This window comes from Periplaneta americana, chromosome 1 (genome assembly GCF_040183065.1).
Source record: "Periplaneta americana isolate PAMFEO1 chromosome 1, P.americana_PAMFEO1_priV1, whole genome shotgun sequence".
NCBI lineage: Eukaryota > Metazoa > Arthropoda > Insecta > Blattodea > Blattidae > Periplaneta > Periplaneta americana.
Window position 1 is genome coordinate 105,725,422 of NC_091117.1, and position 576,716 is coordinate 106,302,137.

At 36.3% G+C, this 576,716-nt stretch overlaps 1 protein-coding gene across 2 annotated transcripts; it reads left to right on the top strand.

The window, feature by feature from the left end:
* Nucleotides 1–98,912: 98,912 nt before the first annotated feature.
* so (sine oculis) lies at nucleotides 98,913–418,140 on the top strand. Of its 2 annotated transcripts, none has more exons than XM_069825346.1 (3): nucleotides 98,913–99,705; nucleotides 391,671–391,821; nucleotides 410,651–418,140. In XM_069825346.1, exons 1-3 carry the CDS (start codon nucleotides 99,053–99,055, stop codon nucleotides 410,897–410,899), a joined length of 1,053 nt encoding a protein of 350 aa, XP_069681447.1. In that variant the 5' UTR covers nucleotides 98,913–99,052; the 3' UTR covers nucleotides 410,900–418,140. The 2 variants fall into 2 exon arrangements, with proteins under 2 accessions (XP_069681447.1, XP_069681456.1); XM_069825355.1 differs by having other exon boundaries at nucleotides 98,917–99,705; nucleotides 410,666–418,140.
* The last annotated feature ends 158,576 nt before the right edge of the window (nucleotides 418,141–576,716 follow it).

Below are 576,716 nucleotides of genomic sequence, written 5' to 3' on the forward strand. Positions count from 1 at the left end.
TATATCGACAGATTTAAATATTAAATGGCGCCTAAGGAATGCGCGCTGGTTCGAATCCTCATGGTGGAAGAAAATTTATCATAAAACCTTCGACCAGTGTATGAGACCGGTACCCACCTAGCATCATGATACAGTGAGGATCACATAAGAACAGTTTCTAAACAGCAAATATTGTCGTCTTGTCAGTGTTGCCAATTATTGCCAGATATCGCCATTTGAAGTAAAATCACGATCCTACTTACTAAATTACTTATTTTATTTATTGTACTTTACCATTATGTTAGAAGGTTATTCTAAATAATTCAATAATTTGTAACATATTTTCGTAGGCAAACTATACGAAAAAGGATCAACATGTTAGGTATTTTGTCTGGCAATATGAAATTCATTGGTTTGACTAAACAATTGATTCACGAAACCTAACCTAAAAATATATTTTGTTTGACCACATGAAATTATTAGTACTAAGTCCGAAAACCGAATATCACCATGAAATGTATGCTTAAGAATACTTGCTCCTAATAATTTTGCTACTCTAGTTATAATTGCTGTCTCCGTGAGCATAATTCCTTCTTCATTATTCTCTTTCAGTTAACCCAGAAAGAACAGAACGCCAGTAGGAGAAATTATCCCCACTCTCGCAGCATGCTTTACACTTTCTTAGTGGAGTCGCTGCCATGCTTTTTCCTCATTTTGACATTATTGTAATAAAAATCTAAACATGAAATAAATTCATTAAAATGTGAAATGATACTTCTATCAATTACCCACCTGTATTATCACACTCAAGTATGTTATATTTATGTATACTTTCCTGACTATAATTTTTAATTGTAACTACAACACGTAAAGTAACTATTATGTATTAATATTAATACTGATATTAATTTATTAGTATGTTCAAATTTCACTAGCTTCCAGTAACCGGCTCAGAAATCTAGTACAATTTTAATTTCATGGAACTCCAGTCTGTCTCAGCTGCCAACATAACAGTTACAAAATCACTATCTTTTGTAGTATTTGTCAGTACCGAAATTCGAAACGAAGTTGACAAAAGAAAATTCAACCTGCAAACTAGAAAATCACCACAATCCACTAGCATATGTAGTAATGGGGGAAAAATTGTTAGGTTTCACCCTTGGGGTATGAAGTAAGCTGACCTGGACTATACATTTGGGGAGCTACGAAAGGCAGCTATCACGGGTGGGGGGATCATCGTGCTAACTACACGATACCTCCATTCTGGTTGGATGATTGTCCCCTCTGCTTCGACATATAGACGTGAAGCCAGCAGCCGGCTGATCGGTTTGGGCCCTTAAAGGACTGTAGCGCCGCTGATTATTATTAGTACAGTATTATTATTATTATTATTATTATTATTATTATTATTATTATTATTATTATTATTAAATTGTAAGCAGGTCTGAGCAACGAATTAATTTTATTACGACACGAGCTAATATAAATACATTATAGGCCTATCTCTTTGAACTACATACGCTATTCAGAGGTGATAAAATAATATGGCACTATATAGCGGAATAAAAATGAAATGAAAAGACCGAATTACTGCAAGTATATAGCACCACATAGTCTCTTTCACCAAAAACCTCACACAATAATCAACCGGATATCAAATCTCTGTACGGTCAGTGACAAAGCCCTAGGTGAATGGACTTCGACTGTATCGTGTGTGTGTGTGTGTGTGTGTGTCTATGTGTGTGTGTGTGCCGTAGACACCAAGATCGCATCGCCTGTGGCATGGCTATCTGCAGTCCACAGCGGGGTTTACACACCCCCGCTATAAAATGTAATATCCGTTGCACATAAAACAGTAGACAATCGCTCCATGCCCGTAGCGTCGTAGCACACCTCGACTTTAAGGCTATAATTTAGTTCGGCGTTTTACTGGCAATTTCCTCTACTTTGGTGTTATAAAATGGCTTCCGAGGTTTGTAGATTGGAAACTAGCAACACTTCACATCAAACGACTCCTTTAAATCAACTTAATTTACCCCAAATAAATAGCGCGAGGCAGTTGGGAAACAAATTAAAGGAAAACTCTCTCTTTTTTCTGTCTTCTTTGTGTTTTCACTAGCTTACGTCAGCGTTATAATTTGAGAGAAGTTCAATGCCCAGAATGGAGAAGTGGAATATGTTCCTTCCACTCAACTCCAATATCTTCGCTTTACTCTATTTTGACATTATACACTGAGTTGGGCTGTTTTCGAAAGGATAGACTTTTGATTTTCCACGTTGAAGACAAGACAAAATTTAACTAGAAAAAAAAATTGCACGAAATATATGGCCTATTTCTCTTATGCTGTCCATCATTGTGCAGTAACAGTTTGCATGCTTGACCGTAAAACGAGCGGGCACGGGTTCAAATTCTGGTGGGGACAAGTTACCTGATTGCGGTTTCTTCCGGGTTTTCCCTCAACCCGTCAAGAACAAATGCTGGGTAACTTTCGACGTTGGACCCTGGACTCATTTCGCTGGCATTATCACCTTCACCTCATTCAGATGCTAGATACCCATAGCAGTTGATAAAGCGTCGTAAAATGAAACCCACTCTCTATATGCCAAGTGTAGTCTCAAAATTTCCATGATACCCACAGATTACTAAAAATTGAATTTAAATTTCAAATATTATAAATTTACTTTCAATATTGTAGGGAAATGAGGCAGTAGACCAAGTAGACAGCTTCCAATACTTGTGGTGTAGTATAAGTAGCAACATGAGCTGCTGCCAGAAGTCAAAAGAAGGATAGCAATGGCAAAGAAAGCCTGTAATAAAAAAGGAGCATCTTTTGCGGACTTCTGGAAAAAAAAAACTAGACCAGTGACGTGCTTTGTGCGGAGTGTGGCATTGTTTGAAGTAGTAACATGGACTTTACGACGAAATGAAGACAAACAACTGAATGTATTTGAAATATGGACATGGAGAAGAATGGAGCATGTGAAATGGATAGACAAAATAAGAAATGAAAATGTGCTAGAAAGAGTGGGAGGAGAAATACTAAATGATGAAAGTGATCAGGAAGAGAAAAATGAAGTGTTTGGGCCACTGGCTCAGAAGAAACTGTCTCCTGAAGTATGCACTGAAAGGAATGGTGAACGGGAGAAAGGTTCAGGGCAGAAGGAGATACCCGATATTTTTACATGGTTATTTAACGACGTTGTATCATCTACTGGGTTATTTAGCGTCGATGGAATTGGTAATAATGAGGCGGATTTGATGAGATGAGGCCGAGGATTCCCACAGATTACCTGACATTCATCTTACGGTTGCAGAATACCTCGGAAAACACAGCCACGTAATCACCCCAAGCGGGAGTCGAACCCACGCCCTAGTACAACTTCGGATCAACAAGGAAATGCACTATCGCCTGAGCTACACCGGTGGTCTAAGGTATCAGATGACAGACAACGTAAATATAGATGGATCTTACGCTGAGACAAAGAGGGAAGCGGAAAATAGAGAAGATTGGAGCATGCTGGTTTGCAGTGAAGGACCTGTTTGGCAGAACAGTATAAATGAATGAAATGAGTGAAAATATGGCCTTAAACTCAGAAAAATGCAATTTGTATGTAATTTATCACTAGTAGTAGGCCCACTTCCAAATATTATATAAAGGAAAGAATAGCATACGGTACTTGAATATGATGTTGAGCTCGTGTATTATGTGGCCACCCCTAGATGGATTCACTTTATTTCACGCCGTTTAGACGTCCCTTTATATTCCATAGATGTATCTCGCATCAGTGTCCAGCAATAATCCTCGAGCATGTTGGGTTACCGCCTCCCTCGGTAATTTTTTTCCTTCAATTTCAGTAATATCTTGGTGAAGACGTTCAACGTGTTCGTCATTAACATGCCCAAGATCTTGCGGGAAAAATCTAAGTGAGAATATAAGAAATTAATTTTAGGGACATTTTACTCCAAGATTTCTTTACGCTTCTAACAGCCTTTTAGTTATTTGTATTTTCTGATTTACTATTGCCCAAAAAATGTATTCACAGAAACACTTTTTTTAAAGTGAGCCAAGCTTCTAAAGTCAAAGTTCTGTCAAACTGCATATCTTGCATTAGCTCTCTAATTTTAGGTCCAACAAGTACACCCTCTTTTATCGTGTTTTCAGTGATCCGAGTAAATGCATTACTCACTTAGCTGAATTCTCTTCCATCTTTATCAAGTATGCAATTTATCACTAGCTCCATAAGAAGTAGGTGTAGAATTATTTTTGAGCTTTCAAATCAGTGGGTTGTACAAAACATTTCCTTTCTTCTGGTAAAAGTTTTGTCCAAGGAGGTTAACCCTTAGTAATATAGAGTTTAGATCTAGCACGACTATTCCATTCGAACAGGAAGCAACAGTACTTTACATATTCACTTCGTAAGCCCATAAGATTCCCTTACTTACTTACTTACTAACTTACTTACTTACTTACTTACTTACTTAGTTACTTACAAATAACTTCTAAGGAACCCGAGATTCATTGTCCCCCTCACATAAGCCGCCAGTAAGATTAATCCAGTCCCTAGCATCATATCCTACCTCCCTCAAATCCATTTTAATATTATCGCCCCATCTACGCCTTAATCTCCCCAGAGTTCTTCTAATTAACAATCTACATGCATTTCTAAATTCGCCCATACGTGCTACATGCCCTGTTCATCACAAACGTCTGAATTTAATGTTCCTAATTATATGAGGTGAATAATACAATGCGTACAGTTCAGCGTTGTGTAACTTTCTCCATTCCTCTGTAACTTCATCCCTCTTAGCCCAAAACATCCTTAACCTCTGTTTCTCTCTCAAAGTGAGAGTCCAAGTTCAACAGCCATACAGAACAACCGGTATATAACTGTTTTATAAATTCTAACTTTCAGATTTTTCGACAGCAGAGTGGATGATAAACGCTTTCCGACAGAATAATAACAGAGATTTCCCATATTATTCCGCGTTTAATTTCCTCTCGAGTGTTATTTATATTTGTTACTGTTGCTCCAAGGTGCTTGAAGTTTTACACCTTTTCAAAGGATAAATTTCTAATTTTTATATTCCTATTTCGTTCTATGTTCTGATCATGAGACATAATCATATACTTCTTTTCGGAGTTTACTTCCAAACTTATCTCCTTACTTGCTTCAAGTAAAATTACCGTGTTTTCCCTAATCGTTTGTGAATTTTCTTCTAACATATTCACGTCATCCGCATAAATAAGCAGTTGCCCTATCACTTTGAAATCTGCATGTATTTTCCAGTATTCATCGTTCTAAGACCAAATTTATATTGTTTTACATTTCGTTCATAATATGCACTTCATGACCAATTAGTATACGGCTATGACTTTCTATTATTCAGAAACACAGCTTTTAAAGTTAAGACTCTATTGCTTTCATCAACCCAGCAATATTGTTACATTAAAATATTAACCCATCCGCAATAAAGTAACAAGTAGTGTTCTAGTAAAAGATGCACTTATATTTTAGTACCTTTATTTAATAAATCCCATTATTTTAGCCTGGATCCTAACATTTCTGTTGTGACTCTTGAGAGTTCTATATCATTTACGAAGATAATTTAATTCCTTCTGTTTTGTAAGGGGATGCATTCTGGTCTACGTCTTCGAATTCAGACTCAGAGCTTGAATGCAACTGCGATTCTAATGTTTAACACTTCCTTCTAATGCCCATGTTTCGGGACTAACAGGAATAGATAAATCACTGCGCCTAGTTTAATTGCAATTGGAATATTGGGCTACAAAATTTTCTTTTTGTCTTTTCCTTTTATGCACCCAATTTTGGTCGTGCAAATTAACAGTCATTTAGCTTATTTGTAGGTTTCTTCCAAAGCATAGGAACTGCAAATGACATTGGCATTTTTCGTTTTTTTTTTTTAGCCATCCTCTGAAACAGGGATGGGCGTAATTTCGCCGCGTTGGCGCTGCTTACATTGTAAGCGGACGCATTATGGCAATCCCTGCTCTAAAACGAATGCAAGGTTTAATCTATACTAATGATATCTCTTTTACTATGAATATCCTAATCTGCAGTCAAAATATACCATATAAGCTTTTTCTATCAAACCTTTCCAGCACAGTAAGCCAAGGAAAAAAAGAAAAGAAATAAAAAGTAATTTTTTATGTTTTTCGTATCATGGATCATAACAAAACTTCGAACTTTTTTTTCCAAAAATTTAACTCTGCACACAATTAAAAAAAAATTATAGTCACTCTGAGCGACCACTATGCCACAGTAGGGATTTCGATATAATATATAATATAGCGTAATGTGACATTTACAGTAGTTTTACAAATTGTTAGTGTTCGAGAAAAATGTCATATGTCAAAAAATTCAAACAATTTTTTCTCCTCTAGACATGCATTATTTTGGTGCTCACATATAACTGCAAAATATCACAGGATGTGTTTTTATGATAATATTTTAAGTTTCATAGTAATTGATCTGAAATCAACAAAAATATTCACTTTTTTCCGTTTCCGTATTAACATACGACATTTTGCACGAACACCAATGAAATGTATTTATTAATGTTGCTCTTTTTATAGTTCAGGTACCCATTCATTTATTACTTTTGATGATGCAATTTTAAATTGTTTTTTTATTGTTCAGGCACAGTGTCACTTTGCACGTTGAACACAGATGGCACCTGTATGTATCCTCAAGAGATGATTGCGTAGTGGAACATCTGTGCTATAATTGTAAGGAAGGAAAGAAAACGGTTGTTCTTCTGAACCCACGTATGCGTATAACAAAAATGGTAACACACTAACGAGACATTTTCAAATAGTTCACAATTTGTTGCTGAATACTCAACTACTGCAACACGACTGGTAATAAGCGCTTCTTCACAGAATCGAACACTCAACGCAGATAAATTTGTACTGAAGTAAATGCCACGTAGACATTTTCTGTTTCTAAAACTGCCAACTGCAGAAATGACAAATTAATGCACAAACACGTCCGGTGAAGTGCAGCTGAAAGTAAAATTCGACACGTTTTATGACATATATAGGCCTATGTGGCATTATATTCATAGACTCAGACATGTTGTCTCCTGAGAATTTAGTAAGGTTTAAAATTGTAAAGGAGGATAGTGGCATTATGTCAGCGGTGACCAAAGCGGGTGTCGTGATTACATCGTGTAATCACAGACATTCAAGCGGGTACGAGGAATTGCCTGTACATTGCTGTATGTTTTATTCACGTACTGAAGGCAAGCAGCGGCGGTATCATGTCGCTCTACAAACTCTGTCTCTACAAGCAGTAAGAGGTGGTTTCGTAAAGAATGAGAAGGAGAACTTCTTTGTTGTTCTGTAGAACAAAATGTAATATATTTACTTTGCTCAGCGGTTCAATTAGGAGTATATAGAAACATTAATTGCCACGCTGAATAGTGTATTATTATTATTATTATTATTATTATTATTATTATTATTATTATTATTATTATTATTACTGACCACTAAGTATGTTTTTCTATCATTCTTCTCTATGTGCATGAATATCGATATTTTTAGATCTTCTCCCTAGAAGGATAAAATTATTAGGTTTTATTTCAATTTTAATCTTTTTAATAGATGAGGGTAACTATTTATTAGTTAATAGTATTGTAGAAAAACTGATTCAGTATTGTGTGCCAACGAACTGTTAAACGCCAGGAATTGACAAGTCTTAAATCATGGCCAGGAAGAGAAAGATGACATAAATAAATGTAAGGAAATCAGCTCCCTAATGGGGTTTAAAATATCTCGTGCTCTAAAGACTTTTAATAGAACAGAATTTCTCAAAAGAGTAATGATTAAAAGAGCTTAACTAACTTGTCCATAAAAAGTTTTTAATTTTGAAAAACCACGAATTTCTCGACCAAGTATCGAGAGAAGAATTTAGAATATTCCTGATTATATTCAAGAGGAAGGTTAAAAAAAAAAGCAAGGAAAATTGTATATTATTCACTGGCTCTTGATGATAGCAGTGACATTACTCAAACAGCAAAGCTTGAGATTTTTATCCGCGGGATTGATCAAGATGTTAGTACAGGAACCACCAATGGTTGTTGTTTTCATGCCAAGTACCTTTCCTCCGTCTCCTTACTTCATAAGCTGTCTGTCGCATGTAATCACTGCAGTTCAAGTTCTGGTCACCGCTGCATTATGTTAACATATGGATGGGCTGAGAATGGGTAGGCTACTCTAAATATTAAGTAATGAAAATTTAAAATACAATTTTTCTTTAAACCTGAAGAAGTTAGAGAATAATGGATTTCGTCACAGATTTGAACACGAACAAATACATAAGATGCACCCTTTCATTTGCGATAAAAAATTACTGTTTTTAAATTAAATCAGAGTTAAAATTCAGACGAGGTAAATTGGAATGTGTGACAAAGGGGAGACCTTTTCGTTATTCACCAATTTCTCTTATAATGGTCGTACCATGTCTACATTCACCGTCATCCAAAAAAATGAAATAAGTGGGCAAATTCTTACTGGCCTTGATAGGGAACAATTACCCATCAGTAGGAAGAACGGACTTCGTCAAACAGCTATGGCTACGTCTTCCTCCCTCTCTATTTCTGTCTTTCTACATACAGAAGCACATGCACACACATCTTAAGGCAGTGATCACAAAATAAAATTGATAATCGTTTTTCTTACATTCTCTCAATTTGTTACTATACGAAAGCATTTTCCTTGCAAACTGTTGATATGTACTGAAGGCTATGTATTGCTATGGTATTCTTTTTTTGGTCTTGTTATCATTCATTTAATAGCCAAGTTCAGAATTAATAAAATTCTTTATTGTTTTTTAAATAATAATTTATTATTGGCGACGTTGAGGAATAATAATATTATTATTGGAAGAGTGAGTTTGAATATGCTTCTTGGAAAGAACATAAGTTAAAAAAAATTGTTCAAGAAGAAAACTGAAATGATAGAAAGTTATACATTTTATAGAAGAAATCAAGAAACGTTGAGTCAATTTTATTATTAATTTCTATGATAAAATGGCTAATTAATTTTATGATCATAACAATACTACAGCAATGTATGACCTTCAGTATATAGCATATTATCTACCATCCTTAGCTTTCAAACTCTTCTCCCTTTCAGATGATCAATATGCTTGTGAAATATGAGGACCGTTCAGAAAGTAAGTTTCCCTAGGATCGTTTACAGAAATAAAATACAATTTCATGGAAAGATTTATTGGGACAGATACAGCAATTGTTGAGCTATTTTTCAACATATTCCCCACCGAAACTGAGACATTTGTCACACCGTGAGATAAACTTTTGTACTTCTATGTCGTAGAAGTCTGTCGCCTGGGATCGGAACCAGTGTGTAACAACTTTTGATTCTTATATCCAAGGCATAACAAAAGCCTAAACTAACCTAACCTGTCACAGATTCGTATATGCAAGACATACCAAAAGTCTAAAGTAACCTAACCTAACTTGTGATATTTGTATATGCAAGGCATACGAAAGGTGTATTTGTGATAATAACACATAGAGTATATAAAAAATTCGAAGATATACAAGCGTGAAGCTTGCATAATATCACCAAAGTTATGTTGGTATGACTGAGAAAAGAGTTGTAACAGAGTTGAAGGTGTATAAGCGGAGTAAGAGGGGAACTAGTCTATCTCTGCACTACTTTCACCTCCCCATATAATCGTTTTATTGTTTTTCATTAAATTATACGTATCTCAAAAACGGATGGACACAAAAACATTGACAAATTGCATACACATTTGTCCCATGCGTCCTCGTTGCCGAGTTTAAGCCAAATGAACTCTACACACGCGCTATCTGTCGACGTGTTTCCTATTGGCTGACCTTCCTGTTCTCCACACCTAAATCCATTGGACTTTCATTTATGGGGTCACTTGAAAATAGCAGTTCATTCACAATCCATTCCCAACATTGAAATACTTCGTCGGTGTATCCAAGACGGACAACAAACTCTTACCTTAGTAACCAGCGAAATTTCTATCTAGACTGTTTCAATGACATTGTATGAACTATTCACAATAATAGTTGTATTGTTATTGATTCTATTAAAAAAACTGAAAGTTAGAATTTACAAAACAGTTATATTACCCGTTTTTTTTTTTGTATGGCTGTGAAACATGGACTCTCACTTTGAGAGAGGAACAGAAGTTAAATGTGTTCGAGAATAAGGTACATAGGAAAATATTTGGGACTAAGAGGGATGAAGTTACAGGAGAGTGGAGATAGTTACACAATGCAGAACTACACACATTTATTATTCACCTGACATAATTAGGAACATTAAATTCAGGCGTTTGAAATGGGCGAATCAATAAATGCATAAAAGTTAGAGTGTTAGTTGGGAGGCCAAAGGGAAAAAGACCTTTGGAGAGGCCGAGACGTAGATGGGAGGATGATATTAAAATAGATTTGAGGGAGGTGGGATATGATGGTAGGAACTGCTCAGGATATGGACCGATAGCGGGCTTATGTGAGGGCGGCAATGAACCTCCGGATTTCTTACAAGTCATTTGTAAGTAAGTAAGTAAGTGAGTAAGTCAGTAACAATAAATTGATATAGTAAAATGTTAAACTTATTTTCCTTTCAATTAATTTGCATACTACTGTGTGTCTGTATTCAAGTATGTATGCTTGCATGTAGGCCAGATGTAGGCGAGTAAAGCAGCCAGGTGATGACTCTTCGACGGCACGTGATCGATTAGACGTAGGTAAGATCTTCAAGAAATGTTTGATAGGGGAGCCGTGGAGCATGTTCTCTCCTAGCACTTCGGGTCACCCTACCATTTTCTTCCATTCTTGCAGAATTATCGCCACATCGTCACCTCACATTAGGCCTACTACTACTCCAAGTTACATCAGTCGCCCAGTCAAGTGTGGTCTCTGAGCCGCCACTGATAGTCTCGCCATTCATCATCATTTGATATGGAGCTACACAAACAAGCCCGATCATGTGTGAAGTTCTCTGTCGTAACTCAATCTGCAAGGAGGGCAGTCTGAATGCGCCCGCTTGACCGGACAAGATGAACCGAGTGCGATCTGTTCCTAATTTGCCGCAGCACGCATGCGTCACACACGACGCGTGTTTCTGATTTCACACAAATTAGCGCAAGAGACTACCACCAGCTCTGTGTCGGCGTCGGAGTCTCACTATGTTAACATCAAAGCAGTACTGTAAGTTAACAACACACACAGATATTATGTACAGGGTGAAAGTGAAATAACCCTGCAGATTTGCAGAGTGAATTTTGTTTTTATTGAGTGTAGCAAAAAAGTCTAGTACCATATCGGTGAGTTTATATTTAAAAAAATCCCCCCGAAAAGTTTAAAGTCGTCGTTCTGAATAATTAACTATGCGTAGGATCTTGATTTCTGTAGATAGAGAGTGCAATAAAGAATTATTTTCCTTTGTCGTATTTCGATAGAAGGGATGTTTTACGTTTAAAGTAAATAAAACGTATTGGGACTTTGTTGTCTGACTAACATGACTAGACGTGACAACATTTCTTCGAAAGAAAGAGGAAACAAAACTTAATTAATGAACATCAGATCGTGAATAATAAATGCCCTGAGCCTAATAACGAGTATAGACACTTTCAAACTGCTGGAAAGAGTAATTTTGATTTTATTTTTAATACGACTTTTAAGTGTGCGCGACATATCGACACAGAATAACAAGCAATTAGGATGGATTATGCAGTGTAATATACATAAATTCCAACAGAGAAAAATAAATTGAACTAAAACAATAATGTTACTAGTCATATATAAAATAATTATGTATAACCTATATTACTTGTCACTACAACCACATGCATTAGTTTTCGGTGGTTTTAATACTGCTGATACCAAAGAAAGTAAATTACACTCCTGCGTCTATAGGCCTAGGTATAGGAGGAAGTCAATGTTTACCTGCTTAGTTATAACATGTGGAGCAACTCCCCTGCAATCGGCAAGCATCATGCTTAGGTAGAGCATGAAACAAGGAATATTATGGACGTTAAAAAACCGATCATACAAGAATGGGTATTTAAGAGTTGTCAATTCATTATAAAAAGTGAATCTGATACAACCTTAATATAGAGAACTTATCATATTGTAAATAAAAAAAATGAATGAGTGGCTGAATGAATGAATGAATAAGTACCAATAAATAAGTAAATATTACCTTAAACTCTCTAGGAATATTCTTAATATTTACACCGTTTTCAAGGCGTTGAATAATATTTACTTTGTCAGAAATACTCAGACGTAAACGTGTTTGTGACATGATGCCATACCGATATAAGGTGGCTTGAATTCAAAACAGACCACGTTGTAGGGTTTTGCTGATTTCTTCAGACTTAAACTCATTCCACTAAATCGGCGGAGTAGTGCATAGGTAAAAATGACTTTTATAAATTGGTTATTTTACGACGCTTTATCAATTGCTGTGGTTATGTAGCGTCTGAATGAAATGTAGTTGATAATTCCAGCGAAATGAGTCTGGAATCCAACGTCGAAAATTACTCAGTATTTTCTCTTAATGGGTTGAGGGAAAACCCAGGGAAAAATCTCAACCAGGTAACTTGTCCCAACCAGGATTTGAACCCGGGCCCGCTCGTTTCACGGTCAGGCAGGCTGACCGTTAATCCATAGTGGTGGACTAGCTTAAAGTGTTATGCAGATGGTGCAATATGATAAAAATTTAGAAAAAAACAAGTAGTGTAGCCTACTAGTAAAAGTTGTTGTTTTAGAATTGCTTTAAGAAATGGAATTTGTACTTTTCCAGAAATATTAGAGAGAACCCACAAATAAACAAGTTCGAGATTCCATCTCCGAATCACAAGACTACCAAGCTTTTCTAAACCCAGAACCAGAATCTTCACGCCAGAAACCAGTTGAGAGCGGTAACAGTCGCACAGGACAGGCCCAGCCGTTCTGAGTCAAGTGTTTTCTGTTGTAGATGAGGGCGTTTTCACATTCCCCTTGTAAGCCAGGCAGTGTCCCTGGGGTCCTCGAAACCCTGCATTAAGCCTCTGTTACAAGTGTTCCCCAGAGACACAGAGTTAGCACCAGGCTATATTGGAAATTGACGAGTCCAGACATCTGTTGCCTCTGGAGGTGTGAAGGGGGATGCACAACATCTAACTTTACTGTGAACAAACGGCTAACGTCATAGACACGAACATTTGTAATATTTTCTATCGTCAGTCGGGTTGTGAATTTCAGATCCAATATACTTTCTAATAATAATAATAATAATAATAATAATAATAATAATAATAATAATAATAATAATAATAATAATAATAAATGAATAAATTCGGGACTAGAAAAAACATAAATCATCTTGCCTAGGCTTTAGACCAGTGTTTCCCAACCTTTTGAAGTTCGCGGCACCCTTGGGAATAACATTAAAAGCTGGGGGCATCCTTCCTTAAATTAAAAAAGAATAGTTGTAGTTTAACATGTTCATTTATTGAAAGATGATATAATATGTAACATACATTATAACAAAATACAGTAAACTTTACTACAATCACTGAGTAAAAATACATCAATAGAGTTTTGTTCGATTAATCATTAATCATTAATATGAAACTTGTGATTAATGCTTAGAGCAGAGATACGTGATAACGGGCCTTACAGTTGACAATGAAACACGCAAATCATCCTCAAGGTTATTCAGTCTATTTCTTGCTTTACATTTTATTGTCACCATAGCAGAGAAGGCTTGCTCGCTTAGATAGGATGTTAAAAAGGGCTAAAGTGCGTTAATTGCTTTATTCATTAGGTTAGAGCATCCTCTCTAAGTCGAAGCCAAAAAGCAGCCACCGACACCTCACTCTTGACGAACTTACCTTTGAGAGTGGGGTCGGTGCAAAGATCAATAAATTCATCTCGTTCGAAGCAGTGAAATCTGTTTCCTCCGCACTATCTACGAAATCAAATGGTGAGACAACCCTGTCGAGATTCATAGTGGAAATAGATGGAAAGTACGTACCGTAATTTCCCATAACTATGGTCCAGACACCCAACTATGATTCAAAACGCATTATGTACTACTTAGTCCCCCAAGAGTTTGGTGTTTGCCATTTAAGGCGCCACTGTGATGGAATTATGTTCCCCATAGATGCTTCTATCTACCATTACACGTGGCAATAATATGGATGCTTAACAAGGTCATTGTGCATCGTTCTATTGAATGTGTGAAGACACGAAATCATTCAGTTTGTGTTTGTCTGTTTTATTAAGCTGTCCTCTGTAGAACTGGTAAATTATAGATATATGATTGTTTGTACAATTAAACCTGGCTATATAGTGTTTACTTTCACGTAATAATTAGACTGGCAGAGGTTAAGGACTCTGCGTGAAAAATGTTTAACCTCAATGCTAGAAGTTAGTCCTCAACTATGTACCACAATTTTTCGTGGGCCATAGTTGTATTTCATTTTAAAATATTTGTTTTAATGAAATGTGAACAATTTGATTATTTACTTCTGCAAATACGGTACCTCAGTATATTCTAAAACACCATTTAACATTATGGCCCAGTAAATAAGGAAACAGGCTGTTCCAGCATCAATGGTACTAGCACGAATGATGGTCCGGTAAAACGAAAACTTCAGGGTAGAAGGATCATAACCGTCCCTGTAAGTGAGAGCGATGAAATTGAATTGGACACAATTTATTATGTTTCCGGTGTACTCTCCATATTTACAGACAGTGAATCAGATGTGGAAAAGAAGAAATTAGTTAAAATAATGCTAAAGGCACATAGTTATGTGGTAGTTACATATGAGGAGGAATTGTGGCCAGGGAAAGTTTTGGAAGTGAAGAACACTGGAGCTGTTGTTTCATGTATAGTAAGAAGCGGCAATTACTGAGGTGGCGAGAAATTGAAGACATTTTATTCTCTAGAAAGGAAAACATAATAAAACCAATTGAAGACCCAATATGCGTCTCGAAAAAGAGAGATCTATTTTCAATTTCAGAATTACAAGAGAAGTGGAGATTCAAAGGATAGAAATAAGCCTAGTGAATATATTTCTCAGTATGGTAAATAAACATTATCAGTGAATTTATTAGCATAATATGTTTCTAAGAATGTGTTAGTTTATTTTGATACCGTAGTTTTGTTCTTTAATGTACACTCACCGGCAAAAAAACCAGGCAAACTACATTATATTTAAAATTTAAAAAAATTGTAGAATTTTTTTATATGGGTGTGCTGAGGTTCATTTAGTTACTCATTTATTTTGAGATACGTAACAATGTAATACTGAATATGTAATAGCCAACAATGATCTGAAAAGGAGACTCCTTCTTCTTGTAATATTGTGTCAAAACTTCTCGGACTCATTTCAAGCTATGCTGAAGAAGTCTACAGACTGGTAAGCTCTCTTGAGACAGTATTGGTGTACTTCATTGTATACAAATGTCACTAAGTCCTACCGATTCAGCAAAATGGTTACATTGATAGAAGATGGGAATAGTCAGCGTTATGTGGCTGCAGTTCTTGGGACCAGAAGAGCCTTCCAAAATATAAGACAAGTTAACGTGAGTGAGAGAACTGTAAGCAGACGCCTGGATCAATGTGGGCTGAATTCCAGATCAGCTAAAGGCCCAGAATTGCTCCAGCAACATCGTGTTGAACGATTACGTTTTGCTCACAATCATGCTAATTGGAACCTGGGGTAGTGGCGACGAGTGCGCTTCACAGATGAATCGAGATTTAGTTTACATATGGACGTGAAAGAGCGTGGAGAAGAAATGGAGAACGTTTTTCTTCATGTACAGTTACCCTTAAAAAGAATGAGACGATTCTTGGTCGTCGGAAGTTAAAGTTCTACAGCGCGGTTCACTCGATATCGACGTAACGATAAGTACCATGAAAAATAGAACAAGAATTGTTACAAGGACCACAAGGACAAGGACCAGAATAAGGATCACGAAGAAGACAGCCATTTAAGGCCACGATTTCACAACTTAGCTCGGGTAACAAAATATCATTGCTTCTCTGTACCGAATGGCAAATGCCTGCTATCGGATCTACATTCTGGACTGCTGCTGTCACTGTCTTGTCTCGGTAGTTCATATAGTAGCGTGTCGGTTCCTCCGTATAACCGACACATCTCGTGTTCGATCCCAGGTGAAACTTTTTTTTTATTGAGTTCTAATTAATTTGTTCAGAGTTCCTCTACTATCTAATTTGTTGAAAAATATGGAGTAATTTATGTCCAATTTTTGGGTCTTACAAGTGGGCTGAACCTCGTCAAAAAAAATAAATCTTACTTGGAAGTTAAAAGTATTCTTCCTCAAACAAAAATCATATAAAACTAAAAGAGACCTGGTAACTTAAAATCTTGTCCACATAACATCAGCTTCTATTACAGCTCTAAGACGATCCGGCATGAATGTCACGAGATTGTGGAATAAGTTCTGATCCCCGGCGAGATCTTCCCAGGTGTCAACAACTTGATCCCACAATTCGTCTCGATTTCGAGGGCGTCGGTGGGCATAGGTGACTATCCTTCTCTTTTTCAATTCCGCCCATAAATTTTCGATGACATTCAAATCAGGTGACTTCGGAGGCCAATTAATGATTTCGATCTCGGGTCTCCTTTGAAACCACCGTTGAATACTTGCGGCATACTGCACGGGATGGATACCCTGCTGGAACAGCAATGTTCCTTCGGAAAAACGTTCTCGGACGGAAGGAAGGAAAATATTTTCCAGAATGTGCTCGTAAGTTCCCGCATTAAACCGGCCATCGATGCGTTCTATAACGCCAGGTCCACCCCCAACACGATATGCTAAAGTGCCCCGATCTTTCACGTCGGTGCACATAGCGCTGATCATGTCGGAGACCATCCTCAGGATAGACACGGACAGGACCTTCGTAGTCACTCGAGACGATTGTTTCTTCGGAGAAAATTACATTTCTCCAACCGAAATCCACTCGATTGGTAGCGAAGGCAAGACGGTTGACAGCTTGTGCTTCCCCCAATATTTCCATTTGCGCAGCCCTCCGGCTCCTAATACCGCGGTTCCTCAACCTGCTGATCACAGTCTGTGAAGAACCGGGAAAGTTAGATGCTGCTCTTATTTCGTTAGCAGTCAGAAAGGGGTCCTGTCGAACTGTCTCGAATAAGAGAGCATCCTATTCCAATGAAGAAATCCGCGGACGCCCAGGAATAGGGCGATTTTTTACCTCCCCTGAATTTTGGTAACGATGAACCCCCTCGCGGCTGTACTTCCAGGAACACCGACCAAACGGCCAGCAGATCTAGCCCCATATCCAGCCTCAACTAGAGCTATAAATCGCTGTCTCATGTCACGTCGGTTCGCCATTAAGATGAGAAATGAGGGATGACGATAATACTTTAGTGTAGACATGACTATTTAACGTGATATAGAATTATTGAAATAAGGGGCATCTTGCACAGTAAGAGTTCATAAATCAACCCTAAATTAAATATTTAAATAACAGGATATAACAGGAAGTTCAATTGTTGCGAAACTAATGAAATTAAATCTAATTACATTAAGTAAACAAATCCCAAGTTATGACACCACATTGCTACAGCTAAATTGTAGGTTATTAACATAAGCATTGAATAGGTCCGTGCTTATGCGTTGGACGACAAAACCAAACATCGAAAGTTCGAATCTTGCCGAGGAATATAACTTCTTGCTTTTTATAATGTAAAACAGACTTCTAACTACATTTATATTTCTTACATTTATTAATATTTATAGCCAACATTGAATTTGCAAAGAAAAGACTTTAGAAATCTCATATGGAATTTGTGATCTGTAGTGACATAAACATAGATTATCTCTCGGAACTTTTCCGTAAAAGTAAATTAAATTCACTCCTTGAAACTGGAAACCTTAGTCGTAGAGTCATTTTCCCACCTGCATACAAGCTGAATTAGCACAGCCATTGATAAAAGTTTTGTACACAGAATTAGACTGACAGAACCTATTCGACAGAACCTATAATCAATGACTTGTCTGAACATGATAAACAAATCCTAAGTGTTTTCAATGTCACTGAACAATTTCAAAATATTAATTTAAAAACTAAAAAAGGGTGGTAAATACTGTAGCGTATCTAGTGATTATTTACATTTATGTCTACGAAATGGATCTTGGGAAAACGTATATGATACTGATACTACTGATATTAAGAGTAAATGTATAGTATTTTTCACTTAATTTCAGAATCACTTCAGTGGATGTTCTCCACTCAATGTTGTAAAAAAATTCAAAAGTAAAAACATGTAGATAACGCAGGGACTTAAAAATCTCATGTATTAAAAAGAAGAATCTATATGTAATGAGTTGCAATGTAATGATCCTCATGTTCTTAAATACTACAAGAAGTACAGTGTAATTTATAAAAAATTATGAAAGACGGAAATAGAATACATTTGAATAGAAAAGTACAAAATTCAGATAATGCAATTAAAGCTATTCGGAATATTATTAAAGTTAAACTTGTAGATATCCTAAGAAAGAAAATATTTATTCATTAAAACCAGTGATTATAAAATAGAGGATCCCAAATCTATTGCAAATTCTTTTAACGTCTTATAGTATATAGTAAAGAAATATTATTGACAAATTAAACATTCAAGATTTTGCAAAAGATACTGCAATTGGTAACTGAACAGATGCATTTAATAATTAGTATTAATATATGTAATTAGTCAATAACTGCAAAAGTGCTTTTTCGTTCAATCATAATATGAATAAAATTGAATTCACATCAAATTTAACACTATTGCAAACACGTAGATAAGATAGTTCAAATCAACTGAAGGGGTGAGAATGAAATAATCCAAAGCCACACTTTTAACAAAAATTGTTTTTGTGCGAGTGCATTTCTTACACATATGGGAAAGCTACTAATAAAATATTGTAATAATTACTCAACAAATGACATAGCCTAAGGACTCTAAACCTTTATAAAAGTGTGTCTGTGTGGCTTAGGAATATTTTTTAATTTCATTTTAATTGTTAGTTTTTAATATATATGCATTTACATTGTATGTGTGTATGTATAAATGCATTCATTATAGTAACGTTTATAATATTATAACTTGTAATTTTGTATTGTCTGTGATCATTAACACTTAATCTGAGGACTTTTTAAAACTCTATTTCAACGTTATTTAGCTATTTCATAGTTATTTAGACAAAAAAAATAGTTGTGTAGACGAGGAATCGAACTCGCATTCTTCTACAAAATACGCCGAAGTCTTAGCGTTTGAGCTATTGAAACGACACGAAAGCTTCCCTTTCTGTGTCAATCTAGTCATGAAGGTCCATTGTCGATTTAACTACACGATTTATGTATATATTTACCTTTTATTTACGTAATATTATCATATTTTTTGCAGTTTTTGAAGTGAATTTCGGAACGATGCTAGTAACAAACCAAATAGCCTGAATTTAAGTAATTCAATATTCGTTATCTTGTGTATCAGTGCTCTGGTCTCTGATCATGCGCAGTGTCTTACATCTGAGACTTAGGAATATTCAATCGTCTCATCCTTTTCTAGGGAAACTGTACCTTCAGTTCACATGTGAGTTTCCAAGGTGGATCATTAATGGTATGGGGTGGCATTTCGTATGAAGCTCACACAGAACTTGTTTTCATTAATGAAGGTGCTTTGACTGCTCCAAGATACATCGAAGGAGGTCTAATTTAACATGTGGTACCATATACCCCACTTATTGGTGAAAAGTTCCTGTTAGTGAATGACAATGCTCGCCCTCATCCTACAAGAATCGTGGTTGAGTTCCTTCACGACGTTGGATTGAATAGGATGGCATGGCCAGCAAGAAGTCCTTATATAAACCCTATTGAACATGTGTGGGTCTTTCACGACGTTGGATTGAATAGAATGGTATGGCCAGCAAGAAGTCCTGATATCAACCCTATTGAACATGTGTGGGGGCTGCTAGGGAAGCGAGTTAGAAGTCGACTAACTTCTCACAGTAACTTACAGCAGTACCGAAATGTTCTAAGTAAAGAATGGAATAGTATCGACCAAACTGACATCCAGAATCTGATCGAAGAGTTGAATCGGCGAATGGTAACAAATATAGTCATGGGGAGGCAATATCCACTATTAGTAACATCTGGGTGGCCACAAAATCAGTTGAACAGTTGGAAGAAAATTGAAACAATTTGTAAGTTTTTACACCTTTTAATTATATCCATTGTTTGGCGTTGAAAATAATAGCGCAAGTGATAATAAAAAAGAGATTTTTTTTCTGGGAAGCAATGTTTTCTTCATTTCATAATGATTTTTTTGATTCTCACCTCATAAAACAACTTGAGAAACTTTAGGTGGCCCGGTATTTTTGCCGGTGAGTGTAGTTGTTCATTATTGCAGGAAAATGACTTTCAGATTTCACTTGTTTATTGTGTGTTTATGCAATGTGTATTAATAAAAATAATCCATGCACTTTTCATTTATTTTTAATATTTCTGTGTCAGATTATGTTTCTACCCTTAAATTAGAAACTCAATTGATTGATTTACGAATAATTACAGATCCAGCTATAGTCCATTCATGCTTTCAAGCATGAATATATGAGTGGACCATAGTTGGGCAACTCAGAATACAACTATGTATCAATGCTTATTAGTTTTTCAACACTTGTAATTAAATAATTTCAAACACATATGTCAATATTTATTTAATATACACTTACAAGAGTCCGGAGCCAAAATTTCACTTAATCTGGATGAATAGTATTGAGTATACACAGAAAAATGTTTTCAAATGTGGACCATAGTTAGGGGAAACTACGGTATCTATTGCATCTTGCAATCTTGATAAGTTATCACAAATGCGGTCTATTTGCAAAACAAATATTTCATCAGCTTTTATTTTTTCCACAACTTGTTCTTTGATATTGAATGAAATTTCAGATATCCTGCGGCTGATTGTATTGTTGGAGAGAGGAACTTTCGAAACTTGATCAGCTGCTCCTTCGCCAAAAATTGTTGAAATTATAACTTTCCATGGATGGCCTATGATTTCCTCTCCAAGTGTATGAGATTTCTTTATTTTTAGCTATCAATTCTGCTACTTTAAACGAGGCTTCAAGAGCAATGTCAGCTATAGTCATTCTCTTCACCATTCGCACAGCTGTTTTCTTCTCTCCTTCTTGTATACGTGAAAAAATACGTCACACTTTTTTGTGACACACTAGGATCCTTTGTTGTAAAATGTCGCACCAGTTTGCTAGGTTTATCATGGCCTCATATCTAAGTGTTTCGCCACAAACTAAACACACAGGGATAGGGTTTTCCTCGTTCTTATTCCACGTAAATCCATACGCTATGTAACTGTCCTGGTACGATCTTTTCTTTCGTTTGTCTTCTTTATGTGTTGAATTTGACGGTCCGGGAGAAACTGTAGCCGTAGGAGCCTACTGTTCACTTTCACTGTCCTGGCGTTTACATTTAACAATAAACTTATCCATAGCAAAACACTGTGAATCAATGCGAAGAAAACAAGTGAAATAGGCGGCAGAATTCGTACACTTTTATACTATAGGCACCGTGCAAGCTCCTCTGGTGGTGACTGTTGTTACTAACTGCGGGACAGCAGCAATAGAGTTGTGCTTGAAGCGTATGAATATATAATAACGTCTCAGCTTAAACGATTAGAAATACGAATGATCCTAAAAAGCGGAAAGGTAATGCAAATTGCTGTGTTCTTGGATGCAGTAATGCTTATAGGAACACATCAACCGATATTATTTTTATTCATTCCCAAAACAGAAAACTGAAGTGGAACGACGCTAATTTTATTGTGGATCCAAGCAGTACGCAGACGAAAGTAAATAACGTTACACTGCTTGTAATGATAGTATTATTATATAGTAATGTAAAAAATAGAATGTATATATTATATTATGTTTATAAATAACCATTAAGTTATCAACGACAGGAATTTACAATTTAAATTTCAATGCTGTATGTGCTATTATATTTAAAAGTAAAAACGTAAGTTAGTACACAATTGCAGAGTTCTTTACATAAGTATTATGTATAATATTAGCAACAATAAATAATAATATATTTATTTTTAAATGTATTCATATCGATATTTAAATCTTCATTTCAAGTGCTGACTGTTCACCTTGGGAACCAACAATCGCAATAAGAACTTGCAGTATTAATTTTATTGGGAAACGAGATCAGAACACCCCCAAAACTAGCATACCGTTCCCAGTATTTTTCCAAATGATCAAGCTTGCAATAAAAAGACTGCCTCCTCTGACCTAGCTCCGGAAAGGTACGAAAGAGACGCAAAAAGAAGAAAAGATGAAAATTTAAGTATTATGGAAGGTTAATGTTCAACAAGTGTTATTTCGGAAAATGAAGTTAGCCATACAGGCAGAAGTAAATGAAGCCATTCTTAGTGATTTTGTTTTTTTCTTTCACAAGTATTGAATTGTGTGAATTGTTTACTCAAGTGTCTATCCCATTACATGCCGAACTGAAGTCATAAGAAATGTTATGACAAGAGTTCAGGAACAAATGATATGTTTAATGAAATCCAAGGTTTCCAAGGTTATTCCTCAATAAAAGATGAGACAGAACTACCAGACGTAATGGGAGTGACATTTGTGATTTTGAATATTGCTGCCAATTGAAACAAAATCATACAGTAGGATTATTAAAGAAAATCGTCTACTCATATTTCTAATTAAAATGAAAACTGGATTGTCGTATCCTGCTATTAGGGTGAAGTTCATCGTACAACTATATGATGTAGTTTTACAACCACGTTAATGTTCTTGACATCCACAATGGTTACCGCAATCTTGGGTTTTGGCAGAGCAGAGAAAGTATTCAGGAAACACTATATTGAAACGAAAGTAGACTACCCAAAATGCACAATGACAATTAATTGTACTTAAGTTAAAGTGGAACAGCCACCCAACATGGATCAAATGGTGGCCTTCAAATCTAAATGCTACTGTGGCAGATCGAGTGACACATTCTCTAATAGAAGGTGGTGATGAAGTCAGGTTTTCCAGGAATAAAAACAAACCTCTCCGATAAAAGGATCATTGTTGTTACGCCACCGTATCTGCATGATAGCAAATTAACAGCTGAAGAAGTCGAAACTACTTACAGCGTTGTCAGTGTTGGAATTCATGGTGAAAGATGCATTCAGCGAATTAAAATATATAACATTTTACATAAACTATTACTTGAACTGCTTCCTATGTTGTTGTTGTTGTTCAGTCAACTATCCGAAGACAAGTCTGAACCTCACAAGTGATACGAACAAGGCACCACTTATGAGGCAACTAGACCAGAATATCATGGGGTAGGGTGGCCAGTTCCTTTTTCCCCTCCAATGCATACATCGCCGACTAGTTACATATTACACTAGTCAGACTTCAGATGTATACAAACAATATTGTTCTTCCTCTGACACATATCGTCAAGTGAGATGTACTGCCTGATAATAGATGTATATGTCAATCAGAACCTCAATCAGAGGTAGTATGTTGTTGATATTGTTCATATGTGTTGTGTTATAGCGAATTTGCAGTCGCCCATTATTCAGGAAGTGTAATTAAGACTACTTTTATAATTAAATCACATTAAAATTCGTAATTTATAGCGACATTATACACATATAAATTGTGACATCAAATAAAAGTACATCGCCACCGGCGTGGCTCAGTCGGTTAAGGCGCTTGCCTGCCGGTCTGAAGTTGCGTACGGGTGCGGGTTCGATTCCCGCTAGGGCTGGTTACCTGGTTAGTTTTTTTCCGAGGTTTTCCCCAACCGTAATGTGAATACAAGGTAATCTATGGCGAATCCTCGGCCTCATCTCGCCAAATATCATCTCGCTATCACCAATCTCATCGACGCTAAATAATCTAGTAGTTGATGCAGCGTCGTTAAATAACCAACTAAAATAAAAAAAAATATAAGTATATCAATGTTTTCGTAATATGACTGTTCTCCCTCATTGAATGGTCTGAAATCTGATTTAAATATCAAACTACACTGATATTACAGGAACTTTGCAGTTACATTTTTACACCCTTCTAGCAGTACTGAACTTTCCACTGAGTCTATTAAATAACTAAATAAATTAAAAGACTGGAGATTGCTGGGTTTGCAGTGAAAGAACACTATGAATGAATGAACCCATTGTTACAAATATTACAACAGCTTTTTATCGGCAGAAAGCCGCATGTAATTATCACACATGACTAGCGAATGACTGCGATCCTGTAGTTAATTAGAAATTGAGACACTGCGCGGCGCCACCAGTACGATTTCCAGACCCATGCACGATGCCTATATACTGTTCTGTTGAAGTCTTGGGAATGTTCGTGAGGAAGCGAGTAGTCTATACAAGTATACTGAGTCGGGAATGTTCGGCAAGAATTGGCTGTAATGCCATCTGCCGAAGAAGGATACAAATATAATTGAATCATCGAAATGAATCGATCAGTGTCTGTCTGATCTGATCAGTACTTGGTGAACAAGTTAACTACGAGGGTGTTTGACTGAAAAAATAACATTTTGAATTTGATACTTTCTACACTAATGCACTAAAAGTATTTAAATTCAGTACTTTATAGTATAGTGCCATTCTATAGGCTTGATTAGTTACTATGGCGAACTACTAGAAATCAATATAAGGGATACATACATACATACTGGCTTTTAAGGAACCCGGAGGTTCATTGCCGCCCTCACATAATTCAAAATTCAAATTCAAATTCAAATTTATTTACAATTTACATTTGAAATGAATACATGTGAATAGATACCCGAAATGAGCATATGCTCGTGCTCGGGTACAGTCCAGTAGTCTACATAAATTTTACAGGGATCAAATAATAATTCTGAAGATAGAAATAATAGTAACAATAATAATAATAATAATAATAATAATAATAATAATAATAATAATAATAATAATAAAATAATTGTGACAGAAATGATACAGAGATTGTAATACAAAATAATTAATTAATAATAATAATAATAATAATAATAATGATAATAATAATAATAATACTAATAATAATGATAAAACAAAAAATTTTGCAATAATAAAATAAATACTAAGGCGGATAAAATAAAATATAAAACCACTAGCGAGAGTTAACACAACTTAAATAAGCATATAATAACCGGAAAAAAATGACGAACTAGAAAATCAACAGAAAAGTTCGTTGTATTGCAGACGACAGCAACCGCCGTATTGACATTGTGTTGTGCATTAATGGTAGTAGGGGGGGGAGCCGTAAGTCTACGTAAGTGCCATTCTCTTCGAATCTTCTCGTACAAACATGGGAAGTTAATGCTGCAAAAACAAAATGTCTACGAGTCAAACTGTTCATTATTACCAGGATAAATACAAATAATACTGAAATATATTAATCTAGTTTCAGTTATAGATCTCCCCTTTTGTGCAAGAGGTATCGTATCAAAATATTTTATGAATGGCGGGGAAAATATAAATTTCAAGAACTCTCTAGTGACAAGAGATAGTGACAAGTACAATCAAGTGTATCTGTGGCGATGCTAAGACATCATTTATTGGAGATATACACTGTTATTAATTAAGAAAATGATCTATTTATATTTATTACAATGTTTTATCTTATAGGTTACATACATCAGATAAATACAATAAAAATTAGTACCATATAATGCTAGTAACAATAAAAAAATAAAAAAATAAAAAATAAAATTGATCAAATATCATACAAACATTTTCACTTTATTTTCAAACTTAAGAGTGTGTAAATTGCTTAGGTCTGGATTATTTTTCAATACTGAATTGTATAGTCTTGGTCCATAATTCCTACTGTGTCTTAATCCAGCTGTAGTGTGGCATTTAGGTTCTGCCAAAAGAGTTGGGACATTTCTTCTGGTGTTATGTATATGTTTTTCAGTTATAAAATTCATTCGATTTTTGTGAAAATAAATTAGTACTGTATGTTTATATATTTGCTCAATTTTTAGTACTTGGAATTCAGAATAAATGAATTGTGTCGGATAATCAAGTGGTTTTTGCAGACAAATTTTGATGATACGTTTTTGTAGTAATATTAATGGAGTTAGGATAGTCTTTGTCATTCCACCCCATCCTATTATTCCGTATTGAATGACTGATTGAAACAGGGCTAGATAAACAACACGGAGAACATAGATAGGCATATATGCACGAAGGGTTACAAAGTTGTGAATTGTTTTTCGTAACCTATTACATAAATATGTTACATATTTATTCCATCTTAAATGTTGATCAATGATAACACCTAAGTATTTTACTTGCGTGGATTCTGTCAAGGTAGAGCAATTGCAATCAATCAAGTTTATGTTACTGCAATTGTGTATTTTTAAATTTGTATCCTTATCGAGTTTGATTTTTCTCAGACTAGAAGCCGTTAATGTAAAAGGAACTGCAGTTGTTTTTGAAATGTTCAATGAGAGCAAATTTTCATCTAACCATTTCTTAATTATATTTATACCTCTATTAGCATTTAGGTAGGCATCATTCCAATTCGATCCACTAAAAATTACGGCTGTATCATCGGCATATGCAAATATATTTCCAGATGTGTTTCCTATATCAATATTTAGCAAGTCATTGATGTATATTAAAAATAGTAGTGGGCCTAAAACTGTACCTTGTGACACACCTATATTTATATTACGAATTTCACTGTGTTGGTCGTTAAATTTCGTTAATTGGGATCTGTTGCTTAAGTATGACTTAAATAAATTTACAGCGATTCCTTTAATACCGTAGGCATGAAGTTTAGAAGTGAGTATATTATGGTCTACAGTATCGAAGGATTTTTGAATATCTAGAAAAACTTCTAAACATTTTTTACTCGAGTCTAATTCTTTAATAATCCTTGATGTTACGTTCATAATTGCGTCGTCTGTACTCATGTTAGTACGGAAGCCAAACTGCTTTTGACTTAATAGACTGTTTTTTTCTAAGAAATTAATTATCCTGCTTTTAATACATTATTCTAATAGTTTAGAGAGACTTGGTTAGAGTGAGGAGGGTCTGTAGTTACTGAGATTGTTTCTGTCACCAGATTTGTATATAGGTATTACCACAGCACAGTTTAGATCAGTTGGAAATACACCTTGTGATAGGCACAATTAAAGACATGGGTTAGTGGTTTCGATATAGGTTCAATAATCATTTTGAGTGTTCTAGTAGTGATACCATCAACACCCGAGCCACATTATTTTTTAAAGTTTTAGCAATAGTTATAATTTCTTTATCACTTACGGGAAACATGAACGTTGATAATGATGATGATGATGATGATGATGATGATGATGGATAAGAAAAGGCAGAAGAGAGTCTTGTGTTTTTGTTTATTTTTGATGCTATATTGTGTCCTATGTTTGTAAAATGAGCATTAAATTCGTTTGCAATATCATGATGATTCTTAATAATTAAGCCATCTTTATTTACTATTTCCATAATACTGCAGGCCGCCATTGGTCCCTATCCTGAGCAAGATTAATCCTGTCTCTACCATCATATCCCACCACCCTCAAATCCATTTTAATATTATCTTCCCATCTCCGTCTCGGCCTCCCCAAAGGTCTTTTTCCCTCCGGCCTCTAAACTAACACTCTATATGCATTTCTGGATTCGCCCATACGTGCTACATGTCCTGCCCATCTCAAACGTCTGGATTTAATGTTCCTAATTATGTCAGATGAAGAATACAGTGCGTGCAGTTCTGTGTTGTGTAACTTTCTCCATTCTCCTGTAACTTCATCCCTCTTAGTCCCAAATATTTTCCTAAGCACCTTATTCTCAAATACCCTTAACCTCTGTTCCTCTCTCAAAGTGAGAGTCCAAGTTTCACAACCATAAAGAACAACCGGTAATAGAACTGTTTTATAAATTCTAACTTCCAGATTTTTTGACAGCAGACTGGATGATAAAAGCTTCTCAACCGAATAATAGCAGGCATTTCCCATATTTATTCTGTGTTTAATTTCATATAGCCTAAGGGATACATACATTAATAAAACCTCTAAAGGTTTGGCGCTATAACCTGCAGTGAACGTAGTAATGGCACTTACTTTTTAGAACAAAGTAACATGTTTATAAGAAAAAATTTAATTATAAATGATTAGGGACAACAAAAAAGTTTCAATACTCATTACCATGTAACTTAAAAAAATTCAATCGTCACCGTCATAGAGTGGTACACAACCGTCTTCACATAGTGAACAGAGTCCAGGTTTCGTGGTACCTAAGTCAGGTCGATTATCCTTAAGTTAGAGACGATTAAATAACCGCTATTATAACATACTAAATGAAATTTTATTCTCACAGCGAGATGGCAAATTATATTTTAAATGGATAATTACCTTAATATAATATTATACATTTTAAAACATTACCACTCCACTAAACTTAAGGACGATATAAACGAATTTCTCATAACATTTCATCATTCACTATAGTATTTCAAATTCAATTATCTGTACTTACTTTATCCAGAGTACAATATTTAATTCGCTCGAGAATCAGCTCAAGTGCACACTTCTTCACTTAAGGTTTGTTAAACTTACAGTGAAGACAGAAATCCGTTTCCTTGTTGGTTCTAGTTGATTGAGAAAGGTTCCTCTGACTAGGGCTGCCAACACAGTTATTCACGTAGCTAATTATAAAATATTAGATGGCATTATAACGTGCATGGCATAAATACCTTCACTTGCCCTAAACCGTGTCCATAAAGTTCAAGTACCATTATAATTAATCAGAAACCACATGACATAGAGCGATATGGTTTTTTTTGCAACATGTTCTACATCTCTCAAAGTTTTGTTTTCATTCAGAGCACTTCCACATGTGCCCCTCTCGTTGCCTTCATGATGCCTAGATGATACTACATCTCTATTCATACGTGCTGCGGCATAGCAACATAAACTGTTTGCACAACTTCAACTATCCGTCTGCGAAGTGTGACGAGATCAGGAACAGGGGTGTCGTAGATATGATCCTTGACGTATCCCCAAAGGAAAAAAATCCAACGGGTGATATCAAGAGAGCGCGGTGACTAAATTCAAAGCTCAGAGGATGGTCATTTGGCTCCAAAACTTGGATAATTTGCAATTTATAGGCTTGAAGGTTTAGCCGCTTATGGAGGACTTTATGGATGGTTGATTTGAGTATATGCAGTTGCCGTGAAGCACGGCGAATCGACTTCTGAGAGCTGCGTTCAAATGCAACTTGCACACTGTCGACAGTTTGTTGAGTCACAACTGTTCGTTCACTCTGAGGCAACTTTTTAACACTACCAGTCTGTTGAAAGTTGGTGACCCATCTCATTATGATGGAATTTAATGGAGGATTTCTTCCATATTGCCGGCAGAATTGTTGCTGAACCATTATTGGTGATTTGCACTCAGTATACCACCACAAACACATTGGGCCTTCTCCACTGGAGTCGTCATTGTCGTTTAATTAAAATCTGCAAATATAATGAAAACAAAATTTTGAGAAATGTAGAACTTACTTACTTACTTACTTACTTACAAATGGCTTTTAAGGAACCCGAAGGTTCATTGCCGCCCTCACATAAGCCCGCCAGCGGTCCCTATCCTGTGCAAGATTAATCCAGTCTCTATCATCATACCCCACCTCCCTCAAATCCATTTTAATATTATCCTCCCATCTACGTCTCGGCCTCCCTAAAGGTCTTTTTCCCTCCGGTCTCCCAACTAACACTCTATATGCATTTCTGGATTCGCCCATACGTGCTACATGCCCTGCCCATCTCAAACGTCTCGATTTTATGTTCCTAATTATGTCAGGTGAAGAATACAATGCCTGCAGTTCTGCGTTGTGTAACTTTCTCCATTCTCCTGTAACTTCATCCCGCTTAGCCCCAAATATTTTCCTTAGCACCTTATTCTCAAACACCCTGAACCTATGTTCCTCTCTCAGAGTGAGAGTCCAAGTTTCACAACCATACAGAAGAACCGGTAATATAACTGTTTTATAAATTCTAACTTTCAGATTTTTGGACAGCAGACTGGATGATAAGAGCTTCTCAACCGAATAATAACACGCATTTCCCATATTTATTCTGCGTTTAATTTCCTCCCGAGTGTCATTTATATTTGTTACTGTTGCTCCAAGATATTTGAATTTTTCCACCTCTTCGAAGGATAAATCTCCAATTTTTATATTTCCATTTCGTACAATATTCTGGTCACGAGACATAATCATATACTTTGTTTTTTCGGGATTTACTTCCAAACCGATAGCTCTACTTGCTCCAAGTAAAATTTCCGTGTTTTCCCTAATCGTTTGTGTATTTTCTCCTAACATATTCACGTCATCCGCATAGACAAGAAGCTGATGTAACCCGTTCAATTCCAAACCCTGCCTGTTATCCTGAACTTTCCTAATGGCATATTCTAGAGCGAAGTTAAAAAGTAAAGGTGATAGTGCATCTCCCTGCTTTAGCCCGCAGTGAATTGGAAAAGCATCAGATAGAAACTGACCTATACGGACTCTGCTGTATGTTTCACTGAGACACATTTTAATTAATCGAACTAGTTTCTTGGGAATACCAAATTCAATAAGAATATCATATAATACTTCCCTCTTAACCGAGTCATAAGCCTTTTTGAAATCTATGAATAACTGATGTACTGTACCCTTATACTCCCATTTTTTCTCCATTATCTGTCGAATACAAAAAATCTTATCAATAGTCGATCTATTACGCCGAAAACCGCACTGATGATCCCCAATAATTTCATCTACGTACGGAGTTAATCTTCTCAAAAGAATATTGGACAAAATTTTGTACGACGTCAACAAAAGTGATATTCCTCGAAAGTTACCACAGTTGGTTTTGTCCCCCTTTTTAAAAATAGGTACAATTATGGACTCCTTCCATTGTTCTGGTACAATTTCCTTTTCCCAAATAGCAAGTACAAGTTTATAAATTTCGCTATATAATGCACTCCCACCCTCTTGTATTAATTCTGCTGGAATTTGATCGATACCTGGAGACTTGTACTTTTTCAGATTTTCTATCGCAATTTCGACTTCTGAAAGCGTGGGTTCGGGTATAAATGGCTCAGCAGTTTGTATTTCAATTTCGTCCCGATCATTTCTATTTGGCCTATGTACATTTAGTAGTTGCGCAAAATAGTTCTTCCATCTGTTTAGGATTGATGGAGAGTCTGCATGCAAGTCACCATTCTCATCCTTGATCACGTTTACCCTTGGCTGATATCCGTTCTTAAATTCCTTTATACCCTTATATAAATCTCGAATGTTTTTATTCTTACTATTTGTTTCTACCTCATTCAGTTTTTCCTTCAAGTAACCTCTCTTTTTAATCCTAAGTGTACGACTTGCTTCCCGTCTTTCATTGAAATAATTATCTCTCTTCTCCTCAACTGGATCTTGTAAGAATTTCAATTTTGCCTGTTTCCTTCTTTCTACTACCATGCAACAATCTTCATCAAACCACGGTTTCTTTTTCTTAGTTTCATAATAACCTATGCTCTGTTCAGCTGCAATTTTGATATTGTCTCGGATATTTTCCCACATGCTATTAACATCTAACTCTTTGTCAACTTCGTCGGAACTTGCTAATACGGCAAACCTATTTGAAATTTCGACCTGATAATGTTGCTTAGTTTCCTCGTCCTTTAATTTCAAAATATTGAATTTAGTAATATTAACTTGTTGCTCTACTCGCTTGGCTACTGTGAGAAATGTAGAACATGTTGCAAAAAACCGTATTGCTCTATGTCATATGGTTTTTGAGCAAAGATTAATTGTGATGGTAATGGAACTTTATGGACACGGTGTATAAACGTTGTACCGGTATATGTTGGGAGACAAAATTCCCTTTTGGATTACTTGTTTGACTACAAAAACACACTCAAGGCAGGATTTTCAGCCTGTTAACATCTCTTATCAGTTCCACTACGTCCACACACCCAGCTTCCCCAGTGATGTTCCCCTCCGGCCAGGACCGGTGAACTCAATCCTACATTATAGTTTCACTTCATTGATTGAATTAAGACATCAAGTTATTATCTTTGCAATAAAATTTTAGATTCATCTCAGTCATAGGCTGATCATCTTAAAAATATTAGGATTCATTCATTCAATCACAGTGTTCTGCCCAAGGGCAGGTCTTTCACTGAAAACCCAGCATTCTTCATTCTTTCCTATTTTACGCATTTCTCTTAATGTTGTCTATCATTTATATGACAGACTTCCCTGTATATATATTATGTACCATGTATTGTAAAACAAGTTTATTTCTATCCTAAGTGTATTTTTCTATTTTATCTTGGTTACTATGTCAACATGACCTGCACTAATTATACTACTAATAATAATTTAATATTAATCCATCAATCTAAACATCGTCTCTTTTTTCACTCAGTTATTATTAGTATTATTATTTACTAATTTTATTACAATCTTTATGTGAGCTTTTTTCTTAAGTATTTTGTCTACAAAGTATGTGTATCTATGTAACGGAACTGTCCCCGAACACGAGCTTTGCTCTTTCGGGGTATTTTATTTTAATGTAACGTTTTTATGTATATGTTATTATTAAATAAATAAAATAAAAATAAAAAAAATTTGATATCTACTTATGCCCAAAAATTTTCTCCCGTTCACCGTTTCTTCCAGTAGGCAGTTTCTTCTTAAATAAGCCAACGTCGTTTTCTCTTCCTGAACAGTTTCAGCATCATTTTTTCTTCAGCTACTCTTTCCAACACAGCTTTATTTCTTATTCTGTCTGTCTATTTCACAAGCTCCACTCTCCTCTATATCCACATTTCCAATTCTTCTAATCGTTTTCCTTCACTTCGTCGTAGTGTCCATATTTCTGTCTCATATAATGCCACATTGCACACAAAGCATTACATTAATTTCATCCTTTGTTCTTTTTCCAGAGGTCCGCAGAAGATGCTACTTTTTCTATTAAAAGCTTCCTTGGCCATTGCTATCCTCCTTTTGACTTCCTAGTAGCAGCTTATGTTAAGGTACGGTCACACGTCGCTACTTTTGCAGCGCTACTTTTATACTGCAGCTGCAAAAGTTGCGTGTCGTGTTCACACGTAAGCCAAAAGTAGCGCGCTGCACGCTACTTTTCGTGCTGCGCAACCCGAGTGCTGCAAAAGTTGCAACTGGAGGTTGCGAGTCTGTTCACACGCAAGGCGCTACTTTTGCAGCCGCAGTCATGCTGCAGGTTTCCATCTCCATATTGACTTCTCAATATACATTTTGTGGTTATGTTCGCATTATTAAGAAACTCATGCGAAAGGTTCCTTATCTATTATTTGCTTTTCTGTCGAATCTAGTATTCAGAAATTGACATTATTTTTACTATAAAGCTTTTAAAAACGCCTATATACTTAAATGAAAACCAACATTATATATATTCGTAATCAATGTTGGCAACCCTCCTGTTTGGAACTACACTACGGAAAATTTAAAAAATGAATTATATCGTCACCAATTATGTTCAGACTGTGTTGTGTATTTAATAACTGTTACAAATAATTTATTTTCATCACATTTATCATTAAAATATATCCAAACAATAAAAGTATCATGGACACATTTGGGTGGTAACACTGGTTGCAACCGCAGCAAAAGTTTCAACAAAACCGATATCAAAAATGCTGCAGCTGCAACCCTGAGAACCCTGTTCACACGTCGCTACTTTTAAGTTGCGCGCAGCATGGAAAAGTAGCGGGCAGCAGGTTCGGCAGCCGCTACTTTTCGGGTTGCACCGTTGTTCACACATCGCAGTACAAGAGTTGCGCAGTTTTTTGTACTGCAGCGCTGCAAAAGTAGCGACGTGTGATCGCACCTTTACTGATTATAGTACACCCCAAGTATTTGAAGCTGTTCGCTCGCTCTACTGCCTCATTTCGAATTCGCACGTTTATCTTCTTTACTTTTCTTCCGATAACCATGGTTTTCGTCTTGTTTGCATTTATCTTCAGCCCACGCTGCTCACAGTTGTCCTGTAGGTCCAGTAGTATGTTCCTTAGTATCGTCTCCTGTTCTGCTAACAACGCCATATTATCAGCAGATCTCATGTACTTTATTATCACATCATATTTCACATTCCTCTGAGATGTTTAATTTTAGATGTTGTAGTGAAAATCCGACATGTACTTTTCGATAAACACTTCTTAGAAAATAATTAGGGATCCCCGAAATTTACAATGGATCTTTGTGAATTCTGTCAGTCCATATAGTCTTAGATTTTTTTTTTGGAATGATTTCTTAAAATTTAGACTGCTTTCTAAGTGATATGGAAACCTTTTGCATTCAGGTTACAGGAAACTTGGTAATGATAATGACTTTCATAATATTTTTAGGAAATGAAAGTTTCAAGAGGATGGACAACAAGAACGCAAAAGAAAGAGAAACAGAAGAGGTGTTGTGCCTCGACAGCAACGTTGACCTCTTGACATTATGGCAAGACGGGCTGGTATCAAAGTCTGAGCACGCCATGCGAACTTTTCCGGAATCCATCAGGGAATTAAAGTGACTCTAAAATTTGTTAACAACAAAGCTGGATGAAGAATTACTGTTAAAGGATGAAGTGGCGAATTTTGGGGCGATCATAAAAATAGAGTTCGATATTGTGAGCATCAAAGGAGCGGAAACGCGCCCCATTGAGGTGGGGCGGCATATTTACAATTGATAAGAGATAATGCGATTGGGGCGGATGCAGAAGGGGAGGAGATCATGATAAGCAACAATGGAGCTAAGTAGCTCTCTTCAGTGATTGGGCCATGTCATCACATTAGCCGAAGTGACGTGTCTCAAGGGTGTTTCCAGAAACCTCGAGTGGTTACGCCTCGCCACAGACCGCGTCAAAAACATGTGACCCCTGGAACGTCCGTTTCTTTACTCGTTATATACTGTATCTTCTCCATTCCCATTTTATAAAAAAAAAAAAAAAAGGGAATTGGTGTCAAAATTTCTCGTTAATACGTCTTAAATATCTATTCTAAAGCATCCTAAATTTTATTATTTATGTTTATTTATTTATTATTTATTGATTTATTCTTCACTTATTCATTCACTTATTTATTTAGTTATGTATTTGATATTATAATTTTAGAATGTTTTAATATCCGTATAATTTAGGTCTTTAGAATGAAAAGAAGAGTGCAACCACCGAAAACATGGCACAATGATATAGATGAAGAAATGAAGAGTAAAGATATTCCTGAAAATCTATGGGAAGACAGGGAAGCTTGGAAATTGGGAATGCAGAAGATGTAATAATGCATCAATAAAAAGTGGATTATATATATATATATATATATATATATATATATATATATATATATATATATATATATATAATTTAGGCCTACTGAACTATCAGAGAGGCAATTTAAGAACTGTAATTTGCATTGTTGTGTTATATTGTATTTATTTACATTCCATTGTATTCATACATCCATCCCTTCACAGCTGGAATATGAAACACGTCAAAAAAATCTTAATAGTACTACAAAGTCTTAATTATAGTTACAGTCTATTGAATCATATACAGAAGAGTTTTACTATATAGGGGAGAGCAAGGCAGATTGGCTCAAATTTAAAGATTCATTTTTTTTCTGTAATTTGCATAGCATTTTATGAAATCCTCTAAGATGGTTGTTCTACTTGGTTCTTTGGTTAAAGAGATATTTGAATTTAGTTTTCACCAAGATTTAAATTTGAAATGTTGTATTATTTTGAAATGTGCAGATGATATGGGGTAAATTGGCTGCATGTTAAATAAGCGCAAACTGCATGTAAGATTGGACTTCTTTTTAATTTGGAACTTATTTCTTTACACAGGCAAACGATTCAATATGATGAACACACAAAATATATAATCATGGAGTTAAACTATATAGGGGAGAGGGAGGCAGGTTGGTTCAAACTTTACGTTTCATTTTTTTTTTCTGTAATTTGCATAGAATTTTATGAAATCCTCAAAGATGTTTGTTCTACTTGGTTCTTTGGCCATGTGAAGAGATATTTGAGTTTAGATTTCACCAAGATTTAAATTTGAAATGTTGTATTATTTTTAAATGTGCAGATGATATGTGGTAAATTGGCTCCATGTTAAATAAGCGCAAACTGCATATAAGATTGGATTTTTTAAAAATTTGGAATTTATTTCTTTACACAGGCAAACGATTCAATATGATGAACACACAAAATATATATAATCATGGAGTTAAACACTAAGCTAAAAGAAGAACTGAATCCTAGAAAAACAAGTTAGAAAAAATAATTTTGAACTTGTAAATAACTATATATCATATTATCTTATTAAAAATATTTGAGAAGGAGTTTATGCAAGCAAACTTTCTGTTTCCATCTGTAAAAGTTTTACGTGCCATAATTTACACTCCACTGAATCCGCCATTTTGAGTAAGATTTAACACAATACATGCAATACGTCTCTCTGTCTTCTTCGTTACTTTCCCTTCTTGAATTATTCTTTATCTTTCGACTGGTCTTAAGATTCCTTTTCTCACTACTACAGCTCCTGTTGTATTTTTGTTGAACAAATTCATTATTCTTTTTCGATTTTCGCTCCTCTAATGCTTTCTTAACTGGAGAGTCAGTAGGTATCACAGTAGACCATTTTCCCCTTATATCCTGAGAGTCTGGAATGGGATATTAAAATTCTTGGCTGCACTTCCGTTTACGAACTTTACAGCACTGACAGCTCGTAGCATCATATCAGGAGAAGTATTTGCTGTCAGTTTTTTTCATAAGTCCTCATTTTCTCATTTACTGCAATGAACATATATTTTTAATATTTACAATCAATTAAATTGAATTTATATAATAGCAAATTGTATGAATAAGTAAATTATGTATTGGATAATTCATATAATCATTTAAAGTAATACAGCGGGGGTAGATTACATAGGTTACACACCGTGCCAATCTGCTCCCTAACAACTGTGCCAACTTCCTGTGGTCTAGATATTTAATTTGGGTTAGAAATTACGAATTAGAATAATGAATGATCGAAATGAAATTAACACGAAACAGAGCCAATTAAATGTACTTTCCAACGATGTATTTAAAGTTCACCTAATATTACACATGTACCCTGTGAAAAAATAATCATGAGATGGTGAAAATTTACTTATCTTGCTGCAAAAACAATTTTATGGCTGCCTTCTTCTACCGCTTGCCACAAAGGTCTGAAGTTTCCTTGGAACGTCCTTTATAAAGCAGGGATCATATTGTCTGCGTGGTGCTGCAATCCGCCACTTAATTACCGAAATAAAGCTGGTGTGCCAACGTGCCTCTGTAGCCAACCTGCCTCCATCTACCTTATTAGTACAACATAAGAGGATAGTATCGATATTTAATATTCATGGAGACAGAAATATTCATGCAGCGTAGTTGAATATAACCTACAAAATAGAAGGCGTGAGAAATTAGGTACTACTTTAATAAGACCCTAAATAACCTTATGTTTTGAGTTTGATTTTTTTTATATTCATATGGAGGCTATTAAAAAATTTTACTGCCATATAACACACTCCTTTTTGATAGCACTACAGACTTGCCGAGCCACCGGCGTGGCTCAGTCGGTTAAGGCGCTTGCCTGTCGGTCTGAAATTGCGCTCGGGCGTGGGTTCCATCGCCGCCAGGGCTGATTACCTGGTTGGGTTTTTTCTGAGGTTTTTCGTGTCATATGATGGCACATGGATGAAGCGAGAACATACATATCTTTATGGAATTAGTATAGTAATAGATGTTTTGACTGGCTTGATAATAGAGTACTATATATTATCCAGGTATTGTGGTGTTTGTGCACAGCAAGAAAAAGAATAGCAATAGAAAGTGAGGAATTTAAATTGTGGCGAAAGAATCATAAAGAAGAAGGAAAATGTGACATAAACTTTTATGAATCTTCCAATGCAATGGAAGTAGAAGCAGCAAAACGGATTTTGCAGATATCAGTGGACTTGTGTAAAATGAGATATACATCCCTCCTTTCTGATGGTGATGCAAAAACGTACAAGAGCCTTCAAGAATTGTCAGTGTATGGAGAAGAAGTAAATAACGAAAAGGAAGAATGCCTAAACCATGTAGCCAAAAGGGTAAATAAAGGACTTAGGAATATTGTTCTGGAATGGAAAAGAAAAATGTCACATTACGAGGTAAAAGAAAGGGAGTTTGACAGAAGTGATGATTGCTCGACTTCAAAATTATAACAGAAAAGCAATTGTTGACAATGTCCCTAATGTGGATAACATGAAAAAGGCAATTTATGCAACATTATACCAGTATAAGTCAACAGACAAAAAACCCCAACACTCCAAGTGTCCTTTCGGTGAAAAATCGTGGTGTTTCTATAACAGAGCAGTCGCTAAAGGTGAATCAATTCCGAAACATGACAGTTCGACAATGAAGACTATTTTGAGATCTGAAGTGGTAGCCAAGATCATGCCAGTGTACCAACGTTTGGCTTCTGATGAACGTCTTAGACGCTGCTCTTTAGGGAAAACTCAGAATGTCAATGAGAGTCTACACAGTGTGGTATGGAGGAAGGTCCTAAAGAGAATTTTGTTTCTAAAAAGAAACTAGAAATTGCAGTTACCTCAGCTGTGAGTGAATTCAATATAGAATGCACGGCAAGTATATCACTACAAGATGCGGTCACAGGTATGAAAACATCACCAGCAGCCTACAAGACTGGACATATGAGGGACCGGCACCGCTTGCAACAGGGAGCAGCTTCTAGCAAGAAGACATTCAAATCATCCCAGAGGAAGCTGCGTTTATCTAAAAGTGTTACTGAGGAAAGGACGAAGAAGCAGGAGGGGCCCACTTACGAATCTGGAGGGTTTAAAGTATTCACAGGTATGCCAGATGCAGGAAACAGTACTTATAATTTAAAATATGCTTTTCTCACAAATATTTTTTTTTTACATTTCTCAATACCGTATGTAAAACATTCCACACGATGGAGTTTGAAAGCAATTTGCTTCAAATTCTCAACATATACTCAGAATATACAACTAAAAAGTCTTTCATATGAATTTTTTACACTCTTTATATTTCATAAGTTATTAACTGATAAGTATGAATAAATTACAAAAAAATAAATAAGATTGGTATTCATCATATTGAAAAATGTTTAACTCTGAAACAAAAACAAAATTGAACAAAATCGTATGACAAAATGTTATATAAATATAGAACAAATAAAATGCATATTTTTAAAAAGTGAAATTCTTCTACCTTCATCGTGTGGAACCATTTAGGCCTACTATATAGAATATATTATTTCAAATAATGTAAAAATATATATATATATATCTCAAAAACGGTTATACTGATAAAAATGATAATTATACCAGTAAATATACATTAGGAGAGACACATCTAGTAAAAATGTCAGCTCATTGGGGTCAAAACTGTAGAATTTAGAAATTTCACCTATGCATTCCCATTTAAGCAGCGGTCAGAGTAATTAGGTGTACGTTTCTTGTGTCCAGTGTAGGTTAGTGTTGTTTGTTCATATTGTTCCACATTGTGAACAGATGCAGAGTGCGTATGTATTGTGTTCATTAGATGCATAGAAGAAACAATTAATATTTAGGACAAATTACGGATTGGGAACACATTACAAAAATACAAAAACAGAAACAAGAAAGATCCAAACAATTACCTGGAAATATCAGGGCTTAATTCCTTTAATAGACTTTACAACAGCAGGTTAATTGAAATGAAAACTTTAAGAACAATGATTATGGATGAGCAGGAAGATTCAGGAGAGAAAAACCTTATATCAACTATCTATCTCGAATTATCTGAAAATAAGGAAGTAAATCAGCCAGAAGGGAAATTTATTTGGTATTTAATTTATAGACATAAAAAAACTTCAAATTGATGGTGACATTATCAAACCAATAAATAGTTGCTAATGTTTGGAAATCTCTTTAACAATAATCAAGAGAATCAAGTGGAAGAAAATATTATGAAACAAAATAACGGGCTCGGGCGTAAAACATGATAACTGATATTTTGGTCAAAAATGAGATATGTAGCGTATAATATGGTATTTTACATTCTGCGTCTAATGCAGTAGTTTTCCAACATCTCAACAAATGGAGGAAGCATACAGATTTTACTTTACTGGTAACTATACAAACTGTTGCATGTATAAATGTTTACCTATCTAATAACTTCAAAACACTAAAATGTCACTTACTGTCACCGAACTCCTCAAATAAATTCGTAACTGATGCAATAAATTTGTTTCCTTGCAACAGATACATAATCAGTCAAGTTTAACGTCTACAATATCACAGTGAAAAGTACACTGATGTATGGATTTGAAATATGGCAAATAATGAAGGTAGAGCTGATCAAATAAAAATTGAAGGAAGTAGAGATGAGTTTTCTTAGACGTTCATCTGAAATATCATTACTGGATGGAATTTGAAATAGCCGCATTCGTTAAGTTTGTTTTTGTGGGTGGCGAACTTCATACAAGGGAGAGAACTTTTTTTTTTGGGAGGGGGGATGGCCACGTGCAACGAATGTATAATTAAAGGCTTCCCAAAATTACAATTATTTGTTTTTACAAGAAATGAGGAAAATAGGTAGGTCTAGAAAGAGATGGAATGCTGAAATCATCACTGTGATGAAGAATCTTGAATTGCAAGACGAGAACTTGGAAACAGACAAGAATGATGTTTGAAAGCAGCAAGATGTAGTGTACTCGTATTATTGGTAGAGCAACTGGTAACGGATGGAAGGTCCCGGGTTCAATTTCGCATGGTGATGGGATTTCTTTCGTTGACGAACTTCCCCCGGGATACACTGAAATTTCTATTCTTTCATTTGAATACAAACTCGATCACAGAGTGGTTCTGACCACACCATCTCATTCTACTACCGAAATAATTCAAGCAAGGAGCGCTGCCTCCATGTCTTCCACGCGCCTTCTTGGCGTGTATCTTCATACAGCCTAGTTTGAAGTAGTAGATATATGTAGGATATAGGCTATATTTATAATATTATTTACGCTTGAAGCTAAAGTTATTACTGATAAAAAAAAAGGGAGAAGAAGGTGAAATTTGCCCTAAAATCAATATATTGCATTGAATTGTGAACTCTATATTTCATAATGACTATTACACTTTTTACTATGTCATACTACTTTTGACAAATAAAACAGTACGGAACGACGTGTTCAACCAATCATGGTTGCTTATCCTACAATTTTTATCATCTCCCTAGCATTTGTTTTTATCACTTTACTAGCATTTATTTCTTTGTTTGCCAACATTTTGCTGTGCCGTTTAAAATTATTCGTATTTATTTCATCATCCTTAATTAAAACTTTTCTATATCTCCTTTATATTATTTAGATTATGTTATAGCTTCTGCTGTATGGGATTATGGATAGTCACGTATTAGAGATTGTTTAATATTATATTGATAATTGGAGTGGAATTCAACTGTTTTAATAAAAGTAAACCTGAATCAACAAAGCTTGCTTAACTAATAATCGTCCATAGAGTTCAGCGAAGATTGTATAGTTGGTACAACTGTTAACAAGAGAACAGCTCATCATAACACACTACTGCCATTTAGAGGAATATTTGTAACGATGTAGCTACTGTATTATATTTTCAAAACAGTTCACTATTTTATTGTATTAGAGTACTTTATTTTCTTCCAATGTTTATATACTTTCTTCTAATCGTGTAATAGTCAATTAAATCCCAGTCGAGTTTTGATTTTCTCTAGATAAATCAAAACCTCTAGTGAGAGTACTATAGAAAAAAAATTGCTTCGTTGTTCTACAAAACTTTTGTATGTAACCTACAGATTTTTATAAAATTTTAACGCCATATAGGCCTACTTACTTGCATTGGATATTATTTACATTGTATTTGAGTGGCAATGGAAAGAAAATGAATGGGTTATGCAAAGAAATAAATTATATTTTTCATGAAATATCCTTACCTAACCAACTAGATGGGGGGGCACATTTAGAATTGTCCTTGGTAACTTGCCGTTATTGGTTCAGGTGTAATTTAATTCTTTGAGCAAAACCTCAAGGAATGTCGTTAATGCACAGGCTAATGGAATAGTGATCCTATACTTATGCGCGCGAGTGTGTTTTAATGAAGTAGGCCTATTGAAGTTAAAATTGATGAAAAATATCTTCGTTTTGAAATTCAAGTTAACAATTTCACGCGTAGGCCTATATAATTATGTGTTCTGTTCGAGAAGATTACGTACCCCATAGACTTACTAAATAACCGACGTGCCCCTACCAATGCTGTTTCAAACACCATTCGGAGGTAGCTACACCACTGTTTTGAAACTCCAGGAATCTTGAATGAGAAGTAGGCCTACGTACGGTATACGTATATCAGTAATGAAAGCAAATGCAGTATGGCAACTTTTGAATATACAAATATTTAACGTTTAAGGCGCTTGAGCAGAGCCTGGGACCTAAGAATTGGCGGCAGGAATGTTGACAGGAGCCAGAAGAACTTCGGTAAACATTGGTTGACCATGGTGAAGAACAGAGAGGAATGGCGCATGTACTAGTAGGCCTAATCCGGCAGACAGTAAGAACTTAGACTGAACGTTCATTGTGTGGCTTCCCATGATCGCATAAATCAAGCTGTCTTGCTTATGGGAAAAGTCCCTTGTCCTTCAAAGGATTTTGTGGACTATTATTATTATTATTATTATTATTATTATTATTATTATTATTATTATTATTATTATTATTATTAATGTCGGGTGCATTGACTATTCGTTATTCGCACTTACGAAGCCAGCATGTAGGCCAATTTAGCAACTGAGTCGTTGACCGGGTCGTGCCATAGGAAGCTGGTCTATGCTACACCCGCGAGGAAATGAGATGATAGTGGATAATTGCTGGGACACCACGGGAAACGGCAGCTCTCAGAGAAAATCCCTGTGTTACCTGGACCACGGGCTTGCTCAAGACAAGTTATAAATCGGGGATAAGCCGTGGGTCGAACCAGGATCCACAAGATTTTAAGTCCAATGCTCTAGCCACTAGACCATTATTATTATTATTATTATTATTATTATTATTATTATGTTAATTAACAAATTAAAAATAATAATTAAAGCTACGCCAAAAAAAAAAAAGCTTTCACCTGCAATGTCGAATTACTGATAAATAGCACTCGGATATTTAGCCTAGTGCTAAAATTGGGAAAATATACTTTTTGTGCTAAAAATCGGGAAAAATGTGACAAGAAAGGAAAAATATTGAATTATGTTTCAATTATTTTATGTGAATATAAATAATATGCAGTACTCACCAGTATAAATTATGCTGTCTCGCCAATTATTTGATGAAAACTTAATTTTTATGTGATTTATGTGAATATTTGAAATATGTATTCACATAAATATTTTTCAATATATATGTTTTTATGTGAAATAAAATTTAAAATATATTCTCAGGAAATCTTTTCCGAAACTTAAAACACAATTACGAGTTTCTATTACAATGCAAATAAAATATTTATTTACCTAAGAATTCTAGCCCTACTAATAAGTAATGTGCATAAAATTTTAATTAAATTCTGACAAACAGTTTGTGATAAAATCGTACACGACGGGAAACCAAAAATAATTTTTGAAAATTTTCACTTCAATGTTTAGTTATTGTCAACTGAAACAAGATAATTGCGTAGTTACTTACAGATCTGTTCTGTCATTGGGGAAAATTTTGTTTGTCTATCTGCTAGATTCTGGAGAAAATTATCTTTTTTTCTGAGTTAAAGTAAAACATACTAAACAGCTGGAAAACTCTACCAAATGTCTTAAAGAATATCACCGGAGGTTGTCTGATAGAGAACAGAAAAGATGAAAATCTGATGGAATGAGATCAGGAGAATAGAGTGGATGTGGAATAACTCCCGACCCGAGATCTTGGGTTACCGCTTTTGTAATGTAACAATATGCAAAATTACTTGATGCAGTGTTACGGTCATTTTTCTTGAATTGCGGTCTCAAGGCAATAAGTTGACTAAACAACAACGATGTATTTATTCTGGTGGAGTTAAGGCCTTCCCTTTCACACCACCAGACATATGTACACATAGCTTACAAACGGTATTAAAAACAAGTTGATTTTTGTTGTCTTCACCCAAAACCTATGATACCCATAAGTTACACACAATTCTTTGAACTTTGCCCATAGGATGTAAATGTCGTTCAGTATGGTTGTTGTTGATTGATCACAGTTCTTCAAACTAGCCAATTCCCGAGTTCTTGAAGTGGATTAAATGAATTAAAACGGTTCAAGAGTCTTAAAAACCCGAAAGGAGGCTTTGTTTTTTCAAAAATTGTCATTCTAGTGTTTAATTATTGTCAAATTAATGAAAATAATCCTAATCACGTATTTTGAATATCAAACAATTCAGCAGGGTTTGTTTTATGATTGATTTTTTCTACTTCACATTTTTTTCTACTTCACACTTCAGCCCATAATTAACACAAATTTTCTTAAAAATTAACATGATTCTCAGCGTTCCGGAAACCCGTTTCCGTACCGTACTTTCTGCTATGTCGTTCTCCCCGTAAACGGCACAAATGGTTCTAGCAACCTCTCATGTGAAACTCCTCATTTCATTCATTCATTCATTCATAGTGTTCTGCTCAAGGACTGCAAATCCAGCATTCTTTAATCTTTCCTATTTTTCGCCTTCCTCTTAGTCTCCGCATACAATCCACGTATCTTAATTTTGTCTGTCATCTGATATCTTCTTCTGCCACTAACTTTTCTCCCGTTCACCATTCCTTCCAATGCATCCCACAGTAGACCCAGCCAATTTCTTTACCTCTTTCTAATCAGTTTCAGCATTATTTTTTCTTCACCCACTTTTTCTACAACAGTTTCATTTCTTATTCTGTCTGTCCATTTATCACTCTCCATTCTTTCCCATATCCACATTCCAAATGCTTCCAGTCGCTTCTCTTCACTTCGTCGTAATGTTCATGTTTCTGACCCATTCAATGCCACACTCCACACAAAGCACTTCACTAGGCTCTTATTTATTTTTCCAGAGATGCGTAGAAAATGTTCCTTTTTCTATTAAATTCTTCCTTTGCCATTGCTTTACTACTTTTGACTTCCTGCCAGCAGCTCATGTTACTACTTACAGTACACCCCAAGTATTTGAAGCTGTCCACTTTCTCTACTGCCTCATTTCGAATTCGCACGTTTCCCTTCTTTATTTTTCTTCCGACAACAATGGTCTTCGTCTTGTTTGCATTTATTTCATCGCATACTGCTCACAGCTGTCATTTAGCTCCAATAGTATATTCCTTAGTACAGTCTCTTCTTCTACTAACAACCTACATCATCACCAAATCTTATACACTTTATTCTTCTTGTTCCTACTATCACTTCTCCCATGTTTTGAAAACAGTTCTTTACTAAATCTCCCAAGTAGATGTTGAACAGGGTAGATGATAAATAGAACCCGAATTTTATGTAATATTATGTTAATGCTACATATTTATGCACGAATAAAAGGCAAATGTTGACGAGATACACATGTAGGAATGTTATCCATAAATTTTATTTTACATTTTTTTTACTTAAACCTATTTGGTATAATATTATATTTCACACCATAGTATATAATTTTACTTATTTTAACATTATTAAAGAATATAGGCGATAATAATAATAACAATAATAATAATAATAATAATAATAATAATAATAATAATAATAATAAAATAATAATAAAATAATAATAATAATAGTAATAATAATAATTTATCGGTTTATTTTGCGCCTATATTGAATTATCCAATACCTTAGCAATAGAAAAAATAATTTAAGCGCTATTGAGCTACTCATATATTGAGCTAAATTTGTCCTGTTCGATGCCGCCAACAATGGCTCGTTTCAAATGTTTTCCTTTTTTGTTCTCAAAACGCATCAAAATTTGTATCAGTGTTATTAACCAGCTAGCGAGTAATCGGTGAGTATGTTTCAGTGAGATTTAATGATGTATTGAAAAATAACCCAGGATACACAATTTTTTCCACTGCATGCAAAATGCTTAAAGGTGAGTGAGTGTGCGCAACTTTCTGAGAACATTGTTCCTAGTATCATTCCTCATCTTAAACATACTCCAGTTACTTCGTGTGAAGTTGAGAGGTCATTTCCCATTTATGAGAACATTCTAACATACTGAGGACAATTGATGAGCACAGATAATATGGGAAAAAATAAATAATTATTAATTGCGTCTCCAAACAATAATTAAATGAGGTTGAATCACATGTGCACCTGTAATTTTTTACCCGTGTGCAAAAATACATCTAATAAAGCTTAGATTTTAAGTTACATATTTTTTATTTATTACCTATTTTGCCATTTTTACCTACATATTTAAGTACCATTTCTCATTTAAATATTACATAAAATCCGGGCTCTAGTGGTAACGTGCATCCTGGGTTAAACGTTTTTTACTGTATGTTACTCCTTGTGTATAACTTTGAAATTCTGTATATCTTTGTTATATTGAACAGTATCAGTATTATATATAAGGGAATTCGGGGGAATATGGGCACGTGGGCAATATTAAGTTTTCATGTCAAAACTCTTGCAAAGAATTATGTTTCTTCGCTAATAAAGGTTAGTATAAAGTGAGAGTATCGTAATGGTTGCTGTACGATGCGCACTATGCAGTACTGTCTCGTATTGTTGTTAAAATAGCCATATAAATCGTGAGTATTGACTTCCAAGTATACTAAAATTTCACAATACTTATCTTAGATATGTTATATGCAGTAGATTACACATGAACTTCAGAAAATAGTTTAAATCTAATAGTATACATACAAAATATACGTGGTACAGTCATTAAGTTCTGACACTGACGCCTGAAGGGTAGCCACCCACAAGAATCTGGATGTCTCAGAAGATGCCGCGTGATACGGCGTACACTTACTGTAAACAGATCGACATCCTCCCTCAATATAGTCACCGTTGGCCGCTATGCACGTCTGCCAACGTTGGTGTAGCTGCTGGAAGCACTGCTGAAAGATGTTGGCAGGAAGATGCCGTATGGCTTCTCTTGTGGCAGTCATGACCTTTTCGGCCGCATAAAAATTACGCCCACGTAGGATTGATTTCTTGAGGGAAAAGAGAAAAAAAGTCGCATGGTGCGAGATCAGGTGAGTATGGAGGGTGTGGCAAAACAGCGACCTGTTGCCTTGCAAGTTCCTCTTGGACAAGGCTGGAGCGATGTGCAGGGGCCTTGTCGTGTAGCAACAGCATATTCTTCCTATGCCAAAGCTCAGGACGCTTACGACGAATTGAATTGCGTAAAAGGGCCAAGAATCTCTTTGTAGAGGATCTTGTCTACAGTTGCACCTTGTGGGATGAATTCTATGTGAACAATTCCATTTGAATAAAAAAAACTGTTAAAGCATCACCTTGCCTTTTGACCTGTCTTGTTGCGGATTTTTCTGTCGTGGAAATAATGGCGTTTTACAGGTGGCGGATTGTCGCTTCAGTTGCGGATCGTAAAGGAAACACCATGTTTCGTCTCCAGTTATGATCGGTTATAGCAGTTTCGCCTAATTTCTGACAGAACGTGACGTTTGCCCGTTGCTCAAACTGCAACATACTCGAGTTCCGACGCGCGAATTCAAATCACCGTCACAACGAAGACCGTAGTTCTGCTTACACTATATGCACATAACTGTATGATGCTGGGACGAGAGACTAACTGACAAGGTACCATATCACGGTGCCACCTATCCGTTCTAGTGCACCACACCGCCACTATGCCCTCAGTCTCAGAACTTAATGAATGTACCACGTACATCTTTAACTGCCGTTTTATTGTGTCAGAAGTTGTTTTGTGAATAGTTTACGGTAGTGCCAACTGTTCAAAGTAAACCCTATATGTCGGGGTAATATGGGCGCTAATGTTCGGGGGATTATGGGCAAGCATTACAGTTAATGAAAACGACTCTTCAATCTTGATGAAAATGGCCTACAAATGATTACAAGAGCGAAAGATGTCATTGCACCCAAAGCACACAAAGTGGTGCATTGCATTTACTCTAAAGAAAAGGGAAAAACCATTACCCTTGTGGCCTGCTTCAATGCAGCAGGGAACTACTTTTCTCCAAGTATCATTATAAATGGAGTGAGGACAATAATGACTGAAAGAGGAGCTGCCTGCTGCCAGTAAGTTGTACTCCAACAAGCAGTCTGCATACATTAACGGAGATACGAGGTATAATCATTAAATTCCGAGACCTGTCCCATAAGTGGAAATAAAACTACCTCATTTAAATGTGGCTGCCATCACCTTCAAGGTAGTCCTTTTGGGCAGCTATATACTATCCCACCGTGTCTGCCATTTTTGGAATGCCTCCTGAAAGTCGCGTTCTTGAAGCCTGTGAAGCACCTTCTGCGATTCGCGTTGGATCTCCTCCACAGTGCTAAAACGGTGACCCTTTAGCTTGAATTTTATCTTCGGAAAAAAAAAAAAAAAAAAAAAAGTCGCAGGTGGCCAAATCTGGTGAATACGGGGGTGAGGAACGACGACCATCTCATTAAGAGTGCAAGACTGGAGTGTTGCGAGAGCTCTGTGAGCTGGAGCAGCGTCGTCATGGAGCATCCATTTGTTCTTTGTCCAGAGCTGTAGTCATTCATATTCAAAATGGACGTGAGGATCATTATGCACAATTTGTCCAATTTTTTCGACATTTTCGCCAGTGTTGCAAGTGCGTGGTCGACTTGGCATCTCATCGTCCTTCAGCGATGTTTTGCCATTTCTGAAGCACGAGTGCCACTCGAAACATCTCGCCTGACTCACTGCTTCATTCCCGTAGGCTTGCTTCAACATTCCATGCGTTACGGTTGCCAGTTTCCCAAAGAATTTGACGTTGGCTCTCTGCTTCAGTTCTGAGTCCATCGCATTTCGAAAGTGCGCGGATGCACGTGCTAACAAAACCTTGTGTAACACAGGTTTCAATGAAGAGAGTGCTTCGAAACTTCGTATCGCGTCTTTTCAAGGTCGTCTAGTGTCACTGCTGCTCACGTGTGTCAATCACGTGATCCCTTCACCCACAGGAGAAAAAATCTCGGAATTTAATGATCACACCTAGTATATTTTTTCTCAATAATCAAGAACTTCGTTGCTTATTTCAACATCAGTAAGCATGCACCTGCAATTTTGATAGTAGATGGACGTGATTCACATAGTTGTAATCCTGACACTCTTAAATTGCAGTAGAAAATGGATTATGCATGTTTTGTCTTCCTCCACACACCACAGCCTTGCTTCAATCAGCAGATAGTGGTCTGTTTGGTCCTCTGAAGAAAGCTTACAACAGAAGTGCTTCAGCTTTCTTCAGGCAACATAGGAGACATTTTACGAAGGTCGAGTTTGCTTCCATTGTCAAAGAAGCATGGAACAGATGTGTCAATGTATGTCTGCTGTAAATGCCTTCCGAGCTTCAGGCCCTTTTTCACTGCACAAGAGTGTCATTCCTGATTATGCTTTACATTGGCACTGCAGCATCAGGTGACAAACCTACAGTACAATTCATACAATTCCTTCAACTGATTCAAATGTATTAGAATCTCCAAATGTCATTCATCGCCAAAGAGTCACATTATCTGCCAAAGGCGTTACGCAATAACCATCACAAATTGCATATACAATATATAATATAGTTAATACAGTTATATTTTCAAGTATTTTAAGTGTTTTTCACTTCTTTCAGTTGAATATGATTCACATCATTAATGCCCATTTTACCCCCACACTCTGGGGAATATGGGCAAAACACATTAACTTGCATTTTCCAGTTTTACTTGTATACAATTAGGAGTAAGCAGTTAGGATTCTTATATAATATAGCTAAATAGTTAAGAAACATATCCCAGCTGTAAAATTATTTATTAGAAAAACCCGAGAGATATTGCACCCGAAATAGTACTAAGGTGCCCATATTCCCCCGACTTCCCTTATATATATATATATATATATATATATATATATATACGTAATTTGACTGAATAATTGAAGTTTAGCGCCTTTTACTTGTCAAAGCAAAGAACAATTAAAACGTTGGACGTAAGATTCCTTATGTATAATGTTGAAAACAGTGTAATAAAAAAAACTTTTATTGGTGTCATTTTTTCCACATTTTAAAAATAAATCAATAACTAGACTTACATTGCAAACATGTCGTACCTATTACAATAATGGAATTGGTCTTTGTTAAAGGCACTAACAATAAGTCAGATCTTGACTAAATGGATATTTTGATGTATTTCTTAAGTTTTTCTGGATTTAATAGGGAATGAAACAAACCAATAATTATGTTGTCTAGTTTGTCTTATGATGATGAACGATACGTAAACACAATAGGAACATAACTTCAAAATTATTATTAAGTTAGTAGAACAGTTTTCTTCTATTACCACAATACTGAAAAAAAATGACTTAGTGGTTTGGCTTTTAACAATGACCAATGCAATATCTAATAATTTCTCTACTTTCTGAATGCACCGATATACAGCCATGACCGGGTGTCATGTTTTCAGAAAATCGCTACGTTGGCGCGTGTGGAATCGTTTTGCTTCGTAATCTCATTTTCTTTTGTTTCACGCGTTTTCGCTTCATCATTGTTTATGGGCGGTCTACCTCATAAAAATGCAGCCGAGGTGTTCAGCTTGTGGGCCGCGTGTTCACAGCGACCCCACTCTCAATGATAGCAATTACGCTAGCGGTGGATGACATCTGCCTAGCAACAAGCTATCAGCTCTGCGCGGGGCGGAGCCACATACTGCGCTTGCACATTCTGAAGACAATCAACGACAGCACTGCGTAAATCGAATAATATCGAAGCGAATTAAAATACAAGGAAGACTCAAATTCTTATTTATTGAGAGACAATTTCTGAAAGGCAATAATAACTTTAAGGCAATTACTATCCATATTACGAATGTTAAAGTGAAATGAATTATTTGAAATACAGAAAAAATCATGTAAGAATTACAATTGGAATGAATTACGAATAGTTACTGTACTAATATAAATAAAAAATCCAGCAAAGGGAAAAATATTATACAAAAACACAATCATAATTTTCTCAACATATTACAAGTCCTTACGTATTAAAATTTTGAACTCAAAGCATGAGGAACATGTCCTGTAAAACCTCTTAAAAATAATTATTTAATTACAGACAATAACACTAATAATAATAATAATAATAATAATAATAATAATAATAATAATAATAATAATAATAATAATAATGGTGGTGGTGGTGGTAGTGGTGCTTATGAAAATAAGGTTACATTAAAATATAAAATATATTATTTATATAGGCCTATTTTTTACTTATGAGCAGGGAGCGAAATTTGTTGCCCGATGGAAGAGAGGCAAGTGGTTTCAGGTTAACTGTGTTCTAGAGTCCCTCTACTGCAGCGGTTCTCAAACTTTTTTGAAGTGGGGACCACTTTTTTAAGACAGAACAGTTCCGCGGACCACCTTACTCTTGTTCCCTTTGAAAGCAAATTTATCATTTTTGTAGCATATTTTAATACCAGTATACTTATATTTTAAGACAGAATTAATTAATTAAAATTAATTTAATTCATGTGAGAGTTCAATTAACTGTTCTCTTTCACTCAATTAAAGTTTGTTTATTTGTTATTTTCAATATCGCAATGAAAGGGATCACGAACCCATGAAAATTCGTCATATTTACTTGGAAAATAGTTTTCAATTGTGACCTCAGAGTTTCGAGATGCGAACATATGCCATTGCACAATTCTTTTCCAATAACGACATCATTTTTAACCAAAAAAAAAAAAAAAGACTCTAGGGTTGGAAATAGTGAAAAAAGTCCTCTATTTTAAGGAACTGACCCGCAAACCAAGTTTCCTATCGAACATCTTTAGTTTCTCATGCCCATTGAGAACAGTCAAAGAATTACCTTGTAGAGAGAGATTTAGTTTGTTTAGTTTTGAGAATATATCTGAAAGATATGCCAATGTATTTAGCCACATGTCATCAGCTGATGTGCAGGGAGAAACACCATGTTCATAGTGCTTCCAATCCCTCTTTTGTTGCTGAGAGTAGAGTGGGAAGTCGGAAGACAGGTAGGGTAATAAATTTCATAAAATGTCAGTGATGGGAGAAAAAGTGAAAGACGATTCCCATGTGTCATTTCCATAATCTGAGATTTTCAGCTAGCCTGTAGTGTAATACGCAATTCGTTTGAATTTTATTTTTTTTTCTGTCCTTTTTGAAGGCCCGCAAGGACAGACCTCGTGGACCACAGGTGGTCCGCGGACCATAGTTTGAGAAACGCTGTCTACTGTGTACAATAGAAGGCGGCGTGGGTTGTGTCCCTTGATCTACGCTCCTTAGTTGTTCGCCGTTTGCTTGCTTTACAAGTAACGTTTTTAACTGGTTATTTCACGACACTTTATCAACTGCGACGAGTAACTTACATCATATGCTAGAGACCACAGAATTTCGTATTAACTTCAAAGAAATCGTGATAAAAATATTATACTTCACGTTTTATCGCTAATTAGTTGTATGATAATCGCAATAATTTCGTATAAATTGGAAAGAGATTTTTAAGTGAAAAATAACCCTACTGTATATTACGCATTAGGCGTTAAAATAAGGATAAAAAAGGTTTCATAAATAAATTTATTGAACAGATGCACAAGGAACCCAAACACATTTCAACAAAACAGGTGTAAATTCAGGGTAATTCAACATGAGAGCTCGTAATGCCTCAATCACGCCAGCTTTAACATTGGAAGTGTTGGATAATTGTTTCAAAACTATTTCTTTCAAAGTAAGAAATGCTAGACTACAATCAGTACTTGCTATAACCTTGAAGTACCTCATCGTTTTAACTCTTTCTGTCAGTGCATTAACATTATCAACATTTATCTGTACAATATTTGCTGAGTTAAATAAGTCATTAAATTTACAAACAATAAATGTGAATTATGTAACTCGTATTTTTCAGTTTTCTGAACTACTAGTTTCCTGACATACTTAAATAATTCATATATATTAGAGTCTTTAAGTCCAAACTCAAATGGTTAATAAAATTGCCTATCAACTCCCCTACATCATTAGAGATTACTAACTTATATTCATTCTACACTTCATATCAGTATGCGGAAATCTGTGGTCTCTGCCTATCCCTCTTCACCGCTGACCATGACTATTCACGCGCAAGTAAACAAATCCGTACCTACAGAAAAGCAACAGCAAACTGTTTCCTCGGGCAATAAGTTTCGCTCCCTGCTTATGAGTATTTACTATGGAGAGCTAAGTCGGATATTTGAACTTCAAGATATGATTCTGAGTTATTTTTTTTTAGCGTGAAACGTTATACCCTGGACATTCAACAAAACTAGTAATATTTTCTATTAATTTTTATGGTGACGTAATTAATGACAGTAGGCCTTGGACGGCTGAAACTATGATATGTTTAAAACATAGTATAGTTTCGAAACGAGCCAGACATGATCAAATATATACAGGATGTTTCAAAAATACGGGGCATAATTTCAGGTATGTATTTCCCACATGTAGACAATCAAAATAGTTCATTACAACATGTGTCCGGAAATGCTTCATTTCCGAGTTATGGCCTTCACAACATTGAAATTCACTGGAACGTTTTCTATCCAAAGGTCGTTGTCATTACAGAAGATGTTCAAAATGTCCACCTCCTGCTTGAATACAGACCTCACATCGATGTCTCATTGACCTGCGAACACGATCCCAAACTCCAGGAGTATTGCGTATGTCCTCAGAACATGCCATAATTCGATTCCGAAAGGATTCCAAATCAGGCACCGGAGACGAATAAACCAATGATTTTAAATGGCCTCACAAGTAGAAATCGAGAGGGTTCAGATCAGGTGAGCGTGGAGGCCAAGCAATTGGGCCACCTCTACCTATCCATCGATCAGGAAACCTTCGATCCAAGTACCGGCGAGCCGTACGACTGAAGTATGCAGGAGCGCCATCATGCAAGAAGTGAATGTGTTGACGATTGATCAGTGGAGTGTCTTCTAAAACATGAGGTATGGTGTTTTCCAGGAAGTTTGTGTACGCCTGCCCCGTAAGTCTGTTTACAAGTACATGGCGTCCAACTAATCGATCACCAATGATACCGGCCCACATGTTGAGGGAGAACCGCACCTGGTGATGAGATGGAACAGTTGCACGTGGGTTTTCATACGCCCACACATGCTGATTGTGGAAATTTGTTATGCCATCTCGTGTGAACTGTGCTTCATCTGTAAATAATACTAAGGCAGGAAAGTTCGGATTTACACCACAATGCTGCAAGAACCACTGACAGAACCTAACTCGTGCAGGGTAATCTGCTGGTGACAGGGCCTGTATACGTTGCAAATGATAAGGATACAATTGATACTCTTTCAACAGTCTCCAGACAGTCGTATGAGGAACATTGACTTGCAACGCTACCCTTCGTGTGCTGATAGAAGGAGTCATGTTCACAGCCTCCAGAATCTCCTCCTGTACTTCTGGAGTTGTAGATCTTGATCGTCCCCTTCCCAAACCAGGAGAGTTATATTTTCCATACTCGCACAGACGGTAATGGAGACGTACAAATGTCTTCCAATCTGGACATTGTCGCTGTGGGTACCTCTCCTGGTACAAACGACGAGCCAGGGTAGCATTGCCATCCGCCTTACCGTACATGAAGTGTATCTCTGCCAGCTCTTGATTTGAATACATGTCGCACAGTCTAACGCCTACACAACACTGAATGTAACCTTCGCCTCGGAATGAACTGTAAGAGTGCCCTCTTAATGTCTGCTTTGACGGCAACGACCTGCGGAAAGAAAAACGTTCCGGTGAATTTCAATGTTGTGAAGGCCATAACTCGGAAATAAAGCATTTCCGGACACATGTTGTAATGAACTATTTTGATTGTCTACATGTGGGACATACATACCTGAAATTATGCCCCGTATTTTTAAACACCCTGTGTGTGTGTATATGTATATATATATATATATATATATATATATATATATATATATATATATATATATAGGGTAAACGCTGGTGAATCGGATCATTTTTAAAATAATTATAAATAAAAGTGGTAATAAGCTGTTAATTCTTGCGTCTCTTACTGTCCGCTGCAAGATAATTTCATCAACTTTAAGTCTGACGCAACAGTCTGTCAGAAATAGTTATTATGTTTTATTTTCCTTCAACTTAATTGGTTGTTAAAATTGATCCGAATCATCCTCCAGTGGCGGGTGAATAGGATTGGTATTGCGGGTGAATCGGATTGAAAGAAAAACCAGTGGAAACTTATTATTCATGCTGTAAGATACAAAATCAGAAGCTCAGTAATAGAAAAATCACATTTCTTAGTTTCTCTGTTTTCAAACACATTCTCCACAGATAAACGTTTTTCTACCCTTAGCTCCCACACACACCTCGTGGTACCATTCACCCTTACGTTGGCACTGGATCCATTCTCCTTTCTGCACAGACTTGGGATCAGAATATTTCAACATACAAAATTGGCAAATGTCATCACTCCCTTCATTGTCTATTTCTACAACCACATCCTCATTATCATCATCATCGTCGTCGTCGTCATCATCACTATCGTCAATCTCAATCATGTCCTCACTTTCTCTTTGTACATTTTTTCTGTCCATTCTGCATCCTTTCTTACTATTTATCTTCTCGTTTTTTAATTCTTGCTTTTTCTTCATTTGTGCTATGTTCTCTGGTGAAGTAAGAAGACAAGCAATTTGTCTGGGTCTTCCTCGTGCTGAAGTCTTCCTTGCTTTTGTTGAAGTAGGAAGCAAGTCATGGAAGCTTCTGGATGAACCACTACTTGGAGCAGAGACACTCGTACTTGGAGCAGGAGGATTTGATGGTGCTTCTGACAAAGTGGGGGTATACTCGTCTTCGCGAACGACATCAGCATCATATGGATAAATCCAACAAGAGGAGAACCTATTTTGAGCATTTCCAGTTGTAGCAGCTTTGTTCCAAGCTTTCTTAAAAATGTCCCCAAAATTGATTTGAGAGATTTTTCTATCTCCAGAAGGCCATTTCTGTATAAACTAACCACCATTTACTGATCCGTTTTGCACACACATACAAAGAAATACATATTTGCATGTTGGCACCACTGGCAGTAAAGAAATTGGAAAAAAAAGTTGTGACTATAGCATCAAGCAAACTGTTCTTTGCTGTTACAGTACGTAACTTCTTGTTATTTACCCATCCGGAATTAAAAAAAAAACAATATTGCCATTTCTATATAAAATAAGCAATTAAAACTACATGCCATTCACTGATCCGTTTCGCCCGCACATGCAGACAAATACATATTTTAAAATTGGCAGCACTGGCAGCAAATAAATGAGAACATCAGGTGAGGTTATAGAATCAAGACAGACTGTTCTTTCCTACTACATAACTTGTTGCATCAGTTTTAATAATGTGTGTTCAAAAAATTGTTTAATCCAGAGCTAAAAAATAACAAAATGGCAAATTCAGAGCATCTACGTACCTCAAACTTATAAAAAGTAGTTTATTTCTCACCAGCAGATCGTACACACGCCAACTTCTTATGGTCATCGAAATCAAGTACTTGCATTCTTTGACTTCAGAGGATAGTACCACCATGAACTCACTAGTGCACTCTAGGACCAGCAATTTGTATTAACTGATCCGATTCGTCCTCCAATCCGATTCACCCGCGTCTACCCTATATATATATATATATATATATATATATATATATATATATATATATATATATATATATATTTTACTTGACTGTTCGTCATTCACTCATATGAAGTCAGTTGTGTAAATCAATTTATTAAGGAGTCGTTGCCCAGTTGGACCATAGGAAGCTGATCTACGCTCACCCGAGATGAGATGAGATGAGATGAGATGAGATGAGATGAGATGAGATGAGATGAGATGAGATGAGATGAGATGAGATGAGATGTCACAGGGGAACCAGAGCTCCCGGAGAAAACCTCTGTGATACCTGGGCCACGGGCTTGCCCAACAGAAGTTATAAATCGGGGGTACGCCGGGGATGGCACCGAGATCCACAGAATTATAAGTCCAGCGCTCTAGCCACTAGACCATTGTGACAAAGGAAAAACAAATAAATGTGACAACATAATGAATTCATCTTAAAGTAACTGTAAAATCTTTATTGACATGTTGGTCTGACAAGTTACAAATATACAAATATTAGTGGCTTGTGCAGCAAATGCTGCAAACTAAGTTCATTAGAAGTTCAAATACAATTTTTTCAGATTTATTTTCAATGAAGAATACCAGACATTTTCAAAGTTAATGGCAGTACCAGTAGCTATTTCAGGTCATTGCGGATTGTAGGTGAAAGTTAAGAAAATGTCAGGTTTATTATGCTTTCGAACAAATTACATAGCATGTATACAGCTGCTGCATGTTTTGTGAATTACCTTAAAATATAGAGAGCAGAATCACTTTTTCCAGCTAAGAATCTTGCTGAGCTGATCAAGAGACTACAAAATCTTATAGGCCTCTTATTTATCAGTAAGTAATGCCTTTTGGTCTCTTCTTAGGAATTGTAATTTTTGCACTTTCCCCAGACAATACTGATCTACCAAATATTGTTGGATTAACTTGTGTGAGAAATGGTTACGAATAGCAATCCAAAATGATACAAACTAAAGTCTTTAAAGTGGGCTTGTTTTACTGGCATGGGGCACTGTGTTGCAATTGTGATTCATAAGGGAAGAGGAGGGGATATATTTAATCAGATCACAGTAAGGGCTTAATTTGATCCCCCTGGTCTGTCATGCACAACATAACGGTATTTTGGTGGCTCACCATCTATGGAGACAAAAACACCCGCAATGTCCTCTGCAGTAAGTTTATTGTTTCGCCGTTAATCTAACCCAATACGATCAACAAAACTTACATCTGCAGATGGCATTTTTTCTTCATTTGCCAACATTTGTCGTGCATTTTTGTAGGAAATAGCATAAAGATTGTTAGCAACAATATCTGACAACGTTTGGAGTGTATTAGGTACCTGTAAATGCTGGACATCATTTTGGACACGTAGAACGCAGCCATGTATTGTGGGTCCCTATCACCACGGCATGGCGCGTCCTCAGGTTGCGGATCGAGGAGACGGCCTCCAGATATGGAGGGTAACTGTGAATATATTGAATAAGCAGTCGGGGACAGCCCATGAGGGATGTCCTCCTGCTTGGGGGTTGGGCGAAGGGCTAACAACCTATCACCGTAAAAAACAGCTTGTTACGATACCTTCAAATAAGTCTCGGAATGGGACTGATTCTCTGGCACGACCACAGCAAAGTGGATTTGAGGAAGGTGGGATATGATGATAGAGACTGGATTAATCTTGCTTAGGATAGGGACCAATGGCGGGCTTATGTGAGGGCGGCAATGAACCCCCCGGTTCCTTAAAAGCCAGTAAGTAAATAAGTAGGCCTAAGTAAGTAAGTAAGTAAAAACGCTACCATAAGTTATGTTGAATCAATGACATATAATTTTCCATAAGCTCGTAATGAATTGTTAATGATGGAAGATCAGAGACGTAAGTTATATTTTCAGCAATAAGTTATATAGGTTTTTGTGAGGAATCTATTGCTGAGATGCGGAAAATGAGGCGAATGCTGTATCAGAGTTGTAGAATCTTACTTACTATATGCGCCCTAAATAAAATTGTTCATCGTAACTCATTAGCAGTTTCAATGTTTCATTCGTTGCTGTTTGCGGGAAATAAAATAACTCATTACGGTAGCAAGAAGTGAAATGGTCTGCTATTCTCCCTACAACAAAATGATATGCTTGACAACGATCACAAATCTAATCGATTAGACCAAAGGGATATTAAATTAATTTTGATGTACGTTAGTTTAAAAACGCAGCTAAAATAGGAAGCATGACTCAATTACTAATGCCTCTTCCATAGAACTGCACTACTACCTAGGAAAATGAGAGAATCACACACATATGATAAATATCTACACAAAATCGTCATTAAATATATGAAAAAGACTCACAACACTTGATTAATAACTATAAAAATATTTCATTATTAATAACAGTATTGTTACCTTAGTAAGTTTAATAGTTTTCAGTAATATATTTTATAGCCGTTACTCGTAAATTATAGAAATGAAGATGTAATTTAAGAATTCTTACTCCGCATCTACTTGTATAACCCCCAACGGTTTCACTTTCATATCATCAATACAACATTAATGTGTTTAATTAGTGACAAATACATCATCATCATCATCATCCTTCACGAATTAGGCCTCTGTAGATCTGTTTCGGCCCCATCTAGCAGTCTTCTTAAAGGTCTGCCTGGTCGACGATGTCCTCTAGGTTTATACTGCATCATAATTTTTGGGCTTCTTGAATTTTCTATTCTTCTTACATGATCTAGCCAATTGAATTTGTATCTGCTGATTTTTTCTTCTGCTGACTCTAGTTCTAATTGTTCTAAAATTTCTTCATTCCTTTTTCGGTCTAAAAGAGTATATCCTGCTGTCCTCCTGAAAAATTTCATTTCCGTTGCTTTGATTCTGTTCATGTCTTTTTTCTTTAATGTCCAAATCTCGCTTCCGTATAAAAGGGAGGGTAATGCTAGTGTATTATATATTTTTATTCTTGTAGATTTTTGTACTAATTTAGCTTTTAATGTATTGTTTATTATTCCTAGAATTTGTGTAAATTTGGTAATTTTCTTGTTCACATCTTTTTCATTTTGATAAGATATTTCACAACCCAGATAATTGAAATTTTGTACTTGTTCGAGGCATTGGTTATTGTGTATTATCTTACTTCTGACTGGGGCTTGTCCTAAAAATGCCATTACTTTTGATTTTTGTGCTAAAATTTCCATCCCAAAATCTTTTAATATTTTATTTAATGTATACAATCCTCTTTGTAAATTATCCTCTGAATTGGAAATTATGACTTGATCATCGGCATAGAGTAAGGTATTTAATGTCAGAGCACTGGTTATTTTGATTCCTGACGTGTAGATTTGGTTCCATTTTAAAATAATTTCATTTATATAGATATTAAATAAAGTTGGTGATAGTGGACAACCTTGTCGAACTCCATTATTAACTAATTTTCTTTCGGATATACAGTTATTTATTAAATACTCACATAATTGCATTAACTATAATATTTTATTTTTAATGGTAATAATGTCATCAAACATTCTTAAGTTTTGTAATTTTTAATATCCAATACACATCTGTACTCAGAAAATTACACACCAGAGAATCAGACCTGTAAGTCTTGAATTTTTATATACGTTATCAAAAAATTACACAAATGAAGATCGACATATTGGCATTATGATGTCAGAGGATCTGAGCCATCTGAACTGTAAATATGTCAGAAATTCTGCATGTAATAACCTTCGTGTAATATTGTTTATTGTAGTGTGTGTGTTTTGTTTTATTCTGATAAGCCATTAGTTCTCAAAACTGACGAAAGATGGATTTCGCCAAATAGGAAAATTATGTAGGAAAGTTGACATTTCACTGAAAACTACTATTTTTCCGCAAATCTTTGGATTCCAAGCTTCAAAATGAGGGATCATTTATTAAAATCCGTTCAGTCGTTTTCCCGCAAATTTCCATTACCAGTTCCAATTATAAATATACACAGTGTATAAAATATATATATATATATATATATATATATATATATATATATATATATATATATATAAGGCCTTAACTCTGCCAGGGAAAATAAAACTATTATTATTAAAAAGTATAATAATAGTTTTTAATAATAATAGTTTTATTTTCCCTGGCAGAGTTAAGGCCATCAGGCCTTCTCTTCCACTCAACCAGGATAAAATCACATACAAAAAATTACATACCGGTATAATAATAATAATAATAATAATAATAATAATAATAATAATTATTATTATTATTATTATTATTATTTATTTATTTATTTATTTAATCTGGCAGAGCTAGGGCCAGTAGGCCTTCTCTTCCGCCCAGCCAGACTCTAATTCTAATTAAATACATTTGCTTACATAGTTATTACATTAATATCTAGATCATAAAACAACATGAAAGTAAATAATGAAAATTGGATAACTAATGTTAGTGTGACAATAATAAACATTGGTAAGAAATAGTTATAATAATAATAATAATAATAATAATAATAATAATAATAATAATAATAATAATAATAATTGTAATAGTAATAATAATAGTAATAATAATAGTAATAATAGTAATAATGAAATAATTTAGATATTTATCTGTGATATATATAACCATTAAACATTGAGAAACCTGAAACAGCTGTTATTGTTAACAAGAATTGTTAGAAAAATATCTCGTTAGGCTATTCTTAAATTGGTTTGATGTCTGACAGTCCCTGACATTACTCGGTAGGGAATTCCAAAGTCGAGGAACAGCCACAGTGAAAGAAGATGAATATGAGGATGTTCGGTGGGAGGGAATGGATAATATTGAGGAGTGCTGTGATCGCGTGTCTAGGTTAGGATGGGTGGATAAATTTTGAAAACGAGACGCAAGATAGACAGGAGTGGAGAAATGCAATATGTGAAAGAGAAGGGAAAGACAGTGGATTTTCCTACGATCTTCTAGACGGAGCCAGGACAACATTTCGAAGGATGGTGTTACGTGATCAGCCCGGCGAATATTGCAGACGAAACGGACGCACATATTATGAACACGTTGTACTCTCTGCGCCGAAGTAACGCTTAGGTCAGAATATCACAGTAATCGAAGTGGGGCATCATGAGTGTTTACACTAACATTTTTTTCATGGAAAAGGGTAGAAAATTCTTCAATCGTCTAAACGAGTGGATTAATGAGAATACTTTTTTGCAGGTTTCTGCAACTTGAATGTTCCAATTTAAACTTTTATCCATATAAATACCTAGATTATTTACTGATTCACTGAACGGAATTTCGGTGCCGTGTATTTTAATCGGGGACAAATTTGGTATGGTAATAGTGCTTAACAAACGTGAATGGCCCACAATGATTGACTCTGATTTTTCTGGATTTAGTTTAAGTCGGAATTTCCGTGTCCATGTCCAGATGGAGTCCAGATCGTCATTAATTTTAGTTATTGTATCATTTATTTCGTCAGTGTGGAATTTTATGTATATTTGAAGGTCGTTTGCATACAAATATTAACTTAAAAATAATAATAAACATAATTAAGTAAAAAAGACAAATACTATGGCAGACAAATAGTATGGCAGTTTTTATAGTTTGTATACCATACTTTTTAATCTTTCATTATGAAACAGGTGTTCATAAAACAATACACGATTCAGGACCTGAAGATGCCGTAATGGCGAAAATATTTGTCCTTCACAAATTTCTGTAATATTTTAAATGTTTCACTAGACTTAAAGTCAATGCAAAGTAGGCTAAGTTATAGACTGAACAATCCAACGAAAAATATTTGTAAATGTAAAAACTTAACGAAATATTCAACATAATTTTAATTTAATATAAAATAATAACTCTTATACAAATGAGGTAATTAATAAATGCGTTGAATATAAAAACAGAAAATAGTTAAATTAACATAGTCTAATTCCAAAGTGTGATATCAATTTTCAAATGAATTCAATTCTCAATAATGATATACTCGTATTAAGGTATGTGATATGGCCAATGCAGATAATATGTCCACATTACTGTTCTATAGGTAATTGATATGGAATCCAAACGTTAGTGCCAATGTGTCGAATCACGTGTTAGGAAGTGAACATAATCATTGTTGTTAGTGGTTAATAGCAAAACTCCTTCCACAGGCCTTCTTTATTTGATTTGTGGCAACGGATTAAGACGTTGTTATAATTTTGTTTTTGGTAAGTTTGTCTTGTATTTCCTTTCAAGCAATTATTGGTAATTATAGTTTGTTTATAACATTTTATAACTTGTTCAATGCTCATTACAGACATCCAATGCTTATTTAAAATACATTCATGTTGAACTGAAAAGTAGCTGATTTTTCGACAGGTGCTGGACGCAGGTAATATGGCCTCATGGATATGCTACTGTGTGCAATTTGTGGTGTGTACGTACATGCATGAGGAATGTGTTGGACTCACGAAAGATTTATTTGTCACACATATGCCCATTGATATATTTCATTTTTTATAATTGCATTGTTTTATAGATCTAGTCACAAATTATTTGTGGAAATATTTTTTGAAGCCAAGAACCATTATTTTCAATCCAAACTTCACTAATAACTAATAAACGTTTTTATTTCCAAAATAATGGATTTTCTTTCTTCTGGCAATATTATCTTCATATGGGCATATTACCTACACAATGTAAGATTTTTAAAAATGTATAAACAAAGCACTCTGGTTTAAAGAAAAGTCTTGGATTATTTTTCTATGTTTGCATAAAGAATCAAAGTCCATTTAGGGCTAATCACAGCCATGAAAAAGTTAATTCAAATTAAGGTGGCCATATTACCTTCAGGTAGGTGTTTACCTTATTATACAATTTGAACAACTCATTGGCGTCATATTGATGTCTGAATCGTTTCGTCTATCAATTGTATTGTTTCGAGACTAGGCATGATAGAATAGGGACGCAATTGTGAAGTACATGACGAGCAGGCTCATCTCTGTCAGTGACTGACCGTCCAGTTTCTGGGAATCAAGTTCTTCAAGGAAGTTCAATATTTCTTTTTACCTCGTGTAAATACAATGATGAAGTGAAATTTTTGAAAAGGCCATGAGAAAGTGTCATTTTCCCAAAGCATAATTGTAAGTAATTTTGTATTTGAATATTTTGTAAAATTATATCATTAGTGCGATTACTGAGTGATTAACATCCCCAGTGTCCCTGTGGTGCGCATAACCCACGCAGATCGCGACTGTTAGGTGTTGATATATTGACATGCTGCGGATTTGGGTGGGGGCCAGGGAGTGGCTCATTGAAGAGTGTTAATGCAGGGGGGATATCGTCGCGCCCACGTCAAAATTCAGGCCCACACCTCCTGCCAAGAACCTCTGGACGGCATGTCGTATTCACTTGGGGTATGATAGAATTCGCACGACCTTTCGCATGCAACTGAGGACTTCACAGCTGAGAGTTCACTAAACTTAAAGTCAACGGTTGGAAAACGAAAGTTAGTCAATTCCATTATAAGGACTGTGTTCCGTTCACACAAATATTAACTCAGAAAACAAAATTTTGCAATTTACAGTAAGTATGTCAGGTATTGGAATTCTACATACAGAGTGGAAATAATAGCCTATAAGTTAATTCTGCAGATTTTAACAGCTTATTCCTTGGATAGAATGCAAAAAATCTAATACCATATTATTCCCAATGAATATTTTTCTCAGAACAAAATATTTTTCCCTAAATGTTAACACTGTTTTACTCGGTAAGTACACTCCGTACGATTCTGATTTTTACTCTCACCATTAAAGAAACTGATAAGGAATGATTTAACCCTTTGCAGTTTTTCAGTACAATGCACAGTGTGTAATTTCAAACATCTAGCCGACCAAAAATAGTCTAATATTTCTCACCCCTGTCTTTAATGTTCAATTCTTGGATAGACGTGTTTATAAAGCTTCTGAATATAATATCCAAGTGTAGACAGATACTTACATTTGATAGGAGACCCTCAAAATAGACTGAAACTTGCATTTCTCCGATAAGATCATTTACGCTGCAGACAGAGGCATGCAGTTCAGTGGCGGCTCGCAACCTCAAAAGTTGGTGAAGCTCTTTTATTAAAGGACATGATGTACGACTTATCTATTTTTTGTAGATTAAGTTGATTCGTCTATCTCTACGGAAGGAGAATTGTCAGTGATGTCGTCATGAAATGGCTGCTTTTCGATCAGATCATGTAGCAAATCCTTGTGAATGGAGATGCCCGCCATTGATGTTAATCTCCCTTGTGCCATTGAATTGCGAAGATTTGTCTTTATGCGGTTGAATGCAGAAAAACTTCGCTCTACTGAAACGCTTATTGACGGTAATGTCACAATAAGGGAAAAGAGCCTATAGGTTTCTTCAATACGTCTTTGTTTTCTCTTACAAGTTTTAGTGCTTGTATCGGGGGAAATGTTCTGGTACGCATGATCTGTATAGCGAAGCTCTAGTTCTGTTTTCAAACGACTTACTTTGAACAAGTTTGGGAAAGTCTTTTGTAGAGTGGCGAGAGCATTAGAAGGAAAAATATTTGAATATTGAACAAATTTTGAAGTATTGGCAAAAGAGTAAAACTGAAGCTGTTCAGTGTCTTGATATCTAGTGTTAACTTGCATAAAAATGACGTCAAGTATTTAAAAAAATAATTGTTTGTACTTCTGAAAAAGTTCACCTTCTGACAGCTTAACATATTTCCGCCCTGAAAATTCACCCCTTTCTTTAGTCTTTTCAAAAAAAAAAAAAAAGAAAACTGACAAAAACGTCATCTGTTTTCACAAAATCCATCCGAGTTCCATGCCGATATTTTTATTCCAACTAAAAAACAGGGCCAACAAAACAATTTTTCCAAGTGAGAACCACCGCACAGCCACTGATATTCACTGTACCACGCACTTTTAAAATATTTGTTGTAAGATCTTGTACCTTTCCTTTTCAACTTTTTTACCGATATATTAATAACAAGTGTTGGTTTCCCGCTAACAATTTTTTTATATTAGTCGGTTATTTAACGACGCTGTATCAACTACGAGGTTATTTAGCGTCGATGAGATTAGTGATAGCGAGATGGTATTTGGCGAGATGAGGTCGAGGATTCGCCACAGATTATCTGACATTCACCTTACAGTTGGGGAAAACCTCGAAAAAACCCAACCAGCTAATCAGCCCAAGCGGGTATCGAACTCGCGCCCGAGCGCAACTTCAGACCGGTAGGCAAGCGCCTTAACAGACTGAGCTACGGCGGTGGTTTCCCCGCTAACAATACATCTCTTTCATCACCTTCAGTCCATCGCGAAAATGGCGTCTGTAACACTCTACACACTATATCGTTTATAGCATACATTCCTCGTTGTTAATAAAAATATTTGAGTCATCACTTTTAAAAATAATCATAAAACTATCACTAAAAATAAATAACTGCTTAGTTAACTTAATCTTCTAATATATCGTTTTAGCAACAAGACATAACACAGTCACTCTATTCACACGTCTCACAAACTGAAATTGACAGGTACAAAGAAGTTTGAACACTGTGAAAGACAAGGAATTTTATCTCATTGTATTCGCGTGCCGTTATTTTCCTTTCAAAAGAGCCAAGCCAGGGGGTTATAAGTTGTTTGCAGCTACAAAAGAAATGTTTTGTCAGCGATTCAAGTACCCTCGTAGACGGGCTCTATAGAAATGTTTACAAAGGTTCGTTGCCATGGTTACGCGTAAACAAATCCGCAAATTGAGAAGCTCTACCTCTGAAAGAGGGATATAGCTGCATGTGTCACCCTTCCCCACTCTGCGCCAACCAGTAGTGACAATAGGACTAGTGTTCCATAATGCAGAATACCTAAGTGCAGAACACATTACAACGCAGGACGTAAAAGACAAAAATGAAATAAAATAAAATAAAATACTTGTAAATAAGTGAAGTTGCGCTTAGTAAACAGGTGAAGTGCCGCTTCACGAGCTTCACCCGAAAAACCGCCCCTGATGCAGTTTGTGTTTGGATGGTGTAAAGTGAGGAAGTTAATATAGTATTTTTCTATAATAAACAGTGTGGATATATTATAAGAAGGTATGCACTTACATAAAATGAGCTAATTTATTTGTTAAAAATTATTATTTCATTATCTAGAATAAGTGCCTGGTTAAGCATGTGCAAAGTGTCAAACTTCTACATCATTTCATGATTTTGTGTTGAATTTTATGCTTTATAACCTCGATAAAATTTTGCAGACATATCCATTATACTTTTCTCATTAGGATATGGAATTTTTATCTGCAAAGAGAGGCATACAGAGTAGTTATTAATTATTTTCAGACATCATGCGCGCAGTAACCGGAGGACTGCTTTCGAGATGTGGAACAAGAGCGAAGGAAAATTGAAATTCTCACATGTATATTTGAACAATTTGGTCTTCAAGATTGCTTGAATACATTTTAACCAATAAAGAAGTCAATTAGCTTTCTACGTTCGAAAATTCAGTGTGAAAAATTCAGAAGAAATTAGAAAAAAAAAAAATTTAAAATACAATGCGCCATAGTTGTGCCAGAATGTAAAATTTGAGCATGAAACATATAATGCTTTTCCATTTCAGTTTGAGTTTGTCAATACAAGCAGTCGAGGACGTCCACGTAAAATTTTCGGAGAACAGAGCGAAAGAGAAAAATGGAGAAAATTTTTATCAATATTTCAAGAAAGCCAGAAGAAAAACTTTCTGCTACCTAGATGAATCTTAGACCTTCTGGAAAAAAGAGATGCTGCCGATATTGTAGGAAAGCTTTCACTTGCATCATTTCAACTTGCGACAAAATATAATAAAACGCGCGAAAATTGATTTTGTAGGAAAGACCAACAACGTCGCCTAATAAGGCTCTCACTTTGATTACTGATTTACAGTTGACCTAGGATCAGTACAAGAATTAAGAGGAAATGCAGAATTTTATAACAATAATTTATATCCAACATAACATTTAGTGAGAAAAGTACGAGTAAGAGAGGTTCAAGCACGAAATGGGACTATGTACTTATTGACATACTAAAGCAAAGCAGAGGCAATAGAAACTTCCGCACATAACTATTACGGGAATAGATAGAAATCTAATAAGCCATCTACATGTAGGCCTAATATTAGGAACCCTTTCTTGTGAGTTTGCAATTGATAAACAGGCATTTGGCATGTATGCAAGGGAGATAAGGGAATTTTATTTACCCACGTACGAATGGTAACTTATTATATGCCTACAGCCCTTGGTTTATGAAGAGCAGGCCATAGGACACTGTATTATACGTATCTGTGGATTCCCAGAAGACGAGAAACAAAAATAATAGACGTTTCAGAGAAATCTTCACAAGAAAAAAGAGAAATATCGATCTTTTCCGGAGGCTACTTATGTCTTCGGACCCTTATGTCATTAGCTTAGGAAAATTAAGGAGAGAAAATCGCGGTGGATTTCAAGAGGAGTGCTGCAGTTACTCTCCGAGCCTCCATACTCGGTGCTGCTGAAAAAGAGACTGGCAGCGAGGATACAGATTCTGATGGGGATGCATCTGACTTTTGAACGAGTATCGTACGTAGGAATATTCCCTCGTCTTACTCTTTCAATTTTAGGTGTATGCCACATTATGAACTTTAATTATATTTTCACTGAAATCTAAAAAATTATTACAATAACTGCTAATTTTATTTTTTGTAGTATTAACATTATTGAAAACTTATTCATAATTAAATCTAGATACCAAATTTTATGAAAACTGAGCAATTAGTTTTCGAGAAGTGATTTTTTGCCGGCTAGACTCTCTAAATTACACACTGTGCAAAAAACGGTTTTCTTGCATTTTTTACATAATATGGTTCAGTGTTCATTACTATCCCCGATTATCTCTAAAAATATTTGCACGTATACCCCTCCAACCATATATATACAGAGTGGACCGCTCGAATGTATCTAATTTCAATTGTATGTGACTGGTGAACGGTTGAAGATAGAATCTTACGGTAACGTTTATATGAAAGGAAAACTCAACAAGTTTCGAATCCTGTCGGTAGATGGTGCGCAGACACGGTTTCTTTTCGTAGATTGTATCGATTGTCAAAATGGCGACACCGTAGATGAAAGCGCAAACTATGTTGTGGTATGCGGAGTTTAAATCAATTGTTAGAGTGCAAAGGGAGTATCGGCGAGTGTTTAACCATTATGCTCCAACTGCTAAAAGCATTAAGAAGTGGCACGATACATTTTCAGCTACAGGATCGGTGTTAAAGAAGCATGGTGGTAGTCGCAAAACATCCGACGAAATGGTTGCAAATGTTCAAGCCGCGAAAGTCATTAAGAAGAGCTTCGCGGGAACTTCAAGTACCAAAGTCAACATTGCAACGAATTGTTCACAAACGTCTCAAACTGTACGCATACAAAGTGCAGTTAATGCAACGTCTGGAGCCGGATGACAAACCCAAACGAGTGGAATTCGCCAATACGATGCTAGACCGTCTCGGCGCTGATCCTGATTTGATGTCCAAGATTTTTTTCTCGGACGAAGCCAAGTTCCATGTACCAGGTAAAATAAACCGGCATAATGTGCGGATCTGGGAACCGCAGAATCCTCACGCTATACAAGAGCAAGTTCGTGATAGTCTCAAGTTAAATGTGTGGTGCGGTTTGTCACCGCAGCAGGTCATTAGACCGTTTTTCTTCGCCGAGAAAACTGTGTATGGTACCACATATCTTGACATGCTGGAGCAGTTCTTCTTTCCACAAATTGAACACCTGCAGTCTAACATACTTTTCCAGCAAGAGGCGCTCCTCCACACTGGTTCAATGACGTTCGTACGACTTTAGACAACGTGTTTCCTGGCCGTTGAATTGGTAGGGGAGGACCGATCGCTTGGCCACCGAGATCTCCAGATTTAACACCGCTCGATTTCTTTCTCTGGGGCTACGTCAAAGATAAAGTGTACACCACCCCAATCAGAGACCTTCGTGATCTTCGGGAGCGCATCATAGAGGCTATTGAGAGCATTCCAGAAGACATGCTCCAACGTGCTTGGCAAGAAATCGTTCATCGCCTCGATATCGTCACAGTGACAGCTGGAGCTCACGTAGAGATGTGGTGATGTGCATATCGAAACTTGTTGAGTTTTCCTTTCATATAAACGTTACTGTAGGTTTCTATCTTCAACCGTTTATCAGTCACATACAATTGAAATTAGGTACATTCGAGCGGTCCACTCTGTATATATTACTCACTAGCCTATCTTGCGGGACTGTGAACTTTGAATGCAGTACTTTCACTTACTTGACTTTATATTAGTGGCATGTTTATGTATAAATACTAAACACTATACTGAAATAAAATTTACTAAACAAAGGAACAAAAACTAAACTAACATAAAAATGTAATATACGCAACACTCAATAGTGCTGCAAAACAAATTAGTTACATGCGCAAGAAAATATAATCAGTACTGAACGTGTTTAAGGTATAGCCAGTACTAGCGTTTCTGGCGCGTGTCCTTAAGTAAAAAGTCAGTCAGTGATCATTTGTTGCCAGTGCAGCTGAGAACGGTACCACTCAGCACGTCACGTCAGCAATCTGCCAATCATAGTTGTCAGTTTTATTGTCCACTGACTGCGTCAAAGGCAAGATACTCGCACTCTGCGTTTCTGGGGTGTGTTTTTGAGTACACTGTCCAGTCAGTGGCATCTGTTGCTACTTCGGCTGAGAGTGGCACTACCTCCTAAACAAATGTGACGTCAGCAATCTGCCAATCACAGTTGTCAGCTTTCACGCCCACAGATTGTGGCAAAGATAAGATACTCGCTCTCAAGGTTCCCATTACTTACTTCACGCGCCAGAAACGATGGCAATAACAACTAATCCGATATCCGTTGGAATGTGAAATAAACCCATTCAAACCACTGCGCATCATCAGGCGCACTGTCACGAAGTAATAAAATAACTGTACGTGTATGCGATCCTTTGTTGGGACGTGGTGAGCTCAATATCGTTATGAAAACATGATAGAGGTAATTTCGAGGGAAAAATTGTTCCGGGGCCGGGTATCGAACTCGGGACCTTTGGTTCAACGTACCAACGCTCTCCCAACTGAGCTACCCGGGAACTCTACCCGACACCGATCCAGTTTTTTCCCCTCTATATCCCACAGACCTCAAAGTGGGCTGACAACCGTCAAGCAACCAACATTGAGTGCACACTAACTCTGTGTGACTTATATTTTTGGTTTTCTGTTACGTACAGTAACGTGTATTATGCAAATCAAGCTTTCAGGTATAACTCCCTGTAAAGTTAATTTGAATAATTTCGATGCAAAAATTGTTCCGGGGCCGGGTATCGAACCCGGGAACTTTGGTTGGAAAAAATTGGATCGGTGTCGGGTAGAGTTCCCGGGTAGCTCAGTTGGGAGAGCGTTGGTACGTTGAACCAAAGATCCCGGGTTCGATACCCGACCCAGGAACAATTTTTCCCTCGAAATTATTCAAATTAACTTTACAGGGAGTTATACCTGAAAGCTTGATTTGCATAATACACGTCACTGTACGTAACAGAAAACCACAATATAAGTCATACAGAGTTAGTGTGCACTCAATGTTGGTTGCTTGACGGTTGTCAGCCTACTTTGAGGTCTGTGGGATATAGAGGGGGAAAAAACTGAATCGGTGTCGGGTAGAGTTCCCGGGTAGCTCAGTTGGGAGAGCGTTGGTACGTTGAACCAAAGGTCCCGGGTTCGATACCCGGCCCCGGAACAATTTTTCCCTCGAAGTTATTCAAATTAACTTTACAGGGAGTTATACCTGAAAGCTTGATTTGCATAATACACATCACTGTACGTAACAGAAAACTACAATATAAGTCACACAGAGTTAGTGTGCACTCAATGTTGGTTGGTTGACGGTTGTCAGCCCAATTTGAGGTCTGTGGATATAGAGGAAAAAAATTGGATCGGTGTCGGGTAGAGTTCCCGGGTAGCTCAGTTGGGAGAGCGTTGTTACGTTGAACCAAAAGTCCCGGGTTCGATACCCGGCCCCGGAACAATTTTTTCCTCGAAATTATTCAAATTAACTTTACAGAGAGTTATACCTGAAAGCTTGATTTGCATAATACACGTCACTGTACGTAACAGAAAACCACAATATAAGTCACACAGAGTTAATGTTGGTTGCTTGACGGTTGTCAGCCCACTTTGAGGTCTGTGGGATATAGAGGGAAAAAATTGGATCGGTGTCGGGTAGAGTTCCCAGGTAGCTCAGTTGGGAGAGCGTTGGTACGTTGAACCAAAGGTCCCGGGTTCGATACCCGCCCCCGGAACAATTTTTCCCTCGAAATTATTCAAATTAACTTTACAGAGAGTTATACCTGAAAGCTTGATTTGCATGATAGAGGTAGTTGCTAGTTATATCAATTCAGTTATATAAGCTTCAGTTTAATACAGTGCAATGCTTATTCATAAACAAAGTCTCGATGAATCTTTAAGGATGGCAGTGAATGGCCTGCATAAACAAGACAGTAACCACAACACAGACAGACGTTATACACGTATTTGGTATTAGTCACACCATCTTCGAGCCATCATAAGAAGTAGGTAGTACGTACTTAGTTTCGGTGTGAATTTCACGATAAAATCTATAGGGTATAGAGGGGTAATTCGGATAGGTTAACAAAAATTTTCAAACTCAGAAAAAGCTTGATCTTGTACAGAGAAAACAAGCAAACATACAAATAGTACATTATTTTGTCATACTGTGGAATTAATGTTACTAAAGAGAAATTACTATTGACACAGAAATTAAGCTATCCGAATTACCCGACCAATTGCAAATGAAGAAATTAAGAGGGGCTAATTGGATACTGCTGCGGGGTAATATGGATAGCAATGAAAATGCTATGTAATGTTGGTATTTTCATGCATTGAAACAAATTTATTAATTACATGATTATTTTATAAGCATTTACCACAAATGAATTGTTTTCTTACTTGTGCTCCCACGCACTTTTCATGAAACTATACCTTACATTTCTGGGAGCGAATCCAGTCACCTTTCAGAGTTGATAACTTGAAGTAGTAACTGATCATGCAAAACACACGTTTATAATCATTATTCTCTTCTAGCTTTTTTATTTTTTCTTCCACTTTCTTTGACATTGTCTTAGGGCCTATCACTGAATTGAAGACGAGTTTGTTTGCACTTTAATTGAACCTCTTTCTTTGCCTTAACAGCTGCTACATTATCTGGTGATGTGCTGTGATAGGCTGTTCGTTTAGCTCGAGAAGATTTTTGCGTTCTTTTCTTTTGAGGGCTAGGAGGAACCTCTCTAATATTTTCAGAAGCGATTCGCACAGGAGGTTGCGAAGTACTAGGCTGTTCTTCAGGCGGAACTACTTCTTCGCTTTGCATGTCTTCGGTAGTGGCAGTAATAGAAGGCCTATATGTCTCAGAAATTGCAAAATGGAAGTCCTGGATTGCTTGAGATCTGAAGAGGAAAATTCCTGTACAGGAAAACCCATTTATTGCCAGATGCAGTTGCCTTCCAAGCTTCATTAAACAATGAATATAATTGGATCTTAGTTGTATTAGATCGTAGATTTCTGTGTAGCCGTAGTGTTGCTTCACAATGATAATATTAGCTTTGAGTGAATTGAAAACACAACGATCGAGGGGCTACAAAATATGCGTTGTGTGTGAGGGAAGACAAAGGATTTCCATGTAATTGTTCTGGGAGTATTCAAGAGCAGAAAGTGCTGCATGGAATGAAAGACCATCTACAATCATAAGAACTTTTCCTGATGCACAATGTTCCTGGAAATGCTGGAGAAATGTCACAAATATTCATTCGTTAATGAAAAGCAACTTTTAGTAATTCTGCACGAGACAAAAAAATATATTATTATCTGTATAGCCCCGCGAAAATGTATCCAAATAGCCCCGTAAGTTATCTGTAACCTAGGAGAACCTACTTACTGGACAATGCAAAAGACGGCTTCACCATCCAGTCTGACGGACTGTTACATACCATGGACATCATCACAGATAAAAGCGCTATGATATTTAGTATTTGAAGACATAAAGCTTACGTTCACTGACCACAATATTACATGCTGCATATACTAGAGATGTTTGTTACTTACCGTCCGTTAGAATAATCCGTCTTTCTTGTCTCAGGACAGGAGAATTCTCACCAAACTAGCTACAAACGTTAACAACACTCTTTCATTCACTGTGAAGTTAAAAACGATAATATGGCGTCGTCGGTAAACACAGAGCATGCGAAAAACCTTAACATTATTCGTATAGCCCCGCTATCTGATTTACCCCTCTGTAACCTAATATAATTTCTTAGTTTGTACTTAAAAATTATAATAATATAACATGTAAACTTCTTTTGTAATTATTACTCTAATTGGAATCTGAAAGAGTAATTTCAATAAACAAACAATAGGTGCGATCACGCAAATTCTGCTAGACCTTTGAGCGTTCAGAATGATGATACAATTATTTACAACAATAAATTATTGTTGTAGAACCTGTGACATGTTAGTTGTTACATAGGTCTATTTGGTGCTGTATCACACAAATTTATTATAACTGAAATAAATGTATATATATATATATATATATATATATATATATATATATATATATATATATAGTATATATGAGCCGTTCAGAGCAGAAGTGGTGTAAGTCAAAAATGGGAAATGAGGATTATAGTAAACATTCTGTAAAATACAGCACAAAGTAGCAATTAATATACAATTTATTTAAACTATTAGTAGTCAGTGGATAGCACGAAGGACATAGGCCTATTAATTTCTACTTTGCACTGTATTTTGCAGAATTTTTACGTTAAACCTCATTACCCAATTTTGACTTACACCACTTCTGCTCTGAACGGCTCATATATGTAAATATATCCGAGTGTCCCAGTACTCCGTGTGTTTAAGGGAAGGCAGCAGAAGAAGCTAAAAAAAAAAAAAAAAAAAAAAAAAAACTGTTTTGTCACACAAATTAGGGTCGGTGTTGGCAGATTAGCTCATTAGACAGCGTTAGACTCGGGAGTGCTGTTAGTTCAGTTAGTTCCAGTTGGTTCCATCTTTCTTCTAGTCCTCTCAACATCAAAATCTGTCTGCATATTCTCCAGAAAACTTTGGATCTTCCCTTTCCGATAAGACAATGCAAGATGGCCATCCAGCAAATTTCACACATAATATTCGCGCGTTCCTGGATAATATCTTTCCAGACGGGTGGATTGGCTGTGGTGGACCTATTGCTTGGCAACCAAGATCTCCTACCGCGCTAGTCTGCACTACATCTTGTGGGGTCACATGGGTGTGTTACGACAGTATACTCCATTCCAGTAAATGATGATGAGAACCTAGGAAATAGGATTTTCTTCGCAGCGACTTGATATGATAGGGATATTTGAGAGAATCCGACAGGCAATAGTTCGTCGCTCTGTTCAGCATCTCCTCTAACTGTGTAAGGGAAGGCAGGAAACAGCTCTATTCAGTAGAATGACGTGCTTTATGTGACGCAATCCTCCCAACTTTAACGCTGAGTAACGGGCTAAGAGCACGACGCCCACCACGACTAAAAAAAGTTACTGTAGCCTTTTCTATCATCCCTTAAATATAATGCATGGCCTTTTGGGACAACCTGCATTTAAATAATTAGGGGCTACAATACAAACATAAGCATGTAGGTCTATAGCCCATACAATTTTCTTTCATATGGAAGCTATTACCTCTCATTGAGGTTCTGGCTGATAAGTAGGCCTACAGACACAGAAACAAAATTTGGGCCATCTGACTGAGCTTACTGAGCATGCGCAGTATTTTATAACTGGCACTTGGGAACATTCAGTAAGCACTGAGCATGAGCAGTATGTTATAACTGGAACTTGGAAAATTCACATGAACCAAATTTTGTTTCTGGATCTGTACATCTATTATTAGGCAATACATCTCACTTGACGGTATTTGTCAGAGGAAGAACAATATTGTTTGTATACATCTGAAATCTGATTAGTGCAATATGTTACTACTATAGTCGCGTCGCTCTTATTTCCGGCAGCCAGTCATATTGCAGGTCGGTTACATTTAAACGTGTGCGTCTTGTCACTCGCTACTTATGACGTTATGCATTACCTAAGGCTCGATAAATACTGAATATAATCGCCCACCATTTTGACTCTTTCCTTGGCGTTCGCAAAAACCACACGAGGAAGCTATTTGCCATACTGTTAAACATTATCATGTCGTAGCTCCTACGAGAGTCAATCAATTGCGCTGCAACTTTTAGGATTCATACGTAAATAAATAAGGAAAGTATACAAAAAATTCTAAATCAAAATATATTTTGGAAACTGAGAAAAAAATTATTAACTTCGAATGACCCGTTCAAAATAGATATTGACATCCTCACAAGTTGATAAGCGACAAACTCCTTTTTATTCTTCACGTTAGATAGGGGGTCAAAGCGAGAGAAATGTTTAGAAAGAATGGAAATTACTTTTAAAAGTCGCTTCTACTCAAAATCTTTACTAGTTTGCGAGTTACGGCGAGTTAAAGAAATGCCTTTTTTTCTGGCGGACTTTCGTATGCAGAGTGACAACATTTGTCTGTTAGGACTGCGGATTCTCGTAGAAATCATCTCTCTGATTTAAAATTTGTTTCCAAAATATTTTCATTGCTTAAGGTTTTCGAGTTCTGAAATGTAATTAAAATCTTTCTAGTACATAAATAACATCTATGCTGATTAAAAACTAGTATGAACATACTTTGGAATAGATAAAAAAGAAAAAGAATGTCACAGTAGTCTTTAATTTCTTATTGAAATCACTGTCACTATTATTATTATTATTATTATTATTATTATCATTATTATTTCTTAGAATGAAGCTTTTGTTGCGCTTTCCTGCCTTAGCATAAGAATTAATCCACTCCAAACAGAACAAGATTTGGCATTCCTATCTCCGACTTTCTTTTTCAACTTTTTCGAATACGTTTAACACTTTACTTGGGTTAGAATTAAAAAAAAGTCGGAGATAGCAATGTCAAATCTTGATCGGTTTGGAGTGGATTAACTCTTCTGCTAGGGCAGGAAAGTGCAAAAAGAGAGCTTTATTCCGTAAAATAAGCCCAATCATAATGATAATAATTTCTTTAACTCGCCGTAACTCGCAAACTAGTAAAGATTTTGAGTAGAAGCTACTTTTAAAAGTAATTTCCATTCTTTTTAAACATTTCTCTCTCTTTGACCCCCTATCTAACGTGAAAAATAAAAAAAAAAGTTTGTCGATTATCAACTTCTGAGGGTGTCAATGTATATTTTGAACTGGTCACTTCGAAGTTAGTAATCTTTCTTGTCAGTTTCTAAAATAGATTTTCATTTAGAACTTTTTCTATGCTTTCCTTAAACATTTATCTATGAATCTTAAAGTAAGGGCACAATTGATTGACTACGACATGATAATGTTTAAAGGGGCGACAAATAGATTCCTTGTCTGGTAGCTCGGCAACGAAAGAACAAAAATGGTCAAAATCATACCTACCTAGACTTTATAGAGCCTTCACTTCCTAAGGCGTAAGCAAAGAGGAGGAGTCACGCCGGAAATAACAGCGACGAGACTATAGACAGCGATGTGTGCAATGGAGGGGGAAACGAAATGGTCACTGTACCGCATTATCTCCTGGCTTAGTTGCTTGAGTGATGCCTTGGTGTCACTTGTGAGGTCCAGACCTGTCTTCGGACAGTTGACTAAGTAACAATGGCAGCTGTGTCATAAATTAAAATCCAGGACATAAAGGGGCCACTTAGACTGCCATGACTTTCCTGGAGGAAAAGGAGGTAAGGGCATGGTATGACTACATTACGCCTTGTACTGCCAATATCAATGAAAATGTCTACCTGAATAGCACGTAGGCCTATGCCTACTTCTTCATCTCTTACACAACTTTATCGTAAAATGTAGGTATAGTCCAAACACTTCTCCGGGCAACCAGGGACCTTCGGGCCCTGGCACTAGTATTTTTGTGAATAAAATTAAAGCTATAATTTTCAGCTACTTGAAATTTCATGACTTTGTTAATTTCTGTGTTTTTTATATTTAGGGAGAAGGAAAATAATGTAGTATTTTACACAAATGTTCTAGAGCACTATTACTTCCTTAATGTCGTAACCGGGCATGCAGGGTCTATTGGACCATAGTATATTTTATTGGTTTTTCTCACTTCGTAACGAGTTTTCACTCTTCCATGCCATTCAGTGATAACCCGACAACAAGGGCATGTTGGCAAATTATTTCCGAACCTCAACAACTATTACAGTTTTGAAATAACGGACAAATTATGCGTTATATATTTATTGATTTTTCTCATTTTTTAACGAGATTTCATTCTTTCAAGCCATTCAGTGATAATCTGACGACAGTTAAATCTTGGAAAATTATTTGCGAACCTCAACAACAATGACACTTTTGAAATAACGGACCAATTATGCGTTATAATAAATATGAATAAGTCAGTGTGAAGTTGTGCTAGCCATAATACGGTATAGTTTATAATAGAATGAGTGACTGAATGTCTCACCTTTACATTATATTTATAAGGGAAAAATTATTATGGAAAAGCCAAAGAAACAAAGGTACGTTGTTTAGATGTTACAATATATTTGAATACATCTTAGTCATGCTCTAATATTGAAGAGTATCCATGCAGTAGTAATTAGGTCAAATATTTTGTTTGACAGACTCAACATAAGTACTTGTGTGAAAAATCCATTCAGGATTTGCTTAGAGAACCTGACCTGGAAAAAGACGATTGTAGCTACGAATTAGAAGATGACGCCGATAACAGCGAATCTGATCATCAGAGTGAAGCATCAGAAGTTAGTGATAATCATTTAGAGCCACAATATGACCCTCAAATCTCTGATGATGAGGATCTATCTACCAATGAGGCAAGCAGTTATCACCAATGTGATCCGCAACAGGTTAGTGCCGACCGTCTAGAACTAGGATATGAGGGGGAAGCATTCGTTCAAACTGCTAATTTTTTTTGGTAAAGATGGCACCATGTGGAACTCTCAGCCTTTTCCGACAGGGCGAGCTAGGGCTCACAATATTATCAGAGGGTCCATAAATAAAGTCACTCTTCCACCTGGGAAATGTATTGAAGATCCTATCGATGCCTTCAATCTTTATATTGATTCAGTTATAAGTGATATAGTTAGATACACTAATCAAGAGGCTGAGCGGGTGTATTTAGAAAGAAATGTTCCACATCCATGGAAGTGTTGTCACGACACTGAATTGCGAGCATTTTTCGGTCTACTAATAACTGCAGGACATCTCAAAGCAAATAACACTAATTATGACATTCTGTGGAGCAGCTTGTATGGTGTTCCAGTATTTAGAGCCACCATGGGTCTCAAGAGATTCAAATCTTTGCTAGCGTTTATTCGGTTTGATGACAAAACAACAAGATCCATTCGTCGTGAGAAGGATAAGTTTGCACCGATCAGAGATGTCTGGGAAAAGGTGAAATCGAATTTTAAAAAATATTATATAAGTTACCTGGTACTGATGTAACGGTTGATGAGCAACTTATTCCATTCAGTGGTAGATGTCTTTTCAAGCAATACATGCCATCAAAACCTGACAGATATGGTATGAAAGTATGGTAGGCTTGTGACTCCAAAACCTTCTATACCCTAAATGGTCTGCCATATATCGGAAAAGAAAACGGTGTAAGGGCACACTCTGGAGTAGGTCGAAGAATTGTAGAAACACTTACAGAGTCTTATCAAAGAACAAACAGAAATGTAACTTGCGACAACTACTTTGCTGACAAAGAACTTGCTGAGAATCTTATCAGTAATGGTCTCACTTAGTAGGAACACTACGCAAAAACAAAAGATTCATCCCTCCTGAGTTTCTGCCAAATAAAAGACGGCCAGAGTGTTCATCTATCTTCGGGTTTACAAAAAATGTAACACTGGTTTAATTTGTACCAAAACCAAATAAGGCAGTTGTTCTTCTTTCTACAATGCACCACATACAAACCATTTCGGAAGAAGGAAAAAAGAAACCACAAATTATTCTTCACTATAATAGCACAAAAGGAGGTGTTGACACACTGGATCAGTTAGTGCAAGCCTATGCATGCAAGAGACGCACGAATCGCTGGCCATTTGCATTTTCATGAATCTTTTAGATGTATGTGGAGTTGCTGCATTTGTTGTGTGGATGAACCTTCATCCTTCGTGGAACCTTGGAAAACACAACAATAGGAGGTTGTTCCTTGTAGCTGTTGCTGAAAAGTCTCATCCAACCACAAATTGAAAGAAGATCTAGAGTAGGACTTCAGAAAAAAACTGTAATGACCATTGCTCCTTTTTTGCCAAGTGCAAGTAGGCCTGCTCCATCAACTACCCCCCAGACACAGGAGAGTACTAAAAGAAGATGTCATATATTCCCGTATGCAAAAAGTCGCAAACAAAAACAAAGCTGTGACAATTGTGGCCAATCAGACTGTAATGAGCACAGTGAAGTGACCCGAGTGTGTAGAAAGTGTAAGAATGATGACGAGTGATGACGTGTGTTTGTGTGTGTGTGTGTGTTCGTATACATAAAGATTTAACTAATGTATGTGTGCTAGAAATGAGAAAATCTAAAATTTGAGTAAATGTGTGTGAGTTCTGCGACGAAAGTAAAAGATATTGTAGATCATTCACTGAATATGTTTCTTGTATCGCATGAAAAAACTACTACAGTTACATAATTTGTATATATTGTCATGAAAACTTTGGTTATTATAATAATATCATTATTAAAGAAGTATAATATTGTGTGTAATAAAATGATTTCCTTCTGTCAATGCATTAAAATGGCATGTGGGTCCGACGGACCCTCCTTGTCCATCTACGTTACAACAAGAGGTTGCCCGGAGAAGAGTTAAAATGTCATAAGAAAATTTGAAGAAATCGAAGAGAAATTTTTGTATATTTGTGTAATCTTCATAACATGCAATTAACTTTAAGAGTAACTCGTAGTCCTATATTGAGGTGAGAGGATGGTTTTAATATAGTTCAAACCAGTAAATTTACAAAATACAATTTGATATGCGAAAAATTGTATGTTACATAAACTTTAATACACCTTTATGCTCTTATCAGGTACTGCAAAGTTATTCTTAAAGCTCAATGAGAAATTACGGTTAAATATATTGGAAAACAAGTAAGCTAAATTAGAAAAAAAATATATTTTTGCTTTAAAATAATAATCTTTGATGTCTGAAAAATATATTACACAAAATTTAATGTGTATTTATAGCCTTGCAAGCTGCAGTGACGTGATTTTTAAACCTCCCTTGCACAGGGTTCTTAAATGACACTAGAGTTTCATTAAGCTTACAATTTCCCTTAACTTTAAAATTATTGCTTTATAGGGTCTACTTACTTATGGCTTTTAAGAAACCCGGAGTTTCATTGCAGCCCTCACATAAGCCCGCCACCGGTCCCTATTCTGAACAAGATTAATCCAGTCTCTACCATCATATCCCACCTCCTCAAATCCATTTTAATATTATCATCCCATCTACGTTTCGGCCTCCACAAAGAACTTTTTCCCCTCTGGTCTCCTAACTAACACTCTATATGCATTTCTGGATTCACCCATACTTGCTACATGCCCTGCCCATCTCAAACGTCTGAATTTAATGTTCCTAATTATGTCAGGTGAAGAATAAAATGCATGCAGTTCTGCGTTGTGTAATTTTTTCCATTCTCCTGTAACTTCATCCCTCTTAGCCCCAAATATTTTCCTAAGAGCGTTGCTTTATTCTCATACAAAAAATAAAAATTATATATCTTTGGAACTATTAACACTACATACATGGTATTTCGAACACACATTCTTTGGGTTACTAGAAAACATATTATGTAGTAGAAATTTATTGTTTTGTTGTAAGCCTACTTGAAAAACATACCTTTATATTTCTATCAAAATGCCTGCTTAATTAATTCTTAGAATGTAATTATGTGTCTTAAAAGTATGAAAGCCAATACCAAAATTGAACCCAACATATTTTTAAGAGTGTGTTTTTAAGAGTAAAATTTGATATGAATTTCTAATTTTTTTTTCTCGTAAAAGTGGCAGAGCTATATCCATTTTTGTTAATTACTGTATTTTGGTAGTCTTTTTCAATGTTTGGGCCTCATTTTGTTTTAGAAATTGAGTAGTTTAATATCAAAGACGGACATCTGTCGTCTCCATAGTTTTGATCTCCAGGCACTTTTTTATGTCACAGTGTTCTTTGTAATATTTTAACACAATTTATTTTCTAAATGTAGTGTTAGAGTTTGCATATGGTTTCACCATAACTGACAAGAGCATGAAAAATTGTATAAGAATCCACATATATCTAAATTTCTGTCTGAGGGTTAGATGTCCGCCTTTGATATTAAGCTACTCAATTAATCTCGTGTTTAAGTTGTTGTAGCAACGATATATCCATACACAAAAAGTGAAAAATATGTATAAATTAGGAAAAAAATCAAATTATACCATCTCTCTCCTTAAACACCTGTATATGGTCATCAAAAATTATAGCGAGACAGATTCACTTTACGGCCTTACCCTACTTCGTTTCTTCGGATCGCATATGAATTCCACACCGCTTAAGGTAAGGCGTTGAAGATTAAACGCGGTCATTTGGAAGCCTATTTGGCTGCACCGGTGCCTCTGGTCTACCATGAATCGCAAAGCATTCTTCTCGAGTCTCATCACAGCTGTAGGACTAAATTGGTTCTGATACGATGCGTACAGCGGTCCAGTCCCCTGACAGTATCGCTACCCGGCAGAATAGAAATTCGACAGTCAAACGGCCCACCTGAGAGTCGTTCGCACCGCGGCGCGGCAGGTGTTCAGTTTCCCAATTAACCACACAGTCATCACTGCCAGTTCCCATGAAGCTGCCTCAGCGATCATTGCGCAGACTCGTGACAGACGAGCATCGGCTTGCGGATCGCAAGTGCCAGACTTGATTCATTGGGTTCTGAGCTTCCAGCTATTAATGATAAAGGAAATTATTTAGATAGGAGAGAATCGAGAGCATTCTTAATTAAAGCCCGGATTTATAGGCAATGTAAAATGCATATTGGATGCAAAACAATCTTTATTTCATACTAGGTCTCATTTCACTACTTTACGGCCTTACAAAATGGTCGACAAACAGAACATTACAGTAGCTTGTACTGTAATATTCACAAAAGGGACGCCACTATCACCAACATATGAATAAACCATGGCAAACGTAATTAGTAACTTCAGAACTATAGAAATGAAGGTACTCAATAGAAATAATACAGACTATTACACTTTTACTACGTCACACTAGGCCTACTTTTGACCAATAAAACAGTAGGGAGCGACGTGTTTCAACCAACCATGGATGCTTATCTTCAATTTTTATCACCTCCCTAGCATTTATTTTTTATCATCTCTCTAGCATTTGTTTCTTTGTTTGCCAACATTGTACTTTCAATAATTTTTTTGTACCTTTTAAAATGATTTATGTTTATTTCATCAACCTTAATTAAAACTTTTCTATCATTTATCTTGTTTATATTATTTAGGTTATGTTATAGATTTTGCTGTATGAGATTATGGATAGTCACGTATCATAGATTAATATATATATATATATATATATATATATATATATATATATATACAAATCGTATCTTAGGGTAGAGTCTAATATTCAGAATATCAGCTTTATATCCGCTCATATATAAGGCCTAAAATAAGACTTCTCTGTTGGCAGATAGGCTCGTTTACAATAATTTAAGTGTTATATCCATTCAGACATTACAGTAACACATATTTGCGAGTAGATAATCTACTCAGAATTTCTGCTTTATACCCGTTCTAATATAACAATAAAACGTATTTGTGAGTATTATAAGAATTTCACCTATAGGACTGCATCCACTCAAACATTACAATAAGACATGTCTGTGTAGGCCTATACATATTCAGAACTTCATTTTCATATTAGCTCAATCAATACGATAACACATCTCTGTAAGTATAGATATTCAGAATTCATTTTCACAAAGTAATTTAGTCCCCTGATTGAGGTTCTGGCTGATAGGCCTATGTACATCTATTATCAGGCAGTAAATCTCACTTGACGATACATATCAGAGGAAGAACAATTGTTTGTATGCATCTGAAGTCTGATTAGTGTAATATGTAGCTAGTCGCCGATGTATGCAATGGAGAGGGAAAGGAACTAGCCACCCTACCCCATTATTTCCTGGCCTAGTTGCCTCATAAGCGGTGCCTTCTTGGTATCACTCGTGGAGTTCAGACCTGTCTTCGGACAATTGACTAAACAACAACAAGAACAGTCATTTAAGACATTTCATATTCAGAATAGGTATTCTTATTTGAAGACTGAATATTATGTATTCCATGATCTTGTGTAGTCATCACGTAAATACTAGACTATTAATGGAGAAAAATTCTTTCCGACACTGGGAATTGAACCCAGAACCTCAGAGTGCTCTTAATTAACTGAGCTATGCCAGATCCGATCCACACACCGGCCGAACTCTCCTTTGCTTTCATCAATGACCTACTACATGTCATATTACAGGTAGGCCTACAGGAGTGCATATTTCAATGACTTTATGGCCATTTTCTACAAGAGTTTTAGATCACTGTTAATACTCATATATATTCTAATCTGAAGACCTCTTCGTCCTCTATTGAATATTGTGTAGTCATCCCGTAAATACTATTAATGAAGAAAAATTCATTCTGGCACTGGGAATCGAACCCAGGATCCTTCAGCTTGGCACACTGAGCGCTCTTAATCAACTGAGCTATGCCGGGATCCGAACCACAGCGCCGGCCGCTCATATTACGAAGTTCAGCTTTATATTCGCTCAGACATTGCAATAAGCCATTTCTGAATTCCAACTTTATAGCTTACATTCTCAATCGTTAAAATAAGACATCTCTGTGCATGTATTATATTCAGAATTTTAGCTTTATATCGCTCAAACATTACAACAAGACATCTAGATGCTTAGCTATTCCTAATTTCAGTTTTTTACTCACACAAACACTACGATAAGGCATCTGTGTAGCTAAAATATGACGAGGAGTTGCAAGTAATATGGTGTGGAATGCTGAATGTTTGCGCATGCAGATCACCGAACTCATACAATTAAACGATGTCTGACGGTGAAACTGCGGTATGTAATGATTCATACACACCTGCGATTATCGCTCCCTATCAATATTTATTTTCTTTGTTCATGAGTCATGATAAATGGTCGTAAATTCTATCGCGGTGAGCCAGACTTGCCATGATTGGATACTATGACTATCAATAATAGAAGTTAAGGGCCGTATTCATAGACATTTTTAGCGCGGGCTTTCGGTGGATTATCAGCGTTTTTCGTATTCATAAACCAGTGTTGGCGATAGGATATGATTTGAATTCTGTACTAGTAATCAGTGGATAGCCGAGGCTAGCTTAGTACGCTCGTAGCGCGTGCTGCGAAATGTCTATGAATACTACCCTTAATGTTTTTGTTATTGTTCTCATACTTTGAAGGCGGCCACAGACCTCGTTCCTTTAACACAGTTTGGCACTGATGGATAAGAATGGGACTGCAAACTTTATTAGTGTATAATATGGTTATTCACTCAAATGCATCGTCCATATTCGTCCATATCTATCACCTGTTTGACGACTTCTTTAACTCAAAACCAGTATACAGTAAAATCTCCGTATAAAGATTATTGTTTTACAACGTTAAACCCCTCTATTGCGATTAAAATATAATTCCCTGCATAAAATGTATTCATTTAATGTCAAAATTCTCCCGATGTGACGATATCCTCTGTTGCGATATATTTCTATTGAATGATACACTTTAATGGTCCCCAGTGTAGTATTTTCTCTCTTTACTACGATAAAGTCCCGTAAAATGAAATGTTTTGTCGCTAAGAGACACAATAAGGTACATGATCTTACTTGATGGGGAATCTCAGTTTAACTCACCACTGCGCATTTTCTTTGAGCATCCTTTCTTCTCCTACTACCAATCCGACAGTTTTTTCCGGAGTCTACAGAGGAAGACGTAACTGCTGAAATTAGAGGGAACCCTGATGACCAAGAAGAAGAAGAGGAAAAAAATTATCTGGAGGCCAAGTCACTTCAACTAGCCTATAACTCCAGGAGAGGCAGTAACAGCGTGTGAATCACTTCAACAGTTCCTATCTAGTGTTAGTGATGTTCCAGAAGAGTATTTAGTGTCTTTGGATTTAATAAGATCTTATATATATATATATATATATATATATATATATATATATATATATATATATCTGTGTGTGTGTGTGTGTCAATTTCCGTGAAGAGAGCTCTGAAACAAACTGGCATACCGGCTAAGTGATACCTTTCAAAAAATGTAGTACAGTACAATGAGCAGCATATTAAGAGGGTTTCAATGATAATTTTAACACTTTGTAGCATGATATACACACCAAGTATTAACTCTTATTTTTAAAACTCTCCTTACAACAATACATATATTTATAACAATATTTTTTTTGTTCCCCTAAATATCGCTATAGAGAGATTTGGCTGTATTTCTTCAGACGCGGATTTCCATCAGTGATTCCTTGTTAACAAACATAAGTTCTAACTTAAATGAGAGACTGCAACGTGTTCATAATGTATGTATAAGATTCATCTGTAATATTCGGAAATTGGACAATGTAACACCGTTTCTTGAGCTGCTCTCGTAAAAGAAAGAAGAATCATAGCTATATGCTCTTTCACTTCAGTATAAAATTTTACATAACTCTTCTCCAAATTACTCGTCTTCACGCATTCAGTTCCTCAGTACTTCACGAAATCTGCATCAATCTCTCCTTTCTTTTCCTCGTCACAGAATTTCCTTATACTCATCTTCTTACATAGTATCATTGCCTCGCCTATGGAATTCGTTACCTAGTGACGTCAGGGATTGCCGGACATTGCCACAGTTTAAAAGTAAACTAGAAAAGTATGTTTTATCTCACGAAATCTGTTTCTGAGAAGTTGCTAGATTTATGTCGAAGTTTTCATCTTTAGTATTTTGACAAGAATTTCTTTATGTTAGATTAACCACTTCTATTGTCTTTGTTGCAGGATACTAGAACAGCTTATTGTCACTTGGTTAATAATAATGACGCTGAGTGTTACTGTTATTTTATGTCTGTTGAGCCGTGCCTACTACCACGGCCGTTTACCTAGTACGTCACTTCATCCGTCAGAGCGCTCTCACACGTCACAGAATAGATAGCGCTATCAATCGCTTCATTTGTTCTTTCCAAATAATCCTATTGGCCGGGTCATTACGTCTCACGAGGATAGAGGGGGAGAGAGTTTACCTGTTTTAACGGAGATACGCGGAGCGTCACTTGGGTTCCGGTACGCGGCAGATACACTTAACAAGATTTAGGATCTCGTACGCGGGAGATATTCGGAAACAATTGGCTCAGATTCAAGCTCTCGTACGCGACAGAAACATTTAACAAGACTTAGCATTTTGGTACGCGGCAGATATAGACAACGTGACTCGGGCTTTGTACGTGCTGGAGATAGATCAGTGGAGTAGTTAAATTGCGTCGTGTGTGTTTGGGATTTTAGTGGATCGTAGTTTGAAATATCGCTTGCTAGTGATACGTCTTGAGGGCGAGTTTTAGTATTTGTATCGAGTAACATATTTGTGAGATATATGTGTTTGAGGTAAATTGTATTGGGAATTATGTAAGGAGATATGATTTGAAATGTGAGTTCATGTTCCGAGACGGTTAGAGTGATAAGGCAGCGATTACGGTCTCACATATGGTTTTAGTGTTTTCTCTGCTCCATTTTGATTGTTGCTTTCCTTCGCCGCTATTTTCTTATCATGTGCGTCGAGTTTAGTTGCTATTTAAATGATCCTTGAAATTGGAATTATCGTCCGTTACTTATTTATTACGTGCATCTGTCTCCATCCCTCTCTCTCTCCGTTGGGTATTAATTTTGTAAAGTGCAGAGATTTGTGTTAGTGCTATTTGCACAGTTTATGTGAGCAATATGTGCAATGGGTAATGTATAGTGATCTGTCATGTAATGCCTTATGCTGGGCAGAGTTTGTCTCTTATTGAGTGTACATGTATTTTTAGTTTGGTTAGTCAGACTGAGTGGTATCTATGGTCGAATGGATCATGTATTAAGTTAATGTGCTGGCTGGGTATTGTGTTCAGATTCATACTCAGATAGTTAATATATATATATATATATATATATATATATATATATATATATATATATATATATTTAAAGAGTGATTCATGAACATATGGTTAATAAGTTAGTTACTGATGGTCGAGAGACGGCCATATTAGATGGTTTAATCATTTATAAGTGTGTTGGCCTCAGCCTTGTGATACTTACATGATTTACATATCCTAGGGATATCATTTCAGATTAGTTTGTCCTATTTTCACTCATCTATTTCATGTTTATTGTCATTTCATTTTTCATTTATGTACATTGTTACTTATTATTGTTAATTATATTTGTTTTACAAATTCACACTATTCATTTCTAAAAGTCTTCCACTGCGCACACCCAATCCTTTCAATGTGCCGTCCACCTGGCGAAAGCAGCCAATATAAGAAAGATAAAGAGGAGGAGTGGATGATCGTACCACCGCCCTCACACTGTATTTGTTGTAGGCCTATATGTTTTCCTCTATTTTTTCTTTTCTTTGCATCATTTAATACGTTAGACTAATTTTTATTATTTTCAATTTCTTTGTATGTTCAGTTGTTTTTTATATCATATTTCTGTCACACATTATTACATTAGAAGAATTGCATCATGGTTTATAATTTTGCTTGTAGTTGTATTGCATTTATGGTGGTATGGAAGAAAAGGTCTGATGACCTTAACTCCACCAGAGTAAATACAATAAAATAAAAAATAAAAACTACTCCCGAGTAAGAGAATATACAGTAATACTGATTAATTTCTGTCTTCTATTCATCTCAAACTAAAAAACTTTTGCCACAGCAAAAAAAAAAAAAAAAAAAAAAAAAACCGCTACAAACTTTCGCACTAACCCAATAATTCAGTCTCCATTTGAAGACACTGCATCCAATCGTCTGCCTGTGTGTCGTCTTCAAAGTGCCAACGGCATAATTGACCCATGTTTCGGTCAGTCCGATGCACCGGGATTCGCGTGCCTTTATTTTGTCTTCTTTCTTCACTCGAATGCCCTGAAGAGCTAGTAAGATCGCATATTTGGATGTAATTAGGGTTCGTCAATGATGAACACAGTGGGTAGTTGGGAGCTGTAATTCCTCCGTGGCTGATTCTTCTACCTCCTGCATCTGCGCCGGATTCTCATTGGAAACGTGGACGCGAGATTCAGCATTATCTTCAGGCAGATCAGCTGTAGTTCTACATAAAAAATTCCCGTTTTCTTTTTAATGTGATGTTTTATTTGACGACGCTCGCAGCTGCCGAGGTTATATCAGCGTCGCCGGTGTGCCGGAATTTTGTCCCGCAGGAGTTCTTTTAAATGCCAGTAAATCTACTGACATGACCTGTCGCATTTAAGCACACTTAAATGTCATCGACCTGGCCCCGGGATCGAACCCCCAACCTCAGGTATAGAAGGCCAGCGCTATACCAACTCCGACTTCCCGTTTTCTAAATTCACTCTGTATATTACCTCCATAATAAGTAAGACTAATACAAAATAGTGGCTAGAGCGAAACCGCGTAGGAATAATTATTTTAAATGGTATCATTACAGAAACCACACAATGTTGTGAAATTTGATTAACATCCCGCGTAACGTTTTACATTTTCATTTAAAAAACTTCAAGTTTAAGACAGCCGAAGCTCGACTTCTAAGCGGTAATAGAAAAATAAGAGCTTAAATTTACGCTAGTTCTATTAGGCCCTGTATTATGTACATAGAGTCCTTTGTCTATATCTTAAAGAAATACAATACATCACTGTGGAGTAGGCCTTAATGGTCAGCATGTTTGAGCGTGAAACAAGCGAGCCGGAACAAGTTACCTGGTTCAGGTTTATCTGGGCTTTTCCCTCAACCTATTAAGAGCAAATGCTGGGTAACTTTCGGTACTGGACCCTGGATTCATTTCACTGACATTATCATCATCTCACTCAGACGCTAGATAACCAATGCAGTTGATAAGGCATCGTAAAATAAACCAATTAAAAATTATCAACTTCATGTAACTCAGACACTAGATAATCAAACCCGTTTATGAAGCGTCGTAAAATCAACCCATTAAAAATTATCAACTTCATCTCACTCAGACGCTAGATAACCAATGCAGTTGATAAAACGTCGTAAAATAAACCAATTAAAATTATCAACTTCATCTCATTCAGACGCTTGTTAACCAAAGCGGTTTATAAAGCCTCGTAAAATAAACCAATTAAAATTATCAACTTCATCCTCTCAGACGCTAGATAATTAAAGCTGTTTATAAAGCGTCGTAAAATAAACGAATTTAAAAATATGTACTTCATTTCACATAGACGCTAGATAGTAGGGCAAATAGGCACTATTCTGATAAATGTTTCTTGGAAAGTAGGACAAATAGGCCCTACTCTGACAAATGTTTCTTGGAAAGTAGGATAAATAGGCCCTACTCTGATAAATGTTTCTTGGAAAGTAGGACAAATAGGCTCTACTTTGATAAATGTTTCTTGGAAAGTAGGAGAAATAGGCCCTACTCTGATAAATGTTTCTTGGAAAGTAGGACAAATAGGCCCTCCTATGATAAATGTTTCTTGGAAAGTAGGACAAATAGGCCCTAATCTGATAAATGTTTCTTGGAAAGTAGGACAAATAGGCCCTACTATGATAAATGTTTCTTGGAAAGCAGGACAAATAGGCCCTAATCTGACAAAATGTTTCTTGGAAATTAGGACAAATATGTCCTGCTCTGACAAATGTTTCTTGGAAAATAGAACAAATAGGCCCTACTTTGATAAATGTTTCTTGGAAAGTAGGAGAAATAGGCCCTACTCTGATAAATGTTTCTTGGAAAGTAGGACAAATAGGCCCTACTATGATAAATGTTTCTTGGAAAGTAGGACAAATAGGCCCTAATCTGATAAATGTTTTTTAGAAAGTAGGACAAATGGGCTCTACTCTGATAAATGTTTCTTTCATAGTAGGATAAATAGGTCCTACTCTGATAAATGTTTCTTGAAAAGTAGGACAAATAGGCCCTGCTCTGATAAATGTTTCTTGAAAAGTAGGACAAATAGGCCCTACTCTGATAAATGTTTCTTGAAAAGTAGGACAAATACGCCCTACTCTGATAAATGTTTCTTGAAAAGTAGGACAAATAGGCCCTACTTTGATAAATGTTTCTTTGATAGTAGGATAAATAGGTCCTACTCTGATAAATGTTTCTTGGAAAGCAAGACAAATACGCCCTACTCTGATAAATGTTTCTTCAAAAGTAGGAGCAATAGGCCCTACTCTGATTAATGTTTATTGGAAAGCAAGACAAATACGCCCTACTCTGATAAATGTTTCTTGAAAAGTAGGACAAATAGGGCCTACTCTGATAAATGTTTCTTTGATAGTAGGATAAATAGGGCCTACTCTGATAAATGTTTCTTGGAAAGCAAGACAAATACGCCCTACTCTGATAAATGTTTCTTGGAAAGCAAGACAAATAGACCCTACTCTGATAAATGTTTCTTGGAAAGCAAGATAAATACGCCCTACTCTGATAAATGTTTCTTGAAAAGTAGGACAAATAGGCCCTACTCTGATAAATGTTTATTGGAAAGCAAGACAAATACGCCCTACTCTGACAAATGTTTCTTGGAAAGTAAGACAAACAGGCCCTACTTTGATCAATGTTTCTTGAAAAGTAGGACAAACACTAAAAAAAATGGAGTTTTGGAATAAATTTCTACATATGCCCGTAAATATTCAAAATATGAAATAGAAATGAATGTGAAATTTACCTGGAAATGAACCTATTGAATAGAATGTATAAAATATAGTACAGTATACTAAAATTAATAAAACATAAAATAACTTCTAATTATGACTGTGACAGATGCTGAAAATGGATTTAGAAAGGGTCGATCTTACATTAGAAGAGTGTTTAAAATTACTCTGATGATAGAGAAGAGATAGGAATACAATTGACAAAAGATGCAAGTTAGATTTTAAACAGGGCTCGAAATGGACATTTTCATGAACCGAACTGTTTGTTGTTTTCGTAGACACAGTGGTGGTGGTGACGAAAGCGAGGAACTAAGGACGCCTAATATTACCATGCTAAATATTGATATAGAGTCTAGATGGCATCTGTTTGCTATTAATATTCCGTGGCATGGCAGCCCATGAAGGGCCATGACCGACATGCCGAAGCAGAGGTGGACGATCATCCAACCAGAATGGAGGCATCGTGTGGTTAGCACGCCTACAACTTAATCAACATTGAAATATTTATATAACTTAGGCCTACACATCAATTAATATGAAAATTTAGGGCACAAGTTTTCAGAAATAATTTTCATCTCTTTATCATATAGCTTGCCTTAGCTTAGGCTATACACAGACAGAAACCAGGAAAGATAGTCACTTCATTCAGCCAAACAAATTTAGGCTATAACTTATTGAATAAAATGCATATATCTTTAAAAATAGTAGTAGGCCTATAACACTTCCACGAATATTTTATTACTAGCGAAAAAGAATTATTTGCGATCTTATATTTACAGGGCTGTTTCCGATCTCTGATAACAAATTTGAACGACGTCATGTGCGTCAGGAGTCACACGACAGCTAAACAGTGACGCGAGGCGACAGATCAGTAGTGAGTGATCTCATAGTCAGAGTGCACGGCGACTCACAGCAGAAATTCCCAAGAAAATCGAGCCTTTTTGAGAGAGGTGCATTACGACCCTTTCCAATGCCAAGTAACCTAAAGTTAAGTGAAAATAAGAGAAGCCTGCAATAAACGAGGTTTCGTTATTTCCAAGAAAGCCATCTTCTATGTAGCCTACTTAATGAGATTGGTAAAGCTCGAATGAAATTAATTTGTATCATCTGGTGGGATGCGGCGACTTGTGACAGGGGATGGATTTGCTTTGCTTTTTCCACTCTGTAATTAATCCCATCCGAGCTTTGCCAGTCTTATTAAGTACACACAAGATGCCTTTCTTGGAAATAACGAAACCATGTTTTTTGCAGGCTCTTATGATTTTCACGTAACTGTACTTGGCATTGGAAAGGGGTGTTATGTACTCCTCCCAAAAAGGCTCCATTTTTTGGGCATTGCTTCTGTGATACACCGTGCACTCTGATTACGAAATCACTCACTACTGGTCTGTCACCTCTCGACGCAATTCAGCTGTCGGTGTGATTCCTGACGTACATGACGTCATTCAAATTCGTTATCAGAGATCGGAAACAACCCTGTACGACTGGAACCTTTGTTTCGCAAAGCCGTTGAAATGAACCCTAAAATCGCAGTTTAAACAATAAGAAAATCGACTCACTGTCTAGCAGTGGGCTATGACATGTGGTCATTAGTTCGATATGCTTACGGAGTGATAAAGTGTTGCTGAGTCTCACTCCTTTTAATTTCGCCATGCTAATTGTTTGCATCTGAAGCTTGACTAGTGTAATATGTAGCTAGTCGGCGATGTATGCAATGGAGGGGGAAAGAAGCTGGCCACCATACCCCATTATCTCCTGCCCTAGTTGCTTCATAAGTGGTGCCTTGTTGGTATCACTTGTAAGCTTCACTCTTGTCTTCGCACAGTTGACTAAACAACACCAACAACAGAATCTTAATGATATCGGTATTCAAGTCAAACATATCAAAGATATGCGGTAAGAGTAACTTAGACTTATATTAGCGAGAGCTTACACGGATGCTAAAATGCAATAAAGCAGCACTGACAGTGCAAACAGTGTCGTTAGTATTTTTAACAATTTAGGTCTAGTTTACAAAGGTGTTTGAGAATAAGGTCCTTAGGAAAATATTTGAGGCTAAGAGGAATGAAGTTACAGGAGAATGGAGAAAGTTACACAACGCAGAACTGCACACATTGTATTCATCACCTGACATAATTAGGAACATTAAATCCAGATGTTTGAGATGGGCAACGCATGTAGCACGTATGGACGAATTCAGAAATGCATATAGAGTGTTAGTTGGGAGACCGGAGGGGAAAATACCTTTGGGGAGGCCGAGACGTAGATGGGAGAATAATATTAAAATGGATTTGAGGGAAGTGGGATATGATGACAGAGACTGGATTAATCTTGCACAGGATAGGGGCCGATGGCGGGCTTACTTATGTGAGGGCGGCAATGAACCTGCGGGTTCCTTAGAAGCCATTTGTAAGTAAGTAAGGTCTAGTTTATACTTAACTGAAAAAGTATTGAAATATCTTTATAGGCTTATAATTAATAACAAATTAAAATAGTCATTCTTACGTAACGGAACGGAAAGGTTGCTGAAATTCACGGACCGGAACAGCGTTCCATCGCTCCGGTCCATTTCGATCACTGCCCAAAACGAATAGGTAGTCTGTTAAGGTAAACTAGGCCTATAGCAGACCTAAAAAATCGCAAATAAGATTTTCTAAACGTTGGAGAGACCAATCGAATAGACATTTTCTGCATTGAGTCATTCCTTCAATTCATTGTTGCAAAACTCCAAATGAGTACCATTATCCTGATGCTTCTGCCTGGAAAAGAATTTCGAAATACTTTTTTCTACATAAAGTAATAGGCCTAAATATTTCTATAGGACTAAAGTCAATTAACTTCGGGCTATAACTCGCCAGTAATTGTCACTGTTACGCTTTCCACAAACTCTTGTTATGGAAATGAGTTTGTGATACACAAGTCAGGCAGTTTTGAATAGCGGACAAGGGGAGATGGCATTCAGTCATACAACCTGAATGTTACAATATTATGAGTAACTTATATAGCCTACATATGCTACATAAGTTACATACTGTATATAGGCCTACATAAGTACACAAAGGTGTAGATTCACAGCCGCACTGCACGTTTCCAAACCCACACAGGTTTAGAGACTAGGCCTACATAGCTTACAGTAGACTAGGCCTATAGCATTATTCAGTCGTACAGGTGTAGGTATGCAGGATGAGTATGTAGGCCCTACAGTGTTCCCAACTTTTTTTGAGTAAAACACTGAAGACTAAGGAATTGGCAAAATGTCACATACTGTAGAAGATTAACAAATTATTCAGTAGTAGTAGTAGTAGTAGTAGTAGTAGTAGTAATAGTAGTAGTTGTTGTTTTATTTTGCCTGGCAGAGTTAACCCCGTCTCTTCCACTCAACCAGGTTTCAATAATATACATGAAATACAAAATTATGTGATAGATTACAAAACAACACAAAAGAAGATACCTTAGAATAAAATATAGTAGAAAATTACATATATCAAAATTAGTTACATAACATAAGGGGAATGCATATACAATTTATGACATAAACTGCTCGATATAAATTCGATGATTAATGCACTTGAGATAGGCTATAGTATATTAGTAGGCCTATACCTACTAATAGGAAAATAGATGTGGATTACTTACTTACAAGTGGCTTTTAAGGAATCCGTAGGTTCATTGCCGCCCTCACGTAAGCCCGCCATCGGTCTTTATTCTGTATAAAATGAATCCAGTCTTTATCATCATATCCCACCTCCCTCAAATCCATTTTAATATTATCTTCCCATCTACGTCTGGGCCTCTCCAAAGGTCTTTTTCCCTCCGGTCTCCCAACTAACACTCTATAAGCATTTCTTGATTCGCCCATACGTGCTACATGCCCCGCCCATCTCAAACGTCTGGATTTAATGTTCCTAATTATGTCAGGTGAAGAATACAATGCGTGCAGTTCTGCGTTGTGTAACTTTCTCCATTTTCCTGTAACTTGATCCCTCTTAGTCCCAAATATTTTCCTAAGAACCTTATTCTCAAGCATCCTTAATCTCTTCGAAGGATAAATCTCCAATTTTTGTTACGAATCCATACATGTGGATTACAAGACATAAAAAATTCAAAAGTAAAATCGTACTAATTATATGGCATACAGATACAAACGATTAAATAGGCCTAATATATCAAGAAAATAAAAAAGGGGGGGAAAAAAAGGAAAGAGAGGAGAAAAAATAGCAACTTGGTCATTTAAGACTGTTTAGAGACTTCCGCAAGAGTCTAGTTCTGTTCAATAAAACCATTTCTAAGTAGAGTGTACTTAAAAGATTTTAGACTCCGATTTCCTGTGACAAGGAATTCCGGGAACGGGCTGTGTGTATTACAGTACAGTTAGACTACCAAAAAAATTACTTTATTCCACATTTTGGCAGTTAGGCTTGTTGAGACACATTTTGCCTTGCATAATAGTTTTTCATCTTTTTAAATAAATTATAAAAATTCCGTACCTGAGTAGGCCCTAATTGAAGTTGATTGCATTTTTAGTTTTGATTTGATTAGATGTATCGCGCTCCTGTTTCGAACATCTGTTCACTTATTGTTCGTGAGAGGAAAGATTCTGTATGGGCATTACTACATTTTATCTTAGAACAAAGTTCACCTGTTATTCAAAATTTGTAATAACTTAAGTTAGCCTGTATTGTTTGATTTATCGGCCTATTTGTGAGAACTGAAACGCATTTGTGACAAGACTGAAGGTAGACCTATGTCTCTTTTTCGATCTTACGATATTGCTTAGAAATTATGAACTATTTTGTAAGCATATTCTATTACGCCTAATTGAAAAGTTTGAAAATGTATAGCCTTGGCAAAAAGAGGTTGAATAGCCTATCAAAAGACACTAAAAATACTATAGGCCTATATATCTATGGGAAAAAAAGACGATAGCCATCTTAAATGTAACATGTTGAGTGGCCGATCAATGCCAGAATACGCCTACTTTCCCATTATACAGGGACATCATTTAATTTTTACTTCAATTTTTATTGTACCTGAGTTTTTGAATGTACTTCACTCCCACCCCTTCTACTAATGAAGTTCAACCGTCCTACACACAGATCCAAGACAGCTTATACAGACATAGTAGCCTTACGGTCATAGTAAACAGTACGTTCCAAAAATACGTTCGCGTTTTCCAGTGACGAAAGAGCTTTCAATATTGAATCATTTTCGCACAGGTACTGTCGTCCATTTGCCTACGTCGTATCCCGGTTTCCCCCACCAGCTTTTATTCGCCAGCTAGTGACTGGGCTGTCTTAGCTCTTTTCTGAGAACATTAATTTCTGTTAAGAATTGGACATCTACGTAATATTATACAACTGTTTAAAATAACTTAAATAAAAGGGCCTCGTTAAGTAATTAACTGTCACGTGATTTCCTCCCTTTCTACGACCCTACGACATAACCACTTGGACGGACAGTAGATAGTATGTCTGAGTAATTTTATCTTTTCGGATCGGGCAGAAGTGAAGATTGAATTTACAGTACGTAAGGTACTCTTTTATAGTGTAGGTAAAGAATTATTTCAACATGAGTTACTAGTACGAAGAACGAAACTGGTAATTGGAATTAAATATAATAGTATGTAGTGCGATAATATGCACATTAGAACTGAAGCCTGTATCGAAATGAACGGCCACCATTAAAAAAAATGTGTTTAAATATCCATATTATGATTATTTTTCAATTTAACTTCATTATCTATATTGTACGTTAATGTGCTGTAGACAGTATAATATACACTGCATAATGAATACGTTCACATGGACAGCCCAGTTCGTGAGTAAAAACACTCATTGTTAATACAGTACTGTATTTTGATTAAACAAAAACCGAATGAAAATGATCAAACTCAAAAGCGCAATATTTCCTAGTTTACGTAAATCGATGAACTACTTTTCTTCCCTCCTATACCTAGTAAAGTGATTTGTTTGTATATTACGCCAGTATCATCGAACTCCAGTCGTGGAAGGGGGTAGCAAAAGGCGTTGATCTAGAGATATAGGCAAGTTAATATTAAAAATGTTAGTAAAAATAAAATGATGTCCCTGTATAAAAATACTATCACGGTTTACTGTAATTCATGGTTTTCCATTTCATTATTACTTTACTGGTAGCCTATACCGGAAATTTAATACGTTTACATCTAATGACGATATTTAGACTAGTTCTGTGATCTATGGTAGCACTATAACCCTAGGCCAAAAATGAAATAGGTCTGCAAATGGAATACACCTACGGATGTTGGGTCATATCTCTGCCGGTGCGTGACCGTTCATTAAATTTCAAGTGTTTCATTTTGGTCGTGGACGTCAAGAATAGTCTACTAAAAAGTAAAACAAAAAAATATATATCTGGTTGCCTTCATTCCAATGATCTCATCGCTCCTTATTTAAGTTTAAGTTGAGAATTTAGACACACTTTTTACCAGAGATTAGTACAACCTCTTGCTATCTCTCTTACCCCTCTCCGTTACACATAGGCAGAGATATGATAAAAGATCAGTAAAAGTTAGAATTTTATTGTGGACCAAATTTGCCAGTAAAACATTTAGACTACACATTATCGTGGGTCATTATACCTGTTTCAATATTTACATGTGTCAAAATCATTCTGTCGAACATCTACTGTTCACAATAAAATATGTCAGGGGAAACGGGCCTTCTGCACTTGGGCACTTTGCAGCCGCGCCTACATCGAGCGCAATTCTCGTCCATTTTGAAATCTAGGCGATATAAAAGTAATTGCAATCGTCGCAGCATGCAGCCAATGAGGTGCGTGTTCCCACGTGGTTTTATGGTGTGGCAGGTTGGCGAGAGGCCCCGCCCCGCCCGGCCGGTGGCCCCGCCCCCGGTGACGGGTCGCCATACCTCGGCGGACCAATGGGAGCGCGCGGCCGCGCCGCGGATGCCGGGCCAGTCGAGCGCACGGCTCAGAAGCGATCGGACGTGAGGCATGTGACGCGTCCATGTTGTCCGGCGGCGCGACTCTGATGACGCCCGAGATGCACCACTTCCAGCAGGCCGCCCCTCAGCACTCGCCGCCGCCGGGGGCCAGCATGAGCCCGCTGCTGCCCAGCTTCGGCTTCACGCAGGAGCAGGTGGCCTGCGTGTGCGAGGTGCTGCAGCAGTCCGGCAACATCGAGCGCCTGGGCCGCTTCCTGTGGTCCCTGCCGGCCTGCGAGAAGCTGCACAAGAACGAGAGCGTCCTCAAGGCGAAGGCCATCGTGGCCTTCCACCGCGGCAACTTCAAGGAGCTGTACCGCATCCTGGAAAGCAACCAGTTCTCGGCGCACAACCACCCCAAGCTGCAGGCCCTCTGGCTCAAGGCGCACTACGTGGAGGCGGAGAAGCTGCGCGGGCGGCCCCTGGGCGCCGTGGGCAAGTACAGGGTGCGCCGGAAGTTCCCGCTGCCCAGGACCATCTGGGACGGCGAGGAGACCAGCTACTGCTTCAAGGAGAAGTCGCGCTCCGTGCTGAGGGACTGGTACACGCACAACCCTTACCCCAGCCCGCGGGAGAAGCGCGAGCTGGCCGAGGCCACGGGGCTCACCACCACGCAGGTGTCCAACTGGTTCAAGAACCGCCGCCAGCGGGACCGCGCCGCCGAGCAGAAGGACGGGTCAGTACTACCACATTAACCGGCCGTGTTGCGGAGGACGTAGTCCAGCGCTTCCGGACTCCACCTCCATAGTTCGGTAGCGCTGAGGTAGTTCCGGTGATTTCGAAAGTGAAAATCGTTGAATTTGTAAGGGATTTCTTGTGGAGATGTAGTTGATCGTATATGCAAGGCATAACAAAGGCCTAAACTAACCAAACCTAACCTGTCACAGATTCGTATTATGCAAGTTGTATAAGCGGAGTATGAAGGGAACTACCTCAGCATTAGTTTAGCCCAGAATGGGCAAGAAATCTCGTAGCACTGGCCAACAAGTTCCTCCACAACACGGTGTAAGTAATCAAAATCCGCAGTTCAGGTGGACCACGGTGTGAGCTTAATATCTCGTTCCGTTGAGACGTTCAGCCATGCATTTTTTACGTCCGTGGGCCTCTGTATTCTCATTACACTACTGATCTGTATTTATATGTGCTAAAATTATGTTCAATACTCACCAAAGTATTCCATTTATTGTTCATGGGTTTGACTCTGAATAACGCGACATTCTTAAGAATACCGCAGGTCCATTACGCAGAGCACTTCAAACTGAAGAACTATGAGCTCCATGAAGTTTATTTACCGTGACGAGTTTGCATTGTTATGTCAAGTTAGACTGCATTTTTCTCTTTTCTTTCCCGTATTTGCAATAGTAATTTAAAATATATGTAGGTGCTCTTTCATTTGTCATGGGCGACGGCGCATTCTCTAAATAGCATTCCGAAAATAGATTACTGTGTTTTCGACACATTGAGGAGAACGTTTTAAAAAAACTCTTTTGCAATTTAAAATAGTCTTGCAGTCAAGCTACGTGTGTGAACTGTTCCTCATAAACCACTCGAATTTTCAGGTCGATCTGGAACCGATTTTGACTTATTCTTGTGTTTTCCTTGGATGCTAATCATATAAATCTGCATGCAACGTAAATATCATTAAAGTAAACGGATTAATGTGGATTGCTTTTTTTTTTTTCATACAACGGAAACAGCTGGCGTTTCTTCCGCTAAACACGATGTACTTTGTGTCTAATTAACTGTCAATTTTTTTAATATTTTTTTTTTAATTTTTATATAGGCCTATTTTATTTTAAGAAACTAGCGCGCAGGTAGTTCTCGTGATTTCGGAAGTGAAAATCGTTGAATTCATAAGGGATTTTTTGTGGAGATGCAGTTAATCGTATAGGCATAACAAAAGCCTAAACTAAGCAAACCTAAGCTGCTACCACAGATTCGTAAATGCAAGGTGTAGGCCCTATAAGCAGAGTACGAAGGGAACCACCTCAGCGCTAGTTTAGCCTTATTTTATTAATGGGCATGTATTTTCCGAACACATTGGGGAATTTAATTTATCTATTCTTGTTTTGTCTACCTATGATATAATAAAGATACTTCAGACTTACAGCTGAAAATTCTGCGCAGTAGGCTATCATATTTATCAGCGCGTGGAAACGATATGTTGACGCCAGCATTGAAAATAAAACAGTAGGACTACATTGTGCAAGGTGGCACGTTGCCCCAGGCCAGGTTTAATCACCACCACCCGCTATACACGGGTTGTTAGCAACATGTTCCGCCTTTACATATCTTTTTAAAAGCCTGCAAGTTTCGGGGGAAAACTTGAAATAGACAGGCTACCAAAACCTGCTTATTTATGATCATGCAGTATTATCGAAGCTACACAATGACATCTCATTGGTGGATTATGAATACACAAAAAAACTTAAGAAAACTTTATCAAACTATAGATGGGAATTGATGAATTTGTAGAGTGTAGATAGGTTCAGCTTTCAGATAGATGTGTGATTGTTATTAAGGTTGTTTCAACAGTGCTCTTCCAGTAAGCCTAGAATGTCGTTACACATTAAACAGACTGTTTTCTTGTCATGATGTTGCCAACGTATAAGGGTGTTTATTAATACGTTACTTTGAAGGTGGAATGTAAAGAAATAGGCCTAACGGTGAATCTTCCATACCAAAGACTTGGTGCAAGGATAGTTCGTTTAACATGATTCTTAGATAATTGTAGTAATTATATTTAAATAGGCCTAATTAAAATACAATAATTTTTGCAATTCCTTTTATCATTAAATAACGAAACGAAAATCAGACGCCAGTCCCGTGTGGTGTGGAGAGATTTCGAAGTTTGGCCGAAATAACAGAATACTGTTTCAATGTAAAATGAGACTAATGTAAGCGGTTGCATAGGGTATGTAACAACGCATTTGCAATTGCTTTTATTTTAATTTTGTGAGTTGGGTCTTCTACTCTACAAGTGATGTTCATGCGGATTGCTGGAGTTTCAGTATGTAAATAAATGACTATCTAAAGCGCATTTCGTAAATGGGTAGATCTTAGTGCGATATCGAAAAATCCTTTGCCGCAAACAAATGAGCGCAGTTTCCTAGTCTGTTTCTGCGGCAGACAGAGGGGCGAACGAAGGAGGTAATCACATGTTGGCGTAATTTGCAGTTTGCCCTGCCCTGTCATCAGAACCCACTGAATTATACTTATTCATTAAATGAATTGATATAATGAAGGTGATTGATGACCGCATACACTGCCACTTCGGGGTGCGCGGTCTGTGTGTATATAGGCTACTAACTCATTTGCCCCGACTCCTGGCGTGTTTACACTAGCCCCAGAACAGGGGACGTGAGCCCGCATAACAATGCATTTTATCGTGCGGTCTTCCTTGGGAACATGTTAACCGTGCATCGCACCCAATTCTTACTTCTGTCATTCACTTAAAGGAAATCTGAGTTAGGCCGAATTACCTTCTACACAAATATATCGTGCTGCTCCAAGTCCGTAGAAAGAACCAGGTTGCCATACTAAATTACAATGTAGCAGCAAGCAAGAAAACTTACTATTATGTAAATGTAATTATATCTGAACAGAGCATTTTAGACGAATAGAGAAGGAGAAAGAAGGCGCGCAAATTCATCTGTGTATGTTGAGCGCATTCTGACCTCTTATTACAGTAGTACGCTGGCAGAGTTTTACTGTATTCTTAACGAAGTACGCAGAAGGAGGATAAGCCTTGCCGTAATGCTGCAAAATATCGTTTTCGTAAAATAGACTTTTCCACCACCTTTGGATTAGAAAGTTTTTCCGTTCTGCCGTCTGTTTGTAAAGCTGTTTCATGTTATTCATTTTTAGTAGACCTATCTAAGAAGCGATTAAACCGAGAATGGCAAGTGAAATTTTATTCTATTTAGGCCTAAATAATTAATAGATTTTTATTTTAGAAAACATGAAATGATAATATAGGCCTAAACGAAAATTTTATCTGACTAAATTTTCAATTGAAATCAGGCTATGATTATGTTTAGGCAACTGTCCGAAGACAGGTTTGAACCTCATAAGTGACACCAATAAGGCATCACTCATGAGGCAACTAAGCCAAGAGACGAGGTAAGGGGACCAGTTCCTTTCCCCTTGCATTGCATTCATCGCTGATTAGTAACATATTACACTTATCAGACTTCAGATGTAGGCCTATACAAACAATTGTTCTTGCTCTGACACATATCGTCAAGTGAGATGTAGGGTTCTGTCTGATAATAATATATTAGATGTACAAACTAACCTTTACGATAGTTCTATTTCCTTGCCGTAGGCTTTCTCAGAGTAGTTTGCTGCCACTTGTCATTCCGATTTCATCTCTGTTGCATTGTCTTTTTATCAAGATTTCTTCTCGGTTCTCTCTGTAGGACTGTAAACTGTGAGACAGCATTTCAGTCAACACTCTATAAATTATCTCTTACACTAGTAGATTGGTAGAATTTCTTTTCTTATTTCCGTAGTCATTTATTTATTTGTTATTGAACATATCACGCTAAGCCCAATTACAATGTTCAAGACTGACAGTTGATATAATTTATAAAACATAAACAAGGAAAAGGGAACAAACAAATGAAGAAGGCCTAATGGACGGATTTGATTATCCACCAAATAAATTTAATTTCGTTTGTAAAATAATTTCATATTATCACCGAAAATGTGATTAAGCGGTGTTTATTATCACCATATTTTGAAAATATGCCTGTGCATGCATAGCCTACATAGGGCCTACATAGGTGTAGGCTACATGCATGGACTCACATACTTAAACACACTCTTCTACATTCATACATAGGCCTACATAGTCTACATACGATCATACATACATACATACAATACATACATACTGTTTGTTATGTGATGAAGAGCGAGAAGTGAGGCGGCAAAGGGAAGAACGTTAGTAATAATTTTATTATATGTGAATGCTTATATTGTGTGACGCAGTAGCGATACTATTCATTTCATCAGTTTCTGGTCATTGCTCTTGTGCTTAGAAAGTGAGGAGCTAAGCTATGAATAATCAATTGTAATTATTACAATTCGTACTGCAGTATATTAAGCAATTATTAATATTTACTTCATCGAAATAATTTGTATCCTTTAATTTTCATACACATATTATTATTAATGTTTTCAGCATGAGTAATAACCTGTTACTGTGATGCTTATCTGTGTGACGTTTATAATAATCAGCAGCCACAATGAAGGTCACATTCCTTCCTCTCGTCTTTTCCTGGGTTACCATTAAATAGATCTACATACATACATATATAGGCCCTAAATACATACATACAGAGCCTGTCGTGGATTCGAATTTTCTGCCCGATGTCAATGTCACGTTGTTTTCTTAGGTGGGAACTCTGGGTCGTGCCGACCCCACTTTACGAGAGTTCTATTATTCTATTGTAAATCGAAAACCTCAAAACGTGCGATTCGTGTAGGCAAACTATTTTCAACAGGAGCCTGTAGGCCACATGTGGCCCGCGAAAGATAAGTTCCAGTCAGCAGAGCAAACATTGGTGAACAGAAAAAAAGCCCAATTCGGTGAAGTGACTATGCGAAATAATATTGTTTCGAGAATTATGGAGTAGATGGAAATCTTTAGAAATGTGTCCAAAAAATACATTTTATGGCCACAATTCACTTTGCAAACATTCTAATACCCTCACATAGAAATAGTATTTCTAAAGAAATAGGTAAAAGCAATGTTACTAAGATAAACCGAGATAGCTTTTAATTTGAAATGTACTATATGGCATTCATGGCTCAAAAGAACTTAAAAGTCGCTTCATGAAATCACTGTTTTAGGGGAAAAAAAAAGATGTGGATAATTTAACAAATTATAAGAGACTTCCGTTGTAAGGTTTGTCAATATTTGCGTCAACCACGATTGTGAATCAAGATTCTCTCACATAAGTTCGGTAGTAGCTATACCAAATTGTTACAGAAGCAGATTGTCAAACAGTCACTTTCTAGATGTTTTATTATTCACTGTCTGTCACACCCAATTTGCATAAAATCTCCTGTGAGCATCGCTGTCATTTCCTCCATTAAGATGGCCTTCAGTCAGTTAAATATAAAACAGTTGTAAAAATGTTTGTTAACAAAGTTATTACAAATAATGCAATTTTTCTCAAGCATTCGAGTAGGCCTACGAAATATTATTCACTCCTCTGGTCCGCGTCTGAACTCTAAAATTTCAATGTGGCCCTTAAAGAGACGTAATTGAAAACCGCTGGTGAAGGCCGTAAGATAGGCCTACATGGAAAAGCGTGTGTGTAGGGGAGTATGCAGATAAAAGCTAATTCGGAGAAGTGCAACACTGCAACAGCCAGCACACTCGTTCTTCGACTCAAGCCCGAGTCACAGTCAATATGAAACGCAGACTATTTAACAGAAAGAACTGAATAGTTTTTTCTTGACGTTTCCACGTATTTTGTGTGGTTTACACAGCAACGCCTCTTGTCTTCCGAAAGAGGTTTATTTTGTTCACTACTTAGCTAACAGACGGCTGATGACATACGCTATGAAGTGATGATTAAGAGTTATAGGGTGGAAAGGAAGAAAATTGTAGCTATTTTGTGATTGACACTATTCCGGCATTTGTTTAAAGAAAGTTATAAAACCATGAAAAACCTGGTAGAAACAGTAGGATTATTGTCAACGATTTAATCAGCTTGAAATTAAATCTAATAATTGCAAATAGGCTATTATTAAATTAATAAAATTGATTTTAAAATTAAAATTTTACTTTCCTTCAATATAACCCTTTACTGTTATCGTAAAATATTGCTATTGTTAACGCCATGATATATGTAGCCTATAATAAAATTAATCGATGTCAGAATAGATTGTCCAAACGGTCGAACTCCAGACTTTCTGAATACAATACAAGACTGCCATATGACCACGATACCACCGTCCTCGGTTACCGAATATTTTAACATGAGGCCAATGTACCTAATCTTATTAATATGTAGAGGATCTACACTGCTGTTTGATTTGCTTTTATTGGGTTTCAACGACGGCGAGTGAACTTTATGGTTAGGTCTATCTAACATCGATAGAATTGGTGGTGGTAGGCCTACTTACTTGGCAATATGAGGCCGGGCATTCGTCCTCATGAGATTACCTGAAATTCGCCGTAAAATTAGAGAAACCAACCCATTAAGAGCAAATGCCGGGTAACTTTCGGCGTTGGACCCTGGATTCATTTCGCTGGCATAATCATCAGATCATTCAGACGCTAGATAAGCTTAACCATAGCAGTTGATAAAGCGTCAGCCATTCAATTATAGACTGTATACACTAGATCTGTATATATTTATTTAAACACACTTCATACAGCATGGTGTAGCGAAAAGTCGCGAGTTCGTTTCTTGTTATAATCAATTTTTTTCTGTTCATATAATAATTCTTCCGGTTGCACCATTGTCATTTGATTCACTCATACTCTAACAAAAAAACAGTACCAGAGGTATTCCCTCAGGGACAAAGGCCACCAACACGTAAAAGAGACATCCCTACTGCTCCTCAGTGCCGATTATCTCCTGAGGCGGGACATCAAGAATCATTTGGGATCTGTAATGGGATAGTTTTGCCTACTATTAATATCGCTGATTGCTTCTGGGCTGCTTGCAGTTTTCTCAAGGTAGATAAGCTCTTGAAATTTGATAATAAGTGCAGTGCTGTACTTTCAGTGACTATAAATGTGTCCATTTATAAAAACATTCCAAAAAAGTATTTTGATGTCTACATCTTTTAGGTAAAACACTTTCTTGTTTTACGTGTTAATTGGGAGGCCGGAGGGAAAAAGACCTTTTGGGGAGGCCGAGACGTAGGTGGGAAGATAATATTAAAATGGATTTGAGGGAGGTGGGATATGATGGTAGAGATTGGATTAATCTTGCTCAGGATAGGGACCAATGGCGGGCTTATGTGAGGGCGGCAATGAACCTCCGGGTTCCTTAAAAGCCAGTAAGTAAGTAAGTAAGTATCTGAAAAGTTGCCAATAATTTTCTGTGTGAGTAACGTAATTCTTCTGTCATTTGATTTACAAAATTATTCTCCCTTCATAATCGAAACAGTTTGAAGTTATTCTGTTTTCTAAAAGGAAGTAAACGAGGAACAGCTTTCCGTTAACGCTTCATTATGAAAACAGAACTGGAGTAGGGTTACATAAAAACAGCACGTCTGGTTACTATGACAGATGCCCCGAGAGACGAAAACTGCATGTGTGAAATGATAAATTAAAATTTCACCCAGCTTGTTGGTCATTTTTCTGTTCCGAGTATGAAACCTTCCTTCGCGCAATTGTACAGTGTGTAGTGTTTTGTTGACGTACATCGTGTTGATAACCCGGTACACTGATCTCAATGTACTGCAGATATCGAGCCTAGTGCTCAGAAATAGCCTTGAGCGCTGTCCCGGTCTGTAATGCTGAGTTTCAATTATTTCTTTAAAAAATCCTTACTGTGAAATATGGATCTTCTGTAAAACTTCGCTTTCCCTATCCTTTCCCCTTCCGTCGACGCTGATTATTGCCATGTATGCCCCTGAAACCCCTGAACTTATCTTACTGATGGCATGATCTTTAAAACAAGAATGGGACGACTCGCCTCGTGACATGAATGTTTTTGTCGTCAGCCGGCGAGGAAAGTATTCTATTACTGAACACAGTCGTTGTACATATGAAGTTGCACAATTTAATTCGAATTACGTTTATTAAACGTGTTTTTGAATATTGTTTTTTATCAGCTGCCTCCAAGGATTGCTCCAATAGGCCAGTTGCCCTCACCTTCCTGGGAACAATCACTGGACATTGACAAGAAGAGGGACTTCCTGGTCGTCATGGTGCTATCCAACGTTTAAAACACAGAGCAAACGATATAGGCCTACATTCATTTCTAACGAGAGAGAGGAAATATTCTTCTCTCTTTCCGGGAATCGAACCATTATAGTGTTCACTAATGGATATATAACGACTTCTTATTTTTCATAATTATATGGGATAACTATTCACAAATTTGGGATGCACGATTCACAAATTTGTTTATACAATTTTCAATATAACACTCTTACTGTCTTAATATTCTAAAAAAATTGCAGAAGAAAACGTTTCCCCACCTCTCATTTAAAATGTGCTTAAATGAATTAACCACGATTGACGTTCATACAATTCCAAATACATCCATTTTACCCTTTTCATGACAAATTGTAGAACTATGTGAAATTTTACCAAATGCGAGTATATATATATATATATATATATATATATATATATATATATATATATCTTGATTACACACTTCTAACACATTGTGTCACTTAAGAATTTATTAATAATAACACTTTCTAGTGTTAAATGATAACTAAGTGGTAAATTATCTTGTGACTAGTTTAGATTTCGTGTCAGTCATCTTCAGAACTAGTGAAGGTCCTAGTTTCTAGACATAGAAACAAACATGGAAATGCTATATATATTCAACTTAAAAAAGCAAAAATCAAATACATTAGAACAGTACGAAACATACCTACACACACACAAAAACACACCCACAAAACATCCTCAGTTCACAACTAAATTGCACAACACAAACCCTATTTGACACCACATTACCAAAGACAAACGTAGCCCCCAGAAACACAATTTAACAAACCGGAAGAAGCAAGGACGTCACTAGTTCTGAGGATGACTGACATGAAGTTGAAAATAGTCCTAAAGTACTTTACCACTTAGTTTTTATTTTAACACTAGGAAGTTGTTATTATAACTAAATTCTTAAGCGAGTGTATAATTAATTAGGCAGGGATGTTTTCGAACAGATGGTAGCGGGACATCATGATAAAATTTAGCATAATGATGGAGTTAAGCCCGCGCTTTTAGAGTTGTGAGGCTCACCATGGACTGTAAATTTGCAGTTAACATTCATTATACTTATTTCTGACAACACATTCTGTACAACTCATTTAATAAGTTGGACGACCTTTATAAAGAGCATGGTTACCACAAGGATTGCATGTTACTAGGTAATCGTGAATAGGAGAGAGCATCATAAATATTTAGGCCTGTGCTTACTTCAACGATCAGAAAACCTCTTTACCTGTTTGAGTTTTGCAGGTTTAATTCACATGTGTGTCTAGTGGGGTGGAGGCAGAATGTTCATATCTGGCAAATACAAACTTTGAGTCAAAATTTGAATGTATATGGAGTACATTAGAAGCTCTTGGATTGGAGGCAGAATGTTCATATCTGACAGAAACAAATTGTGGATCCAAATTTTTCAATGCATCGGAAGCTCTAGGATTCGAGGCAGAATGTTCATATCTGACAGGAACAAACTTTGAGTCCTAATTTGAATATATACGGAGTAACCTACATTAGAAGATCTTGCGGTGAAGGCAGAATGTTCATATCTGACAGAAACAAACTTTGAGTCCTAATTTGAATATATACGGAGTAGCCTACATTAGAAGATCTTACGGTGAAGGCAGAATGTTCATATCTAACAGAAACAAAAGTTTGGGTCAAACTCTGAATGCATACGGAGTACATAGAAGCTCTTGGATTGGAGGCAGAATGTTTATATCTGACAGAAACAAACTTTGAGTTCTAATTTGAATATATACATTAGAAGATCTTGGGGTGAAAGAATGTTCATATCTGACAGAAGCAAACTTTGGATCCAAATTTGAATCTAGGTTATATAGAGTGCATAATAAGCTTATGAAATGGAGGCATATTTTTCATATCTGGTAGAAACAAATTTGGGGTCTAATTTTGTAAGTTATGTATACGCAATACATCAAAAGCTCTCGGCTCTGTGACTAGAGAGAGAAGAGCACAGTTCAAAGCAAAAGTGATTGAATTTTTCTTGGTTCCGAAGGCCAAAGTAATGTACAGATTATTTTTAATTAAATATGCTGGTGACCACATTAGCTTAGTCTCTTTCCATTGCCGAGACCATAGTGTGAACCTCTGTCTCCCTGTTCCCTCTCCTCCTTATTGACATGTGTAAGGAGAATTTATGGGCCAAATTAATGTGACATGTAAATAAAAGGCACTGTTTAAAGTATTCATACAAAGATGAATCTATGAATATGTACGTTTACCTCAGGTTTTATAACAAATATTAATCTTATTTCCTTTTCTCTGAAGCTACAGATTTAAGGAATGGAACGCCCTCCTCTTCCTTATTCTCCACATCCTCTTCCTCATCATTATAATCATCAACATCATCAGCCTCATCTAATCTTTACGAATTAGACTATTTATTCCATTTTCTCTTCACTAATGAAGAACATGAACTAACGCTGGACGTTGGCAAATGACGGAATTCTGGTACGTGGGCGGCATAACGCAAAAACCCCTTTTTAAGACGATACAGAAGAAACAAAAACAATAGAAATATATTCAGAAGAGGTAGTAAGGTAACGGTTGAGTTTACAACTGGGAATCAAATCCTAGTACGTTGAATTTGTAACTTGAGCCGGGGCAAATGAGGTTAAGAGCTCACTGATAACAAAGACGAGCTAGACGCTACGATCAGAGACAAGGTGGATGAGAATAAGGTCTTATTGGCAATAGGTTTGTTCCAGCACGGTGCAGACTCGATTCTGAATGGACTGCTCATGCGCAGTAGCTCAATGTGCGTTCCAACAAGACTTGAACTAGTTCAGAACCGATCCTGAACTCCCAGCTTTCTGTTCCATCGTGCTTTGGAAATTGGTTCTCGATTAAGAACAGGAACTCGGAATTTCATACTGCGCACGCATGCGCAGATAGTTTAATCTCAGGTTAAGGTTAAAACCGCTCTTGAAGCGATTCCAGACTGGGTAGGTTTAAAAAAAAGTGAATCATTAGTGATTTGGAAGTTGATATAAGATTTTGTGACGAATTAAGTCGGAAGAATATAATTTTGAGAAGTAACACAGAAGGCCGTGAAAGAACAGTTCAAGAAACGTTCTAACAATGTAAAATCCCGAATTAGTTCTCAGGACTTAGGTATTCAACTGGCGCATGTGTCGAAAGATGTTCGGTATTAGTTCGTAACGCATTCTGAATTGCTTGTTGGATCAAACCTAATGTATTAAGTACTAGCACAAGTCTGCTGCTACAACCAGAAACAAAGTAGATGAGGAAAAGACCTTATTGAAATGAATTAATTACACGCACAAGTCAGACGCTACAACCAGAGACAAGGTGGATGAGAATAAGGCTTTATTGAAATGTATTAATTGCTAGCACAAGTCAGACGCTACATCCAGAGACAGGATGGACCTTACTGAAATGTAGCACATGTCACACACTACAACCAGAGACAAGGTGGATGAGGATAAGATCTTACTGAAATGTATTAAATACTAGTACAAGTCAGACGCTACAACCAGAGCCAGCGTGAATGAGGACAAGTCCTTATTGACAATGTATTCATTACAAGTACAAGTCAGACGTTGACATCGCATCGGAGCCAGGGAGGATGAAAATAAGAGCTTATTGATGGCGTATTTACGTATTATTATTGTATTATACGGATGAATAAGACTTTACCACCAGAGCCATGAGAATAAGTGCTTAGGCTATTGATAGTATATGTACTACAAGTATGAATAAGACCACAAATGAGCATTAACTTAATACTTTTTAAGTGGTAGATCAGAATGCATTCAATTAATTATTTTGTTAATTGGAGTGACTGAGCCAACGTCGCGCGCCGTTGAGATAATAGCTGTCAATCACGTTACATATAGGATAAGTAATACTTACTATTTACATTTATAATTGATTCTCCAGCTCCAACTCGTTGCCTAGCGACGCACGTTGTTGTAATGAGCGACGGGTTCTTTCGTGTTTCAAGATGCCGGAGTAAGTCTAAGCCGTGAGATAGCAATATTCCCCTATGAGGTTGAGATGTTCCACACATCTTCAAATGAAGCACTCTCCACCCTGCTTTGATTAATTCATTACGAATCACAAAACGAGCTATCAATTATTCAAGAAGCGAATAGAGAGAAGGAATTAACATCAGAGTTCAAGTTGGAATGAGGTGTCGGATTCTGTTAAAATTCTTAACGACTGGTTGGCATGTCACTAGCATGGACGCTGGAAATGAAACTGGACGTCTACTACATCTATGTTTTTACTTATTTTTTGTTTTGTGAATGTGTGTTAGGAATGCTAATTGCATGATAAAGTTTGTGTGTTTGAACTTGAGTTATTTGTTCTGCATGAAGAATGGAACGGGAGGAGTGTGCTAACCGATCCAGTCTTAGCGCATTCATTCCCTTAATGACTTCTCACGAAACGGACTGGTATTCGGTCCCCGACAAGTCCTGTGGAATTTGTATTGACCAAGGAAGCAGAGTTAAGCTTTTTCTTTAATACTTTTGTTTCCTATTCCGTTCTGATTTCAGTTCCACTATTGCTTCAGTAGTGCTATCTATAGCAATACCACTATCGCATCTACAATTTAAAAGAGAAGTTAAGTAGGGAGTTGAACCTTTGCTCGCAGGTTGAGACAGGAAGCTTTGTGGCTCTTGGCTGTTGTAACTTGTGCAATGAAGCTAATAGAACTCTGCAGCCGGAAGGCCTGTGAATTAAATTCTAAATCTTTAATGTGATGTAAATGCTACGTGAATAGAGCCATTAATTCGACGTCAACTTTTGACATGAATGCTTTGCAGCGATATAAACATGTTTTAGTAACAAATATGAGTAAACCTGTCATAACTGCCTGCAGTAATTTCCCATTTGCTTCAGATGAAGTGACGAATGTCGGCATGTAGCCCAATAAGTTAATTTACAAAAATTTTTATTCCAGAATTGTCTCTGCAACTTCATAGACTTCGTTGAAGACTTTTTTTTTTACCAAAATCATGGGATAATTTCTTCACAATCGCCTACCGTTTTATTTTTTTGCTATCCTCAGCCTAGAGAAAGAATTATTTGGATTATTTCCATGATCCTAATCAGGAAATTTAACAAACATTGAAGCACAGAAAAAAGTTAAGGATGTCTTCTGCATAACTACTTTTAGCTATTATGTTATGTTGTTAATTGCCCATTCAGTATCCAGTAATTGAAGTTTTGAGACGAATATGATCCCACTTCACTTAGAATAGTATCCCCAACGATTTTCTTATACATAGATAATTTACTTCCTCAATTTAAATTTAATGAGAATGAAACGTTGGCCATCTGTTTATGAAAGAAGGATAATTCTTAAATTTAGTGACAGACAGTGCACTGTGGCGTACACAACATCGACTCGAGATCTGTTAATATAGCCAGTTCGGTAAGGTGTTCAGACAAACGAGAAAGTGAAGAATAAAGCCGACTTTTTTCGATTGCAATAGTTATTTAATGTGGTGTAATTACTGAACTTTTATCAATTTATGAACACAAAGGAGAAATGTGAGCTGCCGATGAACATTGTATTCAACATACTTTTCCCGATTTCACACTTCTGTTCGTCAGTCTGGAAAGTGAACTTAGCACACAGTTCATTAATGTAGACCAATCAGAAATAGCGTTTCTAAGTAGGCTAATGGTGCGCCGGAACACTGGAAATTATTATATTGAAACCTTAATTCTGTCAACATTTAGTGTATTACAAGGTAAAAGTTGTGACAGATACCATATTTAAAAAAAAAAAAATTGATCCTTCTCGTCTATACACGAGCGTAAATCTGGTTGAGGGAAAATTTCACTTTCTTAAAGCCCAGGTTTTGCAACGTTGCGTTGTGATAGAAGGCATCATGACTGGATTGTCGTTACGGAGTTGCGCGCTGGTTCGAGTCCTCAATGGAAAGGAATTTTTTCATGAAATTTCGGCTAGTGTATGGGATCGGTGTCCACCTAGCATCGTGATCAGTTTGGAGAGTTACGATACGTAACGAAATCCGGTTACGAGAACCAGCTGTAACGGGTGGGGGATCACCGTGTTAACCATGCGAAACCTCCGTTTTGTCGGATGATCGTTCACCTCTGCTGGGGAATATGTTCGTAAGGCCAGCAGTCAGCTGGTCGGTCTTGTCCCTTCATGGGCTGTTGTGACATAGTATTATTATTATTATTATTATTATTATTATTATTATTATTATTATTATTATTATTATTATTTACAGGTTTGCAGTGACCTATACAGAATCGGAAAGAACCTGCGACCTTTAGCAATTCACGTTTCCTAACAAGTCTAACTGATATAAACAAGACTTAAATTTCCATCCATTGCCTTACGTTGAGAAGAACATACACCTCCTCGATGAGAGTTCCCTGTGGCAAAGGAGAAGTTTAACTACAAGTTATCAGTACTAACTCTGATATGGCCGTGCCTATGTCGTAAGCGCTGGCGCGTTGGTCTTCCATCCAGACAGTTCCTGCTCGATTCCCTGCCAGATCGTGATGAAATTTGTGGTGGGCAAAGTAGACATTGCAGAATGTTTTTCTTAGGGCAATCCCGTTTCCAGCTACCATTTTTACAAACACTTTCCATCTTCTATTCATTTCATAAATCATGTACAATAGTAAACATTGGCTGGGTTGATGTCTTGAGGGTAGTACGGGTTTCCGATGCTGATATAAGAAGAACTTAGGACTCCGGTCCCTGGGGCTTGTCAGGTCTCGTCTGAAGATGGGACTTGGTTATGTCAGGGCTAAGGAAAGCTGGCCCACTTGTTTGCATCGGATTCATAACCTCTGTTACTTTTGTCAGTTCGCTGGTTGTTATATCCATGTTCTGTGATTTAGGCTTACCTTAGTCTGTTTTCTAGAATAAATTATTTTCCAGGAATTGTTCATAAGCTGAGTTTCAACAAGTCGGATCATGCCGCAGTCCAATCAACAGACGATCTTGTTCAATTTATTATAGAAATGTTGTGGTAGACGGAAAGACAATTCTAGTTATATGGGTAAGGGACCAAAATACAAGGAAGGATAAACGGAAAACACGAATAATAAAAAAAAACGCGTAGATAGTTTCTTTGTAATTTCACACTTTCGTTTTAGAACAGTGTTTTTCACCCTTTTCACCATTTGACACACTAAAGTTGTAATATAAAATCCCGCGGCACACTCATATAATTTTAACCAGTGGTTTCTAACGAGAAGTGATTTTTTAATAAAAACGTGTAAAATTATATTTTTTAAGGTTGATCCATAGTGACAATAAAATAGTATATTTTTAAGGTTGAACCATAGTGACACTTGTGGCGGGAGTTTTGCTCTGGGTTCTCCCGTTTCCCCATATTAGGCACCAACATCATTCCGTCAACATTTCTCCATTTCGTTATCATTCTATAGCATTCCACTAACGCCAACTGAACTGGATTGCCTGCTCGAAACCTGGGTACGCAGCGAACCTCAGTGTAGTCAGCCGATGTGGGTTGGGAATGTGCCTAGTTTGAGGGTCAGGCAATGGATCTAATAAGGTCGTAATGATTTAAAGTCAAATTCAGTTCAATTAAAGGTTGTTGCGATGTTCTAACTTTACTGATCTCGCAAATCTGGTTGCGCGTCAGCCATTCTGTTGTCCGGCGATGGCACACTTACATTGTTTACTGAATGTTTTTTTTTTAGTTTATTTAACGACGCTGTATTAACTACTGGGTTATTTAGCGTCGATGGAATTGGTGACAGCAGAGTGGTATTTGGCGAGATGAGACCGGGAGTTCACTATAGATTACCTTGCAGTTGGGGAAAACCTCGGAATAAAACCCAATCAGGTGATCAGCCCAAGCGGAAATCGAAACCACGGCCGAGCGCAGCTCCCGATCAGAAGGCAAGCGCCCCCGCCGACTGATCTACGCTGGTGGCTCTACGGAATGTTGACTGCCACGTTCGCTGGAAGTTGACTCTTGTGAACTCACTCTTTTCAATTGTATTTTCCCTATTTTTACTAATACAATCTTTACTATTTTTGTTTTCTCGCGGCATATCAGCTGACCATTCGCGGCACATTCGCGGAACACCGGTTGAAAATGGCTGGTTTAGAAGGTTTACAGAATGTGGAAAGAATACATTGCATTCGCCATTTCGCTCCCTAATAGGCTATTATGAAATAATAATCAATTTTCTTCCCTATAAACTTATCATTTAAATAACTGACTCCCTCGTAACAGTCCTGATTTCTCGAGGGGTCAGAGCGTCTGTGTGCTCTCAATTTGTTTCGCCCAGCGTACTATGATAATATGTCAGTAGGCCTACATTACATATTGAGTCTGACGTAAAATCCGCGTATCCAGGCACGGACAGTCGAGAGTCTGTTAGGTTTGCGTAACTTTCATTGCTACAACATTTAAATACACACAGCAAACTCCCGAGCATTCGTGCGCAGTTTAATCGGATTGGGGGTTAGTCGTGCGTTCTTCTTTTCTTTTTCGGGATGGGAAGGAGCTTGCAGTGTTCTTATAACACGTGCAGTTACTTCAAGGCAGGCCTTCTGTTACTGTGTAGGCTACTTACGGCTTACGCTCTCTAATCCATTTTTATCGGCAGGTCGAAAAGATTTTTTTTCTTCCAATGACGAGTATTTAACTTATTTTCGTCATTCATCCCAACATCCCCCCTCTGCAGAGCGTTTGGAGTGTAGAAAATGCATTGTGTATATAGGTATCTTCTTAGTTGACATCTCCACTTATTATAATATAACTAAAATAAGTTATTTACGTGTTTCCTAGTGTATTTAAAATAATATAAGTAAATCTAAAAACTGTAACTAAGCACCGGTTCAAATATAAATGCTTTATATTGCTATTACTTTATTTGTTTTTCCAATAACCGAATAAATGGAATAGATCTACATTTAGTTCTATTATTTTAATTACGTTATAAAAATATGTAAATAACTAATTGCAGTTGTACTTCGAAGAGGGAGTGATGTCCGCTAAGAAGCTGCCTAATGTACTGGGTATTCAGTTCAAAGTGTGTCATGGCTCGCTGTATGCCGTCATGTGGTTAGCCGATGAGCCTAGAGAATTCAATCTTCCTACACTTCTGCAGAGGCGTATTACCTATGAGCCAGAGAAGTTGCCTAGCAAGTACGGCGTTCATTCTGAAGAGTACGTACCGATACGTACGGTAACGCCGGTAGTGGCAGGAATGTGAACTGTTTGGAAACACGTACTGTCGGGATATGGAGAGAGGGTTAAGACGATTACTTACGTATTTGTTGATACTAACTTCGACGGTCAACATGGGCACGGAGCATTTGATTTGTGTTGTGGAATGTTGCCGTACGCAACCGATGATAACAAATACCCTGCATAGGCTTGCCCGCGGAAAACACAGTTCGAAAGAGGTTATGGTAGCACACAGACCGTACAGACCGCCATCTGTTGCTACGACGTTCAAGTTATACCGTACACGTTCTCAAGTTCAGATTGAACGCCTTGACTAATAGGCAACTTCTCTGACAAAAAAGCTGAAACTCGCTTCAAATCGGTGACTCAACAACAGTGACGTCATGACACACTTTGAAATGAACACCCAGTATTTTCTAAGTTCCGAATGCTTTGTAGGAGGAACACGACACAATTGTAGATACTTGGCCGCAGAGTTTGCCCTTAATGTACCAGTGTGATGGTTATGATGATTAATGAAGCATTTGTTGATTGCCGATAGGAAAAACGAGAGTACGAAAAACCTACCACCGATCACCGTCATTCCAGTTGGACACAACGGGATTCGAAGCCGGGTTACCGGTGTGTAAAACCGACAGTAACGGTGCCAAGTGTCTAATTTTTCCAATGGAGAATTGAGATTGCTCTGGTTGGCCAGTTTCTTTTATGGTTTTACGTATCTTGAAGAAAATAATTCTAACAAAATAAAAATTAGAGGCGATCGAAAAAAATAGAGAAGAGAGAATCAATTACAAACCTGGCGGCAGAATTTCGAATAGGGAATAAAGTTATTATTAGTTGTCTGAAGTATAATTTCCGAAACCCACGCAGTTCTTCATATAAAATTGTCATTCCATTCTAAATCATTCGCTTGTAATTTACAAGTTTGTCTCGTACTTCCTTCTATGTAGGTATTTCAGCAACACCACGGACTGCCTTCGGTGGATTAACTTCATTGTGATACACTTTAATTACTTTCGATGTAATAGAGCAAAATGTATATACACAAAGATCTTAAATTTACTTCCAACAGGTATTGCTTGTCAACTTCACAATCCGGTTTTTTTAGAGATAAAGCATTTAAATTATCCTATCTTGTTTAAAATGTCATTATTATGCAATTTTAAATTACAATAATTAACACTAAACTGGACATCATTATCATCACCCCTCTAATAGTTAATATCAACATAATCATGATGGATTTCGGATTAGGTCCACTAGTTTCTGTTCCGCTACTGCTCTTGAAGGATCCGTTGATCATTTCATCTATTTCTTGGTCGCTCCAGATTTCTTTAGCCCATTGGGAATTCTTTCCGCATTTACTTCCTTTTAAGAAATAATAAACTACAGAGTGGCGTACGAGCTTCGGTGATACTGGATGGAGATAGACCATGGTTTCCGCCATGGAGATAGACCTAGCCAGAAGTACAACTTTCGAGTGCTCATTCACGACCTTGGGCGGTTGCATTCTGCAACAAGACCCGTCAGGATTCCCAATTGAAGAGATCTGTTGGTATAACCCAGCAACAAACATTTCAAAGTGCGCAGAAATCAAATGCTCCTACCGGTCATACTGGACTGGGAATTAAGTAATTTGTCTTGATTGTCTTGAAGAGTACGGATCTGCGCCTGTGAAATACTGTTTACATAAATAGCATTGTTCTATTCCTATCACGTCAGCGTAACTTTAGGCTAATCTTAAAATGTCCTAGTTCTCTGTTACGTTATCAGTTAGTGGGCGTGGAAATATGACATCATGCGCTGACACAGGCGAGAAAGTGCTGTGTTTAGTATGGAGCCACACTTATACATGAAGATGGGCAATTAAATCTAGCGTAATCAATATCTCTGGGTTACAAATCTCCGTGTTTTGCAGAGAGTTGGGACATTTTTATTCAGCAAGAAATATGATAGGATTTTATTTATACAGTAATATTATTTATTAGCGGAATCCCATTTCAATTAAGGACACATATTGGCACAATCCAGGGGCATTTTATCCACCTCAGAACTATAGCAGAAACCATTCTTTCATTGTTTTCATTGTATCATTATCCCTCCTCCCCCGAATTTTCTTCCTTTCAAGTCCTATTTGAGGTTTGGAAAAACAGAATAATCTGATGCTGCCAAATATTATTGGTAAATATGATGGGTGACATAACAGTTCAAAACACAGTTTTGCAATATCACTTAAGTCACAAACTGTCTTTTGGACGACTCTTTGCTTAGCGTCTCTCGCCTCTTGAGCTTCAGTTCTTCCCATAGTTGTCTTAAAAGGATAGACTAGTCTTCGACATTGATAGTCTTACCATGTTCCAGGAAATCAATCATGATAATTTCTTGTACATCCAAAAGGCTGTAATCATAACCTACACAGCTGATTTCTGGGCTCTAGAATTCTTCAGATAGAAGGGTGCTTCCACTGTTTTGACTGGTATTGTCTTTAGAGTCGAAGTAGTGAACTCTTTTTCGTCAAAAGTAACATGTCTGTCCCAAGAAGACTATTTTTTATTTATCTGAAAACACTGAACAATCTCAAAGCAACACTTCACTCTTCCTTTGCTTGTGATGTAGTGCTTTAGGAATATACTTAGGCCGTGTCTTAAAACTCAAGTTCATACGACACACTAGTAACTAGCAACTAGCTGACTAGTAAACTACACACTAGACAGCTTTGAATATGTAACTTTTGCTTGAATCACGGCCTTCATATACTATTTCTCTTAAAACTATGGCATCACTGTCAGCACTGAATTAAGAAGGTAGTGTTCTAATGCAGTTTCATTACGAGTTATGTGGAAAAGATAAGGGGCTAAAATATGACAATATTTAAAACAATGTAAAGAAGGTACCGGAGTACCAATGTCAATGTTGAAAGTTAATGTATTGTTCTACATTTTACATCCACAGCATCTTCAGATTTCACATATCCAATTGCTGATGAGGTATCCATGTTTGTTTCGTGTACAAGTCATCAATCAAACAAGCATGTTCGTTTACTAGCTGCTACAGATTTGATTGCTATGCACTATGTAGCTTTGGATCATGACTTCTGACGTTACATCCAGCTATTTAGTCAACTATCTAGTTCATTTCAGCTGTAAATGTAGCTTTGAGACACGGCCTTTTAGAGTGATATAGCTACAGACTTGACATTTTCCGCCAATAATACGAAATACGAAAAGATAACATAAAAAGGAAAATACTATTGGTCATGAAATCCAATGCCATTTGTAGTGAGCCAAAAACCTATTAACCAGCCTTCGTATAATATCATACCTAGTGGTATGAGACATTGTTTATTTTTCTTAAAAAGACAAGTTGTATTGAGGAGCCAATGGAAAATATATTTAATGAAGAAAATTCTCAATTGGCTTTACGTGAAAGTGAAATCTATAAACCGGTCATTCCATCTGTGTTACCTTCATCTAGTGCTATTAGTGGCAGTCGATTGTACTCGAGGTTGTGTATTTTGTAAACTGTGTGAAATGAATTTAAAAATGATCTAGGAGCTTTTGAAAAATAATAGGTAGCGTATTCATATCAGTGCCGTTTAAAAAACTTTAGGAAAGCTACTAGAAGACGCATTCCTCTAACTTAATCGGTGAGTAATTACACTTGTATTAAATTTAGACAGTTTATTTTGAAAGGATACTGAACACCGACATTAAGGAACAATTTTACACAAAAGGATAGTTTAAATTCACTATGTTTTGCGTACCAATATTAACAATTTTAAGTTAATGCCTATATTAACATTAAGTAGTAAGGTATTTAAAACAACTTATAAACGAATGAAAGCTCTATTTCTTTAACAGATCTATTTTTCTAAGTTCCCTTTTACATAGACTGCGTCTATTGTTGTCTGAATTATTCTTTCTTTTGCTGTTGGTTCCATCTTCACCCCGGGTTCCTATAATTCTTCCCCCCCCCCCCCGGGAAAAGATTTGAATTCACTGGCAGAAGGGCTTCTGTCTTTCCTTCCATATGCAGGATAGAAGTGAAATAAACTTGTTGTATGTAACAAAAAGCTGTAATATATTGGTGGAAGGTTAATAATTTTTTCAGAAAAAAAGTTTTTACCCAAATGTTTAACATCCTCTTATTCGGTAACTGTTGCGAGTAGGATCGTGACTTGAAACTTCCAATTTAATTTCCTAATTAACCGTGCGCATTTAACCACAAAATGTAATATAGGTTTTCCATTCATTTAACTGTACACTGTAGTCCCTGTCAATCTGAAAGGCTATTTCACTTCCACCCTGTATGTAAAAAATTGTCAAAGATTATAACTTTTATGTGCTGCAAAATATAATATGTAACATGTATTCTACAATACAACAGTGTTTTACTTATAAAATACCTGTTTAATTTGGGACTAAAACATAACTCTCGTGCGATACGTGAGAATGACCGAACTGAGGCGATTGGAGAAATAAGTTTATAAAATCGTAAAAAATGCTATAGGCCTTTTGTTATCTCGTGGAACCTACTTGCGCATAAGGGGAAGAAGAAAGTGAACTGAGAAGTTCCCCTTCCTTGCTGTGCTTGCACCTATAGCTAGCTAACTTACTTATACCCACCGTAAGTTTCTTACTATGAGTTTACGGTACACGCATCCACTTGGTTTTTTTATTTTAGTAGGTTGACGTTTTATCAACATCTTAGGTTATTTAGCGTCTGAATGAGATGAAGGTGATAATGCCGATGAAATGAGTCCGGGGTACAGCACCGAAAGTTACCCAGCATTTGCTCATATTGGGTTGAGGGAAAACTCCGGAAGAAACCTCAACTATGTAACTTGTCCCGAGCGGAAATCGAGCCCAGGCCACCTGGTTTCATTTGGTTTCACGAGATAACGAATGGTATATACGAAACCCGAGATCATACATACCCAGATTGCTCGGCCTTATAGGCTTTGACGATTACAATTTTTTTTAGTTTACTATACTGCCATCTAGTTGTTACGTAAGGAATCACGTCATAACTCCCATTTGAATTGCTTTAGCGACTGTACTGCCAACTCGTGTTCGTTTACGGTGGGCGAGTGGCGATCCTGGCGGTTGTTATCTTCAAAGTGCTGCCAATTTTAACATAGGGATGAGCTACCTGTTATATATGTGATCTGGGATGAAACTTACAGGAGTTCTATAGTTTGGTGACTCCTGGTTTCCGACCACCAAAGACCTTCGTGTCTTTACCGTTAAGAATGCAAGAATTTTGTATCACTGCGTTAGAAATGGAACTACTCGTAGAAGGAACCACGAATTAGTTTGACGCGTCTGAGCTCAAACACTCGGCATGCTGGGCAGGTCAGCGAGCTATGGTCTCAAGCTTGGGTGGGCCCCGAAGTCATTCTGGACGCTCTAAGCTCCAGGCTAGTCAATGTGTCTCGCTACACACACGGACATGTTGTTGGTGATTTATTGCAGCTCGGATATTGTGACGCAGTAAAAGCACACATGAATCATCTGACACGACGACTCCATTTGACAGTACGCGTATAAGCCTACATTCCAGGATCTCCTTGTGATCCTAAAGTTACGTCTGTTAAATAATAATAATAATAATAATAATAATAATAATAATAATAATAATAATAATAATAATAATAATGTCACACAATTACACTATACAATTATACACAACGACTGAGAAGCGCCAATTGTACGTAGAATCTAAGGCCATGGTTGACGCAGCTTAGCACCTACTGTATAGACGTGTTGAAAAAGCCTGAATTTATTAAACATTATTTTACAACACCGCGGTCAGAACTTAATATACAATTTTACACTAGTGCTATACTATAGTGATATGCCATTCCCAATGGAGATTTATCCTTCGAAGGGGTGGAAAAATTCAAATATCTTGGAGCAACAGTAACTAATATAAATGACACTCGGGAGGAAATTAAACGCAGAATAAATATGGGAAATGCGTGTTATTATTCGGTTGAGAAGCTTTTATCATCTAGTCTGCTGTCAAAAAATCTTAAAGTTAGAATTTATAAAACAGTTATATTACCGGTTGTTCTGTATAGTTATGAAACTTGGACTCTCACTCTGAGAGAGGAACATAGGTTAAGGGTGTTTGAGAATAAGGTGCTTAGGAAAATATTTGGGGCTAAGAGGGATGAAGTTACAGGAGAATGGAGAAAGTTACACAACGCAGAACTGCACGCATTGTATTCTTCACCTGACATAATTAGGAATATTAAATCCAGACGTTTGCGATGGGCAGGGCATGTAGCACGTATGGGCGAATCCAGAAATGCATATAGAGTGTTAGTTGGGAGACCGGAAGGAAAAAGACCTTTGGGGAGGCCGAGACGTAGATGGGAGGATAATATTAAAATGGATTTGAGGGAGGTGGGATATGATGATAGAGACTGGATTAATCTTGCGCAGGATAGGGACCTATGGCGGGCTTATGTGAGGGTGGCAATGAACCTTCGTGTTCCTTAAAAGCCATTTGTATGTAAGTAAGTAAGTGCTATAGTAGTACCACAGAAATTTTTTGGTCTCAATGTTATCAGAGAATTGAACTGTATTTTATGGTAAAAAAATAATTCGACACCGAAAAATTATTTACAATACCATTATTAAAATTATTGCAATACATGGCTGTGAAGTATGGCAGATATCGGAATCAAATAAGAGAAAAATTACTTGCATTGGAAATGGGCTATTGGCGTCCTTCTGCAGGAACTAGTAAACAGACTGTCTAACTGTGTCTAACACTATAAGGCAAAATAAATATGAAAGTGGAGAACTCAATAAATTTTAGATATCATAACAAAACAGCTTCGGCCATATGCATAGGATGAAAACCCAAAGATACCTCAACAAGCGATGACCTGGATCTGTCCGGAAAGAGGAAGAAGAGGACGTTGAAGGAATAGCTGGCGGAATGGAATTCAGAAAGCTTTGCGTGCCCCAGGTTTACAACAGGGAATCTGTCTGTTTGAAATGAATGGAAAAGGGAATCGGGAGACGCTGAAAGACGTTATAAACCGATACAATACTACTACTACTACTACTACTACTACTACTACTACTACTACTACTACTACTACTACTAATCTTCTTCTTCCTATCACGTATTAAGCCTGGTGGTCTGTTTCGGTCTCACTCTATCGTTTCAGCGGATGGCCTAAAGATCTTCTTCCTAAAGAGCGATAATTTAGTGCTTGGCGTGGTGTCCTTGTTCTAGGCATCCTGAGTAGGCTATATGAGATTTCCATTCCTGTTTATAATTTTGAATTTTTCTAAAATTGGGTCAATATTTATTTCTTTCAAAATATCCAAATTTGTCTTCCTGTGTAATCTAGTATAGCCAGCTGTCCTTCTTAAAAAAACTCCATTTCATTGGCAATGACTCGGTGTTCATCACATTTACAAATGGTCCAAGCATCACTTCCATACATGAGAACAGGTCTCGCCAATGTTTTATAAGCTTTAATTCTTGTATGTTTTTGGCCAAGAGAAGGTTTGAAAAATTATTAATGGTATTCATTGCATAGTTAAAGTAATTCAATTTTGTAGAAATACCTTTTCCTTTTTCATAGTTCAAATGATAACCCAAATATTTCAAACATGAGACCTGTTCTACAGGTTTATTATAAAGGCAAATTTTGATGCGGAGATGATTTTTTTTTTCCGATGAATATCATTACTTTAGTTTTATTAACTGAAATTTCCACCCCGTATTCCTCAGAAATGAGTTGTAATTGGAAAACAGAACGTTGGAGACCATCTTCAGAATCTTCTAATAATATGACATCATCTGCAAACAGTAATATAATTATCTAACTATAAATTTCTATTGATGTTCAGATTACCATGTTTTGTTTTCCAGTTTCTAATCATATGCAGTGACAGTGTTTTCTTTACCCGCGCTGTTTTCATTTTCCCGTCGCTAACTTATCTCCAGCCGAGCGGCCACCCGGTCTGCCGGCACTGAAACATTTAATAGGTATTGAAATGTCCCCCACCAACTGCTACACACTGTTGACACATTCTCATGAAATTGTTAATTGCTTTAACAAGTTTTGCTTCACTGATTGACTCAATTTCAGCTCCTATATAGTCTTTAAGCTCATTTATTGTATGCGGGTTTTTCGCATAAACCTTATTTTTAAGTGTCCCCCATAGATAGAAATCGCATGCTGTTAAGTCTGGACTTCGTGGGGCCCACAAATGTTTACTGATAATTCTTCCGAAAATTCGACGCAATTCTCTCATGGATTCTTGGACAGTATGGGCAGTGGCGGAGTCTTGTTGGAAATATACTGAGGAACGTTCTCCATAAGTCCATCTAAAAATGGGTCAAGGATCTCATTCACATAACGCTCGCTGGTAATTGTGCCCTGAGTGATAATAGGCCCAATATTTTTGTGTCCGTTCATTGCACACCATACGCCTATTTTTTTTATCGTACAAAAGTGTTTCGAGTACAAGATTGGGTTTCTCCTGACTGTAATACCGATTATTCTGTGAGGATACGCGACCATTTAAATTAAAATAAGCCTTATGAGAAAAATAAATTACTGTCGAATCAATTTTCTCAGAATTTACTTTCTCTAAAATCCAATTACAAAATGCAACCTCTTATTGGGATCTTGTTCATTTAACATTTGAAATACCGGAATTCTGTATGGCTTTAATTAAGTAATTTTGTTGCTTGACGAGCGGACTCGTAACTTCTGTTTCCAGCGCCAAACGCTTAAGATATTTTTCGGGGTGTACTCTAGTCTCTGTCCTATGTCGTCTATTTGGAAATTTGTTACGGAGGTTCTGTCGTGTTCTCTCACAAGATTTTCTGTATTTGATGTAGGTAGTAAGCATATACACACGTTCACGACGTAATGAAAATCGCATTGCAACAACGCCGAACACACACACACACACACGACTAATTCAACCTTCACGCACTAGTGCAGATAATAAACTAATTCGCAAGTCGCAACTGTCACGGTATGACACGGCGTTCGTTAGTGGAAGCAGGCGGGAAACATACTAACTACGCGGGAAACGCGGCAAATGAAAGCCTCGCGGCGTAACAAAACAGTTTTACTGTATATAGCAATTAGTAATGGGGATAGGCTACAACCTTGTCGAACACCTTGATTAATTGATTTCCACTCAATTTGATTGTTTTCAGTTCATACTGAAATATAATTTTCACAATATAAATTGTAGGTTGCATTTATTCATTGTTGTGGAACAAGATCTTCTTTCAGAATTTCGAATAACTTTCTTTTATTAATTTTATCAAAAGCCTTTTTAAAATCGATAAAAGCGAAATGTGTATCTGTATTAAACTTTCTTTGTTTTTCTATCATCATCTTTGGAATAAAGTACCCATCAGCACGTGATCTACCTTTCCGGAATCCATTTTGTTCTTCCATTAATTTGGTTTCATAAAATGTATAGTATCTACAATTTTTGTTTTAAAAGTTTTGTGTAAATTTTATATCCTAAATTTAGAAGACTAATATCTCTGTCATTTTCACAGTCATTCCTTTCTCCTTTTTCAAAAATTGGTATTACTAGAACCTTATTCCAAATATCCGGAGGGCTTTCTCCATCTAAAATTCTGTTATATAAAGTTAATAGTCGTGGTTTGAATTCACTGCTGGCGTGCTTGTAAAGTTCCATATTAATATTGTTCGTTATACAGAATGAACCGTAGGTAATGTCATTAATTTCAGGGAGTTATTCTTTGAGACATTAAGAAAAAGTTTAACACAATTTTATTTTCCTCGTTTTTACTTCCTTTCCGAGACAATTTATGTTGTTTTATATGAAACATTTCATACAGTGTTATTGATAAAATTATTGATTGAATTCCCAATGTGCTCAGTCAATTTAAGAGAGCAGTGTATTATGATAATAAATGATTTAAATAATTTTAGTTTTGTCCTTTAAATTTGATCTAAACAAATGTAACTTTTCGTTCTACAAAGGAATTTTACAAAGTTACATTTGTTGGGATCAAGTTTCTGCACATTTAAATGACAAAACTAAAATTCTTTCAGTCATTTATTATATTATGCTGCTCTCTTAAATTGTCTGAGCATATTGGGAATTCAATCAATGGCTTTCCCAAAACACGCTTTGAAATGTTTCATATAAAATAATTTTTATCTCGGAAAGGAAGCAAAAAGGAACAAAATTGTATTTAACTTTTTTGTCTGAAATATCTCAAAGAATAACCCCCTGGAAATCAATGATATTACTTACGGTTTATCCTGTATACGTCCCTCTTTGCAATTTTGTTGTTCTCCTCTTTCATAAAAATAAATTATTATCTGTAGGCCTATATCTTATTCCGTGATACAGCTTTTCACTGCGTATTCGACTTCCAAATACACAAGTACAGTTTCTTCTATTCTCTGTGTTAAATAAAAATACCCTGAATAAAAATAAATGTTCAGTATTGTATAAACTATTAATTACAAGTTGCACATGGGAGGGAGCTGTGATTTCAAGTCATGATTCCGAGCATGGAAAGTCTTTAATACGACAGGCGCAACTGCTATAAGATAAATTAGGCCTTAATTGAAAACCCGCATGTATTTTATGTAACGACAGGTCTCCTTTCTTCGGCAGTCATTTGTTATGCCACCGTTATAATTATAATTATGAAAAGTAATAATAATGATTATAAATGATTGCCTGCACTGTTTGTGGAAGTCAAGCAACTGTGGAAACTGAAGTCAGATCAGATTTTGCTCGTTACCAAGACTAGTGCGTAATGTTGCAGTATGCGACTCCATAATATTTAAGGCTATTTAACGTTTTAATGAGGCATATTACTTTAGACAAATGGTTTCAGGATTTTCAATATTTCACCCCTCTTAACAATTCAGGAACCTCCAGAATCTCAAATCCACAAAGAAAAATCCAAAATAAGATTAAAAGATTAATGCACTGCTGAAATGTGAAGCAATTAAGCTACTGTTACGGAAAATACCAACTTTACCACCCCGTTTAAATAACGGCTAACTGCAGTATTTCATTCTTGATAGTAAATCAGCCATAGTCGTAGACCTGTTTCAAGGCCTCAGTTCTTGATTGTAACATATTATTATTATTATTATTATTATTATTATTATTATTATTATTATTATTATTATTATTATTATTATTATTACACAGCTCAAATACGAAAGAGTTAAAAATTCATAAGAATAATAAGGGTGTTCAATTACGTATTAGTAAATCCATGCTTGCTATTCATGTTCGCTATGGTAATATTACAAAGATTGTCTTGTTTTCATCGCGGTCATATTACAAAGTTAGTCTACTCTGCTAATTTAATTGCTGACTTCGTGTAAAATATTATTAATTGTTATAGGTATATATCGTAGCTAATGTGGAATAGAAAATTGTGTTAATGCAAGCTTCTTATGTTCTCGTAGTTGAATCGTGTATTGCAGAAACCTCACAAGTCACATTTTATCTCAAGTTCAGTTGTTCATATGATTGTAATATACCTACATAGGCCTTTAAAGTTGAACAGAAATCCCACAGTACAGTACTCAGTGTACATTTATCAGCTATGAATTGAAGAAAATCACAGAAACAACACAAATCCAGGGCATGTTGATTGTTTTAAAAACAAAACGAAAGATATATAGTCTTATCAGTTTGATTTTCTTTGTTTTCTGATAGTATTGAAGGAATCTGAAGAATTAAAGATGCTAATTACCTAATTTTGCATTTTTGCATGTTTGTGTACGAATTTTTTTTTTTTTTTTTTGTATTTCTTGACTTAAAAATACATTTAAAATTCTTTATAAGATAAGAAAAATTGCCCTTCTTCGTCTTCTTCACCTAAAAATTGTTTTCATCATTCATAGTGTTCTGGCCAAGGACAGGTCTTTCACTGCAAACCCAGCATTCTTCAGTATTTCCTATTTTCTGCCTTCCTCTTACTCCCCGAAGAAATAAAATAGGTAGTACCGTAATCGTTACTAGTCGTGAATAACAGAAACCCCACATGTCCAGGCAATTCAATTTTTTTTTCCAGAAAATAATAAATAAATTAAAGTTAATGTATGTCATAAACTAGAACTTATTATTATGCTTTATAAAAATATTCACTTTAAAATACCAAACTATTTTTTGTGTCTCTTGGGAAATTTATTGTAATGGACAATTTGTGGTTTCTACAATTCACAATTAAATTCTTTTCAATGGTGTGTGCGTATAAACACCTTCAAACGAATTGTTAAGAAACCTGTTGATTTAAAAGTATTTCGACAAAATCATTTTATTATGCAAACATAATGTATGTGTCGAAATACAGTGAATTTGCTTATTTGTTATAAGGCCGCTGAAGCTCATTATGAACGCTTGATTTTTACTCTAAACCGATTGTTACGAGACACCCGCGTAGCTCCCGGCACTGCGGCCGACTGCAACGGACTACTCGACAGCGAAAGGCATTGTATGTACAGGGTGTTTAAAAATACGGGGCATAATTTCAGGTATGTATTTCCCACATGTAGACAATAAAAATAGTTCATTACAACATGTGTCCGGAAATGCTTCATTTCCGAGTTATGGCCTTCACAACATTGCAATTCACCTGAACGTTTTTCTTTCCGCAGGTCTTTGTCATTACAGAAGATGTTCAAAATGTCCACCTCCTGCTTGAATACAGACCTCACATCGATGTCTCATTGACCTGCGAACACGATCCCAAACTCCAGGAGTATTGCGTATGTCCTCAGAACATGCCACATTTCGATTCCGAAGGGATTCCAAATCAGGCACCGGAGACGAATAAACCAATGATTTTAAATGGCCCCACAAGAAGAAATCGAGAGGGTTCAGATCAGGTGAGCTGTAGGCCAAGCAATTGGGCCACATCTACCTATCCATCGATCAGGAAACCTTCGATCCAAGTACCGGCGAGCCGTACGACTGAAGTGTGCAGGAGCGCCATCATGCAAGAAGTGAATGTGTTGACGATTGTTCAGTGGAGTGTCTTCTAAAATATGAGGTATGGTGTTTTCCAGGAAGTTTGTGTACGCCTGCCCCGTAAGTCTGTTTACAAGTACATGGGGTCCAACTAATCGATCACCAATGATACCGGCCCACATGTTGAGGGAGAACCGCACCTGGTGATGAGATGGAAGAGTTGCACGTGGGTTTTCATAAGCCCACACATGCTGATTGTGGAAATTTGTTATGCCATCTCGTGTGAACTGTCCTTCATCTGTAAATAATACTAAGGCAGGAAAGTTCGGATTTACACCACACTGCTGCAAGAACCACTGACAGAACCTAACTCGTGCAGGGTAATCTGCTGGTGACAGGGCCTGTATACGTTGCAAATGATAAGGATACAATTGATACTCTTTCAACAGTCTCCAGACAGTCGTATGAGGAACACTGACTTGCAACGCTACCCTTCGTGTGCTGATAGAAGGAGTCATGTTCACATCCTCCAGAATCTCCTCCTGAACTTCTGGAGTTGTAAATCTTGGTCGTCCCCTTCCCAAACCAGGAGAGTTAAATTTTCCATACTCGCACAGACGGTAATGGAGACGTACAAATGTCTTCCGATCTGGACATTGTCGCTGTGGGTACCTCTCCTGGTTCAAACGACGAGCCAGGGTAGCATTGCCGTCCGCGTTACCGTACATGAAGTGTATCTCTGCCAGCTCTTGATTTGAATACATGTCGCACAGTCTAACGCCTACACAACACTGAATGTAACCTTCGCCTCGGAATGAACTGTAAGAGTGCCCTCTTAATGTCTCCTTTGATGGCAACGACCTGCGGAAAGAAAAACGTTCCAGTGAATTTCAATGTTGTGAAGGCCATAACTCGGAAATAAAGAATTTCCGGACACATGTTGTAATGAACTATTTTGATTGTCTACATGTGGGAAATACATACCTGAAATTATGCCCCGTATTTTTGAAACACTCTGTGTGTATATATATATATATATATATATATATATATATATATATATATATAATTTGTATTGGCCACCGGTGTAGCTCAGACGATAGGGTCCGGAGCTGCTACTTTTTTTTTTACTTCGGTACCGTATAGGTACTTAAAACTTATCATAATTATGTGATCATTGGCCAAAAATAAGAGTTCTCACTCCTTTAATATGTTCCCAGTGAATCGAAATATTATCATTGTTGAAACTGCAAACACAAGCAAAAAAAAACATAATTATGTCACGAGTTAAGTCATTAATGACTGCAGTTCGTTTAAAAAACTACCTGAGGACGTAATAGGTAGGCCTACGTGTCGTACTGGTTTTATGTACATTTGAACAACAACAAAGCTATGTAGTTTAATACATAGTTTGTTGCCGCATATGAAATACAGTAGAACTTCGAAAATCCTAACGCACTACCGAATGTACACCCTTTGACACGGAAATTGCTCGCCTTTCAGAGACGAAGTCCCACCTTGGAATAGCTCGGGAATCATCGTGTGTGCTGGGCTTGCACTCGTGCGCTTTACATAGATTCGAAGCCCGGTCTTTGTAACGAGAAGAAACGACTCTATCGCTAAGCCATAAAGGCTTCGTAGAGAATATGTCATTTCGTGACATACAATACACTTACGTCACTGCTACGATTTGACTTCATCCTCGATACTTAATTTTTCCGCGTTTATCCCCCGCGTTAACTGGAACGGTACTACAGGAGAGCAATCATTTTCCGTGTCAAAGGGTGTACGTACAGATACGGAAATAAAATTTGGAGCTCCCTTATTGTAATAAATTTCGCTTACAACACACTGCGCATGTGTAGTAAACAAGAGCCCCTGTATATATGTTGTTTGTGGATAGTCGTGTGAAATTGTTGCCTACATATAGGTGGACTCCCATCAAGATTCCCCAAATTTTAATTCCGTATCTGTACAATACTGAAAAGAAGATCCAATGAAGCTCCTTTGTCTAGCCGCAGTGATGTGTCCGAGTAAATCGAATGAAAGGGGATATTAAGCAGAATAAGAAAGACAGTGATGTCTCCACCTTTTACATTTATAGCAGTGTACAATGTGTTTTTCTTAGTTGAGGTAGAGCAATTCCATGTACTTTATAATCCAAACGAATTGACGATCCGAACTACCTCCTGTATACCAATTATTTAGATCAGTCATGTCAGCTTCAGCTCGCCATGAGTACCTCGCCCGCGGTGTAAACAGTTCAACTCGCGGATATCTGTAAATTATTCTTCCCCTCTTTCGCCGCAAAAAGGATGGCAGGGGTGATTAAGTACACCGGTAGTACTAACATATGATTGCTTAGTTTACAGTACCTGTATTGAAAACGCGATGGCAAATGGTAGGTGAGACCCTGTAGAGCAGCGGTCATCAGCACAGTACACCCTCGGGCTAGCGTCTCTCCCTACCTGTGGATAAGACATTGCACTAGCCTGCACCCGTGGCTGCTGGCGGGTATGCTCTTTTCTTCTTCCTGCTGCATGACGGGGCATATTACGGCGCACTGCTTACCCATCACCCATTTCTGCAAGTGCTGACGACCAGTGCTGTAGAGTTTTATATATTTATGTATTAACTTATGTTTGATTATTTTATTTTAAAATGTACCATTTATTTTGTTGGGGTGATGGGAAGAATTAATTAACTCTTTTTATATGTATACGTTTATGGAAAGCTGATCCATTTTTGTTCACTATACAATTAAATTACGTTAGGGATATCAGTGTAATTGTGAAAACTATTAATTTGGCACTCAAATCGCACTACTAGTTCTAGACTCAGTAGTAACTGTTATTAGTCTTAGCATGAACAAAGGTTGTTCAAGCTGTTATCACGATGGAGAGGCACAATGTATAATGTGTAAAAACCACATTATCTGGAAGAACTTTGATGTACAGCGTCATTACGATCTTCTACATATAATTTCCATGACTACAAGAACGTCGCGAAAAATGATAGGATGAAAATGATTGATGATTATAAAAAAATTGAAACTGTAAGTAATCCAAAATTTTACTAACATATTGAAAATCTAACTAGAAGTTACAGTGTTTTTAACAATTTTAAAAGTTTTACAGCGGTTATTATTTATTTGTTTAAATTTCATCTCGTTCGTAAGTTTGTAGCAGAGGTAATGTCAATATTTGGGAGCACTTACAGGTGCGAACAGTTTTTTTTAGCAAACGAATCAAAACAAAACTAAGTGAATACCAAGTTCGAAGGGTTTTCACATACAAGATCTCGGATTATATCTTTACCGGTCAGTGGCCATTAAATTTCAGGTGGCTTACCTTACTGGGCGTCAGCGTATTGAAAAGCATTAGTCTACAACTTTTCTCCTACCGCCTCACCTCCCCATCGTAAATATGACGTTGCACAGAGGCAGAGATAAAATACGAGATCTGTCCATTATAAGGATAGTTTCCAGCGAGACTGACGTTGGAAGAATTATTTCTAGAGAACATCACAGTGACGTTGGAAGAATTATTTCTAGAGAACATCACAGTGACGTTGGAAGAATCATTTCTAGAGAACATCACAGTGACGTTGGAAGAATTATTTCTAGAGAACATCACAGTGACGTTGGAAGAATCATTTCTAGAGAACATCACAGTGACGTTGGAAGAATTATTTCTAGAGAACATCACAAAAATAAGATTGAAACTTTCACGAATAAGAACAAACCCTTAGGTTTGTATATGTATGTGTAAAAGCGAAATAAATTTGAATTATTTTAATTTCATTTTGAAAAATTCGTAAATATAAATAATTTTGAAAAGGTGTCAGGATATAGCCTACTGCGCATTTATTCATGAATGGATAGTGTTATTAATGTAGCCTATTCCATAATACCCGAAGTAAAGGAATAAAAATGTATGTAAAGAGGAAACCTGGAGTAATGCTGAAAATAATTGATCTTTATTGAATTTTGCATGCTGTTTATTATAATTATCAAGCTGTTGTTCCTAACAGTGTTGTCAAGTCAACAGTTTTCCAGCTACATTTGTCGTTTTTGGAACCCTTCTTAGCGGCAAAATAATCAGATCGATGGCAAACTACCTACGCATCTGGCGGTTTTCATTTATACACCTGCAGAAAACACGCTGTACAAAATCGTATTGAATATCAGTTCTTCAACTCATAACTGATAACAATGAGGCTGCTTTCTGGTAGCTCGAGTATGACATCACCTGAACTCAATGAACACGTCATTGGGATCTGTTTCTTACAAACTAATCTTGCTATTTTATTGGTTCAATGCAGGAAGTTGTTGAAAGTGATGAATCATACTGTATGCTATTCAGTGATTCTGATTATTTTTTTGGTTATATAAACATCACACAAAGCACCTATGCCACAGTATCGTTATGTATGGAAGATGTTGCTTAAAAGGCTATAGTCCTACTAAATTACCCACAGCATATAATAACAAGACTCATATGCACATTGTGTATGCGTATGCACTATACATATAATATTTCAAATCGGGGTTGCAGAAATTCTGCTGGTATTGGAGAAGCTGTGGCTTTTCTTAGCGGTCCCAAGCTGCTCGCAGACTGGTCGGCTGCTGCTCTCTTCTGTTCGTATAATTTTTTAGTCTCAGAATGCTGACTTTTTTTTTGTATAGAGGTAGGAAGTTAACATCTGTAAGTTGAATCTGTATGAAGTAAATCTATAATCAATATGCAATTATTTATCACTAGATCCTGGGTTTATATGCATTTATAAAGCTTGAAATATGCATTCAGTTATGCTCCATAAAATCTTCAAATATGCCCAATAATATGCAACATAAATTTCGAAAAATAAGAAGGTCGTAAATGTTTTCACTTTTTAAAAGGAGTAAAATGACGGCAGTTTTTTAAACCTCAATGCGTGCACAACTTTTTGAAAGTTGTGAAAAGTACTGTACATTGAAATAAAAAACAAACAATTAACTTGAGTTTCACTATAGCCTATTATTTAAATACGATATCAAATTTCTATCTTTTACCCACATTAAAACTGAGAGAGAATTTCAGGAAACAGTGAATGTCTTCTTCATGTCTCATGGTGAAGCTGCTACGCCCTTCAGAAAACAGATTTTTGTACATTGAGAATACCCTCTCCACATCACAAGAAGTCGAAGATGCATTAGGCTTAACTTCCGTATTTCGTATTATGTCAGCTCTTCTAATTCAGCTGCTTTACCACGTAACAGACTTTCTATTTTACGAAGAGAATGCTATCCAGAAGTTTTTGCAAGCACTGATCGAAGTTTTTATTTTATTTTTATTATTTTTCGACTCCGTGTGTTTCAGGAGTCAAAACATTTTGAACTAAGGAAAAGGACTCGTGCTTACCTTTGTTATTATTTTTTTTTTTTTCCAGAGAGACTGACTCACATGGTACTAATACAAACGCGCAAAGCATAATGCCGCGTTTCCACAGGACGGTAATCTTTTCTTATTCATCGAAGAATTGCTGAATATGTCACTTTTTTCTATCACAAAAGATAATATACATTAGAATATGTCGTCGTTATTCCTGCAATAACTCCTATGTGCAAAATATAAAATTTTTCAGTGTGAAGAAAAACACATTTATTCATTCTATGGCAGTGGTACATAGGAAATTGTGAATTCTTACATTTTCGAAAGAAAGAAATATAATTACTTATAGGAGATTTTTTATTTGCTGTATTACTATTTAAGTTATTTCATAGAGAAAAAATCTGAAAATCGATAAATATGTCACATAGGAGTTATTGCATGAACAACGACGATGTGTAGAATATGCAATTCTTATACTGAAATAGGAAAATATACGTGCAATTCAAATAAATTAAAAAATATGCAATCATATGCACTAATAAATATATGTTAAGCGATTACTACTGTGATGATAATGGAAGAAAATCGTGTTTCCATATGTTACATTGGTTTACATGCGATAAAAAACGATGTTTCTATATGTCGAATTGGTTTGCATGCAATAAAAGCCATGTTTTCATATATTACATTGGTTTACATGCAATAAAAACTATGTTTTCATATGTTGAATTGATTTACATGTATAAATCCGGGCTCTCTTTATCACCAACGACTTCTAAAAAATGCTTAGGACAGCTCAACTGCGAAAGAACAAATAATTCAGAATGATGATATTCATTTTCATAAAATCTTTGACAAAAAATCTTTTAATTTCAAATCTAGAATATCGTATAACACACCAATAACATTTGAATACCTTTAGAAGACAAACATTTATAAGACGTTATGAGTTTTATTTATAAAAATGATATATTATTTATAAATAAATTATTTATAAATAAAAATTGTAGACGAACGAGTTTGAAGAAACAGTAAACGTTCGAATTATTCGTTAAGTATCGCAATGCGGTAGCCTAAGAATATTGTCTCAGGATGTGATGGTTTTCGTTTTACTCATATAATCACTGCGAGTTTAAATATACGCCCACAGGATGAATCGTAAGTAATGTAATTAATTTCAGGGGGTTATTCTTTGAGATATTTAAAACAAAAAAGTTTGATATAAAATTTTGCTCGTTTTTGCTTCCTTTTCGAGATAAAAATTATTTTGTATGAAACATTTCATAATATATCTTGGAAAAGCTATTGATTTAATTCCCAATATGTTCAGGCAGTTTAAGATATTATGATAATAAATGATTGAAAGAATTTTAGTTTTGTCCTTTAAATGTGCAGATATTTGATCCGAATAAATGTAACTTTGTAAAATTCCTTTGCAGAACGAATAGTTCAGATCATAAAGGACAAAACTAAAATTATTTCAATCATTTATTATCGTAATACACTGCTTTCTTAAATTGACTGAGCATATTGGGAATTCAATCAATAATTTTACCAAAACACGCTATGATTTGTTTCATATAAAACAATTTTTACCTCGGAAGGGAACCAAAAAACTAGCAAAATTGTATTAACACTTTGTTATTTGAAGTATCTCAAAGAATAACTCCCAGAAATTAAGACAGTACTTACGGTTCATTCTGTGTAGGCCTATAAACAGATGGAATGACAGCACAAGACCAATATTTAGTCTTACTGCATTCAATCAAGAAGAGCGTATTGTATTTACTTCGTAAATTAAATAGGCTTTGAACGTTTTAATTCCGCTGTATTCAAAGCTACATAATCCACGAAAAGAAAATGAAATTGATTTTCCGTTGGGAAGTTGTTCGTACGAGTATAAACATGATTTTCTGTTCTGGAAATACATTCGCGACCCGCAGTTTGGGAACCTGTGGAGCAGCAGGGAGGTCGATTGTGAGTTTGGAGGACGCAATTAGCGATGAATCCGTGGGCATAGCGCGCCACACGGCACTGCCGACTGCCGAGAGGAACTGCGACCGTGCCACGGCCCTTCTCAACCGAGGTTCCGCACCTCCGGTGTGTCCCGTCTGCTATTTTGGTCTCCCCACTGACTTTTACTTCAGCTGGTGTCCGCAATGCATCGCGTTATAAATGTTGTTTAAGCTTACAAGCTGTCTCGAACCGCTATGGCTATAGCGGCTATTACCATTACAAAATTTCATCGAATGATTTCCTTCATCTGTGTCATCAGTAGAGTCCTGCGTTTGATTACTTTGAGTACAAGTTAGGTGTACATGGATCATACTAGCTTTGCTCTGCGAGTGAGAACTGCTCAAGACTGTAATGAGGCCGTTCCCCTCCCCTCTCGGTTTCCTGTGTTTACATCTGTTTATTCGTGTGTCTGTCTCTATAGGCACTGAACAATGAAAATAGTACTCACGTACAAAATACAGTATACTATCGCGTGAATTTAATAAGAAACTAAATATTTACTTAAAACCACCTTGTGGGCAACAGTAGATTATTCTCAAAATAAGTAAAACTCATTTAGATTCTAGATAATTTCAGTTTCATAACATATTTTTCATCCAAGAAACAAAAACCAATGCTTATTAGTTATTATTTTCTCCTATTTACAGAGTTTTTAATATTTAAATGCATTTGTTAAAGAAATCAATATATTTTATCAAAATGAAAATGAGTTTAGAAATAAATACGCGTATTATGACAAGTTATTGAAAGAACTGAAATTTGAATATTCACAATTGAAAATGAGTTAATATTGAAGTCTATAAAATATATTTCGGCCCTGATGTTTCAACTTTCGTTCATTTAGAAATGTTTGTAGGTTTTTTTTTGTCTCCATGCATTACCGTCTCTAATGGCAGAATTATGAATACACGTGAATATTGTAATTGGACAGCCTATGTGTGTATACATCTATAAGTACTATAAGTAAATAAATAAATGGTGGATATTATAATAATACAATAAGTCACAGTAAAAAGAAAATTATTTACACTGACTTTTTTTTTTTTTTTTAGTTTCGGCATGTTGACTGAGAAAATGTTACATTACGTGTCTTTACCGGTCCTGGGATGTCCCCCCCTTTATTTTTAGCTTGTTGACTGAGAAAATGTTACATTACATATCTTTACCGGTCCTGGGCTTAAGGAGTCATGTAGGCCTACCCCATTGAGGGTCAAAAATGATTTTTTTTATTATTTTTATACATTTTATTCTTTTTATTTCATTAAATGGACATTCCGCTTTAGTTCAGTGATTTTTTAAAATATCACCAATATTTCTCGACCTATGTCCTATAACGTGAGGGCATGTCATTCTTTATGTCCTAAAACGTGAGGACGTATCATACAGCACTTCACATCTTCGGTAAGTTTCTCGCTCATTTCCATAACTTACATTTTTTAAACCGTTTCTCTTATAACTCGTACAATTTTTTAGATAATTTAATGACATTTTACAAGCATGCGTATATTATAGAAGAGAACAAAATTAGTCTCTATCACTTATATTTTTACTAGTTATTTTATACTTTTATGCAAAAAAAGGCAAAATTTTTAGTTCGAGAAAAAAGTCAGAAAAAGAATTTCTCTTTCACGTATCGAAATGATAGAGATCAGTTTTGTTAAGGCATTCACTGTGAATAAAATGAAGTAAAAACATTTTTAAATATTGAAAGTTATATGAGATATTTGGGAAACGGTTTGTCCTAACGCAGACTGCACCCGTCAATTTAATGAACCGTAAACCGTTAAAGGTAAATTTATTTTTAATTCTGAAATTTGTTTATTCATGTTGAAGAAATGTATAAACACTACACCAAATTTCAGAATGAAAGTTCAAATTAGGAAGTAGGCCCTAATAATTTTTTTAATATTATTAAATTAGACAGGCCAATGGTGTACATGATCCCTTAAAAAATTTCTTCCCGTATACAAAGCGTGTTACTTTGAAGTGTTGATCCGCCAGTTATAAGTTACGTGTGTGCCGTAACTACTATTATTTCATAGGCCTAATTAATATTTGCTGCGTTTATGTCGTATAAAGTGCAGAAAACAACATTGGAAATATTACAGCCTATTTTTTGCGACAAATCAACAGACTGTCTCAAATTATTTAAGTACCGTACCTAGATCGGGCATCTGAAAATAAAACACGAATGTTATTGGAAATAATGCGAAAATGGATTTATTGGTGAGGATAGAAACTAGCGAGTGTCACAAGATTTTAGGATAAAGTACCTGCGAGGTACCTGCTGTCATTTTGGAAATATTTCCGTATAAATCCAATGTTAATGACACCAATGTGAAATGTTACATTTTAATAATTGTATATACATATGAGTAAATATTTCATTGTTTCTCTTCTTAACGATTTTTTTTTTCAATTTCTCCCTTTGACAAAATATTCAGAATGCCTGAAGCAACTTCGTGTAACTGATATCTAAGCAACTGGCCCAGATTTAGTTTCGATATTCGTGAACTGCTTCTTAAGATTAACTGTAACAATTTCCTCTTGAGCTGTTTCTCTGTTCGGAGCATGTCAGTGTGATGAGATCAGTATTATCTCCGCGATCTTCGGCGATCGCACGTTCCATACATCTTTCTGGCAATCCCAAAATTTTAAGTTACTTTCAGGTCCGCTTTACTTTTAAACCAATTTTAACAATCTGGTACCAGTAGATGTAATTTTTGTTTTCGTATCCATCTTGTAAATTTTGATCATGTAGGCCAAGATAAGTGGACTGGTCATACCAAGCAGTAACAACAAACTCTGTTTATTATTGGCCAACTTTCATTCTGGCAATATTATTTCGGCAAATTTAGGCGAAAGTAGGTCTACCTATGTATTCGGGTTGCTGGGTGTTCGGGAAATTGGACTCTGGATAATGAATTCGGGAAAATCTCCATGCGAGAAGATGACTACTCAAGGTATTGGATTCGGGAATATGGTCGGGAACGTTGTGGAAAGTATGATGAAGCTGCTGTAGGTAAATGTATTTTATTGTATACATTTAGGTTACATTGTATAAATTGATTGTGTAATTGGTACATTCACGGAAACAGTAAAAAAAAGAAGACAAGGGAATTGATTACTGTATATAGACCATACCAGTGTTTTTACATACCTACAGTAGTGGATCATGGGTAATTTCTAATACGCAACATAGCAGAATTCAAGATACGCAAATCAATAACTAGGGGAGAGTCGGGTAGTATCGGACAGCGGGTAATATCGGACAGTGAGTTTCTTTCATCTACCACACGATGATAGTACCTGATTGATATGGTTACGTTTCTGTGATGTCGCACAGAGAAACGTAACCATGTCATTCAGGTACTACTATATGGTGGTATGAAATGCACTGTCCGATATTATCCGATGTCCGATACTACCCGACTCTCCCCTATATTTTAGTCTAAGTTTAAATGAATGTACAGCACAAGGAGAGGTAAAGAAATGAAAACATAAACGATTTAAACTCCAATTTTGTAAATTATTAAATTCAATAACTTCGAAATAATTGCTTTCAGTATATCCAGAGACTTAAAAACGAACATCATGTCAATCAACACTGAACAGTAAAAACAAACACCAAAACGAACATCATTTCAATTAACACTGAACAATAAAAACGACAACCATCTCAATCAACACTGAACAATAAAAACAAACACCATCTCAATCAACACTGACCATCATCTCAATTAACACTGAACAATAAAAACAAACCATCCCAATCAACACTGAACAATAAAAACAAACACGTCAGTCAACACTGTACAATACGCCGGAAGATAAAAAAGAGAGATAGATGCATGAGAAGAGAAAACAACTGCAAAGACTGAAGAAACCTCTAACTCATGAATATGAGAAGAAATATGTCAGCAATAATCCCTAGCATAGGTGGATAGGTATGACATTGAAGAAGAAAAAAAACCAAATACAGAAATTATTTAGATTTTATGTCGTTGGTGAGAACGTGAATCATTTAAATTCTATAGACTATGTGCGAGCCCTATGATCGCAGATTGCATGCAAATAATCATAGCATTGACTATCATTCATCATTTGCACAGAGTACGTTGACGTTACTTGGTGTAAATATTCCGCTATATGACTAATGGTGATCGAATAATCGATGATCGATACAGATGTCGACCTACTTTCAACGAAAATTATGTTCGCACTTTTGTACTTGTCAAGGCTCAAATGTCGGGCCTGCTTTACAAACTTGTCTGCATCAATTTTGGATATGCTGGTAGTGGATTACACGGGTTTCGTGTGAGGGAGCGTCAAGTGTTTGCGCCAGCCAAATGAGCAAAGCTCGTGTTCAGTATTACTATTATTAAAACTCATTATTTAGTGTTACTATTATTGTAACTAATTATTTAGTATTAGTAGTATTATAACTATGGCTAAAACATAAAATTTACAGATGGTCATGGGTATATAATGATAACATAAGCTTATTACCTACAGGAAGCAATATTTCAAAAGTATAATGTAAAATGAATAATATAATAGATTTAATTGTTTTTTTAATTTGTCATTGATAAATTTCGTTAGTTCAGGTTTTTTAATAAAAGAATTGAATAACTCAGGACAAAACTTGAGCTGTGTTTTAAACCAGCAGCTGTAAAACGATAAGTTCAATGAATGAATTTTTGTACGGTATCTTCTCTTATTCGTAGGTTAAAATATTTAGAGAATGAGAAAGACGGTTAAACGAAGAGAACGTAAAAAGTTGGGCATGAGAAGAGCTGCTGTCACGTACATACACATGCGAAATATTGAAAGTGGATTTAATACTAAAAACTAAAATTTGATATACATATAGTCTACACCATTTATGATTTTCTGCCCAAGGTCAGGTCTTTCACTGCAAACCCAGCATTCTCCAATCTTTCCTATTTTCTGCCTTCCTCTTATATCTTAATGTCGTCTATCATCTGATATCTTCTTCTGGCCCGAACTCTTCTCCCGTTTACTATTCCAATGCATTTTTCTTCTCAGCCAGTGACCCAGCATCATTCTTTCTTCACCCACTCCAGCATAGCTTCATTTCTTATTCTGTCTGGCCATTTCACATGCTCCATTATTCTCAATATCCACATTTTGAATGCTTCCAGCCATTTCTCTTCACTCCGTCGTAATGTACTTGTTTCTGCTCCGTACAATGCTACACTCCACACAAAGCACTTTAATCTTCCTTAGTTATTTTTCCAGAGGTCCGTAGAAGATGCTTCTTTTCTTATTAAAAGCTTACTTTGCCATTGCTATCCTCCTTTTGACTTCCTGGCAGCAGCTCATGTTACTGCTTTTAGGGCTAGTACACCCCAAATAGTTGAAGTTGTCCACTTGTTCTACTGCCGATTTAGTATTCGCACGTTTACCTTCTTTATTTTTCTTCCGACAACCATTTCGTCTTCTAGATGAATAATGTAGTTTAATAAAGTTAGTAAAGACTAAGTTAAAAACAAAAAAATAATAATAATTTCCTAATTGTAAATTTCGCAAAACATTTCTTTCAAAATTCACCTTTCCTTGAAAATGATCTATTTCTGAATGTCTGTGTAATTTAAGACCCATTTCTGAATGGTTGTGTAATTTAAGATTGACAACAAAATACAGTTACTGACTAAACCAATTTTTATCTGGAAATATATGTTACAATTAACTTTCTTTTTTAATAAAATATTTATAAATTATAACCTAATAAATAATTTATCTAAATCATATAATAGTATTAACATATGGAATGATAGTAACCATTTGGCTTTAATCTGTAGAGAGAAGTATATAGTTAATATTAACTACTGTATATTGGTAGACTGTATGAACTTTATTACAGTTTTAGCCTGGTAATTGAATTATACACTTTGTAAAGTAATATTATTATCATTAGTGTTAATATAATATTTACAACTTGGTGCAATAGGTATTTTAGACAAATATTTCGATATATACTTAATTCATTATTTATTAAGAAAGCATACGACAGGTAATGGATACGGATTGCTTAGTTACTCATGTGAATTCTTTCCATATTATAATTTGGGTTTTTTGATGGTAGAGTCTAGTATTGTTATTAATATTATTAATCGTATTATAAAATAAAAGGCTTCATGGTTACTGAGAACTTACAGGCTTCTACATTGTTTTGTTTCAACTTCCTCGCTAATCCAATATTTATTCATTTTGTTATCATAGACCAGTGGTTCCCAAACTTTCTGAAGGCATGACCTACTTTTGGGCGAGACTTTTGTTTGCGACCCCCCACTACTGGGTTCTTAACCCCACTCGAAAAATAGCATTGCAAGCAGTCAGTGGATACCACCCAAAGTACGATTTTAAATAACATTTTTTGACTATTTTCCGGAAGAAATTGAAACAATTACGACAGTCAGAAAGATACTGAATCCGCTTTTATACAGTTGCGTTGAAGTGGCTTAAATAAAAAGAAAAGAGAAAAACCCACTGAAACATGTACCTACTGGTGGAATGTTGAAACTTCACCATTTTTTCGCATAGCGTATACCAGTTTTGCATCAAAAGAATATCTCAAGCTTGCAAAAGAAACTTGACAATATTTGCAAACTTGTATTTATTGGAAAATATGTTTCTCGTGTACGATTGCCATCAAAACAAAAGCAAGAATCTCCTTGAGCTTCAAAATGATATCACTATGTGTACTGAATATTTAATCAAGATTTGAGAAACTACTTTTCGAAAAATGGGCACATTTATCACATTAATTATTTTTTACTTTATTACTGGCACTTTTTTTTACTTTTATGTTCAGTGTTGTTTATTTTTGTGTTTCTAAATACAACATTATTGTATGTTAACAAGGCAATTTATTTATTTTGTAAATCATCTTGCCCAAAGGGTCGCGACCCCCACTTTCGGAACCACTGTCATAGACTGATCGTTATACAGGATCCTGTAGAATGATCTCCCCGATTAGAAACATAAATAACAATAGCAACATAGATCCTATTCAAAATTTTATTTTACAATCTTACAGAAGAATGTTTATCATTTAAACATCACTTTGTTTTAAAGACAATATCGTCCAAATGTTTGTCCTCACGAGCTATACACTCCTCAAACAGTGACTGTGCGTCCTTTTTCCTAAAAAGGTATGGCTCTATTATTCCAAATTGTGCAGCAGCACACCAAACAGTAACACGGTCCCTGTGGAGAGATCGCTGATGCATTTCTCGAAGGCTTTCTGGGACGTATATGGAATGTTTTGTTTGTTGATGCAGCCCGACAAATGAAAATAGCTTAGTCAATACTGAGCACAACAGCATCGCCTGGAACATTTTCCAATATGGTCTCGCAAGCATCTTGACGGTTGAACCAGTCACGTTGCCGAAGTTCCTGAACTACCATAACTTTGTAGGGATGGAACTTGAGGTCTAGGTGTAAGATTCGTCTGACACTCCGATCAGATATTCCCAATACCAGAACATGTTTAATGGGTAAACGTCGTGGAGATGTAGTAACAGCATGCCTCACTCCTGCGATATTCCCGGGAGCTCGAACATTGCTACATCTACCGGATACTTCTGTTTGAAAGTTGAACCTTTTGTCTGACATTTCCCACTCATATCAGTAGGGTTTTCTTATCAGGAATTCTCTCGTGTCGATCTACTCTAAAATGAGTACGAAATTTCCACAGCGTTGCAACCACAGTCACCATTTTTTGAAAATCTCAACAACAAAATGCACAATGTTCACCTGTTCATGCTATGATGGTAACTGAAATGGCATGCCTTGTGCTGCTCAAAGATAAATTCCACTCAAGCGCAACTATCAATAAACCTGTATGGCGGTCAATTCAAATTGAGAAGATCATTCTGTCGTTTCCTCTACTTTTAAATTGCACTGCCGTATGTTGGAAATTCTCTTTTATTTATTTAGACCTACTACTTATAACTACTAGTAGTACTAACACTTATTGTTTCCATATAACGTAGCCTACATTTCGTGTAATATTTATTGGCTTAAAAATAACCTGAATTTTAGATTAGCTATTTTTACAGAATGCACACTCCATACATAATAATCCGGGTACACACAAGAACCATTTGCACCAGATATCATCTATTAATGTGACAAGTTCACCACTGTTAGCACTTTGCCTCTGGCCACCAAGTAGTGCGAGGTTTTTAGCTTTCGCGCCGTGTAAAGGATGCAGAAACATCTGATATGTCCAAGCGGAATATAGGTCCTCCAGGATTGTAGAGCTCCAAGTTTCCGTGCCACCTTGAAAGTGTTCATTCATGTGTAGTCAACAAGCAAGCCGACTTCTGTTTTCAGGCGTGGTATTGTGGATATCCAAAAGTACAGAAATACTATTAGGTATGTAGTGCCAGCCTAATTGCGAAAGTCCTAGTCATGCAATCTTTGTATTAACATTTAGAAGTAGAGTTATTCGCCGTAGATATTGATGTGCTAGATGTGTTTTCGTAAACACTTCAGCAGAGATTGCCTGGTGTAAGGTTGCTTTCACTCTGACACAGATGTGCATTTTGTGTGTGTGGTTGCTTGAAGATGACGGGGTTGAGCTCGTTGATACTATAGTCCCAGAACCAAAACAGCCAGAGTGCTAATATATCCTGAAGTCACAGTGAAGTTCAGTTCTCCTGGAGATTATCTTTGTACTTTAATGGATGTGCTGCGGATGTGTGGATGTCCATTCACACTCCAACACTTCCTTCACTCACACGCCGATCACAATCTTCCCCCATGTTTAAGTACAGGGCATGAAACTGGCACCACTCATGCTAATGCCTTCTGTAATGAAACCTTCTTGTGTGAAGCCTTACATTTTACACGCATGTGGACTGTTAGTGTATGTACTATTGAATCAGGAACGTTTGATTGCGATTTTTTATGGTACAAATTAACTCTTCTGATCTTTACGCATTAGACAGGCAGAGATGATTGCCCATAGCATTGTATATAGCTACACAGCATGTTCATTTACCTGAGGGGTGTATAAGAAATAGAGCGCGAACGATTTTCGATTCTTTAGCGTGCTGTTTGGCTGCAGTACATATGCTGTACAAATGAAAGCGACAAAAAGACAAGGGTGAACAAAATTAACAGTATGAAGTCGAGATGAAATAACTCTTTATATTTTTGTTTACGCATTTCAAATAAATGAAATACATTTTATTTCACAGCAGAATATGTTATTATGATATATTCGATTTTGAATAACTAACAAAATGTTCCTTGTACATTACAATATGGAATGAATAACTTAAAAAAAAAAAAAACACTGGGTTCACGTATACAACTTCCGAGACTGCTGGAGTTTTACATCATTTTCGTCGTAATAGCAATCCTGTTCACTGTAAGTTAAAGCAAGGAGATGCACTGTCACCTTTATTTTTTAACTTTGCTCTAGAGTATGCCATTAGGAAAGTTCAGGATAACAGAGAGGGTTTGGAATTGAACGGGTTATATCAGTTGCTTGTCTATGCGGATGACTTGAATATGTTAGGAGAAAATCCACAACGATTAGGGAAAATAGGGGAATTTCACTTCAAGCAAGTAAAGAAATAGGTTTGGAAGTAACTCTCGAAAAGACAAAGTATATGATTATGTATCGTGACGAGAATATTGTACGAAATGGAAATATACAAATTGGAAATTTATCCTTTGAAGAGGTGGAAAAATTCAAATACCTGGGAGCAACAGTAACAAATATAAATGATACTCGGGAGGAAATTAAACACAGAATAAATATGGGAAATGCCTGTTATTATTCCGTTGAGAAGCTTTATCATCCAGTTTGCTATCAAAAAATCTGAAAGTTACAATTTATAAAACAGTTATATTACCGGTTATGGTTGTGAAACGTGGGCTCTCGCTTTGAGAGAGGAACATAGGTTAAGGGTGTTTGAGAATAAGGTGCTTAGGAAAATATTTAGGGCTAAGAGGGATGAAGTTACAGGAGAATGGGGAAAGTTACATAACACAGAACTGCACGCATTGTATTCTTCACCTGACATAATTAGGAACATTAAATCCAGACGTTTGCGATGGGCAGGGCATGTAGCACGTATGGGCGAATCCAGAAATGCATATAGAGTGTTAGTTGGGAGGCCGGAGGGATAAAGACCTTTAGGGAGGCCGAGACGTAGATGAGAAGATAATATTAAAATGGATCTGAGGGAGGTGGGATACGATGAAGAGACTGGATTAATCTTGCTCAGGATAGGGACCAATGGCGGGCTTATGTGAGGGCGGCAATGAACCTCCGGGTTCCTTAAAAGCCAGTAAGTAAGTAAGTAGCAATACTGTTATGCGAAAATAAGAGAACATTTCGCCAGAATCTCTTCTTCGATTTCCGCATCACACCAGTCTTATTACGTCTCGTAAAATGTTATTTAAAGAAGCAAATCTAAGCATTAGGGCGCTTTTAATGACCAAATAGCTTGGCTTTTAATCTTGGCTTTGTTAGGTTCGTGAAAACGTACCGGTATGTAGGCCTCTGTGCTGATGAAAATCGTAATATACTAATTTTCGCTGCAAATTTACGAATCTTCGGACACAGTTCATAGTTTAAGGAATTGCAAAAACTAAAGAAATCCTTGTACATTTCAGCAGTGCATTATGTGAAAGATAAATTAATTTTAGCTGCAACTGTAGATGCATATTCGGAATGGGGCGACAGAAGAGTTCTAGTTTGTGTTGAATAATTTCCACTTAACGTCTCTTAAAGCTTCAGTTCTTAATAATGCAATGTTTCCGACATAGCAAGGACAGTATGCCTCCTATACATTACTGCTCTACTTAATCTACCGCTACCATTATTTCGGTAGAGGAAGAAAGGTAACCTGCGCGCAGAGCGCTTTAGCCCTTACGGGCTTGAATATGCGTCGTTGATTTACCTCTATCAATAGTTTTTACTTCGACGAGATGCGATCAGATATACTGTTGTTGCATACATTGGCTTGATCACAATTTCCAAGAGTACTAAGCATTATTTACATACTTTGCACTATGTTACCTCTCACTCATTGTTTACATTTGTAGATCAGTGGTTGATAGCACGTAATGCGGTGACTTGTAAGCTTACTTACAGCTTGAAGATGGTTTTGTGTCCATCAGTATTTGAAGGAATTTTGGAGAGGAAATAAAAGCTGTGATTGATACACAGGAGCATTTTCGGAGCACAAAGGAGAGCATTAAAGGAGATACGTTGCACAACCTGTTGATTTTTTTTTCATAGATAGGCCTGAGAACGTTTAAACATACAGAAATTTGTTTTATTTATTATATTTATTGATAAAATAGAAAATCACGTGAATAATAATAGAATCAGTTATTTTTAAAATGGCCTTATTCCAAAATTAAAACATCAAACAGATCTCCATAAACATGACCATGTTCCAGCAACTGCGCCCCTTCGAAAGTTCTGTGAATGTTTTGAAGGCTGTATACATCTTAATAATTGCATGGAACAATACCCTTTCTTAACGTAAAGGTGCACTTAAGTGAGGCGAATACGATAATGTTTCTAACTGATTTTAGCAAAAAATGGAATAAGGCGCTTTTAAAAATGACTTATTCAATAATAATAATCATCATCATAATGTTTTTTCTACCACCAGCACTATTACCATTACAACCATGAACGCCATCGTCATCACAACCATAATCACTCCAATTATCATAATTATCACCACTCGATATTATCACCACGATAATCACCAGCGCTATACCTATCACCCACCATTATGACTTCCAGCACTACTATACTACCAAAACTTCTGTGGCTTTGATCTAGAAAATCGAGCGGTAGTGCAGTACTTATCACCTACCAGCTGGGGCGTGCAACTGGAGTGCGATTCTCATGATTGCGTCAGTTACTATGTTGCCACGTCTGATGAAATCATCATTAATGATGATGAAAACTATGTTAAGTCGACCACCAGTCGAGAGTAGGTGACAGCACTGGAGATACCGGAGAGAAATTCAACAAGCTCATAATGACGAGTTGGGACTTAGGCCCGTTACACAGTCATCCGTATGCTATGCGCTACGGACTACGGATCCGTAGCAAAATACCTTACATATATGGGAGCTTACACAGTTCTGCGTACTGGGGCCTGTTTCTCAAAAATACTAGTTTAGTAGTTCACCAGTTACTAGTTACCAGAGTATATTTCACCAGATCTAGTAGACTCTGTTTCTCAAACTATTTCACCCGTCTAGTAACTTGTGAACATTTTTCACTAGTCACATGATCTCTTTCATTAGTCAGATGATTGAGTTCATTTGTTTATAGCCATTGGTAGGTATTGTTATTTGAGGTTAGGAGGCTAAGTTGTTTGTATTTTGGTTCTTACTTCTCTCTTCTCTTGAAATTCCATCAATTGAAAGCAAATTAACTATACTCAATATGATTAATGACTCGAAGGATATATCATTCGGTGCGTTTTCAAGCATAATAACAAAAATGATAAAGTAAACGACTGGACAAAAAAATTTGTAATATGTGAGGCTATGGAACTGATACTTCAGAACAAAGATTATGCATACGTTAGGGATACTTATTGGCTCAACATTAAGAAAGCAACTTTGACGAGTACCAATTCAAGTTCACAGTATCATAATATGAACACATTATGTAGCTAGTGGGTCTACTGGCGACATGGATGCCACTTATGACTTGAAAAATTAGCTATTTTTTTTCTTCAGTTTTACGTTTGATCTATTCATAAATTAGTGTCGTTTTGTATTTAATTTGTAGGCTAAAGTTGACAATGTCAGAAGAACTGGCAGTGGAGGAGGAAAGTTAGTAAAAATTACTGCAGTTGATGAATTGGTATTAGATTATTAGGAAAAAAATTCTGCATGTGTTGCTGGTCTAGGGCAGAAAAACCAGATGGCATTGGAAAATAATCAACATCCCGATTTGTAGAGAAATTTGTATTTGAAGCTTTGCTGATAATGCATGACCTATTTGTTTGTCTTGTCATGGCAGGTCCCACTATATTTAACAACTCTCCAAGCTTTTCAGCACTTTATTTAAGCCGTTCACTATATTTAAACAATGCTCCCCTAAAGGAATAATAATTGTTCTTTCTCGATATAGTTTTAGCTCTTCTCACAACAACTTCTTCACTACTTCAATCGGAATCACTAAACCACATATATTAAAAAAATAACTACAATATTTTGTTTTGATTATCTGAGAAAGATTGCCACTGGTGACTGATAATATAGAAATCACCAGTCTTTAGAGTCTTATAGGAATATTCCTGTTGAATACTAGTATAATCAACTAGATTAGCATTTTGAGAAACAGAATCACTTATGAACTGGTGAAATCGACCAATATTACTAGTCTGTGAACTGGTAACTACTACATTACCCTTGTAGTTTCTAGAAACACAGACTTGTAAAATAAACTAATATTACTACTGTACAGACTGGTATTACTAGTCCGTAAGTTTTGAGAAACAGGCCCCTGTACGCATCCGTAGGATCCATACGGACGTCCCGCTACGCGCTACGGACTACGGAGAAGAGTTGAATACCTTGGACAAGTGTGGGCTTACACAGTCATGCGTACTACGCACAGCGTAGCGGCATAATAAGTAGTAAAATTCATGTTTGAAAGCATTATGATTTTGAATACGCAGCTGTTATCAGTCAATTAGATAGAAAACAATGTTTCTGGGATCCTTTTTGTGAATAATACAAAAATAGAGGCATCAGGTAGAAGTTGTGGCGTGATATGTGTGACATTACATTGAAATATTTTGCAGAAATGGACAATAACACACAATGAAATGCAGGTGAGTGATGAAGATGAGAGAAGACATGGCACAAGTTCCAGAAAAAAAGTTACGTTGAGGATAATTTAGTTATGCTAAACAAAAACAAAGAGAAGAAAGAGGATGAGGCTCGTTCTTTCCTAATTTCAATATTACCAGCTGTTAGGACATTTTTCAGAAGTAGAAGCTATATTATTGTATGGAAGTGCTAAACATAGTCTTGCGAATACAAAACATGAACCATCCCCCTTTTATTCCGTCCCTCTCATTCACATCACTTAGTCTTTCATTTGCCATTTTTCGGTGAGCTAACATTCAGAAAAATCGTACATCAAAATACACAAATATCAATTCACATTGTCACACTGGAAACATTTCCCAAACAGAACAATAGTCTTCCTTGATGTCAATTCTCCAATCTCCATCAACCTCCAACGATACTCTTTCACTCACAGGAATTTACCAAAGCGTTATGGGCAACATACTACTGTATATTATATATATATATATATATATATATATATATATCTTACTTCTCTCTTCTCTTGAAATTCCATCAATTGAAAGCAAATTAACTATACTCAATATGATTAATGACTCGAAGGATATATCATTCGGTGCGTTTTCAAGCATAATAACAAATATATATATATATATATATATATATATATAAAACCTCTTATCTATAAAATAAGTTAAGGAATATTTAATTAAGAGTACCTAGTCAATATAAATATTTCCTCAGTGTATTTAAAACAGATTTAATCTAAATCAATGATTCTCAACCGGGAAGGGGGCTGCAGCCCTGAGAGTGACCGGCCAACTGGTAGTGGGGTCCAATGAAAATAATAATAATAATAATAATAATAATAATAATAATAATAATAATAATAATAATATTAATATAACAATTTTAAAAGTTGTTCTTTGAACATTTTATTATCTGACAATTTTACATTAAATTAAAACAAGGTAATTAAGTTTTTTCTTTTTGAATTGATACCAAATTTCATATTACTACTTTGTATGTTCCACATTTTACTCCACACCTCAGGCCAGGGAGCCGCACTAAAGTAATGTGAGGAAAAAGGAGCCTCAAAATCAAAAAGGTTGAGTAACACTACAGTAGTCCACAACTGTGAAGTAATGGTCAGCACAACTGGCTATGAAACGAGCGGGCCGGGTTCAAATCCTGGTTGGGACAAGTTATCTGGTTGGGGTTTTTCCGGGGTTTTTCCGGGGTTTTCCCTCAACTAATAAGAGATAACTTTTAGCGTTGGACCTCGGACTCATTTCGCCATTATTAATTCACATATCATCATCCATACACGGTGCAGCGTGCTGTACTTGTACAAGAGCGCGGCAATTCGGCTACCCAATCATTCATAAGAATCTACACCTTAGGCTCAGAGGCCGGCACTAAAATAAGGTAAAATAAAGTGAGGAAATGAGAATGGTTGAGAAACTCTGATCTATACAGATTATAACAAAAATAATTGATGGTTTTGTAATTTGTTAATGAACAAGAAATAATAAAATGTCGATTATAAATAATTTATTCACCTGAGTAATTTTTATCACCTTATGTTAACAGCAAACCTCTCGGTAGGACATAATTATGTAGATCCAGTTCAAGCTGCATTTATTGTAATTTTTCCAATTGTTCAGCAAACGATTGAATATACATGCGAAATTAGTTAAAGGAACTTTCTTTCGGACTCACGCAAGTCACTATGTAGATTGATAAAAGCTTCCTTCAGGATTTTTAGAATTAGTAGCGGGTGAACACAAAACACAATATTGTCTATTATGCACTCATTTTGATACAAATAATGTGCAGCCAAAAGCTTTCCTTGAAGCACGCTCATTTTCAAACAAACAAGCCGACTGATAAAATTAATTTGCTACGGATTTGCTACGCGTGACTGTGAAAGCAAACTGCCTACGGATCCGTAGTGCGTACTGCGTAGCATACGGATGACTGTGTAACGGGCCTTACATATATGGGAGCTTACACAGTTCTGCGTACTGTACGCATCCGTAGGATCCATACGGACGTCCCGCTACGCGCTACGGACTACGGAAAAAAGATGAATACCTTGGACAAGTGTGGGCTTACACAGTCATACGTACTACGCATAGCGCAGCGGCATAATAAGCAGTAAAATTCATGTTTGAAAGCATTATGATTTTGGATACGCAGCTGTTATCAGTCAATTAGATAGAAGACAATGTTTCTGGGATCCTTTTTGTGAATAATACAAAAATAGAGGTATCAGAAGTTGTGGCGTGATATGTGTGACATTATATTGAAACATTTTGAAAAAATGGACAATAACACACAATGAAATGCAGATGAATGATGAAGATGAGAGAAGACATGGCAGAAGTTCCAGAAAAAAAAAATCTTCCGTTGAGGATAATTTAGTTAGCTGTTATGACATTTTTCAGAAGTAGAAACTACATTATTGTATGGAAACACAGTCTTTCGAATACAAAACATGAACCATCCCCTTTTATTCCGTCCTTCCCATTCACATCACTTACTTAGTCTGTCCATTTGCCATTTTTCGGTGGGCTAATATTCAGAAAAATCGTACACCAGAATACAAAAATATCAGTTCACATTGTCACACTGGAAACATTTCCTTGATGTCAATTCTCCGATCTCCAACCTCCAAAGATACTCTTTCACTCACAGGAATTTACCTATTATGGGCAACACACTACTGTATATAATATATATAAAACCTATTATCTATAAAATAAGTTAAGGAATATTTAATTAAGAGTACCTAGTCGATATAAATATTTCCTCAGTGTATTTAAAATAGATTTAATCTAAATCAGTGATTCTCAACCGGGAAGGGGGCTGCAGCCCTGAGGGTGACCGACCAAATGGTAGTGGGGTGCAATGAAAAAAATAATGGTGGTAATAATAATAACAATAATAATAATAATAATAATAATAATAATAATAATAATAATAATAATAATAATAATAATAATAATAATATAAGAATTTTAAAAGTTGTTCTTTGAAAATTTTATTATCTGACAATTTTACATTAAATTAAAACAAGCTAATTATTTTTTTTCTTTTTGAATTGATACCAAATTTCATATGACTACTTTGTATGTTCTACATTTTGCTCCACACCTCAGGCCAGGGAGCCGCACTAAAGTAATGTGAGGAAAAAAGGAGCCTCAAAATCAAAAAGGTTGAGTAACATTACAGTAGTCCACCGCTGTGGAGTAATGGTCAGCACGTCTGGCTATGAAACGAGCGGGCCCAGGTTCAAATTCTGGTTGGGACAAGTTATCTGGTTGGGGTTTTTCCGGGGTTTTTCCGGGGTTTTCCCCCAACTAATTGAAGTAGAATTGCTAGGTAACTTTCAGCGTTGGACCTCGGACTCATTTCGCCATTATTAATTCAGATATCATCATCATCATCATCCATACACGGTGCAGCGTACTGTACTTGCACAAGAGCGCGGCAGTTCGGCTACCCAATCATTCACAAGAATAGGGTGGTAAGCACAATAAGCTTCAGGCTGCAGTGTAAGCCTTCGAGTCCCTCCCCCGTACAAGAGAAAGGAAAACCATTACAGTACATTCTACACAATCTACACCTTATACTTAGAGGCCCGCACTAAAATCAAGTGAGGAAATGAGAAAGGATGAGAAACTCTGATCTATATAGATTATAACAAATATAATTGATGGTTTTGTAATTTGTTATAATGAACAAGAAATAATAAAATATCGATTATAAATAATTTATTCACCTGAGTAATTTTTATCACCTTATGTTAACAGCAAACCGCTCGGTAGGACATAATTATGTAGATCCAGTTCAAGCTGCATTTATTGTAATTTTTCCAATTGTTCATCAAACGATTGAATAAACATGCAAAATTAGTTAAAGGAACTTTCTTTTGGTCTCGCGCAAGTCACTCTGTAGATTTATAAAAGCTTCCTTCAGGATTTTTAGAATTAGTAGCGGGTGAACACAATATTGTCTATTATGCACTCTTTTAAATACAAATAATGTGCAGCTAAAAGCTTTCCTTGAAGCACGCTCATTTTGAAAGAAACAATCCGACTGATATAATTAATCTGCTACGGATTTGCTACGCGTGACTATGAAAGCAAACTGCCTACGGATCCGTAGTGCGTACTGCATAGCATACGGATGACTATGTAACGGGCCTTAGCGGCTGGGTGAAAGGTCGATCTACAGTAGTAGTTCGCATATTTTCCGCATCGTTAGAAGTTTTGGCGCATCAATATCACTATTACTAACTTAGGTTAGATTTGGCAAATTTGATCATTCTCAGGTTAGATTGTTAGTTATTTTTAGTTATCGCAGTTTTTCTTGTTATACTGCTTTTATTGACTTTCTTTCTTTAAAAAATAAATAAGTCTGTTGCGCGACCACCTGGCTGCTGGCCTCACGTCCACATGCCTCAGCAGAGTTGAACGATCATCCAGTCAGAATGGAGGTATCGTGTGGCCAGCACGATGTTCCCCCAGCCGTCATAGCTGGTTTTCGTAACCAGACTTCGCTATCATGGCTTCCTACGAGTATATGAATCATGATGCTGAGTGAGCACCGGTCCCATACACTGACCAAAATTTCATGAGAAAATTCTTTCCTCTTGATGACTCGAAACAGCGCCCATTCGTGACGCGAGCCCAAGAGTGATGCCTTACACCACAACGCTAAGGCGCTATATCTTCGTTTCGTTAGTGACGCTAGATAAGAGAAATTCGATTTAAACAGTTTCTTAAAACTGAAATTATTAATTCATCTTATGCGAATTACTGAGAAAAAGTAATTCAGTGTTAGAAATGTTTATGTGAATTTCACGTAAATATACATATATTCAGAATCCTTCGCAACTCATCTTTCCATATGTGTACTGCTATATCTTCTAAATTACTTGTTAGTTTTTGTCCATAGGCCTATGGAGGGTTAAAAATAATGTAGCCTATCTTAGTTTTATAAACAACACAAAATACGTATTAACTTAAAAAGCCACCGGCGTAGCTCAGTCGGCTAAGTCGCTTGCCTGCCGGTCCGGAGTTGTGCTCGGGCGTGGGTTCGCTTCCCGCTGAGACTGATTACCGTGTTGGGTGTTTTCCTTGGTTTTTCTCAACCGTAAGGCGAATGCCAGATAATCTATGGCGAATTCTTGGTCTCATTTCGCCAAATACAATCTCGCTATCACAATCCCTTCGAGCTAAATAACCTAGTAATTGATACTGCTTCGTTAAATAACCAAGCAAACAAAAAAAAAAAAAGGTAAAGCAAAGGAAAAAGAAAGGGCCAAATCGATCGCTGTAACAGGGCAAGAAATGGTTGAGGTAACACAGAAATTAAATATTTGCCAATGACTGTTCTTTTGATTGACGTCCGCATGAATGTGTGGACTTGGATAAAACTAGCTGAGAATTGGATGACTTAGCAAAAGAAGTTTGGGACACAAAACAGAAGCAGCACTCAACAAATTTTACTATGGAAAAATTGAATGTGTGTAAATCTGTAGCCGATATTTTACAGTCTTCTGATGTCAATTAATCTTTTTTGAATGTTGCACGTAAATGAGGCATTATCACGCACGGCGTTAACAGAATGACTGATTATAAGGTAGACTATAATATTCAGTAATATCCTTTAATTTCGTAAGGTCATTGGATCTTCCGCTGCAGCTTTGTAGGTCCCTTAATGATTCATTGCACCTGGCAAGAAAAGTTACACATTCTAATAAGATGTGGAAGATGTAATTATATTCCTTTCATACTGAAAAGGGCTGTGAGCTTAACGTGGTACTACTTATATTATGTTGCTAAGTAACTGTCCAGTTCTGAAAGGTATTAGGTACTAAAGAAATTGAATCGGTTATTTGAGAAACCACATACGTCCATAGCAATAAATTTGAGAAAACTGGAAAAAAAAAAAAAAAAATTGTCTGCAATTTGTAAATATTGAATGTACAGTACGTTTTTAATCTTCTTAAGGCGAATATGAAGTGCAGTATTTCTAGAGATATCAAAGAAATGTTTAATTATATTTGAGAGCGCCACAATGCCATGAAGTTCGTGGATAAGTGTTGTTTCTCAAATACCCGAAATATTTTAAGTAAAATTATTATAGTTTCTAATTACTTCATAAGTTAATAAGAACAAAATAAATGTCAGTACAAATTTAGTACGTAATGTATTTTGTCCTTCATATTAAAAAATGAAAAGAAAAATTCTAAAAAGTTTTAAAGTGAAAACATAGATATCTTATTGAAGTCCCACACTATAGCTCCTCTTCTGCGCCATCTTTGTTACGACTAGGCCAGAAAAATATATCTTTATAATCTTTTTACTTCATCTTCTTCAGTGAAATACTGTCACGACATCATCACTTGAAATAAGGCTGACACATCTACTTCCTCTCATAGATGTGCAAATATATGTATTAATGTCAAACACAATAAATCCATTTTGGTTAAAAATGGACTTACGTGCTTTCTCAAACAACCGATTCAATTGCCTTGTAGGTCTCAGTAATGTGTGCTTACTGCCTTACTTTTAGTTTTAATACAAATGATGGCATGTTTACGGACACTTGTCAGTCTATCATTAAAAGTTTAATAAGTACAGTAGTACAGCATAGGCCTACTTATTAATAAAACCGTAAAATGTCTAACGCTTTTTATGATCCTCCTGCTTCAAATTGTGTCATTGGCACGCTCCCAACGATGAGCAGACTCCTCGTAGCAAATTTGGCTTAGAAATTGGTTGGAATTCAGATCCGCAGCGAACAGGAACACCGATGAAGAGGTTCGAAATCTTAAGTCGCTTGTTTGTGCGTAATGGATCGTCCATTATGGCCGTACAAATGAATTGGAACCATCAGTGCGGCATTTCTTTGAGCTTCTGCCAATTCCCTTAAGTCGGAGCTCTGGTCTTGAGGCACACATCACAGCCCAACTAGGCTACCAGGTCCAGCTTACGACTTACGGCTTCTCACCGAAGAGCCTCAATCTTCGGCAAATCTCGGAAGAGTTACTAACAAAGCGATTTTGGGTAGGTTTCCTCACGATATTCCGTTTTTAAACAATATTCGAGGTTTAATTGCAGCTGCTACTGTTTACTAGCATCTTTGTTAATTTAATTTATAGCGGCGAAGTGCTGGAAGGGAGCATATCAGGGTACGTCGTTTATCGAGTGGATCAAGATACAAAATTGAGGGCATATAGGTCTAGACTTCGGATTTTTAGGCATTTAAAATTAACTTTAAGGCACCTAAAATAGGCCCTGAATTTATCAAAATAGGCACTAAAACATAGATTTAGGCACCTAAAAATACAATTTCAAGTATCTAAAAATACTATTTCATGCAGCTAAAATGTAATTTCTATCCACATAAACTATAGTAACTATAAAAATGCAATTAGGTAATTTGTGAGTATTAAAGGATTACGGCATACAGTGACAAAAATGTTGCGGTTCGAAACTTTATTTTTGTTAAGTCTTAAATTATTTATGAATACTGTTAGGTCTACATAATTTTTAATGAATTCATCGACCTCATTGCTCTAAGGCTACAAATACGTAAATGTTCATATTACAATTAAATTAATTAATTTATCAATGAATTTACAATTAACACATTATTCGTAATTGGCATTGCAATACATAACGTTTTTTCTAATTTTCTATTGTGAAACTTTGTATTTTCTTAGAACCATTTTATAAGCAAAAATGTTTTCCTAATGATACCAAAGCAATGGGTGCATATTTAAATTTAGCAATATTTGCCATGCTGATTTCTTTTTAGGGAGAACAGTACATTCTCCGATTCTCCCGATTCATCACATTCCTTCTGCCTGCTCAAGTGCTCAACAAAACCAGACACCTTTCAGGAATTTCTTCATTCTTACAACCAAACTATTACAGGATATTTGAACCAAACCCACCTCATGACATTCAAAACTTTCTCTTTCACTGCTACACGACAATTTAAAAATATATACGTAACAAATAGAAATAGGCAATTTTAGGCTATAAAACCTTAAAATAGGTCTCAATGGGCAAAATAGGCATTTTAGGCACCATAAAACTGCTTTCAAACGTTCATACTTTATATAAAATGTGAAGATATTTAACTAGTTTTAGTTTATCCCTACAGAAAAAATAGCCATTTAACCTAAAAAATCCGAGGTCTAATTATAACTATGAAAGTAAATTAAGAGAAATACAGACGACTATGTGATGTACAACATCTTGAGCAATTAGTTAACGAAACTGCGACAAAAATAGAATGATCAAGACATGCATTTGAAGTTAGAGAAGACAGATGCTCAGGCAGTAGGCCTACAGGGAGCGACTGTTTCGATTTATTTAATAGACAGAGAACACTCTATAAGTTTATCTGTATTGAAACCAGTAGCGAAGCGAAGTGTAAATACTTAACCCGTCAGCAATTGGTACAACCAACGTTTTTTGGTCCTCCATTTCTTAATTTTTTTTGTAACTTATATTTCGTTATTGCTTCTGGTTTTATCTTTGTAATATTCTTTCCATTTCACCACTTACAGATAGAAGATTTTTCAAATCACATATAGTTCTTTACCTTATAATACCTTCACTTGTCGTACTGTCTCAATTATCATTTATATAAAACAAGACAATTTCATTTTCACGCAGTTACAAGTAGGCCTACTTTATTTTTACAGCAGGGGTTGCATTTTATTTTCACCCCGTGTCAATACTTCTGCTGCAGCTGCTGCTATTACTATAATATGAAGACTAGAGCATTTCTCTGTTTCCTGCCAGTCTACTGACTTATTTAATTTGTATGCATTTTCAGTCGTAGTATCGAGTTACATTCATTCAGCTGTTGTATTGATGATTGTTTGAAGGAATCTACCTTTTCATGAGCGACAGTTTTCGTACTCGGAGTCTGTTGCCTTCAATTTCCCATGAATGTTTTTCTTTCGTGGCGTCACAAGATTAAAACCGTGTTATTCATACATAGTTTAGCGATGTAATTACTTCCTGCAAATAATCTTCAGGAATTACGAGCACAACTTGATCGCTTGAATGACGATTATGGTAATAGTGGTGGCGCTCTGTAACATCAGAATGCTTTTAACATGTTGGCATTAAAATACACGACCATAGTAACAAGCAGAGCCGCGAGTTCAATTTGGGAATTAACAGAGCGCTTGCGTGTGTTTGGCTAGGCTACCGAACTGGCGACGGCACTCACATGATCAGCACAATTGTCATGTGAACAGACATGAAATCAAAATCATCAATGATTTTATTATGGCGGCCGGATTGTGTGATAGACGGAAGTTCGTCTTTACATATATCTACCCTAATGTTTTATTTTCTTATATTTGTGTTTACTAACTCAGTGTTCTTCGAATACTGTGGAATTTGAGCTTGAGCGGAAGTAACATATCTTGTAATGCTTGCTAAAAGTTTCGTATAACATGTATTCTTTTTGTATTTCCTTTGTCTTAAGAAGTGGAGCAAAAGACTGAAGAAACTTCCTCACAAACAACCATTGTGGCGATATCGGACCATAATAATAACGCGAGACCAACACAGGCTATGTTTAATTGTTTGTGACCTGTTTGTTGCTTATCTGTCATTCAAGCCGCAGTTTTAGTGTTGGTGTAATCAGTCAACAAAATGGCAATTGTTCTTGCACTCGTAATTCCTGTGTTTGCTTTGAAATCGCCATCGCATATGAATTCGATTTGGAGTAAGTTGAAGCTAACATCGTATGTCTTGCTACACTTTTTGCGGAATATACTTAAGGCTTTTATGTATTTTTTTTCCTCTACCTTTTTAATTCACGGAGACTTCATTTGATACCTTTCGTATCGTAGTTCTCATTTCACAGAGACATCACTGTGTGTGTTTTAACTGTCCGAAGACAGGTCTCACCCTCACAAGTAATACCAACAAGGCACCAGTAATGAGGCAACTAGGCCAGGACATAATGCCGTTGGGTGGCCAGGTCCTTTCCTCCTCACATTGCCGATTTGCTACATGTTCCACTAATCAGACTTGAATTCCATACAAACATATTTTTAAATTTTATTCTTAATGTAATATACTTTCTTAATTCACGAGACATCACTTGCTAGCTTTCATGTAGTAATTCTTAATTCACGGAGACATCACTTGCTTGATTTTATGCAGTAGTTCTTAATTGCTAGCTTTTATGCAGTAGTTCCTAATTCACGCAGACATCACTTGCTACCTTTACGCAGTAGTTCTTAATTCACAGAGACATCACTTGCTACCTTCTGTATCCAAAAGTGGAGCACCACTTGTGATTATTTATGTAATAGAGAAATATTTTAATTGAATTTCAAAACTCACGATTAACTCAAACAGGTTTGAAGTCAGTGTGAAGGTTTCTATAAGAAATAATCTCCTTTTTCTATTGAGACCGGCAGCATAGTGCATCGGACATTCGTCTCGGGGCATTCGCTCACAAGAATGCGTGTAATCACCGTCACATCGGACGGTCCGGGACAAAACCGTTCTGTCCGAGGCAGAATATCCGATACGTATGCTGCCGGCCTAACAGACGAAAGTTTGAGAGAGTCCTCCGCAAGGTGAAAACACTCGTTCAATTCGCCGTAACTCGGAAACCAGTAAAGATTTTTAAAAGTAATTTCTCTCGCTTTATACCCGCATCTAAAGTGAAAAATGAAATAATTTGAAGGTGTAAATGTCTATTTTGAACAGATCACTTCGAAATTAATATGTTAGTTATTATACTAAATATTTTGATTTCGAATTTTTTTCTGTACTTTCCTTAGATATTGACCTATCAATCATAAAAATTACTGCGCTATTGACTACTGACTAAGTTACCACTGCCACCGGGACTGATTTACCATTGCCACCGGATCTAAGTTACCATTGCCACCGGGACTGATTTACCATTGCCACCAGGTCTAAGTTACCACTGCCACCGGGACTGATTTACCTTTGCCACCGGGTCTAAGTTACCACTGCCACCGAGTCTAAGTTACCACTGCCACCGGTTGTTTGCCCTCTTGCAGTGTAAATAAATTCATACATATCATAGGCGTTACGACATGATAATGATTAACGGAGCGGGAAATATCGTCCTCGTCTGCTAACTGCAACCGGCAACGAAAGAGCCAAACTGGCGGATGATTGTACTTAGTCTTTAAAGAGCCACTTTAAATTGAGGTTTGCCTTTTCTATATAGATTATGTGAATAATATTAACAATCTAGAATACATTAGAACCTCTATTATCCGTGGTAATGAAGGAGATCGACTGAACGGTTAATAGAAAAAATCGGATAATCCGTACCATAGAAGATTTTCATAAATTAAGTGTTGCATAATGCAGTTTCGTAATTTTCTCCGTGGTCATGTGTTTTAAAACATTAGGTAGTGGATCAGTATAATAGTTCTGTTGGAAAGAGTGGGTGAAGAAAGAATAATGCTGAAACTGTTCAGGAAGAGAAAAAGGAATTGGCTGGGTCACTGACTGAGAAGAAACTACCTACTAAAAGATTCACTGGAAGGAATGGTGAACGGGAGAAGATTTCGAGGCAGAAGAAGATATAAAGAGTCCACTGCAAGAATGATGGATGTCACTTTCTTGTCGAAAATGAACCAAGATGGTCAATGTATAGCTTAAGATATATAGAATGTACATAGAGAGTTACATGGCATTAACACTGATAGTCATTGTCCAGTAATGATCGGAAAATCACAGTTAAGCTTTGAGCGCTAAGCATTTCAAACTTTCAATTGCTTCTCCTGAAAAATGTATTCCAAATGACATCCATCATTCTTGCAGTGGACTCTTCATATATGGATCACATGCGGAGACTAAGAGGAAGGCAGAAAATAGGAAAGACTGGAGAATGCTGGGTTTGCAGTGACAACACTATGAATGACGAGTTTCTAAGGGTCAAGGAAACTTCCTATGATGGATTTCTATGGAAAGATAGGAAAAGTATAGGTCTTATGTTATAGATTTAAGTAATTTATACACTGTCCTTGTTTTTTATTAAATATCGCACAATTGTAACTCCAATCTCGTATTCCGATGTGAGATGAACCACAGTTCCTCTTTTCCAAAACCACTCAGTTATATGCACTTCTCTTCGATACTTAGCACAACATGTATTCTTTTGACACTTCTGGAAGATGTTTTGCACAGAAATTAAACAGGTCACTCGAACAGTAGATCATAATGTGTAAGGGAAAATGCTTATAATATCACTCTCTATAAAAGAGATATGTACTAATGTATTGCGCAGTACTCAATATTTTTTTCTGCAACAAAAAAAGGAGAGAATGACAGACGGACAATCGGAGTTCTACTGTATATGCATGTTGTGTAAGTGAAGATATTCTGAAGGGATAACTGTTTCTTATTTTCTTATGTTCTCCAGTAATATTATTGCTAATAATAATAATAATAATAATAATAATAATAATAATAAATAATAATGCCAAGATAAAGAAAATATGGAGCTCTGCCTCCATGCTCCCTAAGCGCTTTCATATGTATATAGGCTACCACACCGTTACCTTTCTATCAAATAATATCAATAAAATAGCAAACACATGTTTCGTAGATTTGACATCATTAATAGGTCTAATTAGAATTTACCTAAAGAATATATTTGAGTTTTTTCGACCAAATACAAGACTCACATATGACTGAACTGTGAATCGGAATTGGCAATGAAGATAGGCTAACACACTAAATGGAAATTGTGATGAACACATGCCCTAAACAAATACAATAATTCGAACACGCGATCTAACTCCTACGTAGAGACGAAGTTGCGTGCAATAACACTCGTAGTAGTAATAGTAATAGTAATTGATGCTGATCACATGAGCAAGCAATCCTTCGACAAGTGGATGGCTAGTGTCAGTTCAAATAGACAGAACCTGCTAGATTTGTCAATCCTCGAAATAATGATGATGGTGATGATGATGATGATCTTGGCGTTGTCTCTTTAAAAATAAAAAATAGAAATTAGTCACGGACTCCAGGTAGGAATTTGTTTGCGATTTTTGTAATGCAGAATCAATTGCGTACAGGCAGGTGCTCACCTGATGTGTGTAATATTTTGTAGTTCACAAGATGCGGTAGAAGAACTCGGGCTTCAAATCAAGACGAAACGAGTCGAAAGCGTTCTAAAACTAAATATGTCTCATGGCATGGCAAAATACAATAATCGATTCGTTTCAGTGTTGTTAAGAAACTAACGATGGGTAACATGTCTAGTAAATATAGCTATTTCTACATCCTCTTGTTTCTCGAGTTACCCTGAGAGACCAGTTCCTCGAATACTAATCGCGGCTTCCTTCAGTTCGTGAATCAGCACTTCTGGAGTCCAATGCTTTCAGCAGCACTTATTCCGACCATCCAATCATGAAAGATCTTGTGGGCGCGTTCTCCAGTGATGCAATATTTTTTAGCCTGTTAACAGTCGAGTCTGTGAAATTCCTCCCTCTAAACGAGATAGAAAGCTATGGTGGATTATATAGAAGAGAGGTAGTTGGAATTTGCATTTCCAAAGATGGAAGATGTCCGGGCAACACCTCTTATGAAATTTCTCTTGAAGTTCATAAAAGTGATAGAACTTCCATCTTCCTTCTTTCAAATAAGTGCATGAAAATTAAAAGGCAAATTTATAGGCCTAATCTTTTTTGCTATATATCTGAGGAATCTCCTTTAGGGGGGTGATGGGTGAACTTTCTATTTTCTACGTTTCTCAAGCTACGTCCTTGATTTTTTGTACACACAATCACTGTGTCATAGATGATGTGATGAAGTTTAATTTCTGTGAGGAAATTAGTTTCTGAGTTATTAACAAAAATATTCTGAAAAATTTGCATATTTCAAAATGAAATGTGTCGCTCAATTTTTCTAATAAAATGTTTGGATTTTTTTTTTGCAAAGAAAAACATTAGTATAACTTTTTCTACATCTTTATTACAAAAGGGAGGGGGATTTTTATAACCACTGCATACCTATAAATGTAAATTTTTCCATTGCCACTATAAATATTTAGGTTTTTATTTCAAAAAGTATTAATTTAATCATAAAACCCATGCGCTATTTTGTTAACCACAGTGTACAGAACATGCGGTAAAATTTCATGTTCCTAGCATCAAAATTGTATACAGAACATGCGGTAAAATTTCATGTTCCTAGCATCAAAATTGTAAGAGACTTTACACTTCGAACCTGATGAAATGTGATAAATAAAGTCTGAGAAAACAGCTTGTACAATTTGCATAGAATTGAAGTTCAAGGTGTAGCCATTTATACAGGGTGCAACAAAAATCGACGGCAAAACTTCAGGAATGGATTCCCTATAAAGAGAGAAGGAAAAAGTTTTGTTATAGCATGGATCCGGAAATGCATAATTACTAGTGTTGTGGGATTTAATCGATTAATCGATCAATTTCTGTTGTAAGATTAATGGATCAAAAATATTTAATGGAATACTCGAGTCGATTAAAATTAATCGGTTGTAGTTGATGTTAATTATTATTTTGTTAATATAAACTCATACTAAAAATTCCGACAATATTTCTCTCTCGGAAATTGCTTACTTAAACGCACCATAGTACTGTTATTTTCTAACTGTAAACCAGGTAAAATAGGGAAAATCTTTGCACAAACACTTCAGAATGAGATGGAGATATGAGGACAGTGACCTAGTCTACCTCTATTGAAAGTTAAAACACAATGCGAAACTCTTATTAAGTTTTATGGTTGTGCAAGAAAATTTACACCTTGTTGTCAGCTCATCTTCCTAGCATATGAAATACATACTTTTCTGCGATTCGTCCCCTTCGTTCCTTATAAAATAGCCATGTCTACATTGTGTGCAAGTGAGAGCGTAACTGCCTTCTTTTCTTTCTAAAATCTGGTAATTCGATTAGGCCTACAATAGGGGCCAGTTTTCTGTTTCGACCGCTGTACTTTTGCAGTTGCAGTTTCTGTACTGAGTTTTACCTTCATATGAAGGTTGTGTGTTTAGTTTGATAAAGAAAAAAAAATAAGTTTTTTTTTTTTTGTGGTTTGTGAGAAGTGTAAACTTCATTATGTTATATGAGAATTTCAGAGGCAAACTTGGTAAAACCCTTGGATTTAAATTGAACGATCGTGGAGAAGTGCTTGACAGAAAAAAAAGTTTTTTTCGTGTTTAGTGTTGCAGGAAACATTGTTATTAAACGTAGAGCGGCACTTAATTCGGAGCATGTGGATGCACTCACATGTTTAAAATCATGGAAGAAGCAGTATTAACTAGGTGAGTCTTCATATTTTTTGTTATTTATGTTTGTCTCAAAAAATTCCCGGAGAAATTGATACAATAAATTATAAGCCTCATAATAAATATGTTGGTAAGTAATTAAAATAGTTGTTTTGTAATATAACGATACAATATATATATATATATATATATATATATATATATATATATATATATATATATGTATATATACAACATTTAATACTTATGCTTATCACGGAACACAAGTTACTCGTAAATTTAATAATAATTGTGTATTACAGTAGCCTATATTAAAACATTTTTTCAACTCGATCAGAGCTCGATTAATCTATCATGCCTTGATCGCTGGTCTAAAATGCGACACTGGTTACAATTTTACATGAGTAATCACGTTGAGAATTAAATTGATGTTTACTTCAGTACCTCTTTAGCGCATTTCAGTCTTTCTGTGAGCAGGCACCTTAATGCACATTATTCTGGGCGTTTGGTTGGTAGAGGTAGCCCAATTGCTTGGCCATCACGCTCTATTGATTTAAGCCCTCTAGATTTTTATCTTTGCGGACACTTAGTCTTTGGTGTATTCGACTGATGTGTGTCATTAACTAACTCTCCGTGCACGCACTACACCAGGCATGTTTGATCGTGTTCGGCACTCAGTGCGGAGAAGATCGGAGGCCTGTAATCAGACAGGAGGATGCCACTTTGAACATTTCATCTGATACATGAACAGAGCGCTCCAACTGCTAAGTCTGAAAACTCTTCTCTCGATATGGGGAATACAGTCCTGAAGTTCTGCAGTAGAGTTTTGATACATACTGGGTAATTTTTATGCTTTCGAGTCCCGCAGAGCATTGATACTTGCTCAGCATATGAATAAGAGATTGATGATTCATTTTTTACAAAAAGAAAAAAACGAAAATGCTATAGTATTTTTGACTGAAAATGACCAAAATTTCAAATTTAATAATTATACTTGAATATTTAGAGTGGCTATTAGTTTTCAAAAGTCACTTCTCTGATGAGGTATGTTCTTCGATTCAGGAAGACCGTCTCGAGTTGGAAACATTTACAAACTCTGTGTTTATGGTACCGGCCTCACTTTTTCTGTGAATTCAGTGATTTATACCATGTACCGTACTTCGCGATGTAATAATGCGCTATTTCTCGAGCAGTTGAGCTCAACTCTAGATCGTTCGCTGTGAGGTAATCAATTAAAATGCACTTGATTGGCCATGTCTCAACAAGCATTTACTGTTGACACAAGTCGGACTTATCGCAAATGAAGAGTTGGATTTTTTTCTCTTTTCGTTGCATGCATTTCAATTGCCTTAATTAATAAGTTGGTACTATTGTTTGTATATCAGCATTCTTGTCAGTGCATGCGGTGACTCGAATCTGCAGACTCAGGCATGCTTGTGAGTCCTGCACGGTTTATATCTCGGGTCTCCTCGCATGCCAGCATCCAGGTTGAAATCATAACGAATTAAGAAAGTAAAATTTTATGAACAGAAACAAAGTTGGGATAGATTTTCTCCGTTTTACGTTATTCATCCCCCCCCCCACTCCTGTTTTTAAAATAGCAGGAGAAGAATTTCTTGTTCCAGATTCGTTCCCCTTTCTATCCGGTTATGGTTAGGCATCTGTTTGTACCTTTTCTTCATAGTTCGTTGTCAACTATACCGAGTGAATTACCGTGTTCCGAGGTTCGGAGTTAATAAAATCCTTAGCGAATAAACTGTCGTCCATGTCACAAGTACCAGTATATAAAACGTGAGTAACAAGTACACCATATCGTGCCGCTGGAACATGAAAAACATGACAGCATAAGCTAAAATCCTTCTTTGGAACCGTGATCGGCGACTGGAGTATGTAGGCCTAAGATATTGCCTAATTATCTGTGCTGCTTCAGAGTTTAACTTCCAATACGAAATAAGTTATATTGAAATTACGTCGTGAGGGAGTGTTAGGAATGTAAATGCATTAATGAAGGGTACACGTGAATATGACGTTTATGGTGCAGAAATACTCTTATATCGTAATGGAAGTTCGACAGTTTGCCTCATCGGAGCCGGACTGTTGCTAGTAGCTAGTGTTACGATGGGAATGATGGGAAAATATTGGTTATGGATGTTGCTAATCTGACAGTTTTTTTCAATTTTATAACATACTACTAGTATACTACTACTACTACTACTACTACTACTACTACTACTACTACTACTACTACTACTACTACTACTACTACTGTTGTTATTGAAGCATAAATCATCTTTTTGTATGGTCGATATAGAAGTTTATTCGGAGACAAAGTAGCCATTATTAGTCACTTCTGTTCAGCTGATCTGTATTTAGATATTGACGATCCTGTTTAGATATTGAAGACGCACGCCTTTGATATGAAGATATGAAGATATAGGTTAACAAGGGATGGGCTTACATATGTATACAATATATATATATATAACCAAAAACCATGTGGTATGCATATTGTGGTTAAGTATTTAATTTAAAATGATACATCATTGTACACTGTATCTTTGTGTAGTAATATAAAATAATAATAATAATAATAATAATAATAATAATAATAATAATAATAACAACCAATAATAATATTGTTGGTGGTTTAATGGATATCTGTAATATCAATCGGGCTGTGTCACGTGAGATGTAGTTCAGATTTTGACACCAATGACAATAATAATTTACTTATATCATTTCAGTAATCACTCGATCGTATACATTGAGTTGTAGACCTTCTAATATATTTGTATATGGTTGTTATCTCCCAGGTGTTCGGTAGTTGCAATGATTCATCTCATTTTTCTTATCTTGACTCAGGTCTGGTCCAGTATTTTCTAATAATATTAATAGTAGATAGAAAATAACAACGCAAGTCCTACTTGAATGGCTATTTTGCTATGAACTGTTTCCCCTTAATCTACATAATTTCGCACAAACAACGCCTGTACTTATTAATGTGTATTGTGTCCAGATTGAACTCTCATTTGGGTTACGGCAATAAATTGTTGGAAAGCAGTAGATGGTTAGATGGTCTAAGATATATGAACATAACGAATGATGTTGCGCTAAAAGCGATGTAAATGAAAACATTAAGTAGTAGTTCTAAGTGACACCCGTAAGGCACACTCACGAGGCAACTAAGCCAGAAGATAATGGGTTAGGATGACCAGTTCCCTTCCTCCTCAATTTGCATACATTGCTGACTTACACTAATCAGACTTCAGATGTAGGCCTACGTACACAATAATTGTTCTTCCTCTGACACATCGTAAAGTGTGCTGACTGGTAATAGATGTACAAATATGAAATAGTGTGATATACGACATGAGACGTTGCATTCTAGCGGAAGCCTTCCAAATTACTATGCACTGATACACCGTTCGCGAGAATGTGTTAGTTTGCAGTTAGAAGCTGAACTGTTGAAACGTTTATCATTATTGCGTTTTCGAGGGAAATGAAAATTTTAGCGGTAAGTTCTTTTCTTGGACATACATTGTTATTCCTCAATGTTAGAAATATTAATGATATATATTCTTAAAGAGAAATAATCTGCGTTTACAGCAATGTAAGTTTCATTGATTTCGTTTTTAGATTATCTTATGTTTCGAGGTTATGACTTACAACATCAGTGTATCACAAATATGAAATATTGGTATTATTAGTAAGCTTATTCCATTTTATAATCTTGGTTTTCTGTTTCGTTATTAGTGTTGGCTCCTGTAGGATGAGGGAAAACCTCACTTTCTAACAAACTTAGAATGTAGTGGAATGAAAAGGCAATGCAAGAAGTTATAAATCAAGTTCGAGAAAAGACGTGAGAGACGATTCATCTGGATTCAGTATTACGGTTAGGAAAACATCTAATGAAGATGCTGAATGCTTGTTCTGTGCTTTTCTTAGTAGAGGTCATTTTGACTTTGCAATTTTGTTAATCTTATAACTTTTTAATAGTAGTCCATATTTGTACCTCCATTTTTATGAAGGAAATTATTATTGTTTAACATTTTAGAACATCTTACGAACTTCCAAGTTCGGTATACCATTCACCAGTATTCAAAACTTGTAGGTTCAAAAAAAAAAAAAAAAAACACACACACACAAATAAACAAACGAAAGACGTGGTACTGCATATTTATAACACTTCCTCTACATATCAGCCAAAACCTCAATCAGAGGCATCTGATCGTGAGACAAGATTTCTTATCTTAGCACGGTGAATTAGATGTTATTACGATAAAACTTAATTTATACGTCTGCATGGAGGTCTGAAAAAAACGCACATGTGAGAAAAATGTAAGTTATTAGTGAAATGACATTAGGAACAGCTGAAAGATCATTTGAAGGCTATACGGAAAAAACTATTTAAGTCACCTTAGTAACATTTCTACAAGATAAATTTATATCATAGTTAAGCCATCTTTGAATCTAATTTTTAATTCATGTCTTCTCCAGCTTGGGAGGTTGTCATATGAAAAAAATAATGAAAATAAGATAAAAATCGAATAAAAGACGATAAGAAATCAGACATTTTATAATATAGCAATCAATATAAAAATTAACGTGGTAAAAGGGCGAAGAAAGTCGTTGTAGAAAGCTAACTCAGGACGTAGAATAAAGATGATGTAGGATGTACAGTACATTGATAGCTTCAGTGACTCAGTAACTACTTCTTTAATGATGGTAGTTGCTATTTCAAAGCGTTTGCAGAAAGAAAAGAGACGAGTGGTGATGGTTCCTCTTGCTGCTGTAAACAAACCAATAATTATATATCAAATTTATAACACATACTCTTTAGATTACGAGATTAATTGAGGCGTTTAAGTGCAAAATCAGATACATCACTAAAACATAATTTTTCAGTATGAAGGAAAACGTTTGCAAGCAACCAAGGATTTCTAACCAATACTATTCTTTCATCATACAAATCCATGTGATGTATCTGGCTTTGGAGCATAACAGTGCTATAGCAGTTGTAGAATCATATGAAGATATGAAATATAATTAACTCATTTTCGAAAAAAAAAGTGGTGTATCTGATTTTGCAACCATACGTCTCAATTGTAGAAAATCTTAGCTGCTTAGAGTCGAATGATGTATTACATTTCAAACTTCAATCCAGAAAATTTTACGAAATTGATATAGCATACTTTGTCTTTGCCGTGTCATCTTCACTTAATAATATGTAATTATTTTACAGAAGGTCAGGTATTTTGGATTGCTTGGTCATAGGAGAATAAAGTAGGCTATGCGCTCAAGTTGTGTTAACTGTTCTATATTTTGTTCACTTACACCATTATGTCTTACGAAATGTTTCACTATTTTCTAAAGCAGTAACAGTGTCATTAAAGGACACAAGCATGGACAGCATCGAATTTCCACGAATTTCAAAATGGACCGCATCTTTAAATGGTGCTTCATATCTTCTGGGGCTTAAAATACGATTTCATAAGTGTAAAAAAAAAAACAAAAAAAGGGTATATTCGGAAAAAATAACAGGGATTGTAGGCCTATAGGAATTTTGCCGGGACTTCAGAAGAAAACGAATGTGTGAAAAGCGTGTAAGTGCGAAACGTATAGAAGTTTACTGTGTTGTTATTGTTGTTGTTATTATTATTATTATTATTATTATTATTATTGTTGTTGTTGTTGTTGTTGTTATTACTACGAGTTTTGTGAAGACGTTGTGGGATCGAAGTGCTCAAGGTTGTGGAATGCTAATTGTGCTCCGAACGTTGCGGATCCTCTTCAACCCGGGCGTTCTTGGCACTCGATCTAAGACTTGGCAGATAACTTTCATTTCAACACTTCATGCGCGTCTACAGTGACCACTCTGTAATTCGGTAATAATCAGTTTTTTACTACTTCCGTGTTCATTTAACAGCCAAAATTTTTCATATCATATTCTGGTTTTTTGAGGTCTTAGAGTTTCCTGTATAGTTTCTTCTTCTTTTAATTTAGTAGAATTTATTTATAGTCGCCTGACTGCATGGTCTTATAATTAAATAGAATGAAACTATTATGCAGTACATAAAAAAATATGAACAATTCTGTTACAGATTACAACAGCTTATCATACAAGTTTATGACTTTAAAAAATGTAATTATTTTTACATTAGGGCTAGAATCTCTTACAGTATTGGCACACTTTTATAACTAAATTAAAGCATTTGACATTTATTAAAACATTCAAATCATTCGTATCACATCTTTCCACAGCACGAAAATACTTTCATTCTAGTACAATATTCTTATCGGAAATTTAATACGCACGCCTTGTATGACACAGAAAAGACTTGCTGCAAATTAAGTACAATATTGAAAACAACTTTATCCACTTTTGTAATGACATTTCCCAGCGAAATACTCGTAGAGTTTCATAGGAGAGCCCCTTTTTTCACTTAAAATGCTTATGAAAGAGCCAAGAACTTCATTACCGTGTTAAACGTTACAATAGATAGTGTAAAGATGCCTGTTTCCATGATACCCCTAATCCCGTGATACTTTTTAAAAATTTAATGTCAGTCAAAGCTTTGCCGTTCGACCATAGCGCCAGACATTTTTCTCGAAAGAGTTCATCTTTCGCCTACTTTTGAGACTCGGTGAACTTCATAGCAAGATACTCAATCCCGTAACATTCAGTGAAAAAAAAAAACGTATCACGGAATTAGTAGTATCACGGAATTAGGCAACTTCACCCTACATATTATTTTCAAGAAATAAAATAAAATAAGTAAGAAGTAAAAGAACTAAAATGGACAGTTGGAATTATAAACATTTCAAATGCGTGTTTATGTTTTTTTGAGATATTAACCCCCAATGAGATGTTTTGTCAAGTCAATGGGAACAATGGAGAAGAGGAAGTAGAAGGAACGCGCGACTCATGCTAAGAAATTATGTGAGTTTTAAGCCTCTTGAATAATTGACCCACTCCATCAACCACCGTTCTACTGAAGGAACTAGGAAGAATGTTGTAGAGAAGAAGGCCGATATATGGTCACACAGAATGGCGAGATTTAGCAGCAGCAGAGCCGAATGATGTTAAAATGTTAGCCCATAAGTACCCTGTGGGCAATCCTTATTGTCCCAGGAAATTAAATCCGGGGTTGAGTAAATAAAGAAGGCCAATGTTGAACCCTATCTCTATTAGAAGCCAGTGACGGCAAGAAAAATAGATCTATCGCTGTGGAGTAACGGTTAGCTTGCCTAACCGTGAAACGACCGGGCCCGGGTTCGAATCCTGGTTGAGGGTTTTTCCCGGGGTTTTCCCTCAACCCATTAAGAGCAAATGCTGGGTAACTTTCGTCGCTGGAGCCTGGACTCTTCGCCGGCATTATCACCTTCATCATAATCATAATAGTTGATAAACCCTTGTAAAATAATCCACTAAAAAAAAAAAGGAAAGAAAAATGTATATTCTTCGAAATGTGAAAATTTAAAATTTGAAGTTAACAATGTAGGAATAGAATACGTTCAAACACCTGAATCCAGAACTTCCTGATTATTTTTTTCCCTCATTAAATTATGCAGGTCTCAGCTGCAAAGTTCACTGAATGTCATTGGATGAATTTTGAATAAACTAAAGAAAGACACGAAAATTATGTGGAGACAGCCGGCGACAATAATTGAATCAGAAGATACAAAAAGATAAGAAATTTTACGGAAGGTAATAAAACTTTATAATTCCTGCAAATCATGTTCTGTACAGATATAAAAATTAAGTTACATGTGCCAGTCTACATATTTTGATTTTACGAAGTCTGAAATCTGTATGTTCTTGGACTAGAGAATAAAAAAATAGATGTTTATGGTTCAAATGTCACCTCTGTGCAAATTACGATACCTATCTAGTCACGAATTATATCTGAGTACCATTTATCTATTGAATAAATTGTATACATTACAATACAATACAGCAAAGTTATGTTTTTGATTTACATGATTTTCTTACTATAGTTTAGTGTTTTCTTCTTCTTCTTCTTTTTCTTCTTCTTCACTGTCGCTTATGTCAGAATGTTGTTCTCTCTCTTTTGATGTTAGAGGTCTTTGTAAAAGCTCACCATAGAGTTCATATCCATCAGAATTATATTTTAACACCTTCTTTGCATCACACATTTTTTCTCATGATTTGAAATATTTCCATTGCATGCATATTCATTTGGAAGACTGATCAATCAATCAATCAATCAATCAATCAATCAATCAATCAATCAATCAATCAATCAATCAATCAATCAATCAATCAATCGTTTATTAATGTCACGAGCAACAGTTTGTTGCAATAGGCATAAAATGTTCTAAATTACAAGAGATATAAAATAATATTTGACATAAAATGTAAAAACAGATGAATACAAACAATATTAATGAAATAACAATACTGGTAATAATAATAATAATAATAATAATAATAATAATAATAATAATAATAATAATAATACTCGAAATAATAATAACAATACTAATAATCGTAATAATACAGAGGAATGCAGCTTACCTACAAATTTAAAATACATTTACAGAGAATGGGTTGTTGATTAACCAGTTATACAAAACAGATTTAAATTGTATATAGGCCTAACTTTCATCGTGTGCCTTTTGTGGAAACTTATTGAACAATGTTATAGCAATAGAATTGAACAATTTTTTGGACTTACTTAATCTAACTCTAGGTTCTGAAAGACAGTGATCTCCAATTTTGATATTTTCATTTCGTACAAAATTTTGGTCACAAGACATAATCAATTACTTTGTCCTTTCGGAATTTACTTCCAAACATATCGCTTTACGTACTTCAAGCAAAATTTCCGTGTTTTCCTTAATCGCTTGTGGATTTTATCCTAACATATTCACGTCATCCGCATAGACAAGCAGCTATGTAACCCGTGCAATTCCAAACCCTGTCTGTTATCCTGAACTTCCCTAATGGCATATTCTAGAGCTGAGTTAAAAAGTAAAGATGATAGTGTATCTCCTTGCATTAGCCCTCAGTGAATTGGAAACGCATCTGACAGAAACCGACTTATACAGACTCTGCTGTACGTGTTACTGAGACACATTTTAATTAATCAAACTAGTTTCATGGTAATACCAAATTCAATAAGAATATAATATAAAACGTCTCTCTTAACCGAATCATATGCCTTTTTTTAAATCTATGAATAACTGATGTACTGTATCCTTATACTCCCATTTTTTCTCCAATATCTGTCGAATACAAAAAATCTGATCAATAGTCGATCTATTACGCCTAAAACCTCACTGATGATCCCCAATAATTCCATATACATACGGAGTTAATCTTTTCAAAAGAATATTGGACAAAATTTTGTACGACGTCAACAAAAGTGATATTCCTCGAAAGTTACTACAGTTAGTCTTGTCCCCCTTCTTAAAAATTATGGACTCCTTCCATTGTTCTGGTATAATTTTCTTTTCCCAAATAGTAAGTACAAGCTTATAAATTTCGCTAGATAATGCGCTTCCACCATCTTATATTAATTATGCTGGAATTTGATCGATACCTGGAGACTTGTACTGTTTCAGATTTCATATCGCAATTTCGAATTCAGAAAGTGTGGGTTCGGGTATATGTGGCCCAGCAGTTTGTATTTGAATTTCGTCCCGATTGTTTCTATTTGATCTGTGTACATTTAGTAGTTGTCCAAAATAGTTTTTGCATCTGTTCAGGATTGAATGAGAGTCTTCAAGCAAGTTACCAATTTTCATCCTTGATCACGTTTACCCTTGTCTGATATCCGTTATTGAATTTCTTTATATCTTTATATAACTTTCTAATGTTTTTATTCTTATTATTTGATTCAGTTTTTCCTTCAAGTAATCTCTTTTTTTTATTCCTAAGTGTAACTTACGACTTACTTCCCGTGTTTAATTGAAATAATTATCAGTATTCGCCTGAACTGGATCCTGTAAGAATTTCAGTTTTGCCTGTTTCTTTCTTTGTACTCCTTTGGAACAGTCTTCATCAAACTATGGTTTCTTTTTCTTAGTTTCACAATAACCTATGCTTTGCTCAGCTGCAATTTTGATACTATCTCTGATATTTTCTCACATGCTATTAACACCTAACTCTTTCTCAACTTTGTCGAAACTTCCTAAAGTGGCAAATCTATTTGAAATTTCGACCTGGTAATGTTGATTAGTTTCCTCGTCCTTTAAATTCAAAATATTGAGTCTACATATATTAACTTGTTGCTCTACTCGTTTGGCTACTGATAGTCTTTCTCTTAATTCTCCAATTACCAAATTATTGTCAGAATTACAGTCTGCCCCCCTGAAAGTTCGAATATCTACTATACTAATATGTCTCCGTTTATCTATCAAGATGTGATCTATTTGGTTGTGTGTCAATCCATCAGGAGAAGTCCAAGTATATTTATGTATTTCATTATGGGGGAATGTTGTACTTTTGACAATCAAATTTTCTGATGTGGCAAAGTTGACTAACCTAACTCCATTGTCATTATTAGTTGCGTGTAGGCTTTTTTTTCTAGTAGTTCGTTTAAAAATATCCTCCCATATCATAATATACTATTGAAAAAGGCGTGATAAGAATTTATGAGGTAGACGTTTGGTATTAAAGTTTTTAAATGTCTTAATAAGTAAATTACTCTTGGTACCCTAATACTTAACAAATTCATATGTTCATCCTATGCTAGTTCAGAATCCAATACAAGTCTTAAGAATTTTATATGTGACTGAGCGTCGGCGTTCGATGCAGTTTTCAATGAAAGTGTTATATTTTGATTTTTATTTATTATTTAAATTGATGATTTGAGCATTGTACTTAAGGAGTGTGAAAGCATGCTTTTCGGGTCCATTAATGAAATACCTTGCTGTCACCTCTCTCTTCACATTCTTGTCAAAAGAGATATGTTTAAATTCACTAATTTGAAAAGATATTTTTTCACTTTTTAATATGTCTTCCAGAGGACTCATCTGAAAGGCTATAGTATGTTTTCCACAATGACTAAAAGTTACGGGTTATTTCAGAGTTGAAGTTGTTACAGCAAACCTGCCAGATTTTGATGATTTTAGCAATAGTACTCCATAATGTTCAATCGTTATTTATGGTCAGTTCGTCAAACAAGTAGTTTTATTTGGCCAAAGTCCCTGTCACAGAAACGAATGCCCACGAATGGAGAAATACGTAGCTACTATGTGATGGTTTGTAACATATACAACAAACAACATAACATACAAACCAGACTGCTGTAGTCAGGCAACATACATTACGAGCCGCTCAGAGCAAAAGTGGTGTAAGTCAAAATTGGGTATTGAGGTTTAAAGTAAAAATTCTGTAAAATACAGCGCAAAGTAGCTCTACATTGCGCTGTATTTTACAGAATGTTTACTTTAATCCTCATTACCCATTTTTGACTTACACCACTTTTTCTCTGAACGGCTCTTTTCATAGTGCGCAGAAACCAAATGCTCCTGCCGGTCTGACTGGAGTAGTCGTAACAACGACGTCATGCGCGACTCGACAATGGAAGTGCTATGTTTTGAATGTTGCCTGGCTATAACACCAGCTGATTACAGAGTACCAACATGATTCATACTTTGCATAAAGGTGACAGGTGCTGCACATGTCCTGTTTCTGCATCTTGCCAAGGATTCCTGCCTGACTGTTTCGTTCACATGCTGTGCCACTACACGTCACTTTTTTTGCTTAGTATTGTGTGTCTATCTCTGTAGAACTTATATCCAGTAAAAAGCGAAAATGGCAAAAAATGTCACATGTCGCCTTTTTGTATCTTCCGATTCAATGGAACTCTGGTCTCCCAAGTGACTGTTGCTATGAGGAGGAGGGTTGAGTGCTGTCTGAAGCCCCTCAGTCCCCATCCTCACGTGTTCTGCAGAGTAGTTATCTCGAAGCGCAGATTGTGAAGTGAAATTAATGGAGCAGGTAATCGTGAAGAAATATTTATCGCAAATGAACGAAGAAAAAGTTGAGCCGTATTTCTAGACTTTCACGTTTAACAAGCGGTCACGAACATAAATTTTGTCTGGATTGCCCGGCAGTCGGCAGGTCCTTTGACATTTTGCTGCCAATGCCACCCACTGATTACGTCACTGATTTTCCATCCAATCAGAATTTCGAAAATTCGACTAAATGAAACCTAAAGACAGCCTCAGTAACTGGAGCGGAGGGAGAGGGGATTATATAAATCAGATGAATTAGTGCGTCAGCGAGAGAGTGAATTATCATTATGAACATTGAATGAAGAAATTCACACGTTCTTTTGTATGCAATTATTTTGTAATAATAAGAGTTTGGATTGCGTAAATTTTTAGCCTATAGGCATCTGAAAAAAAGTCTTCATTAGTACCTTTGCTACCACGTGTAGAGTGTTTAAAAAGTGTCAGATATCTATTTATCACTTTTAAATCTGTATACGGTAACTCGCCATATTAATAGAATCACCTACAATTTTTCATATACCTACTTTATTTTAGTTCTACATTTAGGCCACCTGCGTAACTCAGTCGCCTGAGGTGCTTGTCTGCCGATCCGGAGTTGCGCTCGGGCGTGGGTTCGATATCCGCTTGGGATGATTACCTAGTTGGGTTTTTTCGAGGTTTTCCCCAACCGTAGGGTGAATGTCAGCTAATCTATGGCGAATCCTCGGCCTCTTCTCGTCATATGCCATCTCGCTATTATTAAATCCATCGACGCTAAATAGAATCCAATAGTAAATGCAGCGTCGTTAAATAATCAACTAAAAATTCTACATTTACTGCATTTTAATATAAAAATACATTTTGGATCTTGCGTACACTACTTTTAACACTTGAATATAATGAATTGATTAACTAGTGGACTTACTCGTTTTAATTATGTTAATTAACACGAATAAGTCCACTAGTTAATCAATTAATAAAAATACAACTTTACTATATTATCTCCACTATATTTTCAGCAAATTTTGAACATTATTTACATTTTATTACAAAGTGACATCTATGCATGATGAGACACCTTGTTACATTGTTAAGGGTGAAAATCTTTGTCAGGAAAACGTCCCTCTTTTGCCTTGGCCCGGAATTCTCCGGATTTGAACCCAACCGAGAATTTGTGGTCGCTGGTGAAAAGGATATGCCTGAACAGGTTATTACAATCGAAGTGATTGAGAGTATGGCACGCATATTTGAGGATGTTACTAAAGCAAAAAGGGTACCCATAAAATTTAAGGACTTCACATGGGCTTAAATAAACAGCATTCTGACATTTTGTAATACGAAAATGTAAATATTGTTCAAAATGTGTTCTGATATTGTAGTGGCAGTAATATACAGTAGTTGTATTTTCAAATTTAAAATTGCAGTAAGTGTATAATATTAAAATATAGTATTTGGAAAGTTGTATTAGGATAATGTAGCTAGATATTGTATGGTTATTATTCGAAGGTGTGAAGGATGAAACGAACAGATTTTACGTGCAACATGTCAGGTGGCTCGTGGTATACCAAGGGATCTGCCTCACTCAATTCTATATAGGCATATAATATGTCTCGTGATTTTTTACGCGCTCCAGCTCCTATTCAGTAGACTGTATTCTCATATGCAGCTGTTAAATTGCTTCCAGCTTTCATAATTCTCTAATGTTCCTTCATCTGGAATGACAAATGGCCAACAGGCTTGGAGTTTCCCCTTAATCCCAATTTCCCTTTCAAGGCAAGATGTTCGCGTATATTTTGAATGTTTCTGCCCAAATTTCCCCTTCCTTCATTCATTACGGTGTATTTGGACTAGTGCGGTTCAAAATATAGGATAAATAAATATAAATAAATGAAGATATGAACTTGATATCATTTGAACTGACACACACCTAATTATTTCGTATCAATTTCTGTGGACAGACGAGGCCAATGGTAGAGTTAATACTTAAAATTGTCGAATATGGGCAGCAGACAATTCACGTGCACTGTTTGTCCGTGATAGTGAATTATTACGCTCACAAATGCTTAGGTGAATTCTTACCTCTACCAAAATACTGCTAAAGTATACTGCTTGTCCATATATATAAGCGATATAAATAGAACATAACTTTAGCAGTAATTCTGGTAGAAGTAAGAATTCACCTAAGCATTTTCAGCGTAATAATTCACTATCACGGGCAGACAGTGCACGTGAATTGTCTGTTGCCCATATTCGTCAATTGTTATGTATTGACTCTACCATTGGCCTTGTCTGTCCACAGAAATTGATACGAAATAATTAGGTGTGTGTTAGGTAAAATATATGGGTAGGCCTATATATATATATATATATATATATATATATATATATATATATATATATATTATTACAGTCAGAGAAATAACTATGGCTGTTTGGAAAATTCTAGTTTTGGGTAATATAATTAAATTATATCTAGAAATAACATATTGGTATTAGTAAAAATCCATTGTAACGATTTGAGAAGGCGAAATCCGTCAAAACCCGAAGAAATTATAATATTTAGTTACATCTAGAAATAACATTACAAAAAAGACTAGGAAATTTGTATTTGCACATGAACGTTATTATTGCTATCGTCATTGTTGTTGAAACCCAAAATAGTTTTATTACACAAATAATTGTGTTATTGGATGCTTAAATATTACTCTTTTTGTTGTTGAATTACGAATATTTATGTTACAAAACTCAATATTATTGGTGTTTGTCTCATAAGTCACATGTTGCGACAAAACATCCATTACGACATTTGGAGTTGCAGAGAATTTTCCTTTTCACACACAAGCACCACTTCGAAACACAATTTTTTTGCAAGCATAACGGACGAACCCTTGTCCTGTTCCGGTTCCTTGCTGCAGTCCGCAGCGAAATTTCTGCACCTGGCACCTGTTCTCGTGTCAAGAAAATTTGAGTACATATATGTCAAATTCGGATCTGAAAGAAAGAAAGTGATATGTACCGGGTGTTGATGAAATTAACTATACTATCAGTTTTTAAAGTTCAGTGAACCTAAATTCCATCTTTTGTTCCAATTTTGTACAAGTCATCGTCGTCTTTTCTATCAAGCAAGACTCCTATGGGGTTTCGCAATCGTTACGTTGGGGTTTTACTAATAATAATAATCAGTTATTTCTAGATCTAACTTAATTACTATAATAGTCAAAACTAGAATTTCCTAAAGAGCCATAGTTATTTCTAGATGTAACTGAATTACGTAAGTGAAAACTAAAATTTCCTTAAGAGCTTTGTCAGAACTAGAATTTCCTAGAAGCTTCGGGTTTTGACGGATTTCGCGTTCTGACTGTAACATATTATAGACGTAGCAATAATTCTTGTCCTAAATAAAAATCTCAAAACTCTAATCAACGTTATTTAATATGGGAAACGTATAGTTCCGCTGCGAATTGTTATATATGTTTTATTCTGATGTCTTTATAGATTTCTATTCATAGCCTACGATCCTAAAATTTCAGTTAGTGAAGTTTTCATTTTAATACGTCTATTCTAGAGTTAAACATGAACTGAATAAAGAACGGAGGATAATGAGTAGATGTCGATCCACACTAGGAAACGTATGGTAGACCGTGTGAGCAGATAAACATATTAAATAACAAAATTATAATAGACTTAATATGTAATAACAAGAATAAGAGAGATGGAAGAACAAACAGCAGCTGATCTCAGAAGGAATTTAAGGGATTATCGAGTTCCTTTCGAGAATGAGTTTACTACGTTGTCCAATATTTTTGCTTACGAATTTCAAAAGAGTTATTATTATTATTATTATTATTATTATTATTATTATTATTATTATTATTATTATTATTAATTATACTTCGGGTTACTTTACGGCTATCGCGTTTGCGTTTGTGATGCCCTTCTTTTTCGTCGCTTCATTTCACGAAAGTGTTCGCCGCTTTCGTCCTCTCATCCTTCTTTTTTCCGGTACCCTGTTCAAACTGAGAATCCGCTTCTTTGGTTTTATTCGACATAGTTTTCCTAACATATTATAGCATGTTTAGTTAAAACGTCTATGTATTCACTTCTTAAACACAACTAATTGATTCTAACAAAAAATAGAATAAAAAATTTTATCTACATTCCCGTAGCGTATCAATTATTTTATTTTGTATTGGTACAGTAATATTTTTGTCGGCTCCCTTAGTCATGGTTGCTCACTACAATCCTAATAAAACTTCTGGAATTTAAGATTACCTACACTTTCCTATTCAATTAATTCGTAATTTTACTGTTATATACTTACCATCTACCAGACATTAGGGAAAAAACTCTGTCTTCGTGAGCATATTCTTCATTGCGATTGTGTTTTAAAATATCTTTGTTATTTAGCTAGCATTCAGTTTTTCAACGTGTCCGAGTTGACACAATAATTTTATTGTACAGTATATTTTGTAATTTATTCACACCTGTGGAGTAACGGTAGCGCGTCTAGCCGTGAAACCAAGTGCCCGGGTTCGATTCCCGGTCGGGCCAGTTAACTCGTTGAGATTTTTTCCTGGGTTTTTCCCTCAACTCAATATGAGCAAATGCTGGGTAACTTTCGGTGCTGAACCCCGGACTCATTTCACCGGCATTATCATCTTCATCTCATTCAGACGCTAAATAACCTAAGATGTTGATAAAGCGTCGTAAAATAACCTACTAAAATAAAATACTTTGTAATTTGATTGCTTTTCTATGAAAACGTGGAAGGACTTTGAAGTTAATACTCAGGTAATTCACTTATGCACATAAAAGATTGTCATGGAGTCAACTGGATCCTTCATGCTTCTTGGTTTTCAGTCCAGTTCCATAAAATAACGCAACTGCGGTTATAATGTAGTTTCCATTGAATGTTGTTACACCAATAAGTCTAACTTGGGTTCCAACTCAGTGTTATAGTGGCGTCGGCACGAGAACGACTTTGATACTTCGCATTGTTTCAATCAAGCACCAGCCGCTTCACTTGCGACTATCGCAAATTCTATAATGCCTACTCCTATATTTAATATTTCAACATCTTTCTTGCTGCTAGTGATACTGATATTACTATAACATCTACTACTACTTATAATAATAATAATAATAATAATAATAATAATAATAATAATAATAATAATAATAATAATAATGTGTTCCATGACATTCTATTTTTAAGGCCTCCTGCACTAACATTCCTACTGCTATGTAGCAGTCTGTGGAGTACACATAAATATGCCTACATAGGCCTATAGAGAGACATTGTGACGTGAGGCGAGGAAAAGACGGGTGACTCGTGGCCCACTGCTAGCGTGGTTTCCGGCTAGGGGTAACCATTTCTTCGGCACTTCTACAATGCATAACAGTACTAACAATAAATGTTCAATAATTTGGACTTACCATACTCACAATCGTTGCTGAAAATGGCCCCCCATTTGCCGTCACACAACTGACATCTGATAAACGAATAAATAACACTCTGAAGTTCCTTTATTGATACCCTCGATTTCTTCTCGTATATAGTCTTTTAGTTCTACTTTAGACTGAGGATTTTTTCTACTGTATAAGCCTTACCTATTCGTGTTGCCCATGAATAAAAATCACAGGGTGTTAGATCAGGGCTTCGTGGAGCCCACAAATGGTTACTTATTGGTCTCGTACCAAAAATACGACGTAATTCCCTCATTGACACGGACACGCAATGAGAATTTGTTGGTATCATTACCTAAATACACAATAATCACTAAACTTTATACACTTTGTACACTTGAAGAATCAAGACTTTTGTAACACGATTTGTGACTACAGCGAATGCCATATGGCGACTGAGGATCTATACTAAGCCGCACCTCCAACAGCCCGCGCATCGCAGACCGCGCAGGGAGCGGGCCACCAGTAACCCGCCGTTTTCTCGCCTCTGTCTCTATAGTAAGCTTCCTCATGAAAACCGCCTAGATTCATCTTTGTTTGGGTTTAGATCTTGCCTTACCTTATATTCGTAAGTACCATTGAGAATACATTAAAATGACCGGCAATCATATTTAAGAGGAGTTTGTCCGATTCTCAAAACCGCTACTACCTTTGGAAACTAAAATACATGGTCCACTGTTCTCTTACACGAGTTTGCATGCCTGATTAAGAGTAGCATCTCTACCAAGTATTTTCTCTGAGCTACACGTCATTTTTTTTTACTACGGACCAATTACGCTATGTTACCGTTGGAACTTAAATCTGTCGTGTAGTCTTGGAGTCTTACACTTACAACACTGTTCTACTATTTCATTATACACGTTACTGTTAATATATGCATTTACACTAATTACTCTACTGTACTCCAACCACGAGAAAGTCTCCAGGGAATGAGAGGGAGCGGGGTGATGCTGTGAATGAATGTTGATGTCATAAGATGTCATAAGGTCACACACGTGGGTACTCGTATCTCTATTGGCTAGCTCTCACAGCACAAATAATAACACTGATATACACATTTTTATACTACCCTAGCTACAAAATTAGATCACGGTTAATCTCCTTAGTCTTTTAATCCCACAATACAGGAAGTAACATATGCAGGAGAGCGCATGATTTTTAAACTGACGTTATAACGATAATATTATCTATCCACTTCACTCCAATAGATGACGCAATAGTAAGCACATTCCTTTCACGGTTTATCTTCTGGATGGAGAACAGTATGCTATATACAGCCATTAAAATATTAAAGACATTAAGACAACACACAGGATTCCTTTGCGTACTTTATGTAAACTCGGAGACGACTAAGCAGAGGGTTAAATAAATAAATACTAAGCAAGTATTTCTGTCTGTAGAAATGAGACAACGCTGCGGCGTAGCCATGGCAACGTAAACAAAACCTAGTAACGGGATAGGCAGTTCGAGTTCTAGAATCCTCTCCCCTAACCCTCAAAGGAGCTGTTAGAATCGTTCTCTTACCGACGCAGGTATAGTGTATCTGAGACACATTCTTGTTGTTTAGCCAACTGCCCGAAGACAGATTTGAACCTCATAAGTTAACACCAATAAGACAACACCCATGAGGCAAATAGGCCAGGAGATAATGAAGTAGGATGGCCAGTTCTCTTCCCGCTCCAATGCACACATCACCGATTAGCTACATATTCCACTAATCAGACTTCCGATGCATACAAACAATAATTGTTCTTCCTCTGACACATATCGTCAAGTGAGATGTACAGACCGATTATTTAGTCCTGACAGCTCAGCGATGCGAAAGAGGGGAAGTAATAAGAGTAGTGGGGAGAGCTCCGGAGTATAGATAAGGGCGAGCGGTCGGTAAAGGAATGCAGTGTAGCTTAACTGTACTAGAAACATACCGTTCTACCGCACACATTTCATCCGATCGCTCCGAAGACAAGCGAGTGACTAACCCAAACACCCCTTGGCGTAACTAAATGGACTCGCCTGACCCAGGCGCATATCTCCAGCGACTTTCAGGACTAAATAATCGTACTGTACTGCCTGATAATATATATAGTCTACATATCAGCCATAACCTAAACCAGAGGTATGAGACACATTAAGAAGTGTAAAAAGTACAGCGTTTTATTTCGACAGAAGTGAACTTACCCAGGGCTCGAAATGGACCCGAGCGGCCGTTCCTGGTTCGTGAATTTCGGGAACCTTCCCGTTCCGTCTCGTATGAAATGGCCATTGTCCTTTCCGGATTCTTTTAATTTGATATTAGTTGTAGGCCTATATGATATTTCTATACGCTTTTCAATTAAGGTGAATTAAATTGTTAAAAAATACTGACAGCGACACTGTCGATGCTGCTTTATTGCATATAGCATTCTTATAAGCTCTCACTAATTTATAATACTCTTGCTGCATGTCTTTGTTTCTGCATTGCGTATCGTTGGGATTCTGAAAAATAGCGCGGCGTTAATGAAACTATAAGGACTATTAGCAACACTTCATCACTCCATATCGAGCTAATGATCAAATGCCACAGGCCACTGCTAGGCAGCGAGTCGAATTTCTTAGTGTTTAAATTTCGACCTGAGTATCCTTTCAAATACTGCGGAACAAAGGTTCCAATCATAACTTAAGGGCCGGAAATAATTTTCTTTGGCCAGTAATAATATACGCGTCGAAGAAAATTATTAAAGATGTATTTTATTTAATATACAGAGGGAACTGTAAGTAATTTCATTAATTTCAGGCGGTTATTCTTTGAGATATTTCAAACATAAAAAGTTTACTTTAATTTTGTTCCATTTTGCTTCCTTTTCGAGATAAAAATTGTTTCATATGAAACATTTCATAGCGTGTTTTGGGAAAGCCATTGATTTAATTCCCAATAAGTTATGCTCGGTCAATTTAAGAGAGCAATGTATAATGATAATAAATGATTGAAAGAATTTTAGTTTTGCCCTTTAAATGTGCAGAAATTTTATCCTAACAAATGTAACTCTTCGTTCTACAAAGAAATTTTTCTCAATCTTTCATTTGTTCGGATCAAATTCCTGCATATTTCAAGGACAAAACTAAGCTTCTTTCAAACATTTACTATCATAATACACTGCTCTCTTAAATTGATTGAGCATAATGGGAATTAAATCAATGGCTTTCGCAAAACAGGCTATGAAATGTTTCATATAAAACATTTCTTTTCTCGAGCAAAATTGTATTCAACTTTTTTGTTTGAAATATCTCAAAGAATGACCGCTTAAAATTAATGACATTGCTTATGGTTCATCCTGTGTATATTTTTTTCGTCTAAATGAATTGACTATACCGTTCGTGATTTTTGTCTGTGTAAATATGATAAAAGGGATGAATATTTCCGTAGACCGTGTCCGCCGAAATTTTTTATACTAACATTGATGTGTACATAAATATTTCATGGTAACACTCAGCGTCATCTCACTGGGCATTAATAATGATAACACTCGGCATCATCTCACTGGGCATTAATAATGGTAACACTCGGCGTCATCTCACTGGGCATTAATATTTCATAGTAACACTCGGCGTCATCTCACTGGGCGTTAATAATGGTAACACTCGGCGTCATTAATAAATATTTCATGGTAACACACGGCGTCATCTCACTGGGCATTAATAATGGTAACACTCGGCGTCATTAGTAAATATTTCATGGTAACACTGGGCGTCATCTCACTGGGCATTAATATTTCATAGTAACACTCGGCGTCCTCTCACTGGGCGTTAATAATGGTAACACTCGGCGTCATTAATAAATATTTCATGGTAACACTTGGGGTCATTAATAAATATTTCATGGTAACACTCTGCGTCATCTCACTGGGCATTAATAATGGTAACACTCGGCGTCATTAATAAATATTTCATGGTAACACTCGGCGTCATTAAAAATATTTCATGATAACACACGGCGTCATCTCACTGGGCATTAATAATGGTAACACTCGGCGTCATCTCACTGGGAATTGATCCATCGTTGTGATCAATAGCACTGTGTCCACGAAACTAACAGAGCGTTCCAGTTCGTGAAAACGCCCTGAACTTATTTCACCGTACTTTTATGACATGACAGCAATATTTCGTTGATCATTCCATTGCTGAAGATTCCGATGTCAGTGCGGTCCACAGCCGTGGAGTAACGATTAGCATGTTAGATCGTGGACGAACGAGCCCGGATCCAATTCCTGGTTGAGATTTTTCGAGAGTTTCCCTCAACTCATTAAGCGCAAATGCTGGATAACTTTCGGCGCTGGATCCTGAACTCTTCTCGCTAACATTATTATCTTTATCTCACTCAGATGCTAGATAACCATATCAGTTGACAAAGCGTCGTAAAATAACCAACTAAAAAAAATGCCAACGCTTCGAAGTCAGAAGTGTCCCAACTCCCGCGACACACCGCTGCTGGGCCGCTGAACAAAGGAGCCGTGTACCGGACGGAAGTATCGGCGGGCGCCGTCCAATTACAATCGCTTTGATTTCCGTGGCAACTAAATGAATATCGTGTGGCGCAGTTGACAATACTGATTGTGTACTGATAAGCAAAATGCTGGTTGGAATTTGAAATTAAGGACAGCGTTACATTATGCCCATACGTAGCTCAATGAAACTCTTTAGGTCAGATGAACAGACAATAGACCAATAGGCGTATCAGAGGCATTGCAGTGGTTCCTGCCATAAGTCTGTTTTAAACCGTGGAAGCTATATAAATTTGCTGTAAAGGCGGTATGTACAAATTATAACTTCACGTTTTGAAGTTGTGTTTACATTCAGTACTTCCCACTGCTATGCTAGTATGTATACAAGACAAACAGATAGCCATTCTTCTTAGCAGTGGCGTGTCGCTGCATCTCTGAAATGTTGGCATGGAATGAAATTTCGGGAGGGGAACTACGACCCAGCATTGCGACCTTTCAAGATTTATTGCACTAACCCAGACCTGCAGAACTGTAGCTCCTCAGAGCGAGTGCCTTCGTATCCCTTCTACCCCACCCACCTTTTCTACCAGTGTGGTCATGGCGTTCTACTGTAGTTGCGCTCGGCTAGATCAACATTCATCCTCGCGGCAGCAGGTACACAATAGGCTACTGCAGTTTGAAGAGAACAGAAATATGGAAAATCTAAACCCGTGAAGAAATACTACTTCCAAAGGAAATGGAAATAGATTATTTTGTTGTTCAAGATGAAAGAATTGCTTGATTACTATTACCCATCCAATTTATTTCTACTCGTCATTTCAATATTAAACTACATTTCAACAAAGCCAATATTAAGAATTATGGAATAGACAAACTTTTGGGTAATTTCATTATTACGCCCTATATATTGATTATGTATTTATATACTGTTATAAATTAAGGACGTCACTCGTGTTCATTTTATATTGTAACTTATTTATATTAACTTTCAAGGTTCGTTACTTAAATGCTACAAATTTGTGTTTCCGTAGGTGATGATAGGAGGAAAGTTTTGGAAAATCTAATGCAGGCTAGGTGCAAAGAAATCTCAAAGAAACTACCGACAGAAAATCTAGCATAATCGTAAACCTTGAAAAGACATAACGCATCATAAATACAATGATTTTATTACAATCCTTTTTGAAAATTACAGTGCCGCCACTGATAAATCTTTCACACGCAAAGAATGTAAACAACTCTACGCAGAAGTCGATTATCCCCAATAGAAGTGGAGTGAGGCTGACGTAGTATTTCCCCTACTTCTGGGTTCTGCAGGCCTGCACTAACCCTTAAGCTAGGAGCATTCCCAAACCCATACCGGCTGAGGTTCACTGCGTACGCAGGTTTTGAGCATGCAACCACATTCGTCTAAAATTCAGCTGGAAAGCTTAATAATTATTATAATAAAAATACAGATCGTAATATCTTGGGATTACATTGACTAAAATTCAAATTTTGACTCACGCATTAACATACCAGAGATGGACGAAGTAGATCTACATAAAGTTACTGTTGTATTTTGATAGCGTGGTCTGTCATAATATTCTGCGCAGTAAACCAGACAAGTCCATTTGAATGCCGTAATGGAACCAATGAAGACTTTGTAGTTTATTTTAATGTGAGTGGAAGAGTGAAAGGAGAAGACTACATTGTGTAAGTACGAGTGTTGGGATAGCAGTGAGTGAAAAACTGTGATCGGCCGTGGAATACAGGTACGTGACCAACGTTTTTCAACATTGCTATAACTAACGTCAGCATGCATGCAGTTCTCCTCCTTCACCCTCCTGCTCCACAGAATATGCTGAGAAACTGACTCACTCCACATCATCCCCACTCAAATGTTAGCGCATAACACCGGCCAAGCTATCTAAACACAACAGTAGTTACGTGCAGCAGTTGTCAGATAATTTTGATCTCCATTTCTCTTTATTCTACTAATTTAACGTAGTTTACTATGAAAAGCGCGTGGTAAAGACAGAAGGTCGCGGGTTCGATTCCTTATGGAGTCATTGATTTTTCCATTGATCTAATTCTTCCAGACGCACTATGGCTCTGGGGTCTACTCAGCCTCTAACAGAAATGAGTACCAGAGGCATTTCCTTGGGGGTAAAGGGGTAAAGACGGCGGGACGTAGGACTGACATCCCTACTGCCAATAATGCCTATTGTTTGTGAAGGTGGGATCCTTAACCTCTCAGCACCCTCTGGGCCGACGTAGCCTGTAATGGATGGAGTTGGTTTTATCTTCCTTTTTTATCAAACTATTACACCACCCATAATTATGGATTCTTTATGTTACATATTGATAACTTAATGTTTTATGCAATGTCTATTGATGTCTTTTGTTCGTACAATTATATAGAAACGTTTATTTAGTACTGTAGGATAACAGATAAACCACAAGGTGGACGCTTGTTATGAAATTCGAACCATTAATTCGGATTTGGAAGGCAGTTTGTGATTGCAGAACTGCTGTATGTTGCTTCTTTTCTCTCGAAAGAAGTAACAACGTATGAGAAGGAATGTGTAACATGATTGCAGCGACTTTTTACAGCCTGCGCTGTGAACATGTGGCCACCTCGCAGAAAGGGGGGGGGGGGTCGGTCACCAAGACTTGGGGCCCGGAGATTGCCTGCTAACCATGTTACAACAGTTTTCTTTCCCCGGGTTTCAATTAGCTCCGTGCTATGCCCACCGCGTCTCCTTCTACGTGACCTCTCATTAACTTTAAGAGCTTAAAGTTTGAATGAGACGTCATAAATTGACCAATCAGTGCAGCCAACTGTGTCACCGGACAAATTTCGCGGTTTCGACTGATGAGTCGTGACCAATTCCTCCACGTAGCAGGTCCTGCGGTCACACATTCTATTCCTGTAAGAAACACTGCTTCGTATCCCTCTCTTTCTTTATTGTCTTGTCTTCTTTTTTTTTTTATTTAACTTTTCTCGTTATTCCAAGGATAGGTAAACGTGGTGCTGACGCAAATTCAGATTTCAAGATTTACCGTGAAATGCAGTCTCCAACAAGACCTAATTACAGTATATCCTAAATTTTGGCTTGCTGTTACTTTTTCGTCTGTTTACAGATTTCCCCTTACACTGATTTTCAATGCAGAACTACGTTCTTCCACGAGTGTGGGTGAGGAATGTCTCAAAAAGTACAACATTTGAAACGCATACTGCACGGCAACTATAATAGCTACGTTAATGATTTATTTATAGTTGGATAGAGAATAGATATGGTTTCTTAACAATGTTTATGTAAACCTGTTGGACCAGATGTTGAGGCGTGGTGAAAGTGGCCGTCTTTAGAGACTTCGTCGCTGCTCCATGGTTTGAGTAGAGTCGATTGCGTCAGTGTGACTTGAGATACGGAAGAGAGCAGTACCTCGTTCTGTAGCTGAAAGACAACGCTATCAGCAGATAAAAATGTCATTTATCTGGGAGTTAAATTACTGGAGTTACAAGACCTAGTTTGTGAGAGTAGTAACGAAAATTGCAAATATGCTATGTCCAAGAAATACGAAACAGAATAACGTAGTGACAGGCGAAATGCACGAAGAGGGGTCGCTAGAAGTACGAGAATTCAAAGGCCACATATATCGGAAGTTGGGTGAAAACGAGAGTATACAGCCCAGTTGAAGACAGCATGTGAGAATGAAAATTCGTTGTTCCCGTCCTCACCACCGCAACCGTCGACTAGCGGAGCAAACTTGCCACATCTCATATTCTATTATCGCGGTCCAAGAATATTATTCATTCCATCTATACTTGTAGAAACTAACTAAGAATATTTTTAATCTGCGGCGCAATAACCCATTAAGAAGCAGGGCCGACCACCCGATTGCTGGCCTCACGTTCACGTGCTTCCGCAGAGGTGGACGATCATCCATGTGGTTAGCACAATGATCTCCCCAGCCGTTACAGCTGGTTGTAACAGAATTTCGCTACCTATCATAGCTTTCTAAATGCATCTCGATGCTGAGTGGGCACCGGCCCCCATACAATGGCCGAATGTTCACGAGGAAATGTATTTCTCCGCAAAGAATCGAACTAGCGCGCATTTCGTAACACGAGTCCTAGACATGATGCCTTAGACAACGACGCCACGGCTCAGGACGTAACTAAGAATAACGAAACAAAATAAATGTATAATAATCTCAATGCTCATAGCTTCAATACAACCTCTGACTCTGGAAGCTTGCAGCATAACACAACTATGCTAACTTTTCGCATTCATTGCTCAGATTACACTGGTCAACAAAATTAAGCACATTTTTTGTTAAAAGATAAAGAATGAGCGATTCTTATAGCATTTTTCATGCTGATTTCGAATCTGTTTTCAAAATTTTCTATCACCCAGGGCTTTTGTGTAATTATATGACATGAATTCAGACTTTTATAGTATTGATATCTGGTAACATTTTACCTAAAATCACATTTATTTACCTAAAATGTAACATCTCTTTTGAGTGCCCAGCATTAGTCTGACAGAATATTTGGGCTCCATTTTTCCTGGTAGCGCCATTCCATTTCAGAAAAATCCCGATGAAAACGCTGTCGCTCACTACCCGAAGGTTTTGAGGAAAGAAAAAATAGACGAGAATCCGAGAAGTTATTTTGAGAGACATATTACACCCCATCAAGTTGTAGTTTTGAATCAGCTCGCTGACAAGTTGTCTTTAATCATCTGATTTGTGGTTCCTAGAAAGTACCAGTCTGTTGAATGGTCCTTAGGTCCCTGGCATATCATTGGAACTGGAAAAGGCATATGACGGAATCCTTTTAGCCAACCAGTTAATAGAATCACATGGATCGCAGCAGATTTCAGGGGCCCCGTTAATGTCCTCATCTATTTTGCAATCAAAAAAACACTCGTAAGCTCTTTTAACTAGTGTAGTAAAATTCAAAGTCAACTAATCGCAAACGTAACAGAAATTATTTATATGATTTATACAGTAGGCCTATTTCGGGGTATGTTTCACTTTATAAGATACTTTTACTACACTTAAAATTAGGACAAAGAAAACATAGGTTATAAAATTTGTTTCATGAATGTAAGTTCCAACTCAACTGGGAATTAATACTAATTCTCACAGTCTAATTAGGAATAAAATTTATTTTTTATGAATTTTAACTTCACTGGCAACATTGATCTAAAGTTATAGGTCAATATTGTTAAAGCAGTAAAGTGAAATATTTTAAATATTTACTTTCCATTAGCATGTTAAAGACTGTACATAGCAATAAAAGTAAATCAATTTTTCTAACATTACAAAAAATGGTGGGTGGTAGAAAAATTCTGATATCATTTTTGGAATAAGCAGATGAAATTACTGTACATAAGAAACAGCAGAAATTGTACATTTAACAAGAATCAGTGGTATTGTTGTGTGAACATTTATTGCATATTATTATTATTTCATATTTCACTAAAAAAGATGCATTGAATTTTCGATTAAACAAGTCCTCAGGAATAAAATATAGGCCTGCAGTAAAACGATGATTTTCTCCAAGACAGCTATTACGATAATAAAATTCTTACAGTTTTCTCTGCATACAATTTAATAGTGTGCACATTCTCAAAAAAGTGTAATTTAGAACTCAGCGGTGGACAGAAGATTCAATAATGAGATGATATATTTAATTTTTACTCTCAAATTGTAGTGCAAAGTAACATTCATTAAATGACAGGAGACTCATAGGATCCCTGTAATTTATTGCTTGAAACATTTACGGTCTCGGTGGATGTTACTGTGATATTTAGATATTTAAGGATTGTGAATATGACTGAGAATGCAATAAATTAAATGCGATTTATGTGTTGTATTATTAATGAGTGTTAATAACCGTACCATGACAATATGTACGCAACTAACTACGTCAACTCGCCTGGATTGGCTCACTAAGCGAGTACCGATGAGCCACCCCTTAACAGGAGTCTTTGCCCGACATAGGACATCACGGCTTTATCACTATTAATTCAGTATTTATGATTATTTTACTTTATTTCTTTACTGAATTTATAACGTTTAGTCGGAAGACAGGTTAGAACTTCATAAGTAACATCAATAAGGCATAACTCATGATACAACTAGGCCAGGAGATAATAGTGTGGCGTGACCAGTTTCTTTCCCCCTCCATTGCATACATGCTGACTGATAACATATTACACTAGTCTGACTTAAGATTTATACAAACAATTATTTAGGTAAATGCAGAGTGGCGCAGATAAAAGTAGCCCGTGTAAGTATCTATAGAGAATAAATACAGAAGCGAAGTGCTGAAAAGGACTTCCCCTTTATAGAAGGTGTTGAAAGTGATACACTTGCACAGATCTTGCAGTGCGACACTTTTTAACCAATTCTGTATTGTTCTCTTTGCCGGTTGTCCTCTATCCAGAAACTTCTCCTGAAAATATCGCGGGTGTCCTTAATCGAACCTGTTCTCACATATACTTCCACGATTTCCACTTTTTCTTGTATCGAGTAAAGGTTGGGAAAAATAACGTAACAGTTACTTTGGAACAGTTTCTTGCTTGGAACTGTTTCAAAACATAATAGCAGCTTAGAATACTACGTTCCAAAATACGCTAGTACGAAATATTTGCTGTTACAAAATACTCGTTTCACTTTAGAACTACATTATGACAACGCCTGTTCCACAGAACGGAACATGTTTGGCACTATTGAAAGCAGTGGCGCCAACTTTTAGAAACATTTGAGGTATAAGTTAAATAAATGTCATAAGTATAATGATAACACGATAAATTATTGGGTGGGCTCGGATTTCACGAGCCCATATAACTTGGCGCCACTGTTTGAAAGCAGAATTGGGAATCCTTTCGCCGCACTGAAAGAAATATTGGAATCTAAAGTGAAAGATAAATAGTAAAGATATGAAGAGCCTCTTTAAAAAATGTACACATTATCTGCAACTAATGTTACTGAGTATAGGATTCTATCAAACAATTATTAGCATAATGCCTGTATTAGAGTATAGTAATTACATTGTGAATTTTATCAAGGGAGATGAAAATATATAGGTTATGTTTTATTTACAAATATTTTACAATTTTAGTTTCAGTACCAATTCTTGAAATTAAACTGAATTCTGTTGAAACATGACTATTGTCGAAGTTTTGGAAACATTTTAGTATTCGGATTCCTCACTGACAATTATTATATCTTAAAATACTAAAAAGAGTAGATTTGTCTGCGTTTGTCGAATGCACATCATCATGCTTACGAAAAGGCACTTTTCAGTGCCAATAATTTATTTTGTGTGCACAAGGTTGAAATTTTGAAGTAAGAGGGAAAGGATGGAATCCGCGTTCTGAAATTTATTCCATTGACAATAGAAAACATTTCTTTTCCACGAATTCACATCTCAGCTCACTATGACACCATACTGCATCACATGGCATACAGGGAAGTATGTGATCGATCATTTAGCGTCCTAAATACCACTGTTATATTACATACTAGTCGTACGTGCATGTTCCAAAATACCACTGTTACATTACATACTAGTAGTACGTACCTGTTCAAAAATACTACTGTTCCATCAGATACTAGTCAACCGTGCGGTTCCAACATACCACTGTGCACCTTATAGTTACACACAAGTTACATATGGTACTGTTATTTCGGAACTGTTATTTGGAACCTAGTATTTTTAAGAAACTGGAACAGTTGGAACCTTTACGAGAAAATAACAATTTTTCCCACCTCTATTATCGAGTAACTGAGTAAGTCATTTTGCAGAATGCTAACAGACCGTGTAATTCGACTGATGACTGATGATATACTGAGAGGAAGAATCCCAACAATCGATTATTACGTAAAATTCTCCATTGTTGTAGCTGTTTACTAATTTCGTTATGATATGATAGAATATAATAATGGAATTTCAAGCAGTCAAAATATCGCATTCGCATTCAAACGGGAGGCGGGTCGCATTAGTTAACTACCAGAATTATTTTGTTAGACTGGGTACCACTGCGGTCATTGGTGACCTCAAGTAAATCAATTTAAGATAATTTGTTTGAAGAACTAAATTTATATAATATAATAATAATAATACATACTTACTTACTTACAAATGGCTTTTAAGGAACCCGAAGGTTCATTGCCGCCCTCACATAAGCCCGCCATCGGTCCCTATCCTGTGCAAGATTAAGCCAGTCTCTATCATCATACCCCACCTCCCTCAAATCCATTTTAATATTATCCTCCCATCTACGTCTCGGCCTCCCTAAAGGTCTTTTTCCCTCCGGTCTCCCAACTAACACTCTATATGCATTTCTGGATTCGCCCATACGTGCTACATGCCCTGCCCATCTCAAACGTCTGGATTTCAAGTTCCTAATTATGTCAGGTGAAGAATACAATGCGTGCAGTTCTGTGTTGTGTAACTTTCTCCATTCTCCTGTAACTTCATCCCGCTTAGCCCCAAATATTTTCCTAAGCACCTTATTCTCAAACACCCTTAACCTATGTTCCTCTCTCAGAGTGAGAGTCCAAGTTTCACAGCCATATAGAAGAACCGGTAATATAACTGTTTTATAAATTCTAACTTTCAGATTTTTGGACAGCAGACTGGATGATAAGAGCTTCTCAACCGAATAATAACACGCATTTCCCATATTTATTCTGCGTTTAATTTCCTCCCGAGTGTCATTTACATTTGTTACTGTTGCTCCAAGATATTTGAATTTTTCCACCTCTTCGAAGGATAAATCTCCAATATTTATATTTCCATTTCGTACAATATTCCCGTCACGAGACATAATCATATACTTTGTCTTTTCGGGATTTACTTCCAAACCGATCGCTTTACTTGCTTCAAGTAAAATTTCCGTGTTTTCCCTAACCGTTTGTGTATTTTCTCCTAACATATTCACGTCATCTGCATAGACAAGAAGCTGATGTAGCCCGTTCAATTCCAAACCCTGCCTGTTATCCTGAACTTTCCTAATGGCATATTCTAAAGCGAAGTTAAAAAGTAAAGGTGATAGTGCATCTCCCTGCTTTAGCCCGCAGTGAATTGGAAAAGGATCAGATAGAAACTGACCTATACGGACTCTGCTGTATGTTTCACTGAGACACATTTTAATTAATCGAACTAGTTTCTTGGGAATACCAAATTCAATAAGAATATCATATAATACTTCCCTCTTAACCGAGTCATATGCCTTTTTGAAATCTATGAATAACTGATGTACTGTACCCTTATACTCCCATTTTTTCTCCATTATCTGCCGAATACAAAAAATCTGATCAATAGTCGATCTATTACGCCGAAAACCGCACTGATGATCCCCAATAATTTCATCTACGTACGGAGTTAATCTCCTCAAAAGAATATTGGACAAAATTTTGTACGACGTCAACAAAAGTGATATTCCTCGAAAGTTACCACAGTTGGTTTTGTCCCCCTTTTTAAAAATAGATACAATTATGGACTCCTTCCATTGTTCTGGTACAATTTCCTTTTCCCAAATAGCAAGTACAAGTTTATAAATTTCGCTATATAATGCACTTCCACCCTCTTGTATTAATTCTGCTGGAATTTGATCGATACCTGGAGACTTGTACTTTTTCAGATTTTCTATCGCAATTTCGACTTCTGAAATCGTGGGTTCGGGTATAAATGGCTCAGCAGTTTGTATTTCAATATCATCCCGATCATTTCTATTTGGCCTATGTACATTTAGTAGTTGCGCAAAATAGTTTTTCCATCTGTTTAGGATTGATGAAGAGTCTGCAAGCAAGTCACCATTCTCATCCTTGATCACGTTTACCCTTGACTGATATCCGTTCTTAAATTCCTTTATACCCTTATATAAATCTCGAATGTTTTTATTCTTACTATTTGTTTGTACCTCATTCAGTTTTTCCTTCAAGTAACCTCTCTTTTTATTCCTAAGTGTACGACTTGCTTCCCGTCTTTCATTGAAATAATTATCTCTATTCTCCTCAACTGGATCCTGTAAGAATTTCAATTTTGCCTGTTTCCTTCTTTCTACTACCATGCAACAATCTTCATCAAACCACGGTTTCTTTTTCTTAGTTTCATAATAACCTATGCTCTGCTCAGCTGCAATTTTGATACTATCTCTGATATTTTCCCACACGCTATTAACATCTAATTCTTTCTCAATAATAATAATAATAATAATAATAATAATAATAATAATAATAATAATAATACCAAAGACGTGAAAAAGTACTTATGCCTAGGCCTACTGGAAATTTGATATTGGATGGAGAATTCCTGTCACAATCTTCGTCGTTTTCGTTTTCAGAAATAATACCATCTATAGTATTTTCACATCGCCATCAGAAGCCTCATTAGCAATGATTTGGATTTCTTTAGGTGACCGAGAATTCCTGTCACAATCTTCGTCGTTTTCGTTTTCAGAACTAATACTATCTATAGTATTTTCACATCGCCATCAGAAGCCTCATTAGCAATGATTTGGATTTCTTTAGGTGACCGAGAATTCCTGTCACAATCTTCGTCGTTTTCGTTTTCAGAACTAATACCATCTATAGTATTTTCACATCGCCATCAGAAGCCTCATTAGTAATGATTTGGATTTCTTTAGGTGACCGAGAATTCCTGTCACAATCTTCGTCGTTTTCGTTTTCAGAACTAATACATCTACAATATTTTCACATCGCCATCAGAAGCCTCATCAGTATTGATTTGAATTTCTTAAGGTGACCGAGAATTCCTGTTACAATCTTCGACGTTTTCGTTTTCATTTCCAGAAATATCTATTTTTTTATTACGGCCATTGTAATGGTACGTCATGAAACGAGTTTTTTTTACCCACAATTTAACCTAAGGCTAACGTCCTAAGTCTGCCTGTACTCATTCATAACTGTTTAGTAATGTTGGAAGTTAAACAATTACATTTACAATCTGAAATAACTGGTCATTTCATTAGATGTGAGAAAACCGAAATATCCAATCTGGCGGGGACAAAGGGACATGACCCTAAAAACCAGAAACTATCCCGGCCAAATCGGGACCAGTCTATCGTGCAATATGCACTATGTTGAGAAATAGGCAAATCCGCCGACGATATATTTATGACGAAAGTCGTGTGCTGTCCATCGAGCATGAAAGGAAATGACACAATCAGCAAATGAGATGTGTGAGTCATAGATGAGTGTGCTGTCGGAAATGCCTCTTCAATCAATATTATCGGGTTGATATGCTTTTTACATTGCGAAGAAAACATACATATTCTGTTTTCTTATTTCGATGATCATTACTAAATGAACGACAGTCCACTAAAAATATATTTACGTAAGATATCATCCCACAAAAGTTACAAAATAATAAAGAGCGATTTATGTCCGTGTTTTGCGTTTAAACTGCATGTGACATTTCTGCCTTGCATTGCCTCAATATTTCATACTTAAGTGTGCTGTTGTTGTTTGTTATTTGTTGCTTATTTATTGCAGATTTTAGATCTACCAAGGAGGGACATCCTTTTTTCAATCATATACATTACCTACGACTTGTCTTAAAGAACGAGTGATCTGATATGAATATGGACAGAGTTGACATTTTCATAGCTGTACAAGAAAATTCTTTTATGTGCAGTTGAAGAAACTAATATGAATCTCAAAATTGCAATTTTAATAAAATAAAATTGTAGAGAAAGATTTTCCAAATTATTAACTTAATGACTTAATTGTAATTCTGTCTGATAGATTTCTACAGCTGTTTATTATTAATATTATAAAGCACAAACTCCAAAAGATGTCGTCACATGTGGGATTTTTAAATTTCAATGTTTATTAATTGATTACAATGACATAAAATTTATTGAGAGTACCTAAATTCTTATTTATTTTGTGACTTCGCACACTACTGCTCCAAACCCATCATCTAACATAGTAGGCTATACATTTTCAGAGTTATATACATATTTATCACTGGACTTTGGCGTTAATGTTTGAAAATACCATATTCACCACTGAAATCGCTGTCAAAAAACCTTACATTTGCCAAAATATTAGTTTTTTTCCAATGTGCAAACTTATAATGTTAAAAAAATTAATTTAAATTTAATGTAATTATTTAGGCGTAGAAGCAAATAATAACTAGATAACAATGCAATTAACTTATACAAATGTTGTTAATTTTCTATGAAGGGACTTTTTGCGCCCCGCCTCGAATCGAAGCGGGAATCGGGATTTTTATATGAAAATCGGGCACCCTAACTCATTATCTCCTGGCTTAGTTGCATCATGAGTGATGCCTTATTGGTGTCACTTATGAGGTTCCAACCTGTCTTCGGACAGTTGACTAAACAACAACAGAAAGCAAATATCCCTTGTCAGGATTCAGCTCTTAAGTGTTTCAGTCTGCCTCTGCCATACACACCAGCACACACATTATAGATTCCCGTGACTTAGTCGTAATAAAGTCTACTTTACACTTAAATCAGAACATCACACATTGACTACGTACAGCATGGCTCATAGTCATGAGGCAACCACAGTATCCAGGCAGGTTCACAACTGTTATCAGAATGTACACTAAAAAAATCCTACACAGCCGCGTTTTTGGTATGAAACTGAGAGAGATCTTTGAATAGTACAACAACGTAAAGTTAATGTGCTTTAATTAAAAACGATAATAATATGTTGAGATAAATAAACTCTTAATTACAAATCTTATTAACAGACTGCAAAAGCCGTACAATCTTTGGACAACAAATAAAAGTCACGGCTGGAAATTAATTACATTTTAATTTTAATGTAATGAAAACAGATTTTATAATGCAATCCTTGACCGTAATTATTATTATTATTATTATTATTATTATTATTATTATTATTATTATTATTACAGTTATATTACCGATCGTTCTGTATGGTTGTAAAACTTGGACTCTCATTTTGAGAGAAGAACAGAGGTTAAGGGTGTTCGAGAATAAAGTGCTTAGAAAAATATTTGGGGCTAAGAGGGATGAAATTACAGGAGAATGGAGAAAGTTACATAACACAGAACTGCATGCATTGTATTCTTCACCTAACATAATGAGGAACATTAAATCCAGGCGTTTGAGATATAGCACATATGGGTGAATCCAGAAGTGCATATAAAATGTTAGTTGGAAGACCTGAAGGAAAAAGACTTTTGGGGAGGCCGAGACGTGGATGGGAGGATAATATTAAAATGGATTTGAGGAAGATGGGATATGATGGTAGAGACTTGATTAATCTTGCTCAGGATAGGGACCGATGGCGGGCTTATGTTAGGGTGGCAGTGAACCTCCGGATTCTTCAAAAGCCATTTGTAAGTACGTAAATAATAATAATAATAATAATAATAATAATAATAATAATTATTATTATTATTATTATTATTATTATTATTATTATTATTATTATTATTATTATTATGTTAGGAATACACAAAATATACCTTGCCTCTTGCCGAAATTATCATCAAGAGGACATACGCGTACAGTAAATGTATACCATCTTTTCAAAATTAATTCATTCTTCTTGTTCACCGAATCAGTTATAAAGAATATTTGTTAATTTTGATCTGTATTTATTGTATACTAGGACTCGCGTTACGGGATGCGCGCTGGTTCCAGTCCTCATGGGGGAAGAACTTTTTTCATGAAATTTCGGCCAATGTATGGGACCGGTGTCCACCCAGCATCGTGATGACTTGGGGAGCTACGATAGCGAAATCCGGTTGCGAATGCCAGCTATAACGGCTGGGGGGATCATCGTGCTAACCATACGATATCTCCGTTCTGGTTGGATGAACATCCACCTCTGCTTCGGCATGTGGGCGTGAGGCCAGCAGCCGGCTGGTCGGTCTAGGCCCTTCACGGGCTGTAGCGCTACGGATTATTATTATTATTATTATTATTATTATTATTATTATTATTATACTTCAGAAACGGAATAAAATGGAATTACACAAGGATACGGACATCCCAAATTAGGATTAGTAGGAGTCGAGGAAATTGTGAATGCTTTGGGATATAAAAATGGGATAAGACTGGCCTAATAATATTAAAAGATGGCGACAATAATTGAGGAGGATAGGGTCCACACGGAATTTAGCGCCGTACATGATGATGATGATGATGATGATGATGATGATGATGATGATGATGATGATGATGATAAGGTTGCCAGGTTTTATGTTTTTTCCACATAAGCTTTACGTTTTATTCCTCATTTTTGGCTTACGTTTTTCTTTGCCCATAAGACCATTCCTTCCTTTTCTTCTTTATTCCACACACATCAGAGTATCTTATTTCGAAGTCCTCGAATACTGCAATTGAAGACATTATTACAAAAACAACCCTTGTCAAAATTGCTATTTTTCAAGAGAACAATCAAAATAAATAGAACAACACATGTCGGCTATTTCCGTACAACTGGTGTTTATTCTTATGGCTATTGCACCTGACATGTGTCATTTTTGAAGTCTATAAACATTTGAAATAGTAGCAAATGTGTGCTTAACTCTATTTCATTAAAAGTGACTAGGGCTGTTTTTGTAATAATGTCTTCATTTTTTTATTTGGTTATTTAACGACGATGTATCAACTATGAGGTTAGCGTCGATGGAATTGGTGATAGCGAGATGATATTTGGCGAGATGATGAGGACGAGGATTCGCCATAGATTACCTGGCATTTGCCGAATATTGCAATTACATTGACATTACATAGATGAGAATGATCCTTTTTAATAGTTCTGTTAACTTACATAGATGACAAATGTTCTTTTTAAATAGTTCTGTTAACTTACATAAATGACACTGTTCCTTTTTAATAGTTCTCTTAACTTACATAAATGACACTATTCCTTTTTAATAGTTATGTTCATTTTTAATAGTTCTGTTAATTTACATTGATGATACTGTTCCTTTTTAATAGTTCTGTAACTTACATAAATGACACTGTTCCTTTTTAATAGTTATGTTCATTTTTAATAGTTCTGTTAATTTACATAGATGATACTGTTCCTTTTCAATAGTTCTGTAACTTACATAAATGACACTGTTCCTTTTTAATAATCTCTTAACTTACATAAATGACACTGTTTCTTTTTAATAGTTATATTCATTTTTAATAGTTATGTTAACTTACATAGATGACACTGTTCCGCTTTAATAGTTCTGTTAACTTATGTAGATGTCACTATTCATTTTTAATAGTTTTGTTAATTTAAATAGATGACATTGTTCCTCTTTAATAATTCTGTTAATTTACATAGACGACTCTGTTCCTCTTTAATAATTCTGTTAACTTAAATAGATGACACTTCATATTTAATAGTTCTGTCAATTTAAATAGATAACATTGTTCCTCATTAATAATTCTGTTAATTTACATAGATGACACTGTTCCTACTTAATAGTTTGTTAACTTACATAGATGACACTGTTCATTTTTAATAGTTATGTTAATTTACATAGATGATACTGTTCCCCTTTAATAGTTTTGTTAACTTACACAGATGACACTGTTCCTTTTTACTAGTTGTGCTAACTTTTTTGTGAGTTTTATGCCTATATGCTGCATTATCTTGAAAAAATAGTATAATGTCACAGAAAATAATAAATATCGAAAGTTACATAGCTTTTTATGGAGTCAAGAATTAGATTATTCTATCTTTGAAAATGAAGTACTGAATCTCCATGAAAGAATTTGTGAACTTTGATGAACTGTGTGAGAAATTTAGTGAAATTGGGTGGTTTTATTAGAACGTAATTATAATCAAAAAAGTGATGTTAGGAAGTGGCTTTGTTTTTCTAAACTTTATAAAGAAAGTGTTCAATCATAAATAAAATCATAATTAAGGTTCGTACTAGCATTCCAGTTTCTAATGCCTATATAGAAAAAGTTTTACACTAATGAAGAACAAATAAGCAATAATTGTTATAAACAAGAGTCATCCTGAGTTGATAAAAACAGAACTACAAAGAGACCAATTAAACCTCACGAGAAATACCGGAAAGAGTAAATTAAATGCAGATTATGTAAACAACAGTTTTCTATTCAGTGTAATAAAATTAAAATATCGTGGCAAATCTTCCGTTTCTTTCTGACAAAAACCTGGCAACCCCAGATGATGACGAATCTTTAACGTTCATATATTATGCCAAGAACGCAGTTGAGGAAGGGCAGTAAGGCATTTCTTCGTAATGTCGTTAAGAGTTGTAAAAAAAAACAGCCGTGTGGAGTCGAGGTGTTTTCTTCACGGTCTGGAATCAACAAAGGGGAGTTCGCAGTTCGCTGAAATCGCTCTCGGCGCGTTTATCACTCCTTATCTGCAGTATATGGAAGCAGCACAGCACACCGTGATAGTGAGTACATGTTCTCCATAACGCTGGCTGATAGCAACGCTAATTGCATCACTCACGTCACAGCCTTCTTGCTACGAAAATTGCTGAAGGCAGAGAGAGAGATACCGTGTAGGCCAGCTTTGCCAACCATGCGATAAATTACCGCTTATGCGATATTTTTAATCCTGATGCGATAATACTTATAGGATAATGCGATAATTTTCGCTAATCCCATCATAGGATAATGCGATAATTTTCTTTAATCCCAACATTCCTCAGAATTCATTCCACGTTGCTTTCCATAGGAATAAATCAACACATTAATGAAATACATTCTTGAGTTTATTCTATTCTTTTGGTACGCTCTGAGTAAACGGTTTAAGTCTGTCCCGCTTTCCATCACGATTCTCAGGGGAGAGTCCTTAAATGCGACAGGTTCATGTCAGTAGATTTACTGGCATGTAAAAGAACTCCTGCGGGACAAAATTCCGACACACCGGTGACGCTGATATAAATCTCGGCAGTTGCGAGCGTCGTTAAATAAAACATACTTTAAATTTTTCTCAGGGGAGAGCCAGGATTTTTCCCCAGTCACTAGTAATCTTGCATCATAGTTTGCCAATCAGTAATCAGTTAATCACAACAGTCTGTTATAAAATAGTGGCGGTTACACTACAGTGAGTGATCTTCACCGCAACTAAGGAAGCGAATTAACATATGCCATTTTTGCTCAAAAGAAATCAGCACCATAGCCTTTGGAAGTGTACATGCCGTGAATTATTATGTAGGAAAAATATCTTTTTTTTTTATTATTTTGGTCCATGGTAAAGAACTACTTTTTATTCCACTTGTATGTCATTTTAATGCAGGGGAAAGTTTCCTATTTTAGGAAAACACTCGTCTTTTATTTACATATTTATATAGTATTATTTTTGGTCCACGGAAATTTATCATCTTTAACGCAAAAAAGGCTTACGGGTCTCCTCGAATTATATCACATTAACCTATCGTAAGAATAAACAACGTTTTACGGTATTACATTATTAGTACTATATGTTTGCGATAATTTCGCTGAAAATTTATAATTTTTAGACTAAAATTCCATAATTTTGTGTTTAAAGGTTGGCAATGCTGGTATAGGCTATACTACATTGGGTGTTTGGAGAAGGGGAAGGATTTGCTGATATAGGAGGCACCTAAATTATGCTTATAATAGATAAGCCGATGCGAACAAGTTTTGTGAAATAAGTTTTTTGATACGTCCAATAGTTTTGAGACTACGAAATGTAACTTTATGTTCCATTTAGTACAACATAGTTATTTAAAGGAACCATCCCCTAACACGAGCTTCCGCAAACGATTGTGCACTACATCAGTAATATTTATTTTTTATTCTATGCAAGTGCGAATCTAGCTGCTTGGCGCATCCAGGCAGAGCAAAATATTTCCGTCCCTTATTTCGCCCTATATGCGTCATTTGGATCAACTGAAATAATTGATTCCGCGTCATTATTACTGTTTCTAATATCGGAAATGCCTGACTCAGATAAACCACTCACACTCCACTATTATCGGTACCTACTGTTCGCCACATTATTACGCTCTGATGTATCTGGACTCGAACTGGAACAAGCTGGTTGTGTTTGTTTTTTTTTTAATAGCACATCTGTTTTTGTACTTTTTCTCACAATTTCCTATTTTTTTAATGCCTAGTCTCTCGCGAGTTTCCGGTATTGTTTAAACAACAATACCGGAAACTGTCCGAAGACAGGTCTGGACCCCACAAGTGACACCATCAAGGCATTACTCATAAGGCAACTAGACCAGGAGATATTAGGGTAGGATAACCAGTTCCTTTCCCCCTCCATTGCATACATCGTTGACTAGTTACATACTCGTATTACACTAATCAGATTTCAGATGCAGTTCTTCCTCTGACACATATTGTCAAGTGAGATGTACTGCCTGATAATAGATGTAGGGCTACTTATCAGCCAGAACCTCAATCAGAGGTGTTTCCGGTATTGAGAACCACTTAGCTTTTTCCGATTGCCACTCATTATATTGAATATTAAAATATAAATCACGTAGGTACAAAACAACTACACTGCTTACCGTTTCAAATTAAACTGGATTGCCAAGCGTCCGCCTGATACAATGGCTGGCGTTATTTTCTTTGAATTTAAGTCTAAATGGACATTATTGAGTGTTGATACTGGCTACTCTTATGACAGAGTTAGCGGCGTCTCTCATCACAAAGTTTATGATTGCGAGCAACGAGATCTGCCTTCCTAACGTATCGTAATATAATATCAATAAGTTCTTTGAAGTTATCACGTGAGATTCTCACGGTGAGAGGGCATATAATTGAAAAAAGTGCTATGATCGCATTATGACACTAGGCTATTATTGAAAAACTGTACTTTTTTCGTTGGCAGAGCGTTGATTAAATTTGAACTGATTTTTGCCAATGTTATTCATATACTTTTCAGCGTGCGTTTAAGTTGATCTACTCTTTTAAAGAGTTAAGAATAAAATTTAAAAAATATAAAACATTAACAGTAATAGCTTAAAAATCACCCCCTCAAATCTGCCGCCAGAGACAGGTGCTTAGTCTGCCTAGGCCTAAATTTGCCCCTGATTTTATGTAGCAATGAGTACTAAATACTACATTTGTTTGTCAAAATTCCGTAACAATATTTCATTCAATCCCTACATCCTTTTGATGACTGTAGGCTATATTGAGATGTGACTTTCTGAGTAGTCTAAATAAAATCTGCTGCTTGTTCTGCTTCTGTGGGATTGTAATTAATACATATTTTTCCTCTTACGAGATGTTTACCGGACACTGTAATTGATTTGTTTTTTTAACTGATCTCTATAGATCATGTTCGAAACCTCCTCTGTAGCATAAAGCCTCGTTCACACTTTTCAAGTAACTTGAATTCAAGTCACTTGAAAAGACGAACTTGAAAAGTGTGAACTATGTTTCAAGTTGACTTGGAATCAATTAACGGCTTGAATTCAAGTTTCAAGTGAAGTTGGATCCCTTTCTACTTTTTACTTGACTTGAAAGGATACTTGAAAAGTATGAACGTCACTTGATAACTTGAATTCAAGGAGAAAAGAGCGGGAATTTAAATTAACAGCTGTTTTAAGAGCGTTAAATTAACAGCTGATTGTTTTTCAGTTCTACTGGGAACGTAAAAATAATAGGAAACAGCAGTAAGTGAAATAATGACCAAATATTTGAGTTTTTGAAGTTGTATAAAATTCTCGAAGGCCTGCGGATTATAGAAACTCCAAAGTTTCGTAATAGAAATGCAAAGGAAGCTGCGAAGAAAGGAAGAGTTCATTGAAGAATTGAACAGCAGAGTTTTTAACGTGGACACAGATGAGATAGCCTATGAAAAATAATAAAAACCATTCAACTATACATAGAAAAGAAGAGAGGAAGATAAGAGGGATTAAGAAGAGAAGAGCGTTGCTTGAAGGGATGCCATTTATCGCCAAAACTGGCGTGGTTCAATGTGGTTGATAGTTTTTGTGGGGGAACTGTAACAGCTTCAAGATAATCATTTTCAATTATCATTCACTCGCTTATATTTTATTACATTTGCGATAAGAATTATTAAATCTGCTTGAAGATTTCACTTATTCTATTTGTAATAGTCAGTGGTCGTGTATTTCTCTTACTAATCTAATTCCTAACCCGTACTGAACAATGCGTTTTCCATTTCTTCAATATATTTATCATTTCCCTGGCACGGAGACTTGCTACTACAGAAATTCCTAATTGCACAACATCCATGGACGCCATTTTATCCTACTTGAAAACAAAATAACTTGAATATGTCTGAACGGCGACTTGAATTCAGGTACTTGAAATCACGTGACTTGAATTCAAGTTACTTGAAAAATGTGAACGAGGCTTAACTCTCGTGTTGCCCAGGACATCTCATTATTCTTTAGCTTTACTGTTTACTATTTGTCAATGGAAAGAAACCGAGCGAGCAGTTGCATGAATAACGCAGCGGAAAGAGGAAATATTGAGGAACATTGACTAAGATGTCGTATTCACCACCACAAAAGCAGTCCGGTTGGCCATCCAGAAAGAAGAAAACGCGTCGTACTAATAGCAGGCGTTAAAACGTTGTGTAACATGTCGTACCACTGGTTACTTTCTAGGAACTCTTTAACATGTCGTACCACTGGTTACTTTCTAGGAACTCTTTATCTTTGAATGAATGCACTTTAATTAAACTTCCGAGAAGTGGCCACTCACTGCACGCAGTCTACGTATGAGTTATTGGATCTGTACACCTGCTGGCCGTATGAACCAAGTCAGCCATGTCAAAGTTTCGCACACAAAACGTTAGAATTTGAGCTCATGTGTGAATGACTTGGCGACGGTTTTCTTATGAACCACCGGTTAAGAACAAATTTATCTTTCAACCGAAAATGAAAAGTTCACAAAAGCCACTTTTGCGCTTTTTATCAGGGCACACCTCGGCTGACAAATAAGCTAGTTTCTTACTTATCAATTCCGATTAAAAAGTCAGCAGTAAAGCTATTGAGCTATTTACTTTACTAGCATTTTATTATCGTTTTCGTAACGTTGAACTGCGAGTGCAGGCAAGACACGCAGCCAACATTCATTCATATTTCTTCTGCTTCCCACATTGCTCTGGCATTCCTTGCTATAAATTACTCAGACGCTCGCTCTTCCTGAGGAACTTATTATTTAACGTAGTCCACAGTCGCGAAAAATAAACAGTGCCATGTAAATTACATCTTTTTTCTTATGACGATGAGTAATAGATCAACAGTTTTTACTCTATGTGAGATTCTCTCAAACGTATTAGCTTCGAGATTACTTTCCTCAAGATCATTTTGGTCAGAAAATTCACAAGCATCCTACTGCAGTTCATAGAAGTCGGGCTCTTATGGACATTTTTCACAAGGTTTATATATATATATATATATATATATATATATATATATATATATATATATCTGTGTGTGTACACCAAGTCATTTTAGGCAGTGAAATTTGAGGCTCAACTTTTCGCATAAAAATTCGTATACAGGTTGTTTCAAAAAAGGACTTTACAACTTTGGAAGCTTATAGAAATTTATCCACATATCTTACAGAATCGGTTCAGGTGTCATTTCAAAGGACAATACATCAAATTTGACACATGTAATGCCGTAGTACGAAATTCACCATAGGCGGTATTGTGTATTAAGATATGCTCGAAATTTCATCATTCCACAAATTGACGAAAGTGACCAAGATGAACGCACTCACTACCAGCTAGATGAGGCACACCTCACTACAGAGTAGAAGTTCGTGAGCTACTTGATTGGGTCTACATCTGTGCATCTGTGGAGTAACGGCTAGCTCGTCTGGCCGCGAAACCAGGTGGCCCGGGTTCGATTCCCGGTTGGGGCAAGTTACCTGGTTGAGGTTTTTTCCCCTCAAGCCAATATGAGCAAATGCTGGGTAACTTTCGGTGTTGGACCCCGGACTCATTTCACCGGCATTATCACCTTCTTCTCATTCAGACGCTAAATAACCTAGATGTTGATAAAGCGTCGTAAAATAACCTACTAAAAAAACTTGATTGGCGTTTTCCAGGTCGTTGGATTGGTCGTGCAGGACCAACTATATGACCACCTCGCTCACCAGATCTGACCTTCCCCCTGAATTTTTTTCCTGTGGGAGGTTCGTCAAAAATCGAGTGTTTGTTCCTCCTTTTTATCTGCCCATCTCGCTGAGCTGAGAAATAGAAGTGACTTCTGATCTGCTGGCTCGTGTGTTGGATGTCTGCCATATCACAAACTGTAGTTACATCATAACTGCTTAGTAGAAACTTGATGTATTGTCCTTTAAAATGACAGATTAAATATTTCTGTAAAATATATGAATAAATTTCTATAGGCTTATAAATTTGTAAAGTCCTTTTAAAGTCCGTGTATAATCAATAGATTGCAAGTGTAGAAGTTTAGGCAAATGCATATTTTTATTGATAACGTATTATAATATTATCTTAATTTATCATATCTCACAGATTCAAATTTATTTAGCATATTTCGAGGTACTTACTATAAATTTATATTAGACCCTCTAAGTACGTGGAAAGATTTTGAACAGTGCCATTCCATGGGCTACACAACACTCATTGACAAACTGAGGAATAAATATGCATGTAAGGTATATGCACGTTATGTAGAGAAGATTAAATTAAACTTGCAGAAAATCTCATGTACAGCGCGAATTTGTTTTTTTTTTTTTTAATCTCATCCAGACCTCCAGAATATTTACTACGTTTCCATGTATTGAAATCGAATTTAATACGTTAACCGTATTGAAACTTCCATGAAGACGGAGATTCAAAGATCTGAGTCTCAAGGTCGATACATCTGAAAAGCGGGATAGGATCGTATTCAATACGATTGAGTTGCATGAAAACGAGTATCGTATTCAAAACGATTTCAATACGCTAAGCACATGAACAATCGTCATTTGTTTGATGTGTCATCTGTTTTACAAAGAGCGAGGGCAATTTTGTATGATGAAAAGTCGTGTTATAATACATAATATTTTGTTTTTTCCTAAAAGACATTATTACCATTTTTTATTGACAAACAGAATATTAAGTTTTCACGCGCCTCATTAAGAAAAAACAACACTGTTTAAAGCTAACGCCTATAGGGTGACCAATATGCTAACATGTCGATGACATGTTTGCCAACATATCAACTTTAGAAACTTTAGCTTCCGTATTCAAATTGTTTTCAATACGTATTGATGTTTTCAATACGTATTGAAAAACGGGAAGATCGTATTCAGTATGATAAACATGTTCAAACTGATTTGAATACTCCATAGAAACGTAGTAATTGTAATGGATTAAATTTAATTGATTCATGCTTCTTTGAAAATCGAAAAGTAGGCCTATTGTGGAAGGTGCTTCTCCTTAAAATGTAATTAACTTCATATGTATGATGATCACTTCTCTGACAATCCAGGGCAATGAAAATAATCGGCAAGCGTGGTCTGAAACATTCGGAAACATTTTGGACACATTGAAAACTAACTTTGGTGTAATGATGGCAGAAGGTGAGGATGATGGTATGCCTTTTCTTTTCATACTGTACAGAAACAAACATCTTTATGATAAGGGGAAAAATCCATTCACTCATTCGAGTTGCACTGAAATCTTTCAGCCCCTCTGGGCGTCAAACACATTTTTTTCTATCTTGGATGTGTCTTTCCTCGCTTTTGTGAATTTCTACCCATAATGCGGTGGATTCCTTCCTGCAGTAGATTCTAAGTACGCATGTCCAATTAGAAGAGATGCTACAAGCGGCAAGTGTGACCGTCAGCTGTTCCCTGGCCACAGACAAACGTTTCCCCCTTGTTGTGACATCTGTAGTAGTACGTTGCAAAAGACCATTGAGCAGCAAACCACAACGGATGAAAACCTGCGTTTACTTGCATACACTTTTTATTTTAGTTTTTCTTGTCATCGTCGTAACGATCTAGTATCATAGTCTATAGCTCATTATTAGCTCTGTGACCAGCGCATCGGCTCTCGATGTCGGAAAACTGTGTTTAAACTACTTGTCCAATTGCAGTATAATAGTTATTTATGATACCAGTTCGTAAAGGTTCTCTTTTTGGCACGAGTTTAAAGTTTGTGAAACGTTTGCCTCGTTTCACACACACACACACACGAGGGCCGAAAAGATAACTTTACGAATGTGTTTCATACAATGGTTTTTCTACGATAGTACACATTTACATTAAAAATAAATATTTAAAGTTGGAAGGTTATAAGATCACGATTTCATCGCCATCTACACTCAGAACCATAAATAAATAAGTATCCATGGAATTACAGCCTGTTTTGCAAATCGAGCTTTCAGGTATAGCTCCCTGTGAAGTTTATTTGAACAATTTCGAGGGAAAAATTGTTTCGGGGCCAGTATCGAACCCGGATCCTTTGGTTAAACATACCAACGCTCTACCAATTGAGCTACCCAGAAACTCTACCAGACACCGACCCAATTTTTCCTCTATATCCACAGACCTCAAAGTGGACTGACAACGTCAAGCAACCAACATTGAGTGCACACAAACTCTGTGTTACTTAAATGTGGTTTTATTCTTAACAAACAGTGACGTGTATTATGTAAATCGAGCTTTCAGGTATAACTCCCTATGAAGTTGATTTGAATAATTTCGAGGGAAAAATTGTTCCAGGACTGGGTATTCAACCCGGAACCTTTGGTTAAACGTACCAACGCTCTATCAACTGAGCTACCCAGGAACTCTACCAGACACCAACCCAAGTTATTTAAATATTATACAGCCTGTTTTATTCATAATCACGATTTCATGGTGGTCTAAACTGGTCATACTGTATAATCAACAAAGAGGTTAGAAAAAGTTGAACGTTAAATCTTGTTACAATGAGTATTACAGGTGTAACTTCAGAATAATAGGACTAAAATGTAATGTTAAATTTGTTATACTCGACCAAGGCCAGTGGAGTCCTGCAGCTCAGAGCTGTGGCGTTACTGCTTCTGCGTTTGTAATACCGCATCGCGATAGTTTACATTACTCCCGCGGCTCCACTCGCCTCGGTCGAGTAATACTTATTTGTGTTACGTGTAATATTTACATCATGAAAGATTGAGGTAATGCATTAATTTCTTATTGAATGAAGTTTTACATTTAATATTGCATTTTATTGGCAGTGCGTAAAATGATTAGCAGTGCGTAAAATGATTAGCAGTGCGTAAAGTGATTACTTACTTTTCTTTTACACACTAGCGTTTTAAAGGCTCATTTTACAGCGGGTAAAATGTAACTTTGCTTACTATCGTAGAAAAAAAGATGTGAGAGACAGACCGGATACTCTCGTTTGCTCCGCCGGAATTTAATTCTTTATTCCCAGGGTTCATAAAATGATTTAAAAAAATTATCAGTGAACCAACGGTTCCAGTATAAACACATCTCCGTTCTTAAATTGAATTAAGGAAATCAAGCATAGTCATCCTACTATCCCTACGTAGGATGATGTAACACAAGCTGTTATTGTTAACAAGATTCAAGCTTCTTTATTTCTACAACTAGAGTATGCGTGAAATTTCCAAATAATTTGCCCAACCTAGAGCCCAATTACATATTTGAAAAAGTCATGGTTTCTCACTTATTTTTTACACTGATTGCTGGATAATCAGAGGTGGACCAGTTGCTTGGTCTCACTTAAAGCTGGCGCACAATGTGCAATTCTCCCAGTCTAGGTGAACAAAAATCAAAATAATAATAAAAATGTTGAAACATGAAATTGCTGTCCTGTTTGTCAAATTTTTCATGTGCGTAAGGATGTATATTTGTTGTAATGTGTAGGGAGTTGGTAGGGAAATTTTAGTATTTAGTGTTTATTTAACCTGATAGAGATAAGCATCAGGCCTTCTCTTCCCCTCTAGAAATATCATTGAGGTGAGAGAAAATGTACACTAAGAACCACGAGACTTGTTCATCATGGGACGTACAGCTCTTCTCCCTGAAAATTTAGACGCAGAAGATCTTAAGACCTGAAACTTCAAAGCTCGTGACTGTGATGATGCTCAGTGAATGAGGAAGTGGGCTATTACATTAAAATCACTGCGACTCACAGAGTTAAAATGGCACACAAAATCGTCTGTGGAGCTACTTCGAGACACTGGAGAGGAAAATACCAATGCTATGGAATGGTAGAGAAGGCGATTCCAGAATTACAGGGTTGCAGAAGTCATGAATGTCACGCTTTTAAGACAGACTAGCATTGTGTGAGATGACTGATGAGAAATAATCGTGTATGCGGAGCGACAGCAGTAAAAACTACACTATTACTACAGCTACTACTACTAACATTACTGCCACTACAGCTACTATTGTCCACAGTTTTGGAGTAACGGTTAGTGGTCTAAACGTGAAACGAGCGAGCCCAGGTTCAAATCCTAGTTGCGAGAAATTACGTGGTTGAGATTTTTCCGAGGTTTTTCCTCAACCCATTAAGAGCAAATTCTGGATAGTTTTCGGCGCTGGATCCTGGGCTCGTTTCGCTGGAATTAATACTTTTAATTGCACACGAGATGAAGACCATGGTTATCAGGAGAAAAATAAAGAAGTTAAACATACAAATTCGAAATGAGACAGTACAACAAGTGGACAGTTTCAAAGTATTATAAGCAGTAACATGAGCTGATGTCAGGAAGTTAAAAGAAGGGTAGCAATGGCCAAGGAAGCTTTTAATAGAAAAAGGAGCATCTCCTGCGGAACTCTGAAAAAAGAACAAAGGAAAAGACTAGTGAAGTGCTTTGTGTGGAATGTGGCGAAAACATGAACATTACTACGAAGTGAAGAGAAATGACTGGAAGCTTTTGAAATGTGAATATGGAGAAGAATGGAGCGTGTGAAATGGACAGACAGGATAAGAAACGAAGCTGTGTTGGAAAGAGTGGGTGAAAAAAGAATAATGATAAAACTGACCAGGAAGAGAAAAAGGAATTGGCTGGATCACTAGCTAAGAAAAAACTGCCTACAGAAGGATGCACTGGAAGGAATGGTGAACGGGAGAAGAGTTCGAGGCAGAAGAAGATATCAGATGATAGACGACATTGAGATATATGGATCATACGCAGAGACTAAAAGGAAGGCGAAAAATAGGAAAGATTGGGGAATGCTGGGTTTGCAGTGAAAGTCCTTCCCTTGGGAAGAAAATTATGAATGAATGAATACCTTCATTTCAGTTAGCTCTAGAGAGCCATAACAATTGACAAAACGTCTAAAATAAACCAATTAAAAGGAACTGGTACTACTAATTTACTACTACTGCTACTTGCTGCTGGTACTATCACGACTACTGCGAATACGTACAGTAAGTGTGATTGCTGCGCAAGTCTGCTCTTGGTTGTGTTACACTGTAGTATACGAGTACAAGCGCTAAGAACATCATAATAATATTCGTATATTGGCTGTCTGCGAAGAAGTTCTAAGTATAGAAGAGACCGCATGGCACGACAAAGGCGTTGTTTCTAATTTTTAGCAAGCTATTTTACGACGCTGTATCAACATCTCAGGTTATTTTCGCGTCTGAATGAAATGGTGATAATGCCAGTGAAATGAGTCCAGGGTCCAGCACCGATAGTTATATACCCAGCATTTGCTCATACTGTGTTGAAAAAAGAACCTCAACCAGGTACTTGCTTCGACCGGGCCTCAACCAGGTACTTGCCTCGACCGGGCCTCAACCAGGTATTTGCCTCAACCGGGATTCGAACCCGGGCCACCTGGTTTCGCGGCCAGACGCGCTAATCGTTACTTCACAGGTGTGGACATTTCTGATTCAATTTTAGTAATTTTGATATTACATTATGTTGCTGTAGGTACTTAAATTGCACGTAATTTGAACATTTCTCGGTAATACCAACTGTACGACTTGTACCTCCGAATGCGGGTACAGTACATGGAACCAATTATCAAGTCCATTCAGCAAATTGGAGATCACACTTGGAATCGATATCTCTAGGTAGAATACCTAAACAGATCGTGTCCTAGGTCATAGGAGTTTGGGACATCCTATAAGCTTTGGCAGGAGACCATAACGGATCCACTAGGGCAGACCTTGGCGCTAATAACTCAATTGAGTCACTGCAGACTACCCCTTAACTCTCCACTCCACCTTCCCCGCCAAACACAGTAATGTTTGATGCGGTAGGAGAGGCAGGAAGGACAGTGAGGATTGTATTAGGCGGGTATCATAGCTTTTACGAAATTTTCGGCTCTCTCTGGTCGCCTAAAAACAGTGCCTACTTTGCTTTTGTTTATAAGGCGGTGTAAGCGAAAAGGACATGGGCCCAGTCCCATGTCTTTTTCTCTGTCCCTCTCACTTCTCCTTTTATGCTAAGAGCTGCACTAGGGTCTAATACTTGATCTGCGAATGATAGAAAATAGAATTTGAATACAGAGATTTGAACCAAGGTAGCCTATTTCTGTCTATTAATCCATGATTTTAATCATTAACCATTGCTGTGGACGATAACAGACTATTTTATTTTATTCAAGGAGATATATTTGAGAACTAACCAATGCCGCCACTCAGAAGTACCGGTACGTTGGTGTCTACTTTTCTCCGGGTACTCTATCAGGCGAGACATAGGCTATGTTAGTGGCTGTTCCTTAAAAGCAACTAATTAACTAGACGTGGATTATAATGCTTTTCACGGGACTTATTTCATAAGTCTCATCTTTTTCGTGGCTACGATATTTTGTCTCGGCGCATGCGCATGTAATACTTAAATTATTATCAACACTAACAGCGACTTAGTCTTAACATTACAACTAGGCAATTTTGCTTAAGCGCGAATGGCTCGTGTTGTTCTGGATTGCTAAAAAGCTGCACTGTCCAAAGTTTGAAGTTTGACATTGGATAGCAGCGGACGGTTAGTGAGAGAGACATCCATGTTCAGTTAGGACTATACCTACTCAGCGCATTTCGAACTGGCTTCACGTACAAACGTATAAACCACGCACGAGTCACTGAACTGAAAACTGTGAACTGAAGCATGGTAATCCCGGCTGTCCCAGCTGACTTTAGTGGAGAAGAATGGTCCAGGAATGGGGTAAACACGCGTGGAAAATGCAGTCCATTGCTTGACCTTGATCCGCCAGTTCGAAATGCGCTGAGTATAGGTATTGTGCTATACTACCTCCGTAGTTGCTCCTCAGTGATTTAAACATCACTCAAACCGTGCAAGGCACTGGATGAACTTGATGACACGCGAAATCGGAGAGTTGCTGCTGATAATGACCATGCTGGATCGATAACTTTCGAGCACAGGTTTTGCGAGAGTAAAACATCGGCGTAAAACATGTATAGTGCTTTTTCCCTTTCAAACTTCCCCCGCAACAGTTACGGTTATTAGTTAATTCATGAATGCAAGTTCTTCTTTAAGGCAATTCCTACAAATAGTCACGCGATAAATAGAGGGATACTCGTACATGGCTGTCTTTGAAGGTGCAGATATAGTAAGTAGCCTTTTCTTGTCAACAAACAACCCATCGGTTAGTACGTGATATTACATAGAATTGTAGTGGTATTTATTAGGAGGATGGGAACTTTAGATTCTGACCCCAAGAGTCTGTTCTCAGATCATTCTGGCAATTTATCTACCTCTTCATTACCCTGACAACTATCATGTCCTTTAAAACCTATGTACTCGTAGATGAGACGACTTACCGATAGGCCTACTCTTAAGTTCTCTTCGAAAATTTGTGTAACAGCGTTGTACGATTCTTGTGCTGCTCTAGAAATTTTATGTTATTATTATTATTATTATTATTATTATTATTATTATTATTATTATTATTATTATTATTATTATTATAAGCGTAGCGGTGCGCACATTCAACGAAAATCCTTGTGTAGTTGCTGAAATGCTGTCTGTAGCTAATATAGGACGTGTGTCAGGAAGAAAGCGGAGAACTGTACCGGAAGCTGTTGCACCACTTGGAATGCGTGCCAACACTCGTGCCACTCGAGGGGAAGGCGCCGGCCGAACTTCTCAAGTTCACAAAGACATGTCGCAATATCGTACAAGCGACATTATCGATAATTGTTTAACTCATATCCCACGTCCGTACACAATTTTGCTGAATCATTAAATTATGATGATGATGATCATCATCATCATCATCATCATCGTGTAGTGGAAAGTCCATCAAGTATAAAGACTTCGCAGTAGAGATGAGCTTAAACGATATTTTCAAGTACCATATCTGAGACAACTGACTGTGACATATAAATATCTGACTTTTATCCGTGTCACATTGATAAATATACAGATGAAATATTCAAGAACAGTAAAGAAGACAATACTTTTATTTACAACCTTCACAAAAAATATATCTATCTACATACAACATATGGGTGATTTATAATGGAAAATCCTACAAACAAATAATGTACATGTGCCATCAACAATAAATAATAAAAAAAAAAAAATACCAGTTGATTTATTGGTTGCCAAAATTAAGCTCTTGTACTCGTACCATGAGTTTATATTGTAGAGTCCACACCTGTGGAGTAACGGTTAGCGCGTCTGGCCGCGAAACCAGGTGGCCCGGGTTCGAATCCTGGTCGGGGTAAGTTACCCAGTTGAGGTTCTTTTCGGGGTTTTCCCTCAACCCAATTTGAGCAAATGCTGGGTAACTTCCGGTGCTGGACCTCGGACTCATTTCACCGGCATTATCACCTTCATCTCATTCAGACGCTAAATAACCTGAGATGTTGATACAGCGTCGTAAAATAACCTACTCAAATAAATTAAATATATTGTAGTATATTGTAGATATTGAATCAAGTCAACTCAGCTTCACAGGGAGCAGCTACACCTGAAAGCCAGTTTTGTATAATAGGCCTACACGTCACTGTTCTTAACAGGAAACCACAAATTTAAGTGACACAGAGCTGGGTGTACATACACTCAATGCTGGGTCTCTGAGTCATGTCAAATGACTTGAGGTATGTACAAACGGAATAATTCAGCGTGGATCTGGTAGAGTTTCTGAGTAGCTCAGTCGGTAGAGCATTGGCACGTTCAGCCAAAGGTTCCGGGTTCGATACCCAGCCCCGGAACAATTTTCCCCTTGAAATTATTCAAATTATTGGATATTGAATCAGTTATTAATTTTCAAATGGAGTTAGGGGTGGGAAAATTGAGGTTATAATATTCCTTTCAGTCGTTAGAGTTAAGGTGATCACAGGTCATAGATATATCAGCTATTCAAAGAGTACTGAATATTTAATACTTTTAGTATTACGTAGAGCAGAGGTCGATAGTGATATTTTGTCACATATTTCGCGTCTTCAATCACAGATATGTAAATGACAGCCTCGTATCTGACAAAATATGAGACTGTGATTTATCTAATTGGCAGACGAAGAAATTCATGTGGAACCAATAACGTGGAAATATTATCAATCATACCCAAGCGACGATCTATGCACAAAAGCTTAAAAGAGATCAGGGTCAGTTATAAAAAAAAAAGTTCGCGCCAGGGTTTTGGCAGATGGATTTTCTTAATGTGAACTGGAGAGCGAGTTCCTCACCGCTGCAAGATCTTCTCTGTCGCAGTGGAATGTGTAGGACATAAGAGTAAACATGCACGCCCGAGTATTTATGCACTCTGGACAGTCACCTGCAAAAACTAAACAAATATTACAGTAGTCTATATGTGTCTTTGGTATTCCCAAGAAACTAGTTCGATTAATTAAAATGTGTCTCAATGAAACTTACAGCAGAGTCCGTATAGGCCAGTTTCTATCTGATGCTTTCCCAATTCACTGCGGGCTAAAACAAGGAGATGCACTATCACCTTTACTTTTTAACTTCGCTCTAGAATATGCCATTAGGAAAGTTCAGGATAACACAGAGGGTTTGGAATTGAACGGGTTACATCAGCTTTTTGTCTATGCGGTTGACGTGAATATGTTAGGAAAAACTCCACAAACGATTAGGGAAAACACGGAAATTTTACTTGAAGCAAATAAAGCGATAGGTTTGGTAGTAAATTCCGAAAAGACAAAGTATATGATTATGTCTCGTGAGCAGAATATTGTACGAAATGGAAATATAATCTGTTATATATATGGAAATATGTTAATCCTGAGTCAATAGATAAGACTGAGTTTTATGAAATACGAACATTAAGGGATGGAAAATGGGAGGCAGTAATGATCAAAATAATTATACCGATTTATTTTTTTAACCAGCAGACGTGCAACCTTTAAATTTAAAACAAAGATTCATTCATAAAATTGGGTTAGACTATTCATCTCATCTGTCAGAATTGTTTCTAAAATGTATAAGGAAAGTAAAAAAATTCAATTTCATGTAGGCTACTCCCTTGAAATAACCTCAGGGGTTTTTTTTTTTTTTTTTTTTTTTTTCCGAGCAGAGAGGACAGAGAAAGAAGTCGACGATTTTAAAAATTTAAAATGAAGGTTACTCTCTACAATATTGGTTAAACATTCTTAGATTTTTTAAATACCATATCCTAAGGTACTGATGAAAATGCAGAAGGGAGTGAAAATTCCCATATCATCCGATCTCGATGAAAGTCGATATCTGGGGATCTTTGCGATCACAGAATACGAATAAGGTATTATTTAGTCCGACTTTGTCCCTAAAGTGGTGGAGTGTGACAAAAATGGGTGAAAAATTAAATTAGATATCTTAGGGGTTTTCGAGACGAAAATTACGAATAATATAATTTGTGCGAATTCAATATGGCAGTTTCAGTACTATGAATTATATTTAAAAAAATTAAACATCAGATATCGCACAGGTAACACATGTACAGTATTTAAGGGGGTATGTAACACCTTTTGATAGTAGGCTTATACATTTAATAAAATTCAAAGTGTCATTTCGACATATTCTGAATGAATGTTGTGCTGGAATTTAGTATAGTCATCAGCCAATACCTCTAGATTAATAAACAACTTTTTAGAATCCATAAAATACAGTATTTATTGTGAATGGTAATTATATTTTTCAATTGTGCAGGGAAAATTGGTTTCTCCGATATTTTGTACGATTTGGAATATTTTAAAATGCTTTCTTCTCTGTTCTATTCACAATGTGCGTGTGAAGAAATTATTGCTCTTGTAATATCCATTACAATCCTATTTATTATACTCTTATATGCAGCATGCAATTTTACCCAATTAACCAAATTATATTTTGATTATTAAGAAGAATCGTAATTTTATTAACTTGAATTGTCGCACCACCAGTAGAAGATCCCTAGATTATTACTGGACAAATCTTGTATATTGATCTGGTAAGGGTAGGATTAAGTTATATATATATATATATATATATATATATATATATATATATATATATATATATATGCGCAATGCAATGCTTTTTCCTTTTAATTAAGAATTAATTTAATTTATTTTAAAATCATTGCGAACGGAAGTCATTTACATTTATTAAAGGTATTCTTTGAGTAGGACTGTACCGTGGTGTGTTTCATAATAAGGATAATTGATACGAGCTGCTGTTATGAAAATATGAACGACTCAGAATGTTATCGCATCTCATTCTCGCAGCTTACACAAACAATATTGGCTCGCCTACTGGAAATGTCATCGAGGTCATCTGCCAAAATCGGTGCCTCCGACTATACTTCTCATCTTGTCAACTTGTATAGATTAATAGTTCATAAAAATTTGACCAATGTAGAATAACAAGTAGTAGTAATTTATCAAAAGAATTGACCTTGTCTTGAGAATTCTTATCTGTTGCAACCGTCACATCACGAGGAAATCAAATAATAATAATAATAATAATAATAATAATAATAATAATAATAATAATAATAATAATAATAATAATAATAGTAATAATAATACAATTCCGCACTGTTATTGGAAGGCTCTAATGTCGATTAGCACTCCTTAATTTCAAGTTCTATCCCAGAGAGGCCATGTGCAGTTAAACATCATGTCGCTACATTATGAGGATCATCGACATGAAACATGTGCAGCCTATTTACATTTATGTATTTATCAATAAACGTCCTGTTGAAAGAAGTCTTGATGTTATCGCCTTGACCTCGAAAATCGTAATACATAGTTTGCAATGCAAGTAAAAATGCGTACTCATAAGAATGCTCTTTCATTGGCAGTCTTCCTCTGTCAAGTTCTGCTACCTCTTTCCCTCTTTCTGGTAACATTAAACTACTTTCGTATTTATTCCAATTAAAAGAAAAACACCATCTCACAATGATGCGTGAAGTGGAAAACGTTTTGCTTAACTGTTCTGTTGGCAAGCGTGCTTCGATCACTTGCTAAATAAGGAGCCAAGCACCACGCGTCGATAGGGTCAACACACGATGACGTAAACAAGCCCGAACAAAAATAAAGCGAACACATTTCAGATATGGAGTTAATAAAAACAATTAGCAAGGGCGAGCATTTCACACACAAACACACGCTCGATCAGCGATTGGAGTAGAAGTCGAGGGTGAATTTTAATAGGCGTGGGTGTTTAGTCCATATTCGTTTTTCTTGTGACGGTTAGGCATTTTGTAGTTGAGGGAGGCAAAGAGGCCCATTAAATGTACCACAGAAATTCGCAGTATCGTTTGTCTTCGCTTTTCAATACATTTAACATTCAGTTCACAACGTAATTGGAGCCCGTGAGATTTTTGTGTTGGGTGGTGTTGTCTAGGTTCCTCGTCATCTATTTTCATTGTAATTTTCATTGTCATGCTATCAATTCCTCGACTCTGATCAACTACTGTAATTTAATTTAAGGGGATTGTTAAATAAACGTCTGTTATTAATTAAATCTATCTTTTTCTTTTATTTCTGCCTCTTACACAGTCTATTCGGTGAAGCAAATCCCAAATGAAGAGATGGATTCCAAACTGACCTAAGTCAAAATGACAAGTTATGAGAAAAACGACAAAAACTGATAAACACAAATTTTGCACCCTTCATGCCTGCATATTTTATTTCATTAGGCAGTTGAATTTGTTTTGACACTTCTCTAAAGTATTTAGAGTCACTGTACTTGTTATATAGATTTAATGAACTTAGTGTTTTTCAAACGGATCTAAGCCAAGATTTAAGAGAGTCTGGAAAATAAACATGCACATGGTATATGGACTTCCGAAAGATAAATTAGAACTTGAATGAAACAGCTTAACATTTTCTGGAAGGAGAAAATTTTATGCCCAGAATCATTTCTTTCACATTTCCACATAAGCCATAGTTTCCTAACACTGAACCGGTGGGGGGGGGGGGTGGAAGATAGCATTTTGCATTATTTTTACCTGCCATAATATCTCTTCCGACATTTAAGTTTCGAAAAGAATGCAATAATCGAATTTGAGAAGTGCACATCTTTTGTAGTTTGCCTCTACCCCTTTTCTGCAATCTTGGTTCATAAAATACCTACACAAAGCATTCATTTTCTTCCTCAAACTTGGGTATCAATAAGAATACTTAAACACAAACAGTAACAACTATGGTCCGTTGCAGGAGTCTGTAGAGTAGAAAGACGAAATAAGACTTCTGCGCAAGTGGTATGTGGGAGGGCTAGGACCAATGACTCCTCTGGTGGGAGGCATTGCTTGAACGAAGCGAGGAATCGCTTGCCAGAGGGGATAATTTCTATCTGAACTCTACTCTACCTTCCACCACGAGCATCTTACCCCTAAGCGGATTCAAGCTGATGCTACCCGCAATACACTCCGGCACAGATAGCTCCGCCCCATACGCGCGAAGTTACTCTACAGATTCCCAGGACGGACCATAGGCCATTAAACTTTCGAACAGAATACTTGACTGCTTTTGGTTTCTCGTTTCTTGGCCTTTTGTTTTGGTGTCTCGTTTCTTGGCCTTTTGTTTTGGTTTCAGCAGGATACATAATCTTAATCAAGTAGTTACTCTGTTTAGACACTGTTTTTAAATGTAGATTTATTTTAGAAATATATTACGTCATCATTTGTCAAATTACTGGCATTATAATTCTGTGTTTCTCTATGAGAACAGGTTACGATAGATCGCATCTGAAACTCACCGTCTCTCGCATACCTACGCTATTTGTACACCAGTCAAAGTCATTTCTTACTCTCTTACTTTTCCTTCGAGACTGTAAAACAGCATCACTGTATTCTTCAATATTACTTTCTATAATATTTTATGGATGTCATGTGCATCCTAGCCAACAGTGCAAGTGACATTAGTTTTATGTACAGTCTATATTGCTTGTAGCGCATGCATGCCGATTAGGTCAGTTTGGAAGCAATAAACATAATACTACATAGGATAGTTTGAAAGAAATTTAATATTTCTCACTGCATGTAAGGAATGATTTATATTATAGAATATGTTTATGTCCCATTGGTAGAAGATGAAACAATAGGGAAACTCGGACAAATTTAAGAGATAGGCCTAATGCTGAAAAAGTTGATATAATATATCTTATTAGAACACAACCACTATTCCAAATTAAAACATCCTACGTTTACAAAAGGAATCACATTTTTGTAATAATTAAATACCTTCAACAGGGGTAATATGGTTAGGTTGTCTTGCATATAAGAACAGGATTATAAGTTATTGTATGTTAAACATTGAGAAAAAACCAACATCACAACAACTTTACATCATGTAAGTACGTGTAACAGTATTATCAGTCTGAAATACGATAATAAGCATTTTAAATACAGACACATATTTGGAAAAAGCAATGAAGTTCACATTTTGAACATGTTTGTATACTGATAATTACAGATGGTATTATTATTTTCATTTACTGACAGTTTTCAAAAAAATATTCCGAATCTAATGCATCAACACAATCTTCATGATACTACTCATTGAATTTCTTATTATTTTTTATTAGTGTTGGTTTTATAATAACTATCATTTTAAGTTTGTTAAAATTTTATTTTTTTGCAGCTTGGAATATATTATTCTGGCATTTATTCTTGTTCTTTAGGTTATTCACGTGAATATTTATTACTGTTTTTTTTTGTTGCAAAGATGGGCATCACTAAACTTCCACACAGGACGCGTGCAATCAGAGCCACTTAATAGTTTAACTGTTTTTTTTTTTGCTGTGCCTTCTCCTCATCATTCGTAAGGTGGAGATGTCAGAAGATGTAAGTTGTCCTGCACTGCCACGTTTTAGGACTATGCCTCTTGTAGAGCTGGGACGAGTAATAATTTTCAAAGAGAAGATCTGTTTCCAAGTTTTTCTTGGCAAAAGTGTTTCACCAGGAATTATCTTCGATTTGAAAAGAGTTACTCGTTTGTTTGAGCTTTTGGGGTGCGAATTCCTGATCGCCATCATTATTCGGAAATAAATAAATACCTTCGTAAAGTTCAACGTGTAACATTGTGCACAATAGCTGCTTGGTTTTTAGAATAACTTCCTGGTCCACACGGTTGCAACAGCTCTTTCAATGGATTTTGCCAACCAATTCTGACGAAGAACAGAGCTTTTTATTTCTGTATCATTTATGTAAATATTAATCTGATGTGTTAATTAATATCTCTGATACCCGAACTATGTCAAAGTAGATTAAAATCTGATAAAGAAGTTTGCTCATATTAGCCATGTTGAAAAAACCGTTGGCCATACTTACCTTATTTTCCATGCTCTTATTACATTTTCAGCTAACTTTTTTCTACCTAGACAGCAGCACACAACAAACTTTATATAACCTCAAACTTAATACATGACAACATTGAGTAGGAACAGTATTTTTTAAATATTCAACAATAATTTCGTTCAACCTCTGTCTAATGTTATTTTTCTACACTTAAGTAACATTGAAATTAACTATGGCTCACAATTTCACAAAACAATCAAACATAATTACTTTTCAAACATAAAATCGCTGCTTTACAGACATGCCAGCACGATCCAACTGATTTACAAAAGACAAGAGCGCTATGGAGTAGTGTTATCAACGATTACAAAGACAAGAAGAATTTCCTCGGATACCACAGGAGCTAAAAGTCTTTCAGTTGCTCTTTATCTGACTGCTCATATTTGCCTGAGTTCCTCTAATTCTGAAGCTACCTTCAGTTAAAAAGCCAAAAATAAAAACTTAGGACACTTTGAGATCCATCTCTTTAAAAAGAATTCAATTTTTTTTTTTCAAATTCAAATTCAAATTTATTTACAATTTACATTTGAAATGAATACATGTGAATAGACACCCGAAATGAGCATATGCTCGTGCTCGGGTACAGTCCAGTAGTCTACATAAATTTTACAGGGATCAAATAATAATTCTGAAGATAAAAATAATAGTAACAATAATAATAATAATAATAATAATAATAATAATAATAATAAAAATGAAAATAAAATAATCGTGACAGAAATGATACAAAGATTGTAATACAAAAAAATAATAATAATAATAATAATAATAATATTAATAATAATAATAATAATAATAATAATAATAATAATAGTGATAAAACAAAAATATTTACAATAATAAAATACATACTAAGACTTATAAAATAAAATATAAAACCACTAGCGAGAGTTAACACAACTTAAATAAGCATATAATAACCGGAAAAAAATGACGAACTCGAAAATCAACAGAAAAGTTCGTTGTATCGCAGACGACCGCAACCGCCGTATTGACATTGTGTTGTGCATTAATGGTAGTAGGGGGGACCCGAAAGTCTACGTAAGTGCCATTCTCTTCGAATCTTCTCGTACAATCATGGGAAGTTAATGCTGCAAAAACAAAATGTCTACGAGTCAAACTGTTCATTATTACCAGGATAAATACAAATAATACTGAAATATATTAATCTAGTTTCAGTTATAGATCTCCCCTTTTGTGCGAGAGGTATCGTATCAAAATATTTTATGAATGGCGGGGAAAATATAAATTTCAAGAACTCTCTAGTGACAAGAGATAGTGACAAGTACAATCAAGTGTATCTGTGGCGATGCTAAGAAATCATTTATTGGTGATATACACTGTTATTAATTAAGAAAATGATCTATTTATATTTATTACAATGTTTTATCGTATAGGTTACATGCATCAGATAAATACAATAAAAATTAGTAACATATAATGCTAGTAACAATAAAAAAATAAATAAATAAAAAATAAAATTGATCGAATATCTTACAAACATTTTCACTTTATTTTCAAACTTAAGAATGTGTAAATTGCTTAGGTCTGGATTATTTTTCAATACTGAATTGTATAGTCTTGGTCCATAATTCCTACTGTGTCTTAATCCAGCTGTAGTGTGGCATTTAGGTTCTGCCAAAAGAGTTGGGACATTTCTTCTGGTGTTATGTATATGTGTTTCAGTTATAAAATTCATTCGATTTTTGTGAAAATAAATTAGTACTGTATGTTTATATATTTGCTCAATTTTTAGTACTTAGAATTCAGAATAAATAAAATGTGTCGGATAATCAAGTGGTTTATGCAGACAAATTTTGATGATACGTTTTTGTAGTAATATTAATGGAGTTAGGATAGTCTTTGTCATTCCACCCCATCCTATTATTCCGTATTGAATGACTGATTGAAACAGGGCTAGATAAACAACACGGAGAACATAGATAGGCATATATGCACGAAGGGTTACAAAGTTGTGAATTGTTTTCCGTAACCTATTACATAAATATGTTACATGTTTATTCCATCTTAAATGTTGATCAATGATAACATTTAAGTATTTTACTTGCGTGGATTCTGTCAAGGTAGAGCAATTGCAATCAATCAAGTTTATGTTACTGCAATTGTGTATTTTTAAATTTTTATCCTTATCGAGTTTGATTTTGCTCAGACTAGAAGCCGTTAATGTAAAAGGAACTGCAGTTGTTTTTGAAATGTTCAATGAGAGCAAATTTTCATCTAACCATTTCTTAATTATATTTATACCTCTATTAGCATTTAGGTAGGCATCATTCCAATTCGACCCACTAAAAATTACGGCTGTATCATCGGCATATGCGAATATATTTCCAGATGTGTTTCCTATATCAATATTTAGCAAGACATTGATGTATACTAAAAATAGTAGAGGGCCTAAAACCGTACCTTGTGGCACACCTATATTTATATTACGAATTTGACTGTGTTGGTCGTTAAATTTCGTTAATTGGGATCTGTTGCTTAAGTATGACTTAAATAAATTTACAGCGATTCCTTTAATACCGTAGGCATGAAGTTTAGAAGTGAGTATATTATGGTCTACAGTATCGAAGGATTTTTGAATATCTAGAAAAACTCCTAAACATTTTTTACTCGAGTCTAATTCTTTAATAATCCTTGATGTTACGTTCATAATAGCGTCGTCTGTGCTCATGTTAGTACGGAAGCCAAACTGCTTTTGACTTAATAGACTGTTTTTTTTTCTAAGAAATTAATTAGCCTGCTTTTAATACATTTTTCTAATAGTTCAGAGAGACTTGGTAAGAGTGAGATGGGTCTGTAGTTACTGAGATTGTTTCTGTCACCAGATTTATATATAGGTATTACCACAGCACATTTTAGATCAGTTGGAAATACACCTTGTGATAGGCACGAATTAAAGACATGGGTTAGTGGTTTCGATATAGGTTCAATAATCATTTTGAGTGTTCTAGTAGTGATACCATCAACACCCGGAGCCACATTATTTTTTAAAGTTTTAGCAATAGTTATAATTTCTTTATCACTTACGGGAAACATGAACATTGATGATAGTGATGATGATGATGATGATGATGATGATGATGATGATGATGATGATGGATAAGAAAAGGAAGAAGAGAGGCTTGTGTTTTTGTTTATTTTTGATGCTATATTGTGTCCTATGTTTGTAAAATGAGCATTAAATTCGTTTGCAATATCATAATAATTCTTAATAATTAAGCCATCTTTATTTACTATTTCCATAATACCGCAGCTTTTATTTCTGTGTTGTTCGGGTAAAGGGGGATAAGTCATTTTTTGTGCAGATGGAATTTTGTTCCCCAGATGAACATACAAGTTAAATTATACAAGTGAGTGTGCAAAAATCAAAAGAATACTAGCAGTTGATGTGTTTGATTTGAGTAGAAAATGATTTGCAATAAGAGTCCGAAGTTTAATTTCCATTTATCTCCAAACTAATTTTTATGACTTATCTCCCTTTACCCAAACACCACAGATTTGTTGAAACGTTAGTAGCTTCGTCAATAGTCTGCCAAAATCTTTTGGGGTCATTCCTATTGTTGACAAATTTCTCTGAGTAGTAACTAACTTTCATATTTCTTATAACGCAAGTTAAGATATTTCTGTACCTTTTATATTTTTTTTGATAAATCTTCATTCAAAGGTTCACGTTTTACTTTTTTGGCTAGTCTGTCTCTTGTGCGTATTGATTTAACAATACCCGAAGTGATCCAGGGTTTTATTTTTTTATATTTACTGGGTACATTATTACAAGTATGAAAGGTATATTTAGTTATTAGATCGCGGAGTATTTTGTAAAAATTTTGAAAACTAACTTCAGCGTTTTGGCAATCAAAAACCGTTTCCCAGGGCTCTGAGCTAATATTTGCGACTAAGTCTTTGTAATTAACATGTTGCTTGCAATTATTATGTGAATTTATGATGGGATCCTTAATAATATCTTTAGTAGTGATAGTGACTAGTCCAAATATCATATAATGGTCTGTAATTGCACTATTATATACTCCAGATTTGAAATCTAAGTTAATAGATGTTTTGAAGAATATATGATCAAGGCATGCATTATAGAATGGGTTGTTGTTTTCTCACTGAAAGGCTGGAGCAAAGATACCTGAGTCATTAATTGAAACTAAAGAGAGTGGAAATTTTTCTTGCACTCTTCTAAGTGACATCCGAATAATGGTTAAATAAATTTAAGAATTATCAAATTTCTGCAGATTAACCACGCACCAAAATTCATCAGAATGGCAAGCCAGAATCTTATCTCTCCCGCTGTACAGAGACATGTGGCCTCCATGTTGACGTCGATCAAAAGCAAAATGTGAATGAGACGATCGTCGCGTGTTGATGCATCTCATTATGTAAGCACTGTGACGTCATAAGAGCGCGCCAAGTGAATGAATTCTGCTACTCTGCGGTCTACAAACATCGTAGTCGGGTGGGTCTTTTCCCATGCTGTTTAGGAAATCAGTTTAGGGCGATTGATAGCATATTGAGAAGGCACGGATTCGAACTCGAGCGAAGACTTATCGTCTTCTACCTTTGTGATATCTTTCGGAACTTTTCTTCAGCCTGATAAAAAAAAGTATCCCAGGTTCTCCCTGTGGGAGTTTAAAATGAGTTTAAGTGATGTTGCAAGCTAATCATTAAAAGCGAGAAATATAAATCTTTGTCTCTAAGGCGTGTAGGAAAACCTATTCTGTTATTGGCTATCATTAGGCGAGTTTTCACATTATGTTAAGAAAACTATTTTGTAAAGAAAACGAAAAGGAGATAAAGGGTGAAGTTTCACGAGTTATGGTCCTCTGTGAAAGAAAGTTTTGCCAACTAGAAGAACAGACTATTATTCGAGCACTAATGTATTTATTGTATCAGTGCAAATAGAAGTTATGTTACTTCTTCACTTTCCCTCGCGAAAATACAATTTTCTTCTACTAAGTAAAACCTGAAAAACGACCTAAAGGTTAGGATAGAGATACTACACCATATCGTACCATACCATAATATACCTTCTATAACGTACCATATCATATCTTAACGTACCTACCATACCATATCTTCATACATCATACCTATCATACCAAATGACATCATCCCATACCATAACCATATCTATCATACCTCACTACATCATATCACACTATACCATTGCATACTATATATCATACCGCATTTTACTATACCATACCAGACCACATCATAACATACCATTCCACACAATTCCATACCATAACATATCTACCATACAACACCACATCATACCTACCGTACCACACATCATTTCGTACCATACCATACAATATATATCATACCATAACATGCCACTTCATACCTGCCATAGTCTACCACACATCATTGCATAACATACAGTGTCTGCTATAGCATACCACACCACATCACATTACATTATACCACACCATATCATATCATACCATAATATACTACAACATACCTACTACACTACGTACCATACCATAATATACCACATCATAACATACTATACCATATCACATCTACCATACCATATCATACCGTACCACACCACATCGTACCACGCCATACTTATCATACAATTCCTTAGGAGAAATAGATATATTTTATGAGTCTCAAGCAGTTCAAACGCATCTGTGATAAATTTTTGAAAATGATATAACTTATATTACATTGTTTTGCCATATATTAAGATTATTATTTCATTCACATTAAGTTTTGTATTAAGACTTAAATGTTTCAACTTCTTTTCTGTACGTCTTGATTCATTTATGTTACTTATATTCACATCATTAGATTTTGTTTGTCGCCCTAACTTTATAAATATATATTAGTAATGTATTAAATAATTAATATTGTAGTTATGTGTGAACATTGTAGGCTAATTGGGTTATTCTGTTTATATTCACATCTTGAAATAAATACCACAGAATGTTATGTTTTATTTAACGACGCTCGCAACTGCAGAGGTTATATCAGCGTCGCCGGATGTGCCGGAATTTTGTCCCGCAGGAGTTCTTTTACATGCCAGTAAATCTACTGACATGAGCCTGTCGCATTTAAGCACACTTAAATGCCATCGACCTGGCCCGGGAACGAACTCGCAACCTTGGGCATAGAAGGCCAGCGCTATACCAACTCGCCAACCAGGTAATAGCACAAATGATACCTAGCATACCACACCATATCATTCCATACCATATTACCTTTCACACCATGCCATGCTATACCATACCATTCCATACCATATACCATAACATATCTACCATACCATATCATATAGCATAGCATACCAAACCACACTACACCATACCATAATATAGACATACCCACAATGGCACGTCACAACGTATCATACCATACCAACCATACCCTAATATATGTTCTATACAACATCACATACCATACCATACCATACCACATCATATACCATACCAAACCACATCACACCATACCATAACCTATCATGCCACGCCACATCATACTGTACCATAGCATACCTACCATATCATGCCATACCAAACTACACCATACTATAACATACCTACCATACCACATCATATCGTACTTACCATACTATATCACACCATACCACACCATACCATATCGTATTACTATACCATACCACAACACACCCAAGCACACATTAGACCTACCAATAACTGCTGTTTTCAATAGTGATTTTGTTAGATGTGCTAGAGGAAAAGAAATTCTTAATCTGTCAATGATCACGAATTAACCCAGTTCATCTAACGAGAGTTTTCTACCACAGTCGTTGTTTCTACAACTTCGGTTTAAGAAAGAACAGCAAATTGCATTACCAAGAGGAACATTCCGGTCCTTTAGGGCTTACAGGTTTTTTCATAGTCTCTGTCTCGGTCAGAATTAAGTACATACGTGAGGAATCGATTAGCACCATTGTGTGAAGTATCATGGCTTTCAAAGAAAGAATCGGGCCATATTTCTTTACTTTAAATATACTATAATTTGAAGTGGATGCCACAATTGGGAATCAGGATATCTGTATCTCCGTTCGGTTAAGTCCACCAAGGAGGTGGTAGAGGAATATTGAAATGGTTGTTAATGCGAATTGATTTGATGATGTAGCCTTGGAGTTGGTCCAGGATTTGTAGGCGGGTTTGCAGCAATATAAATAACACTACGCCACAGGGCACCGTGAGCTTTGTCTCCTCTCCACAGTTCTAAAATAAGGGAGGAATGGCTTGCTTTCTGTGCGAAGGCGGATGTCGGGATCAATATTTTGGCCTCTTACACAGTTTCGACTTCGAAACCATATCTGAGCAATTTCAAATGTTTTATAGAACCGTTTTCATTCTATTCTATACAATTCATACTTCTTCTTCAAGCTCAAGCATTACACTTAGTATTCCCATGCGGTCTAACAGACTCATCATTTTTCGGAAGTCATTTCATGCGGCTTCCATGTCTTCTTTTTTGATACAAAATCAAAATTTGTTTCAGTCTTTCGGACATTCTTTCGATGTGATTTTAACGTGAAACGTTTATGTGTTTGACATTTCAGAAATCTGGTCACATTTTCTGTTAATACGGTGACGTCATTAATTACATTAGGTTTTGGATGACTGAAATTGTGATATGTTTAAAGCAAAGTAGTTTCGAATCCAGTCAGATGTGATAAAAAGGAAAGGGTAAACAAAAAACAAATAATGTGACATAATGAATTCATTATTATTCGTACCTACACAAATAGGGATGCTTAATAAAAATAGAGAGTATATAAAAATGGACACAGTTATTTTAATATAGTTTCATTCTGATGTACTTAACTGTGGTATTAATTTCTAAATGAATCCAATTCTCCGTAATAAATGACATCATTATTCATTTAAATTTCCAACAACTGATTGCCGTCATATTAATGTGTGCGAATCGTTTCGATTATCAATAAGTGCGTTGTTGTCTCGGAACTAGGCCTCATGGAATATAAGGAAACAATATCATGAAGTAGTTAACGAGAAGGTAAATTTAAATGTGGGAAGTATGAAGACAAATGAAAAGATATATCAAAGATTATTTCAAACCCCAAACGTCTTTACAATCCCAACCATGCTCACAATAATATAATAACCATGAACAGAATAAACGTTTCACGTAAATGTAAGGATTCGATAAATTCTCTATCGCCTTTTTCATTTATGAGCATATTAGCTGAAGAAAGCGTTTATTGGAGTCACTTGAAGTTGGTTTCTATTTTCTCTGTTTCTTTTTTTCCTAAAATTATGCAAACTGCTTACTCGAGCATGATTTTATTTCAAAATCTGTGTTATACCCAAAATGCTTTCTCTGGCTCTCAAAGCTACAGTTTTATGTTTTAGGGAGATATTTCCATGGTACAGTGGCGTACGCAAAACTTTGTCAAGGGGAGGGGGTCATTATTAAAATTGTTTACAAGTTACATTATTGGTATTTAAAATTGTGTGTACAGTATTATTATTATTATTATTATTATTATTATTATTATTATTATTATTATTATCGGCTGAGTTTTAAGAAGGGGGATGTGAAACTAGTTCCTGGAAGAACGTTCGCGACAACATATTCACACTGTGACTGCGAAGAAACATTTGCCAATGTGAAATTTTCACTAATCTCGCGAGAATCAATACGCAACTTTTTGCTAAAAAATTGTAACATTGAGTTTTTGCGGTCGCTTAGACATATCAAAGAACCTGCAACGATAATGTGAAAATCATATTAAAACATGAACTGTCTAATGTATAAAACGTTAAACGAACGTGTCACAAATAAGTGAGAACTCAAACTAACGAACGGGTGAAACCCCTCTTAAAATGAGTTTAAAATCGACAATGCACAATAGGGGAGACTCGGCTACTTCCGCAATATTAACAAGTAAATCTATCATATTTTTATGAAAATGTTTATTGAAAAATATTATCAAGGTATGTAGACATGGGAGGAAACTTTCACTACCAAATGAGATAAAGAGACCTATTAAAATGCAAATATATTTAGTTGTACATATATTACAGTTGAAAAAGAAGAACTCGGGTAATTCCGCAACAGTGCGGATACATCCGCAATAGGACTTGGCTAATTCCGCAGTAGTGAATAATTATGAAATACATTATGAAAGTAACATAAAAGGAACAATTTATATGTAACAATTCTCACTTTCTTCACAGCTGTGTAGGTTACATGAGAGGAGAAATCTGCACTCACTTTCTCTCTTATATCGAATTATGCACTCTTCATCCCCCTATTATTTATTCGCTCGATTTCATACTCTCTCTCGCTATCATAATATTAATACTCGATCACAACGCGATAACACGCTAGAAATTCCACTTCACGCATCGTCTCTGTATTCCTCATCCTTCACTGTTGCTACCTCTCGTCACTGGAACTCTCTGCCGCCTGAAGTCAAGGGCTGCCGAACATTGAATTCTTTCAAATCAAAGTTAGAAAATTATCTTATGACGAGTTGCCAAACTAACTTACTATTATGACAAGTGTTGTATTGCATGTTTCCACGTTTTCACATTTTTTTTTTTATGTTCTAATGATATTCAACTTATTTTATATTTTTGTTTTCATATTTTCCGATAATGTTATATCTCTAATGTGATAAGTTGAGCTATATATAATCTTAATTTTCCTTATTGTGTGTACTTAGAAATATTGTATTCACTGTATACTTTGTACTGCACTATTTTATTACTGATAATACTATTATTATTATTATTATTATTATTATTATTATCATCATCATAATTATTACTATTCTTATTTTATTATTATTATTATTATTATTATTATTATTATTATTATTATTATTATTATTATGAATAATTGTCTTTTTTTTGTATGCCTCATTTATTTTGACCTGCTGTTCACATATTATTATGCTTTTTTCTTTCTTTCTGTATGTTATATATTATGTCCGATTTCTTCTTATTTGTTGTTTATTTTTTATTATTATTATTATCTTATTCAATTTTGTGTGTAAAATTGTAGTGTAATTTGTAAATTTGTAGTGTTTTTGTAACGCAGTCTTTACTCCTGGTTGAGTGTTAGAGAAGGCCGTATGGCCTTAACTCTGCCAGGTTAAATAAATCATTATTATTATTATTATTATTATTAAAACACGAAAAATAGCCAACTTTCGATGTTTCACTGTATTGCCGACAGAGGTGTCGACCAATCTATATATATATATATATATATATATATATATATATATATATATATATAATTTGAACTGGTAATGGAAATTACGGGGAAACGGCTGAACGGATTTTAATAAATGGCCCCTAATTTTGAAGCTTGGAATCCAAAGTTTTTCGGAAAAATAGTAGTTTTCAGTGAAATGTCAATTTTCCTACATCATTTTCCTTTTTTCCAAAATCTATCTTACGTCAGTTTTGAGAACTAATTAATTGCATTCACGGCCGACTTGATGTTCGCTTCCTTAAGCATCAAGTCGGCCGTGTTGCATTTCAGAATAAAACAAAACACACAATACAATAAACAATAGGCTATTACACGAAGGCCATGAGCTACAGGATTGCTGACATAGAGTTCAGACGGCTCAGATTCTTTCCCATCATAATGCCAATATGTCGATCTTCATTTGTGCAATTTTTTGGTAACGTATAAAAAATAATTTACAGGTCTGATTCTCTGGTCTGTAGTTTTCCGAGTACAGCTCTGTATTGGATATTAAGAACTACAAAACTTAAGAATGTTTGATGACATTATTACCATTAAAAATGAAATATTATTATAGTTAATGCAACACATAATGATATACTGATATATGAAAGTGAAGCCTTTTGGGGCTTTATGTAAGTAAACGCAGAGAAAGAATATTTTATATTAGATCTTCTTTTCTATAATTCACTGAGTAACGGCTATAGGCCTGTATAAACTTATGTTACTGAAAAGTATAAAACTTACGTAAGGTAACAATATTGTTATTAAAAATGAAATACTTTTACAATTATTAATCAAGTGGTGTGGGTCCTTTTTATATATGTAATGGCAGTGTGATATAGATATTTATATGTCTGATTCCCTAACTTTCCTTGGTTGTAATTGAGTCATGCTTTCTATTTTAGCTTCGTCTTTAAACTACATCAAAATTAATTTCATATTTCTTTGGTTTAATTGATTAGATTTGTGATCGCTGCCAAGCATATTTTGTTGTAAGGAAAATAGCATGCCATTTCACTTCTTGCTACCGTGATGAGTAAGTTTATTTCCCGCAACCAGCAACAAATGAAACACTGAAACTGCTAACGATTTACGATGGACAATTTTATTTAGGGCGCATATAAGATTCTACAATTCTGACATATTATTCTCCTCATTTTCCACATCTCAGCAATAAATTCCTCACAACAGCCTATATTACAGAAAATATACGAAATAACATATTCATTGTTACACAAATTAATCCAGCAGTATTTGATAGATCAGTATTGTCTGGAAGAAGCGCAAAAAATTACAATTCATAAGAAAAGACCAAAAGGTATTACTTATTGATAAAATAAGAGGCCTACAAGATTTTGTAGTCTCTTGATCACCTCAGCAAGATCTCTTAGTGGGAAAAAGTGATTCTTCCGTCTACATTTCAGGGTAGTTCACGAAACATGCAGCAGCTATACCAAGATGCTAAGTCTTTTGTTCAAAGCATGATAAACCTTACATTTTCTTAACTTTCATTTACAATCCGCAATGACCCGAAATAGCTACTGCATTACTCCCACATGAAAAACCCACTGATCATCCTGACATTGTTACTAGCGATTTCGCATTGAAACTCAAGAACTGAAGACGGATAGGTTCAAGGAAAAGTATTTGGCAAAAAAAAAAAAAACATTCAGAGGGAGTATGTTTCACTATTATGGAAGCAAATAACTATCAAAATGTCTGGTATTCTTCATTGAAAATAAATCTGAACAATTTTTATTTGAACTTTTTATGGACTTATTCTGCAGCAATTGCTGCACAAGCCACTAGTATACTTGATTTTTTTCTATAGCACTGCAGAGGACATGCCTCCTGTTGAAAGCCTCTCAAAACTTACGTTCGCGCTATTGTAAAGCCGCAGTAAAATCATATATGCACTACTGCGGAATTAGCCGAGTTTCCTCTACTTAACAACATCTACAATGCAGAACTGTCAAAACAGCCTTTTCAATATGGTACACAACAAGTTAAATTTCATATTGTGTCAGCATCATTTTATTACAAGGTCGGTACTAAGCGGTAGGTCTCTCTATAAAAAAGACAGCATTGTTATAATCCGAGCGTGCCGCAGCACCAAGCACAGGGAAGGAGAAGTAGGAGGTCTATGCCTTATGTGGATGTAGATTTTGTTACTCTGATAGTGAAAAATTAGAGAAGGAAAAACTATTATGAATAAAAAAATACTCAAATCTATATATGTAATTTTTTTAAGTCCAAAAGAGGGGGAGGGTTCAAACCCGGTAACCTCTTCCTTTGTGTACGCCCCAGCCCATGGTATGACACCTTTCAATTAAACCTTGTCTTCAGACTTAGCTAATGAACTTAAATTTCAGGACAGGGATACCATTGTTTGTGATAATGTTCCCTCTGTATGGGTAATTCTGTATTTGTATGTGTTACGGAATTCCTGTAAATTATTAATAAAAAGGATAAAAGAAAGTCCTTGTCGACAAGAATCGATTGCAGAAGAGTAAAATTCCTTTTCTCTTACAGTTAATAATGAACAAACTGACTCGGTATATATTCGTGTGTACGTCTATAAGCTTCACTGAACTGAGAATTTGATTTGGTGTCCATGTGAGTTAATCTACTGAAACGTACCAACTGGCTGTAAGCAGAAGACGTCTAAACACCTCTGACCAAGAAGAAACAAAAGAGAATCTCGGCAAATTTTGGAACAGAATTTTGTTTACAATCTTCCTGAAATAGACAATGCAAATCTTGCGAACATGAGGATGTGCGCCATCTTGAAGCGGCGATGTTTGCTTGCTTCTCGACATGGAACCAGTTTTATTGATAAGCGCTCTTCTTGTTTGTGCTCGGGGAGGCAAGCGTTTGAACAAATAACCAAGAGACACTGTAAGCAAGCACCGTTGATCTGTCAATTTGACGCCTGGACAATATTTAGGACAAACACATCTCTGGGATGTCTGAAAGCAGAACTCAAATAACGCCTCTAGTTAATCGGAGGACTGATTGACAGCACATGTACATAATATGTAGGACAGGTAGGCTACATACATTGACACTTTGTTCAAATTTATGGATATTTTGTGTCTGAACTCTTATCTTTTTGGAAGTCAAATCCCAGGACATAATAAAATTATACACACATCAAACAGTTTTAAAACATTTAAATGTTATTCTAAAAATTAATGCAAGTAAAAAAAAAAAATTCCAAAATGTATGTGTTTATAATAGAGTTAATGAAAATACATAGTCTACACTGCTTCGTCGGTTTGATAGAATGCATTTGAATCTGAAGAAAGCAGCAAAACAGTAGAATGTGGTCTGTTGTTCTGACGAGAATCCAAGCTCCCGCATACCGATAAGACATCATGTCACAAACACGTTCTTGTCTGAGCATTTCTGACAAAGTAAATATTATTCAACGCCTTAAAAACGGGACAAATAATATGGATATTGCTGGAGAGTTTAAGTTTAATGTTTATTTATTTATTTATTATTAATTTATTTTTATTACTGTATTTAGACACATATATTCTAGGAATAAAATTAATTTGTATTAACGTTGTGTCAAATTCACGTTTTTTAATGAATTAACGAATCTTAAATACCCATTCCCGTATGAATTATTTTTTACTGTCCATAATATTCCTTGACTTTCATGCTCTAGCTAAACATGATGCTTCCCGATTGCAGGGAACTTGTTCCGCGTGTTAAATGTAAGCAGGAAAACATTGGCTTTCTCCTATATCGGAGCAGTGTTTTTTTTTTTTTTTTTTTTTTTTTTGTGGGAATATGTGGTTTTGTGTGAAATGAAATTCGGTTTTTACGCTTGGAAGTTCATATTTGGTTCTTTTAAATCTGTTGATTGTCTTTTATCACGTGCAAAAAAAAACTAATTGCGTAGGAATCCACTCTCTAGTCATTAAAGTATTAATAGTGTAGTGGAAAGAGTTTGAAATAGAGCAATCCCCAGACCCAGCGATAAGACACCGTGCCCTTTCCTCCAGAACTATTACGAAAGTATAGTCACACAAGGACAGTTATAACACTGTGTGTTATTGAGCAATACAACAAGATAATCCTATTAATAGTCGCTGGCAATATACACGGAACTGTCGATTTATTCGCGAGGCAGATTTTCAGAAGACGCCGCCGGCCGGCAGGCAGGTGAAAGGGCCTGGCAGTCCCACGGGTATCCGGTGTTACAACCCTCGGCGGCTCTCTGTTCCCAAGTCCGGTTTCCTAGTCTTCATTCTGTAAGTTTCTTTCTGACATAGGTAGTTCTTTTTATAGGGTAAACATTGGTAATTTCGTGGCAGTGGTTATTTCGTGATACTTTTTCTTTGCTCTTTTGTGAACTAACCAATGGTGTTACGAGATCCAAATTTCCGCTAAGGGATTGCATATGTTGTCCAGTTTTCAGAAACATACACTAAGCTTTGTGTGACTATTGTTGCTTCAGTGAGCGTTTATGTTTGGAGATAGGAAGTTAGCGTCGACTTCTCAGGCGTACAAATTTTGTGGATGTTTGTAATTACATTACAGGCTTATTACTAAAGGTAAGCATATGATATTTGGTACAACGATTTATTGTATCTTCATGAAATTTTAGGAAATGTTTTTGGAATTTTAGATACAGCTGTAGTCGCCATATAGGCTTAGCTTTACTGATAGAAATCTTAGCTGTTTGAAGCGAAATTTGTTGAGAATTAAGTGTTACAATTTTTAAAATAGCATAAAATGTATTACAATAGGAATTTTAGAAATCTGAAGACAAGATGTGATAACAAAAAAGAAAACGGAGACGTAATGGGTTCAGTGTAGCTTCTGTTTGAATTGTTATCATGCTAAGTGTCAATGATAAGTGCTAGATGACTTACTTGCAAGAATTGTGACAGAAGATGGAACATGGCCCCACCATTTTGGACCGGAGACAGAGGCAGACAATGGAGTGCATCATGCAAATTCACCAAAGAAATAGGAATTCAAAAGTACACCTTCGGCAGGAAACGTTATGGCTACTGTGTTTTTCGATTCAGAAGGACTGTTGCTTGTGGACATCATGCCACACGGAACCACCATTAATACTGACGGGTATGTTGCAACTCTCAAGAAACTTCAAGTTCGACTGATTCGTGTTCGACGACATCGGGAGAAGCAGGATGTTCTGCTATTGCACGACAACGCACAGCCATATGTCAGACACAAGACCACAGACCAGATCAGAAAATTCGGATAGACAACATTGAAACATCCGCCTTGCAGTCCTGACCTGGCACCGTGCGATTACCATCTCTTTGGTAAACTGAAGGATCCCTTCGCGGAACGAGATTAGAAGATGACTCCCTTGTGCACGCTGCTAAAGAGTGGCTCAGACGTGTTGGTCCAGACTTTTACCGTGCTGGTCTACAGGCCCTCGTTCCTATGTTACATAAGGCAGTTGAAAGGGACAGGGATTATGTGGAAAAGTGACATTTTGTTCCTTAAGGATGCATCTACATTCTGTGAAAATAGCAAAGCTGTAGGATAAAAATATAATTTTTAAACAAACGTTATGCATTACTTTTGGAGTTACCCTAGTAATATAGGCTATAGTAAAGTCCGTAATAAAAGTGTTCACCCATTCAGGGCAAAGAAGATGCCTTTTCAATTTCAATTTTTACTTTGATTTCATTCTTATTATGTGTTGATATGTATTTCTATGTTTTCTTGCTATGAATATTAGACGGAATTACTATGTTTGAAGTCTTGTAACAAACAATAAATGAGAATTTCATTTGACTTTAATGAATTTTTCCACAATTCGTCTACCTCTCACGAAATTATCAATGCAATATCACGAATTTACCAAGGTTATCACGAAATAACCAACCTCTCAGCTTAAGTTGTAAAAGTGGTTTTTGGCACCTGTTTAAGAACGTGTCCAATCTTTTATGTCTCCAGATTTGTACAGCAAATTATCGTCTTTTAGATGAAAAATCGGAATAAGGATATATTTACACATTTGCATTTTAAATTAGTTTTCATGAAATTATCACGAAATTACCAATGTTTACCCTATCTTCTACCCACGTCTGCGCATTGATCTTCCATGGTTTCTTTCTGTATGCTACCCGTTCATCACTTGTTTTGGAAGCCAAACATCATCTAACATACTTTGACATGCCCATGTTCTGTATTGTACTTTCATTACCTCCCTTACCTTTCTGTTTTAAACTCGACTAGGTGAGACATACTAGAGATCTTCGCCAGAAGTCCAATTCTAGAGTTAATTATTTATTTTGTTAGACTGCATGCCTCACACCCATACTTGTATGTAATTACACTTTTGAAGATAGAATTATAAATGTTTCTTGGTTTTATACCTTACGGATTTTTGCTATAAAAATGCATCCGCATTTCTATAATTTTTCTCGCTTTAGTAATTCTTCCACAAATTTCCTGTTCATTTCTGCCAACCATATCCAAATTCATGCCCAAAGAGATGTAATTATTACAGAAGTTAATTATGCCTGTACAGCTTATCTAGTTTTAAATCGGTTGATGATCCACAAAGACATAAACATTTTGATTTCTCCATATTCATCTCAAGGCCATATTTGTTATACTCTTCTTTAAGGACACTAGGACTGAATTTTTTTTTATCAAAATGGCAACAATTATTGTCAATTTTTTTTATTTTTTACATATAATGTGATTTTACACATGTCTACGTTTTTGTTATATATTTAGCCTCCCTTCGCCATTTTTAAAGTTCTGGCGGCCATTTTTAAAAAGCCGCGTGCATGGGTTTCAAACGTGCAACGCCATACTTTTCCTCAATTGTAAGGAATATCTTTATTTTTCGACTCTAATATTCAAATTTGCCTCCACTGACATCTTTTTGATGCTTTTAGGAATTAATACCATCGTAATCAACCCAAAATAAAAATGAAAGTATGGCAAAAATGTCCAAAAAAAATTTATTTTCAAAATAAGGCTGGATATGGCAACCTGCAATGCTGTTTGAGAGTACAATATGAGCTGCAGTGCCATGCAACACCGCAAGAACACTGTCGGACAGGTCTTATAAGAATTGCACAAGGAGGCGAAACATGAGGAGGCTGTATGGGAGTAAGAGATCAAATACTGATTCCAAGAGGGTGGCCAGGATGTCAAAAACGAGAAAGGAGGAAGCCAAGAAGAAGAGGAAGGAAAAACCTATGTTGCTGGGCAGTTCTGAAACACTCTAGATGAAAAAAGTCAACATTTCTTAATAAACTGCATTTTCTCAAAACATTTTTCATGATACAAATGGTTCCTCGCAGTTTTCATTCGCTCGAATTTGCATGAATAGTCTTTAGGCCTATATATCAACACACAAAACTGTACACGGAATTGGCTCTTGAATAAATAGTTTTCGTGTAATTAATTTTTAACTTAAAAAACACGAAAATTTAACGAAAAAAATTGTCCCAAATGAAATTTTTTATGTCTTTCACCAATGCTCAGATTTAAAAATCAATGCGTAGTTTTATTAATTATTGAATGTAAATCTTTCATAAAAAAATTTGAAAACATCATTTCAATTACAGTCCCGCGAGGGTCATTTTGAACTTGCGCATGATTTAGTTTTATAAAAAAAAAAGTTAATATTGAAGGAAGTAATGTATGAAAATTGTTTAAATTTGATACAAATGTTTATATATGTACACTTAGCGGCAAAAAGAATGGGCCGACTCTTGATCGATAGAAATGCTAAGTTCTATCGCGCGGTTCACTCGTGTAAACGTAACCCAGTGCAAGGCATTGCTGTGGTGTCTCTTCATTGAAAGTCGTCCTCTATAATGTAATAAACCTTACGAGCAGTGTGTGGCCCAGTGGTAAAAAGTCTGACATCCGTGCCAGGGGCTGTGAGTTCGCCTCGCGGTGTGGTAAAATTATTATTTTTTTATTTTAACTTTTACTTAATTTATTAGTTTAAATGTGAAATGGCATTTGTTAACAAACTTCGTTATGCCTTCCTTGTAAAAATATAATTGCCCATCACCTGTGGGCTATTAATAGGTGAGACCTGGTCTGTATAAACAAAAATACTTGTTTCACATCCTAAAAAAACGGACGCATATCAAACGCAAATAAATAATTAAATTAACAAAAACAAACAATTTGTTAATATATTAACAAAACAAGGCTGTGGTGGGGACTAGTATCTCGTCTACAAACCACCTGCGTCAACATCCGCCCTCATTCTGCGCGGCATGGAGTCCACAAGATTATGGAACAGGTCTAAATTCTTGGCTATCTTCTCCCACGCATCTAGAACTCTGTCCCACAATTCCTCAGGTGTCCGAACGGGTGGTTGTTGTGCCCAATTAGAGCGTAGGATCCTTTTGACTGCAGCCCACAAATTTTGAAACGGATTCATATCTGGTGAATTTGGAGGCCAGTCGACTGGGTCGACATCACGCTTCCTCGTAAACCATCTTTGAATCCGGTTGGCGGTGTGTATCGGATGATTATCCTGCTGGAAGAAAAGTGTTCCTTCTGAATATCTTTTTCGGGCGGAAGGGATAATTACATATGCCAAAATGTGTTCGTAGACTTCTGCCGTAAACAGACCGTGGATGCGTTCCAGAAGTCCTGCGCCATCGTATGACATCCACCCCCAACACGCGACCCTCACGCGAAGCGTATCGGTGGTCATTCATACAATAAACTAGGGAAGCACTATCATTGCTATTGGAGACAGTTACCTCGTCGGAGAAAATGACATTTCTCCAATCAAAGTCCTGTCGGAGAGTAGCATACACAGAATGTTACTAGAGACAATTACCTGGTCGGAGAAAATGACATTTCTCCAATCGAAGTCTTGTCGGAGAGTAGCATACGCAGAATAACCTATGCGAAATAGGGTAATGAGTTATTGTTTCTGTGCCATTTTCAAGCGTAATGACAAGACAGAACGTTATATTAACAGATAGCAATAATACTTGAAAGAGAGAGGGAGGTTATTATTTCTTAGGGTTTGGGCATATTCTAAGAGATATCGCCACATAATTATAGCTTTGCGAGACGCATATGATGGCAAATTTGTAATAAAAAAATGAAGATTTGGGGGAGATTCGAACCTTGAGCTACTACTACTAACTTGTTCAATATACCAATGCCGTAACAACTTAGGCTACTGTAACTGTTTATATCGATTCGGCATAATACATGGTTTTCCTGTTCATATTCGCTCCGATTGATTTTATATTTATCAATTTTATTATTACTTCACTCTTCAAGGGCCCTGATGTATCTAGAATCAACCCGCCATTCGATTTTATTACATATTTTAGCCTCTTAAACAAAATACAGCAAATTTAAATGGTTTAATTATGTTTTACCTAGTGAACCACGGCGTTGACGAGACGAGCATGCGCAATGTATGTCTCTGGAACTTAGAAATTGTCGGCCGGCCCATTCTTTTTGCCGCTAAGTGTACATAGAACCACAAAATTGGAAAATTATTGCATCAAAACTATAGAAAATATCAAATTCAGTCCCAGTGCCCCTGAAGCTTCCAAGCTACGTATTCAAGATTTGTGTCCTGTGCAATGACTACCTGATCACCTGCAAAATAAAGTGTCTATGACGAAGTTTGAACTATAATGGTATGTCCATATAGTAGTATTTATTTTTTTTCACAAGTAAGTGAGTTACGTTGTTGCTAAACAAACTATAGGACCTACATATAGCAAATTGTTGTATATACTCGTGTATATTACGTAGTAGGTACAGTATATGTTTCGCCAATCACTTAAGCATAACAGCTTCAGACTTCTCTCATAATCGATGTACCTGATTCGTACTACTATATTTTATGTTTACTTCAAAATGTAATAATAAATCAAATATATTCTTTCGTGGATTATTCTGGTTCGCCAGTTTTATCCTTCGGGAAGAACGGTTTTCTCTCTTTGGATATGGAATGTTCTAATATTACTAATGCTATTATGAATGTAGGCTAATATAATTTGTCAACTCTGAGGAGTTTTCAAACCATAAATTAATGGCTTATGTAGGTCTCCTGTAACCTATTGTCGTTTCGAAAACTGCTCAAGAACGAAATTAGCCTATAGTCATAGTTGAATTTTGAATTAGTCTAACAGGTTTGTACATAAATAAACCCAATATTACATTGAAATTGTGTATATATCAGTGATTGTAAAGCTTTCTGACATATTATAAAAAATGTCCTGCTTAATCTGGAAATTGAAATACCATTCACTTTCAAACTTCCTACTGAATGACTGACTTTAACTGGTTATTAGCTTCCTCTCTAATCAGTTATGTATTCATGGCCATATTTGACAATGACGCACTTCATATAAAAACAAAATTTGCGTCATGTATCCAAGAAATCGATCATTATTCCAGATAAACTTGGCAACCTTGTGGTGTCGATAAAGACAATCTGCCGAGTAGTATGTGCGACTTGGAATTGCGAAGAGAGGTTGCAATATCATAACCTCTGACACTCTGCCTCTCTTTGTTACTCCAATCAGATTATAACAATAAGGATCGTGGCACAGGTTCGATTCCGAGTGGAAAAAAGGAAGTTTTCTTATATGGAACTATCTTGAGCTCATTCATTCTGTCAAATTACTGTAAGAAATTTTGATTGATTGATTGATTGATTGATTGATTGATGGAACGATTGATCGATTGATTGATTGGTTGATTGATCGATTGATGGTGTTCCAGAAACGTCTCAGTAGATTGTTGATATTAGAATATTAATGCCTTCTGATAGATCTTTTCTGCTGTGAGGTCTCTTCAAAGGCGAATGATATGAGGGAATTGGAACTATCAGAGTTTAACTGTGTCGTGATTTCGTGACCTTGGCTTTAAAGCCCATTCACAATGAAAATTAAACGTAAACGTAATAACATAAAACTTAAACGCGTACAATTTCTGGGATGTAGGGATTCACAATTAAAGACGCAAACATAAGTATTAGCCAATCAGAAAAGAAAACAAGTGAAAGAATGACAGCTGATTCAAAATGGCTACTTATATCGTTCTCGTTACAGTTTCATTATTAACTGACAAAAATCCACTTTAACAAAAGATGGAATCCGAGATAGCTCTGTGGTAGCGTGTCTGTCTCCAGACTAGCCGGCCCAGATTCGATCCCCGGGGGGGGGGGATGTTCATGTAAAATTTCTACCCCGGACTAGGAGAGGTGGTGGTGCACAAATTCTGATCACTAGCTTATGTCTGGGCTAAATCCCAAATCTCTCCGCAATGCATAAGAAGAGAAGGCATATGTCACTGTTGATAGTGATTCGTCCGTCAGACGGGGACGTTAAGCTTGGCGGCCCTCTTGGTGCTATTCGACGGGAGAAGGCTACGTGCCGACACCGGGTTCCCCTTCTTCTTTCATCATCATCAATATCATCATCACTCATTCCCTACACTACACTTACACGAACACTTACACTTACACTCACTCTAGTACACGATATAATCACAGTCTAATATATACAGTCACGAAGCTCAATACGTAGGAAATATGCCTCCAAAGATAGTTGCTAATCACTAGGATCGCTACTATCGCCTCATCACAGACAATGCGAAATAGTAGCGGCACAGTCTATTGTTCCTAGTACCCTCAACAACTCAAGCTTCGTGACTGTATATACTAGACTGTGACATAACTTTCTATAGACATGCATCATGTACAGCGTGGCCCGCGGAAGTGGTGTGAAAGTAGAAAAATAGGTCAAAGTCTTGCCATCTATCTCAATATGTGGAACCCGAATCACGTAAAGTTAAGTGGGTAGGCTAGTTACATACATACATACATACATACATACATACATACATACATACATACATACAAAGCACGGAACTTCCTTATAAAATAAAAACTACAATTTCAAAGTATTTTCTGATTCCACGACATTCGTGATAGACGCAACAGTAAAAATAAATAACAAATACGTTGCAAAACATTACAAAACAAATAGGTTATGTGCGTACTTTAATATAATTCATTGATTAACATTAATATAAAACACATTTTTTTCTTATCTTCGCAGTTCAAGTCACGTGATATTGGTTCCCATAGCCTACATAATCTTTTAACGCTGTCATACAAACAGGGATGTGTCTGGTAAATCGCAACTAATCAACGCCATTGTGCAACCTCGAACAGCAGTAGTGCGCTCTGATTGGCTGATTTCGCACGTTTTGCATATTGGCTGATTTCTTACGTTTTGCATACCCGTATGCTTCTATGTTAACGTTTAAAGCAAGCTTCTATGTTAACGTTTAATTGAACGTTTATGTTTATGTTTACGTGTTCCATTGTGAACGGTTCCTTTATACAGTGCGTTCGTAGCTCGGCCGGACCGTTATAACATAACCTAAATAATATAAACAAGTGTTAGAAAAGTTTTAATTGAGATTGATGAAATAAACAAGAAAACTTTTAATTAAGGATGATGAAATAAAAAATGAACATGAATAAAAACATGAATAATTTTAAAAGGAACAATTATTGAAAGTACAATTTTCAAATTTGAATGTTTTAGTGATCCGGCCGAGCTACCGACGCACTGTATTACATATCATCTAGTTGTTATCTTTATGTTTAATTTTCCTTGTGAATGGGCCTTTATTTCCGTTTCGATGGAAGTCGTGTTAAACATTTCATCACCCTTAAAGTGCTAATCGTCTCTACCAGGCTTGAACTCGAGAACCCCTGCTCTGCTGGAACCACATGATCATCCAGGATGACTTTAAAACAAAAGGAGGTTATAGTGAAGCAGAGGCAACAGATGAGTAGGGTGGCGAGAAAGGGGAAGGTGAAGGAATGGAAAAAATAATAAAGGTTACGGTACAATTAATGTTTGTAGTGTGGTAGTCCTATATGCATAAAGAGCAAGTGTTATACTTGCAGAAGTAATTCATTCCAGTTTTAGCATGCGTATCGGTTAGAGCACAACATAAGGATGAGTGGAAGCCAGGGTCGTTAATTCGAATTCTTTGATGATCTCACGTCACGGGCGGGAGGCCCGGTCTCTCCGTCTTGTGTCAGGCGTCAGGCTAAAACAAATGCCTAAATATAATCTGACAAATGAAGAAGGTGCAGAAGAATCCTGTAAGAACGGACTTGAATTGAAATTCAACTCGCGGCCAGCAGTCGCAGTGCAGAATGTCAAGAACACGCACACGACTATGCATGACATCGATAAAAACGCGAAAAGTGGCATCTTGTTATTCTGTAACAAGTTGAGGGATTATAGAACTAGGTCCCAAGTTTTTGCAGCCTGCTGCACACATATCGCCATGGCGTGCTAATCCGGTGCGTTCACGCATAGCGTTTTGTGTGACGTACTGATTCTAATTAAATTTGTTGTTTAACAAGTGAATATCAATCATACTCGTATTTTTATAATATTGGATTACTCGCTCACTGCTCCTGATTGTCATGAAGATGTATGTAATTCACATCAAACATTTCAGCCAAGCGGCACAATTTTAAAATAACACGTAAACACCACCCGGCATCTTACACGACCGTTGCTATAGCTACTATTGCGAGCTAGACATTGGATTAAGATTGACAAACAGTGAGGCTACAATACAGCCATTATTGTATAACAAACATATACTAAGAAATTAAAATTACTTACCCTGATTTGAAACGGAAATAATAATAATAATAATAATAATAATAATAATAATAATAATAATAATAATAATTAGTCCTGTCGATCGATCAAAATATTTAATCGATTAACTATTTGAATTTAATCGATTAATCGAGATTTGATCGAGTTGAAAAATGTTTCAATATACTGTAATACACAATTATTGTTAAATTTAACTTGTGTTTGGTGATAAGCATAAGTATTAAATGTTGTACCTATATCTGTATATATTGTATCGTTGTATTACACAAAACAATTATTTTAATTACTTACTAACATATTAATTATGAGGCTTATAATTTCTTGTGTCAATTTGTACGGGAATGTTTGAAACAAACATAAATAACAAAAAGTATTAAGACTCATCTAGTTAATACTGCTCCATCCATGATTTTAAACATGTGAGTCATGCACATGCTCCGAATTAAGTTCCGCTCTACGTTTAGTAACAATGTTTCCTGCATCACTAAACACGAATAAACTTTTCATTCAAGCACTTCTCCACGATCCTTCATTTTAAATCCAAACGTTTCACCGAGTTTACCTCTCAAATTCTCATATGACATAATGGAGTTTACACTTCTCACAAACCACAAAAAACTTATTTTTTTCTTTATCAAACTAAACATACAATCGTCATATACAAACTCAGTACAGAAACTGCAAGCACCTACAATAGTACAGCGGTCGAAACAGAAGTCTGGCCCCTATTGTAATCCGAATTACCAGATTTTAGAAAAAGAAGATAGTTACGCTGTCACTCGCACACAGTGTAGACATGGCTATTTTTATAAGGAATGAGGGGGACGAACCCCAGAAAAGTATGTATTTAATATGCTAGGAAGATGAGCTGACAACAAAGTGGAAGTATTCTTGGAAAACCATAAAACTTAATAAGGGTTTCGCATTGTGTTTCAACTTTCAATAGAGGTAGACTAGGTCACTGTCCTCATATTTCCATCTCTTTCTGAAGTGTTTGTGCAAAGATTTTCCCTACACTACCTGGTTTACAGTTAAAAAATAACAGTACTTTGTGCTTTTAAGTAAGCAATTTCCGAGGGAGAAATATTGTCGGAATTTTTAGTATGAGTTTATATTAACAAAATAATAAATAATATCAACTACAACCGATTAATTTTAATCGACTCGATTATTCGATTAAATATTTTTGATCGATTCTTACAACAGAAATTGATCGATTAATCGATTAGGTTTATCGATTAAATCCCACAACACTAATAATAATGTGTAGTAAAATGTTTATTACTTCTTAGCTTAATGTTTTCACAGAATATTTTTGAAGAATTAATTTTGTGTCTAAAATAAAGAATAAACATGTGTTACGTGTTATTTGTAACATCCGTTGCAGAAAAGCATATATTTTAGTTAGAATAAACAATTATGGAACTCATCAATGATAATGTTATCCTTTAGGTACCAGTAAAGAATTTTTAACATATAATAGTATTAAAAAGGATTTTCAAGCTATATTAAAATGAAATGTAGGCATGAGTAACATTTTTGACACATTCGTTACAACGCAAAAAAAAAAAATTCCGATAAAATAAAAATATTCCGAACAATAATGATGCAAAATCATACGAGTCTAAGAAAGGCTGCAAGGTAAGAAAGTGAGAATAAAACATCCAAAAAATCTATTTATATTTTAAAAAATCAACTTCCAAATCTGTGTACTTGTCACATCCGTTACAACAGAATGGCTGAATACATGATTTTCAGAAAAAACTCGTAGCATTCAGGGTGGCCACCGAACAGAATTGTTTGGAACTTACTTCAAGAAGAAAGAAGGACTAGATCAGGACAAAAAATACTAGAACGTAGGGTAAACATTGGTCACTTCGTGATAATTTCATGAAAATTAATTTAAAATGCAAATGAGTAAATATAACCTTATTCCGATTTTTTCATCTAAAAGACGATAATTTGCTGTACAAATCTGGAGACATAAAAGATTGGACATGTTCTTAAACAGGTGCCAAAAACCACTTTTACAACTTAAGCTAAAAGGTTGGTTATTTCGTGATAAACTTGGTAATTTCGTGATATTACATTGATAATTTCGTGAGAGGTAGAAAAATTGTGGAAAAATTCATTAAAGTCAAATGAAATTTGTCATTTATTGTTACAAGACTTCAAACATAGTAATTCCGTCTAATTTTCATAGCAAGAAAACATAGAAATACATATCAACACATAATAAGAATGAAATCAAAGTAAAAATTGAAATTGAAAAGGCATCTTCTTTGCCCTGAATGGGTGAACACTTTTATTACGGACTTTACTATAGCCTATATTACTAGGGTAACTCCAAAAGTAATGCATAACATTTGTTTAAAAATTATATTTTTATCCTACAGCTTTGCTATTTTCACAGAATACAGATACATCCTTTAGGAACAAAATGTCACTTTTCCACATAATCCCCGTCCCTTTCAACTGCCTTACGTAACCTAGGAACGAGGGCCTGTAGACCGGCACGGTAAAAGTCTGGACCAACATGTCTGAGCCACTCTTTAGCAGCGTGCACAAGGAAGTCATCTTCTAACCTCGTTCCGCGAATGGATCCTTCAATTTATCAAAGAGATGGTAATCGCACGCTGCCAGTTCAGGACTGTAAGTCGAATGATTCAGTGTTGTCTATCCGAATTTTCTCATCTGGTCTGTGGTCTTGTGACTGACATATGGCTGTGCGTTGTCGTGCAATAGCAGAACAATCTGCTTCTCCCGATGTCGAACACGACTCAGTCGAGCTTGAAGTTTCTTGAGAGTTGCCACATACGCGTCAGAATTAATTGTGGTTCCGTGTGGCATGATGTCCACAAGTAAGAGTCCTTCTGAATTAAAAAACACAGTAGCCATAACTTTTCCTGCCGAAGGTGCACTTTTGAATTCCTATTTCTTTGGTGAATTTGCATGATGCCACTCCATTGTCTGCCTCTGTCTCCGGTCCAAAATGGTGGAGCCATGTTTCATCTTCTGTCACAATTCTTGCAAGTAAGTCATCTAGCACTTATCATTGACACTTAGCATGATAACAAATCAAACAGAAGCTACACTGAACCCATTGCGTCCCCCTTTCCTTTTTTGTTATCAAATCTTATCTTCAGATTTCTAAAATTCGTATTTTAATACAATTTTTAAAATAGTATAAAATGCAACGCTTAATACTCAACAAAATTTCGCCTCAAACAGCTAAGATTTCTATCAGTAAAGCTAAGCCTATATGGCGACTACAGCTGTATCTAAAATTCCAAAAACATTTCCTAAAATTTAATTAAGGTATAATAAATCTTTGTACCAAATATCATATGCTTACCTTTAGTAATAAGCCTGTAATGTAATTACAAACATCCACAAAATGTGTACGCCTGAGAAGTCGACGCTGAATTGCTCTCTCCAAACATAAAAGCTCACTGAAGCAGCTACAATAATCACACAAAGCGTAGCTGTATGTTTCTGGAAACTGGACAACATATGCAATCCATTGGCGGAAATTTGAATCTCGTAACACCATTGGTTAGTTCACGAAAGAGCAAAGAAAAAGTATCACGAAATAACCACTGCCACGAAATTACCAATGTTTACCCTATATCTTTTTCCTGTTTTAATTCTAATTTTATGATATAAATATATCTAACTAAACATAGTAATTACTTCTTTAAAAATGGAATAAAGATTCCAAATGAATAGAATTAGTAAACCTATAGACATGAAAATTTCAATGAAAACATAACACGCCAAAAGTCACCTTAGCGTAGCAGTCCATCTAAGGAGATAAAATGCTTTCGAAGGTTTCTTTATCCATTGTTTTATAACAAACACATAACAGAAATTACTATTGTGATTCAATTTAACCTATTTGAAAGGTGCCCTAATTAATAATAATTGTATTAGTTTTGCTTTAATTTGTTTTAAGTCATGCCATATGAGAGAGAGGGAGGAGACAATGAGGAGGTAGAGTGGGATAGAACGAGAATGGTGGTTGGTAGGAAGAGGAAATGAGGGGGAGAGAGAGTAAGGGTATAGATTTTAAAATGATCTAATTTAAATTTGTGCAACTGAAATTAACACTAGTTACGAAAGCAAAATCAAAATTGTACTAGATTGTTTAATGAAAGTACACTACTGGAACACTAGAATTTTATAAAGACCAGTAGATAGATATAGTCTAGTACGAAAGTACTAAGGCCCGATTGTATAAACCATTTAATCTTAGATCAGAGGTTAAATTGATCCTTGTTTCAGCTGAACTTGGAATTTTGTGTTGTATAAAGTCTAATCTGAGATTAATTTGTCTCAAACTAAAGTCAACTTTGACTGAAGAAATTTCTCCGATTAAGTAAGATGATCCAAGTTCAGTTATTTCGTTTCTGTTTGAAATATACGAGTGACAGATTGTGCAAATAAAATATCCATTATTATTAATTTTAATAGATATGTTAAGTACATTTATATATATTTCTTTCAATTTCTTGCCTTAATACACAAACATTTTTATATTTTATAAGGCGCTATCGTGTTCAGCAGTATCAAATAACATAACCTATAATTATATTATGTTTATAACAATCATTAATTATTAATGGATATGACAGGTACATTCATAAATGTTCAATTAACTGTATTACTAAAGGAAAATTGTCGTTTTATAAAGCTTTATTATGTGTAGCAGTATCAAACACCATAACATGATAACAACTTGGAGAACAGTCAACCTTCTTCTTATTGCCCGCCATTATTTACATAGCACAAAAAACCAGTGTATCCAACAGAATGTAATACGGAAAGTCGCTAGATTTCTCATTATCAACAAAGAAAGATTAAATTTTGTCACTATGGGATGCTAAAAAGGTTCCTAAATCCCTATTTAAGCAATATAAAAGTTAAAAGAAATTGTTGTTGAAAAAGAGTTAAAGTCACTAGATTGGCAACACTGAACAAACCTGTGTAACATGGTCCGCGCATCACGTATTTCACCTGTTTATGCGATGTTGCCAAATCTTTTTCACGTGAACTTAGATTGCATTTGATCGCAGAAAAGTTTTATACAATAGAAGAAGTGTCTAAACTCGGTTCACTTTTCGATCTTCGATCAAAGTTGATCTTTAGTCAGGGAGTTTTATACAATTGGGCCTAAGAGTGATATTCATCATCGCTGTGGAGTAACGACTGGAATGCTAACCGTCCTGGTTGAGACAAGTTACCTGCTTGAGATTTTTTCCGGGGTTTTCCCTCAACTCATTAAGGGCAAATGCTGGGTAACTTTCGTCGCTGGACCCCGGACTCATTTCGCTGGCATTATCACCTTCATCTCATTCAGACGCTAGATAACATTAGAAGTTGATAAACCGTCGTAAAATAACCAATTAAAGTAGGAGTGATTTCCATGGTCGCAATCATTTGTACGCTATTCAAGAAAACTATTCGACAATATTTAAACAAATAGCAAGAAACAACGCTAAAAAGATTTCGGAGTATAGGATTCTTTGTTGCGAGCTTTTAAACATAGATCTCCTACAATGCTGCTATAAGTAGTCTAATAAAATAGATTGTTTTCCATTCAATTTTTCCGTTTCTAACGATAGAAACAAAACAACTGTAAAAATCTTAATCACAGAAACGTATATCACTTCATGTCAAAGTTGCCTGTATTTACAATAGCTCTCTAGTTCCACTACACACTGAAGCGAATTTCTACTCTCGCGCGCGACCTTCAACCAGATTATGTACTCTCGTTTTCATTCGGCTTCCGGCATGTGTGGTCTTTTCTGAATTCTTGTACTCTCGACCACTCCTCTTCCTTCGTTCCGTCGGTCGTCATGGTATATTTCTCTGAATTTCTTACAAATTTTCACTATTACTCTCACAAACTGGGTCTCGTAACTCATAATTTATCTGGAAGTTAAATGATATTTTATCCACTGGTAGCAATGTCTCAAGCTACGGAACTAGGTACTGTTCGCTTCCATATCTCAAATCACACTGATGCAATTGGCCCTGACTCATACAGCGGCGCCGCGCGAGATGACTAAAGACGGCCATTTTCGCCACGCCCCTTCTCGCCCCTCACGCATATAGTTCAACCAACGAGTTAGAAAGAGAAGACTATAGAGTGGTCATGTTGTCCTGTACAGCGCTCTTTGCGGTGCCACCGCGAAACACGGCAGATCTGAGCTAAGCGCCCACCTTTGTAAAAATTCGTCTGCTTACAATGTTGTATAACGGAGGTAAGAAGCACAAAAAAACGAAGAAAAAACATGCCTGTTGTGTGTGCTGCATATAACTGCAATGTCAAAAGGAAAAAGACAACTGATATATCATATTTCATGTAAATTTTATGAAGTTAAGTCCATAGTTTTGTTAATTAGCAGCATTTTTTTCATGCATAAATGTGTAACAACGCCCGGCATAAACAAAATAAATGGTTCACTGGTAATGTACTTAAACTAAATACGGATAAAATCAATACATTTCCGTTTCAGACCCTGTGAAAAACAAATAGCAATACAATATTAAAACTGTATTTCGACACCGGCATCCTTTATTTCTGCTCCTTCTGTCCTTACTGCTTATACAAGAAGACGATGAGCTGTAGCTTATAAGAAGTAGGCCTATTTCGAAGACAAACGATTAATCAAATAAATGGTTCACTAGTAATAAAGTTAAACTAAATACGGATAAAACCGCTACAATTCCGTTTCAAACCTAGTAATAGCAATCAAATATTAAAATTGTATTTCGACACTCGCATCCAAAATAACGCAAAACTCTGGGGTAGGTCGTATTGTTGTTAGTATTTTGACTGGAAGGACATGAAAGAACATAATTGAGCACCCACGTGCAATAATGGGGTAAGTATGAATATATATTTTCGTAACTACTTACCCCATTATAGTACGTGGGTGCTCAATTATACACTAATAATTATCTGTGGTGCCACAGGCCTTGAAAGGCTCAGACAGACCAGCCGGCTGTTGGCTTCACGTTCACATTTCGATAATAATTATACTTTACTGTAACAAAAAAACTGAAAGCGAGTTTTTTCATGTTTCACCCACGTTACAAGCTTGGAGGTAAAGGTTGTTTACTACAGATAGGGCCTACTTTCATTCTATATCTTATGGTATAGTAAATAGTTTTGCAACGTGTAGAGACTGGGAAAACAATTTAATAAAATCATCCGAATCATACTCGTTCATTTTATAGGCAATCTTGCAGGTCGCATTTAAAAGAACCTAGGAATATTAACATTTTGTTCAGTATATTTGCTAGGACTTCTTGTCATAATGCATGACAATTTTGCTTTAGTTATTCTTTTAAGCATTCCTTCTAGGAATAGCTCAAGTGTTTTAAATTTAGCGTACATAAGTTTAGATTAAGTTCCTAGCACGTATTTGACGAAATACTAGGTTTTTCCACTTCAGTTTAACTGATTTATGCAAATGAAATTAAGATAGCTGACGATTCTAATGTCAGCTATCACCACGCCCACTTTGTTTTGGGCGCATAAGTTCATTACCGACGGCCGTTCAATTTTCTTCAAACATGGCAGCGCAATGACCACTCTATATCTTTCTCTTTCTAACTCGTTGAGTTCAACCGGTATACATATTTTTAAAAAGCGACATCTGCCCTATTCCAACTGTAACGTAGCTCTTACAGTTTCCACGCCCTAAGCGTTTCAAATTTTGTAGCTTTTGGGGATATCCAAAAGTCCGTACGTGTCCACTCAACCTTTCTGGGAAAAATATGTGGTTCTACCCTGCATACATGGTTGAACGTCGCACATGTACTGCGAAATTATTCAGCATGTAATTACAATGTACACAAGACAGTACTGGTATTTCTATATGGCGTTTACAGCCTTCCAAAGTCCAGATCTGAACATTTTTATAATACTGGACGGACACATGATAAAACGAGAGATCAAGTGTTTATATAAGACAACACAGTACATCCAAGCCCTAGTCGATTTTCGGTCTCATGATATATTTGTTTGTTTATTTATTTATATTAAGCATATCTGGTCATGGCGGATTAAATGCATTCCAATAAATTCTTAAAATCGCCATTCCAAATAACAAATACAGATGGCTACAAACACAATTTACATACTACTGGATCATCCATATATCGCGGCACCGCAGCTGAGGTGGGGCCCGCTCGGCAGATAAGATATCGCTTCCTGCTGGCCGGGCAATATAAGAGCCCGACGTTTCGCAAGCTAGAGTGTCTGTCTAATAAATTCTAATGAACTTTAAAAGTTATGTATTCACCCATGTCACTAAAGGAGATGCTGGAACTGCTTGTCTTCGTTTTCAACACATTTCTGGCATCTTCTTATGAAATTGCCCATTACTTTTCTGTATTATCTTTGAGAAAATTGAATTGATCTCTTAGCGAATGTTGTTCTTAAGTTCGTCTAAGTTCCCTCTCAGTTAATTCAGCAAAAATTAGTTGCAGTATGTTGTTTACATATCTATCACTGTTAATTGTGTTCTAAAAAAGGGCCTATTATTCTCTCACAAACTGCGCACCATATCCCTAATTTTTCGTCATGAAGAGGTTCCTCATGAAGCAGGTTAGGTTTTTCGGTATTCCAATGTCGGCAGTTTTGAGAATTTACATACCCACGTGAATGAAACCACGCTTCGTCTGAAAAGACAATGAGATTAAGATAAATTTCTCCGTCATACATTTTATTCAAAATCCATTCACAAAATCTAATCCTGCATTCAGGATTACCCGGTTTAAGTTCTAGCACCACTGTATATTTATAGGGTTTTTAACTTAAGTAACTTTGTAGCCTGTACGGAACCGTAAGAAATTCCCGTTTGCTGAGAAAGACGGCTAAGAGATTTCTTAGGGGAATTTTCCAAGCGTTGTCCAGTCTCATCAAGGGTTTCTTCTGTGAGCACTGTACGTCGCCCTCTTCGCTTCTTATCAAGAACATTTCCCGTTTCACGAAATTTATTAACTAATCTATGAATCGTCCCACGATTTGGGACTCGATCACCTGGGAAATTCTCTTGAAATAATCTCCTGACAGCACGAGTGGATTTTGAACGGAAATACGAATCGTAAAAAAACATCCGATGTGGAATAGAATAATTAGGCCTAGTATTTGTCATTACTCTCACTTCACTTCACGTGTTGCTCTCATTGCAACACAGAACAAACTGCGTTGCAAGGCCTTGAATAAACCAGTTATCCCCACAGACCGCTCCTCTCCCGCCCTCACGAACGCGTTGCTATTGTCGGTTGAGGCGCTTCACGCAGCTCCGGTTCCGAGACAGATGGATGACCCAGTATTATGATCCTACTTCCATTCTTAATATATATTATAATGAATATAAAATTCAATATATGACAATAATAAAATTACCGCTACCCCTAACTTTCATGTAACTTCTTTTTTCCTTCTAGCATTTTATTCACTCTCGATTCGAAATTACTCTTTTATTAGTAGGCCTACTCTTTTCAAACATGCGCTTATTTCCTGAACAACTTACATTCTACTAGCTACGCTTCTCATTACGCTACTCTTAGTCTACTCGCATATAGCTTTATGTGGAATGAAGGATTCTCTCTATTTATATTCATACTTCATATTCATGATTCTCGTTGTTGTAACATAAAGCAGCATTTAAGAAGCACCTTAACATACACAGCAATCAGCCTTACGCCATTAAAATTAATACATTTTCTTGCATACTTACAGTGACTAACGGTTGCAGTCTGTTGCTCTTACAGTGGTGGTAAACATTTGCTCATTTTTTAGAAGATAATGGTTTTAGGATCCATGTTGTAGGACTTTTATATTTCTTGCTTTGATGCATACTACCTCGTCTCTAAATATTGGAACTTTTTAGAACATCCTGTATATATACCATATATACAGAGCTATTTATTATCATACGTCACAGGAAAGAGCGGCCGGCCGGCCGGCCAGCCGCGTCCTGCGTGATTTCCTCCGCGCGCTAACCGTTTGTCCTCGCAATCGAGCTCCAGTAGCCATATGGCATTCAGTGTGCTTAGAAGTCGTGTAATGGAATTCTCGATTCTTCAAGTGTACAAAGTTTAGTGATTATTGTGTATTTAGGTAATGCCTAGCAACAAATTCTCACTGTGTGAACGTGTGTATATGTACAATACGTACATAAAAGGCAGAAGGTCGTGTGCGAAAACAAGACGAACATTTCGATTTAAGTTTCCAAACAGACCTGTGCCTTCTGCCAAAACAATTAGACGACTCACTAAAAGATTTGAAGAAGCTGGCTCAGTGAAGAATCAAGCAGAAATGTAGTGTTCTTATGCGGAACGATTGTCAGTTTATTTCCAACAATATTTCGCCACTGCTCATACAGCTGCCGTGTCAATGAGGGAATTGAGGCGTATTTTCGGTACGAGACTAATCAGTAATAATTTGTGGCCTCCACGACTTTTATTTATGGGGAACACTAAAAGGTAGGGTTTACAGGGAAAATTCTCATTCTATAGATGAACTAAAAGACTACATACGAGAAGAAATCCAAGCTATCAGTGATGTGGAACTTCAGAGTGTTGTTCATTCGTTTATCAGAAGATGTCAGTTGTGTGTGGTGGCAAACGGGGGCCATTTTCAGTAACTACTCTGAACATAATAAGTCCAAATTATTGAATATTTATTGTTAGTGCTGTTATATATTGGAGAAGAGCTGGAGAAATGGTTATGCGCTCGGCGGAAACGACGCAAGTCGTGGCCAGCCGGCCGCTCTTTTCTGGGACGTATGATAATAATAGCTCTGTAAATAGGCCTCAATTAGAATTAGAGTTTGACTGGGCGGAAGAGAAGGCCTCCTGGCCTTAACTCTGCCAGATTAAATAAATAAATAATAATAATAATAATAATAATAATAATAATAATAATTATTATTATTATTATTATTATTATTATTATTATTATTATTATTACTATTATTATTATTATTATTATTATTATTATTATTATTATTTTACATACGAGTATGTCTGTATATAGGCCTACATACATAGAATACATGTAAACACAAATTTACAAAATGAAAATTCAAAAATAAAAATTGAGATCGAGCGTGAATCACGAACATCTTCAAGGCGTTTTGTTTCTCAGCGGCACTGAACAGACACCACACATAAATAATTTTTTTTCAAAAAGCTAGTTCCACACTTCTCATTAGGCATGCATGCACTTTCATCTTCAAATTTAACTACAGTAGTATCAAAAGTAAAATTAAATACATGTTAATGATTTTTCTTGCCAAACATTTATTGAAAATTATTTGATGTATATATTTATTCGTATTTAGAGGAATTGTCTTTAGTGTAACATGTTGTCCGCGCCCGATAATTCTTGTACTTAGTAGCCCTACAAATAAAATGAAGTCTGTGTGCTCCTGGTCTAACTGGTGAGATAGGAATCCTCTACTATGTGTCTGAGTATCGTTGTGTTAGCTGGAAATTCCTTCAAGGGACAACGATAATGACACTAGTGGGATATGGGGAAGCCGAGAAAGCACTCCCAACAATTTGCAAACGTCACAAATTCCAGCTATAACTCTAAGAGATTTGCATTCGGTACTTCATCGTAGAAAAAACTATCGTTCATCTGCTTAACTTTAACTGCCTCATATCCTGCATTCCAGTATTTTCTGATGATTGTCTCTGTTTTTATTACTTCTATGGAGATGATATTGTCGCTGTACACAGAGACGTTGTTCCATATTTCACCCGCTTCTTCTCAAGGCTGATGGTTGCTCCACTTTGTCATATCTTGTCCGGGAGCATCATTTGAGAGCAGCTCTTAAAAGTTTCCGAACTTCAGCGACGATCTGAACCACTCTATGCAATAAAACTATGAAGCAACGCCCTTAGAATTGCGTCACCACACCGTATCTTCACTCTAGAATCTTCTTAGTGAATTTGTGACTTCGATCGCCGACTGTATTGATGGCGGTCCGATTACCGATTAGGAAGTGCCATTATAAAGTCTGTAAGACTCCCACTTTACAAGGTAAAAAGTCCGCCATTTTGAAACGACTGGAGATACAAATTTAGAGTAAAGACTGCCGATAGTTGTGCATGTCATATGTATCCATTTGACGATATCATTTCATTTTAATCTAAAACATCAAATTGTACTAGATATAGAAATTTTGTATGCTAATAAGATGAATAATTATTAACCGACTTCAACCTAATAATTTTTCACTGTCATTGTATGAATCATACAGTAACAGTATTCTGTTATACATAAATAGATTCCGAGATTGCCGCAGTAATAGACTACATGTTTAGGCCTACCTACTCTGAGACGGAAATCTACCTTTGGCATGGCTATTTATCTACTAATATTAGATGGAATTTGTTTATATTCAATGTCTACCGACGAACTTATCCGGAAATAAAGCACATGAAATGTAATAGTTTTAGTACAAATTAATTACTGTTTATTTGAAATCAGAAACACACAATGGCGAAATCCAAATAAAATCCAACAATTTGTTTTAGAGATCTAGACTTATGAGAAGCACACATACTGACAGATTTTAAGCATTTTGTGTAATTCAAAAGGTTAATTGAACACAAGATTTATTAATATTAAATATCGACCTTAGAAGAGTCCATCCTTCGTATCTGAATACATTCTAATCTCCTGATGATTTTTTAATTTGGTTCAATTTAAAATTAAAGGATCGACCTAGGAAGGTCCATCATTCGTATCGGAACACATTCTAATAAAGTGTTATGAATATACTAAACTATACTTAAATTTGGTTCAGTTTTAAAGAATCGACCTAAAAAGATCCAATACTAAAATGTATTTAAATTTGGTTCAGTTTTATTAAATAATCGACCTAGAAAAATCCAATCACCGTATCTGAACGCATTCTAATAGTGTTGATCTCTTGATGACTTCTGAATTTGGTTATATATATATATATATATATATATATATATATATATATATATATATTATACATAATTTAAAAAATCGTCTGTCCAGGTATCCTGGGTTGCCAAAAACACAGAATAATATTATGCATACAAGAATAATAACTGATTACAGTAAGTAGATCAGCCATATTAACGTGAACATAGAACATGAATTTTATAAATAATATAAATTATACATATATTTATTACAGGTATATATACTAATGAAAAAGAGGGGGGGGACTATAATATTCGGTATAAATGTTCTTTCAAGATTGCCACAGACCTTTTAATAGTTGAAGTGTTTATTTTAGAAATAATGTCATGGATTCCAAGTTTTGTTTTTAAAATTAAAGTATCGACCTAGAAAGGTCTATCATTCATATCCGAACACATCCTAATACAGTTTATACCTTTTGAAATAATATTTCTGAATTGGTTTCAATTTCAGATTTTTAAATCGATCTAAAAAGTTTCATTCTTTATATTATATTACAGTATTGCTTCTCCTGAAATACCTGTATTATTTATCAATTGGGTTCATTATAAAATTAAAGAATCGACCTAGAAAAGTCAATCCTTATCTAAACACATTCTAATACAGTGTTAGTCTCCTGAAATATGATTTCTGAATTCCGTTTAAAATTAAAGAATTTACCTAGAAAGGTCGACCTTCGTATCTGATACTCATTCATAAGATGCCGATCATGGTTTTCCTAGAAATTTTAACGTCACCCTACAAGCAATGATAATTAGCTTAGTCGTCATACTACAAATCATCCTGCCCTTGGTTTTCCTTGGGCGGTAAGACAGCTGAAATGAACCAGTGACCTAATCCCTTCGCTCAAAAATTTTCCTTGGTATTAGCAATTTTTTTCTAAATTTTCATCCATCTTCTCCGACAGGGACTTCTTCGGGAATTGGGTTCGCTAGGTTAGATTTGCAATCAATATTATTGTCTGCCTAGAGCAGCGATGTCAGTCAGAGACTAAACGGAGCGGAGCGCTCCACTAGACTGGTTGCGTGCTCCGGTGTTTCCACAGAGATAAGCAAGTTCACGCCCCGATCTAGCTCCACCACCGGTTTTAGAGCTTACAACTCTGACACTACTGGCCTAGAGGCTAACATTGGTATTGCTCATAATATAAGCATAAATTCTATTAAAAATTATCAGTATTGCAGCAATTCCGGTAATAATAATAATTAGGCCTACAATATTGCATTAAAATGCCGACTGCTCTTCTCATGCAGCTATAATGTAGACGTTTCTTTGTCTGTCAAAAGCATAAGGGCCTAATAAACTGAAGTTGATCAGGGCAAACGACTTCGCAGCTGGGTATCTGATAAAATGAGTGCACTGGTGTTTCAAAATTGACATGGAGGGGTAAATACCGTGCCTGTTATTAAAAATTCATTCATTATAGCTCCACCTCTATTTGATTGCATAATTACAAATCAAAATAGTTATTCTGAAGTAAGGCGGGCAGAACTCCAAAGAAACTTCATAATTCAATCATTACCCGTGTGGCTAAGTGGCCTATTTAATTTGTTTTGTTGGTTAAAAGCGACAGCGTATTATGGCAGACACGTCCATAAAGCTCACTTAAGCTAAGAGTAACGTAAGTGCTAGGGTTAGGGGAAACCCGGGTAAAGCGGATAAGCTAAGAATAAACAATGCCACAGGCTATATTTTGGTGCTCCCGAAATAAAAACTTCATGACTTAGGTTGTGACACTTGTTGTCCACATATCTAAAAAACAGCAATTCGTTTCTTATACCTACGGAGAGTGATATGATTTGAGAAAGAAAATATAGTTAATTATTCGCTTTGCCCGGGTACATTGGCAAAGCGAATAATTAACCCGGGCAAAGTGATTATCCCTATAACATTTTCTACTTTCTATTTAATTTCTATTCACTGATAATAAAATTAAATCAACACATAAACACGATGTTAATGAGGCATATGAAACTATAAGAAATGTTATTACAGCCCTTTACAGCACGTTAGATTAGTACTAAATACAAATTTGAACAAGTCGACGTTTCACTAGCACTGAAGACTTGGATTTCTTCTACTTTTCCTCCTGCCCATAAGTTACTTCTCTTTCAACGTTTTTAATCTGTATAGATGTAAGAGCTTCAGAGCGCTGACATTTTCTTCATTTAACTCGTATCTTTCGAGCATCCACTTTTGGCATTGGTCTAAATCAAAAGAACTGACTTGGGTTCTCCTTCTGACGATGTTGAGGGTTTTGGTGTAATCGGAACTGAAAATCTGAGTGTAATTGATGTATTGAATATTTCTTCAATCTCTGAAGATGCCGACGTCACAGATGTGGTTGATTCTGAGTGAGCATTGACTGTTCCTTCAGCCGCTGAAGAAGCTGGCACCGCAGAATTTGTTAAATCTGAGCTGTCGTTTCGCTGATTTCTGTCTCAAGTGGGCGATCTCTAAGTTCATCTGGAGCAAAATCTTCATCAACAAACACATTATGGTTGTATGGCCACATAGCAGAACCACTGATTGGAAGATTTTATTTCTTCAATTGCTTTCTTCATGACTTCTTCCGACCATTTGGCTTGCTCCGTCTTCCTCTTGAAAAATTAAACCATCTGAAATCACATTACGACCTTTTTAAGTAAAAATTAAGATCAGTGTTGCTGATTTATAATTTAATTAGTGTCACTTAATGCCTCCACTATGTAAAATGATCTAACAGACTTTATTGCAATAGACAAATACATACAAAAATACAGCTGACACTTATATAGTCAAATAAAGGTGGCAGGGCAAAGCGGGTAAGTTATCCACTTTGCCCTATTCACTTTGCCCGCAGACGCTACTTCGCTTTTCATTTAAGTTTATAGAAACATAAACGTGAATAATCTTCTTCGTAAGTACGGAAATTAGAACTAATTCTATCGCCTATATATTACTATCACATAACAAAGAGTTTCTACAGTACTGTACGTTGTACATACGTTTCTCTTACCTTGAAATATTTTAAGAAAACAGTCAATTTTCTTCAAACACACGCTGACTTCTTCTCTTACTAGCTAGAATGACGACAAGTCAGTTCCAGCAGCAAAATCTGGTAGGGATTCTTCCCCAACATAGCAGAAAGCGCTATCTGTTGGCATTTCTAAGAAATAGGCATTATTCTCTTTGCCCGGGTTATTCGTTTTGCCCGGGTCTCCCCTACCATACGTCCTCATTTTCCCGGAAATATCCTCATTTTAAAGGATTAAGTTACCGTCCGGGAGGAATTTTCAAAATCAACGCGAATGTTCGGAAACTGAATCTGTGGGTTTAATTTTTAAACTAGTGTAATATGTAGCTAGTCGGCGATGTACGCAGTGGAGGAGGAAAGAAACTGGCCACCCTACCCTATTATCCCCTGGCCTAGTTGCCTTATAAGATATCACTTGAGTAGTTCAGACCTGTCTTCGTACAGTTGACTAAACAACAACAAATAACAAATACTTGGTTTTTAAAAAACGGAAGCTAAGATTCTCGACATACCTAGCATCTTTGTTCTACTCATGATTCAGGAGCTCAGAATGTCACTCGACACTTTTTGAAGATTTTGAATCACAGAGCCCATTTCACTTCCGTTTTCTTATTCTTACCACTTTACTGGTCGGTTCGCACTCGACTCACACAAAGTTCTGTTTTTCCTGTTATCTCAATTGCCTTCTAGGCCTATGTAATTGGTTCATATGAGCGAATTCTCTGTCATGTTTACCGGGCATTTTGCCATTTCTTTAATTCAAATGTTCAGATGCAGTGATCTAAAAAAAAAAAAAAAAGGAATCGCCTTGTTGTGAAGCCGTGGAAGGATTATTAGGCTATACTCCTTTTCATGCGACTTAGTTCATGCAGAACAACACAAACCATTCACTGTTCACTGTTAAGCAATGTTGGCTAGTTATAATGTTAAGACTCAGTCGCTGTCAGTTATGGTAAGTTAAACCTTAGATATACCCAGACAAAATATTGTAGCCACTAAAATATGGAGCATGGAGCATATGAACTACAATAAGTCGTGTGAAAAGCATTATAGTGAAGTACATTATAGTTATTGTCCCGCGCCGTGGCGTCGCGGTCTAAGGCGTTACGGATTGCGCGCTGGTTCGAGTCCTCATGGGGGAAGAAATTTTCTCATGAAATTTCGGCCAGTGTATGAACCCGGTGCACTTGGGGAGCTACGATAGGTAGCGAAAATTCGGTTTCACAAACCAGCTATAACGGCTGCTGGGATTATCGTGCTAACCACAAGATACCCCCATTCTGGTTGGATGATCGTCCACTTCTGCTTCGGCATGTGAACGTGAGGCCAGCAGCCCGTTGGTCAGTCTTGGGCCTTCATGGGCTGTAACGCCATGGATTTTACATTATAGTTATTAGCATTTCATTCGTATTTGCTAAAAATTCCTGACATTAAATTAAAGACAATCAGATCAACAGAGAAATATTCATGGGCTGCTTACATAAAGTTACTGTCTATTGGAGCATGAGTGACTGAAATTTTGATGAACAGTGAAATTCGATCTTGTAGTTTTTGTGTGTTTGGATACTGTACATACTCAGACTATAATAATTTAGGAATTACCTAAACATCAAAATACGCAGCATGTTAAACATTTTACTTCATTTTAATTGTTTGAAATTCAGCGACTTTGACTCATTGTGTGAATTTATATCTGTTATATTTATGTTGTTTATATCACTTACGGGTTTGAAGGGTCGGATTGGTATTGTGTCCTCATTTTTGCATTAAAAGATATGGTAACCCTAGTAACAGTAACAAAATTAATATTACAGAGTTGGCTGTCCCATTATGCATGTCATTCAGGTTCTACTAACATGAAAAGAGCACTCTGCACAACCTGGTCTACTGCAACCCTCTAGAAGACCCTCCCCTTTCTTTTACACATGAACGTGTCCCCAGATGGTGCATCTGTATTGGTGGAAGTCCGCCCCGTCTTGTTAAGCGATAAAATATATAGGGAAGGGTGGAGAGATTCTCTTATTGTGGCGCGCATCCCAGCCGCTTCGATTAATGGCGTGGCTTCCGCCTGCCTATTGAATGCAGCGTTACTGCTCGTAATTGATTTCCTTGCAGGCAGCGAGCGCACGCATGCCGGGTAGCCTCGGCGCTCATATTCATCACAAAGGTGCAAATATACCCAAACTGTTATGATGCTCTGGAAAAAAATATTTAGGGATTTTGACGAAAAGACATCTTTTCAGGAATCCTACTATTGACACGTTTTTTTGACGGAAATACTTATTTTCAGTGATCGTTACATCCAGCCATTTTCAACCCGTGTGCCATGGCACGCGAATGATCCGATGGTGTGCCGCGAGAAAATTAAAATAGTAAAGGTTGTCGTAGCAAAAATTGGAAAAGGAAAAGTGAAGAGAGTAGTAAAAAACGTGGCACAAGTCAACATTCGGTAAAGATCGGTAGGGTGCGATCGGGAGAGAAGAGAATGACTAACGCACATCGTACACTAAATAGCTTGGAAAAACATGTAATAATATTGTATGTTTTCATATTTCCTAAATAGCAAATAAATTAAGAATACATGCATAACACCATAATTATCACATAACATTTAATTGTAATAATTTTCTATCATTAAATGTTACATTTCTATCATAAACTTCAAATAAAAAACGAAAAAGTGTGTTAGTTCAACTTAATGAATAATAATTAATATATATTTTGTTCCTCTTCTCAGGCTTCTTTGTTCCATGCGCCCTTTCACCATTCGTTATATTATCTTTCCCCCTTATGTTGACTAAAAATAATTAATATAAAATTGAAAATATTTTATTTTATATAATAATGCATATATACATTATCTCATTAATTTGTATTTTATAGCCCTCATTCACTCCTAAAACCCTCAAAATTTCCTCCTGGTTGGGATCCACAGCTTTAGGTTAGATGAGTGGGCCGCGTGATTTTAAATCAATGTAATAACAACATACTTAGGGGAGACTGGGGCAAAGTGGTCACCTTAAGAGAAAATAAGCTGCAGAACGTAAATTAGCTTTGTTTTCTTCTCACAATCTTTGCTACTAAAAAGACGTTTCCTTCCCCTTTTTAATGCAACCATTACGAATTGTTTACTAATTCAATTTTTTATGCAATCAAGAATTTTTTGTTTGTCTGCACATTGACCACTTTACCCCAGGCCCTGGGTAATGTGGTCCCCCAAGAATAAAGATACTTCTAAATGAATGATTACAGTTATATTATGAATTTTTTCGACAAAAAATGTATATTAAGTGTTTTTATTGAATAGTGCACCATTAATTCACATTGCAAAAAGACAAAAACAAAATATAGTAGTGAAAGTAGAACATAGCACAATGGAAAAGGAACGCTGTCAACATTCATACACAAAACCTGTGTTAGTTTAAAAAAAATAACATAGCATTGAAAGTAGAATTAGGATAATAAAGAAGTTATTGTAAACATTTCTAAACACAAGCTAGTCTTTGTGCGAGATAATATATATTTTTTATTTTTTAAGTTTATTTACACAGAAATCACATTTGAAATCGTCGCTGCCACCATCTTCAAACACAGCACATTCCTCGTGAGCCCATTCTAAGCAAGATGAACAACGTATCCATCCTTCACCTCCGGTTGACCTGAGATAGCCTATGAGTCCTTACAGAAAATGCACTCCGCATCATCATTATCACTTCCTTCCTCGCTGCTTGTTTCTTCACGAAGAGCGACCTTCGTCGTTTTCTGTTGCTGTTTCTTAGTTTTATCTTTGGCTCCTTTGTCCTCTCTCTCTTGAGCCAATTGATTTTTATACGGACTACTAGTCAGGATTTCACCTGAACCTGTTTTTCTCTTTTGGGAACGGGCAATAGTGGATTTGGGTGGAGAACTGATATCTTCCAGATTTACTGTGAAGAATGAACTAGGCTGGGAAGAAATTGCTGCAGGAAGAATGATAATGGAACCATCATTAGGCGTATCTGAGGATGTGGATGGAACTGGGTCAACAGGCAAGGTTTCTGTATCGTTAGAAGATTCTACATGATTGAGATGCCTGTCAGTAGGCAACGATGGAGCGAAATCCGTATCATCAAAAACATCTTGATCAAGAGGATATAATCCACATTTTTTGAAGCCATTTATTGCATTTGTAGGTGTTGCTGCTCGTAGATAAGCCTCTCCAAAAGTTTACTGACCTAAAACTGTGTCTTGGTTCGACTTCGTTACTCTTCTCTTAAGAGTCATTCTTGGAATTCCGAATAATTTGCTGGCTTTTTTTGCAACCCATTTCACCCTTCCTAACACACCTGATAGCCTCGCGCATTTTTGTTGGACTCCAGCTCTATTGGGAAGTTTTGCGGGGTCGATTTCTAGACATTTTATCTGTATTCTGCAACAACAAAGAAATAGTCACGAATTTAACAATTTCTGGGGCAAAATGGTCCCCTAGAAAAAATGTGGACCACGTTACCCCGACCGCTCTATTTTAAACAAAGTCATGGCTACGGACGGATACCATCTTGTATAGTTTCGATAAACATTGAAATATGTAGTATAGAACTGGGTCTTACTTGAGTAATAACTTTATATAGTAACTCTCCTAATGACAGAACGTACAGTGGTATGAAACAGGAAGCTTACCTTACATCAGATCTTCAAAAAATGGAATTTTCTCTGTATCTTATCATTTAACACGTCCAAACACTTCAGCAGACACGTACGTAATGGCTGGGTAGAGAAGAAAGTACTACGGAACTCTAAACGGTGATGACAGCACCAACTGGAGAGATAAGTAGAGGGTACCACTTTACCCCGGGGGACCACTATAGACAGGTCTCCCCTATAGAGTAGGAGTGGGGAAATGTATTTTTTGTACTCCAGCATTAACAGTCTTTATCATTAGCCAGAATTGTTCATCCTATGCCACATTATTGTACCAATGCCGTAAAATATTACCATGCCAACTAAAACGTAATGACTTATGACGATATACCTTTTGCTATAAAAGTTAATATTATGAAACAATTTTCCGTGCAATAATATTTAATATATCTTCATAGAAAGTAGCAACCCTATAACCCCTGTGCTTGTTTCCTAAACATTGACTTATGCAATGAAGGATGAAAGAGTAATGGAACGGAGAAAAATTCTCTCCGGCGCCGGGATTTAAACCCGGGTTTTCAGCTCTATGTGCTGACGCTTTATCCACTAAGCCACACCGGATTCCACCCCGGCGTCGGACAGAATCGTCTCAGTTTTAAGTTCCAACTATTGGGTTCCCTCTAGTGGCCGCCCTCTGCACTACGTCATAGATATCTATGAACCTAAGACCGAAGTCCACACATGTGCTGAGGTGCACTCGTAATGAGTGACTAGTTGGTCAGGATCCGACGGAATAAGCGCCATCTTAAATCACGAAGTGATTTACGCGTATCATATATGTTATTTTAATGTACCGAAGTACATATGATATTTCCATGCAGATATTCTGCGTCATCATACGATGAAAGAGTAATGGAACGGAGAAAAATTCTGTCCGACGTCGAGGTGGAATCCGGTGTGGCTTAGTGGATAAAGCGTCAGCACGTAGAGCTGAAAACCCGGGTTTAAATCCCGGCGCCGGATAGAATTTTTCTCCGTTCCATTACTCTTTCATCGTATGATGACGCAGAATATCTGCATGGAAATATCATATGTACTTCGGTACATTAAAATAATATATATGATACGCGTAAATCACTTCGTGATTTAAGACGGCGCTTATTCCGTCGGATCCCGGCCAACTAGTCACTCATTACGAGTGCACCTCAGCACATGTGTGGACTTCGGTCTTAGGTTCATAGATATCTATGACGTAGTGCAGAGGGCGGCCACTAGAGGGAACCCAAGAGTTGGAACTTAAAACTGAGACGATTCTGTCCGACGCCGGGGTGGAATCCGGTGTGGCTTAGTGGATAAAGCGTCAGCACGTAGAGCTGAAAACCCGGGTTCAAATCCCGGCGCCGGAGAGAATTTTTCTCCGTTCCATTACTCTTTCATCGTATGATGACGCAGAATATCTGCATGGAAATATCATATGTACTTCGGTACATTAAAATAATATATTATGCAATGAAGTATGACAAACATGTTTCGTAATATACATACTATTACATGTCAATTGGATGAACATTAAAATTATAATGCATTGTCTTTCTAAATATTGCAGTAATTCCACTGCTTTGCACTAACAGTTTGCACGTCTGACCGTGAAACGAGCGGGCCGGGTTCAAATCGTAGTTGAGACAAGTTATCTGGATAGGTTTTTTTTCTGGTGTTTTCCCCTCAACCAATTGAAACAGGCTTGATGGCTAACTTTCGACGTTGGATCTCGGCCTCATTTCGCTATCATTAGTTCACATATAAGGTCTATTTCATCATCATCTGTACCATAGCCCGGCTTAAGTTCACGGTTTGGCCGTTCGACTACAAATATCATTCATAAGCACAATAAGCCCCAGGCTGCAGTGTTAACCTTCGGGTCCCTCCTTCGTAACAAGAGAAAAAAATATTGCAATTAATATGAGTTATTTCTTCCAAATTCTTGAAGTATAGACTAATAGGCCTAAAAAAGACTAGGTTAAATCACTGCGCAAGTAAGCCCCACCCCCTTCGGTTTTGCTACTTATTCAAAAGATATTCGTAAGCATAGTGTAAAAATCACAGGAATATTAAAAATATCGTGTCCATTTTATACAAACTTCATTTAGCTGCACTTCCACGTAGACTAATAGCTGATATTTGTGGAGAACTTCAGAGCATAGAACAACCACGACGTTAGTACACCTCGTCCGTACCATTTTCCGACTTCTTTGATATCACAATGTACAACTCTTTCCTGTAGTTGAACCTGAGAGTATTTATTTTTCTCCTCGCGTCAGCCACGGGTAGTTTCTGGTTTTATTTGGTTCCCACCTTTTCTAGAGCAAAGATTTTTCATCAAATTATTCTTTACTTCGGGAAGACTTTCATATGCTTCAATTAAGTTCCGAAGAATATAATTCCTTGAATAATTTTATTCTGGAATGGATTCGCTTGCATTTGCTTCGCACTCAAGAGTGCCCACTACCATCGGGAACACAACTTTCTATTTTTAGTAATGTTGGAATAATGACGCGTGGGCGCTTACACAAAGTAATGGCAGTATTATTGAACGTTTGTGGTCCCTAATAACGACAAATTCTTTTCACGAAAAGATTCGTTTCTTTACTGAGTATTATCGGAAAGGAATGTCGAAGAACACTCAACACGACCACATCTACAGCCAAACGCGTGACCACTTGACACCATGCTGTTTACACAGATTCTACAATCCACTCTTAGACGCGAACCACGAAGAACTCTAAACCTTGGAATCTCTGAGTTTCTTCTACACAGTTCTAGCGAATTTTAACCTCTTTTGTGGATAAATATGCAATCATAGAATTATCCAAGTTTTAGGTTCGTATAATTTATTTACCGCCATACGAAAACACAGAGAACAATCATTTTTGTATCAATGTATGACAATGCTGTAGTTACATGCTCAGTTACTAACGTGCAGTACAACCAACGAATGACGAGTGCGAACATTCGCTATTCATTCTCTGTTCGGAACAAATACGAATCACCAGTGAATGAACAGAGAACACTCGCGTTCACTGATTGACTGCAGTAATACCGGAAGAAAAATTACCGGTAATTATTGCAAATGCTCCCTTTCTTGTTTTAGGCAGTTTCACAAAACTGAAGTTAAGAAACAAAAGGCGATAGTGATAGACGCCATTATTCGAAAATCGCTGTCGGTATAGAGGCAGTGGCCTGCTTAACGATTAACGCCGAATTGAATCGGGACTTTTCAGAGCTTCTGTGGAATAGGCCTATCAGCAACAGAATTCGAAATCTATCCATTTTAGGTGTTTATTTCACTTGCGCTTATAATTCTTTATTCTGTCATTCACGTTATAGATATTTAATTCGCTCCGTATGCCATCGTTCATTATGCGACCCAATCTCTTAGGTCTACATCCTTCGACTTGGTTAAGACATTTTATTTACACTCTCTTGCTTTTTCGCCATTATCCACAGTTCACTGTTGTAAGTCAGCATTGCTGCGGTCATTACTTTATAGATCTTCATTCTTGTTTCTATGAGTAACATTTCTCTCATCTTAAACTTATGCAGATTATAATCTATAATCTAAAGCCATTGTCGTTCCTGAGGTCGCTGACGTGACTAACTTTCCCTATACAATATTTACAACTCCATATTTTTGTTCGCACAGGCTCTGTACCTCGAAAAGCCATTACATTTGTCGTCGTAACTCTTCATATTGTATTCTTTCAATCTGACCTTAATTTTAAGATTGACTTTTGTAAGACATCTTGGATAATAAACAAGTCATCAGCAAACAGAAGTATGTTTAAGTATTTGTCTTGAGATGGTACTTTGCGAGATGAGGCCCAGGATTCGCCATAGATTACCTGACATTCGCCTTATGGTTGGGAAAAGCCTCGGACAAAAAACCAACCAAATAATCAGTCCAAGCGGGAATCGAACTCACGCACGAGCGCAACTTTTAATCAGGAGGCAAACGCGCTATTGCCTGAACTACGTCGATGGCTGTTAAAAATGTTAACACGAGACAAGAGTGAATGATATTTTTTACAAGTATCTTTTTAATATGTTGTAATTATTAACGGTTATTTTTCTCCGTCGGTAAAGCCTTTAATAATAATAATAATAATAATAATAATAATAATAATAATAATAATAATGATAATAATAATAATAATAATAATAATAATAATAATAATAATAATAATAATAATAAACATTATAATAATGATCGTTTTGATGTTAGCACTTGTTTTCCTCGTCGGTTGAGAGCATCTTCCTTGCCATGAGAATATTTCTTAATCTAATTAACTTTAACAATCACCATAATAGTTAAATTATTTCCTAATCTCGCTTACCGTTAATTTTTTTGAAATTTAAATTTAAAACAGGTTTTAAATTGCAAAGGTGGTTGTTGTTAACTTAGAATTGGTGAAATTGCAGCTGAGAAAACGGAGTTTGCAGCAAATTTCACGGGTTTTGCTTCAATATTTAGGCCTATTTGCAACCAGCTATGGCTTAGGCTATTCTTATTAAGTACTGTTTCAAGAAACTTTATTTCTTTCTTATTGGGATGATGAACAAAGCAGTTGTTTTGTCTTTTTTTAAAGCGAGCCTTATATTCAGAAAATAATGGTTTGGCACTCCATAATTACCGCCTGTATGTCTATGTTTATTTGTCTATTCGTGTACTTGCAGAGCTATTTGCCCTAAAGAATTTAACACATTTATTCAATCAGAATTATCGGTACATTTTATGGGAATGATTCACATGACATAATGCAACAATTTATTTAATTCTTATCTTACAAAATATAATGGTCATAAATGGAATGCTATACTACGCATGGCTTCAAACACGATTCTTTCTGAAAACAATAATATTATACACTTAAAAGACTGAGCAAGAATTGGCATACGTGTACATGTTATAGGCCTACTGCTGCCACTTACAACAATGGCTAACAGTTTTCGTCCAATGTTGTCTCTGAATTTACCTATGACGCACAGAATTGGCAGATTCAATACAGTGTTAAGCTTCTTAAAATATTTCAGTCTTGGGTCTTTCTCCGCAGCTTTCTACCAAATAATTCAGTAGAACTGGAATGAAAAGATTAATTTATTCCCAAGCTACAGACTGTAACGAGATTTAAATTATTTTTTTACAAATTTTATTGTTCAATTTTAATAAGTAGAGACCGTCAAAATATGAAGAAACTTTTGCAAAATATTAAATTTGTTTTGGCAGAATATGAAATAAATATTTAATTCTAAAATATCTTCGACCCTAAATCAATTTGAACACGTTTAAATTTTCATTTACTTTATAAAATAAGCTTTTAGACATTAAGGGATGCATATAGAGTGTTAGTTGGAGGCCGGAGAGAAAAAGACCTTTGGGGAGGCCGAGACGTAGATGGGAAGATAATATTAATGGATTTGAGGGACGTGGGATATGATGGTAGAGACTGGATTAATCTTGCTCAGGATAGGGACCAATGGCGGGCTTATGTGAGGGCGGCAATGAACCTCCGGGTTCCTTAAAAGCCAGTAAGTAAGTAAGACATTAAGGTACTCATTTACCCTTAATTTTTAATCTTCCTTTAAAAAAATATTTTTATGTCATCTGAAAGCTTAAACTTTATAGTTTTAAAAATATATCAGTTTTGTATCTAAGATGTTTGGTTAATTAATTAGCTGAGTTTTTATTGACCGGAAGCACCCTTTCTGTAAACCAGAAGTGAAGTTCTACAAGCGTCAATCTGTGACATTCTGTCAATTTTATATATTTTTCGTGTAATAACAATTCGAATTTGGCGGTAGAGTTTGTATTATTTTTCATACAGTCAGGAAGCTGTGTGTTTGGTTTTGTAATTTTTCATACCCTCAGGATGTAGCCCAGATGATTTTTCTCCATGCTCGGTTTTACATCATTTTACAACACTAATGTTAACATAAGTGCACTTAGAATTGAGATATTTTCATTATTCTTGCACCAAATGAAGCTGATTAATGTAGCTATATGCCAAACTACAAACAGTGTCCTTGTGCTTAAGAAGGTTAATTTAAAACTTCAAGATCTTAAGTTTTTATTTGAAGGATCAAATATAATATCTAATGTTTATGTATGCCTATATTTTTTTATGAAGAAAATTTTCACATTTATTTGGGAAAAAAGAGAGTAATTTTTCTTGAAAATTCACCATAAACCTGTTTTTTTTTTTGTTGAAAATATCGTGATTATGAAGTAATTTCGTGGGTTTCTATCAATTTCACTAAACTTCGCAGATATGTCACTTAATTTTGGACTTTCATTGAGGGATTTGCATTTTCCATGCATTTCTAAGTGTTTAATACGTTTCGCGTATATCGTTAGTACCAAAAGTCACACTCCTAATTATAAACTATGACAATTTTTTGGCGTTAATTTCATTCTACTCATCGTGAGTCGTGAATATTTGTGTCCCCACACTACTGGCTACTAGGAATAGTTTAGAATACAATATATAATTTCATATTTTGTCTGTCTCTCTCTACTAAAGAACTTCTGATCACTATAAATATAAGGTTACTGGAAATGGCAATATCTATGTATATTGACAGGTAATTTTATTATTAGTCTATAATTATTTATGTTTTAGTTATTTTTGTGTTTGGATTTTAGAATCAATCTTCTTTAAATGATAATTTAATTTTACTTTAAAAATGATAGGAAGACATTTGAAGCTCAATTCCACGACCTAGAGAGAACCACAACTCACCGGGACGCGGATTTTGATGACATATCATCTTGTTTTTTTCTTTACATTCTTTGCAACGCCCGTAAAAATACAAATCCTGGATACGAGCTGCTGGTTACGGAAATGTAGAGTTTTTACGTCATTTTTGGTTATTTTTCGCAGTTTTAATCTTTTAAGTCATTTTTTAAATTAATTTTGAGGGCATTTTCTGTGTCATTATTTTTAAATGTTAAGGTAATTCTTTAGTCATTTAAGCTAAATACTACAATGACGAACTAAAATTTCCCAATATAGGAAAACTCGCAAAATTAATACTGTCACTGCTCCATTCAAATGCGGAATTTGAAAGGACTTTCACGATAGTAAGTGATGTCAAAAGGAAGAAGAGAAATAGAATAGGAGATAAAGCTCTCGGCTGAGTTGTTGTACGCTCTGCCATCAAAACAAAGGAATTGAACTGCAACTATTCTCTAAGTCATCAACGTCCATTTTAGTCTCCGCCATTGAGATACACTATACTAGATATGAAGGAGGTTTGGTGAGTGATAGGCTACCTTATTCTTCTGTTTTATTGTAGAATTATAAACTAACAATTAATTACTAATTATAGGTCATACTGTAGAATGTGGGAAAATTTGTATTCGTGTGGAAAATTTGTATTCGTTTGGAAAATTTTTATACTTTTATATGGGAATACCATACTAGACAGTCTGGAGAGCTGTTACTTTAATTAGGTCAATTTTTCAGCATTTTAGGTAATTTTCTAACAAGTTTTGGATCATTTTACAGGTCATTTTGAGAGATTTTAAGTCATCAAAATCCGCACTCTGCTCATCACCATTCCAATCATGCAATGTAATGAAATAATTATATTGTTGCTGTACTTGTAGTTACGGTAAAATCCATCTGCCTCTTTCTGGCTCTCTGTCAAGGTAATTTAATTGTCAACGCGGATCATGTGGAGTTGCCAACTTCGCGTTGCCTTGCACTCCTGTACATAGCTTGCAATTAATTTCATTTGTTTACGTGCTCAAGTACGCGGTGGGTTATCCTGGCAGCATTCAAGCCTCCCGTCTTCCCTTTCTCTGGATCATGTTAGACCATTCTGTAGGCCATGGCTTTGTTGCTATTTCAGACTCATTCGTCAAGCGACAGAGACTTAAATTCCATAAGGGACTCCATGAAAATGGAACGTATTTCCTTTTGTTGCACTGCACAGAGTGACTTTTACGGACGATCTGTGTAATACCCTTTCCTGTAGCAGCTGTTCAGTGAAGTCAGTGCTGCCAATCCGCATTATTTTTCTCATTTTGTGGGAAATTGTTAAAATAAATTTGGAAAATGGGAGAAAATACAAACAAATGGGATTTCTTTTTAATAAATGTAACAGGATTAAAAGTAGAAAATGTATAGCCATTGGAAAAGAACACATAAGTTTATTATGGTTTTTAAATGTAACTGTTTAAGTTGTGGACAAGATGAAAACTTATGGCGCGAGAAGAAATTGCTGTTTTTGTCAGTTTGTTTTGTTGTGCAGAAATGAGTGACTCCGACGATTCTGATTCTAATTAATCTAAAAAAAAAAGAGAGAAAACAAAAGACTGTGGCTAAGAGGAAAAATTTCAAGACAAGTGACTGGCACATTTCCCCTGGACACAAAGAGATGCTGACTGCACCAAAACATGGTATCGCAATACATAATTATGTTTTGTTACTACTTGTTACTGTTAATGAAGTAGATATCTAGAATTGTATAATAATAATAATAATAATAATAATAATAATAATAATAATAATAATAATAATGAAAGTGAAATGAAATGGGAAAAAATATGGGAATTAAACATTTTATGGGAAAATGTAGATGCCTTTGTAGGAATTGTCATTGAAAAAGGTTGGCAACACTGAGTGAAGTTGATTAATTGAATAGTGTACCGTAGAAGCGGGGCGTGACAGGATTTTGCCGTCACAGCTCCGAAATGTGACAGCCCCAAAAAAAATCGCTGTGACAGATAATAGTGATTTTGTTAGTGTGATGTTTGTGTTCGGATGATTCTTGGCGATTGGGAATGTTGTAACGCCCTGGCTTTCACAGACTCATTCATTAAAGATGATGGCAGGCAATACATGACATATTTCTACGGTAATGTCATCATCAGTCGTAATGTAGAAGTTGCTTGTTGCTGCAAGTCCCAGCTTGCCTGGGTTCGTCAAGTCTAATTCGTGGTCATTTTACAAAATCAAGGAATGTAAACTGTTCTTTGCGAGGGGGTATGTATATATGTATAACGGAATGAATACGAACATTACAATCAAAAGCCGTAGTACAACCCTTAATGAATATTCGTTTTGATACCCAAACTATTACTTGTAACTAGTGACCAGTGATGTGTTCAGTCATCCTTTTCACATATTCCATAACATTCGATTATTTGAGATTTTGTAGAAATCAGTAATTAGTGTTAAATTGTTAAATTCTTTTAAATTAATCGTCTTTAGCAATATGGACTATACAGGGTGGAAGTGGAATAGCACTGCAGATTTTCAGAGCGAATAGCTCATGTTGTATATAACAAAAAAGGGTAATACCATATTGCTGGAAAGTTCATAGTTTTCTCAGAATTTTTTTTCCCCTCCCCAAATGTTTAACATCCTCTTATTCGGTAAATATTACGAATAGGATTTTGATTTTTGTCCATATCGGTAGAAAATAGCGTAGTCCGTTTTCGTGTAAATGTAACTTAAAAACTACTAATTTCGAGCCACACTGAACGGTATGACCAGCTTGCAACATTGTAGCCAGAGAGAGAGGTTTGTGTAGCGAGACAGACCTGAGTTCGTTGACTTCTTACATCCTTATTACGAAAAGAAAGAGGACTGTCTTAGCAGCGATGTTACCAGACTGCTGAAACTGCTAACTCAGTTTTCTAATTAACAGTGCATTAATCACAAAACGCAATATAATTTTCCATTCATTTACGTGTACCCTTTCGTCCTTTCAATCTGCAGGATTATTTGACTTCCAAGCTATATAAATTAGCGATGTACAGCGTGAGTATAAATGACTTCCCTTATTACGAAAATTATTTGTGGACAAACGATTGAACGTAGAACATTTTTAAATATACGAGCGTATGGATAAACTCTCCAAGTTTTTAAACGTATCTTATAGGTGCTCGATATAGGCTCCTCTTGTGCACTGCAGATATGAAGCCGGTAGTTGAATTCGTCCCACACACGACTAAGTGTGTCCATATCTATTGCAGTGATGGCGTTGATGATGCGGGAGCGTAGCTGTGGCAGATTTTCCGGTAATGGAGGTACAAAAACAGAGTCTTTAACATACCCCCACAGGTAGAAGTCACACGGTGATAAGTCAGGGGAACGTGGAGGCCAGGACAAGAACTGCATGTCGTCTCTCCACTTCACTTCCACAACGAAGTCCGGGCATTCCTGAACGACCGAATGCCAAACAGATGGATTGGTCGCGCGGGAAGAGACGACATGCAGTTCTTGTCCTGACCTCCACGTTCCCCTGACTTAACACCGTGTGATTTCTACCTGTGGGGGTATGTTAAAGATTCTGTTTTTGTACCTCTATTATCGGAAAATCTGCCAGAGCTACGCGCTCGCATCATCAACGCCATCGCTGCAATCGATATGGATACACTTAGTCATGTGTGGGACGAAGTGGACTACCGGCTTGATGTCTGAAGGGTTACTGTACTAGGGGAGCCCAAATCGAGCACCTTTAAGGTATGTTTAAAAACTTGGAGAGTTTCGCCATATACTAGTACAATTAAAAATTTTCTATCTTCAATCGTTTGTCTACAAATAATTTTCGTAATCAGGGAAGTCATTTATACTCATCCTGTATTTAATCAAAACATTTCAATGTTCACCATCACGAGCAGGGATATGTTTATGTTTATCGCTCTTCTGCCATGTTATCAACATTAGTGATTACCGCTGTGAGTATACTAAAAACAAAACGCACCTGTGTTACTGCGATGTGTCACAAGAATGTTTACGAAGGTGAGTCATTCGTGGAAGAATATATCGAGTGCATATAGCTGCAGTATCAGAGTTGCCCTCATTAATCTCTAGAGTGGAACGATAGTTAATTAAATCCCAAGTATGTTGTTCTTCCAAGTTAATCTTCTGACTTCCAGCTCAGATCACACACACACACAGATATATATATATATATGATCAGGGCTTGCAGTTTTCTGGACTCTGAAGCTGTCATAAACGTACATCACTCGCCATCGTTATGAATTACGTATCTGTCGGAGAAGGCGATTTCATGGAGCTGTGATTTTGGAACTATAGTCACAGCCGGAACCAGTGACAAACTATCACTGCGACAAAACCACAAAGCCTTCAAATCACACCCCATCACTACTGTATCAGAACGACCTATGTGTCACAACTCCTTTAGTTCATCACCGAATTGATTAACTGCCGTCCCCGCTAGATATGAGGTTGTATGCGTGCCCTTGGACCCGCGGTTCGCTTCTTCAAACCCAGCTGAAGTCGATGGATTTTAATGGTTGATAATCATTAGCATGTCCGGGAGCGAATCAAAGCTATGTGTCCGGTGTGACAGACTTTCGGCAGGTAAAAGAACTCTCAGTCCCTGACAGAAGGCTCCAGGAAAAATTTGCCGGCAGTTGTTCGCAGCTGAATGAACCCTGCAGCTGAAAGCGCCGTTACTCGCAAGTTACTCATTCATATGCAACATCAGGAAACGATCATCACATTGCTGCCCCCTACAATCTGTTTTTGATGTAGTTGTGCGTTTGTTAGCGACTCATCGCTTTATTGATTACACAGCTATTCTGGTGTACGTCTGCTCTTATTCGAGACGTTACCTAGCGCGCGCTATCTTCGCAATTCAATCATCACACTGACTAGATGAATTCTTATAGTGAGACGTCAAAGCTGGACAGTCTGGTTCAAATCTCAACGACTACAAAAATAAACATCGTGATGGGCGTAAGGTTAGGTTGAGTGCGCGTTCTGTCTGCGTATTAAAGGCGTGATCATCTCTTTCTTTATTATAATCTGTGTATGATCAAGGACCAAACAGATTGATTGCTGTAATGTGAATGTGTAAGCACGCAAATGTGCGTGCGTCAGCTATGAGAATAAGTCCCAAAATGAAGCTAAACTATGAAGTAATATGAATAATATTATTCTCCAAACTAAGAAGATGTAAGAAGAAGATAGGGAAAATCTCGTATCTTCAGAGCCATGTTCGTTCTTTTTTTTTTTTTTTTTTTTTTTTACTAGCGATAAACGTGGGAAGTGTTTTTTAGTTGCAGTAGGTATGTACACGTTTAGTGTTAAAATAATGTAGTTCACCTGTGACAATAGACTTATTTTTCACACGAATTTTCGCGTATTTTAAGTTTTCTTGTGAAAGTTTCAACATGCGCGATAAACACGAAAAATAGTGGTGTTTTAATTTTTCTTTATTTTATTCTATCATAACGATCAGAAAAAATAAACTTGTGCCTTCTGAATATAGTTCAGCAGAGAAACAAACATTTTTAGGATCAAAATCAATAAAGTAAGAGATAAGATATTTATTAAGCACTTTTTGTTTAGATCAACAACAACGCTGAATGATGTGTTTTTCTTTTGTACGTACAGTACTTTGAGAATAACCTTTCCATATCAGAAGAAGTCAAAGGTACAGGGATAAACTGCATATTTCTTCTTGTGTCAACTCCTCTTCCAATTCTGCTGTTTCACCACGCAACAATGTTGCTGTCTTACAAACAGAATGGTAACTAAAATTTTTTGCAAGCATTGACTGAAGTTTTGCAGAAACTTCCCCCCCCCCCCCCCGTGTATTTGATTGAGAGATCAAAGCATCAGTTACATTTTGAACTAAGTACAAGGACTCTTGCAGTGGAGAACATTGGATTTACATTTTCCTTTTGTTTCAGATATAGACTCACGTGATACTAAAATAAATGAGCTAAGCGTACTGTCTCGTTTCCACAGGGCGTGAATAATTCATTCCTTATTTATTAAGCTTCGGAGAATTTGCTGAATATGCCATTTTTATTACAAAAGAACATGCACATCGGAATATGCCCAAATATGCCATTTTTATACCGAAAAATGAAAATATGCACGAAATGTAAACAAATCTTGTAATATACAATCATATGCACTAACAATCATCATATGCATATGTGTTAAGTGATTATTATTGTCATGATATAATCGAAGAAAACTATGTTTCCATATGTGAAATTAGTTTGCATGCGATACACATTTTGCACGTAAATCCGAGCTGTAAACGTCTAGCAATTTCTGAAAATTGTAACCATAATGCACAAATCAGTATTCGTAGTTTAAAACTTGAATTAACCTACTTGAAATTTTATTGAGAATGAGATATCTGGGTATATTTCCAGCTAATTCAGATGTAAAATGCCCTCTACTGTATTTCAGTTTCTTAGTCTCTCTCTCTCTTGAAATTCGAATCAAATCCTTCCACGACTTGTAGCACACGACACATGATTCAAGCTCTTCTATATAGCCACATTTTTATACATACATCGGTGCGTTGGCATACACGTCACCGTGTCTTGTAGACAGATGACGTCGTCGAGCCTCCTCGTGTAACATCGCCGTCTGCTCTCTATCGGATTGGATTGCGTTTATTTTGGGACGCTACTCAGTTGTTTCTGGGGGTTTACTCCGCCGCAGCAGTGTTTTGTCTGTGACGTCATTTTAACACGGCATCTGCCTTGCATTTTGTCACCTCGTACTCCCGAAATGCTCTATCTACTCCGGCGTGGAGCTTTGTGACAAGGTATTTCGTTAATTTGGGGGAACGTCGTAGGCGTAAAAGTATTAACACATCAGTTCTCAAAGAAGCGGCGCCTGCACAGTGCAATTCTGCTTGCAGACAGTTTGAGGTCCTAATATGACGGCTATTAAGCAGGGGAGACTGCTTCTCGCGCGCGCTGATACCCGTTCCCAATTCATGGCCGGTCGGCATCTGAGAAATTTCCCAGCTTCCTGCGATTTCTGTAAACAAACAAACGCCAGTGCAGAGTGACGGATTCCTCGGGTTGGACACGTGCAGGTTCCATTGAAAATCATATAATTTGGTTTGAAGACACAGGCACAATGCCCTATCCTTGTTCTTCCCTCATGGCCAAGATAGCGTCCCACTTCTCTCCGAGGGGATCGTGTTTCGACTCCCGACACATTCAGTATTTCTGTGGCTTATCTTTTCCCCAAGTCATACTCAATGGTGAAGCTGAGGTGTAAATACTCGGTAGGCTGAAAAAAATCTGCTTACCTTGTATATTTTTATAGAGCTTTTCTATCAAAATTGTTTGTGACACAAGATTATGATGACCATTTATTTTCACCCCCAAACAGAATACAGGTAAAACAATATAACTTATTTGTTTCAGTGCACCCTGTTAACCAAGGATATTTCTTATACCATGAAAATGGAAAATTTCTGTTTTGTCTTCCTCCATCCGCTATTTTAATTTGTAAATGTGGTGTCGATCTGCCGTCTTTGTAAGCTCATTTTGTTTCATACGTTCAGCTTGGATGCCCTTTTAATTCTAGAAATAACGGCCTCAGGTTTACGAGTCAAGGTCGTAGCCATGCCTTTAGAGGCTTTTGCCACAAGCCTGGCGGCTCGCACTGTTCTCTCCATACTGGAATGACCGCCAACAATGAACTTAATATGTGGAAGGCTCGGAGTGGAACCTAGTGTTACGGTACATCATTATTACGAACTTATAGGCCTACCGTTACTATAAATAATAACTCAATTTGGGGGAGGGGTAGGCTGTCTCAAAAGCCTCTTAAGAGCTTCGCCACTGGTCATTCTTATTCCAGCATTCTTCGATAATCACAGTTAAACAGCTCAACAGCCCTGCAGACTTTTTTGTACTCGATTACAATACATTACTGCATGTTCTTCGTCACGTCGAGAATCTGGGATGACGCGCAGGAGAAAAGAGATCCATCTTAGTTCCTTCTGATAATATGAACACATTCAGAATACTGGAATGTGTAGTTCAGGCAGTGTTGCCAGATTGGGTTTCTTTCCTCAAAATGGGGAATTTTAAACAAGTGGGGAAAAAGTTTGGGGGACATTTTTGTAGAGATTTTTTTAGAAAAAAATGCGGAAGTTTTGTCGATTCAATTGTTGAGTGAAAACTTTGTATATTATTTTCTTTAATCTATTATCAATTTTATTTTTTCCTGTTTCTTTTTTGTTATTCTGATACTAAGAGGAGAGACTGGAGAATGCTGGGTTCGTGATGAAAGACCTACCCTTAGGCAGAACACTATGAATAAATGAAATACGAATGTTATAAAAATTATTTAAAAAAATAAAGAAAGAAAAGGGAAAACCACCATGAACAGAAATGTCGAAATTTTAACGGTTAAAATATTTAAATCCGTACCTTTAAAATAGACGATAATAAAATGTTTCGTAAGTGTAGGGTTTTCTGCGGTTAGTAACAAACAATGTTATTATGTAAACATATAGTCTACAACTACTGTAGACGATTATGTACGAAGTTATGACAGGCTAAATTAATAAAAACCGGACATAGTGTTGCTGAGTTGAAATATTTTACTGAGATTTAATGCTACTAAATGTTATTTTAGATGCCTACAAGAGTTGTTGAAATTGTCCTCCCCTACATCCAACACAAAACTAATCTTTTTACATCATGCAGTTCTGGTTAGAGAGACGTTTGGGAACTTGCGAATGACAATATCCGTTCTGCTATTGTCCCTCACAGCCGAAAATTTGTGCCGTAAAGTCGGGAGTACCCGGTTTCCTTTAGATGACTCCACAACTAGAAGAGACAGAGATCGAGTTCTGGAGAACGCAACTCTCAAAACATTTTTCGAAGAGCCAAAGATGCATGACATGAAAGAACTGAGTTTTATGTTGAACATAATGAAGGACAGTTAAAATATTCCCTAGAGATTAAAAAAAAAAGTTATATAATAATAATAATAATAATAATAATAATAATAATAATAATTTTATTTACTTATTCTGCTGGTGTTAAGGCCACCAGAAATATATATAGACCTACATACAGCGAAAGAAAACAAAAAATAACCTTCTGCTACCAAGAGGGATAATGGTATTACTCCACTGACGATTTTTCAATATTGTTTTTATTTTTCTCTGTATTTCTTTTTGAAATCCCATGTATTTGTCCGTTGTATGTCTACTAATAATTTGAATTAAACGATAATATAAATAATTATTCTAATTTAAGATGTAATTTACATTTATGTGAAGTGATCTTTTTACCCCCTTCGGTAGTCTATCATGACAATTCCAGGATGTAAAATTCCATCTGTAGCTTAATTTTCTTCATTTCCACGTTTGCCTGCCTCCAAATTATTTTACTTTGTGTTATTTATAATAATTCTTATACTGTTATTTTTATCTTTTGTTCACGATATTTTATTTTTTATTTCTGTGTGTTACGGTTTTCCTATTACTTTGTGTTATTTATAATAATTCTTATACTGTTATTTTTATCTTTTGTTCACGATATTTTATTTTTTATTTCTGTGTGTTACGGTTTTCCTATTACTTTGTGTTAATTATAATAATTCTTATACTGTTATTTTTATCTTTTGTTCACGATATTTTATTTTTTGTTTCTGTGTGTTACGGTTTTCCTATAAGTGATATGGTTAGAAATAATTATTAGTGGAGCCTTTTTCGAGATGCTCATTGTAGTACTATAGGTGGTGTTCGAATACAATATATTTGAATTTCAACAAAGAATTACAATTAAATTTATTAGTTTTTACTTGGTTATTTAACGACACTGTATCAACTGCTAGGTTATTTAGCGTCAATGAGATTAGTAATAGCGAAATGGTATCTGGCGAGATGAGGCCGAGGATTCGCCATAGATTACCTGACATTCGTATTACGATTGTAGAAAACCTCGGAAAAAAACCGAATCAGATAATCAACCCAAACGCGAATCGAACTCATCCGAGCGCAACTCCGGGTCGGCAGGCAAGCGCCGACTGAGCTACGCCGGTGGCGATTTATTAGTTTCATATTTTATTTATTTATTTTCAGATATGAAATTTTATCTTGTTTCATAGTATTATAAACAAATGTTTCTGAGGTGCTCGCGGTTGTATATTATATGGTGTAATATTTTATTGTCAATAATTAACTGAATTGGTTTCAAATTTATGTTATAGTACTGTGACTTTCATTGCTTGTAAATGTGTTTTCCACCATGTCAAAACTATGTAGCTTGAGTAGTAGTTTGTCTTGAAATGGAAGCTAGGTGAATTTAAATTTACTGTATATATACTGTATTACCTCATAGTGTCACCAATAACCTATCTAAAGTTCATTAATTTTTGTATACGTTTTGAACAAAATGGAACAGAACTTTTGAACCACACTGTGTTTTAAAAGTAGAATGATTATTTTATATTTTTTTACATATTTGTAAGTCTATAATCAATAATACATAAATTGTTTATATTCCTAATGCTACAATGCTACAACGAAGATTGATATAATTATGATTGCTGTATATTATCCTCATGGTAGTAGTAAGTTGTGAAAAACCTTGGTAGCAGGAGGGTTAAACATGAATTTTAGTCCTAAAATTAACTTAATAATAGTGATCATTAGAAACTGAAATTTTTAGAACACTATCAAAACAGGAAAAAATGAGTGTCATGTGAGTTCTTTCTCTATAATTTCTGTAATATCCAACGTCGTATCGTTTCATTCTTTTTAATATAATTTGGATGCATATATGAAGTATTCATCTCATATAAGGATTCGTTCATTCTCCTGAATATGTAGGCTACATAATGTGGCATCAAAGCATTCTGAAGCAATGGGCATGTCTAAATGGAGTGGTGGTAGGAACGTGCAGTGTTTGAGTTTATTATTGCTTAGCTTAACATTAGGCCTATTCGTATTAGGAATCTTCATTAAAGACGGAACAGTCAGTAGGACAAATTACAAGCAGAGAGGACGATAAATTCGTGTTAAGTGAAATTTTGGCCGGAAATCCGGGATAGTAAAGATAATTGAGAACAGTGAACTGTTGTAGAAGGGAGGAAATAAAATGAATTAAAAAAATAATTCTCCCACATAGAAGAAAAGGAAGGTATGGCCGTTTTCGTTTCTATCAGATCCACCCACATTTTAGTCTAATACTAGGCTTAATCTACTGTAGTCCACTATTTCACTGTACTTTATTATTCATTATTTTAAGCTTACAATTTTAATAGAATTTCTATGGATAAGATAGTGTGTGTGTGTGTATATATATATATATATATATATATATATATATATATATATATATATATATATATATATATTGTATAAAGTCTGTACTAATCTTGAATTTTGCCAGTTTTCACGTTATTTTTATGTATTTCTACGATCCGACGTTTAGAACAATTTGTGGAGGGCTTTTGAATGACATATGTTTTTCTTTTTATTAATATAACCTTAAAAAGAAATTCATTCGTGAATCCATTCTATTTTGTTAATATTAGCTTCTGGACAACATTTTAGGAGGAAAGTATCTTTTTTATTGAAAGTTTTATACTTGTTACGATAGCAAAGTTCAACATTTACAAACCCCCACTTCTCAGCGGAAGAAATTTTAATGCCGATCCACAGCGAATGGATGTTGCCCAATATAATTAGTTTTCATGGAATTTACTACATCTGCTTTGAAGGAAAATTATTTCATATACGTTATAGGTCTTTACTGTAGTTTTCTTCCCAAAGGAAGGTCTGTCACTGTAAACTCAAAATTCTCCAATCTTCCCTATTTTTTGCCTTCCTCTTAGACTCAGCATTCGATTTATATATCTTAATGTTGTCAACCACCTGATATCTTTTTTTGCTCAAACTCTTATCCCGTTCACCATTCCTTCCAGTGCATTCTTTAGTAAGCAGTTTCTTCTCAACCAGTGACCAAACCAATTTCTTTTTCTCTTCCTGATCAGCTTCGGCATCATTATTTCTTCATCCACTCTTTCCAACACAGTTTCATTTGCAAATCTAGTCTTTCAGGTGAAGCTCCCTGTAAAGCAGATTTGAATAATTTCAAGGGAAAAATTGTTCCGGGGCCGGGTATCGATCCCGGGACCTCTGGTTGAACGTACCAGCGCTCTCCCAATTGAGCTACCCGGGAACTCCACCCGACACGGTCTCAATTTTTCCCTTTATATCCACACAACTCGCGTGGGCTGACGAAACGCCAGAGACCCACATCGAGTGCACACAAACTCTGTGTGACTTGTGCTAATATGGATCGAACTTGCAGACCGTTCTTTGTAAGGGATTTTTTAAATAGAATTTTTGTAGTTTTTTTTGGGGGGGGGAGGATTTTTAGTACGTACCGGTATTTTTATTTTAAATACTGTATACGCAGAATACTAAGAAGAAGCTTTTCAGGCACAAACACAGTTTTTAGGCATTTATAGGAGTTTATGGTTCATTTTGGCGTACTAGGTTCTATAGAATTTTGATAGGAGATCCTGTAAACGTAGAGATATCTGAATAACATACGTCTAGAATGTAGCAAACAGAATAGATACGGAACTAGAAATGCGTTCCTTACGTATAGCACACCCTAATTAGGCTATTTGAAACTATCCACTTGTTCCAACGTCTCATTTCGAATTCGCACGTTTACCTTCTTTACTTTACATCCGATAACCATGATCTTCCTTTTTTGTTTGCATTTATCTTCATCCCAGACTGCTCACATCTGTCGTCTAGATCTAGTAGCATATCCCTTAAACATGTACAACATTATGTGAAATACTTCTGCGATGATGATGATGAATGATTAAGATTGATAAAACATTATTTACAGAAAAGAAGTAGACTGGGGTCTGATGCAGGTATAAGAATTCTGAATAATGCAACTCTTGATTCTAGACATCGAACTCTTGCTTATCATTATATCAAAATGACTCATGAACTTTGCTTTATATCTACGTGTATCAGTTGGGTAAAGCATTCCTCACATCGCGTCGTCAGAGTAGCGAAACCCAAGAAGTTCTGATTTACCATAATTGGCGATGAGCTGATGGTCAATACTGTGAAGTAAAGTTTGTGTTGCAAATTTTCACGCAGGAGTGTTGTCTGAATTCGGCCGCTGCGAGCAGGCTGGCTGTGATGAAAATGCCTCCAACAAAAGAGGCTTTCAGCGGAGTGACAGTCGTTAAGCTGTGTTTGGACGTCGAAGGCATCGGAGATCGAAGGAATAAACTGTTCCAGACGGATCGGGTTGCAAGCACAATAAGCTGTGCTGATTTTACTGCGCCCACTTTTTGTTTATGTTTGCAGAGCAACCTCTGAATACGATGACGTCATGTTTGAACACGTGTTACATGCGATTATGCGTAAAATCGTTGAATTCATTGCTACAGAATATTCTTTTTCATTAAACGTAGTTTGCTTTTATTTTAGAGGGGGGCTGTCACTATGAGTCGTTTGTGAGGCACTGTGAGGAAGGCAAGTCCGGTCAGGTCGCGAGTTGAAATCCCGCGTGGAATGTATTCGGCAGGGAAGAGACGACATGTTGATGTCAAAGAACGGAGTCCTGCCGTATCTACAGCCTGATCAATTTGGGAAGACATAAAATAGCTGTAAAATTATATAAGGAGTGATACAAAAGTTATTTCAGTTTCAGCAGGCGTTCTCAACCTAGTGCTCGCGAGCACCATGGTGCTCTTTTAATGACATTTGGTGCTCTCATCATAAGAGTAAAAATGTGCTCGCGAGCACGAACACTCCTGAAGTCCTTTTACAATTCAAACTTTACTGTACAGCCGGAACAAATAGTGTTCCTTTCCATCCATTATACTATTTTAGCGACCTAACAGGCCTTCCGTGATGTAGTATAACCCATTTCAATTCAATGTGAACTTCATCAGAAAAATCAAGATTATTAAAGAGAATAATATGACTGCTTGTGAGGAACTTCAGTTGATAGATCTCCAGTCATGCTTAGAGCGAAATATTGGTTTTAAAAGGAGAAATTCATAGCCTTCGGGAGGGGGGCAGAAAATACAAAAAGACTCCAAATAATGCTGAGTGTTTCTACCAAATTTCTGGCTATATTAGACAACCACTCTATGCGAAAAAACTTTCTGAGTTATGAAACACCTCAAGAACAAAGCACGATCACGATTAACTGATTCACATCTGTAGGACTGTTTCTCTTCGGACATCACTAAAATTGTGAGTAATATTCAAATTCAAGGATATTATTACCGTGTTGAGTGTTTTAACATTTCATTTGTTTATTTAATTACTTATTTATTTATTTGCTTATTTTATTTATGTATTCAAATTGTCGTTGTTCCTACAATAACTCCGATGTGATATATTTATCGATTTTCAGATTTTTGCTCTATTAAATAACTTAAATAGTGATACAGCAAATAATAAAATCTCTTGTGTGTAAATTATATTTGTTTGTTTCGAAAATGTAAGAATTCACGTCTCCTATGTACGGCTGCCATAGGATGAATAAATGTGTTTTTTTCTTCCTACTGAAAAATTTTATATTTTGCATATATAAGTTATTGCAGGAACAACAACGATATACTCCTATTCAACCTATTCGATTTCATTGTGCACTCTCACTTAGTATCACGTGTGGGCGGTGCTCACCATCTTCAAGAGGTTGACCCTTGAGTTTCAATAATGATGTCAAAACACGAGAGTTTTTTTATCATTATTTCCACAAACAAAATTAATAATAATAATAATAATAATAATAATAATAATAATAATAATAATCATCATCATCATCATCATCGAAGATAGCAGTTAACATATGAGTGACCCTGGTTTAAAAATAATTTTGAAGACTAGAAAAAATGAAGCAAATATGGGAGATCATGAAACTACATTGGAGTTTCCCTTATTTCCTTTCCACACAAAGCTAGTCGAGAGATGCGTGAAGCTTGTGATGAAGCTCCTAGTTCCATTATAGGTTAATAAACCAGAAATAGATTTATGGGGGCACGAATTGATTCAAGAGCAGTTTTATCCAAGTATGAAATAAAATCAGAATACAGCGTAGAAAAAATTCTAAATGATTGAAATAATTTTACGTATTTAGTACAAATAAAATATTTTTCTCCTGTATGGAGGAGGGACCCGAAGTGTTACACCGTAACCTGAGGCTTATTATGTTTTCCACTCGACTATTCTGTGAATGGTGGTGTAACGCGCAGATCACATATAACAGGTTGATCACTCTTATGGGCTTTGAAGGCAACAACTTCTATCAATTTCATTATGCTGCCATCTAGCGACAGTAGAAAAAGTCACATAACTCCCAATTGAATTGCATGGAGCAACTGTACTTCCATCTAGCGGTCGTTACTAATCGATAGTGGCGATCCTGGTGGTTGTTCTCTTCTACATGTTACTCATTGATTCTAGTTCAGTTAACACTTTGTTTGTTACAGGGGCGTATTTTGCGGGCTACCGGGGCTACCGGCGGTAGCCCAAGGAAATTACAAAAGAAAAAGTTTATAGTATAACATAATGTAATAATTTTGTATTATTAGTTTTACCATAGTAATTAAAATTAAAGTAATTGTTAGATATATTTTGTGTAATAATAGGGTCAGCGGTAGCCCAAACCCTTTAACCAGTATACGCCACTGGTTTGTTAAAACCATAAAATTGTTTAGTCACACGTTAAAAAGTGTTAAAATTTTTAAAAAAGGTTATATACCTTGGACAGACGGCCCGTTTCTACGCGATGTTGCGTCTTCATCAAGTGTCTCCTGAACTACTGATGAAAACACTGATGAACACTGATGAAGACGCAACATCGCGTCGAAACGGGCCGTCTGTCCAAGGTATATAACCTTTTTTAAAAATTCTAACACTTTTTAACGTGTGTACATGTTACCTTTGTTAACATTGGGATGGCCAATCTATTATATATGTGATCAGGGCCGAACAGACGCGCTCTCGTTCAAGTACAGCACGCCGCACCATGAACTCAACCCAGGCTATGGTTTGGGTGATGAATTAGAGAACTAAAAAAACTTCAAAATATTTATTTTGTTACGTAGTAAAAAGTGGAAAATGGGTATAAAAATGGAAAATATGTACAAAAATTGTAAAAATATTTTATTTCGAAACTACAAAAATTTAAGTATGTATTATAAAAAAAAAAAAAACATTGACGAATCATGTTTAGACAGTGGTGGGTTCAAATATCTCGCTGTTGCAGTGGACAATGAACACTTTATGAAAGTTTTTCATCACAAACCGATGTCGGTTGTCTCGGAACAATGCACGATACAGGGAGAAGGACCGTTCAGCATCACAAGAAGTTAGTCTTTCATATTTTATCAAATGAATATCACTGGCACATAAACTCTCAGTTTGACCAACGTCTTCTTGCCCTTACAAAACTTTGGCAACTTTACACATAGTATGAATTCCATCATTATTTTCAAACACACTTTTAAATTTCTGTTTAATGAGTTCTACTTTGCGACCTTTGAGTGAATGACTTTTTTTCTCAATGCCATGCACATCATTAATTGTCTCAGTCAACAAGTTGGTTGATGTTTCTAATTTCTTTATACATAGAGTGACACAAAATACTCAACTTTACAAATAAGTTATATAAGATAATTCATTTTTTAAAGAACTGTCGTTAAGTAAGTTCCGAAGAATTTCAATTGATGAAGTGTCATCGTTATGTAGTTCATCTATCACTACAGTGGTGGCCAAAAGTTTAGAGCACCCCTTTAAAAATTGATACTTTTTAAAATATAATGTTTATATGGAAAGTATTTCCTGAATATTTATTAGTATTGAAAATATACTGGTTCCAACTGAACATGTATAAAGTTTTAATTTTTTATTTTCAAAAATGATTATTTTAAAAATATTTTTGTGTTTTTTAATTTTTTACATTTTTTCAGATAAATGAATTTCTTAATAATGTAAATTAATTTCAAAAGCAACGGAAATATGGTTACGAAACAGTTTAAGGATGGATCTGTTGTAATATCGAGAAAAAATAGAGGTTTCTTATGTTTTCTTCAAGCCACAGAGTGACAACTGTGTTTTATTGCCTGCAATAAACTGTTATTGTTAGGAGTGGTCCCTTTTATTAGGGTTGGATGACTGCAGTTAGGGTGGAAGATGTTTTGTTTATATGCTTCTTCACCCTGCTTGTGTGTATTATAAATATAGATAGATGAAAGGAACTTGTAAAAATATTTGAGAACTTCAGGTGATTAGATGTGTTCGTCAGAATAAGTTGTTATCCGAGTGCTTAAAAGACATTACACAATGGGAAAGAAAGCAGTATCTGAAGCAGTGAAATGGCAAATCATAGGGATGCATAAATCCGGTAGAAATCAAACTTGCATAGCAAAATCACTCGGTGTGAGCAGACATTGCGTCCAGAATACTTTGGCCACTTTCGGAAAGACACAATCGGTAACCGAGAAACTACGTACTGGTCGTCCTCGAGTGACGTCTTCACGTGTGGACAAAACGATTGTGAAACTGGCTAAGAAAAACCGTAGATTAAGTGCAATAGACATTAGTGGTGAATTAAAATCGAACTTGAATATAGAAGTGAGCAGGCGAACTGTCTCCAGACGCCTCACATCTGCTGGGATGCTGTCTCGTATTGCTACGAGGAAACCCCTCCTCACTCCGCAGAATCGCCAAGCCCGCTACGACTGGTGTAAAGATCATCTGGATTGGACTATGGAGAAGTGGAGCACCGTAATTTTCAGTGATGAATCGTCATTTCAACTCTTCCCCAGCAGCCCTACAAGAATCCGGAGACAGGCTGACGAAAAGTACAGTCCAGGTTGTGTTGCACCTCGAGTTCAGAAGGGAGGAGGTTCAGTGATGGTGTGGGGTTGTTTTTGTGCAAAGGGAATGGGAGAACTGGCATTTGTGGAAGGTACTGTCAACTCAGACACTTATATTCAATTGATGCAAAACTATTTGCTCCCTTCCAAGAGAAAACTACTTGGAAGGAGACAGATTTGGTTATATCAGCAAGATAATGCCCCCTGTCACACTTCTCGGAAAACCAAGGCATGGTTCTCCGAGAATGGTATATCCCTACTGTCTTGGCCTGCTAGGAGTCCAGATTTGAACCCCATTGAGAATATCTGGGAGGTTCTAGGGAAGGAAGTACACAAAAAGAACGTTAAAAATCTTCTAGAACTGAAATTGCAGTTAGCAGCATGTTGGACAACCCTGAAAAAGGGTTATATACAGAATCTAATAAACTCAATGCCAAAGAGGATACATGCCTGTTACAATGCAAGAGGTGGTCCTACAAAGTTCTAAGTGGATTTCGGAGAGAAACATTGTGTTATTAATAAAAATATGACTTTTAACCCTTTATTTTTTAATAGGAAAATTGTGTTAATTTGTGTGTTGTTTGAAAGAATTGCGACAATTAATTCAGATTTCTTTTTTAAATTGTCTCTTTGCATTTAAGGAACATTTGCAATTAATATTTATTATTAGAAGCGCAAATTACAATTTACAGAAATTTTTATAGCACTGGATTTGTGTTTTTTACAAAAAAATAAAAATGTGCAATTTTGCCCATTCCATGACTTATAACTTTTGATTTCTACATATCGATCTTAAAAAAGACTATTCTTTTCAGCTCTACTAAAATCATATAATTATTTAAAGTTGTGACATGATATATTGACTAAAATTATGTTTTTCAAGGGGGTGCTCTAAACTTTTGGCCACTACTGTAATTTTAAATTTTCAAAATTGTCTGCATAATACACTAAGTACTGCTTCTAACCAACCCCCCAAAAGGAGTTACTGTGGGTCTAAGTGGAAATGTAAGATCTGGATTTTTGGCTTCGAACAAATCAATTCCTGTTGGGGCTTTCGCGAACACTTTTTTGCCGATTGAAATTAATTTGTTCACTTCAGAATATAAGGTACGTATCTGCTCACATACACTGTGTAAACCACATAGGCTACTATACAAATCACATTTATCATGTTTGGGAAGCTTACAGAAAGATCTTCTGCTGCCTTCTTCATATACGGAGTAGCATCCGTAAGTAAGAGTGAAACATCATCAAATTTGACCCCATTCGGCCATAACAACTGCAGGGATACATTGAATAAGCGAGTCATCGTTACATGATTCGATGCTGATATTTCTCTACAGGTTAATAGAAAACACCGCTTGGAAACTATTCCATTATTTTCTATCACACCTACCGCAACGTTACATTTCTTCAAACATTGTTTATGTGACAGAGCGACAAACCATATTCTCCCCCTCCCCTTATTTCAGTATAAGTAGTAGCTTCGGCATGTGGACGTGAGGCCAACAGTCGGCTGATCGGTCTTGGCCCATGGGCTTTAGCGTCACGGATTTACTTTTTTTTTACCTGGTGAACTACGGCTTTGACGAGACGAGTGTGCGCAATGTTATGTCTCTGGAACTTACAAATTGCCGGCGGCCCATTCTTTTTGCCGTTAAGTGTACCTTCTACCTCACAAAAGTGACTGAAACAAATCTGAAATATGATACAGTATTTATTACTAGACTATATCAAGTGAACAATAGCTTTGTTAATCTACTGTAATAGTGCATCTCGTATGTGGCATAACATATTAAAACCCATAGGTAATTCTTTTCAAGAATACTTTTCATACTTGCTTTCATGACTGTTGGAACTTCTGCGGACTGTTAAATACAGTTGAACAATATTATTCTTCCACATATCTAATAGTTTCAGTCATTTCCACACTTTTTGACAGAACCAGAATCATTGTTATAGGCAACTTTATGTTTGAAGGAATATTGCAAAATATATTATAGCAACTCAATATTGTTTGTAGGGACATTGCTAAATACCAACATTATATTATATAATCGAAAATAATAATTATGTATATTTGACTCATGTTCTGAAGAAGAAGAAGAAGAAGAAGAAGAAGAAGAAGAAGAAGAAGAAGAAGAAGAAGAAGAAGGGTTCTGTTCATTGCTGTATTATCCATGTAAAGAGAGGTATTCCACGTGTTTTTTCGTAGCACAGTGTTCCTGAACTACTATTCGTTTCATACATTAAATTTACACATTACATAATTTCCAGTAAAGTGTTTCTCCATTTGTTATTGTGATTCCCAGCAAATTCTTGAAGTATTGCAATCAACTTCTTGTGATTGAAGGAAAACCGCTCATTAAGCTGCACAACTCCACTGCGAATGTTAGTACGTAATTAAACTGTTTTTCTACTGTGCATATTATTGTAGTGAATGAAGTTGTCTACCCATAGTTGCGGATATACTGTGAGTTGATTATATGAACAATGCAGTAGATCTATATGCCTTCTGCACTCAACCTAAAAATTTTTTGATAACATGTGAACAAAGAATTTATTCCTGTTGCCATTATGATTGAAACAAAACTCCATTATTGCCATTTCATCATGCCACCTCTTTAGATAAGAAGGGTGGTTCAATAAAGGGCAGCCGTTACAATTACAAGCAGCACAGGGTTTCTGTACAGCCCTGCGTGATTGGCGGCACAGTGCACACAATGGCTTAATTTTATGCATCTGGTCAACATAACGCAGGGCGCAGCTGCAAGCGGTACAGTTCGGCTTCATCGTTAGTCGTAAAAATAATTTAGTCCTGACAGAAATCACAATGGCCGGGACCACCGACCACACTCGTAATACGATCCAAAATTAGAACGTGACAACCGAAAATCGGACTAATACTGATATAAGAATTTCATTACCCACTTTATACAGTATACACTGTTATGGGGAGTACGGAAACATGCACCATTGCGGTCTGGCAGAATGCCACATTAATTGAAATACGTACGAATATGATGCCGACCGACTTCGCTGCCAATGATCCCCTCGTCTTCTGGGAAAGAAGCTGCTTTTTCTCCGTCACACCGACTTGGAACTTTCGAAACGAATTAAAGATTGGACATAAATAAGTCTGTAACTGTCAAAGAGACAAATTGTAGAAAACAGAGCTTTCTTGTGCAATTAGCAAGTAATATGTTTTGCACATCTATGGAAGAAATTAGGACCTACATAAAATTACAATGGGACTTGTAATTTGTCTTAATGGATCACATAGATCATATACTTTTTTTTTTTTTGGAAAAACTAATTTTCAACGATGTTGTCACTTAAGCCTTTTTATGTCCAGTCTTCAATAAGTTGTAGTATTTGGTAATATGCATTCCATGCAATACCTATTGATGTAAACCACAACATGTAGTATTACAAACTGTAATGGAACATGTTGTTTAATAAACTCACAGAGAGAGAGAGAGAGAGAGAGAGAGAGAGGGACAGAGAGAGAGAGAGTGTGTGTGTATATGTGTGTGTGTTTTCAGAAGCAGTTTCAACATTTTAAATGTCGGGCGCTCAAGTTGCTGTTTCGTGGTTTAAGCATAAGTGTTCACCAGTAGCCTATATTCTGTTTAATGTTAATTTAATCTCTTTTATAGTGCAAATTTTTGCTTTTTATATGATTGAGATACTAAAGTTTCCTACATTTAACTGTATTAAGAGGAACTTCTATTTCTTCATTCATTCTCAGAAGAATTTTACTGTTTTACTTACTTTCAGTCCAAGAAACTCTCACTATCCTTCTATACAGCCACATTTCAAAAGCTTCTAATTTCTTGGCTGTTCCTGCAGTAGGCCTAAGTGTCCATGTTTCCACACCATAGAAAAGTACAGAGAACACATAGCATCGTTAACAGGTTTATTTTAATGTCGACATTCAAGTCATGATTTCTAAATGAATTTGTTAAAAGGGCGGAAATCACATTTTTTTCAAAATGAATTTTTTTTACTGAAATGTGTTCTCTTTTCATTGTCGCATCAATTTATGTTAAAAGAACTTTAAAAAAAGCCAGTAAAATGGTTAAAATACAACATACCATTTTATAATTTGTGCTAAAAGTGCGGATGTCCTTGACAGTTTCTCGTCTCTCCTGTAAAATTTGTATTTTTGGACTTCCGCCCTTTTAAACAAATAGCGATTCAAATAATTTTACCATTATATAATGTACTACTCTGGCTTTTTCAGTACGGCTTCTTATTTCGATGGTCATTAATATTAGTACCCAGATGTGTGTATTTGTCCACACGATTACTGTCACAATTACTAAAGCTGTTCTCATTAGTGTGCAAAAAGATAAAAATAAGAGATTTAACATAATGTTCCAAATAATATTTTTTTAAATGTTTACAAGCTGTTTTATGAAACGAACATTTAATGCAATGTTTAAAAAATATATATTTCATATCAAATTTATAATATATAATTAATTAACATTTTTTATAATTCAAATTTGCTCTAATCCCCCAACATATTAATTACGCGTATGGTAGGACTAGTCATGAAAACTGCATACGACAAAATTCTTGCTTCTCCAAACAAATTACGTTGTTGCGCCACTGGATGTAAACTTGTTATTAGATTGTAATCTGCAATTCTGGTCTGGATCTTTACTGCTTGCATTTACGTGTTTAAACAAGCAGTCTATTTCCTACTGCTCATGTTCCGTTTAAGGTAAGTACAGCACGTGTTTCGCCCACGCACCTGCACATTCAGATCAGGCTTCCCTCGCGAATGTAAATACATCGCCGCTGTAAATTGTTTTCTGCCAAATGGACACCTGCTTATTATAATACGTGTTCGTAATGCTCTGTGTAGGCCTACTCCTAGTCATCAGTGATCTGATAAGCATCTGAACAAATCACCGTTTCTGTTTAACATCTCGTTGGAGGGTACAAATTTTCAACGCTGGTCTACAGTTACAAGAACTTGTAGTGACAAACGTCTTCCTCAGTGGGTGCGGATAATTTTTAAGAATTATTTCACCGACAGATAGTTGCTTTCCTGCCAGAAAGGAAAATTTAACTTGGCCTAATGTACGGGATTGGTCATAATTGTCTAGGAGTCTATTAACCCCTTTTTATTATTAATTTTTACACATAATCCATATCAATAATTTGTGCCCAACATTTGCCTTCCCGAAAAGCACGCAATTTTTCAGGATAGATTTATGTTCCATTCCATATCGTTTAGAACCGCTGTGGGGTGTGCCATCAGTGTGTTCTGACAATATAGGATCACGTAAGAGTAGTTCCTAAAAGATTAATTTGGCCGTATCTTCACTGTTGCCAACTAATACAAGATATCACCAAAGAGGATAAAGTCGCAATGCCATGTACTGAAATAATAATAATAATAATAATAATAATAATAATAATAATAATAATAATAATAATACCCACCAGCGTGGCTCAGTCGGTTAAGTCTCTTGCCTGCCGGTCTGAAGTTGCGCTCGGGCGCGGGTTTGATCCCCTCTTGGGCTGATTACCTGGTTGGGTTTTTTCCCCAACCTAAGGTGAATGTCACGTAATCTATGGCGAATCCTCATCTCATCAAATACCATCTCGCTATCACCAATCTCATAGACGCTAAATAAACCTCGTAGTTGATACAGCGTCGTTAAATAACCAACTTAAAAAAATAATAATATAGTATTAACAATAACAATGTTTTATTTATTTATTTATTTATTTATTTATTTATTTATTTATCTATTTACCACATCTCATCCTAGGTTGAGAGGTGTTTTCTAAATGATTGAATAATTTGTGAAACAGTATCAATATTTTCCTCTTGGACCTCTCGCACATTATGTTGGCAATAGTAGATTAGTATGATCTAATGTTAAAATGTATTTTGTCTGACAACATGAAATTCATTGACTGAATGGTTTACGATTCAGGACACCTGACCTAAAAATCTATTCTGTTTGATCACGTGAAATGACTAGTACGAATTCCTACCACTTTGAAATGTATGTGTCCTACATAAATTCCGGTACATACTCCTAAGTCGCTACCATGCTATTTTCTCTCTTCGACATTTTAATATAAATCTGAACACTAACAAATACATTTCTGCCCATTAGCCATGTGTATGTTTCATACCAAGTGGTCCTAAGTCTATAAGTTATATCATATGTAATTACATTTATCTGAATGTGTGGAATTGGAATCACAACGCAATACAACTGAATTATGTATTAATATTAATATTGATACCAGTATTACTAATTAATTATTACTTTCAAATTTCACAAGCCTAGTTACTTCCATTTCATCAAATTCTTTCTACTGCAAACTAAAATTATTGCTGCCAACGTAAGTGTTACAAAATAACTGCCAGTTGTATTTGTCAGTACTCGAAATTGGAAACAAAGTTGGTAAAAGAAAATTCAACCTATAAATCTAGAAAAACACTGTAATCCATTAGCATATGTAGTAATAGGGGAAAAATGGTTAGGTTTCACCCTTACAGTATTAAGTAAGCTGATCCGGACTATACCTGTGACGTCCTCGTTCCTGCATCATCAGTCTCTGTAGTGCATCCTTCAATATTGTCCCGAAACTGGAATGTGGAGATACTTACTCTGTAACATACGTATATATTTTCAAATATCATTTATCATATCATATCATATCATATCATATCATATCATATCATATCATATCATATCATATCATATCATATCATATCATATCATATCATATCATATCATATCATATCATATCATATCATATATCATATCATATCATATCATATCATATCATATCATATCATATCATATATCATATCATATCATATCATATCATATCATATCATATCATATATCATATCATATATCATATCATATATCATATCATATATCATATCATATCATATCATATCATATCATATCATATCATATCATATCATATCATATCATATCATATCATATCATATCATATCATATCATATCATATCATATCATATGTCATGCACGGCTCAGAAGCTATTCAGTGCAAGTCACTATCCAATTGTGAGATATTGGGCTTGAGGGATTCTTTATGACACATTTCTTCAGGAGCATATTCAGTTAAGTCAGTAGTATGATTTTTAACCGGAGGAGAGCAGCACAATTTTAGTACTTCTGAAATAATCACACAAAATTTCTGTGGTCGTTCAAAGAAAGTGAAGAAAATTTTGTATTCTAATGTTGAAACTCATGTATTTGATTGAGATGTTTCTGCAGTCATTGTAACCTATAACTTCAGCCAACTTTCAAGTAAACTAACACACAGTCAAATTAGTTTGAGAGTTTTTTGACACTTATTTTATTTATTTAGTTCACCCAACTCTTAAAATGACAGAGCAAACTAAAATATTACTTATATCAATATTAAATACAAAGAAAATATGGAAGGAATTAACAAAACGAAACTAAAAACAACAAAAGATACAATAAACTAACAAATAGAAAAACTGAAATAGCATATGAAATATCACAACATTAAGTTTAATTGTTTTTAATTCAGATAATTCTGTAAATGACCATTCAAACGTCGATAGCACTACGAGTACTTTCGCAGAGACCCAACAGAGATGTGATCACAGTCATGATACCGATGACTATTGTGATTAGAAGACCTGGAATTAGACTTGCCAGAAAGATCTTTGAAAAAAGTTCAGTGGACAAAAACAATAATCCAGTGAACTTTTTTATATTTTTGCCTCTAATAGTTACATTTATTACTTGACACTTATGTTTGTACTAATATTAAGTTACTTCAGTTGTTGCCACATATGAATTTATTAGTTAATTTTTAAATCTTAATTGTATAATCTTCATTTTCTCTTTTCCGCCATTTTATGATTTACACAATTATTAATTGCTTCTCAGCCGTCCATATAAAGAGGGCGGAAAAAAATCATGTTCTTTTTTAAGTAAAATCAAAATCGGCGATATTTTTATTCAAATGAGATTTTTAATATAATATGTTTTTACTTAAATACTTTAAATTTATTTTTAATTGGATTTATTGAAGTAAGCAAGGTATTGTTAATAATAAATCACACCAATACCCAAACACGAGTTAGAGTTTCTCCAGTTTTAAGTTAAAAAAAAAACATACTTAAAACAAATGAAACCAGAAGTTCCACAACTGAATTCTCTACCTAAAATACACAAGCCTAACATACCAATACCAATCGTCTTCTCATCTGTACCTACACATATTACGCATTGAATTTAAGGAAGGGGACACTACGACCTTATCACATCTATTGCACTGATATCAAGTTATGTGCATTCTCAACTTTTCTCTCAGTTTCAGTTTCGAAACTCTTTCCAGTACGTTTTCTTACAAATGTCTACTTTTCTTAAACGAATCCTGGACTGCAGAAACCCCATACGTTACAAGTTTTTTCAAATTCAGTTTTTCATATGGTTGTAATATTCGTACAAGGCCTTTCAAGTGGTGCAGAAATCCCACATGTTCAGTGCTCAGTGTTCATTTCACAGCGCAATAAGTTACAGTGAATTGCAGAAACACTACAAATCCGGGACATGTGGAATTGTCTTAGAAATTAAAACACAAATTCAGTTCGCTTTTCTTTGTTTTGTGTAGGTTTAAAGAAATTTTAAGAACTAAAATATGGTATTCACACAATTTTGCATGTGCACCTTTTCAATTTCTTGACTTAAATATGTATCTAAATTTGTTTATAAAATAACTTTTCTTCTCCGTCTTCTTCGCCAAATATTTGTTTTGAAGAAGTAAAATAAAACTTACTAGTTATGAATCCCAGAAACCCCACCATGTCCAAGCAATTCAGATTTTTTAGAGAAAATACTAAAAAAAAAAATTAAGTCATGTATGTCAAACACTAGAACTTATTATTATGCTTTAATAAAAAAAATGATCACTTCAAAATACCAAAAGATTTTGAAGATAATCAGTTTTTGGTGGTTCCTGAAAAATTTACTCAAATGAACATGTGGGATTTCTGCAACTATTCACGATTCTAATATACATTTTGGTACTGCATTTTCATAGTCTTCAGATTATTTTTTGTCTTTGTTGGTTTGTCAGTTTTGTTGCCTATACACCATACGTTTTATTAAATGTATCACCAGAAAAACCGAAGAAATCTACGCGTACACAGTTCAGCCTAAATTCCGATCCAAGGCACAAGACACCTAATAAATGTATGGCTTTTAAGTACTTATTTTACCTGTAGGCCTATAGTCCGCTATAAGCATTCTGAGAATTTATTACTTTACGTATTTGAATTGGGTTATCGTATTTTGCTTTTACAGATAATGAAATTAAGACTGTTTTAAATTTAATCATTTCTCAAGTTTGTTTTTTGAGTACAGTACTTCCTTCATAGCCCAAATAGATTTACGTTCATCAGATTGGATTGTTTAAAATGTAGACTTACAATTTTTCTTCTGACAACGGCTTGATATTTATGTTAACATTTGCATTATTAATAAAATTAATATCGGATATCATACGCAAAAAACTTGACACCTGTAACAGAAGTGTTGTTGCCGCTCTGGCCAATTCTGTGTCGTGGTAGAGAGGATCCGAATAAGATACTGGTATGTTTCTCACCAACATATTGGATATTTATTTATTTAATAGATTTATTTCCACTGGCAGAGTTAAGGCCATAAGGCCTTCTCTTCCACTCAACCAGTATTTTTTTATTTTAGTAGGCTATTTTACGACGCCTTATCAACATCTTAGGTTATTTAGCGTCTGAATGAGATGAAGGTGATAATGCCGGTGAAATGAGTCCGGGGTCCAGCACCGCAAGTTACCCAGCATTTGCTCATATTGGGTTGAGGGAAAAACCCGGAAAAAACCTCAACCAGGTAACTTGCCCCGATCGGAAATCGAACCCAGGCCACCTGGTTTCGCGGCCAGACGTGCTAGGTGTGGACCCAACCAGTATAAGAACAGCAAATATAAATTGGCAAATACAAGAACATTATACAATTTATAATAATAATAATAATAATAATAATAATAATAATAATAGCAAAATGAAGACAAAGTTTAGTTACATATAATTCTAATAATCAAACAATTACAGCAATGCAAATGGAAGTAGTTGTTAAAATAATACTGAAAATTTGTATTAAAAATAAAAAATATATACTAGAAAAAATATATTTTAGGAAAGCTCACAGTCTGAGCAATCTATTTGACAACCGGGTTTTGAAATTAGTAAATGTCTGACAGCTCCTTAAGGTATGAGGTAGGGAATTCCAATGACGAAAAATGGAAACGGTGAATGATGGGTATCGGCAAGTGTTATGACGAGGTATACTCAATGTGCCAGTAATCTGAGATCGAGTATTTACGTTATGATTGGAGTATAAATACACAAGACGATACGACAGATAACTTGGGGTTGAGGTGCGCAAACTCTGAAGCAGAAGAGAGAGACAGTGTAAAGTTCTGCGATCGTTGAATCGGAGCCAAGATACAAGATTAAAAAAATGGTGAAATATGATCGTATCGTCGGACATTGCACACATATTTTATAGTCGACACATAATTGAACACATTGTAATTTGTTCGAGAGTTCGGTGCTTAAGTCGGTGAACAACACGTCACAATAGTCAAAGTGCGGCATTACTAGTGTTTGAACTAATGTTTATTTCAGTGGCGCGGGAAAGAAATGCTTCAACCGGCTTAACGATTGAATAGACAAGTGTCCTTTACTTGGTAATTCCAACTTAATTTGTTCTCAAAATATATTCCTATATTTTTCACGATAGGTGAGTAATAAATTTCAATATTATTAAGCGTAATGGCCGGAATTTGACTACCGTTCAAAATGTTCAGCAGTCTTTCGGCTCCGATATTATTACTATGTTTGGAAAATGCTTGGCAGGGTGGTGGAGGGTCTGAGTAAAACCTGAGCATATTGTACCGGGCAGTCCTTTGTCCCAATTAGACGATCGAACTGTCTCGGCTCCCTCTATTTATAAAGAGCACTTGGCTCTGCGAGGAGTTCTGGTTGCCAGATCACTTTCAGAGCCAGCATCACATGACAATATAATAATACACACGTGTTGCAGGACTTCAATAGCCCGCATTCCTATAGTAAAACAGACTTCAAGTTCGAAGCCTGTGTTCTACGAGGTAATTTAGAACTCTCATGAATTGATTAGCCGCGGGGGAGGGGGGAAATTATCTTCAAACGAGAAAACTAAGACGACTCGATCAGAAGAAACTCTTCTCTATAAACGAGTACGTTGTTTTATTACTGTACGATTCATTTCGGAATATGTTTAAGGTAAAACGTTGAGAATTACTATAGAATTAATATTTCGTTGCAGCAAAAGATATTTGAATTATACATCTTGATTACACACTCCTAACTCTTTGTATCACTTCAGAATATAGTGAATTATAATAAAGATTTTCTAGTGTTAATATCAAAAACTAAGAGTTTTATTACCTAGTTCACCAGTTTCGACATTCGTTTCAGACATCCTCAGAACTAGTGAAGCCCTTGCTTCTTCTGATTTCTTCTTCATTCCCCAGCAAAATAATTGAAGAAACCGGAAGAAGCAAGGACCTCACTTGTTCTGATGATGGCTAGTCGAAACTACTCAACTAGGTAATATACCACTTAGTTTATCTTATTAATACTAGAAAATCGTTATTATAATTAACTATATTCTTAAGTGTGAGATCCATCATTACATGTAAAAAAAGTGCTAGACGAAAATGTATCATATCACATATATGTAATATAATATAATACAGTATAATAGTATATAATATAACATAATATAATATTAGTAGGGCAGACTCGGCTAATTTCGTGATACTAAGGTATTGGTGCAAAAATAAGCTTCAAATTGAAAAAAAGAGTGTTTTAATGTAGGCTAGGCACATTATTAGATTTCAGGAAGTTACATGTCAGCATTTTTCCCTCAAATTTATGCAATAGTTAGAAACAAGAAATACATATAAATAAAAAGAACTATAATTCTATAAAGGTTGGTATAATTTCGTGATAGTACAAGGGCATTTTTGATAGTCCTTAAATTCAAAATATTTAGACATATCCAATCAAATTTTAAATTCCTCAGTCAGATTCATACCTCAACCCAAACAATGAAAGTTCTTCCGTTATTCTGAAAGGCCTTGACATGTTTCATGAAGCCACTAATCACAACTGACGCACTGAATCCATCTTTCACCATGCTTGTCGTCCTCGAAATTTCCTGAGAAAGATCCGCACAAATCATTAGGCTTATCATTCGGCTTTTCTTTAAGTACAGATCTTCTTTGTTTGGCTCCTGAAGATGATGCTGTTTCGTTGTCTGCCTCTTTTAACTCACTTGAAAGGTTGGAAATGTCATTCACCTTGACTGCTGCTTTGGTCCCTTATGGTCCTCGTCGAACTTGCCAAGAAAAAGACGAGGTTTCTCTGCGGCAGTTTTCCTTTGTTTAATACACAATCAATTGCCACTTTCATATAATTTATATTGTATTTATTTCCACATTTGAACCTACGATTATCTGACATCTGCAACATGCACAATATATCAGAGATGCTATGAATACACACATAAATATTGTACTTTTTAAGCATTTTATATTTATTACACCAGAGAGTGCTATTATAGCGTAGAAAAAATTTAAAGAGAAAAAATGGCCTTGTGGAATGAGAAAAACGCGAAGAACATAACCTCCCATGATAAGACTCTGTTACATAATCAGTGCATTGATAAGCATATCATTTTATTTTTGACCAAGAAGTATACAGTGTCAGTAGGCCTACCTATCATTGTGATATATAATTATGATTTTATGACTATTTATAAATTAACAGTGCTTCAGTTTAAAAAATACAGTATATGAAAACAATTTGGACCACAAAAAACAGCAAAGAACTCTTCATTTAACAAAGGAAATCGGATGGTATATTCACTCACAAATTTAAAGCTAGATTTCACAACTTTTAAAGTAATTTCCAAAAAATCTGCTAACGTCATTGCAAGAGCGCAGTGAACAATCTATGTTATACATAGTACTGTACATCTTCTGCCATTTACACTATAGACCTACCATCAAAATTACATTTGTCACTGCTATAATTTCGTAATAAATTTAATAAGAAATATCACAAAATTAGCGAGTTTGCCCTATAGTAGGCCTATAGTATGGTATCATATCATATCATATCATATCATATCATATCATATCATATCATATCATATCGTATCGTATCGTGTCGTGTCGTGTCGTGTCGTGTCGTGTCGTGTCGTGTCGTGTCATGTCATGTCATGTCATGTCATATCATATCATATCATATCATATCATATCATATCATATCATGAAGTGATAAGCTATTTGAAATTTGAATTGTTACATTTTCTTAGTATTTCGTCGCCTTACTTCTAAAACCCCATAAGTAAGTCTAATTTTTCCCGAATGTTGAAATCTGTGTATATTTTCAAAATGCGTCTGCTGATAACACCTCGTAAGTCTGCAAATGTTTCTATATTTTATAAATAACAAATGCATAACAGTTGTTAGCCGGGGTATAAAAAGAATAAGAAGATATTTTGCTCTCTTGTAGAATTTCCTTAAATGCTTACTGTTTCAAATTTCCACGTTGGAACCATGAATTCAAATTTTAGAAATTTCAAGTAAACGTTAGGTGAACAAAAACGTGTTGGCACGGGTTTTCTCTGTTTTCTATCACCGTTCTCAATTCTCACTGTTCCATACAAATGACCGAGTTTGCATCCTCCACAAGACTTCTGGAACTGCTCGGTTCATGCAAAAGGACCAGCTTCTATAAAAAAAAGAAAACATATTAAAAAGAAACAAAAGAAAAAAATCCTTCTAGTTTCGTGACCGCTATGTTTGTTGTCTTTGGCATTTTGTGGAGTCCAAACTTGTTACGGAATGTTTCTCAGTTATCAATTTATGTATGTCGTATTAGGTGAGGGTGTTATGTTTCTTAACATCATAAGGTTCTCACCAGATATGCGTATGGTTGGTGTTAAAAATGACCTCAAAATTGGCTTACGGGAAGATATTTGTATGCGGGACTGAAATAGTGAAGAAGGTTTCTAATGAAGTTGAAGAAAAATTTACTTTCAATTTTTTTTTCTTTTTCTTTCGAATACATAACATTTGATTTCTATGCAAAAAGTGACACACTTGAAGTTCTTCTTTAATAAATTACTGTGAGTGCCGTGATAGAGTCTCGAAGAAAATCTTTACAGTTACTTTCATTGAAGTAGACACATACAGGCTGGCGTACATTTGCTGTAAAGCTGCTGGTATTTGCTCCATAATCATTTAAGATTGTGAATTATCCCCAAAGAATATTGGACGGAATTCTCTAGCGGCGAAGAAGTAGTGCCTCTTTTACTTGCCTCTGTCACTCTAATATGTTGCAAAGATAACAACAGTTCTGTATTATTATTTATTTATTTATTATTTAACTAGCTAGCTAGCTAGCGAGTACAAATTAAAATTATAAAGCAAAAATTATTATTTCAAACTACAGAAACTTCCTGTTACGTAGAATAAGGATGGCAAGAAAACGAATTTTCCGAAGAAGACGTGTGTGTTTTTTATGTAATGGTGTACTTGATTTTGTAGTGAAGCTCGATCAATTCTGATAAAAGTCCAACAAGCTACAGGATGCGGAAGCGTCCATCAAAACAGCTTCTAAATTCTTTATCGGGTTTTTGAAAAGAGACGGTTTGACATTTTAGTAGTGACAAAATTCTAAATAATTTTCCAGCATCGTTTTGCAAAATTATCATAGAACATTATATTGCCACTTTCATGAATATGAATTGATGAAAACTGTGTGCATGAAACAAGTAAAGGTAAAAATACACCCTTCAAACCCCATAAATCCGTTTGGAGGATATGAAGGTAGAGTTACTCAACACTAGAAGGAGGTGGTGTGGTCGGCATCACGCTCCGACCGCCTTTTACCCCCGGGAAAGACTCGGTACTCAATTTGATAGAAGGCTGAGTTAACCTCGGGGCCGTTATGGAAGTTTGACAACGAGAAACATCACCACCTGGGATTGAACTCAGGACCTTCCATTCCGTATCCAGTTGCTCTAACAACTGAGCCATTTAATGCTTTTTCAAAATTTTATGAAGGAATATAATTGGTTTTCATTTGTGATATTGCACATCGTCGTTGTTCCTGCAATAATTCCTATGCGACATATTTATCGATTTTAAGATTTTTGTTCTGTTAAATAACTTAAATAGTGATACAGCAAATAATAAAATCTCCTATAAGTAATTATATTTCTTTGTTTCGAAAATGTAAGAATTCACAGTCGCCTATGTACGGCTGCCATAGGATGAATAAATGTGTCTTTTTTTTTTTCGTACTAAAAAATTTTATATTTTGCACATAGGAGTTATTACAGAAACAACGACGATATATAAATGGTTCTAAACTTTCTAATCCATTCAAAAGTGTAAATCTCTGTGTTGTTCAAAGACATTGGTATTCCTTACAGTAATTTAACGAATCTCTTTGGTGGCAGATGGCAGAACAGCGTTCTTTGCCAGACGATTCCGTACAAGTGGTTGTATTTAGGGAACACATGGCGTGTGTATGTGGAGTTGTAAGTAGGCCTAGTGCTCGATGAGTGTGTCTTCCCACACCAAGGATTATACAGTATGTATTGGAAACATATTTTATTATTCGGACTGTTTCCACTATGAGCTGCAAGCGTCTTGTCTTTGTAACGCTATAATTTGCGTAATAAAATTGTTGGCGACGAGATGGTACAGGGAGAACAGAAGTAAATTTTGAATTGAATTTCGGAAGGGAGGCACTACGACCCAGCACTGCGACCTTTCAATATCTATTGCACTAATCCTCAACCTAGGCGTATTCCCAACCTACACAGGCTGACTACACTAAGGTTCCCTTTGTACCTTGGTTTCGAGCAGACAACCCCACTCGTCCCCAGGCAGCCTTCTCCGTGTGTCGCCAGCCGGCGTTCAGAGAATGCTATGGAATGATGACGGAATGGATGAAATGTTGATGGAATGATGTAAATGGCTAATATTATGGGGGATGATATAGATGGCTAATATTATGGGACAACGTATAACCCGAGAGAAACCCCAACTGCAATCTTGTCCGCCACAAGTGTCACTATGGATTTTTCAATTAAAATCCCAGGCTTGTTCGTGAGTCGAACCCGGACCGAAACTTATAGAACGAACTGAATTTTTATTATACATTGTCGTACAATCACACTGTCCTCTATATCCTGTAGATCCCGCTGGGATTCGAGCACCGACCTCCAAAGTATCCAGTTAAGTTTCATTGGGTCCACACCTGTGGGGTAACGGCTAGCGTGTCTGGCCGCGAAACCAGGTGGCCCGGGTTCGATTCCCGGTCGGGGAAAGTTATCTGGTTGAGGTTTTTTCCGGGGTTTTCCCTCAACCCAATATGAGCAAATGCTGGATAGCTTTAGGTGCTGGACCCCGGACTCATTTCACCAGCATTATCACCTTCATCTCATTCAGACGCTAAATAACCTAAGATGTTGATAAAGCCTCGTAAAATAACGAACTAAAATTAAAAAAAAGGTTCCTTAGCATTGACGACAAGTTGAATTGAGACTGATTGTTCTCAAGCACTGTATACTCGTATATAGGAGGATTTTGTGCATCTATGATATGAGTTGCGTGCCAGTTGAGCTTCGGTTAAGCCGACCCCATTACTCATCTCACTACGCGTTCTTCTGGGGTCACCCAGTCCAAATATCATACATCCAGGGTCTCCACCAGTGAAAAATAAAAGGTATCAAAATTGACAGAAAAAAGTAGGCATACTAGATCTGGGAGAAAAATATTAGATTAATTCTTCTCCCAATTTTACCAGTAATTTTTCCCCTTGTTTTGCCTATTATGTAATATTAAAATTTACCGAGTTTCTCTTTCCACTTATCCATAACTGCTTTACAAAGACTAGCGCGTTATATAAAATGTAAAACCCTGAAAACAGGAACTTTCCACAATTTAATCAGAATTTAGACTTCCAATGGAGTCTTTTAACCATCGACTCTGTATTATTGAGATATCGACACAGCTTCAAAACTACAAATAAAATATAAAAAGGGGCAAATACTAAAGAGTAGGCCTAACGCACTGCATTTATAACTGAATCTTGAATTTATATGAAGGGTTCACAGCCATAGTGGACCAAGCGCCATTTATTAAAAACGGAGAAAGCAAGGGTTAAAGTTAAGTGAATACCATAGTTTAAAGAAGATTGACATATCATTTAGTTTTAATGTGTATACTTTTTATTACTTGCTATATGTTGCCATTGAATTATGGTAATAATTTCATTTTAACCTTTGTTTTCTACGGTTTTAGTAACTGGCGCTTGGCCCACTATGGTTCTGAACCCTTCATATTTTCACCACTTATTTTAATAGTTCATTCTTTGTCATTCAGTTCAGTATCTACAGTTTTAAAATTGTTTATTTTACGGCTTTTTACCAACTGATGTGGTTATCTAGTGTCCGAGTGAAATGAAGATGATAAGGCCAGCGAACTGAACTGCTCTGCTCAGCCTTCTTTTGTTTTGGCGTACAAGCGGATCGCGCTGCTCCAGGTTCAAAGGGGTCGTCCAGCTCAGACTGACCTGGAGGTAGGATCGGATTCTGCGAGCTATAAGTGGTGAACCAGCGATTCAATTTGCCTTGTTTGGCTCACCGAGCGACAATTGCAAACAAAAGAAACAAACAACTTCAAATTAGTGTAACTCTGAAAATAGGGCTCATGTTCATATTACATTTTTTGCTCAAAATGTCTTCGGAATAAGCTCCGTACGTGACAGTAACTCCGCCTGAATCACCTTGTATATATAAACGACAAACTTGCTTAATACTCAATACTCCGTACATCTATATACAGTACAGGGTCGGATTTAGGTATGTTGCCGCCCCTAGGCAGTGCTAAAATTTGCCGCCCGCCAACTCTCACAAACAGTTTATTAGCAGCTATTATACATGTCATGTTTAGTTTAAATTAGTTTTAAATGAAATGTTACAATTCAAAAAACAATAAATTACTGGAATCAAAATATATGCATCTTACTTGTGAATTATAAAGATTTGCTTCGCAATTCCTTCACAGACAAAGCATTGATGATGTCATCGAAGTCGATCTGACGAAGCACATCAGACTCGATGCAAAGAAATTATTCAAACTTATTCATTGTTAAAACAAAATTGATTTATGAAAGGCAAGCTGTGGTTATTATTAAGCATTGATTTTGTTGGTGATTTAATTATTACGAGTATTTCTTACTTCATTAGGAAGTATAAAGTGAATTGAAAAATGAACTCCAACTCTGCGAAATGAACCTTTTATATCGAATTAGATAGTGCACATGCTGGAAAATGATTACTGTAAATAGTATTGTTGACGATATTGGAAATGTGACTGAGATTTCTGGTTATTATTTACAGCGATAAATAATAAACACATATTCAATTTGATTTTCAACAATGTATTGTTATTTATACAAACAGTTAAATTTAAACAGTATAATAACGTGATATCGGCATTACAGTATACTGCAATTATGCAGCTGCACACTTTCCTTTTACTCTCGCCACGACCACGACAATGCGATAACAAAACAATATGCAGCTTCCACAAAGTGTTCAAGAACAAACTTCAGAAAAAAAAAAGAAGGAAAAGAAAAAAAGAGAGAAATGCCGCCCCTCTGGAAATTGGCGCCCTAGGCAACTGCCTAGGTTGCCTAGGTCTAAATTCGGCACTGATACAGTATGGGCCTACTGTTGAATATTCAAAATATCAAATATGCAAAATAAACCTGGCTGTGTTTGAACTGTAAGGCATAGTCAGCAAAGACAATTGGACATTGGACAAAGCTCTTGGATATAGGCCTAATGTGCATTCAGTCTTATTTTGACGTAATAACTTTATTTTGTTTTGTTGCTAGTATGACTTTCCATTCCTTGGCGCGCTGCGTTGTGCAAATGTTTTATAACCGCGTTGTCGCGCCCAGCGCTCTGCTCTGTTCTACTCAGCCTTGTTTTGTTTTGGCGTGCCAACGGATCGCGTTGCGCCAGGTTCAAAGGGGTCGTCCAGCTCAGACTGACCTGGGGATAGGATCGGATTCTGCGTGCGATAAGTGGTGAACCGGCGATTTAATTTGCCTTGTTTGGCTCACCGAGCCTGGACAATTGCGACACCGACAGTACAACATAAATTTTTATGACGTGGACGGCAGGTTATACTGTACAAACGATTATTAGCGCTTTTATTGCGGGAGTACATGCGTCCTGCAGGACATAAAGGAGTACGGCTCGGATGGAATGCGAGTCGTTTCGCACGGCCATGGATAGCTTATTTAACGAAACTCCAAGGATATGGCGAGCAGTTGTGGACGGAGACTTCTTGCAACAAACTATTGCACAGCTTTTTATCATTTCAATTTCGTAAGAAACCGCTAGATGGCACTTATAATCTCTCTGTTATAATTTAAAACACGCTCTGACATTTTTATAATTACAATATAGGCTAATAAGAGATTGTATCGAAATTATTTTTTCAGAAATCAATGTAGGCAAACAACTCTTTAGTATTTTAACAAAGGGATTACGACAAGGATGTCCTGCGTTTGATTACTTTGAATTCAAGTTAGGTGTACATCGGTAATATAGTATGGAGGACAGAAGCAATTGGAGGATGAAGATAAGCTGAATGACCGCAGGAAGATATGACAACATTGTACAACCTGCAGAATAATAATATTTAATAGCTTAAAAACAGATGTAGCGTTTGAGATTACTTTGCCACACACATATAGAGAAATGTGTAAGGAAAATCTAAGCTTCGTCTTGTTTGCATTTCTAATGTTTGCAGTTTTTCTTGGGGAAAGAAGCTGCGGTAGCTTCCCGATTCTTTCCGCACACAACTCCCCCTTTCGCAGCTTAAAAAGATTCTAGGAAGTCCCAACGTGAAGGTGAGGAGAATTGGTTTAACTGATTATGCCCTCCTGACTTCACCGAAATTCACAGCAAGGGTTAAATATCACTTCTATTGAGAGTTTTTGATCCGACCAGAAACCAGAAAATTCCAATTAGCCTTTGCCTTTCAATGTGATGCAGTGTAATTCCCTCGCTAGAGGCCCCAAACTTTTGTCTATAAAAGTGTCGTTTACTTAAAGGTTGTCTTGAAATTTTATATGTAGAAGTTTGTCTTCAAATTTTATATGCACATACTTTCCACAATATAAAATAGGATCCAACCCCTCGCAGTAGGTTTGGAATCTTCCAGTGACCTTGATTGATTTTTGTTTCTCTACACTGCATCTCGGTAATGTTGACTCGAATGTCTAGGGATTAACAACGTACACAATCGAAGAGCGCGTATTCCTCGTCCGTAAATACCGGCAAATACCATGTGAGGTCTAAAATCTCAGAATTTTGATTAATTACATTTTGAAACACTAAACAAAACCGCATACGTTTTTCATCGTCCGTCGTTTGCAATTTTTGAACACTTGACACACGGTAAGCGCGTAGTTTTTTATTTTTATTTTTTCCAGCTTTTTGACACGTGGAATATGGAAAATTAGTTTCTTGGGAAAGTCTTCGCAATGACTTTGATGGTGATGCCAATAATCGCTCCTTTACGCCCTGTATTGTCTCTTCCGGCCTTCTGAATGCTGTGTGACAAGACTTGCCGTTGTCTCTAACTTTATTACTAATTTCTGAATACAACACTTTGAAGGTACACGTCTCACACCAAATTTAATATGAAATGCCCTTTGACATGCTTTAAATGAACCCGTTTGCCAGTATTTACGGACCAGGAACACGCGCTCTTCTTGTGTACTTTGTTAATCCCTAGATATTCGAGCCAACACTACCGAGATGCATGTAGCGAAATAAAAATCAATCAAAGTCACTGGAAGAATCCAAACCTATTGCGAGGGGTTAGATCCTTTTTTGCATTATTGAAGGTATGTGTGTACAATGTTTCAAGACAAACTTGAAGTAAATGACAGTTTTATAGGCAAACATTTGGGGCCTCTAGCGAGGGAATCACACTGTGTAACTGGTTTCATTAATACTTTCTGAGTTCTATTTGATGAGATTGAGAAAAGTTATGGATCGTGCCAGTAAGTATTTTGAGTTAAAGGGAAATTACCTTGGAAAATTAATAGGTATAAATAAAATTATCAATTTGTCTATGGTGGGCTTAAAACTTATCAAACCTTCTCATATTAGTCAGCTAACACTGTGCTCTAAAGACTGTATAATTATGGTTTCGTTTCAGTCACAAGCTGTATTTGTTTCACAAATTTCACTTTCAAGTATGAAAAGCGGTGTACGACTTATGGAACTGCCTGTGGAGCAAACAATCCATCATTATTAGTTAGTGGGTCGCAGTGCGCCTGCGCTGTTGTCACGAATTATGCAGTTAATTATTTATTATCTTCCGTATGGGGTGGATGTTTCCTCTGCGAAGAGGGCGCGGAGGGGTGTTCCTGCGGCAGAATCAACCGGCATTAAAAAGGTAGGCGTTGATGTAATTGCGGCGGTAGCTGCCGTCGTGCCGTAATTCATGCTGATTAATTGAACGGAGTCGCTGGGAAGATGGCTACCCAGGCGAATTTATTGCAGATTACATGTACAGAAGAATTAATAACCTTCACATTGATTCGAGAGTGTCTGCGGGATATACTTTATGTTGGAACACGCACATGGAGTGTTTGCTTCAGACGAGACGTAGGCCTAATTAATATGCTATTCAAGAATGGACTGCGACCTTTACCGGGCCTCTTTCTTCACATTGTATTGTTACTTCTTATAGTTAATAAATATAGTTATTACCGATTGAAGTTTATTGTAAAGAGGTAAATCTTAGAAAGTGATATAGTGAAGTTTATGAAAGATGAACTTAGTGATAGTATTTACAATTTTCTATAAATTTTTCTTAGTGCTGATTGTGGTTAAGAAATGAATGATCAAACTAAAGTGAACTAGATACTCATGTCAAGATTTAATAAGATTATAATGACGTGTATTAGGTAGAAAAAATATCCCAATGAGTATAACCGGGTGAAGTGTTACGAGTTAGATGTAATGTAGAAAGACGGAATTATATATAAATTTAGTTGATCAAGATTAGAATGCTGAAAGGAACGTAAGTGGAACGAATAGATGGTGGACATTTAAGATCAATAAGAAGAAATTGACTGTTTGGAGTTAAATAATTTCAAGGGAAAAATTGTTGCGGGGCCGGGTATCGATCCCGGGACCTCTGGTTGAACGTACCAGCGCTCTACCAGCTGAGCTACCCGGGAACTCCACCCGACACCGTCTCAACTTTTCCCTTTATATCCACACAACTCGCGTGGGCTGACGAAACGCCATATATTATACGTCACTGTGTACGTTAACAGAAAACCACAATTCCAAGTCACACAGGATTGTGTGCACTCGATGTGTGTCTCTGGCGTTTCGTCAGCCCACGCGAGTTGTGTGGATATAAAGGGAAAAGTTGAGATGGTGTCGGGTGGAGTTCCCGGGTAGCTCAGTTGGTAGAGCGCTGGTACGTTCAACCGGAGGTCCCGAGATCGATACCCGGCCACGCAACAATTTTTCCCTTGAAATTATTCAAATCTGCTTTACAGGGAGCTTCACCTGAAAGACTAGATTTGCATGTTTGGAGTTAAGTTAATAGCGAGAGTAGATGAGTTATTAGTTTAACAGGCTGTCGGGATTGCATGCTAATTGTAGGTAAATGCAATAGAAAGCTATGGTGAAACCCGTATACATAAGTAGTGGTACACCATAACTAATATAAATGTTGATGACAAATAAATATCTATCTATCTACTTCATATAGTTCCACAATTCTTTGATATCTGTTAATTTTATTGCAACTATATTTATCCTAGAAAAGAAGCTATTCAGTAACGTTTGTATGAAACAACGAATCAGAGTCAGAATAGGAGATGAAATATCAAAGGTAAGTGGAATAGGGAGAGGAGTACGACAAGGATGACCTTTATCACCTATCCTGTTCAACATCTACTTAGAGGACTTAGTGAAGAACTGTTTTCAGAACATGGGAGGAGTGTTAGTAGGAAGAAGACGAATAAAGTGCTTAAGATTTGCTGATGATATGGCGTTGTTAGCAGAACAGGAAATGATACTAACAAGGGAAGTACTCCAGCTCGAACGGCTAAAACCGAGTGTAAATGCGTTTAAAATACAGAGCTGTGCTTGTTCTACCACCCATCAAGGTTATTTATCTGTAAAACTCCGCAGTCGTGTGCAATCAATGATTGAAGAATAACGAATCTAATGACTAGAGAAGCACAAATCGCTGAAGAAACAACACCGTGTAACAGACAGTTATGACAAGCAGATCCACAAAATACGTAAATGAGGTATTATGTGGCAAGAAGCTACACAGCATTTGCTTTAAATAATATACGAGTATAGGTTATTTCAAAAGTCAGTTCAAACATTAAACCGCTATAAATATTATAATATGAGATAGGGAAAAAAACAAAAACATAACAGTGTTGGGCAAATAGCGGGGTTTACAAAACATTGGGAAGAGTTCCGCCGTTCTCTTATTCAACGTACAGCATTCTGTCTGCTACACCATGCACAGCATTTTGCAGATAATGTCTTGGAATATTGGCAATTTCTTGTGAGATGGCATTTTTCAGTTGCAGTAGGGTTGTTGGATGTGTCAGGAAAACTCGTTCTTTAAGGTATTGAAATCTGGAGATCGCGGAGGTCACATTGTTGGAAAGTGCCTAGTGATGACACGATCGCCAAACATCTGCGTAATTAATTGTTTTTCAGGGATAAAGATGTAGGGTGGAGCGCCATCTTGCATGAAGATTATGTTTTCCATATCGTGATTCCTCAGTCTAGGGATGACGAAGTTCTGTAACATGATGTAGTAGCGCTCCCCATTTACTGTAACATTCTGTCTTATTCCATTATTGTCCACACCTTTAGAGTAACGGTTAGCGCGTCTGGACGGGAAACCAGGTGGCCCGGGTTCGATTCCCGGTCAGGTCAAGTTACCTGGTTGAGGTTTTTTCCGGGGTTTTCCTTCAACTCAATATTAGCAAATGCTGGGTAACTTTCGGTGCTGGACCCCGGACTCATTTCACCGGCATTATCACCTTCATCTCATTCAGACGCTAAATAACATAAGATATTGATAAAGCGTCGTAAAATAACCTACTAAAATAATTAATGGTATAGTTAACACACGCAATTAACGTTCGTTTTCCGACCAAAGTCATCAGTAGGCACTTTTCAACCATGCGGCCTCCGCGATCTCCAGATTTCAGTCCGGCCGACTTTTGGTTGTGAGTTTACCTTAAAGAACGAGTTTTCCTGACACATCCAACAACCCTACTGCAACTGAAAAATGCCATCTCACAAGAAATTGCCAATATTCCAAGACATTATCTGCAAAATGCTGTGCATGGTGTAGCAGACAGAATGCTGTACGTTGAATAAGAGAACGGCGGAACTCTTCCCAATGTTTTGTAAACCCCTCTGTTTACCCAACACTGTTATGTTTTTGTTTTTTCCCTATCTCATATTATAATATTTATAGCGGTTTAATGTTTGAACTGACTTTTGAAATAACCTATACTCGTATATTATTTAAAGCAAATGCCGTGTAGCTTCTTGCCACGTAATACCTCATTTATGTATTTTGAGGATCTCCTTGTCATAACTGTCTGTTACACGGTGTTGTTTCTTCAGCGATTTGTGCTTCTCTAGTCATTAGATTCGTTATTCTTCAATCATTGATTGTACACGACTGCGGAGTTTTACAGATAAATAACCTTGATGGGTGGTAGAACAAGCACAGCTCTGTATTTTAAACGCATTTACATTCGGTTTTAGCCGTTCGAGCTGGGGTACTTCCCTTGTAAGATATATCCTAGTGGAGCTAAATGATAGCTGAATGAAGATAAATTCAAACAAGACGAAAGCCATGGTTATCGGAAATAACTAAAGAAGGTAAACATGCGAATGTTTGTCCTTATCGGATATCTTCCTATAAATGTCATGCCTTGGCTTTTGTGTTGAGATTAGGGGAGACCAGTGTAAAGCGGCCTACCTGGGTAAAACGGCCATGTGTAAGCATACCTTTAGCAGCATTGCCATATTGCCGATTATGTAGTGCACTACGTCAGAACTGCTTCTGAAAGTGGTCTGTAAAGTCGTGGATGGCTGTCTTCACAATTTATGATTATTTCGACATGATAACTGTTTTTGGAGGTTCTGATCTAAGGTATCTACTTATTATTTGATATAATTTCATACATAATATACATAACGTGAAATGTTTATCTACTGCCTGATATAATAGAGGTTATAAAGTTCAACATGCATGTGTTCGAAACTACTTCAAGATGGCGGTGTTATGCTATAAGCTTGTTTGTTTAGATGCATGTGTTCGGCCATGCACGGTGGCCGTTTTACACAGTGCTTGGCCGTTTTAAACCGTGCTTGATGGTTTTACTCTGATATCTCTAACGTAATACATTGAAACACTAGAACTTCTACAAGTAATTCGGTTTCTTTTCCAGTATCAACTAGGCTATAAGTAGACGTATTAGGAACACTGATAGAAATTCTTGGAGCAGGGAAAATATGAGGGAAGCCATTAAAGCTGTTCAGGAAAATAAAATGAGAACTACAAAGGCACGCAAAATGTATGATTTGTCTAGAACCAATCTGAGACGGCGAGTCGAAGAAAGGAATATAGATACCATGTGCTAAAAAACTAAAAGAGAAAGCTGAAGCAGCCAGGTTCAAGAAAATAGTTAGAAAAAGAAACATGTATCATAAAATAATTTTGGAAAAGAAGAATACTAAGAACATTGAAATTACAAGTAGCGAAGAGAATTTAGACGATGAGGAAGATGCTGAATGCATATTTTGTCAAGAAAATATCCACTCCATTTCAGCTAGTGGTGAAGGATGGGCTCGCTGTATGTCGTGCATGAAATGGGCTCATGAAGAGTTTCCTGGACTTGATCCTGTAGCAGACGATGATTTCACCTGCGTTTTGTATCGCTAGACTATTAAATTTAAATGTCCTAATTCATGTTATAATTGATACCATATTAATGCTTTCTTTTCAATTATATGATCTTAGTTAATTAGATTAACATGTTCCACTTTCACGATAATAAATAATATCGTGTAACTATATGTATTTTTCAACTGAATATGTTTTCTATCATATTTTTTCTAGCATAATATACACTGGCCGTTTTACACAGATGCCAATGTAAAACGGCCATTATATTACACTTCTGAAAAATTTTAATTTCGACAATATATATATTTTTTCAAAATTTAAAAAATGCCATATCACTGTCCTTGGATGATATACAACTCGCACCTTTAAATTTAGACTCTTGAGCACACCGAAAGTTGTGTAAAGTAACACTTAAAATTAAGTTGGCCGTTTTACACAAGGTTTCCCCTATTTTTTTAATTGTAAGTTACACATAACTGGTTTAGTTTATCTTCATACTCTTCTTCTACACTTGGTTATGGCTACGACGTTCATCATCTCAGAGGCAAGCTTCGCATCACTTTAATGAATCGTGGAACATTAGGCTTAGTTATTTTGTGGAATGTTGTAAACAACCTGCGAATGTCACTAATGGGTGATCATGTAACTGCTGAGGTGCCTCCGAACTCCAATAACGATTGTCTTATGAATTTACATATGTCTCTCTCTATAAATGTAGCCACAGTTCGTCAGTAAAGAATATTAGTTCCGGATTCACAGCACCGTCATGTACAGGCTACAAGAACCAATTACTAATTTGAATTCTAGCGTTGCTATCGGAATTATTGAATCCTTTAACAACTAAAATCTTATATATTTGCAATTTCAGTCATTTTATTGCTGGATATATATGCGAATACACGTAAAACTGCACACTTAGGGCAGTATTCAAGAACGTCACTTTAACTTTACTTCGTCTTGACTTCAAGTCAGAAGTTAGGCCATAAGCAGTGGTCGTCAGAACTCGCTGAAATGGGTAACGGGTAAGAAGTGTATCGCTATATGCACCGTCGTGTAGAAGAGAGAGGGAGAAAGCATACCCGCCAGCAGCCACGGATGCACGCTAGTCGCTAGTCCGAGGGTGCACTGTGCTGATGACCGCTGATAGGTATAAAGTAAAGTTTCTTATCCGTAATCCGTATTTAGAGACAATACTTATTCTACTCTTGACAAGGTCAAATGCAGGTTAAAAAAACAAGTGAACTTGGTATTCGACGTCATCATAAGGATGTAGCGTTTTTCAGCCCACAGCTGCTCCATGCGGAAAGTGCGGATACCTATCATTCATTCATTGCTGGCTACGTTTTGTTTCAAACATGTTATTTCCAAAAACACCTATTAAAATGGAAGGAGCAGCAGGTGAAAATGTAGTTCTACGTCAAAGAACTTCCTTAACAATATACAGAAATAAAAAATCGAACGTCATTTGGATTTCGGAAAAGAAGAAGAAATGGTACGAAATTTCGAGCACAAAAATATAAGTAATACTGATAATATTAATTACATGAAAGTTGAATTATAATCCTAACCTTATGTTGAATAAAGTATATTAATATGAGGTTATAAGTGTTTTGTATTCTAAGATTAAAAAATCATAGTCTGTTGTAGATAATTTTTTCAAACTCTTACATTACCGGTATAAAAATATTTACAACTTAACCAAAGGTATCCCCGTAACATGCCATGAAGGCACTTGGGGGGCATGGAGGTAGAGCCCCATGCTTTCCGTGACCTCGGCACTAGAATGAGGTGGTGTGGTCGGCACCACGCTCTGACCGCCTTTTACCCCCGGGAAAGACCCGGTACTCAATTTTATAGAAGGCTGAGTGAACCTTGGGGCCGTTCTGAAAGTTTGGCAACGAGAAAAAATCCTGTCACCACCTGGGATCGAACCCTGGACCTTCCAGTCCGTAGCCAGCTGCTCTACCAACTGAGCTACCCGGCCGCCTTACAACTTAACCAACCCTGAAAAAATCAAATCTTCCATTTGTATTGATTTTCAAATGATGATGTTGGTAATAATAATAATAATAATAATAATAATAATAATAATAATCATCACCATCATCATCATCATCATGATCAGACATTTAAAATACACTTTATGATTATACAACTTAGGAATAAACTGATAAAACTGCATATAAGATTAAGGTGATTGCATAGGCGTAATTGAGAATAAAGAAGCAAATAATAATAATAATAATAATAATAATAATAATAATAATAATAATAATAATAATAATAATAATAACAATAATAATAATAATAAAATAATTTATTGCTAGAACAAAGATAAGTTACATATTTTTTTTTACATATAAAAATCACTCTATCACTCCCAGAAAGAGTACATAGACCTACTCGTGCTCAGGGGGCATTCAACAAAATTTTCAGATAGTTTATTAATTGACGTAAAAAAGTAAAAAGAGAAAAAGAAAAACACTGGTATTGAAACTATTTTATATTTTCTCTTTAAACAATAATTTTAATTGATTTTTTTTAAATAAGGAGCATTAGCAAATTGGATGTTTGGTAATTTAACTGTTAACTTATTATAGAGCCTTGGGCCGAAGTTGCTACTGTGTTTATAAGCTATAGTTGTGATACATTTAGGTTCTGTCAGAGATATGTTGTCTGATCTTTTAGTTTTATATTTATGTGAATATAAATTAAACATTTCGGTTTTTATGAACAAAATCCAGTAAGACATTGTTTATATATTTGATGGATATCAAATACTTTAAATTCAGAATACTACAGTTCTGAGGGATAATCAAGAGGCTTATTAAGACTTTTTTAAAATTATTCTTCTCTGTAGCTGTGTTATTGACACGAGGGAGGTACTAAAAGCACAACCCCATCCTATAATACCAGACTGTAATGCAGTTTGTACTATTGCGAGGTAAATCAATCGTAAAGTAAGGATAGTCAAATAATTTCGTAGGATAATAATATAGTGAATAATTTGTCTTTATGTATTGCAAAGAAAAACAACATGTTTATCCCAACGTAAATCTTGGTCGATTATTATTCTGAGATACTTAACTTGAGAATCATTTAGAATAGGACAAATAATGACACATAAGTAAGGAAGAGACAAGTGAAGTGCTTTGTATAGAGTGTGGCATTGTATGGGTCAGAAACATGGGCATTACGACGAAGTGAAGAGAAGTGAATAGAAGCTTTTGAAATGTGATATGGAGAAGAATGGAACGTGTGATTGGACAGAGAGAATAAGAAATGAAGCTGTGTTGGAAAGAGTGGGTGAAGAAAGAATTATGATGAAACTGATCAGGAAGAGGAAAAGGAATTGGTTGAGTCACTGGCTGAGAAGAAACTGCCTGCTGAAGGATGCACTGGAAAGAAAGGTGAACGGGAGAAGAAAATATCAGCTGATAGACGACATTAAGGTATATGGATCATATGAGGAAACAAAGAGGAAGACAGAAAATAGAAAAGATTGGAGAAAGCTGAGTTTGCAGTGAAAGACCTGCCCTTGGGCAGAACACTAAATGAATGAAATGAATGCATAATCCAAGAATTCCTGGAAATTACCATCTTCTAAATCCATTTCAGCAATTTTAACTTTCTCGTAGTAAACATATGTATCATTAGTTGTTCAAATTACAGCACTGAGGTATAAGATTGAACTTCACGTATCTTAAATCTTACTAGCTTTTGATTAAGTTGCATCTCAAGTGTAAGTTGTGACAATACAAATTCTACGTTTTCTGCTATTAAAGCCGGATATAAGTGACAGCGAAGTTGGAGTGATGTTCCTGAATATGGCCCTATGTTTCTAAACTATTAAAATGTTTTCTTTGGCTACTTTATAATGAAGATTCAGTTTTGTTTAACTTTTGGTTTGTTAAAAAACTCTTCTCTTGTTTGCTTTCATGTCCATCACCGAACCAGTAGTGTAAAACTTCTTATAAAATCTCTTTATCGTTGATTTACTTGGAACATTACATCCGACAGTTTTATGGAAAATTTAAATCTACACTCACGATATGACCCATACTTAGCAAAGTATTCACTAATAACCCGCGCTGTCCTACACTGTACTTCAGGTTTTAAAATGTACCTCTGGACTGCGATAAGAACAGCTTATCGCCCTAGTACCAGGTATAGTGCGGTAAGTGCAGCGTCATCCGACTGCCTCAGTACCGGGAATCCTGGATGGACTTCCTTACTGTGGGTCACGTTGATAGTTTCTGCAAACTGATGCATGTAACAACAAATTATTTCTACTTTCGGCTTTATTGCTTCCCAGAACATTCTCCATTAAATCTTATTACTTTATCCATTCGGTGGAACCAGTCATCAAAGCACTTTTCTAGATTACTTCAGACACCAGCTCGTTGAAGGACCAAAAAGCTGATTCAGCGTTGTTAAAGGGCAATCCGCTAATTTTTTTCTTGATAATAAGGGGAACAAGAAGAAGTCGAATGGTGCCAGATCAGGACTGTAGAGTAGTTAATTAATTATTTTCATATCTGAATTGACCAAAAATTCCACTATTCCGATGCAATGTTATGGTAGAAAATGATATGGCTTCGAGGTCGTTTTGTACACAGTTTTTCCAATGATAATTAATGGAGAAATGGCGGAATGCTGGTAGGAGAAACGAGAGTATCACACGAAAGTCTACTAACAACTACTGTAGCGTCTACCACAAACTCCACATGTACTTTCCGGATTCGAACACGGGTTAGTAAAGGCGGCGCTCTAACCGTTCGGCTGAAGGTACACTTAAAATTGTGACATTAAGTAGATACTGTATTTATCAGAATGTAACGAAGTATGACTAATCTATTGGTTGCGCAGTTTTTACTTTAAAAACAAAACAAAAACAAAAAACAAAGTAATGAGTCACCAGCAATACGTATAAATTCGTTACATAACGTAATCAGCATAGACACAAGTATGTATTAAAGAATGAGCCGAAAGTCGATTGCTGTGACCATGTCAATCACCAGCGCTTTTGTCTTAATTTATTGTATTCATTGATACGATCGAAATTCGAGTTGAATACTTGGGGGACAGCGGCGTAGATCAATCGGCAGAGGCGCTTGCCTTCTGATCTGGAGCTGCGCTTGGTGTCGGTTCGATTCCCAAGCCGATTATCTGGTTGGATTTTTCCCCGAGGTTTTCCCCAACCGTAAGGCAGTGTCAAGTAATCTATGGCGAATCCTCGGCCTCATCTCGCCAAATACAGTGCGGTCGCGTCACGCTTGTTCCGAGGAACGCGGGCGGTAGCAAGCTTGTAGTGCGCGAGGTAAAACGCAGCAACTTAAATTCGTTAGATTTATATTGCACTCATATAACTTTAATTAATTAATAACATGCAAACAATCATCATTTTATTTCACTACAGTAGTTGCTGAAAGTAGTGTCCGTTAGGTTTCAGACATTCCCAACATCTTTTGATAAAATTTTAACTCACGCGCAAAAGTTCTTCTTTCGTTATCCTTCTAATTTCTGTTCTTATATTGTCTTTTAGTTCATTGATGGTGTGTGGGTTATTTCTATAGACTCTATTTCTTTAGGGTTCTCCACAACGTGCTGTAACGTGCGGGCCATAACCCTATAGAAATAATTCTGTCATCAAAAACCTCCCTTACAGTCTCCAAAGAAGCACCTGCAGCACGTTCACAGATCTTACCGCGTGCGATTATTATTTGTGGGGAAGCCTAAAAAGTAGATATAGAAATAACCCACACATCCTCAATGAACTGAAAGACAATATAAGAACAAAAATTAGAAGGATAACGGAACAAGAACTTCTGCGTGTGAACTCAAATTTCATCGAAATATGTCGGTAATTTCTGAATGCTAATAGACACCACTTTCAGGAACTACTGTTGTACCATCTCGCTATCAACAATCCCATCGACGCTAAATAACCTAGTAGTTGTTACAGCGTTGTTAAATAACTAAAAAATACTTTGGGGCGGCAATATGCTTGTAGATCGATAATTCGAAGAAATCAATTGGCTGGGATCAGTACTGTTCTCCAACCAGGAGATCAACCGTGAAAGGAATGTGCTTACTATTGCATCATCTATTGGAGCGAAGTAGATAGATAATATTACCATTATAACATCAGTTTAAAACATGCGCTGTCCTGCATATGTTATTTTCTGTATGGAGGGATTAAAAGACCATGAAATTAACCGTGATCTAATTTTGTAACTAGGGTAGTATAAATATGTGTGTATCAATGTTATTGTTTGTGCTTTGAGAGGTAGCCAATGGAGATGCGTCTACCCACGTGTGTGACCTTATGACATCTTATGACATCAACATTCATTCGCAGTATTACCCCTCTGCGTCTCATTCCCCTGAGACTTTCTCGTGGTTGGAGTACAGTACAACTCCTGAAGTGAAAACAAATGTCTTATTTACATTTTACTAGTCATCACAAAGGAAGCTGCGGCAAACAGTTTGTATTGTGAAGTTGTTACATTCCGATATCAGTGATGTTTGATAACTAGATGTTAAAATAGTTCCTGAGCCTGTTTAGCGAACAGGTCAGGCATGAAGCCTATCATGAATTTTATTTCAAAGGGCGACAACTAATTGATTTCAAAAGACATGCTATTAATGATAGAATGAACTCATAAACTGATGATCTGCAGGGGCATATACCTTAAACAAGTGAAAAATCGTTTTAGCCCGGTATTATAATGTGAATATCCGCAAATATTGTGAAACTTAAGCAGCCCAATAGCACTATTGCAGTTCAGTGCTGTAGACGTTAATTCTAGGCTCAAGACATAATGTGCATCCCTAACTACAATTTTGACCCTTATGCATGAAGTCTGGATATTTTTGGAAAATTAATATATTAGTCATGTATAACATGCATGTCTGAACTTCGTTATTGTCCAGCGTAAGCTCTCGACAGTCGTATAACACGTTTAAATTACGTCACTGTCATAAAACTGACCGCAAAGTGCAAGTTGTTATGCAAATGGATTATACTCTGCTCAGGAAATTAAGTCATTATATTGGGATCGACGCATTTAAATTTTCTCTTACAAAAAGAATTGAAGGACATAAGCAGACTTCCGGTGCCGACGGTGTAATATCAGGTACAGAATTTTATTTAGACGTAACAGGAAGAAATTTGCAATAAATTATAAGCGAGGAATAGGGTCCCACGCACGATCTGGGAACGTCACTGTTCAGCCGATTCTAATAATAATAATAATAATAATAATAATAATAATAATAATAATAATAATAATAATAATAATAATAATAATAATAATTGGAAGACATTGACAATAATTGACCATATATTGTTATAATAGATACAATTTTGAACAACAACAACCTTCTCGTCTCATACAAATATTTCAACAAACAAAAAACAGAGGTGCACACATTCGCATACACTGACGTACGCCGTCGCAAAAACATTTTCAACGGTAACTTCGAAACGACGCGTCAAAAGACATAAGTTGTTTAACAAAGAGGGTTCCTTATTATTAGATCTATCACCCCTCAGAGTTTGTCGCAGAGGTTTTCAATCACTCTGTATAGAGTATAAAACATCGTGACACTGCATAAAATTAATTTCAAAATGTTTAGAGAAATACACACTTTCATCATTATTGATATTTAATAATAATAATCGAAAAGGCGTTTTTCTTGATACTGTATTTCGTTTGTGTTTCTATTTGTCAATTTCTTCATTTGCGTATTACGATTTATTATAGACTATTAAACGAGCGTTAATTCGAATTCGGTATCTACGAGTCAACTGAGCTGGGAATGGCTCACATGAATTATAATAGTTCTCACTAAAATTATGTTATTTCTTATTAATAAAACACAAAAATCGACAAAGGATTAATTGAATCGTTGTAATTTCATGAAGCGTGCATACTATTCATGATTGTTATTGTGAGTATGGCTGGGATTGTAAGGATGTTTGGGATTTTAAATAATAATATCATCATCATCATCATCATCATCAGCATCATGGATTAAGCCTTATTTTTTTTTAGACCGAAAACAAGATGGGCTCAACAGTGTTAAAAAAATGAGACCGGAACGAGCCTTATTTTAAATAATATATTGATTTTTATTTCCAAATTGTTTTTTATACTTGCCGCATTTAAATTTAACAAGGCTGATTCTTCACATCAATTACCGGTAGGTACTTCATAATTGGTTCTTAATTCCATGAGGCATAGCTTGGAGGCAACAATTCAATTGTCGAAACAATTCTCACATCAATATGACGCCAGTGCGTTGTTCAGAATAATAGGCCTAAGTAATAAGTCATTCATACAGAGAATTTGATTTCATTTTTCTTTGTAGATGTTCCACGACACTCATAGGGATTTCCTCAAATCCCCTGTCACCTCTTCTTCAGACATAATTATATGATATATTCATTCATTTACTGTTCTGCCCATGGGCAGGTATTTCAGTGTAAACCCAGCTTTCTCCAGTCTTTTCTATTTTATGCCTTCTTCTTTGTTTCTTCATGTGATCCATATATCTTAATGCTGTCTATCATCTGATATTTTCTTCTACCCCGAATGCTTCTCCCGTTCACCTTTCCTTCCAGTGCATCCTTCAGTAGGCAATTTCTTCTCAGCCAGTGAACGTAACAATTCCTCTTCCTGATCAGTTTCAGCATCATTCTTTCTTCACCCACTCTTTCCAACACAGCTTTATTTTTTATTCTGTCTGTCCACTTCATATGTTCCATTCTTCTCCATATCCACATTTCAAATGCTTCTATTCGCTTCTCTTCACTTCGTCGTAATGTCCATGTTTCTGCCCCTTACAATGCCACTCTCCACACAAAGCACTTCACTAGTCTATATTAAATTTATTTTATTGGTAGGAGGGTGATTTTTGGTATTAACGATATGCGCGACATGTCTTAAAAACTTCATTTTGTGGATAGGAAATGGAAATCCCTTGATGAAAGTCCAACATTAAGTGAAACATATCCGCGAATTTTCGCGAAATTCATATAAATCTACTAAATTACATCACAATCACGATATTTTCAACGAATAACAGGTTATATGGATAATTCGCACGAAAAAATGACTCTTTCATCCAAATAAAATTGAACATTTTCTTCATTATGAAATATACATGAACATTTTTATACAGTATTTGATCGTTCAACATTACATGCGTGTGACTTCTGGCAACGATATACGCATAGATTCAGGACTACTTCGAGTGAGTAGCGCAAGCAGACAAGGGTTATTTTTCTTTTCCGTAACAACTGCCTCCCTGTTATGAAGAAAGCAATGTCGTCAACCTTTCACAGTCGATTGAAACTGAGTTATGAATTTAATTGATGATGCAAGCAATTTTCTGTTTGTTTCAAAGGGATTATTTCAATAATGTTTTTAGAAAATGTTATTTTATTATTTTTTTATTTTAATTGGGGTACGAAATATGCACGGAATTGCTTCTTTTTTTTTATGAAATATTCACCGAAATTGAACCGTTTTAATCACCGAAATCAGGGTAAAATAATCACCATAAAATCACGTTCCTATGTATTGGATTTTAATTTATTGAACAATGTCTGCAATTAGTTTAAGTCTGAGCAAAGAACAACACATCGTCTACGTAAAGTGACAAATTTATAATAATAATAATAATTATGTTCTGTATCATATTATAGTAGCTACATCGTATATGTTACTGCCTCGACAATTTTTTATATGTATTTATTTATAGTTGCTTTGACTCCTAGGCCATATTGCGACTATCTGTGGTTTGCTGTTGGGAATGCCTTTTACTACAGTATATTGTAACTGTTGTTTCGTGGTAATTTGGGTTCAATTTGGCATTCAACTTTATTTAACTGAAAATTAGTTATGATCAGTTGAGGAAAAACACGTAAGAACCTCGACCAGATTTGTCGGCACCAGGGATCGAACCCAGTGCGTTACCACTCAGCCACCTTCCTCGATTTCATAATTTTGTCCATTATTAAATTAGCTTAATAACAATCTTGTAGATTCTGCTTGTCTAATTCCAAAAATATTGACACTTTTTTCCATAACCCCGTTCTGAATTTCTGTTTTATTTATACTGAATGATAAAAGAGAAGTTGAACTCACTTGATGAACTTGGTCTGAATTCGCGATCTCTATTTTAAAGTGTCCCAACAAATACTGTTTATTAAAATTCTCGTGGAAATAATAGTCATACTGACTGCCTCCCCGGCCTCCAAACTGTCTTGTTCCACGCCAGTAATTTAGCGAAGAGAAAGCAACTAACTGTCCTTGTGGTGGCTGAGTGTCAAACTTCCAGTCTGTCAGATATGAGGTCCGGTTTCGAGTCTCTATGAGACCTAGGATTATGTCTAAATGTCTTTGAAAATTATGATCGACTGACGATTTTAAATGCATACCTTTGTGCATGCACCTCCATATTTCTATGATTAATTTTTTCCTGCAAATTTATGAAGAAAAAGTTCTTATTGGTGTTAATATTCGCACTTTTTAAATCTCAGATTTACATAAAAAAAGAAAACAAAAATAGTGATTGCTTTGGTACTTGATACTTAGGTCTACTGATTTTTGGCAACTTTACTCTTCCGTGTCTGTAAGTGTGATACTGATCATGTTGTGTGACGTTAGGAGGAAAGTTTCAGGATGAGTTACAGTACTGCGACAACACGGAATAATGTAATTTGTCAAGTTGTATCTTTTATTACAACTTTATGAACTAAAAATGTGTATTTATAATACATGTTTCGTCCACCGTTGTGGAGTAACGGTTAGCATTCCTGACCGTGAAACGAGCGGGCCCGGGTTCAGATCTTGGTTGGGTCATGTTACCTAGTTGAGGTTTTTCCAGGTTTTTCCCTCAACCCATTAAGAGCAAATGCAGGGTAACATTTCGCGATGGACCCTGAACTCATTTCGCTGGCATTATCTTCATCTGATTCGGACGTCAGATAACCACAGCAGTTGATAAAGTGGCGTGAAATAACCAAAAACTATGTTTAAATAAAAACTAGTATTTTGCGTACCGATATTTGAATGTATATTTGAGTAGGCCTACATGATTTGTTGTACATGTCTGTACTCCGGTCATTGTACAGGGACATCATTTTATTTTTACTGACATTTTTAATATTAACCTGGTTATACCTTTCTATTAATGATTGAAACAGGAAACACCGTTTGCTACCTTTTCCACGACGGAGTTCGATGATACTGGCGTAAAATACAAATCCTTTTAATAGGTATAGGAGGTAAGAAAAGTGGTTCATCCATTTATGTAAACTAGGAAATATCGCAATTTTGAGTTTGATAATTTTCATTAGGTTTTTGTTTAATCTAAATACAGTACTGTATTAACACTTAGTGTTTTACACACGAATTGAGCTATCCATTCGGAAGTATTAATTATGCAGTGTATATTGTACTGTTACAGCACATTAGCGTACTCATTCATTCATTCATTCATTCATTTTAGTCCATAGATCTTACATGAGCAATGAAGCTTTAAGATGTGGAACATGTCAACATTTTACAATATTACAATTACAATTTTTACAAATTTTTATAGTTTTACAATTTAGTAATTTTCTACAATTTTTACAATGTTGTACAATTTTTTTACATTTTGGCGAGATGTAGTGAGATGAGAATGAAGTTAAATTGAAAAATAATTATAATATGGATATTTAAACACATTTTAGAAAATGGTGGCCGTTCATTTCGATACAGGCTTCAGTTCTTTTGTGCATATTATCGCACTATAGACTATTGTACCTAATTCCAATTACTAGTTTCGTCCTTCGTACGAGTAACTCATGTTGAAATAATTCTGTACCTACTCTATAAAAGAGTACCTTACGTACTGTAAATTCAGTCTTCACTTCTGCCCGATCCGAAAAGATAAAATCACTCACAAATGCTATCTACTGTCCGTTCAAGTGGTTTTGTCGCAGGGTTGTAGAAAGGGGGGGCGGAAATCACGTGACAGTTAATTACTTAAGGAGGCCCTTTTATTTAAGTTATTTTAAACACTTGAATAATATTACGTAGACGTCCAATTCCTAACAGAAATTAATGTTTTCAGAAAAGAGCTAAGATAGCCCAGCTACTAGACTTTACAAAGGGGCGAACAGAAGCAGGTAGGGGAAACCGGGATGCAACATAGGGAAACGGACGACAGTACCCGTACGAAAATATGATTCAATATTGAAAGCTGTTTCGTCACTGGAAAACGCGAACATATTTCTGAAACGTACTATACTCAGTAACTCAGTACTGCTTACGCGCCCTCGGCTCTGTGTCGTGAACGGTTGGAAGTTTACTAGTAGAAGGGGTGGGAGTGAAGTACATTCCAAAACTCAGGTACAATAAAAATTGAAGTAAAAATAAAATGATGTCTCTGTACATGCAAGCCGTATCTACAATTATTTTAAATATAATGGCAACTTAATTAAGAAATGTACGAAAGAAACGTGGAAGCTTTGTGAAAGGAACATGATTTGCAGTCACTAAATATTGGTATGTACATAGTTTAATGCGTGTCCTAAGCAGTTGTGCCTAATAAGCGGCTAATATTACATTAATCTGTGCAAAATAAGTTATGGCAATATTTCAAGTATATGCCCACTGAAAATTTAGACAGAAGAAGCTTTTGGTGTGAATCATAAGCTCTGTAATAAATTGACAAGACATTCTTGTTTTTTATTGGTTACTTTACGACGCTTTACCAACTGCTATGGTTATCCAGCGTCTGACTGAGATGAAGATAATGACAGCGAAATGAGTCCAGGGTTCAGCGCCGAAAGTTACTCAGCATTAATGGGTTGAGGGAAAATCCCGGAAAAAACCTCAAATAGGTAACTTGTCACAATCAGGATTTCAACTCGGGACCACTCGTTTCACGGCAAGCATGCTAACCGTTACTCAACAGTAGTGAACCTCAGGCATTCAGGAAATTCTCGTATTCAGTGAAGAAATTCCGTCTAGTTATTTCGGGAACAGATAAATAGCATGCCAGAAACGTATTTTCGGGAATTTGAAATGCTGAAAATGTGTTTTTCACCAACACGCTACATTTTCTGGTATATTTCCTGTACTTTGTAAAACTATTAAACTCTCGTATAGGTCTTTAAATGTCTATTTGGTATAATTCTATCGCCTCTGTGCTGCCACTGTTAAGGAATTGTCAAGTAATAAATTCACGCCATGTGTGAACGCGGTTTATAACATTGTGAAGATGACTGTCCAACCCAGTTCTCAAGCGGCCATTTCATCTCGGGGTAGGTAAACAAGGGGCCTCGACAGTTTACCCATCGTGGGGGGGGGGTCGCACTCTGTGGGGGCGAGGCTCTTAAAGTCGAACAACATGTGCTGTCCAGCCGCTCTGCTGCTTTTCGTCAGCGGGGGGACCCGAGATCGACACAAGTCCAGTAGTTCATGCAGCAAATGGACACCCTTTCTCGTTCCGATTTCAGACATTGCGTTAATATTGCATAGGTATATTGCTAAACGTTACTTCCTTCAAGCTGATATGTTGTGGAAAATTGTTAACCAAACGGCTAAAGGTCTCTTTTCCACACTGCAGACCAAGGATCATTTCCCGGATATTGAAGTTTATTGTTAACTAAGGCTGTGGTGGGGACAGTTTATTTTGTTTCTGCAGATCAATTGGTTTCCCGAGATTTCATTAGAGTAACACAGTAAGTAATCTTATTGGCTTGCCATCCTGTCGTCAGGACAACTCATCTCATCCTGCCCTTGGATTTTCCATGGTTTTCCTCTAGCGGTAAGACAAATATGGGAATTAGAACATTTGACTTAATGCTTACATTGTACTTTTGAAGTACAGTAAGGCCTAAATATATGCAGTTAAATGTAGTATTATGCTTTCTTGGCCAAAATTTGCATTTAAAAGTGATAATGTTGAAGAGTATTAGACCTTGCTTCATTGGTTCACTTCGGTCTAACACATCCATTTACAAGGCATGCTAAGCGATGGACGATGGAATTTTATCCGCTTTCTTTCGTACTATGCCTCACGTAATTTTCCGCATTTTAAAAATTTGAATATACGTATCGAAAAGTGTAAAGAATTCTGCATATGATGACTAATTCCTCCGAAACATATGGGATTCGGGGTATAGCCCACTGCCTGTATCAGTTCATTTATACGTCTTCATCTTATGCAAGGAAAAAAAAAAGTTGGGGCCAACTGCGTGTATATCGACATTTTGTGATTTTAACTTCAAATATATAGATCGGTTAATTATTAGTAACAGTTCTAATCTATTCCATGTAGATACACAATTCTCGGATTCGTAAATACTTATATACTGTAAATGGAATCTGCATAAAATGTTAAGAGAAATCGGACAGCATGCTCAGAAACAACTTCTCTATATCATAAATGCTGAAAATAAGTATTTCTGCGCAAATCTGGAAATATATATTTTGCAACATCACAATATACTTATAAAAATATTATATGCATACCCACGAAACCTGGAACCTGTAGGTTCATTGCCGCCCTCATATAAGCCCTCCATCGGTCCCTATCCTGAACAAGATTAATCCAGTCTCTATCATCATATCCCACCTCCCTCAAATCTATTTTTATATTATCCTCCATGTACACCTTGGCCTCCCCAAATGTCTTTTCTCCTCAGGTCTTCCAACTAACGCTCTATATGCATTTCTAGATTCACCCATACGTGCTACATTCCCTGCCCATCTCAAACGTCTGGATTTAATGTTCCTAATTATGTTAGGTGAAGAATACAATCCGTGCAGTTCTGCGTTGTGTAACTTTTTCTTTTCTCCTGTAACTTCATCCCTCTTAGCCCCAAATATTTTCCTGATCACCTTATTCTCCTCGAACACCCTTAACCTATGTTCCTCTCTCAAAGTGAGAGTCCAAGTTTTACAACCATACAGAACAACCGGTAATATAACTTTTATAAATTCTAATTTTAAGATTTTTTCACAGCAGACTGGATGACAAACGCTTCTCAACCGAATAATAACACGCATTTCCCATATTTATTCTACGTATAATTTCCTTTCGAGTGTTACTTCACTTACATATTTGTTACTGTTGTTCCAAGGTATTTTAATTTTTCATCTTTCCAATTTTTATATTTTCATTTCGTACTATGTTTTGGTCACGAGAAATAATAATAATAATAATAATAATAATAATAATAATAATAATAATAATAATAATAATGATATTAATAATAATAATACTCCCTGTTTTCCTGAACTTTCCTAACGGTATATTCTAGCTAGAGCAAAGTTAAAAAGTAAAGGTGATAGTGCATCTTCTGGCTTTAGTCCGCACTGCATTGGAAAAGCTTCAGATAGAAACAACTGGCCTATGCCCACACTACCTACAGGAATGATGGACATATTAAAGTGACACCAAATTATATAAATGAGCTTTCGCAGACATTCAATGAATTTGTTTCTTCTCGGCAGAGTTGTCTGAGTAACGAATGTCCTTCGGGTGTCGATCCCGTAGTAAGTGCCGATATTCGCAGCTCTGCAATGTCAACTCGTTAATAACGCCCCGCGCTTGTGAAATCGAGTTCAGTAATAATAATAACAACAATAACAATGTGCGAGGCTATTATTTCACAGAGAGATCGGGTTCCGACAGGTTCATGTGGTATTGCTGTTCCTTGTTTTATGTTTTTTGTTTTTCATTTTTTCGATCATTTATTTGGGACTTTCTATAGTAACCCGACACCGCATCACAAGGAGACAGGCGCTCGTTGAGCTGCGGTCGCGCAGGGCGACAATCCTCAGTATCTTGTCAAATGAGGCAAACCACTCAGTCGCTCTGAGACGTGGTATTTCCGTCAAACTAGTTAGTAAAAAGGTAAAGGTAAAGGTATCCCCGTAACATGCCATGAAGGCACTTGGGGGGCATGGAGGTAGAGCCCCATGCTTTCCATGACCTCGGCACTAGAATGAGGTGGTGTATTTCATAAAAAATATTCGGGGTATCAAACTCTCAGCCTTTTTTACTTTAATTTTAATTGTAAACTTCTCTTCCTTATCAGTATAACAGTAGGCTACATTTTTATTAGAATAACAGTAAATAAATTTGTCACTTGTGAAACGTATTACATTTATTTTTCTGCGATAGTAGCCTACGTAAAGTTGCATTTTATCCGCTGTTATCAGTGCGTGAAGTGAGCTTTCAAAACACTAGTGCGTGGAAAAGTAAGCAATCGCTTTACGCACGACAAAAGAAATGCAATATTCAATGTACAAATTCATTCAATAGGTAATTAATGCAATACCACTTTCTCTCATAACGTAAATATTACATGTAACACAAATAAGAAACAAATTTAACATTCATATTTACATTTTAGCCTTTATTATACTTAAGTTACATAATATGTAGTACCTCTTGCAACAAGACATAGCACTCAACTTTTTCCTAACCGCTTTGTTGATTATATGGCCAGTTTAGACGGCCATGAAATCGTGATCATGAATAAAACAGGCTCTAATTTCATGGATACTTATTTATTGATGGTTCTGTAGCAGAGTTGCACAGACTTTACACTCGTGCCAAAAAGAGAATCTTTAAAAACTTGTATCATAAATAACTATTTTAGATAAAGTAGTACCTATTCATTGTGAAATCGTTGTGCATCAGCAATAGTGAGTCATATTCCCTGAGGACTGGTTTTGTTTCGACTTATCCAGTTACTGGAAATACGTCACACTAGTCACTTGGGATGTTGGATTCCTTTTTCTCCTCTTCTTATTTCACAACGAAAATATATAACTGAGAAATACTCACTTAAACTATTAAAATCAGCCTTTTCAGTATTATCAGTTTAAAATAACAGTTACATTTCACAAAACAATTCATTTAAGTTTCACTATCTTAAAAGTTATAATTATCACTCAAAATGTCAGATACTGAAGCAAAATGTTAAAGCTTCAGACACGTTAGTGATAACTTCGGCTTTCTAGGGAGTTAAGTGAATACTTACGTGCTGCATGTAACAACTATTGTAAAAGGTTTCATATAAGAACAACGCTTTTAACGGCAAATGTAATTAGGCATCTAAATTTAATATGGGCGACAAATGGTTAACAAAATTTGCCACAGACAGGGTTCTTGTACATACCTAAGACACTAGCCTCAAAGTTTTACTTCCTTCTGTCCCAAAGGAAATCATATAAACGATTTTAATCGCATTACTTCAGCGGTTAAATTTCGTTTATATTTCTAATTTACAAAGTTGAAAATTATACATTAACTTACATTTTCAATCTATACTAATAATAAATCTGTAACCGAAATTTTTCTGGTAATTTTCGATTTTAGAAAAATAATTGGTCCTAACATATATAATTAACCGCCCTGAAACCGAAAATCGCTTTTTTTTTATTTTTGTTTGTATGTCTGTCTGGATGTTTGTTACCTTTTCACGTGACAATGGCTGAACCGATTTATATGAAAATTGGAATATATACTCGTATTAAGTTCGTTGTAACTTAGAATTTAGGCTATAGGCCTATGGCATTCAAAATATTTAATTTAAAAGGGGGATTATAAGGGGGCTTGAATTAAATAAATCGAAATATCTCCCTTATTATTATTTTTCATGAAAAATATTACATAACAAAAGTTTCTTTAAAAATAACTTCCGATAAATTTTATTCCATGCAAAATTTTGATAGGACTGATATTTAATGAGATAAATGAGTTTCAAAATTACAATAACAATGCCATTTAAGGCGGTGTAATGAAATAAAAAACAAATGACTTGGTCTATAAGGGGCCTTGGACAACAACAATCGAAAGCTATGAAACATAGCCTACAAGAATGTTTCTGTGTTTGTATGAAGTAATATCGGAAGCTAAATTAACCGTTTTGTATAATTAATTATTAATTCACCATTGGAAAGTGTAGTGTCTCTAGATGGACATAATGCTATAATGTTATTATAGTAACTTCTGAGTGAATCGAGGACAGGTAAGATTAAAATAGCTTCTTATGCACAGAAAACGTGATAGGCATTCGTTTCCTGTATTTCCTAAAATAATTTTTATGACCAAATGAATGGTCTCTAAATCAAAATAATCGGATTTTTATTTTTTAATACAATTTAAATTAAGTAACATAATAAACAATTATCCTTCCATCAAACACGAATGTTCCCTGGATCAAATGTCCTATTTTAATTATGTAATTACTTTATATTTATTTCTAATACGTGCAGCGGAGCTAGTGTAGAAATAAAGAGATATTTTATAGCTAAAAGTACCAGGCGTTGCCAGGGTTTTCCTTTTTGCTTCTGACTTGCCATGATTAGCACAATTGAGGGGCTGCGTGCTAGAATGGCATTTTAGAGGATGTGCCCTTTTTGAGTAAAACGTTTTATTTTGCTCTGTGATCTGTTATGTATATGATCTCCAAGTTGTAATTCAATACTGTGATCACAGAGGTCAGGAGTACCCAAAATGTAAGGGCGTGCATAGACAACATTATTACGGTTTGAATTTTCAACATCAATTTTCTCAAAACTTGTATTTGAGAGGAGTGCCTTTCTTGCACCCAACCCCTCAATTTAAAACAGCTGAAGATCAGGCACCGAAAAGAAAAGATGTCATCATGTGCCTTACTGTTTTTGTTTTTATTTAGCTTTGTCTTGTAGTTTACCTAAAAAAACATTCACTCGGTCCCTTTACATCCGTTTAGCATAGACGCAATTTTCTAAATTAATCTAAAGCTGTGCTGACACAAATTTAATGTAATTTCCTGTTTATGTGTACTTTCGCTTGACGTTTAAAGACAGTTGACGATAAATAGGGAATTCTCTTGTTCCCAGTCTGAACCTCTTGGGGTATCATGGTGAGTTAAAATTTACTTCTTTATTGGTCGTATCAAAGAATCAATATGCAAATAAAAAATATAATAACAGGATTGGAAATTTTTTTACCCCTTGTTCTCTATACGCCCGCTTATGTCATACCGGTTTCTTAAATATGTCTTGAAAAATGACGTTTTACAAACTCGTACATAAGCCTACTGTATATTAATTATGTCATTTTTATGTACAAAATACAGTATAATCTCACAATAAATCATTTTTGGACTTCAATAATAATGTTTTGAGAGAAGCGTCTTTTAAAAATTAACGGATTATTATTTCGAGTAGGTTTAACATACCTACTGCATGATAATACGGATATAATTTAGCAATAACACATATTCGGATATGAACAATATTTTGAAAGACATATATTTTAGAATTAATACACTGTTATTTTCAGTGAGCTTACGTATGTACATTTACATAATTGTATCGTAACTTTGAGACAACATAAATAAAATACTATGAATATATTATTATATAGATTGTAAAACCCCATTTATGTCGAGTGGTGAATATTACTTATGTCCCAGCCACTATAAAAACTTGATAGAACACCTCCAAAATGCCTTGGATTTATAGTATTGATTAGTAGAAATGAATGTGATCACTGGGAGAGCATTAAGACCACCCAACCCGCCCTGAATACGTACCGTACGAAAATCGTCGTGGATGAATGATGAATACGGCCATATTTTGTTAATGTAAAAGTGGGTTTCAGTATCGCCAACATAGTAATAATACTACACACTTAATCAAATCAAACCTAACCTAACCTCTCTCATAATACTACACACCTAATCAAAGCTAACCTGTCACATAACACACACCTAATCTGACCTGACCTAACCTAACCTGTCACATAATATTACACACCTGTAGTAACATTCCTCACAGTTAGTATAATTTCGTGTGCATGTATTGCCGGCCCTGCTGCTGGTTTCGGTAGTCATCTAGTGGAAATGGATCGTAATTCCAGAAAGAAAATATGGCGACTTCCATAACAATAATTTAGTTCGGTCAGTTTATGTCTTGTGATATATAAAATGTGTTAATGTAGTAATAATTCTATATATAGTACAATAATAAGTACAGTAAGAATTGAAATGTGTTGTGGTTGTGATAAAAGTATTGAAAATTGGTTTATAGTGCCACATTGGCAGTGATAAAAGTGTGCAATATTCGTTCAATGGCAGGCGTATACTCTATATTGGCCACATTTTTTAAGTATGAAGTATGAAGTCATCCAACATCGTAAGATGAAGATTACATTAACATTTTTAATGTAGAAATAAAGAAATATTTTATAAGTATATTAAAATAGCCCTTAAAGATTAATAAATCTTAAACAAATCCATTCCCTCCGTCGAATTAGAACCCACGAATCTCTGAATTCAGCTGCTGTATGTATTTAGCTATATATATATATATATATATATATATATATATATATATATATATATATATATGTTCTCGAGATGGTTATTGATAACGCAATATTAATTTTTTTTCGTACCTGTGCCTTTATTTATTTTTTGGTACCTGTGCCTGGTTTTCATTTTCCGTTTCTTTCCCATATCTCAAAGTAAAAACGGACAAACGCGTGTAGTTTGCATTATGAAAGAATATTTACTCCACATTTTAACTGAAATTTTGTGCAATGCGTTTACACTAATCGTGGAATTACAATCTCTTCTCATGCGACTTAATTCATGGAGGTCGCGGCTTTTTAGCCGCCCAGAATAACACAAGTCATTCGCGCTTAAGCAACGTCGCCTAGTTGTAATGTTATGATGGCTGACGGTCATTTCGGCACATTATGAATCATTTCGGCACATTTTCAATTTGGTTTAAATTTAATGTCAATTGGGCACACAAATGAATTTGGTAACACAGCAATTGGAAATGTGGGACAAAATGAAATTTCGACGTTCCCTGCACACGGATTGTCTAGTCTAAATGGATCAGCAGATGAAAATGTCAATTCAGTACCGGTATTTTGAATTGAATTAATTACGTTTCTAATTAACTTCATAGGTTTGCAATATAAATCTTCGCAACGTTTTTATTTTTAACTTAGCACGAATTTTTTTTTCTCGATTAATGTAACTATGTGCCGAAATGACTGCCAGTGGTTAAGACTAAGTTGCTGGTAGTGTTGGTAATTTAAATATTACATGCGCCCAGACGGAATATTGTAGCCACGAAGAAGATTACACGTATGACCTAAGTCTCTTAAAAAGATTATAGTGTTGTCATACCTGTTAAGTACAATGAAGCAAGTTGTTGCAGTGATTTTCTTTTTATATGATATTCTACAGTTTCATCTTAAAATTATGAAATTTTGTATTCTTCTCGATAGCGATAATGATAATCTCTTACCTGTCTATTTCTGTTGATCTTTAGTGAAATAAGAGATGTGACTTTTCTTTTTATAGCATTACTTCTACATGGATCATTCAATAAAATTAGTGGCAACAATGTTTGTATGTGGCGCTATCAGCGGTAAATGATGCAAGCTGATAACAATGAGAAAGAAGAACATCTGATGTGTATTAGTACCGTGGCTAGGTGGGCATATGCATTTCGCAGCGTGCAGCTTCAAAAACGTGGAGCTGGCAGACTCCAATCGGCAAGTGACAATGTGCTTTGAACTCTGTAAGAGCACTGCTGAAAGAACACCGTTGTTGGACTTGTATTGAACTAGCAAGGGTAGTTTGAATTGCTCCTGATACGATCATACTTCAGAAGAAGTTAAAGATGAGGAAAATCTGCGCTCCGTGGGTTCCACACAATCTTAAAGAGGAAGACATGTGACAGAGAATGGAAACAGCGAGATTTCACTTAGAATGCTATGAACGTGAAGGCAAGCGTTTCCTTGGACGTATCATAACTTTAGATGAAACCTGGGTTCGATGCTACCAACCAAAATTGAAGAGACAATCAAATGAGTGGCGGCACAATGATTCCCCACGGCCAAAAAAAGTATTGGCAAGAACAGGATCCACTTAAAGTCATGTTCATTGTTGCTTATGATTTTGACGGTGTTCTTGTCACTCATTCAGTTCCTGCGGGAAATCATGTGTATGGTGCATATTACAGTTACTTTCTGGAACACCATTTGCGACCAGCTGTACGCCGTAAACGCTCCTGTGGTTAATTGACTTCGCAGATGGACCTGGGATATTCTGGAGCATCCTCCATACTCCCCAGATATAAGCCCATGTGATTTTGACCTTTTCGCGAAAATTAAATTACCTTTAGAGGAGTTCGCTTTAGAACTAGACAGGGAATTATAGCAGCAGCAGAGCAGTCTGTTCGAAGATTAGTACAACAAGACGCTGCAGATGGCATCCGTCGTCTCCGTGAGGTGTGGAGTCGGGTTCTATGTTGGAGGAAATTACTTCTGAGCACTGGAACAATGTGTTCCAAAAATATTTTCTTTTTTGTTAATTCAATGTTGCCACTAATTATTGAATGACCCATAATATACAGTATTAAGATGAAACCCTCAATGAAAAGTGTAACTATATGAATCATTTGGTGATTTCTAAGTTAGGGCCTACATACAAAATACATTTCAGTAGATACACTTTCAGATACAAATCAGGAATTAAACTTACGAAGGAACTTTTAATGAGTTCATGTCGAAATGTTCACTAAAAATATCCACAATTATCAGACCTTCACAATAGATATAAAAATGAAATAACTCATATTCCCTTACTAACTGTAAGTTTTGAAATTGAAGATTGAATAAAATATGATCGAAAAATTGAGTAGCCCAGACCTTGAGTAGATAGTGTTTACTCAGCTGGCTCAGTACTTTTAGTGGACATTCTTATCACCACGTTTGTTGCTGAAATGCTAGCGCGCTGGTCTTCTATTCAGGCGGCCAGGTTCGATCCCCAGCCAGGCCGTGATGGAATTTGTGGTGGACAAAGCAGACTTTGCAGAGGGCTTTCTCTGGGTGCTCCCGTTTCCCTCTATAATTTCATCAACACTCCTCACTCCCCATCATTTCATATCTCATCTGCAATAGTAAAAAAAAAAAAAAAAAAATACTAGGGTGAAGCATTGGAGATAGTATGAGTTTCCGATACTGTTATAGGAAGGATTTGAGGCTTCTTAGACTACAGACGAAGTTACCGAGCCATTTCTCGCCAAAATCAAAATGTTTGTGCAGGACTTTGTACCCATATGAGTATAAGTGGACTTGTCCTACCCCCTCCCATAATTCATGCCGTACTCAAGTTCTTGGGTGCATTTTGTAAGGATAATTTTTGCATCTCCTGTGCATCATATGCAGTGTTGCCGCGACCTACTCACGAAAATCAGGAAAAAATCATGGAAAAAACAGGAGATAACAGTAGATCAATTAACGATTAATTTCATCATTGTATTATATTGATTACAAAACAATGTATACTATAAAAAGGTGATACTGTTGTATTATTACACAATACATCTCCACCACTGAAATGAACAATTTTGCTAATGTAACTACAGCCATCTCTAGTCAATTTATGTAACCATCAACACGTGCAACAATACACAAAAGTGCTCCATAAATTGATCAACAAATTATGTTCTGCTACAAAAACAGATTGGTCTCACTTCTGCTTCTCTCGCCTGAGTGTTTATTATTTTCTCTCGCCATAGTATTTATTTTTGTAAAATCACTCGTAAACCCGATTGTTTTTTGTCCTAAAGTGTCTGATCTTTTCAAATGCTTTGTATTTCCGCATGCATTTCCAAACTTGTTTTTCCTCTTACGTGTGGAAGAGGACTGATGCACCAAAATTTAAGTGATTCTACATGTTATATATATATATATATATATATATATATATATATATATATATATATACCTCAAATCTTCTACAATTTTCCTTCGATGGAGCACCTTTAAGCAGGAAAAAAATAGTCTTTGCCCAATGTTTACAGCACTCTATTGCAGTAACGGCCTGGGAGAGATGATTGATTGCTATACAAGTAGATACGTAAAAATAATCTTAATATTACTGTACGGTATTGATTCTTTTTTTTACAAATTAAACCGTTTAGTCATGAATTAAATGGAATAATTGCGAAAATCGTTTAAATAAATCTTTCAGCTCAGCGGACTGCCGCTTGTCACTGAGTACAGCTGAGGAGTAGGGGAACGTAAGGAGTGCAGGCCGTGCAGAGAGAGAGAGAGAGAGAGAGAGAGAGAGAGAGAGTTTGTGTAGTTGCGAGCGTATTGAAAATCCGAGCATAGTACCATGGTGACTCTAGCATGCCCAAAAGGCATCAGAAATTCGGACATTTGACAAAGAAATTAGTAGAGCAGTAGAGTCCATGGAAAAACAGGAACTCTCCTGCTAAATCAGAAGGATGGCAACACATGATCAGTGAGCATATATGAAGGAATGACGGAATCATATCAAGAAAACGGAGTAAGTTATTTTGAGAAAATGTGGAACAAAACCTTCTGCCTTTGCCCATACAGAGTCCATTCCATATATTAGGTTGATGCATAAGTTCGAAGCGTTTTTGTTCGTCACTACAACACTACGTTGTTAGGAGGATATTTATCATTTATCATTTGTTAAGTTAGACTTTTTTTGCCTGTAAATACGCCTTGAATTTTGCGGATTTGAAGAAAGTTTGTGCTATTTGTGGGCTAAAGAAGATTGAGTATCAAGTGGAAAAAAAGAAGACTTCCTATATATTCTTCTGTTTGAGTTTAACAAAGAAGCAAAGGCAGCGGAGGTGTATAGAAACATTTGTGCAGTTACGGGGAGAATGCCATCGGAGAAAGCACTTCAAGAAAAGAGTTCTGTGGTTTCAACACACAACACCCCAGATAAAAGTTAGTGTCCATCCATAGGAGATGTTATGCGTATGATAGGATAAAGAAGGCGTCGTGTACTACGAATTGCTTCCCAGGAATTTAACCATAACTGTCAACAACACAGACGACTTGCGGCCGCAATTGAAGATAAACTACTGGGAAGACTGCATCAAGTGCTGCAACATGATAATGGACTCCGTTAACATGACGGAAGAAGATTTTCAAGAGCTTGGTTGGGAAGTGTTTCCACAGTCCCCATATTCTCCCGATCTTGCGCCCTCACAGTTTCATCTTTTCCATTCTCTATCGAACGATCTTTAAAGAAACTCCTTTGATAACGAAGAAGCTGTATAGGCCTAAACTTGGCTTGAGAATTTATTTCACTCTAAACCAGCAGGTTTCTTCAGACGCGGGATCGAAAAAGTACCCCAGCGTTGACAGAGCGTCATAGATAATGTAGGAGAATAAATTACTGACTCTGTTCATCTCAAATAAAAAGCTTTGTCACAGCGAGAAACACGCTACGAACTTTTGCAGCAACCCAATATGTTAGAATATCGTCGACTCCCTGCACTCCACAGGGATCGTTTGATTGGTTGCACCTACATTATAATTCTGAATTCATTCTTTACCCAGGAGATCTTTTCATTTCAAAACAAAGTAGGATTCCGTTATGAGTCCAAGGTGAGGAAGCAAAATGACTCGAAATGAAATCGACTTTGACAGTTCTGAAATGCGTTCGTCGCTGTGACACGGCAAGGACGCGCAATCACTTGGCAGACGTCGATGAGCATTTTGTGTGTGCATAATCTATGAGCGAATTTCCCCACACAGCACTGCTGAAGTCTTTCTTTTGTAAAGAATACAATTTGTGTGATGCAACTTTGAAGACACAGTTCTGGCATTACGTGGAGTAATTCCATCTCAGTGAAGGGATGCCTGTATTTTGTCAGTGTGATATTTTATCTCAGCTTTCATGAAAACATAAAAATTGTCTGAAAGATCTAGAAGCTCACAAAGTGAAACTGCTTAAATAATAATAATAATAATAATAATAATAATAATAATAATATATCATTATCATCATCATCATCATCATCATCATCATCATCAATAACATACCCCCTTCTCTGATTCATTCTTATAATGCGATCACACTCTTGATTTTTATATATATGTATTGGTTGTATTAACGCTATTGACGTCTTCCTATTCGCTACTCCAAGTCGCCCGGTCCATCTATTACTTCTTTCTTGAATTGTTTCATTGATTTCTTCTTCCCCACAACTTTCTTGGTTTTCCTTTCTTTTTTCTTCCATTCAGATACCATTCGGTAATCTGTGATCTGTATTCTTTCCACCTGCCCATTGTTGTTTGAATATAGTCAGTGATTCATATCTTTTCCTTTTACCTTTTTCGGACAACAGAATTCCAAAATATTTTCTTTCTTGATATTCTGATTGAAGCAAAAAATTCATTTCTATTACCATTAACGTGGAACTCATCCTTCACTTCAGTTAGAAGTGTATGTGATTTTTTCATCTAAAAGACGATAATTTGCTGTACAAATCTGGAGACATAAAAGATTGGATACGTTCTTGAATATGTGCTAAAAACCACGTTTGCAACTTAAGCTGAAAGGTGGGTTATTTCGTGATAATCTTGGTAATTTCGTGATATTGCATTGATAATTTCGTGAGAGGTAGAAGAATTGTGGAAAAAATTCATTAAAGTCAAATGAAATTCTCATTTATTGTTTGTTACAAGACTTCAAACATAGTAATTCCGTCTAATATTCATAGCAAGAAAACATAGAAATACATATCAATACATAATAAGAATAAAATCAAAGTAAAAATTGAAATTGAAAAGGCATCTTCTTTGCCCTGAATGGGTGAACACTTTTATTACGGACTTTACTATAGCCTATATTACTAGGGTAACTCCAAAAGTAATGCATAACGTTTGTTTAAAAATTATATTTTTATCCTACAGCTTTCTTATTTTCACAGAATGTAGATGCATCCTTAAGGAACAAAATGTCACTTTTCCACATAATCCCCGTCCCTTTCAACTGCCTTACGTAACCTAGGAACGAAGGCCTATAGACCAGCTCGGTAAAAATCTGGACCAACACGTCTGAGCCACTCTTTAGCAGCGTGCACAAGGGAGTCATCTTCTAACCTCGTTCCGCGAATGGATCCTTCAGTTTACCAAAGAGATGGTAATCGCACTGTGCCAGTTCAGGACTGTACTGAAGGCCGATGTTTCAGTGTTGTCTATCCGAATTTTCTGATCTGGTCTGTGGTCTTGTGACTGACATGTGGTTGTGCGTTGTCGTGCAATAGCAGAACATCCTGCTTCTCCCGATGTCGTCTAACACGACTCAGTTCACCTAGAAGTTTCTTGAGATTTGCAACATACCCGTCAGAATTAATGGTGGTTCCGTGTGGCATGATGTCCACAATCAAGAGTCCTTCTGAATCGAAAAGCACAGTAGCCATAACGTTTCCTGCCGAAGGTGTACTTTTGAATTTCTATTTCTTTGGTGAATTTGCATGATGCCACTCCATTGTCTGCCTCTGTCTCCGGTCCAAAATGGTGGAGCCATGTTTCATCTTCTGTCACAATTCTTGCAAGTAAGTCATCTAGCACTTATCATTGACACTTAACATGATAACAATTCAAACAGAAGCTACACTGAACCCATTGCGTCTCCGTTTTCTTTTTTGTTATCACATCTTGTCTTCAGATTTCTAAAATTCCTATTGTAATACAATTTTTAAAATAGTCTAAAATGTAACACTTAATGCTCAACAAAATTTCGCCTCAAACAGCTAAGATTTCTATCAGTAAAGCTAAGCCTATATGGCGACTACAGATGTATCTAAAATTCCAAAAACATTTTCTAAAATTTCGTGAAGATACAATAAATCTTTGTACCAAATATCATATGCTTACCTTTAGTAATAAGCCTGTAATGTAATTACAAACATCCACAAAATGTGTACGCCTGAGAAATCGACGCAAACTTGCTCTCTCCAAACATAAAAGCTCACTGAAGCAACTACAATAGCTGTATGTTTCTGGAAACTGGACAACATATGCAATCCCTTGGCGGAAATTTAGATCTCGTAACACCATTGGTTAGTTCACAAAAGAGCAAAGAAAAAGTATCACGAAATAACCACTGCCACGAAATTACCAATGTTTACCCTATAACTTCCCTTTCTGTTTCCCAGTCTCATAGCTTTCATTTTTTCGTAATTCATTATAATCATATTATCATCATCATCGTCATCATCATCATCATCATCATCATCATCATCATCATCAAATTCATAGCAGAGGTTAGGCAACAGTGCCTGTTCTGCCTTCACAATGTCCAACTCCATCTTTTCCTTGGAAGCCCGACATCCCTCCCACCTATAAGTTGATACATAGAAACTAGGGGCTGGAATTCTTTCATCGTTCATTCGATTTCAATGTATGCTTCAGTTGCCTTTACATATATATATATATATATATATATATATATATATATATAAACTGTATACGTTAAGCTCTTCTCGTATATTTTCATTCCTTATCTGATCGTTTTTCGTTCAACGTATAACCCTTCAATTTACGGAGAAATCTCATTTCTGCAGATTGTATTTTGGTTTTATCTCTTTCTTTTATTATCCAGAATTCACTTCCAAACATAATAACTGGAACAACCATTACTTTGTAAAACTTTATTTTTGTTTCTATCCTTGTCTCATTTTGAATTGTTCTATTGATTGAAATTTATTTATATTATTTTCATTGTCTCTATGTACATCAAAACATATTACTTTATAAATAATCGAAGTGAGAGACTTGTTCTGGAGATTCATTTTTTATTATAATTTTCGAGCGTACAGGATATTTTTCCTTGAAGATATTTTAGACTATGATGTTTCCCGAGTTGATATAACTTATGGGCCGATCTTTGTAAATCGTCCTTAATTTTTGTGTTATTGCTATATAATCAGCATATAGTAGTATAATGATATATTTGTTTTTGTTCAGTTTTATACCAGAATTTACATCGTTTCCATTTTTTTATATTGTCATCTACACAAACTACATCTTTCCTAACTTCCTGATTTGTTATTATTTTCTCTGATTTTAGTGGATCTGTATTTACTATTATTTTCGTAATTTTATAAAGGCATTTAACAGTTTCTATGAGTTGGGAAGGGCACCCACTTTTGTACATCATTTCCCATAGCTTATTTCTGTCACACAATTAAAAGCTTTTTCAAAGTCAACGCCTAAATGTGTAATTTCTTCATAGCATTTTATAACTAGATCATTTTCCATGATCAAGTCTTGCTTAGGATTATACTACTATATACTATAAATAAAAAAAAATTGTTAGATGTTTTTTTTTCTGTAAATTTAATGTTAACCCTCACTTGTTATAGTTTTTACTTCTCCATTAATGTTCTTGTCACGTATATTACTTCAGATCCTCATATTCTTGGGCCAAATTATCTGATAATCTGCAAAATTAACCGTGTAATTAATGGTATAATTGGTTAAACGTAGTCACATTCCTGGATATTTCTTGCTCTATTTTCAAATATTATGTAAATACTTTTTTAACTTGAGAAAATTCATTTCTACAACTGAGGCACTGAGATCAGAAACAGGACTAGTCTGGCAGGGTCATTTTGAGGAAAACAGAAAAGCTTCACAAATTGCATTGTAGGCCTACTTGCTATAACACCTTGGTTTTGGTATTGTTACCTTGCATTTGGTCACATCTACTTGTACCACAAAAAGTTAATTTCTTTAGGTTAAGAGTGTTCGAGAATAAGGTGCATAGGAAAATATTTGGGGCTAAGAGGGATGAAGTTACAGGAGAATTGAAAAAGTTGTACAACGCAGAATTGCACGCATTGTATTCTTCACCTAACATAATTAGGAACATTAAATCCAGACGTTTGAGATGGGCAGAACATGTAGCACGTATAGATGAATCTAGAAATGCATATAATGTGTTAGTTGGAAGACCTGAGGGAAAAAGACTTTTGGGGAGTCCCAGGCGTAGAGGGGAGGATAGTATTAAAGTTAAGGCTGCCAATGTTTCAAAATAAAAAGGAAGGTTTTTATCGACATTTTTAGTGACTCATGCTTTCTTAATTTCTGTTTTAAAAAATACATATTCCAGGATTACACATACAACCATTGTACACATACTTACGTTTTTGTGTCTTAGTATCTAATTTTTAACGACACTTTCATATTTTGAAACTGATTTAGCTTCATTTAGCAATTTACTATCATTTTTAATACTCTTTTCAGGGCATGACAACATTTATAACAATTTAAAGCTCTGAATTCATCAGTTCTGGTGAGCATCTGTTCCTCACATCAGTCCATTTGTTCTTCATAATTGAAAACACTCGTTCCACAAACACATTCGACCCAGGTATGCTCAGAATGAAACATATGAGTCCGGAAATATTTGACACTTTCTGATGAGGCACCAGTGTGAAGAATTTGACCCACTTAGACACATCACCATCTTCAGCAATGCAGTCAGTAATCAACTATCGGTACTACGTACATCGATAGCAGTATCAATTGTAGCAATGATTAATCTCTGGTACTATCGATTGTAGGCAATGGAGTGATCTCTGCAATAGTACATACGTGAAAATATTTCAAAATCTAAATCCCAGCGATAAAATAACAAAAATATTATAAATTGTTGTACAGTATTTTACTATTACACAGCGCCAAATTCGAAATAAAGGAAGAAAATGATGTATGGGGAAATAAAAAACTAAGGCCACATTAGCATCCAGAAAACGTAAGAATGGGGGAAAAACGTACAACCTGGCAACCCTAATTAAAATAGATTTGAGAGAGGTGAGATATGATGGTAGGGACTGGATTAATCTTGCTCAGGATAAGTTTGTTAAAATTTTATTTTTTTTTTAGATTTTGATTTATTAATATTTAATTGTTTTATTGAATTTTTTAATTAAATTATTATTTATTTGTAATTATGATGGACCGATGGCAGGTGGCACTGAACCTACGGGTTCCTTAAAAACCGGTAAGTAAGTAAGAATTAATTTCTTTAGAAAACGGAACATGCGGAAAAATAGGTTTGAAAACTGCTGACATGTCTCCTTTTTCGTCTAAACTCTAAAGAAACAGATTTTAATAAAACATAGTAAATAATAGTAGCCTAATTTATAGCATAAGAGAGTAAAATTACATTTTATGTGCTAGTATAAAATTTAGCTCCCGAGGCGAAGCCGAGGGTGTTAATTTAAACAAGCTCATAAAATCTGTTTACTCTCATGTACTATACAATATTTTATCCATTTCTGGTATCTAAATTTATTATTGGTATCTAAATTCAATTTAAAATGTAGATATTTTCTTTGTAATATGTTGTTTCTGAAAAAGTTATAATTGAATGAATGTTTGGATTTTATTGTTGTTAATGTTTTGGTTGTCGTGGAAAAAGTTTTTAATTCAGTGCTGTGAATAAAGCCATTGTTTAAGTTGCTAAGGACGATGAAATAAAGACCAGTTTAGATGCAATAGAGAATTTCACGTTAAGAAAAAAGCATTGAGCATATGGGGCTAGTCCATCAAATGACTATAATAGCTATGAGTGTCCAAGCCGACAGGTGACCTGGATGGCATTCGTGAACTCCATGCTGACAGGTGGACCATCCTGCCTCAGCTCTGACAGAGTTAGATCCCTTCCTATCAGCATTGGAAACCCGTACCACACTTTTGCAGATGGTAGATGAAATAATGGAAAGATGGAGAATGTTGGTGGATTGATTGAGGGAAATGGGAGTACTCTGATAAAATCTTCCGAAACTCCTACTTTACCCACCACAGATTACTTAACGACCTAACTGGGGATCAAACCCTTGCCGCCCGGATAGAAGACAGCGCTCAAGTTGTGCCACAGGCTCACATGGAATTAAAAAAAAATTGATCTGCAGGTGAAGTGTGATAACCAGGGAAAGGATTTATATGTAAATACATATTTACTTATAAAGCTAATATAATTTATATTTTGCATTATCTTTATGTTTCACAATGTGTAGGGTTGAAAAATCCTACTTTTATTTTCCATATTTTTCCATATTTTAGAGTTTAGTACATATTTTCGTTAATTTCCATATATTTTCCATATTTCATATAAAACAGTCCATATTATATTAGGTTTAACAATAAAACAAAACAAAATTCCATTAACTTTTAAAAATACATTTCAACAATAGAGATTTAAACACATGTTCAGTAATCCCTTTAACATCAGAGTTATTTGAAAATTAGCAGTCCTATCAACAATGGGAAAGTAAGTTACAAAACTGTATTAATTTAATTTAAAATTTTTAACAGACTTCAGTTGTGCAGCTCAACAGTTAAATGCCAGTCAGAGTACACATAGGTTCAGTTTTGTAAATCATACTATAAAGACGGTAAATATGCCAAAAGTACGTCATTCAGTCAATTTAAAATCAAAACTAACAAGTTACATTTCAGAATTTAAAGAAGATGGTTTATCAACTGACAATAAAATATTATTTTGTAATTTGTGTCAGTGTGCAGTATCATCTACACAAAAGTTCCTGGTGCAACAACACATTACAACTAGTAACCATCAGGCCAACAAACAACTAAATTCCAAGCAGAGACAATTGTTTTTAACACAACCAACAACATCGAATGTAAGACCTGAGTTTAACATCGACCTGTGCCGTTCTCTCATCTCTGCTGATATTCCTCTCTACAAACTAAAGAATAAGGTCTTCAGGGAATTCCTTGAAAAATATACTCAACATACAATCCCGGATGAGTCAACACTTAGGAAGACGTATGCTCCATCCATCTACGATGAGACAATACAGAAGATAAGAGATGAAATTAAAGATAGTTCAATTTGGGTTTCCATTGATGAGACTCCCGACAAAGAAGGTAGACTTGTTGGTAATGTAGTTATCGGTTTGTTAAGTGAACAATATTCTGAACGAATTCTTTTACATTGTGATGTTCTAGAAAAGTGCAATAACAAAACTATAGTTAAACTGTTCAACGAAGCTATGGGTATCCTGTGGCCAAAGGGTATTATGTACGATAATGTGTTATTCTTTATTAGCGATGCTGCCCCTTATATGGTCAAAGCTGGACAAGCATTATCTGTTGTATATCCTAAATTGACTCATTTTACTTGTGTGGCGCATGCATTTCATCGTGTGGCAGAAGTGGTCAGAGACAATTTCCCTAAAGTAGATTTGTTGATTTCATCAGTGAAAAAAGTATTTCTCAAAGCTCCCAGTAGAGTTAACGTGTTGAAAGAAATGTACCCTGAAATTCCATTGCCACCAAAGCCAATTTTAACTAGATGGGGTACATGGCTAGAAGCAGTTGAATATTATGCCGAACATATAGACTCTATTAACAATGTTCTCCTTGCATTGGACTCTGAAGATGCAGTCTCAATTGATACTGCGAAAACAGTTACCTGTGACATAAGTGTGAAGAATGACTTAGCTCACATTCAGCATACATTTTCATGCATCATAAAAACGCTCAAAAGTCTCCAAAATAGGCACCTTTCACTATCTGAAAGTTTTGAAATTATAAATAGTACTGTGGAACAACTGAATCGTGGTAGAGGTAAAGTTGCAGATGCAGTAAGAGCTAAGGTGGACACTGTACTTTCAAAAAACCCTGGATATGAAGAACTACAAAAGGTTGTTGCTGTGATGAGTGGTGAATCAACAGTGAAGATTAACTTGGACTTATCCCCAGCAGACATTGTGAAATTGAATTATGTACCAGTTACTTCTTGTGACGTCGAACGCTCTTTTAGTCAGTATAAATCTATCCTCAGAGACAATAGAAGAAGATTCACTTTTCAGCACTTGAAAGAAATGTTTGTAACCTATTGTTATGGTAACAGACAATAAAAATTGTGTTTTGTTGAAACTACATTGGAAGATAAGGTACGTCCATTATATTTTTTGTTTAGTTTGATTAAAATGTACCAATATTTAACGTACATAGTCATTTTTTTATAATTTTAAGTCCATATTTAATTCCATATTTTGGTAAAAATCCATATTTAATTCCATATTTTGGTAAAAATAACTACATATATATTTACATATTTCATATATTTTTAGTCCATATAAATCCGTTCCCTGGTGATAACAATGCCGGCATTGTGAGTGGGATCGCCTGGCATTTCCGTGTAAGTGATGTCCTATCTACACGCAGTATTTACTCTTTTTTCCTTTTCACAAAAGGATCCATCGTCAATCAATCAATCAGTCAGTCAATCAATGTTGCGCTCGTAGATGGAAGCTAGCAGCATCACAGCGCCCAGTTTGTGGGTCGACGAGGGAGGACTGTGTGTGTTTGGCGAGAAACCTGATATCCGCCTCCCATTACCCATCAGTCTACTTTTGGCTCGATGCCTCCACGCTGGTCACGGAGTTTCGTTCGAGAAGACCCTCCACCGTTCATAGCAGCTGCGCCAAGCATTGTTCTTCACCCATTTCCAAAGAGATAGGTGGAAGTGGCTGTGGATGATTTTAAGTTTTGAGTACAGCAATGAAACTGAATCCTAAATTTGGATTTTGAACTTTTATAAATTAAGAATTCTGACATGACTACATATTCAGAGAAGCTCTGTTGCATTTCCGACGGACAAAACGAGACATTTCTCGCTTCAAAAGACAGAGTGTGAGCCTTGTCATGTGCTCAATTGTTTTACGGTGACGACTTTTCATCGTGCTGGTCACGTGACACACTAGTTCCGCTATTTGTTAGAACTTAATAATTTGTTCACAATCCTCACAATTCGGAATGTGCCACCGAACACTATTATTATTATTATTATTATTATTATTATTATTATTATTATTATCATCATCATCATCATCATCATCATCATCATCATCATCATAATAATCATCATCATCATCAATACAACAGCTTCGCGAATTACACGAAACATGAAAAGTTCATCATTTTTCTGTTATTTAATGACATTGTATCAACTACTAAGTTATTTAGCATTGATGTAATTGGTGACTGCGAGATGGTACGAGTATCTGGCGAGATGAGGCTGAGGATTCGACATGTAGTTGCCTGACTAGAAATCGAACCCATACTCAAATCGCAACTCCAAATCAGCAGGCACACGCGCATGGCAATATACAGAGTGTTAAAAAAGTATGTAAGAGTTTAGGAGGTGCTAGTATGCATCAAAACAAGAAAATAACGTCTAATAAACGTGGGTCCTACAACATATACTTTCTAAGATCTAAACACTTGTTCATAGGAGGTGCTCAGTGTAACGTCCATTCATGGCAATGCATTCCTCTGCCCTTTGACATAAGGAATCACGCACTCTTTGAAATTTGTTTTAATGCATTAATAAGAGAGTCCTGATAACGATCTCCAGTTAATCTCTGTGGTAGTACGTATGACCCTATTAATCTTTTACCAAGAACGCCTGGCCATAAGTTGATTGAGAATCGGTGCTGATGCCTTGTTTCTTCAACTGCATGGGGATTTTCATCAGCCCACATATGCTGATTACGAAACTTCACAACATCATCTCTGCTGAACCCCGCTTATATCCGCAATCAGACTTTTGTTTTCAGTATTCCTTGCGACGTGTCATTATTCCACGCCAGGGATGTCAACTACGGTATGATTATTGGGTAGTCTACTGTATTGTAGGGCAGAGAAATTCATTGCCATAAATGGACATCACATTGAGCACCTCCTATGAACAAGTGTTCAGATCTCAGAAAGTATGTGTTGTAGCAACCATATTTATTAGATATTGTTTTCTTGTTTTGATGCATACTGTCACCTCCTAAAATATTGGATACTTTATTTTTAACATTCTGTATACTGTCAAGTAAATAAACATAAATGGAGAAACACTTCGTCTTCTTTCTTTTAAATTATATTAATGACATTACATGACAATTTGATCTGCGCTGTAGCGCCGTGTTGTAAGACATGCCTGGACTAATGAGCGCTAGTTCTGAGTCTTCATGGAGAATGAAATTTAGGACAGTGTATGGGACCAGTACCCAACAACCATCTTGTTGAATTTGGGGAGCGAAATCCAATTTCGAAAACCAGCTGTATAACGGATGGTGATATCATCGTGTTGACCATACGATACCTCCATTTTGGTTGGTAGATCGTACACGTCTGCTGAGAAATGTGGGCATGAGGACAGAAATCGGATGGTCTGCATTGGTTGTCGTGCCACGGATGACTATTTGATTTGAAAATCTAGAATTTGATTAGAAATACACTAAAAGATATCCTGCAATTTGTAATCCGGCTTCGGGTGGCCGTCCTCAACGATCCTTTTAATTACGGTATAGAGATTATGGAGATCATATGTCTGACGCTACAATGTTACATTTTGTTCGGATCAAATTTCTGCACATTTGAAGGGCAAAACTGAAATTCTTTCAGTAATTTATTATCATAATACACTGCTCTCTTAAATTGACTGAGCACATTGAGAATTAAATTAATGGCTTTCCCAAAACACGCTATGAAAATTTCATAGTATGTTAATATCAGTGTTTTATATAAACAATTTTTACCTCGAAAAGAAAGCAAAAATGAGTAAAATTGTATTAAACTTTTTTTGTTTGAAATATTTCAAAGAATATCCCATTTCCCCGAAATTAATAACATTACTTACATAGATTCAGACAGATGAACAAATGCGAAGCGAGCTAATTGATAACTGTAGACCAGTTTAAAAGCAGCATGTGCCTGTAAAGTTCGCACGCCTTGTGTAAATTGCTTAATTACTTACCGAAAACAAGAAAGAACGTGGGATTCCTGTTCAAGCATTGGGGACCATTGCTTGAATGTATATTTCGTGAACTGAACCATTCTGTGAAATTCAATAGAGTGACAGAATACGAAATCAACTATCGCGAGCAAATATCTCTACATGCAGGATTTCAATCCAGTTCTCCGCCTGAAAAGTTGATGACCATTAGCCTAACGATTCGGCAGTGAGATAAAGTAACATAGAAATTAATTTTAGATTGGCGTTCTATAGACGGAAGTGGCGTTGCCGAATAGTTCTATCTACTTGGTGCTTTGGATACTGAGGTGGGATGTTCCATATCGCTACTGTGAACATAAATTCATAAATCGTGTTGATGAACACCACTTGATAAACATCATAATAGAGAACATCGGACTGCCGTGGTTAAGATTGTGAGACTGTTGATTTAGCTTTGAATGATGCAGTCCATTCGCATGTTTCCTTTATTAAATTCGTGGATGCGCGAGAAAAAGAGGGAAAAGTCAATATTCTTCAAATTGAGGTAACTGAAAATTAAAGTTCTTTGGATTATGCAAGGTCAGTGTGGGTTTATGACTATATTTATTACATGATTAGTGCTCTAGGATACAAATTTGAATATATTTTGAATAATAATAATAATAATAATAATAATAATAATAATAATAATAATAATAATAATAATAATAATAATAATAATAATATCTAAATACTGAAACGATGTATGAACATTTTTGACTTATCTCCTTTGGACAAATTGGTATAGCCTACTTGACTTACCCCTATTTTTGTAAGGGGCAAAACATACGTTCATTACATTATTTGCACGAAATTATGGTAGATTACCGTATCATCACAATTACAATTTTTAATTACGTTTTATCATTACTTACTGGTACCATTCAATAGTACAAGGAAAATAAGCACGACATGAATGTATTGAAATGACACGTAGAGCAAAATATTATTTTGAAAAATATACTTATATCAATGTTAACAGTAAATCAGAAACTGTCCCCGAAAATGGGCACAAAGTCATTTAAATATGGGCTCCTGCATACATGGCTTGTATGTTTTAAAATGCAGGTAGTAGGCCATTGACGATACAAAAAGGAGGAGAGTTCGGTCGGCGCTGTGAATCAGGTTCTGGTATAGCTCAGATGAAAAGAGAGCTCAGCGCGCAGAGTTGAGAGGTCCTGGGTTCGGTTCCCGGTATCGGAACAGATTTTTCTCCAATAATAGGTATGGATAACAATGTTTTCATGCATTTGGAATAAATAGTACTATAGGCCTATTATATATACATTAGTGTGTGTGTACACACACATACACACAGACTAATTTTTGTGAAAATTGCAACAAAGAAGGATACATGTGACTAAAATGAAATTGATACCACAGATACATGATAATACACAAATGATTACAATTACAGAACTGTACCTGATGTGTGACCGTGAGATTTCAGTACGGTATAAAGCCTCCATGCGCTGCAATCAGAGCCTCTAAGTGTCGTAGAATGGAATCAAAGGGGGCCTGGATATGTTCCTGGGGAATCTCCCTCCACGCAGTTTGTATGCGAGTCCACGAAGCGTCAAGAGTGGGTGCTGGAGGACCATGACGAACAAGTTAACGACCAACCATTTCCCAGATGTGTTCGATTGGCGAACGTGCAGGCCAGGGAAGCAGTGATACCCTTCGTTCTTCGAAGAAGGCGTGCACAATCCTCGCCACATGTGACCGGGCATTGTCCTGCTGAAACATGGTATGTGAAGTTGCCTGAAGGAGGGACAGTACCTCGGGCTCTAAACCTCCCTAATGTAGCGGTTGCTGTTCATATTGCCCTGAATACGTAGGAGGCGTGATCACATATTGTATCCAATGGCGCCCCAAACCATCACACTAGGCGTTTGTCCGCTATGCAGGCTCTCAGATTGCGTTCATCACGGTAGCGTCTAACACGTATGCGGCAATCATTGTAGGACAAGTTGAAATGGGACTCGTCCGAAAACACTACATTTTGCCATTCAGCATGCCAGTGACGGTGTTCACGTGCCCATTGCTGTCTGAGGCGTTGGTGGTTTCTGGACAATGGAAGCCGACGCAATGGCATGCGAGCCACTAGTCCAGCCTTCAAAAGATGCCGACGAACCGTTGACGCAGACAGGTCCACACCCGTTGCAGTACTCCAACGTCGACTCAACACTGTGGATAAAGTGTACGGTCCGTCATGGCCATGCGGACAAGATGGCGGTCATCCCGTGCTGTGGTCACATTACGTGGTTGAGTACCCACTGGTTCCACACACGTAGCCACCGGCGTGGCTCAGTCGGTTAAGGCGCCTGCCTGCCGGTCTGAAGTTGCGTTCGGGCGCGGGTTCGATCCCCGCTTGGGCTGATTACCTGGTTGGGTTTTTTCCGAGGTTTTCCCCAACCGTAATGTGAATGCAAGGTAATCTATGGCGAATCCTCGGCCTCATCTCGCCAAATATCATCTCGCTATCACCAATCTCATCGACGCTAAATAACCTAGTAGTTGATACAGCGTCGTTAAATAACCAACTAAAAAAAATCCACACACGTATCACTCACTGTCTTATCAGCATGCCCTGTAGGAGCCGAAATGTCAAGCATGACAAACCTGCGTCCCAGAGACCAACCATTCTGCCCCGTTCGGACTCACGTGTTGATATTGCGCCCTTCCACGTCGACGAGGCATATCTGCACTAGGTTTCACGTTTCCACTTCGTGTGGAAGCTCTGCACTGACTGAGCAAGGCATGACACTGACTTTGCTGATGACACAAGAGACGTCACTGTTGGGCCTATGTGTACGCAATCTCTCTGGAAATGTAATCAATTATTCGTGATAGACTGTTCTACATATCTCCCGAGTTTGGAGTCGTTCGGACCATTCTTTCTTTGTGTTGCACTTTTCACAAACAGTAGTATATAAAGTACACACAATGTCACAACCGGGATAAAGCGGTCACGACCATCACATATACGTATTAATAAAAAAAGTATTCAATACGCGGAGCTAGAGCATCTTATCTATATACCTATGAGCCTTTATGCCAACGGTCATTAGCACAGTGCACTCTCGGGTTTGCTAGCACTCTAGTGCATCCGTGGCTCCTGGCGGGTATGCACTATTCCAGTCGCGGGCCAGAAATTACGTCAGCAATAATAGTTCAATGAAGCACACAGCATTCACATATGCATTCAAATATGCATACGAGTATTTATATAATTAATAAATACTCACCATGTTCGTTTATAATGTCAGTAACTTAAAAATATAGGTCTGTTCTTCTGAAATTATTGAGGGGTCCAGTGAAAGAAGTGTACAAGCCACAAATCCTGTTATGTAGAATATCTCATTATATCACTGGGAGTTTTACCTTTCATCTGAGCCCAAGACTAAATAATATGAATGATTAGATAGATTAGATTTGGTTTGTTCAGAATTTTGGTATGCCTCGCATTTTTGATAGATATAATTCGTTTCCCCGCGTAGTGCAAAATGATGATGCTACCACTGCGTTATATCATTTTGTCTGGCAGGGTTGTACGTACTATACATACGAACGTTTTATCAACTTTCTTGTGAACATTTTACATTTTCCATCACTTTTCACGCTTTTCGCCGTTCCTAGAATCATTTGTATGGTCCTAAAGTTGTCATGAAAGAATAACAAGGTAGATTGCAATATAAAATTTCGAAGTTTAACTATTCCATAACCAAAAATAATACGATGATCTCTCATAGGAGTGTGCGAATAAAGGAATGTTTGAACCTCTGTGACTAGTTTTGTTGCGTAAAATGTGCCATCTTATTTGTTACGTTGGGAGCGTAGGGTGAACAAGACATTACAGCCTGTAAACAAGCTGGAACCACAGTTCCGTTTGCAAATTCGGTCAGCGCCAAGCGATTAGGATGCTGCACGCAGTCCAGCACAACGCCCTTTTCGTCAGTGCATCACGTACTGCCTTTATTTCTAGCTTCCGTCTGTTACTAAGCACGAAGACAGCACTGCTGTACAAAGTGTTTCCGCTCGTTACGTAAGAGCACTCAAATCTTGTCATTTGTCGTATACGTGTAGAACAGACAAACGTTGCAAACAAATCCAGTCCTAGGTTTATCGTAGCCCGGTTACAGAAATTTTATTTCATCGTTGTGAGAATTAAGAGTGGGGTACACATTTTGATAGTGTAATTTTACTAAAGGCTACTTAGTTACAAATGGCTTTTAAGGAACCCGGAGGTTCATTGCCTTCCTCACTTAAGCCCGTCATCGGTCCCTATTCTGAGCAAGATTAATCCAGTTCTTACCATCATATCCTATCTCTCTCAAATCTATTTTATTATTATTCTATCTAGAACTTGGCCTTCCCAGAGGTCTTTTCCCCTCAGGTCTTACAACTAACTCTCTGTATGCATTCCCAGCTACATGTTCTGCAGTATAATTTACTGTATATCAAATATTTTCCTCAGAATCTACAGAATATTTCAACATATTTTCCTCAATATACAGAATATTTCAACATATTTCTTCAGAATCTATATTATATTTCAACAAACGTATTTTCTTCAGAATCTGTAGTATATTTCAAAATATTTTCCTCAGAACCTACAGAATATTTCAACAAATTTTTCTCAGAATATACAGAATATTTCAACATATTTTCCTCAGAATCTACACAATATTTCAACTTATTTTCCTAAGAATCTACAGAATATTTCAAAATATTTTGCTCAGAATTTACAACATATTTAAACATATTTTCCTCAGAATCTACAGTATATTTCAACATATTCTTCTCGGAATCTAGAGTATAGGCCTAGTTGAACATATTTTCCTGAGAATCTTCAGTATATTTCCACATATTTTCCTCAGAAACTACTGTATATTTCAACATATATTCCTAAGAGTCTAGAGCATATTTCAACATATTGTCCTCAGAATCTGTAATAAATTTCAACATATTTTCCTCAGAATATGCAGGTTCTTTTAAAAGGAAAATTGACATGCTTAATATAAAATATCTGTACATCATTAAGCCATTTTAATATTCTTGAAAATACGTTAATTATATATTTTTTTAATTATGAAAATGTTTGTGAAGACTTTTGTTCAGCCGGACAGATTTTATCTCATAACTCAGAGAGTACTTAAGATATTTTAATGAAACTTTGCTTGCATGTATAGTTCTCTCATGTGGACAACATACTCTAAAATATTTAATTTATTATGTATTAGTTTACTTAAAATAATATATTGATTCGATACTGAATGTAAAAAAATGATCAATGTTATTTTTCAAAGATAAACTTCGCACTCTATATTAAATATTTTAGAGCATGTTGTTCACATAGGAGAACTATACACGCATGCAAAGTTTCATTATAATATCTTGAGTACTTTTTGAGCTGTCTGTAAACGCTGTCCAGCTGAACAAAATAGGCAACTCCACAAATTTTCATAATTAAAAAATATGTATAACTAGTTTTGTGTGGAAATTTTATCCGAACAAATGTAACATTGTAAAAATTGTTTACAGGACGAAAAGTTGCATTTGTTCTCATCAAATTTCTGCACATTTAAAGGACAAAACTAAAATTCTCACAGTCATTCATTATCATATCACACTGCTCTCTCATATTGACTGAGCATGTTAAGAATTCAAGTAATGGGTTCCCAAAACACGCTATGATATGTTTCATATAAAAGTTTTTATCTAAAAAGGGAAGCAAAAACGAGCAAAATTATATTACTTTTTTATTTGAAATATCTCAAAGAATGACATTACTTAGGGTTATGAATGCCTATTTTTATTTCCAAAGAACTTATAGATTCTGAGGGAAAAATGTTGAAATATAGTAAAATTACCAACGAAAGGTGTACCTCCTCTCTTAGGTCAACTTTTTTACAGTGATTCAGGAGGAATAGTAAATATTTTAGAGGTGGATTTAGGATTATTCTGACTAAAAAAGTTCATATGAAGATATGTCCAATTTTCAATGGGTGTGCAAATACAACTGTTTAAATGTTACGCATAAAGAGCGTTGCAATTGGTAGAAAAAATATAAATTACTAAATGATTACATTTACACTGGTCAAAAAAAGTTAAGCATATTTCCAGTTTACCCTATAATACCTGATATTTATGTTTCTTTTGGTTTTATGTGGCACGTATTATGCTTACTAATTCAAATTCTTTCATTTGTTTTATTCTGCATCACTAGGTAACGTCCAAATCACGGCTAGTAAACAAAGCCTGTAATTCGAGCAAAGTTCAATCAGTGTCGTTTTGCTTCATAGTGCTTCATAGTGCAGGAAACAAAGTCTGTAATTCGAACGAAGTTCAATCAGTGTCGTTTTGCTTCATAGTGCTTCATAGTGCAGTACAATGGCTCGGAACACCCTTACAATGGCAGACTGCATCAAAATCATCACTTTGATGGAACAAAACATGAGACAATTTGATGTTGCTAACATCCTTCATGTGAATCAGAGTATTGTCTCCAGACTGTGGAGAAAGTTCCAGGAAACCTAGTCAATAGCAGATCGACCTCGCGAGGGCCGTCCACGCAAAACAACACCAGGTCATGACCGGTATGTAAGGTTATCTGCACGTAGGAACCCTATAGCCTCAGCTACAACTCTGCGCCATGACCTGCGCGAAGCCACTGGTGTTGTTGTAAGTAGCCAAACTGTGCGCAATAGACCTCATGACATAGGGTTGTATGCTCGAAGACCACTCAAGACTCCAGCACTCCGTCCACATCACAGGGGTGCTCGTGCATGATGGGCTAGAGCACATGAGAATTGGACTCGAGATCAATGGACCAGAAATTTATTCTCAGACGAAGTGAGAATGGGCCTACACCCTGACAACAACTCTATTCGCGTATGGAGACGAACAGGGGAACGAAATCATCCCTCAATGACCGTGGAACGTCACCAACAGTTTGGTGGTTCAATCTTGTTTTGGGCAGGTGTCATGTTTGGCCACCGCACACCACTGGTTTCAATAGAGGAAAACATGACTGCTGCCGTGTATGAGAACAACATCCTCCAACCCATAGTAAGTGGTTTTGCAGAGACTTCAGGAGAAGGGTTCACTCTACAGGACGATAATGCTCGGCCTCATCGTGCTCATAGTGTGCAGCGGTATCTGGTAGAGCATGGGATCCGAAGAATGGATTGGCCAGCATGCTCACTGGATATGAACTGCATAGAGCATGCATGGAGCTTTCTCAGGAGAGCCATTTCCAATCGTCCACATCACCCATTAACGATTCAAGAACTCAGGAATGCTGCCTTGGAAGAATGGGTCAATTTGCCTCAGGAGAGCTTATATGCGTTGGTACTGAGTATGCCCCGTCACATACAAGAGTGCCTCAGGGTTCGTGGAGGACCAACACGTTATTAAACAGGGCACTGAAAGCACCATTTCCTTTTCTTTGATGATGTACGAATTTCAACTTCCCTTATCTTTTCCGTTGTTTCCAAACAATGCAACTTTTTTCATTTCATATTGAGTCCATTGTTAACAAATAGTGTATTTCTACTTTTAAGTTTATTCTGTGGAACCAAGAAACCCAATTATAATTTATCTATTTTATTTTAATTAATAAAAACCGTTATATGCCTAATTATGCTTAACTTTTTGACCAGTTTATTATTTGCATTATAGTTATATTAAGGTTGTCTTTTATGAACGCAGCACTATTCATTATGGAAGCAACAATTAGTCCCTTGTGTTTACTGTTTTTCTACACTTCGTCTTTCATCCATTTCAGTAGACAGAAATCGACAAGAGTAAAGTCTGGGGACCTTGATGGCCAGTGCACGTGACCACCGCGGCCGATCCATCTTTCGGGGAATATGAGATTTAGATGTCACCTGACGGCTAGAAGAACATGCGCATCTTTGTACCAGTGGAACTAAAAATAGTTGTTTCTCTAAACCCAATATGAACATTTCTCCCTCAGGGGTTTTTAGAACAATGACACAAGCTTACTACTGCTTTGCACGTTGTCATAAGTATGTAGTAATTTGTCGTTCCTTCATGCTATTTGTAAGGCTCATGCATAACATTCAAACAGTTGTAATTCCAGACCCATTGAAAATTGAGCACATGTTTATATGAAATTTTTTTTACCAAAAATAGTCGATATTATCGCCTCATAAAATATTTACTATTTATTCCTTCTGAATTATCTCTTATAACTATGGCAGTTTTGTAGATGGACAATGAGGTTACTAGATTCAGGCCTCTGTGTACAGTTCTTCAGACTGTTCAAATTACAGACTTCAAAGAACTGAGACTTAATGATCCAATTATTTACTTGCTATGCGGGAAGGGCAATATGTCAACACGTTTATACTATCTAGTCTAGCGAGATCGGTAACATGGAAGGAAAGATGTGGAGTATTACGAATAATGATGCTAGATCTGGGCTATAGGTAAAGCAGACCAGGATCATGATGATGGACTTCGAAATAATATGGACGAATCTTATATTAAAATTGATGTCCATTCATATAGTCGTTATTACTCGACCAAGGCGAGTGGAGCCGCGGGCGTAATGTGAACTACCGCGATGCGGTATTACGAAAGCAGGAGCAGTAGCGCCACAGCTCTGGGCTGCAGGACTCCACTAGCCTTGGTCGAGTAATAGCTATAAATTATTTGCTTAAAACAAACACAAAAATAGTTGTGTTCTTTTATTGATGATGCTACTGAGTTACGAAATTGTGCGTGATTGTACGTTACTGTACTGTAGAATATCAGAGTAATTAAAGGAACAAAATTATTTAATCCTATGTTGTGTTTTGCTATTACAGTGGAGTCCCTCCGTTGGAATCTTCTGTTATGGAAACTTCTAATTGGAAAGCTAGTTGGCTCCTCCCACTGTAGGAACACCACTAAATACGTTACTGATAAGGCGATCTCTTTGCTCATGCTCGACGTTGATATCAAAAGATACAGTAAAGAGGAAGAAAGAAATTCATTTTCACTTATACATGAACATACAAACTTAAATAAGTATTATTTTAGCATATAAATATATACACATACAAATATAAGGAGAAGATTTTTTAATAACACACAAATATAGGAGTAAATAGTTACAGTGGTAACTCCTCAAAATAAAATGATTGTTTTAACATGGATAAAAATATTTTTAAGTCATTTAGACTGATACCATTTCATAATGCATTTACTCAAACAAAAAATTAAGTTGAAACGTGTAGGAAATCTGCTACGTGGTCCCTCCAGCGCTTAAAGACAAGTACATCAACCTCAGCAATACATAGTATTAAAACAATAAATACTGTTTGTACTCACCCGCTTGCTTACACACCGTCCTCTGTCTCCGAGTAACTGAGTTCATTGTTCGGGAGTGGTTGCATCGCCGATGTAGGGGCGGGCATATAAGACCAATAACGTAGTACATAATGCGTACAAATGTATTAAATGACCTTTGATTGGCTAATAGTTTTTACCCCCATTTATGAACAAAGAAGGGACTCCACTGTTTTTCAAATAAATTCTATGACAGTTACTGTGGGTCTAGTTGTAGAAATGTTGCATAAGCTCACCCTAAACTAGGCACGCTCTTAGAATGGTTCCTCATATCAACAAACGCACGTGGTCGTTCCTGATATATTATTGGTAGTTCATTCGCGCGTAACATTTCTGGGTGTGGTAACACGTAGCACAGTACAAGCAGGTCAGTGTTGAAAGTGGACGCGCATTTAACAATGATATAGGCCTAATAAATCTAATCATGGTAGAAGTAAAAAATTATAAATTATACATATAAATGTATGTAAATATAAATATGAAGTTACAAATTATTCATTAATCATTATTACGATTGAGGTCTCCTATTGCGAACTCTGGGCAACGTCTCTGTTGATAAATGGTCTTTACCAGAGGTTCTCAACGGATGTGCCGCGAGAGTAGCTAGGTGTGCCGTGGAACTTCTGAGACTTTGTGACATTATTGGTAAAAGTAATTAAAATAATTTCATTCAATATTTATTTTAAAAAAGAACAAACACTTCAACTTATTTTACAGGGGATTTATTGGCTTACGTGTTATGAGTTATTAATGATAAACTTGAGCTTGTCGTTTTTTACACAAAAGTTCAATTCGTGGTGGAATTGAAGACATACTAGCATTTTTTGTCAAGTTTCGCTCGCGCTTCTTGTTTTCTTATGTTTCTTAATGTCTTAAGCCCACTCCATTTTGTTCCAAGATAGTAAATATGGTCCACACCTGTGGAATAACGGTCAGCGCGTCTGGCCGCGAAACCAGGTGGCCCGGGTTCGAATCCCGGTCGGAGCAAGTTACCTGGTTGAGGTTTTTTCCGGGGTTTCCCCTCAACCCAATACGAGCAAATGCTGGGTAACTTTCGGTGCTGGACCCCGGACTCATTTCACCCGTATTATCACCTTCATTTCATTCAAACGCAATATAACCTGAGATGTTGATACAGCGTCGTAAAATAACCCAATAAAATAAAATAGTAAATATGGAATTTTACACATATGCTCCGGTTGACGTTGAGGGCAATTCACTACATTCTCGTCAACAAATGTGATGTAACATTTCATAATTATATGAGTTGACTCACCGAGCTGTAGTGAAAATACTCGACCGTCGCTTAGCTTTTCATATACATGGCACTGGATGTCTGAAGACATGTCATCAATCCGCCGGGAAATAGCATCGTTTGACAATGGAACCAAGGATATTTTCTTCTCTGCATCGTCACTTAACATCGATTTCACCATTTCTTTGCAAGCAGGTAAAATTACGTTACATGGGGCTGCATTTTTTTTACTACTATTTCGGCAGCTTTATAACTGGCCACTTGTGCTTTTCAGAAATAGTTTCTCTCCGTACCACAGGTTTTGTTTGCTTTTCTTCCGATGACAACAATCGGCTAAATAATACCGTAATTTCCCATAACTATGGTCCTAGAACACAACTATTGTCCACGATACAACCATTCAAATTTTGTACTCCATAAAGTAGTACCTAATTTATCTATATCTTCTCTGTACTGTAGTTTGAAGTCAAGCAGCTATCTTCGAACGGTCTATGTTACTTCTACAATGTTCTTTGAGTGGTTGTATCATGGACCATAGTTGTGTTCCGGGACCATAGTTACGGGAAATGACGGTACTTATCTTTCCCAGATAAGTGTTACTATGATTGGTATTCAGATGTCTTTTCAATTTACTAGGGACCGTGGATTCGTTGCTTAGTTTTTCTTACACACAACATATTCTGGTGCAGGATGGTTTTCAGGTCGGGAACTCACTACATGGGATAGTGTGCCGTGAACAAAAAAAGGTTGAAAACCACTGATATAGGAGAACATAATATTGCGCATGTTGTGTGTGAGGGAGATCAATCTTTAATTTTTATCCTACCAAAAATCTAATGAATAAAGTAAAAAAATAAACAAAGGGACGCAAGATTAATTTGGAAAACATTACATTAGTTTAACGTCAGTGCAACATTTATTCTGCATCGTACAAAATCTTGAAATTTTGCAGAATTGCTAAACTTTCTATAAGATTATCCTCTGTCAACTTCTGAAAATTGTGTAACATTTCGGAACGTTAAGCGAAATAATAAAATTTAAAAAACGCATATTAGTAATAGTTTGATCAAAATGTACAAATTTGCACTTGATTTTGTCTGAAAATAGGTAAAAAAAAGACTGAGGCGTGAAAGATTATGATGAGGTTGACACTAGCATCATCAACTGTTAGCGAAGACTTGTCAGTCGGTAGACGAAACTTTTAAAAGGGAAGTTCTGAGCGAAATGTAATTCAATATAATGACGCAAGGCAGACGCGTGTTTGAGAAAATCTTAGATCAGAGTCGCTTTGAAGGCCCTAACGAACATTACGGGGTTAAATATCGCTTTGATATCTGCCTTCTTTAAGGAATTGGTGTAAACATGAAGTAATGCCCTTGTTTCGCACCCGGCCTCATTGAGCGAAGTGTCAAGCTGACATGCACTTTATCATGTTAGCTTCAAAAAGATGAACCTTAAAAATAATTCCAGATAAAAATAAATTCACTTTGTACTGTCACTGAGTTTGATTTCTTTTGATGACGGCGCTGTCAGTCGAGTATGAAAATAAGTCTTGTCGGGTTTATCATTGCACACTTCTTTCCAGTAGTCAGTGGCGGACTAGCCAACTAATGTGATATTCTGATGAATTAGATTTTAAAAAGATTTAGTACAAATCGAATGCTTCTTTTCCTAAGACACGGAAGTTTAATATCGTATGTCATGAGTAATCTTATATCTTATTTTATACGTATTAATGTGCCATTAGAAAAGTCCAGGAAAATAGAAAGGTTTGGAATTGAACGGATTACATCAGCTGCCTGTTTATGTGGATGACGTAAATATGTTAGAAGAAAGTCCACAAACGATTAGGGAAAAAACAGGAATTTTATTTGGAGCAAGCATTGAGATAGTTTTGGAAGTAAATCTCGAACAAAACAAAGTATATGATTATGTTTCGTGACCAGAACATAGAACAAAATGGAAATATAAAAATTGGAAATTTAACTTTTGGGGAAAAGGTGAAAAATTAAAATACCTTGGACCAACAGTAACAAATATACATTAAACTCAAAATAGCTTAAATATGGGAAATGCCTGCTATTATTCGGTTGAAAAGATTTTGACATCCAGTCTGCTTAAAAAAACTGAAAGAATTTATAAAATAGTAAGTTATATTACCGATTGTTCTGTGTTGTTGTGGAACTTGGACTCTCACTTTGAGAGAGGAATAGAGGTTAAGGGTGTTCGGGAATAAGGTACTTAGGAAAATATTTGGAGCTAAGAGGGATGAAATTACAGGAGAATGGAGGAAGTTACACAACGTAGAACTGCACGCATTGTATTCTTCACCTAACATAATTAGTAACATTAAATCCAGACGTTGGAGATGGGTAGGGCATGTAGTACGTATGGGTGAATCTTGAAATGCATATAGTTTTAGTTGGGAGACCTAAGGGAAAAGACCTTTGGGGAGGCCGAGACATAGATGGGAGGATAATATTAAAGTGGATTTGAGGGAGGTGGGGTATGAAGCTAGGGACTGGAATAATGTTGCTCAGGATAGGGACCGATGTAAGGGGCAATGAACCTCTGGGTTCTTTAAAAGCCATTTATAAATAAGTGTGTTGTATGTGTTTTCAATGACTTGGGGCATTAACCAAGTAACCACGGCCTGACATGTTGTCCGTATTGAAAACATTTCTGACAGTACGTGCCGTATCACGATTGCTGCTTTTTGAGTTTCGAAGAAACATCTCATTAGCTGCTGCAGATGTTTCAGCGCAATTTCTGTTTTTTGTAACATCAACATATACACAGGAGTTACTGTGTAGTGGTGCGTCCGTTGTTTTCGAGTGGTGTAGGTCTTATGGGCAGGGTCCTGGCATTTTCTTATTTCTGCTTAGATTAATTGCAAGTTTTCTGTCATAGAACTACGTCCTTCACCTAGGGTGGGAGAGGAAGTATGTACGGAGTTTCGGCTGTCCAAAATGTGGAAATTTGATAAGCTTACTGCAAGGAAAATATAAGAGCTACGTTAATGATTTATTTAGAGTTAGAGAACAGCTATCACTTCTGAACAATATGTAAACAGTTTTACCAGATAAATGAAAGGCGAGGGGGCCGCAGCGAAAATGGCCGTCTTTAGCGACCTCGGCGAAGCGCCGTTGCATGAGTCAGAACCGATTGCGACAGTGTGACTTGAGATACGAAAGCGAGAAGTACCTCGCTATGTAACTTAAAGACAAAGATAACAGTGGATAAAAACTTCAGTTATCTGTGAGTTAAATTACGAGACCCAATGTTTTAGAATAGTAGTGAAAAAAAAACGCCTAAGAAATTCGGATTAGAATACCATCGCGACTGACGAAATATAGGCCTACTAAGATGGGTGTCTGAGGGTTTAAGAATTCATAAATACATGTCGAAAGCTGAACGAAAACGATAGTACAGAGCTCGGTTGAAAGCCGTGTACGAGAGTGGAAATTCTCTCCAGTGTCCAATGGCAACAATGCTACTGTTAATATACAGTAAGTGGCTTTGATATGAAGTGATATTCAAATGTTGCTGTGATTCAGATGTTTTTTTGTTTTTCTCCTAGTATTCCCCCTTGTATGATCGCAACACATGTAGTTAGTTCTACGTAAAAATATTCAGCATAGTAAAGCTCTGCACATGTCGAAATTTTATCTTCATATGTTCTTTATGTCACGGTCATAAAGTTGGATGTACACTTAAACACTGTTATACTGTAAGTAGTTTCGCTGGATATATGACTAAAATATTAACATGACTATTACACTCTTACCACGTCATAAGTACTACTTTTGACCAATAAAACGGTATGAAACGAGTGCTTCGACCATCATAGCTGCTGCTTATCCTACATTTTATCACCTCCCTAGCACTTGTTTCTGTTTGCCAACATTGTACTTTCAATAATTGTATCATTTAAAATGATTCATGCTTACTTCGTCATCCTTAATTAAAACTTTTCTATCATTTATCTTGTTTATGTTATTTAAGTTATGTTATAGTTTCTGCTGTATGGCATTATGTATAGTAACGCATCAGAGATTGCTTAATACATGTAGATAATTGAAGTGGAATGTTACTGTTTTAATAAAATGTAACTGAATCAACAAGCCTTCTTGACTTAGTAATCGTCCATAGAGTTCAATGAAGATTGTATAGTTGGCACAACTGGTAACAAGAGAACAGTTGACCATAACTCAGTAGGCCTACTGCCATCTAGCGGAATATTTGTAATGATGAGATGGTTCAATAATACATTTTCAAGACAATTCAGTATTTTAGTAAGTCAATTGATATTTTATTGTCTTAGAATACTTCATTTCTTTTGATCTTTATATACTTTCTTGTAATCACATAATAGTCAATTAAATCCCATTCGAGCTTTGATTTTCTCTAGATAAATCAAAATTCTAGTGAGATTACTGGTGATAAAACAAGAATAAACATATATTATAAAAAGGTTTAAACCAGGTAAAATAAAAAAAATACAATAGAAATCTAGAGGATAAGTTTTTTATATTGTTATTTTACAACGCTTTATCAGCTGCTATGACTATCTAGCATCTGTGTGAGATGGTGTTAATGCCAGCGAAATAAATTCAATATCCAGTGCCGAAAGTTACCCAGCATTTGCTCTTAGTGAGTTGAGGGAAAACCCAGGATAAAACCTCAACCAGGTAACTTGTTCCAACGAAGATTTGAATCCGGGCCCGCTCATTTCAGGTCAGGCATGCTAACCGTTATCCCATTGCAGTGGATTCTAGAAATGTAAAACTGATTGTGTTACAGGTATGAAACTCATGTTACATTTTCTTAAGTTATTTATGGTGTCGTTATTTTATCTTTGAGTAGTCCCTATGTGGTTTTGCGTAAATGTGTTTTGCTGTGGCTGCCACAGCTGTAAATTACGTGCGACGCAGGATGTTCTCGTTGGAGTGTTAATGTATTCTGTAACCAATGAAGTCAACTTTAAAAGGTAATGTTGAATAGAAAATTTAAATGAAAATGATTTGGAACAATTATAAACGATTGTGTTAAGTTATTTTAAATTGAAGATCTCTCTGCGTCAAGTTACAATTATCAGCTGGGATGTATGAAGTACCGAGATGCAGTGGAATGACAAATTCATGAAAAATGCTAAGCGGTCGGAACTGTTTTGTTTCTTTGTTAAAGTAAAATACCGGGTTACCTACATGTTTTTAGTATTAGTTCATTGGCTAGGTTTTCGTTCTGCTTATGTAATTTTTCAATGTGGAATTCTTCAGCTACATTTATGGTATTGTCGATATTGATTATTTTCACGATCTGTAATGTTTTATCAATATTTGTAAATTCATGATTATTTTCATTGAGATGGGTGGTGAAATTAGATGTATTCCTATTGTAATGAAAGTCCTGATTATGTTTTGTTTAGACTTTCGAGTTAGGTGCTTTTACGTAGTTGGGTTACCAGCCTACGCCATGTAGGTAAACTGGGTCTGGATCATGGAAAATATGATAAATCGGGTCCCGGGTCAAAAAAGGTAATTGGTTAATTGGATCATAGCCTATTAATATTCCCAGGAACACCGCGTGGAGGTTGGTTAGATCGTCCCCCAAAAATTTAAGATTTTAAAAATTAAAACACTGATTTTACAAATTCAAAGTACTAATTTGCCCTTTCGTCAGTGTGATTTGTTCTGCAATAAACAGTTCCTTTTTCATTCTATTTCTAGTCTGTTTTCCTGAACTTCTACATAAAATGTAAACTTCGTCAGTGAGACTTCTATCGGGTTATATTGAAAGCACAATATTTTGACTTTTATACAGTATCTGAATATTTGTTCATGGATGCTTGCTGAAGTGAACAAATTAAGCAATTATCCATGAACAAATATTCAGATACTGTATAAAAATCAAAATATTGTGCATTCAATTTAATCATATATATATATTAATTTTTCCTTTAAATAGTAATATATTTCTATTTGTAAAAAATTATTAGTCAAAAATTGCCTAACTGACACAGATAGCAAAACTCGAGAATGATATCTGGAAAACCCAGGATACAATTTACTAGATCAGGGTCGTAATTTACGGATCACATACGGTTCAGAAATTGACCGGGACCCGATTTACCTAGCCCCCCTTACGCATAACCCCGTAACGAATGGGATCGGATTTTATGTCGGGGTTTTCCTGCCCTTAGCTTATTTGTCTCAATTTTGGAGTGTCGGGAATTAACTGTTTCGGCCGTACGTGTCTTACAATATACCAAGAAATATGATAAATGCCATTAAATCTATATACAGAGAAACAAAAATTAAGTTAAACAACACAGATAGCACTAAAAAACGGTCTCACTGTAAACTGAGAGTTACGTCAAGGCTATGGATTGTCTTCAGTCTTATTTGATATTTACAAACAGAATTTAGAAATATGAAAACAATGAAGTGTCAAAGGAATTAAATTAAACAGTTGTTGTTCGATGAAATTGATTTTTTTTTTCGCAAACGATCAATATTGTTGGAAACGTCGGAAGATGATCTGCAAAGAAACATATAGGCTACCAACTAAATAATATTATTAAAGAATATAACATGAAAATCATTATTGAAAAAAAAAAAAAAAACTAAAGAAATGACTAATGACCTACTTTGGAAGGAATAGAATTGGAACAAAAATCGTTCATCTTGATTACACAACTTTTAACACTTTATCACTTAGGAATATAATTATGGTGATTACTTTCACGTGTTAATATTGAACTAAGTTTATAAATACCTAGCTGACTAGTTTCGGCTTAGAAGCCATTTCCAGAACTAGTGAGGTCCTTGCGTCTTCCAGTGTCTTAACCCCCAGCAGGGGTGCGTTTGTGTTGTGTAGTGTGGAGTCAAATACAATAGTGTGTGTTCTGAAATTCAGTTGTGTGTTGAGGATTTATTGTGGGTGTGTTCTTGTGTGTCTGAATATTTTGTATTGCTCTAGTGTGTTTAGTTTCTGTTTTTTTTTTTTTGGTTGGGTATGTAGAATTTCCAGAATATAGAATATGTAAATTCTATATATCCAACCGAAAAGTCAGAAACTAAACACACTAGAACAATACAAAATATACAGACACATAAAAACACAATCACAATAAATCCTTAACACACAACTGAATTTTAGAACACACATGACTATTTGACTCCACAATATACAACACAAACGCACTCCTCAGCAAAACAAATTAAGAAACCGGAAGACGCAAGGCCTTCACTAGCATTGAAGATGGCTCCTAAGCTGAAACTAGTGAACTATACACAGCGCATTTCCAACTGGCGGATCAAGGTCACATACAAACGTGCAAACCAAGCACGAGTCACTGAACTGCAAACTGTGAACTGAAGTACTGGTAATCCCTGCTGACTTTAGTTGAGAATGATCCAGGAATGGGGTAAGCAGGCGTGGCAAATGCAGTCCATTGCTTGACCTTGATCCGCCATTTCGAAATGCGCTGAAGTAACTATTTATAAACTTAGTTCAACATTAACACGTAAAAGTGATCACCATAATAATTTTATTATATCCCCAAAACTTATTGATAATAAATTGGTACAAGTTTCTGAATTTAAATATCTAGAATGTAGTATATCGGACTTCGTTATGAACCCAGATTTAAAAGAAAATAGCTAAAAATAAAATGGACTAAATGGGTGCATTCAAAGATATTTTGAAAAATCGATGAGAAAAGTACAGTTAAAATTCCATTCCGTTATATCAAAACCAACGTTAAAATATGGGAGTGAAACATGGGTTTTGAGATCAGAAGTTGAAAGAAGTTGATAAGCAGCACAATGCGCTTTTTGGGACCAATTCTTGAAGAACACTAAAAGACAGTTTGGAAGAAGAGAACATAGTCACTGAATACGAACATATTAAGAGAAATGGAGACAACATGTACAGTGGATGTCCACTAGCAGGTGGATACCCACATTGTACCCTACTGTATAGGCCAAATGGGAAACGTGACCTAGGACGTCCGAAGATGAGGTGGACTGATCAATACAGAATTTAGCCTCGGAACGGGTCTTGGGACAATCCTTGATTTGACAGAAGAAGAAGAAGAAGAAGAAGAAGAAGAAGAAGAAGAAGAAGAAGAAGAAGAAACGAAAGTCTGCTTTGTGTTCATTGAATCTAGTTTTAAAATGCTCTTAGGCTGTCCAATATATTTATGATTGCATGTTTGAGATTTTAGCATGTAAATTCCGTCATTCAAGTACATGTCGTACACCTGTAACCTATTGTTAATAATATAATTGAGTTTGTTCTTAGTTCTGAACCCAAGGTTATGTTTATGTTTTTCTTTTCGAAAAAGTTACTTAATTTAGTGAATAATAATGCATTACTATAGGCCCAGATCACATATAACTGATTGATCACTCTTATGGGGTTTGACGGTAACGACTTTTGTCAATTTCATATGCTGGCTGGCATCTAGCGACAGTAGAAGTCATGTTATAACTCCCATTTGTTTTCCATGGAGCAACTGTACTTCCATCCAGCTGTCGTTATTAATCGCCACGATCATGGTGGTTGTTTTCTTCCACACGTTGCCATTTTTAGCATGGAGATAGCCAATCTGTTATACAGGATGATTCACGAGGAGTTACCGCCACTTACGGAGCTTATTTCTGAAGACATTTTGAGCACAAAATGTCAAATGAACAAACAGTATTTTCAGAGTTCGCTAATTTGAAGTTGTTTATAAAATACCTTTTTTTTTTTTTAGTTTTAAGGATAAAAGAATATTGAAAATAGAGCCTGAGCTATTCACAAATAACATTCCTTTAATGACCAAATTATTGTTATTATTATTATTATTATTATTATTATTATTATTATTATTATTATTATTATTATTAAGTCTAATGACAGATACATAGTTAACTTTGACCTAATCACAAGATTAAAACAATAATTTGGATACAACTTCAAAAATTAAATCTGAAAAAGTAACTAAACAAAATCCTTAAAGAACTAAGTAGATACATGAAGCTTCTCGCTTCCCAGTATCTGGCACATTCTGTCAGTGATTTTAGAGCTGGACAACCTTAGAGATAGTCCCTGTTCATCGCTTCTTGAAGATAGCAAAAGGTGTAGGTTGGATTTGGATAAATACCGAATCGGAGGAGATGCTGCGCCAAACATTCATGTCCAGTTGCAAGGCGGAATGCGTGACTGCCAATCATCTTGGTCTGTTACGTATTGATAGAAGATCCCTTCTCCAGAGTCTGTCATATGTTTTTCTTCTGCAATGTCACGGAAATGGATGTTGTGGGCAACATCTTTGATGCACAATTTTATTGTCTGGAAGGGTGTTGGTATAGAAGGTGTTTGTAAAATGTTAGTACCTTTTTTTTTCTCCTCATTGCCAAATAAGTTACAGTGCCCAGAGACCCACCGTAGTACTACGATTTTTTCTTGCAAAAGTTCTATGACATTTTGACAGTCTTGGCTTGATGAAGACTCGGGGTCTAAGGAACCTACAGATTGTATGGCTGCTTTGAAGTCACACAGGATGACGACATTCCTTTTTTTTTTTGGTAACTATAGCATCTATTAGATGCTTTATGGTTGTGCTCACAGATGGAGTTACTCTTCAACAATGTGAAGCTCAAACGTGTTTTCAGGTTACTGCCCAGCGACAGTCCTGATGTATTTTTATATTTGTGATGATTGGTTAATTAATATTAACCCGGCACACTCACATTCATACAAATTTCCAGACTCTAGACACCCAGGGAATCGAACCCGGGACCTCCTGATCTGGGAGCCAGCATGCTGACCAACAGACCACGGAGGCAGTCATGACGACATTCTTGAATTTAATTTTGTGACATATCAGTTGAGTTAAGCCTGTCCTGATAGCTTCAATTTCACCGTCATATAAGCTGACCTATACCGCTGTGTAGAAAGCAAAGATCATTATTATTATTATTATTATTATTATTATTATTATTATTATTATTATTATTATTATAACGTGTTGTTAATTTCTTATTTGCTTCGTTTTTTTTTCAAGATTTAACTAGCTACTTGCGCAACAATAGTTGCAGATCACACCGTTTCTAGCGACTCGATTCTTTACAGTTCAATTTTTCATCCTAATGTACAGTCTTCAAGAGTTTACAAGAGTGCCGTGAATTGTAATAATTTTGTTGTTGTGATAAGTGCGAAAGAATAATGTAATTTTGTAGTTAGAAATCGAAAAAAAAAAATTCTGTACGAAACAACTGTTTAAATCACAATAAATGTTTAGCTTCAGAATACTAGTATAAGTTACTTGTATACTACTTGTATACTTTGTGACCTAGTAGAGTGTAAGAGAAGGCCTTAACTCTGCCAGTATAAATAAATAAATAATAATAATAATAATTATTATTATTATTATTATTATTATCATTATTATTAGCCAATTAGAGAAATAATACTTATGAATAGTTCATTCTCTAGCTGCAATATTATTTACCCTAAAGAAAAAGGTATTTTACAAACAATTTCAAATTAGTGTAACTCAGAAAATATTGAGAATAGGACTCATATTTAGATGACATTTTTTGATCGAAATGTCTTCGGAAATATGCTCCGTATGGCGGTAACTCCTCGTGAATCACCCGGTATAATATGTGGTCAGGCTGTAAGTCATGGTAGACCACATTTACTGTTTTATTTTCTGCTGTGATGCTTGAAGTATTATTACTGAACTGTAGTGTTCTTATTTTTACTAAATCAGAGGATACGACCTCAAGATATGGAGAGTAGCTGCGAATATATTGAATAGGCAATCGCGGACAGCCGATGAGGGGTGGTCCTCCAGCTTTGGGGTTGGACGAAGGGCTAACAACCCATCACCATAAAAAAAACAGCTTGTTACGAAAAAAAATATATAAAACAAAAAAAATGTTACACAACGCAGAACTGCACGCATTGTATTCTTTACCTGACATAATTAGGAATATTAAATCCAGACATTTGAGATGGGCAGGGCATGTAGCACGTATGGGAGAATCAAGAAATGCATATAGAGTGTTAGTTGGGAGGCCGAAAGGAAAAATACCTTTGGGTAGGCCGAGACGTAGATGGGAGGATAATTATTAAAATTGATTTGAGGGAGGTGAGATATGATTGTAAAAGAATGGATTAACCGTGCTCAGGATAGAGACCGATGGCGGGCTTATGTGAGGGCGGCAATGAACCTGCGGGTTCTTTAAAAGCCTTAAGTAAGAAAGTAAGGAAATCCATTGTCAAAGCTATTTCCAAAATTATATTACGTTTTAACTTATTTTTGGGATTGAGTGGTATATTGACCTGTCCGGTATGGAACCCGAGTCGCCTGGATGGAAGACCAGCGTGCTAGCACTTCAGTCACGGACGCGACAGTTCACTGTAGAAACATGGAAATTCGTATGTTCAAGCGTCTAATTGACCGGAGTCCAAGAACAGTCCGGCACTGTTCGGGGTCCTGCGACGTCACCGCTTGTGTTGGCTCCAGACTCGCGCTGACGTCACGGGCCGGCATGCACTCGGAGTTGGATGGAGCTCATACATCAAAGACAAGCGTCGCATGTGTGTGGGGCAGGCATCCCTCTAATTATGGATTCGGCCAAAACAAACTGTTGGGGAAATGGATACGCGCTGCTCGCCGGCCGTCGTTACCAATACCGCATTGAATGTGACGGCCGTTTTCACTCGGCTTCGATGGAATTTTTTGGCTGATTGATTAATTGGCCCTGTTGGAGATCTTGATTAATGAAGTCATGTGCTTTTCAACCGGTATGTGCAATCAAATTTTAATAGCAATTATAGTAGAGTGAGGTTCACACACAGAATGCCTCCTTCCATTTCAATATTGATACGCATACCTATACAGCACCTGGCAGGGCGAGGAAATTCATCAGTTGTGTGAAATTGAAGGCCTCGATTTAACATAGCAATGAACCGCATGCCGACCACTTTACAGGAGACAAGTTCCAAGTTTTTAAACAATTCAGCAAATGAAATGTATTATTTGCCCTTTTAAAAACATCTTCAGTAACTTCTTTGTCCTGTGTTAAAATAAATTCAAGACAACATAAATTAAAAAAGACTGCATATGCCAAAGAAAAAAATATACAAAAGAGGGCTTTTTGTACAATTGATAATATACTATTATACAATTTGCATATCTATGGAAGAAGCTAGGTTCTAAAATAAAAATCACAATGGGACTTATCCTCTTTTCTTATTCGATTGAGCCAAGGACATAGACTTCTTTTTTGTTTTGAAAAACTAATTTTCAGAGATATTGGCATTTACAGCGTTTTTTATGCCCTGTCTTTAATTTAGAAATCCTTTTCCTCTACCTTCTCCTGTTGCTCCTCATATAAATAATTTGACCGATGAATCAGTTCAAAAGCGATTCAGCTATTCGCATCTACAACACGATCTCTCGTGTTTCAATGAACCTCTTTCTCATTGTATGATTATATAAATGAAATGTACAACTCTTTTCCACAATTTTCAACGTGAAAAATTAAAGTCTTCCTGTTTGTTGTGTTCTTCCTCTCTCCATTCCCCTCTGTCCCTGACTCCAAACGTTCGCGTCAATTCCAAGGATTTCCTTTGATTGCTCGTGGTCTGGGACGTTTCTCTTCAGACTTCAATGTTAATGAAGAAAAGATGGGAAGTTGGCAGGAAAAACAGCATTACTACGCCATGTAAGCATGCCTTCCCCTCTCTCACTCACGCTCACACAACACACGCACGCACGCACGCACGCACACACACACTTTCTTCTGCTAAAGTTTCAGTCGATCTCTGTGACTTATGTTCAGTATGTTGTTGTTTGTTGTTTGGTCAACTGTCCGAAGATAGATCTGAACCTCAAGTGATACCAACAAGGCACCCTTATGAGGAAAATAAGCCAGGAGATAATGGGGTAGGGTGGCCAGTTCCTTTTCCCCTCCATTGCATACATCGCCGACTAGCTACATATTATCCTAGACTTCAGATGTATAACTTACAAATAATAATTGTTGCTTCTCTGACACATATCATCAAGTGAGATGTACTGCCTGATAATAGATGTACCTACATATCAGCCAGAACCTCAGTCAGAGGTAATGTTCAATACAAAAGTTTATAATCGACTCGTGTTTGTATGTGGAATTCTTAACAAGTTTTAGGTATAATTTGTGTGGTATTTTTATTGTATTTTAGCTAAAGGAGCTGGACAGACACAAATTATATAGGCCTCACGTAACTGCTTGTCATGAACATGTTGTCAGTACACGATATTTTATAAAACTGTCCATTAGTCACACTGTGGACATCCTGCCAGACTCCAGTGACAGTGGCCAAAGAAGTAACCTGATACAAATGCGATTTATATTGACGACAGCGAACTTCACAATTTAGATTAGAGCGACGTTTTTGGCAACTTCGGGAGCTTTCTTAAGTGAGAATTACAGCTATTAAAACTATGTTTTACTTATAATACGAAGTGTAGAGAAAGTATCATAATAGGCCTATTGTTAATACAATCGATAAAACAGACAAAACGAAAATAAAAATTTAATTGTGAAATAAAAGATTATCTAATAAACTGATTATCAACCAGAGCGAATGTTAATTCCCTTCATTTTTCAACATTTATAGGGATTATATATCAATAAATTTGAATCGATGCGTCCTGGAAACAAATTGAACAATAATAAAAAGTTAGTAATCTGCTGTTTCTGACGATATGCTGATTATGCAAATCTAGTCTTTCAGGTAAAGTTCCCTGTAAAGCAGATTTGAATAATTTCAAGGGAAGCTTTACCTGAAAGACTAGATTTGCATAATACATACGTCACTGTGTACGTTAACAGAAAACCACAATTCCAAGTCACATAGAGATTGTGTGCACTCGATGTGGGTCTCTGGCGTTTCGTCAGCCCACGCGAGTTGTGTGGATATAAAGGGAAAAGTTGAGACGGTGTCGGGTGGAGTTCCCGGGTAGCTCAGTTGGCAGAGCGCTGGTACGTTCAACCAGAGGTCCCGGGATCGATACCCGGCGCGGGAACAATTTTTTCCCTTGAAATTATTCAGATATGCTGATTATACAAAAAAAAAAATTCCTTTAGAAAATTATGTTTGAGTTTAATAAATTAAGAGGCAGTTATGGATTAAAATGTTTTATGTCTAAAATTAAAGTTATGACTTTTATAGGAAAATGTCCAGTACGATAAAAAAATATCATTAGATGATAGAACAATAATTTTAGAACAAGTTTTTATTTTAACTATTTAGTGTCATGATGAAGACTTAATTAATAAATTAAATAATTTTACAAACTCGACAGAAATTATAGCTAACACTGTAAGGGGACACTATTGTGAAATAATGATGAGAAATTAAGAATATTCACTTATTTTGTTTTTATGATCATAATTATATTTCAGACTGTTTTAAATGATCTAGTCATATAATCAAACGTGGCCAAACATACGGTGCGTGAGTGAGTTGAGAGAAATGTTTGCTTCTTTTTTTAATTATGTTTTCTGAACTTTAAAATTTTAAGCAGTGTATTAAATATAAAAAGCTCCTTGCACAACAGTTATTGTCAAATTGGTCTGGAACTTCTCACACAAGTTAGTTAAATGTTCATGAATACAGTAAAATTTAATTAGCATTTGTATGAAATATTAATATTAAGTTCCTTCGGAGCACATTCATATTACACTGTAATATGCTGTAATTTAAACTCATGAAATTAAAAGAGAATATATTGTGACTCTCTATTTAGACTGTGGTAAAAAAGCTAATTAATTTTCCGACGACTACTTTCAAGCCTTTGAGCAAATATGAACTAAAAATTTTGAAAACTTTGACGCAAGGAGTCTTTTTAGTGACGTCAATATAAAGTATACTTAAAAAGTCTAAATTTCGAAATTATTGGACCTAATGGCATCAAATTTGGTGCAGATGATAGTGTTGTAGGCCTGTTTATGTAGTTAAATTTCACAAATTTTGGATGAAAATTGTGGAAGTTTTAAATATGTGTGTCCTCTTAAAAAAAAAAAAAACTAGAAGTGATACAATCTTGCAGAAAGGTTTAACATTTAAAAGAACTTGTTTACTTACAAATGGCTTTTAAAAAACTCAGAAGTTCATTGTCGCACTCACATAAGCTCGCCATCAGTCCATATCCTGAGCAAGATTAATTCAGTCCCTAGCATTATATCCCACCTCCTTCAAATCTATTTTAATAGTATCCTTTCATCTAGTCTCGAAAAGTCTTTTTCTCTCAGGTCTTCCGACTATACCACTTTCCATACGACTTAGTTCACGGATGTATCGGTTTTTTAGGCTCCCAAAACAGCAAGAGCCATTCGCGCTTAACCAAAGTTGCCTTGTTGCAATGTTAAGACTCCGTCGCTGTTACTTATGTTAAGTTAAATATTACATGCGCTTAGACAAAATACTGTAGCCACGATGAGGATGAGACGTAAGAACTAAGTCGTGTGAAAAGCCTATAAAGAACACACACACACACGCACGCACACACACAATACTGTGTATATCATAGGCGGTCAGGCGGGCAGGAATGGGGCGTGCCCTGAGCGAGGTGGGCAGGTACTGGGCAGGGGTAAGGAGTTCAGTGGCGGCCACTCAGTTGCTAATCTCCTAGTGCATTGGTTCTTAACCTGGGGTTTATGGACCCCTCGGGGATTCATGGATGGTCTTCAGGGGTCTGTGGATGTCACATAAAAATTAACATGTATATTTACTATATTATTTTAACGTAAAAAGCATAAGCATATCTAACAATGTTTGTCCCTTTTTTTACATTTTCTAGGGAGAGATTCCATAACTTTCACCAGATTTTAAAAGGGGCCCTGATTCAAAACAGGTTAAGAACCACTGCCCTAGTGGGATTAACAAGAATATTTTATCATTTTTTCAATATGTCTTTTCAAATTAGAAAGTAGTATTTATAATATGTATATATATCATCCACAAAAAATGTTCTGTTTTATGATTTTGACAATAATATTCAGTTACTTCATTTCCATTTGACTTTTCAAATTAGAGTTATTTTACAATATATTTACATTATATGCACAACGAAATGTTATCATTGTGATTTTTCATTATGTATTTTCTTGTATGTATTTTGTTCTGTATTTTGCAATAAGCAGGGAAATGTCTGGAACAATACTGTCCTTTCCTAAAATAACTTAGGCCTACCTCATTGACGATGGATTGCCTTAAATTTTCAATTACTTGCATACATTTATCTCTAACAGTATCATTATATGTCTGAGCATGCCTGGTATTGTAATGTGGCTCAACGTTATATTTTTCCCCCTGTAACGATGTACACATATTAAGCGTTTTGCAGATTGAACAAAAACAGTCACTTTAAATGTAGTGCCGGTACTTGATCTGTTCTCTTTGTAAATAGCACTCTTATTTTAGCATATAATACTTCCTTCAATCTTCAGTATTTTCTTCCCTATATAATCCATCAACTTACGTTTCATTTGTGCTTCAGAAATTATTAATGTCTTTCTTGTTATTAACTTGTATAATAAATTGTCCAGTCTTTTATTAATCAAGTAATGTTTTAGTAGCCTACCTTGATGTTACTATAATTATTAATTTAATATTAATTGTAATTTTCATCCTAATTGTATTCTTGATATTGTAGTTGTAGTCCACCGCTGTGGAGTGACGGTTAGCACATCTGACTGTGAAACTAGCGGGCCCGGGTTCAAATTCAGGTTGATACAAGTTAACTGGTTGAGGTTTTTTCCGGGGTTTTCCTTGAACCCATTAAGAGCAAATGCTGGATACCTCCCGGCGATGGACCCTGGACTCATCTCGCTAGCATCATTACCTTCATCTCACTCAGACGCTAGATAACCATAGCAGTTGATTAAGCGTCGTAAAATAACCAACTAAAAAAATTGTTGCGCTGGTAGAGGGGAAGAGAAGGCCTGATGGCCTTATCTCTATTAGGAAAAATAAATAAATATCCATCTAAGTTACAAATCGCTAGCGACGTTACTGCTTGGTTACGATAGGTCTGAGTGCGCGACACTGGTTACATGTGCAATAGGTTTCCTGCGCACGCCCATCTTCTGCATCGGGGGGCCCACTGAGCGAAATGCCCGCCGTGAGCATGTCTGGATTCACGCATACGTGCTACATACCCTGCCCATCTCAAACGTCTGGATTCAATGTTCCTAATTATTTTAGGTGAAAAATACAATGCGTGCAGTTCTGCGTTGTGTAACTTTCTCCATTCTCCTGTAACTTATCCCTCTTAGCCCCAAATATTTTCACAAGCATCTTATTCTCGAACACCCTTAACCTCTGTTCCTCTCTCAAAATGAGAGTCCAAGTTTCACAACCATACAGAACAACCGGTAATATAACTGTTATGTATTCTAACTTTCAGTTTTTTTAAAGCAGACTGGATGACAAAAGAAAATTTTAAAGAACACTCTAAAAGCTATTGTTTTTTTTTTGTGTTACTCCGCTTTCCTTTGCTTTGTTGCTTCGCTTGTTCTCCTACCGCTTCATTCCCGTTCTTTTTATTTTATACGTTTTCCAAGGAAACTTTCCTTGTCAGTTAATTTGGTATTGAAGATACTGAAATATCCATTTCGCAATAATGGATATTCGAATATGTGCATCTGTCATACGCAGTCTGATGGAGTCTTCTTTTCTCTTGAGAAAGAAGAACGTATTGGTTGATTTAACATACAGTTCCTTGAATTAAAGCACTTAAAATTGTTAGTGCAGAGCTGAACTGACTTAATGACTGTTTAATGTTAGAAACGTCAATCAAACTACGCCGTCTCACTGTTGATGTATTGAGTCTTACATGAGCACGATCTAGCGTCTCATTACTGTACTGCAGAACAATACAAAATGTTATATGGTGATGTCACTTTTGTGAATGGGTATTGTTAACCAGCAAATGTGGACCTAGAACTTTCGACAGGGTCGCATTAAAGGAGACTTGGTTCGTGCGAGCGCATACTTAATGCTGCACGAGTCAAATTTCTGCTCATAGCTCTGTGTAAAATATGCGTGTGTTTATTACCTAACGCATATTAAATCTGCAAGTACTGCTTATGTCACTGTTAACGAATTTATAACCATATTTGGTATCATAATGCACCGCTTGGAACCTTTGCCACTTGAGAAAGTAAAATTTTTACGACGGTGAACTCAATGTCAGCTCGGTTATGACCTGTTTTATGTCAGCGAAGGGCTTGCTTTACTTTGATGTTACGTATGTCACTTATTTCAGTCAAGTAACATAAATACAATTGTTTAACTATGAAATTCATCTAGGAATATAACACGAAATACAATTGAGTTCGGTTATAACGACCGCGGTTAGTGCGACATTTCGGCTACAGCGACAGTCATTAAGAAGTACGATTTTTTTCTCTATTAAACAAATACGATTTATTATTCTTGAAACGTCATTTTTAATGAGCAACTCGTTTATAATGGCAGTATACATTCTTTCAGGATTCATGTTCTACGTACTCTTCCCCAAAGAAAGGCTAGGCCGAATCTTAGTGGTGGAAAGTCTTCGCCGTCTACGGTCTATAGCTTGATTAACTCGATAACATTCCCTGGTCCGCAAGGAATGAGATATGGTTGTAGTAGTCTAGTGTAGAGAATGGCAATTTAACATGAAATAAAAGCAGAAAATGAGGCACATCTTAACAGTAAAATAAATTACTCCATCCCAAAATTACATAGGTACAATATAAACAGTAGGAAATAACTGGAAGGTAAATTTACATAGCTAATTACAAAACTATAGTGCGCATCACGGATAGAGAGGTTTGCCTCTCCGGATTTTTAAACCAGTTGCAGGTCAATTTTGCAAGAGAGTGGGAAACTACGGAAAGTTTCAAAAGAAATTTCACTTTCCTGGTAGAACATGTCCTGTGGGCCTATGTACCATTTTACTCGTATTTGATATGAATATTTAATTTGTTGTGTATGTATTATACAGGATATCTCAGGAGGAATGTAAAATACTTCAGGATAATGTAATTTTCGTTAATCTACGTCCATTTAACCTGATATAGGGCTAAGTATGCCCGAAATTTAACGGTTGGCAAGTTATTGTTGAGTAAACTTTTAAGTGGAGAGAGGCATTATAGACGTATTTCTGCGTTTTAGAACACTTTGATAGGATACATTATTGAAAATGTTGTATCTTGTGTTGTTCCAATACGTTTATTTCACAATTAAGTACAAACTCAATAAGAAAATAAAATAATTAGGTACTCAAGACAAATGACTAAGGTTGCCTTTCTTATGGATTCCATGAATTGTAAATTCATATCAGGTACCGGTAGTAGTTCTCTTTCCTATTTCAATTAAACACTTGGTAGCTTGCCAGTTTCAGATAACATCCGGTAAACACTGGAAAACAGAGTTAGATGGAACCCTTCGACTGGGAAAACGTTGTCTGTATTTCTCATGAGCAGCCAATGCATTGCCGTCACAAAATCCATAAACAAAAAGCATGTCTGCATATTCACTATGTAAATACACGAATTAAATGACACGTGAACGTGTATTCATTTTTATGTGTTGCGTTGGCGTTGTAGTGCTCAGATGCTGCCGTGTGAAAAAGATCTGGTGTAACATGTCAAGTACGAAACCGCAAGACGTTTCGGTATTTCTCCCCAACCGTTGAATTTTGGACATATATATATATATATATATATATATATATATATATATATATCGATGTAGGTTAACCCATATTACAGTCCCTACCAAAAGTTTAAGGATACTCTCCATAAGTGAAGTTTCACTCCTGTCCTTGCAGTACTTACGTGAAACCACTGATGTTTATACAGGAACCAAATGCCTGTGAAAAGTGAAGTTTTTTACTGCAAACCCAATCTGTCTATCTTCCAAACTGTGGATTATTTGTAACATTTTTTCTGTTATGAAACTTACTGAAAAATTACATATTTTGTACGAAAAAAATTAGGCTAATTACTCCAGAATAAGTTGACTTAGATCAGTGAATTTTGGGATAAAGTTAGACATATCTGAAAGACTTCTCGTGCAATTATTGCTTTCTGTGTAAAGAATTTGTGACAATTCGTACATCATTGTAATCCAGATTGTTTTTTTTTTTTTTTTTTTTCCTTTAGGAAATATGCCATTTTCTAAAATTCTCTCGAGTATGAAATTCGCGGCAAATGGCCCCGAGCCTGCCACTGTCATTTATATCATAACATTGGCAGTTGGTAACATTGGTAATCAGCTTATTCCCTTCATTTTTAGTAATCAGCTGTGGAGTTTGCTACAAGTATGGAAAGGTTGGATTTCTTCCTTAAAAAATAGGTCAAAATTCAGTGAGTGTGGACGTGAAGTCGCAGATTATTGGGCTGTGGATGAATGACTGGAGATAATATCTAACTCTACTATCCCAAAATTCACTGTCAACTCATTCTGGAGTAATTATTTTTTTCCTGCAAATTATGTCATTTTTAATAAGTTTCATACCAGACAAATTGTTATATATTCCACAATTTGGAAGATAGACAGATTGGGTTTGCAGTAAAAACTTAACTTTTCACAGGCGTTTGGTCCCTGTATAAACATCAGGGGGGTTTCACATAAGTATAAGGACAGGAATTAGAAATCATTTATTGAGGGATGTCCTTAAGCTTTTAGTAGGGGCTGTACATTATCCTGACGTATTTTACATTACTCCTGAGACACAAAGGCACTGATTACGCAGCACACCTATGTCCTGACATCTCATAAAATATTTCCGCGTGTTATCATTCTTCTCATAGCGGAACCCAATCTTTCTCATTATCCGCCAGAGAGATGATCAAGACGCAGAAAAACACAACTTATCTTTTGATACTTTGTAATATGTAATTGAAGCTTGAAATGAAACCTTCCCCATACAAACTTAAAATAGTCAATGCATAACTGTCGAAATCAACTATATTAGTTTTAGAATAGTCCCGCCATGACCTTTTTCGATGGAATTTTCAATTCACCTGTTTGTTTCTCCTTAATTCTATTCAAAGAACTCTTTACTAATTCCAGTTGCCTTAATAAATAATTCTTTCATACACTTCACGGATGATATCATAGGTTTGCAGCATCTTGCGTTGTCATATTCATTCTGAAAATTCTCGTGAACCCGGCATAGCTCTATACGTTCGGAACAAATATGGTTCCTCTTCCACCAATTAGACTAACTAAGACACAATAATTGAGCATAGGATAAAAAAATAATACTTGTGATTTCCATTGTTCACAAATTCACAAGACCTTGATACACATCAAAGTGCTTGAAATAACAAACTTGTTATAACTAGAGGGCGGATCTGTGTGCGTTGTCTGAAGTTTAGTATGCTACTGCTCGCGTCACGTCTAACCTGTTTCGTTTTCTAACCGCACACAGATCCGCCCTCTAGTTATAACTGTAGCAACTAAAACAGAAACGTAAGTAACTTTTTTTCAACATCATTATACCTGCATCAGAAAAAGTAACGTTGGGGTTTTCCAGAACACCCTTGCTACGCTGCGACTAGCAGCTAGCTAGCTCACTTACCTCATCATAAGGTTTTTACTGTAGACTATGGCGCACGCATCCACCTGGTTTCACGAGATAACGATTGATCTATACTGCATCTTAAAATATATAATTTTACGTTTTCTTATATAAAGCTATTAAAACACACACATTTTACAAATATGGCTTGTTATAGCAAATAATTTCAAGGAAAAAATTGTCTCGGAGCCGGGCATCGAACCCGGGACCTTTGGCTGAGCGCGCCAACACTCTACCGACCGAGGAAGTTATTGTTCGTTAACAGAAAACTACGAGTATAAGTCACACAGAAAGTGTGCACTCAGTGTTGGGTCTTTGACGTCTTGCCAACCCATTTGAGATATGTGAATAAGAAGTGAATAATTGGGCTGGGGTCTGGTAGATTTTCTGGGTAGCTTAGTCGATAGAGCGTTGGTGCGCTCAGCCAAATGTCCCGTGTTCGATGCCAGGCCCCGGAACAATTTTTTCATTGAAATTATTCACTCTGATACTTATTAAAACTACCGAATCCATCATTGCACACTAATAATTGCACAGCCTAAAACAATGTGAGGGCATTACACCATTCAGGCGAATGATTTAATTCTTCTCGAATTACATGTTGTTGTCAGTTGAGACTAAATATTAGACTTGTAGTCCTCAAGTAGGTACTTAAGGTCCTACTGCGAGACGTTGTGTTGGACGCATCACTTTCTTCCAATTCTTGGCTCAAGGAAGGTACGGAAACTCTAGGTCTAGGCCTATCTTTTCGTTTGTCACGCGTCCCAGTTGCCTGCAGGCTAGCATTTTTGCTCTAGATTCTACTGAATTACCGTATGTTGTCTACTGAACTTTAAACGTAAATTAAGAAAAAAAATTGTTATTAATGATTTGGGATAAAGTAGGCTTGCACCTAGGAATCACATACGTGCTCAGAATTCGATCTCCGTAACTTCTATGCAGGGCAGCGGGCTCCTGTTCTCCGTGCACAGGTGTTTCCTATGACAGTTGTACCACTTCCCAGTAGTTTGAAAGGAATCTTAATTAAAACATGCGAAAACTGTGTAAGATATGTTCTGACTCGAGCTTCTGTTCACAGCACGGGTCGCAGTTCGTCTGCAGGCGAGAACGAGAAGGGAGCGGCGGCGGGACCCAGCTCAGCCCTGGACTCGAGCTCGGAGTCCGTGGACGGCGATCAGAAACCTCCCTCAGGGCTGGACCACCCCACTACACAGTCCATGCTTGCCCAGGTAATTCCATTTACGAAGAGATTCCAGTACATGCCATATGGTAATACCTTATTGTGGAAAGGTACCCCAAGTCATTTTTATAAAGTTCCGAAACCCCGCCATCCAGAAAAAACTGGAAAACTTCATAAGTAACGTAAAGATTTTTTTTTTATAAATTGCTGAATATTCCTAACGTTTTCCTATATAACCATTACATTTTACTTAAGAAAAAGAAAGTAGAAATTTGTTAATTTTCCACATTGATATTACCGGTACTTAAATAAGTTTAAAAGTCGCCTATGACATTTCACAAATTATAGTAACTTTTCATTCTTAATGGACAAATTTTGCCACATCATGTGTAATCAGCAGGCTTCGGCCTGGGCACAGAAACGCATGAAATTCAGAACGCACGGCCTATAGTGTTGTGTTGGTCTAGTGGCGTGGGTGATGGAGCGCGCCGTTACTTCGTGTCTCAACATGTAAACAGTCCGTCACAGTACGGCACAAAACATATTTCACTCTGTACAGATGCAGTATATATAGTACATTCCTAATGTAGACAATAAATGTCTGCCATTAAAGTATTAACGTGAGTTGTAACCCTCAATCAGGTGTCCCTACGCTGAAGCCTGTTACACGTACCGCAGCCAAGCAGCAATAGGCCTACACACAACGGTAATGCACATTACGGACCCACCTGTGCTGTTGCAGACGGGTGACTGCACACGGGTCATGACGTCATTTATACTCCGTGTACTCTAAACCTCATTGTGGTTACACTGTGTCCCTAGGCCGAAGCCTGGTAATCAGTATTAGCATCTATTGCTGTTGGCCACATCAGTATTGCCTCATAAAATTCATCTTCTCGTTCAGGAATATAGCGGTACACTTCTTTCGGTCTTCAACTTAAGATTTCTTAATTGGCGCTTTTCCTGTTGGATCTGCAGGGCTGTTTGGAGGAATGACATTAGGATCTTACCTTACCACAGGCCTGCAGAACTGTAGCTCTTGAGAGCGACTGCTTTCCTCCCCTTTCTTACCCCACCCACCTTTTCTACCTGTGCGGTCACGGCGTTCTAGTTACACTCGGCTGCATCAACATTCATTCTCGGGGCGGAAGTCGATCATCCCCAATAGAAGTGGAGTGAGGCTGGCGTCATAGTTCCCCTCCTTGCGAGTTCTGCAGGCCTGCCTTAACACAAAATGGCACCAAAGCACGCCTCAAATGTATTCAGGATCAAGTAGGCCTATTGTCGCCTTGCTTTCCTTGGAGAACCCCATGTATGAAATATTGATATATTGAAAGAAAGGAACCTTCTTCCCACTAGGCAAGCTTGTTGATCCAACGGAAGTACTGTCTTTTTTAGAAATGAATCCACCAATTTTGAAATCCATTATCTTTTTTTTTTTCGTGATTTTTCACGGAATAGGTTGGCAATGTTAGGAGATTTGTTTGGTGAATTGAAGATAATTTCACAAAATTATTTAAGTGTATATGTGATCATACATTTTGATAGGTAATTTAAGATGAAAAACTTCCTTTTACAGGCCAAGTACATATGAGTGACACCTTATGTTGATCATTTTAAATCTTCCAGTATCACTGAGAGCAAGACAAAATCAAAATACTCTACCCATTTTTTTACCTTCGAAAGTTATCAGCAAAGAGATGAAATTCATGTTTCATTGGGGCTTTTCTGTGGTTGTCCTTCATGGAACAAATAATATTCAGGATCTTAATTTATTATAATATAGTCCCAATAATACCTAAAAAAAATCACATCTATCAACAGAAGACAATAGAGGTGAGATGTGAGCGTTTTTCCGTCACGGCTCCGGAAAAATCACTGTAATAGATAATATCGATTTTGTCACAATGTGATTTTTGTGTTCGGATGATTCTTGGCGATTGTGAATGTTTCTCATCACGAGCTCTTTTGTGAACTGAATTGGTATATCATTGCTATGTCTTATATCAACACTAGTGATTAGCACTGTCAGTATACTAAAAACAAAACATTCTCTGAACTGTGATATCACGTATCGCAATATGTGAGCGCACATATTCGCCAAAGAGTATTAACAAATGATTAGGTGAATTATTTGTTGAAGAATATAGCGAGTGCATTGTAGCTTCAGTATCAAAGATTTGCCGATGTTAACCTCTAGAGTGGGACGATAATTAATTAGATCCCAGTTATGTTGTCCTTCAAGATTAATCTTCTGACTTGCAGTTGTCTAGACTCTGGACCTGTGACATATATGTACATCAGTCGCCATCGCTACGAGTCTCATGATGGTGATTTTATGGAGCTTTGATTTTGGAACTACAGTCATAGTCTGAATCAGCGACAATCCTGTCACAGCGATAAAATTACAGGTTTTTAAATCACACCCCACCACCACAAGACAGTGCTTAGCAAGTAGCTCACTGGATAGAAACAGACGCAGAAAAAAAAAATATTATTATTGTTTATGTCAATGCTACCAGTATTGTATTGTTAAAAAAATCAAGATCGATTTGGACAACTTTTTACATTATGTAAAAGGCTTTAAAACGACCATTAATAGAACTCTCACAAAAAGTGACTTAGGTAATTATTAATCATTAATGAAATTCGTTCCAGCTTTCAGTGCTCTTACCATCTCAGCTATGCCGGGATCCGACTCTCCTTTGTATCGTACCTTTGTACCTGGAGTTCAGACATATATAGCCTATGTCATATATGCAGAAGTGCATATTTTAATGATTTTATGGTCATTTCAACAACAGTTCTAGAGAACTGTTAACACCAACATATATATTATTACTATTATTATTATTATTATTATTATTATTATTATTATTATTATTATTAATTATATATTATGACTTCGCCATTCTCTATTGAATATTGTTTAATGGCTTTGTGTAGTCGTCACGTAGAAGCTTATTAATGGAGAGTTCGGCCGGCACTGTGAATCTGGTCTCGGCATAGCTCAGATGATAAGAACACTCAGCGCGCAAAGCTCAGGATCCTGAGTTCGACTCCTGGTGCCGGAACGAGTTTTTCTCCATTAATAAGTTTCTACGTGATGACTACACAAAGTCATTGATTACACAATATTCAATAGAGGACGGCGAGGTCCTCTAATAAGAACGTATACAGTACAAGACTTATGGCCGGTTTCACCAACCTTCGTTATCATTATAACGTCTCGTTAAATAATTTAATGACACGTTAGTCAGTTTTTGTGTTTCACCAAGTATCATTATTGCTAACGCATCTTTAAATTCATCGTTAATTTATTAGGACCTATTCGTCGCGTTAAAACAGTAACGATGCGTTAAGAAATCAACAACATGGCGGACGTAATTATTCGATGATGAAGTTCTTTATTTAGAACTTCAACATAACGACGAACTTATATGTTGTAATAACACTCGGAATAATCATTTTGAAGATTAAGTGATAAAGAATTCCACTAAAGCTACACATTAAGGAAATAAGTAGTAAGAATGATTCTAGAAGAAACTGAATACCGGTATACTGTATAGGTTAGAATACGGCAGATAGAAATCACCCACTTAACACCTCTTCAACACATTCTTCTCGCTTTAAGATAACGTTGCGGGAAGTTTTGAAATAGTAATTGATAATATGAACGGGGTATCAAAAGCTATATTGTCTAGATATGTGAATAAATTATCAGACGTACTATCAACATTAGCTACAATAGTCATTATTTCTATAGGCCTAATAAGCTTAGAGCTAAATTTCATGTTGTCATAGACAACATAGATTGTGTACATGTTCCAATCGTATGGTATATCCTGGCAGTAATATAGCCAAAAGAATCTGCAATAGAAGAACATATTTTTCCTTCAACATTCAAACAATTTCATAGGCCTATGTAACGCTCCGTATAAAAAAATTGTGGCTAAACTAGCGCTGAGGTAGTTTCCTTCGTACTCTGCTTATACACCTTGCACATACGAATCTGTGACAGTTTACGTTTGATTAGTGTAGGTTTTTGTTATGCCTTGCATATACGATCAAATGCATTACCACAAAAAAATCCCTTATAAATTCAACGATTTTCACTTCTGAAACCAGCAGAACTACCTCAGCGCTAATTTATTGAAATTGTAATAGGTTAGAATACGACAGATAGGAATCACCCACTTAATGCCTCTCCAACAGATTCTTCTCGGTTTAAGATAATGTTACGGTCTAGTAGGATATGAGGATGCCTTTTAAATGAAAAGGGTGCAAAGAGATTTTCGTTTAGGAGACAATGGATACCCCTTAAAATCCAATTTAATGACACCTCTCCTGAATCCTGCCACACAAGCATGGCAAAATTGTTACAGGGTACTAATAAATTTGTATGAAATACAGTGGAAAAGTAGTATGCAATTTATGGTAGAGGCGATTTGCCGTCCTAAATTTAGGCCTAATATAACTGCTTAGAATGTTTTGTATATAATTAAGTGTGGCATCAATTTTGAAGCTTTCGACCTTATAGTCCGCTAAATTTTCTTAGATTTCCTTTAGAAGTTACAATTTAACTGCTCTACATTCCTATTATTTACATTTAGAAGCAGCTGTCTTTTTTTTTTTAATTGCGGTGTGACAACATACTGTATTTAGGAAGATGTTCTTAAAATTACTGCCTCTTACCCGTTTGCCTATGATTGTTTCCTCATGCCAAACAAAGTCAGCCATGATCATATGTAACCAATGAAATTCGCGATTTCGAAGCCATGGTCGTATGAAAAACAAAACATTCAAGATACAAGTACGAAATCCCCTCATTAGTAAACGCCTATTAATTTTAAAGATACGAGGCTTGGTGAAACAGTCAACTTTTAAAGATCCCGTTAAAATTAAACGATCCATTTGTTGACAAGTCGTTTGTGCTGATTTAAAGAAGCTTGATGAAACCGGGCATTAGATAGACCTGACTTTTTCCAATGAAGGATATTTTGAGTATCGGTAGCGCTTGCCTGTTGGTTTAAATACAACCTTCCCAATCGCAGGTTAAGGTAGTATTGAAAACATGAAAAGTGATTCCGAGATCTTACAGATGTACTAACGTTCCACATAAAAAGGAGATGGAACTATGCGCGTGCGTGCATTTCACTTGCGTGTTTTGAATTCTACATATTGCAGTGCTTTGACCCATTTTCAAGTTGCACTTCGGCGGGCCACGTTATCCATGATATGTATCTGTGAAGCGTTATGTCTTGTACTAGGATGAGTGTGTGTGTAAGTGTTCGTGTAAGTGTAGTGTAGGGAATGGGTGTGTTTACAACTATTCGTGTATGTGTGTATAAGTCGGTGTACAACAGAAATAGTACTCGTGTACAAAATACCACTTGAATTTAACAATAATAAACGAAGTATTTATTTAAAGGCAGCTTTTATGCAATAAAACATAATTGTTTACCACTTTTAGACAAAAATAAAATTTTTCAGGAGCCATCCCCTTTATTTTCGGAAGCCACCACATTTTGCCCACACATGCAATGATAAAGCTATTCGAGCTGAGATGTTACTGAAATATATTAAACAGTATGTGGTACAGTCATTAAGTTCTGAGTTAGTGGCGGTGTGGTGCACTGGAGCGGATAGGTGGCGCCGTGGTATGGTACCTTGTCAGTTAGTCTCTCTTCCCAGCAAGAGACAGTTGTATGCATACTGTGTAAGCAGAACTACGGTCTTTGTTGTGACGGTGATTTTAACTCGCGCGTCGGAACTCGACTATGTTGTAGTTTAAGCAACGGCAAACGTCATGTTCTACCAGAAATTAGGCAAAACCGCTACCGAAACGTTTCAAATGACGCAGCAAGTTTACGGTGACGACGTATTGAATCGCAGTGCTGAGTTTAGATGGTACCAAAGTTTTTCGCAAGAGGGAAACAGTATGGAGGATGATGTGCGTACTGGTCGGCCACAAACGATTCGAACTGAGCGCAAGGTCGAAGTAGTTGCAATGTTGGTGCGAGCCAACCGCTCCCAGTCGGTAGACGATCTCGCAGCAGCAGTAGGGGTCAGCCATGGTGCGTGCTACAAAATTCTGTCTGATGACTTGAACATGTCGCGTGTTACCCAGCACAGTGTACCACGCATCCTAACGCAAGACCAACGTGATGATCGCATGACGATTTGTGGTGACCTGATCAGTAGTACTCACGGTGATCCGACGTTTCTCAACCGGATCATAATTGGAAACGAAACATGGTGTTTCCTTTACGATCCGCAACTGAAGCGACAATCCGTCACATGGAAAACGCCATTATCGCCACGACAGAAAAAAAAACCGCGACAAGACAGGTCAAAAGGCAAGGTGATGCATGAACTGTTTTTTTTATTCAAATGGAATTGTTCACATGGAATTCATCCCATAAGGTGTAACTGTAAACAAGACCCGCTACTAGGAGATCCTTGGCCGTTTACGCGATTCAATTCATAGTAAGAGTCTTGAGCTTTGGCGTAGGAAGAATTGGCTGTTGCTACACGAAAACGCCCCCGCACATCGCTCAGTCCTTGTCCAAGACGAACTTGCAAGGCAACAGGTCTCCGTTTTGCCACATCCTCCGTACTCACCTGATCTCGCACTTTGTGATTCTTTTATCTTTCTCCGCATGAAAACAGTCCTACGTGGGCGTAGATTTCATTCGGCCGTAAAGGTCATGACTGCCACAAGAGAAGCCGTACGGTACCTTCCTGCCAACATCTTTCAGCGATGTTTCCAGCAGCTATACCAACGTTGGCAGACGTGCATAGCGGCCAACGACGACTATTTTGAGGGAGGCTGTGGATCTGTTTAAGTGTATGCCGTGTTACGCGGCATCTTGTGAGACATCCACATTCTTGTGGGTGCCTACTCTCTAGGCGTCAGTCTCAGAACTTAATGACTGTACCACGTATTAATTATCCATGCAATGGAGACACAATCTCACAGAGACGCCCTCTGCTCTCTACTGAAGCTATGTAGTGACAATATCTTGAGATGCGCAACAAATGTGACAATAGCTATTAATCTAAGAATTTCTTTCTACAACCGCTTTTTATTAACATACTGTATTAGTCGTAGCGACATAAAATAAATCGAAGTCTTAAACAATTTTGAACTCATTAAACAAATCAGGCACCACATAGTAATGTTTTTTTGTACATCAACATTAGGCCTATAAACAGTCGTTATCGTTAGTCAAAATCGTGCATAATATGCCACATTATTGTACTAGTGTCGTAAAAATATCACCATGCCAACTAAAACGTCATGAATTCCATTATGAAGACATAACTTGTGCCATAAAATTAACATTATGAAAAGATTTGCCAATGCTATTATTTAATAGGCCTACATCATTGTTGTCATAGCAACCTCTTTCTTCATAGACCATGATACCAAACTACCCATAATTACAAATCTGATGTTATTGTTTATTAATTTTTATAATGCTGTCGCTTCTCTCGTTCCCTAAAGATTAACTCGTGTCATAACGTACAACATTATGAACTTGTTTCATAATATACTATTAGTCGCCATGGCTACATTCTGTCCGGAGTTTGTCTATCTCTGATTTTTAAAATAAGTAAAACTCATTAAGATACTTGAGATGTGATTAAAGGTTGCAATTAACAATAATGAAAAAATATAAACGTTAGCACAAATTTAAATTAAAAGAATTATGAGTGCGTGCTTTACGAGTTTGCATAATATTACGATGAATGACTGTAAACATTTTAAGTGTTTCAAATGAAAATTTTCTGCTTCTTGATGATAAAATACATGTTTTTTCCTAACGACGTGTTGACCACCAAATTCTTCTATTAGAGCACTAATCTCCAAGCGCCCAGCTTTGTTTTGTTTTCGCATGTTCACTGAACAGCAGATCTGAGCCGTGTAGTAGGGTCGGGTCCCGATCTATACACTGTTGCGAGTCGCTTGGAAGCTTTAGATAACCAAACGCAGGACTCTATTGATTACACTGCTTCGCCGATTTAGTAGATTGCGTTTGAGTCTAAAGAAAGCAACAAAACAGTACAACGTGGTCTGTTGTAACGAGAATCCAAGCCCCCGCATACCGGTAAGGCATCATGTCATAAATACACTCACGTCTGAGCATTTCTGACAAATTAAATATTATTCAATGCCTTGAAAGCAGCGCAAATATTAAGGATAATCCTGGAGAGTTTAAAGTAATATTTATTTATTTATTTATTTATTCGTTCATTCTTTCGTTTGTTTATTCATGTTTTATTTGTTTATTTATTTATTAAAACGTTAATTCAGATTGTACTTTTTATAATGAATTGTTGTTGTTTAGTTAACTGTCCGAAGACAGGTCTGAACTTTACAATTAAACCGAGAAGGCACCACATATGAGGCATCTAGGCCAGGAGATAATGGGGTAAGGTGGCCAGTTTCTTTTCCCTATAATGAATTAACTCTTTTTAATATCCATTCCCATATGATCGAATTTTTACTGTCCATAATATTCCTCGACTTTCGTGCTGTACGTAAATATGTTACTTGCCGATTGCGGAGGACTTACTCCGCATGTTATATCTAAGTATGTAAACATTGGCTTTCTCCTATATCGACGTAGCAGTGTTTGTGCATCCCGTGGACTAGACATGAACGAGTAACATAAAGCATATTTTAATGCTCTACTTGCCTCCTCCATGCAGGAAGCCGCAAGACTAATAGCCCAAAATAAAACTATATAGGATAAACTGTATAGTGATTGACCACTTAAGCTAATGAATAATAAAACAATGAAATAGCGGAAAACAGTGGTAACTTATTGAGAGAATTTTAAAGGCATTGGGTCAAGTGAAGATTCAGAAACAAATCAAAATCAATAAACAAAAGAAAAAATAAAATTTTAATGCAAAGATAAATTAAATAAACACAACAAGTCCACTTTTACAGTTATTGACCGTCTACTGCACAGTTATTGACCACACGCTTATTAGTGATTGACCGTCTACTGCACAGTTATTGACCACACGCTTATTAGTGATTGACCGTCTACTGCACAGTTATTGAATACTCATTTATTAGTGATTGAACAACACATTTTCACAATTTTCACTTTTTTCTTGTCTGTTTCGTTTCTCTTCTTCTGATCTTTCTCATTAAGAACTATTCGCCACCGGCGTAGCTCTGTCGGCAAAGGTGTTTGCCTGCCGATCCGAAGTTTCGTTCGGGCGTGGGTTCAATTCCAGCTTGGGCTGATTACCTGGTTGGGTTTTTCCGAGGTTTTGCCCAACCGTAAGGCAAATTTCAGGTAATCTATGACGAATCCTCGGCCTCATCTCGCCAAATACCATCTCGCTACCATCAATCCCATCGACGCTAAATAACCTCATAGTTGATACAGTGTCGTTAAATAACCAAGTTAAAAAAATAAGAAAAGAACTCTTCTCGCTGCCTTTTCTTTCATTTCTTATTCGCTTCCTTCCTTCTCTTGCCTCTTCTTCCATTTTTCTCTTTTGTGCCTTATCAGAAGCAAGTGTGTGTCATTTCTCTGATGTTATTACAAATGACTTCACCCAGCACTGGACGAGGACCAAAGAACACTTTTCCTTCAACGGGATATTTGCTTCTGGACGCTAAGGTTGCTTTTAGGACACCAAACTTCTTGGCAGCTTCATTTAAATCAAATCCACTGTGGACAGGTTCTGTAGCGTTTCGTAAAGCTTCCCCTGTATAATGCACTTTACCTGGCTTAGGGATTATAATATAGTATCAGTCCTGTAAAAATCCCCATCATTTAACCGATAACATATATAGAATTGGAGCAAATTGGTCATTATTCTAACAAATAACTTATGAACGACCAATCACTGTAGTTTGCGGCCATTCACTTTATAGTGATTGACCACGGGGCATTTTTATGTCATATAAAAACTTTAACAAAATAATATTCTGTGGACGGAAACCTTATACCTTTTCTCACACTGTGAGTGTAAAAAAGAGCACCAGAATTTATGTATCCTTTGCAGAATAAATAAATTATTGGATGCATTATTCTTAGCAATTTCTCTAGTTACTTACACTTGTTTAGGTTCAGTTGCATTTCCAATCGATTTCAGTCCTCTCAGACAACAGACACTAACTCAGTGGGATGAACAGCGACAACTAACCACAAATAAGGGTTGCTACTAGAGGTATATGCAGCAAAAAGTGAAATCACGATCGTGGTTTATTCACAATATACTTGAAAAAAGGAAGCGGTCAATCACCTTATATTGGTCAATAACTACCTAGTTTACCCTATTTTGTAAATTACTAATTTCCTGAAAAACCATTAGCTTTCTGCTTCTTTAATCGTTGGACGATTACAGATTCACTCCGTGTTCCTGTCATAGTTCCTAAAGGTATCATTGGCTAATGTTGGTGATTTCGCCTAGGAAACTCAAGTGCTCTTCCCATCAAATTCGGCAAGAATCCTATGTAAAATTTCGTCATATGCTAATGCGTTTTCCTTACTGCAGACTTCGTTGACGCCTATTCTTCGGTGAATTTCTCTAGGAATTTTCTGTGAAGTTTGTTTTCCTGTTACCAGAAAGTATTCCTGTAGGTCTAACAGTAAAAAGAAAATTGCATGTTGCAAATGTTATCGAGATCTGCTGTCAGATCGTTTTAGCTACGGTTTATTTTATGCCACTTCATCAATTCCTGTGGTTATCTAGCGTCTGAGTGAGAAAAAGGTGATAATGCCAGTGAAGTGAATCCAGGGTCCAGCGCCGAAAGCTACCCAGCATTTGCTCTTGATGGATTGAGGGAAAACTCCGGAAAAAACGCAACCAGGTAACGTGTCTCAACCAGGATTTATACCCGAGCCCGCTCGTTTAAGGGTCAGGCATACTAACCCTTTGTGGACACTGTTTTCATGATTAATAGGTTTTTCTCATACCTTGTAAAGAAGAAAAATGTCATCAATGCAAAATGTATCTACGTCGATTTGAAGAACATAACCGTTTAATTTACTGCGGAGTGGCAAGAAAAATTTGGGCATAATGTAAACTCAACGCAGATGCTAATACAAAACATATTAGGTTGCGATGAAAGAGTAATGGAACGGAGAAAAATTCTCTCCGGCGCCGGGATTTGAACCCGGGTTTTCAGCTCTACGTGCTGATGCTTTATCCACTAAGCCACATCGGATACAACTCCGACGCCGGTCAGAATCGTCTCAGATTAAGCTCCAACTCTTGGGTTCCCTCTAGTGGCCGCCCTCTGCACTACGTCATAGATGTCTATGAACGCAGGACCAAAGTCCACACATGTGCTGAGGTGCACTCGATATGAGTGACTAGTTGGCCGGGATCCGACGGAATAAGCGCCGTCTTAAATCACGAAGTGATTTACGCATATCATATATATATTATTTTAATGTACCAAAGTACATATGATATTTCCATGCAGATATTCTGCGTCATCATACGATGAAAGAGTAATGGAACGGAGAAAAATTCTCTTCGGCGCCGTCGGATCCCGGCCAACTAGTCACTCATATCGAGTGCACCTCAGCACATGTGTGGACTTTGGTCCTGCGTTCATAGACATCTATGACGTAGTGCAGAGGGCGGCCACTAGAGGGAACCCAAGAGTTGGAGCTTAATCTGAGACGATTATGACCGGCGTCGGAGTTGTATCCGGTGTGGCTTAGTGGATAAAGCATCAGCACGTAGAGCTGAAAACCCGGGTTCAAATCCCGGCGCCGGAGAGAATTTTTCTCCGTTCCAGTACTCTTTCATCGTATGATGACGCAGAATATCTGCATGGAAATATCATATGTACTTCGGTACATTAAAATTATATATATATTAGGTTGCCTTTCATAAAGTTCAGGGACAAACTATGGAATTACCATTTAATTTATTAAAAACATTCCATAATGGTTTTTTAAAGTTCAGTTCTTCTCGTTGTAGAAATAATTTCTTTTACGAATTTCTTATTGTAACTATATTTTTCTCTTGCGTCGAATGGTCATTTTTAGGTGGTATGAAGTGATAAGAAGTGTGTAATTAGTGTCTTATTTTATCTATTTCATTATTTTATTTATTTATATACTTTCAGACATATTTAATTGTAATGAAAATATTACAATTTCGAATGCGAAATAGGATCTGAAGAAAATGAAAAATCGTGTAAAACTGTCAGCAACTTAAAAATAAGCTTAGGCTTGTTTATGTACTAAGCAAGAATAAACATCTAGGCTTTAAAAAGAGGTTGAAAGTGCATTCATTACTTACGTTTCAAGTAACTAATAATACCATGAAACAGAGTCATTTCATCGGTAGATGTGAAACAGTATTCTGTTACAGACATTAGTCCACATCTACAATACGTGCCGTACCAAGTCTTTAATAGCTGAGTATAAAAGGTTTTTAAATTATATTTATGTCGAGAAAGGAATACGGATCTCGAGGTACACTTGGACATGGGAAGAAAAATATTTTTAGAGTAAAGAGAGATCTATTTTGTTTTATTTCTACTATTAGTAGAAATACCTGTTTATTTAACAAGATAGTTAAGTAGTTATTTTTAGCTCCAGTTATTTGTTAGAAACTCTGAAATAAATGGAAAAACTTTAAGGTATTTTAACAAAAATATGTTTTGGTGTATGTCCGCAACACCCAGCGTTACGTTCATTCCACAGATAAATTTGTGTAAATACATTTAATTACTGTAAACGAAGCTTTCGATTGGATGCAGAATTCGTCGGGTAACACTTAACATTTATAAATATGTGATCAGTAGGGTGCGGATGTTGATGAAAAGTCATCTTCTTATTTTTCACATTAGGATGTCTATTAATATTGAAATAATTTCTATGTTAATATCAACGTAAAAAATAATTTCTTATGTTGCATTTTTTGACGTTCTTGAACTAATAGGTCATTTTTATACTTTTTCAGCATATTTTGGTTATTTTTAATACTTTGGAGATCTTTTAGATCATTTGGAATGTATTTTACTTTCTTCTTTACATATAGGCCTGTTAAAAATTTTTAAGCAAATAGATCAGTAATAATTACCTACTGAATAAGTGAATAACAGTGAAGTTTGAGTTTTATAGTTTGAAACAAACTCTAAAGTCCGTCCTTCATTCCACTGAAGACTTCATCTCACACAGTAGAAGTAATATAAAATGCTTCACAACAGCTTAGTTTAAGTGGGGGTTTTGACCGCCACTGTTCTTTTGTCGGTATCAGAGTGTCTTTAGAATTTACATTTGGAAAGGGGGGGGGAAACTTTCACCATTTCCTGGACGATAGGACATCCGAGTTTGGTGGGCAGTCATTGAAACAAGGTCACTAATTTTGAAGAAGTTGTGGTGCGAGTACTTTGAATAATATTTAAATATCATTTTCTTTTAATTTCATGTTATTTTTTCACTATTTTAAGGGCATTTTATTTATCATTTTCAGTAGATTTTTATGTCAACAACATCCGCTCCCTAGTGATCAGTAACGTTTGATTTGTCAGTTGATTTTATGTACCCTACGAAATGTATAAATAGAAATTTGAGAAAATCGTTGTGAGTAAATTCCTTATTTTGTGTTCTATTGGTCCCCCTTGAGCGGTAGGGCATGGACTAAGGACCGCCTTCGCCCATTGAGTGGGTCTATTGTAATACCCTGGATGGAATGATTAAGCCCCGCGCATGCCGCCCCAGAACTCCACTACATCCTGCAGAATTCCTTTACCTTTTCGCGTACGCGTCACCACGGTCCCCTATCTTCGGTTCCACGAGCTACCATAGCCCACGGTACATAGCACTACCACCAGCAACCCACGGGGTCCAAGATAGCTAGCGACCCGCAGCCGACTCTACATCGGAGAAATCCCGAAATATGGGAAAACCTTATGGATGGTTGATTTGGGTATATGCAGCACGACGGATCGACTTCTGAGGGCTGCGTTGAAATACAACTTGCAATTTGTCGACAGTTGGTTGAGTCACAACTGGTCGTCCACTCCGTGGCAAGTCCTTAATACTACCAGTCTGTTGATGAAAGAGGAGAAGTGTCATTATGATGGCGAAATGAGTCTGAGATACAACGCCGAAAGTTACCCAGCAATTCTGCTTCAATTGTTGAGGGGAAACCTCGGAAAAAATCTCAACCAAAATAACTAGTTGCAATCCGAATTTGAACCCTTGTCCGCTCGTTTCATGGCCTGCCATGCTAACCATTACTCCACAGTGGTGGACCCGGTTTTGTGTTGCTTCATTCACGTGAAGATTTATTTAATTTTGGAGAAGGTTACTTTAGTTTATGTGCTTCAGTCCAAGTTGAATTGATTTCTTTAAGCAGGCAGGCATACAGACCGGCTTCCTGTCGGAAAGCACTTTTTCGTGTGGAAGATGTGCATTTTCGTGAATGTCTTCAAATCCATGTTCTGCAGTATAACAATAGTTTCTAGGAAATAAGCTAAAAGAAAGACACGCGACAAGAGAAGAAGAGTAAAGAAACTGAGTGGAAATTAATGAAAAATACCACACCGTAGCTCGCACGATCAGAATAAGCAAATATGGTGACGTGGACGCCTAAACAGAATTTTCAAAGCTAACATAAATTGTAAGCCTAGTGTCTTCTGGTACAGAAACTCATGCACTTTGTGTCACGCTTGAAGAGTATTGGTATGTGACTTTTGAAATTACAATAAAATCTATAGACTCGATCTTCGATAAGCACGTATTGTAAATACCCCTACTCTCAATTCTGCTTCCAATAAAATATCTTATGAGGTTTGCATTTTATCTTCCTACTCCCCATTCTTCCTACGTCTTCCTATCTATCCGATAAGATTCGTCTTTCACTAGCCAATCAAAATGCTTGTTATAGACAAATAAGAAGACGAGTATTATAATAGCGAGAAGGACAATTCAAATGATTATCATCTCGCCAATACCAACAAATATTCCTTGTTTTTTTAATTGCAGTCATTATTACGTACAGAAATCTGTTACCCATTTCTATACTCCGCGTCGTCAGAAAATGCATTTGAAGGTCAAATTCAAGCTCTTCTGCCTTCTCTTCGCGAATCTTAAAACTTCGTGTGGTGTTGCAAATGGGAGTGTTACTTCTACCCCAGTCCACGCACGTCTTGAATCAGCATAGGTCACGCAGTGTTAAATGATGGTGCTATATGCGTATACATGAAAACATTAATCTTTTACAGATAGCCGTATTGAAAGAAGTAGTGTCATTGTTCTTTAAATTCGTGTCTATTGTATTGTTTTGTTATTTTAAATTTTTATTCAGCTAATTTAGTTTATTGATACATACCTAAAAAAATTATGAACAACATAATAGATATGTTGATTAATTTATGTAAAATTTTATACATTTCCTGCATATAAATTAATTGTGTACTTTTCCATATACATTTCACTATGTAACGAAAATATATTGAAGATTCTATATTTGTAAATAAAGTATGGAAAGTTTATTGATTAATTTGACGCTATGGAGAGTGAGGCGGGATCATTTGTTATAATTAGAGTCGAGAATTCCATGCAAATACATGTTTTTATAGGAACATAGGACATAGCTCAAACTTAGTACTTATACATTTCATTACTTTCCGGTTCCAAATTTGTGTATTTTTTCCGTGCATATTTGCATGGTTTGGCCTTTTTAGGGATTAAAACATGCATAATGCATATTTAAGCAATTTTTAGCTTAATCATTCATATAATATACATTATATTCAGTTTAAATGCATGTTTTAATGGTTTTGAGTGGACATCGCAGTTTCTTGGTTTTTATTTCCCTTATTTTAGCTTCAGGAATCAGGAGTGAAGAAGGAGAAAAAAAATAAAAAAACTAAATAACAGAAAAAGGTTCATTCAAGTTTGTACTCAACTTCTTGCGATGTAGAGAGATCATTCTCTGCTTACTAAAATATATTGACTGACAAGCGTAGAAACCGCATAGTAACCAATTTATAAATGTTGTTAGATGTTAACTGTGCAAAAGAAAGTTAAGTGAAATAAGAAATTTCGAACAAAAATGGAAGTGCATATCTTAATGTATTTTCCACTTGTTCGTGCATGTTTCATAGTTTGATAGTGCATGAATGCATGCATATTTTGGGATTTTATAGTGCATGAAATTCTCGTCTCTAGTTATAATACAGCATACCATTTAAAAAAAAAGGCAAATGAAGGGGACAATCTGATTTGCGAAGTCATAGCAAAAAAGACCGTTTACAATGTGTAATACTTTCTTAAAGATATTGTTGAACATTAAAAAAAATTGTCACCACTGGTTTTGGAAAATCTAGAGTTCAGACTGCACAAATGTGTGTAATTTCTAAACGAACTGTTAATAAGGTTTGCGAGAAAGCGCTAAAATATACAGAACCTCTTCTGAAATTTTCTTATGCTATGAAAACAAGCATGTAGGCTATTGTGGGTCCCTATCACCGCAGCATGGCGCGTCCTCAGGTTGCGGATAGATGAGACGGCATCCAGATGTGGAGGATAGTTGCGAATATATTGAATAAGCAGTCGTGGATAGTCCAGAAGGGATGGTCCTCCAGCTTGGGGGTGGGCGAAAGGCTAACAACCCATCACCGGAAAAAAAAACAACTTGTTTCGAAACCGTACAATAAGCCTCGGAATGGAAGGATAGGAACCGATGGCGGGCTTATGTGAGGGCGACAATGAACCTGCGGGTTCCTTAAAAGCCATTTGTAAGTAAGTAAATATTAAAACAAGTCAACGATAACGTCATGTGATAGATCTAAGTGACTCCGATAAAGATGTGTTATGCCGTACAGTACTTGAATTTTATGACAGGGTGAATAGCCAATTTCATCGAAATTAAGGAAAGTCATGACAGAAGAAATTCAGTTTCAAGAATCACAGTCGTTTATTTAAGGAATATTAAAGAAACTGGGGGTTTACGTACAGAAGATGTAACGATGGAAGAAGATTTTTAATGTAAAGACAATATATTGCAGAGGCAAGGGCTGCTATCTTGAGAAGAATTCACAACATCCGATCATCTGACGACACTAGGCCCATATTTAATTTGGATGAAAACGGGCCAATAAAACTGTTCATTGAAATACATATGGCAAGACTCAAAATCATCAGGTGTAATGAGGATACCTGTTGGAAAAGAGAAGAGACTTATAGTATGTCATTCTGGATCGTTTTGTTCCCGAAAGTAAATTGGTATTTGCGGCTAAAACAACTGCACTGACTGTCATTCAGAAATTAATTCAGAACTGATAAGAAACGTAAAAAATTATATATTACAGTCATATAACTGTAATATATAATTTTTTACGTTTCTTATCAAATCTATGAACACTGTATAATTGGCCCAACATGTGTGGTTTATCTTTGAATGTAATTCAGAACTGTTCAAAGAATGATTCGTGAATGATTTCTTAAACATACGTATATGGACCAATATCTCGAAAATATATATTTCTAATTTTTAAAGAATGGCTATTGCATTGGGGGTTAATGTGATTTGTGGAAGCGTATATTAAACATTAAGGATCAATGTCTTTACAATGTGCTTATGTCTCTCTTTTTTTTAAGAATGGTTGTATTAACAGAGGGCTAAACTTTTTTGTTTAGGCATATTACATAAAACATTAGGAGTCAATGTATTCATAATGAGTAGGCCTATATTTCTTCAAGAACGGTTATATTGTACTGGCGATTAATCTATTTTATGCAGGCATAACTTACGTAATAAAAATATATATGTAAATATTTCCATTCCTGGGTATAGCACGCAGTGCATGAAGTTCGCTGGAACTTATCTTCCCGTAAACGTCTTATGACAGAACCAAAGCGGCAACTATGCATTGACCTTGAAGGGAATATTCAATTGACGCTGACTTTAACTAACTTACTGTTATTCAAGGCTAATCAGTGCATACAGTTCATGTTCAGTGTTGGATGCCGGTTGTGTTCTTTGTAATTTTCGAAATATTGAAAGAATAACTATAAGTGAATGACATTGTTGTTTAGTCAACTGTCCGAAGTCAGGTCACAACCTCACAAGTAATACCAGGAAGGCACCACTTATGAGGCAACTAGGCCAGGAGATAATGAGAAGGGTAGCCAGTTCTTTTCCCCCTTTATTGCATACATCGCTGACTAGCTACATAAATTATACTAATCAGACGTCAGATGCATACAAACAATATTGTTCTTTCTCTGACACATATCGTCATGTGAGATGTACTGCCTGATAATAGATGCACATATCAGCCAGAACCTCAATCGAGGATTGAATGACATTATAAAACAGAATTGGAGTAATGCGGAAGTTTTACTGGTATTGTAATGGACAAACAGACATTTTGCGTCTGATGAAACTATCCCTTTTTTATTATTTGCTATCCAGCATTTCCTGCACCATTCCCTAATTCGCAGAAATTTTTTGCCTGTTTGACTGAGAAAAATTTTAGTTAGAGCTGGCAATACTGGTCAGAGCTCACTTCGCACAAGACAGACACACACATACAGCGTGTCCAGCTTATAGGTTTAACATTACAAACATTTATATCTTACAACTTACTTTCATCGTTTTAGTTTCGGATTGGAAAACCTGCTAACATCGCCTTATGGGTGGAGAAAACCTAAGAAAAAAAAAACAACTAGATAATCAGCTCAGGCGGGAGTCGAACCCACGATCGAGCTCAACTCCAGATCAGCAGGCACACGCGCTACCGCCTGAGTTACTCTGATTGCTTCCCTCTTCTTTACAGAGATTCCCTAATTTAAGAAAATTTCCTAAAATCTGGCAACATTGGTTCTGACTTGTGGGATTTTAGCGTGATGCTGACTCTCATGCAGTGTGGTCTGTTTCAGGATCCAGTTCCTCATCACGGCACTGAACTGTTCAGCGGGGAGTTGAAGCCCAGCGTTGCCAGTTTGCAAGCCACCGTGATGTCCAACGCCACGCTGGCCGCCGCGGCCGCCTACCAATCACAGCTCGGCCTGGCTACCGCGAGGCCAATGGCAGAGCAGCAAGCTAGTAGTTCTCTTGCGCACCACCATCACCATGGCGACGCAGCGCTGCTGCATGACTACCACTCGTTGTGACAGTGGGTGGCTGGCTACGGATATAGCCAGTGAGAAAGTTAAACAAGTCTGTGTCGCTAGAACTATGACAAGCGCCGCACAAGTGCATATAAACAGTGTTCCAATTCAAGGACGTGAACCATTTTCCTCTACGTAGTTGGTAACTTCTCTGTATACTACCATGTGCATCGACGGACTCCCCTGATCCTCCCCATCGGACGTCCCTTGCGGGATGTTCCCTGTTCTGAGTGTCATGGAGATGAGAGAAATTTACTGAAGAAATATTTACTCTATTCCTGGCCCTCTTGTAGCAAAGTAGTCCAACTTTCCGAATACCTGAGCATTACAGGCCGGATACACAAGCACACATTGACTTAGCAAAGATCCGTTGTGCAGCGTGAGAATAGAGACAACTTTAACATTTTATAATGCACAAACTAAGAGCACCCATGTTAGCGATAAGCATATTAAAGTCGTTGGTTGACTGTATTTTCGACATTGATGTTGGCCAAGAAGTTCGGGAGAATAGATTACATTTGCGTTAACTGTAATGTTTTATCGTTGTTGCGTTCGAAATTTCAGCTCTTGGCTTACCTAAGAACAGTCTATTCCTTTATTAACAAGTATTTTGTAGCTAATATGATACTTACCTTTTTTATGCCGATTTTATCAGAAGTTTGACGAAACACGATTCATATGATTATTTTAATATTTTTCACGAAGTTTAGGGGAATAATAAGTTCTATACGAAGTGCTGATTACCTTCATTTTCTTTCGAAATTTTGAATTATGTTATTACGCACATGCACATTAGTGACATGTGTCATCAATACATTAACGCAAATCAAGAAGACACAAAAATTTCAACATTCGTTTTGCTTTTCGTGTTTCAGCAAATCAATTTTTCTTATGCGCAATGTTGTACACCGAGAAAAATGAGAACTTAAAACTGTAGTAAACATTTTCCAACTTAGTTATATTTATTGCTTAAAATTCATGCATGTTTACATCTGATGTATGAATATATGTATGCATGCATACATACACACATACAAAGTGCAATAAATATATTTTCGAACTGCACTTGTAAGTTATTTGTTGTACTGTTAAACATACATGCTCGTGTCACAAGATCATTGCTTCCATGCCTGTTGAGTCAGTCTCCCAGATAGCGTCAGATTGTCTTTAAGAACTGAGCTTCTACACGTGATTTTGTGCAAGGACCTACTGTGATTTTTCCATGAAATCTCTACATAATTATAGCCTACGCTTTATGGCTAGTCTTCTTCTCCGCCTTCCAAGTGACGCATTTAGTATAGATTCCAGGCGTTTCCCTATTCTAGGTAACTTCTCCGTTTTGTATATACTGTGTGTTGCCTACATTCAGGGTAGTCTGAAAACTTACTGATTGCTTCTTGTACATACATACATACATACATACATACATACATACATACATACATACATACATACATACATACATACATACATATGATACAAAATGATTCACTAAGTTATACCAGCATTTCCGGAGTTTAATCGTGATTACATTTTAAAAGATTTGTGTGTGTGCAGGTACGAAACTCGACTAATCTCATCGCTGCAATCCGAATCTTATGGGAAGAAGTGCTGTTAAAACAACCAAGCAAACGCTTTGAAAATACTAGTTGATATTAATTACAAGTACCTATTACCATAGGCTACAGTAAGTTGGAGTTTTTTAAAGTGAAGTTTTCTGATTTTTATATTAGTCTCAAAAAAGAATTGTTAGCATAATTTTATTTCAGAACGTGTGGAAGAAAATTCAAGACTTTATAAAGGTCGATTGATACAGTTTATTCTTTCTGTTCAAATAGATTTACAGCAAATTAATGAAACAATACTTGCTACTTCAATGCATGCTTGTGATTCGTCACCAAAGCTACGCAGCCAATCACCTAACCATAAACTACGCCAATGTCTTGTATGACTATGTAGGTGCAGGCGAGAAATAACTGCGTAGTCAGTCAGAATCAGGCTGATGCCCATGTGAAACTGTATCCAGAATAATCTCGCTTGTCAGGTGCCGATGTAACTCCGCTCGAAGTTATGAGTCACACTTGGAATCAAAGATAGAAAGCTTCTAAGGATGCTTACGTGGTTGGATCAGCGTCAGACATGAAATTGTTTCTTAAAAGAATTTATAATCGATATCCCAGAAATTAAATCGCGATTGAGGTGGCATTCTTTATTCTGCGAAGTATTTCAAGATTCTTTCAGTTTTTCTGTGAAAATTCTACCAAGTTACTCAGGTAAGATCGGGAAGAAAATGTAAGACAAAAATAGATAATAAATCTTATAGTAAAACATAATAATATGATTGATCAAATGATCACTATTTCGCTTCGATATGAATATTCTTTTGTAATGAGGACAACATTCGGAGTTGGACTGTATATTTGCTGTCGATATATATTTATATAATTTAATTGGATTTGAATAATGAAATTCACCGTGAAAAAATATGACGTGATATCCTGGCTCGCATACCTAATTATGTAGCAGAATGATGATTATATTCATCACAACGAGCTGTAATTATATGCTTTGATTTACGTTTGGACCTTATAGAGAGAGACGGTAAAAAAATAATTTTATTAATGACGGCCATCGATCAATGAACGCAAGTACAGTCATCCGTCTGGTAATATGGACGCAATATTTATGTTGATACTTCGCCATCGCCACCAATTATCTTCCAGTTTATGTTAAATATTCTGATGATATAAGAGGATATGAATATTAGTTTGCAATGCTAGTATATCCCAGGAGATTTGAAAAACCGTGAAAAACAATAAATTTAAGGAAGATCTGACACACCAAGTCCAATCCACTGCTACAGAAATGCGTAAGGCTGTGAACCCTCACTTCGGATGTGTCAGTGCAGTTTCCGGTTTTCTGCTCCTTCCGATACAGATAATGTGCTCGAGGTTTGGACTGGTAGCCTATCTGTTTCCGCACCTTAAGTGAGAGGGTCAGACTTTTTGAAAAGTGTGCACGCTGAAAAAATGGACTGTTTTGTGAAAAACGGCAACAGGTCCGGAAGACGAGCAGCTGCAAGATATCTTGCAGCCCGCGGCTTCCTTTCCATTTGCTTGGTAGTTAGCTGATCCGACTCGTGCAGAATTTGTAATTTTCATGTACAGTATTGCGGAAATTCTGTTCATTATTTTATTGCATCGCCTCTTTTGTACCCTCAAAACATTTCTTTGTTATGCTCCTAAGCTTGGAGAACGTTGTGCAGAATGAAATTCAAGTTTCAGTATATGTTTTGAGTTAGCTTTGGATGGGGCACATTTTTCTTTACGATTTCAACTCCTCCGCCACGTAATAGTTATTCACTCTTTTGAAACTACATTAAGACTTCATTGACTTAGTAGCATTTGAACTGCTAATCGGCGACGGCACTCCTTAAAGCTAGCGGAAAGGCTGTTCCGCCAGCGTTCACTTATTTCTGTCGACTCTCTCACTCAGGAAGATTCTGTTCATTGTAAACAAGGTTTTCTGTACAAACGGGGCATAGTAAGTTCTCCGAATTCAAGTGGGTTTAAAATTTCGACAATGTAAATTCCCCTAAAGACGGAACAGAAAAAAAAATGTTGGGCATATGTAAATTCCCCTAAGTCCAGAATCATTTAGCATTTCCGACTGTGCTCCAAAAATTATTTCTGTTTCCTTTCGTCAGTGATTTTTCATTTACTTTAGTGACTTTTCATTTACTCATTTAATATATGAACAGCCTTCATGAAATCTGGCTTCTACACGTGATTTTGTGCAAGGACCTACTGTGATTTTTCCATGAAATCTCTCCATAATTATAGCCTGCGGTTTATGGCTAGTCGTCTTCTCTTCTGTAATTTCTAATATATAATTATATATTCCCGATCGAGCACGTTCACTAATAGCGGGACGTATTTCGCTCGGGTGTCTTATTTCACTCATTTTGTGACTTCTGATAATCTGCTGCCGACTTTCACGACCTCAAGACGTTAGGCCTATAATAACTCTTGTGACAGGTCCTTCTGAAGCAAAGTTCCAAAACACTTTCAATAACCATTGTTTTTTTAACAACTATCGATATCTCTTTCGGCGGGAAATTATCTTCTTAACATTCGAGTTCTCTTTCAGTATCTTTGAATCGATTAGCGGTGTTGCCAACATATTGAAATCTTTTGCTGCTGTTCCGTTTTTAAAGTAGAATGATTCCTGGCGCTGTTATCGCTGTAGAACAAAAGACTGTGACATGCTTCCTAGGCTTGAACTATATGCCTTCAATAAACTTCATGTCATATTCTTACTCCGTTTGGGGGAATTTACATTTTTAATGGAAATTTAGGGGAATTTACATTTACCCAATACAAACTGCCTGTTTCCTTTTCTATTGTATTATATAGCCTACTTAATATAGCCTACGCTATTTCTTATTCATAGCTGAAGGAGAAAACGGTACTCGACGTGTTTTAAGCTGACAGATTGGTTACATTATCAAAGTTTGAATTGGTTACATTATCAAAGTTTGTATTGTGAGAGCTCTGGAAAAATTGACAGGAAATGTTATAGTACCATTATTACCGAGTTAATATAGCATGTAAGAGCGAGTCACTACTGATTTCCATCGTCCGTATGGTGACTGTTTCAAACCTGTAATAATTGTGGACCAGCGAAGGTGGGCATGTTCTGTTAGTTCACTCCTGCTTTGACCTCAGCTTCCGGATCTGTGTGTGCGTGAGTTTTGTGTGTGTGCGTGCGTGCAGGATTTAAGCTCTGTCTTCACGTGTGTATTTCTCTTTTCATGTTGCGTGTATATAAGTGTCATCAATGTACATACGTATTATAAATTATACTGAACGTGTAGTATTTCTCTTTTATTTTTTTCTGATGAAGAAATGGCAGTGTGCCAACTTAACAAAGATAATTACCAATTAACACAGGGGTGTCCAAATCAATGTGCCTGGACTGTTGCCACTTACAGCATACGTGGTTCTGGCCGATAGATGCATATCTGTCTTATTTTTCACAATAGTAATGTACGTACAATAGAGATAAACATAATTAAAATTATGTGTTCAAATATTATCCTTTGTAAACCAGTTAGGGTCTATTGTATGATAGCATACAATTTGTGTAAGATATTGTAATTTACAGTGTAAAAGCTGCTTTAAACTGCGGAGTTATCTATCACTGCTTACATTTGTTATAATACTTATAATATTATTCGTCAGTCACGTTTTTCCTCCAGCAAGTTAGAAAATAATATTGTGTGATAGCAGGAAATGAGCAAAGTACATACCTAGGTACTTCGTCGAATGAAGTACATCGACATGGGAACTGGCGTCCTTTGTATAATATTTTGTTTCTATATTCGTCTTTGCATTCGAAATACTATTTCATGAAGTCTTCATCGAAATTAAAATTAAGCGTAAACATTGCATAAACGCAAGGACCTTAAAATTATTATAGAATTAACACGAGTTTTAAAGAAAAGTTGTGAAAAATTTAATATGAGTATTGACCAATTTGCAAAGAGAACAATAAAAAGTCAAACTCAGGAATTTCCAGTTTTTGTTAGTGTATATCATACTTCGTATGATATGCTTCCTATGATATGCTGTTCTACTTTAACATAAAATAAAATTATCTTCTATAGTTCCCACAAAATGTTGAACCCCCTGATCTTTATACAGGGAACAAATGCCTGTAAAAAGTGAAGTTTTTACTTTAAACCCAATGTCTCTTCCAAACTGTGGATTATATAACATTTTCTCTGTTATGAAAAATTGTTATATAATCCACAGTTTGAAAGAGAGAAATTGGGTTTGCAGTAAAATACACAACATTTTTTTCACAGATATTTGGTCCCTATATAAACATTAGGGGGTTTCACATAAGTATAAGGACAGGAGTGTAACATCTATTTTGAATGGGTGTCCTTAAACGTTTGGTAGAACCTGTATATAGCACATTCCTAGTTTTAAGTTTAGGCCTATACTTACGTTAAGTAATGCGAGTAGTTTACCAAATAACATGACCAGTAACTTACAGAAATGAAACATATTCCTATTAGAGTCAAATCTCCAACCTTCCAAATACAGATACTACTCTAACACGTAGCTGAATTCATATCTTGCTGTACAAATTGCAATGAATACTGAAGAAAAGCCTTTTTGTGAACAGTAACGTTTAGAGTGGTAGGGGCCTACGAGATCCCTATTGGTCGCAAAGGAGAATGCAAAGATGAACGACATATAAAACGATCCAACTTTGCACTGAGGTGTTAAAATGCTGTTTACTGTTAATTAATATCTATAAAAAAAAGGACTGTAACATGTATCGTCACATTTCGCTTATGCGTTTTCTTTCTAAATACCACAGAAGGCACTGCTTTTACAGTCTTTCTCCAAATATTCTGAATTGATAGTGTCTGTGACGGAATATTATAGGAATTAATCGAATAGTTTACTACCGTTGGGAATTCACAAAAAGGCAAACATGGAATGAAAGTATAAAACATATCGATGGTGTTGAACAGCAACCTCGTATGTCAAAAATATGAACGAAATAAGATTTCACTTTATTCCTATCGAATAAATTTTCCCGAATCTTCTGCAAACAGACCTCAAGTCAAGGCTTGTATACAAACTTCATAAGGAGATATTTAAATATCCTCTTATATAAGACATTTGTTCGTTTTCAAGATATTAAAATGTTTTTTCGCTCTCCTGTAAAATTGAATTTTTTAACAGACGAGGTTGCTGTTCAAAACCGTCGAAATGTGCCGATCGGATACACATACAAGTATCATGTTGAGTGTGCATCTAATATTTTCAATGGGCCCAAATACAGATTACTACATGTACATTAGTGGGACGGCACAAAAGGAGGAATAAAACTAAATAGTTCACTTCTGTTGTAGGCACGGCCAAGAGTAAGCAAGCGCTTGAGAAGAAAGTTCTCATGAAAGGCCACGTGAAGTGGATTGTCAGATATCGTTGGCACGGGGCCAACATTCAGAGCACAATTAAACGATTTGGACACCCCTTATGGCACTTCAAGTCGGCTTACGAAACTCGCACATAACAGCGTAATACGCACTATTGTATCTTTACATGTTTATCGCTAATCTACAAAGAATGGCTGCTTGTTGTTATTAGTAGTGAAATCTGCTCTTGCTGTGCAATTTCATGGTTCACTTTAACATAATCTAATTAAAATATTTTACAGAATGGAAAGCTATTGTTATTTTACTCGGGGAATGCCTTTTGAGCGAATCCCATCTTTTAAATATTTATTTTTGAGCGAAAATCTTTTTGAACAATTTTCCTGTTTGTACTGAAGTCACTTTAGATCGACTGTCCTTTCACGCATTGACCATCGATTGTGAACAGTGACTTAGGCCTGTTTGTTGACGGATTAACTGTAGCTATACCAATTTGGTGCAGGCCATTCTTTGCTATTTGTTGATGGAGTGCCTTGAAGGAGACACGAACAGGCAATGATATTATCAAAAATGATTTTAAATATCATAAAGTGCATGTGTCCGCTGATGGGGCTACCAGCTGGAAGTGAATTATCTTCATTGTAAATAAGACAAGCATAAATTACTGAAAATTCATTTTCAAAAGTTACGGAATTTATTATTATTATTATTATTATTATTATTATTATTATTTCTTCCCAATGCTATTATTCCAGATGTAGAGTTAACAATTAAAAGCGAACGCCATCAATTTTGGTGATTGTGAAATAAAAGAAAAGAAACACAAGCATGCCGAAAACGAAAGGGCGCTTTGTAGACAAACTATGTGTAGTTCATGAAAAGGAAATTGTGGTGTAAATATGCCCCAAAGACCATAAAATTATCAAATCCACTCTTCATCAACAATTGGAATTTGGCTCAATAGTAACTTCTAAGTTGGCTCAAAAGAATTTGTTTTCGCTCAAAAGGCACTGCCCCATTTTATTAGAGTTTGTAATCTAATTTCACTGGCAATTTTTATTTGATTTTATTTCGTGGCTATTCATGGTGCAGGCTTAATCACAATCAAACATGTGTAACGTTGAAACCGGTCTGATTGGTGAAAAAGTATTGACTGATTGGTTTATGCACACACGTCCAGGCCAGTGTTCCTTGAACGCTACATCCCAACTGTCATTAATTTTCCCTTGCTGTGTAAACACAGTTCATTACTGTACTTCTCGTCGAAAAGAATGGCATTGGAACGTTTAGTGCAATGGAAATTACAAGTGTGTGAGCAGATCGTAATATTGGGCGAGTTATAGGCCGACGTTGTTTAATGCACACTTTTTTTAAAAAGAAATAGAAATTATAGTCACTATCATAATAATAATGGCCAGTAAAATTGGATAGAAACTCTGTCAAACACCTCACATTACCTTCTTTTTCTCCATACTCCTCTAAGTTCCTACACATTTTAAATTGTAGATAGGCCCTAAATTTCTTCAATCTGACGGCATATAGAAATCATTGTATTAATATGATTTAAAGCATTCGCGATATACAACATGCTGAGAGTATTTTGTGCTCTTGCACCGTTTCCAAGGAACGAGCCATATCAGAAGCAGGCATTAGATGGCTAACTTCGCATCGGGAAGTGAGGCTGGCAGCCGTCATCTTTAAATCAGGCAAGAACCTGTGATAATTCAACAGATTTATGCTGTTTTCTATATAGATGTATAGTATACATACAGAGTATGACGTTATCAAAAATTCCGATGTCATGCGCTATGGAATTTATCCAAGAAGGTAAGTACCATGATTAAATACTTAGAAGGTCAAAATACAAGTAAGTACCAGTATGTCGATTAACCATAATGAGTGACAGTGGTGCTAGGTAGTGTTTATATTCTCTTCAAATACATTTCAAACCGAAATAAAGTAAAACTTTCTGCAAATAAAATGAGTCAGAATAGCTGAATGTGGAAAAAAAGGCGATATGGCCCTCATGAGAACCAAGTAAAAAACAACGAATTACTATCTTGAAGCAATTTCCTTATATTTACGTGTCCTTTTTATTACAATGAATTCATGAAAAGTCATTCTTCCCGCTCGTTACTGTACAGCTTACCACCATACAGTTTATTTAGTAAAGTTCATTTCAATATATATTTTACCAAATTGTAAGCTGGTTCAAATTGATAGAGTGGTTCAAGCCGATGCTTTGCTACTATGGGTTTGAAGGAGATGTTCGGGACATGCGCGAGTGTTCCTTGATACAGTGCCGTTACAATCAATCAATCAATCAATCAATCAATCAAACAGGGATGGAGCCATATCAGTGACTTTTAATGGCAGGCAGGGTTATTTACCTATGCCTTTATGTTAATATTTAATAGCAGTGCACCCATTTGTCAGGTACTCAGCTTTGAAGCGTTTATCCTCATTAACAACAGTTTAAAAGAGAAGAAATGTCAGAAATAAGTGAAATAGGGAGAGGGGTATGACAAGGATGACCTCTATCACCTACCCTGTTCAAAGTCTTCTTGAAGGATTTAGTGAAGAACTATTTTCAGAACGTTAGAGTGACAGTAGGAGGAAGAATAATAAAGTGCATAAGATTTGCTGATGATATGCTACTGTAGCTAAATGCCAGCTGTGAGCAGTCTGAATTAAGATAAAAATGTAAACAAGACGACCATGGTTATAGAAAGAAAAATAGAGAAGGTAAATGTGCGATTTCTAAATGAGGCAGTAGAACAAGTGGACAGCTTCAAATACTTGGGATGTATTATAAGCAGTAACATGAGCTGCTGCCAGGAAGTCAAAAGGAGGATAGAGATGGCAAAGGAAGCTTTTAAGGGATCTTACACAGTAAGAATCGTGAAAATTTTAAAAAGTTTTTTATTGTCTCAATCGATAAAGTATACTTTTCTGTATACAGGGTGATTCATGAGGAAAGGTAAAAAATTAGGATACGATATCTTAGGACATTTTGAGTGAAAAAGTTCATATGAACATAGGTCCGTTTTCGGACGATGGCGGAGTTCAATGTATTTTTTTGGTAAAATGTTTCGCCCCAATATGAATGAGACGCTACCATATACTGCTGACGTGAGAACGTGAGACAAGGTCACGATCGCAATGAATCATTGGAATCTGCTTTGTGAGCGATGCAGGTAAGAGAAAGAAACAGGGTGGTGGGCATTACAAATGTCCAAACGCCTGCCCTTGTCTGATGTAATGACATAGAACCCGCAGATAACACAAGTAGCTTACACTATCACTTACCAATTCACAACAGTTCAGTCAGCTACCTACAGTACAGTAGTTATACAGGTACAGTTATCGGAAATGTTAAGTTGTATTTCTCAAGATGCCTTATAAATTTTAGACTACAGAATACGCCGATATTTTGTATATTTATGGTTTGTGCGATGGAAGTTCCTTGCGTGCCGTCGCTGAATAATGAACGACGCTTTCCGAACAGAAGGGTACCATATCGAAGAGTACTTACTGTCTAAGGGGTTGAATGAAAGACTTGGTATAGTAAAGGAAGGGGGAAACGAGAGAGGCACTAATCGACCGTACTTTGGATGCGGCATAAAGAACAGCCACGAGCAATTCTCCCTAGCGATGAGCGCGATTCACGCCCGAGCGCAACAGTGCATTGAAGCAGAAGGAGGTACCTTTGAAAATGTGCGAAAACATCGACCCCGACGTCTATAATATTAGGCATGTATGCATACGTGAATATAAACTTTAAATTTGTCCGTTATTTGTCTCTAAATGCGAGTTAGTACAATGGAATCTCAGACGTTTTTGTAAACTCAAAGAGCCATATCTCCGTAACCGTTCGAAAATGGACCCATACTCATATGAACTTTCTGACTCAGAATGACTTCAGAATTCACATCCTAAATTTTTTACCTTTCCTCGTGAATCATCCTGTATATTTCCAAGTTTTCAGATATATAGTATGTTGACAGGGAGGCTGTAACATATGCAGAAGGTGCTTTTTAGTGCAGAATGTATGTACAAGCATGTCTCAACTCTAGATTCATTTTCCGATAATTACATTTTTCGATACAAAAAACCTGATATTTCAAGAACCGTTTGTCTGATATGTAGGGGAGATTTGGGTAGTATCGGACATCGGGTAATATCGGACAGTGATGTTTCTTTCATCTACCACAAGATGGTAGTACAGTGATGTTTCTTTCATCTACCACCAGATGGTAGTAGCAGTGTTCAGATGTCGCATACAGAAACGTAACCATGTCACTTAGGTACTACCATCTGGTGGTAGATGAAAGAAAGATCACTGTCCGATATTACCCGATGTCCGATACTACCCAACTGTCCCCTACACTTGCCCTTTATAATAATCCCGAGAGGTTGGACCACAAAGGTTAAATTTTAATGAACAATCAGCAATTTTCTAGTAAAAAATACAATGAAAAGGAAACGATTTTTAATGAAAATTTAAAAATCTATCAATTTAGTATGAAATCAGCTGTGAAGCTCATTGAGAACCAATCTTTAGATTATGATCTCAGATTTAAGGAAAAAAAAGTAAATGACTAGGCCTATTATTTTCTCAGTTTAGATTAAATCGTGTTTTTGTAACATATTAATGGTTACTAGATATAATACTATTTATCAAATTGAAGCTAAAGTCGTGTAGAATAAGTGTGCAAAATTTGAGGAAAATACATGAAGTGGTAGGTTATTTAATATTTTGTAAAAGTGCAACCGCTACTGTATGAAACCCCTTAACAGAAAAAGGAGAATCTTCTGCGAACTTCTGAAAAAGAACTAAGGAAAAGACTATTGAAGTGTTTTGTGGAGTGTGGCATATTTTTGGAACTGAAACATGAACATTACGATGAAGTGAGAAGACACAAATAGAAGCATTTGAAATGTGTATATGGAGAAGAATAGAATTTGTGAAATGAACAGACAGAATAAGAAATGAATCTGTGTTGGAAAGAGTGAGTGAAAAAAAATATGTGAAACTGATCAGAAAGAGAAAAAGGAATTGGTTGGGTCACTGGCTGAGAAGAAACTGCCTGCCGAATGATGCACTGGAAGGAATGGTGAACGGGAGAAAACTTTGGAGCAGAAGATAACAGATGATAGACGACATTAAGATGTATGGATTATTATGAGGAGATTAAGAGGAATATAAAAAATTATAAGCATTGGAGAATGTTGGGTTTTCAGTGAAAAACCTGCCTTGGGCAGAAGACTGTGAATGAATAAATTAATTACATCTCTTATGCTTAATTAACTTGAAGGTAAGAAAATGTACGGTAAAAGTTTTTTAAATGGCTTAAATTAAAAGCTGCATGACCAGGACAGGTCGCATTTACTGGATGAGTGTAATGTTTAATTGAATTAGCGCATGGTGTATAATTTTGGAAATTGATTAAGTTAATTAAGTCAGCAACTGTAAGAGCCTGGGAGAGGTTGGCTGCTCGACAGCAAGATTGACTAAACGCTGGTGACAACGAAGCTAAGACCCAAAGAAGTAAGAGTCTATCGGAGATAGCGAGCGACTGTAATTTACGAGGGCGTGCTGAAAAGTAATGCCTCCGAATTTTATGTGAAACGTTTTATAGTTATTTGAGTGAAACAAAACTGTAACTTGCTACAACCTTACTGTTCATACCTGTAGTTGTATTTTTCCACATAATCGCTCTGGCGATGCATACACTTCTCCCAACGGGTGACCAGTTTCTTGATACCGTCACTAGAATGTTTCACTCTGATGACGAAACCACAGCCTCACTTCTGTCTTCACTGCATCATCAGAATCAAATAAAATAATTTCCTCTCAAGTGTTCTTTAAGTTTTGGTAACAGATAAAAATCTGATGGCACCAGGTCGGGACTACATGGAGGATGACCAACAACAGCGAAACCAAGAAGCTGAATGTGTTCTGTTGACATTGCACTGGTGTGCGAAAAGCGTTGTCATACTGTAGGAGGGGCTGCTTCATATCTGGACGAACCCTTCGAATTCGTGCTTTCAATTTTTTAGGGTTTCACAATACCTTACAGAATTAATGCTAGTGCCTTTAGGCATGAATTCAATACGCATCACACCTTGAATATCCCGGAAGACTATAAGCATGAGTTTGCCTGCTGATTGTACAGCCTTGAACCTTTTGGTTGCTGGTGGTCCTTTGTGACGGAATTGTATTGATTACGAGTACGAGCAGATCAAAGTCACACGGTACTGATGTCGACACATTAATCACAATAAACAGTCTTCAATCTCCGATGAATGTCTATCGGGGGCACATTTTCTGCTGTTAAAAACTCGATCATAGCTCGCTGCTTTAGACGCACCGACGCGACATAGTCCTGGTACACGCCGCCATGTTTCAGGCTATAACTCAGAGCTCTCTATTGGCAGAGATACGAAACTTGCGTCACTGAAAGCAGAAAGTTGACTGAATACAATGCATACTATCACTAATATTTTTAACTATATTCACAGCGACAAAAAAAAAGAATAGGCATTACTTTTTAGCATACCCTCGTAGAAATACGGATTAAAAATTTTGAAGGAAGGGAATAGATCCGTTTTAGATCTCACCCGACATTTGTCTTAGCGCCCGAGGGAAACCACGGAGAACCAAGAGCAGGATGAGTTGTCTTAGCCTACTTATGTACATCTATCAGTTGTAACTGTGAGGGAACCATCGTATCGGCGTCTTATGAGGGTCTTAATTTATTTAACATAATATTCATTTACAATTAATAATGAATTCGTATGCTTGGTCCTGGAACGTAAAAACTAGAACATTTTATGAAACCTGTACGCCCACTGTTACCCAACGTAGTGTCGTATTTTATGGGGTTGTAAGTTTAAAAGGGCGTCGCGTCACTGATGCCCCGTCGGGAGTTCGTCATAAGTCATAGTCGTGCGGGGCGTTGACATTCCATGCCATTACGTTTAGAACGCTTTTCAGTCATATGTTGATTTAAAACCGGACTGTAATTACCTAAATTAGATAGTACGTTTCTTTTTGTGGCTATAACATTATAATAAATGCAAAATAAGATATAAAATCTTTAAAGGGGGCAATATGATGAAATAGTGCTGAAAAATTAAGAAAATTCACTTATTTTGTTTTTTATGATCGTAATTATATTTGAGACTGTTTTAAATGATCTACCCATATAATAAAATGTAGCCAAACATACGGTACATGAGTGAGTTGAGAGAAATGTTTTTAAGCTGTTTTCTCGACTATAAAATTTTAAGCGGTTTATTCAATAAAAAAGCACCTTGCACAACAGTTTATTGTCAGATTGGTCTGGAACTTCTGTTGATAAATAAAATTTAATTAGCATTGTATGGAATATTAATATTAAGTTCCTTCGGGGCATATTCCTATTGTACTTAGTTTAAAATATGCTGTAATCAAATTCATGAAATTAAAAAATATGTATACATATATTTTGACTCTCTATTTAGACTGAGCTCAAAAAGCTACTTAATTTTTATTCCCATGACTATTTTCAAGCTTATGAGCAAATATGAACTAAAATTTTGAAAACGAGACTTTTCAATAATGTCAATATAAAATATACTTAAGAAAAATATTAGTCCTCGTGGCATTAAAATTTGGTGCAGATGGTAGTATTGTAGGTCTTTTTATGCAATTTAAATTTCACAAATTTTGGATGAAAATTGTGAGAGCTTAAATGTCATATTAGTGTCCCCTTAAATTCCAAATTTGTAATTTATGAATCAAACATTCCACAGTTACACAGGGTAACCCCGATATCAGTCTTAAAATTCTATTTTGGAAAAATTTTTCCCCACACGTGTACCCCCACGCTGAGTAGGCATACATGACTGGTCTAATTACACTTACGTACAGTATATATATATATATATATATATATATATATATATATAATGTAATGCAAGCTTTCTGATTAGATGTCGGCTTTCATTTAATATGGGATACAATCGCACCATGCTAGCATATAATCTTCAGCCCTATCACCTGCAATGGTAAAAATAGGCTGCGGCGAAGTCTTGTGGATAGTGCGGGTTTACGACGCTGATAGAGGAAGGGCTTGGGACTTATCAGACTACTCGTGAGCGAATGGGACCTGGCTCTATCAAGGGCTGAGGCAGAATGGCCCACCTGATAACGTCCGATTCAGGAATGCCACCTGTCGGACTTAGACAAACATTGCACATTTAGGGCGCTCTTTGGGCCAAAGCTTGCCTGTCACGGGTACAGCCCACGTAAAGCCAGCCAGCCAGTATAATATGGACAATACCGCATCTATTATACAGTATTACCGCGCGAGGTGACAGCCAGGAAATGAATTGCAGCAGAGTGACGGTTGCTGTAGTGAGTCACTCACCGATATGTATTCAGTGTTCTTCGCAGTAGGCCTATTGTAGTTTGTTTGCAACTTTCCAGTTCTCGCTTTTTTTCTACGCTCGTAAGGCTAAGGGCACACTTAATCTAGCAAAATTGCTTGAAGCAGAAATGTTTTTGCTGTAATCGAGAACAATTTTGTTTTCCCAAAAAGCATTTTGCGTAACAATATTCTTGGTTCGTATTTGAGCGTTTTTGCTTTAAAAAAAAAGTTTACTTTTTCCGAGAACAATAGAGCCATGACAGATTAGAAGCAGAAACAGAAATCAGTCTTGCAATGGTGGTGGAAGATGATGTGGTTGTAGTGTTAACTTTCTGTAGGATCAAAAAAATTAATCTTTACGTTTTAGGGCTAGTTAAATTATATATATGTGAATGCTTCTTTCCTCATTTGATGCTTTAGGGCCTAAGACATAGGCCTACTAATATGTTTACACTTAATATGAACATATGTAGAGGAATGAAGAAAAGTTTACTGTCACCGTAACACAGACAATGCCATATTCTGGATATCAGTGGCGGTCCGTGACTTGAAATATAGGGGGTTGCATATTTTCGGTGACTACTTTTATACCGTAAACTTTCATAAAATTGCTAAAGCACTACAACTACGCTAAGTGGTTGTCGAGTACCATGCAGTTTGATTGGTAAATATCTTAATTGCTTTACTTTAACAAAATTAGACTTACGCCTATATGATTCACCTATTTGAAGAGAAAATCCATTCTCCTATCCTTGCTGGATGCAAATTTGTCAATAACTCTGGTTGAAATCAAGTATTTGCATAATAAGGTCTTGTTCCACAGCAAGCATGGCACGAGCTGAAAGTTTTTCCTGCGTCATTGTGTTGCGCTGAAATGTTTTTATTCTCTTCAGAGTAGAGAAACCCCGTTCTGCCTCGGATGTGGTCATGGGAATGGTGAGCAGTATTTTCAGGGGTTTTACATTTTCACTAAGTGCTTGATTTAAGTTATTCTCATTTATGAAATCAAACATGGACAATGCACCCGTAATTTTCCTAAACTCTTCTCTTTCGTATATAGCAGTCAATTCGGTACGGAGTTTCTTCATATCAAAAAAGTTATAATTAGTGTATGCTGTTTGTAGATGATTTTCAGGAAAAGCAGTACTATATTCTGAAAATCTATCAGGTAGAAATAGCATAGCTGAATTCAAAACGGGTTTTAGCTTGTTGTAGTATATCACAGATTTCTTTGGCCTCCTGATTTTTTGTTTTCGAGTTATCACTGTACTCTCCTGCACAAAAGAAACTTCCACACTATCCCGGATGCTAGAAACTACATGCTCAAATGCTTGGATTTGTTTATGGAGATATGATGGCTCGCAAATTCTCTTCTGAACCTGATTGAAAAGAATGTCAATATGAGGCATTATTCGATGGAAAAATGACAGCCAGAATACAAAATTTCCATTCCTGAGAATCTCTTCGAAACCAAGGATTGTGAAATGGTAGAAGGGTTTGATATTGTATTTTCATCCTGAATTGCCCTCATACAGTCAATAAGATTATCTCGGTATTCATATACGGTATTCACACTCCTTGATTGGAAGTTCCATCTAGTTGGAACAGATCTTGGTAGTCGTTTTTTCACTACTTCATCTAAAACTGCTGTGCACTGTGGAGAAGATGAGAAAAATGTACAGAGGCCCTGAAGGTTAGCAAAACATATTTTCACATTGCGATTCGCTGATGCGGCATTTTGCATGATCAGATTAAGCTGATGCGCATAGCAATGAGCATAAGCTGCGTCTGGATAAGTTTGTTTGACCAATAGCCTACTTGAACACCAATGCGCATTCGATGTAGTCCCACACGATATATTGTTGGTTAAACTACAATCAACGGGGATTGATTTCAGAGTACTCCATTGGATCAAGGAATTTTTAACTTGTCGCACTCAGAGAGTACGGGTAGGGGAGGAATTATCGAACCCAATTGAAATTACTTCCGGAGTCCCACAGGGGAGTGTCTTGGGGCCTCTTCTATTCCTGGCGTTTGTAAATGATCTGCCAGTTAATATCTTGTGTAGGGTTCGCTTATTCGCGGATGATTGTATGGTATATAGGGAAATAAAAAGTTATGAAGATACTACGCTTTTTTAGACTGATCTAAATAGAATAAAGATTGGGCAATAGCCAACAAAATGAAAATAAATTCTCTAAAGAGCAAAGCCATCAGCTTTACAAGGAAAATAAATAAAATAGTCGCATCGTATACGTTAGGGGGTGAAACCATTCCGGAAGTTAACAAATGTAAATACCTCGGAATAACATATAGCAGCGATCTCTGCTGGGGGGAACACGTTACAGACACAGCGGGAAAAGCATGGAGAGCGTTATACTTTGTGATGAGGGTACTAAGAAAAGGCTCTGATAAATCCAAAGAGATTGCATATAAATCACTAGTACGTCCAGTAATGGAATATGGTGCTGCATGTTGGGATCCTTACAGATTAGAACATATTAAGACACTGGAAAAGATTAAAAAACGGGCTCTCAAGTGTTGTCGGAAAAATTCACCATTAAAATGGGACACACTCACGGACAGGAGAACGCGAATTCGATTATGCGCACTGTTCAAAACATACAGAGGTGAGCCTGCCTGGAGAGAAATAAAAAATAGGTTGCAACCGCCAAATTACTCTTCAAGGAATGACCACTCATATAAATTGAGGGAAAGAAGACAGAGGACGGACACTGGAAAATTTTCTTTTCTCAATCGTACTATCAGGGACTGGAATGCTTTACCTGCAGACTTACTAAAGGCTTTACCAACAACCAAAAACGTATTTAAAAATAGGCTTAAGGACTTTACTAATAGACGGTAATTATACACAGTATGTAAAGGATGTAAATGATATTTTGTTATTGAAGTGTTGTATCAGTGAAGAATTATGTTGTGTCAGTGAAGTGTGTTGTGTAAGTTAAACGTGTTCCTGTCAGTGAAGCTTTATAGTTTATAGTGGCAGTGCAAAGTATTTGAATAGTGAAATGTTTTTGAAGTGTTAGTGAAATCAGGATAGAATCAGTGAAATGTGTCGTAGTTCCAGTGCAATGAGTGAGTTGACAGCGAAATGAGTGTAATGTGGAAAGGTACTTGTGCAGATATGTACATATCATACTCGTGAGTTTTAGTTCGAACTTAGGTTTAAGATACAAATTAGATTTATTTTAAATGTTATTTTAAGTAATCGTGCTTCATTTAATTTAGGATATTCCCTATTATTATTATTATTATTATTATTATTATTATTATTATTATTATTATTATTAGTATTATTATTATTATCATTATAAATTATTGTTAGTATTAATTATTGGTATTATTATTAACTGTATTTTTAATTAATAAGTTTATTATTGTCATTATTGAGTGTAATTAGTTACCACTGCCACCGGGTATATACCCATTGCAGTGTGAATAAATACACACATACACCACGTAATGAGCCACTCATGACTGAAGCACCATCATATGTTTGAGCGATCAGTTTCCTGGGACAAGCTCCTAAATGACGATCAAGCTCTTGTGTTATGCTTTTAGCCAAAGATGGTGCATCATGACCAGTAGGAACAATGAAATCCCAGAATCTCTCAACAGGTTTGTTGTTGTGGATATATCTGTAAATAACCACCATCTGAAATTTGTTGGAGACATCACTTGTTTCATCTGCAATAACAGCTAGAAAATCCGCAGCTTTTATCTGCCGTGAAATCTCTTCGTGACAGACTTCTAGCATAACCGCCAAAAGCTCGTTTTGAGTGGTTTTTGACGTCCCCTTGAAAACTGTTGAATTTTCTAGGTGGGTCTTTAGAGAGTTGTCTAGCTCAGCACTGAAATTTATGAGACCACGAAATACGCCTGGATTAGAAGACGAATCCGTTTCATCGTGACCTCTCAGTGCTAATTCAAAGGAGCTACAAAATCTAATACAATTGATGATGATGTTTAGCACGTATCTGTTATTGGCTACTTTCTGGTTGTGAAGTTCAATGTTTCTTCTATAGACACCGTCCAACTGAGCAGCAATATTTACATTTCCCATGAGGGCTAAACTAAGGACATTTTTACGTGGATTGACGATGACTCATGTTGCTTATCCCTTTCATTTAAATGATGCACACAATCATTCCTGCTTTAGTCCAAACTTCTTCGCCACCAAATAACACACACGGAAAACAAAATAGAGCATTCTTGACATCACAGCTGCACAACCAGTCATGTTTTTCGAACATATTAGCATTAAAAATTCTGTTGAAAGTCCTACCTTTCGTAGAAATTGTTTGCGAAAGCTTAATAGCTGGTGTTGGTCTACCAAGCTTTTTATTTCTATTTTCACTTCTATGACCTAGATGAAAATGGTTGTGAGTGTAAACTACTAATGGAATTAATTTCTGTACACTAGCAATTACTTATTCTCTTATAATTAACACTTTTAACTAGACAAGAGAAACTCACACAGCATAAAACGCGGTATAACGTACCGTATAGCAATACGATCAAGGAGGCAGTGATTTCAAGGCCCGAAGCGATTGTGTATACACGTCATAATCTGTCTGCTAGCGAAAGCCACGCCTTCAGAGTCTCTCCCCGCACCTGCCCCTGTAGCACCCAAAGTCCCTTAGCAGACACAGAGTTAACAAGGCTAGTGCAGACGTACATACAAGTCCTCTACAGATAATAGGGGTATTTCTTATTATGTTTAAAAGAGTATGTAGGCATATTGGTAAGTCATCATTGATTATTATACGCATTATTTACTTATAAAATTTCTGGGGGTAGCGCTAACTTGCTACTCCCTTCTAGAGCCGCCACTGCTGGATATAGCGGTACGAAAATAATATCTAGCCGCGACCTAGGCCGGACTCGGGTTGAAATTTACTTATGCTTGTCCGGTTCGGGTTGGGCTCGGGCTTTAAAGAAATTTTTTTTTCGCGAATTATGTAGGCCTACCGATTAAAAAATAATTATAAGGTTTTAATGCATTCACTCGGCACCCATCCAGACAGTAGACTACCGGTACGTAAGTTATTATTTAGTTTGCCTTCGCATTTCGTCATGGCATTTGTCTCGTCCCTACTCTGTCATAGACACAGAGCATTGATTATTTGTTTTACGTGGGAGATTACTCTTTCTCAAGATCCAACTGGAATGATAATTTCTAGCAGGTGTACCTGACCCCTGTGGCCCCTGGCCTCTGCCTTATCTCCTAGCCTGCTGACAGCAGCAAAATAAAAATAAGTTTAAATGGCTCAGTCAGCTTCTACTCCCTGCAAGCGCATGCTCACAGCAAAATGTTTTGCCTTGAAACAATGGCCAGTGTTTGTGCTACGAGCAGTCCCAACTCTGCTCAAACTTGCTGTACAATGTTTTTGCTTTTTGCTCAATTATGCTTAAACTTGCTTAATCATGCTATACATGGTTTTTGCACTTTGCTCAATCTTATTTAAACTTGCTTAAACATGCTCTGTGTACAGAGTTTTTGTAGTCGTACCAGATAAGTGTGCGACATTCCTATGTTAATCTTTGAAGAAACATGTTTTCATAGTGAACTTGTTCAATTTGTATTATATTCATTATTGACTGAAAGATATTTCATAACTATGTATGATAAGTTATACAGGATGACTTACAAGTCCTTCCCCGGTTTATGGAGGTGATTCCTGATGTTATTTGGAACAAAAATATAAATAAATTAATGGGATCACATAATTATTGAGTTGCAACACTTTTTCGAAACGCGTCATAGTAACTGGAGCGCTATACTATGTTTGTTGCCATAACTATGTGCACCCTTAGATTACTGCACCTGGGGGTGGATGAAAGACATCGTGTATCAGGTTAAGATACAAACATCCGAAGAGTTGCTTCAACGCATTCTGAATGCCGCGGCGACTAAGGAACTGTGCGAAGCTGCGAAATGCTACACGTGCGGTTCACACCCGAGCGGACCGTTGCCTTGAGATTCAGGAAGACTTTTCGAAAATGTGATTTAAATCCACTCTAATGAAAGAGACTGATACATAAACAATAAATTGTTTGTAAGTTATTTTAATTATTTTTTATATTTTTGTTAGTGAAATCCTGAAATAAAAGCTTTTTTCTGTCGTTTTCAAATTACCGTAACTCCGTAATTATGGATGTGATCCCATTAATTTATTTACCTTTTTTTGTTCCAAATAACCTCAGGAATCATCTCCATAAACCGGGGGAGAACTTAGTCTAAAAATGTCGCAATATTGTTACGGAAGGTAATTGTTTTTTCTACAAGTTTCCATGAATGCTTTAAATGTGGAATTATTCACTTTATCGAACGTTCTATTCGCAGTAACCATTTTTCACAGAAATCTGAATAAAAGTCAGATTACTTGTTAGTAAGTACATTAGATGTTGATAGCATGGTTCTGTTCTTGGCTAGAATTCTAAGATGGGAAGTGTGTAATTTGGTTTTACAATATTGTTCTTTTGTCCCCATCTACTGTTCTCCAACCAGGAGATCAACCGTGAAAGGAATGTGCTTACTATTGCGTCATCTATTGGAGCGAAGTAGATAGATATTATTACCATTATAACGTCAGTTTAAAAACATGCGCTCTCCTGCATATGTTATTTTCTGTATGGAGGGATTAAAAGACCATGAAATTAACCGTGATCTAATTTTCTAACTAGGGTAGTATAAATATGTGTGTATCAATGTTATTGTTTGTGTTTTGAAAGATAGTCAATGGAGATGCGTCTACCCACGTGTGTGATCATATGACATCTTATGACATCAACATTCATTCACAGTATTACCCAGGTGCGTCTCATTCCCCTGAGACTTTCTCGTGGTTGGAGTACAGTAATGTACTACTACAGAATTTACGTACGATACGTTCTGTCTTTTGCGTAAAATAATCACTGCCAAAGGTTTAATATTTAGAACTCTTTGTTTTTGATATTTTAAATACATATTGTACAAAGCTACACACGCACAATGACAAACTACACTGTCTAACTACTTTGTAGTCTCCGTACCACGAACTGTGGACACATCGATTGAGCACTCGAGAGGCCTGTTGTACGTTCTCCTAGCCGAGGCAATGACCCCCATCCCTATACTCAATATATTGGTAACTGGAATCGACCCCCTTTACTGGATCGGGCACTAACTTTTAAACCTTGGTGATCAGTGAGCAAATAGGATCACTCGAATTTAATGTCAAAACCTGAGAAGAGGTCGCCGATTTTTAAGAACGTGTATGTTAAAATCGCCGACTGGCTCTTCCATCCAACGCTAAATCTATCAAGATCACGATTTTCCCACGAGGAACAATGACCAAACCTAGCAAAGTTTCAACACTAGAACTGTTCATGAGTTCAAATACTACATATTTCCATACTTGAAATATTTGGTCTATTTTAAATTTACTGCCTAGTATTAATCAACTAAGTTGTCTGTGTCACTAGAACGCTGTATTAGAATAGTTCGTGTTTGAACCCGAATGGCAGTACATACTAGATAATATTACCCTTATTTTTAACTGAAACCAAAAAGAGGTTTATTATTGTTAATAAATCAGGAATATTGCTTAAAAATGCAGAGAATCTACAGGAACGGATATTAACTCAGATCATGTCCTGCTGATAGGCGAAGTAGATATTCTTGTGAAGAAGATAAGAAGAAGAGAAATGACGAAGAAATTTAATATGGAAAGACTGAAGAACGAAGAGGACAGAAGAAAATTTATAGCAAATTTTCAAGAGAAAGCCGCTACATTTGAATCCACATCTGAGAATAGTAATGCGTACTGGACTCATTTAAAAAGTTGTACAAAGACAACAGCAGAAGAACCAATAGGATATACAGAAGGTGTGTGAATTAAGAAATCTTGGGTCACAGGGAAAATGTTGAAGAAGATGCAGAAGAGGAGAAAGTGGAAAAACATCAACACAGAAGAAGATAGAAGAAACTACAGGAAACTAAACAACGAACTAAGAAGAGAGACACTGGTAACGCAAAAGAAAACTGGATGAAAGGGAAACGTGAAGAAATAGAGGATCTAGAGAATAAAGGCAGATATGATTTAATGTACCGCAAAATAAAATGTTTGGACTTCACAAATAAGAATAGGAAATCCATGTGGTTGATGGAGGACGACATCGGAAATGAATAACAGACAAACAAGGAAAACTAAACAGATGGACGAATATATAGAGGAGTTGTATGAATCAAGGAATCGTCGAGATGACTTTCCTATAGAAGACGAAGAAGCCGTATCAAAAGCCGAAAAAGGATTTTATATTTTAAGCGAAAAAGTTAAACTAGCTCTTAAGGTTTATGTACATCCACAAAACGCAAAAAATAATGAAAAATTAGAATTTTCAAAAAATAACTATTTTAATAGAGAATTTTCTCCCCTTTAATTTAATATAAGAATTTTCGATTTATGCCTTATGGTTTTCCAGATAAGTTTCATTTTCAAAATTTATGCGTCATCAGCCACGGTCACTTCTACGAAGATCACTCCAAAAGTAATGCACAACATTTTTTAAATTTTATTTTTTATTCTAAACCTTTACAATTTATGGAGGTCATAGATACATCCTTCCCCCTTGTATTCAAATTTAATTTAAGTCGTTCCCGTGAGTGGCTCCATGATGGCACTTCAAGTTGGCTGCTGTATATACTTGACATTCGTCAGAAGCAACGTGCTGTTATCGAGTTCCTGTGCTGTGAGAATGAGAAAGTGGGAAACATTCACAAGAGGTTGAAAAAACGTGTATGGAGATGTAGCTGTCGATCATAGTACGGTTAGTCGGTGGGCAAGCAGATTATCTTGTGAAAGAGGCCACGCCAATATTCGGGATACTCCTTGCAGTGGAAGACCCTGCACTGCACGAATACCTGACAAAATGCAGCGCTTTAACAACATGGCTGTGGCTGACAAACGCGTAACAGTGAAAGAATTGTCACTCCAAGTTGGAATAGAAGAAGCAATTGTGTGCAGGGTATTGAAACAGTTGGGGTTAAAAAAAGGTTTATGCCAGGTGGATTCCGAGGATGTTAACATAAGCCCACAAAGAAACCACAAAAACAGTGTGCAGCGAACTTTTGGACCAGTATGAGAATGGTGGAGATGAATTTCTTGCAAGTATTGTGACAGGAGATGAAATATGGCTCAACGATTTTGGTCGGAAATAAAGAGGCAGACAATGGAGTGGCATCATACAAATTCACAGAAGAAAAGAAATTCAAAACTGCGCCTTTGGCAGGAAATGTTATGGTTACTATGTTTTTCGATTCAGAAGGACTCTTGCTTGCAGACATAATGCCATACGGAACCACCATTAATTCTGATGCATATGTGACAATTCTCAAGAAACTTCAAGCTCGACTGAGTCGTGTTCGATCACATCGGGAGAAGCAGAATGTTCTGCTATTGCACGATAATGCATGGCAACATGTCAGTCACAAGACCACAGACCAGATCAGAAAACTTTGATGGACAACACTGAAACATCCGCTTTACAGTCCTGATCTGGAACCATGCGATTACCATCTCTTTGGTAAACTGAAGGAACGAGGTTTGAAGATGATGACTCCCTCGTGCACGCTACTGAAGAGTGGCTCAGACGTGTTGGTCTAGGCTTTTATCGTGCAGCTATACAGGCCCTCATTCCAAGGTGGCGTAAGGCAGTTGAAAGGTGCAGGGATTATGTGGAAAAGTGACGTATTGTTCCTGAAGGATGTATCTATATTCTATGAAAATAGCAAAGCTGTAGGATAAAAATGTAATTTTTAAATAAATATTGTGAATTACTTTTGGGGTGATCCTCGTAGATGTCAATCCCCTCGTCCAGCATTGCTTGCAAAATAAACTTCTTTCTAGTCCCAAAATAGATGCATAGATATCAGGGCATGATCATTAGATTGAAAACACGTTTTTACACAATGAAGTAATTTATAATCTTTTACTGTTAGTCATAAAACTGTAAATTTGTGTGTCAGTAATGTTGTACGTCATTTTAGTAAGAGTCCAAAAGTAGAAATTAAAATTCTGAGGAGGATGGGCATAACCCCTGGGACAAACACCATCGCAGGATTGGTTGCATCAATGGAAAATAAGGCCAAAAATGCCAAGAAAAACATTCAACACCTGAAGTTAAAACAAGGAGAAGGTATTTGAGAGGCAGAAAGAAGCTGAAACTGGACCGACATGAAGCTGAATAAGGGGTGACATATGATGATGGAGTCTTCTAGGCTCTGAAAGTTTGTGGCTCATTTCCTGCAAATAGTAATTTTAGAATATTTAATTCTTTTAAATATGATATCTCAGCCAAATATGATGATACCAAGAAGATATTGGTGTCATGTTGAAGCTTGAAATGTCCCCTAGTGCCTGACAATGAGTAAAATAACATTAATATAGTTAATAATTATCTATGGATTTTTACTTGATTTATGCAACATAAATATTAGTATAAGTTACATATATGGTAATATTTAATTAATGTAAATGAAAATAAAGAATAGCTATATGTCAGGCACTGAAGAATAGTTTTAGCTACAAAACAGTGAAGAAACTGTGGCTCTATCTTAAAAACTGCATGAGCTATCATGTTTCAAGTTGTGTGTCAAAATTATGAACAAAATAATTTTTAAAAACAATTTAGACATAATTTCAAGGGATCTGTTCACTTCATCCTCTTTCTGGTACCATTCTCAATTGTATAAAAAGTTTACAGGCCAAATTATGCAAAACAAAATTTTTTGTATGTACAGGTGTACATATACCTTAAGGAAATGAAGAATGGGAAAGCAACAGGAGTTGATGGAATCCCCATTGAATTATTGAAATGCTTGGGTGAAGACAAGAAGCAAAATTCTATCATTATGCAACGAAATATATTAGAAAGGTGAATGGCCTGAAGATTTTATGGAGACAGTGTTGATTCCAATAGCGAAGATAAATAATGCCAAGAAATGTAAGGAGTTCAGGACTATCAGCCTAATATTGCACTCGGCGAAGATTCTCTTGCGAATACTGAATCGATGTTTATATTCTTGGATGGAAGAACAGTTGGAAGGAGAGCAGTTTGGCTTCAGGAAGAGGAAAACGCACGAGAGATGCAATTGGACTGCTACGGACAATCGGCGAACGATACCTAGTTAAGAATAAAGAATTGTATGTAGTATTTGTGGACCTAGAAAAGGCTTTTGATAGAGTGGATTGGGATAAACTGATGGACATCCTGCAGAAAATAAGTGCGGATTGGAAAGGCAGGAGGCTGTTCAGTAACCTATGTATATATGAAACAACGAGTGAAAGTTAGGATAGGAGAAGAAATATCAGAAGGAAGTGAAAATGGGAGAGGAGTACGACAAGGATGTTCTTTATCACCTACTCTGTTCAGCATCTACTTGGAGGATTTAGTAAGAACTATTTTCAGAACATGGAAGGAGTGATAGTACAAGGAAAATTAATAAAGTGCATAAGATTTGCTGATGATATGGCGTCGTTAGCAGAAGAGGAAATGATACTAAAGGATATGCTACTGGAGCTAAATGACAGCTGTGATCAGTATGGGATGAAGATAAATGCAATTAAGACGAATAGCATGGTCATAGGAAGAAAAATACAGAAGATAAACTGGCGAATTCTAAATGAGGCAGTAGAGCAAGTGAACATCTTCAAATATTTGGGGTGTACTATAAGCAGTAACATGAGGTGCTTCAGAAGTCAGAAGGAGGATAGCAATGGCCAAGGAGGCTTTTGATAGAAAGACGAGAATCTTATGCGGATCTCTGGAAAATGAACTAAGGAAGAGACTAATGAAGTGCTTTGTATGAAGTATGGCATTGTGTGGGCCAGAAACGTGGATATTACGACGAAATGAAGAGAAGCGAATAAAAGCATTTTAAATGTGGATATGGAGAAGAATGGAACGTCTGAATAAGAAATGAACCTGTGCTGGAAAGAGTGGGTGAAGAAAGAATGATACTGAAACTGATCAGGAAGAGGAAAAGGAATTGGTTGGGTTACTGGCTGAGAGGAAACTGCCTACTGAAGGATGCACTAGAAGGAATGGTGAACGGAAGAAGATATCAGATGATAGACTACATTAAGATATAATTATGGATCATATGAGGAAACAAAGAGGAATGCAGAAAATAGGAAAGATTGGAGAAAGCTGGGTTTGCAGTGAAAGACTTGAATGAAAAATGAACTGAATTGAGGAATGTCTCCGGAGACATTCAGCCTGCTAAAAATTTCCTAGGCCTATCTGGTGTGAAAAACAACCGGAATTTGATGTCCATCACCATCATTTCCATTCAGCGCCGCGATAAAGAAAAGTTATTAACCTCAATGGGACTTGAGCCTTTCCAGGTGTTGGATACGAAATAATTCGTCTCGAGTTCTCAGCCAGGTGAGTTCGATTGTTGCTTTCTAAATTTCGATGACTAACTAGCTGTGTATGTCAAATTTTTATTTAAATACCTGGTATATATCATTAAGTCTGTCTGTCTTCGTTCATTTTTAACATAAATAGCCTAGTTCTTAACACTCTATACCTAAACAAATGAAGCAGAAAAGTTTTGTTCATCAGAGGAATTACTCCTGCTTTCAAAGTGCTGAGGCATCACGAGATAATGAAAGGCTATACCTACAGATAATACACCGTTATCCAGACACTACCTCGGCAATCATTCATTCTCTGTGCAAGCCTAGCTGTTATAACGGAGACAAAAACGCTCTTAAAATATTAACAGCCCTAAAACATATCTCTTAGGCTGCAGATTATTATTTAGCCTATTGGTAAATACGCCTTTGATGCAGTATGTTAATTTGTTTAGCCTAAATACTACCTAGATAGCACAATTTTATTTTCATTCTAATTAGCAAGAGGATATATAATAATTAAAGTCCGGATTTCTAAGCACAATCAAACGGTAAAATAAGCAAGCAAATAAGCACAAAAATGACGAAAATAAGCACCAAAATAAGCAAAAACTAATACACGGAAACAGTAAAATAAGCAAGAAAAGTGGTGAAAATAAGCACGAAAAGAAGCGAAAACGAATACACGGAAATATGATGATAAATTATGTCTTTCGTACAGTAGAATTCTTACCTTATTCAAGGCTTTTACAGTATACAAGGAAAGCCATCCTGACATTTTCCTGTGTGAAGCTCCTGCGTCTGTCAGTGAAGAATGAGTTGTAAAGTGAAAATGACGTCACAGGCACATTTGAAAAGCACCACAGTTCTTCTTCGGTGAATTCCTCTTCAATATCTGATTCTTCACCAGAAAGCTTTTTAGACATTTGACACAGTGTTTTGTAACCGGAATTTTTCTGTAATACCTGACTGAGTGTTGACGAACGCAATTTTTGCAATCCCATATGTTTCTGAAGATAATGTTACCGAAATTTCGTCTATCAGAGAAAGTGAATGTTCCAAGGAATTATTTCGAGCTTCCAACTGATTTAAAATTTCGTGTATTTTGCTTCCTTACGCATTCGACTGAAGTTAATTTTTTATTAGCCACTGGGGATCATCAGTGTGGTTTTAGGCGTAATAGATCAACTATTGATCAGATATTTTGTATTCGACAGACAATGGAGAAGAAATGGGAGTATAAGGGTACAGTGCATCAATTATTCATAGATTTCAAAAAAGGCATATGACTCGGTTAAGAGAGAAGTTTTATATCATATTCTTATTGAATTTGGTATTCCCAAGAAACTAGTTGGAGTAATTAAAATGTGTCTCAGTGAAACGTACAGCAGAGTCCGTATAGGTCAGTTTCGGTCAGATACGTTTCCACTTCACTTTGGGCTAAAGCAAGGAGATGCACTATCATCTTTACTTTTTAAATTTGCTCTATAATATGCCAATAGGAAAGTCCAGGATAACAGAGAGAGTTTGGAATTGAACGGGTTACATCAGCTGCTTGTCTATGCGGATGACGTGAATATGTTAGGAGAACATCCACAAACCATTAGGGAAAACACGGAAATTTTACTTGAAGCAAGTAAAGAGATAGGTTTGGAAGTAAATCCCAAAATAACAAAGTATAATGTTATGTTTTATTTAACGACGCTCGCAACTGCAGAGGTTATATCAGCGTCGCCGGATGTGCCGGAATTTTGTCCCGCAGGAGTTCTTTTACATGCCAGTAAATCTACTGACATGAGCCTGTCGCATTTAAGCACACTTAAATGCCATCGACCTGGCCCGGGATCGAACCCGCAACCTTGGGCATAGAAGGCCAGCGCTATACCAACTCGCCAACCAGGTCGGCTGACAAAGTATATGATTATGTCTCGTGACCAGAATATTCTACGAAATGGAAATATAAAAATTGGAAATCTATCCTTTGAAGAGGTGGAAAAATTCAAATACCTGGGAGCAACACTAACAAATATAAATGATACTCGGGAGGAAATTAAACACAGAATAAATATGGGAAATGCCTTTTATTATTCGGTTGAGAAGCTTTTATCATCCAGACTGCTGTCAAAAAATCTGAAAGTTAGAATTTATAAAACCGTTATATTACCGGTTGTTCTTTATGGTCGTGAAACTTGGACCCTCACTTTGAGAGAGGAACATAGATTAAGGGTGTTGAGAATAAGGTGCTTAGGAAAATATTTGGGGCTAAAAGGGATCAAGTTACAGGGGAATGGAGAAAGTTACACAACACAGAAATGCACGCATTGTATTCTTCACCTGACATAATTAGGAACATTAAATCCAGACGTTTGAGATGGGCAGGACATGTAGCATGTATGGGCGAATCCAGAAATGCATATAGAGTGTTAGTTGGGAGGCCGGAGGGAAAAAGACCTTTGGGGAGGCCGAGACGTAGATGGGAAGATAATATTAAAATGAATTTGAGGGAGGTGGGATGTAATGATAGAGACTGGATTGATCTTGCTCAGGATAATGACCTATGGCGGGCTTATGTGAGGGCGGCAATGAACCTCCGGGTTCCTTAAAAGCCAGTAAGTAAGTATATAATAAAAAAGGAAATCTGTGATAAATAACGGCTAGGAGTGAAATATGCACTTTTAAAATTACAGTTTTGGGTGAAATATGCTGTTTTAATTAAAAATCGTAAAATAAGTAAGAAAAAACGTTTTCCTGCGAAATAAGCATTTATAAGCACTGACAAAAGTAGTTAAAAGTTCTTATCTAGGTATAACCTTTCTGCTTATCTTTAAAAGCTTGGAAAAGAATATGCATTTTACTTATAAATTCAGGCTTTAATAATAATAATAATAATAATAATAATAATAATAATAATAATAATAATAATAATAATAATGAGTACCGGGTCTTTCCCGGGGGTAAAAGGCGATCAGAGCGTGGTGCCGACCACACCACCTCATTCTAGTGCCGAGGTCATGGAAAGCATGGGGCTCTACCTCCATGCCCCCCAAATGCCTTCATGGCATGTCACGGGGATACCTTTTACCTTTTTAATAATAATAATAATAATAATAATAATAATAATAATAATAATAATAATAATAATAATAATAATAAAATTGTGTAGATTTTGTATTGAGTACAACCTCTAGGTCACTAAACACATACATTTTTGATATCGAGTAGTTCGTCTTACATTATTTATGCATTACTTATCTATCAGATAAACAGAGCGGAGGTCTCGCACGCCCTCCACACGTCATTGATACAAGAAGTCAGCCGATGCGCGCGTAATAAAATCTTGTTTGACCCGTGCTATCGATATGATGTGCGTAGTGACCCCTCTCAGTCAATGGGAACGGTGCTGCCAACTTCGAAACTGTTTATACAGATAACCTCGGACTTCCAATGACCTCCGGTTCATACGACAGCCCCACTGCTTGGCGTGTTATGCATTTGTTTTGTGTGATTAAAGTCAATTCGACACGTGTCATCTTGCAATGCTGGCCCTTGTGACCTTGCCTATGCCTGCAACCGCACAAATTCACGTGGATAAACTGGATATTAACATTGTTTAGCCATTATTGTAGAAAGAAACACAGAAAAGATATTTGAATTGTTAAAGCGTTGTTCCACATGCCTCTAAATACGCCGCTTCTCCCGACTGCAACCTTTCTGCACCACATTGAAAGGCTTAATGATTGCAGCGAAGCAGAGACGTGTGGCGTTGCCTAGTCACGGTGTCAAGCATTCTCTTATTAAGGCGAAAAGTAGGCTTTCGAGCATGAACATTGTATTCTAAAATTATTTTCTTTTATCGGGTGTAAAGGAAATGAAATTTCAAGTAGGGCCTACGTCCGAAAAAGAGAGAAAAAACGGCATAATTTTAGCTCAAAGCCCGTCTGTACAATATTGTAAATATTTTTGCCACATACGACAGAGCAAGCAAGCAACTATTAACAATATGCACAATATAATTACAGTAGAGTATGTCAAAATATGGTATGTGAATGTACAAATGAAACAAAGTAGTTATATACCAGAAAAAGTATACCTAAAAGGTTGTGTCAAATTGAATTAGACGAAAAATAAATAAGCCAAATACTTGAATATAAAACAGGTTATGTGTCAAATTACTTATGTCAAATAGCATTAGATAAAATACAGTACGTCAATCCACCCGGAATCCAAGAGAAGTGAGATCATACACAGCTAAGTACGTATCTTCATCGCCACAGTGTCATGAATGTTATTGAACTCATATCCTTGGGTAGAATGCTTATACTTACGTATCACATTCCAAAACAAGAGAACGGCTGTTCCCGACGCCGCACAGTTTGAAATTTCGCCAATCTAGCTGGCCAAAAATAATTGTCGCTTATATAAGCATGTGTAGTAATATTTTATGTTACAATAATATGATATTATTCTTACTGTATCATTTGACTACAGTTTCAGATGTGTGAGGTTTCCGAAATCGCGAAGATGCCGGTTCGAACCTCTACGAATTACAGAAAATTATGTTACATTATGAAGTTGGCGTAGAATATTCTTAAATTACTAATTAAAAAAGGAAAATTATTGCAGCTAATGTTCAACGTTTTGAAAATAATTTTATTACTTTTCAACTAGAAATAATTATTTTGCATTTAATTTTGGGGGGATAATTTTCGGACAATTGTAAGACTGACATGTAAACATTTTGTTCACTGTCTCAACAGACATAGGAGAACTTACTCTATTTTCATTTACATATATTCCTCACATTTTTGAATATAATTAAAACATATAAAATGTTATTACTGTCCAGCAGTAGGGAAATATACAAAACATGTTAGCGTGTAATTTGTAACTCAATGAAACTAACTTAAAACAAGCATTTAATAATAATAATAATAATAATAATAATAATAATAATAATAATAATAATAATAATGATAATAATAATAGTAATAATAATAATAATAATAATAAGATAACAATAATAATACTAATAATAATAAGATAATAATAATAATAATAATAATAATAATAATAATAATAATAATAATAATAATAATAATAATAACAGCATACTGAACATAGTATTGAGGTACAAACTGCTGAGCCATTTATACCCAAACCCACACTTTCTGAAGCCGAAATTGCGATAGAAAATCATGAAAAATTATAAGTCTCCAGGTATCGATCAAATTCCAGCAGAATTAATACAAGAGGGTGGAAGCGCATTATCTAACGAAATTTATAAGCTTGTACTTGCTATTTGGGAAAAGGAAATTGTACCAGAGCAATGGAAGGAGTCCATAATCGTACCTATCTTTAAGAAGGGGGACAAGACTAACTGTAGTAATTTTAGAGGAATATCACTTTTGTTGGCGTCGTACAAAATGTTGTCCAATATTCTTTTGAGAAGATTAACTCCATATACAGATGAAATTATTGGGGACCATCAGTGTGGTATTAGGCGTAATAGATCAACTATTGATCAGATATTTGGAATTGAACGGGTTGCATCAGCTTCTTGTCTATGCGGATGACGTGAATATGTTAGGAGAAAATCCACAAACGATTAGGGAAAACACGGGAATCTTACTTGAAGCAAGTAAAGAGATAGGTTTGGAAGTAAATCCCGAAAAGACAAAGTAAATGATTATGTCTCGTGACCAGAATATTGTACGAAATGGATACATAAAAATTGGAAATTTATCCTTTGAAGAGGTGGAAAAATTCAAATACCTGGGAGCAACACTAACAAATATAAATGATACTCGGGAGGAAATTAAACACAGAATAAATAAGGGAAATGCCTGTTATTATTCTGTTGAGAAGCTTTTATCATCCAGTCTGCTTTCAAATAATCTGAAAGTTAGAATTTATAAAACAGTTATATTACCGGTTGTTCTTTATGGTCGTGAAACTTGGACCCTCACTTTGAGAGAGGAACATAGGTTAAGGGTGTTTGAGAATAAGGTGCTTAGGAAAATATTTGGGGCTAAGAAGGATGACGTTACAGGAGATTGGAGAAAGTTACACAACACAGAACTGCACGCATTGTATTCTTCACCTGACATAATTAGGAACATTAAATCCAGACGTTTGAGATGGGCAGGGCATGTAGCACGTATGGGCGAATCCAGAAATGCATATAGAGTGTTAGTTGGGAGGCCGGAGGGAAAAAGACCTTTGGGGAGGCCGAGACGTAGATGGGAAGATAATATTAAAATGGATTTGAGGGAGGTGGGATATGATGATAGAGACTGGATTGATCTTGCTCAGGATAGACCTATGGCAGGCTTATGTGATGGCGGCAATGAACCTCCGGGTTCCTTAAAAGCCAGCAAGTAAGTAAGTAAATAAGTATACTGAACATAGTAATTGGGTAGACAGAAAATACACAATTACTTTTCTATAACATTCAGCATACAACTGTAAAGGTAGAAATATAACAAATAAAATTCGTCTGAGAACCCTTCCTTCTTAAAAGCATTTTATATTGACTATATTCAGCACTCCCATCACAACCCCACTTTAATATCAAAGTTAATTTATTTTCATTTGGTGTCTTGTTAGTAGGCCTACTTAGTAACTCCTCTTGCACACTTGCTACTCGATGAACTGTAGGCTATTGTTCTTTATTGACTGTAATTTCATTTCTGCATTTACTTCTGTGATCGAAATACTGTCCTCTGGAGGGTATCATGCTTTTTTTGTCTGACGTAAAATGTGGTACGGTAGATAAATGTATGACCCTAACTCTGAGCATTATGGTACGTCATTTCATATTGATTGTACGTAAGAGTGACACTAACATACGAGTACAAGGTTAGTGGCTGTTCAGGAGTTAGTTTTTTCGGTTTTGATTCAAACAACTGTTTGGCTTTTTTATATTTTCGTTGATCTTTTAAGGGAAGCTAGGGACAGTTATTTAACAATGTTAGCAGGATCTCTTTTGTCTGAGTTTCTGACATCTATTTCAGCTGCTAACATTGCAGCTTCGGGACCCTGCTCCTGAGAAAAAGATTTTGCTTTCCGTCTCTTACTCCTGTAACTGCTATCGCCAAAGGATAATTTTGGCCTACCCCTACTTGAACCCGGTTTGTTTGTAACTCTTGCAGAGTCCGATTTCATGTCTCTTTATATTTTTGCTGGGAATTTTAAGTCACAATCTAACCATTGATGATTTAACTTCAAAAACTGATCCATCCGTCTTCCACACTTAACCCACTTATTACTAAACTGTATCGAAAGTTTTGTCATAAAATGTTTCATATAAAAAGCGTTGTTTCATTACATTCTCCTATGTCCAAAACCTGATGTAGCGATTCCAGCATTTTTATATTCTTTGTCTGTTTGGAGCTGGTACGCCACACTTCAAACAACCGTGGGCGGGTCTGAAAATGACAAACTTACGCACATGTACGAAGCTTGAGATTTTGTATGCGTATTCAAAACAAATCGATCTTTACAATTATGAAAATTCCAGTGTTTGGACCGTTTTATAAATTTTCAAATCTCTACTTAAAGAAGAAAGTAACTTTTAAAAAGTACTAATTTTTTGGTCATTTTGAACTTAATGCTGTGGCTTATTAGTAGAAAACAATATATATATATATATATGATTAAAGTATACCTTCCTCTGAATTTTCCATGTTTCACTTTTAAAATATCACACTTGTGACAAAACGTACACTGCTGCTTCTTATGATGCGCTACTGAAAACGCCAACCGAAAGCTTATCTCGAGGCATATGCTTATGCTTGTGCTGAGTGTAAACTGTGATGACTAGTGACCGGATTTTTATGTAATTACATATTACATTCCTTTCAACCTAACCGTATATAAATAACAAATCTTTTCGAATCTTGTAATTGCCATTAATATATTCAAATTTTATACTACATATTTACCCCACATTACGCATTATGGCTTGGCATTATATAAATCTACATATTTAGGGGTTTTATTCATTTTTACTTCTTTAAAAGGAAAAAGAAAACTTCTGCTGGGGAAGTTTGCATTTGAAATACACAGATTTAAAAAGCCTTTTTACCTACCTGAGAAAGGATATATTTCGGGACGAAACATAACATTTTAGTTCCGGGAAGTAAAAGAGGCACTCACCCCTTACCGCCCACTGTAAATATGAGTGAACAAAAGGCAACATTTCTCATACAACTACTCTGTATTGCAAAAATCAAGAAGGAAATAATTTCATGCGGATAAGCGGACGACATAGTAGTAGGGTCTAAAGACCTTACAACGTTACAAGAAACAATAAACATCACGGTAAAATGGCGCAATAAAAACAAATTTGATATAAATGTGGACAAGACAGAAATGATGATACTCAGAAACGGCGGAAGAGTACCAGAAACAGTAGAAATCATCATGAAGAACAGAAAATTAAAAATTATATCAGACTACAAATATCTAGGCTTAAAAATACAAACCAGCGCAGATATATATATATATAAAATATTTTCATGATTTTTTTGGTACATATTCAGCTTATTTTTCTTACATAAATATGTAGGCCTACATATTTCACACCTTGATATTACATAAAAATCCGGTCCCTAGTGATGACCGTTGTTAAACAAAATGCAGAACAAGATTCTGCAGACATTTAAGAATAAAATTTACTGTAGTGTGGATCTCAATTTTCCAAGTCGAAAAATTACTCTTGGCCAGCTAGATTGGCACTGTGCACCGGTATCGCCCAGACACGTGATTATAACAAATCCTCTTGCTCACTGGTCTTGGCTCACTGGTCCTCCCCTCCTTCCTATTGCACCACAAGAAGTTCCAGGCTTTTTGGACAGTGCACGCACTTCCCATCTGATCGGTTCGTGGTTCGATTCCCGCCGTGGAGAGTGGAAGATCTAAACAAGGGCCGGCAAGGAATATTCCCTGCTTTGGCAATCATATCTGGAGCGTGCTCCTATCGTACGGGAACACAGCTGATTTAATTGAGGTAGCCTACCTGCAATACTGCGTGGTGACGTGCACTAGGGTTGTACAGTTGTGCAGTGCAGCACATCAGCGGCGAGGCGGTAAGAGAATGCCATGCTTATTTCTTATCAATAAAGTCCGGATTTCTAAGCAAAATGCATATCCTTTTCCACACTTTTAAAAGTAAGCAGAAAGGTTATACTTCGTAAGACACACCTAGATAACCAGTTTACTATGTTTGTTAATACTTATAAATGCTTATTTCGCAGGAAAACGTTTTTACTTACTTCTTTTACGATTTCTAACTAAAACAGCCTATTTCACCCAAAACTACAATTTTAAAAGTGCATATTTCACTCCTAGCCGTCATTTATCACCGATTTACTGTTTTTTTTTATTGGCTAACAAAAAATTGACTTCAGTCGAATGCGTAATAAGCGATGCTAGGATATGACCTAGGATGTTGTGAAATAATACTGCGAAGTTCTAATTAGGAGAGAACCGTGGGATTCCCCGCCAAGCTTCTGCAACTAGGCAGGTCAATCGATTATCCCACTTATCGCGTTATGGGAATGATGTCATTGCATGGATGGTGAATCCCCGAGTTCCAAGCTGCAGTGTGAAAATTTTGCAACACAAGTTGGTTCAATAAGGTGTGTGTGATTGCTCGCTGTTGTAATTAAGGAATGCCACTCACAAAAACCTCTCAATCAGCATTCTTACGCAAATGCGTAAATGAGTTTGGAAGTAATATTTTCAGTGAGGACGGCAGTGTCTTATTTTGTTTGGTGTGTGAAAAGAGTGTTTCTGAGAAGAAAAAATATAATATTGTGCAGCATATTAATATAACGCGGTATAAGGAGAGGTTTGAGAATAAATATACAGTAAGTTAAACCAGCAACTGATTAAAAGCAATGTGGGTGAACAATTAAGTTCTAGTGATACATTTTTCAAAGACTTGTGTTTAGCATTAGCAGGTTCCGACATTCCTTTGTGAAAATTGAATAATGTGCAGTTTCGGGTATTTTTTTAGAAAAATATACAAACAAAAGGGTGCCGGATGAATTTACATTGCGCAAAAACTATATGCCACAGTATTTTCAAGAAGTAATTTGAAATATTCGGGATAAACTGAAGGACGTGGATCAGGACAGATGCATCAGGTCAGTGCGTATGTAGTGCTGTAGTTGGTACTATGAAAGCAGGCAACAGATTATTTCTTCTTAATATACAAATACTTGACCGAGTAAATCATTCCACTGTTGCAAAATTTTTCAACAACTCGTTACTTTTCTTGTGGCCAGAAGGGGTTCGATTTCCATGTATTCGTTTTTAAATATTTTTTGTGCTTATTTGCATCATTTTTCGTGCTTATTTGCTTGCTTACTTTACTATTTGATTGTGCTTAGAAATCCGGGCTTTACTTATCAGTAGTACCACTGCTTGTGTGATTGTAAATAAATGATAACTATAAAACAAGTAATCACTAGAGTAACAAACTAAATGAACTATAACTAAGCATGTTTATTCTATTAAATTATAATACTCTTTACGTTGCTTAATTAGTACTAGTAATAATAATAATAATAATAATAATAATAATAATAATAATAATAATAATAATAATAATAATAATAATAATAATAATAATATAATTATAGGAAACAAATCGCACCTTTTACGTTAAATTTCTTGTCAAAGAAAACAATATTATCACAGTTTGTAAATCTAAAACTTCATAAACAACATAAGCGAACCTAGCAAACAAAAATAAAATATTGCACATATAATGAAAATAATTAACGTAATGGGAACGAATACATAAATTTCATACAAGTCAATATTTTTGAATATCAGAAGACAAAATAATAATGATATCTTATTGCGAAAAAAAAAATTGCAAAAGTCTTAGTTTCGTTTTCTTCACCTCTATTTAATGATGATGTTTTGAACGAAAGATTTACTGAATTTTGTTGCAGCAAACCTCACTACAGCTCTTAAACTACAGTTCGTCAGTTAATGCTCTCAATTTTAGCTTCATTATGTTCATTGTCGATATTATGGTTGAGGATCGAACTTTAGATTGTTAAACACATTAATATAAATTGAAATAATACTACTTACGCAAGTCAAGCTTTCAGGCATAACTCCCTGTAAAGTTGATTTGAATACTTTCTAGGGAAAAATTGCTCCAGGACCGGGTATCGAACCCGGGACCTTTAGTTAAACGTACCAACGCTCTACCAACTGAGCTACCCGGGAACTCTACCAGACACCTATCCAATTCTTCCCTTTGTATCCACAGACCTCAAAGTGGGCTGACAACCGTCAAGCAACCAACATTGAGTGCACACTAACTCTGTTTGACTTAAATTGTGGTTTCCTGTAAACGAACAGCGACGTGTATTATGCAAATCAAGCTTTCAGATATAACTCCCTGTAAAGTTGATTTGAATAATTTCGAGGGAAAAATTGTTCTGGGGCCGGATATCGAACCCGGGACCTTTGATTAAACATACCAACGCTCTATCAACTAAGCTACCCGGGAACTCTACCAGACACCGATCCAATTCTTCCCTCTGTATCCACAGATCTCAAAGTGGGCTGACAACCGTCAAGCAACCAACATTGAGTGCACACTAACTCTGACAAGGATCACGACAAGGACCGTGATTCACGTGATACTTAGTCCTTATCGTGGTCTTTGTAGTCTTTGTCCGGGCCCTTATGCTGATCCTTGTCTTTGTGGTCCTCACTGTGATCTTTGTCTTTATCATGGTCGTTATCGCGACGATTGTTGTCTTTATTGTGGTCCTTATCATTGTCCTTATTTTCTTTGTCAGGGTCGTTATCGTGGTCTTGTTCATTATCGTTATCCTTATCGTGGTTAATTTCGTGGTCATTATCGCGGTCTTTACTGTGGTGCTTGTCGCTGCTCAAGTTGTGATCCTTGTCGTCGTCCTCGTCTTTGTTCTTGTCCTGCTCCTTGTTTTTATCATGCTCCTACGATTGTCATTTCAAATAATAATGTTTTTCCCCTTTGGCAAGTGACTATTGTTTCACATGGTAGATAATGTCGTCTTCAAAGCGGTGACTTAAGATGATGTACGGGAGCCTGATCGATCACTGATTTACTCAGGATATTTTATACCGAGAGCCATGTAACTTACTTTGAGGTGAGCTATACTATGGTAGAGGACGCGAGACCTGTCTGTGACCATATCATGTGCCGTGGCTATATCACCAATAGGTATAGGTAGAGAGGGAATATAGATGAACGTTCATAGATTCGAATAATATTAACCAACATGAAACAATCTCATATCTCATTCTTTCCCTTGGCACACAGCTCATATGCCATATATCGCCTCCTCATCTATATATTCTAAAAATTTGTACAATTTATTATAATCTTACGAAATTGTTACCTATTCCACATCTTAAAGCTTCAATGCTAATATAACATCTATAGAATACAGTAAATGAAATGAAATGAAAACAACTTGATTTAAAGCCTTGTCGAGGAGAGGAAGTCAGCACTCTCACTCGCATGTTTGCCCTCTTGGAACGTGTTACTAAATGGCCCGGACTATAATATTTTTTTTCAGTATTTTGAATGGTAACCTGCCTGCGGTGAGACTAAAAATCTGGATAAATGTCTGTCTCTCCATCTTGTCTCGGTGGCTGATACGGTTACTATTTAAATGTAGTTATTTAAAATCAGTTTTAATGCTTGTTGTTAAAGCATTTTACATTTTTCAATTTCATTGTAATTGTTAGTTTTATATATATATATATATATATATATATATATATATATATATATATATATAGGAGAATTCGGGGGAATATGGGCAATATTACGTTTTCATGTCGAAACTCTTGCAACGAATTATGTTTCTTCGCTAATAAAGGTTAGTATAAATTGAGAGTATCGTAATGGTTGCTATGGGAAGCGCGCTGTGCAGTATTGTCTCGTATTGTTGTTAAAACAGCATTCTAAAACGTGAGTATTGACTTCAAAGTATAGCTACTAAAATTTCACAATACTTATTTTAGATATGTTATATGCAGTAGATTATACATGAACTTTAGAAAATAGTTAAAATCTAATAGTATACATACAGAATACACATCTTTAACTGCCGTTCTATTGCGGCAGACGTTGTTTTGTGAATAGTTTACGGTAGAGCCAACTTTTGAAAGTAAACCCTACATGTCGGGGTAATATGGGCGCTAATGTTCGGGGGAATATGGGCAAGCATTACACTTCATAAAAATGACTCTTCAATCTTGATTAAAATGGCCTACAAATGATTACAAGAGCGAAAGATGTCATTGCGCCCAAAGAACATAAAGTAGTGCAATGCATTAACCCTAAAGAAAAGGGAGAAACCATTACCCTTGTGGCAGGCTTCAATGCAGCAGGGAACTATTTTTCTCCAAGTATCATTATAAAGGAAATGAGGACAATAATGACTGAAAGAACAGATGCCTGCTGTCAGTACGGTGTACTTTAACATGCAGTCTGCCTACATTAACGGAGATACGAGGTGTGATCATTAAATTCCGAGTCCTGTCCCATAAAATTACCTCATTTAAACCCCCTTCAAGGTAGTCCATTCGGGCAGCTATACACTGATCACAATGTGTCTGCCATTTTTGGAATGCCTCCTGGAAGTCGCGTTACTGAAGCCTGTCAAGCACCTTCTGCGATTCGCGTTGGATCTCCTTCACAATGGAAAACCGGTGACCCTTTAGCTTGAATTTCATCTTCGGAAACAAAAAAAAGTCGCAGGTGGCCAAAGCTGGTAAATAAGGGGATGAGGAACGACGACTATCTTATTATGGGTGCAAAACTGGAGTGTTGCGAGAGCTGTGAGCTATGTGAGTTGGCGCAGTGTCGTCGTTGCTTTTTGTCCAGAGTTGTGGTCGTTCCTATTGAAAATGGACGTGAGGATCATTATGCACAATTTGTCGAATTTTTTCGACATTTTCGGCAGTGTTGCACGTGTGTGGTCGACCTGGCCTCTCGTCGTCCTTCAGCGATGTTCTGCCATTTCTGAAACGCGAATGCCACTCAAAACACCTCGCCTGACTCACTGCCTCGTTCCCGTAGGCTTGCTTCAACATTCCATGGGTTACGGTTGCCGATTTCCCAAAGAATTTGACGTTGGCTCTCTGCTCCAGTTTCGTGTCCATAGTGATTTCGCAAATGCGCGGATGCACGTGCTAACAAAACCTTGTGTAACACTGGTCTCAATGAAGATAACACTTCGAAACTTTGTGTCGTGTCTCTTCAAGGTCGTCTAGTGTCACTGCTGCGCACGCGTGTCGATCACGTGATCCCTTCGCCCATAGCAGACACAATCTCGGAATTTAATGATCACACCTTCTATATTTTTCTTAATAATCAAGAATTTCGTTGTTTATTTCAACATCAGTAAGCATACACCTGCAATTTTGAAAGTAGGTGGACGTGATTCACATAGTTGTAATCCTGACACTCTTAACTTTGCAGTAGAAAACGGATTATGCATGTTTTGTCTTTCTCCACACACCACAGCCTGGCTTCAATCAGCAGATATGGGTCTGTTTGGTCCTCTGAAGAAAGCTTACAGCAGTGGTGCTACAGCTTTCTTCAGGCAACATAGGAGACCTTTTATGAAGGTCGAGTTTGCTTCCATTGTCAAAGAAGCATGGAACAGATGTGTCAATGTATGTTTGGCTGTAAATTTCTTCCGAGCTTCAGGTCCTTTTCCACTGCAGATGAGTGTTATTCCTGATTATGTTTACATTGGCACTGCAGCATCAGGTGACAAACCTACAATTCATACAATTCCTTCCACTGATTCAAATGTCTTAGAATCTCCAAACGTCATTCATCGCCAAAGAGTCACATCATCTTCAAAGGCGTTACGCAAATACAATATATAATGTAGTTAATGCAATTATATTTTGAAGTATTTTAAGTGTTTTTTCACTTCTTTCAGTTGATTGTGATTCACATCGTTAATGCCCATTTCACCCCCACACTCGGGGGAATATGGGCAAAACACATTAACTTGCATTTTCCAGTTTTACTAAGCAGTCAGGATTCTTATATAATATAGCTAAATTGTTAAGAAACATATCCCAGCTCTAAAATTATTAGAAAAAACCGAGAGATATTGCACCCGAAATAGTACTAAGGTGCCCATATTCCCCCGACTTCCCCTATATATATATATATATATATATATATATAAATTTACGCTGTATATACTATATACATATGCGTAATATATAAATGGTATAAATGCATTCATTAGATTAACGTTTATAATATTATAATTTGTAATTTTGTATTGTCTGTGATCATTAACACTTAATTTCAGGACTCTGTAAAACTCTATTTCAACGTTATTCGGACAAAAAAATCGGTGATATAAACTAAGAATCGAATCCGCTCTCTTTCGCAAAATACGTAGAAGACTTAGGGTCTGAGCTACTGAGATGACACGAATGTTTTTATTTCTGCGCAGAGTGTCGATGTAGTCATGAAGGTTCAAATCTCGATTTAACTGCACGATTTATGTATATATGTACCTATTAGGCTATTTACGTCATATTACCATATTTTTTTGCAGTTTTTGAAGTGAATTTCGGAACGATGTTAGCAGCAAACCAAATAGCCTAAATTTAAGTAACTCAAACAATTGTTATCTAGTGTCTCCGATCATGCGCAGTGTCTTACATCTGAGACTTAAGAACATTCCATCGTCTCATTCTTTTTGGGGGGGAACTGTACAGTACATATCTGTCAGAATCTCAGTCAGAGGCAAACTTAGATAGGTTGATATAAGAAGAACTGTAGTGTAAGTGTTCGAAAAGTTCGAGTGTTTGTAAGTGTTAAAATTGGTTCAAATTTGTGTATTACAAATGTCGCGTAAGCGTTTAGTACTTTCTCCAGCTGAATGTTAAGGGTGATCTAGTTTGTTTTTCTTACTTTGTTATTTAACAACTCTTGAGGAAAACCTCGGAAAAACTCCAACCAGGAATCAGCACAAGCTGGAATCGAACCCACGCCTAAGCACAATTCCGGATCAGCAATTAAACGCACTACAACCTGAGCTACGCCTATGGCTGATTTAATTTAGTGTGTTCTAAAGCCTCCAATTGTGTCGTGTTTTTTTTGTGTTGTGAGTCGTGTTCATATTATGTTTTTGTGTTTGTGTTAATGTTTTGTAACTGTGTTAATTTGTATTGACATGTTATTTTATTATGTATTTGTCTTGTGTTTGCAGTTTATTGTGTTGTGTAACTTTTGTATTCGTTACTGTTTTTTGTTATTGTTTTTCGTGTTTGTTATTATTTTTCTATAATATTATTATTGTCTTTGAGAAAGTCTTTTATACTGTACCAGCATTATGACCGAGTACCTGCACAATTATATTGTAATAAATAAACAATTCATTCTTCACTAATAAGTGTAATTCCTGGAATAAGCCTGAAAAGAAATTTCACGTTACGAAAAGAGAAACAATAATGCTAAGAGAAAGACATGGAAAAAGATGTAGGCCTGCAGTGAAAGAAGTATGGCAGGCTTGAGTTATTCTAAAATTTGCATATTAGGTAAGTATGTTTGTATTGTTTAGTAAATGTAAGTTTTTGATAATTCTACTTACTTACTTATGGCTTGTAAGGAACCCGGAGGTTCATTGCTGCCCTCACATATAAGCCCGTCATCTGTCCCTATCCGGAGCAAGATTTGTATAATTCTATCGTTCCAAAATTTATATTCTTGCAGCTACGATTAGAACTGATAGAACATTAACTTTAAAAGTGCCCTGGATGCATAATAAGGTATTGAGGCGAAAACATGGATTTAGTTCCATGGTTTCACGCTTTAAACTTCTAACAGCCTACAGACTCCCTTCACAATAGCTTCTACGCTACGCCAGGCCTAATTATGTTGTATATACGGATGTCATGTTGCCAAGGAATCGAGACAGTCAACTGTTTGGTACGACAAAGCCTTTATGAGAAATCTTTCAGAGCTTAAAAAGTGAAGCCAACAAAAGAACAACAAGCCCCTCATGCCAAGAACCACACAACTTCAAGAAATAATATAGTCTTTGCACCAATAGAGAACGCTTTTGGAAATACCCTCTGTGTGCTCCGAACCCAGGGCCATTTGTCCCTGAATTTGCCGCCGATGCGTGGAGCCGGCCCTCCACTTAGCCGCTGAATATTTATGTAAACCAAACATCTTGAAAAAGTCTAGAGTACTGCAGCCTTTGAGTCCCTCTTGCACCGAAATAGTGAATGTGTGTAAATATAACAGCAGAAGGGGCACATCCGTGACCCGACCCCATTCAAAAGAGACAAAAAATATAAAGAAAAAAGTGAAGAAGGGTCGGTGCAGGTTTTGCGCTCGTCACAATTGGATAATGAAGTCCCGTCGAGTGTGTGGGCTTCTTGAATGGGCTTCCTCCCCTTCCAGGGGCCGTCATAACAAAACACGAACCACCCTCAATGGACCACTTCCAGTCCTATCATTGTTGTGATTCTGTTTGTTGGGCGCCATCTATAATCTAGAGAGCAGCCGCTCTCTAGATTATAGATGGCGCCCCGCTAGCAGCGGGATGATCTTTTCATTGCCCGTTGATTCATGAAAGCAGCTTGAGAACGCTTGACTTACGAACGGCTTGGCTGCTTCTCCTCTTAGGACACTAGCGTACACCAGTCAGCTGGCAGTCCACCGAGCAGTGATGAAGATACTGACACCAGGAAGAGAGCTGTAAACGTAATGGTATTTAAATATAGGAATTATACCAACCGAGTGCAGTGAAATAAGCCACTAGGCTCGCCTTCCAGGGGTCTCGGGTTCAGGTCCCTGTCTGGTTGTGATTTTTAATGGTAGGCCTATTTGGGGTACGAACACGTAGACTAGCTTTAAGACTATTAGCCGTCTACGCTATCAGTGTTGTGAAACACAAGGAAGCTTTTCTAAAGGTGGAGCTTATTTAAACTTGCCATTCTTTCGTTGCAGCTAGCAGCTGAGAACGATATTTCCCTCTCCGTTAAACATGTATCATGTCGTCAATCAGTCAGTCAATCGCAGTGTAATTTTTTTATTGACTAAGGAAAGTAAAATCAATTTTTTTAGTTTTAAAAATACTAAATTCGAAGTGGTCTATATTTTACAATTCATTTTGTTTGAAATTCCAGTAAGTTGTATTGAATGAATATACACAATTTTTATTATTAGTCATATTAAATATATAAAAAGGCTAAAGACGTATTACTATATTATAAAGCAGATCCATGCAGAATCGTGTTTATTGGCAAAGAGCAACCTTGGCAGCTAGCGCATCCCACCGGCAGACGATTATGACGTCATGCCGCTTGCTTGCGGGTTCATACGGGCTATTCCATATGAAATCGATCAGTAAAACACCTCGCATTTTTTTAATACCCTAATTTTTCCCTATTTATACAAGGTGATGAGGAGAGTGCATTTTCAAAAACATACTATCGAAAGTCAAACGTTTTCGTACTATTGAGCGACAAATTTAGCGTATTTTATAAAAACAAGCCTCTTTCAGCGCTCAGAACTCTGGAACCATTTACTGCAGAACATTGAACGAGAGCTCATTTTGAAGCAGACATTTAGTAGGTTATGGTAAGAAGTAATACTTATGTTTATTGTATACAGGGAGACAGATAATCTGATTTTACTTACTTTTAGGCTTTTTACCCATTTGTAAAAATGTAAAAAATATTGAGAAAAAACCTTGCATTATTAAGAGGGATTCGGCATTGTTTGCTTAGTGGCTCGGCAATAAGTTTCGACGGTATTAAATAAATTATTTTCACACGCCTAGACTTGAACGGCGCAGTACCCCACGCACTGGCCGAGAGCTGAAGATAAGCGAGCATTGGGCGTCATTTTACGCCTGTGTTTATGAAAACTTGTGATAAAGCTAGCCCAGCCATGACTGCTAGACGACACATCACGTGTTTGCCTCCTGGCCTTGCTTGTCTCGACTACCTACAGTCAGCTGGTTAGTTCACGCGCGTACTATTTATTTTCTTTATTTGATATTTTCAATACTTTCTTATCAACGGTGCACCAGTAAAAAATATGTGTTTATTTGTACTTTCAATGCGGAATCTAACTATATATTTTAAAAATATTTTTTCGTGGGCAAAGGCGTCTTAATGAAGAGAAATCTAAATTTCTCCATTTCCATAAAAAGTAAGAAAAACTGTTTACATGTCAATATAAACTTTAATTTCTCAGCATCAAAATAAACCATGATTTTGATCATTGGGTGAAAGGGTTTCGGAGCCACAACAGTTTAAAGTTGCTAATTTTATGAAAATGCGATAAATTTAAATATTTTTAATTTAAACACTAAGGGTGGTATTCATAGACATTTCGCAGCACGCGCTACGAGCGTACTAAGCTAGCCCCGGCTATCCACTGGTTACTAGTACAGAATTCAAATCGCTAACACTGGTTTATGAATACGAAAAACGCCTATAATCCACCGAAAGCCCGCGCTAAAAATGTCTATGAATATGGCCCTATGAAGTTCTGATGCCTCAAACTTTGCACAAAGCATTGTATCACAGTTGTCAACGGACAGAAAAAGTTTCATTGTATTTAAAAATTGCAAGGTCAATTTTCTCTCTATTTCGGTCGATTTGAGATGGAATAGCCCATACAGTACACAGTCAGTGGTGGACTTAGAACATACCGTCAGTATACCTTACAAAAAATGTCTCAGCCAAGTACAAGAGGTACTAAACGGAGATCTTCGATTCCATTATTAAAACATGAATGGGAAGATTTCTTATTCATAGAAGTGGATGGTGTTGCAAAATGTTTAATGTGTCATAAACTCATAAGATCCTGAACTAGTTAAAATGGTTCAGTCTTAAAAGACATTCTACGTTATATCACAGTAAGGTCTATGCTGAAATCAGAGGTGAACAACGTGTTGTAGAAATAGATCAACTCAAGGCAGCACTGACAACACAGAACGTAAGAATATCTATTTGAATTTTGGTGTGAGGTGTAATTTTTTTTTAAATATCATCCATATTGTTGTGACCTGCTATTTAATGTAATAAATAAATAAATAAATGAATAAATAAATAAATAAATAAATAAAATTATTTGTTTGTTTATTTATTTATTTATTTATTTATTTACTTATTTATTTTGGCAGAGTTAAGGCTATGAGACTTTCTCTTTCATACTTCCAGAAGTGACATACGTATAAATATAATAATAATAATAATAATAATAATAATAATAATAATAATAATAATAATAACAATAATAATAATTGTAATCAGTTACGTAATTTTTATTTTAGTGTATTTTATATATATTTATATATATATATTTATATATATATGTATTTTTTTTTTTTTTCATTTTTAGATTGAGAATCAGGATTTTATTTCCAATGAGTCAGCTCTCAGGCTCAGTTACCTTATTTCTATGCAGATTGCTAACTAAAACATTACGACGCTTCTCAGATGGAGATTTTGTCAAAGAATGTTAAAAAATGTCGTCGGAAGAATTTTACCGAACCCTTCTGAAACAGTTCCAGTCTGTAAAGCTGTCAAGGTGGACTGTGGCCCGTTGAATTCACGATCTTAGTCTGGACCTTCGAAACCAATATACTTAGACGTAAAAATGTCAGTGCATTTCCATTGGCGGATACATATGACACTTCGAAGATTGCCATTTTCATTCGAGGAGTGAATCAAGATCTCGAAATAAGAGAGGAGCTCCTAGCTTTAGTACCAATGAAAGGGACAACAATAGAGTGGATATTCTGGCTTCTATAGAAGAAAGTATAGTCTTTTGTTCTCCCCTGGAAATTGCTCGTTTCAGACGAAGGTCTTGCGATGGTTGGACACAAAAATGGCCTTGTTGGACGTTAGAACGAGAAGCCAAATTTCCTTCAATTAGGAATTCATTGCACATATTAGGCCTATAATAACAATTGAATTTCGCAACACGAAAATCAGTGTGTCAAAAATGTGACAAAGAATAACACTAAGACTGCAGTGTCTGAAACTACAAATTTTATTAGATCTGTTGATCTATCACCGTCAATTCAAGTCACTCCTTGAATTTTGTGATAATGAGCACAATGATCTACCTTATTACTGTGAAATACGGTGGTTGAGTAGGGAAAAAGTGCTTCATAGATTTTTTTATTGGAGAGGCGTGATTTTATTATTAAATATAAATGTGGGTGTACTGTATAAGTTCAGTTGTAATGATATATGGCACAAATAGTTAAAAAATAATATATTTATGTTGGAGATTAAAACGCTTGCATATCACAGTTCACAACGAGTCTGATTACTGCATTGGCAGCATATACGCTACTTATGATGCATCCAGCTCGTTCATTGCGCTACCGACTTTCACACGTGGGCAAAGCCTGCACAGGTCTGTTATAAAGTAATTATATAAAGTAGTTTACAAATAAGGGAATAATTTTTTTGGATAATGAAATTGAGATTAAAGAGTTGTCGGTATGAAAGCGCAAAAAATGAATATATAGTGGAAGGATCTCGTTACATGAAGGTATTACCATACATGAAATATATTTTATCATGGTATATCATAGTAACAATTAAAAATGATTAGACGAAAGTAGACAAGGCTATGGACAGCGTTAAGAGTGAATATTAGAAATAATGTCCTAACCGTGAGTAAGAAAGGTAATGTAGGACAAGTTAGATTAGAAGTGCGTAGAACATTGACAATATTTTCGATGTCGCACTTATTGGATGTCAGTAGTAATAGGTCTATTAAGTTATAAAGGATTACGGAGCGGATTGCTGAACTAGTTCCACCTCCGTCATCCAGCATGTCAGGCGGACACTATAGACTCCGTATGTCATAAATTGTATCGTCTTCTGCATATTATGTAATTTAAGACTGAGACTAGCGCCATATCTGGTGGCACAGACGTTAGTACCAACTACAACAACTGTGAGTGGTTACTGTAGCCTATTTGTTTATTCTTGGAAAAATGGTAATCCAGTAGATAACTTGTCTCTGTTTTATTTCTGTACCAATTGCAGGAATAATTTTTCGTCTCATTTCATTTATCGTATTCCATAGACCTTACATTAGCATTGTAGCTTTGACATATGGAACAAGTACAAAAATATACGAGGATCATTTCATAAATAATGCACAGGTTGGCAGAACTGTGAAGTGGATGACGCAACACCAATGAAAATTACGTCAGTTGCAGTTTAAGAATTTAGGAAGAAGCACATGTGTTTGTTTGTCCATAACATACTCTGTGTTTAGGAAACGAGAGCTAGAAATGAAGCCTACACGTGTCTCGGGTACTGTGACGAATGAAGACCAAAGATCGAATCTTTACGTGGCAAACCCTCCCCCTCCCACAGAAATTTACACTTTCACGGTGCTTTGAGTGGAGTTTGTGGTGAACTTACAGTGGACCGTAATACAGTTTCTCGTTGGGCTGCTCGTTTTCGTGATGGTCCTGTCAGCAAGTTTGCAATATCCAGGCGTTTCTGCTTCTGTTAAGCAGTCAAGCTTTGAGGAACCATTGCGTAGAAATTTTTCTCTCCTCAAATTCTTTGTCAATATACGGAAAAATGAATTTGGTAAAATCCCCGTAGCTTCTTAAAGTTCCTCACACGTCGCTCTACGATCTTCTTGAAGAGAATCCGCCACAAGTTTCACACTTTGTTCATATGTTGATGTTTTCGGCCTTCCTGGTCTTGCATCATCGTTTAAGCTGACACGAAAACGAGTAGCCCAACGAGAAACTGTACTACGGTGCACTGAAAGTTCACACGTGTTACCTAAACATAGAGTATGCTATGGACGAAACGAACACACGTGCTCCTTCCTCTAGCCTTCAACTGCAAGTGAAGAAATTTTTACAGTCTTGGCAACCTGTGCATTATTTATGATATGACCCTCGTGCAATACATAGCAAGCAGATTAATTCAATTTACAAACATAAACAACTCATCCGTTGAGTATAAGGTGTAAGTAGGCAGAAATTTTGTTAATTCTGTACTGAACTTTTACTCTTAGCTCTTCAAAGCTTTAAGAAAATTAGGCAGTGCATTGAAGACCGTAATACATTAACAGTGAACTCTTTTTTCATAACAGCTGAAAGTAACAGAGTTTAGATGGAGATTTGATTTGTGTATTGTATTAATCTATACTAATAATAAATCTGTAGCCGAAATTTTTCTGGTAATTTTCGATTTTCCAAAAATAATTGGTCCTAACATATATAATTAACCACCCTGAAACCGAAAATCGCTTTTTTGAAATTTTTGTTTGTATGTCTGTCTGTCTGTCTGTCTGTCTCTCTGTCTGTCTGTATGTTTGTTACCTTTTCACGCGATAATGGCTGAACGGATTTCGATGAAAATTGGAATATAAATTAAGTTCGTTGTAACTTAGATTTTAGGCTATATGGCATTCAAAATACATTATTTAAAAGGGGGGTTATAAGGGGACCTGAATTAAATAAATCGAAATATCTCGCTTATTATTGATTTTTGTGAACAATGTTACATAACAAACGTTTCTTTAAAAATAATTTGCGATAAGTTTTATTCCTTGAAAAATTTTGATAGGACTGATATTTAATGAGATAAATGAGTTTTAAATTAAAATAACTGCCATCTAAGGCCGTGTAATGAATTAAAAAACAAATGACTTCGTCTATAAGGGGCCTTGGACAGCAACAATCGAAAGCTATGAAAGATAGCCTACAGAGAATGATTCTGTGTTTGTATGAAGTAATATCGGAAGCTAAAATAACCGATTTGTATAATTAATTATTATTTCACCATTGGAAAGTGTAGTTTCTCTAGATGGACATAATGCTATAATGCTATTACAGTAACTTCTGATATAATATAATATAATATAATATAATATAATATAATATAATATAATATAATATAATATAATATAATATAATATAATATAATATAATATAATATAATATAATATAATATAATATAATATAATATAATATAATATAATTTAAGTTATTTGAAGGGTTCACAACCATAGTGGGCCAAGCGCCATTTACTGAATACGTAGAAAACAAGGGTTAAAATTAAGTTATTACCATAATTCAATGGAAACCTATAACAAGTAAAATAAAATATACACATTAAATCTAAATGATGTCAATCTTCATTAAACTATGGTTGCATGTAATAAAAATTAAGAAACAGGTTAAATGAATTGTAATTGCACCAAATGAGTGTCTCTGGACCAAAATGATCGCATTTTAATTATTTGGATGCAATTTAAATTAAGTAACATATTAAACGATTTATCCTTCTATCAAACACGAATGTTCCCTGGATCAAACGTCCTATTTTAATTATGTAATTACTTTATATTTATTTCTAACGTGTGCAGCGGAGCGCACGGGTACGGCTAGTATTACTAATAATTTGATTAGCAAGAAGAACAACACGGATTCCACGATCAAAGATCATGTATTGATGTAATATTCTTAATCAAACAATAATAATAGAAAAATGACAAGAATGTAATCTGCCGGTAACTTTATCTCTCCTCTTCTTAGATTACGTAAAAGCTTAGGGCAGTATAAACAGACCCAAGCTATGGAAAATATTACAGGATTTTTTATACACCAGGAAATTTAATTAACGCTATAAAATCTTTATACGATTACACAAAGATTAAGACCAGGAGGCAAAACAAAAGAGAATCTGAGCTAAGTATAGAAGTAAATAAAAACCTTCGAGAAGGCTGTGGTCTTTCTCCCTTATTTTTATATAGGTTATGTATAGATAGGTCTAGGCTACATAAATAAAATTTTAGAAGAATGGGGAAAAAACAGCCAAAGTATATATCTCCTGAAAGAAATATTGAAATCAAACATTATTATTTACCGATGACCAGGTTCTTTTAGCTAGTAGTGAAGACGATCTCCAATACAATGTAACACAACTCAACAATATTTTTAAGGAATATAAAATGGAAATTTCACACACTAAAAGAAAATTATTAGCAATAGAGGGCAAATATATGAGGAGAGCTAAAATAGTTATAGACGGCCAAAATATAGAACAGATGCAAACTTTAAAATACCTTGGATGCAATTTAACTAATAGTAAATTGAACTTAAAGCTGGAAGAAAATATATAGAAATATAACAGAACAAATGGGCTAATAAGGAAATATTTTGGGAGATATATGTCCAAGGATGTTAAAGTAAGATTTCACAATGTTTTGACAAAACCTACACTGCTATATGATAGTGAGGCATAGACTTTAAGAGCGCATGATAAAAAGTGTTTAGAAACAACACAAACGGGGTTCCTCAGATCAGTAGTAGACGTTACAGTTTTAGATCAATTTAAAGCAGTTGTCGACGAAATTAAAGATTATCAAAAACAGTGGCTTAATCATGTAGAAAGAATCCCCTTACACAGACTACCAAGGTAAGCATATATTTATCACTCTGTGGAAAGTGTAACCTCGGTAGACCAAGGACGAGATGGAAGGATTCAGTTAGTGTCGGAACGGGTCAGCAATGACCCAGCCTCGATAGCAAGAAGAAAAATGATTTTATGAGTAGGCCTAATAATGCACGTTGGTTTTTTAACATAAAACTTCATCAGGGAAAGAATGTACTCATAAGGCAAGGTTAATATTTGTAAATTTTAGAAAATATTTTACATGATGTCGTTTTACGCACACCTGCCACTATCTTTATAGCTTTCTTTCGTAAAACTAAACAAACTTAGCTTCAGACATGTGTAATGAATATGGAGTGCATACACGACTTCAATAAAAACAAGAAAATAAGACTAATTGAGAGGAAGTTCAACACCGCATTGTACATCTTTAAATTAGCCTATTTCCAAATTATATTTTGTATTAGGTTTTCTTTTCATAAGATAATAACTTAATTTTGTTTATGGAGCGATAAAAAAACTGAGAATGGAAATCATTAAAGAGCTTGTTTAGGCTTGATTAGGCAATTTATGACTTTTATGTTTATAAGAAAGTACCGTTATTATTCCGACTAATTCTAATACAATAAAACCTTGGATTACGAGTAACTTGGTTTGCGAGTGTTTTGCAAAACGAAATATTTTTGTTTAATAGTAAAGTCAGTGTTGAGAAAGTGTCAGGTAAATAGTGTAAATAGCAACTAGTGTTTGTCAAAGTGCCAGTGTCAGTATATTGTGTGTAGTGCAAGAAAAAAAAATGAACGAAGAACAGAGTGCTGAGACTAGTTAAAGTTGAACAAGGTTATTAACTATGTCACAAAAGTAGTATACACGACAAACTTGCCTGGATTGGCTCACCAAGCGAGTACACTTGAGCCACCCCTGTCGAGGGGGTTCTAACCCCATCACAGGAGGCCTGTGCCCAACATGGAACATTCATTCATTCATTCATTCATTCATTCATTCATTCATTCATTCATTCATTCATTCATTCATTCATTCATTCATTCATTCATTCATTCATTCAAACGAGCGATGTCTTGCCATACGAGCAGCACGATTTGTACGTAACCTGCTTCGCATGAAATCAACATCGAGAGACAATGGAGAGGAGCTCGTCTGAGGAGGAAGAGGAAGAAATTTGTACAAATTCACCACCCTGATAAGGTTGTAGTAGTGCGTGCAATAAATCTGTTTAACAATAACGCAATGTCCCATTTTCGCAACATTCTCAAAACAAGGCAAAAGCAAATGTCATTGGATAGGTTCTTAGTCAAAGCAAAAGATTCCAGTCAGTCAAGCAATTAGAAGTGTTTCCGTTAGTGATAGTGAAAATATTTTCTTTAAATGTCCAAGAAGATTACTAAGCAGTAAAATAGGTGAAAGGCACTTAAAAACATAATCCAGTAAAGTAATTTGTGTTGCACTATTTCATTGAATTTTACCTAAATTGTTTTTATTGTATTTTATATGAATAAAAGATTGTGAAACGAATTAATCTGAGTTTGCATTTTTTTTATGGAGAAAGTCGCTTTGATATGCGAGTATTTTGGATTAAGAGCACGTTTTCAAAACGAATTATAAGGGAAGTCGGGGGAATATGGGTACCTTTGTACTATTTCGGGTGCAATATCTCTCGGGTTTTTCTAATAAATAATTTTACAGCTGGGATATGTTTCTTAACTATTTAGCTATATTATATAAGAATCCTAACTGCTTACTCCTAATTGTATACAAGTAAAACTGGAAAATGCAAGTTAATGTGTTTTGCCCATATTCCCCAGACTGTGGGGGTAAAATGGGCATTAATGATGTGAATCATATTCAACTGAAAGAAGTGAAAAACACTTAAAATACTTGAAAATATAACTGTATTAACTATATTATATATTGTATATGCAATTTGTGATGGTTATTGCGTAACGCCTTTGGCAGATAATGTGACTCTTTGGCGATGAATGACGTTTGGAGATTCTAATACATTTGAATCAGTTGAAGGAATTGTATGAATTGTAGGTTTGTCACCTGATGCTGCAGTGCCAGTGTAAAGCATAATCAGGAATGACACTCATGTGCAGTGAAAAAGGGCCTGAAGCTGGAAGGCATTTACAGCAGACATACATTGAGATATCTGTTCCATGCTTCTTTGACAATGGAAGCAAACTCGACCTTCGTAAAATGTCTCCTATGTTGCCTGGAGAAAGCTGTAGCACTACTGTTGTAAGCTTTCTTCAGAGGACCAAACAGACCACTATCTGCTGATTGAAGCCAGGCTGTGGTGTGTGGAGGAAGACAAAACATGCATAATCCATTTTCTATTGCAAAGTTAATAGAGTGTCAGAATTACAACTATATGAATCACGTGCATCTACTATCAAAATTGCAGGTGCATGCTTACTGATGTTGAAATAAGCAACGAAGTTCTTGATTATTGAGAAAAAATATACAAGGTGTGATCATTAAATTCCGAGATTTTGTCTGCTGTGGGCGAAGGGATCACGTGATTGACACGCGTGCGCAGCAGTGACACTAGACGACCTTGAAAAGACGCGATACGAAGTTTCGAAGCGCTCTCTTCATTGAAACCCGTGTTATACAAGGTTTTGTTAGCACGTGCATCTGCGCACTTGCGAAATGCGATGGACTCGGAACTGAAGCAGAGAGTCAACGTCAAATTCTTTGGGAAACCGGCAACTGTAAGCCATGGAATGTTGAAGCAAGCCTACGGGAATGAAGCAGTGATTCAGGCGAGATGTTTCGAGTGGCACTCGTGCTTCAGAAATGGCAAAACATCGCTGAAGGACGACGAGATGCCAGGTCGACCACGCACGTGCAATACTGGCGAAAATGTCGAAAAAATTCGACAAATTGTGCATAATGATCCTCACGTCCATTTTGAATATGAATGACTACAGCTCTGGACAAAGAACAAATGGATACTCTATGACGACACTGCTCCAGCTCACAGAGCTCTCGCAACACTCCAGTCTTGTACTCTTAATGAGATGGTCGTCGTTCCTCACCCCCGTATTCACCAGATTTGGCCACCTGCGACTTTTTTTTTTTTTTTTTTTTCCGAAGATGAAATTCAAGCTAAAGGGTCACCGTTTTTCCATTGTGAAGGAGATCCAACGCGAATCGCAGAAGGTGCTTGATAGGCTTCAAGAACGCGACTTCCAGGAAGCATTCCAAAAATGGCAGACACGTTGGGATCAGTATATTGCTGCCCAAGAGGACTACCTTGAAGGTGATGGCAGCCACATTTAAATGAGGTAGTTTTATTTCCACTTATGGGAAAGGTCTCGGAATTTAATGATTATACCTCGTATCTCCGTTAATGTAGGCAGACTGCTTGTTGGAGTACAATTTACTGGCAGCAGGCAGCTCTTCGTTCAGTCATTATTGTCCTCACTCCATTTATAATGATACTTGGAGAAAAGTAGTTCCCTGCTGCATTGAAGCAGGCCACAAGGGTAATGGTTTTTCCATTTTCTTTAGAGTAAATGCAATGCACCACTTTGTGTGCTTTGGGTGCAATGACATCTTTCGCTCTTGTAATCATTTGTAGGCCATTTTCATCAAGATTGAAGAATCATTTTCATGAACTGTAATGCTTGCCCATATTCCCCCGAACATTAGCGCCCATATTACCCCGACATGTAGGGTTTACTTTGAACAGTTGGCACTACCGTAAACTATTCACAAAACAACTCCTGACGCAATAAAACGGCAGTTAAAGATGTGTATTTTGTATGTATACTATTAGATTTAAACTATTTTCTAAAGTTCATGTGTAATCTACTGCATATATCATATCTAAAATAAGTATTGTGAAATTTTAGTATACTTGGAAGTCAATACTCACGATTTAGATGGCTGTTTTAACAACAATACGAGACAGTACTGCATAGCGCGCATCGTACAGCAACCATTACGATACTCTCACTTTATATTAACCGTTATTAGCAAAGAAACATAATTCTTTGCAAGAGTTTTGACATGAAAACTTAATATTGCCCATATTCCCCACGTGCCCATATTCCCCCGAATTCCCTTACTCGTAATCCAAGTTTTTACTGTATTTGATTTAAACTAACATGTAAGTAACAAATAGAAACAAGATAGCCTACATCTCCTAGATTGGAAGGAATAATAGGCTATAGGCTATACAGTCACGGCTAGCCAGCGTGCCAAAAGTCAAGGTTCGGATGGACTGAAATAAGAATTTGGTCAAATAAATCTGGATATTATACACCCTTTACAATATTTTCTCCTTACTTCGTATAATGTGAAGATATAGAGAACTTCTTAAGAAGAGATTACCGTATCGTTAAACCGACCCGATCTCAAAACTCAGTGCATTCCGACAAATGCATCAAACAGGATTGTACTTCAACAGCCAATTGTTGGGGAAACCCCGCTGTCACCAAACCCAGAGGCTCATCATCATCGCAGCATGGAACCGTCATTGTACTCCATTCACAGCAATTGACATGCTGACAATGTTTGTCCCCTGGATCCGTCTGAGGTTTCGTGTCCTAAGATGTTTTGTCCGTTCCAAATAAGATTTCACTTCTAAACCTTGGATATCAGTCTCGACGTATCAATTAAGTTCATCTACAACGCAAGTAGAGGTGTGGGAATTAATATTCAAGATCACAGTTCATTATAAATCCACGTAACCTAATCTAGATAGGCCTATCTACAGAGTTAACTAAAATTTATTTTTCCGCTGTCGACACAAGAAACCTTACAGTGGTATCTGTGGTTCTGTAAAGAATTTGGGTTACTACTATTCTGAATTCTCCCATTCCAATGTTGTTATAGGATTAATATAAATTATTTGAAATATAATCTTTATTTAATGGAATTAATTTTCCTTTAAATCAGCCAATAACTGATGTGCAGCTCTACCCTACTCCTTATATAACATAAGTAGAAAGGCTAAACAGAGGATGTATTAAAGTGAAGCATAGGTCCTAACAAAAAAAATGGAGACGAAGATTAATGCATGGGAAAGAAAATGTTGCGAAATATATTCGAACGAGTGAAAGGAGATGCATGAAGAATAAGAAGTAACGAAGAAATCAGAGTTCTGCGCAAGGAACCGGATTTAATTAGGCTACTCCTATTAAGATAGGGCACAAAATGAGCCACCGGATAGGAGGAGGTTTACATGGCTACAGGATGTGGATGCAGATCTGACAACCATTGGAATAAAGAGATGACGTAGAAAGGGTAAGTCAAAAGATGACTGGAGGACTATGATAATGGAGGCCTTAGGGGACCGTAGAGTTACGGACTTAGTTATTCATTTTAATTTCCTCAGCATTCATATGCATCGTACATTATTTTCGATTAAAGTTCATTCTCGGAAACTTTTTCTTTATATCCACAAACTCTCGTTTCATACTTATTATTAGTATAGATTTACCAGGTGAGCGGATTATCTGTGAAACGTGAGCACGGCGTAACTCCAGCGGAAAGTTAGCTTGGTCTTGGCTTAAATTTCGGATGGAGGTGAGACAGCAGTCTCTTACGAGACTACAGGACACCTAATTTGATAAATGAACTGCAGCGAAAGTCTGCGGTGGCAGCATTCAAATTACTTACAAGTCAATAAGATGTTATTGCAACTGTGTCCTTACAGTTTAGAGGACGCACGCGTAAATATTAAATAATGAAATGATTTTCGATAGATTCTTTTTTATATTTTAATGTATGTATAGGCCTGCTATTTGACCATGTCTGCATTTTTTTGCCATTGACAATAAAGTCTGTCTGTCTGTCTGTCTGTCTGTCTGCCTGTCTATCTGTCCACCAGTCTGTCCGTCTGTCCATCTGTTTGTCCGTTCGTCCGTCCATCCATCTATCCATCCATTCACCCATCTATGTCTCAAGACATAATAAACGCTCGTGTCTGTTGGTGATTATACAGATCTCCTAGGAAAGAAAATACATGTAGTATAGGCTAATAATAATTTATTTTATTTTACCTGGCAGAGTTAAGACCTTGAGGCCTTCTCTACTCAATGAGGTGCAGAATTAATACAAATACATAAGTAATGATGATAATGATAATAACAATAGTAATAGTAATAATAATAATAATAATAATAATAATAATAATAATAATACTGATAATAATAATAGATACGTTGTGAAAGATTAATATTATGTCTAACATTTAGGCCTATCTAATTTACCAGTTAATCTGAATACTTTAGAAATGTAAAGATGATTATGTTTACTTAGAACTATCATTTATAAAATAAAATATAATTATTTAGATATTTAAATATAATCAATGTTTAACATATTAAAAGAATATCAATTCAGTAAAGTAGTTTGAAAACAAAACTCAAATTATTAAATATTGTTTATGAGTATTATATTTAAGAGCGAATGTAATTTACTATGCCTGTTGAATTAGGTAATTGTGCATTTTAATTTTGAAAGACGATACCGTCCGGCAGGTTCTAATATAGGCAGGAACAAGATTCCAGAGTCGAGAGTATAAATTATGAATGATTGAGAATAACGGCATGTTCTGTGCTTAGATTTAAGAATAATAGTTTCTTGTTGAAACCAGGTGTCAAAATTGTGAAGAGATGAGAGATTCTGAAACTGACATGACAAGTAAGCTGGAGAAGAAGTGTGCAAGATTTGATACAGCAGCGAGAGCGCGTGTAGTTTTCTGCAGTTAAGTCGTAGCCACGACAGCTGTTCGAAGTATGGTGAAATATGGTCATATTTCCGAATGTTACATATCGTCGTTGTTCCTGCAATAACTCCTATGTGCAAAATATAAAATTTTTCAGTAGGAAGAAAAAACACATTTATTCATTCTATGGCAGTGGTACATAGGACATTGTGACTTCTTACATTTTCGAAAGAAAGAAATATAATTACATATAGGAGATTTTATTATTTGCTCTATCACTATTTAAGTTATTTAATAGAGCAAAAATCTGAAAATCGATAAATATGTCACGTAGGAGTTATTGCAGGAACTACGACGTTATAAATCCAATACACATATTATGGTCCCGTTGTAGCTTTAGAACTAAAATTATTTACTAAGGTAAAGTTAAGGCCATCAGGCCTTCTCTTCTACTTCAGCATAAAATCAACCTGAGGTACAATATAAATCGCAATATAGCGAACGCCAATAGGGGAAGTTATCCCCACCCACATGAAATGTGCATTCGACACAACACTCGCCTATCACGTAGAGTGTCTGGTGAGCTAGAAGGAGAAAAGTGGAAGGGGTCGTGGGCGGAGCTTCTACGTTCGCTATACTGCTATTTGCCCAATTGTTACATTCAATGAGATTAGCTAATGTTACATGCCACATATGTCAGTAATAATATAACATAGTTTACAATTTGAAAACATAGAGTACTCGTAATGCAGAATATACAGTAATAAATAAAAATAACTTACAGAGAGTTAATGAAACAATATTATAAATAAGAATAAACCTTAAGCTAAATCCTTAAGGAGCAAAAGAAAATACTAAATTAATACGGAACACTAGCTTAGACACAGGCATAAGTATAATAAACACGTCTAGCTCCTAGCTAATAACAACTTTCTAAGTTTTTTTCTGAAACAACGTTAGGGTCCGACAATCTCTGATCTCGCGCGGGAGAGAATTCCGAAGCGCAATGAAACACTAAATGGTGAAGAATATGGAGAAGTTCTATGTTGGGGGATTAAAAGTAGGCCTAGACCTAACTTGCTTTTGAGATTGTCAATATTTGCGTAAAGGAAAGTAGTAGGTCTATTTTGAATAATACTGATAGACCATGTAGCTGACAGCGCTTCTTTAGGCGCAACCGAGATAACATTTGGAAGCATGGCGTGACATCGTCTCGCCGGTGAGGATTATAGACAAAACGCACACAAGCATTATGGGCATGTTTCATATACGTTGTGTGAGAGAGTTATGAAGAGAATGTCGCAGTAGTCAAAGTGAGGCATCACAAGTGCATTTACCAAGCGTATTTTGAGGGCAGCTGGGAGGATGTTATTTAAGAACCTATGCGAGAGGAGTACCGAAAATATTTTTTTAGTGATCTGTGTGACCTGTATTTTCCAATTAAAACTTGTATTCATTCAATCATACATGCATAATGTTCTGTTCAAGGGCAGGTCTTTAATTACAAACTTATCCGTTCTCCAATTTTTCCCATTTTCTGCCTTCCTCTTTGTCTCCTCATAGGATCCATATATTTTAATGTCGTCTATCATCTGATATCTTCTTCTGTCCCAAAGTCCTCTCTTGTTCACATTCCTTCCAGTGCATCTTTCAGTAGGCAGTTTCTTCTCAGCCAATTTATTTCAGTTCCTGATCAGTTTATATCCATGTGGACTCCTAAATTTTTAACTGAGTTACTGTATTTTACATTGTCCACATCCATAATTACATTAGGAATTCTTTTAATTTGTAGTTAATTTAAGAAACTCTGGTGTTTCACTACGACAATCTGCGTTTTGTCTGTGTTAAGTTTAAGTCCATGAGTTTTTGTCCATGAAAACACTGCTGCTAAGTCGTCATTCAATTTATCAGTCGCCTGCTTCAGGGCGATTTTCACTGTGTGTATATACAGTTGAAGATCATCAGCATAGAGATGGTATTTGCAAAATTTTATAGAGTTGTCACTATCATTAATGTATATCATAAAATGCAAAGATCCCAATGCTGATCCTTATGGGACTCCTGTCTTGACGGTACGCCATCTTGATGAACGAACGTTATGGAAGATAGACTGTTGGCGTTCGTAAAGGTAGGAGATGAACCAATTGATCGCACTATCAAGATCGACTGTGTTAAATGCTTTGCTGAAGTCAAGAAGAGTAAGCATTGTTGGTTTACTTTCATCAATGGCTGCACGAATGTCCTCTGTAACTTTAAACAAGGCAGTGGTAGTGTTACGTCCTGTCCTGATTGATACTTATCAAGCAGTTCATTTTCTTTCATGTAGTCAGTCAACTGTTTGTGAACAATGCGTTCCAATGCTTTCGTTGAGGGTGGTAGGGTGCTGATAGGTCTAAAGTCACTAGCTGTTGAAGGAGTTTCGATTTTGAAGGGGTCGAATGAGAACTTCTTTTATGGCTAATTTAGAAATTACATCAGTTAATAAAACATCGTAACAATCAAATAAAGGCATTATCAGAGTTTGGATAAGGATTTGGAAATGTGAAATTTGAAAATAATATCTATAACTAAATTATATATTATATTTCTCAATGAATGTGTGTTCACTTAGATATGATAAATATGTTCGTACTGAGTCTAATCGTGCTGTCAGGAGATTATTTCAAGAGAAATTCCCAGGTGTTCGAATTCCAGGTCTTACTACGATTCGCAACTTGGTTAATAAATTTCGTGAACCATGTTCAAGTTAAAAAACGAAAACGATGACTTACAATGCTCACAGAAGAAACACTCGATAACAATATCGAACGACTACAAAATTTTCATAAAAAAATTTCTTCGGCATCTTTCTCAGCAAACGAGAATTTTCGACCTTCCGTTCGAGGGATTACAAAGTTACATAAGGTAAACCCGTATAACATCACTGTGGTGCAATACCGTAAACGGGTGCCCCAATACTTCGGAGTAGATTTTGTTAATGGTTTTTGAGTAAAGTGCATGGCAGAGAAATTGATCCTAGTTCATTACATGGCTGTGTTAACGCAATACAGTTGTTGTTTAGTCAACTGACCGAAGGCAGGTCTGAACCTCACAAGTGATACCAACAAGGCACCACTTATGAGGAAACTAGGCCAGGACATAATGAGGTAATTTATGGAAAATGAAGGTAAACGTTTCACCACCTCCTTGCATGACGTATGTGAGCACATAACGTTTCAAAAACAAAGATAAAAATATATTTTTTTAGACAGTATCCTTGTTGCCGGTGGCCGGGAGTAGCCTATATGCACCGCGACCCGTGACCTCGTCGCGCTAACGTTTCATAGATAATGCGCTCACTCAGTACTATGGTGTGCATTATATGCGTAGGGTGGAATGTGCACTTCGGTCACTTAAATCAGTATATTATATTTCCTTCACATTTTGACGTGGGTGAAAAATGACCGAAAGTTTTGTCTGAAATATTCTCGTTTAAAGACAAGATTATTTCATGTGCTTTAAATTATAACATATGCCTCCCAGTTTTATTTCACTTCCGAGGTAATTCGTGTAAAGGACTTTCATTTCCCTAAAATTCAGTTGTCTTCGGCCAGATTTCAGCCCAGAAACTTCGAACACAATGATAAGCATGGCACCCATTACACCACCGGGGGCTATATGACTATCGGTAACAAAACTTACATTTTCTCCTCTTTTAAAGTAAAAATCCGATTCACAATAATATCGAAATAGTCGTATTTTAGGTAGGTAGAGCATAAATGATCTTTTAACGAAATGAACAGTCCTAAAATCTCTAGATTTTGCTGTTACTATCACTTTAATCTTTCAATTGCTAAAGGAACTATATACCAAAACTTCAGCAATACTCAATATATTGTGCATAAAGGGACTACATATGCTAGATCTTCCTGAAAGTGAAGTACCAATAGAAGGGAATTTAATAAAAGTCTCATTCAGTAATCACACAGGCTTCTACTAAGTTACCTCAATTAGGTTCCAATGGTAATGACAGAGAATGTAGGCCTATTAATTGCAGAAGAGTAGAAAAATTCCGCACTTACATGGATAAATTTTGACTAAAGATTTCTGTTCGATAATGCCTAGCATATTCCTCACTATAAGTTATCGCTCTTCAGGACAACAACGTTAAATTCCGCACAATGTTCAATAGGAGAGAGAAGAACTAACATTTTCTTCCCACTTTGCTCAGACTTACTTTCTGATTAATATAAATATCAAGCATGATCATAGGTGTTTTTACTTGATTCTAAAACGAAGTTAATTCAATAAAAATAGACATTATTTAAAAACACATATATCCATTGTCACTTATGGCTTAATTTGAAAGAAATTTCAATGCTCTATGACCAGTAAAATAAATTGCATAACAATATATGCGAAGTACGTTTAATTTCACTACGTCCATTCTGTGAACGCTACCCTCGAATACTGCCTCATCCTACCTTGTAATAAATGCTGCCGCCTGACTACCACTTTGAAGTAGCGTTTATTGACCTTATTCGTAATCATGTGGCAGGAGAATTCCTGGTAACATCTGGTGCGGAATTTGTCTTTGGGATTAACAATCCGGGAGTTTTTAGTGTGGAGTTTTCCCCCGCCCGATTTGCAGGAACCATGTTTGTATGACATTCTGCTATAATATAGTGTGACAGCGACGTGAGAATCGAACTCACGACCAGCGTCCCGCATGAAAGCAGACCGCACAGGCTCCACGGAACATTGAGTGACGTCGCGCGCTGGAGAGAAGAGAGAGGGTGTATTACGTCACGCGACGAGTTTGCGCGCGCATCTGGTGCTGGTAGAGAGGAGAGGGCCCTGGATTTCTCTGGAATGCCATCTCTAGAGACGGGTCGAACTTTCCAGGCTACGTCGCTGTAGTTATAAATTACGGTCGCGAAGAACGACAGCAGTTTCAGTTTCTGAGTTTTCAGTCAGCCAGTCAGTGAGAAAGCCAGAGCAAGCAAGCCAGTCTTGTGTACCGGAGTTCGACTCGAGTGTGCGTCCGCATCTGCGTCAGCATCCGAAGGCCTGAGTTCGAGTGCAGTGGACCGCAGTTGGAGGGACCTGAGTTCGAGTGCAGTGGACCGCAGTTGGAGGGACCCGAGTTCGAGTACAGTGAACTGTCTCTGAAGGTCTGTGGTTCGAGATACTGTGAACTCGAGTGACTGAGATAGAAGAACTGTGAACTGAGAACTGATAGTTCTGATTTGTAAATAGTGCTTTGTAAATATTAGTTAAGATTAACAGTTAATTGTTGTTCGTACTAGTCCAAGTAAATTGTCATTGTCGTCGGTGGAGTGCTATAACGAATACTGTGTGAGTGAAGATCCAATTGTTGACGAGAGCGTTTAAGGTGAATTGTAGAAAGGAATTATTGTTGTGACGAATAAATTACATTGTTGGTACTAAATAAAATTTACATTGGTGTCAGAATCGGGACATTATCGACAATGGAGAACCTACAGCTGATCCTGCAAGCCATCGCGGAATTGAAAAGTGACATAAGCGGAGTGAAAGGCGACATAAGCGGAGTGAAAGGCGACATAAGCGGAGTGAAAGATGACGTCACTACACAAATCGAAAGTGTTTCGGCCCACGTAGATGGAATTGTCGCCATTGTGAAAGACGAACTTAAGGCCGATCTGGATAAATAAAACCAGAATTTTACAACTATAAACGAGACAGTAGCCGAGTTGAGACAGGATGTAGACCATTTCGACGGAAAAATCCGCGATCTCGAGCGTCGTCAAGAGCAGACGAGTGAGGTGATGGACCGATAAGCTGAAGAAAACAAGCACATACTCACGTTGATGGACCGACATGCTGAAGAAAACAAGCACATTCTCGCTTTGGTGGATCGCCAGGCTAGAGAACAAAAACAGATAGTTGCCGAGGAGGTTCGACGTGCCATGCAAGAAGCGGCCACAGAGTTGAGGACTCCATATAGTGGCCCTGCGGAATCATCGCCTTCAGCCAGACATCACAACGTCAAGACGCCGAAGTTCGGCGGTACGACGTCTTGGGCGATATTCCGTCGCCAGTTCGAGGCCACCGCAGCACATAATGGCTGGACCCCAGCGGAGAAGACTACTCAGTTGCTGAACGCGCTTCAAGGACAGGCGTCGGAGATTCTTCACAGCGTTCCAGAAGATGGGACAGCCGCTGAGATAATGGCGGCCCTGGAGGGACGTTATGGTGACCATCAACTTGCTGCAGCATTTAGGACCCAACTAAAAACGAGGGTCCAACAGTCAGGCGAGTCCCTGCAAGAATTCGCGATGGCGGTGGAACAACTGGCCCATAAGGCGCTCAGGGGCCTACCTAATGACTTCATCGCTGGAGAGGCGGCCTACACCTTCGGCAGCGGAGTTCGAGACCCGGAAATAAAGCAACAGCTACTCTTGGCAGAGCATCGCACCATCAATGCAGCTCTGGCGGCGGCCCTCAGGATGGAGGCAGCCAAGTTGACGGCGAACGTCTCGGCATCGCACCGGATTAGGAGCGTCGCGGCGGCCGACGTCGAGGAACGTCAACCGAAATCACCCGAGCGACGAAGACGAGGATTGCCTACCTGCTGGTCCTGCGGCGAGCCTGGGCACCTGAGGAGGGACTGTGACCGATCTGGTCACAAACAGGAAAACTAAAAGGGGCCGATGCGATGAGGGGCACGTCGGCGCCGTCATCACCATCCCCTCGGCTGATCTTGAAGACGGTTAACAGAAGATGCGACGATGGGCTGATTGCTGACGGATGGATAAGAGGCCGCCCATGCAGAGTACTGGTAGACACCGGGGCGTCGCTCACTATCGCCAGACCGGAAGTCGTGCGTGGACTACCTGGGAGGACACCGCTGCGCCGGTATGAACTACGTACTGCCTCAGGCGAGAACCTGCCCATCCAAAAAGAGGTTTTCCTGGATCTGACATTGGGAAAGAGGAGACTGGAGATGTGGGTGTTCGTCGCCAACATCACTGAAGACGTCATCCTGGGACTCGACGCCATGCGGATCTTCGATGCAACGGTGGATGTCAGGCGCCGTATCCTGCGGTTTGGTCAGGATGAAGTGTTCCTGAGGGACGTCGAAGACCAACCCATTGCAAGCAGACTGACCTTGGAGAATCATGTGACAATCCCGGCAGGCTGCGAGATGGTGGTGACGGCAAGACTGGACGGACAGCCGAAGAGAAACCTGCTCCTCGATTCGCAAACAACTCCGATAGATGGGGTTTATGTGGCCAGATCCGTACTCCCGAATCAGAAGGTGGTACCGGTGAGGGTCCTGAATGTCACCAATCGGGACAAGGAGGTGCCTAGTGGAACTGTACTAGGTAGCGTCGAGCCGGTGGTGTCTGTGACGTCGCTGGCAGATAACGAGGAGTGTCACCGACCACATCCAGATCTAGACCCATCACTGAAAAAGCTGGCTCGAGAATTGCCGGCGAATTTAAGCAAAAGAGAAAGAAGACAAGTCCACGATCTACTGACAGAATTTCAGGACGTGTTCAGTCTGTCTGAAAATGACTACGGGAGAACGGAGAAAGTTCAGCACCGTATCGACACCGGAAATGCTCGCCCAATCAGACAACCTCCTCGACGCGTCCCTCTAGCTAAACAGAGGGAGATTGACAGCCAACTGGAGGGCATGAAAGCAAGAGGGGTCATCGAGGAATCCGACAGCCCTTGGTCATCACCTGTAGTGCTGGTGAAGAAGAAGAATGGGGACCTGCGTTTCTGCGTGGACTACAGAAGACTGAATGACGTCACCAGGAAAGACTGCTTTCCCCTCCCACGAATTGACGACACCTTGGACACCCTGGCCGGAGCAGAGTGGTTCTCGACGTTGGATCTCAAGTCAGGATACTGGCAGGTGGCGCTACATCCTGAGGACAAGGAGAAAACAGCATTCTCTACAGGCCAGGGACTATGGCAGTTCACCGTTATGCCGTTCGGCCTCTGCAACGCCCCGGCTACTTTCCAGAGACTAATGGAGTCCGTAATGAGAGGCCTGACATACGACACTTGTTTGCTGTACCTTGATGACGTCATCGTGGTGGGCAAGACTTTCAGCGAACAGCTGTTGAACCTGAGGAAAGTGTTCGAGAGACTGCGACATGCCAGACTGAAGTTGAACCCGAAGAAATGTCATCTATTCCAGAAGAAGGTCAACTACTTGGGGCACGTAGTTGGGACCAACGGAGTGGCCACGGACCCGGAGAAGCTACAAGCCGTCAGAGGATGGCCGAGACCGAGGGGCAAACAGGAATTGCGCCGCTTTCTCGGCCTCTGCACTTATTACAGAAGGTTCGTAGCTGGGTACGCCAACATCGCTAAGCCTCTAACCCAGCTGACCGAGGAGAAACGACAATTCCAGTGGACAGACGAGGCGGAGTCATCCTTCCAGTCTCTGAAAGAGGCGCTCTGCACTGCTCCTGTACTGGGATATCCCATCCCTGGAAGGAAGTTCACGCTCGACACGGACGCTAGCAACGTAGGCATCGGCGGAGTACTCTCTCAGGAACAGGACGGGCAAGAGAGGGTGATTGCCTACTTCAGCCGAACATTGTCCAAGGCTGAGAGAAACTACTGCGTGACCCGTAGAGAACTTCTTGCCATTGTGGAAGCCCTGAAGCACTTCCACAAATATTTGTATGGCCAGGAATTCCATCTGAGGACAGACCATTCTGCACTCACCTGGCTATTGGGCTTCAAGAATCTGGAGGGGCAGACCGCCCGTTGGGTTCAACGTCTGCAGGAGTACAACTTCACCTCTGAACACCGACAAGGGAAGAAACATTCCAACGCTGATGCCCTGTCACGACGTCCGTGCCCGGATGGCTGCAAACACTGCCTGAAAGTAGAAGAGCGGGATGGCGCCCACGCAGTCCGAGCAATTGCCGCCCAGCCGAGCCCAGCATGGGATAACGCCGCCATATGGAGGGAGCAGCTGGAGGACCCAAACATTGGACAGCTACTACGTGATGTGGAGTCCGGCCAGAGACCAGTATGGGCCGATATCGCCAACCGTAGCACCACTTACAAGAGCTACTGGGCCCAGTGGGAATCCTTCACTGTCAAGGACGGTATCCTGAAGAGGATTTGGGAGTCGGCCGATGGAAGGACCCACATAGAACAACTTGTCCTGCCCAGGAGCAAGGTGAAGGAAGTGCTGGAGGAGACTCATGCTGGAGTGACTGGAGGCCACCTGGGAGCCAACAGGACGCTGGACAAGTTAAGGCAGAGGTTCTATTGGTTGCATCAGAGAACCGACACGGAACAATGGTGCTGAAGATGCGACACCTGTGCAGCCAGTCGCGGACCAAGGACCCGCAGCCGGGGAGCCATGCAGCAGTACAACGTGGGAGCTCCTTTTGAGAGGATCGCCATCGACGTTGCTGGACCGTTCCCGGTCACGGATCGCGGGAACCGCTACCTGCTAGTCGCCATGGATTACTTCACAAAATGGCCAGAGGTGTACGCGATTCCCAACCAAGAGGCTTCGACGGTGGCCGACGCGCTGCTTGACAACTTCATTTGCCGATTCGGGGTGCCCCGGGAATTGCATAGCGATCAGGGGCGCAACTTCGAATCCAACCTGATGGGAGAATTGTTCGAGCGTCTGGGGGTGCATAAAACCAGGACCACTCCCCTCCACCCACAGTCCGATGGTATGGTGGAACGCTACATCAAAACCTTGGAAGAGCATCTGCGGAAGGTGGTGTCCAACCATCAACGAGACTGGGATGCCAGAGTTCCACTGTTCCTCTTGGCCTACAGAGCTTCGGTCCACGATACAACAGGGATGACACCGGCAAACATGGTCTTCGGGAGAGAGCTGCGCCTGCCCTGTGATCTGCTGTTTGGCACGCCACCCAGCGCCGACCAGCCAGCGACTGACTATGTGGCAGAACTCACCGAGAAGTTGAATGGAGTTCACCAACTGGCCAGAGAGCACCTCAAGATGGCAACCGACAGGATGAAGGTGCGCTACGACAGATTAGCCAACTCTGCAGGATTCCAGGAGGGCGACCGGGTGTGGCTGTATCGACCTACCAGGACCAAAGGGAAATCACCAAAGCTGCAGCGTGCCTGGGATGGACCATACCGCGTGGTGACCCGGATCAACGACGTGGTGTACCGCATCCAGCGACAACCTCGAGGGAAGATGATGGTGGTGCATCTGGACCGATTAGCATCCTACCAAGGGACTGCCCGGGACGAGCAGCCCTAAGGAGGGGGCAATGTGACAGCGACGTGAGAATCGAACTCACGACCAGCGTCCCGCATGAAAGCAGACCGCACAGGCTCCACGGAACATTGAGTGGCGTCGCGCGGTGGAGAGAAGAGAGAGGGTGTATTACGTCACGCGACGAGTTTGCGCGCGCATCTGGTGCTGGTAGAGAGGAGAGGGCCCTGGATTTCTCTGGAATGCCATCTCTAGAGACGGGTCGAACTTTCCAGGCTACGTCGCTGTAGTTATAAATTACGGTCGCGAAGGAACGACAGCAGTTTCAGTTTCTGAGTTTTCAGTCAGCCAGTCAGTGAGAAAGCCAGAGCAAGCAAGCCAGTCTTGTGTACCGGAGTTCGACTCGAGTGTGCGTCCGCATCTGCGTCAGCATCCGAAGGCCTGAGTTCGAGTGCAGTGGACCGCAGTTGGAGGGACCTGAGTTCGAGTGCAGTGGACCGCAGTTGGAGGGACCCGAGTTCGAGTACAGTGAACTGTCTCTGAAGGTCTGTGGTTCGAGATACTGTGAACTCGAGTGACTGAGATAGAAGAACTGTGAACTGAGAACTGATAGTTCTGATTTGTAAATAGTGCTTTGTAAATATTAGTTAAGATTAACAGTTAATTGTTGTTCGTACTAGTCCAAGTAAATTGTCATTGTCGTCGGTGGAGTGCTATAACGAATACTGTGTGAGTGAAGATCCAATTGTTGACGAGAGCGTTTAAGGTGAATTGTAGAAAGGAATTATTGTTGTGACGAATAAATTACATTGTTGGTACTAAATAAAATTTACAATAGGCTATTGCCGGTATTTGTCCTGGATCATATTAATTGCCTATAATATTATAAATGTAATTTATTAAATATGAAGTTAGCAAAAATGATATCAACAATATTATAGGTATAATTACATTAATAAAATAATGATGATGATAATAATAGGCCTAATAATAATAATAATAATAATAATAATAATAATAATAATAATAATAATAATAATAATCTGTGACGCTATAGCCCTTTAAGGGCGCTTACCGACCAGCCTGCTGCTGGCCTCACGTCCACATGTCGAAGTAGAGGTGGACGGTCATGCAACTACTGTGCTCCAACCGCGAGAAAGTCGCCGCCGGATAAGACGAAGGAGGGTAATGCTCTGAATGAATGTTGATGTCATAAGATGTCGTAAGGTCACACACGTGGGTACTCTTAACTCTATTGGCTAGCTCTCACAGCACAAACCATAACATTGATACAGACATATTGATACTACCCTAGTTACAAAATTAGATCACAGTTAATCTCCTGGTCTTTTAATCTCTTCATACAGGAAATAACATATGCAGGAGAACGCATAGTTTTTAAACTGGCGTTATAACGGTAATATTATTTATCTACTTCGTTCCAATAGATGAGCCAATAGTAAGCACATTCCTTTCACGGTTGATCTCCTGGTTGGAGAACAGTAGAATGAAGGTATCGTGTGGTTAGGACGATGATCCCCTCAGCATCATAGCTGGCTCTCTTAACCGCATTTCGCTACCTATCGTAGCTCCCCAAGTGCGTCACGATGCTATGTGGACACCGGTCTCATACACTGTCCGAAATTTCATGAGAAAATTTCTTCCCTCATGTAGTTTCGAGCCGGCGCGCATGCCTTAGACCACTACACCAAGGCGCGGAACATAATATTACATTGCCGATATTTATTTCAACGCATAATTAGAAGTCAGAAAATTAGTATAAATAAATAATATTAAATAACTTACTTATTATTAAGCATATATGTAAGTAGTGCATAATGTAATAGAAATTGTACTGGTAATTTATTAACTATGCATCTACTGTATGGTGGCTCTATAGATGACACGATCTTTGAAAATACCGTTAAAATAACTTAGGCCTACCTAAGTAAGTAAATAAATGAACGACTAAGTAAATACAAAACAGCATAAATTAGTAGTAACATTAGCAAACAGGCCTACAATAGTTGTCTAATTCTTTATAAAATGTGCACGTACTGTACAGTTGAACGTAGTTCTGAAGTTGACTGCGAAGACAATGAAGTATAAAAATATAAGTTATGCGAATGGGCGTAACGAGTTGTTTTGTAGACATACAGTACAATCTGAGAGTAGCGGCACACAAAGTACGCGTGTGAAATCTCGAACCAGCATCCAGATAGTGTTATAAGATACAGAAAGTACCGTTTGTTTAGAAAGGATCGACAACATTCAATCGCGCCTCCCTTCATTGGTTAACGTCACGCCCCATTCACTTTTTATCTCCATTAGTGATGGGCGAAGTTGTTCTTTTCCCGGAACAGTTCCGGCTGTTCCGGTTCCGGAAAAATACTATGTTCCAAATAACAGTTCCGAAATAACAGTTACAAGTAGAGATGTGTCTGAATCGTTCACTGATGCGAGCTATCTGACTCTCGCTCCATTTGAGGAGTCGTACAGTACCCTCCCTCTTCCCCAAGCAGCTCGCACAATCAGTGTCACCAACTGGATGGAAATTCCGTCAAAAGTTACGGAATTTCAACGTAGCGGACGGGAAAAGAAGGGCTTCGACGGGTGACGGATTTTGTGGCGGAAATTACGATTTACATAGCCTTTTTACTGTTTTAGCTGCTGTCGTTTTAAATTGTTAAATTTTTTAGGGATTTTACTTTTTCTTTGAACAGCCCTGCCCGTGCCGTACCATGTTAAGGAAACCCTTGTTTCAGATTTCCTCGTAATCAAGTCAGAGGTTGAAGAATTATTATTTTAATCGAGACTGGTAAGAAAGTTGTGTTAAAATTTTCTTTGTATTTACATACTGAGTGGGTTTTATTTACTTTTTTTTTTATTTTGACGGATTCTGACGGATTTCCAGGTGTTAAACTGACGGGGATATAATTTATGTGTTGGCAATACTGCGCACAATACGTTATCGGCATGACGACATAGCACACGTTTCTCAATAGATAACATTCCAATGCACATTCGAATCTGTTTGGAAACTTGTTGTGTATGCGGACAGAAGCTTCGTGTTTATTAGATAAATAGCTGTTGAATACAAGGTCAGATTGCAACACTAATTGGTATATGAAGTCATGAAGACACGGTAACCAACTAAAAAATTTAACATCTCATTTAAAACGTGTAGTATGTAATTATTGTTCTCCGTGTTCCGTAGTAAAAAAAAAAAAGAACTAAAATTATTAATTTTTATTTTTACGTTTCTTAATGCTTAGTTATGGTGATAATAATAATTATATTATAATTTGATACATAATAAAAATATATAACTACTGTATATATTTATACATTAGCAGTAGTGAAACCTGCAATTCTCACACTTAGCAAAATGTTAGAAACGCATCTGTACCAAAGTGTAATAATTTAAACTTCGCATCACACCTCGCTCTCTGTCATTACTTATGATCACACTACAAGGATTTCAATTTCCATGCTTCCTCATCCATCCACGTGAAAGTTCCAAGTTCCAACTTGTTCCAAGTACAACATAAAGAACAACGAGAACCGAGAACAGTGTAGCCGGAGCTGTCATTGGTTCAACGGAACGGGTTCCGACTGTTCTCTGTTGTCTCGGAGTCGGAACATGCCTTGCGCAACGCAGTACTGCGGGCCCGCAACAGCTGGGCAAGTGAGCAGCTTGCAGTCGGAACAGTGTTATTTCGGAACAGGAGCTTCCGACTGTTCTCTGTTGTCTCGGAGTCGGAACATGCCTTGCGCAACGCAGTACTGCGGGCCCGCAACAGCTGGACAAGTGAGCAGCTTGGAGTCGGAACAGTGTTATTTCGGAACAGGAGGTTCCAACCTACTGTTCATTTTTGCAACAGTTCCGAGACCGGAACAGTTCCAAAATAACTGTTGTGTTATTTTTTACCCACCTCTAATCTCCATGAAAGACCCAGTGCTAAATTGTATGGGTTGCTAAGTACACCGTGAAAACTGTCCTGGACGTCACGGCGAAATGAAATATCCGTCTCCACCCGGAATTGAATTCAGTTAGAAGTAACTCTACTGTGTTGAAAATTATTTCAGTGATAATATAATCAATAGTACCCGAGAAAGGCATAGCAATATCTGTGCATATAGCTACAATAAAAGAAACTAGTTGGGTTACCGGTTGAGAAGAAACTGCCAACTGAAGGATGCACTGGAAGGAATGGTGAATGGGAGAAGAGTTCGGGGAAGGAAAAGATATTAGATGATAGGTGACATTAAGATATAGGGATCATATGAGGAGACAAAGAGGAAGGCAGAAAATAGGAAAGATTTGAGAATGTTGGGTTTGTAGTGAAATCCTGCCCTTGGGCAGAAAACCAGAAAGAAATGAATGAATAGCTACAATTTTGTAGGCATGTCACATCTTGATGAAGTTTTCACGGTAACGGTGTGAGATGAATTTTTTCTCGTATACAACTGTATTGTAGGCCAAAATATTGCAAATTTGAATACCAGTATTTTTTGCTAATATATAAATCAAATGGAATTGCGATTATGGAAAATAATAATAATAATAATAATAATAATAATAATAATAATAATAATAATAATAATAATACTTGCAATAAATCTCTTAAGCCACACCACTATTTTCGAAAAAAAAATAGTAACAGAAAATCATTTTCATAAAATTTTTCTCAGTCCACCCCATATTGCCAAATGGATGCAACCATAATCATAACGAGGCTTAGGATAATAGGATCCGAGACAACTTAAGAATTAAGTGAAGTTAACAGTGCAATGGAGTACAGATGGAGTGAGGCGGAGCGCTGAGTTTTGTTTACCTGTGCATCAGTGTACAATCCGGTTCGTACAGTATTCTTCCGTCTCTCCCTACTAAACGAACTCAGGCCATCACACTTTATTTTAAATTCATAGTGAACAGTTTTTTCGAACTAGTTGCAAGTATGTAGGCCTATTACATGGTTGTTCATTGTAACGCTAACGACTTCAATGTCGCCGAGGGACATGAAAACTTGTGAGGTATGTATAGGCCTACTACTTCATTTTGCACCGTCACTAGATTGCACTATTAACAGTAGAATATAACGCAGCACATTGACGTCGTTGTTTACATTCACAGTATGTCTGTCTACTATGTTCAAGGAACTCTATAGTCAAGTTGTGCGTACATTGGTTGCTAAAGGTCTCCGAACCTAGGCCTGATCATAACCATATTTATTGCCATTAATCAATATAAACTGAAATAGATATTGTTAAAAAGCAATTAAGAAGCTTAGAATAATATACAAATATTAAAAAGGTATTGAATTTGTTTACATATAATATAAATAGATAGGCCTATACAATGTGTAAACAACTTCCTATGCCACTTCAATTTTTCTTGTCCACTCCTATCTTCCCACTCTCCTTCTTCTAATACATATTCCCTCATTGATCTCCTAACATCTTCTATCCATGTGGTTTTCGGCCGACCTTTTTTCGTGATTGCTTTCTCGCGTGAACACTGTAATAGTAAATCTATACTAATAACTAGCCATACCCGTGTTCTTCGCTGCACTTGTTAGAAATAAATATAAACTAATTATATAATTAAAATAGGACATTTGGTCCAGGGAACATCCATGTTTTATTAAAGGATAAATCGTTTACAATATGTTACTTAATTGAAATTGTATTTAAATAATTAAAATACTGTATGATCATTTTGGTCCAGAGATCACTCATTTCCTGCAAGGATATTCCTTCAACATTTTTCTTAATTGTTATTATGTGCAAATAATTAAAATATAATCATTTGGTTCACAGAACGTCCGTTTTTGGTGCAAGGATAATTAGTTTAATATTTTCTAAATTAGTCTTGACTGCATCCTTTAATAAAACACTCAAATTAATGTCAATATAGAGTGGATTGTGTACGAAGATAATTTTTTGTGTTAATCTCACTGTAGCCTACATCTTTTTTTTTTTTTTTTTTTCATTATTAAGTTTATTTATACACGCTTTAACATCTGTGGTCACGTCGCATGTTTAGAATGTGTGCATATACCAATAGGCCGTTTTTAGTCTTGTTGAGTTCCTGTTTTTATAGTGTGTTGTAGATAGCTTGTGTCCACGTAACTGAATAAGATTTTGATTAATGTTTATCGTATTGGTAATTGAGGTGGTGATAAATCATGGCAGGTAAATTTCCAATCTGACATTTCCCTTCTTGACTAAGGGAAACCATGAAAAACCCCAGTCAGATTGGTTGGCCACAGAGTTTGAACCCGGACCTCCCGAATGCGAGTCTGGACCATAAATACAGTAGATAGAGTGAAAATAAGTATTTTACCATTGAGCTCACTGGAGCTGAGTTATTTTAAAAAGTGTTACGAAACTGCGTTCCTGCGCTCATAATTTACCCATAGGCCTATTCGTTCCCTCTGTTTCTTAAAATAATATTTATATACCACATTCATTTCCATTTTTATTTACATAAACAATTATACACAACCGAGTGAATTAGCTCAGACTGTAGAGTTTGAGACTCGCTTTCGGGAGGTCACGGGTTCAAACCCTGTGGCCGACCAATCTGACTGGGGTTTTTCATGGTTTCCTTAGTCATAAAGACAAATTGACATACCATGATTCATCATCGCCTCAATTACCAAAACGATAAACATTAATCAAAATCTATAATCAGTTACATGAACACAAGCCATCTACAACACACTATAGAAACAGGAACTCAACAAGAGTAAAAACAGCCTACTAATATATTCACACATTCTAAACACACGACATGACCACAGATGATAAAGTGTGTATAAACTTAACAAAAAAAAAATGCACAGTGAGGTCAAGATAAAAATTATCTTCGTACACAATCCACTCTATGTTGACATTAATTTGGAGTGATTTATTAAAGGATGCATTCAACTCTGATTTAGAAAAATGTTAAACGAATTATCCTTGCAGCAAAAACGGATGTTCTCTGAACCAAATGATTCTATTTTAATTATATGCATGTAATAACAATTAAGAAACATGTTAAAGGAATTATCCTTGCACCAAATGAGTGCTCTCTGGATCAAAATGATCGTATTTTAATTATCTAAATACAATTTCAATTAAGTAACGTATATTCAACGATTTATCTTTCTAACAAAAAAACGAATATCCCCTGGACCAAATGTTATATTTTAATTAAGTAGTTACTTTATATTTATTTCTAACAAGTGCAGTCAAGCGCACGGAGCTGGCTAGTTATAAATAAATTATGAGATAATAATATAAAAAAGATGAATGCTCCAAGAAACCTGCCTTCACTCCAAAATCTATATTTGTGTATCGCAAATTCCACTCAGAATTTGCATTCGACTGTCGAGAGTGGAAAACGATATGCTGTCCAAGCCTCAAGGTGCATATTTTGGTAAATTTTGAAACTCATATTGTGTTAATTCTATCTAGGTTACTTAAAAAGCCTATATATGATCAATAAATAAAAGGGCGTGTTACTGTGGGAGATAGGCCCTAAACGTTTCTTTTATGAATACGATTATAGTAGATCAAACAGGATAAAAGTGGCTCAGAAGGGCAGCTTTAACGTTCCGTAGAAGGCATTGTTGTAGATGTCCTAGGTTCCATTCCAACCGAAAGCAAGAATGTAAATTATAGCCATTGCACATTTTTGACGTCCTGAGATATCGGTGTCTTCCGTCTAAAATGTACCAGTCTAGGATCTTTGATGGATAGTCTATAAGCGGCATGAGGGATGGAATAAAGGAAAGATGAAACCGAAATACTCCAGAAAACCTGCTCCGACACAAATTGCACGACCAAATGAAAAAGGCTTCAGCTTGGGGACGCAATGCCGCTTCGCGCATTGCACAGACGCTTAAATGAGCCAGTCTGCTCTTCATTGAACTGCTGTTTGCTTTTCCTGCTCCTCCTTGCGTAATGACCCAGTCGTTACTAAATCCTGACGAAGGACCGGTGGCACAATGGCAGAGATACTGAGCTAGATAAACCAGAAGCGTCCATTATGGCAGTTCTCAGATGCTTATCAGGGTCTCCTACTGGGGCGCGGCGGCCTGATGCGAGATAACAGGCTGAGAGCGGGGAAGCAGTTGCAAAAACTTTGGAAAATAAACATTGCACTATAAATCACGTATGCCTTCTTAGTAGAAATTTTACATCAGATAATGAGATTTGATCCTTCCATCCTGCCAGTAGTGGCTGCAGGAGAGATATCTGGAGCGCCTCCCTCCTTGCGGAAATAGCTTGAATAATTTTTCTCTATTTTAATTCAAGAGAGTAAGGTAGGCGTAAGACCTCAATATCCATGATTTCTCTTTCTAAAGTCTAAAATGTTATTATTATCCTTCTTACGCTATTTCCTTCGAAAAATGTATAAAACTTACTATAAGGGGTAAGAGACCTATAAAGAGGACTATAGGAGTAAATTAATTTTTTGTTCATGGTATTCTTAATTCAGTCATTCATAATTTTTCTGTCCAAGGGCAGTTCTTTCACTACAAATCCAGCATTCTCCAATCTTTTCTATTTTCTGCCTTCCTCTTAGTCTCCGCATATGATCCTTATATCTTAATGTCGTCTATCATCTGATATTTCTTCTGCCCCGAACTTTATATTGTTAACATTAGTATATAGGATGGAAGTGAAATAACCATGCAGATTTTCAGAGCGAACAACTTATGCTGTATGTAACAAAAAAGTGCAATACTATATTGGTGGAAAGTTAATAGTTTTCTCAGAAAAAAATGTTTTCTCCCAAATGTTTAACACTCTCTTATTCGGTAACTATTGCGAATATGATCGTGGCTTTTGTCCATATCGATATAAAATCTAATAAAGAATCATTTACCTCTCTGACGTATTTCAATAGCGTGGAAGGTTTTCGTGTAAATTTAATTAAAAAACCACTAATTTCATATCACTGAATGATATGAGCAGATTGCAACGTGTCGTAGCGAGAGAGGGAGACTCGTGTACAGATACAGGCCTGATTTCGTTGACCTCTTACATCTTTATTACGAGAAGAAAGACGACTATGTTAGCGGCGATGTTGGCAGACTGTGAAATTTCCAACTTAATTTTCTAATTAATAGTGCATTTAATTACAAAACGTAATATAGGTTTTCTATTCCTTTAAGTGTACCATATCGCTCCTTTCAATCTGTAGGGTTGTTTCACTTCCACCCTGTATTTTTTTGGATTAAGATTTTTGTTGCCATCAATTTAACGGAACTTCTTCTCTTTGTCTCTACAAATTTATGTGAACCGGAATCTAAACTCAATGTTACGTTGTTTTCAAATAACGAAACATTTTTCCTGTGTGTAATAAAATAAAGTCACTTTGTTGATTCCACATTTCATATGTTGGTATTCATCGCGTTGATCCCTGTGTTGCTACAAAAATAACATGAGTACGTTAATGATTGCATATTCGTGACTTTCATAACGATCATTACACACTAAAATTAGCTTGTTTTCTTTTCAATTGGTCATTTTACGACGCTCTGTCAACTGCTATGATTATCTAGCGTCTGAGTGAGATGAAGGTGATAATGCCAGAGAAATAACTATAGAGCCCAGCGCCGAAAGTTTTCCAACATTTGCTTTTAATGGATTGAGGGGAAATCTCGGGAAAAACCTCAACCAAGGTAACTTGACCCAACCAGGATTTGAACCCGAGCCCGCTCGTACGTTTACAGAAAAACTTGAAAAATACTGGTATAAACTATCATTAAAGCATAATGCTGTTTTTATTCTGATCTAGGATGTTTGACATAGACCATGACGCATGTTCAAGTATTGCTACTTCCAATTTCTTTGCTGCTGTCATTTTCTTATTGGTTCATTTTCGTCTTATCGTCCTTTCTCTAACTACAGACCGTTCGGCTTGGGTTTGGGCCGATATAGCGTGACGATCTGCGCGCGGCGTAGACATTGACAATTTCGATATGCATAGTATTTTCACTTTATATTCAAAAGCTAAAATAAAAATTTAATATCGCTGTCAATTTATTAAAGACATTTAATTCACTATATTATGCAAATGTTTAATGAGTAGTAGGGCTATGTGGGTGCCGGCCTAAATTATACAAAATATTTTGATAGTCGGCCAAAAATAAAAATGAGCTTCAAGGAGTTCGTGACACTCAAAGGGTTGGGAACCACTGCAATAGAGGAAGACACTACGGCATGGGACAATATTGTAAATTACTTCTTCTTCTTATTGTTCTTTCATTGTCGTTTTTTAATTTTTTAATCTCTCATTCAAGCTAATAATTTGTAATTATTCTCTTATGTCTTCGTTTTTTATATTATCTAGTTTTGAACATTTTTAACTTCTCTAAAAAATTTCATTTCTGAGGCCTGTATTTTACTTTCGTAATATTTTTTGTCGTCCACAGTTCACTTTCGTAAGATGGTATAGGTACAGCCATAACTTTGTAGAATTTTAATTTTGTCTCTTTAAGCACTTTGTTTCCAAAAGTACGGTTTGCTTCACAGATCTCCCAGAATTTATTTTATTTTATATTCTATATCCTATTTTTTGTTATAACTAGCATAATTTCCTAAATAGTTCAAATGGCTTCCATGTCCTAGCTGTAAATTTATTAAATGATTAAAGCTTCTGTGTACTGCAATAATAAATTCTACCTATCGAAATAACTCAGATTTTATGCTGAGAATGTTTAGATCTAGTAAACTACGTTCTCCTTCTAGTTTGTATTGTATTGTATTTATTTACATTCTACGATATTTGTACATTACTTCACAGCTAGAATATGGAACATGTAAACAAATCTTAATAGCACTACAAAGACTTAGGCCTAATTCATAGTCACAGTCTATTGAAATATATACAGAAGAGCTCTACATTATAGGCATACTAGTACAACAAAAGGGGTTAGCATCGATACTTGATACGATACAGAAATATTCATGCAGCGTTGTTGAACGTCATAAATTCACCTTAGAATAGAAGGCGTGAGAAATTAGGCACTTCTTTAATTTGGCCCTAAATAATCTTCTCTTTTGAGTGTGATTTTTATATCCATAGAGAGGCTATTAAAAACATTTAAGTACTGCCATATAACGCACTTCTTTTTGATAGCACCATAGACTTGCCGATGGAATATCAAAGTTATTTTTTGACGAATATTTATACATGAACTGTTGAATTAGTTACAAAGTTTTCACAATTACATACAAGAAATTTTATTAGTGAAAAAAATATGACAAGCCCTGGGTATTATTTGTTTTTTGTTTTAATGATCTTACACGATTTCCTACTATTATTCTAGTTGCCATTTTTATAGTAGGAATACACTGTTACCATCTGTAGAATTTCTCCAGAATATTATTCCAAAACTTATTACCGAATGAAAGTATTCAAAGCATATTATTTTTAATGTATTGCTATTTACTATATCTTGCATAGATCTAATAGCAAAACATACTGAATTATTGGTTGTCCAGATGGGGTGATATGCGCTCCTAAAATATATCGTGGTTTAAGTCTCACTAAAACAAAATGGGAAACATTAATCCAACATTTTAACATCTGCAGAAAACTGTTTCAAGTCGATGGTGCTCACCTGCACGTGTAAGAGCCCTTACAACAGGACAGGAACGCGTACCGTGGAGATGAGACTTTCCCAATGATAACACCCAATGGACGGGACGAGAAATAAGAAAAAAAAAACGTTAAAGAGAGCATTGTCAACATTCTTTATGAGGCAAAGATGTTGAAATTTTCGCAGATGATTGTAAAGCCAACTTTTGGGTCAATAACAGAAGAGGATTATCAATTTCGGAATTGACAAATGCACTGAAAATGTCTTGTAACATCACGGCGGTTCGAGCACTTCCTGATAAATGCCCTAACACAAACCGCTGCCGTCATTCTGTGGCGAGATTGAAACTCTTGGTCACATGTTAGGCTACTGCTACTCGTCACACCATAGGGTGCATTCAACATTGGCATCTGCTTTGTGAAATGTGAAATGAAAAGTATAAGAACAAATACCATGCACCTCTTCAACTGGATCCATCAGAAGAATTAACATTATAGCCATCAGTCGCAAGAGGAATCAGGCTGCTGTTTTAGATTTCACAATTTGTTTCGAAATAAATAATATCGACCAGGCTAAGGAAGTTCATTTGGAAAAAAAGAAGAACTTATGAACTATGTATTCCCGACCTAAGCAACCTTTATAATATATCCCTCAAGAACTAGACAGTCCTGGGTTTTGGCAGTAGAGGTAGTGTGTCAAAATTTACATGGAATCTACTAAAATCTCTTGGAATTAACCATCAAACTGTGGCAAATATTATCTAGGCATAATCAAACCTTAAGCAATTCGAATCACCGCCTTTATATGGATTTTTGATTTGTTACTGTATATGTTATTTTAGATTTAAATTACTTCTTGTTTTATATACGTGTACATTATTAAAAAAATTACTTTTTAAATTTATACATATTTACTAAATATTTTATTGTGTTGTTTTATTCTTTATATTACATTGTTTTTAAAAAAAATGAGGATCTTGAGGTCTACCAAATTTGTTGGTATGTTGTTTTCTATAAAATGTTACCTATTTAATATGAATTTTCTAGTTTAATATATTATCGATTTGTAAGCCAAGAAATCTGGTTATTGTTGTTTCTGTTAGGGGCGTGTTGTTAATAATTATTATTGTGCTTGAAATTTTCGAGGTTGAATTTGGGCAGGATTTAAATTGGATTATGTTAGCTTTCTTACAATTTAATACTAATGTATTATCCGAAGACGACATTAAGATATATGGCTCATATGCGGAAACTAAGAGGAAGGCAGAAAATAGGAAAGATTGGAGTATGCTGGGTGTGCAATGAAAGATCTACCCTTGGGCAGAACACTATGTATGTATGTATGTATGTATGTATGTATGTATGTATGTATGTATGTATGTATGTATGTATGTATGTATTGGCTGAGAAGAGAACCAATTACATTCTAGTTCAATGAGGGTTAACGTAGTGAGCATAGAATTAGATTGCACTGATTGTCTGGTTGATCGTGAATAGCAGTTTCCCCCAGTTTATGATGAAAGCGATTTATGAAGCGGCTGCCTTCCTCGTATCTGTGTCAAGAGTCTGCTTTATAGAGCTGCTAAACGCTCAGTTCACAGCCCATACGTCTTCCAGCGGCAGCCTGCACCCCGCTATTCTATAATCCGCTTTTGAAGATGTTTATCTGGGTTCTTTCAGAACATAATCGCCATTATGGCGGCGACACTTCAGCGCAGTTGCTACATTTACCCACAGCTATTTATGTAACTACTACAGACTGACACGAAACAACGTGCCCACAGCTATTTATGCATTTACTACAGGCTAGCTCAATGCAAAGTGCCAAATACCTATGTACTGTACCTACTACAGGCTGGTTTAAATCAATGCACGTCTCTCAACAATTATTAGTATACATAGGTATAATACAGGCTGCCACAAAATAATATTCACATAGATATTTTCTGCAACTACCCTAGGCATGTTAGAAAAAACAACTCCATAATTGAATCGTTTTTTTTAGAAACACCATAAGTCAAATTTTAATATAATTGAATTTATAGCTAATTCCTGTTTCAAATTATTTCATGTTTTCATTGTATTTACTTAAATTTTACTGTTTCTGTTATTAGTGTTTTTAAAAATGTATTTATATGTTTTTTCAATGTATTCTGTCGAAGCCAAATAAATTGAATTGAAGTGAATTGAATTGAATTGATATACCATTTTATAGAAAAATCCACAAATCAGACGGTATTTCTGTTGTGACATGTGCGCTTGAATATTAGGTATCGTTGGGAAGGCCCATTAGTTTGTGACAAGGTTGACATAGAATGAACAAACCTCTAGCCTAAGCTGTTGTGTTTGGTAAATTAATTATTTTGTGTCTGAATTTTGGATTTGTTAGAATAATGTTGTTGCCTTTTATGTAATATATTACTGTATTAGTTTATTTCATGCAGAAATATATTATTTATGTCCTTAGTGATATTTCATACATTTGTTCACATGAAGCAAAAATTATGAAGTCAGCCTATAAATACTGGTTTTGAGAATCAGATTCATATTATTTTTGAACAAAATTATCAATTAAATCATAAAATAAAGAGGTTATTTTGTTAAATCTTTACCAGATTTTGAGAAACTCCGTAAGTCAAACATTTTCAAACATGAATATTCAGTCATATTCTATTTAAAAATATTATTTTGCATACAGAAATATTCATTATGCTTTTACCAACATTTCCCATTTCAAATATTTGTAGACTGACTGAGGAGATATGATTGAATAAAAATTCATCAAAACACTACAGGCAAACATTATATTAAATATAATATGTATAGTTATATATTTACGCAGCTGATATAAAGAATATAATTTTAGTTGTGTACTGTGCATAGCTAGTACTGGTTTCCTGGAGAGAATAGTCAAACTTAATCATTTACATAACTACTACAGAATAACTCAGAAAACAGATACTTTTACATTAATGCAGTTCTAATGGAATAGTCCAAGAAACAAACCCAAGTTAACTATTATTACTGTTACAAAATATCCAAAGAATACTATTATTGTTTCAAAATTTCCAAAGAACAAATTCAAGTGAATTATTATTACTGTTACAAAATGTTCAAACAATAGAGCAAATTGAATTAGGCTAATTTCATGAAAATGTACACCACAAACCACTTTCTAAATATAGCCTATATATTTTTTCTCTCATGTTTCTTTCTCATACAATGTTATTTATTAACCCTAGAATGCTATCGTCATTGAGTAGAACTGTGTTGTTATTGATACGTAAAAATTACGTATTAGGCGAAAAGAGTGTTTTTGGGGTCTATATTCGTTTCAGAATATAATTTTTATTTCTTTCTTTGTAGTTTCATTTGTTTTGAGCTCTTTTTTCTTTCCAAATTTTATTTTCATGAAAATAAACTTACATGAAATACAAAATCAAACAGAAAAATAGAAAATACAAGAAAATATTTACGAATAAAACTTTTATTTAGTTTCTTTAGTTTTATTTTTTTGTCCCTAATTTCTGCTTAATCAAAATAAATTTACAGGAAAAAAACCATATACTGTAAATCTGACTACCTGGACAAGAAAATATTTCAGAATACAATTTTATTCTTTCTTTTCTTTTCTTCAGTAGCGGAATACAAGGTGAGTTCCTGTTTTCTTCCTTCTTTTCTTCTTTCTCCATTCGCTTGTTTTCTACAATTATTCTCAAACTTTTCAACTATATCTTCCATTAATTTTTTCCTCCTTGAGCTGCAACTTCATTCCGGTATATATTTTGGATCCTCGTCACTGTAACAAGATTCATCTTGAATCTCTACATTCCCTTCAGCACCGTCATCTGAACTTTCATCTATAATTTGTAGAATGGTGTCAGGATCATCACGTGAATTTTCATCCAGTGTTACTTTGTTAGATAAAACACACTTATAAGAAAATAAATAAACTGCACTGACAGAAAATTTTCTACGAATACTATTGATGCAAGAAAGTCGTGGTGTTGGTGTATTACTGGAACCACGTGTGAAAGATAAAGTGATATCAGTGCCTTATGTAGATGACCGGGTGATAATGGTGAGACTAAAAGGAAAGAAAATGGACTTAGTGCTAGTGCAAGTTTATATGCCACATAGTGGATTAGCAGACGAGGAAGTGGAATAAAGCTATGACAAGATAGAAGAGATAGTTGGGAAGGAGAAGAAGGGACCATGAGTAATCCTAATGGGCGACTGGAACGCAGTAGTAGGAGAATGACAAGATGGAAGAACAGTTACAAAATATGGATTGGGAAGAAGAAATGACAGAGGAGAAACTTTGGTAAATTTCTGTAAAATAAATGCAATGATTGTTGGAAATACATTGTTCCAACGACATAAACGATGAAGATGTACATGTACAGCTGTCAAAAAAAAAAAAGTGGCCGCACTCGTGAACAGCGAATATTTTCAAAGTCCACTTCGAGTCGCGGCGATGTTACACGATGCATGTGCTTGTACAAGCAGTTCCCGAACTATGAAAGTGTTCCATATCTGCGCCTCGTAGGCCAGCGGTAGAGTGCTTGTTTAGTGATTCAAAGGTTGTGGGTTCGGGCCTTCTTCAAGTTTTCATTTTATTTTTTAATCGTTCTTTAGCGATGTAAATGCTATTCAAATTATCATTTATATTCAGTTATCGTTCTTGATGGATATGACGTTATTTATATTTTGTTACCGTTCTTTAGAGATATGAATAAAATTCAAGTCATCATTTGTATTCTGTTATCGTTTTATAACGATATGAATAACAATTTTTATTATTGTATCTCCAATGGTGGTTAGCCCTATTTTACATATGTATGTTAGGGCTATAGTTTCATACACAAAAAAGATAAGCATAAAGACAAATAGAAAAGAAAATTAAATTAGCTTACGCGATGTAAATAAAACATAAACAAACCGTAAATTAGGCATTGCGATTGCAAAATAAATATCAGGTATCAATTTGAAACATACAAAAACATTAACAACACACATACGTAACACTTCTATAACACAAATATGCAGCCTTCCGTACCATACATCATAAATTAATACACAATAGTCATACAAACACAATCAAACTATAATTACGACATTGCGACGACATCAAGCATCACATAACTGACTCACATACATAACAAATCAAGCATCCGTTACAACACATACACTTCAACATAGTAACCACACTTTTAAAAGTTACAAATTTGGCTCCAAGAAGAATAAATAGGACACTGTTACTAATTACTATTCTTCTACAATTTCTTAAATATATCTGTAATAAATCTGTGAAATTCCGATATGAATAATATTCACGTTTTTTATATTGTTATCGTACTTAGCGATATAGATAATATTCAAGTTATCATTTATATTCTGTTTTCCTTCATTAGCATTATAAACTAATATTCAAGTTATTTATATTGTTATTGTTCTTTCGCAATATAAATAATCTGTATTTTATGTAAGTAATTATTATAACACAAATAACTATCCTTCTTTGTAAAATAGGTTATTTTATTTAGATAATTAAATAAGTATTATATAATATCTTATATTAATTAAACAAACCGATATTTATCATTTATATTGTGTTATCGTTCTTTAGTGATACTGTATAAATAATATTCTAGTTATTTATATTGTAATCGTTCTTTAGCGATATAAATAACATAAATTTAATATTAGGTTTGGAAAAATCCAGTTGCATAATACTGGTATTAGTTTTTCTTTTTGTATTATTACATTATACTATCTTGAACCACAATAAAATGAAAAGGAGTAACGAGGAATTGAACCTGAGACGTTGACATCTAAATTTCGACGTTCGTCCGCTGAGCTACGAGGGCAAAAGTGTGGAAACATTTTCGGAAAAATTGGCCCAATCACACTCTAAGATTTTCTGATGATTCGTAGAAGCTAGTCCAGGATGCGGGGGGCAAAGGCTAATTGAGATTTCCCGGTCTCTGATCGGGTCAAACATCCTGATAGAATTAATATTTAACCCTTGCCGTGACTTTCGGTGAAGTCCGGAGGCCCAATTAGTCAAATTCACTCTCCTCATCTCCATGCTTGGGTCCCCTGGAATTTAATAAGATGCGAAAGAGATAGTGGTGTGCGGAAAGCAACGGGATGTTACCGCATTTAGGCCTATCCTTCCCAAGAAAAACTGCAAACATGAACAAAGGAAGCTTTTAATAGAAGAAGAAGGATATTCTGCGGACCTCTGGAAAAAGAACTAAGGAAGAGACTAGTGAAGTGCTTTGTGTGGAGTGTGGCATTGTATGGGGAAGGAACATGAACATTACGACGAAATGAAGAGAAACGAATTGAAGCATTTGAAATGTGGATGTGGAGAAGAATGGTGCGTGTGAAGTGGACGGACAGAATAAGAAATAAAATTGTGTTTGAAAAAGTGAGTGAAGAAAGAATGATGCTGAAACTGATTAGAAAGAGAAAAAGGAATTGGTTGGGTCTCTGGTTGAAAAGAATAATAGAAGACATTAGGATATGTGGATCATATGCGGAGACTAAGAGGAAGGCAGAAAATAGAAAATATTGGAGATTGCTGGGTTTGCAATGAAAGACCTGCCCATGGACAGAACACTTATGTATGTGGGTATGTTCAGAATGCCTGGAATAACGTGTCTAAAAACAGTCGCTATTTGCAAAGACTAGTCGATTCCATGCCCACTCGACTGCAAGATGATCGAGATAAGAGGAAGATAGACTAAATATTGAATTGTGGCTTTTTGTTTTGTTTTTTGAACGCTTAATTGTTTGAATGTTATGGCCGACGCCAGTAAATTTGTTTTGTTTATGCCACGAAAGATATTTTTATTGAGAATAAAATCTTTTTTCTTTCCATTTGCAGCCACAATATCATAATGATAAAGTCATGGCATAATATATTAATGAACCTGTTGTTAGTTACTAAAATAATCGTAAAAAAAGAAAGGAGCCATTGTATATAGTTTGTCTCTCTCAAAAACATAACAAAAAAGAACATAAAAAGCACGAGGTTGTAGTCGAACGCAGGACCTCATGGATAAGAGGCCTGAACGCTACCATTACGCTATCGAATGACAGAGAGAATACTTCAATTATAACTGTAGATATCAGGCAACGTGGTCCAACAACATGTAACATCGCCTGTCTCCGAATTATAGCGAAGATACCCGAAGGGAACTTTGTTCCATGAGAGCGGCCACTTTTTCTTTTGACAGCTGTACATGCCCAAGGGACGAAAGCAGACTGGCACAGGAAAGATTTCGAAATTTCTTAAAAAAAATGCAAAACTTTTACCAGGAGCGGATATTAACTCAGATCATGTTCTGCTGATAGACGAAGTAGATATTCGTCTGAAGAGAATAAGAGGAAGACAGGTGACAAAGAAATCTGACATGGAAAAACTGAAGAAAGAAGAGGAAAGAACATTTTTTAGAAAAAGCCGCTACATTAGAATCTACACTTGAGAATAGTAATGAGTACTGGAGTCATCTAAAAATCTGTATACAGAAAACAGAAGAAGAAATAATAGGATACAGAGAAGTAGTGAGAACGAAGAAACCTTGGATCACAGGGAAAATCTTCGAGAAGATGGAGGAAAGGAGAAAATGGAAAAACATCAACACGGAAGAAGGTAGAAGAAACTACACCGAAACTAAAGAACGAACTAAGAAGAGAAACTGATAAGGCCAAGGAAGACTGGTTGAAAGAGAAATGTAAAAAAAAAATAGAGAATCTAGAAAGAAAAGGAAATATGATTTAATGCATAGCGAAGTAAAATGTTTGGACTTCACAAATAAGAACAGAAAATCCTAGTGGTTGATAGAGGACGACATCGGAAATGAAATAACAGACACACCAGGAATACTGAACAGATGGACGAAATATGTAGAAGAGTTATGTGGGACAGGGAATCGTCTAGATGACTTAGGTATAGTAGACCAAGAAACCGTATCAAAAGGCGAAAAAGGATTTTCTATTTTATGAGAAGAAGATGAACTAGCACTTAAGGAAATGAAGAATGGGAAAGCAACAGGAGTTGATGGCATCCCCATTGAATAAGTGAAATGCTTGGGTGAGGTCAAGGAGGAAATTCTATCATTATGCAACGAAATACATGAAAAAGGTGAATGGCTTGAAGATTTTACGGACACAATGTTGCTTTCAATCCTGAAGAAAAATAATGCAAAGAAATGTAATGAATTCAGGACCATAAGCCTGGTATCGTACTCAGCGAAGATTCTCTTGCGAATACTGAATCGACGTTATATTCTAAGGTGGAAGAACAGTTGCAAGAAAAACAGTTTGGCTTCAGGAAGGGAAAAGGTACGAAAGACGCAATTGGACTGCTAGGAACAATCGGTGAAAGATACCTAGAGAAGAATAAAAAAGTGTATGTAGTATTTGTGGACCTAGAAAAGGCTTTTGACACAGAGGATTGGAATAAACTAATAGGGATCCTATGGAAAATAGGTGTGCATTGGAAAGAGATAAGACTATTCAGTAATCTTTATATGAAACGAGTCAAAGTCAGGATAGGAGAAGAAATGTCAGAAGGAAGTGAAATAGGGAGAGGAGTTCGTCAAGGATGCCCTTTATCATCTACTCTGTTCAACATCTACTTGGAGGATATAGTGAAGAACTGTTTTCAGAACATGGGAGAAGTGATAGTAGGAGGAAGAAAAATAAAGTGTAGGCCTATTAGATTTGCTTATGATATGGCGTTGTTAGCAGAAGAGGAGATGAAACTACAGGATATGCTACAGGAGCTAAATGACAGCTGTAAGCAGTATGGGATGAAGATAAATGCAAATAAGATGAAGTGTGGTGGAGTGCATACTCTTGTACTATCTTCGGGATTGTGGGTGTGGTCCTTGGACCCCAGGAGACTAAATTACGTACAGTAGAATTTCTAAGTTGAGTAAATATTTAAGATGATTTATTCTGGTAGGGGAGACCCGGGCAAAACGAATAACCCGGGCAAAGAAAATAATGCATATTTCGTAGAAACGCCAACAGGTAGCGCTTTCTGTTATGTTGGGAAAGAATCTCAACCATATTTTGCTGCTGAAACTGACTTGTCGTCATTCTAGCTAGTGAGAGAAGAAGTCAGCGTGTGTTTGAAGAAAATTGACTGTTTTCTTAAAATATTTCAAGGTAAGAGAAACAAATGTACAACACACAATACTGCAGAAACTTTTTGTTATGTGATAGTAATATATAGGCGATACGATTACTTCTAAAGCGCAGTACTTACGAAGAAGATTATCGACGTTTATGTTTGTATAACCTTAAATGAAAAGCGAAATGGTGTCTGCGGGCAAAGTGAATAGGGCAAAGTGGATAACTTATCCGCTTTGCCCTGCCATCTTTATTTGACTATTTAAGTCTTAGTTGTATTTTTGTATGTATTTGTCTATTGTAATGAAGCGTGTTAGATCATTTTACATAATGGAGGCATTAAGTAATACTAATTAAATTATAAATCAGTAACACTGATCTTAATTTTTATTTAAAAAGGTCGTAATGTGTTTTCAGATGGTTTAATTTTTCAAGAGGAAGACGGAGCAAGCCAAATGGTCTGAAGAAGTCATGAAGAAAGCACTTGAAGAAATAAAATCTTCCAATTGGTTCTGCTATGTGGCCATACATCCATAACGTGTTTGTTGATGAAGATTTTGCTCCAGATGAACTTACAGATCGCCCACTTGAGATAGAAATCAGCGAAAAGAAGCTGACTTAGATTTAACAAATTCTGCGGTGCCAGCTTCTTCAGCGGCTGAAGAAACAGTTAATGCTCACTCAGAATCAACCACTTCTTTGATGTCGTTATCTTCAGAGATTGATGAAATATTCAATACATCAATTACATTCAGATTTTCAGTTCCGGTTACACCAAAACCCTCAACATCGTCAGCAAGAGAATCCAAGTCAGTTCTTTTGATTTAGACCAGTGCCAAAAGTAGATGCTCGAAAGATACGAGTTCAACGAAGAAAATGTCAGCGCTCTGAAGTTCTTACATCTATACCGATTAAAAACGTTGAAAGAGAAGGAAACTTATGGGCAGGAGCAAAAGCAGAAGAAATCCAAGTCTTCAGTGTTAGTGAAACGTCGACTTGTTCAAATTTATATTTTGTACTAATCTAACGTGCTGTAATGAATGGGCTGTAAATAACATATCCTATCGTCTAATATAACTCATTAACATCATGTTTATGTGTTGATTTAATTTTATTATCAGTGAATAAAAAAAATAAATAGAAATGTGAAAATGTTATAGGGATATTCACTTTGCCCGGGTTAATTATTCGCCGTGTACCCGGGCAAAGCGAATAATTAACTATATTTTCTTTCTCAAATCATATCACTGTCCGTAGGTACTAGAAACGAATTGCTGTTTTTTTTATATATGTGGACAACATGTGTCACAACCAAAGTCATGAAGTATTTTATTTCGGGAGCACCAAAATATAGCCTGTGGCATTGTTTGTTCTTAGCTTATCCGCTTTGCCCGGGTTTCTCCTATATAATCCTGGTATGTCTGTCACAGGATCACAGAAAGACATTATATCCCTCTTTACACGGATATTTATAGGCTAATTCCCAAAGTCCGCTAGGAGTTAAATAAAAGTACAATTCTGATGAATGGTTCCAGCAAGTTTCGTGTTACTTGTTCGAGAGAGCTCTATTTATCAACGACTGTTGCAACATACCAAGTAGACCAGCAGTATGATCAGTGCCGAGGTGCAGGTTTCGTTAATTGTCACACACAACTATGCCTTATAGAAAAGATTCAATTACATGAGAATAAGTTGGTGTAACATCACAGAAGACCATGACCATTGAAAGAAAAATAAATAAGATAAACTTGCGAATTCTAAATGAGGCAGTAGAGCAAGTTATTGGAGTGTACTATAAGCAGTAACATGAGCTACTGCCAGGAAGTCAAAAGGAGGATGGCAATGCCCAAGGAAGCTTTTAATAGAAAAAGGAGCATCTTCTGAGAACCTCTGGAAAAAGAACTAAGGAGGAGACTAGTGAAGTGCTTTGTATGGAGTGTGGCATTGTATGGGACAGAAACGTGGACATTACGACGAAGTCAAGAGAAATATGGATTTGGAGAAGAATGGAACGTCTAAATTGGACAGACAGAATAAGAAATAAAGCTGTGTTGGAAAGAATGAGTGAAGAAAGTATGATGCTGAAACTGATCAGGAAGAGAAAAATAAGTTTGTTGGGTCACTGGCTGAGAAAAACTACCTCCTGAAGGATGCACTGGAAGGAATGGAGAACGGGAGAAGAGTTCGGGGCAGAAGAAGATATCAGATTATAGACGACATTAAGATATATAGGTCATATCCTTATATGACCTATATATCTTAATGTCGTCTATAATCTGACATAAAGAGGAGGCAGAAAATAGGAAAGATTGCAGAAAGCTGTGTTTGCAGTGAAAGACCTGCCCTTGAGCAGAACATTAAGTGAACTAAATGAATGAACTATTGGTGCGTAAATTTGACGTAAACTTTCAAATATATCTTATAATAGCTTAGCGCAACTGACAGATGGAGTCACAGCCATAGCTAGAAGGAGGAGGTCGCTTGACGGGAAAAGTAGTGAGGATCAATTCTGCAGTGCTTGGGAAAAGTGACATAAGTCAGTTTCCATAAACCTTTTTTGATAATTTATTGACAACTTACACTGATTTATGTCGATTTGATTTTTTTCTGTATGAATTATTGTAATGGGAGAAATACTTATGTCTCTCTTTCCAAGCGAGCAGATGTTCCCTAAGTTGCCAATAAATTATCAAAAAGTGTTTGTGGAAACTGACTTATGTCACTTTTCCCAGGAACTGCAGAATTTTTTACCCATTACACGTCAAAAATTAAGTACGATAGCATTTTAGGGTTAATATATGAATCAACATAATTTAGATTAATTGTTACTCTTCGAACAACCAGATCATAACACTATTCAACCAAACATGAACAGCTTGTGACTAATTAAAGTCAGTACCATCATTAATTAATTACAGATGATTAAATAAATAATAGTTACACAGTTCTCAGATTAAAATAATATTTGAAGCATAAGATTTAAAAATAACATAGGTTACCTTGGGTTAATGTTTTCTATTCATCAGTTTTTTTTACCTATGAAAGTGAAATGTTAATTTGTAGTGTGAGTTACAATAAACACAGATTTTTGTCTTCATATGTGTAAAAATAATAATTAAGTACCAATAATTCTTGATTTCCTTCTTGGTTCAATAGCTCCATAATAGGATCATAGTAAATTACAGTGTAATAGTTGCAAAAATACATACTTTGTGTTTTTTATTGTAGTGTGAGTCACACTTTCAATTAGTGTTATACTGTACATATTTCTTAGTTTTGAACTGTTATAGGTTATTATGAATTTTTTAATGATGGATTAATACTGTTTTTCTTTCATATTTCTCTAGAATTCATGTATCGTAAACAATTAAAATGCTGTCGTTAGAAAAAAGAGTAATGGAATATTGAAGGCATGAAAAAACCTGTAAGCCTACATAAGCAATGTTCTAACACTACAAACTTGATTTTGTTCATTTAATTGCAGTGGTTACGGCAAATTCAGCGGCATAGCAAAAGAAAGAACAGCGAGAAAGATTAAAAGCTTCTGGAAAATTTTAGGACTTCAGAAACTCAGAAACTGTTGTAATTTCAGATTATGACTATTATAACAAATATGCTGTAGCTGTTTTCAATGATACTGTCATTGATTACATTAAGAAATAATTTCCAGTATTTCACAATCAGATGAAAGTACCCAGCATTTCAAACAGAAATATTCGCTTTGCTTGACTACATTGAGGTCAGAATACATAGAGTGACACTTCTCAGCTAGGGGTCATGGGAAAGATCCAATTAATGGGATAGAAGGAACTATGAAGCGCTGGGTTAGAGAGACGATATTGTCAAGACAGGCAGATTCATATTCAGTTGAAAATTTTGCAGCATACCTACTTACTTACATACAAATAGCTTTTAAGGAACCCTCAGGTTCGTTTTCGCCCTCACATAAGCCCTACATTGGTCCCTATCCTGAGCAAGATTAATCCAGTCTCTACAATCATATCCCACCTCCCTCAAATCCATTTTAATATTATCCTCCCATCTACGCCTCGGACTCCCTAAAGTTCTTTTCCCCTCCGGCCACCCAACTAACACTCTATATGCATTTCTGGATTCGCCCATACGTGCTACATGCCCTGCCCATCTCAAACGTCTGGATTTAATGTCCCAAATATTTTCCTAAGCACCTTATTCTCAAACACCCTTAACCTCTGTTTCTCTCTCAAAGTGAAAGTCCAAGTATTATAACTATACAGAAGAACAGGTAATATAATTGTTTTATAAATTCTAACTTTCAGATTTTTTGGCAGCAGTCTGGATGACAAAATCTCCTCAACCGACTAATAACAGGCATTTCCCATATTTATTCAGCGTTTAATTTCCTTTAGAGTGTCATTTATATTTGTTACTGTTGCTCCAATATATTTGAACTTTTCCACTTCTTCAAAGGATAAATTTCCAATTTTTGTATTTTCATTTCGTACAATATTCTGCTCACGAAACGTAGGCTAATCATATACTTTGTCTTTTCGGGATTTACTTCCAAACCTATCTTTTTACTTGCGTCAAATAAAATTCCCATGTGTGTAAAGGAAATCTGTCCAAATACTAAAATAATTTTATTTACTTAAACATAATGTGGAGTCTAGAAAGCAAAGTTAGATAAACTATGAACTCCTAATGGAGGAGAGATCATTAACAAACCAGAAAGTAGAAGAATGTATAATTTAAAACAAATTTCTTCACTGGAATAGGATTTGTGAAAATTTGTGCGGCCTTTATGAGAAGAGATTTTGGAGGTGGAGAAAAGCTAAAATGTACACAAACGTCTGGAATCACAGTTTGATAGATACACGAGATACAGCTATTCTCAAGTAAATTTTCAAAAATTTGTTATGTGTTGATCAGTGAAAGAGAACTCTGTATAAAGGTTCATAATACTGTATTTACGTCTGTCTAGTGTAATATGTTACTAGTCAGCGATGTATGCAATGGATGGGGAAAGGAACTGGCCATCCTACCTCATTATCTCCTGGCCTCTTTAACTGAGAAATGGTGCCTTGGTGGTATCACTTGTGAGGTTCAGACCTGTCTTCAGACAGTTGACTAAACAATAACAACTGTAGGGTATTTACATTCCAGTGAATTGTATCCTGTTATAAATATACTAAGTATTATGTGAGTCGCAATGTGAATGTAGTGTGAGTCACAAACTTAATTATAAATATTAAAAAATAATATTACTTTGATTGTTCGCGTTCCTTTTCAATCCTCAGGCTTTAGGAATATGGAAACCGTAAACTATTTTTTCATAGGTATAGGCTACATTGGAATAAATACTACGTTTGCCAATATTGTCCAAAGATACTTACATTCTTGTAGTGTGAGTCACTTTTGTATTATAAAAGAAAATGATATTCTTTATAAATAAAAAATTATGTTGAAATCATCACACACTGAAAAAGAGCGCTGCAATTGTTGTACCCTAAGAGCATTTAAAATCATTTCTTATATGTTTTTAATGTTGTGTAGTGTAAGGTTGCCTAATCCCGTGACATATTTAATAAAGTCTATATTTATGCCACAATTGTACTAAAAATTTTCAAATAACACCTAAATGACGTTATTTGGACCTTTAGCTACAGTTTTTACAATATTCAGTGTCAACATTTTCACAAGTTTGATATATAATACATGATTCTTCATTGTTATACAGTGGCTCCTAAATCCGTGACAGGGATCCAGATTCCGTGATAGTGGTTTCCTAATTCTGTGAGTGATACCCTAATTCCGTAATACTAAAATAATCCTCATTAACTGCTCATAAAACAAACGTGTATTTAGAAAAACACTTTAAAGTCATGGGGTATTGTTTTAATATGGATTAAGCAAGAAATTATAGCATAGAAAAGGGCCAAAGTGACAAATTTCATAGAAAATATTTGTGTAAACACAGGAATACATATTACATATTATTAATATATTATGAACAAAATAAACTGAAAGTTAAATTCAAAACAAAATGAAATTTGAATAAATTTAATTATAAACAATTATTTCTCATTATTTATATTCCTAACAACAGCAGTAATTAAGTTAAATACATGCCCTATTATTTTATTATAATTATAATTGATATTTTCTGTTTGACGGAAGTTTGGCAGCACCCCTAATCGGCAAGGTTCGTAGCCTGCAATTTGACGTGGTGGGAAGAAAGCTGGTGGAATGGAGTGAGTACAGGAGTTAACTTTATCAAGAACGACGACAGCGCTGAAGGTGCACAGATCCGATGGTCCGACAATATAACTTATTTCTATTATTATTTCTACGAACTATTTTCTTTCATAGACATTAATTTTCACAATATCGTTGGCATCACTGGTCGAGTGAGCCAGGAAGAAGAAATATGAAAATAAATCCGAAAATGGGAAAGCTCCTGTGATATTGTTATTGTGTCATAATGTTTAAATAACCATACACATTGATTCAGCTGACTTTAATCTACAGTAATATATAATTTTTTATAATGCTATACTAATTCTTACCTTAAATATAAAATGTTTCTTCAGGAGCGGTTACAAGAGAAAGAAAAACTTTCTGGTCAACCACCTTTCACTGAACAAAAGCTTTTGGAGTCGACTGCTTCTATTCAAAAGGCGAGTAGTCAATAGAATTGAAAAGAAGACACATCCTGGCATCTGTTAGGTATTTCAAAAACTTAAAAGTCAGAGACCACAACTCCATGGCAGTCAACTGAAATTTTATCACGGATTTAGGGGTATCACGAAATTAGGCATCTTTACCCTATATGTTGTTAGAAGTTTAGGAATGCAGTGACAAGTAGTGTGAGTCACACATGGAATTAACCATTACTGTTACTGTTACAGAATGTCCAAAGAATAGTCCCAAGTGAATTAAAACTATTGTTACAAAATGTCCAAAGAATATACCCAAGTGAGGTACAGTACATCAGTTATTCATAGATTTCAAAAAGGCATATGACTCGGTTAAGAGGGAAGTATTATATGATATTCTTATTGAATTTGGTATTCCCAAGAAACTAGTTCGATTAATTAAAATGTGTCTCAGTGAAACATACAGCAGAGTCCGTATAGGTCAGTTTCTATCTGATGCTTTTCCAATTCACTGCGGGTTAAAGCAGGGAGATGCTCTGTCACCTTTACTTTTTAACTTCGCTTTAGAATATGCCATTAGGAAAGTTCAGGATAACAGGCAGGGTTTGGAATTGAACGGGTTATGTCAGCTGCTTGTCTATGCGGATGACGTGAATATGTTAGGAGAAAATACACAAACGATTAGGGAAAACACGGAAATTTTACTTGAAGCAAGTAAAGCAATCGGTTTGGAAGTAAATCCCGAAAAGACAAAGTATATGATTATGTCTCGTGACCAGAATATTGTACGAAATGGAAATATAAAAATTGGATATTTATCCTTCGAAGAGGTGGAAAAATTCAAATATCTTGGAGCAACAGTAACAAATATAAATGACACTCGGGAGGAAATTAAACGCAGAATAAATATGGGAAATGCGTGTTATTATTCGGTTGAGAAGTTCTTATCATCCAGTCTGCTGTCCAAAAATCTGAAAGTTAGAATTTATAAAACAGTTATATTACCGGTTGTTCTGTATGGTTGTGAAACTTGGACTCCTACTTTAAGAGAGGAACAGAGATCAAGGGTGTTTGAGAATAAGGTGCTTAGGAAAATATTTGGGGCTAAGCGGGATGAAGTTACAGGAGAATGGAGAAAGTTACACAACGCAGAACTGCACGCATTGTATTCTTCACCTGACATAATTAGGAACATTAAATCCAGACGTTTGAGATGGGCAGGGCATGTAGCACGTATGGACGAATCCAGAAATGCATATAGAGTGTTAGTTGGGAGACCGGAGGGAAAAAGACCTTTAGGGCGGCCGAGACGTAGATGGGAGGATAATATTAAAATGGATTTGAGGGAGGTGGGGTATGATGATAGAGACTGGATTAATCTTGCACAGGATAGGGACCGATGGCGGGCTTATGTGAGAGCGGCAATGAACCTTCGGGTTCCTTAAAAGCCATTTGTAAGTAAGTAAGTTACAAAAAGTCCAAAGAATAGATGCAAGTGAATTAAAATTACTGTTACAAAACGTCCAAAGATTAGATACAAGCGAATTAAAATTATTGTTACAAAAAGTCCAAAGAATAGATTTAAGTGAGTTAATATTATTGTTACCAAAAGTCCAAAGAATAGATTTAATTGAATTAATATTACTATTACAAAATGTTCAAAGGATAAACCCGAGTGAATTAATATTACTGTTACAAAATGTCCAAAGAATAGATCCAAGTGAATTAATATTACCGCTACAAAATAACCAAAGAATAGATCCAAGTGAATAATTATTACCATTACAAAATAACAAAAGAATAGATCCAAGTAAATTAATATTACCGTTACAAAATAACCAAAGAATAGATTCAAGTGAATTAATATTACCGTTACAAAATAACCAAAGAATATATCCAAGTGAATTAATATTACGTTACAAAATAACCAAAGAATAGATCCAAGTGAATTAATATCACCGTTATAAAATAACCAAAGAATAGATCCAAGGAAATTACTGTTACTATCGCAAAATGTCTAAAGGATAGACTCGGTTTAATTCAGCCACAGCATCCAGTTCTGACTGGAGACCTGATCCTCCGCCTGTCTGTGATGTTATTCTGCGGCCTCCTTAGATCAATGGCATCTGTTCGCAATTCATGTCCCTGACTCTGATGCATCCTCAACCAGAAGAACATGTCATCGATTCCATGACTCACCAAGGCGCCGCCTATCCAAGGGAGCTACACTCCCCCGGTCACCCGCAGTCTTCTTATTAAAGTCCCTGCGGCTTCGCTAGATATGTGCAGCTCCCGCAGACAGATGCCGCCTATAGGCAGATTCTGGAACTACGTCCGCCATGTCCTCCTGGTTGACCTGTAAACTATTGAGATGATTAATGAAAATGATACTAATGAAGGCGAAATGAGTCCGAGGTCCAACGCCGAACGTTATCCAGCTATTTTGCTTCGAGTGATTAAGAAAAAACCTCAGTCAGGTACCTTGTCCCGGCCAAGATTTGAACCCGGGCTCGCTCTTTCATGGTCAAGAAGGCTAATAGTTACTCCACAGCGGTGGACTGAAGCATACATAGAAGGCAGTGGTTTTCATTACAACACTAGAGCAGTTATTTGTAATATTTCTACATACTTATCTACATTCGCAACTCTGAGTTCAGTAAATTCAACTTTCAATTGTGGAGGCCGTTTGCTGTAACTTGCGTCACTTTCCCTAAGAATGAACAGAACTAATAAGATGACACGCTAATCCGATTCATTTACGGTGAAGCTTCATGGTAGACGAAATGATACTACTGTACGTAGTGTTGGCAACTGAAATCTACGGAAAGTCGCCACGCCGTAGTTCACAAGTCACTAGATTCCTTATCATCAATGGATAAAATTTCATTCTTGCCGCTAATGATAGTTGAAAAATCGCTAAACCTCTATTTAAGCAATAGGCAAATTAAAAGAAATTGTCGCCGATGAACAGTTAAAATCGCTAAATTAGCAACACTGACAATAATTATCACTGGTCAACAATGAAAATGTTTCGGGCTCAAAAATAGTTAATTCTTATGTATTTCCACCTGCTGAATTCAAAAATCACCATAAAACGACAGATTAGCTCTTGCTTTGGAGATAAAGTGACATTTCAGTTTTTAGAGTCAACATTTTCAGTTTGGGGGAAATTTGGGGGAAATTTTATTTTGCAAGTTGGCACACCTGTCAAATAACAAAACACATATATTCTTCAGCTGTTTGTAAGTTACAAACATAGATATTGTTGCTGTGACTGTGAATTTCATATTGTTTCTGTTGTAATTAATGCAGAATTTCTGGTTTGGAAGTGTTTTTAAAGTGTAAAATTTGTAAAAATGCCACGAAAATTGTGTGTTTGAAGTAGAAAATGAAGACAGTGTGGAACAAGAAGACCCCCAACAAGGCTTCCACATCCCATGGCCCTGATTTTGAGGAACAAAGATGATAAACCGCATAGACTGAGTCAAGCAAAATTGAGTGATCTCATTAGAGACCTTGACCTGTCAAAGGAGAAGGCAGAAATTCTAGAGTCTAGACTACAGCAATAGAATCTTCTCGAACGTGATGTCAGGGTCTCACAGTACAGACAACCTCACAGGGATCTGCTTCCCTTTTTTTTTTTTTTTTTTTTTTTTTGAAGAAAAACAATCTTGTTTGCTGCGTTGCTGCGACATTAATGGCTTGATGAAATGTTTGAATTTGAACCATGATCCAACTTAATGGAGGCTATTCATAGACTCCTCCAAGATTAGTTTGAAAGCTGTATTAGTTCACAATGGAAACTGTCTTCCTTCTATTCCTGTTGGTCATGGAGTTCACACGAAGGAGACTTACGCAAATATGACAGCCCTCTTCGACTCAATCAAATATCATGAACACAAGTGGAAAATCTGTGGTGATCTAAAAGTCATTGCTGTACTCTTAGGAATGCAACTGGGGTACACAAAATATTGCTGCTTTTTATGTATGTGGGACAGCAGGGATAGGAAATCACATTATATTCAAGCAGACTGGCCTGCAAGAAATCATAACCCTAGCGAGAAAAATGTTGTTGCCGAGCCTCTCGTGAACCCAAAAGATGTCTTCTTCCACCCCTGCATATTAAGCTGGGTTTGATAAAAAAAATTTGTCACAGGTATGAACCAAGAAGGACAGGACTTTAAGTACGTAAGAGAGAAATCTCCGAAATTAAGTGATGCCAAAGTTAAGGAAGGTATTTTTGTCGGGCCACAAATTCGAGAACTTGCAAAGGATCCTGCATTTGACCAAGTTTTGGAGGGGAAAGAAAAGGAAATTTGGGAAGCCTTCAAGGGAGTTATTCATGGATTTTTAGGTAACAAAAGAGATGATAACTACACTCAGTTGGTGACAGTGCTCCTGCAAAAATACCATCAACTCGGATGCAACATGTCCATTTTCTCCACTCCCACCTAGACTTTTTCCCTCCTAGTTGTGGAGCTTTCAGTGATGAACACGGAGAAAGATCCCATCAGGATATTTCTGATATGGAACAAAGATATCAGGGCCGTTGGAATGAAACAATGCTTGCGGATTACTGCTGGTCTTTGCGTAGGGATGCTCCGGAACTCACAAGAGGCAAGCTAAAACACGACGATCTCATGAAGCCACACATGATTCTCTTCAGACCCAACCATCTGCCAGGTATTCTTCCATAAATTTAGAACTCATAGAATGTACCTGCCATTAAAAAATTTAAATCCACTTTCAATGTTGTTTGCATATGTAATTAAAATGTATCGTTTTCTCTTAATCCGTTAAACTGAAATACTTTCACTTATTGTGTATCACAGAAACTAGAGCTAAGAAAAATTTTTCATTGTCATATTCGTTTTTCTCAACCCAAAATTAGTAAGAATTGGCTCATGAAGTGCAAGAAACATTAAAAAAAAAATTCTTTTTTTGTTGCCCAATGTTATAGGAATACGTTAGAGTTCGTGTGAACATAATCTCAAGTAGTATTTGTCTACATTCTTCATCGCTTAATAAATTTAAATCAAATCTAGGCTTCGCCCAAGCTTCGTTTCTGAATGTTACTTCTTCTGTGAACATTATTTAATATTATATTCTCTAATAAATCATCTTTAGTGTCTTCCAATGCTGTGTATTTAATATTATATGCTCTAATAAATCATCTTTAGTGCCTTCCAATTCTGTGATCTGACGCAATTCTTCTATTTTCTTTTGTCTTTATCGTATCCAATCACTCGTAAGTGGGTAAAAACTCTTTCTTACTTAATATTGTTATTATAATTATATTGCCACGTGACATTAGAGCATACCTTAACAAGAAACACGTTATTGCAAACACTCTCTGTTATTAATTAGGTATTCTTTTTCCATTACTTCTTCATTGACTATAGAGTATACCGTATAAGTTATGTATGCAAGTATTTACCCTCCTGACTCCTGAGAGTAATAAAAGTATACTATACCATACTTCATACATGATTATTATATAAGCTGTATGTGCAGAGACCCGAAGTATAGTACTCCCAAATTATGGTATAGATATCCCTTATTTATTTAATTACAAAATATGATATGGATATTACATTGTTATACATTTTGATATATAATATGTTGCAATATAATTACTCACACCTTTAATATTAATAGGATCGCACTTAATAATGTCTTGGAACCTTAACTCAACAAAAATAAAAAAGTAGCAATCACAATTTTTTTCAAAAGTAATCTCACTAGAGGTGTTGATTTATCTAGAGAAAATCAAAACTCGATTGGGATTTAATTGACTATTACACGATTAGGAGAAAGTATTTAAAGATTAGAAGTAACAAAGTACTCCAATACAATAAAATATTAATTGACTTACGAAAATTCAACTGTCTTCAAATGTATTAATGTACCATCTCAACATTACGCTAGATGGAAGTGGTGTTTTATGATTAGCTATTTTTTTGTTATCAGTTGTGCCAACTATGGAATCTTCATTGAACTCTGTGGACGGTTAATAGTCAAGAAGGCTTTGTTGATTCAGTTTCATTTTTATTAAAACATTTGCATTCCACTTCAATCATCCGGATCCCAGTAATCAACGTCACTTGACAGATGATTTTCAACAAATCTTAGTATTAAACAATCACTGATAGGTGACTATCCATAATATCATATAGCAAAAGCTATAACAAACATAACCTAAATAATATAAACAAGTCCACATCTGTGGAGTAACGGTCAGCGCGTCTGACCGTGAAACCAGGTGGCCCGGGTTCGAATCCAGGTCGGGGCAAGTTACCTTGTTGAGGTTTTTTCCGGGGTTTTCCCTCAACCCAATACGAGCAAATGCTGGGTAACTTTCGGTGTTGGACCCCGGACTCATTTCACCGTCATTATCACCTTCATTTCATTCAGACGCTAAATAACCTAGATGTTGATACAGCGTCGTAAAATAACCTAATAGCCTAAATAAAAATAAAATAATATAAACAAGTATTAGAAAAGTTTTAATTAGGGAAGATGAAATAAACAAGAAACGTTTTAATTAACGATGATGAAATAAAAAATGAACGTGAATAATTTTAAAAGAAACAATTATTGAAAGTACAATTTTCAAATTTGAATGTTTTAGTGGTTGGTGGTTCAGTTGATGTTATATTGGACGTGTACGTAAAAGAAGTGAACTTGTTGATGTACATGGTGTATCCCTCAACTTATTCGGGATTTCCGAATGGTGCTCTTCATTTAGGCCTATTTGTAAATAGGGTTTCAGGGAAGACGCATAGCTATAACTAGTTATCTTTATTAATTCTTGTTCTTGAATGCCAATGCGAGTCATTTTTGAAAGTGCTATGCATCGACTGGAGTGGTTTGTAATTTTCTGTTTTTTGACGTCCAGACTAGTGCAGTTTGAAATGTTGGCAAACAAAGAAACAAATGCTAGGGTAGTGATAAAAATAAACAAATGCTAGGGACGCGATAAAATTAAACAAATGCTAGGGACGAGATAAAAATTGTGCGATAAGCAGCCATGATTGGTTGAAAGACGTCCTTTCGTACCGTTTTATTGGTCAAAAGTAGTGTGACGTAGTAGTAAAAGTGTAACAGTCTCCATAATTTAATAAATCAGATAATGTCTTGATACCTTACTTTTTAAAAACATACATTAGTAACAATAACAAATAAAAATGTTCAGTTTATAATTTAATAAATTTAAAGTCATACTCCTATTAATATTATGTTGAATAAGTTGCATTGTGGTGTATTCCCACTTCGCTAAAGCTGATTATGCCACCTTTATAGCATCTTGAGTGCATTGAAGTGTATCGGGAAGTGCTCCTGACCGTCTTTGTTTGTTTATCCCCATATAGGACAGCTTATATACAATACTTCCTTCTTTCATCATGGGGCACTCCATGCATTGCTGCAAAGTAAAAAAGGCATCAATCAGTTTTTCTTAGGAGAGGGCGTTGAAGGCTTCGACAACGCAGTCAATCAATTCTTGTGTTGTTCGTGGATTTTTCTGATGTTGCAGGGATTGGATTGCATTTAAAAAGTCAAGGTCCAAAACATTGAAGTAGGGCTGTTGGGTGTCTGCCTCTGCAGAACAATATTCCATCCATTTTTGTTGGCAGCCAAAATAATTGTAGGATCTCGATCAGAACAATGGATTTTTGCATTGTCCTGCTGAATTAAGATCGTTTTCTACTTCCAAGTTGCTGGAAACTGTTGTTGGATAGCTGGATTGACGTTGTGCACAAGCATTTCCTGAATTTCATTTCCTGTCACTGGTGTTTTAGGGTATATGACTGGAGTGCTATGGAAGGTTCTTGCTACTCCTTTATGTCAATAAACGGCCAAATGCCTATTCGGCCATTAAACCACTGATTTTTGTGCGAGTCCCACCCAGGTCTTGCCACTGCTGCCATAAACATGATTTTAGGAATGCATCTTTTGCTTTTGCATTGCCGTTGTGGATGTTCATCTATCATGAGATAATAGGCCTACTACTGCTGAACCTTACTGAAATAGAACCACTTCTCATCAATATGCACACAATGGTAGCTTCCACCATAGACAAATAGAATGATAATAATAATAATAATAATAATAATAATAATAATAATAATAATAGTAATAATAATGATTTATTTAACCTGGCAGAGTTAAGGCCATACGGCCTTCTCTAACACTCAACCAGGAGTAAAAACTGCGTTATAGAAACACTACAAATTTACAAAGTACACACAAAACTGAATAAGATAATAATAATAAAATGTAAACAACAAGTAAGAAGAAATCAGACATAATATATAACATACAGGAAGAAAGAAAAAAGCATAATAAAATGTGAACAGCAGGTCAAAAATAAATGAGGCCTACAAAGTATAAAAAAATAAGAAAATTATTGATGATAATAATAATAATAATAATAATAATAATAATAATAATAATAAATAAGAATAGTAATGATAATAATGATGATAATAATATTAATAATAATAATAATAATAAATAAAATAATAATAACAGGCCTAATAGTAATAATAATACTAATAGTAGTAATACAATAGTGCAGTACAAAGCATACAATGAATACAATATTTTTTTAAGTATACACAGTAAGGAAAATTATGTTTATATATAGCTCAATTTATCACATTAGAGATATACCATTATCGGAAAATATGAAAACAAAAATATAAAATAAGTTAAATATCACTAGAACACAAAAAAAATGTGAATACGTGGAAACCATGCGATCCAACACTTGTCATAATAGTAAGTTAGTTTGGCAACTCGTCATAAGATAATTTTCTAACTTGGATTTGAAAGATTTCAATGTTCCGCAGCCCTTGACTTCAGGCGGCAGAGAGTTCCAGTGACGAGAGGTAGCAACAGTGAAAGATGAGGAATACAGAGATGATGTGTGAAGTGGAATTTCTAGCGTGTTATCGCGTTGTAATCGAGTATTAATATTATGATAGCGAGAGAGAATATGAAAACGAGCGAATAAATAAGAGGGGGATGAAGTGTGCATAATTCGATATAGGAGAGAAAGTGAGTGCAGATTTCTCCTCTCATGTAACCTAAGCCATGATAACTTCTCGAAAGAAGGTGAGATATGATCATAGTATCGAACATTACAAATGAAGCGGACGCACGCGTTATGAACACGCTGTAGTTTCTGGGCGGAATCAATCCTGAGATCACTGAACAAAACGTCGCAATAATCAAAGTGAGGTAGAATGAGTGTCTGTACCAGCGTCTGTTTTAATTTAGATGGATAATGATACAATCTTTTTAGTGAATGGAGAATAGAGAATGCCTTCTTACATGTATATTTAATATGCGTATCCCAACTAAGATTAGATTCGAAATGCACTCCGAGATTTTTTACGGTAAAGCTAAACGGGATGATTGTTTTATCCAGTTTCACAGGTGGAATATTCAGGTCGTTGACTTCAGGAATTAATCTACGGTTCGCGAACAGAATAGCCTGTGATTTACATGCGTTTAGGTTAAGCCCAAATTGTTGAGACCAGGAAGAGATGGAATCAAGATCTTCATTAAGACTATTAATGCTATCATTTAGTGCATCAGGACGCGCTGAAATATACAATTGAACGTCGTCTGCATATATTTGATATCTGCAGTGCTTAAATGATTTAGAAATTCCATTTATATAAATAGAGAAGAGCAAGGGGCCTAATACTGATCCCTGAGGAACTCCTGTATCTACAGTACGCCAGGATGAGAAACGATTATTAGATATGACACGCTGCTGGCGGCCAGTAAGGTAGGAGTACATCCAGGTGATAGCACTATCAGAAAGGTGTAGCGTTTGTAGTTTAGTCAATAGTAGATCGAAGTCAACAGAATCAAAGGCTTTGCTATAGTCCAATAAAACTAGTACAGTAGCCTGTCGTTTATCCATGGCTGCGCGTATGTCCTCAGTAACATTCAACAAAGCGGTAGAAGTGCTATGGCCATTTCTGAATCCTGATTGTAAAGGGTCTAAAAGATTAAATTCTATTAGGTAGTCTGACAACTGCTTATGAATGATGCGTTCCAGGGCTTTGGATAAAACGGGAAGAATGGAGATTGGCCTATAGTCTTTTGCAGAAGTTGGTGAATTTACTTTAGGAAGTGGGCGTACCAAAGCTGTTTTCCAGAGTTGCGGATAAACAGACGTGATAACTGAAGAATTGAAAATATGGGTTATTACAGGAAGCACGATATCAACTAACTTATTGATAAAGACTATGCTTATGTTGTCAGAGCCTTGTGCTTTAGATTTAATGCTTTTAAGAGCCCTTCTTACTTCAGAATCAGTAATGTGCGAGAAGAAAAATTTTTCGCGAGAAGGAGGAGGATTAGCTAGGAGAGTATTAATTGTATTTAGTTTTGACTGCTTTTCAGGTCGTATAGTGGGAGGTGAGGTAAAGTATTCATTGAGTTTATCAAGTGGTATGTTTATAACTTCAGCTTCTGATGCTTTCTTCCCTACTCCCATATCACGTAAGTTATTTCAAAGACACCGCGGGGGAATGGACGGGTCGACGAGACTCAGGGCGTGACGGCGTTTAGCATTCCTAATGCTTTGTGTGGTTTTGTTTCTAAGTTTTTTGTAGTTGTTAAAGTTTTCGGCAGATTTGTTGTTTCTGTACTTCCGGAAAGCAGCGTCACGTGACGTCATAAGATTACGAATACTGTCATTCAACCATGGGGCGGGTCGGTGGGTGACTCGTCTCTTCTTTAAAGGTGCATGTTTGTCGAATAATTGTATTATCATGTCATTAAAGGTGGCAACTTTTTCGTCAACTGTGATTAAATTAAAAATAGTATGCCATGGCATTTGTAAGGCGTCAGAAGTTAGTTGGTCGTTGTCAATGCCTTTTAGATCTCTGTAAGTAATTACCTTAGCTGCATTTTTTGGGCACTGAAGAGAGTACTCGGCAAAAATAAGATCATGACCAGATATTCCCGGAACTGATAACTGTCCTGAAGTTAGAATTCTATCAGAATTATTCGTAATGATTAGGTCAATTAAAGTATCGGAAGTAGGTGTGTGGTGGGTAGGATCGAGTGGAAGAATTGTTAGATTGAAAGTTTCGAACAAATTACGGAGTTGATTAGTCCCATTTGATCTGACTGCCAGAAGATTTAAATTGAAATCCCCCATAACCAAGACATGTTCATATTGCGGTAAAAGATCGGCTAACGGGCTTTCTAAATCGGATAGATGTCCAGCTTTGGGAGGCTTATAAATAACTGCTAAGAGACATTTATGAAGACTTGCTTGTATTTCTACGAACAAATATTCGGGTCGTAATGCATCGCCTTGTGATTTTAGAATAATTTTAGGGTGCAGATCATTCCTAATATATGCACAAACTCCACCCCCTCGTTTGTATAGTCTGTCATTTCTACATAACGTATAGCCGTTTAAGTGAACGAGTGAGGAAGACAATGAGGGTTTTAGCCACGTCTCGCTAACAAGAATACATTGGACATCTATATTAGTGAAAATAGAAGAGAATTCCTGGAAATGAGGAATAATGCTTTGACAATTTACATGTGTTATTTTCAAAGATTTGGGGTCAGGTGAGAAAGACTGCTTTAACAGCTGAGAGGTAGACAATAGAGTGGTTGGGGAGGATGACAGACAAGTGGATAGAGTTGTGGGAACAGGTTGTCGACAGTGAGGAGGGTCGGGGAGGCTAGACGCGCCATCAGCCTGAGGGCATGCCACAGAAAGCGGGACGATATAGGCAATAGTGCCAACCTAACTAAAAATAGACTAAATTTACTGAGGTAATGTAATGCAACTAAATATAGTATTACTACAATAATTAAATAATTAGTATTGAATTATTAAACTATTACTTTCTTAATATAACAAACAACTTATGAGGAGTTGCCTTGACTTACTAATTATGTATCTCAGCCATACGGGTGATCCTTCTTTTCGTGTCGCCGCTTTTTACAATGATGACGCCGTCTTGAGTCCACACGTTGGTTTGTTCAAACTTAGTAATCGCTTCGCGTAAGATGTTGTGGCGAGTTTTCGTCAAGTCTTCACGAATTGTTCGTGTTTTTATCTTCCGGGAGTAGAGGCTTTAATATGGATGAAACTCTTTTAATTGTTTTGCCCTCTTTGAATCACTGAAACAGAGTTGTTTTTGGGATTTCAATAGCGCATGACAAAGATCGAATTGTCCGACGTTTGTGTAAAAGAATGTCCTTTATTTTACTCAGTTCTGCAGAATAGTCTTTGCGTTTGCGACCACAATTTCCTCTCTTCCTAGAAATTTACATCAGCGGACAACTTGCCTTTATCATACTGTTGTTTAGGTCGGTGCCAAATTCGGGATACAGTTAGTGATGTTACTAGAAACTTATCAGCTACTTTCTTAATAGCATCCCTCTGCAAACTTACATATTTTTTGTACTGTATTGCAGCAAGAACTGCAGAATGGCACTACGGAATTGTTGTTTCTTTAATGTTCTTCCCCAATTTGGCTAGGTTGATGAACCCTTGTCTTCAACCCGAACACCAATGCTGGTGGCCATTTGATTCCACTCATGTGTAGCTAGGCCTATGTAAATACGATGCTTGTCGTCTCTTCAGTAGGCTGCTAGTGGTCACATCCGCACAGTGGAAGCTTCGGGTGATACTGCAGATAATGCCGTATTGTAATAGGTAAGGTTGCGCATGCGCACTCTTTGAACTTGTATCTATATCATAATTTGGGACGGAGAAGGTACTATATAAATGCAGTTGTGCTCTAACTGTAACCTGCAGAATTTTTTCATCATTTTTCCTTGTGTCAGTGATTTTTTTAAAGCTTAGAATTATATTGAACTTTAAAAATAAAACAACAAATGTCTTAAGACTTCGGAGATTACAATGGAATTTACTGTTTTATGATCAGAAGAGTGTGACATAACTCACTGCCGTTCCTAAGCATCTGACGTCAGACTAACTTATTGCAATTGCTAAGCAACTGATTGAAATTCTCTAACATTTTATTCATTTGACCTAGAGCATAAACGTTTCACGCAGAAATGAAAGTTATAGGGGATTTGAAAAGAGCTGTCTGATTTAATGTAATCGTCTACAAACTACAGGAATTAGGGTTATGCAACTGGAATAAATAAATAGGCCTAGAATTTATTGTAAAATTTAAGTCCGTCTAAAGAATGGAATGAAATAAACTATAAACAGTAATAAATCCTATGATAACAATAATAATGCAATAAAACAGAATGTAGCATTAGGCCTAATAGGACAAGTAAAGAAGTAATGTTTGTCAGTCATACATAATATTAATAATAATTGGTATACTGTATATAAGAGGAGAAAATAAAATTAGGAGCTTCCTTATTGTGTTTCGCTAGCAACACACTGCGCATGTGCAGTAAACAAGAGCCCCTGTATAATATGCTACTTGTGAACAGTCATATGAAATTGTTGCCTACATGCAGGTGGACTCCCATCAAGACTCGCTCCAAATTTTAATTTCCTATCTGTACAAAAGAATATCCCGTAAATGTTATTGTTATTTTTTCATCTGTATATGAGTAATGCGAAGCTTCTATTAACTTTCTATAGTTACGCATACATTGTGCACTCATCTGTTTCGCGTCCATGTCAAAGCACAATTGATTAATATATATATTTTTTAAATAGATTGCAATTTTTCCCAAAGTATTAGCCTATAATATACCCTTCCAATTTGGTTTTATGAGTTTTCTAGAATCATAACTTGCTTTCGGCAGTTAAGCAAAAACTTACTTCTCACTTAAATAATTTCAAAGGAAAAATTTTCCCAAGGCCGGGTATCGATCCCGGAACCTTAGGCTGAGCGCGCCAAAGCTCTACCGACTTTGTTACCCAGGAACTTCTCCCGACACCCTCTCAATTTTTCCATTTGTATCCACATACCTGAAGTGGGCTGACAAGACGTCAGAAACCCACATTGAGTGCACACAAACTCTGTGTGACTTGAAATTGTGGTTTTCTGTTAACGTACCTACAGTAACTGGATCTATATCCGGCCCCGAAACAATTTTTCCCTTGGAATTATTCAAGTCTGCTTCACAGGGAGCTTTACATGATTTGCATATTACATCTCACTAATTACCATTTTACTATAATTGTTTTAAATATGCCACCTATCAAATATTCTAAATATTAATGACAGTTTTGAAGTAAAATCTATATAAGTTTATGAATTGAGATTATTACAGAGTAGGCTAAGTAATTTTTTTGGATATTGTGAGTTCCGAGTCTAGAGGCCTCATATATATATATATGATATTATATGATATGATATGATATGATATGATATGATATGATATGATATGATATGATATGATATGATATGATATGATATTTATTATATTATAGATCACAGACAAAGTACATACAAGTAATCAATTGAACCCTTACATTACACACTTTATAATACTTTTTTACACAAAGATATACTATTATTTAAATACAATTTCTACAATTTACATATTTAATAAACAAATTTTTTTTTGTTTTATCTTGCACTTGCTTTTAGTTTTGTGCAAGACTCAATTCATTCTAGTATGTAGTTACAATCAGTATTTGTTCACCTTCCTGAGTTGTACTTCACGTTTCAATCTGCAATGTGCAGCTAGCATATATAAATCTTCTCTTATTCTAGTATTTTCCATCCCTCTTTCATTATATAAATACTTATACAGTTCATACAAGCTCTCCCTCGTTGGTAAGCCTTCATTTCTTAATTTTATTTCATAGTATTCTTTTGTCGTACCATCAAAACTATTAAATTTAGAAATAAAAAAATAACTAAATAGTTTCTAACCATGTCAAATATGTTATTATCGGTGAGTCTATAAAATGCATACTTGCCAAAATTGAATTTATTTGTCAGCTCAGTAACTTTACTTTTCTTTAGTAATTCCTTCATTTTATTTTTTATTTTAGCAATCTTCTCCGGTATTTTATTTTCAGGGTATTGTAAATTATTTTCTTGAAAGTAAATTAATAAAACGCCATGACAATACGATTGGCAAGCATTGATTTTTAAGTTTGATTTATAATCACAGAAATGTAAATAATCTGAATAATTAAATGTAGCGTATATCTAGCCTATGTGATATAATTAGGCCCATAAGAATATTTCTTTTTCAAGTAGATTAACGTGTCTTTTAATTTCGAACATTATCATGACTATCTACCAACACTAAAATCACTCTATAACTTCAGTGCAATTAATTTTGTGTAAATTAAGTAAAAAAATTAAAAGCATCTAACAGTTAAACTAGAATTTCACTTTGAAACCACGTAATATATATTATACATTTTCGAGTCATCATAAACGGTTGGTGTTGAACCTTCATCCAGAATAGAGTAGTGTGTCGTACATACTCTTTCTTTTATGCGCTTGAAGATGCTGTGTTTTTAATTATCGAGCCACAAAATGTATATTTTGCAAAGTTTTCATTTTCAAGTTTTATGTGAATAAAATCAAGTTCGTCATATTTGCTATGTAAAGGTGTTCCTGCGCACTACATTTCGTCTTCAACTTTTTATTCTTACTACAGGATCTTATCAACTTAAAAATCACTTATTATAAACTCTTATTGAACGCTTCGGAACTATGCTGTGAACTTTCATGTCAGTCCATCCTTTTAAAATTTCTATACTATCAGATCACAATATATATTTTTTTAAATCATGAATAATTTAGAATTGTATAATAAAAGTCAAAGAGACCTCTGGGAACGTATCGGCAGAGATGTCTCAAAAGCACAACAAATTCTGTGTTTTCGGTCAGCTGAAAAAGGAAAATAAACGAAGTCGGTATTACGCACAAAAACACTATCCAATACCACAATGAGACAAGGAGTTCGGCAAAAAATATAAAAAACAAAAGATGCCGGTGGGAACCGTCAGAAACACAATGACAAAGTAGATATGATGAAGACCATCGGTAGCCTTTGAAGAATGGTAAACTCTGGGATCTATATCGGTGCGGCGAGTAGCTAAGTAACACGAGGAAACACTGTCTACATGATATGCGGAGACTAAGAGGAAGGTAAAAAATAGGAAAGACTGGAGAATGTTGGTTTGCAGTGAAAGACTTGTCCTTGAGCGGAACACTGTAAATTAATCAATGAATTCCAATTTAGCGTGAACATGACAAAAAGAAGTGTCAAAGTCGAAATATTTTGTAACTATTTTGAATTCCTAATAATAGCAACAACTAATGATGGAAAGCATGGGTAGACATAACGGCTCGGTTAGAAAAGCCAACGTACTATGGTAGGAACGATCATGATTTTAAAATCAAATGTAGGAAACAGAAAACGGATGTAGGTAAATTCTCATTTTTAAATAGAACTATAAATGATTGGAATGACCTACCTGCAGCGGTCTTTGAGGGCTGTCCTTCCTTAAGGAGATTCAAGAATAATTTAAAGAGTTGTGTATAAAGTGAAAATTAAAATTAAGGTGACATTCAACATTTAATTTTTTAAGGTGGCATGTATTTATCTAGCCTGACGAGTTTACTTCCTTGGTTTGAATTGTAAATTATTTAAAAATAGCGTGTAAGAGGGCCTTAGACTAGAAATGTTTAGTTTAAATGTAGTTCTGTTTATAAGTACAGTATGCATAAGAATGCAATTATTTGACTTATTTGAACTGTTGTATCAGTGAAGCGAGGTGAGTCAGTGAAGTTATGGTTTTACAGTGCAGTGAACAGTTCCGATCAGTGATAATTTATAGCGTCAATGAAATGTGTTCTATAGTGTCAGTGAAATGTGTTACAGAGTGTCAGTGAAATGTGTGCTAAAGTGTCAGTGAAATGCGTCATAGTGCCACTACTGGGAATGAGATGAGAGTAAAGTGAAAGACTATTGAAAATTATGTAGGACCTATACATAATCATGTAGGTTGTGTTGTAAAATTAGGTGTTTTATTTTATGTTTTATTATTATTGTGTTAAATTGTATTGTGTATTCTTATTGTATTGTGTATAAAATTGTATATGTGTTGTAAATTTTATTATGTATTGTAAATTTTATTGTGTATTGCTTATCATTTTAACTGTGTATTGTTAATATTGTATATACCACTGCCACCGGGTGCTTGCCCACTTGCAGTGTAAATAAATACATACATACATACATATGTTCCAGATTTTTAAAAGCATTTTTGTTATATTAAAATATATGAGATTATGAAAAGTCAAATTATGAATAATATTTACATCAAGATCTTTTACACAATATATTAATCCTAATGGTGCATCATTCATTGTATAATTAGCTTTTAAATAAGATGCACTCATTGTATAAGTTACACAATGACATTTTTGTGTATTAAAATTAACTCATTAGTTAAAATCCATTGATGAACATGATGTCATAAGTATGATCTCTTTTATTTGGAATTTCTGCAATCCAATAGGTCAGACTCAGATTCATATATGGCTCAAAAGAGTAGGCCTACGTATGACGTGAGGGACAGAGCAAACCGTGTGTTGAGGACACGGCACTGCGAAATACAGTATATGCTCTGACTTATTCAAGATGACGTCGTATTTGTAGCTCTCTTGTCGGTTAGCAGAGTGCTGGCATATGACGACAGAAGACCTGAGTTCAAATCTCGGTGATGGTGAAATTGCATTTCCGGTGGAAAAAACCAAGATTTTCTCCAGGTTTTCCCTTTTTTCCCTTCATAATTCCACGAACACTGACCATATTTCCATTTTCATTATTATCTTCGTCTTGAAAATTTGGCATGTCTGTGTCTACGTGACGCCAAAGCGCCGCCTGCTGCAATAGATGTTCCTAAGCGGTTTATTAAAGATTGGTAAATGGCAGTGGTTATGGGTTCTAAGTGACTCTACTTTTGTATAGGACTAAAGAGACATGAAACTTCGATCAGTGTATAGAACCGGTGACTACCCAGCAACGTGATGAATTTAGGGAGCTAACACTCGGTTCTGAAAACCAGCTATAGGTTCGAGGATGGACCATCATGTTGATCACACGATACGCCCATACTGGTTGAATGATCGTTCACCTTTGCTCAGGAATTTGGACGTAAGACCAGTCATTGCCTTCTCAAGACTTCCCCGGCCAGATGGTAGTGTTATAGACATTGCTTAATAAATAATTACACGTAGCCACTTTTTTTCCTAATCCAAGCATCTTTTATGTCATATAGACTGTACTTATTAGTCCTACTTAGTCTCAACCCCTATCTATTAGTCCCCCTTGACGAAGGGAAGGGGACTATCCTCGCACGTAGGCCATTATACTACTCGTAAAGGAATGGTATGCATGCCCTATGGTACCCTGCGCTTCTGATTCCTTTGCGGGTCGTCTCCGAAATCCAACAATTCTGCCTCAATTGGTTGAGGGAAAACCTGGGAAAACCTTCAACCAGGTAACTTGTTTCATCCAGGATTTGAACCCGGGCCCGCCTTTTCAGGGTCAGACATGCTAACCGTTACTCCACGGCGGTGGACTTGTCCCAACCTCACAAAAGCCTACCGAAAATAAGAAGAAACATTATCGGGAAAGTACCTAACCGAAAGCGAAGGTCACCTTTAACTCGCAATTTCCCCCCCTCCCCAAAAATTTCTGCTCTACAGTAAAACACAAAAAGAAGAAATTACAATTATTAAATTGTTTATAAGTATAAATGAACTACACTCAACAGCGAAAAACAATATTAAATGCAAATATTTCAATATTTTGATATAAAACAAAATAACTCTAAAATTTTGCACGGTGCAGCTTGCTGTACTTCTACAAGTGCGAGACCATTCGGCTACCCAATCATTCACAGAATAGGAGTGGTAAGCACAAAAGCCTCAGGCTGCAAGTGCAATTCTTTGGACCCCTCCTCCTTACAAGAGAGAGAGAAAAAAAAAGCTGAGTACCTGATTATATTGAATGAACTTATTGTATAAATAACATGAAGGCATGAGATAATTACTCTGCCTGTCATAATTCACTGTGGCTTCACCATTATCTGATTGATTTGAAATTTCCAAAATTAAATTTTGAGACTCATTATATGGGTTATCATGTGTAATTTCGGTACGTTCCCATTAAGAATTTAAAATGTAAACAATTAAAGAATTCATATCAAATTCTTCATTTCGGACATAGGTATTACAAAAGTTAACTTATTTGTAACTAATGGCTAGTACTTGACTTACATCATTCACCCCTATGAAGCTAATTATGTAGACCAATTTATCGACAGAGTCGTTGCCCAGGGTGCGCCATATAAGGCTGGTCTACACTACACCCATAATGAGATGATTATGGATATTTGTTTGGATGCCACAGGAGAACCGGAGCTTCCCGGAGAAAGCCCTGGACCACGGACTTGCCTAACACAAGTTATAAATCGGGAGTACACCGGGGATCGAACCCGGGTCCACAGAATTATAAGTCCAGCGCTCTAGCCGGGAGACGACCGTGGCGACAAAGTTAACTTATAACCACGAAAACATTAGACAACTACAATCCGATATTAAATAAAAACAAAATATAAAAATCGTTGCACATGCGAGCGCACACGCACACTCACACGTGCACACACACAGACACACACGGTGTTTCAAAAGTAACGCATAATTGCAATGTAATTGAATGAGGGGATTTTGAACAAAAAGCTCAGACACGTCAAACCTTGTATTTAGGAAGGGATATTTTTATGGAAACAAAATATTTTGAGACCATTGTTGTGGGTATTATGACGTCTTGGAAACATTTTAAGATGTTATCCTATAGTTTTTTAATATTATCTGAACGATCATATTTTTATGTAATATTTCATTTGTTCTGTATAGAAAAAACTATGGTTATGGTTACTATGGTAACAATAATTTATTGTTGATAATATTTTGTTAATCCCTGAGTTATGAAAGCAGTTTTATTGATGAAATGAACATAAAACAAAATGTTTCTAACATGTAATGAGAAAATTGAGATTCTGATGATGAAGATAAAATTTGGTGACAGAAGATTTAGACAATAAGCAGTACGCACACTTTTTAACAACACTCATTCAAATCGGTCACAATATATTCCTCTTTCAACTGAATAGAATGAAAGGGAAATTCAGAGAACATGGACATGTCTGAGACATGGCACTATTCGAACAACCCAAAGAAGTAAAACCATAGGTACACAGTTAAGCTATTTAATTAATATATAACATTATTATGACACTTGGTCAACAAATATATGAGATAAAATTCAAACAAACAGCTGAAATGAAGTTCAGATCTTTAGAAAGATATAAATTAGAGGACCAAAACAGAAAAACTACGATTAGAGAAGAACTGAATGTATTTTCACTAACAGAAAAAATAGATAACTACAAAACAAACTAGTAGGAATACATTAGAATGCCAGAATGAAGACTTCTTAAAGTGCTCCTAAATTACAAACCAATAGGAACTAGATTTCCTGGAAGACCTATTGCAAGGTGGGAAGATGACTTTAACTTTTGACCTAAACCTTGAAAGAAGTTCTTCTCCGATAGGCTCTTACTTCTTCGGGCATTGGCTTCACCGTCTTAATTCCTCCGAGTGGCTAAGTCTCTCTGGGCTGTTAAGTGTGCTCACAATGCAAATATAAATTTAAAATTGTATTAAAAATTATCACGATGCTGGGTGGTCACAGTCCCATACACTGATCGAAGTTTCATGTCTCTAAGACCTATACAAAAATTAGAATCGCCAAGAACCCATCACTACTACTGTTTACCAATCTTTGGACAAACAGCTTAGGAAAATCTATTGGCGGCAGGCGATCCTTCGGTGTCAACCAGACACAGGAGATGCCACATTTCAAGACAAGCTTAATACTACTACTACTACTACTACTACTACTACTACTACTACTACTACTACTACTACTACTAATAATAATAATAATAATAATAATAATAATAATAGAGAAATGTGGAGTGTTCGTGGAATGACGAGGGAAAAAAAATAATTCTTTATTTATACTGGCAGAGTTAAGGCCATAGGGCCTTCTCTTACACTCTACCAGGTCACAAAGTATACAAGCAGTTAAAATTTAACAAAAGGTTAAAGAACAGAATACTAACATATTACAAAATAATAATAATAATAATAATAATAATAATAATAATAATAATAATAATAATAATAGCATAATAAAATCGACACTAAACAGCATGAAAATAATATCATAATAGAGAAAAAAAAGTAAAATACATTGGAATATAGTGAAAGCAACTCATTTAGTACAAATGGTTAATATGGAAAAACGTAAGGAAGAATATATCAAAATGGAATGTAATAAAATAATAATAAAAAAGAAAAGAAATACGAAAATTAAATAAAATTCACGGCAAAAAGGCTATGACAATAAATTCATCGGCTGATAAAGAGAACAAAAAGGGGAAAGGAAGGAAAAAGAAATATATAGCCTATATTTTTACAAAACTATGGTAGAGAAAAGGGCTTATAACTGAAAGTAATCTAATTCAAAAAGTGCAATTTTAATTTATTTTTGAAACTAGACAATGTCCGACAGTCTCTGACATGTTGTGGTAGAGAGTTCCAGAGATGAGCTGCAGAAAAAAGGGAAAACCTTGAGAAAACTTCGGCTTTGTTCACCAGAAATGCAACTCCATCATCGCCGAAATTTGAACTCAGGTATGCTGTCGTCGTAAGCCAGCATTCTGCCAATTGAGCACCAAGGCTGCGTTATCTGGGATGAGTCTGAGCATTTATTGTATTTCGTAGTGCCGTGTCCTCGACATACAGTTTGCTCTGTCCCTGACTGCATATGTTCACTCTTGAGCCAGAGGCTTATATGAATTTGAGTCTGATCTATTGAATGTCAGAAATTCCTAATAAAAGAGATTATACTAATGACATCATGTTTATCAATTGATTTTAAATAATGGGTTAAATTTTAATATCAAAAATATATTATGACATCTTACTTAAGGGCTAATTATACAATGAATGATCAACCATTAGAACGAATATACTGTGTAGAAGATCTTGATGTAACTATTAATCATAATTTGACTTTGCATAATCACATATAACAAATAATACTCTAAAAATCTGGGATTTATTATTAGGAAATCAAAAAATTTACAAAATATTTCGATTTTGACACTTCTTTCAAATTGTAATGTTCGCGCTAAATTGGAATATGCCTCAGTAATTTGGTCTCCCACTTGTAAATTACGTAATAATGAAACTGAAAAAATTCGAAAACGATTTTCAAGATACATTCATAAAAAATAGTGCAGAGTAATGTGATTGATAATTATACTGATACAAGAAAACGGCCGACTGCTCTGCAAGGATCGCGTGGAAAATCACGAGACATCTGGAATATTAAACATATAAGTAGTGTTGAGAATTATAGACACTAAAAACTCTAGAATATTCATGCAAATATGCACTTGAAAATACTGAAATAGGCTATGCATTTATATATGCACTAAAAGCTGGAAAACTGGCAAACTCATCAAAGTATATGATTGCATGAAAAAACAAAACACTAGCCATATAATGGGAAATAAATTATTGGACATAAAGAAATACACAGCCACTTTAACTCCTTAGTTATTGCCTTATTGGCTATTGCTGCTTTAATTAAAATCAATTTTATTTCTTGACTTGAAATTTTGTGACACAATAATCTTTTCCACGTTTTCAGGACCCAACTTGTTTGTCTGTAAAAATAAGCTCTTATATAAACAAAGTTCTTCTTACATTACATGAAGTGAAGGGACAAAACTTATAATCTGGCAATACGATAGGATTAACGTCTACATCACTATCGTATTCTTAAAGCATTTTGTTAATTTCCCTCATCTTCTTCAGACTCTTTACTTCAGCTGAGAACGCGTTTTGCCATTAAGATATATAGCTCTGATACAAACATACATTTGCATACATTTTTCATCACTAAACATAAACTTAGAACTTACGTCAAACAATTATGGATATATCTTTATTAATGTAAAAATAAATTGTCCCGCGCCGTGGCGTTGTGGTCTAAGACATTCTGCCTAGGACTCGCGTTACGAAATGCGCGGTGGTTCCAGTCCTCATGGGGGGAAGAACTTTTCTCATGAAATTTCGGCCATGTATGGGATCGGCGTCCACCTAGCATCGTGATGAATTTGGAGAGCTATGATAAGTAGGGAATACGGTTGCGAAAACTACGGCTGTGAAATCATCATGCTAACCATACGATACCGCCATTCTAGTTGGATGATCGTCCACCTCTGGTTCGGCATGTGGAGGTGAGTCCAGCAGCCAGTTGGTCGGTCTGGGCCCCTAAAGAGCTGCAATGTTACGGATTATTATTATTATTATTATTATTATTATTATTATTATTATTATTATTGTTGTTATTATTATTTCTATTATACTAGTACCTTAGACTGTAAAGCTATTGCAATTATAGTAAAATACAATATAGATTACATAGGATTGCGAAATTAAATGTTGGTTCAAGACTTTTAATATCGAAGGTTCATTTTGATTAATTATTGACTTGTGTTGAAGGATCTGAAGTCAGATTTTGCCTATCACGTATGAACAATTTTTATAATGATTTGAAGAATTGCCATATTTACATTCATACATTATTAACACAGGTAACCTTTGGAAATGTCTATACAGTAAACAAAATCAAAAAGCACTATCTTGTTCATAGTCACAATTTTGGTTCAACTCATTCCAAATCTCATGCAGACACTTCATTTTTCAACATCGCTTCCTCTTCGTCTGAAAGTTCTGTTGTGGGTGTCGAGTCGTAATAATGATCTGAAGATTCAGATTCAGATTCAGATGATGATGATGATGATGATGATGATGATGATGATTCTAAAGGTAGGGGCGGTTTATATACTGGAATGGTGGGACCATGTGGTATAGGTCTTATGGCTGATTTTAAATTTGGGTAGACAATGTCTTTCAACAGAACACAACACAGAACTGCACGCATTGTATTTTTCACCTGACATAATAATTAGGAACATTAAATCCAGACATTTGAGATGGGCAGGGCATGTAGCATGTATGGGCGAAACCAGAAATGCATATAGTGTGTTAGTTGGGAGGCCGGATGGAAAAAGACCTTTGGGGACGCCGAGACGTAGATGGGAAGATAATATTAAAATAGACTTGAGGGAGGTGGGATATGATGATCAGGGACGACACTTTGTCCCAGCATGAACGGATTTTAGGTTGGTTGTTACTTGTCTATATTGACGTCACGGAGGTCATGGGTTCGAAGGTACCGCACTGTGAAAGGAAAAGGCAACTTGTGTGTGCTGCACCAGAGCACGAACCTACGTAGGCTATGTTTGATTTGTTTAGGATTCGAATCTATGCTGCTCTCTGCCGCTGTCTGCTTGTTTTTCATTGTAGTGGCTTACCTACAGTTCCTACAGTACGACTAGTACCGTTGTCACTTAATGGCAAGGTGGTTGTGATTGTGACTCTGTGTGCAGTAGTGTAAACATAATACAATGTAGTCAGACAAGAGCTCTAAGTTGAATGCAATTGCAACTGCGTTTGGAAGTGAGTATTTTAGTGTGGAGGGCAACATAAGCTGTAAAATGTACAACACAGAACTAAAGGTAAACCTTCATAAAGATTTGCAAAAGCATTGTCAAACGAAAAAGCACAGTGAACGTTTGCCGTCATTTCTCTCATCTGCTCGATTTACAAACTTTGACTTTTATAATGATTTGTGCGAGATGATGATATCGGCGAATAGTATAATACACAAGCTCAGTAATCCACATTCTCAGTGATTTATGAAAAATACACGTCTAGAAAACTGCCTAGTATAACATCAATGCGTACAACTTATTTATCATCGTACATGAAAAAATTCTGAGCCCATTCGAACAGCTATAGGTAGTAACAAAATATTTGTATCTGTAGACGAAACATCGGATGCTGTGGGACGATAAGTAGGTCACGTTGTTGTAGGAGTGATGTTCTCCAATGAACAAGGACAGAAATTTTTGTTGACATCGGAAATACTAGAAAAAGTAAACAGTGCAACTATTGTTAATCTTTTTGAGATGCATCTATGTATAACATCGTGCGATTTGAGCGAACTTTCTCGCAGTACAAGCATATTTTTAGTGAAAACAGAAGGAATTTCACTTTTTCATACTTAAAAATGCACAGTCTTATGCAATATATTGTAACGGACTATAGTTTGTATCAGAATAATATACGTAACTCGATTGCAAATACTTGTGTGTAATTTGACTAACTCGTCGTTGTTGTATATGGTGTTGTAAATATGTGTAAGTAATATTGTAAAGATGTAAGTAATCAAGGCATATGCTACGCACATACATACTATATGACAGTGGTAACCTATAGAAACGTTGCATTTTCGTTCCTCCGATCTATACCAGCAAACAATCGCGTACTGTCGCTGCACTGCTCCTATCAACTAGTAAACACAGGTATTCTATACACCAGTATCAGTGAACCTCGTGGCGAACTGGGACAAAGCGTCGTCCCTAATGATGATAGAGACTGGATTAATCTTGCTCAAGATAGGGACCAATGGCGAGCTTATGTGAGGGCGGCAATGAACCTCCGGGTTCCTTAAAAGCCAGTAAGTAAGTAAGTAAGTAAGTAAGTAAGTAAGTAAGTAAGTAAGTAAGTAAGTAAGTAAGTAATGTCTTTCATACTTTTTTGTTATGTCTGACGACTTTCACCATACAAAAATAGGAATAATCGACATGGTTTTCTTGCTCTCTTCATGTTCAGTGCCGTATGGTAAAGATTTCTGCTTCCCTTGTGTCCATTTTCTCAAACCTGCAACAAGTATGACACACAGTATGCGGCGCGAATAATTTATCTTGGTCTCCTAACTTTATGCCAAAATAAGATAGGTAGGCTTTTTTTTTTTTTTTTTTTTTTTTTTACAAACGAGGTTATGTTCTCTCTCCGGCTATTAAAGGTGAGAGAGCCCCAGATGTAACAAAACACGTTCGTGACGAAGTCGTCATCATTAGACCGATTTGAAATAACCTGATAACGTTTACAAATATAAATTTCTCTTCAAAATTATTATCATATGCTTTTGTGTACTTCTAAATAACTCCATAAATATCGATTGTTTCACAGTCGATCGTGTTCAATCACTTTACGATAGATTATACCGATTCAGTGTAAGAATACGCGCGAAAATTAGATATAGCGAACTTAAGGAATTATATAAAAACTGTGGGTGTTTGACGAAAACGGATTTAATTTTTGGAGAGAACATAAATAAGTTATTCAAAATTACCCTTTGTCATGTAAAGCGCCAAAACATGGCAATCCTGTGTTATTAACGGTCTTAATTTTCTGATAATTTTACATATAAGTTACATTATATTACCATTACTGGATAATCCACATATTTGAAAGTAGCACTTAAATCTTTTACACACGTCTAATGTACCGCTGTTTTTGTGGAATGACTCTTCCGCATACACGTATTGAATAATACTGGGACGATATTGTGTGTTGTATGCAAACGGTAGAATCGTGAAGATAGAAAGGCATAAGTTTCTAATTGAAAAAAGAAGCATAGGTGGGCCTAAAAGGAATTGGAAAGATGATAAAAGGCAGAGTATTGCAGAGGAACAAGCAAAATTCTTACGCATACTGAAAGAAAGGAGAAGAATGTATATTTAACAGAGGTATTGGTCCCCAGATTTCTGTCAATTATTGAAAATGTTCACTCAAAGGGTTTATCTTGAGGCACCTTCTTCAGTAACGAGGCACATGTTCAAGGCTCGACTCGCTCTGGTCGTGTAATTGGCGCGCCAGTCTCCGATAAACCAATAACGATGCTAACAAGGCGCAGCTTTATGACGGCCATTATTTGTATGATTCCTCTCAAATCAATTACAAGCGCTAATTACGATTCCTTATTTATAACAAACGTGCTCTCTACAGGCATCGCTTCTGCTCATTATGTGTGAGGTAATGCATGAGTTGATCGCAAACTGCATGGGACGAAGAAATTAAAATAAGTCCAATTCTTCAATACTACAATTATTTCTGTGGGAATAGTTATAATTCTTGATGTAACAGTTTTGAAGTGTGCTGTAGTAGGAACAAATAAATAATTGCATGTATAGACCTATATGTTTATGAATTCCTTCAAGAATTCGTTTTGAAAAAGAGACATCACTAAAATGGAATCTTAGGAGATAGAAAGTTATACATTAGGTCTTGGAAAATTGATGATATTAGATAAGAGGCAAATATTTTAATTAAAATAATAAATAATATAGACATTACATCTATAATGACAGCCAGGACACAACTTACCTAAGTGAGCACTGCAATATAAGATGGTAAACTGAATGTGAATACGTTCGAAGTGTTTGTGCTGAAGGGACTAAAAGGAATATATATATATATATATATCTACGCTTAATACTAAAAGTCATTCCACAGAGACTGCACGATTACACGCATTGACTTATTTAATAATAGTTAAAAAAAGAACGAAGAGCTTAATTGTACCATCACTGTTTCTTCAGCATTATCATATTGGGAGGATGGCTGAAGAACTAGACAATAAACCGAGACAGAAAGAAAAAGATAAATAATTTCACATAGAACAGATGAGTGTCTAAACTCGATCCGTTGGGTTGCATTAATAAAAATAATGAATATTTCCTTAACCATTATTTCACAAAAAAAATAAAATAATGTTGCCATGATTTCAATGCAGTCTCGTAAATATTTCTGTATGTTACAGACTAATGTCGTAAATATTTCTGTATGTTACAGACTAATGTCATACATATTTCTGTATGCTACAGACTAATGTCGTGAATATTTCTGTATGTTACAGACTAATGTAAATATTACTGTATGTTACATACTAATGTCGTAAATATTTGTGTATGTTACAGACTAATGTTGTAAGTATTTCTCTATGTTACAGACTAATGTCATAAATATTTCTGTATGTTACAGACTAATGTAAATATTTCTGTATGTTACAGACTAATGTCGTAAATATTTATGTATGTTACATACTAATGTCGTAAATATTTCTGTATGATACATACTAATGTAGTAAATATTTGTGTATGTTACAGAATAATGTTGTAAATATTTGTGTATATTACAGACTAATGTTGTAAATATTTCTATAACTTATGTTAGACTACAGATTAATGTCGTAAATATTTCTGTATGTTACAGACTAATGTCGTAAATATTTCTGTATCTTACATACTAATGTCGTAAATATTTGTGTATGTTACAGACTAATGTTGTAAATATTTGTGTATGTTACAGACTAATGTTGTAAATATTTCTATACGTTAGGCTACAGATTAATGTCGTAAATATTTCTGTATGTTACATACTAATGCAATAACTAGATGCTTAGACTATGACACTCAAGTGCATAAAATAGGAAGACAAAGGATTTATACGAATGGGCATAAAATAGGAAGACAAAGGATTTATACGAATGGTTAGTTAAACTGATAAGTTTTTATTTGCCCAATTGTCATAATGACATCCGACCTCAACTCACTGGATTCATATTCAATGAGTTTACTAGAATTTTGGGATGAATAGAGATAATTGAAAAAATAGCATGTCAGTGTAATTTCCAAAACATTCCTGCATATTGCAGATTAATGAAAAATCCAATACCAAGACTATTACACTCATGTGTATAAAAGAAGAACACAAATTATTTATACGAAAGACAAGTTAAATGCCATAATGATATCTGAACTCAACTCATTGGATTTATTTCTATGCGTCTGCTAGAATTTCGGGATGAAGACGGATAAACGAGAAAAAATAAGAATAGGACTTCAGTGTACAGTAACTTAAAAATGTTTTTGTATGTTACAGATTAATGCAATAACCAGATACCAAGAATACTATACTCAGGTGCATAAAACTAGAAGACAAAGGTTTTATATCGTCGCGTCGCGTCGCGTCGCTTTGCAGACGAAAAAACCTATCTCTAAAAAATCGATTTGATAGAAAAGCTCGTCTTGAATACATCCGTACATACAGATATATTAACCCTGGACTATATACCCTTTTTTGACAGCTTCGGTTGCATGTCACTCCACATATTCTTTTGTGCCTATTGTGTACAATGACTTTTATTTTGTATTACTGTATGCGTATTCTTTATGGATATGTTATGCAAGGATTTTTGGATTATGAAAAAATGAATTTGAAGTTGAAACGACAAATTAATGTTAAAAACTACAAAATTATAGAATTTCTGAACTTAATAACTATAATGGAAATGTCAATGCTTGAAAATTACTGATAATTGATCAATTACACAATTATATAATTTTATTATTTTTCAATTTAAAATATAGATATTGCCAATAACACAATTATTTTTCACACATGAGTTTTAAACATTTATAACAAATAGGTGAGATATATAATAATATATTACAGTTTGCTTACAAATTGAATATACTACTGTCACAAGAGACATGTTTCTAACAATACTGCATATTTTGGAAATTATATTAGTATTATTCTGAGGCTTGCAGGATAAGAACACCCTCATTTTGCACATTTAATGCAGATATCTCTCCTGTGTTCTGAGCATGTCAGTTTGTTCCACTTCACACAAGATAATTTTGTTTTCCTGTCTTTAGCGCGGGGACATAAAGTAAATCTAGCTTGTATCATTTGTTTCAATCCATGCCCCGATACGTAAACCAGAGTTTATATCATCACCTCTTACAGCCATCACTAACACAATGACAAGAAACAAGAAACTTACAAACGTGCCAGTATACCTGAGATTACTAACCACCCCACGAAGCTCATGAAACGTACAGTTTCCCTAGAAAAGGATGAGACGATTGAATATTCCTAAGTTTCAGATGTAAGACACTGCGCATGATCGGAGACCAGAGCACTGATACACAAGATAACGAATATTGAGTTACTTTAATTCAGGCTATTTGGTTTGTTACTAGCATCGTTCCGAAATTCACTTCAAAAACTGCAAAAATATAATATTACATAAATAAAAGATAAATATATACATAAATCGTGTAGTTAAATTGACAATGGACCTTCATGACTAGATCGACACTCCGCACAGAAAGGAAAGCTTTCGTGTCGTTTCCATAGCTCAGAATCTAAGACTTCTGCGTCTCGTGTAGAAGAGTGCGAGTTCGATTCCTAGTCTACACAACGATTTTTTTTTGTTTAAATAACTTTGAAATAGAGTTTTAAGTGTTAATGATCACAGACAATACAAAATTACAAGTTATAATATTGTAAACGTTAATCTAATGAATGCATTTATACATACACACACATACAATGTAAATGCATATATATTAAAAACTAACAATTAAAATGAAATTAAAAAATATTCCTAAGCCAAACAGACAAACTTTTACAAAGGTTTAGAGTCCTTAGGCTATGTCATTTGTTGAGTAGTTATTACAATATTTTATTAGTAGCTTTCCCATATGTGTAAGAAATGCACTCACACAGAACAATTTTTGTTAAAAGCGTGGCTTTGGATTATTTCATTCTCACCCCTTCAGTTGATTTTAACTATTTTATCTACGTGTTTCCAATAGTGTTTAATTTAATGTTCATTCAATTTTATTCATGTTATGATTGAATGAAAAAGCACTGTTGCAGTTATTGACTAATTACATATATTAATACTAATTATTAAATGCATCTCTTAAATAACCAATTGCAGTATCTTTTGCAAAATCTTGAATGTTTAAGTTGTCAATAATATTTCTGTACTATATACTATAAGACATTAAAAGAATTTGCAATAGATTTGGGGTCCTCTAGTTTATAATCACTGGTTTTAATGAAAAAATATTTTCTTTCTTAGAATATCTACAAGTTTAACTTCAATAATATTTCGAATAGCTTTAATTGCATAATCTGAATGTTCTACTTTTATATTCGAATGTATTCTATTTCCCTCTTTCATAATTTTTGATAAATTACACCGTACTTCTTGTAGTATTTAAGAACATGAGGATCATTACATTGCAACTCATTACATATAGATTCTTCTTTTTAATACATGAGATTTTTAAGTCCCTGCGTTATCTACATGTTTTTATTTTTGAATTTTTTCACAATATTGAGAGGAGAACATCCACTAAAGTGATTCTGAAATTAAAGTGAAAAATACAATACATTTACTCTTAATATCAGTAGTACCAGTATCATATACTTTTTTCCAAGATTCATTTTGTAGACATAAATGTGAATAGTCACTAGATACAGCATTTACGACCCTTTTTTAGTTTTTAAATTAATATTTTGAAATTGTTCAGAGACACTGGAAACACTTAGGATTTATTTATCATATTCAGACAAGCCATTGATTATAGGTTCTGTCGAATAGGAATTCAGTCTAATTCTGTGTACAAAACTTTTATCAATGGCTGTGTTACTTCAGCTTGTATGCTGGTGGGAAAATAGCTCCAGTTTCAAGGAGAGATAATCTATATTTATGTCACTACAGATCACAAATTCCATATGAGATTTCTAAAGTCTTTTCCTTACAAATTCAATGTTGGCTATAAATATTAATAAATAATGTAAGAAATATGAATGATTGTAGTTAGAAGTCTGATTTACATTATAAAAAGCAAGAAGTTACATTCCGCGGCAACATTCGAACTTTCGATGTTTGGTTTTGTCGTCCAACGCATAAGCACGGACCTATTCAATGCTTATGTTAATAACATAGAATTTAGCTGTAGCAATGTGGTGCCATAACTTGGGATTTGTTTACTTAACGTAATTAAGATTTAATTTGATTAGTTTCGCAACAATAATTGGACTTCCTGTTATATCCTGTTATTGAAATATTTAATTTAGGGTTGATTTATTAACTCTTACTGTGCAAGATGCCCCTTATTTCAATAATTCTATATCACGCTAAATAGTCATTGTCTACACTAAAATATTATCGTCATCCCTCATTTCTCCATATTTTTCGACAAATTATACAGTCGAGGAACTCTGAACAAATTAATTACACCTCAATAAAAAAAGAGTTTTACCAGGGATCGAACACGAAACATTTCGGCTATACGGTGGAACCGATACGCTACTATATGAGCTACCGAGACAAGCCAGTGACAGCAGCAGTCCAGAATGTAGGGCCTAGATCCGATAGCAGGCATTTGCCATTCTGTACAGAGAAGCAATGATATTTTTTTACCCGAGCTATGTTGTGAAATCGTGGCCTTAAATGGCTGTCTTCTTCGTGATCCTTAAACTGATCCTTGTCCTTGTTGTGGTCCTTGTAACAATTCTTGTTCTATTTGTCATGGTACTTATCGTTATACGTCGATATCGAGTGAACCGCGCTGTAGAACTTTAACTTCCGACAACCAAGAATCGTCTCATTCTTTTTAAGGGTAACTGTACGTACTGCTTTAAAACTCAGAGCCTACCGAGGAGTGGAAACTAGTCTAAGTATTGGATGAATACCTGTGATTTGAGAGCTGTTGAAAGCCATCCAAAGATATGGCAACAAAATATAAGTTTTTGTGGGGTGACGCGTCACCCAGGTATGCATTCTAGGATTAAAAACGGCGTACATCAAAATCGACTTTTTAGAGTTTGTTTCTTCGTCAGCAAAGCGACCATATGAAAGGTAAGTTTAACTGTTAAGTTTTAATTTTCTCTATCATCAGAATGATGCCTCATTTCAACTCGCTCGATTCATTGCAAAGGGGCTACTTGATTTTGGGTATAAATAGAAAGAAATAAGCCTTCGGTATAGTTTATAAAATATGTCTGCATGCTACAGGTCAGTGCAATAACCCAAATACCAAGACACTCAAGTGAATAAGACAAGAAGACAAAGGATTTACATCAAAAGGAAGTTATAATTTTAAGTTCTTATTTCCTCCATCGTCATAAATATGCCTGGCCTAAACTCACTGAATTTCTTTCAATGGGGCTAACTGAATTTCGGAATGTACTGATGTAAGAGAAAAAAACCAAGATTTCAACGTACTATACAAAATTTGTATGTTATAGGTTTATGTACTAACCCAGGTACCAAGACTACTAAACTCACGTGTATAAAACAAGAAGACAAAAAAAATTATATGAACGGCAAGTTAAAATTTTAAGTTTTTCTTTTGTCTATCGTTATAATGATGCCTGACCCAAACTCACTTGATTTCTTTCAAAAGGACTTCTTGATTTTCGGAAGGTATTGCTATAAACAGAAAAAAAAAATAAGCCTTCTTTGAAATTTACTATAGATGTCTGTATACATACATACATACATACATACATACATAGATACATACATACATACATACATACATACATACATACATACATACATACATACATACATACATACATACATACATACATACATAAATACATAAATACATACATTACATACATACATACATACATACATACATACATACATAAATACATAAATACATACATTACATACGGGCAGGTCTTTCACTGCAAACCAGCATTCTTCAATCTTTCCTATATTCTGCCTTCCTCTTAGTCTCTGCATATGATCCATACTATATCTTTAATATCGTCTATCATCTGACATCTTTTTCTGACCCGAACTCTTCTCCCGTTCACCATTCCTACCAGTGCATCCTTCAGTAGGCAGTTTCTTCTCAACCAGTGACCCAGCCAGTTCCTTTTTCTCTTTCTGATCAGTTTCAGCTTCATTTTTTCTTCACCTACTCTTTCCAACATAGCTTCACTTCTTATTCTGTCTGTTCATTTCACACGCTCCATTCTTCTCCATATCCACATTCCAAATGCTTCTAGTCGCCCCTCTTCACTTCGTCATAATGTCCATATTTCTGCCCCGTACAACGCTACACTCCACACAAAGCGCTTCTCTAGTCTCTTCCTTAGTTCTTTTTCCATAGGTTCGCAGAAGATGCTCCTTTTTCTATAAAAAGCTTCCTTTACCATTGCTGTCTTCCTGGTAGCAGCTCATGTTACTGCTTATAATATACCCCAAGTACTTGAAGCTGACACCTTCTTGCTCTACTGCCTCGTTTAGTATTCGCACGTTTCTTTTGTTTTTCCCGACAAATATTGTCTTCGACTTGTTTGCATTTAACAGTTTCATAATGTGGGCATTCGAACTTAGAGCGACCGGAAATTGTACAATTTCTTCAAAATTTACACAATATATATTTAGAAGATCTTATAAAACGCTGTAAGGAACAAGTTGCACGAGGATAAAGATAAGGAGAAACACATGATTATATCCTAATGTTTGCTCGTGATGTAGTAATAATGGAAAACAACTAAGATGAACTCAAAGGATCTGTTTGCAAATTAAATCATTTAGGGAAACAACAATGCAATATAAAAGTATCACTGAAGAAAACCAAGATCTTGACTCACCGGGGAAAACTTCTTGTACGTTCAAAAATAAGTGTAGACAGAAAAATCTGTAGAGCAAATTTCTCACTTTGACTACTTCGGTTGCAACATATGATACAAACACAAAATGAGATTCAGTTAATAGCCTATGTGAAACTTAATATAATAAAAGAAATATAAAATTAAGTTCTTAAAAGTGACTGCCCCGTAATGATTTCTGGAATCAAATAATGGAAAATGAGAGAAAAGGATGAAGGTAAATTGCAGAAGCGGAGATGAGATTTCTGCGTGAAGTTAAAGGCTGTACAAGGCAAGTTCAGATTAGATGAAATAATGCGCGAAGAACTCAATATTAATATTATAACTAATAAAGCAGAAGAATATAAAGTAAATTGAAAAGAATACCAACGATAGCAAATAAACATCGATCTAAAGACAAGAGAGACGAAGTACGTCCAAGGAGGAACTGAAGCTAACCAATGTAAAGATGAAACTGGCATCATCCCTATTCCTATTATAGAAGAAGAAGAAAAAGAAGAAGTTTTTAGAATCGTTGCAAATAATCCTGAGAAAAACAAATCTGAAAGTAGTTAGATTTAACTACGTACTTCCATCTATACACTTTCTGAACTTACACTTTGCCACTGCTTACTCCAGATGCTGACTACCCGTACGCTGCCGTTTTAACACATGGGCTAATCTGACGACTGCCGGGGTCATCAGGTTATAAGGGGGCCTCAAAATTATCAATGATGATAATAGTAATAATAATAATAATATAATAATAATAATAATAATAATATTATTATTATTATTATTATTATTATTATTATTATTATTATTATTATTATTATTAAATATAGTTTCGAGGATTGTATTATGACATTGCCATTCTCGCGAACATAATACTTAGGTCTATATTCACATTTGCAGATGGGAAAAGTAGTAATGGAGAACTTAGGGGAAGAAAAAGTTCAAAATACAGACTATGGTTTTTAGCTTAGAATTCCATAGTAAAGTTTATGTAGGCATTTCTGAGAGTTTTTTTTTTTGTAAAATCTGCATGTGTCGGATAGATAGTTCAGAAATTTCGAAGTAGACCTATTGTAAAAAGCTTGTAAGTTTTATAACGGAGATCCTATTTCTGCTGAGTGCTACCACTTCGCTGCATATCTGAAATTGATTATGACATTTTTCCAAGAATATGCTGAAGATAATCAGGATTATAAAAATCTTAATATTCTTAACCTATGGGCCAACATGAAAGTTATTAGAATTTTTTGGAATTGTTTGTAACTAAGGAATATGGAGAACATTCAATTTCCAGTCATCGGTTCACCCTGAAGACGAGGATGTTGAACAACTCCGAAACGTCGGTTCAACACCAACTACTGACCTGGCTGGAAGCCAGAGAGGATTTGAATGATCACGTCGCCAGAAAGTTTTAGTAGACATTCATTTTCCAAGCTAAGATTAATAGAAGATGAATTAAGAAATCGCATGGCAGAACTACACTTAAATGATTTAAGTCTGTTGAGTATTGAACATGAAATTTTGGCAGATATTAATTTTGAAGACATAATTCACATAAGTGCCCAAAAGTTTCTCTCTAGAGGCTAGTTAAAAGGAAAGATTGTTAAGTAAATGTGTGGCTGCGAATGAAGTTCGTCCTTGTGTTCAATAATAAGGCGATGACTTGTTATTACAATTATTATCATTACTATTACTATTATTGTTAATATTATAATTGTTACATACTACTATTATTATTGTTACTACAGTAAAACCTTGGATTACGAGTAACTTGTTTGCGAGTGTTTTGAAAAACGAGCAAACAATGAGGAAACATTTTTGTTTGATAAATGAGCGATGTCTTGCAATACGAGCAGCACGATTTGTAAGTAACTTACTTCGCTTGCGAGGAACAGCAAGGGACAATGGAAGGGATCTCGTCTGAGGAGGAAGAGAAGAAAAGAACGAATGAATTCCTTGCTTCAAATGAGATTAAAGAAGTGTGTAAAAAGTGGGAAGCAGTACAAAATGTTGTACAAATTCACCATCCTGATCAGGTTGTAGCAGTGCGTCCGATAAATCTGTTTAACAATAACGCAATGTCACATTTCAGCAAAATTCTCAAAACGAGGCAAAAGCAGATGTAATTAAATAGGTTCTTAGTCAAAGCAAAATATTCCAGTCAGTCAAGCAGTCAGAAGTGATTCCGTTAGTGATAGTGAAAATTTTCTTGAAGTGTTCAAGAAGTTTACTAAGCAGTAAAACAGGTGAAAGACACTTAAAACCAAAATAGTACAGTAAAGTAATTTGTGTTGCACTATTGAATTTTACCTCAATTATATTGCAATTTAAATGAATAAAAGGTAGTGAAGCGAATTAATCCGAGTTTGTATTGTTTTTTTATGGAGAAAGTCTCTTTGATATGCGAGTGTTTTGGTTTAAGAGCACGTTATCGAAATGAATTATGCTCGTAATCCAAGGTTTTACAGTATTATTATTATTATTATTATTATTATTATTATTATTATTAATTATTTGATGATGATTATTATTATTATTTGATTACTATTATTATTATTATTATTATTATTATTATTATTATTATTATCTCCAGGGGTCCATGCAGTTCTTGAGTCATCCCTGGCTGACTACGCCTGTAGCTCACGAGAAAGTTAGTTTTGAATATTATAAACTCTCTAAAGCCAAGGTTGTGGAGAATTTTCATTGCCATCGGTCGAATCAACAGAATTATAAATTTCAGCATACCCTCACTCTTACTGAAAATGTAATACAGACTTGTGTACCTGTTGGTAAGTGTCGATCTGCGAACGTGGTCAGTTTTAAAGATCCTTCAAATTTCAAGTCTACAGGGATATGAGAGAACCGTTTACAGAGAAGCGCGAGAAATTACAGTTAAACATAATATACTGATGAAATAAGCTCAAAGAACGGGCGTTTCGCGTTACTCGAGGTATAAAGGAGGCGAAATGTTGTAGGTACTGTCGACGAATTTAAAATGCCAGTGATTAGGACGATTGTAGCATGTAACTAGTTCATAAAAAGTGCCCATATGCTTAGAGCTACACCCCTAGCAGGGTTTTAATTCTACGCGAAGAATTTTGAACTTATTAGATTCAAATAAAAAGTTTCATAATTAATTTAAGCGTAATATTTTAGTTGAAAGCTCAAATCTATTGTAGATCGGATAGCTAAATGTCTAAAAATTGTTAGAAAAAGAGGAAATTAAATTGTATGTGGGCGAAAGCTGGGGGATTGCACTGTGACATTTAAAAGTGAGGAGGGGGAAAGGAAATGGCCACCCTACTCCTGGCCTAGTTGCCTCATAAGTGATACTTTATTGGTATCACATGTGAGGTTCAGACCTGTCTTCGGACAGCTGACTAAACAACAACAACAATGGATCATAGCATCCTTGTAATTGCATGAAACTTCTCAATCTAATATTCCCACTTCTGTTTTCCCAAATTTTATACTCCCAAACATGCAAAATTCCCAATTCATGCCTCCCCATTCTATTTTTCCCAATCTATTTTTCTCTCCTCCTCCGGTTCCAAAACTTAATTTTCAATATTATAGCCTATATCCCTCCAACATGACTTTGTTTGTCGTGTATGTAGTTTCCATAGTAACAATTGTCTTTTTTTTTTTGTTGCCGGCAATTTTTTTGTAGTTTACTGTCATTGACATAATCCCAAATTTGTTCTACCTTCTTCTCATTGACATAATTCCAAATTGTTTGCAGTTTCTTCTCATTGACATAATCTCAAATTTATTGCAGCTTTTTCTCATTGACATAATTCTAAATTTGTTGTAGTTTCTTCTCATTGACATAATTCCAAATTTGTTGTAGCTTCTTGTCATTCACATAATTCCACATATATTGTAGTTTCTTTTCATTGGAATAATTCCAGATTTGTTGTAGTTTCTTTTCATTGACATAATCTCAAATTTGTTGTACCTTCTTCCATTGACATAATTCCAAATTTGTTTGCAGTTCCTTCTCATCGACATATTCTCAAATTCGTTGCTTTTTTTTCTCACTGACATAATTCCAAATTTGTTTTAGTTTCTTCTCATTGACATAATTCCAAATTTGTTGTAGTTTCTTGTCATTCACATAATTCCGTATTTATTGTAGTTTCTTTTCATTGGAATAATTCCAATTTTGTTGTAGTTTCTTGTCATTGACATACTCCCAAATTTGTTGTACCTTCTTCTCATTGACATAATTCCAAATTTGTTTGCAGTTTCTTCTCACTGACATAATCTCAAATTTGTTGCAGCTTTTTCTTATTGACATAATTCCAAATTTGTTTGCAGTTTCTTCTCACTGACATAATCTCAAATTTGTTGCAGCTTTTTCTTATTGACATAATTCCAAATTTGTTGTAGTTTCTTCTTATTGACATAATTCCAAATTTGTTGTAGTTTCTTCTCATTGACATGCAGTAAGTCCAAATTTGTTGCAGCTCCTCGTTGATATAATCCCAAATTTGTTGTAGCTTCTTCTCATTGACATAATTCCAAATTTGTTAGAGTTTCTTCTCATTGACGTAATCCTAATTTTTTGTACTTTCTTCTCCTTTACATATTTCCAAATTTGTTACAGTTTCTTCCCATTGACATGATTCAATTTTTTGTAGTTTCTTCTCATTGATATAATTCCAAATTTATTGAGCTTCTCAGGTACATAAATCCAAATTTGTTGTAGCGTCTTCTCATTGGCATAATTCCAAATTTGTTGTAGTTTCTTCTCATTGACAATTCCAAATTTGTTGTACTCGTATATTCTTCTCATTGACGTAATTCCAAATTTGTTATAGTCTCCTCTAATTGATATAATTCCAAATTTGTTGCATTTTCTTCTCATTTTCATAATTCAAAAATGGATTGGGAAAAGTGTCCACCAGCGGTTGGGTGCTATTTTCACATTTAGATTTTTAAGGAATTTATGAGTGACAGTGCAATAAACTTGATGCAATTTATATGATATATTATTAAGTATTGTATTTCTTTTACGTCTTTATTGAATATATACCATACATCTGCACAAGTATTTACAACGGAATTACTGTGTTTCATCTGAATGATTCGTTGCGGAGCAACTAACGTGTGAATAGTGTGATGTAACGTCTTGCCGTTGCAAAGCAACTGATGCCATGACGTCATCATATTGTAAGAAAATTCAACAATTTTGTCCGTATAGAATTCAGGTTAATCCCAGAATGCTATCGTCATTGAGTAGTACTATATTGCTATTGATACGTAAAAATGACGTAATAGGCGAAAAGAGTGCTTTATATATTCGTTTTGGAGTATAATTTTTATTTCTTTCTTTGTAGTTCTATTTGTTTAAGTATGTTTTTTGTTTCTAATTTTTATTTTCATGAAAATAAACGTATATGAAATACCTATAAAATCATATTAGTCCCAAGTACAAGAAAATAGGAATTTATGAATATAATTTTTATTTCGTTTCTTTAGTTTTTTTTCTAATTTCTGCTTAGATCAAATAAATGTACAGGAAATAATATATATATATATATATATATATATATATACCGGAATAGTTCAAAATACAATTTTATTCCTTCTTTTCTTTTCTTCAGTAAGTTTCCTGTTTCCTATTTTCATGTTTCTTTTTCTGTTTTCTTCATTCGCTTGTTTTCTACAATTATTCTCAATATTTCCTATTGTATATTTTCCATTAATTATTTTCTGCTTGAGCTGAAACTTCATCCTGGTATGTTTCTGGATCCTCGTCACTGTCACAAGCTTCATCTTCAATCTATAAATTCTCTTCAATACCGTCATCTGAACTTTCATCTATAATAATTTGCAGTATAGTGTCAGAATCAACACGTAAGTTTTCATCCAGTGTTACTTTGTTAGATAAAACATACTTATAAGGAAATAAATAAACTGCACTAACAGAAAATTTTCTATTAATACTATTGATGCGTAAATCTGACGCACATTTCAAAATATACAAGTATCTTATAATAACTTGCTGAGCGTATAGATTGAAACTTGCTGTCACGACTGATAGTCAGCAACTGACAGATGGAGGCATAGCTAGAAGAAGGAGGAGCCCACTTGACGGGAAAAATAGTGAGGATGAATTGTTTATACGTCAAAATTAAGTACGATAACATTCTAGGGTTAATGGCTTCACGCTGAAATAGTGATGAATTGAATGCAGCATGAGCCGACGGGAACTCTGCAAGTAATCTGATTATGATGCATGCAAGTTATCGCGGTGGGTTTGTAAAGGGGTGGAGATAATTTACAAAGCAGGAAGACTACCCGTGTAAAGACTCATATTTTACCTAATTTGCTTTCCGATTCAATGTTTGTCCTCGACAACGTGCGCTACCATAACAAGCAGCTAGATGAAATATTAAGAAAGTACGCAAGGGCCTTATAACTAGTACACTCCAAATCGATTACTGCAAGTCGTTTGAAGCTCCTTCTGTTATAAGAATATTATATTATCGATTACGCGAGGTAGATTTACTGTATCATTACAGTGAGTTACAAAAACATTTATATAGAAATCAGGGGTGTAATGTTTCTCAGTCGTCTTACCAGAGAGTTTCCATGTTTCTCATGATCCCTACGACCCTACATGCCCTTACGAAGACTTGAGTCCTACAGTTCCGAAACGTGTCTTATTCACTTTTGATGTTTTTCACAAATCAAGAAAAACATTTTCCCAGTTTTTTAATGTTGAAATAAGAATTTTTTTAACCTCTAAAATATATATTTATTAGTATATAGGCCTAGGTCAGGGATAGAAGCTCAGTAGGTTACTTTGTTCAGTAAGGTTTTTATTTAAATGTTAAAACTGGAGAAGGCAAACATTAAAAACTATACGTAGGAGAAGGGAAGTTTACGAAACAACATAGATGGATAAGGCATGATTTGAAAAAAAAAATCTTTAATGTAGATTAAATTTTGTATTACAAGACTTCAAATCAATAGTTATATATTGTTAAAGAAGTAATTTAATGTCAATGATTCGTAAAAAAAATGAAAGCTTACTAAAAATACTCATACTACTCTCATAATTAGAACGTCAATGTAAATTAAATTTTGAATTACAAGACTTCAAAAAAAAGTTGTACATTGTTAATGAAGTAGTTTAATGTCAATGATGAGTAAAAAAACTTAAAGCTTACTAAAAAGACTCATACTAATCTCATAGTTAGAACGTCAATGTAAATTAAATTTTGTATTATAAAACTTAAAAAAAAAGTTATACATTGTTAATGAAGTAGTTTAATGCCAATGATTAGTAAAAAAGAAAAAAATGAAAGCTTACTAAAAAGACTCATAATATTCTCATAATTAGAACGTCAATGTAAGTTAAATTTTGTATTACAAGACTTCAAAAAAAAAGTTATACATTGTTAAAGTAGTAGTTTAATGTCAATGATTAGTAAAAAAAAAAATAAACCTTACTAAAAAGACTTATAATATTCTCATAATTAGAACGTCAGTGTAAATTAAATTTTGAATTACAAGACTTCAAAAAAAAGTTGTACATTGTTAAAGAAGTAGTTTAATGTCAATGATTAGTAAAAAAAAAAGAAAGTTTACTAAAAAGACTCATACTAATCTCATAATTAGAACGTCAATGTAAATTAAATTTGTATTACAAGACTTCAAAAAAAAGTTATACATTGTTAATGAAGTAGTTCAATGTCAATGACGAGAAAAAAATTAAAGCTTACTAAAAAGACTCATAGTACTCTCATAATTAGAACGCCAGTGTAAATTAAATTTTGAATTACAAGACTTCAAAAAAAAGTTATACATTGTTAAAGAAGTAGTTTAATGTCAATGATTAGTAAAAAAAATTAAAGCTTACTAAAAAGACTCATACTATTCTCATAGTTAGAACGTCAATGTAAATTAAATTTTGTATTACAAGATTCAAAAAAAGTTGTACATTGTTAATGAAGTAGTTTAAGGTCAATAATCAGTAAAAAAAAATGACAGCTTACTAAAAACATTCAAAATACCCTCATAATGAAAAAGTTGTCAAATGTTCTTAAGCAAAATGAACTAATTCAGAGTCTGGCTCACCACAACTGTCAACATCTGATTCAACATACTGGGCTTCATCAGCACGATTTGCACTCAGGAGGTTCAAGTAGAAAGGTAATCCTGCCTGATTTTTCCATCTATCATCGCCGAAATGTTTTTTGTTAAAATGTTGTTAATATCGTTTACATTTGCTTCTTTAATGACATTATTTTGCGAATAACTTGAGGCTCAATATAAAAAACGTTGTGCCCCTTTTTGACAACACTTCTAGGGTGTATGGGATAAGCAAGTTATGGAATACGTTTTTGGAGAACAAGACACATTTCGGAACATCCCATATTTCTCCTATTAAATTGAGTGGGAGAAGAATTTTGTGACAGTATGTTGTGTATCGATCATAGAGTGCAGTACTGTACTTATCTCAATTTTCGATTTTTTCGGGATAAGACACGTTTTAGAACTATAGGACTCACTTCCCTTTTCACGTCCAAGTTATATTCCTCTGTATAAGTCCGCTTTGGAGAATATATTGCATTCTGGAGATGGATCCCTACAGTGATTTAAGAGTTCTGAGTAACAGATACAGTTACAAATGTCGGTTTCTTTCCTTACTGGCTGTGGGGATATAACTTTGAAATTAACCGTCACATAAAAATGCGTTTTGTGGTTAAGTACATGGTTAAGTAGAAAATTAGGCTGAAAGCCTGCGTAGTTTGGCAACAGCGCAACGCCGACTGATATACGAAAACACACACGTAGTCGATCTGAACAGCAGCGTTCCGTCTCTTTAGTCACAGCAGTAGGGCTGCCAGATCTTAAGAACTAATAGAACCTGAATCAAAATTTATATGCATTTTTCTATGTTCACTGCGTTTTATATAAATATATTTATAAATTTCAATATGTCTTGTAATCAGTCTTAAGATCCGGGACACTTTAGCAACCAATGTACGAACAACTTGACTATGGAGTTCCTTGAACATAGTAGACATATTTACTGTGAATGTAAACAATGATGTCAATGTGCTGCGTTATATTCTACTGTTAATAGTACAATCTAGTGACTGTGGAAAATGAAGTAGGATAATACCTCACAAGTGTTCATGTCTCTCGGCGACGTTAAAGGCGTTAGCGTTACAATGAACAACCATCTACATACTTGCAACTAGTTTGAAAAAGTGTTCACTATTAATTGAAAATGCTCTGTGATGGCCTAAGTTCGTTTCGTAGGGAGAGACGGAAGAATACTGTACCTCTGATCACGAACCGGATTGTACACTTAGCGGCAAAAAGAATGGGCTGGCCGACAATTTCTAAGTTTCAGAGACATAACATTGAGCATGCTCGACTCGTCAAAGCCATAGTTCACTAGGTAACACACAATTAATCCATCTAAATTTGCTGTATTTTGTATAAGAGTCGAAAATATGTAATAAAATCGAATGGCGAGTTGGTTCTAGATACATCAGGGCTCTTGAAAAGTTAAATAATAATAAAATTGATAAATACAAAATCAACCGGAGCGAATATTAACAGGAAAACCACATATTATGCCGAACTGATATTAACAGTCACAGTAGCGTAAGTTATTACGGCATTGGTCTATTGAACAAGTTGATAGTAGCAGCTCAAGGTTCGAATCTTCCCCAATCTTAATTTTTTTTTTTTTACAAATTTTCAATCATATGTGTCTCGCAGAGCTATAATTATGTGGCGATATCTCTTAGAATATGCCCAAACTCTAATAAATAATAAACCTCCCTCTTTCTTTCAAACCATACTTCTATATGGTAATACAACGTTCTGTCTCGTCATTACGCTTGAAGATGGCACAGAAACAATAACTCATTGCCCTGCTTCGCATAGGTTATTCTGCGTATGCTACTCTCCGACAAGACTTCGATTGGAGAAATGTCATTTTCTCCGACGAGATAATTGTCTCCAATAGCAACGATAGTACTGCCCTAGTTTATTGTATGAATGGCCACCGATACGATGAACGCTTCGTGAGACGAATTAACAACTCGGATTGCGTGTTAGGGGTGGATGTCATACGATGGGGCAGGACTTCTAGAACGCATCCACGGGCGGTTTACGGCAGAAGTCTACGAACACATTTTTGCAAATGTAATGATCCCTTCCGCCCGAAAACGATATCCAGAAGGAACACTTTTCTTCCAGCAGGATAATCATCCCATACACACCGCCAACCGGATTCAAAGATGGTTAACGAGGAGGCGTCATGTCGACCCAGTCGACTGGCCTCCAAATTCACCAGGTATGAATCCGAATCAAAATTTGTGGGCTGCAGTCAAAAGGATCCTACGCTCTAATTGGGCAGAACAACCACCCGTTCGGACACCTGAGGAATTGTGGGACAGAGTTCTAGATGCGTGGGAGGAGATGGCCAAGAATTTAGACCTGTTCCATAATCTTATGTACTCCATGTCGCGCAAAATGAGGGCAGTTGTTGACGCAGGTGGTTTGTGGACGAGATACTAGACCACACCAAAGGCCTTGTTTTGTTAATATATTAAAACATTGTTTGTTTTTGTTAATTTAATTATTTATTTGCGTTTGATATGCGTCTAGTTTTTAGGATGTGAAACAAGTATTTTTGTTTTTACTGGCCAGGTCTCACCTATTAATAGCCCACAGGTGATGGGCAATAATATTTTTACAAGACAGGCGTAAAAAAGTTTGTTAACAAATGCCATTTCACATTTAAACTAATAAATTAAGTAAAAGTTAAAAAAAAAAATAATAATCTTACCGTACCGAGAGGCGAACTCACAACCTCTGGTAAGAATGTCAGTCTTCTTACCACTGGGCCACACACTGCTCGTAAGGTTTACTCTATTATAAACGGACGACTTTCAATGAAGAGACACCACAGCAATGGCTTGCAGTGGATTACGTTTACACGAGTGAACCGCGCGACAGAACTTAGCATTTCTATCGACCAAGAGTCGGCCCATTCTTTTTGCCGCTAAGTGTCTACATCAATGCACAGGTAAACAAAATTCAACGCACCATCTCACTCCATCTATACTCCGTTGCACTGTAACTTCACTTCTTTCTTAAGTTGTCTCGTATCCTAAGCGTGGTTATAGGCAATCTTTATTTCAGTGGCGGCTCGTGAACTTGTGGATTGGGAGAGCTGCAGAGATTTTGGTACATACAAAGTTCACTTCTTGATACCATTACTAATAAGTATAGGACAAAAATAAATGCACTACATATCGAAAAACCAAAACTTCCTGACTTAGTTGGGAGATGTCTGTGGGATCATTTGCTAATCGCTGAAAAAAAAAAACTAATACCATCGATTTCAGTCTGAATTTCAGATCGGCAGACACTCAACATGCAATCTACCAGTGCAGCAACCCACGAAATACACCAGGGTTCTTCTAATAGTTTTTTCATCATGTCCTCTAAGGGAAAGTTCATATTGGCCACAAAATTTGATACAATCAATATTTTTTAAAAATAATTTCACGATTTTTTCCTCACTTCTTGATTATGTTTGAGAATGTTTGTTCTGTTCGTTTCACTTAATTGCACAGCACTATTAGTTTTGCCTAACATAGCCAATGAAACATTTTTCAGGTGAGACTGCGAAGATTCGTGCATTTTGCTTTTTAGGGGCAAATGTCCTAAATGTGTCACACCACTCCTAGTCCATGCAGCATCACCACCGAAGAGGAGGCAAGGAAAACAAAATACAGATTTTTTTTTTTGTTCACATCCACTAACCACAAATGCTTAGCGTAAATTTCATTGTTATACTTCCTTACATATATGCACTATTTTGGCTGGATGAAGCTTGAGTAAGATTTAAGTCGGGTAAAGGACGACCCTTTAATTTCACTTCATTACATCAATCTTCTCCGCAAGGGAAAGTTGAGAAAAATAAAATTAATATTCTGTAATTCACACACACTCATGGTTGCAAATTTGCACTGGTTAAGTTACGGTACTAAGACGTCACCAAAGCAACACTCAACAATTTTCTAAAACTGGAAAAGAAGTCTCTTTCGCATTTTACGTGCTATATCAAAAGGATTCTACTCGTGCAATCATTTTGAGTTAAGGCAAATATTAGGTTCTGCTGGAGGCTGGATATATACGTAATAATAAGGCAAAAGAGAATATTAATTTCGTTATATTAACTCGATAAGATTCTACAACAATAAGTATGTGAAAAGAAAAGAAAAATTTTGTCATTATGTTTCAAGGGAATAGAAAATCCATTTGACGTAGCACTACAATAGCGGTGTGGGAGGGGAGGAAAGATCTTCCTTTGTGGCCTGGCTCTCCAAGCCACTGCAGCGAAATATGATTTTTAAACAGCGGCAGTTTCCCTCTGCTTCCCTTCACATCACTACCCCCTGACCATCAAGACACACTCTCTTACGAGCTGTCCCACCCTACAGATCCCAGGACGACTCTGAATGCAGTGTCAATTTCAATACAGTCGACGCGTAAAAAGATTATGAATAAGATAATAGTACATATTCCCGGCCAGATGAAATATAAAGCAATTTACCAATAAAAGCTGTAACAATTCTTCTACAAATTAAAATAAATATTATTTTTATTTTCCTGTCAAAGCAGGGAGTGCTGCAGCTCCGCAGCTCTTATGGACGGGCCGCCCCTGCTTTATTCTCTTCTCACTGGAGAAAGCGACCCAATCTGTGGTCTTTAACTTTTCAAACTTTTGTTCTTTTGGATAAAATGGTTAACAGGGAATTCTATCTTTCTTTATATAGCGGGCCGTCCTCAGAGACTTCACCCTCTCAAGAGCACTGACTGAGACTGTATGTATTTTGGAATTTACACTGATCGCAGATATGAAATGACTGAACGTTCTCTTGAGGTTAATGAACTACGAAAAAGTCGCATCATTGAAATACGTGAAGTTTTCGGGCATGTTCACTGATAGAAGATTCTAATCTTGATTGTGCGGGTACGAGGTGTGAACGTTTCTGAGATCTCTGTATTGTCTGTCTTATTCTGGTGTTTCTGGTATTAACATTGAGTTTTTAAATTTTGTGTTTTGTAAATCTATGCGAAAACAAGTGAAATCACATTTATTACAATATTGGATTGGATATGAATCCATCTTTACCACCGAGAGAAAACTTATATTATTTAAAATTGATTGTAAGCGTATATCTTTAACAATCAGGCACTTTTGCAACCCCTTTTACAGCTTGGACAAAAAGCCTAAAAAACATATTTCACCTATTCCAATAACCTAAAATGGACTTCTTAAAAATCTAAAAATCCGGTCCCTACTTATCACATACGGATTGTGCTTATCGAATAAAACAGTGTTAACATTTAGGGGGAATTTTTTTTCTGAGAAAAATATTAATTTGGACAAATATGGTATTAGAATTTTTTGTTTTACTATACCGGAGGAATAAGCTGTTAACATCTCCACAATTACATTACTTTCAGTTTATATGTGTTCGAACTCGTAACGAATATGTTCACGGCTTGTATATTCAGCTCGCATACACTTGTGAACGGTGCAGAAGTTGTCGCGTCACGCAGTCTAGCCTCGATTGGTGTTCCAAGAAGTTTCTCTGTTTCGCCCGACGCCTGCAGGTGTCCTGCAACTGTACTGCATTTTTTAGGTTTCGTAGTTTATAATTACGACCAGTGTTACTGAATACGTCTTATGTTAATTCGAATGATGAGAGGGTCATGAGTGAGGTTAAAGGCGTCAAGATTAACAAAGTCTAAAAATAACACTGATACGTTAATAATTGGACTTCTTTGTAAAGTGCCAATTTTGAAAAAAAAAAAAAAAAAAAAAAGAAGAATAACTAAAAGAAGACAGATCTTTTAACACTAAATTAATGTCAATTATGTCTCATTTGAGGCGACACAAATTTCCATAACGTCATAATGCAATGAACAAGGAAAACAGGAACTCTCTTGCATTTTTTGTGAGTCTGAAGATTTCACTGACGTCATGGTAATGCGTTTGACGTAATGGAGCTAGCGGCCTGATGAGGAAATTGACGCACGGACCCACGCAACGCCATGAGGCAGGGAAACAACATGAATGGTCGTTTCTCTCGACAATAAATTCGTCCTCAATACTGCATTAAATTAAGACTGACGCGCTTTGCTGTTTTTCATGTCATTTATCCATAGGTCCACATGAATTACTCTCCTACACGAAAGCTTATGGCACATATTGAGGCATATTACAATGACATGTTTGCAATTATAAATTTATTTCTTCGACTACTGTGAAAGGATGAAGACTGGCATGAACTACTACTACTACTACTACTACTACTACTACTACTAATTCTACTACTACTACTACTTCTGTTGCTTCTGCTACTGCTACTGCTACTAGACCAAAGGTAGTGGAGAAAATCAAGGATCGGAAACAATATCAAGACAGTCCTGGACATCTCAGTGATAACAAATGAACCTACAGTTTTCCAAAGGTAAAAAAAAAGTATTCTCTAGAAATTTCAATTACATTAAGTTGAAGTCAAACAAACGGGGAGGAAAGAACTTAAACTAAGATATCTTAAAGTTTATTAATACATGTTTTAACAGAATCTGATTCCTTTATCACTATTAGCAATGAAGACGTTCGTGCCAAAATACATCACCTATCACCATATAATCTGAAAAACTTGTTCGAAATATTACGTCGTGAAATAAATTATTGAAAATTAAACCATAACGCTCTCTCACACATTGTTACTTTCCGGTTCCAAGGACTCAGTATGAGATATAATGTTGTGCACAGTCCTGTTTTATAATGCCCCGTGTTCATTTAGATGTTAGAACGTCCTTCTTAAGACTCATTCAGCAAATAGGCCTACAAAGGAACTGCCTGATCTCTGGCTAAGAAGAAACTGCCTCCTGAAGGATGCACTGGAAGAAATGGTGAACGGGAGAAAAGTTCGGGGCAGAAGAAAATATCAGGTGATATATAACAATGATATAGCCTATGGATCGTATTTGGAGACCAAGAGAAAAGCGAAAAATAGGGAAAATTGGAGAATGCTGGGCTTGCAGTGAAAAATCTGCCCTTGGGGAAAAAAAAACTATGAATAAATATATTTGATTCTTTGAGTCACAACTTCTTCATATACAAAAACAGAATTCGCATTGCGTATCATTTTTCGAAGTCCCGTTTATGTGGATAGAAAAAGAACAGTTTCACAAATGGTTATTTTATATCATTCAAGGTATCAGTAGTAAGTCATTGTAATTATGGAGTCATGAAAACAATCGTGGAGAAAATTAGCGTCATTCTGAAAGGTCGACTTTATGAACGTTAGCAATGAGTATGCTTCTCTAAATTAACCCCTCTCGAACAAGTCCATTTGGAATCACTAATATTTATGAACGTTAGCAATGAGTATACTTCCCTAAATTAACCCCTCTCGAATGAGTCCATTTGGAATCACTAATATTTATGAACGTTAGAAATGAGTATACTTCTTTAATTTACTCCTCTCGAATGAGTCCATTTGGAATCACTAATATTTATGAACGTTAGCAATGAGTATACTTCCCTTAATTAACCCCTCTCGAACGAGTCCATTTGGAATCACTAATATTTATGAACGTTAGCAATGAGTATACTTCTATAAATTAACCCCTCTCGAAAGAGTCCATTTTGAATCACTAATATTTATGAACGTTAGCAATGAGTATACTTCCCTAAATTAACCCCTTTCGAACGAGTCCATTTGGAATCTTTTTTTTTTATTTTAGTAGGTTATTTTACGACGCTTTATCAACATCTTGGGTTATTTAGCGTCTGAATGAGATGAAGGTGATAATGCCGGTGAAATGAGTCCGGGGTCCAACACCCAAAGTTACCCAGCATTTGCTCATATTGGGTTGAGGGAAAACCCCGGAAAAAACCTCAACCAGGTAACTTGCCCCCACCGGGATTCGAACCCGGGCCACCTGGTTTCGCGGCTAGACGCGCTAACCGTTACTCCACAGGTGTGAACCATTTGGAATCACTAATATTTATGAACGTTAGCAATGAGTATACTTCTCTAAATTAACCCCTCTCGAATGAGTCCATTTAGAATCACTAATATTTATGTAATCTCTGACTCATATCATTTACCTGGTGATTCCATTTGGTTTCCTCAGAAGTAGTTTCGTTCTTTACCGCAGCACCCGCCAGTTCCTTGGCCAGCTATTATTAGGAAGAGGATTACTTTGATTTTTGTTTCTCCATGATCTCGTGCGCCCATAATTGTGGAAGTCAAAAATAAATTCAGGTCAGAAAGAGTTAATACATTTTTTCGAAGTAATTTCATTAAAACTCTAGCATGAGAAAATAATGGAAATGTACTGAAAAACACAGAATTTACACTATATAACTTCAATAACATTATAGTATTCACAAATAAAGATATAGTATGACTCTACACAAAATAAATTCAACTTAATGTGCAATTTTCAATAACTTAAAGGTCATAAAATGAGATAAAAATGTGATAAATACTCCATAATCCTAATGGCGGGTACTCGACGTTTCGTCATTCACCCACATGAAGTCAGTTGTGTAGGCCAATTTTATCGACAGAGTCACTGCCCAGTGTGCGCCATAGGAGGCTGGTCTACGCTACGCCCCCGATGAGATGAGATGAGATGAGATGATGATGATGTGTCACAAGGGAATCGGAGCTCCCAGACAAAACCCCTATATTATCTGGACCACGGGCTTGCCCAATACAAGTTATAAATCCGTGGTATACCGGGTATCGAACACGGGTCCACAGGGTTATAAGTCCAGCTCTCTAGCCACTAGACCATGTAGAGAGTATAGAAATTGTTGGAAATTAGTTCCTATTACAATGAAAAGTACTTAAGAAAATGGTGCATCAGAAAATGTTTAAGAAATAGGTTCAAACTTTTGGCTCATTTATGGAGCTGTACCACTAAAAATGTAGCTAGTGGATAGTCTTTTCACTTCTTAGGGCTGATGCAATATAAGAGTATAACAGAATTAATAAAGAAATCAGTTGCAATATTAGTATAGGCAAACAACATTTGATTAACATTTAATAAAAAAAATAGCCTAGCAATATCCATCCAGAATTTTTTTCCAATGTTTTTCGTTCAAAAAATATTTGTCCAAAAATTTTCGTCCGCCTAACAAATATTCATGATTTTAAGTACAACAGAAATGTTTATTGTAGTTCGTTATTTAACGATGCTCTACCAACTACTTGATTATTTAGCGTCAATGAGATTGGTGATAACGAGATTGTATTTGGCGAGATGAGGCCGAGGATTCGCCATAGATTACCTGACATTCGTCTAACGGTTGGGGAAAACCTCGGAAAAACCCAACAAGGTAATCAGCCCAAGCGGGAATCGAACCCTTGCCCGAGCGCAAATCCGGATCAGCAGGCAAATACATCAGCCGACTGAGCTACGAAGGTGGAAACAGAAATTTGATGAAATTTTAACATATTTAATTTTTTAAAGTGATTTTTCTTCGAAAGACATAAATAATTAAATAAATAAATAAATAAATAAATAAATAAATAAATAAATAAATAAATAAATAAATAAATAAATAAAATAAACCCATGTTGATTTTTCTACCATCGTAATTCATACACAGACATCATCAGAAAATATTGGAGACAAAAACCGTGTCACGTGCAATGCGCAATGCATGAGCAACGTTGACGAGGATAACATAACACTGTACAGCTGTCAAAAAATAAAGTGGCCGCACTCGTGAACAGCGAATATTTTCTAAGTCCACTTCGGGTCACGGTGATGTTACACGATGCTCGCGCTTGTAGAAGCAGTTTCGGAACTATGGAGCCATTCGATATCTGCATCTCGTAAAGCAGCGGTAGAATGTTCGATTAAGGATTCGAAGGTCGTGAGTTCGAGCCTTGTTCAAGTTATCATTTTATTTCGTTATCATTCTTATCGATACAAATAACATTCAAGTTATCATCCATATTGTTATTGTTCTTTAGCGATATAAATAATATTAAATTTATCATTCATATTCTGTTAAGTTCTTTAGCGATATAAATAATATAAATGTGATGTTAGACTTGGAAAAATACAGTTGCATAATACTAGTGTTAGTTTTTTCTTCCTATATTGTTACATTATACTATCCTGTAACACAATAAAATGAAAAGGAACGATGATGATTTGAGCCTGAGACGTTGGCATCTGAATTCAGACCTTTTCCCAACTGAGCCACGAGGGCACAAGTAAAGAAGCATAATAATACGCGGAAAAATTGGCCCAATCCCCTCCAAGACGTCCTGATGATTTGTAGGAGCTCGTCCACTTGACTGCAAAAATGATAGAGATTGGAGGAAGATGGACTAAATATTGAATCGTGCCTTTTGGTTTGGTTTTTTAACTTTTAATTGTTTGAATTTTCTAAGGCAGACGCCAGTTTGCTTGTCTTGTTTATGACACGGAAGATATTTTTGTTGAGTATAACTTTTTTTTCTTTCTTTCTTTCCATTTACAACCATGAAGTCATAATAAATAATGATAGGCCTAAAGTCATAGCATAATCCATCCATGAACCTGATGTTAATTAGGCCTACCAAAACAGTCATAAAAGAGACAGCAGCAATTATATTTTCTCCCTATCTTAAAAACAAAACAAAAAACACTCGCTGGTATTCGAACGCTCTACTTCACGAATACCAGCCCGGAACGCTTCTATTACGCTAAAAGTGTAACACGTAGCACACTTTAATTATAACTTATACATATAGCAGGCATCGTGATCCAATAACATGTAACATCGCCTGTCTCCGAATTGTAGCGGAGATACCCGAAGAGAACTTAGTGCCTAGAGAGCGGCCATTTTTTCTTTTGACAAGTGCAACCTCTCCTCACATTTGACACCCTCCGGATGTGTAACAGTCAGTGCAAGGAAAGTTGTTCTAAGGGCGATATCTTGAGACAAGGCATGGAATATATAATATAAATAATGAAGAAGTAAATTACTGGTAAAATTGCTGCACAGAAATTCAATGAAACGTATGATAAACTTAGAACAAAGTCGAACTAGGCTAGCCATACGAAGGACTTTGCAAGAATTTATAATTAGTCATCCTTGCACTGAGTCTACATCACACAGTAGATTTCTCTTACATGATAGTGGAACAGATAATCCTGATAGAATTTTAATATTCAGTATGTTTCAAAACATAACTATACTGATGCAAGGAGCTATATTTTCTGATGGAGAATTTTAATATTCAGTACGTTACAAAAAATCAGTAATGTCCCAAGGCAGTTCTTGCAGTTGTATACTCTCCACGGAATTTATCTCAACCACATGCTTCATATGGCCACTTCGCAAAGAAGAAACAACTTACACGGCTTTCTACCGACAATTAAAAAAACTTCAGAGTAGAAGTTTGGCTTTACAAGCACAAAGTCCTATGTGTGGCTTTAAATTGGAAATATGAATATACGTTCGACGATATGCTTACCACGGGTTGCTTATTTCATTTCCAAAAATCTATTTGGGGTCAATTGGTAAACCGAGGATTGAGACAGGCTTACTTAAATTATGATGAATCTACTGTACAATAAGATGTAACACATTAGATCTTACGGGTTTACCTTCCGTACCCTTAGAAGACTTGTGGAGAACTTTTGACGATTTTTTGGACAAATTACAAGCAAACATTTTCATGAGGGCAGATAAAAAACGTTATTTTATTTTCTTTCACCATGTCAATAATGTCAGAACAAGTGTTAATATAAATTTTAGCCACTCGATCACAATTACGAAGGCCGTAAAAAATAAGTTTCCCTCGGTACGTTTACAGAAAGAAAACACAATTTCATGGAAATACGAGGCCTGTCTAAAAAGTATCCGACCTTAAATTTTCCCGCGCAAAGTAGTGATTCTAAGGCGGCGCCACTGTGCACGGTGGAAGGAGGAACCGTAATGCGCATGCTTGAATTTTTTCACCGCATTCGCTTGTGCCAGTCACTGGCTGGTGGTCGCCAAGTAAGGTGCTGTTCTAAGTGTTTGTCGGATTTAGTTTTCTCGCAAGATGACTGAACGAATTGAGCAAAGATACTGCATCAAATTTTGTCTAAAGCTTGGTGATTCTCAAAGTCAAACAATTCGTAAGATTCAGCAGGTGTTTGGGGAAGATGCGATGGGTGTAACACAAATTATGGAGTGGTTCAACCGACTCAAAGATGGCCGCATATCAGTGGAGAGTGAGCAGCATTGTGGCAGGCCCCAAACTGTTCGGAGTGGAGCCGTTGTTGAGAGGGTGCGAAATTTGGTGATGGCAGATCGTCGTTTGACCATGCTGGAGATTGCCGAAGAGATTGGAGTGAGTAAAGATTCTGCACATGCAATTTTGCGTGATGATTTGAACATGAACCGAGTGGCTGCGAAATTCGTGCCCAAGTTGTTGTCCCCGGAACAAAAAGACCTCCGTCGTGACGTTGCACAGGACCTTCTGGACACCGCCAACACTGATCCTGGGTTTCTGAACATCGTGATAACTGGAGATGAGTCATGGGTGTACGGGTACGACCCAGAAACAAAAAGACAGTCGTCGCAATGGAAGCATCCCGAGTCTCCAAGGCCGAAGAAAGCGCAGCAGGTGCGAAGCAAAATCAAGGTGATGCTGACTGTTTTCTTTGATGTCCGTGGAATTGTGCATCACGAATACGCACCGGAAGGACAAACGGTGACAAAGGAGTACTATCACGATGTTCTCCGGCGACTCCGTGATGCAGTTCGGCGCAAAAGACCAGACATGTGGACGGCGAACAACTGGCACTTGCATCACGACAACGCCCCCGCACATTCATCCCAATTGATCCACACTTTCTTGGCCAAACATGGAATTACAACCGTTCGCCAACCTCCCTACTCTCCAGACCTGGCTCCTTGCGACTTCTGGTTGTTTCCAAAATTGAAGACACCACTGAAAGGATCCCGTTTTGAGAGTAGAGAAGAGATAATGCGGAACGCGACGAAGGAGCTGAACACCATTCCAAAAGAAGACTTCCAGAGGTGTTTCCGGCAGTGGAAGGATCGATGGGCTAAGTGTGTGCAAGCACAAGGGGCCTACTTTGAAGGGGATTAGGGTCCCAACCCCGTCAGGTGTTTGAAATATTTTTTCTGGCTAAAGGTCGGATACTTTTTAGACAGGCCTCGTATATATTGGAACATATACAGCAATTGTTCAGCTATTTTTAAACATATTACCCATTGGAATTGAGACATTTGTCATACAGTGGAATCAACTTTTGTATCCCTGTGTCGTAGAAGTCTACTGCCTGGGATCGGAACAAGTGTGTGACAGCCGTCTGCACCTCGTTGTTGATTCCATGGTATGACGAATGTCTCAAGTCCAGTGGAGAATATGTTGAAAAATAGCTCAACAATTCTTGTATCTCCAATAAATCTTTCCATGAAATTGTGTTTTCTTTTTGTAAACGGCCCCAGAGAAACTTATTTTTTACTGCCCTCATATTTGCGCTCGAGTGGCCAAAATTTGTACAAACACTTGTTTTGACATTATTAACATGGTGGAAGAAAAAAAAACTTTTTTATCTGCCGCCATGAGAATGTTTGCTTGTTAGAGGAAGAACTTTTGGATTTTGCTTCGTGCGTAGAATTCACCTACATCCGGAGAAGACTAGCAAGAGATCGCCGTCGTGCAGTTTCTTTCTTTTTTCTCCACAAATGTGTGACACATACGAACTTCTTTTGTCAAAAAGTGAAAGAACAAATATTGTTTTTTTTTTATTTGAAAATTTTTGTACATTGGTACTATCAATTGTGCTTAAATAATTAACATAGCAAATATTGTGGTAAAGAACTTTTATTCGAAACATAGAAAATTGATTGCCATACTTAATGCCAATATATGGAGCTTCTTGGACAAAAACAATAAACTCCTGAAAGTAGTTTTCCAAATATGAGGCAGACATTTGCAAAAGAGACCTCCTTCGTCAAAGTTATAAATAATTAATCAGCAACAGGTCGTATACAACTATCTTGAATACAAAGAAAATTGAAACATCGGACAAAACCTAGGGCAATAACATGACATTTGAATATATTTAGTAATCCAGAAAAGTAAGATGAAACGAATGAAGTCAATGAACGGTAAATAACAATTGAATCAGTGATTGTTGAAACAGAATTAGTCAAAATTCGGATATTTTGTTTTTTATGTTTATATTTCATTCCATGATCCATCGTTTGGTGTTAAAAGAGAAAATGCTACATCACACCTTATATGATTTCTGGAGATATAGTGGTAGAAGATGACTTGTGAAACCGAATAAATCAGTCACATATTTGGTTTCAACGCTCAGTCATATTTCCTCTCGCTTTTCCTTGGTATTGTATTCTATCTAATGTAACCCATAGATTTCAAGACAGGGGACATTCCTTCCTCTTCTGTGACAGGGACCTTGGAATTTTTAAACGGAAGATTAAGAAAGTCGATAGAATCTACACGCCCTTTGATTACTTAGAAATCATATCAATTAACAAGCAAAAGGTATCAATAAAATGATTGATGGGCATAAAATTTTGAATACTGAGGGCTGATGGCCAAAATACTTTCGGAAAACATGCTGTTCCATAGAGTCTCAGGACAAGCCTCGTGAGGAAAGAGTGATGTTCACACCTAGGTTACTAGTTTCAAAGAGTTCATTTTTATTAGAGTCCTACTGGTGAACTTACTGTTCTTCCATTCATTGGATAATGTGTTAAAACTTGCTGTTACGTAGACTCTCAGGATTCAAGGAGTTCAATTTTATTACAGTCCTACCTGTGAACTTACTGCTCTTCCATTCACTGGAGGATGCGTTAAAACTTGCTGTTACGTAGAATCTCACGACAAGGAAAGAGTGATGTTGACAGCTACTAGTTTCAATGAGTTCAATTTTATTACAGTCCTACTGGTGAACTTACTGCTCTTCCATTCACTGGAGGATGTGTTAAAACTTGCTGTTACGTAGAATCTCATGACAAGGAAAGAGTGATGTTCACACCTACTTGTTTCAATGAGTTCAATTTTATTACAGTCCTACCGGCGAACTTATTGCTCTTCCATTCACTGAAGGATGTGTTAAACACACATTTCATTTTTTAAGAAAGAGAGGTGAAACCATTCCCGGAGGAGGATGTGATAAAACTTGCTGTTACGTAGAATCTCACGACAAGGAAAGAGTGATGTTCACACCTACTAGTTTCAATGAGTTCAATTTTATTACAGTCCTACCGGTGAACTTACTGCTCTTCCATTCACTGAAGGATGTGTTAAACACACATTTCATTTTTTAAGAGAGAGGTGAAACCATTCCCGGATAATATTGCACCAGCGTATACTGGAAAAGTACCTATTTGAAAACAAAAATTTGATGATATACAGAAAGTAATTTAATATGTGACGATCGAAGCTCAGGACTCTTTTCATGACATATCGCACATATGCTGTCTTGACCTACAACAGGAACGTCATAAGGATTGGAGGAGTGAATAGAAAATTTCATGTATAAAATGTTGATAACCTCAAACTACAATGATACTACAAGACATAGGGTAAACATTGGTAATTTCGTGATAATTTCATGAAAATTAATTTAAAATGCAAACCTGTAAATATAACCTTATTCCGATTTTTTCATCTAAAAGACGATAATTTGCTGTACAAATCTGGAGACATAAAAATTGGTCTCGTTCTTGAACAAGTGCCAAAATCAACTTTTACAACTTAAGCTAAAAGGTTGGTTATTTCGTGATAACCTTGGTAATTTCGTGATATTACATTGATAATTTCGTGAGAGGTAGAAGAATTGTGGAAAAATTCATCAAAGTCAAATGAAATTCTCATTTATTGTTACAAGACTTCAAACATAGTAATTCCGTCCAATATTCATAGCAAGAAAACGTAGAAATACATATCAACACATAATAAGAATGAAATCAAAGTAAAAATTGAAATTAAAAAGGGATCTTCTTTGCCCTGAAAGGGTGAACACTTTTATTACGGACTTTACTATAGCCTATATTACTAGGGTAACTCCAAAAGTAATGCATAACATTTGTTTAAAAATTATATTTTTATCCTACAGCTTTGCTACTTTCACAGAATGTAGATATAATCTTTAGGAACAAAATGTCACTTTTCCACATAATCCCCGTCCCTTTCAACTGCCTTACATAACCTAGGAACGAGGGCCTGTAGACCAGCACGGTAAAAGTCTGGACCAACACGTCTGAGCCACTCTTTAGCAGCGTGCACAAGAGTCATCTTCTAACCTCGTTCGGCGAAAGGATCCTTCAGTTTACCAAAGAGATGGTAATCGCACGGTGCCAGTTCAGGACTGTAAGGCCGATGTTTCCGTGTTGTCTATCCGAATTTTCTGATCTGGTCTGTGGTCTTGTGACTGACATATGGCTGTGCGTTGTCGTGCAATGGCAGAACATCCTGATTTTTTCGATGTAGTCGAACACGACTCAGTCGAGCTTGAAGTTTCTTGAGAGTTGCCACATACGCGTCAGAATTAATGGTGGTTCCGTGTGGCATGATGTCCACAAGTAAGAGTCCTTCTGAATTGAAAAACACAGTAGCCATAACTTTTACTGCCAAAGGTGCACTTTTGAACTTCTATTTTTTTGGTGAATTTTCATGATGCCATTCCATTTTTCTGCCTCTGTCTCCGGTCCAAAATGGTGGAGCCATATTTCATCTTGTCACAATTCTTGCAAGTAAGTCATCCAGCACTTATCATTGACACTTAGAATGATAACACATCAAACAGAAGCTACACTGAACCCATTGCGTCCCCCTTTTCTTTTTTTTATCACATCTTATCTTCAGATTTCTAAAATTCGTATTGTAATGCAATTTTTAAAATAGTATAAAATGTAACGCTTAATGCTCAACAAAATTTCGCCTCAAACAGCTAAGATTTCTATCAGTAAATCTAAGCCTATATGGCGACTACAGCTGTATCTAAAAATCCAAAAACCTTTTCCTAAAATTTCTTTAAGATATAATACATCATTGCACCAAATATCATATGCTTACCTTTAGTAATAAGCCTGTAATGTAATTACAAACATCCACAAAATTTGTACGCCTGAGAAATCGACGCTAACTTGCTCTCTCCAAACATAAAAGCTCACTGAAGCAGTTACAATAGTCACACAAAGCGCAGCTGTATGTTTCTGGAAACCGGACAACATATGCAATCCTTTGGGGGAAATTTGAATCTCGTAACGCCATTGGTTAGTTCACGAAAGAGCAAAGAAAAAGTATCACGAAATAACCACTGTCACGAAATTGCCAATGTTTACCCTATAATCATTTGTTTCTAGTGTTAAGGGTGTTCGAAAAGGTCTTATCTTATCAATGTTAAAAATGCATACATGTCGTATAATTTTATTCTTCTCAGAGACTGTTAGAATTATAGTCTAATCTTGAAAAAAAATATGAGTCGTATAAGGTACAGCTGTAAAAAAAACTGGCCGCACTCGTGAACAGCGAATATTTTTTAAGTCTACTTCGGGTCACGGCGATGTTACATGATGCATGCGCTTGTAGAAGCAGTTTCGGAACTAGTGTTGCGTATGATTAGATTTTTTCCGGAGCAGTTGATTGCGCGCTTTTAATAGGTGTCCTCCGATTACCTCCGATTGATGCCGCACAGGTTGTATATGTGTTTGGCGCAGACATACATTTTCCGCTGAGCATTCCTTTATTCGGATCATATAGTGATTTAAATCCGAGTATTTTTTAATAAGTGTGTAATTTTTTGTTTATTCTCTCATTTTTTACTCTCTTTCTCTCTTTTTTTCTTCTTCCTTGAAGTACTACTTTAGTCGACAGATTTTTTTCTACATTTGAAATTCATAGCATTTGTGAAGAGCGTGTTAGTTTTATGTTATTGATCAAATTAATGCAATTAAATTCAATTATTGCGAAATCTACAGCAAAAGTAAAGTTCCTCAGTATCTAATGTAAACAATTATAGTTCTGCTAGAAACGTTAGTTCATTTACAAATAGTTACTGCCAATTAGTCTAATCACTCTAATCGATTAAATTTAACGTAAAATATATTAAGTGGAAATTCAGAATGGAACTGAACAAACGTGTGCTATAAATGTGTTAAGATTCAATGTTTAAAAATAATTTATTCAGACTCCTTGTTACCTTTAACTCTGGAAACACTTTAACATAATATTCATGAACCTGTTCTATTAGAACAGAGTATAATATTAATAAATATACCGCAGCATAACAATAACAATAATAATAATAATAATAATAATAATAATAATAATAATAATAATAATGACTAACTAACTTTCGAGGAATATTACTTTTGTCGAAGTCGAACAAAATTTTGTCCAATATTCATTTGAGAAGAATAACTTCATATATGGATGGAATTATTGGGGATCATTAGTGTGGTTTTAGACGTAGTAGATCGACTGTGGGTCAGATTTTTTGTATTCGACAGATATTGAAGAAAAAATGGGAGTATAAGGGCACAGTACATCAGTCTCCCAATGGAGATGCACAAAGGCGGGAGTGCCGCAGGGCTCCGTATTAGGACCACTACTTTTCTCTATCTACATTAATGACGTATCAAAGAACTTACAGTATTGCCGATATCACCTCTATGCCGACGACCTACAACTTTACATACATTCCAGACCCAATACGATCAATGAATCGATTGACAAGTTAAATTGTGACCTAGCCACTGTCTCCACTTGGGCGGCCAATTTCGGACTCGCACTTAATCCAAGTAAGACTCAAGCCATAGTTATTGGACATAAGCGTTTAGTTAACTCCATTAATAACAGTAATCTTTCAGTTGTTACCCTTAACAACACGCTAATCCCTTATTCATCTGTCGTAAAAAAAATCTTGGCTTCTTTTTTGATAATAATCTAAGTTGGAATTTTCAAGTTAAAGAAACGATAAAAAAATCTGTTCCTCCATTCACTGTTTGAGTCGCTTGAGAAACTTCTTGCCCCAGCAACTAAAACTTACCCTAGTGCAAACCCTAGTAACGCCGCACTTCGATTATTGTGACGTTTTGTTAAGTGACCTAAGTTCTGAATTGTCAGTCAAGTTACAGCGAGCTCAGAATATGTGCGTCAGATACGTGTGCAACATCCGACGGTATGATCACATATCACCGTCCTTCGCAAGTCTCTCGTGGCTCCGACTTAAAGAACGTAGAACTTTACACTCTTTGTCTTTACTCTTTCGAATTCTGCACACTTCAACACCAAATTACCTTTCGTCTCGTTTCTCTTATCTATACTCTAACCACGACGTAAATACCAGATCACTTATCTGTGGCACGCTAAGTATACTTCTTCATAGAACATCTTGTTATTCATCATCTTTTACAATATCCACTCCGCGTCAATGGAATTCCTTGTCACAAAGTATTAGGGGCTGCAAGACAATAAACACCTTTAAGAACAGCTTAAAAGATAACCTTATTAGCATTTCACTCCAATCATACTGATTTAAACTATCACTGACTACATTGTTACTTTTTTCTTTAGACATCATCCTGATTGTGCTGTATTTTAATTGTCTCGTAATAATCTCTTTCTATTATCTAATATTATTTGAAATATATTAACATTCTATGTATTTTAGTTTAATTCTGATACACAGTTTATTTCAGTGTTTAATTAATAGTTCATAGTATTTTGTTGTTTAATTTGTAAATAACTTTTGTATACATGTAACTCTCATCTAAATCAAATTGTTGGATTCTTTGTAAGTTCATGCATATGTATATACACTTTTTGCTGGTTGAGTGGAAGAGAAGGCCTTACGGCCTTAACTCTGCCAGCTAAAATAAATCATTATTATTATTATTATTATTATTATTATTATTATTATTATTATTATTATTCACAGAGTTAAAAAGGCATTTGACTCGATAGAGAGTGAAGTTTTATATAATACTCTTATTGAATTTGGTATTCCCAAGAAACTAGTCCGATTAATTAAAATGTATTTTAGTGAAACGTACAGCAGAGTCCATGTAGACCATTTTATGTCTGATGTGTTTCCAATTAAATGCGGGCTAAGGCTATGACATGCACTATCACCTTTACTTTTTATATTTGCTCTAGAATTGTCATTAGGAAAGTTCAGATAACAGAGAGGGTTTGGAACTGAACTGGTTACATCAGCTGCTTGTTTATGCGGACGACGTGAATATATTAGGAGAAAAACCACAAACGATTAGGGAAAACACGGGAATTTTACATGAAGCAAGTAAAGAGATAGATAGTATGGGCGAATTCAGAAATGTATATAGAGTGTTAGTTGGAAGGGCGGAGGGGAAAAAGACCTTTGGTGAGGAGGATACGTAGATGGGAAGATAATATTAAAATGGATTTGGGTGAGGTGGGATATGATGAGACTTGATTAATCTTGCTCAGGATAGTGGCCGATGGCGGACTTACGTGAGGGCGGCAATGAACCTCCGGGTTCCTTAAAAAACCATTTGTAAGTAAGTATGTAAGTAATTATTATAATATAAATAACCCTTTTTCTTAGCAAAATAAGTTATTTTATTTAAATAATTAATTTGTATATTATGTTATAATATCTTGTATTATTTGAACAAACCGATATTTATCACTCATATTCTGTTATCGTTCTTTAGTGATATAAATAATATTTAAGTTACTTATATTCTGTTATCGTTTTGCAGAGCTATATAAGAGATATTCAATTTATCATTCATATTTTGTTACAGTTCTTTAGAGATATAAACAATAATGAAATGCATTATTAATAATAATAAAGTTGTTATTTATATTCTGTTATCGTTCTTTAGCGATATAAATAATATAAATAATTTAATATCAGGTTTGGAACAATACAGTTGCATAGTTCTTTTTTCATTTCATATTTTTACATTAGGGGAAGTCGGGGGAATATGGGCACCTTAGTACTATTTCGGGTGCAATATCTCTCGGTTTTCTTTCTAATAATTAATTTTACAGCTGGGATATGTTTCTGAACAATTTAGGTATATTATATAAGAATCCTGACTGCTTACTCCTAAACGTATGCAAGTAAAACTGGAAAATGCAAGTTAATGTGTTTTGCCCATATTCCCCCGAGTGTGGGGGTAAAATGGCATTAATGATTTCAATCACAATCAACTGAAAGAAGTGAAAAAACACTTACAATGCTTGAAAATATAACTGTATTAACTATATTATATATTGTATATGCAATTTGTGATGGTTATTGCGTAATGCCTTTGGCAGATGATGTGACTCTTTGGCGATGAATGACGTTTGAATATTCTAAAACATGGAAGGAATTGTATGAATTGTAGGTTAGTCACCTGATGCTGCAGTGCCAATGTAAGCATAATCAAGAATGACATTCATGTGCAGTGGAAAAGGACCTGAAGCTCGGAAGGCATTTACAGCCAGACATACATTGAGATATCAGTTCCAAGCTTCTTTGACAATGGAAACAAACTCGACCTTCATAAAAGGTCTCCTATGTTGCCTGAAGAAAGCTGTAGCACCACTGTTGTAAGCTTTCTTCAGAGGACCAAACAGACCCATATCTGCTGATTGAAGCCAGGATGTGGTGTGTGGAGGAATACAAAACATGCATAATCAATTTTCTACTGCAAAATTAAGAGAGTCAAGATTACACCTATGTGAATCACGCCCATTCACTATCAAAATTGCAGGTGTATGCTTACTGATGTTGAAATAAACAACGAAGTTCTTGATTATTAAGAAAAATATACAAGGTGTGATCATTAAATTCCGAGATTGTGTCTGCTGTGGGCGAAGGGATCACGTGATTGAAACGCGTGCGCAGCAGTGACACTAGACAACCTTGAAGAGACACGAAACGAAGTTTCGAAGCGCTATCTTCATTGAGACCTGTGTTACACAAGGTTTTGTCAGCACGTACATCCGCGCATTTGCGAAATCACGATGGACTCTAAACTGGAGCAGAGAGCCAACGTCAAATTCTTTGGGAAATCGGCAACCGTAACCCATGAAATGTTGAAGGAAGGCTACGGGAACGAAGCAGTGAGTCAGGCGAGGTGGTTTGAGTGGCATTCGCATTTCATGAATGGCAAAACATCGCTGAAGGACGACGAGAGGTCCGGTCGACCACACACGTGCAACACTGGCGAAATGTCGAAAAAATTCGACAAATTGTGCATAATGATCCTCACGTCCAATTTGAATATGAACGACCAGAACTCTGGTCAGAGAACAAATGGATGCTCCATGACGACACTGCGCCAGCACAAAGAGCTCTCGCAGCACTCCAGTTTTGCACTCTTAATAAGATGGTCGTCGTTTCTCACCCCCGTATTCACCAGATTTGGCCATCTGCGACTTTTTTTTTTGTTTCCGAAGATGAAATTCAAGCTAAAGGGTCACCGATTTGTCACTGTGGAAGAGATGCAACGGGAATCGCAGAAGGTGCTTGACAGGTTTCAAGAACGCGACTTCCAGGAGGCATTCCAAAAATGGCAGACACGTTGGGATCAGTGTATAGCTGCCCAAGTGGTCTACCTTGAAGGGGATGGCAGCCAAATTTAAATGAGGTAATTTTATTTCTACTTATGGGACAGGACTCGGAATTTAATGATCACACCTCGTATCTCCGTTAATGTAGGCAAACGGCTTGTTGAAGTACACCTTACTGACAGCATGCAGCTGTTCTTTCATTCATTATTGTTCTAATTTCTTTTATAATGATACTTGGAGGAAAGTAGTTCCCTTCTGCATTGAAGCCGGCCACAAGGGTAATGATTTCTCCCTTTTCTTTAGAGTAAATGCAATGCACCACTTTGTGTTCTTGGGGTGCAATGACATCTTTCGCTCTTGTAATCATTTTTAGGCCATTTTCATCAAGATTGAAGAGTCATTTTATGAAGTGTAATGCTTGCCCATATTCCCGCGAACATTAGCGCCCATAATACCCCGTCTTGTAGAGTTTCCTTTCAACAGTTGGCACTACCGTAAACTATTCACAAAACAACGTCTGAGGCAATAGAACGGCAGTTCAAGATGTGTATTCTGTATGTATACTATTAGATTTAAACTTTTTTTCTAAAATTCATGTGTAATCTATTGCATATAACATATCTAAATAAGTATTGTGAAATTTTACTATACTTGGAAGTCAATACTCATGTTTCAGATGGCTATTTTAAAAACAATACGAGACAATATTGCACAGCGCGCTTCTCATAGCAACCATTACGATACTCTCACTTTATACTAACCATTATTAGCGAAGAAAAATAATTCTTTGCAAGAGTTTAGACATGAAAACGTATTATTGCCCATATACCCCACGTGCCCATATTCCCCCGAATTCCCCTATAGACAAGAAGGAATTTCTATTATGATGCAATGAAATATATGAAAAAGGCGAATGGCCAAAGGTTTTACGGAGACAGTGTTCCTTCCAATACCGAAGAAAAATAATGCCAAGAAATGTAACGAGTTCAGGACTATCAGCCTGATATCGCATTCGGCGAAGATTCTCTTGCGAATACTGAATCGACGTTCATATTGTAAGATGGAAGGACAGTTGGAAGAAGAGCAGGAATGAGAACGATACGAGAGATGCAATTGGATGCTACGAACATTTGGCGAAAGATATCGAGAGATGAATAAAGACGTGTATGTGGTATTTGTGGACCAAGAAAAGGCGTTTGACAGAGTAGATTGGAATAAACTGACGAGAATTCTAAAGAAAATAGGTGTGGATTGGAAAAAGAGAAGGCTATTCAGTAATCTTTATATAAAACAACGAGTCATAGTCAAGATAGCAGGAAGTGAAATTGGGGGAGGAGTACGTCAATGATGCCCTTCATCTCCTACCCTGTTCAACATCTATTTGGAGAATTTAGTAAAGAACTGTTTTCAGAACATGGGAGGAGTGATAATAGGAGGAAAAAGAATAAAGTACGGTACATAAGATTTGCTGATGATATGGCGTTGTTAGCAGAAGAAAAGGTGATACTAAGGAATATGCTACTGGAGCTAAATGACAGCTGTGTGCAGTATGGAATGAATATAAATGGAAACAAGACGAAGACCATTTTCATAGGAAGAAAAATAAAGAAGGTAAACTTGCGAATTCTAAATGAGGCAGTAGAGCAAGTGGATAGCTTCAAATACTTGGGGTATACTATATGCAGTAACATGAGCTGCTGCCAGGAAGTCAAAAAAGGACAGCAATGACCAAGGAAGCTTTTAATAGGGAAGGAGCATCTGCTGCGGACCTCTGGAGAATGAGCTAAGAAAAGAACTAGTGAAGTGCTTTGTATGGAGTGCGACATTTTATGGGGCAGAAACATGGACATTACAACGAAGTGAAGAGAAGCGAATAGAAGCATTTTAAATGTGGATATGGAGAAGAATGGAGCTTGTGAAATGGACAGAAAGAATAAGAAGTGAATTTGTATTGGAAAGAGTGGGAGAAGAAAGGATGATGCCAAACTGATTAGGAAGGGGAAAAAAATTTGCTGAGTCACTGGCTGAGAAAAAACTGCCTACTGATAGATGCACTGGAAGGAATGGTGAACAGAAGAAGAGTTCGGGGCAGAAGAAGATATCAGATGATAGACGACATTAAAATGTATGGATCATGTGAGAAGACAAAGAGGAAGGCATAAAATAGGAAAGATTGGAGAATGCTGAGTGTGCGGTGGAAGACCTGCGCTTGGGTAGAACAATAAATGAAATAATTTTCCTGAAACACAGTAAAATGAAAAGGAGTGGCGAGGATTTGAACCTGATACTTTGACATTTAATTCCGACGTTGTTTCGACTGAGCTACTGGGCACAAGTATAGAAACATTTGCGGAAAAATTGGCCCAGTCCTCCTTCAAGACTGTCTGATGATTTGTAGGAGCTCGTCCAGGATGCCTGGGATGTCGTGGCTGAGAACAGTCGGTATTTGAAAAGGCTAGTCCATTCCATGCCCACTCGACTGCAAGATGTGATCGAGATGGATGATGGACTAAATATTGAATCGTGGCTTTTTGTTTTGTTTTTTGAACTTTTAATTGTTTGAATGTTCTAAGGCAGACACTAGTAAGCTTGTTTTGTTTATGCCACGTAAGATATTTTTGTTTAGAATAAAATCTTTTTTCCATTTGCACCCATAATGTCATAATAAATAATGATAAAGTCATGGCATAATACATTCATGAGCCTGATGTTAATTACTAAAACAGTCATAAGAGAGGAAGAAACAATTATATTTTCTCTCTCTTAAAAAGAGCAACAAAAAATACATAAGAAGAACTAGTTTCGAATTCACGACCTTACGAATATTATTATATTATAATTATAACTGTATATATCAGGAAATCTGGTCCAACAACATGTAGGGTAGAGTAGCATAAATCGCACCACTTCCTAAATAGCACCACTGCTAGTTTAAAACAAGTTACTATAGTAGTGTGGCATCTAGTGGTATTCTTACAATCTACCATATGAACTTCCACCATGTCACTTGATTTCTGCCACTTCTTTGTGCTAGCAACGTGGTGATAGAGTATTTAATATAATCGCTCAGGTGGATGTATATTTAGCTAACATTTTGTAACTAAATA

What these genes read in the sequence shown, in the direction of transcription:
- so (XM_069825346.1), top strand. Translation starts at nt 99,053, where the DNA reads ATGTTGTCCGGCGGCGCGACTCTGATGACGCCCGAGATGCACCACTTC. An exon ending in GCCGCCGAGCAGAAGGACGG is followed by an intron (nt 99,706 to 391,670) that starts GTCAGTACTACC and finishes TTCTGTTCACAG; the next exon opens with CACGGGTCGCAGTTCGTCTG. An exon ending in CACAGTCCATGCTTGCCCAG is followed by an intron (nt 391,822 to 410,650) that starts GTAATTCCATTT and finishes ACTCTCATGCAG; the next exon opens with TGTGGTCTGTTTCAGGATCC.